The 454,603-nt window shown below is 40.8% G+C and overlaps 1 protein-coding gene and 1 non-coding gene across 2 annotated transcripts; one reads left to right on the top strand and one right to left on the bottom strand.

The window, feature by feature from the left end:
* Positions 1-83,362: 83,362 nt before the first annotated feature.
* DNER (delta/notch like EGF repeat containing) lies at positions 83,363-446,099 on the bottom strand. Its single transcript, XM_012434038.3, has 13 exons — positions 445,683-446,099; positions 322,851-323,153; positions 319,352-319,446; positions 316,938-317,104; positions 280,268-280,413; positions 247,039-247,192; positions 202,151-202,264; positions 171,395-171,619; positions 143,521-143,643; positions 132,393-132,506; positions 106,593-106,724; positions 92,323-92,569; positions 83,363-84,385 (listed from the first exon to the last, which is right to left on the bottom strand). Exons 1-13 carry the CDS (start codon positions 445,962-445,964, stop codon positions 84,274-84,276), a joined length of 2,214 nt encoding a protein of 737 aa, XP_012289461.3. The 5' UTR covers positions 445,965-446,099; the 3' UTR covers positions 83,363-84,273.
* Positions 338,106-338,166, top strand: LOC135273725 (U7 small nuclear RNA). Its single transcript, XR_010341536.1, has one exon. It is a non-coding gene; the product is annotated as a U7 small nuclear RNA (small nuclear RNA).
* Positions 446,100-454,603: the final 8,504 nt, after the last annotated feature.

Below are 454,603 nucleotides of genomic sequence, written 5' to 3'. Positions count from 1 at the left end.
GGCGCCTGGGGGCCGCGGCGGGTGGGGGTGCAGCGCGGCAGCCCTTAAATCCTAGTGAGGGGTGAGTGGTGGGGCTGGAACAGCCGACCCTGCCCTGCAGGAAGCTTCCCCATTGGGTTGGGGTCTGGGAAAAGGGACAGACTGCCTGAGGAGGGAAGGGCCTGGAGGCGGGAGTGCTGGGGTGGCGGGGTTGGCGGGGTGGGGGAAAATTCCTTAAAAAGAGAAACCTAGCCCCAGGAGTCCCAGGTTTCCATATAACAGGGATCTCTGATGGGCTTGTGCAGTGCCTGGCACTGTGTTAGGGAGACACTTCCATTCATTCTTCCCACTCCAGTTAACTGAGCATCTATTATGCTCCAGCCCCTATGCTGGATTGAGGATGCAGCGACGTGGAATAGAAGACAAGATAATGTTTCTTCTCCCTGGAGCTTACCTTCTGCTTTGGAGAGAGAGTCGTGACTGAGCAAACACATCAACAAGCCGGTGCTATATCGGGTGATGATAAAACAGGGCAAATGTGGGAAGAACGGGAGAGGAGAGATTTTTAGACAAGGGCCCTGGGGAATATCTGGAGTAAGACCTGAGAGATGAGGGATTGGCCATGAGGAGGAGTGACATGCTGGACGGAGGACTCGACTCCTAACTTATACAGGGATAAGGAGGGCCATGCAGACTCCTGCATCACTAACTCACCCTGAGATCTGCCAGGTGCAGCCCGGGGCTCTGAGAACCCAAGAGAAAGCCACTTTGGGCTCACAGGCCTGGAGGCTCCCCGGCTAGTGCTGGCCACCATGAGATGACTTCCTTCACTAAACAGGCCAGCCCTTCCCATTCTCTTGACAACTCAGCAAAATAGCTATTAATATTTTCACCGTGTGGATCAAACAAATGAGGCTTATAAGGTTTAGGTCACTTGTCAGGTCACACAGTCAGTGAGCGGCTTAGAGAGTACATAGTCAGATGACTTCCGGGCAGGAGATCTGGCCCTGCGCCTCTAACTGACCATGGAAATGCTGTGGAAAGAGCATCCGTCTGGGGCGGAGGGTTAAAGGCACTTGGCAAGTAGGGGATAGTAAGCTGAGTCTGGAGCTGATGAGGAGTGGGAGAGGAGAACATGGTGGGAAGAACTTACCAGATAGAATGACTAAAGAGAGCAGCAGAGAGAACACAGTGTTTATGGGGAGCCCTGGGCTCCTAAAAGGCAGAGTCCCAAGAGCAGAGGGGTGTGAAAGAGAGGCATTTCATACTGAGACAGCTGCACAGCTTGGGCCCTGAGCTACCCATGCAATGTCAATATCCACACTCCATGTCTGGAAGGAAGATCTATCCATTTTCCTTATTCTGCATAGGTACAGTCATTTCCAGACATGGAAGCACTCCAGAATCTAACTCTTAGCTCATCAGACCCTCCCAGCAACTCTCCGTGGGACAGAAGTCCCTATCTCTCAAGGCTTGGGGAGCACAGGGTTCACAGAGTCACACAGTGGGGAGTCACAATGGCGATTCAGATCCAGGATTTCAGGCAGCTCCTTCTGGATCCCGTGGTTGCTATGTTGGTGCCACCAGCCTTGGCAAGCCCAGGACCCTCAGTGCCTCTAGGAGCCTCTGGCAAAGCCACAGAGCTGTCTCTGAAGAGCTGGTCTCTGTCTACCTGGATATCCCCAGGACCCTCCCACTCCTGCCTGATAACCACCTGAAACTTCTCAGCTCCTTCTCCAGTTCCTGCTACTTGCTCTGAACTTCTTAATAAATCCCTTTTCATGAGGTGTTTGCATGTCAGCCCTAAATGGACATGCGCTTCACATGCTTGGTGATATGGTCTCTGTTTGCTTTTCCAGTAACTCCTCCTGCACACCTCCACACCTATAAAATTCCTGATGACCTTCCCAGCTCCTAGTTCCCTTTTATGAAATCACAAAGTAGAAAGAGATGCCCTTCATTACAAAAATCTAGAAAATCCAGACTTGCATGCAAACCCCGCCCCCCACCCCCAAGCTAAAACAGGAATATTCAGTTGCCAGGGATGTCTTCAGACTTCAGCTCTGAAACCATCCTTAGTTGCAGATGCTTCCGTGGAAAAGTGATTTTGTTTTAAATAGCAGTGGGATGAGATAACGGCCTAAATTCAAATCGCATTAGAGCGTTAAATCCTGTCTTCTCACCTCCGAACGTAATTAATTGTTATGACTCAGTAATACAGCTTTTAGTTCGGAGTATGGTGCTATTTAAAGAGAAAAAGCTTCGGCTCTGTAAAGATTGCTTTCAGTTAACCGTTCCCACTTTGCAAACAGATTAGGTAAAGTAAAGAATGTGTTTAAACTCAAACGGCACTCCTGTATCAATTACCTGTGTGCCACGAATCAGGAAGTCACGGGAGGGGTGGAGGAGGGGCAATTGCAGGCTGGTGGGTGGTGACAAAAGGATGGGACAACCTCCCACTCATAGATTTTGCTCCCAAATCTTCCCATTCAGGAGGAGCCTGCAATGAAGGGTGAATGAAATAGAGACATCTACTGGCTAGAGATGAGACCTGCATTCCAATCTCTCCCCGCTCTGTTCTGTGACATTGGAACCTCACCCTTTCTGGTAAATCTGAAAATGCTGCCTTACAACATAAACAGGTTTGTTCTGAGCAAGAAACCACCCTTAAAATAAGCAGAAGGTGTTTGGGTGCAATAAGTAGAAATACTAGGCATGTAAATATGTGCCTAATTTCATATACTTAGTCTCCTGAAATTATGTAAACAGGTCTAATCTTGTTAATAAATACCATTTCAAGGAAAATGACAGAAATCAAAAAAGCTTGACAAGGCACAGATGAGTTATTAACACATTTGGTTTATAAAAAGAATTACAGCATCCCTAGAAATTGTATTAAGCCAGATTTAATCTATTTCATGGTTCTGAGCCCTACCATAAGCAACCTGAACGTCCAACTCAGAGTAATGGTAAATGAAAGTATAGTCTATCGTATCAAAGAAATATTAAAATAATATGCACCATTTAGAAGGATAATTATGAAGTTGTGTTGCGGCTGAACATGCTATAATTATGGTTTTTAAAGTAGGCTAAAATGTGTATAATTTGAATATGTGTATAAAATATGTATCAATCTCAATAAATATTGGAAAGGAGCTAGGACAAGCAGAAGACTCAGGGTAAATCTGGGCCTTCAAACTGTCTACCTAGGTATCAGCTTTTCAAGAATCATTTGCCTTGCCAAACCTCAGAGTTTTTATCCATAAAATGGATGATGGTATTACTTAATACTTAGGATTATTGGGAACAGAGAATTAATTAGTATATGCAGCATCCCTGGCACATGGTAGGTGTGAGGGAAGCATTTATTTTCCTCCCCATTATGTTTCTTTCTCTTTTTATTATTGGAATGATCAAATTGTCACCAAATGGCCCATGCTTCACGTGGTTACACTATTTCCATTTGGCATATTTGTGAGTTTCAGTTATTTGATTTAGATTCTGAAATAAAAATGACAAAGCATATTCAAGGTCATTTACAATTCGTTTTTCTTTTTTAAGACAGATTTCACTCTATCGCCCAGGCTGGAGAGCAGTCTCAGCTCACCGCAACCTCGACCTCCCAGACTCAAACAATCCTTCCACCTCAGTCTCCTGAATAGCTGGGACTACAGGTTTGTGCCACCACACCCAGCTAATTGTTTTAAAATTTTTATAGAGATAGAGTATCACTGTATTTTCCAGGCTGGTCTCAAACTCCTGGGCTAAAGTGATCCACTTGCCTTGGCCTCCTAAAGTGCTAGGATTGAGCCACCATACCCAGCCCACTTACAATTCTAACTGAACCAGATGACAACATAATTTATTATGGTTGTGTATTTAGCAGAATGATCATTAAAAGTCCCTTGTTATGGCATCACTAACCTTATTTCAAAATCACCAAAACAGGTGTATATAGATGAGCAATACAGACAAGTCTGAAATTCATTCAACCATTTAAACCTCCCAGTAGTGATGGAGCCACTGGCTTTTGTCCCTACAGAGTGACAGGAATTTTGGGGGATGTTAAGATGAACCTTCAGCAGGGTAGGACTGGCTCATCTGTGTGTTGTGACTCTCCTACTCTTGACTCCTTATATCCTCACGAACCTTAGATGTGTGATAGATTATTTTCAAACATGGCCACAAAAATCTCTCCTCCCCTAGGAAATCATGCTCATTTGCACTGAAACTTGCCTGTTTCTCCCATCGTGAGATGCAGTCTGTCCACATGCCTTGAATCGGTGCTGGACTTGTGGCATACTTGACCAGTGACATGCAGCAGAGGTGATGCTGTGGAACTTCTGAGCGTGGGCCACAAAACACCTTGCAACTTCTGCGTTCACTCTCTTAGAACCTAAGTCATCCTATGAAGGAGCCTGGACTAGACGCCTTAAGATGAGAACCACAGAGAGGGAAGTCAGGCCACGAGTTAGCACCCACAGCCAGACACGTGAGTAAGCTCATTTCAGAACAGCCTGCTCAAGCCACTACAGGACAGTAGTCACATGGGTGATCCCGTGTGGGCTCCATCAGCAGAAGAACCACCCAGCTGAAACCCGCCAAACTGCTGACCCACAGAATCATGAGTACATAACAGGGTTGGGTTTTATCCCTTCAGTTTTGGGTGGTTTGTTTGGTAATAATAGAAAACTGATAGAGAAAAAAACTCACTAATTAGTGTCAGTCTTTCCCGATAAACACATCCTTCTCAACATTTCCTGACAACCAATTGATCAGGGTTGGCACTGAAATGAAGCCTAATAGTCTAATATAAAAACTTATTTTCTTTTTTGGTTTTATTTCTGCTTTCACAATTCCCTTATACACACCTCCATCCTAGTCTCAGATTGTGTGGGCCATGTTTCCAAGTCCCATCTGTTAAATTTTCTAGTAAGTCCCTCTGAAGAGAAGATGGGAAGTAGGCTGGGTGCCAGCCATATAATGATTAAGATGAATTTTTTTCTGGCACAATTTGTAATAAACGTGAACATATCTGCTCTTTTACAGCCCTTCTCACCCTCTCAGCGACACTGTCTCTAAACAGCTATCTGCCCATCATTTTGGATGGGTAAATACAGCTCCTCTCTTTTCAGTTAGAGCCTGGGGAACTTGAGAGTGAAATGGAGAGTGGTACTTAGATTTGCCTTCACCACATTTAGCCCGGAAAGGGCCAACTCTGTACTATTATTGTTCTCCGTGGTTTCTAAGGGTCCTTGTCCTCATCTGTATGTGTGATAAAATGATTAGTTCTACGATCCCAAATGCATTCTCATGGAGACTTGCGAGAAGCCACACCTTATGCTATCTTCCCACTTCATCCCTTCTCCATCTGAGCTGACTTCACACAAAAACCAATCTTCCTTTGCTTCTATTTTTTTCTCCCTCTTCTTCCCACTTTCATTATCAAAGCCAAGAATTCCTTATCCTAAAACCTGTAGGAAATGTTTGGGCATAACTTATAAAAATTAGGTTGTCTAGAAAAACATATTCACGATAAGAAAGATGATTCCTGATCTACTCTGGCCTTTGCTTAACTGAAAACCTCCATGTACAATTCCACAGTGCACAACCTGCACTGCAGAACATGGCAGCCCTGGCTAGACTCCTTTCCTCTGCTCTTCCTTCAGAGATCCACAGGTCTACTCCATCATAAAATCATAAGGGAGTGATATAGATAAAGTTGGTGAGCTTATGGATAAGATTTGGAGAGCAGTAAGGATAAATGAAATCTTCATCTTTAACAAGCTCTACCTGGATTGCAGGAAGAGTACTGCAACAACTATGGCCATATATTCTGCCCTCTGTTTTTACTGGTTACATTGTAAGCAGCAGCAAGAAAGCAGGAAATCATCAATGACCTCTTAAAGTGCGGCAATAAGTCAGGATTTATCTGTTAGTAATGGTGTAGTGAGTGTTGCAGTGTGCCGTCCAGATACCCCCTTCAGGAGCACTGAGCTCATTGCCTCAGCAGCCAGGAGCATTAGATGATGCTGGACTGTGAGCCAGTGTCCCCATCTGAGTCCTTCTCTTGGCATTGCCTTCAGCCAAAGAGAGCTGACTTGCCCAACGTTACGCTCCTTCCCTTGGTGCAACCCACGTCCAAAGGCCAGCTAGTGTGGAGGTGCAAAGGCCTCAATGGGGGACAATCATGGAGGGCCATCCCTGCTCTAGAGCCTCCTATCGGATCAGCCAAATCTCAGTTCCAGCTGCCTCAGAGTCCAGCTTCTCTTCTCATTCATACTTCCTCACTTGCTTCCAGACTCTTAAGGAGGCATTTGGGAGCTGGATCACCCACTGGACAGTAGCAGGTAGAGTACTGCTCACTGCTGGGAGGCGGTAGGGTAGCAGGGCTATTGTTAAACCTTCTACCAGTGGTGAAATGAAATGGAATAAAATAGAAGAGAATGTGCTGATAGGTGCAGAGTCCCAAGCATTAGAGAGACTTAGGGGAAGTAGTAATTATAAGGATTACAGAGTCAGATGGTTATTGCTGAGTGCTATGGATGCATCAGAGAAAGACACAGAAATGCTGCTAGTGATATGGCTTGGTATAAAAGAGGGTGCTCCTTTGCAGCATATACAGAGACCTTCATCTCCTGCAGCTAAATGGGGGAGAAAGCTGAGGATCAAGTCCAGGAATTCATTTTACAGAGAGTGGAGCTCCAGAGAAGGTTGAATTCACCAGTCCAGTAAGTGTTGTGGCAAATTCAGAGCCTTTATTGAGAAAGAATTAAACCCTGAGGCTTAAGTTGGGAACACAAGTTTCTGCCCTTTGGAAGTCTTGAGCTCCCAGGTTCCTCAGTCTCTCTGCACCTTGAGAAGTGGCCCACTCCTCTATTGAGAGAAGTGCCGCTCTCCTTGCTCATGAAAGATGCATCTAACTCTGCTTCGCAAGATCACTATTTTAACTAATTGATTTTTATAAAACACTGCACATGACAAAAGCAGACTACATATTATTTTTAACTGCAAATGAACATTCACTAATATAGACCATACACTGCTACATAATACAAGTCTCAGTAACTTTAAAAGAATTGGAATCATACAAAATATGGTCTCTGATCACAACAGAATTAACTTAGACATGAGTAACAGAGACATGCCTTGGAAAATCTACAAATATTTAGAAAGTAAACAGTACACTATTAAATAATCTGTGGTTCAAAGAAAAAAATCACAAAGAAAATTTAAAAATATGTTTAGTTAAATAATAACACCAGCCTATCAGAATTGTTGTATGCAGCAAAAGCAGTATTTAGAGAAGAATTTACAACTTATATTTAGAAAAGAAAAGATGTCTACGATCAGTTATCTAAGCTTCTGTCGTAAGAATCTGAAAAAAAGAGCCAGCTCATGGGGACTTTTCAGCATTGCTGTTTGGAACATAAAATGGCACAACCATTTCAGAAAATGCTTTGGTAGTTTCTTATAAAGTTGAGTATATGCTTATAATATGATCCAGCAATTCCACTTCTACAAGAAAATGAGAACATATTTCCACACAAAGATGCAAGTATTTATGGCAGCTCTATTCATCATAGGCCAAATTGGAAACAACCTCAGCACTGGTCAACAGGTAAATAGCTGAACATATTGTGGTATGTCCTTGCAGTGGAATACTTCTCAGCAGTAAAAAGGAACATGACATGAGCACATCCAGCAACATGGATGAACCTAAAAACATTAGGCTGATTATTAAAAAAAAGTTCAACATCACTGACTATTAGAGAAATGGAAATCAGAACCACGAGATGCCATCTCACGCCAATCAGAATGGCGATTATTTAAAAATTAAGAAACAAGAGATGCTGGCAAGGCTGTGGAGAAATGGAAATGCTTTTACACTGTTGGACGGAGTGTAAATTAGGTCAACCATTGTGAAAGACAGTGAGGTGACTCCTCAAGGATCTAGAACCAGAAATACCATTTGAACCAGTAATCCTGTTACTGGGTATATACCCAAAGGAATATAAATCATTCTATTATAAAGATACATACATGTGTGTGGTCATTGCAGCACTATTCACAATAGCACACAGAATCAACCCAAATGCCCATCAATGATAGACTGGAAAAAAAATGTGTTACATACACACCATGGAATACTATGCAGCCATAAAAAGGAATGAGACCATGTCCTTTGCAAGGACAAGCATGGAGCTAGAAGCCATTATCCTCAGCAAAGTAATGCAGGAACAGAAAACCAAACACCTCATGTTCTCATTTAGAAGATGAACAATGAGAACACATAGACACAGGGAGAGAAAAAACACACACTGGGGCCTGTCAGCAGGGCAGTGGGAGGGAGAGGACCAGGATAAATAGCTGATGCCTGCGGGGCTTACTACCTAGGTGATGGGTTGATAGGTGCAGCAAACCACCATGCCACATGTTCACCTATGTAACAAACCTTTGCATCCAGCACATGTATCCTGAAACTTAAAATTATTTTAAAAAGGAACATTATGCTGAGCAAAAGAAACAAGACACAAAAGACCTCATATTATATAATTCCATTAATGATAAATTCTAGAAAAGGCAAAGCTTATATATGGACACATCGTGATGAAAAGAAGGTTAGTAGTTTCTTAGGGTTGGACATGGGGATTCCCAGGGGGTGGGTGGTAACTGAATACAAGTGGATATGAAGGAGCTTTCTGAAATAATAGAAATATTACTGATTTTTACTGTGATGGTGATGAGTCAAAACTCATCAAACTGTACACTTAATGCACATGCATTTAATTTTATGTCAATTATATACCTCAAAAGAGTATATTTTAAAAAATTATTTTTTGATTTAAGTGGTAGGTATGCCCAGTTACTTCTGATTTCACATGCTGAGAGGTCAGCAGTCAAGGAAAATACTGATCCTGCTGCAGGGGTCATTGACCTGCATTATTGAGAGGCTGTAGGGCGCTCCTATACATGCAGGCAGAGAGGCATTCATTTTGATGTTCATGTGATACACCAGGGTGTCTCTTAGAACTCCCCTACCCAGTTATAACAGTAAATGAATAAATCTAGCAGTCATGGCCTGAGAAGGACATGGTGACGGGGAGTTGAGCTCCCTTCAGGTTTAATGGTCTGGGTCATCTCATCAAGTAAACTGCTTAGACCAGCTGGGTTGGAATAGAACCTAGAATGGGTAACTAAGGAGGGAGATGACGCCCATCAGTGGGGCCTTGACTCTGGGCCACGGTGCATTATGAGGCTGCACTGGCTCCCACTCATCTGTCTCTGATAAGCTTCTTCAGGAAAAGAGACCTGAGAGAAACCTGGAGGCTCCAGAGTCAGACAGACCTGAGCTCAATTATAATTTCAAAAACTTCGCCAGAAACTAAACCCCAGAAGCAGTCTCACTTAATCTTTACATAAATACAATGTCCTAGATTTTTTTAAATTTTGAATATTTCAGTGTAAGGTTATATTCTCTCCTCTGACAATACATGAAACGTTGGGCCCTCCACGTTCCCACTGAGATTGCTGCAGTCAGCAGGCAGTCACTCCTGCTTCCTTGGGCTACCTACAGTAAGTCAGTGTTTTCATCTTTCCTTCTCCGATATATAATTTTTCAATGGAATTAAAAATCCGATTTTAGAACATTGTGTGGAATTAAGGGATACAGTGGAAATGTTTCTCTAGTTTTAGTCTCTGGAGAGTTACTGAGCCTTTCACTATTTAGCTTCAGGGCTGATATCCATCATTTTGCAATTCTGAGATTCCCCTCCAGCCACTCAAAGGATCATCAATATTGTAAGAGTGGATAAGCAAAGAGACCTTGCTTTGTTAATCTACAGCGTGTTTCACATGAATTTATAAACCTCATAAACATTTCTCGCTCCCTAGATAATCACTATCCTGTGATGTCCTCATGAAATGTAAGAAAACTTAACAGTCTTCAAACATCAATAATGACAGGCATATGTGCAGAGTCTGGGTCTGGATACCGGCCCCAGCCCTGCCACTCACTACAGCACCAAGTGACTCTGAGAAAGTCGTTTCACCTCTCAGTCTCATTTTCCTCATCTGTAAAATAAATGATTTGGATTCGTTTACCTCTAAGCTTTGCTCGAGCTTTAAAATTTTATATTCTATTCTTTGGCTAATGATCCTATTAAAAGTATATAATGTGGTACATCAGTAACTCTATGGAATTCTTTAAGGCCCATGACTGTTTCATGTTTCTTCATCATCATTCAAATCTATTTTCAGAATAGGAGTAGCTGTGTCATTTGCCCTCTGGGGATCTCCAACACCAAATATGGTGCATAAGGGTAAGGAGTGGGATTAGAAGTTATTTTATATCCCAGTATGTTGGTAGAAGGCAGAGTGGAAATCCCATCCCATAAAATAATGAATCCTTGGTTGCTAAGAACATCGCTGTTATAATGCTAGTGATGGTAATATCAGTCCTGACAAGTTTCCCTAGAACTGGATAATTTCAAACACATACCACTTCAGTGGGATTCCACCTAATGGTTTCCATTAGTGAGTCCAGTTCCATTTATCCCGTAGTATTTTCCAAAGGATGTTATCATCCTTGTCCCTCGTTTCTGCCTAACATCCATTAATCACACCTCTAGCCATGGTTTAAATGTATAGTGAGTGACTGCTAAAAATAGTAACCATATTTTCTGAGCCAAAAATCAAACCATATTGGGATTATTCAGAATTCTATACCTACCTAATAGCAAGAAATTTTACTGTGAAATAGTGTTTGAAATCTCAGCACAGATTATAGTTCATGTGGACAATGGACAGCATATTTGAAATCAGAATGATTATTGTATTTCTAATGTCCCTACCAATGTCAAGAAACTTGGTAGTTTGAACATGGTAGTATGGTTTGAACATGATAGTATGATTCTAACCATGTTCAAACCATAACAACAATAGCTGTTAGGTTCGTGCAAAAGTAATCACGGTTTAATGGCAAAACCACAGTTACTTTTGCACCAAGCTAATAGCTATTACATTTACTTTTCATGGCAAAACTGCAATTGCTTTTACACCAGCCTACTTTCTGGTGAACCCTTATCTTTGCAAGCCACTCGGCTCTCATCTTACTTCTGTCATCTCTTGGATCCTCACAACAATCTGATGATGTAGGCATCCTTATGAGTCCCATTTTGCAAATGACCAAACTGAGGCAGAGGCATTAAGTAATATGCTCCAAATCACAATGCTAGCAAAAGACATAGCTGGGATTTATACGTAGGCATGTCTGGCTCCAATAGTTCAAGTTCTTGGGCACTAGGCTAGACAGGACTGCCTCATAAACAAATTTCTAAGTCTAGAGGGACCTGAGAGACCATCTAATCCAGTCCAACTCTCTGAAAGATTAACTCATGTGTAAAAACTCAACTGGCTAGTTTGTGGTAGGCTAGGACCAAAGTCTCTGGCAGATATATTGCAACAAGTAAGAGCCAGGGTTTATCTAGTGGTCAAATTGTGCCAGGCACTGAGCTGTGCACATCTGATATATATTACCTTATTAGTCTTATCAACAACTCCAGGCACTATATTACCTCTACCTTATGAAAGAGGTAATTGAAGCATATCAGTTTATACAGTGTCACACAGAGCTAATAAGCCAGGATTCAAACCTTGCTAGTCAATCAGGGCTCAGGTAGGGAAAATGGCCCAATGTGGTGGTTCTAAAAGCTCCTCTCCCCCTCAGACCTGCACTCCACATCCCTGGGCTGAGTCTTGGCTGTGGCCATTCTTTTGTCATCATCTGAGCTCACTTCCTTTCTGTGGTTTGACACTGATCACAAATTGTCCTTTGAGCCAGTTCCTGAGTTACTGTACAGAATCCCTTTCCCACTTAAGCAATTCCTAAAACTACCTTGACGTATATCCAGCAAAGAGTGCAAGAATAATCATCCTCCAATTTCTCAACGTGTTTTAATCTTAAAAACTACTCCCCAAGAATTATGCAAACACTATGAATACTTTAATGGCTCTTGGTACATGTTACCAAATTGCCTCCAAAAAAGATTGTGAAAATAAACAGCAGCAAAATATGAAAATATCATGTCATCATTAGCATTGGATATTTTCACTAGGCTCTATTAACAACTTTAAAAATGCTTTATTATTTTAGTGTGCATTTATTTAGTTATAACTGAAATTGAACATTTGTTATAACTGAAATTGAACATTTTTCTGATATTAAAATAGTTGTATTTCTTTTATAAGTAATCTGTTCAAATCCCTCTTTTTAATGTAATCGTCTGCTGCGTATAAAATTTTTAAATGTATTGCCATAGGTAATAAATGTTGTCTCTGTCTTTATGTGCTCTTCCCTTTCCAACTTCTCATTTTGCTTCGGTTACTTATTGATTACAATGGTCAGAGAATTTTTGGTTTATTATCTCCCTTACCCCATTCTCTAATAGGAATATTTATTCACTGTAAGTAGCAATTTTATTGTTTTAAGATTCATATGTAGGACAAATAGTTTTCAATATGCTTACTATTGAATGCCAAAAGCCTTTAAGGCAGTATTTTTTTTCTGATTATACATTTCATACATGCCATACATTTTAATAAAAATGTTCTTCATAATTCTATAAAACATATACTTATTTAGAAAGCAGTTTTGGGCCTGAGTTGTCAATATATTTAAAGTTTATATTATTTATTTCTATTTGTATTATGTTACAATCAGACAATATACTACTGTATAAGAAATTATTATTTATTACTGTTTAATATATGTGAATATTTGGCCTAATATGAAAATGCTTCACATATGATTTAAGGGAAATATACTCTTGCTTTTAACAATACAAAATTTAATATGTCTTTTAATCTTACTTTGTAATTATTCAATTTTTCTGTTTCCTTACTTTTTCTTCCAGAATGTCATTTTAGAATCAAAATTTCTATCATGCTTATGTCATTTTCTCCACATATTTTAAACATTTTATAACACATAAATGTCATTGCTATATTATTTGGATGATAGTTTCAGTGCTACAGTTATTTACTAGTTATTCTAATTTTATGAATATAAAATAATTCTCTGTGAAATTTAAGATATCTTGTTAGTTTATATCTAATGATATTTACACGGATTTCTTGCTCTTTAGTGTTTATAGTTCACTGATACATTACATACTTTTATAGTTAATCTTTTTTTTGCATTTTTAAAAAATCTGAAACCTGTTATTTACCATAGACTTATTAGTAAATAAATAGTATTATAAGTATTATTATACATATTATATGTAGTATTATATATAAGTTATATTTGTTCGACTTCTGTACACTTTTTAGCTTGTTTACTTGATATTTAATTTTTCATTCAATAATGTTATAGATATTTCTTTATTTTTACCATCTTGATTTTTAAAAATGTAGCTTATACTGCTTTTTAATTCTGCTTATAATTTCATGAAAGTTTTTTGCATATATTTTCAACCTGTATTTATCTCACTTTAAAAACTCATAATTTTTATACTAATCACGGTGGACAAGAAATTTAGTGTGTAGGGTTGTATTTTTCATCCTGATATTTACTAGATGTTAAATTATCATTTGAACAAAATAGGAATAAAATTTCTGGGAAAGTATAAGGCCAGGAGAGAAGTCTGGCCTTAGCAGATATTAAAACATATTATGAAGCTTCATAGCATTGACTCTTAGACAAAAATAGCAACAGAACAAAACAACAAATTCTGAAACAGATCCAAATGTACATAGAAATTTACTGTACAATAAGGATAACATCTCAAATCGGTGGAGAAACAATTGTTAAAAAGTGGTACTTGAGGCCGGGTGCGGTGGCTCAAGCCTGTAATCCCAGCACTTTGAGAGGCTGAGGCAGGTGGATCACGAGGTCAAGAGATCGAGACCATCCTGGTCAACATGGTGAAACCCCGTCTCTATTAAAAATACAAAAAATTAGCTGGGCATGGTGGCGCGTGCCTGTAATCCCAGCTACTCCGGAGGCTGAGGCAGGAGAATTGCCTGAACCCAGGAGGTGGAGGTTGCAGTGAGCCGAGATCGTGCCATTGCACTCCAGCCTGGGTAACAAGAGTGAAACTCCGTTTCAAAAAAAAAAAAAAAGTGGTACTTGAATAACTGAGTAGTCATATAGAAAAAAAGATAAAAACTGGATTTATTTCTTTTTTGGTATATTAAGATAAATGTAAAATACAAGAGACATTTAAATATGTAAAATATAAAATCTATATGAATATAGAAGAAAATATAAATGAATTTCACTATAGGATAAATTTTCTAATGATTCAAAATTCAGAAAATAAAAAAATTATAAATTTGACAGATACAATATCTTAAGAAAATTTTTATAGCAAAAAGTTTTGTAAGCAAAGTGTTTATTGACAAGTGACAAAAACTGAAAAACATATTTGAAAATTAACCACTGAAAAGTGCTAATATTCCTAATGTATAAAAAACTTATAAAATAGAGAAAAAGAGCAATAACCCAAAGAACACCAAACAGGATATAGGAGTCAGCTGTTCACAGAAAAATAAAAAAGTAAATGGCCCTTAAAATGTGAAAAGATGGCCAATCTTGCTCATAATAGGAAAAGAAAAACTAATTAAAACTACATAAAGATATCACTTCTCACTATTAGAATGGTAAAATAGAATATATTTTTATAATATATTATATTGATGAGGTTGTATAGAAATAAGCATTTTTGTACTTAGCTGGTGGGAATGCAAATAGCATGATCCCTGGGTACAGGAATTTGGCAACATCTGCCAAAATTGTATATCCATATGGCCATAGACCCAAGAATCCTACCTCTGGGATGCAATCTCAAAGATATCTTGGCAAAATATGAAAAGATACATACACAGGTTATTTATGACAGTGCTTTTGTAATGTGAAAAGAAAGGAAGCAATTCAAATGCTTATTGATATGGGATTGGTTAATAAACTCTGGTACATCCACATAATAAAGTACTATACGTCAGTAAAAGACTATCTCTATAAGCTATGGTTCTCCAGGATGTATTACTAAACAAGAAAGCAAGCGTGAAGAACAATATACATACTGTGGTGCCATTTATGTTAAAGAAACAAAAAAGAGTCAGGGAATACACATACACACATATGTATGTAAGTGCTCACATTTTTAAATGAAAGCTATGTCAGAACCCTTCTTAAAGTCTTCTGACAGGGAGAGTGAAGAAATGGAAGTAGATAAAGCAAAATTTCACTGAAAATACTTTGCTTTGCATTTCTGACTTTGGAACCATGTAGGTATTTCACATAAATACTTGCAAAACAAAATTGTATCAATGAAAAAGCAATCTCTAAATATTAAAAGCAAAATAAAATGAACAAAACTTGTATCACTTTGGTGGTTCAATCATATAGTGATTAAGTGACATTGAAACACAGTAATTTTATCATACATCCCTAGTGGGATATGTCCTAAAGACAAAATAACTACAAAAGAATCTTAAATAAGAGTGGTTGTGTCAATAATATTTTTATACTTTTATATATAAATAAGAAATTATGTTAATGAAATTTGAAATCAAGACTTTTAGCATAAAAATACAAATATTAAATCAAAGAGGTTAAACTTAAGTGTTATAATCTTAAATTTGAATTTGAAGTAATTTGTATGGTCTTGTGATATATTTTTTCTTAGGAAAAAAAAATACACATTTCCTGGTTCTGTTTACTCAAAAACTGAGAAACAATGATCATCTCAGTAGCAATGAACACCTCTAGTGCTCAGATTGTGGTCCCTAAATACCATTTATAACTGGAGTAACCAGGAGTCCTTGGAGATGGCTGATCAAAGAAATATACAAGATGAGCCTGGAACATCTTGTCATACCAGAAGACAAAGATGCTATCAGAAAATCTTCATTTGTATCAAAATGACCTAAGAACTAATTTGGAAAACTTTCCACCATCTAAAGATGGAACAACTTGATCATCAACAATTAAATAATTACACATCAAACATGTTGAAATCCTTGAGTTTATAAAGATACGTTTTTTAAACTCCTTGTTGTTTTCCTTTAGAGGATGCCAAAGAATCAATTTATAATTATAAAAATGTAAATATTTAAGTGTTCTCACCACACACATATTTACACGCACACACACACACACACACACACAATGGTAACTAATTGTAATGATGAATATGTTTATTAATTTATTTGTGGTAATCATTTCACAATGTATACATATATCAAGTCTTCACATTGTATACCTTGAATATGTACAATTTATATTTATCAATTATAGTTTAATAAAACTGGAAAGAATAATAACAAAAAATAACGATTGGTAAATGAAGAGAAAGAATCGAGCATTTCTCTTAACTTACCTACACAAACCATACTTAAGATAAACAAATCGTTGATGTGGCCAAGGGTTTTTTGTTGTTTTTGAGCATTTCAGCTAATAAATAAAGAGGAAATAACACTTTTCAATCCTTAATGAAATGATGAATCTAGAAAAAAAATAGTTTCTGCTAAAAAATTACATAAAATACTGATGAAGGATTTATAAGGTATAATCCAGATTGTCAGCATCTGTATCCACCAAATAAATATCACAAAAGGGAGATACCTCAGACACTTTTCTGTAGAAGCAAACACTAACAATTAAGCATTTTTGTCTTAAAAGAACACACACACAGCAATCAGATAAGGTATCTAGATTGGCCCTGTACAATATTTTCTAAGTATTTGAAATGTGGCTAATTTGAACTGAGATATGTTATAAAAGTAAAATACATATGGGATTATGACTACTTAGTAAAAATAGTAAAATATTTCATTAATAACATTTTAATATAGTAGATATTAAATGATAATATTGGGGATATACTGAGTTAAACAAAATACTGCATAATATCAAAATCAATATGACTTACTGCTGGTGGGAATGTCAAATGGTACTCCACTTTGTAAAAGAGTTTAGCTATTTTCTAAAATCTTCAACCTATACCTACCATATGACCCAGTCATTGCAGTCTTAGATATTCACCCAAAAGAAAAGAAATATCATGTCCATAAAAGACTTGTGCACAAATGTCACAAGCAGCTTTATTTGAAATCGCAAAAACTAGAAACAACCCAAATATCTAACAGCGGGTTAATGGATACACAAGTTGTGGTATATTGGCATATTTGTACAGTGGAACAATGCTTAGCAATGAAAAGGAATGAACTGTCCATTCAGACATCAATGTAGATGAACCTAAAAATAATTATAAATGAAATAAGCTATCTATCTAAAAAATTAGTACATATTATATGATTCCATTTATGTAAAATTTTAGAAAATGCAAGTTAATATGTAATGACAGGATCAAATCAATCATTGCCTAAAAATGGGGAGAAGCAGAGGGACAGGAGAATGGGATTGCCAAGGGGCATAAGGAAACTCATGAGGTGGTGGATATATTCAATATCTTGATTCTGGTGATGGTTTCAAATTGTACACTTTAAATATGTTCAGTTTATTATATGTCCATTAGCTTTAATAAAGCTATTATAAAATTAATTCCATCAGTTTCTTAGTACTCTCTTTAGGTATCTACTGGAAAATTTGCAATTATTTATGTGGCTTGAATTACATTTCTGTTGGTGAGTGCTGGTCTAGACCTAACCACCATTTTGTAGAGAATATGGGGGACAAAAAGGCACTTTAAGCAAACCATTGGCATTCAACCAACAAAACTCAGAATGTGGACTCTGTAGAATAAATGACCGGGTTTCTTCAACAGATACATGACGAGTGAATTATGAAAATTAGATTAAAAAGGGAATAATGAAAATTAGCAGTGTGTGAGCTTCTGGGACTCTGCTCTGAACATTCAAACCAAATGAGAAATTTGACTACTGATTTTTTGAAGTCATTAAAGAATTGACTATTAATTACGTTGGGTATACTGGTTCATCCAGACTCTCTCACCTCAGCCCACCAGAGAGGACAGCTCTGCTCTCCATAACTTCCACAAAAGACAGATTGAATGGCTTTACTTTCAAAATCCTCCTCACAAATGCCTGATTATTTGTCCTCCAGACATGTATCCCAGTAAGTGCTGAGGAAAAGAGAGAAGGTCAACTACGACCATCCTCAGAAAATTAAGGTTAAAGTAGCACTTAGAGCCATGGGAAAATTATCTGTGACTGTGTCAATATCATGACTAGATTCAGTAGTAACACCCAGTAATTTCCCACTTTTTTTTTCCTCTTTTTGTTTTCCTGGAGTCCTCAGGCATTAATCTTGTTCTCCGTCACTGTAACCACCATTTATTCCTCCTCCCATAATTTTTCCCTCAGTCCTTTGTATAATAAAACTTAGGTACTCATATGTTTTTCATCTCAGAACAATCAAATGAGCCCATACATCATTTTCTAAGCCTTTATTTATTTATTTATTTATTTTTGAGACGGAGTTTCACTCTTGTTACCCAGGCTGGAGTGCAATGGCGCAATCTCGGCTCACCGCAACCTCCGCCTCCTGGGTTCAGGCAATTCTCCTGCCTCAGCCTCCTGAGTAGCTGGGATTACAGGCACGCGCCACCATGCCCAGCTAATTTTTTGTATTTTTAGTAGAGACGGGGTTTCACCATGTTGACCAGGATGGTCTCGCTCTCTTGACCTTGTGATCCACCCGCCTCGGCCTCCCAAAGTGCTGGGATTACAGGCTTGAGCCACCGCGCCCGGCCCTCTAAGCCTTTATTTTTAGTGATCCAAACAGAGCTCAGATCTTTTTTAATGAAAGAAAAATGAGGTCACAAAAAACAAATACAAATCACTGAGTTAGCTTTCATTTGTACTTGAGTCTATTACTGCAAGTCCTTTAGTTTTTCAAACATATTACTACCCCAAATGTGGTCCATAAACAGACTACTCCAGAAACTGAGAGTAAGAATTTTGATACACTTGAATAGCAGTTTAGCAGGGTAATTTTATATCTTTTAAAACTAATAAAGTGGGGCTTGTATTTTATGTTTTACCTTTAAATATTTATTGTTCTAGTAATTCATTTTTGCTATATTAATCCAAAATAACTTAGAACTGTTCCAAAAGTATCAGATATTTTTAACCCTAGCAAATAATGTCTACCAAAATCTGGTTGGCAGATCATCTGCTTCTGAAACGGGTGCCTGTTACAAATGCAGATTCCTGGGCCCCATCTAGGACCAACTGAGAATAAAAGTTGAGAATCTGCATTTTTTTCCTTCAACATTTACTTATTTCTTAATTGATAAATAAAAATGGTATCTAGTTATCATGTACATGTTATTTTGAGTGTGGGTTAGCAAAATCAAGCAAATTAACCTATGTATTATCTTATTTTTGTCGTAAGCACACTTAAAATCTACATAGCAATTTTCAAAAATGCATTACATTGTTTAGCTATAGTCACTATGTTGTACAATAGGGCATTTGAACTTCTTCTTCCTTCCTAACGGAAAATTTTGTGTGCTTTGACCAACATCACCTCAACCTCCCTAACCCCAGGACCTGGTAACCATCATTTTATTCTCTTCTTCTATGAGTTTAACTTTTTTAGCTTCCACATATAAGTGAGATGCTGTGGTATTTGTCTTTCTGTGCCTGGCTTATTTCACTTAACATAATGTCCTCCAGGTCCATCCCTGTTGTTACAAATGGCAAGAATTTCCCCCACTGACTTTTCATTGAGCACATGAAGCTGGCTGTCCTCAAGTTGCCTAAATTTGGTCTAACAATTACTTGTAAAAGTAAAATTTAGGCAAGTTGAGGACTAACCTATTCCAAGTGAAAAAGCCAAGTAAGCAAAGAAGACATAAAGCCCCACCCTGGTCAAATCTCCATTGATGTCACAAGATTTGGCTAAAACACGACAATGGCTTGGGCATGGGGTATGATTATGGTGAGCTAACTGGAAAAGCAGACTCTCTTTTATTTCATTACACTCTGGCAGAGTCAAAGAAGAGGGGCTGATAAAATATTTTCCTCATAATAAATTTTTTTTCTGTGCTCCTGTTATTAAAAATCCCATACACTGAGTTCTGGAGGCGACATTGCTCTGGAAGTTACCTTTTGAAAAAGAATACCACATCTAAATTTTATATTTACATAGTGTTTTCACTTACTTCAGCTTTTCCCAAATCTTTGTTTATGCCACAGGCCTTAATCTTATTTCAACCAAAATAGAAGCAAATAACTTGAAAAACAAACTCTCAATATTTTTGCATCTCTAGTTCATTTTCCAAAAGGTCAGTGTTTTACATGTGTCAGTCTTTTACTGCAGACACCAGTAATGTATCTACTACATTCCATTTTCTAGAATTAGCTGCAATTTACATGAGATCTGTCTTGTTGAAATTCAGACTGGCTGTGTTCCTTCCTTTGATTCAAATAACAGCAATTTGCTTCCTTTAATAAGCATATATTTTCTCTTCAATATTTTCTTTCACTATACTAGAGAAAAACTGGTTAAATGAATGTTTAAAAGTGAGTTGAGGCTTCTCTGCCCAGGCTCAGGGGTTAGCAACCAGGCTCTGCTTTCTCTGCTGAGTCCTCCCATGTGGTTTTAAGTCCTGTGTTCTCAAAAGGAGGCAGTAGAGCTAACAGAGAGCTTTGGCAGCCAAAGCATGATAATGACATGAGAACACGTGATGGGGACAAGTACACCATGGTGTTCAAATGGGGCCTTGGTGATGACTTTTTAAAGGACATCCTGCTGACTTCCAGCAAACAACTGTGGGCTTTCTTTTGTTGTCACCTCAACTACATAATCACAGTTCTATGTCATCAGGTATCCTATAATCACCTGTCTTGTTGTGCCAGAAATAAAAGGGTTTGCATTTCCTTTGATTCACTAGAAAACTAAAAGCAACAGATCCCAGGGACAGAATCTGGAAAATATACATTCCTCATATGAAATTACAATTATTGGGAAGACACATTTCAAATAGTTCAACAAAAAAATCTGAGACAGCAAGAAGGATTAAATAAACGTTGAGGTGAGGGGCATCTGAAACTCCTGGCATTGGGGCTGTCTTAACCCTCAGACCTCAATTTCCCTATCAGTTAAAGTAAGAGGAATAGATGATATTGCTTCCCAATAATCCTTTTCAAAGCTCATTTTTATTAGGCATGTTTCCTGAGGAATACTTTCTGAAAATATTTTTCAACAAAAGAATTGATTATAAAATAACAATTCAAATGATTTCTCATTTTTTCATTCAAAGACATATATAACTGTTAATCAGAGCTTCCAATCAGCAAAAGATTGACAAGGTTGGCACATTAAGCTGACAAAGTATTTGCCAAAGGCAAATAAGCTTAATTTGGTTAGCTTGCATGATTTTATCATGGGAAAATGTATGGTTTCTGTTCAATTCTTAGAAAAACTGAAAGTAGCTTAATGGACTCCTTTTGCTATCTGGGCAGACCCTGAAGTTAGAAGACTTTGGGATAGTGATTATCATGTTTCTCTTCCACTAATGATTTCTGAAGTTCTATTATTCTTCTATTCTTACCAAATTGGACAAGGTAAATGGAGACTTAAAGAAAACTTCACAATAGAAAAGGAATCTAAAGAAATATACTAAACTATTCCTTTCTTCTAATGGCCAGAACAATAATCTTTATTATCAATTGGCAACCAATCATTTATTTTTTGTAGACATTTCAATGTCAAAAACGAATAATTTTCCTCAGGGTTTTCATAAGCATGGTTGTATTCACTTTCTTTTATCAACCAAAGGACAGCAGCTTCGAAAGAAAATTTAGCTTCTGGAGTTTCACCCTTGACTGATCCTTGACATCATAACCAATCATCAAAAACAATGTCAAGAGGATATTCATGAGACAAAGAGCTAAGTTTCCTTCAACCTAAGCTTTAAGATAACTCTTATCTGCTGGGGGCTTATCAGTTGAGGCAAGTAGGATGTACTTCATTGATCAAAAACCTCCCACACTGTTGACCCACCCTATCTCATCCTTGGTCATTCCAGTAATTAAAGATGAAATCCAAACTTGTTTTATCAATCAAGGCTCTGAAGTCTAACTTCAATCTGTGTCTTCAATCACATCTCCTTCACAGTTCAGTTTAACTAAACAACCATTCACAAGTACCTTCTGTATGCCAGATCCTTGGATGAACAATAGGGATGTGAAGACAAATAAAGCGCTAACACTATCCCTGCCCAAAAGAAGCTCACAGCCTCTTCCTTGTGTGAGGAGGAAGGTGTTGACATGGATTTAACAGAGAATACACTGGTCCTGCCTTCTTAGATTGTTGTGAGGATTAAATGAAATAACACATAGAAAGGGCTTGACATGGCATTAGGCATAGAGTGACATCTGGCTAAAATGGTGTAATGGGATGTGACAGGTCTCTCATGTGTACCTTCCACTTCCCTGCTACTCCCCCACCCACACATCCTCACACACAGCAGCCCATTGCCCCATCTTCCAAACAGATCCAACCACATAGTACATTGACAAGTCATTTTGATCATACTGAAAATTTCAGGAAGATTTGGGGAAGAGAATTTAGAGACAAATGTGGCAAACTTCTCCATTAGACATTTCTGTACCTCCTCTGAACATTTCCCCTCCAAGTTCTGCCACTCATCTCTCTACTCTCCCAGACAATATCATTCCATTGGGCTGAGCTCCAGTCTTTCTCACTCAGGGAGAAAAAGCAGCCTAATAGTTTAGGGGCTGTGTCCCCTTAGAAATCACTTGAATTTCTAAGTATTATCCAAGCATGCCCCATTGCTGCTGTTCTAGAAGTGTATGGAGAGGTTGGTAGAGGGGAGTCTCTCCCTGTGATGGTTAATATTAAATGTCAACTTGATTGGATTGGAGGATGCAAAGTATTGTTTCTGCTATGTCTGTGAGAGTGTTACCAGAAAAGAGTAACATTTGAGTTAGTGGACTGGAAGAGGCAGACTCACCCTCAGTCTGGGTGGGTACCATCCATTCGGCTGCCAGCATGTCTAGAAAAAGCAAGCAGAAGAAGGTGACATGAGCTGACTTGCTGAATCTTCTGGCCTTCATCTTTTTCCTACTCTTTTCATCCAGGAAGGATGCTTCTTGCCCCTGAACATCAGACTCTAGGTTCTTTGGCCTTTGGACTCTTGGATTTACACTAGTGGTTTCCCAGGGGCTCTTGGACCTTCTGCCCCAGACTGAAGGCTGCACTGCCAGCTTCCCTACTTTTGAGGTTTGGGGACTTGGACTGAGCCATTACTGGCTTCCTTGCTCCTCAGCTTGCAAATGGTCTATCATGGAACTTCCCCTTGTGATCATATGAGTCAATTCTCCTTAATAAACTCCCTTCAGTAAATACATATATCCTATTAGTTATGTTCCTCTAGAAAACCCTGATGAATATACTCCCTTACAAATTTTTCACTCAATAAAAATCAGATCTGTGGTAAGGAACAGAGGCCAATACTGCCCTTCTAAGAAAATAAAATTTTTTCCACGCTTTTGGGGTCAATAACAATCAGCACCTAATTTGCTTGAACCTGAAAAATCTCTCCAGACAATTTCTGTTATTAAATGTCACCAGGGCAGAGAAAGAGATGGCCAATGGAAAATTTCTTTTCCTGGATTCAACTCTTCAATTCTGCCTTTAACACTGCTTCCAGGATCAAGAACCCAGTTTTTCCAGCTTGTCCAGAGCTTTACTCTCTGTGCTATCCTTGTCCCTCAGATACTCCCTGGATACATCCCCACTCTATGGACGTCATTCCACTCCCCATGGTTTGCTGGTACATACAAGTAGAACTACGTTGCTTAGAGCAGATTTCTCTTGCTCTCTACATTTTCCCCTTCCATTGCATGGAATCAGAAAGTTACACCAATACTACATGAAACTCTGAGCAATACCTTCCTCTGCAAGTACCCCCATCTCCATGGGTCCAACCATTAAGCTCTTGATTCCCTTTACAACTTCCTCAGTAGGGAAAGGATTAAGCCATCATGAACACCACGCTGAATATTGTGGTTTTGGTTCATGCTATTACTCAATATAGCTATTACTCAAATGTTCTACAACTGTGGAGAAATTTCCTTGAGTATTGAATCATTTAAACATTATGCAGCAGTACAATAAATAGGTGTCATTTTATACTTCACTAGATTTTGTGACTGCTATATTCATAATAGGAAAGGTCACTTTGCTGTGACTTCACATGCTTCTCACTCCCAGATGAACCTCCCTCCATTTGGACTCCAACTCCCTGGACAGGGAGACAAATGAGCTTCTGCCGCTATATTTAAAGAGAGCTGATATATTCTACCACAGAAAAACACATTCTCATTTGGAAGCCTCAGAAGGACAGAATGTGGTCACCACTGTCCCTGGGAGTTTTTGCAAACACAATTATCCTAAGGAGAAAGCTGACTTTATTCTAAAGCACATGGATTCATGTTCCAGCACCTAGAACCTCGCAGGAGCTCTGCCATCTCATCTCCTGGGAAGTTCTGCTAAAACTCAAACAGTGAAGAGCAGTTTCCCACATGTCTGGCAGCTCAGAGATCCATGTCTGCTCCACACAGCTGTTTACTTGGCACCCAGGCAGAGCTGGTTCCTCTTTTTCTCATGCTATCAAGATGTTCCTTGTTTCTGATAATGACTATTAATAATAATATTTACACAAACAAGCCCTTCATTGTGCCAAAAGATCTCAAAATGCTTCAGAACTAGTCTGCCACAAATTCAGGGCCAGATTAGTGCAGTGGAGCATCCAGCATGATCTCTGAGAGCAGTCAACTGATTGTTGAGAGAGCACAGCAGAAGGAACACTTTCTGTCCATAGGACAGTGTGCATGGACCAGCTGGAAAAGGGCTGGAAAGGAGCACTGGGACATTCTAGGGGATGTGTACTAGTTAAACTGCATACAGACTAACATGGGATGCTCAGATGCAACTCTGCCATAATAAAGAAGCTCATGTTGTCTGTTTGTTGTCTTTGGCTGCCAATTTTCTTCTCTACCTTCTTTGGAAAATTACATTCTCATTTTCTCTTGGGGAATGGGCTCCACCTCATTGAATACAGTTGAATGAAACAGTTATTCAAGATGCCTTGTGCTCTCTAGATAAAGAGCAGGCAGGTGACCCAATACAGGTTAGTGGCCCAACTTTTTCCTAGAATTAGAGTCAGATGAGAGTGATGGAGACAAAGAAGCTGGTTGAAGCTGATGAATTCCAGCAGCAAAGCCTGACAGTACTCACACAGTTCTACTACAAAGACTTCAGAGTCACTTGTTTTCTCTTCTTTCTTTGTCTGGTTCTTTAGTCATTCATGTTGCTTTGTTCTGTGTTGTTTTGTCTTGTTTTGTTTGTTTAATGTTGTTTCCCACAGCTTTCCTATAATTTGTTTGTGCTTAGTTTAACCAGAGTACACTTTGGTTGCTTGCATCAAGGTACTCTGATGTAAGGGATTTAGTGTTTTGGGAAACATTTTATTCCTACACATGCTGGACTCTATTGATAGGATACAGCAGACAGGTAACGTTAGGATGAATGTGCAGTTGGTAAGGAGAAAGTGGAGCAGTGGCCAGAAGCATAGGGTCGCCTGTGCTAGATGCCTAAGAGCTGGAGAAGGTGACTGGTTTCACCAAACTTGTACAACTGTGGAGAAATTTCCTTGAGTTTCCTTCTCCTTTAGGCACATACTAAATCGAAGGAAAAATTAGAGACCAAAAATAAATGTTTAGTTTCTTTGGAATACAGGCAAACTCTAACCCAGCACGTGAACCAGTCTGGCTTGAGACTGTGGAGACAAAGGGCTGAGGCAATCATGTAAGGCATTGATGTCCACGGATGTAAGATGTTTTCCCATGTGGCCTGTTCATGCCCACACACCACAGACTGTCCCTGCAGCAACGGCCTAGGACTATACTCATAGGCCACTGTGGACCAGGAAATTCTGAACAGTGGACCCTCATGCTCACAAAAGTGTTAAGCAGAAAGCCAACTGATTCCAGGTGTATAGACACTAAACTCTTCATAAACCAGGAAATGTTTGTGCTACAAATAACATTATTCCACACAAAGCATTTTGTTTCTTCATAAGAGGAAAAGAATGAAGGTGGAATTGGAGGTTAGTTTCATTGAAAATAGACCTCTTAATTGGTGCCATGACTGGATAATCTTTCACATAGATTGATTAGAAGAAATAAGTTTCCAAATCCAAAATTTTTAGTTCATTCTAAGTATGGTCTAAATGTATCATATGCTGGTCATAACTCAACATATTCTAATTGATGGATAAGACCAATCAATAGCTGATATTTAGGTAGGATATTAAACTGCTGGAAAGGCCACAGCAAAATGCCACAGACTGTGTGGCCAAAACAACAGAAATATTTTCTCACAGTTTGGAAGCCCAAGATCAAGGTGTCAGCAGATCTGCTTTCTCCTGAGGCCTCTCTCCTTGACTTGACCTTCTCATTGTGACCTTACACGGTCTTTCCTCTGTGTGTATGCATCTCTGGTATCTCTCTATATGGTCTAATCTCCTCCTTTTTTAAAAAAAATGTTAATTTTTTTTTTAATTTTTAGTGTTAATACCCAAGGTATTTATTATTTTGTGTTGAACTGATACATGATTACATTATTTGTCTGTTTATCTACCTATGATCATTTTTGACCTGTATATCAATGTGATATACCACATAACAGAAAGATAAAAATTACATTATTATCTCAACAGCTGCATAAAAATCATTCAACAAAATCCGACGCCCTTTTAAAAATATTCAACGAATTAGATACAGAAGGAATCTAGCTCAACACAGTAAAGGTCATATAGGAAAAGCTCATAACTAACATTACCCAGTGGTGAGGAAGTGAAAGCTTTTTCTCTAAGATCAGAAACAAGATAAAGAGGCCACATTTGCCACTTCTCTTCAACATGGTTCTAGAAGTCCTTTCAGTTAAGACTTTCAGAGGCAATTAGGCAACAAAACTAAATAAAAGCAAATTGAAAAGGAAGAAGTAAAATTATCTCTGTTTGCAGACGGCATGATCTTATATCTAGAAAACCCTAACAACTCTAGTTGTTAGAAGCCATACAAAATTCAGCCAATCTGCAGGATACAAAATCAATATACATAACTCAGTTGCTTTCCTATACACTAACAATGAATTATCTGAAAAGAAAATAAGTTTTAAATTCCATTTACAACAGCATCCAAAAAAATAAAACACTTGGGAACAAATTTAAGGACGTGTAAGACTTGTATACTGAAAAATATAAAACACTGATGAAATAAAGTAAAGTAGACACAACTGTATACATGAAAAGACATCCATGTTCATGGATTGGAAGAATTCATACTGTTGAAATGTACTTACCCAAAGCAATCTACAGATTTAATGCAATTTCTATCAAAATCCCAATGGCATTTTGTACGAAAATAAAATAATCCTAAAATTTATATGGAACTACACACACAAAAAAGAAAAATAGCCAGAGCAATTTCAAACAAGCCAAAGCTGAAGACATACACTTGCGAGTTTCAAACAGATTTTAGAGCTACAGGGATTAAAATAGCATGGTACTGTCATTAAAAGATGTATAGACCAATGGAATAGAATAGAGAGTTGAGAATTAAACCCATGCGTATATGGTCAACTGATCTTTGACAAGGGTTCCAAGAATGGGAAAGTATATTCTCTTCAATGGGAAAACTAGATATTTGCACACAAAAGAATAAAATTGTACCCCTAACTTACACTACTTACACAATTTAACTCAAAGTGGACTAAATACTTAAATGTAAGACTGGAAACCATAAAACTCCTAAAAGTCAACACAGAGAAAAACCTTATGGACATCGTCCTTGGCAATGACTTCTTGAATATGACACAAAGACACAAGCAATAAAAGCAAAAACAGATAAGTGGGAGTACATCAAATGAAAAGACTTCTTCTGCATAGCAATAGAAATAATCAACAAAATTAAAACGCTGTCTTCAGAATGGGAAAAAGTATTTGCAAGCCATATATCTGGCAAAAAGTTAATACTCAAAATATATAAGAAATTCCCAACCTCATTTTCTTATAAGATACCAAATTGGATTAGGATCCATACTACCAATGTACTTTTAATTCAATTACCTCTTTCAAGGCTCTACCTCCAAATTTAGTCACATTTTGAGGTACAGGGCATTAAGAACTCAAACATGAATTTGGAAGAATACAATTAAGTCTAAAGCAGTTAGCAGGGAATAATTATAAGATGAATGAATGTCACAACTTTTTTATGAAAGTGAATTGAATCCTAATGTAAGTCCTTCTATTTTGATTGTTACTAACTGTATTCATTTCCTATAGCTTCCTTAGCAAAATGCCACAAACTGGTTGACTTAACAACAGAAATCATGACTAAAACACCAAAAGCAATAGCAACAAGGGCCAAAATTCACAGATGGGATCTAATTAAACTAAAGTGCTTCTGCACTGTGCAAAAGAAACTATCATCAGAGTGAACAGGCAACCTATAGAATAAGAGAAAAGTTTTGCAATTTATCCATCTGACAAAGGGCTAATATCCAGGATCTACAATGAACTTAAACAAATTTACAAGAAAAAAACAATCTCATCAAAAAGTAGGTGAAGGATATGAACAGACACTTCCCAAAAGAAGGCATTTATGTGGCCAACAAACATGAAGAAAAGCTCATTATCACTGGTCAGAGAAACACAAATCAAAACCACAATGAGATACCTTCTCATGCCAGTTAGAATGGTGATCATTAAAAAGTCAGAAGACAACAGATGCTGGAGAGGATGTGGAGAAATAGGAACACTTTTACACTGTTGGTGGGAATGTAAATTAGGTCAATCATTGTGGAAGATAGTGTAGTAATTCCGCAAGGATCTGGAACCAGAAACACTATTTGACCCAGCAATTCCATAACTGGGTATATACCCAAAGGATTATAAATCATTCTACTATAAAGACACATGCACACCTATGTTCATTGCAGCATTGTTTACAATAGCAAAGACTTGGAACCAACCCAAATGCCCATTAATGATAGATTGGAAAAAGAAAATGTGGCACATATACACCCTGGAATATTATGCAGCAATTAAAATGGATGAGTTCATGTCCTTTGCAGGGACATGGATGGAGATGTAAACCATCCTTCTCAGTAAACTGACACAAGAACAGAAAACCAAACACTGCATATTCTCACTCATAAGTGAGAGTTGAACAATGAGAACACATGGACACAGGGAGGGGAACATCACATACCAGGGCCTGTCATGGGGTGGGGGTCTAGGGGAGGGATAGCATTAGGAGAAATACCTAATGTAGGTGATGGCTTGATGGGTGCAGCAAACCATCATGGCACATGTATACATATGTAACAAACCTGCACATTGTGCACGTGTCCCAAACTTAAAGTATAAAAATAAATAAATAAATAAATAAATAAATAATTTTTTAAAAAAGAACAACAGAAATCTATTTTCTCAAAGTTCTAGAGACCAGATGTCCCAGATCAAGGTATCAGCAGTCCATACTTCCCCAACAGTGAGAGGAAAGGATCTGTTCCAGATACCTCCTAGCTTCTGTGAGCCTTAGGCATTCCTTGGCTTCTGGATGCGCATTTTCTTCCTGTGTCTCTTAGAAGGCATTCCTCCTGTGTACATGTCTGTCCACATTTTCCCATTTTATAAGGACATTAGAATTAGGGGCCTAGCCTACTCCAGTATGATCTCATCTTAAATAATTCTACCTGCAATGACCTTATTCCCAAATAAGGTTATGTTCTGGGTTACTGGAAGTTAAACTTCACTATGTGAATACTGAAAAGGACACAATTCAATCCATATACCTTATAAAATGTTAAAATAATTCATTGTCATAGACTGAAATCAAGAATCCTGAACTCTAAACAGACTTTCACCTCCTCTCCCTCACTCACTCACTCCTACAAAAAAAAAAAAAAAAAAGAAAGAAAAGAAATAGTTTGAAGTATTATTCATGGGTCAGTCAGGTCCAAATCTCTTAGCCAAAATTAGTTTACTATGTTTGAAGTTTAAATAATTGCATAATAAGTGAATTTCCTAAGTGATCACCTTGCTGGAAACATTAATGTATTATTTGATTATACTAAACAGATAAATGGTTCACATGAGAAATATGAGAAATTCTGTAGATCCTGTGATCTGTCACTGACCAACTAGTTGGTTTCTGCTAAAGTCCAGAGAATCTTCATTCATTATCAAAATCCAATCAAATCAAAACCAATGTTTTAAGTGAGCCTAGAGCTCTGCATAGGTAAATCCTTCTCTGTCTTGGGCTAAGCACACTAAAAAATTTTCTTTAAAAGCATTGTATTTAAGCTTTACAATCTTTATTTTGAACATCTGAAAGTCAGAAAAAAAAGTTATTTGAATTAGTTCCCATTTGGATAAAGTAGCTTAAGTAAAATAACAACCATCTAATTTTTAATAGCTGTCAATGGCTCTTCATGGTGGCTCTTTATTGAGGATTTTATGTAACTTGGCTTTGTAGTTATTTTTAGTTACTGTGACCTCATTTCCCCCTAGATTTTACCCTCTAGAATCAGATTTAATTCAATGCCTAAAATGCCTGTGTGAAGATAAACAAAAAAGAAAGAAGCAAAATTTTAATCCTCCTAATAAAAGATGAAAGATTTCAAAAAATACATGCTCTGCTCAGCAAAATACAGTAGACAATCAGAAATGATGCTCCAAGAGATGGAAATCAAAACAGATGGGGAGAAACTTTCAAGGTCATCTGGACTGGCTTGGATAATAATTCACCCAAATCACATAAAGGTTAAGGGAATAAAGAAGACAGTATTAATCATCAGAAATAAAACAAAGAGCCTGAATTATCTATTTAGGTATACAATTTTTATAAAGAGTATAATACATCAACTTTGGAAGTTACATTCTATATATTTAACTTTTAGTTGATATTTAAAAAGGTATATGTGTATATTCATTATATTAGTAAATATACACAGGAAACTAGAATTATTTTTTTTTGAGACAGAGTCTCACACTCTGTTGCCCAGGCTGGGGTGCAGTGGCATGGATCTCAGCTCACTGCAACCTCCGCCTTCCAGGTTCAAGCAATTCTCCTGCCTCAGCCTCCCGGGTAGCTGGGATTACAGGTGCATTCCACCACGCCTGGCTAATTTTTGTATTTTTAGTACAGACGGGATTTTGCCATGTTGGCCAGGCTGGTCTTCAACTCCTGACCTCAGATGATCCACCCTCCTCAGCCTCCCAAAGTGCTGGGATTACAGGAGTGAGCCACTGCACCTGGCCAGGAAACTGGAATTCTGACTGATGTTTAAACTTTGGGCACTGCCTCCAAAGTACAGTGATAGAGAAAGAAGGCACCCAGATCAAATGTCACATATGGGACAGTTTTGTGTCAAACTTCTAAATTTCTACAAACAAATGTATACACACAAAAAGATCACATATTGATAAATGAGTATAATCGTGATGGTTTATATGTCATTTGGACTTTATTACTTTTCTGTTAAGTCAGAAAGGGCTTCCTAGAAGGTAAAGCAGAAATAGGGACAAGGTGGCATTAGTAACTGAGGCCTCTGGCCCCTTGACATTCATCATCTTAAACCAAATTCAGATAATTCTCAATACTATTTGCCTCTGTACACATATGTATACAGCCCATGTGATCCTTAAGTGTGATGGTGGGAAGGGCTGAATCAAACATACCTAAGACATCTTTTGATGAGATTTTATGCCTTAACTAGAATTATTGGGTAAACAGGGATCTGCTTTTTTGTGTGTGTGGGGGGGGCGCTTTTTTTTTTTTTTTTGGTTGCTGTGATACTTCAACGTGTCTTTCCTCAGATATACAAAATTTGTGCATTATGGTTTAAGGCTGAAATTACCCTTTCACTAACAAATCCTCTTGAAAGTTTTATATTATGGTGGTAACAAAGGACAACATAAACTTTTGAAAGTTTACAGAGCTATTGTTATTGGTATAGTTTTTTCATCTTCACTACAGCATCACAGCACCGTAGTGCCTCTGTTTGATTCTTCTACTGAATGTGCCTTTACTAAAATTAACTTCAATAAATTGATGCTTTGAAAACTCTGGTCAATGACTGTTTTAAGTATAGCAGTGAAATCAGAAGATTGAACAAGATGATTCTTGATCAATTTGGTGAGCGCAACAGGAAGCATAGCAAATCCAGCAAAGCAATATGTGCATAGAAATGACCCCAGGTGAATCCTTAAACCATAGAAATTACGCTTAATTTTTGTGATTTTTCTTACACAGATACTTGTTTGTGATACCTAGTCCAGTAGAGAAGGGTTTTGCTAAAGTCTTTGTTACAGGGGGAGGGAGAAAACAAAGTAATTCCATCAAGCAAAAAAATTTGCAGAACTTAAATATATTTTTTATGCAACATTTACCCCAAGGATTATGAAAGCAGCAGAATTGTGAATGCCAGTTGGGTAAGTGACTAGAGAATTGGCATTCTTCCCCCACCTAAAAGAGAAATGACCAGATCGCTCATGTGTGCAGTCAGATTATCTGTCTCACCTGCGAATGTTTCAGCAGTTCTGGTTCATCCAGGGCCCAGCATAGAGTTTACCAATCACTGACTAGGGTTAGAAGGGCACTGGGTAAAGCATAGAATGGAGGTTGCATTCCAAACTAATAGTGGGAATGAAACTGAGCTAGGCCAGGGGCTTCTGCAGGGTAAGGGTATATACCCAGAACAATCAATACATGGTGTCTTGGTTGACTACAGTATCAGATAAACAAAGAAGCATTGGCCAGAAGTCAACAGGTGACAGCCATAAAAGTTCTTGGGTCTTTTTTCCTACCACTTAAGCCATCAAAGATCAGTGGAATGCTGTAGTCAAATCTTGTCAGGGTCACCTTACATTGAGCGCCACTGTCAGGGTCACCACTTGCGGGGCTCTGTTCTGCAGATTCTGACTCAATGATGGATGAATAAAGTACACTGACACACGGACATTATGCTTTGTTAGTTTGACTGAGTGTCTGGGTGGCTTACAGTCTCCCTGGAGAGTGCTGTAAAAAGATAGCAGCCGCCAACCTTTACACGCTGGCCTTGCCAGACTTTATTTAGTACACATTACATGACAAAAACTCTGAGTCAACACCACTAGAGGTTAAAGATTAAAGGACAGGTTCTGATGCTTAAAGCAAATGCTACTAGTAAATATTTGCTACCTTCCTGACTGAACTACAAAATCTCTTCCTGACACATGTATTGATGGGGCCATGAAGTGTGGCTGCTCTGCCTTCACCATGGTGGTCATCAATGACTACACATTTATAGAGCAAAGACTCAATAAATATGTGTTGAATAAAGGAAGCAGAATTTCAACTGAATATTGGGTAATGGGCTAAAAGGGAAATAGGCCTCGAAGTTAGTAACATTTTTAATAAAAAAGCAAAATATCACCTGTACTGACTATAAAATATGGCACAGATTCAAAAAGCCACACTAAAGAGTAGCTTTATGAATCTGTGCCATATTTTATATTTTATTTTCTATTTTATATCTTATTTTTTTCTCATCAGAATTTTGGACCCAGGGATAGAGGGAGAAACACCTTCTTCTCACTACTCCTTAGCCATATCATCCCTATTATATCTTACTTCATTCTCAACATTGTTTTGGGTTCTGAGAGGCAGAAGGAGGAAAAGATGAACTTCAAGAAGCAAAAAGTAAAAAAAAAAAAAAGAAAGAAAGAAAAAGAAAAGAAAAGTAGAAATAAATGTGGAAAGGACAATTCTACCAGCCAATGTTCAAGGGAACAAAATTTAAAACATTTAAAATGCTTTAAGAATGTTTTTAAAGCATTTAAAGAAATAGAATCACTCACTTGATTCTCTGTTTTTTATTTTATTTATTTTATTATTTTCTTTATTTTTTTTTTTGAGACAGAGTCTAGCTCTGTCACCCAGGCTGGAGTGCAGTGGTGCAATCTTGGCTCACTGTAACTTCCACTTCCCAGGTTCAAGTGATTCTTGTGCTTCATCCTCCCAAGTACCCGGGATTACAGGCACGTGTCACCATGCCTGGCTACTTTTTTTGGTGGGGGGTAATTTTGATAGAGATGAGGTTTTGCCATGTTGGCCAGGCTGGTCTGGAACTCCTGCTGCATATATGAACAATAGAAAGTGTGCGCACACACACACACCCTACCCTCATCTAACCCAGTTTCCCTTTATGGCTACTGCTCTCATGATTCTCCTCATTCCTCTCCCCTCATTCCAATGTGCAAATGATCCCCACCAGCTCTATTTCTCAAAACCTCCTCCTTCTCAGGGTTTGGCAGTGAGACTTCCCACCATTTCTCCCCCAGAAGCTGCATTTGCCAATGTCACTGGTGATCCAGCTTTTGCTAAATCTAACTGAAATACTTTAGATCCTCAATCCTGTTTGACATCATGGCAGCACTTAGCACTGTTGATATTGTCCTTCTTCTGAAAACTGTGCTCATCTTTGCCCCCTGCGATACTAGCTTTCCTAGTTTGCCTCCCGCTGTTCTGGCTGTCCCCTTCTCCATGTCTTTTGCAGGCTGTCTTTATTCTAACCACAACTCTCTTGGCTTCTCTTAGACTCTAACTCTCAGCTCTCTTCTTCATTTATTCTCCATCTGCTTCTGTGCAGATCACAGGCACATCTGTGGCTTCAACTTCAACCTAGCTGACCATTTTCTTGCCTTGGTCTGAAATCTACATTTCCAGCCAGTCCATAAGAGGAAAGAGCTTGAAGTGCATGCAATGTTATATCAAACTTAGAAGTTATATATTGTAAGCAATGTCATGAACAGAACCCAATATCAAGGACAATGATTGAAGTAGGGCCAGTGCAGATGTTTCACTGAGCTCCATACTCACAACTAGCCTGAAGATACAAATGGCCAAGTGTGGAGCAACAGATCCAGGGACACATCCAAAAAGACATTAGAGATCAGTGCTATGGAATCTGGGATAAAAGGGAGGGCTGAGTTACTGTGTATATAAGTATAAATGGGTATAAGTGAAAATTGCACTAATAACTTCAGGGCTAGTCCAACACTATGGCTTAAAATGCAGATAAAAGATTTCCAGAATCCCTACTAAGCCCAGGGAAATGTAAGGGGCCTGCCAGTGCAGCACACCGGTACAGACACATGAATTCTGTAGCCACAGTCAAGAGGCTAAGGGGTCAGAGATTTCAGTAGATCATTAACTGTTCTATTCTGTTTCCATGAAGTTCTAAGTATAGAATTTTACATCTGTCCTTATTAAATTTTATCTTTTTGGTTTCTGCCTAGTGTTCTGGATGTCAAAATAAGTTTGAATCTCAGTTCTTTCATCTGTCTTATTAGCTCTTCTTGTCACTTGGCTCTGTATCATCTGCAAATTTTATGTGGCCTTCTATGTCCTTAGCCAAGCAATTGACAAAGGTTGAAGTCAGCCAAGAATCAAACAACATGATGTTTCTCTTCAGTATTTCCTGTAGTTGACATCAACCCATTAGTTGACACTTTTTCCGAAGTTATTGTTCAACCGGCCACAATTTTACTGGATTGACCCAATACCAAGCTAATATTTCATTATTTTGTCTACCGGACTGTCATTTGTCTTTGGCAAATGCCGTTTTGAAATGAAGGCAGGCACTTCTAAAGGTTTCCGTCAATTTTTCCTCCTCCACCAATGTAGAAGTGTAATGAGGAAAGGGGATGATTATGAGTTTGGCATGACTTTTCCTAGTGAGTCACTGCTTCCTCTTCTCTGCTCACAAGCCATCTGTTTAATATTCTATTTTAGAAGCTTTCCCCAGAATGAAATCTGATTTTCTAGTGTGCAGTTTGCAGAATTCCTCTTCTTCAAACGTGAGAGAGTCTTTGTCCATCACCAATATCCTGGTCCTGTCTTTCACTTCCAAGATCAGATGGTTTAAAGATTTCTGAAAGGGACTCTGAATTCACATACTGGTCTACTCCCTTTAACCCTTATAAAATGGAGTCATCCGAAATTCTGAAATGGCCTCAGTATTTCTATATCTATCTTCTGCTTTTCTTCTTATCTGATGATGAAATACAGAACACATCAGTTGTATTACTATTCATCTTACTGGAGATAGTAGAAACAAAAGCGTCTCTCCTTTGTCGTCAGTTACAATCTCATCATCTGCCCCAAGCAACTCGACTTTGTCCAGCCTGTTGGCTCTGGACACCACATCTACATCCCCTATACTTCTTCATTTACTCAGATCTCAACAAATTCCCACCTTTGGTCTGTGACAGTATTTTCACATGCTCTGGTTGCTCTGTCTACTTCTCATACAAGTCTTTTGTAAGCATGATGTCATTCCAAGGCTTCCTGTGTAGTTACACAAATCCATGGTCCTTGACTTTTCTGAATGTCACAAATCCCCCTTTAGAGATCTCTTCCTCCCTAAAATAACATTACAGCATTGGCTTAATACCCAGGATCTTGTTTAATCCTCTTGGATCTCCTTGCACCCAAAGGGAGTGTCAGGCAAGCAGGAGTCTACTGGGCTGATCTGTGCAAGTGTATGACCAGCTCAATAGCAGTCACCCACCAGGCCCAATATGCTCTTCGGTAAAAAGGAACCCAAAACCTTCCCCATAGTCTCTTCTCCAACGCCCTCCAAATTTCATCCCATATCCCATCTCCAAAGTGGAAACTTGCAGGATTGTTGCTTAGTTCCTGGTTACCACATTTTCAGGTGGCTCTGCTCGTTATATACATCGTTAGCCTGAGAAGAGGACACTATTCCTGGGGCAAGAAGAAATAACTCTGACAAGTCCGGTTTTTACATGAGGTCTGCCCACCTGTTCTGACTCAGACTAAATTTTTGGCTCACTTACATGTTGTGAACTCAAAAACAGAGTCTTTTGACAGTTTCTATTTACCTAACCCGAGTCTTCATATTCCTCACTGACCCAGACATATTCTTCTGAATCTATGTATTTAATACATTCTGTTCTCCTAACATCATCTACAGAGTATTCTTAATTTTATATAAACATACTGCTTTATCTTTATATATTCTCCAACAAAATGCATTTTACATAATTAAAAATTTAATATATTTCTCTCTTTTAGTTTGATAGATTTTTGTTTCCTGTCAGTACTACTCCTCATAACAAGTTTGACTTACATTGAGAGGTCTGAGAGAATATATTTTCCAGAATTTTCTTTCTTGACAAGAACAATTTTTTCCCAAAATATCTTTTGATATCTAATTGTAAGTAGTTGCCTTTGCACATATTTTCCACAAGCCACCCTACTGAATGTAGAAAAATAAATATATTTTATCTGACTTATCAACAGGATTTCAGCCATTGCTCTCCTGACCTACTCTATAGATTTTGAATTTGCCAGCTCCCAGATTCACAGAATTACAAGAGTCAATTCCTTAAAATGAGTCTCTTTATTATATATTAGCCTCCTACTGGTTTTGCTTCTCTGGAGAACCCTGACTGATACAGAATTTAATGCAGCCATAGCTCTAGATCCTTGATGAGAAGCTTTTACTCTTTCAGTGTTTTAGAAAAATTATCCATCCCTGAAGAATTAAAATAAGTCTGATTTTCTATTAGAAGGTGATCCAAAACTGCACATAAGCACTGAGACAGGGCTTGCTGGGCATTCCAGAAGTGAGGGAAGGAGCCAGGAAATGCCACCAGGACAGAAAGGCTGGGGGTCTATGAAAGTCCACTCCAAGCTGGGTTGACATTCTTCTGTAGGGGTGGGAATGGCAGGACTTCCATGCAGTGTCCCAGTTAGAGACTGAGTGTTGCCTACAGGTTAGGGTAAGAGTTCCTAGAAGTTGGGTCCACTCAGCAGAAATGCCTCACAGGATGATTAAGGGGAGAAGTTCAGAGCTGTATTCAGAGTTGAAGAAGAATGGAACCAAAACCCCAGAGGCATGGGAAAAGTATGGGCATCATGACATGGGATCAGAGACAATTTTTGAATTTGCAGACACTGTCCCTAATCCCTATCCTACTACCCCATTGCTTTGGGCGGAATGGGTTTTTTTGTGGCAGGGTCTCACTCTGTCCCCCAAGCTGGAGGGCAGTAGTGTGATCATAGCTCAAAACAGCCTCAACCTCCAGAGCTCAAACAATCCTCCTGCCTCAGCCTCCCAAGTAGCTGGGACTAGGGGTACATGCCACCACACTCAGCTATTTTTTTATTATTATTGCTTTTTGTAGACACAAGGTCTTGCTATGTTGCCCAGGCTGGTCTTGAACTCCTGGTCCCAAGTGATTGTTCCATCTTAGCCTCCCAAAGTGCCGGAAACTAACTCAGTACAAGCCAGCTTCTCAATGGTTCAGTATGATCAAGGCTGGGCTTACTGGTATCAGGTTATTATAGCTGGAGCCAGGTGGAGCTGGGGCAGAAGTTGATGGATGCTTCTAATGCTGCACACTTAGTCCAGATTTCCAATTTCTGCAGGAACAGGAACTATTTTGTGATTGCATATTTTTTAAATATGTTCAAATTCAAAATAATAAAATTTAAAATCATTTGATTTAGTGTTTTGCTTTAAATAATTCATTTCAATGTTTTCCTTTACTGAATTATTATGCTGATAATTCTGTTTACCTAATCTTTTCCATTTTCATTTTAATAACTATTCAAACATACTCTAAATTTTTTAATTCTACTTCTTCCACAGGTTTTTCAACAAATACATTTAAATTTCCTTATGTTTCTATGCATTAATATTTGAGATATCTTTCATTCAAATATTTATTTCTACAGACATTTGTCAATTACCTACAAGTCCATGACACTGCATCAGGTGTCCAGGTGTGGGGATGACACGAACAAAATACAAACATTATCCTTCCCTAATAGCTTAAATTTTTCCTATTTATTTTTCTTTTAATCTCCTCATTAGAATGCAATTTAAAGGCGTTACCTGAAAGAAAAAAAAATCTTTACTTCTTAGGAAATGTGGACATTAACTAGTTCTAAATCAGATTATTCCTACTGTTATGAAAATAAATATTTAAAAATCCCCCCCAAAAAGCTGCTACACACCTGCTTAGCCTCATGCCTGTATACTTTTATTAAATAGCTGGACCACATGCATTCTAGAGTTACTTACTGGAGATTTTTCAGACACTCCCTTCTTACCTTTATCTCTTTTATCATTTGAGTTTTGTATTAGCCTTTTAATGGGTTTTGGGGGGTTTCTTTTGTTTTGAGAAAGGGTCTCAGTCTGTCGCCCAGGCTGGAGTGCAGTGGAATGATCACTGCAACCTCCACCTCCTGGGTTCAAGCGATTCTCCTTCCTCAGCCTCCAGAATAGCTAAGACTACAGGTGTGTGCCACCACACACACCTAATTTTTGTGTTTTTAGTAGAAACAGGATTTCACTTGTTGCCCAGGCTGGTCTCGAACTCCTGACCTCAAGTGATCCACACCCACTGGCCTCCCAAAGTGCTGGGATTACAGGCATGAAGTACCACGCCTGGCCTAATGGGTTTTTCTTATACCTTAATGTCTTCCAACTTTTTTAAAGTTTTTTTTTTTTAATTTTACATATATTTTATCTTTATTTATTTGTACATATTTTTTACCACTTTGTGAGATTACTCCTCATTGAATTGTATTGGATGTAACTCTCCATTGATCTTGAAGATAAAGCTACATTTTCCTCTCATTAGGCATTGTTTATGACCCTGTACACTGATGTTTAATATACCTGTTGCCTTCTGCTCCTAATTATGACTGTCCTGGGAACCTGGCCTTCTACTGATCTGACCCCAATTTCCCCTTTGAAACCCCCACATTAAAAGCCAGATTCACAAACACAGACATGTGCTCACCCACCTTTCCTGTAGCCCCCAAGTCATGCCTGTCTCTGGGAATGGCCTTTTATTCATCCAGGTTGATGAGACCTTATGGCAACCCTAACCTTCTTGTAGCAATTTCTCTAGTTCTCTGAAGCAGGTGTCTGAGCAGCCTGCCTCCCCTCATTTATTTACTGCCTTGCTGGGTCTTTTACTTCACTGCCAGCTAGCCTTCCTGGTTTGAGGCCAATGAAAGTTTGCAAAGATTTTATATTTTGTTTTGCTGTTGTTGTTGTTATTATTGTTAGATTGAGTCTTGCTCTATAGCCCAGGCTGGAGTGCAGTGGGGCAATCTAGGCTCATTGCAGCCTCCACCTCCCAGGTTCAAGTGACTCTCATGCCTCAGCCTCCCAAGTAGCTGGGACCACAGGTGCCCACCACATGCCCAGCTAATTTTTTTTTATTTGAGTAGAGACATGATTTTATCATGTTGGCCAGGCTAGTCTTGAGCTCTTGACCTCAAGTGATCTGTCTGCCTCAGCCTCCCAAAGTGCTGGGATTACAGGCATGAGCCACCATGCCCAGTCTATTTTATAGTCTAGATCCAACATAGTTAAAGGGCCATAGCTTTTTCCTAAATAAAGTGAGTGATACTACAGACTTTGCCATTTCTCCCCCTTACATAAATTTTATTATAAGCATTCCCTTTGAAAACTGGCACAAGACAAGAATGCCCTCTCTCATTACTCCTATTCAACATAGTATTGGAAGTTCTGTCCAGGGCAATAAGACAAGAAAAAGAAATAAAAGATATTCAATTAGAAAAAGAGGAAGTCAAATTGTCTCTATTTGCAGATGACATGATTGTATATTTAGAAGACCCCATTGTCTCAGCCCAAAATCTCCTTAAGCTGATAAGCAACTTCAGCAGTCCCAGGATACAAAATCAATGTGCAGAAATCACAAGCATTCCTATACACCAATAACAGACAAACAAAGAGCCAAATCATGAGTGAACTCCCATTCATAATTGCTACAAAGAGAATGAAATACCTAGGAATACAACTAACAAGGGATGCAAAGGACCTCTTCAAGGAGAACTACAAACCACTGCTAAAGGAAATAAGAGAGGACACAAACAGCTGTTAAAAACATTCCATGCTCATGGTTAGGAAGAATGAATATCATGAAAATGGCCATACTGCCCATAGTAATTTATAGATTCAATGCTAACCCCATCAAGCTACCATTAACTTTCTTCACAGAACTGAAAAAAAAATCACCTTAAACTTCATACAGAACCAAAAAAAGAGCCCATATAACCAAGACAATCCTAAGCAAGATAAAGCTGAAGGCATCACATTACCTGACTTCAAACTATACTACAAGGCTACAGTAATCAAAACAGCATGGCACTGGTACAAAAACCGAGATATAGAGCAATGGAACAGAACAAAGGCCTCAGAAATAACACCACACATCTACAACCAACTGATCTTTGGCAAACCTGACAAAAACAAGCAATGGGGAAAGGATTTCCTATTTAATAAATGGCGTTGGGAAAACTGGCTAGCCATATGCAGAAAGCTGAAACTGGATCCCTTCTTTACACCTTATATAAAAATTAACTCCAGATGGATTAAAGATTTAAACATAAGACCTAACACCATAAAAACCCTAGAAGAAAACCTAGGCAATACCATTCAGGACATAGGCATGGGCAAGGACTTCATGACTAAAACATCAAAAGCAATGGCAACAGAAGCCAAAATAGACAAATGGGATCTAATTAAACTAAAGAGCTTCTGCACAGCAAAAGAAACTATCATTAAAGTGAAATGGCAACCAACAGAATGGGAAAAAATGTTTGCAACTTACCTATCTGACAAAGGGTTAATATCCAGAATCTGTGGAGAACTTAAACAAATTTACAAAAATAAATAAATAAATAAATAAGTGAGTGAAGGATATGAACAGACACTTTTCAAAAGAAGACATTTATGAAGCCAACAAACATATTTTAAAAAGCTCATCATCACTGATCATTAGAAAAATGCAAATCAAAACCACATTGAGATACTATCTCATGCCAGTTAGAAGGGCGATCATTAAAAAATCAGGAGACAGCCGGGCACGGTAGCTCATGCCTGTAATCCCAGCACTTTGGGAGGCCAAGGTGGGTGGATCATGAGGTCAAGAGATCGAGACCATCCTGGTCAACATGGTGAAACCCCGTTGCTACTAAAAATACAAAAATTAGCTGGGCATGGTGGCACACGCCTGTAGTCCCAGCTACCTGGGAGGCTGAGGCAGGAGAATTGCTTGAACCCAGGAGGCAGAGGTTATGGTGAGCTGAGATTTCACCATTGCACTCCAGCCTGGGTAACAAGAGCAAAACTCCATCCCCACCCTCCAAAAAAAAATCAGGAGACAACAGATGCTGGAGAGGATGTGGAGAAATAGGAACACTTTTTCACTGTTGGTGGGAGTGTAAATTAGTTCAACCATTGTGGAAAACAGTGTAGTGATTCCTCAAGGATCTAGAACTAGAAATACTATTTGACCCAGCAACCCCATTACCGGGTATATACCCAAAGGATTAGAAATCATTCATTCTATTATAAAGGCACATACACACGTATGTTTATTGCAGCACTGTTTACAACAGCAAAGACTTGGAACCAACCCAAATGCCCATCAATGATAGGCTGGATAAAGAAAATGTGGCACATATACACCATGGAATACTATGCAGCCATAAAAAAGGATGAGTTCATGTCCTTTTCAGGGACATGGATGAAGCTGGAAACCAACCTTCTCAGTAAACTGACACAAGAACAGAAAACCAAACACTGCATGTTCTCACGTAAGTAGGGGTTGAACAATGAGAACACATGGACACAGGGAGGGGAACATCACACACTGGGCCCTGTCAGGGGGTGGAAGACTAAGGAAGGGACAGCAGGGGGTGAGGGGATTGGGGAGGGATAGCATTAGAATACCTAATGTGGATAACGAGGTGATGGATGCAGCAAACCACCATGGCATGTGTATGCTTATGTTACAAACCTGCATGTTCTGCACAAGTACCCCAGAACTTAAAGTATAATAAATAATTTTTTAAAAAAAAAGCCGTTAACACAGAGTGGTTTAGCCCTTCAGGGAGCCTTCCCAGCACCTGGCAGTAAAACCATCTGTTCTATAAGCAAGCCATTTTCAGTAGGTTTCAACTACCCAGACGCTTCCAGAGAGTTTCTCAGTAAATCCTTTGTTTCTTCTGCTGTCAGAAACAGCTTCAGGGACACCAGAGCCTTTCCCAGGCCTTTCTACTTCACATCCTCTGATCTTGATGTCTCATTTTTATTTTTGAGGTGATCTGGACATCCTCTTTTTTGTTCTCAGTTATTTTAATCACATTTTATGCTCTCCCCTTCTTAATGCGTCCTTGTCTGTCTACAGCTAAAGCATCAGTGAGTGATCATAGGGGATCATGTACAGCAGAGCTCTGACAGAACATAGTTTGGTGCACAATTTGGCTATTGGTATCATCAGATTTATCTTTTAACCTCGGCTACTTGTGGAATTTTCTGTTGGATGCAAATATTTTATTTGAAGCATCTTCAGTTCTTTATTTTTTTCCTCAGACATCCTACCTGGTTTCCACTCTTGTCTTTCTTATCATTATAGTGTGCAGGTTTCTATGGCTGCACTCACGGGCTTAAATCCAGCCCTGACTCTTACAAGCTTGCAGACCTGGGGAACCCCTGCACTTCAGCTTTCTCAGCCATACAGTGGAGATCATGGTAGTACCTACCTTAGGTAGAGCTTTTGGGAAGAGTAACTGAATTTGTACTTGTAAAACACTTAACACAGGACATTGGCATGTTCAATAATGTTAGCGTACTTCATTTTTAATATTTCTTATAACTTTCATAAGCACTGAAAGCTAACCACAGCTTATCCTCTTTTAACTTCCATTGAATTATTTCATGTGTGAAATGTGATCTCTGTCTTTCTGAAACCCCCCAAAATATTCCAAGGAAAATTGATAACTGAGATTATGCAATCTAAAAACTACAATTTCTTTCTTTCTGCTTCATAAATAAAGTACCACAGTCATGTAATCACAAGGTATTTCTTCTGTTTAGCATCTTTCTCAGCCTATCTCTATGTAAGTGGTTATATAAAGTTATATTATGTTCTATAAACATAAATACATAAAATAGCTTTATGTAGCTACTTACGTAAACCTGTCCATAAGTATGCAGTCACAGTAAATACTGGGGACAACCAGAGTTTAAGAAGGTAAAACTCTAACCTTAGAGGTTGACCTCCAGAAGGACATCATGGAGCCCAATAACCATCCTCTGTACCACTATATGAGAGACGGGATGCTGAGACCACAGGGGCTTCATCCATTGGACAATCCTCACATTCTTACACCCACCTATGATTATGTCTTACAGGGAAAGATAATTTCATTGCTTTTTTTCTTTCACAAATCATCCTAATATTTAAAATTATCAGCAGTTTGTCGCCCCTTCTATCATGCCTTGTATAATTACCACCTCCTTCAAAGCATATTTTTCTTGAAGCTTGAGAATACAAACCTATTTCCAATACACATTTTTTTCCATTTGATTGTACATATCTGTTAACTAACTTTATATTCAGTGCCTACCACTCGATGGCTAATACTTTGCATCTTCCACCTTAAATGCTTATGATTTCACCCCCTTTCATGTGTGAGAAAAAAAGCATAAGAGGGAAGCCTTTTAAATCCAAATTCTTCTTGCTCTTTAAATCAGGGTGTATTTGTTTTATAACTCAATGAGTATAAGAATAAACTGTAGCTCCTATTAATGCAGGTTCTTGTTCCTACAGGCAGCCTGGGATTCTGATAACTTTAGCAGCACTGCATACACATCCGATACAAGTGGTCTGTGACCACACATTTTAGCACACTCTGTGTTAGGTGAACAGTCTCATCTGCCATACACTCACTGGTATCATTTTATATTTTAAAGACACACTCTGGCAAGGCAATGGTAGCTCACACCTGTAATCCCAGCACTTTGGGAGACAGAGGTGGGTGAATCACCTGAGGTAAGGATCCTGTTCAAAACAAGCCTGGCCAACATGATGAAACCCCATCTCTACTAAAAATACAAAAATTAGCCGGGCATGGTGGGTCTCACCTGAAGTCTTAGCTGCTCAGGAGGCTGAGGCAGGAGAATTGCTTGAACCTGGGAGGTGGAGGTTGCAGTGAGCTGAGATTGTGCCACTGCACTCCAGTTTGGGTGACAAAGTGAGACACCATCTCAATAACAATAATAATTTTAAAAATAAGTAATTAGTTAATTTTAATAATAAAGACACAGCTCTGATCTCTATGCAGAACTCCATATTCATCTATCTCCTTGTAGGTGTCCCACAAACAGCTCAAACACAATGCTTTTAGCTCTGAACTCAGCGTCTCTCTCCTCAGACTACCTACTCCATGCTCTGTATCTCAGTTGGCACCATGACAATTGATCCCATCACCACAGCTAAAAACCTGAAAATCGACCTGCATGACTCTGTTGCTCTGTCCTCCAACAGCTAGTCAACTCCCTAGTGCCACTGATTTTAACTTCTAAATGTCTCTTGAAACAGCCCCTTCCTCTGCCTCTTCACAGAGATTACATCACTCCAGGCCTACATCTCTAATTCATTGCAATCTCACCTGAGTTATTACAATAGGCAGCTGACTGCTCTCCAGCTCCTCAAATAAACTCATTCACTAATGCCATAGTGATTGCCCTTATAATGCAGATTTTATCAGGTAACCTGCCCTGCTTTGTAGGCAAAGTCTAAAGTCTGTAAGATGACACAAAAGCCCTTCCAGAGTCTGGTTACTCCAAACCTTTTTCATCTTACGTGGAAACCAATCCTTCTCTAAAACCCACTGTTAAAACCAACGTCTTTGAATGTATTCCTGCAGCTACACTGAATAATCTATGAGTTATTGCACATTCACTTGTGACACAGTCCCCTTTTTACTTGCTTTTCCTTACACCAGAAAAGCCTTCTCAATTTACCGGCCAAAGAACTCCTCACGTTTCAAAACTTTGCTTAATTATTTCCTCTGTAAAAATTTTGATGAGAGAATAAAATATAAATTTTAAATAAATTTAGCTTCCTTAAAATATAAATCATTCTACCATAAGAACACAGACACGCAAATGTTCATTGCAGCACTATTCACAATAGCAAAGACAAGGAATCAACCTAAATGCCCATGAATGACAGATTGGATAAAGAAAATGTGTTACGTATATACCATGGAATACTATGCATCCATAAAAAAGCATGAGATCATGTCTTTTGCAGGAACATGCGTGGAGCTGGAGGTCATTATCCTTAGCAAACTAACACAAGAACAGAAAACCAAAAACTGCAAGTTCTCACTTATAAGTGAGAGCTAAATAACGAGAATTCATGGACATAAAGAGGGGAACAACAGACACCCTATGTGAGAGTGGAAGGTAGAAGAAAGGAGGGGAGCAGAAAAAAATAACTACTGGGTACTAGGCTTAGTACCTGGGTGATGAAACAATCTGTACAACAAATCCCCATGTCACAAGTTTACCTATATGACAAATCTGCACATGTACCCCTGAATCTAATACAAAGGTTTATTTTAAAAATTACAAATAAAATAAAATTGGCTTCCTTAAAGGGGAAAGGGCAGAGAAATAGAGTTAAGGTAGGAACCTGTGAAGAAGGGAAAGAGGAAAAAAAAGGAAAGTGATTACTGTTTCTGGGACGCTAAAGGAAAACGTTGAGTAGAGGACCTTTTATTTTAGTCAAACATGGGAGATTTGGATATGAGAAAATGTTTTCTAAGTGGTGTTGGAATTACTCCATAAAAAATGTAAACTCCCACTTGTAACCATCATAAATAGTTGGTACCAAACTTATCCTTCCTTGGTAAGCAACTAGCAAGCTTGAAAAAATATGTGAAACAACTATTTTCAGATATTGGACAACAGGCAGCAAAGGACTGTGATCCCTAAGAGAAAGGATTGCCCTAGTTTTCTGCCTGGAGAAACTCTCTGGTGATTCCTGGGTATATATCCCAAAGAAAATAAATCATTCTACCAAAAAGACACCTGCACTTGCATGTTCATTAAAGCACTATCCACAATAGCAAAGACATAGAATCAACCTAGGTGCCCATCAATGGTAGATTGTATAAATAAAATGCATATGCCATGGAATACTATGCAGCCATAAAAAAGAACAAATTTATGTTCTTTGCAGCAACATGGAGGCAGCTGGAGGTCATTATCCTAAGTGAATTAACACAGAAACAGAAAACCAAACACCACATGTTCTCAATTATAAGTGGTAGTTAAACACTGGGTACACATAGACATAATGTTGGGAACAGTAGACACTGGGGACTTTAAAAGGGGGAGAAAGGGTAGGGGTGAAGGTGGAAAAGCCACATATTAGGTACTATGTTCACTATCTGGGTGATGGGTTGAATCGAAGTCCAAACCTCAACATCACACAACATATCTATGTAACACCTGTACATGCATCTCCTAAATCTGAAATTTAAAATAAAATTAGCTTCCTTAATTTACAAATCATTCTACATTCACACAAATGTTAATTGCAGCACTATTCACAATAGCAAAGACAAGGAATCAACCTAAATACCCATCAGTGACAGACTGGATAAAGAAAATGTGTTACAATTACACATTGTTTAATTTAAAATTAAAAATATAATGGATACTCTCTGGATTCTGGGAATTGAAAGAAGATCCTAAGCAGAGCACAGTGGTCTTACTGAGCAGAGGAGACAGAAATCAGAGTTTGGAGAAGCAGTTGGAACTTGTGGAAAGAAGTATCAGAAAGAAAGAAGCCAGCACAGAGGGAGTTCCAGAAGTCATCGCAACTCCTGTTGAGTCTACTGATGGATACTAAGTCACATATTGTAAGGAGAAACTCTACAAGGCTGAGTAACAATTACCAAAGGTGGAAGCTGAAGAATTTCTAGAGCACACAAAGGGCATGGAAACATTTGGGTTCTGACCAGCCATACATTTAGTAGAAGGGGTACATGTTAGCAGGAGGACAAACCAATCCTAGAGTAAACACAATTCTAAAGCTATCTTTAAGAAGTTTAAAAATAAGACTTTAAAGAATCAAACTTATCTACAAGTAACTTAACCACTTGCCCCTACAAAGAGCAACACTCTATAAAGGAAGGCAAAAAAATTGAGATGCCCAATAACATAAAAATGCTAGACACATGAAGAAGGAGGATAACTTGAGTTTTAACCAGGAGAAAAAGCAATCCATAGAAATAGATTCAGAATGGCAGAAATGATGAATTAGCAGACAAGATGTTAACATAGCTGTGATAAGTGTGCTCAACTATTTTTTAAAAACCACATGAATATATTTTCAAAGATAATAGAAGAAACTTTTGCAGATGAAAAATGCAATATCTGCAATGAGAAATTCTCTGGGAAATATAAGGAGATTAGGCACATCAGATAAAATATCAGTGAACTTGAAGACATAATAGAAACCATCCAAAGTAAAGAAAAACAAAGTTGATAAATGAATGAAGCCTTAATGACCTACGAGCAGCATAAGCATAACTGAAGCTACAGAAAAGCATGGCAGAAAACAATATTTGAAGAAATTGCCACGAGTTTTTAATTATGTGACAATTATAAATTTACACATTTAAGAAATTTAAAGAACCCCAAACAGGAGAAACACAAAGAAAAATACACTAAGACACATAATCAATTTATTGAAACCTAGTGGTAAAGAGAAAATACTACCAATTTTCAGAGAAAAAAAAGGCAAATTACATTTAGAGGAAAAAAGATAATAATGACCACAAATGTATCATTTAAACATTAGATAAATCCCAAAACAACCCAAGAGAATGATACTTTTAAAGTGCTGAAGTCAGTACATACTCTTAGCTAGAATTTGATATACAGTAAAAATATTCTTCTAAAATAAAGGTGTTTTTCATAAAAATAAAAACAGAATTTGTCACCAGCAGACCTGTAGAACAAGAAATGTTACAGAAAGTTCCTTAGGCAGATATAAAGTAAGCCAGATAGAAAGTTGAAACTACACAAAAGAATGAGGATGGCCAGAAATGAGAAATATGTGGGTAACTATAAATTAATTCTCCTCATTTTTCAGTTCCTTAAAAGATGGTTCACTAATTAAAACAAGAAATAAGAATAATATTTTGTAGACTAAAACATATGCACAATGCATGGAAGGAGGGACACACCGCTGTAAGCCTCTTTCATGATGGTAGGAGAGATCATATATTTGAAGATAGAGTATGATTTTTAAAAAGACATATGGCAAGCCTTAAAATAAAACAAGTTAAACCAAAGAGGACACAAAATAGAATACTAAAAAATACTTGATTAATCACAAAGAGGGTAGGAAAAAGAAAAATTAGAAAAGTATAGAATTTCAACATAACTTTATTGATAATCACATGAAATATGAATGCTTTAAACACTCTAATGAAGTGGCAGATTTTCATACTGGATAAAAAAGAAAGACCCAAATATATACTGCCTAGAAATTTACTTGAAATATAATTACAGGTCTGGGGGCGGTAGCTCACGCCTGTAATCCCAGAACTTTGGGAGGCAGAGGTGGGTGGATCACCTGAGGTACGGTGTTCAAGACCAGCCTGGCTAACATGGTGAAACCCTATCTCTACCAAAAATACAAAAATTAGCTGGGCATGGTGGCAGTTGCCTATAATCTCAGCTACTCTGGAGGCTGAAGCAGGAGAATTGCTTAAACCCAGGAGGTGGAGGTTGGAGTGAGCCCAGATGGCACCATTGCACTGAAGCTGGGCAACAAGAGGAAAATTCCATTTCAAAGAAAAAAGAAAAAGAAAAAGAAAAAAGAAATATAATTACATAGATAAGTAAAAAATGAAAGGATATAAATAAATATACAATACAAACACTAAATGCTACAGAATATGTCTCTTCCGAAAATTCACATGTTGAAATCATAACCCCCAAAGTAATGATATTAGGAAGAAGGCCTTTGAGAGGTGATTAGGTCATGAAGTTGGAGCCCTCGTGAATGGGATCAGTGCCCTTATAAAAATGATCCAACAAAATGCCCTTGTTCCCTCCTGCCATGTGACGTTACAGTGAGAAGAAGGCATTGATCAAATCTGCCAATGCTATGATCTTGGGCTTCCCAGCCTCCAGAACCTTAAGAAATAAATTTCTGTTGTTTTTAAGCCACCCAGTCTATGATATTTTGTTATAGCAGTCTGAATGGACTAAGTAGCTAATGAGAAGAAAGCTGGCATAGCTATATCAATAATGGGCAAAGTAAGCTATAAGGAAAAATTATCAGGGGTAAAACAATTGTTTTCATAATGATAAGCAGAATCAATTCATCAGGCAGACATATCAATCCTAACAGTGTATACACATACTTAAAGAGATTTAATATCAGTGAAGCAAAATCTGACCTAAAAGTAGAAATAAATACACAATTATAGTTGAAGACTCCAATACTGCTCTGTCAGTAATTGAAAAAACAAGTAACCAGAAAATCAATAGAATAATCTTATCAAGCAACTTGACCTAATTGACATTTATGGAACATTTTATTCAACAATAGCAGAATACACATTCTTTTCAATTCACATTCATTTCAAATGCCTAAAGAAAATTTGCCAATATAGACTATATGCTGAATCATTTTAAAATTCTGAATAAATGTAATAGGCTAAAATTATAAAGATTAATTACAGAGGACTGAAAACAGAACCCAGTAACCAAAAGAGTTCTGGTTAATCTCAAGACATATACAAATTAAATAGGACCAGGGCCAAAGAAGAAATAGAAAACCTGAATAGCCTATAGATATCAAACAAGTTGAACTTATCATTTTAAAACTCTATGAAGAAAACGTAAGGCCAAATGAGTTTACCAGTAAATTTCATCACAAATGTAAACAGTAAATTATACCAACTCTACAGCAATCTTTCAAAAATAGAAAAGGAAAGAAAAATTCCCAACTCACTATGAGGCCAGCATTACTCTAACATCAAAATCAGAGAAAAAAATTATAAGAAAATAGCAAACCAATAACTCTCATAAAGGTAGACTGAAAAATATTTAACAAAAACATTAGCAAAAAAAAAAAACTATCAATACATAAAAAGAAAAGCATGTCATGTTTGAATATGGTTTATCCCAGAATAAAAGGGTAGTTTAACATTAGAAAACCAGTCAATATAAATTCAACCATATTAAAAGAATAAAGGTAAAAAAAATCCTATGACCACCTCACTATATGCAGAAAAGGCTTTTAACAGAATTAAACACTTATTTATGGCAAAATTCTCATAAACTAAAAAGAGAAGGGAATTTCTTAAATCCGATAAAAGGAATATATGGAAAGTATACAATAATATGCTTAACACTGACACACTGAATGCTTTTTCCTCTATGATGAAGAAGAATAAGGCAAGGATATATACCAACACTACTTCCATGTAGCATCATCCCAGAAGTCCTAAAGACTTCAACAGGAAATATAAAGCAGAAAGAATGGAAACAAAGAAGTCTGTATTTACTGAAAGATGACATGATGATGAGCATAGAAAATTCTTTATAAATTTCAAGAAAACATGTAGCCTGAAATACATAAGAATCAATTATCTTCCTATATAATTACAACAAGTAGTTTGAAAATGAAATGTAAAACATTAACTTTTATAGAAGCATCAAAACATAAAATAATTACTGACAAATTTAGTAAAACATGTGGAAGCCCCATAATCTGAAAACTATATAATATTGGTGAAAGAAATTAAAGGCAACCTTCGAAAACTGAACACATACACCATATGCATGGATTTGAAGATTCAATATTGGTAAGATGTCATTTCAACCCAAATTGATTTAAAGATTTAAGGCAATCCCAGAAGGTTTTATTTTTAGAAATTTGTAGGCTGATTCTAATAAGTATATGAAAAATAAAATTACCTAGAATTGCCAAAACAGTATTGAAAGGAATGGGCAGAGCTATAGAACTTACACTAGCTGATTTCAAAACAGTATAGTTACTGTAATAAACACAGTGGCACTGGTATGAGGATGGTCATTTAGATCAATGTGTCCAGAATACAATTGAGAAAGAAAACCAATCAGATCATCAACTGGTTTTTGGCAAAGATATCAAAGCTATTCAAAAGGAAGCTCTTTCCAACAAATGGTACTTTATATTCATTTGGAAGAAAATGAACATTGTCTCTTACTTTACACCATTTGCAAACATTAACTCAATCACAGAATTCTAGACCTAAATGTAAAGGCTAATCTATTAAAGTCATCTATAAGAAACAAACACAAGAAAAAAATCTTCATGAGGAAGATTTCTTAGCGAGAAGACAGAAAGTACAAATCCTAAAAGAAAAAAATCATAATTTGGACTACATAAAAAATAAAGACATATGCCTTCCAAAGAGTGCATCAAGAAAATGCAAAGGCAGCCACAGACTGAAAAAAATAGATGCAAAACAGAAAAATGACAAAGGCCAGGTGTCCAGAGTATATAAAGAAAAGCTATAAATTATTAAGAAAGAGATAACCCAATTTTTTAAATGGGCAAAGATTTGATCAGACGTTTCATGAAGAATATATATAAATAGCCAAGAAACACTGGAAAAGATGCTCATTAGTCAAATTAAAATGGTAATGAGATACTGTGGTTGTGCACCCAAATGGGTGATAACTATGGTATCTGGCATACCCAACTAAAAACAGTCAGTACCCAATTTTTATGAGGATGTAGAGTAATTGGAAATGCTGTGCATTTCTTGAAGAAATGTAAAATGGAATAACCTTTTTGGGAATCAGTTTGACGATTTCTTATAAAGTTAAACACACTTAGCCATACAACTCAATAGTTCTACTGCGAGGTATTTACTCAAGAGAAATAACGACATATTTTTACATGAAGGCTTGTACAAATATATTCATAGCATCATTTGTAATCATCAAAAAGGGGAAAAGCTCAAATGTCCATCCACAGGTAAATGGATAAACAAATTGTAGTGTATTTGTTCAATGGAATGCTACTAAATAATAAAAAGGAGCAAACATGCACAATTGCTTTAAAACTGGTAAAGCGATTCATAGACACAAAAGAGTACATACTGTATGATCCCATTTGTATGTCATAAAATACATATACCTAAGTAGACAGCCAAACATAGATCAATGCCTGCCTGGAAGCAGAGGTGGGAAAGACACTGGCCACAAACAGGCATAAAGAGGCTTTTTGGATGGCAGCTATGTTCTAGATATTGATTGTGTTGGTTAAATAGGTTTTATTTTTTGTCAAAACTCATCAAGCTGCACTTCTTATCTTATTGTATAGAAATTGCATGTAATTAAAATGAATTTTTGTGGCAATTCCTCAAGGATCTAGAACTAGAAATACCATTTGACCCAGCAATCCCATTACTGGGTATATACCCAAAGGATTATAAATCATTCTATTATAAAGACACATGCACACGTATGTTTACTGCGGCACTGTTCACAATAGCAAAGACTTGGAACAAACCCAAATGCCTATTAATGATAGACTTGATAAAGAAAATGTGGCACACATATGCCATAGAAAACTATGCATCCATAAAAATGGATGAGTTCGTGTCCTTTGCAGGGACATGGGTGAAACTGGAAACCATCATTCTCAGCAAACTGACACAAGAACAGAAAACCAAACACCACATGTCCTCACTCATAAGTGGGTGTTGAACAATGAGAACCATGGACACAGGGAAGGAAACATCACACATTGAGGCCTGGAGGATGGGGGCTAGGGGAGGAATAGCAGGAGGTGGGGGGACTGGGGAGGGATAGCATTAGGAGAAATACCTAATGTAGATGAAGGGGCAATGGATGCAGCAAACCACCACCACGGCACATGTATACCTATGTAACAAACCTGTATGTTCTGCACATGTATCCCAGAACTTAAAGCAAAATAAATAATTTTTTTTAAAAAGATACTCACAAAATAAAATTGTTACTCCCATAAAAAATGAAATTTTTGGAAAAATGCTGGTCATGGATTGGTAAAGAGGCTCTTGAGGAATGATGATCAAGCAGCGATGGAGGAAGTTAGCAGTCTTCTGGACAAGGTGGCCAGTGAAGAATTCCCATGGTGAGTAGGCTGAAAGATGTTTAAAGATAGGACTGAGTCATATTAGACTTTGAATCATATAAATGGAAAAGCCATGTCCACATATTTTCATCAAATTCAATTGTACCTACACGTGCCTTGTGTGAAGAGCTGATTTTCAGCTGGTAAAGTAGTCACATGAAACTTTTACAGCCAATGCCAACTCTGACTGGTGGCAATTCATCCCTGTTCTTTAGTGTTCATCTCCATACTGTTTGTTTGTTTGGTTTTGAAGCAAAGTTTCACTCTGTTGCCAGGCTGGAGTGCAATGGTAGGATCTCAGCTGACTGCAACTACTGCCTCCCAGGTTCAAGCGATTCTTCTGCCTCAGCCTCCCGAGTAGCTAGGATTACAGACACGCACCACCACACCTGGCTAATTTTTGTAGTTTTTAGTAGAGACCAGGTTTCACCATGTTGGCCAGGCTTGTCTTGAGCTCCTGATGTCAAGTGATCCACCCGCCTTGGCCTCCCAAAGTGCTGAGATTATAGACGTGAGCCACTGTGCCCAGCCATACTGTCATTTTTTAATGCAACTCCAGCTTGTGTGAAAGCTTTTTGCAGAAAAGGATGAGTTCCATATCTGGGTCAGAATGGAGCAGAGGAAAGACAAGCTGCAGAAAGTGAGACACGTGGTCTTACAAGTCTGACCTCTGTTGAGTTCTCAGAGTCAGAAGGAACTGTGAGCCTGTGAGACCCTGAAAGTTGACAGAAGTTTTGAAGAGTCCATTGGCTGTTCCCTAATCATGAACTCGGGGGCTGGAGTTAATTTTTTTGATGAAGAACATTAAATGAAAATAAGTAAATAAAATATTTCCAGATGGCACATGAGCTATACCTTCATTGACCCCATAAGCTATGAAATCACTCTTTCTTCCTAATGGGTTCTGTGCCTTGTGCAGGCATCTGTGATTTAATCTATGAAATATTAGTCTCTGGACTCAGCAATGAGCTGGAGGTCTAATTAGTCTTTACATCCTCAGCACGTTGCATAGAATTTGGCACAGGGAAGTCATTCCGTAAATGCTTGTTGAAGTAACCTTTGGTTCTTAACACAACCAAGACTTCCCATCGTTAAGTCTTGGCTGTATTTAACTGTCATCAGTACCCAGGTCAGGGTTTATTTCCATGCTTCCCTTTCCTGGCTTCCTTATTTCTTTATTTTTTTCTCTTGCAGATGGTCCTGTGGTTTCACTTCCCATTTGGTTTCTGAAATCTCTGAGCACAAGACTTGGAGACGTGGAATCCTTTCACTGCAGCTTTCATAACCTTTCTTAGGGTTATAAAGACACACGCACACGTATGTTTATTGTGGCACTGTTCACAATAGCAAAGACTTGAAACAAACCCAAATGCCCATTAATGATAGACTAGATAAAGAAAATGTGGCACACATACACAATAGAATACTATGCATCCATAAAAAAGGATGAGTTCATGTCCTTTGCAGGGACATGGATGAAACTGGAAACCATCATTCTCAGCAAACTGACACAAGAACAGAAAACCAAACACCGCATGTTCTCACTCATAAGTGGGTGTTGAACAATGAGAACACACAGACACAGGGAGGGGAGCAAATGCTGGCACCTCAATAACTGCTGTGTGGACACTTGACAACTTCTCTGCTGGAGACTCACTGAGAACCATTGTTCTGTTGAATGGACTTGGCACATGAAGGAGGAGAAAAGACAAATGGCCTGGGCTGGTAATGGGCAAAAGCTGTGAGTCTTTGCCGACTTACCTGCTGGGCAAGTCACCTGGTCCCCCTCTTCTCTCCCCACATCTTCTGATGAACTTTGCTGCATATTTCCTGAGTAGCTCAGTGGCCATCAGAGACCCCAGGCTCTTCATCAATGTTTCAGGATTGTGTAAGTCCTGGCATTTTATACATTATCAAAACAGAAGTTTAAGACCTAAGTCAGGCTAAATTTGATGCAGAAAAACACATGGCATTTTTGTACCTGAGTATCGAGGGGTAAATCACATCTTTTGCACCTGAGTCCGTAAGAACTGTGGCCTAACCCTCTTCTTCTGGAGAGCTCACTTTCCTGTCTTTCTGAGATTCCAGCTAGATGGTCCTTTGGCTGGTGTTGACCCCATCCTGCCTTCTTTGTAGGCATCGTCTGAGTGCATGGTCTACCTTAGTGAAGGACCTCTCCTTGCCCCTAAAGCACTTCTATTGTCCTGGACCTCAAAGGGAATGGTGACACCAGCTGCTCCACCAGTCACCACCACTTTCTTCCAGCATCTCCAATGTGTCTGCCCTCCAGCACCACCTGCTCCCAACATAAGACTGGTAGGGTGAGGTTGCAGAACTTAAGGGTCTTCCTCAAGCATGGCTTCTGCACAGGTTTGTGCCCAGTTGTATTTTAATTAAAAGCTTGGCTCTCTAACAATGCAGATTCTAAAGAGGGCTCAGTTTGCTTCCGGTTCCAGTCTTCTTAAAGACTAAATTCAGTCAGATGGGGAAGGTTTTGCCTCTACTTAGGATTAGAAGCCTTCATGCGCATAATTGCAGACGGGCAGAAGAGGAGACTAAATGGTTATCTAACCTATGGTTTTTGTCAATGGTGGTCAGTGTGTTATTATTCTTAAATGAGTTAGATTCACTTTAAGATGTAAATGGAAAGTGGCTCCCAAGTTGTCACAGGCATGGTGCCAAGAATTTCAGACACTTGTGAATATCATTAGGTAATTATCGTATTTACTGTCAATAGCACTTATTAATCTCATGTTCAGGGAGACGATCCCTTCAGAGCATAATTGCTGCAGTTAGAAGCATCTCTACCCCAAGCGCCAAGTAATTCCATGTGACCTTCCCCTACAGACAATCCCTTAGTTCTATGTGACGCCATCCTCTGCAGCCTCACACCCCACCCAATTCACAGCACCTCTGCCTTTCCCCTAAATAACTAACTCATTCAATTCCATTCAGCCAAATTTATGGAGCTCCTTCTGTGTGCCAAATGCTGTGCTTGTGATAAAAACATAGATGTTCCCCCTCAAGGAGTTCACAGTTTAGTGGTGCAGATAAAAAGACAAGCAAATAGTCTCAATTCTAGGTAGCATGTGCAAGAGGAGAAAGATGTGCGGATGTGATTTATTAAAGAGAAGGAGTTAGCCAGGCGCAGTGGCTCACACCTGTAATCCTAGCACTTTGGGAGGCCAAGGAGGGCAGATCACGAGGTCAGGATTTCGAGACCAGCCTGACCAACATGGTGAAACCCTGTCTCTACTAAAAATACAAAAAATTAGCTGGGCGTGATGGTGAATGCCTGTAATTCCAGCTACTCAGGAGGCTGAGGAGGAGAATCGCTTGAACCCAGGAGGCGGAGGTTGTAGTGAGCCGAGATCACACCACTTCACTCTAGCCTGGGTGACAGAGCAAGACTCCATATCAAAAAAAAAAAAAAAAAAAAAAAAAGAGAGAGAGAGAGAAGGAATTATGGCTATAATCCCAGTAACTCGGGAGGCCAAGGAGAGAGGATTGCTTGAGGCCAGGAGTTTGAGACCAGCCTGGTCAACATGGTAAGACCCCATCTCTAAAAATAATTATCCAGGTGTGGTGGCACACACCTGTAGTCCCAGCTACTCAGGAGGCTGAGGTGAGAGGATCACTTGAGACCAGGAATTGGAGGCTGCAATGAGCTATGATGGCACCACTCCACTCCAGCCTTGGCGACAGAGTGAGATCCTGATTCTAAAAAAAAGAAAAAGAAAAGAAAGGAGGAGCTCTCTGTAGAAGACCAAAAGAGGCCACCCAAAGAAGATGATGTGTGTCTGCCTTTTAAAGAAGGAATAGGAGTTTAGAATGCAGATTGACTGGAGGAAAAGCCTTGCTACTTGAGGCTCCATTGCCTCTCCTTCTCCCCATTCTCACCTCCATGTTAGTAGACATATCTACGGCACTGGGAAGGTGGAAAATAAGAAGATAGAGTGCCCGAGAGATTTTACTTTCAAAATAAAAGATAATTCTAGCTGGCGAAAAGAATAGATTGGCGGGAGGCCAAATGAATAATAATTACAGCAAACGCATTATCACACTTATCACATGCTAGGCATGGTTCCAAGTGCTTTATAGGTATTAGCTCACGTAATCTTTGTCCCCATTTTATAAATATGGAAAAAAGATTAAGTAAGGTACCCAGAAACACACCACTGGGAATGGGAGGTAGAGACCAAAACCCAAGCAGGCTGGCTGTCTATTCTGACAACTGTGAAACTAAAGTCAAGGAACTATCCGGCCACGTTTGGCGAATGCTTTCATTTAGAGCTGCATTTGATGGGGAAGGGATGAAATCCAAATGGAAGATACCGAGAGTGACAAAAGTGCCCCAACAGAGGATTTTTTTTCTTGAGACTGAGTCTTGCTCTGTCACCCAGACTGGAGAGCAGTGGCGCAATCTTGGCTCACTGCAACCTCTGCTTCCCGAGTTCACGCAATTCTTGTGCCTCAGCCTCCCGAGTAGCTGGGATTACAGGTGTCTACCACCATGCCTGGCTAACTTTTTTTATTTTTAGTGGAAACAATGTTTCACCATGTTGGCCAGGCTAGTCTCGAACTCCTGACCTCAAGTGATTCACAGCCTCGACCTTCCAAAGTGCTGGGATTACAGGCATGAGCCACCGTGCCCGGCCCCAACAGAAGATTTCTAAGAAACATTGCTATTTCTTTGTCCCCTTGCCAGCCCCTAACACACAGCTTCAGGTGTTTCCTCAACAGGCTATAATAAAGATTTAAAAGGCTTCCCATGGTTTTGTGTTCTGCTGAGCTACTTTTTCTCTAAAGTGATGCCCTGCTGAGACCAGCACTGGCTGGAGGTGAGGGGAGCAAGCAGTATGAGAAGAGCTCAAACTGTTCAGACAGAGGTGGCCAGATTAGGGAGGAGGTGACACAGAGGAGGGTGCTGGGTGTTCCAGGGATGTGGGGGGCAGCCTACGCGTGGACATGGGGACGACCTGGTGTTGGGGAATTCCTCTGTAACATGTGATGACAGAATTGAGTTTATTTTCCATCTCTTCCAGATTTAGCCCAGACACCATGTCCCAATAAAACACCACCAGGTACTCATGTGGGGTGGAGCTGGAAGATGCCAGCAGTTGCCCCTTCCCCGTGTTATTGCATCTTTTCTCTGCACCAACCCTCAATTCACACCAGAATGAAACTGCCTGCATTAACTTTCCGCTCTTACATCAGAGAGCGTGGCTCATTCCCAGGCAATGAACCAGAGGACAACAGACATTTTCTTTGGGAGAAATGCAACTTTTTGAAATTAAAAGAGCATTTTGTTTCCATTAAAGAACATTCAGATCAGAAACTGGGTTAAGAATAAACACTGCAGGGCCGGGCACAGTGGCTCATCTAATCCCAGCATGGTCTCTGGGCTAAATCTGGAAGAGATGGAAAATGAACTCAGTTCTGTCATGTGTTACAGAAAGATTCTCCAAACACCAGGCCAGGAGTTCAAGACTAGCCTGGCCAACATGGCAAAACCTTGTCTCTACTAAAAATACAAAAATTAGCCAGGCGTGGTGGCGCAGACCTGTAATCCTAGCTACTTGGGAGGCTGAGGCACGAGAATCACTTGAACTGGGAAGCGGAGGTTGCAGTGAGCCAAGATCATGCCAGGGCACTCCAGGGAGGCAGAGTGAGACTCTGTCAAAAATAAAATAAAATAAAAATAAACACTGAAGAATCCGAGAGAGCAGTGGCTCTCGATGTGGGGGTCTGATGGGTTTACTAAGCATCAACAGACTCATTCTTCCTAGGATGCATGTTTCTTCTGTGGTTGTGTTTACACATTGGTTTCTGGCAAAAGCAAAGTGTTTGCTTGTGACCTTAAATAAAATGCAGACATCACCTCACTGAGTCTCATCAATAGCAGAACTTGTCCTCTCATTCATCTTTGTCAGACCAGCAGGAGCAGCCAGGCTAGGTCATCCAGGGTAACAGTCTCCCTCTCCATGGAGGTGAAGATTTCAGCCTTCGTTCTGCTAATCAGGCTTGGGCCGGCTTTAACCCTATGAGTGGTTAACGCTCCATTAGGCCCCGGTGTTTCACTGTGCATTGTTTCTCACCAGGATCAGGGAATTAAGGACCATACAGGTGGGATTGGCTTTCAAGGGTGCTCAACGGATACAGTCCTGGACTTTTAAAATAATATTCCATTCATTTTAGGAACCCCTCTTCTCTCTTTAAAAGTAATATTCTTGCCTGAGATTCAGACTTACAGACTCTCGGATCCGCTTTGTGGCCACACCTCTAGAACCCTCTACCTCTGCTGGAGGAGCCCAGGGGAAGCTGCAGCGGGGCTGTTGCCAGTCTGCAAGTCAGAGGAGAACTGTTTATCCTATTAGCAAAACCAACAGAGCCTGGCTTCGCCCTCCACTGAAATTTCCCCAGGGCACTGAGCAGCCTATGACAGACTGTTTTGGAAACTGCTAGAAGAAGGGATCTGTTCAATGTTATGTACAAGGCAGTAAACCATAGCATTTCCCTGGTCTAGCCAGCTTTATTACAGACTAGACCAAACTCTGCAAAGCTTTTCTACTGCTCAGCAAACATGGTCAGCTCACACAAGGACTGCTCATACTCCAGGCCAGCATCTGAGCCCGAGCACACAGCCACCATGGCTCCAAGCAACATGTACACATCTGGCAGTCACACTCAGTCCTGATTCTGAGGGGACACTTGGGGAGGGACATGCAGACACAGGATAGCGGAAGATTTGGGACTGATGTGGATCAGGGACCCATGAATGTGTACAGCAGACACAATTCAGGTCCAACTTGCTCTCCGGTTCTCTGCAGAGATATTTCACAAGCAATAGAAACTTGCTTGGATTAAAATAACAGTTACAGCAAAAATTATATAGATAACTACTATGAATAAACACTTTCACTTTCAATTTTTTAAATGTTGTTGACATGTTATGAAAGTAATACATGGTGATTATAATGCTTCAATCAACCCATCGTTGTCTAAAACAATGCCTCTCTCAAAATTTAATGTGTGTTCAAAACACTTGAGAATCTTGCTATACTGTGGATTCCAAACAGGAAGTCTGGGTGAGTCCTGAAATTCTGCTTTATTATTTTTATTACTTTTTATTTTTTGAGATGGAGTCTTGCTCTGTTGCCCAGGCTGGAGTGCAGTGGCGTGATCTTGGCTCACTGTAACCTCCACCTCCCAGGTTCAAGCAATTCTCCTGTTTCAGCCCCCTGAGTAGCTGGGACTACAGGCAAAAGCCACCATGCCCAGCTAATTTTTGTATTTTTAGTAAAGACGGGGTTTCGCTATATTGGTCAGGCTGGTCTCAGACTCCTGACCTTAGGTGATTACCTGCCTCAGCCTCCCAAAGTTCTGGGATTACAGACATGAGCCACCATGCCCAGCCAAATTCTGCATTTTTTTAAACCAACCCCCAGATGATGCAGATGGTGCTGTTAGGTTGGCACAAAAGTAATGGCAAAAATCACAATTATTTTTGAACCAACCTAATACAATGAGTATTCGGTTAGTACATAAATTCGGTCTAGAAAATGTAACAGTCTCCCTCTATCACCAACCCACTCACGACCCATCTCTCTGATTATATTTAAGGCTATATTATGTCAGGTTCTATTATTCCATAATCCGTGTTCTTTACTAACTATAGGGAATGAGCATCCTTCCAGATCAATGCCAAAAACATAACTCATTCTTTTTACTGTATGCACAGAATTCCATATGCAAAATGCCATGATTTATTCACTTTGCCCCTTACTGACAGGGGGATGTTTCTATGTTTGAGGCCATTTTTAAGCTCACCCATATTCATCTTCTTTCTCTGTGGCTGAGACAGAAGGACATGATTAGCAAGCTTACCTGGACCTCACACCAAGCTCTCCATTCCTCCAAGTGAAGAAACGTAGTTCACTATGTCTCAGAATGAAATCATTGAACAAAACTTCACAGCACACAGGAGCATAACTTTTCTGATTCTCCAGCCCAAGTATGATTCCTACAAGAGATCTTGCTGGTCAACAGGCCCAAGACATCATGGGATAAACAGAGTTCGTCTTCCTTTGTGGCCAGTTTTACTTGAATTCTGTGGAGGCAAATCAATTCCTTATTTTCATATTAAAGCACACGTGTGTAATCAAAACAAAAACATAAAATTCACAGGAATTTTTGTATTAAATCATGAAAGCTCCAGAATATTTTCTTGCCTGTGGCCCGTTGCTCTAGGCTCTCCGGGATACAGCTTGTGCCTCTCTGCACTTCGGAGCAACTAGGATAGCATTCAGAATCAGACGTTCACCTGGTGCCATATTCTTATCTACAGGTGAGAAAACTGAGGCTCAAGGTGGTTGACTAGCTTTAGACAGCTGATTAATTACAGCAGGTTCTAGATTGTTAAGAGGAAAAGCTTGTGAAGCTTTGCAGAGCTGAGAATGGTCTATAAATCACTATTTTAGTTCAACAGTGGTCAAACCTTTCTGCATATTAAAATCAGTAACAGCTTCTCACTGTTAAAGTCCCCAATATCCTGGTCCAATCAACACCAATTAAATTAGACGTTTTGGGGGTAGGACCCAGATATCAGTCTTTTTTTATAAATTCCCCCATTTGATTGCAGTGTTGAGCCCAGAGTTGCCAGATTTAGCAAATACAAGTATACGAGGCCTAGTTACATTTGAATTTCAGATAACTAATAAATTTTTTTACTATAAGTACATCCCAAATATTGCCTGAGACATACTTAAGAGTTACTCATTGTTTATCTCAATTAAAATATGACTAGGTATCCTGAATTTTTTCTGAACCCTCCCTAGTGCAGGCAAATTTGAGAGCAAGGCTTTAGGGAAAGTCGTTGACTTCAGGGGCGCCCAGGAAGCACTTCAAGGTCAAGGTGCCAAGCTCTGCACGCTGATGGGTAACCCTCCACCCAAATATGCCCAATCTGAGATAGGATTCAGGAGCCAGGTGGATGGCATCTTTTGAATCAACAAGGTCCTAGGCCTGACAGTTTGTGACTGTTCTCCAACGAGAGAAGCACAATGTTATTTATTGAAAAGTGGGTGAAGCAGGTGGTAGATATTAGTGGTTCACGATGCTCTGCTGCATGTTGTTTACAGCTTGCCAAAGCCTCTTTTCATCTGGTTCTGCAGATGTATACGCCAGGTAAACAGTTGAGCCTCTGACCAGACACTGACAAAGGCTTAAATGCTCCCAGCAAGAGAAAGTCCCTTCCCATAAACATCGGTTTCCTGCCATGAGCATCTCTGCATCTTCTGAAAGTGACTACAGATTGGTACTGCAACCCCCCTTCTTCCCACGAACTTCTTGTCTCCTAGACCTGGTGACCAGGACACTGAGAAAATCTCTGCCTACTCTGGCTAAGGTCTCTCAGGATTCAAAATGCAACCACGCTGGGCACGGTGTTGCATACCTGTAGTCCCAGCTACTTGGGAGGCTGAGGCAGAAGGATTGCTTGAGCCCAGGAGTTTGAGGCTATAGTGCACTATGTTTCTGCCTGTGAATACCCATAGCACCTCAGCCTGGGCAACATAGCAAGACCCCATCTCTTTTTAAAAAAGTGCACTAAACCAGCAAAAACCAAAATATTTGTAAACCAGTCAGAATGGCAAACACTGAAATGATAAAAAGTGAAAGACAACCGGGAATAGTGGCTCGTGCCTGTAATCCCAGCACTTTGGGATGCCAAGATGGGTGGATCGCCTGAGCTCAGGAGTTTGGGAACAGCCTAGACAACATGGCAAAATCTCATCTCTACCACAAATACAAAAAATTAGCTGGGCGTGGTGGCATGTGCCTGTGATCCCAGTTACTTGGAAGGCTGAGACAGGAGGATACCTTGAGTCTTAGAGGTCAAGGCTGCAGTGGGCTGAGATCATGCCACTGCCCTCCAGCCTGGGTGACAGAGGGAGACCTTGTCTACCCTCACCCCCCAAAAAAGAGACTAGCCCTGGGGCAAGTTGTTTTCTTCCTGGAACTGGGAGGTGAGGGTGACAGGTGAAATGCTGACAGGTGGCCTTCCCTGGAAGCCAGCAGCAGTGCAAATTTGTCCAAGAGCATCATGCCACCGGCCTGACCTCCCAGAGCTCAAGAATTTCTAAACCTATCCATGACTCACAAACAATGAACTTATTACCAGGAAACATTGCTGTGAGCCACCCTGTTTGCAGAAGTGCTAATGTCCTTGTATTTCAACCCAGCAGTTCCATAAACAGAGGGTCCTTTCCAGCACACATTTTCCTATCTGATCACTGTCTCTCTCTGGTTTCAAACCTATAACTGGTATCCACGGAAAACCGAGGCAGGCCCAGCTCTGCACCATTTAACCAAGACCAGCTCCCCTTCAAACAGACCCCAAAGCCAAGACAAGCAACATTTGGGTGAAGGGAGTGTAAGGTGATGACGGGGCTTTTCAGAAGTGCACATGTGGAGGAGGCAGAGAGGAGGCTGGCTTTCTCCTACCTGGAATACCAGACTCCCAGCCCAGGGAGCCAGCCAGCAGCCTTGCCACCCCCATTCTCCTTGAGTGTCAGAGATTTCAGCCTCCCACCAGACACACACACACAACCAATTAGTTCCTGCTTTTCCCCCTCCCTGAGTTCCAGATGGCCTCGTGAGGACGGCCCTGTGGTCTTGCTCCAAACATGATCGATTACAGCCCAGAAAAACTCTTGAAGACATTTGTTGCTTCTGAGGTTAAGACTATGAAATTGCATTTCTTCACTGAAGTCCCCTCTGAACTTTAGAAGCCACAAAATCCTTCCTGGGGCAAAAAGCCCATTTCATGGGGCTGCCTGAGCTCCCAGTGCGGTTCTCAGAGGTCACCATGACTCATGTGGCAGCAGTCCACCCACAAGGTCTCTGTGGCGAGGACACCATATGGTTACCAGGAGCAGCACAAACGGCACCAGGCCAGCCTGGAAGGCCAATGGGACAGGGGCCGAGCTTCTGTGGGTACAAATTCACCCCTGCTCTACTCTATACATAATTGATTCATTCACTAAACATTTATTGAGCTCCTGATACATTCTGATGTATTCTGGATCCTATGCTAGGCAATTGAAGGAGGAATGAGTCAGACAGAAACTCTGCCCTCAAAAATCTCAGTTCACAAACGTCAAAGAAGGTGTTTGGGAAGGCAGAAAGGCCTCCTGGAGAGGATGGTACCTGCAGCATGACACCTGGGGAGACAGAAATGGCAGAAAGACCACAAGGTCAGGAGTGCCAAAGATAACTGCATCCCAAGAGGCTTCGTACACTCACCTGGCAAGGCACACCTAGTGAGCTGGTCAGAGGAAAGCCTCAGTGAAACCAGCCAAGGTTAGATACAGAGAGCTTCATTAGAGTGAAAAGTTAGAAATCCTTTGAACATCCAGGCCAGGCACGGTGGCTCACACTTATAATCCCAGCACTGTGGGAGGCCAAAGCGGGCAGATCACTTGAGGTCAGGAGTTCAAGAGCAGCATGGCCATAATGGTGAAACCTCGTCTCTACTAAAAGTACAAAAATTAGCCAGGCATGGTGGCGGGCACCTATAATACCAGCTACTTGGGAGGCTGAAACAGAAGAATTGCTTGAACCTGGGAGTGGAGGTTGCAGTGAGCTGGGATTATATCACTGCACACCAGCCTAGGTGACAGAGTGAGATTCTCAAAAAAAATTTTTTTTTTTAAAAGGTTAGAGAGAAATCATTTGATAGCCTACTGTGTGGCATTCATTCACTCATTTATTCATTCAACAAATATTCATTGAGCACCTACTCTGTCTGTGCCTATCTGAAATCCAAGCCCTGGAGACACAAATATGAATGAAAGAAAGGAAGTCTCTCCCTTATGACAGCTTATAGTTTAGTGGGAGATGTATGCGTGTGTGTGTGTGTGTGTGTGTGTCTCACTTTAGATAAGCCAATCAGAGTAGACTTTTATTGATCAATAGCTCCTAAAGACCTTTATTGGAAACAGTTGCACGAACAACCGGAATGCCACTGGAAGGACACAAAGGATGAGTATGGGACTGGAGCCCTTACCAAGGTCTTCAAAGGAATTTCAAGCTCTGTGCATGGTGATAACGGGTCTGTATGTTCTGACTTTGGAGAAGGAGCCCTTTTGTAAAAATAGTAGCATTGTTTAATAATATAAACCTGAAGGCAGAAGGGCAAATCCCAGAAAAATATGATGATTTATTCACATTAGAGCTTGCTGCCTAAGAAGAGCAAAATGATGCCCCTGGAGTCACCTCTATGCTGGGCAGTTCTCTGCAGATGCAGTTGGGTGCTGGGAGATCCACCTGAGTGAGCACAGCACAGCACATGTCCGTCCTCATCACTGTATCCCTGCTACTCAGGAAGGAGAAGATTTTCTCTTGGAAGCAAGAGCCAAAAAGATGCTTCCCTTTGTGCAGCAAAGGCAAGATGCGAGAGCAATGTTAAGTTAATAAATAGCTTAAAAACGAACCCATGAGCAGTGCAAGGCTCAAGAGAAGCCAAGTGAAGCGGAGTCTGGAGGCAAACCTGACTGCCAGAGTCCCCCACCAGGTCCTCAGGTCCTCCTCAGTCAGCCAGCTCCCAGCCACTGGAGGGTACCCCAAAAGTCTGAAAGAGGCAAACCCAGGTAAGCAGGCTTGTTTCCATTTCCCAGAGGGATCTGAAATTAGTTATTTCAGTCTCAAAGCATTTTGCACAGAAAGAGCTATTTTTAATACAAATAAATGTACAATTAATAAAGTTCTGGCGTCCCCTAGAGCTAAGAGATTTGTGTTATTTTCGGTCACAACTAGATTTAAATGTGCAACTGTGCTGCAAAACTTCTCTATTTTGTTAAGCCTGGACTTTGGCACTTGTGAGCTCACTGCAAGAGAGAGAGGAGTCTTGGAAATGCAGCGAGGGCCCGTCTCTGAGAGTACACAGCCCCAGTTGCTGGATTCTTGGATTCAGATTCTTAAATTGTGGTGCCAACGATTTGACAGCAGGCAAATTGATGGATAGGCTTTTTGGACAATAGTCAGGGTGGGAACGAAATTAATCAGCAATGATTTGTTTTATTACCTTCTCCCTCAAGATCAGAGCCTTCCGACTCTGAGCTGACCTGAAGGTCCTGTTCATGGATTCAGCTCAGCCGTGGGCACATGGCAAGCGGTGTCTGGCTCTTTTGCCTCCTGTACCCTCTGCCCACTTCCTACCGTCAGTTACCCAAAGCCTCCAATGCACTCCCTCCTCTACTTCAGCTCCTTGAAGACAATGCACCCTGACAATCTATTCACCCTAAACTGTTAGGACATGGCTCAAAACTTAGCCCAAAGCACGCACGGAACAGTTGTTTGTTGAATCAGAGTCTCCAGTAAGCAAGGTCTTGGAACATGTCATTTTCACAGCATGGCAGTCATTCCCATAGTTGGGCAAGCTTGGGAAATTCTGATTTGATGCAAACACGTTCATTCAGAATAATGGAAATAAAGGAATTGGGTAAGGAAGTGTGTTGGGACTGGGAAGAGTTCACTGATGCTTCTTAATCACTCAGATGTGATTGGGTGGGAGAGGAAAGGGAGAGAGGGTGGAGATCAATCACTCAACAAATCATGGACACCTCTGGTGAGTGGGGCAAGAATGAGAGATGGAGGACCACACAATCTAGTAGAGTAAGCATCTAAACAAAACAGAAGAGGCTGGAAGAAAAGCTAGTTATGCCTTGGAAACAATGGATCTGGGAATGTGTCTGCCTTGGAAGAAAACAGCTGGAAATTGGTCCTATCTGTGTTAAATGGTGATTGCCTTCAAGGGAAATGCCAGAGGAATGGCATGTCCATACCCATACCCATCCTGACGGAGACGATCCAACCAATTGCAGCCTTTCAAGAAAGTTTCATTCTGCTGAACCCTAAAAATAAGGCCTTGGAAAGCAAACAACCCACTTGTCCATCAACCATCAACTTAACCCTAGTGCCTCAGGTTTACCCACTACATCCAAAAGAGCCAATTCTACATTGAAAGCTGTTTGCATCAGAGTTTGTATTCGACTACATAATTATTTACCATCACTAGCATCTGACCCTGTTTGAGAATTAAAGTAAATCCATTTATAGCACACCTTAAAACTCACATAAAAAACAAAATGCATGAGTCATGTCTCTACCTGACTGAGGAACGGAAGCCTTTCCAAGTAAATATTATCCTGCGCCGAAAGCTTTCTGCCCTTAATCCCCTGGGTTCAGAGCTGAAGCACTCACGAGTCTCTGTAACTTGAGTTGTGCTAAATGTTCAAGTGGTAAACAAGCAGAATTATCCTCTCTCCTGAGGCCCATTTTTTTCTCTACATTCCGATTCTGTTTTCTGAGCACACGGCTGACCACTGCATGGCCGATGGAAACCAGGGCTCTTTAGGAATAAGAGTGAGTTATTATGTGTTGAGTGTGAACAACGGGCCAGGAAACATGCTGCGAGTGCTTCCAGCTACGTGATCCCATCTTCTGTTTCTTCACAACACCACTGTCCCACTAACCTGGGGAAAGTCACCTCTCATTCTTCCTGGGCTCCAATCATCCCATCTATAAAGTGAGAGTTCAACAGAGTAATTCTCAAACTCCCTCCACCTTTCAACCACAGGAAGCCTGAGTCAGTATGAAAAGCTTGGCTATCTTTCTGAAAGTGTCTTCTTCCCACACACCCTGCACACAAGCTCAGAGCTAATTCTTGTTCTTTATCTTTTGAACTCAGACTCAAAAGGAGCTTCTCTGTGTACCCATTGTTAACAGAGGGTGCTACGTAGTTCTAAGCTCTTGGTGTCCTGAACAAAGAATTGGACGAGACACACACAGATAGCAAAGCAAAGCAGCAAAAATTCATTAAGTGCAGTATTACACTCTCAGAGTGGGAGAGCGGACTGGCCTCTGTAAGATGACATCAGTGTCACTTTGGTGAAGTTTGGGTCTTTTTGTGTGTTTTTTTTCCTTCTCTTCCTAAGGCTGCCTAATCTCTAGCCAGTGTCTGCCTTTTGATTGAGAGCTGTGTTGTTTACTAACTTTGGCCCCTGTGCACTTGAGTGCCGTGTCTATCCCATAACTTTAAGTTCATGCATGATATGCAGCCCATATACTTGAATCTTAAGTAGCCGATTATCATACGGGGTTATGTGAAGGATACTTTTTTTCTCTAATGCGCATGTCCATCTCTGAAGCGCTGCCCCTTCCTGGTTTGGTCCAGATCCTGCTGGCTGTGGGGTCCTTGCTCACTTCTCTCTCTTACTCTTTGTTTCAGCTGCTTAACTTCTGCCTCTTATCTTTCTTCCTGCTTATCAACACCTTCACCTTGCTTCTGCTCTCTACTTTTACTTATTCCACCCTTTATCTAACTTTTAATTCCCTTTGTTATTCTCCTGCCTCATTTTCCCTATTCTCCTGCCTTACCACTGTTGTTAAGAGAAGCAGAAAGAGGACCTTGGTGGAGCTGTGCTATCCAGGGCACGATCCTGGTCCTGCTACCATGCTACGCCTTTCCTTCCCTCACATAGCAATCTTGAAAAGCTGTGAGAGAACAACTTCCTGGTACGTTGTAGGCACTTAATAAACATTTGCTGAATGCATAAATTAATGAAGGTCTAAATGGATGGGTGGAGGTGGATGGACAGATGATGATTGGGAACATCAGCTCTGGTTCTGTGTCTTTCAAACAATAGAAATTTGGAAAGTTCTTTAAACACTCTAGGACTGAATTTTCCCACCTTAAAAATGGCAGGAATAAAAGTTCCTACCTTACAAGTTTGTTGTGAGGATGAAAGGAGACAGTTTAGACAAACTGGTCAACACTATGGCCAGTATATCATTACCTTTAATAAATGTCAACTACTTTTATTGGAATAGTAAGCACAAGTTATCTTATTACAAAGAAATTCTTGGCTGGGCACAGTGGCACATGCCTATAATCCCAGCACTTTGAGAGGCTGAGGTGGGTGGATCACTTGAGGCCAGAAATTCAAGACCAACCTGGCCAACAAGGAGAAACCCCATCTCTACTAAAAATACAAAAATTAGTTTGGGGTGGTGGCACATACCTGTAATCCCAGCTACTTGGGAGGTTGAGACAGGAGAATCGCTTGAACCCGGGAGACAGAGGCTGCAGTGAGCCAAGATTGTGCCATGGCACTCCAGCCTGGGTGACAGAGTGAGTGAGACACCATCCAAAAAAAAAAAAAGAAGAAGAAGAAGAAGAAAGAAAGAAAAAGAAAGAAAAGAAAAGAAACAAATCATTCAGGACCTAGGCATAGGCAAGGACTTCATGGCTAAAACACCAAAAGCAATGGCAACAAAAGCCAAAACAGACAAATGGGATCTAATTAAACTTAAGAGCTTCTGCACAGCAAAAGAAACAGTCATTAGAGCAACCAACAGAATAGGAAGAAAAATTTTGAAATCTACCCATCTGATAAAGGGATAATATGCAGAATCCACAAAGAACGTAAACAAATTTGCAAGGAAAAAAAACAAACAACCCCATCAAAAAGTGGGCAGAGGATATGAACAGACACTCTTCAAAAGAAGACATTTATGCAGTCAACAAACACATGGAAGAAAAAGTTCTTCGTCACTGGTCATTAGAGAAATGCAAATCAAAACCACATTGAGATACCATCTCATGCCAGTTAGAATGACAATCATTAAAAAATCAGGAGACAACAGATGCTAGAGAGGATGTGGAGAAATAGGAGTGCTTTTACACTGTTGGTGGGAGTGTAAATTAGTTCAACCATTGTGGAAGACAGTGTGGCGATTCCTCGCTGAAATACCATTTGATCCACCAAATCCCATTAATGGGTATATATCCAAAGGATTATAAAACATTCAGTTATAAAGACACATGCACATGTATGTTTATTGAGGCACTGTTTACAATAACAAAGACTTGGAACAAACCCAAATGCCCATTAATGATAGACTGGATAATGAAAACGTGGCACATATACACTATGCAGCCATAAAGAAGGATGAGTTCATGTCCTTTGCAGGGACATGGATGAAGCTGGACACCATCATTCTCAGCAAACTGACACAAGAACAGAAAACCAAACACTGCATGTTCTCACTCATATGTGGATGTTGAACAGTGAGAACACATGGACACAAGGAGAGGAACATCACACACCGGGGCCTGCTGGGGGTTGCGGGGCTAGGGGAGGGATAGCAGGGGGTAGGGGGATTGGGGAGGGATAACATTAGGAGAAATACCTAATGTAGATGATGGGCAATGGATGCAGCACAAACCACCATGGCACGTATATACCTACGTAACAAACCTGCACGACCTGCACATCCCCAGAACTTAAGCATAATAATAAAAAAAAGAAAACAAAAAGAAGGATAGAAATTCTTGAATCGCTCTAAATCATGAAAAGGCAGGACATTTATAGAATTCAGTACTTTAGAACTAGAAGCACACTGCCCTCTCCACACATGTAGACCAGTCATGAGATAACAGTGGGTCATGAGGAAGAATTTGAGAACACTACCTGTGCTTTACAAAGTGAGTGCTCAGGGAAGATTCGTTATATGAATGGATGGAGTGAATTGCATGAGTGAGGCGAATGAATGAATGAATGAATGGACCGGTGGAAGAAATAAAAAGCAAAGAAGGGAAAACAGATTGTCTAGCTCGATAGTTTCATCCAGGGGTGATTTTGACCCCCAGAGGTTATTTGGAAATATCTGGAGACGTTTTTGGTTGTCAAAACTGGGAGTTGCTCCTGTCGTCTAGTGGGTAGTGGCCAGAGATGCTACTAAACATCCTACAGTGCACAGGACAGGCCTCAACAGCCAACAATTTACGTATTAATGGTACAGAGCCTGAGAAGTTCACTGGTTTTAAAACTCTGCTCTAGTAAACATGCATGCGTATGTGTGTGGGTGTGTATCTAACTACTTTGTTGGAGTGATTCCTATGGTTTGGAATTGCTGGGACCAAGTTTATGCAAAAATCAACATTTTTGAGTAAACTCCCCATGACGAAAATACGTTTCCCCAGTATTTGAGACTTCTTCATTTCCTAAATCTGTACGAACATCAGATATCAATATTTGTAAGGATCAATAATGTAATTTACAATGAAATTATTTTCTTAGCTATTAATGTTAACTGTATCATCTTCATATAGCCTTATAACTCATTTATGCTATTCTATTTTCCTCTGTTTCTTTTATTTGTGCTTCCCTTATAATCTTAGTCTCTTTGCACGAATTTCTGAAGAGTTCATTTATGACTAAAGATGTTAATATTTTGTCTAGAATTGCAAAAAAAATAAGATAAAATAAAACTCTGCTCTACCATAGAATATCTGTCTCTCTCTTTCACATGCAAAAACACACACACACACACACACACACACACTGTGTAACGTATGTGTGTGTTTTGAAATAGATCTGCCTAAAAGTCAGCTTGATCTCAGGACCACTTTGTATGTTTACTATACTCTTTATGTTAAGGGATTTACAGACACATCTGTAAGAAAAATCATGCTATAATGAGTTAAATTGAAATTCCCCATGGGAGTCACATTTCTCAAAGACTGCAAGAGTTGCTTGGCTCTGACATAAGGAAACCACAATATCTAAATGTCAAATTGTTAAGGGGCCTTTTGGGTTGGGAAGGCAGGAAATTGCCTTATTAAAAGATAATTTAACCATAAAGTATTTTCCACATAGACTCATTTAATAATAAAAGGATTTCAATTGTGTGACCATTCTCATTAGCGATTTGGAAATTTTCAAATAAACCAGCAGAAAAATGACAACAATAGGTTATCTATGGGTCTCTCCTGCCACACAACAGCCTGGGAATGTGTCTGTGGGTTAAATTTTAATCTGCAGATTAGAAAATTGTAAATGACTAGCGTGGAAATTCATCCAAGCAAAGCCTATATTTAAAAATCATGGAGCTGCTGATTCCGTCCAGAAGCTGAGGTTTCTAAGACACTATAATTCATTTCTGCCTGAATCCCTGCAGCTGGGTCTTCCTCCCCTACCAACATGTGACGTTTGCTTTCTTCCTGGCATGGAAACAACCCCAACCCTAGAAAAGTTTTTCAGCTCCTGCCCACCTCCCAATTCTCCATCTATCCACCCTCTCTCTCGCATTTTTCTTTGGTGGTCTTGTTTTTTAAGCTCTATTATTTTAAAATTTATATATAGCAAAAGGCACCAATCTTAAGTCTACACTCAGCTGTCATTGGACATATACATTTTCTCTTGCTGCAATCACTCAAATCCAGATATAGGCCATTTTCATGCCCAAGAAATTTCCTTTGTGCCCCTTTCCCAGTTAATCCCCCACCCTCCAGAGGCAGAGACTGTTTGGATTTCTATCACCATAAATTGGTTTAGCTGGATCTGGAATTGCACATAAATGGAATCATGCATTAGGTCCTCTGCTGTGTCTGTTTTTTTGTTGTTGTTATTGTTTTGTTTTGTTTTGCTCAACATTAATGCATGTGAGATTCAAACGTGTTGCTCCGTATTTCCGTACTTTTTTCCCGTTTCATTTTTTAGTGGTATTCTATTGTATTGGGGACAATTATGAATAAGGTTGCCATAAATATTCTTGTACAAAACTCTTTTAAACAAACACATGATTTTTTTTTTTTTTTTGCTCTTGGGCATTTACCTAGGAGTGAAATTGCCAGGTCCTAGAGCAGTGCATGGTCGCCCTAACCTTGCACAGCGAAGCTCCAGCCTGACTCCATTGTTTTTACTCCCTCAGAAGCATTCACTCACTCTCTGCAGCTTCACAAACCCTCCCCTCCCTTCACCTGGGTAACTCCTACCTATCCTTCACATCCTGACTTAGATGTCACATGTCATGAAACCTTCCTTGACTTCTACGGAATCTATTAGGTTTTCTCTACTAGGGTTTCCCACAACATCCTGTAATGTTGCAACAACCTGATGCAATGACATGTTCCTAACATCTGCCTTTATTCTAGCATCTAGCATCCACAGGGCAAGTGCTGTGCTGCAAATTTTGAGCAAAAAAATAAAGAAGTATTAAATTATACTCCAAATTACAACAGAAGTATCCATGAGTCCACATTAGTATAAACAAGTATTGAATAAATAAATAAGGAAGAATAAATGAGTTTCTAAACAGAATTCCAAATAATTTAAGTAGACACTTTGTCCTTAAGGAAATGGAGCAGCATCACTCCCCTCTCCTTAAGCATGGGCTGCACATAGTGACTTCCTTCCAAAGAATACAGTATAGAGAGAAGGAGGGAAAAGGTACTTACAGTGGAGAAGCCTGACAAATAATGACAGCTGATGCAGTTAACACCTAGCACTCAACTTACATATGCTGAGTGCTTCATTATCATCTGCTGGACAGATGGACAGATTGAAGGATGGGGAGATGAAGAGTCTTGGGGAAGATTAGCTAGACCAGTGGTATTCAAACTGTCCTTTGTGGGACTCAGGGCTCCTCACATTCTCTCAGAGACCACTGGGGTTGGGGGTGAGGGGAAGATGAGTCCAAAGGGATTGGGCACCAGGACCTCTTATCCAGGTTTCATCAGAGCATCTTGTTCATTTTAATCTCTTTTATATACTGCACACACATATACTATTCCATTGGAAAACAACTTACTCTTATTAACTTTAAAAGTTACTGATCTAACGCTGAGCTCCTTGGGATAGGAAAGTAATGTGACTTAGTCAACTGGTCAGGGGTTTGGGGGTAATTTAAACACAGACAAACAGTCTTCACTTCCACAATAACTATGCTTTCGCTCATTTTCCTTGAAACACAGCCCACTCAATTAATACTCATATACCTGTTTTGATGGCATGGATACAGAGAAATCTTTATCCCCAAAACAAAAATAGAGCAAAACTAAAACAAAAACAGCTGGGCAAAAAAAGAGTACCTGACATTCACTTTTAGTGCCAGTGACACAATTGGGAGTAGCAGAGATTATGCTCAATTACCTAAAAAGGGTGGCTTCATTTCCATTTTAGCCACTTGCTGCTGTGTGTTAATAATTAAGTCATCTAGGGTCAATAAAGCAGTCTCATTGTCTGAGGTGTTATTTTAGTTCTTTGTCTCACAACCAAGAAAATTAAGGAGCATGGATACCAAGGGTGAGGTTGGAGTGAAAGTTTAATAGGCAGAAGAGGAAAGCTCTCTGCAGTGGAGAGGATTGCCATTTTATAGTTGAATATAAACGTTTTTATAAGAAATTTTCCTTATCTGTGTAGTGGCCTGTGTAACTGCCCTTGTATGTACAGCTGTGGACATGTCTCAGGCAACTCTCCCCTCAAGCAAATTCCCATGGAGCCCACCATGTACATGTCTAAGAAGGGGAGGAAACTTTTTCCTGGGAGTCCACTAATTACACAAAGAACAAAGATGTTTCTATGTTGGGGCTTGTCCTTTTATATGTGTAGTCACAGCTTGATTTTTCAGGCTATTTCTCTGTTTAAAACAATTCTACAAGTGACCTGTCTTAACTGTCTGCCTTACTGGTTTTTTCATTTCTCCTCTCTCCATATGGATGGTGCAACCACATTTCTGAACTTTCAAGGTAAACCAGAAAACTGATTTATATGAGTGGAATGTGTATGTGTGTGTGTGAGAGAGATCCTAATTATCAATTTTCACTTACACATTTAAAAATATGATATAGGACAAACAAAAACTCATATGTGGCTCATGCTAGGGCTGAAAGCCAAGTTATAACCATAGTTCAACTGCTCAGTATTAAAAATGACAAGCTGGACATGGTGGCTTACACCTGTAATCCCAGCACTTTAGGAGGCCATGGCAGGCAGATCTCTTGAGGCCAGGAATTTGAGACCAGCCTGGCCAACATGGTGAAACGCTATCTCTGCTAAAAATACAAAACTTAGCCAGGCATGATGGTGCACACCTGTAATCCCAGCTACTCAGGAAGCTGAGACACAAGAATCACCGGAACCCAGGAGGTGGAGGTTACAGTGAGCCAAGATCACACCATTGAACTCCAGCCTGGGCAAAAGAGCAAGACTCTGTTCCCCCCAAAATAAAAATAAGTATAAAATATAAATGACGAAGCACAGGCCGGGAGAGGTGAATGACTCACCAAGTTTCTGACAGCTTATTTGAGAAAGGGCTAAGATAAAAATCTAAATTTGTAAACTCCCAGCTCAGTGCCTCTCTACCTTCCCCACTCACACTGCTCACTCCTACATCTATGTGTAGATGGAGAAGACAAGTGTGGTTGCCTCCTAGGACCACTCCCCTTCCCCCATCTCAGTTGCCCTTCAGTTTTGCACTGGTACTTCTCTAAACCCACTCCTTACTGTACATTCCATGTATTTCTATGGCCAATTACCCATTTCCCAGCCCCAGAATAACTCCATGATTCTGGGCAGTAATTGGTTCAGGAATCCAGGCCTTTGTGAGGGTGTGGCATTTAGCTGACCATGAGGGATAATTCCAAAATGTGTACATTACCCAGTTTGGGCCCATGAGAGTTAATAAATATTTGAGGAAGAAATCCCCTTCCTCCTAAGAGGGAGCCTCTGAGTCAACCTCTGGTTCATCCTCTGAATGTCCTGACATTCATTCATTCAGCAAATGTTTCTTAAGCAGCTATTATATGCCAAGCACTGTTCCAGGCACTGGTGATACAACAGATACATAGGAGCTAAAGTACTACCAGGAAAACAGAAAACTAAACAAATGAAGAAGTAACTCAATGGCATGGCAGATACTAGCAAGTATGATAAAAAATAATAATGCAGAATAACAGAACATGGAGTGGAGTGGAATGAGTGGGTACACAAAAATATAGGGTAACCTGAGTATGTGAATGCAGAAATTGTCACAGCCATTCTGCCATCACAAGGGAAGGAGCCTGATGATGAAGCCATCACCCAGAGGAGAACAGGACCAAGGAAACTGCAAATAAATGGAATAACAGCTTCTGGATCAAGCTGTTCCTGAAGCTTGCCTCACTCCTGGACTACCAGTTACAAGATGTTCTTATATTTTAAGTCAGTGTGTGTGTGTTGGGTTTGCTGTCAGTGACCTGCAATTAGAGGCATGCTAACAATTATATTAAATGAAATAACATATGGAGAATTTGATCTTCTTGGGAGCTTTTATTTGAGTCATTTTAAGACTAGACCAATATTTGGTTGGAAATATACCTGAGGTGCATTTGAGATAGGAGAAGATTCTTTCCTAACAATTGTGAGGGTAAGAACAATTGCTCTGCATAAAACAAACAGGAGATTGATTTTCTTATGATCCTGGAGAGAGAGATGGGAATGAGAGAAGAACAGGAGAGGAAGCAGAATCTGCATAGGTTGGAAGGTCACCTTCTTCATGCAATATGACCCTCTCTGTGGCTCTCCCCCAAGGCCCTCAACGAAGTATATAATATCCTTCTAAGTATTGCAGTTTGTAAGGGATTGAGATAAATCGAAATGATTGAAAAAGATATATCTTATTGACCAGTCCAGGCCCTCAACTAACCAGGCCAGATCAACAGATCCATAGGATGAATATCTTGCAGATATTTTGCAAATAAATGTGTACAACTCTAGAACACATTCCCACTGATTCCATATTAATGAGCACCTTTGCCTTCTATTGTTAAGACCATGTCACCTTTCATTGTTCTCCCACATACAATCTTCTCTTTCTGCATTAACTCATCATGCATTTTGCTATTCAATCAATTGAAACATTTAATAAAGGTTTGCAGAAGGCCTGCTATCATGCCAAGCACCAGAGTGACAAAGCTGGATAAGACAGAGTATTCTTGAAAGAGTTTACTGTCTCAAGTGAGAATGGAGACATGCATTCACCCATTCCATGTGCCTACCACATGCCATCGCTATGCTGGCTCTTAAGTATGTGACCTCACTTACACTACAGAATGTTGCTCTAAAGCAGAGGCCAGCCAACCTTGTCTGTAAAGGACCAGATATTAAACATTTTAGGCTTGTGCTGTGAGCACTTGCTATAGATACTTGGATAACAAGGGAAGAAATAACATTCTACACATTTTTTTATTAGTGAAAGTCAAAACATAGCAATAATTGAATACAATTGATTTTTGTAATACAGATCTACTAAGGAGAAGAATAAAACTCTTTGTGGAGTAGGAAATATTTCACTTAATTGAGATTCAAAGTGAGTGTGTATGGTATGGTTTCAATGTCTTTCTTAGTTGCTTCAAAAATTCAGGTTAAATTTTAACCCCAATGCAACAGTATTAAGAGGTGTGGCCTTTAGAACTGAGTCATAAGGGTTGTGCCCTCATGAATGGGATTGGGTGCTCGTATGAAAGGGCTTGAGGAGGGATTTCACTCCTCACTTTCCACCCCCTGTCCATTCCGCCATTTGAGGACACCATGTTTCTCCCCTCCAGAGGATGCAGCGACCATGCATCATCTTAGAAGTGGAAACCAGGCCCTCACCAGACACCAAACCTGCTGGCACCTTGGTTTTGGATTTCCAGCCTCCAGCACTGTGAGAAATACATTTCTGTTCTTTATAAATTGTCCAGCCTCAGGTATTTTGTTGCAGCAGCACAAATGGAGTAAGACAGTTGGCTATTGCCAAATCAATTTCAAATGCTCATTTGTTACAAACCACTCTCACTGCGGTGAAAGGAACCAATCTCCCTGGAAAAATGGCCGATTCTAAGGCTGATGCAGGAAATACACAAGATGAACCTGGAGCATCTTGTATTGCCAGAAAGCAAGAAAGTGCTAAAATGCACACACACACAGGCACAGGCACACACACAGATACATGCACACAGAGATACACAATGATGAAAGTATGGCAAAGGTGTCAATTAGAAGAGCTCTCAATGGCCAGAGATGGAAAATTTTGAGCAAAAAAGCAAAGAAGTATTAAATTATACTCCAAACAGTAACACAAATGTCCATGAGTCCATACTAGTATAAACAAGTTATTGAATAAATAAATGAGGGAGAATAAACAAATTTCTCGTGCAGGATCCCAAATAATTTAAGTAGGTACTTTGTCCTTAAGAAAGTAGAGAAGCACAGCTCCCCTCTTCTCACGTGCAGGCTGCACAGAGTGACTTCCTCCCAAAGAGTGTGCAAAGAAGGGGGAAAAGGTAATTTTACAGTGGAGAAGCCTGACAAATGCTTCAGCCAGTGATTAAGGTCAGCATCCACAGTGATAAATCATGTTGTTAGTATGTAACCTTGATAAGACATGATGAGCATGGCACTTTAACTCTGTGGTTGTCCTCCCCAAAACCTGTAACTACAGGCTGATCGTGGGTCAAACATCATAAACATCTATATAGAAGACCATCTTAGAAAACACAGAGTCCCCTCGAGGTCATAAAAACAAGGAAAATCTGAGAAGCCATTGCAGCCAAGAGTTGCCTAAGGAGATGTGATGATCAGATGCAATGTGGTGCCCTAGACAGGATCCTGAACCAAAAAAGGACAGTAGGTAAAACATAAAGAAATCCGAATGAAGTGTGGGTTTCAGTTAATAGTAAGGCATCAGTTCATTAACTGTGACAAATGTGCTTCACTAATGTAAAATGTTTATGGGGAAAACCAGACATGGAGTATGTGGGAACTCTTTGTAATATCTTCACAACTTTTCTGTAAATCAAAATGTATTCTAAAATAAAAAGTGTATTAAAAACTCACACACAAAATCACTCGGTTTATGGGCTGCGCCAAAAAACAGCTTTGGGCTGTATGTTGGCCTGTGGGCCATAGTTTACCAATACCTGCTCAAATAAGCTACTTCTGTTTCCATTTTGTAGCTGAAAAAACTGAGGTCAAGGACCAATTCTAATCACATCACTGTTCATGAAACCCTACTGTGAATAATATCAAAGTCTGTGCTCTTTATTGTAGCCTAGGTAACCTCTTCTTTCCCCTGCCTGAAAATATCTGATGATACCTCATTGACTCCATCACTCTCTAATCAGGAAGAAAAATATTTTTAGGAGGTCCCAGGAGATTTTCTTGAAGGGCCCACTCAGCCACACTAAACGACACTCACCCCTAACAGCAAGGGAAGCTGGAGAAGGTGGCAGTTGACATTTTCAATTCTATGGTGCATCAGAAGAAGGGCAGAGAAATAGCTGTGGTGGGGGCACCCAGTGGTGTCTGCCAGGGTTATTGTGAGTGGTTACTTAAAATTTTTAGGTGGTTTCATATATATCTTTCTTTTCTATAGTTTTTACGTTTGTCCCTATAAGTAAACTGTAAAACCCTCTAACAGTAACAATTGTGACTTAAACTATCTTATACCTGAAAAGTTTGTTTTGTTTACCTGGACCTATAACATTGTTTGAAGAAAAGATCAGTTCAGACTTCCACTTCTCAGTTCTTGGAGAAAATCACAGCCAGACAAAATTGTTCAAAAAATGTATAGCCTCATGAAGCAGAAGCCAGTAGGGCAGAGTTACTAAGTGACAGGGCAGGAGGCCCAAGCACCACTGTGCTAAGTGGAGACTTTGGTACATGTCACAGAGGCCAACTCAACTGTTAAGACCACTTGGAAATAATTTATCTGCATGGGCCATTTTGTAGCAAGAGTAACAAGCTTTGAAAAAACTCCTGAATGAGCTGGAAACACTGCTGTACCATTTCTAGATGGCAGGGATCCCTGTCATCACATGTAGTTGCTTTGGCTTGTGAAGATCCACATATTAGAGAACTAATTATGGCTATATTGAGTTATGAGACCACCATCGGTTCAAGAATTCTGGAGTAGGCCGCGCACGGTGGCTCACGCCTGTAATCCCAGCGCTTTGGGAGGCCGAGGTGGGCGGATCACGAAGTCAAGAAATCCAGACCAGCCTGGCCAACATGGTGAAACCCCATCTCTACTAAAAATACAAAAATTAGCTGGGCGTGGTGGCGCATGTCTGTAGTCTCAGCTACTCAGGAGGCTGAGGCAGGAGAATTGCTTGAACCTGGGAGGCGGAGGTTGCAGTGAGCCGAGATCGCGCCATTGCACTCCAGCCTGGTGCCTGGTGACAGAACAAGACTCTGTCTCAAAAAAAAAAAAAATTCTGGAGTAGCAGTTAATTCTTCCTTACCAAGTACGATTTTCACAGATAGTGCAAAGAAACAACTTGAGATGGTGGAATTTTGACACCCTTATAGACTGTGCTCCCTGCTCTAGGAGGACTATTCCTCACAGACATCACAATGTACTAACTGCAGATCCCAGTCACTAATCATCAAAGTGAGGGTACTCCCCTACTTTGTGATACTGTCTGTATCTAAAACAAGAACTGCAGCAACAATAACAACAGCTAACATGCTGAATCTTGATGGGCGCTGGAGGGAGATTCAGTGATTTACACGCATTCTGATGTTCAATGTTCACAGTGATTCTTCAAGGGAGGCCCTATAATGAACGATCCCCATTTTTTTCAAATTTTGAAGCTTAGGCCCAGAGGGTTACTTGTCCAAAGTCATTACCAAGTAAATGATTGAAGCAGGATTTTATCTACTCTGCTGCAAATAAGCTGCCCTATAGTGGAGTTTACCTTTCCTCCACAGTGCTCTTTGAAATGTAATTCTATATTTATTTATTAGATGAAGGTCTGGTTCAAAACAAGATATAAACTTGGGAACCAGGATCCTCTGGTGGGGTTCCTGTTGATCACCATCTGCCTGACATAGAACAAGTGCTGGATGAGACAAATTCTTATCATTGCATGCCCAGATGAATAAGCTAATATCTTTAGATGGATCTGGTGTCCACTCTCAGACTGTCAGAAAGCTCTGCCCAAGATCTGAATTTGTAGGCTCCATTAATTGGCTTTCAAGAGACAAACTGTGATTGATAACAGACTTTAGTTTTTTAAACAAGTCCTTTTTTTTGTTTGTTTGAGATGAATTCTTGCTCTGTCACCAGGCTGGAGTGTGCAGTGGTACAATCTCAGCTCACTGCACCCTCCACCTCCTGGGTTCAAGTGATTTTCCTGTCTTAGCCTCCCAAATAGCTGGGATTACAGACATGCACCACCATGCCCGGCTAATTTTTGTATTTTCAGTAGAGACGGGATTTCACCATGTTGGCCAGGATGGTCTTGATCTCCTGACCTTGTAATCCACCTGCCTCGGCCTCCCAAAGTGCTGGGATTACAGGCATGAGCCACCACACCTGGCCTAAACAAGTCCTTTAAGACGCAGCACATATAGTGAATTTAAGACTTTGGGAGATTGAAAATGATCTCAGAGGGTGTGATTGAAGCAACTTGCAAATGAAGACCAATAATCAAAGAAGACATGGAGGCTCAGACAACATCCAGGGACTCGTGGGGGTGAAGAGGCAAATGGAGTTCAACTCACGCCTTTTCATGACTCTCTCCTGTCATCGATGGCGGTGTCTGAGCACCACACAACCAAAGGATCTCTTAAAGGAAGAGGTGAGTAAATACGTCTGCACGACACTCTGCTGCATGTTCCCATGAATGTTTAACCAACCAAGTTAATATTTTGTTCTTACTTTACTTCCAAACACTTAACTAAAAGTATTAATATATTGCACTGTATCATTTAATGATCAGAATGTGGGTGTACTGCTGTGTCATTTGTAGGATTAGGAACAGATGTTTTGAGGGTACAGCGGGAAGGAAAAGCATCTTAAATAATTCTTTTTGCTTAAAACTCTCCCTTACACCTGGTTCCAGGACTTCTCTTGGCCTTCCTTACCCGACGTTCCTGTGTGCAGTTAAAAATGCATTTTTAAAAATAACTTTGGGATTTCAGAGCAGCATTTGGATACAAAATGGAACTGAATATAGGGTGGCTCTAAATGGCCTTCAGGTTTCTAAGAACCATGGAGCTCTCTGTTAAAGCAACTTCATTTGGCCTCCATAGGATAGCAGCATGCAAGGTATTTCCTGAGGCCACAGGTGCCTGCCCTCAATGCCTAAAGCATCTCTGGATTCCAGCATGCACACTATTCACATGTGCCACATTTCACTGGCAAATTCGGATATAAAACTTCAGATAAGAATTCTTATTTTTTTCCCACATTTCACACTGACAAGCAGCTAGAGTGAGCTTACTGACAATTAGGAGGTCAGGAAGATTTGCAGAGGCAAAGGAGAGGGCGCCAGCAGCCACAGCAGTATCAACCGTGGGATTGTTTGACAAACAATATCAAATCCAAAACTTTTCATATATACTTTTCAAAGAACGAAGGAGACAACGGCATCCTTGACTTGATAACATTTATTCAATACTCTTTGAAATTAGCAAGAATCAGAAGAAGCATATATCAATCAAATACAGCCACAAAAACATCCTGGAGATGAATAAAGCTGCACTATGAGAAATACTCACTACTGAAGGAACCAGTACCCTCTTATGTTTACTATCTCTTAGCAACAAACAACTCAAAGGTAAATTTAATTTCCTCACTATATAAAAACCTTGACTTTTTAAAGAAAAATATAGATTCAAATCAATCAGAATTTGCCTAGCTAGGCCTTTTTATTACACACGTTTTTGAGGCCTAGTTCGACGACTGTTACGAAAATGACAAAAACAACCTCGAAAGAATGTTTCCGCAAAGTTCAACAAAACAGTGCAGAAATAACTTACTTACCCATGCACAGAATGAGGCAAAGGCTAATTTCATTCGGGTTAGGAATAATAAATTTAACTAGTTTCTTTTTCACAAAACAAACAGTTCAGACTTCTTTTTAAGTAACGGGTATACTCTATGATGCATCTTACGCTACGTTACGTGGTTTTCCTAACTCTACTCAGAAAGCCGGCACTCACACGTCAAACAGAAACTTCTCCTTGACTAGACTTATTCTGTAACAACCACAGAAAAGTATCTGGGTCTTGTGATAGTGTCTACTGGGAAAAGAGCACACACTAGTAGAAGCATACAGTTTAGAGAGCTGAAGGGACATTAAAACGTCGTCTAGAGGTTTCACAAGTTTTGTTTTTAAAATATGTTTTCCAAACTAAAAGCTGCAGAAAATTAGTTCTTAAATATTCTACTGAAAACTCTTGAGCAGCTAGCATTTTGAATTTCTTAAGCTTTTTCTTTTCTTAAAAATATTTAAATGAGTGTAGTATCTCATCTTTTTGAAAAAAAATCCAAAAAACGATTACAAATCTTTTGTTTTAATCAGTGTGACCAAGGGTTTGTCATCGGGACTGTAATCTTCATAGGTGATGGGGCTCACGTCATACATTGCAGGTCGAGATTTCTTTCCAAACCTGAAATCAGAGAGAAAGGACTCTGGTTAGATAAATATTAGATCTCACATTTAATTAAAAGCAAGGGATGAGGATAATTTATATGCATGAATTAAATGGAACTGTAAAAATATATTCTCTAGCAAGTACAGGAACTTTAGACATCCTGACATTAACACCGGATGTGTATAAACATTAGTTTTTGGAGTTAGAGGCAAAAAAAAAAAAAAATGTATTCCGCAAAACACAGAACTCAAATTAATGTTGGAGCTTGTAGGTTAAATCTTGGCAAAGCAGTCAAGCATGGCAGCTCCACGACAGGTTTTAAGAAAATGTGTATTGATTTGTCTTTTTCTTTTGAGGCCCATAAATGTTTGGAGAGGCGAGTTTATTTTACATCCACTCTAGTGCCTGGAATACGGAACAGCAGGGCAGTCTTCCCTGGGCTGTGGACAGACACCTTTCCTGAGGGATTTTCAGGGGATAAGCTGTGAAGGTTTAAGGTCATCTGAGATCCCAACGCAAGAGGGCAGAGGCGGGAAATGACTTCAGATACAGAGGTGTCTGTCCACAAACTATGCCAGAACTCACCATCGAATCCCACCCACCTATCACCTCCCAATCCTACGCACACAGAAGCTGGCGTTTTCCTCTGAACACAAAGCCATTGTCCCAATAGGTTTGAACATATCAAAACCGCCTCAACAGCAGGACTGACTCCCAGAAGCCAGGGGAGTCAAAATCCAATTTCAGGACTTCCTGTCAAACCATTCTTAAGATGGCAATTTTTAAAATAAAGCCAACTCAACTTCTGGGTGGTCCCTTCCCATTCAAGACCTCACCTTCCCTAAAACCCCTGGAGTGCAACATGATTCAAACAATCTTCCTCCCTAACCCATCATGCCTCCTCCTTTGTCTGGACAACATTTTTTAACTGTTTCAAGTTCACCAGGGCTCTTTAAAAAGGCATTTTAAAAGAATCTTAAATTTTAAAAGGTTCCTAGGTTGGGGCCCCTAGGAATTAAAGGGGCTTATTTGCCAAGGGTCCTGTCCCAACTCTCCTCTTTTCTTATTTTTTCCCTTGATATCTTTTGAAAGTCCGTCTTTGCATGTACGGAGATGGGAAGTAGAATCAAGTGAGAAATGAGAAAACCATATGTTCTTCATATGATCTTGCATTTTAAACTGTCATCAATCTTGTATTCCAATCCTCTCAAATTTTACTGGCTTTGAAGAGGACAAAGGTACATGCTATGCCAGACAGGCACCAGCAAAACGTGGGGCTAAACAGTTAAAGCATTCTGCCCTCAGAAGAACCCACAGCTATTACTGCAATATTACAAAAGACTTCAATAATACTTCCTAAAATGTGAAACGTCACTGAAGGTCCACCATGGTGCTCACATAGATGTGGGTCAGACTCCAGCCTGCGGTCTATTTACCTAAATTGAGTGAGGTCTGCATAATCTAAGGATGGGAAAAATGTCAACAGAGTAAAAGTGTCAACAGGCCCATTGGGTCTTACACTTTCTCCCAAGTCTGACAATTTCCTAGGCTACTTTAAGATGGAAATATTTTGACAATTTATTTCTCATCAAATAGCTACATATATCACCACTATTAATAATAATTTAACAAAAAAATACCCAGCAACCCAGCAAAGAGCTCTCCATACCCTAACATAGTAGGCTATAAAGACAAATTATACTAACTAACTAATTATTTGATTGGTTGGCTGAAAGGATAAACCCAAGCAACTTAATAGATGGCATATATCTTTAAAACGCCCATTTTTAAATATAATTTCATAGTTTGAAAAAGAACCTGCTTCCTCAAAATCTAGAACATTAAAGCTTACTTCATTTTACTTAATCCATTAACAAGCTATAATTCGAAGGGCTGTGAACATGGATGCTGCCTTGGAACTCAGTATTGTCAAGGCAGGTTTAAGGACGAGTGTCACAGATCCACTGAGTATGACAAGGCAAGGGCTGATGCCACTCCAGAGCGAGTCACATGGTCACCTACGCATGTTCAAAGTCAACTGAAGAACAAGGAGCACCACTCTGTGTCCACCCTTGGTTAACTGAGCTGTGTGGCCCAGTCCTAATGGGATTAACTCCGAATGAGTATGGCTCATAAAGTATAATGCGAGTTACAGAGGTGGTTAAAATAAGACTAATAGCCCCAGCAGTAGAAGAGAGAGCAGGCAGGCCTGGAGCTGGAATCCCTGCACTTTGATTTACTAGCTGTGAAAACTTTGTCCAAATTCCTTAGGAGAATTTTGGAGGTTGCTACCTGAAATGCAGTACCTACCATATGGAAGCTAAAATGGCTTCCTTTATAGAAACATCACAGTTTTCAAACACACAGAAAAGTGAAAAGACTTCGCTTGAATCTCCTGCACCTCTCACAGTGGCAGGCTTATATTTGTTGATAAACGAATGTGCGTTCGTATCTACATTTAAAAGACTGACTTTTTTTATATCTCGGGCACTAAATCAATGTCAGAGGCTGCCTATTTTATTGCAGGCATTTTAATACAAGTGTTCATTTTTAAAATAACATACTACTTTTTAATCACAAAAGTACATTTTAATTGTAAATAAATAAATAAAATAAAATTGGAAGCTAGAGAAAATTATAATATAGACTTGAGGTTAGCAAACTACAGTCTATAGGTCAATTCAGCCTGATGCCTGTTTTTCAAATAAAGTCTTATTGGAACATAGTCAAGCCCATTCACACTTCCTCTGGCTGCTTTTGCACAATAAAGGCCGAGTTGAGTAGTCATGACAACATGGCCTGCAAAGTCTAAAATCTTTTACAGGTCCCTGATGAAGACCATAGCATCACCCTTAGTCCTGCTCTCCGAAGGACATGTCAATGTTTTATACATTATTCTCTAGTCTGCCCATCCCTCATTCCCACGTCTATTCATTTTACAAATATGTATTAAGCACCTCTGAAAGTATTATATATAATAATTATTACATATTTTAATAAAATTGAGAAACTACTCTGCATACTGTTTTAAGACTGATTTTTTTCAATCAATATTCTGTATAATGTTTTATTTTAGCATTCTTGTTAAGTAAAAAAAAAAAAAAATCCTGCAAGTTAAAACATTAATAATAAAATGTTTCTTCTGTGCTGGGTGGGGCGGGCTGGGTGAAACACTCAGGGTTTAGAGTCACGTGTTCCCACCTGAGGTAGCTCATGGCCCACGACATGACCACAGACCATGACACTTGGGAAATGTCTGTTGATGGTCCATGAGGAAGCCAGATCTTTAAAAGATGGGAGTGAGTTGACATACTCCCCTCCTCCTGAAAAATAGCTTGAATACCCTCATGTGGTGGCTCCATCTCTGGCCCCTTCCCAGCCCCTCGAGGGGTGATGCATCCAGCACTGTCCCTGGTGCTCATTCAACGTCGCGTTCCACTGTCTTGTTTTCACTCATTGATCATCTAATCTCATCATCATAACAACCTCGTGAAACGAGTACATCTCATTTATCCTATATTACAGATGAAGACACAGAAGCCTAGGAATAATTTTCCTAAGGTCACACCTGGTGGGAGGTGGAGCTATCTGGCTTCCAAGCCTAGATTCTGAACACTTTGTTGCAACCTTCATGCATGCAAGGACCCCATAAACTGAAGCTCTCACTTAACCTGTGCCTGACAAGAGCCTGTGTAGTGCTGCATTGAAAGGCATCACCTTCAAATCAGCAAACCTTCCTTCTCGTTTACAAACTCTGGCTTACAAGTCCTGGCTTTCTCACTTGCAAACTCTGTGACCCTTGTGTAAATTGTATTATCTCACTAAGTCCAAATTCCTTTTGCCTATAATGGGTGACTAATGATACACAGACCCTTAAATGCTTGTGAGATGCTTGCAAATGAGTTATTTGTGAATGAAATAGCGCAGTGTCTAGCCCATGGGAAGCATTCAGTAAATGTTGGCTATCACAGAGGCAGTAACAGAAAAGACAGCACCAGTAATATCAGTTAGCACAGACATCTCAAATATCCTATTTGGTGATAAGTCTTGGGTGTCTATTTCTTCAAAGAAACAAAAGATACTGCAACCCGTTATAAGGCAGATCAAAGAGCATACATTCCTCTAGTTCATGGTTCTCTGAAAGTCAACCACTAAAACAATGCCACAGAAAGAATGTCAGATCTTGAGAAAGGCCAAAATTGGAAGGTTTTGAGCTATCGGGGGAAAAAAACTGAACATGCCCCCTATTATCTGTTTCCTGTGATCAGGCACGTCTGGCTCACAGAGCATCAACCGAGTGGGACCTCAGTGCCAGGACTTGGAGAGCCCTGGCTTTGATCCTGCTGGTCAGTTACAAGCTCTTCACTGCCTGAGTATAAGCAAAGCAAGCATGGAGCAGATGACTCCTGGGATGAGGAAGAGAGGGAAGGGTCTCCTTTTCAACCCTGCTAGGAGTTAGCACCAACAGACTCTGACATCAGAATCACCCGACATGGCCTCAGTCACTCATGACTATCACAGGTGACCCACTCCATGTGTCCTGTGTGGCTGCTGGGCTGTAGATATTCTGATCCAATGTCACCTTCAAGTAGTAGCAGGGATTCAGCCCATAAAATGGACACTGGCTCTTGAAAACTAGGGAAAGGATAACATCAAAAGGTCTGAGTTTTTGCCAATGCCTTTCTAGGGTTTCCAGGAAAAGGGAGCAAAGAGAGCCCACCAGCCGGGACCCCGCCATGGCCTCTACACAGCCACGCTGTAGAAACCACAGGTTGTAGCTGAATAAACGCTCACAAGAGAAGTTTTCCCAAAGGGAAGGTATTGTTTTAATGTCAATAGTTTTATCTGCAGTCACTGGTGCATGCAGGAGCTTGTCCGTTAGGAATTCTGCAGTAAATATTTTTGATATAAATCAGCACCAAATAAGAACCAGGTTTATAAATGCTTTCAAGTTTATTCTTTCCTTCCAAGAGTATTAAGTTAAATATCTTCCCCGTGGGCCATATGAGCAAAAGGCTCAGAGGAATCTTAACCTATTCTGGGGCTGAAATAAAACACTCCTCCTCTTGAGCCCTGAAGGATCATAGCCATGGATGCCTGTGGGGGCACAGGGAATCTGCATTATTGGGTATCCCAACACGTGAAATACAACGTATGGATTCTGCTCCCTCCTGGTGAATGAAGCCCCTCTGAAATGATAAGGAGAGAAAAGATTCTTGGGCACCAAATAAACTTGTCAGTTCTCTGCCCCTTTTTACATTCCTCATCTCTGATCCGGTAATTTCAGGATACTGTAAATGCTCCTCTAGGCTGGGGGCACTAAGCTGGTGCCCTGGGAGGAGTCACCTCTCAAGCACATCAAGGCACCCTAGGCCAACCTCTAACTGAGATCATCCATTCATTTCAAACCTCAAATTTTAGTGAGATCTACTACCTGCCAGGATGCACTGGAGACACAGAAATAAAATCTACTGCCTTTGGTTTACAGGGTAGTGGAATAAAGAGTCAAATTAACAATTAAGGTGGGGCTTGCAAGGCTTGGTATCAAGGCTTCCTGGATGTTGTATTGTCTCAGTTGGCCCTGAAAGGAAGGCATTAAGATGAGCAGCCATGCAGGGCCTGAGATGGAGGAGGGTTGAGTTCTCCGATTTCCCTCACAGTACATAAGCAACACTGGGTGCAGCTCCCACTTCAGCACTGAGGCAGATGCTCAGGGTCTCCCAAGTTCTCCCTCCCACTGCCTCCTCCCCATGGAAGCTGAGTTCTGGCTTTTGCTTCTATTAGAATGGCAAGATCACTGTAAGATCTGGGAATTGGATTTGGAGGATTTCTTTTGGAGAAAGCAAACTCTTTGAACCTCTTAGCTTCTAGGCCATTCAGATAGAATTTGGGTCTTCTCATGTCTTTTTTTTTTTTTTTTGAGATGGAGTCTTGCTCTGTCACCCAGACTGGAGTAAAGTGATATGATCTCAGCTCACGGCAACCTCCACCTGCCGGGTTCAAGTGACTCTTCTGCCTCTGCCTCCAGAGTAGTTGGGATTACAGTGCTTATCTTTGTTGCTGCTGTTATCATTTAACTAGGTGGATATAAGAAAACATTTATGATATTTCACTTTTATTTCTTATCATTCCCACTGTAACCAGAATCTGAAGCTACACTTTCCCAATAAGTACCTAGCAAAAAGCTAAGTAGAAATTCAAAAGAAACACGGAACCCATTGATGAAGAGTAAAAATCTCAGTGTAGAAGGGCAGACGTGTCCCGTAGGAGTGCAGTTGTGAAGGCGACTGCAGCCGACTCTCAGGCCGCCTGATTTGGAACTTTGGAAATGAGCAGGAGTCACAGAGACAGTACCCAGGAATGATGTTCAACCTCTACAGGCCTGCCCAGGTCAGATGGAAAAAGGTCCTTAAAGGAAACAAGATGGAGACAAAAGGGATGGAAAAGACCAAGGATGTGGATATGTGCTATTGAGAGGGAAAACCGAGGGTTTTTGTTTTTGTTTCTGTTTTGAGACAGAGTCTCTATCTGTCAACCAGATTGGAGTGCAGTGGTGCCATCTCGACTCACTGCAACCTCCAGCTCCCAGGTTCAAGTGATTCTCCTGTCTCAGCCTCCCAAGTAGTTGGGATTGCAGGTGCCCACTGCCATGCCTGACTAATTTTTGTTAATAGAGATGGGGTTTCACCAAGTTGGCCAGGCTGGTCTCAAACTCCTGACCTCAAGTGACCCACCTGCCTCGGCCTCCCAAAGTGCTGAGGTTACGGGTGTGAACCACCATGCCCGGCCAGGCTTTCTCATGTCTTGACCAATACCAACATAGGACATCCGAAGACAGATCATACAGCTACCAGTTCCCTTGAGCCCCAATCTTAAGGCATCAAACTCATCCCACTTTTCACTACAGCACCCTTACGTTCTGAATTGTGTGCTTGAGATTATTCCATCAATTAAAAGAAGAGATGGCTTACTTCAATAAACAATATTGCTATTATTTTTAGAATACATACTCTGCAAAGTCAGTAAAATGTTATCTTAGCTGATTGTTTTGTGCTATATAATAGATTTGGAGAAGTAAAAATGGGGTTATCTGTTTATACCATCTTTAATATTTGTAATGGATGCTGGACTATACCAAGATGATGGGTTGATCCGTGTAGCAAGTCACCATGGCACATGTTTACCTATGTAATAAACCTGCTCATCCTGCACATGTACCCCAGAACCTAAAATAAAAGTTGAAGGAAAAAGTATATACATATTTGTAATTTATATATGACTGCCTAACTCTCCAAGGAGGGATAATTATCACTTTATACAGTTGAGGGAGCTACATTTGTGGAAAGTTAAAAGATCTGTCTAAACTACAGATTCAGGAAACGAAGTCAGTAAGACTCAAAGCTATACCTCACCAGAACTTACACTCATTCTATGACACCACACTAACTCCTTGTCCCTCTGGAGTCTTTCTCCCAGAAAGGGACAATAAATATTCACTCTAAAAGTAGAAAGATAGCTCTTTATCCTTCTTTTACTAGGTCTTTAAGTCAAATGATTTATATGTTGACTTATATTTATATATAAGTCAAATCATTTATATGCTGACTATTTGAAGACCAACATGGCAAAAGACATTCTCCAAAGAAAAAAATCATCAAAAAAGTTTTTAGTACACTATGATTACAAATCAGATATTTATAGTTGCAGAGCAACACAAATTATATGACCAAATGTATTCAATGTAAACAAAATGAAAGGAAAAGCTAGCAGCAAATTAAAAGGAGTTTGCTTATCAAGTGGCCAAATGATCTATCCCCAAATGCAATGTAGAACCTATGTTCCATTCTTTAAAATCTTCTCTTTGCAGATGGAAAGTCCTGTGTATAATAAGACCCTGTTCCCAAGAATGCACATATGAAGGCAGCATTCCCCACGCCGCCCCTGCAGCCCACCTGGCGTGCCGGATGGACGCGATGGCATTGCTGAACTCGCTGTCAATGCTGCGGCAGTTGTAGAACTCCTCGTAGGCTGGCCTGGAAGAGCCCTGGTACTCGATGCGGCTGATGCGGCAAATCCCCACAATCAGGATGATCAGCATGAGGATGAAGGCCACGCAGAGGGCTCCGATGATGATGTAGAGGGAGTGCCGTGGCATGTTGGTGAGGCTCTCCGCCATGTGCCCAGACTTCCACTGGAGGTCTGCAGTCAAAAATAAGCAAATGGCTGGGTATGAGTTGTGGCCTTTAGAATGTGAAGGTCTTTTTCATCTTTGCATAGATAACTTAAAACCTAAGTGTCATCCAAACTTGGAAGAATTATTTTCTATGGATTATCCAGACCCAAGGTTAATATCCCTACTACATAAGGACTTCTTATAAATCATTAAGAAAAATCAGAAGTTGGGCACGGTGGCTCACACCTGTAATCCCAGCATTTTGGGAGGCCGGGGCAGGTGGATCATTTGAGATCAGGACTTTGAGATCAGCCTGGCCAACATGGTGAAACCCCCTCTCTACCAAAAATACAAAAATTAACTGGGCAGATAGCAGATGCCTGTAATCTCAACTACTTGGGAGACTGAGGCAGGAGAATTGCTTGAATGGTTGCAGTGAGCCAAGATTGCACCACTGCACTCCAGTCTGGGGGACAGAGTAAGACTCCATAACAAACAAACAAACAAAAATCAGAAATACACCACAGAAAAAATGGTCAAAGGAATTCATCAAAAAAAAAAAAAATACAAATAGAAAATTACTTGGCTTTGGAATTACAAAAAAAACGCAACTCCTCTACCAGCTCCCAAATATTACTTTAAAATTATGATAACCACAGTGGGAAAGGGTACCCAGAAATGAGGACTATAAGTTGATACATAACCCTTTCTTTGACTAATTAGCATATGGTATGACCCAGATATTCCCATTTTAGGATTTATGCTGGGGAAGTAGCCCAGGAAACGTGTGAAGATGCTCATTTTAGTATCACAATTTTAAATGTTATCGCCTATTCTACATTTAGAAAAAGGCTCCAAAAATCACAGACACCCATGTACTCACTGCTCAGTTAATAAATGTTAATATTTTACCATTTTTCTTTAGATTTCTTTCAGATAATTTTTTTAAAAGAAATAAAATGTGGCTGGGTATGGTGGCTCTTGCTTGTAATCCTAGCACTTTGGGAGGCCAACTCAGGCAGGTTGCTTTGAGCTCAGACGTTTAAAACCAGCCTGGGCAATATGGCAAAACCCGTTCTATACAAAAAATGCAAAAATTAGCCAGGTATGGTGGCACATGTCTGTGGTCCCAGCTACTCAGGAGGCTGAAGTCCTGGCTTCAGGAACCTGGGAGACGGAGGTTGCAGTGAGCTGAGATCACACCACCACACTCCAGCCTGGGCAACAGAGTGAGACCCTGTCTCAAACACAAACACACACACACACACAGCTAAATTTTCCACACCCCATACTCCCTCTCTCCACTCCACCAGCACCAACATAATTTCTAAAAGTCAAAAAATAAATAACCTAAATCTTTAACACTCAGTGAGATGAAAAAATATCCATTAAACAAAAGAATAAAAGCATGTTACCAAACAGGATCTACTTGGACAGTACAATAAGTTGACAATATCTTATGAATTTAAAATATCTGTATGCACACTGAAAAGTTCAGAAGGATAATATGATGAAAATGGCAAACATATATTGATTTCTTATTATGAACTAAGTTCTGTTTAAAAACAGCTCATTTAATCATTATAACCACCAGAAGATACATTATTCTCTCTCCCCACTTTACAAAGGAGGCCTAGAGAATTGACGTCACTTAGAGTGAATACATCTGATACAAGTCAAGATCTGAGGTCTTGGACTTTGAACAGCAACGTGCTAACAACAGTGATCTCTAAAAGACAGAATTAAAAATGATTATTTTCCTCTGTATACTTCTCAGTCTTTCCCAGCTTTTTAAAAATAAAAATTTATTCCTTTTACAATGAAGCAATAAGCAATATATTATTTAAAGAAGACATTTTTAGGATCATCTTCAGTGTAAGAGTGGAAATAGTAACAGCCTTGGGATCACACCAACCTTGCTTTCAATCCCAGCTCCTACTTTTACTCAATCTCCTTAAGCTTCAGTTTCTTTGCTTGTAAAATGGAAATAACATGTATCTCATTGGCTTGCTGTGGCATAAGTTAGAAAACATGTTTTTAAAACATTTAAAACTTTATAACTTTTTAAAAAGTTAAAAAGTCCACTCCTGGGCACGTGGTGGTAGTCCTTAAAGAGGAGCAGCCATGGTGGTGAAGGAGGGAAGGACAAAGGGGAGCATCCTATCCCCTAAGGCATCTGCTCTGAGCTGAGGATTATCGAGCATGGCCCTATGTCCTTACTAAAAGCACCAACCTGTATTAGCAGAAAAAAACTGGAAGGACAGGATGTAACCTCTGTGCTTGGCATAGGTCAAGAACATCAAGTTATCTCCTGTTTATAGATATGCACCCAAGTGAAACTCTCTATATAGTGTATGTAGGATTTGAAAGGAAACTGTGGACATTTTAAGGAGCTAGGTAAGATCAAAGAGAATCTGAACTCGTATGGAATAAAGGATGCTTTCTCTACTTTACTCACACCACCACCACCACCATTCTACACTTTCCCACCCACACCAGGACATCACTTTCATGGTAGAATTCCAAGTGCCTGCAAATGAGATTCAAAGGTTAGTGGAAATGGGAATGAGCCTGTCTTTCCATGAAATCCACAGGATTCTTCTCACTGTTCCATTATCAGTGAGAGTATTTGTGGTCTCTAGATACTTACACCCTCATCTTAGCTATATCTTCAATCATCACAGAATCTAAAAATCCCAATTAGCTATTCCTTACCTTGAAAAGCTGCAGTCTGAAGAAGTGTACAGATAGATACCCAAACAGGGGCCCAGGCCTGCAGACCCACTTCCTAGAAGCTAACAGAAAAAAGACCCACGTGCCCAGCCTGGATGCTTCCTAATTTGAGAATAGATGAATAATGTGATTTCTCAGTTTGCATCCAGACTCTCCTGAATATTTCACCAAAACCTTTGAAGCCTGGTTTGTCATTTGAGTCTGCCTGCCTGAGCTCATAAGGCCCATGGCGCTTAGTAAAACTAAATGACCATTAGTGCATTCACTGCTCCAGCTAAGCCAACTCACACACAGGCAGACAGAGTAACATAAATCATCAGAAACAAATAGTCACGATGGAAGGGAGAAGGTGTTTTGGGAAACCAGAAGCAAGGCTCAATCCCCAAATCTGCAGCCGTCTCATTTGGCAATACCTGGTGTGCACTGAGAGAGAAAACTTGTTTTTCTGGCTGAAAAAGCAAGCGTGATTCACTTGATTTCCAAATATTATAACATTCTCTAAAAAATTCAGTTGCAGGCTGGAGTCCAACACTCAGCAGAGTATGTTATAACATCCATTTAGCATCAATACAAGGGCAGCCAGTACTATGTTTTCCTCCAACTCGGTAGAGTGCTCAGATCTGATCACTATGGAAGATCACACGAGTTCTTGATGTAGTTATTGCAGTCTATGCATAAGCTTCATAGAATTAACTTACATATCATATCAATTGTGTACACACAGTGAGTGCACAACCACATGGCCACTAAAGTGAAAAAAAAAAAAAAACATACTGGGCTAGGTCCTCAGTGTGGTGTCCCAGGCCTCACTGCTTGCATTTCTGACCATCTGCTCCATATCCCAAAACTCTGTATTCCAAGCTGTTTGGACTTTCAGGAAAACTTTCTGAAGATTTCTCCTACAAGCCCTGCTTTCCTCCCTCCCCCTGCCTTTCTCTTTAAAGCTAGATTCCCCCTTACTGTCATCTAAAACTTTTTTGATAGAAATGACTGTGGTTGCTTTACAGGCTAGTTGGTTTAGTAGCTGGGATGGATCTGGATAAGTCCAATACTAGGTCTGAGAGGCAGCAAATTTATCTCTGCCAGGTGGCTGCAACCACCATCTCTCCGTCCAGACGCTATCCTCATAAGTCATTTCTGTGCTTCATCCCAGGAGCCCCATCACATGAATCGTTGACTATATTGGCTACAGCATGGCATGGGAAAGAATCGTGAACCAGAGTGTGCCAGATGGATTAGATGGGTTGATCTCATCAGCCCCAGCAGGTGCGTGACCAGGAATGCATGTGCCTGAACTGTTCAAGAAAAATCACACACTTGTGGGTCTGATGGATCATTTGCATTTTTGTTTAAACTAAATTTGTTTGAGGTTTTGTATTTTCCAAAGTGCTTTTGCATTAAACATTTCAGCTGGCCCTAAACAAACACCTTGAGCTCAGCAGACGTGCTAGACTTGGATCAGTTGCTCAAGGTGAAGCAGGCAGTCAGCGGCCAAGCTAAGAATGAAATCAGACCCACCTCCACTCTGCCAAAAATAGACTCCAGTCTAAAATACATATCCCATATCTACTTTTCAATTTACCTAGATGAATGTAGCTAGACTAGTTAATTTGCTTACCTATGTTATTTTTTTTAATTAATTTATTTATTTTACTTTAGGTGCACACTGTATCTGGCATTTCTCCCCATGTTATCCTTCCCCACCCTCCCCTCCCTCCCCACCCCGCACTGTCTCTCCCCTATGCCCCCCAACTGTCCCCAGTGTGTGATGCTCCTCTCCCTGAGTCCACGTGTTCACACTGAGATATCATCTCACGCCAGTTAGAATGGCGATCATTAAAAAATCAGGAGACAACAGATGCTGGAGAGGATGTGGAGAAATAGGAACACTCTTACCTATGTTATTTTTAAAAAGAGCAAAAGTGAAAATGTGTCTAATGAAGATGTTATTTAGTGTAATAATTTTTTAGACCACTTGCTGCCTAGAACAATTGAGAGGAGGGATGTCAAATTACTTTGTTTTCTATAGCTAAAGATTAGTCAGACAATCAAAGTAGTGAGACTAAAATAAAATTAACAACTCTTGTTAATCTCTAGAAGAGTAATAAATGAGAAAAGGGAATGAAAGAGATCATCTCCTTCATGGAGATCCATTCACTGACACATGAATTAAGGACCTACTATGTGCCAGGGATAGTACTGACTGACAGGGATGGAAAGCAAGGGAAAATAGAGAGAAAAGTAGGCTCATGCAGCCCCCAGTTTTTTGAGGAATACAGGGATCAGGCAAATGATCACACACACAAAAAAAAGTAAAAGTACAACTGTGCTATGTCTACAAGGGATGAGCTCTTCAGTACAGCAGGAGGACAGGGGATATTTCACCTTACTGACTGTCAAGAGAGCTTGCACAACAGGAGCTCTTAGGGAGTTAGGTTCTAAGTGTGAGTGGGGACTAACCAGGGATGGGCAAGAGCAGAGGGGAGACTGCCATAGGCAAAGAACCAGAGTGAGAACAGGCCTGTGGGAGGAAGGTGAGGGAGCATAATGAGGGCAGGAAGGAGAACAGTGTGACTGCTCGAGAGAGAGGCAGAGAGTGGCCACAGCAAGGAGGAAGGGCCTCCTTGCAGAGTAGGGCAGTGTGGCCTTGGGTCTTTAGCCACTTATTTATTTTAATAGGAGCTTGGCACAGTCAGGGTTGGAAACAGTGGGAGGGAGGGTCTGAGTGTTCCAATTTGCACTTTGAAAAAATCCTTCTGCCTGTGCATGAAGAAAAGGTTTGAGGAGCAAGGACAAAAGCTGGTTCAGAGCCTCCTGTAGGATGAAGCAGAATTAATGGTAGCTTGGCCTGGGGTGATGGACATGGAGACAGAGAGAGGGGAATGTATGTGAGTGATGTGTTAGGGGGGAATCATTCAGACTAAATGCAGCTTGTACAGATAGGCCAATGAGGGGAAAGAAACCAGGAGGCCAACTCCTGGTTTCCTGGTTTTTATTACTGGATGGATGAGGTGTTGTAGCCGAGTGAGATGACCAGGTTTGAAAGGAAGATCCTGAGTTTGTTTTTATACATGTTAAATTGGAGGTATCAATTCTGGGCATGGGCTTTGGAAAATAATATATGACTAAATCCTCAAAAGCAATTGCAACAAATGCAAAATTTGATAAGTGAGATCTAATTAAACTAAAGAGCTTCTGCACAGCAAAAGAAACTATTGTCAGAGTAAACAGACAACCTACAGAACAGGAGAAAATGTTTGCAAATGATACATCCAACAAAGATCTAATATCCAGAATCTATAAGAAACTTAAACAATTGAACAAACAAAAAACAAATAACCTCATTCAAAAATGGGCAGGAGGTATGAACAGACACTTCTCAAAAGAAAACATGCAACTGGCTAACAAACAAGAAAAAAAGCTCAACATTACTAATTATCAGAGAAATGCAAATCAAGACCACAATCAGACAACCATTTCACACTAGTCAAAATGGCAATTATTAAAAAGTCAAGAAACAACATATTGGCAAGGCTGAGAGAAAAAGGGAATACACTGTTGGTGGAAATGTAAATTAGTTCAGCCACTGTGGAAAGCAGTTTGGAGATTTCTCAAATAACTTAGAACTACTACTCAACTCAGCAATCTCATTATTGGGTATATATCCAAAAGAAAACAAATTGTTCTACCAAAAAAAACATAGGCACTTGCATGTTCATTGCAGCACTTTCACAAAAGCAAAAACATAGAATCAACCAAGGTGCCCATCGATGGTGGACTGAATAAAGAAAATGTGGTACATATACAGCATGGAATACTATGCAGTCATTAAAATAAAAGAGTGGGCGAGGCACGGTGGCTCGCGCCTATAATCTCAGCACTTTGGGAGGCCGAGGCGGGTGGATCACGAGGTCAAGAGATCAAGACCATCCTAGTCAACATGGTGAAACCCCATCTCTACTAAAAATATAAAAATTAGCTGGGCATGGTGGCACAAGCCTGTAGTCCCAGCAACTCGGGAGGCTGAGGCAGGAGAATTGCTTGAACCCAGGAGGCAGAGGTTGCGGTGAGCCAAGATTGCGCCATTGCACTCCAGCCTGGGTAACAAGAGCAAAACTACATCTCAAAAAAAAAAAAAAAGTGAAATCATGTCCTTTGCAGCAACAAGGATGCAGCTGAAGGCTATTATCCTAAATGAATTAACATAGGAACAGAAAACCAAACACTACATGTTCTCACTTATAAGTGGGAGCTGCCCACTCACAGTGGCTCACACCTGTAATCCGAGCAATTTGGAAGTCTGAAGCGGGCGATAGCTTTGATCTCAGGAGTTCCAGACCAGCCTGGCCAACATGGCGAAACCCTATCTATACTAAAAATACAAAAAAATTGGCCAGGTATCATGGCACATGCCTGTAATCCCAGCTACTTGGAAGGCTGAGGCACAAGAACGGCTTCAGCCTGGGAAGCAAAGAGTGCAGTGAGCTGAGATCGCACCACTGAACTCCAGCCTGGGTGACAGAGTGAGAACCTGTCTCAAGAAAAAAAAAGGTTGGGAGGAAGTAAACATTGGGTACTTGTGGACATAGAGGGCACAACAATAGATATTATGGACTACCAGGGAGGAAGGAAAGGGAGGAGGGAAATGGTTAAAAAAACCTAAGTGTTGGGGACTATGCTCAGTACCTGGGTGATCGGATCATTCATATCCCAAACGTCAGCATTACACAACATACCCAGGTAAAAACCTGCACATGTACCCCCTGAATCTAAAATAAAAGTTGAATAAACAAATAAATAAATTGGAGGTACTTTTAAGACACTCAAGCAGTTATGTCAAATAGTTAAATTTGGATGTTTAGCTCTTCATTTTAGTTAATAAGAGCTGATATTTATTGAGGGTTCAATTTGTGCTGGACACTCTAAATGTTAAGGTGTTAACTTGCCTATTCCTCCTATAATGCTTTGAGATAGACACTGCTATTACCTTCATTTTATGTAGGAAGCAACCGAGACTCTGAGAGCGAAGCTACATGCCCCGGGTTACACACAGTAAGTGGTAGCCCCTGAGTTTAGGCCCAGGTGGTCTGGTTCTAAAGCCACATACTTCAATCAATAAGCAATGTTTTCCAAACTGTAGGTTACAGAAATCAATGTAATGGAGCCAGAGTCAATTTTAAAAAATAATAATTTAGAGAACTATTTCAGAGTTTGTCACACTTATAAAAAGTTAAGTATTATTTTATGTTGTGTGTGTTTTGTGTATACTAGTCTGTGGGTTACATGCAGCATCAACATATTGCTTACTGTGGGTTGCACTCAACAGGCCTGAAAAGCATTTCCCTATGCTATACACGTCCACCAGTACTCTTCAGAGACACAATGGAAAGTTCCGCTTCATGAGATTTTTTGGAATAAAAAAATCAAGATTGAATTACATCAATAACAACTACCTATCTATATAATGTCTGTAGCCCATAATATTCCATACTTATAGAAAATTAGTTAATCACCCAAAAGTATCTAATTTACCAAGATGCCATCAGAGATGGGAAATTTCATTTCCAGCAGATGCCCAGAGACTTCTAGTTGTTCGAAGAGAAAGACAGCTAATGATGATAATGAAGGCAACCATTTATTAAGCACCTACTACGTACCCGGCACTGAACTATATTCCTTAAATTTACTATCCCATTTATCAAGGCCTGAAGCTCAGAGATCTTGTTTTCCAGCCCAGGGATAAATATCTGAGGAGCTAGAATTCAAAACCAGCTCAACTCACAGAATTGAGTTATCAACCACAAAACTCCACCATAGCATTCTTGCCACTCAGTCAGGATGCTTTCCCCACATCTAGCCACAATCCCACCCTGAGAAGTAGAGGATACATTTCTGGTGTTTCAAGCATATACTAAAGGTAATTATGGATTCAGTGGGATTTGCAAGTTACCCATGGGCCACAACACCATTGCTTTCCAGGGGAAAAGTTCTAAAAGGCAAAGAGCCGATTTATACTGAAATTCTCATGAAAAGTCAAAAAAAAAAAGATAATCACCAACCAAAATCAAAACATTAAATGCAAAAACCCTTTAATTTGACAATTATGTTTTTGAGAATTTTGATTATTGATATTCTCACATAAGTAAGCACAAAGATGTTACCGTGGTCTGAATATATGCGACTCCCAAGTTCAAACGTTGCAAACTAATTGATACAGTTAGGCATCGTATCCCCACCCAAATCTCATCTTGAATTGTATTCCCCACAATCCTCATAATCCGCATGTGTAAAGGGAGAGACAGGTGGAAGTAACTGAATCGTGAGGGCAGTTCCCCCATGCTGTTCTTATGATAGCGAGTGAGTTCTCATGAGATCTGATGGTTTCGTAAGGGGCTCTTCCCACTTCACTCAACACTTATCCTTCCTGCTGCCTTGTGAAGAAGGTGCCTTGCTTCCCCTTTGCCTTCCGCCATGATTGTAAGTTTCCTGAGGCCTTCCCAGCCATGCTGAACTGTGAGTCAATTAAATCTCTATCCTTTATAAATTACCCCATCTCAGGCAGTTCTTTATAACAGTATGAAAATGAACTAATACACTAATCAATAAAGTGATAGAATTAAGAGATGTAGTCTTTGGCATGTGATTAAGTCATGAGGGCTCTGCCTTCATGAACTAGATTAATGTCCTTATAAAAGTGGCCCAAGAGAGCCACCTTGCCCTTGGTGGCATGTGAAGACACTGCCAGAAGGCCCTACCTATGAGGAATGGGCTCTCGCCAAACACTGGATCTGGCAGTACCTTGCCCTCAGACTTCCTAGCCTCCAGAACTGTGAGCAAGTACTTACTGTAAGGTATTTTGTTGTAGTGTTGCAAGCAAACTAAGACAGTTGCATATATAAGAATATTAATTCTAGTATTGCTTTAAAAAGCAAAAAACCCCAAATGCATTATCTATCAATGGGGGTCTGATTAAATAAATTTTGGAGATGCTAAAGAATGAAAATACCATGTGGGTTTTTTTGGGGGGGGCGGGGGGGATAGGGTTTTGCTCTGTTGCCAGGCTGGAGAACAGTGGCATGGTCTCGGCTCACTGCAATCACCACCTCCTGGCTTCAAGCGATTCTTCCGCCTCAGCCTCCCAAGGAGCTGGGACTACAGGCGTGTGCCAAACGCCCAGCTAATTTTTGCATTTTTAGTAGAGATAGGGTTTCACCATGTTGGCCAGGATGGTCTCGATCTCTTGACCTCGTGATCCAAACCATGGTTTGGCCTCCCAAACCATGTGGCATTTTAAAAAGTGATGTAGATCTGCATAGGCCAGTGTGGGTGCATCTTTAGGATATACTGTTACGTATAAAAGCAGTATGTTGAAGAGTGTGCAAAAAAGTCTCCTTTGGATAGGAGAAACTAGGAACTTAACTATTGACTGAATGCATGTAGAAGAATATCCAGTAAATGTCTAATAGTTACCTTTAAGTAGTGAGGTGGGGATCTGGATAAGGAGAGATATTAATTAGTTTCATTTTTTAAACATCTTCGTTTACATTAAAATGAGAACCAAAGAAGCCAACCTATTTGTATAATGAGAACTGCCCATATACTATAATCATTTGATAAGTTTCTTTAAACATTATTAAATTCCACCTATTGTTAAAGGAAGAGGCCCAAGACATCCATCTATAGTTCACCTGTGGCCCCAGGAAGAGTTATATTCCCTTTCCCTGATTGTCTAGAAGTGGCTGTGCAAAACCTTACAGCGACTCATCACGTATTCAAATCTGCCCTCAGATTACAAGCTCCCAAAGGCAGGGGATGTTTCAGTAACCTTTACATACCAGAACTACACTCAATGCCTGACAATAAAGAACCACCGATTCCTGATTGAATGCATAAATCTAAGATAGCCTATTTGCTTATTTCTCAACTGCAAAATATCATTATTAGTTTAACTGTATTTAACCATAGATTCAACTGTTTGATATACAAAACTGGCCAACTGTCAGTCAGTGAGGTTAATTAGAACTCTAACTTTGTAAATCTTTTACAGATAAAGCAAAACACATCAACGCTGCTATGTAAAGATTTATATAATTTTTTATTTTTAGGCCTTGATTTTAGGAAGGCATGTTTTCCAAATTTTATAATTAAAAAAAAAAAATTGTGATCAGTCCAAAAGTGGTAAAATGCCACAACTGTAAGGTGATAGATCTGTGTTGTTTTAAGCCACTCAATGTGTGGTAATTTGTTACAGTGGCAATAGGAAACTAATACAGATGGTCAGGGAAGGCACCTTTGGACTGAGACCTGAATGAGAAGAAGGCACCTGTCCTAAGATCTGAAGGAAGAGAACTCCAGGCATAGGGAACAGCATGGGCAAATTTCCTGAAGGCAGGGATGACCTTGACCCACTCAAGGAAGAAAAAGCAGGACACTGGCTACAGCAGAGGGAGCAAGGAAGAGAGACAAGCAATGTGGCCTCTGAAGGCAGTGATCAGGTTAATAGAAGACTCCTTCACTTCCTTGGATGACTCGGCAGCCCTCCAGCACCATGTAGCTATGTGGGCCATGGTTCTCTGTGGACGCCTGAACTTTCCTGTTTAGATCTACCAACCAGACTTTGTGATACCCAGGCATCCGCCTCTTGGTTTCTGAAAATCATAGATGCTCAGGGTTAGAAAGAGACCTCAGAGTCTGTGGTTTCCATGGCTCATGCAGGACTAGAAGCCTCTTATAGCTTCCCTGCCCCGTCAACTGTACAAACTCTGCATCCACTCCTGATCCTAGGATTCATTCCATTGATTCAGATCCAGTTCTCTAGACACCAGCCACTGGCTTCAGCTATGTGTCACCTGCAAACCTCATACACGTGATCTCCTTTCCATATACTCAGCTCATGATTAGAAATATCCAATGCTGGGACCTGGCAGAGCCTAATCTGTAATGAAATTTAGTTTTAATTCCTTTGGCTCCATAGAGAAATATAAATGAGATCATCAAATGGAAAATGATAGAGTGAGTGAACAAAGAGTCCAGGTGTGTACTCAGATGTGTAATGGGCCCTATCACACCCAGCCACTCAGAATAGCCACTGTCCTGGGCTGTAGGCAGCATCTAAAAAGATAATTGCTGGAGTTAATCCTCCCTGGGAGTAGCTCATAGCTTAAGAGCTACAGTAGTACAGAAAAAATAAAAGAAAGAATAACCAGCATTTTTAGTGCCTACTGAACAGCAGAAATCTGCACATTTGCCTCATTTAATCCTCGCAGCAATCTGCACGGGAAGCCTTCCTATAACCAAGTGAGAAAGATGAGGCTCTCAGAGGTAAATTTGTTTATCCAGGTTACAGAACATGATGGAGCTTGAACTTTGCTCCTTTTTGTTATTCCATGTTTTGCCTATATTATCATCACCAGAAGAAGTAAACTTTAGGTTTTTTACAAAGATAGGATCTCACCTCAAAATTTCTTGATGATATCCTGTGTGTTCCTGACTTTTCATCTATACTCTCCTTTATATTTATTTCCATGAATCCCATTTTAAAGCTATAAATAGATATTACTCTGCCCCAAGACATAAAATGTGTCAATTTGTCATACTAAACTTCAGAATGAAAGCTGGTCCCATTTTGTGGAAAAGTAAACTGAGGCTTAGCACGCAGCCATAACAATGAGTGGCTTGGCCAGAATGAGAGCCAAGGTCCTGTTGACCCCAGTCTGGAATCCTTTCTGCCAGCAGATTCCACCAGGCTGGACTTAAGATCCTACAACAAACTACAGTCTCTACAATTTTATCATTGAAATCCTCTTCAGTCCTTTGTCTCTCTCTTTAACAAGGGAGTATTTCTCACCCATCTTTAGCAAGGAAAGTTAATTCTAAGCCTGTATGGGAGCACTTGAGAATGCTAAGGGGGAGCCCTATAATAATTACACACTTCACACTTTGGCTGCATGAACCAAGAGGAAAAACACTAAGTGAGCAGGTAAGAGGCTAAATCATATCCTCAGCCTCTTATCAAGTTGGTCAAATTGACATTGGAGAATGTGGTCAAGTTGGTCAAGTTGATGTCAGAGAATGTGGTCCACATTTGGACAAGAGAGTTTCCTAATACTGGCCACCCTCACGTCAGACATGCACTGAGAATGAGATGACCCTATGCAGCCATAGGCAGCGAGGGCCACCAGTGAGGGTCTGGTCTTGTGACGCAGAGTGAAGGGATAGAGACAGCACACAGATCAGGCCAAGTCAGCATGCTTAGCTTTCTTCGGCTATGAAAGATCAAACTGCCCTAGCTAATTTAAAGAAGAAGAAAATATCTTTCAAAGTGGAATCTTTAACAGTTTCAAAACAATTGAAAACTTGATTCTGGCTGGGCACAGTGGCTCATGCCTGTAATCTGTATGTAATGACACATAGCTGCAATCCAAGGCAGGCAGATCACAAGGTCAAGAGATCGAGAACATTCTGGCCAACATGGTGAAACACCATCTCTACTAAAAATACAAAAATTAGCTGGGCGTGGTGGCGTGTGCCTGTAGTCCCAGTTATTCGGGAGGCTGAGGTAGGAGAATCGCTTGAACCTGGGAGGCGGGGGATGCAGGGAGCTGAGATTGTGCCACTGCACTCCAGCCTGGTGAGAGAGAGAGACTCAGTCTCAAAATATATAAATAAAAATAAAAAATAAAAACTCGATTCCACGTCATTTCTCATTTTCACTTCAATCCTAGTAGATACATTGTTTTTATATATAAAATCTTGATTATGACATTTACCAAACTTCTGTTAGTTCACCCTAAGAGATTCCTCAGCTTTAAGCAGCCCAAAACGTTTTTCAGCTTTTCTTTTAAGCTTGTCCTCACTGGACTTTTCCCCAGGCAATAGATGGAACTTAATACATTTGAAGACACTTGAACACATAAATAAAAAGGGAATTTACATTCTCTGTGTTTCGTAATTTTCAACACAAAGACTCTATTTTTTTAATATGATTCTAATGCTTTTCTGTTCAGCACATTTTTGGCTGCATGAGTAGCAGTGAACTCTGGATGACATCTAAAAATTCTCATCCTGGGGAAAGGCTGGCTTCAGACTCAGGAAGGAGCGGGGGCGGCAGAATGCAGGGGGCACACGTGCTAAACAGGGTTTTGAGCACCAAACTGGGGCAGGAGGAGCTCTGGTTGTCCCTCTGGGACTCACTGCCTCATCTGTCAGTGACATGGGAGCTCTCTGGTCACAGTCGGCATCTTCTTGCTGAAGGAAAATGCTTTAGTAACAGCTATAAATGTTAAATAGCAGTGGCTGAGCTGCAGAAATACTTACGGATCTCACAGTTTGCTCCCACCCAACCATGTGGGCAGTGGCAAGTATAACCATTGGGCTGGTCCAGGCAGCTCCCAGCATGGTGGCAGGGGTTACTGTCACATTCGTTTATGTCAATGTCGCACTCTTCCCCTAGGGAGATAAGAAAAAGCAGTGGTGAAACCGCTGCACCCATGGCTTCTGTCATTTTTCTGGCCAAAAAATAAAGATCCAAGGCTAGGGGTCATGGCCTCTAGCAACAGAGCCCAACCTGCTGTTTGTACAAAGCACAGAACTCTCAGAAAATTCCAGACAAGGGATCTTCAGTAAAATGAAAAACGAAAAAATATATCCATAGCCCTAGTAGAAAGAATCTTCCCTTTAGTCTACTTAACTAGTTAGCTTCATTTAGCGAGTTAAGTGAGGTCGATTCCCACGCCTGAATAAATCTTTCCAGGCTGATCAGAAAAAGTGAAGTTGGGGTCTTGATTTTATTAAAGAAATCTATTTTATGTTGGATTTCATCAGCTGAATATCATTATTTATTTTTCTGGAACTCCGGAAAGCTGAAAACTCACAGTTTATGATCATTCTGTAGCCAAGTATTTGAGTGTGTGAGACTGGACATTTGACTCTTGTCTGGATGGTTCTAGGACATAGCTGTGCACCCAGCCTGAGTCAACTGGGAGAGGTTACTTTACGTTCCAAATCCCTGAATGTGATTCTGCTTGAAGTGGGGGGACCTGACATGCTCAGGAAGAGCATCAGGCCCACCTAAGGAGAGAAGCTGTGAACTCAGGAGTTAGTCTAAATCTGACCTAATATTTTCTGAGAAATGGTGGCCCCAGGGAAGCTGACTGTCATTCTCCCATAAGGAAGAATGTGACCTTCAGCTCCTGACCCTGGCTAGACCCAACTTTTCAGGACACTTTTGCGTGCTTCAGAGAGAACCTGATAGAAACAACAAACCAGGATCCAGAGCTGATGTCACAGTGATTCAAACAGTACCTTAGAACAAAGCCATCTTCAAGTGATTTTAAAGCTATCATTATGAGTCAAGACAAAATGCATACACTTCTTGAATTTAAAGGCATCTCATCAAAGCTGAAGAGAAGAGGATATTTCAAATTGAGGCACTCTCTCTCTCTCGAAAGTTTGAAAACGAGAAAAAGAAATTTTTTAAATAAGCCCTCCTTTGCTTAGATAAATGCAGATAGTGATGAGAAAACAAAACTCCTAGCATTGCTATGGTCATAGACTAAAGCATATGAGCAAAATCAGATATTTTGTCCATTTTCAAAAGGCAATGTTTCAGCATACACTCAGGTGATTACTTCTGAGCTCACTTAATTAGCATTAAATTGCTTTTCTATCTGCTATTTGTTTACTTCATGTTTATAAAACCACTTTATGTCACTCAGATCATTTTAGAGGAGGAACCTCACACAAAAATAATCCATGTCTGTTTTATTTCACACTGTTTCTATACCTGGCATCTTACTGTTTTGTTTTTAAATAAAATCTGTTCAATGAAACATTTACAACTTCTAGGTCCTACTAGGTTGATTATAATTCACGTATAATATATATGTGAATTTGTTTCCTGCACTAAATATGGTCACTTACATCAATAGAAAAAAACATGAGATTGGTTGACTATTTCAAAGGTTGTCTTTCTATTAGCGGAGCAATCACTCAGTGGAAAAAGGCATAGATTAAGCTATCACAAACAGCATTACATGGTAGACTCGTTGAAGAGACATATAACCAAGAACGTGCTGAGAAATGTTAAAAGGGTAAAATCAAAGACCTCGACAAGTATCTACGTCAGTACTACTTTCCAACCATTTAGGAAGATAAGAGTAATTAGAGATATTTACAAAAAAAAAAGCTTTCTTTAGCTGGCAATCTGAACACTGCAAATTCTGAAATGAAGATGCCCTGTTTCCTTTAAAAGAATTGCTACAGAAACAGCCTCACGTTTCCCTACTACTATGGTCTGCAAAACTCAAAAGCCCCACTCTGCTTCATGAAGTCTAACGTCAACGACATATGCTTTTAATTTCCTAAACAGTACAGTCTCAGGGCTATCAGCTCAGTCCATCCAGGCCTGCTCCAGTCCAGAGCTTCTCCAAAGAGGCAAATGCCACAATCAGGGGCCAGGGCAACCCCGTGCATGTCTTAAATTTCAGATCACTAAGGGGCTCTAACATTGTCAGGAGAAGGCCAAGGTCCCTAGAATTGTCTGTTCTTGGGACTCACTAGGTTGGAAAGATTTGGTAAGAATGGAGATGGCAAGGAAAAAAATAGGATGAACTCTTTCTGTAGACATTTATCAAATACAGTATCTAAAATCCAACTACAGCCAAACCTATCCCATTCTAGTTTTCATCACCATAATGTTCTTAGAGTTACACTGGGGATTAAATGATGCAAATTAATAAAATAAACCCCATACCAGTCAGGGGCCAATTCGCTGACAGCTATTTCTGCAACATGTGCTCTGGCAGAACTCTGGAGTGATGCACAGTTCTCAGATATCTTTGGGTTTATTCTAATGGCCTCTTTTATAGAGGAACACTTCTATGCATCTAGTTGAATCAGTTATTCCTCAACTGGCTCTCAGTTTGAGGACTTTGCTATGCTTTATGATGACTGGCAACAGGAATACAAGGTGACTCAAATGATGGAATCTCTCAAGGGAATTTTCAACCGGAAGACACCCAAGGATGACTGTTTTTCTCTGCCTTATAATGATCATGCTTTTTGCTATTGATCTTATGCAAAGTGTTTGAAGATGCACTATGAATTATAGAAAATAAGTTTGGCTTCATTTGTTTCCCCATATTAACAGCATTATGTTTTCATATGCATTTCAACCACGATATTCCATTCTCAATCAATATTCATTTTAACTTACTTTATTAGAAGAGTTCATAGTATACAGTATTATCTTTCTTTACTCATAGTTAACTGGTAAATCTTTAAGCTTTGGCTGCCCTGAGCCAACTGATTTTTGAGTTGGCTCACTGGCTCTTTTTAAATTTGAGTTAGAAAAAAAAATTATTCTTAAATCACTGTTGTTCTTGAATAACATCTATGAAGAAAATACAAAGTAAAATTTCTACTTGACTAAGGCTAACAATCAAGGTCTGAACTTTAAATCTTTTATAATTATTTTTTCTTTTCTTTTTCTTTTCTTTCTTTTTTTTTTTTTTGAAACAAAGTCTCACTCTGTCATCCAGGCTTGAGTGCAGTGGCACAATCTCAGCTCACTGCAACCTCTGCCTCCCAGGTTCAAGCAATTCTCCTGCCTCAGCCTCCCCAGTAGTTGGGATAACAGGCATGTGCCACCATGCCCAGCTAATTTTGGATATTTTTAGTAGAGACAGGGTTTTACCATGTTGCCCAAGTTGATCTTGAACTCCTGACCTCAGGTGATCTGCCCACCTCGGCCTCCCAAAGAGCTAGGATTTGGCCACCATGCCCAGCCAAATTTTTTTTTAATGTACTATTTTCTATGAGGCAATAGGTATGTGCAGTGGGTACCATACATCTGAAGCATACTGATTCTGCTTGCTTTCCTTGGGTAAATTAGGAGATACAAAAAGACAAAACCATCCAAAGTCACCACTGTTAGTGAATCTTTGGGTTAACAGAGTCCCCACTAAAAGATATTGATGATAATTACTATAATCATAATATCTAGTATTAAATATATACCTCCTATGTGCCAGGCACTGAATGGGTACTGAATGATAACTCTTTCATAATTCACTAAGATTTTATTCAAGATGAAGTGAGTTTTAAAAATTATTTCAAACTTTTTCTATCATGATGGAGTAACTGGAAGCTATCTTGCCTTCCCACTGTAAATGACTAGACAACTAGATGAAATATCTGAAAAAAAAAAAAAAACACTATGAAGATTTTGGACAACAGGAAGTCCATGACTGTAATTGCTGCAAGAAGGGAAATAAAACAGCTGAGCACCACAATCATCCTGGCTTTCTTCCTGGAAATTAATTTAGAACACAGTGGTTTCACTGACTTTAGAAGACAAAGATCAGAGTGCATGGAGGCCAATAGCTTTAATTTGTAGGAAAGACTACAACAGAAGACAGAACCATGCAGAAAATGAGCACCAGAAATCGCTGCATCCCTTGAACTGTTGCTGAAGACTGTGTGTGTGTAAATTGAGGCTTGACAAACAAAATGACAGATGAACAGTTCCCAAACTCACAGAGGACTAAGAAATATTCAGATTTGCACAGCTAGAGTGGAACTATTTCATCAATTACCCAGTACATTCAGTGAAGCCACAAAAGATCACATCATACGAGTGGGGCAAAACTATCCCTAGAGTAAGGCTACTCTACATTCACCTCCCCAAAATGTAAAACAAACTTGAAAGAATTAATTAGGTGAGCGAGTTACTTACCTGACACAAAAAAGTCCATTGCTTTTTAAAAAAAGACAATAAAATTCAATCATTCAACAACTTAATCCACAGTGACTATCATTCAAACAAAAATTATCAGACATGCAACAAAGCAGGATCATGTGACCCATAACTGCATGAAAACCAGCCAAAAGACATAGATTCATAAATAACAGATGGGAGCTAGCAGACAAGAAATTTGTTCAAAATGTAAAATAAAATATTAAAAAAATGAACAGAATCATGAAAAATAAAAACAAGTCCAATGGAACTTTTAGATATGAAAAATACAATATCTGAAATTGTTTTTAGAACTCAATGATCTTAATAGTAGATTAGTGGCTCACACCTGTAATCCCAGCAATTTAGGAGGCTAAGGTGGGCTGATCACCTGAGGTCAGGAGTTTGAGACCAGCCTGGGCAACATGGCAAAATCCTGTCTCTACTAAAAATATAGATATTAGCAGAGTGTGGTGGCACATGCCTGTAATCCCAGCTACTCAGGAGGCTGAGGCAAGAGAATCACTTGAACCAGGGAAGCAGAGGTTGCAGTGAGCCGAGATCATGCCACTGCAATCCAGTCTCAGCTACAGGGTGAGACTCCATCTCAAAAACAAACAAACAAAAGGTAGATTAGACACTGCAGAAGAAAATATTAGTAAAGTTGAAAACAGAAAAAAGAAAAGCCCAATGAACTGAAACTCAGAAAGAAAAAAGACTTTAAAAAAAAACTAAACAGAGACTCTGACCTATTGGACAATTTTAAACAGTCTAACACAGATGTACTCAGAATTCTAGAGAAAGGATATGAGGACAAAATAATATTTAATAAATTAATGGCTAAAAATTTCCAAGTTTGATGAAAACTATAACCACAGATTCAAGATGTGCAACTAACCATAAGCAGGATAAATACCAAAAACCTCCTCCCAGCACACACACACACACACACACATCACACATACACACACACACATCACATCACATCACATCACAGTGCAGAAGCCAAAGCTACTGCATTTTGGATGCAGATCTACCATGTTGGCTTCCGATTAACCCCAGTTGCAGGAATGCCTCTAAGGATTCCAGTTTGTGTATTATTCCTTGTGCAAAAACAGATAGCATAAATCCTGCCCTTCAATCAAGACAATCTTGATGTTATCATACTTCGATTGTCCTGCACATCCCTTCTAATAAATGTACCTCCTCTGATTAGGTTGTTGAGTGATTGAATTTTACTGTCTTTTTAAAAAACAGTAATGGACTTTTTGTGGGTCAGGTAAGTAACTTGCTGACCTAATTAATTCATTTCAAGGTTTGTTTTACCTCCCCTGTGGTTTATAAGGGTCCCAAGGGTAATGGTGTTGGTTTGGGGATCCACCATCTTGTTTCCCCACTGCCCAAGACACAGAGAGGCTTCTCTTCGTTAAGTTCTTATTAAACATTTCTTTTTGATAAAACCTGATAAGTCAGCCTCTTTATTCAGCCTCTCAGCTTCCTCAGACTTTGGGGGCAGATTTGCAGAGGTCTGCCCACGATGGAACAAGTGGTGAGACAGGCCAGGAGCCGAAAGCCCAAGAGGTGGGCAAAAGGAATGAAGCGTCTGTGTGGGAAATCCCAGGTGGCAGCCACTTCTATGTGAAGTGCTGTGGCTCACCTTTTAGATGCTTGTGTGTGGGTACAGGGACACCCCAAAAATGCCAGTGTGTTTAGTGTGACTGTGAAGTGAGAGCCATCTGTCACACTATAGTAAGGAAGGGTGACGAGTAGTCACTGCTCTAACGTGGTCACTTCTGCAGCCATTGAGGACAGGACCCCAGCTAGCAGCAAAAGCAAAGTAACATGGGTTGAGGAGGAATTAAAATTAGAAAAGATTTTTTAAAGAGCTCTATTGTCAAATATACATCTGCATTGTTTTAAGGCCTCTGTTCTCTCTCCGTAAAACTTCTCAGTGAAATGAATTCTATTTTCTCCATTTACATCTGTCTGTCCCTCCTTCCTCTTGCCACTCTCGATACTACATGAGGGAATCACAAAAAGGAATTTCTGACAGTCTGGTATCCCTTGGGGACAGAAAAGAGGCACCAAATACTCCTCTTTTGGGGAGGTACCTCTGTTTTTCTTTATGGAACCCTGTGGGAATTAGAAAAGTTCCTCTTTAAAGTTTCCTTTCTTGTTAAAGAATAAACTTGCTAATAACCCTCTGTTAAGTCCTATCCTATGTAAGCTGTTAGACATGCCATGCTTACAGGCGTGTAGTATATTCTATGTCTTTGTACTTTAAACAAGATATCTGTGCCGGAAGTGCTCACAGGCATGTCCCAACTTGCAGCCTATGCCCCTTACCTGTTTTAAAAAGTGTTAAGTTATTAGCCAATCAGGTTTTAGTTTAGATTGTGAGGTCTGGCTCCAACCAATGGAGATCAGACACAGCAGTAACAACCCCAAATGCATTTTCCTTTGTTCGTTGTACTCTTGTGGCAAGATGACTAGCAAGGAAAAGTAAAAGTTGCTTGCTGAGAGGTCCTTTGTCTCAGTGCTGTTTTTTCTTTGCAACAGCGAGCATCTGTTTCCAACAAACCCCAAGAGTTATAAGCAGACAAATTCCTCTCGGGTCTAAAATGCTGCTCTCTTTTGTATTGTGTTACCTGATCTGTTTGGCTTTTGGTGGTCCCGGAGATTACTTTGTACCATGAGAGGACTTGCCTTTGCCATGTGTAATAACTGGCGGTCGCAAGTGATACAGTATTAGAGGTGCTTGATGGCACTTGGCAGAAAATGATTATTACTACAAAGGGATACTCATTTCTTTGGGCATTTGGATTAAAAAAAAGTGTGGTTTGGGTACCTAGAGACTATAGAAACATGGCCTACTGTGGGATAAGACACCCATGGGGGATGGGCTGATTGCAGAGTGGGTTAATTGGTGTTGAGTTGCCCACCAGCCTCAGGGGAAAGTCCTTGCAGTGACGTACGCTGTGGAAGCATTGTACTGTCCAGTCCTGTGGTGTTTCCCTCTTTTGGGAGATCCAGGATTCAGTGTAAAATGGGATCCTTGGTTTTGAGGGATCTAAAGTTCTGCCTTTTTGCTGTACCTTCTCAATGGTATAGCCCTACAAACTGCGTGCTTTAAAGGGCTCCACCCTGGGCCTGGTGCAGTGGCTCACGCCTGTAATCCCAGCACTTTGGGAGGCCAAAGCGGGCAGATCACCTGAGGCCAACATGGTGAAATCCCATCTCTACTAAAAATACAAAAAATTAGCTGGGCATGGTTGCATATGCCTGTAATCAAAGCTACTTGGGAGGCTGAGGTAGGAGAATTGCTTGAACAAGAGAGGTGGAGGTTGCAGTGAGCAGAGATGGCACCATTGCTCTCCAGCCTGGGCAAAAGAGCAAGACAAGGTCTTAAAAAAAAGTAATACATTTTTAAAAAAGAGTTCCACCCTAAAGCCAATAATCTAATTAAGAAACGAACTGAGTGGAAAAGAAGACACTTTTCCTGGCAATCTTGTTTTCAGCTAACAATGGCAGTCTAAGTTCTCTGTTTTGAGATGTAAATTTCCTCCCTTGTTTTACCTAAGAGTCATTTCTTTGGAAATGACTGACAGTCTAAAGGGGGGAAAGAAACTTTGAAAACTGGCAAATGAAAAATCTTATAAATCTATAAGATCTGCTTCTGTGTGTCTGTATGTCTATATGTTTATATGTGCCATGTGTATGTGATATATCCCTATCCAAATATATAAAAGAGCTCTAATTAATTGGCTTAAAGAAAAGTAAGTGCTTCGGTCAAATATTTTATCAGGAAGATAGAAACCAACTCAAATGCCTTTTAGTTTATATGACTTTAGTAATATGTGATAAAGCTAGTTTCAATATTTTTTCAGTATTTTAAGAGTTAAAGAAAGAGTTAAAATACTAGTTAATATGGAAAAATATTATCTTCTAGTTTAGAGGCTAAAGTTTGTTTCAAAGTACAGGAAAAAAATAATATAGGTAAAACTAAGTGGACAGAAACAGAAAGAATAAAAGGGTGGGGAATGAGGAATTTTTGATTCCACAGTGGTCACGTGGTCACCACCCATGGTATGGAGCCCAGCTGTGCTGTACTCAGTTGCTAAAGGTAAAAGTTAGGAGTGAAACTTAGGAATTTAACTCCCGGGGAGGTGGCTGACTGGATGCATAAGAAAATGCAAACTAATAAGGAAAAAGTGAAATATTCAACCCCTTGGTAATTGTGATCTATAATAGCTAAAATAAAAGTAAAAGAAAGTGATGGTTGGGTTTTGAGGCTGAACCAAGATCAGATGTGGGTGTGTCTGAGCATTGGTCACCAGCCTCAAAACAACCTACAGAGGGGAAAATTATGCCAGGGTGAAAAAAAGTACCGCTGAGACTCTGGTTACCAAGAAGCTAGTCAATATGAGGGAAGAGCAAAACCAAGTAACTACTGAAATCGGAGGGTCTAAGTGTGAAGGAATTGTGCCATTTTGTAGGTAGGTATCATTAGCTCCTCAGACTTTGGGGGTGGGTTTGCATAGACCTGCCCACTGTGAAACAAACAGGAATATCACAATCAATTTGCTAAAACATGGTAGTAAAGGAAAACTCCTAAAAACAGCCGGAGTAAGGTTCTGCTTTTGGAAAGATGGAGCAGATATATTTTCCCTACCCCTCCCACAAAGTACAAGTAAAAACCCTAGACATTGTACATAAAATAAACATAAGAAAATTCCAAGAAGTTGAGAGAAAGAGACAAACTGGAGAGTAATCTCAGGACCCAAGGAACAACATCATGGTGAGCGCTCCGAGTTCTGGTCTCATATATTCCAGATTAGGTGCTGGAGAAGGCAGCAACCCAGAAATGTCAAAAGATGCAGAAAACAAAACTCCCACGAAAGCCTGTTCTCTATAACCAAAGAACCAAGATAGAGGCAGCCTAGCAAGACAAAAAATTTATAGATAGTAACTGCTCCACTCCAGTCAAACACTACCAAATAAACTCCCCTCACCCATGCCACCACAGGCCATGTGGAGAGCATGAACTTCCACCCTCCAAAGCACTTCAACCACCCAAGAATAACAGAATGCACAATCTTTTCAAGGACCCACAAAACATATGCCAATATAAATCATATTCTGGGCTATGAAACAACCTCGGCAAATTTAGGAGAGTTGAAATCATAGAGTGTTCTCTGACAATAATTAAATCAAACCAGATATCAATGATAAAAAGTAACAGGAAGGCGGAGATCCAAGATGGCCACTTAGGAGGAACTCGGGAATGCAGCTCCGAGAGAAAGCACAGAGGGTGAGTGGACGCCGCATTTCCAGACTGATTTTTACTGCCCACAGACCAGGAGATTCACACGCAGAGAAGCCACACGGGTCGCCAGCGCTGCTGGCGCCGCTGGCTTGAACGGCGCAGCCGCTGGGCCGGCACCCTGAGGCAACAGCTCACTGTATAAAGTGAGAGAGTCTGAGTCCCCTATAAGCCAGCAAGGGGAGCTGAAACGGGGAGCCAGGCCAGCGCCACGAATCTCAGAGCCGCGGCTTTAGCCAACGCAGCGGCTCCGGAGGCAGATCAGATGAGACGGTGTCCCCTCTTACCCAGCAAGAAGACCTGAAACACAACTGAAACCGGGACGGTCCAGCTCTGTGGAGGAGGGGCGTTCTCCATAGGCACCCTGCTGTTCTGTACCAAGGCAATCCGCCACTACAGAGACTCCGTCACTACAGGGGCGGGCCAACATAGCGGAAGCAGTTCTAACTACACCCAGAAGTTCACACGGAAGCTGGGTGGAGCCCACAGCAGCTTAGCGAAGCCTCTGCAACCTGAGTGTGACTAGGCTGCCACCTTGTGGGCAGGGAAAACAGCAACCGCACAGGGGAACATCATAAAACAGTAACTCCCTGGGACAGAACACCTCGGGGGAAGAGCAGGGGGTTTATGAGTTCTGCCACAGCAGACTTAAAATTACCAAAATCAGAAAGACAACAACTACAAAGTCAGCAGGTGGAAAAATCCACAAAGATGGGAAGAAACCAGCGCAAAAAGGATGAAAACACCCAAAACCAGAACACTTCTCCTCCTACAAGGGATCACAACTCCCCACCAGCAAGGGAACAAGACTGGACGGAGAATGAGTGTGATGAAATGACAGAATCAGCTTTCAGAAAGTGGATAATAAGAAACTTCCGTGAGCTAAAAGAACATGTTCTAACCCAATGCAAAGAAACTAAGAACCTTGAAAAAAGACTTGACGAAATGCTAACAAGAATGGACAACTTAGAGAGGAATATGAGCGAATTGATGGAGCTGAAAAACACAACACGAGAACTTCGTGAAGCATGCACAAGTTTCAACAGCCGAATTGACCAAGCAGAAGAAAGGATATCAGAGGTCGAAGATCAACTCAATGAAATAAAACGAGAAGGCAAGATTAGAGAAAACAGGGTAAAAAGGAATGAACAAAGTCAACAAGAAATATGGGACTATGTGAAAAGACCTAATCTACGTTTGATAGGTGTACCTGAATGTGACGAAGAGAATGCATCCAAGCTGGAAAATACTCTTCAGGATATTATCCAGGAAAACTTCCCCAACCTAACAAGGCAGGCCGAGATTCAAGTCCAGGAAATACAGAGAACACCACAAAAATACTCCTCTAGAAGAGCAACCCCAAGACACATAATCATCAGATTCACCAGGGTTGAAATGAAGGAGAAAATACTAAGGGCAGCCAGAGAGAAAGGTCGGGTTACCCACAAAGGGAAGCCCATCAGACTCACTGCAGATCTCTCAGCAGAAACCCTACAGGCCAGAAGAGAGTGGGGACCGATATTCAACATCCTTAAGGAAAAAAACTTTCAACCCAGAATTTCGTATCCAGCCAAACTAAGCTTCATAAGTGAAGGAAAAATAAAATCCTTTGTGAACAAGCAAGAACTCAGAGAGTTCATCACCACCAGACCAGCTCTACAAGAGCTCCTGAAGGAGGCACTACACATAGAAAAGAACAACCAGTACCAGCCACTCCAAAAACACACGAAAAGGTAAAGAGCATCAACACAATGAAGAATCTGCATCAACCAAAGGGCAAAACAGCCACCTAGCACCAAAATGACAGGATTGAATTCACACATAACAATATTAACCCTAAATGTAAACGGACTAAATGCCCCAATCAAAAGACACAGACTGGCAAATTGGATAAAAAGCCAAAACCCATCAGTGTGCTGTATCCAGGAAACCCATCTCGCATGCAAGGATACACAAAGGCTCAAAATAAAGGGATGGAGGAAGATTTACCAAGCAAATGGAGAGCAAAAAAAAGCAGGAGTTGCAATTCTCATCTCTGATAAAATAGACTTTAAAGCAACAAAGATCAAAAGAGACAAAGAAGGACATTACATAATGGTAAAAGGATCAATACAGCAAGAAGAGCTAACGATCCTAAATATATATGCACCTAATACAGGAGCACCCAGATACATAAGGCAAGTTCTTAAAGACTTACAAGGAGACTTAGACTCCCACACAATAATAGTGGGAGACTTCAACACACCACTGTCAATATTAGACAGATCAACGAGACAGAAAATTAACAAGGATATCCAGGACTTGAACTCAGACCTGGAACAAGCAAACCTAATAGACATTTACAGAACTCTCCACCCCAAATCCACAGAATATACATTCTTCTCAGCACCACATCACACCTACTCTAAAATTGACCACATAATTGGAAGTAAATCACTCCTCAGCAAATGCAAAAGAACGGAAACCATAACAAACAGTCTCTCAGACCACAGTGCAATCAAGTTAGAACTCAGAATTCAGAAACCAACCCAGAACCGCACAGCCTCATGGAAAATGAACAACTTTCTCCTGAATGTTGACTGGATAAACAATGAAATGAAGGCAGAAATAAAGACGTTCTTCAAAACCAACGAGAATGAAGACACCACATACCAGAATCTCTGGGACACATTTAAAGCAGTCTCTAGAGGAAAATATATAGCAATAAGTGCCCACATGAGAAGAAAGGAGAGATCTAAAATTGACACCCTATCGTCAAAATTGAAAGAGCTAGAGGAGCAAGATCAAAAAAACTCAAAACCTAGCAGAAGACAAGAAATAACTAAGATCAAAGCAGAATTGAAGGAGATAGAGACACGAAAAACCCTTCAAAAAATCAATAAATCCAGGAGCTGGTTTTTTGAAAAGATCAACAAAATAGACAGACCACTAGCCAGACTAATAAAAAAGAAAAGAGAGAATAACCAAATAGATGCAATAAAAAATGACAAAGGGGATATCACTACAGATTCCACAGAAATTCAAACCATCATCAGAGATTATTACAAACAACTCTATGCACATAAATTAGAAAACCTGGAGGAAATGGATAAATTCCTGGACAGCTGCCTCCTGCCAAGCCTAAACCAGGAAGAAGTCGAAACCCTGAATAGACCAATAACAAGGTCTGAAGTCGAGGCAGCAATTAAGAGCCTACCACCCAAAAAAAGCCCAGGCCCAGATGGGTTCACAGCCGAATTCTACCAGACATACAAAGAGGAACTGATACCATTCATACTGAAACTATTCCAAATAATCCAAAAAGAGGGAATCCTTCCCAAATCATTTTATGAGACCAACATCATCCTAATACCAAAACCTGGCAGAGACTCAACAAGAAAAGAAAACTACAGGCCAATTTCCATGATGAACATAGATGCAAAAATCTTCAATAAAATACTGGCAAGCCGATTACAACAGCACATCAAAAAGCTTATCCACCATGATCAAGTAGGATTCATCCCGGGGATGCAAGGCTGGTTCAATATACGCAAGTCTATAAATGTAATTCACCACATAAACAGAACCAAAGACAAAAACCACATGATTATCTCAATTGATGCAGAGAAGGCCTTCGACAAAATTCAACAGCCCTTTATGCTAAAAACCCTCAATAAACTAGGTATCGATGGAACGTATCTCAAAATAATAAAAGCTATTTACGACAAACCGACAGCCAATATCATACTGAACGGGCAAAAACTGGAAGCATTCCCTTTGAAATCTGGCACTAGACAAGGATGCCCTCTCTCACCACTCCTATTCAATATAGTACTGGAAGTTCTAGCCAGAGCAATCAGGCAAGAAAAAGAAATAAAGGGTATTCAATTAGGAAAGGAGGAAGTCAAATTGTCTCTATTTGCAGACGACATGATTGTATATCTAGAAGACCCCATTGTCTCAGCCCAAAAGCTCCTGAAACTGATAAGCAGCTTCAGCAAAGTCTCAGGATACAAAATCAATGTGCAAAAATCACAAGCGTTCCTATACACCAATAACAGACTTAAAGAGAGCCAAATCAAGAACGAACTGCCATTCACAATCGCTACAAAGAGAATAAAATACCTAGGAATACAACTAACAAGGAATGTAAAGGACCTCTTCAAGGAGAACTACAAATCACTGCTCAACGAAATAAGAGAGGACACAAACAGATGGAGAAACATTCCATGTTCATGGTTAGGAAGAATTAATATCGTGAAAATGGCCATACTGCCCAAAGTAATATACAGATTCAATGCTATCCCCATCAAGCTACCAATGACCTTCTTCACAGAACTGGAAAAAACCACCTTAAACTTCATATGGAACCAAAAGAGAGCCCGCATAGCCAAGTCAATTCTAAGCAAAAAGAACAAAGCAGGAGGCATCACACTACCAGACATCAAACTCTACTACAAGGCTACAGTAATCAAAACAGCATGGTACTGGTACCAAAACAGAGATATAGACCAATGGAACAGAACAGAGGCGTCGGAGGCAACACAACATATCTACAACCACCTGATCTTTGACAAACCTGATAAAAACAAGCAATGGGGAAAGGATTCCCTGTTCAATAAGTGGTGTTGGGAAAACTGGCTAGCCATATGCAGAAAGCAGAAACTGGACCCCTTCCTGACACCTTACACTAAAATTGACTCCAGATGGATTAAAGACTTAAACATAAGACCTAACACCATAAAAACACTAGAAGGAAACCTAGGCAAAACCATTCAGGACATAGGCGTAGGCAAGGACTTCATGACCAAAACACCAAAAGCATTGGCAACAAAAGCCAAAATAGACAAATGGGACCTAATCAAACTCCACAGCTTCTGCACAGCAAAAGAAACAGTCAATAGAGTGAATCGGCAACCAACAGAATGGGAAAAAATTTTTGCAGCCTACCCATCTGACAAAGGGCTGATATCCAGAATTTACAACGAGCTAAAAAAGATTTACAAGAAAAAAACAAACAAGCCCATTCAAAAGTGGGCGAAGGACATGAACAGATACTTTACAAAAGAAGACATACATGAGGCCAACAAGCATATGAAAAAATGCTCATCATCACTGGCCATTAGAGAAATGCAAATCAAAACTACATTGAGATACCATCTCACACCAGTTAGAATGGCAATCATTAAAAAATCTGGAGACAACAGATGCTGGAGAGGATGTGGAGAAATAGGAACACTTTTACACTGTTGGTGGGAGTGTAAATTAGTTCAACCATTGTGGAAAACAGTGTGGCGATTCCTCAAGGACCTAGAAATAGAAATTCCATTTGACCCAGCAATCCCATTACTGGGCATATATCCAAAGGATTATAAATCGTTCTACTATAAGGACACATGCACACGAATGTTCATTGCAGCACAGTTTACAATAGCAAAGACCTGGAACCAACCCAAATGCCCATCGATGATAGACTGGACAGGAAAAATGTGGCACATATACACCATGGAATATTATGCAGCCATTAAAAACGAGGAGTTCGCGTCCTTTGTAGGGACATGGATGAACCTGGAAACCATCATTCTCAGCAAACTGACACAAGAACACAAAATCAAACACCACATGTTCTCACTCATAGGCGGGTGTTGAACAAGGAGAACACATGGACACAGGGAGGGGAGCACTATACATGGGGGTCTGTTGGGGGGGAGTCGGGGGGGACAGCGGGGGGGTGGGGAATTGGGGAGGGATAGCATGGGGAGAAATGCCAGATATGGGTGAAGGGGAGGAAGGCAGCAAATCACACTGCCACGTATGCACCTAAGCAACAACCTTGCATGTTTTTCACATGTACCCCAAAACCTAAAATGCAATAAAAAAAAAAATATATAAAAAAAAAAAAGTAACAGGAAAACCTCAAAACACTTGAAAAATAAACAACACACTTATAAGTAATCCATAGATTGAAGGAGAAATCTAAGGGGACATTAAAAATAAACATTAAATTGGCTAAAAATGAAAATACAACATAAACTTTGTGGGATACAACCAAAGCAGTGCTGAGAGTGAAATTTATAGCACTAAAATGCATGCATTCGCTGTGAGAAAAAGCCTCAAGTCAATACCCTAAGATCTCACCCAAAGAACCTAGAAAGAAAGAACAAAAGCAAATTAAGCCCTAAGCAAAAAGAAGGAAGAAAGCAATAGATGTAAGAGAAAAAAATCTGTGAAACTGAAAACAGAAAAACAATAGAGAGAATGAATGCAATGAAAAGCTATTTATTAAAAAGATTAACAAAACTGATAAAACTCTAGCAAGACTGACGAAGGAAAAGAGAGAAAGACACAAGTTAACAATATCATAAGTAAAGCAGAAAATATCACTAAAGACTGCAGATGTCAAAAGGATAATATAGAAATACTATATTACAACTCCACAGTAAATTTAACAACTTAGAAAAAAATGCACTACTTCCTCAAAAAAAAATCACAACTAATCAAATATAAAACAGATGATTTATAACTATTTTATAGTTATAACTATTATAGTTATAACTTTTATAACTTAATAGTTTTAAAAACTTATAATTAAGTTTTATAACTTAATAGTTATAACTTTTATAACTATTAAGAAAATTGAATATATAACTTTAAAACTCCCAAAAAAGAAATCTCAGGTCCAGATGCTTTCACTGGTAAATTCTATCCACTATTTAAAGAAGAATTAATAGCAATTTGATACAATCAGTTGCAGAAAATAGAATACAAAAAGACACTTCCCAACTTATTTCAAGAAGTTAGTTTTACTTCAATGCCAAAACTAGGCAAATACATATTTTTTTAAAAAATAAAAAAAACTATTTTGTATCCATATTTATGAGAAATACTTGTTTCTCACAAAACACACAATAGTTTTCTTTCTTTTTTAAAACAACAAATACATGTTTCTCATGAATATAGACACAAAAATTCTTAACAAAATATTAGAAAATAGAATTTAGCAAACTATTATATAAAATGAGTAATACACTATGGCCAGGTGGTATATTCCAGGCATGCAAGACTGATTTAATATTTGAAAATCAACAAAGCTAAAGAAAAAAAATCACACAATCATGTAAATCCATACAGAAAAAGAATCTGACAAAATTCAATACCCATTTATGGTTAAAGTTATCAGCAAATTAGGAAGAGAGACAAAGTTCCTCAATTTGATAAAGAGCATCTAAAAAACACTACAGCTGACATTATCATTAATGGTGAAAGACTGAACACCTTTTCTCTAATATTTAAAACAAAGCAAAGATGTCAGCTCTTACTGAACCTAGTGTTAGAAGTTCTGGCAAATGAGACAAGACAAAAAGTAAAATTTATAACTATCAGAAAGGAAGAAATAAAACTGTCGCTCTTTTCACATGGCATAATTATTTATGTAGAAAATCCCAAGAAAACTTCAAAACAAAAACTCCTAAAACTAGTAAGTTCAGTAAGGTCACAGGATACAATTTAAATATACAAAAATCCATTATATTTCTATATATCAGCAATGAACATATAGATACCAACTACAATTCTATTTACAATCACTGAAAGTGCATACACACACACATGCATAGATACATACATATTTGGATATACATGTACAGGGAAAAAAATTGATGAAAGAAATCAAAGAAGATCTAAATAAGTGGAGAGTCATACTGTGTTCATGAATTGGAAGACTCCAAATAGTTAAGATATTGATTCTTCCCCAAATTGATATACTGGTTTAATGCAATTCCTTAGCAAAATCTTTTGTAGGTATAGACAAGATTCTTGTAAAGTTTATATGAAAAGGTTAAGGAACTAGAATAGTTCCTTAACACTTTGGGAGAAAAAACAAAGTGGTAGGAATTATTCTGCCCAATTTCAATAGTTAGTATGAAACTACAGCTGTTATTATATAATAAAGGCTGAGAAATCGACACATAAATCAATAAAAAAGAAAGAACTCAAAATAGACCATACAATATGGCCAACTGATTTTTAACAAAAGTTCAAAAGCAATTCGATGAAGAAAAGATAGCCTTTTCAGCTACTGATGCTTGAAAAATTATAATTACATAAGCAAATATAAATAAAAGAAACTCCTCTATTTGGAAAATCTCAGGAAAGAATGCAAACTGTGAGAAGAGATTCTAACTATATTACCAACGTATGGAACAACCTCACCAAAGGGTCTGGGGAGGAGCTGACCTAAATAAATTCAGAAATGGGTAGCATTGATGAGACTAAATGCAAACTAAGTGATACATAAACAGTATACTCTAATTCATAAAGTTGTTTCCCGCAAGGGTATAAGTTAACAATTCTGATACTGCTATACATGGATATTGGAATTGAACAATTAAGTAAATAAATGATGGATGATGACAGCCAGTATTTGGTTGTTAGTGTGAAGAGTTTACAAATAAGCAAGGGGAGAAGGCTAGAACCATTCATGCTGTCATAAACTAGAGTTGGAGACATCACTGTGTTTAGCCTAATACAGATATAGATGACTACATAATACAATATTTATGGATAAGCACATATCCATGGGGTAGTATACACATGTACTTCCTCGCTCTGTCAGCTGAGAGGACAAGAAAGCAATGACATACCAGCAGAAACAAGCACCACTTAGAACCCAAATCTTGGTTTTAATACTGTTCTCCAATTAAAAAACCAGACATCCTTGGAGAAATGAATGATTCTAGAACTGGAGCAGGAAATACAGAAGATGAAGCTGAATCATCCTGGAGCGCCAGAACTATATAAGTTTATAAACAAAACATTATCCACAAAATAAAAAAGAAAACAAAAAATTAACCACATTGATGGGGACGTACCAAAGAGGTACGGGAGCCAACTGAAAGAACTCCCACTGGCCAAAGCTGGAACATTTTGGGCAAAAAAATCAATTTTAAAAGTATTGGATTATAAACTAAAGTATAAAATAAATATCCATGAACACATTGATATTAATCAATGATTGAATAAATACACAAATGGAGGAGAACAAACAAATCTTTCATCCAGAAGAATTTCAAATAATTCATGTAGCTACTTTACCCCCAAAGAGCAAGAGCATAACTCCCTCTTGATGAGTGTGAACTACACAACACTGACTTTGGAAGGAATTCTCTTCCTTCCAAATATTTAAGTATGGAAAAGAGGAGAAAGAGTAACATTATAGTAGAGCAACTTGACAAACACTACCGCAGCTAAGTGATAAACATCAGGGTCAGTGATCATAAATCTCATTGACAGTATGTAGCCTTGATGTGATGTGATAGGATTAGAAAATGGACAAAAGACAGGAAGAAACATTTCATCAGAGGATATGCAAATATCAAATAAGCACATGAAAAGATGTTCAACATCGTTTATCATTAGGGAAATTCAAACTGAAACCATAGTGAGCTATCATTTTACCCCTATCAGAATGGCCCAGATAAAAAATAGTGACAACACCAAATGCTGGCAAGGATGTAGAGAAACTGAATCACTCATACATTGTTGGTTGGAATAAAAAATGCATAAGCCACTCTGGAAACACTCTGGCTATTTTTGTAAAACTAAGCATGCAACTACCATATGACCCAGCAATTTAATTTCTGGGCAATTATCCCAGAAAAATGAAAATTTTGTTCACATATAAACCTATATATGATGGTTTATGCCACCTTTTTAAATAATAGCTCAAAACTGAAAACAATCCAGATTCCTTTCAACAGGGGACTGGTTAAACAAGCTCTGGGCCATCCATACTTTGGACTACTGCTCAGCAATAAAAAGGGAGAAACTATTGACCCAAAATAACCTGGATGAATCTCCAAAAAATCATGCTGAGTGAAAAAAAAATCAGTCTCAAAAGACTACACACTAAATGATTCCATTTATTTGATATTCTTGAAATTACAAAATTATAAAAATAATATAATGAAATCATAAAAATTTCATAACCAGTATCCTGGTTATGAAATTGTACTGCAGTTTTACAATATGTTATCCTTGGAGGAAACTGGGTGAAGGTCACACTGGATCTCTCTCCATTATTACTTGCAACTGCAGGTAAACCTTCAATAATCTCAAAATTAAAATTTTGAAAAACTAGCCAGAGAAAAATAGACCCATATATAATCAATTGTTTTCTAACAAATGTGGCAACGAAATCCAATGGGAAAAAGACTGTATTTTCAATAAGATGCTAGACCAACTGGATATTTACATGGGAAAAATATTTTCCATCCTTAAATCATACCATACACAAAAAATAACTCAAAACAGACTCTATTCCTAAACTTAAAAGCAAACCTATTTTTAAAACATTTTAGAAGAAAACATTAGATAAAATTTCATCACCTTGAAGTAAAGATTTCTTACAATACCAGAAAAGCACAAACCATAATAGAAAAAAAAATGATAAATTAGACATTACCAAAATTGAAAACTTTACTCCAAAAAGATACCATTAAAAAGCTCATGGATGAGCAAAATGTGTATCTGACAAAGAAACTGTATCCAGAATATATAAAGAACTCTTCAAAATCAATAGTATGGCAAACAACCAAAATTTTTTTAAATAGGCAAATTATTTGAAAAGACAATTCACAAGTAAAGATACATTAAGAGCAAATAACCACATGGAAGATGCTCAGCATCAAAGAAATCCAAATGAAAATGTCAATGAAATTAAAGCACTCATGGTATTTTCCATAAAAATGAACTTGGAATTGTAATATTCTATTGTGAACTGAAAGACAAATATCAAAAAATAGTTGAGTTAAAAGACAGAGAGAGGGCCCAGCACAGTGGCAAACACCTGTAATCCTAGCACTTTGGAAGGCCAAGGTGTGCAGATCATGAGGTCAGGAGATTGAGGCCGTCCTAGTCAACATGGTGAAACCTCCTCTCTACTAAAAGCACAAAAAGTAGCTGAGCATAGTGGAACATGCCTGTAATCCCAGCTACTCGGGAGGCTGAGGTAGGAGAATTGCTTGAACCAGGGAGTTGGAGGTTGCGATGAACCAAGATGGCTCCACTGCATTCCAGCCTGGCAACAGAGCAGGACTCCCTCTCAAAAAAAAAAAAAAAAAAAGAGAGAGAGAGAGAGAAAGAGATATAGTAGCAACATTTCCACCTTTAATAATGCACAAGGATTTCCTGCTCTAGTGAGAAAGGAATGGGTCACTTGTGTACTTGTGTCCCAGCTGTTCAAATGACAATGTCAATGGGCTTGGAAGAATCTTTGGTTTCCCTGTTGAAGTACAGTAACCTCATGTCCCGTCTATGGTTTCAGGTAAAAAAATAAAGCAGGTTCTGGAGAATTCATGTTACATCAGAGCATCCTTTCCTTCCATCCACTGGTCCTCAGCCAGATAATTCCAAGGCGGCAGAATTGCAAAGCTTTGGAGACGAGAGTGGGCACAAAGTAGGACGGTAACTGAAGGGTGGACAGGACCTAGGCCAGGCTGGTGAGCGTTACAGAATGAGCTGTGTAGAAGCAATGTGATGCTTGAAGAGCAGGGAGGCTCTCCGTTCAGTTGACCGGAGGAAGAGTATTTTCAACCAGAAACCTAAGTTCAGCAAGAGAGGACAGAGTACCCCACGTACCACACCCTAGAATTTACATGAAGGCCTAAGAAAGCCAGTCTAACGTGGTAAATATGATATTGGACTGAGTATCTAATAATATAGCAATGAGTTGCCCGATTCACTCACTGAGTCAAGCAGAGAGTTTATGAACACTCAGTAGCTGGCCAAGTGTAACTTCTGCTAAACCTCAAGCACAATGAAAGAGTATTTTATTCTAAGGTAGCTCAACCTCAAGAGCAGAAGCACCATACTCTTTGTATGGAAGCAGTTAATATTTCATCAGCCTCTCCTGTGGGACACTACTTCTCAGGATGCAATAGGTTCCCTTTAAGGAAAAAAAAAAAGGTTTTATCATCAAATAGATTTGAAACATAAAAACAAACATGATTCTTTCCTGTAAGCCCTCTGAGAACCTCCAGCATACAGACATCCTCTATGAATCTTCACGTGGCATGTATCATGTCCCACATTTGTTTGGCCACAGAAAACCTTTTTCCATGGAGCATCTCCTGGGACCAGTTTTCTGTTAAACACATTAACTGCACAACCCCACAAATGACTTTAGAAACTATTTTATGGTCCTCTGTAGGCTGAAAACCTACTCAGGCTGAATAGAATAGACAACTTGTTTTCAAAAACCAGTTAGAGTGATGTTTGAACCTACTTTAGTGAGTCCCACTGCCCCCTGAGATCTGGGTGAATCCCATTAAAAAAATGCCTTGTGGTGAGCTTGCTGCTGGGGTATATATGGGTGTGGTGGGGGTATGAGCAAGGAGGTGAGCAGAGGGATGCTGAGAGGCAAGAGATGGAGGGAAGGGACCTAACTGAGAAGAGCCTGATATGGTATGTTCAGGTGGACAGCAGGCAGAGGGGCCCAGGACAAGGCTACAAAAGCTGGACGGGGCCAGACCACTCAGGTCTTAAAGATTATGTTAAGGAGGTCAGGCATGGTGGCTCATGCCTATGATCCCAGCACTTTGGGAGGCCGAGGTGGGTGGATCATCTGAGTTCAGAAGTTCAAGATCATCCTGGCCAACATGGTGAAACCCTATCTCTACAAAAATACAAAAATTAGCTGGGCATGATGGTGGGTGCCTGTAATCCCAGCTGCTTGGGAGGCTGAGGCAGAAGAATCACTTGAACCCTGGAGGTGGAGGTTGCAGTGAGCTGAGATCTTGCCACTGCACTCCAGTCTGGGTGACACCGGTGAGACTCCGTCTCAAAAAAAAAAAAAAAAAGATTGTGTTAAGGACTTTCATCTTTTTCTTAAGGACGATAAAATGCCAATGGGTGATTTTAGGTAAAAAGTGATAAGATTAGATGGTCATGTATAAGGTCTCTGAAGTATGAAAAATGGATTAGGAGTCAGGGGAAATAGGTGTGAGGAGACCACATAGGAGGCCTTGCACTGGTGCAGGTGGAAGGTAAAGGCAGCATGGTGCTGACTGTGCAAAGAAGTGAAAAGATGTGAGAGGTTTTTAGGAGTCCTTAGCAGTTAGATGGAGGTAAAAGGGAAAAAGAGGAAGGTGTATTATTATTTTCTCTGTTCTCACACTGCTATGAAGATACTACCTGAGACTGGGTAATTTAGAAAGGAAAGAGGTTTAATGGACTCACAGTTCCACATGCCTGGGGAGGCCTTAGAAAACTTACAATCATGGTAGAAGGCACTTCTTCACAAGGCGGCAGGAGAGAGAAATGCCAGGTACTTTATAAAACCATAGATCTCATGAGAACTCACTAACCATCATGAGGACAGCATGAAGGAAACTGCCACTGTGATCCAATTACCCCCACCTGGTCTCTTCTTTGACACGTGGGGATTATGGGGATTAAAATTCAAGATGAGATTTGGGTGGGGACAAAAAGCGTAACCATATCAGAGAGTATCAAAATGGTTACCCAGTTTCCAGCCAGAACGACTGGGCATGATAATAATACCATTTGATGAGCTAGCAGATATTTAAAGAAGGAAAGGAAAAGAAGAGCTGAGTTTGGGTGTCTTTGAGATATTCAAGAGTATATGCAGAGTATATAGTTGGAGATTTGCTAAATATTCTGGAGAAAACATGACGTTTTCTCATAAAATACTGGAGTAAATTTCAAATGCATTAGAGACTTAAATGTGTAAAATTAATTCATATATGATTAGAATAACAGGAAAATATTTCTAAAATCTTGATATATAGAATCTTTCTAGCATGAAACAAGAAAAGAAATCAAACCCTCAATATTTAATTATATAAAACTAAAATGCAATATATGGAAAACAAGATACTTTATCCACATTTCAAAGGCAAATTACAGTGGAAAATATGTGTAACCTATGTCAGATAAAATGTTATCTACTTAAAATAAAGGGCTATTTCATATCAAGAAGAGTAAAGGTTAGCATGAATGGTCTGGCAGAAAATCAGACAAAGAATATGAATAGAGAGTTTATAAAGGAAGAAACATAATTAACCAGAAACATATTTAAGAAGTGTTCGATCTTACTATTAAGTCAAAGAGCTACAAATTTAAACAACACTAAAATGGTATTTTTGACCATTAGAATGACAATTCTCAGTATTTGTGTCAAGACAAGGAAATAAATGCTCCTGTGCACTTTTGGTAGGAGTAAATACTGGTACAATGTTTGTGTTTTTTCTCCTCTTGGAGAGTAATCTCGAAATAAGTATGTCTTCTCCTGGACCCTGGGATTCTATTTCCGTAAAATTATACTAAAAATAAGTACACAAAGATGTATATACAAGAAGATCCCTCGTAATGTTGTTTATAATGGGGAAAAGTTCTCAACTGCCCAAAAGTTGAATTGTGGACGGAACCTTTAAAAAATCACAATATTTCACATAATGGACTACAGCGCAGCCAATAAAAATGATAAAACAGAAGCTATTCTTGATGTAAAAACACATTTATGATATATATGTTTTTTAAGTGAACAGTAAATTATAAAGTAGTATGAGGAATATGATTCCTTTTATATTCAAGTATATATGCATATACACTATACACTATATATTACACGCACACAGACCTTCAGGAAAATCTCTGGATATCAGAATGTATCAAAATCTTAATAATAGTTATCTCCTAGCAGAACGGTTTTCAGTAATGGGATTTTTTTTCCATAGTCCTAAATTTTCTAATTTTTCTTCTATGTTTTTATTACTCATGGAATCAGAATATCCGGAAAAAAAAACAGTATGCTTCCCTAATATTATTTTTGCTTCCACTGGTGGGTATATATGTCTGCGTGTGTTTATAAGCAAAACAAAGCCATCTGCGAATCATTTTTGGAGTGAACCCACTTCTCAGTCCCAAGAAAAGCAGAAAGGAAAACACAGGCTGTATCACAGATAAATAGAAGGAAAATCAGAAATTGCTTTTCCTACACCTTGGCTTTTGTCACCTTTGCCAGGAGCACAAATGAGGCTCCCCTGGGATGGCTGAGGGACCCAGGCTTTGTGAAATTCTCCAGGGCTTGGGAGGTGGCCACAGTGGCTTAGCAGGGGAGAGGTGAACACAGCAAGGTGCTCTTTAGCCAATGATAACACATTTTTTTTTTTTTTGGCTTCAGAGCCCACCTTCCTCTGTGGGCACCTGATATGTCATCCTCTTCCAATTTGCAATCCAGAGTGGCCCTTAAGCTTTTGTTGGTTGAGGAAAACTCTAAAAACACAGACTTTGTCTTACTCTCTACATTTCAAGATCCCTGGGTTCTGTCGGAAAAGCAGAGGATGGAACATTTTCTTTTGAGAATCTGATGAACATTTGAGGGGCTACCCTGAGCACATACACATACATACCACATTTCACATCTGATTTTGGAGATTCACAAAATTCCTGAAGCTCCTAAGGGGGTGATTTTGAAGAAGGACCCCAAGTTGGGCTGGAACTCCCAATCTAGAAGTGGCTTCTCCTGCTCGGTGTTCAGTGGCCACCAAGGTTTCTGGAGAAGCCAGTCCTACCCCCCCACAATCTCGCCTCCTGTCCCACTCTCCCCTGACACTTTTATATCTTGCAGTAAAAAGAAATACGGCAGCTGAAAGCAGCTTCCACAGAAGATACACCCCTTCCTTCTTTTCATCTTCTAACTTTCATTAACCCTTCACCTTTTTCAAGTGTTCATGTAATGGCTCACTTCTCATGTTTCAAGGTCCTAGCCTAAAAAGCGTACAGTAATGATTGTCTTCGTAAGTCTAGGCGCCAAACGACCATCTCAGAAAAGCTCCATTTAACGTCAACACACGATGGGCTGTTTTAAAATAGATCTTCATCCAAGCCACGTCTCCTTACATTTTGTAACGGTGTTCGTATCTCACAATATTTTATTCATGATGGATTTGTGTGTGTGTGTGTGTGTGTGTGTGTGTGTGTGTGTGTATGTGTTTAACATCTGCAATATCAGGGACTTTCTGGTAAACTTGAAAACTCAGTCCTTGGAATCACTTGCCTGTAAACCCGGGTGCACAGATGCACGTGCCATTCAGGCCGTCGCTGTCACAGGTGGCTCCGTTCAGACAGCTGACGTTAGCGCAGGGATCCTTGTACAACTCACAGTGTGTTCCTGCAGAGAAACAAGCAAAACAGGATGACTCATCCAGGACTCTCTAGCTCCCATGGCCTCTGAAAGCAAAGACGGAGTAGTCTGGAATAGTGCAAGGGAGATTCCCAGCGTGGGTGTGTGTGGGTGAGTGTATACACACATGCCCACTCGTGACTTTAGATTGTTGTAAAAACATGCCTTATGAGAAAGTAACACATTTGATCACTGTCCATAGGTCCCACCATAGTCTTTTATCTGTACTTTCTCTGCCTACTAGTCCTAAAGCCTGGGTAACAGAAAGTTAAAAGCCTGAAAGATAATCAATAGTAAATGCTTTCTAAGTCTCCAAAAGAAACAGTAAACATCTAGATAGCCTTGATAAAACATAATATCAGCAACCTGAAAGTGAAGATTTGGAATCAGATATTCAAGTGAGTCTCAGTTCTATTTTGAGGAACTACAGGGGACAGGGGAAGCTGAGTGATACTTAGACTTAATTCTCAGAGACATCGCTCCATGCTTTATGTCTAATTTATTTCTCACAACAACACTATCCTTATTTCCCCATTTTACAGATAAGGAAGCTGAGGAAAGAGTCCAAGATGACAAGGCTGGTGGGGAAAAAAGCTAGGATTTGAACCTGCCACTAATCCCATCCCAGAGTCTGTGTTTGCTAAGTAGGCTGTTGAGAGTGAACCTGAACTGACTGTGGAAATATACAAAACTATAGAGCTCAGCACTCATTTAACAAAGAAGAGGCATTTTTTTAAAAAAAATCTGCAGAGTAAAAACATAAAGTTTCTCATTTATGTTTTTTTTTTAAAGACTGTGAGTGCATGTATGTATGTAAATGCCTGAAGTGGGACTGGATTACTTCCAGGAGACTTGATTACTTTGATTTTCACATCTGTGTATTTCTACATTATTGGTACCTTTTTCTTTACAAACATATGCTCTTTTATAACTTTATTAAAAACTAAAAATCTAATGCTATTTGAAAGGTAGGATATCTGCTGGTGTTATACTGGATGCCAAGATGGATGAATAGATTGGCGTCTCTCTCTCCTCCTCCTCGTCCTCTCCCTTCTCCCTCTCTCCCTACCCCTATCCCCCACCCTTTGGAGAGAAAAATAAATTGCATTCTATCTTGCCTAAGAATGCACATAATGATATGTCCACACTTCCTAACAGCCTCAAGAAAAATATGCATAAAGCAAATAGTAACTCAATGGTATTTACTTAGTTTTCTCTGCACTTCATTACTTAGCTCATGTTGTGCAAGGGACCACCACACCCAATGACTCATCCTTTAGGCACTGAAATCAGCCTTGCTGGGCTATTCCCCTATTTCTTTCTCAACGCCTTAAGAAGTAGGGCTCAGGAAGCAGGAAAGGAAGTAAGAGAAAAGAGAAACGGAACTTCCTATCTATATTCACACTAAAGACTTATTTGAGCCAGATAAAGCTCAAATTTTAGAATAAATGACCTGTAACTGAGCCAAGTAAAGCTCAAATTGTAGAATCAATGACCTTTAATTCTTTTTTATCCTTTGCCCCTCCTGGCCAAGCCATCAACAATATTCTGCCGGGTATTTTTCTGAAGCATCTTTCAAATCTTTGCCTTTCTTTCCTTTCTGAGATCACCGCTGTGATCCCACTGCCTCATGCCTGGTGGGATACAGACTCCCGAAGACATGTCTTATTTTCCTCTGTCTCTAGGAACTTGAACAAGCCTCCTTGACTTTCTTCATCCCTAACCCAGGATGCTTGGTAATACAAAAGATCAAAATAATGTTAAGATTAGCATCAATCTGGTCATTCTTCTTCATCTGGGTGTGTACGGCCTCTTCTCCCCGGAGTCTCTATTTTTACTTTCCTACTGATTCACAAGTAGCCTGGGCTCAGTTGAAAGAATAAAAAGAAGAAGAGCCTTTTCTGCTCCAAAATGTTTATCACAACACAAAGACTCACATATTTACAAGTTCCCCTTGGGCTGATCAATGGGAGCCAAGTGACAAAAAGACTTTTGGTTGAATGGGAAATACAGTCATTACTAAAGTTCAGAGGTGCCCGAAGCCTAGAAAACATTTCCATTAGACCTGAAGTCAAAGAAATCAAATGATCATCACTGGGTCTCTAGTAATACATTAACATCACTAACATATTAGCACACGAACTATCACATTTTAAAAACAAGACTGAAAAGCAAATTCTAGGCCAAGTATTTAAGCGTCTTATTTTTTATTTAAAGTCTTCAACAAAACAGACTTAATGAAAACACCCAAGATAATAAGCAATTTCAATCTTTTGGGTGTTTGGGTTTTTGTTTGGATGGATGGCTCTTTTTCGGAGGGTGGGGAGACTACAATTTTTTCCCTGGTTAATTCTCTTTTTCAAATGGCAAGACGTTCTGTCCCTTGAGCATCTATTGAGATGTTTCTGGCAGCAAGACTGGACAAAAGTTAATCTTCACAGAAACTTGATTACTGAGAAGCAAGATGGTGTTAAAAGTCCCTGGAGAGCACTTTGGTGACTCACATTTCTATACTGTAAGCCTTGCTAATCCCTATATAAAATATATTTGTCAGATTGCTCAGCTTGTCATTAGAGCTGAACAACTCTGAGCTAAAAACTTTAAATATGGAGAATAGACAATCGTGGACACTACTGATGTGTCAAGGTGTCTCCATTCAAACCCTCCTCCTGTGGAGGCCCCTGGGTCCCTTCTTCCTGCCCTCCTCACCACTCCTATTCCCAGAAAACATCCAGTCTTGGGCATCCTGTTTCCTCTGAGGAGTTACCTTCTTTCACACCTTTCCCCCAACCTGATCTTCACGTATTTAACTCATCTTTCAGTTCCCGATCCAAATGCCCTCCCTCTGCAAAGCTGAACCTTGATTTTCTCAAGACAGAACATATTCTTCCACCACTGTGCCTAGAGAGCACGCCGGGACTGTCATGGTCACGGAGTTCACTGTGCCAAATCATAACTTATCTGCTCTCCCGTCTGATTCTCCCACAAATCTCTGAATTCCTGCAAAGCAGAGGCCATATCATCATGCATGGAAGAAATTATGGATCTAACACCAGAATCCTGTCCTTTCAAGAGGGGCGACAGCCAGTGTACTTTGGCTGACACACAGGTGAGGTTGCCAGAGGAGAGATTCCAAATTCCAAAGTTGCCTCAAAAACACCCTATTTTGTCAGGGAAAACCAGGTCCACACTTCAATCTAAGTCTGCGGAATGACACATGCACGCATGCATCACCCATTGGCAGAGGACGCAGCACGCACTCTTACAAAACTGATGTTTAGTCTCAAGCAAAAATAAACTGTAATTCAGTCAAAACTAATAAAAATTCATGCTTTTCATATTAAGGGATGGAGAAGAAATGTTTCTAAAAAGACTTTGATTCCAACAGGGTTCTTTACAGAAGTTAATTTTAGAATCGAAATAAGCAAGAATTCAAAGAGCAGTACACCAATTCTGAGTCTTTGTTGTTGGAACAAATTTAGTTACAATTAATAATTGAAAAATGAAAATGAAAATGAAAAATGAAAATCATTATTTTATCTCCAGGAAACTAAGCCAGTAAAGAAGTGTTCTTACACTTAATATTTACTTTAAGACATGGTCTCATTTCATCCAAACTTACTTCCTTTATGAAAACTTTTTCCAGTATTTCAACCCTTACAGATCTCAACATTTTTTAAACCATTTCAGAAATTACGATCGACAACTCAACCTTAGCCTCATTATTCCTGTGTGTGCCACTCAGTCTGCTTGTCTGGTTAAATAATAGGCTGAAAAAGGAGGACACTCTGATTTAGCCTTTTTGTATTTATCACAGTACTTGTAAGGGCTGGCTGTACAAAATCACCAGAAATTCTTGTTCCCTGGCTAAGCAGAATCTAGCAAAGGAAATAATTTTATCCAACAACTAAGGAGTTCTCATCCTTTCCATTAAAATGTCTGTAGCCTTTAAAAATAAATAAGCATGTACAGGCTGGGTGCGGTGGCTCCCAGCACTTTGGGAGGCCCAGGCAGGCAGATCACTTGAGTTCAGGAGTTCAAGACCAGCCTGGCCAGCATAGTGAAACCCCATCTCTACTAAAAATACAAAAATTAGCTGTGCGTCATGGCAGGTACCTGTAATCCCAGCTACTTGGGAGGCTGAGGCAGAAGAATAGCTTGAACTCAGGAGGCGGAGGTTGCAGTAAGCCAAGATTGTGCCACTGCACTCCAGCCTGGGTGACAGAGCAAGACTCTGTCTCAAATAAAAATAACAATAATAAAGTATACAATGTAATTAAATCTATAATCCAGTGATCTCATTTCTGAGACTCTATCCCTAGAAAGAAATCCAGAAAGTATGAAAGCAATATAAATAAGGATATTAATTCCAGAACTAGTTACAATAGCCCCACATCAGATGCAACAAGGCAATGAATAAGTATTTCCTCATGGCAACATTATAAAGCCATTTAAAATCAAACTAGTATGACTTCCTAGCAATATATAAATCAAACATAATATCCTATTATGAGTGAGCAGAACAATATAAAATTGTAGGTATTCGCAACTATTTAACACTAAAAACAGAATGGAAGCAACACAGATTATTATGGCTTACATTATGTTGTAAAACCATGAGTAATTATGAATTTTCTCTTTTCTTCCATTTATTCTTATGTTCTTTTCATAATTAACAAAGTTTTTTTTCTAAATTTTTCACCAAAAAATTCAAATACATATGTTGTTGATCATTTCATTGGATCTTCTAGAAATAAAAATCAATCACTATGGGCCTGTTTCTTGACTTTTTGACAATATGAGGTATGAACACTAAGCAGTCTTGTAAGTTACATTAGAAACCAGCCTTGGACTAGTTGTGAAGGACACAGCAGTATTTTGGTTTGTCTGAAGAGGGGTTACAGAGTCCCTCCATGAATTTTGCTTTTTAACAATTCCATGATCTACAGTGGCAACTTACATTCCATGAAAATGTTTAAGTTGGTTTCTTTTACTTCATTCATGTGTTAAAGAGTAGTTTTAATTCAAGTAAAGGTAGCCATTGAGCATTTGTTCTGTGCAAGTCAGCATATTAAGATCTGTAGAGAATTTAGAAAGAAAAAGAACCTATGTAGTCACTGTCTTTCCGGAGCCTATGATTTAGTGTAGGGAAGAAGAAAATCTGAAACCAAAAAGAATTTAATACAAGGCTAAACATAATTGTCACGGCAAATATAAAGAAAATACTGAGAGAGTTAAAGAAGGAAGAAATCATATCTGTTTGGGGATCAACATTTTAGACAGTGGATACAGCCATAGGAGTGAATGAGAGCAAAGAGGAGGGAGAGAGAAAGGAGCCTGGAGACCCACGTCATTCACAGTGTCCGGGAGACCAAGGCTCAGTGAGGGTAGAGAGGAGAACTGGGTCAGGAATGAAGTTGCAGAAGACACAGCAAGGAGACGTTCAGGAGGGACGCCAGGGCTCAGTGTGGCAAAGGGACAGGAACGCTGGCTGAGTCAGAAGTGGAAGTGGAGGCTTTCTAGCCTCACCATGAATTTTCCTGAAACCTCTTTTAGTGGAATGATGTGAGCAAGAGGCAAGAGCCATGGCTGAAAAAGCAAAAGGGAAGAAAGGGACTTTAAGTAAGCAGAGGAGAACGCAAAAAGTCGAAGAAGAGGTTTTTAAAATAATTATTTATATGCAATTTATTTAGAAGTGTTAGAACATTTTTTTTCTTTAGCAGTCCAGTTTTTGTAGAAGCACTTATTTAAAAAGAATTTCCTTCTCATTCCTAGCAATTCCTCTTTAAGAGTCACACATGGTTATTACAGATGATGGTTTCTGGGCCATCTTCAGTTTTGGTTATCTGTCCATTCTTGCACAGGTAACACTGAACGTAACAACAATTGTAGCATTATAATGGATTTTAACATCTGGCAGAAGCTCCCACTCACTGTTTTCCTTTTTAAAAATATTCTTAGCTATATACTTGGCTATTGTACTCATTCTTTTTAGGAGGGGATATATATATATAGTTTTATAGATAGATAGATATAGTTACATATATAGTTATATAGTTATAGTGTTATATATACATCCTCCTAAAATATAAAAACTACATAGTTTTTTAAAAAATATTAATATAAAGCAGTAAAACTTACCACTTAAAAAGTATATATGTAAAGTAAAAAGTTAAAGCTTAACTTTATCCCCCAAATACTACCTATCCAAGTTTTAACTCCAGATAACTACTAGTTAGGAATTGATACCCATCCATCTGCAGTTTCCTGAATTTATGCAGACATACTATATGTAAATATATATTGGCAAAAATATTTCCACAAGGGGAGAATGTCCATCCCTTCAAGGAGAGAAAATCACAGGATCATGTGGCCTCTCACATCCCCTCACTCTTCCTCTGGGCAGAAGAGCATGATTTAGCTACTCCTGTGTCTCCTTTAATTCCTTCTATCTACCCTCCCCATGTCCCCACCACTTTCAGTTTACAAGTACTATCATTTACTGCTACATTGCCAGAGTTTACCTCCCTGTTTTCAGCAGTCTTATTTAAACCTAAACCTAAATGTCTTTATAAATATACCAACATTAAATAAACACTTTACCTGCCCATTGGATCTGTCACCTAGTCTGGAGCGCAGTGGTGCAATCTCAGCTCACTGCAACCTCTACCTCCCAGGTTCAAGCGATTCTCCTGCCTCAGCCTCCCGAGTAGCTGGGATTACAGGCACCCACCACCACCCCTGGCTAATTTTGTATTTTTAGTAGAGACGGGGTTTTGCCATCTGGTCTTGAATGCCTAACCTCAGGTGATCCACCTGCCTCAGCTTCCCAAAGTGTTGGGATTACAGGCATGAGCCTGGAGTGAAATCTTTAACACATTTGTATGCCTTTCAGTCTTACCTATCCTCACCCCTTACAACACATGGCTTTGGGTTAAATAATATGAAACCACTTTACTTGTTGAAATTTTTCCTTAAAAGCAAGAGTGGTGGACATAGCCCAGGGTGTCCCCTAGTGAGTCACACCCTTGTGTAATTCCCTCCCCTTGAGTGTGAGCTTCCATTCAAGAACAAATGGCAGTTAAGAGGTTTTGAAGATGCAATTAAGGTCCCTAATCAGTTGACTTTCAGTTCCTCCCAGGTGGTCCTGGCCTAACCAGGCGAGATCTTTAAGAGGGTCCAGGCCTTCCCTGAAGTTCAAGACTGGAAGTAGGAGGGGCTCTGTCAGAGTTGTTGGCTTTCAAAGAGCGAGTGGTCACAAATCCTACAGCCACAGGATACAAGTTCTGCTAATAACTTAAGGGGACTTGGAAGCTGATCTCTCACTATTCAAGCCTCAGATGAGAGCTCTGTCAGTCAATGCCTTGCTTTCAGCCTTTTGAGCCCCTGAGCTAGGAATTGACTAAGCAACACCTGGACCTAGGGAACTGTTGGTTAATAAAAGCGTGTTGTTTTTAAGCCAGTACTGGGTAGTAATTTGTTACTCAGCAGTAGATAGCTGATACAGAAGGCAGATCTACCTTTTTCAAGAGACTTTCCTTCACTATTAAATTACCATTCACAATCACATTAATACCGTCTATTTAGATTTATGCCTGCATTTAAAGGCATAAATCTCTTCTTCCATTCTCCATCTTCCCCAATCTGGATATATTTGTTTTGATTGAGTTCCTATTTGGCAGGAATGCTTATTAAAATACTTATCTTAGGGTATAGGGTGCTACATTTTCTGTATCCTTGAATGTATGGCAATGTCTTTCTTTTGCCCTCAAATATAAACAACCCTTTAACTCCTAGTCCTTTTCACTTAAACATCTGAAACGCTGCTATGCTATTCTTTACCTTCATGATAGAGAGGAGCAGTACAATGCTGTTTTGACTCTCTTCCTTTTGTATGTAACCTGTGATCCCTTTGAAGAATCTTGTAAAAATTTCTCTTTAACCTTGCAGTTAGAAATTTTACCAGGAAATCTCAAATTGTGTATCACTACTGCCCTGTGAGCCCATTCTATTTGAAAAGAAGACTTTCTTCACCTCACAGACACCTCCTTCTAGGAGTTAGTGAATTCTGCTTCTGTTTCCACGTGCTCCTTCTTCTGGAGCACTCATCATTCAGACAGAAGCAGATGTCTTGAATCTTCTCCACGTTTCCTATCTTTTCACTTGTGGTTCCCGCTTCCTCATATTTTGATCTGTCATACACTAGTTCCCCCTTTTCTTTCTCAGATCCAATTCAGTTTTGAGTAGTATACATTACTTTTTCACTTCCTTTCTTATTTAGAGCTGTTGTTGCAATTTTGTTTTTATTTCCCAAAACTTTTCTCCCTTTGAGTTGCTGGTGTGGGCTCCCTGTACCGGCCAGGCTAGAAACCTTGGCAGAGACAGACAACATAGGATATCCCCCTTTGGTGCTCGATGGGCAGCCAATGGGACCCTTATACTAAGGCATGAGGCAGAGGCCTTCCAGTTTGGCTCTCTCAGGGCCACAGAAAAACAGGGGGGCCAGCTCAGCCTACTTTCTGGCAGACCGTACCTGAGAGATCAGTACACCCCTCTGCCTCCTAGGGTCAGATGCAGCACAAGTGCAGCATGCACATCCTCTCTATAAGCTGAGGGGTTCTTTGAACTCAACCGTTCATTGAGTCATCAGTTCTCTCTGGAGCCCTCATCCCCTATTCTTGTTGTAAGCAAAGGCTCCCAGCACTCATACCCTTTTCTTGAAACCCCCAAATCCTCAGGGTCATCTACCTTACTGAGTCATCCCCAGCAGAGTCAGGAGGGATCAGGGATATTGAATGTCAATGTGAGTTGCCATCTTCCTAGAATCTTCATTTGTTCAGAAATCCATGAAAATGTTTATAGAAATGGAAGGGAGCGAGGAGAAAGAAGGAAGTTGAAGATATGTAGAGAGAAAGGTAATTGCTAGAGAAAGGTCTCAGAAAGATAGAAGGGGAGAATGAAGAGTATATGGGAAAGGATACAACTTGAGCAGGATAAGGAACACATGATCAGCTAACATGGAAGAGAATAAAGCATTACTGGTTGTGATTGAAGTAATGTTTGTAGGGCAAGAGTTCTCAAAGGGCAGCCCATGGACCAGAACATTAGCATCACTAAGAACTTATCAGAAAATCATATTCTTGGGCCCCACCCAGACCTAATGAATTAGAAATGCAAGGGTAGGGCCCATCAATCTATGTTTTCGCAAGTCCACTAGCAGATTTCTACACACAGTCATGTTTGAGAACCACTGCTGTAGGGTGTGAAAAATTAGACAAATCTGAAGATGTTTACAATGATAACTCCCTTTTGTCCTATGATAATGGGGATGAAACGACTTATATTCAAGGAGTGAGTAGTTCAATATGGGACTTGGGGGCCATGACAAAATTTTGGAATACTCACTGAGCAAAATGGAAGAAAAATGGGAAAAAAGCCAGGATCACGTTGATGAATTTGCAAAGACACTAGTGGGTCATCATATGAAATGATATTTTTTATTTCCTAGCACTGATAGCATGAGCAAAGCCTCCAAGAGAAAAAAGTAAGGGGCATATCCAGAATACATTTGATTATTTACATTTTCATTTATGAAGAGGAAATTTGCTTTATAAACATCTATCAAAATAAAGAATTTTGGCATTCGTAATTTTTTGAAGTACATTCACCGCTACTAATTCTGTTATTGAAAGAACCTCAAAATATCTGGAAGCATCATTGTTCCTATTTTATACAGAGAAAATGAAGACTGGTCAGTTTAAAGAATTTATCCTGGCTCAACAGGAAACCAGTGGTATGATTATGATGAGCTACCTAGGTCTCCTGACCCATTGCTCCTTTTCACTTCTTTCCAGAACTGAACCAACTCCCTACTTCTCAATGCTCTCATAGACCCAGAACTGAGAAGCCTGAGAATAAAACCAGCACATCCACTGTTGTGTCCTGGTAGATGTTAGTGGAGTTTGGTTCTAAATGAGCGTCATACTCCAAAAGAAGTATCAGATCTGTGGAAGATAAAGTAAAGACTTGGCCCAGCTTCAGCCCTTTTATTTTGGGACTTAAGTTTTTCAGTGTAGCCTACAAGGCATGAGACTTGCCAAAAAGGTTACTAAATTAAGGTAGGTTCATCCAAAGAGAAGCAACGGTGAGGGCAATGCAAGGTCTCCAGGCAGGTAGATGGTATAAAACAAGCAGCAATAGGAGCAAGCAGTTAAGTGAAATGGCTATAAATAGAGCCCACAAAAGTATTACAAAATCTAAACCCAGTCCTGAAGTTATGGCTTAGAGAAACGTGTGCACAGCTGATAAATAGGCTCTCCTGGCACAGTGCCGTCTGAGGGTATCTGGTTCCAGGAAGCCCTGCCATCCATAAAACGTGGCAGGGGGCAATGGAGAGGCTAGAAGAAAGGGCTTTAGGAACCATGCTCACCAGGATTATAGGGGGAGAGAATTACTGTCCACCTCATGGGGTTGTTGGGGGGCATTTAATGAGCTATGCACATTAGGGGTTAGAACGGGGTCCACACATCAGAAACACTCTGTCAATGTCACCTGTTTTTAATGAGCATTAACTTACTGGCCAATACATGAGTCTCCACCTGCCTCCTCTCCAAGAAAGCATAGCATTCTATCTCTGCATAAGAAGCTTTATAGGGCAGCATCCTTCCTCTTCCACATTTTTCACAGCCATGGTCTCTGACCTATGTCTGACAGTCCCATCTTAACATTACTTTTTGTTTTCAGCTTTTTACACATTCTACAAAAAAAGAGATAGAGGATCCAAAAAGAACAGGGCAGGAGAGAGGGTTGTTTTTCAATCTATCAGTAAGAAACCAGAGACTTGCAAATTGGTCTCCTTGGACCCATTAATCATGCCAGCTTCAGCATTTGATTTTTATTCTGAACAATTCATGGTCCAATTAGAGGTTTATGCATTTATATTGAGAAATACATGATGTCATTTAGAGCCACTCTGGCACGGGAAGGCCAGGCGGCCTCTCACCTTTGTATTCTGCCAGGCACACACACTCATAGCCATTAACGAGGTCCCTGCAGGTGGCTGCGTTCAGGCAGGGAGCAGAGAGGCACTCGTTATATTCCTCCTCACAGTAGAGGCCATGGTAACCTGAGGGACAGAGAGAAAAGCCTGCTGTCAAATGCATCCCATTCACAACCCACCCTGGACCAGCCTGCAAGGAAGGCAGTTGGGGGTATTCATTGGAAAGTATGGCACAAACAGATGGGATTTCAGGAGTAAGATCTCTTGGGGTAAAGTTGAAAGGTGGATTTGGGGGAAGGCTATGAAGAAAGAGCCTGTTCTTACCACACTTTTTCATGATACCAAATATAAAAGAAGTGATTCCATTTATCCACTGACATTCTCATCATAGTGTGTTTAATGGTGCTGGTGTTAGGGAGATCCAGTCACTGAGTGTGTCTGCTGCGGCCATCAGAGATAGGGAGTAAGCAGGAATTACGGGAGGGGAGGAGCAAACAGCTCTCTTCAGGATTGAGAATCTGGCTGGGTGCGATGGCTCATGCCTGTTATCCCCGCACTTTGGGAGGCCGAGGCGGGTAGATCACTTGAGGTCAGGAGTTCGAGACCAGCCTGGCCAACATGGTGAAACTCTGTCTCTATTAAAAATACAAAATATTAGTCGGGTATGGTGGCAGGCACTTGTAATCCCAGATATTCAGGAGGCTGAGGCAAGAGAATTGCTTGAACCCAAGAGGCAGAGGTTGCATTGAGCCAAGATTGCACCACTACACTCCAGCCTAGGCAACAAGAGCAAAACTCCATCTCAAAAAGGAAAAAAGGAAAGAAAACAAAAAGTGTGAGAACCACACTAGGAAAATATGTCTGTATTTCCTCTTCTTTTCAAGTCAGAAAAGAAAAAATTAGCTCAAAATGCTTTACTGAAATTCTTGATGAAATGTGCAGGTTTTCTGGTTGTTATTGCTTGTTTAAAGATATGATCACATCAACTATAATATTTTAAATTCTACCTAAATGTTTAAATCACTAAAGAAACAATAATGTGAGTGAAGAAAAAATAAACCCACAATTTCTTGATAAAGATGGATTTTACCCTCCTAGTTGCAAAACAAGTGTTTATTCTAAAGGACAAGAAGACAATATTCTTTGAGATTCACTCATGAGGGTTATGCTGTTTTCAACTTTTGAAGGCATGTGTTACTGCCAAGTTGCAGTGAAACCAGACCATTTTTGTTAGGCCCTGTCCAAACAATGAAAAACATGTGAGTGCTTTCAAAAGTCACACTGCCTATGTTCGTTCTGAATTCAGATAAGCAGAAAAAATAAGCCCTTACCCAAGTAGGAATTAGAACTACTAGCTTTTCCCAGCCTTTCCAACACACAGCCAAATCTCAAACTCAGAAAGTCCCATGAGAACATGCTAATACGTTGAACAGTTTTGTTTCTTGTGCCTATCATAAAAGTAGGTTAAGCTCATATTTGCATTATTAACAGAGCACTTTTCAAATACGTTGCCATTTCAGTTGTTTTTGAACAGCTTTCCAAATTTAGGTTGTAATAATGGCCCCTTTGAGGAGCCCTTGACCTACCTAAGACAAATATACTATGGTTTTTCAATTCTTCTGAAAACTAGTACGTTACTCTACTTTTTATAATTTTAAGGAAATATTTCTATTAACCTTCATTAGATTATCTCCATTATGTAGATAGGAGGTACTTAGCTAGCAGGAATTTTGTCCCCCAGAGGACATTTGAAAATGTCACAACTGGAAGTAGGGGGAAGGGGTCGCTGTTGGCATCTAGTTGGTAGAGTGAATAGTGCTGCTAAGCATCCTACAGGGCGCAGGGCAGCCTCCCACAGCAAGACTATCCAGAAAAAATATCAGTACAGTCAGGTTGAGAAACCCTGTTCTAGACCAGGGGTCAGCAGACTATGGCCCACAGGTCAAATCTATCCCAGGCTGTTTTTGCAAATAAAGTTTTATTGGCACACAGCTATATCCATGCATTTACATATCATCTATGGCTGTTTTCACACTACAACAGGGGACTGAGTGGTTGCAACAGAGGCCATATGGCCTACAAAGCCTAAACATTTACTATCTGGCCCTTTACAGAACAAGTTTGCTGATTCCTGATTTAGATTCAATGGAAGATCTTTCTTTCAACAAGTTTTGAATATTAACCCCTTATCAAATGTATCATTTGCCAATATTTTCTTCCATTCCATAGGTTGCCTTTTCATCTGTTGATTGTTTCCTTCATTCTGCAGAAGCTTTTTTTGTTTTTTCTTTTTGTTTTTTTTGAGACGGAGTTTGGCTCTTGTTGCCCAGGCTGGAGTGCAATGGCATGATCTCGGCTCACCACAACCTCCGCCTCCTGGGTTCAAGCAATTCTCCTGCCTCAGCCTGCTGCTTAGCTGGGATTACAAGCATCCGCCATCACGCCCGGCTAATTTTTGTATTTTTAGTAGAGATGGGGTTTCACCATGTTGCCTAGGCTTGTCTCGAACCCCTGACCTCAGGTGATCCACCAGCCTTGGCCAACGTGCTGGGATTACAGGCATGAGCCACCATGCCTGGCTATCCAGAAGCTTTTAAGTTTGAAGTACCGTTTGTGTATTTGTGCTTTAGTTGCCTATACCTCAGATGTCATGTCCAGGAAGTCATTCCTAAGGCCAATGTTATAAACTTTTTCCTCTATATTTTCTGCTAGAAGTTTTATGCTTTCAGGTCTTACATTTAAGATTTTTAGTTCATTTTGAGTTGGTAGTCATGTATGGTACAAAATAATACAAATTGCCAGCAGGTATATGAAAATAACCTCACTAATCAATATCACTAATAATCAGGGAAATGCAAATTGAAATCATAACAAGATATCACTTCACACTTGTTGGGACGGCCATGACAAAAAACAAAACAAACAAAAACAGAAAATAACAAGTGTCGGGGCAGATTTGAAGAAATGGGAACCCCTGTGCACGTTGGTAGGAAGGTAAAATGGTACAGCTGCCGTGGAAAACAATGTAGAGGTTCCTCACAAAATAAAAAACGGAACCACCACATGATCCAGCAGTTCCATTGCTGGGTACTCATCCAACATAATCAAACAGGATCTCGAGGAGATGTTAGCACTCTCATGTTTAACGTAGCATTATCCGCAATAGTCAAGAAGTAGGAGCAGCTTGATGTCTATTGACAGAAGAATGGACAGGTCAAGCAAAGGTGGTACAGAATACGGTGGAGCATTACTCAGAATTAAAAAGGAAGAAAATCTTGTCACATGCTACAGTATGGATGAACCTTCAGGACATTATGCTACATGAAATAAGCCAGTTGGCTGGACGTGGTGGCTCACGCCTGTAATCTCAGCACTTTGGGAGACCGAGGCAGGTGGATCACAAGGTCAGGAGATCGAGATCAACTGACCAACATGATGAAACCCATCTCTACTAAAACTATAAAAAAAATTAGCCGGGCATGGTGGTGCGCAACTGTAGTTCCAGTTACTTGGAAGGCTGAAGCAGGAGAATCGCTTGAACGCAGGAGGCGGAGGCTGCAGTGAACCTAGATTGCGCCACAGCACTCCAGCCAGGGCGACAGAGTGAGACTCCGACTCAAAAAGAAAGAAATAAGCCAGTTACACAAGGACAAATACTGTATGGTTCCACTTCTATTATGTATTTTTAAAAGAGTCAAATTCACAGAAGCAGAAAGTAGAATGATGATGGTTGCCAGGGTCTGTGGAAGGGGAAAAATGAAGAGCTACTGTTCAATTATTCAAGATATTATGTGAGATGAATGAGTTCTATATATCTGCTATAAAACAGTATGTGTACAGTAAATAATACTATAATATATACTTAAACATTTAAGAAGGTACATTAAATGCTGTGTTTTTACCACTACATATATATGTATTATTAAAATATATTTTAACCACTATTATATACATACATATATTTTACCACTATCTATCTATCTGTCTATCAATGTTACCTACTATACATGTAGCGGGTAAAAAAATACACAACATGAAATATATAGAGAGTGGTAAAAAAACATACAACATGAAATACATATATATGTAGGGTGAGGAAGAGAGAGGTAAAAATATATACATATATATCCATGTATATGTAAAGAGTTAAGTGTCTTTTGCTTCTCCTAATACAAGAACCTTTTTGAGGTCATTGTGGAGCGCGATCACCAGCAGCACCTTTTCAATTGCATTTGCTCTCCTAGAAGATCTTTTAACAATCAGCATGGAAGGGTAATATATAACCATAACCCTGCATGCATCTTTGACCTCTGAATTGAGGTGGTACTTAAATAGACAAAAATCAAAAAAGTGAGTTTTGCAAAATCATCTATAATTGTTTCCATTTTTGAAAACAGTATCATTATCTTTTTATACTGGCAATATGAAAAGCAAATGAGGAAGTTATTTTACAGAGATAATTAAGCTGGTCATGTTTTTCTTCCTTGGGGGGAAGAAAGATAAAGGTTTCATATTCTAAAACTGTTTCTTCAGAGACGGTAACATTTAAATGTCTTCGTGGAAATGTCAAGGCACCCTTTATACTCAGTGCCAAGCAGCCTCAATTGGACTGTTTGAATAAAAAGGCACTCCTTCCAAAAGAGAGGGCTTCTGTGAAAATGAGGCTGTCACCCCCTGCTGATGATTAATTCGGGCAAACAAATTAGCTCAGGGTGGTATGCCAAGGGTCTGAAAAAATATTAGGCTAGTCCAAAGAATTTTTAAAAATAAAATAAAAGATCGAAGTGTAGGATCAGAGTGGTCCCTTCCAAGGCACTGATCTTTATCAGTACTGCTCCCATCTTTGCATGATTTGCTCCCGAGTAATCAGTTCCCACTATTTCTTTCAAATTGACAGGGCACAGCAACCAACCAGATGTGGGGAGTGAGAAAAAGCCGTCAAGATGGCTGTCATGTTTAGCTGAGTAAGTGGATGATGTCATTATCACCAAGAGGTATGACCAAAGGAAAAACAGGCTTAGTGGGGGGAAAACAGGCTTAGAGGAAGAAAATTGGTTTAACTTTGGACATGTTTAGATTGAGTGCACTTGGGCAGGTCCAGGTGGCAGTTGGAAATATGTGTGCAAATGGCTCAGAAAGAGTACTTTAGGAAGTAGATGTCTAGAAGTGGTTCTGAAGTTTTCATCAAAGAAGAAAATGAAAGGGAAAAAAGAAAGGAATGAAGTCAGACCAGAAGGGCAGGTGAAGAACAAGGAGCCAGATCAGGTCACCAGATAGGGATTGGGCAAGGAAGAAAAGAAAAGCCCAAGGCATGCAGTGTCATGGAATCCAAAGGATGCAAGGAAGTCAACGAAGGCGGGTTAGCAGTGTCAGAGGCTCTCACGGGCGAGAATGACCACTGGACTAGAAAATAAGGAGGTCACTGGATACCCTCAAAACCATGGCTCTTAATGGAGGCTGTGCTAGCCCTTAGAGGGTGTTTCAGGCAATTAGGGGTGGGAGTGGTCCTTATCACAATGATTGGCAGGTTCTACTAGAATTTAGGGGGGGTGAGAGGGGCAAAGATATTAAACATCTTGCCACGCCCTGAATATTCCTGCATAGCAAGGAATGCCTCCTCATTCTTCACAACTTTGGACTGTCCCACTGAATCTTCATGTAGGTGAAAACTCTGTTGATAACTTTCCCAGACTAAAACCTAACTCTTTATATGCACCATTTTAAGATATACTGAGTTTTAAGCCTGGCACAGTGGCTCACACCTATAATCCCAGCATTTTTGGAGGCCGAGGTGGGTGGATCACTTGAGGTCAGGAGTTCAAGATGAACCTGACCAACATGGTGAAATTCCGTCTCTACTAAAAATACAAAAAGTATCTGGGTGTGGTGGTGGGTGCCTATAATTTCAGCTTCTTGGGGGCTGTGGCACAAGAGTCACTTGAACCTGGGAGAAGGAGGTTGCAGAGCACCAAGATTGTGACACTGCACTCCAGCCTGGGTGACAGAGCAAGACTCCATCTCAAAATATATATATATATATATATATATATATGTATATATATATATTGAGTTTTCCTAGAATGTACTACTGGATAAATCAAGAGAAGGTTGTACCAAGAGTCATTCATCATTTCATAAAATCACAAGAACAACAGCTCTAGTGGAATTTAAATCTCCAATAAAGAATATCCATCCATAAAACAAAAACATCAACAAAAATCACCTCCTCAGATAGTTTTCTGACAATGCTATGTGAAGTAGCTCTTCCCACTGGCAACTCATCACAACACTCAGCTGATTTCCATCATAGTATTTGTAACTGTCTGAAATCCTATTTTTAACATAGTTCTTTACTAGATTACCATGTCTCTTCCTCCACTACAGTATGAGCTAGAGGATAGAGTCTGCAAATGCAGTGTTCACTGCTGTACCTGTGGTATCTGTTTTGGAAAAGCTACACAAATAAACTTGAATTTATTTGGGTTGAATAAGCACCCAAAATGTTATCAACTGATTCAATACACTTTTAAAATGTTTCTATGGTGCTCAGGGACCTTCTAGGTGCCCTGGGTACTAGGTACAAAGCTAAAGAACAGGGTCTCCACCTGCATGGAGCTTCCAGTGTGGTAGCAAGTTAGTGGCATCTGCCTTGTGTCAGGCCCTCTATGTGTGTTAATTTGTTTAATTCTCATAAAAACCCAAAGCGACGGCCATGACTACTCCCAACTTATAGATGAGGAATTAAGAGTTAGAGGGTAAAGAAATTTGCCCAAGGTCACGTAGTCAATCCTGCGTGTTCTTCCTTCTTTGCCATGTTGCCTCCAAACTCATTGCCCAGTGCCTTAGTTTATTAGGGCTCCTGTGAAGATACTATAGCACTGGTTGAATTAAACAAAAACGTATTTTCCCAGAGTTTTGGAGGCTAGAAGTCCACGGTCAAGGTGGAACAGGTATGGTTTCCCCTGAGGCCTCTCCTCTTGGCTTGCAGATGGCCGCCTTCTCCATGAGTCCTCACATGTCCTCTTCTCTGTGTGTATCCTGGTATCCTTCTCCTTCTCATAGGGACACCAGTGCTATTGTATTACAGCCCCACCCTTATAATCTCATTGAACTTTAATTACCTCTCTAAAGGCCCTATCTCCAAATATATTGGAAGTTACAACTTCAACATATGAATGGGGGGTGGCGGGGACATAATTTAGTCCTTAACACCTAGAATCTGAGTTTCTCAGTGACGAGACTATTGGTACTTTGGACCAGATCGTGACTGCCGGGAGCTTCCCCGTGCACTGTAGAATGTTGAGCAACATCCCTGACCTCTACATACTAGATTCCAACAGTGCTGGACTCTCTCCAGCACTGCCGTCCCACAGAAGAAAACAGGCCCTGGGTGTATCTGGCGCTGGCTCATACCAAGTGAATGGGATAGACAGGAGTAAGAAAGGAGACCCTGCCTGGTGATTTCTGAGCTAATGAGAACCCCGTCGAATGCTGTGCCCTTGGATGGGGACTCCTCTCTGTGCCCCTTATCAAGCCTCAAGCCACATGGTAGAGCTGGTTTCTAGCTAGCCTTCTTCCTTCTTTTCAGATGAACAGACCACAGCACTACAGGCTTGAGCAGCTCAGCAAAGGCACAGTGGAGCTCAGATTCCACCCCACAGAGCCTGACCTGCTCCAGAACAGGACACTTTGCTGCATAAAGGACTTAAGAGGCACTCAGTTCCTACTCTCGCCAGTAAAAGGCAAGGCCTTCCATGGCCTTTCACCATCTTCCCTCTCAACACTGTCTCAAGACATCATTTAAACATCCATCTGGGACTCACTGGCTCTGGCTCCACACTGTGTTTGCTCACAGGAGCACTTTCCCTCCCCTCGCCCATCCCTCATCACGCTCAAAAATATCCAAAACTCTAAGATTCTAGTTGTAGCCAGATGGCTTTCACACTTCATGCAACAGATTCCCAGCAACTCATCCATCAGTTATCACCTCTGGAGGGCGATTTGTGCTTCCTGCTGCCTCAGACCAAGAGGACCTTCGAAGACCAGGAGCTGCAATCAGGACAACACGGGGGAGGCCATGCTGCTCGCTCCCCTGGTGCGTGCAGACTGAATTCAAGGCAAGAGTGAATGTAAGGTGTTTGGGGATTTTATTTGTTTTTACTTGATAATCAGGCTGGAGTGAGTGTGGGGGTGTGGAGAGTGGTTTCTTTAAGGATGTGTCGCAACTCAAAGGATGTTTTCCTCTCTTTTCAGCATGAGTGGATAAAATGTGAAAACACATGACTTTCTGATTCAAGTCTAGGCCAGTTCCTGGAAGACCAAATATTCCACCTCTCCCATAGTAGTTAAAGACATGGGGCACAGAGAAAAAAATATCCTATTATGCTCATATGATTGTGAGCTTTCAAATTCTGGCTAAACTCACTGGTGGTCATAAAGCCCTTCCGTGCTCTGGAATGTGGGACGATAGCATTCATTTTGCCATGCAGAGCTTTATTTCAAGGGAAACTGTGTGTGTGCGCGTGCGCGCAGGTGCCTATCTCCCTCCCTTAGTCCCTCTTGTTGCTGGCAGGTTCCTAATGGAAATTGATTTAAGAACTGAAATAAAAACAGAGGCAAGAATCTGGGCTCACATTAATCCTACTAAGTGTTCAAATGCTCTGTTTAAAGGAAGCTGCTAGTGTTGATAACTGCACAGGTTTTCACTGAGTAATCACACTTCTGTCATACACACATACAACACACACAATAAAGCCAAAAACATGTCTGAACATGGAGGAAGTTGTGTAAGTCAATGCAGAACATTCGTTGGTGTGTGGAGGGCAATAGCTGCTGATGTTGCTTATTTCTTTCATCTCTAATTTCTTATCCTTTTATTGCTCATGTCACCTCAGCCAGAAAAGAAAATAGATGCAAAAAGACCCAAATCTGTCAATATTTCCACTTGCTGTGGTTTTTATAAACATTAAATTAAAAGGACTAAAGACAGAGGCTAAGTTTTTTACTGGAAAACCTCCCTATTATTTATGTTACTGAGCCATCTACAAATTTCCACCTCCCTCCCTGGGCTTCCAAAGAGATGGATGATGAAGAGCCAGCTCTAAATCATATCCTCACTGTTCACACCATGAGTTTATATTCTCCCTTACTGGTTCTCTGGCTCTAATAGCCACATGGGGAAGATTGATAATTCTCTGTTTATGTTTGCCTCCTCGATTGATTCATTCTTTAAGTCAACAAATAGTTACTCAATGCCTACTATGTGTCAGGCACTGTGCTAGTCACTGGGGCTATATGGTGAGTTAAAACAGATAAAGGGCCTTTACTGAGGCGCTTATGAGGGGAAAAACATCAATCCATCATTTAAGTCAATGCAAAGTCGTACCTGGGAAGTGTAAGGAATGAGGGGCCTGGTGTTCCAGAAGGAAGGAGATGCAGGAGAGCTGACCTTACCCCAGGGAGGCTGCCAGGAGGAGGGGAGAGTGAGCTGAAAGGGAGGGGCGTACAGAAGAATGATGAGAAAATTCAAGGCAGGAAAAGCTGTGTGTGCAAAAGACCCATGGTAGGAGGAGCATGGTTGTGACTTGTTCTGGACATGGGTCAGAGCCCACTGTAGAGCAAAGGGCAGAGAAGAAGCAAGAACAGGCAGGTGTCAGGCCTGGCGGCATCTTTAACGTGGGGTGGTGGGGTGAATACAAAATCAGATTTACATTGCAGAGAGATTGCTCCGCTACCTTTTGGAGAATGGGGATAAGACCTGCAAGAATCAATGTAGAGAAATCAGTGAAGAGGCTGCTGCAATCGTCTCGGGAAATCATGGCTGGGATGAGAATGGTGACAGGGCCACGTGGAATATAAATGTCAAGAGCCATTTAAAAAGTAAATAGAAATACCTGGTCACGAATAGTATGTGAAGGGTGAGAAGGAAGGAGAGGGGGATGGGGAAGCCCAGGTTCCTGGCTTGTTTTATGCAGAGATACTGCAAGGAATGGACATTTATTGAGTCCCCTTCTGTGGGCCAATTTCTCTTCTAGGCACTTGCAAATACGACAGAATCTCAATAGAAGGAAGGGGCTGGGGACGGAAATGGAATGGAAGGGAAGCATGTTCTAGGAGAAGCAGACCTTGATGGAACAAAAAGAACTGACAGCTTCTCCTAGGAAAACAGAAGTGATTTGAAAAAAAAAATCAGTTTATTTTAATGAGTATTTGCTGAAATCTGACTATACTGTCAAGCACTGAACCAGTTCTGAGGAGCTTGATTGTGCTGTAGTTAAGGAAGAAAGGCCTTATGTAAGAAGATACAAAAAGTCGGAGGTGGAGGGAGGGCAGACAAAGAGAAAGCAGGATCAGGAAAGCATAGGAAGAAGAGAAAGGAGAGAGAAAAAGAGACCCAAAGGTATCAAGATGGAGATAGAAAAGAAACAGAGAAAGGGTCATAGAAAGAGAAAAGCCCAAAATAATAAAATAGAAAGAAAAACCGGTCCAGCACGTGATGGAATTACACTGGGCAGACAGCAAGATCCCTGCCAGAAATGTTGCAGGTCCCCTGCTGAGTGATGTCTCCAACTGGTGTAATGACCTTGAGCACTGCCCCTGGAGGGTCACCAAGGTGGCAGGGCGTGTGGGGGTTGGGGGTACAATGTGAGAGTTTGAGAGACAACGGGACACAGCAGGATTCTTGCTTCCCAAGTAAAAAACATATTCTTGCTTCCCTTACTAAAATAAAATGTATTTGACACTATCTTCTTTTTATTAAGCACTTTTTGTAACTCAGTATGGAGAGTATTTCTAGATGGGAGCACCGAACCATCAGGCATACAGCTGCAGCTCAGTGCCAGCGTGTCACATCTTCCATCAAGGCCACTCATGGGCACTTGTGGCAACAAAGGATACTTATAAAAGGAGGGGTTTCTGCTCCTTCCTAGGGAGACATGCACCTGGCATTGCACACGAGGTGGTAACAGAAGGGAAACATCAAGCACAATGCCTGGCATAAGCACCTAGTGATGTGATGTGTGGTCACCTGGCCTGTGGTGCAAACATGATTTAAAAAGACAACCTGGATGCTGTACTTCTGAAATAGGTGCCCAGTGCATACCCAGCAAAGGTCCTATGCACCATAGCCCTGAAGGACGCCATCACCCTGAGCCATTGCTTCACGTGGTCAGCAAAGACCACTAACTAGAGTAGCACAATAGCAGCAGCTCAGCACTGACATGGTGCCTGGCTGATTAGCCCAGATTTCACTAACCAGTAACTCAAAGATCTAAATTTTTCCAATATGAAACAGTCTGTTTACGTCTGGCCTTTTAAAACCGATCCTTTTTCCTTTTCATAGTCCCATCCCCTGAGATTAACCTCGGGGATGGGGCTGGGGCTGGTTTCCTGCTTAGCAGCAAAACTTTCACTCACTGCTCAATATTTGATTCCAAATTCTGCATTTTCTCTTTAACGACAGGCTGTTCTCCTCTCATTTCCTTAGCACACAGGCTGGTGAATAGAGAAGATGCTTGATCAAATTGGGTAAATTGAATTTGCTAGAAAAATGGAATCAGAGGGCTGAATAACCTTTGCATACATAAATACAGAAGAGTTCTTTTCTTTACCAATGTCTGTTTTGCACAAACATGCAGTAAAAGTCTTGGAAAAACATTTTCCAAAAATGACAATTGTTTTGTTAAGGGATTCTTTTATAAATTTAAATATGTATATTCATGTTCTCTTAATTTTCCATAACAGAGATATGTTATTTGTGTGACATAAGGGGGTAATATTATCCATGCTGTGACGGTTAATACTGAGTGTCAATTTCATTGGATTGAAGAATACAAAGTATTGATCCTGTGTATGTCTGTGAGGGTGTTGCCAAAAGAGATTAAAATTTGAGTCAGTGGGCTGGGAAAGGCAGACCCAGCCTTAATCCGGGTGGGCACCATCTAATCGGCTGCCAGCACAACTAGAATATAAGTAAGCAGAAAAATGTGAGAAGAGAGACTCTGGCCTGGCCTCCCAGCCTACATCTTTCTCCCGTGCTGCATACTTCCTGCCCTCAAACATCGGACTCCAAGTTCTTCAGTTTTGGAACTCAGACTGGCTCTCTTTGCTCCTCAGCCTGCAGATGGTCTATTGTAGGACCATGTGATCATGTGACTTAATACTTAGCACACTCCCCTTTATTTATATATATTCCATGAATTCTGTCCCTCTAGAGAACCCTAATAGACGTGCTTTATGGGTATATTATTTGTTGTATCACAACTCTAAATCATGTCACCGATTACAAGGGAAATGATGACCATTCTTTATGTTTAACCCTTGATTGGATGGTAAGGAAAACAAGTAATATTAGAAAAACCCTAACTTTTTAAAAGTTTTTTTGTGGGGGAGATAAGAACATTTCCTACAGTCTATAAAGGGAAAAGACGAGGCTTATTAGAGGAGATTTTCTGAGATGCAGGAAACAGACATCATAATAAACACAGTGCTAGTAAAGAAATTGCTTTTAAAGAATTCCACTTTTTAATAAGTAGAAAGGAAAATCCTTGAGGATGTTAAAAATTCTGTAACTTCTGTAGATGTATTGAGTGTAAATCAGAATTAATTTATATTTTGAAAGGAAACAGTAAAAACCAATTGACCGCTATCCTGAGTTACCTCCTTAAAAGTGGTTAGCTCCCTCAAAAAAAACTGAAGAAAATTTGGGACTATATGGAAGACGACAGCTCAGCTGTGACTGTGCTGATGAAGGGCACGAAGTCAAGGGAACTTGGCAGTAAACACGCTTTAACAGAAACACTCGGGTGTCTAAAGGCCTTTGACCTTAAACTTGTCCGTCTTTTGGGAATTTTTCTAACCATGTTGATCTAAACAGTTCTGAAAGCCTTCTCTTGGAATTGCCTTCAGAACTAGGTTACAAACTAGTCACACTGAGAAAAATCAATCTCTTCACAATGTTTTAGCCATGTCTTATGTCTTTTTTTTTTATGTTGCTTTTGGCCACTAGAGGGTGGATTCTACTCATAATCCAGGCAAGTGAAAAAGGAAAAAAAAAAAAAGTTACTCAGGAGCTTAACAAAAGAGGAGCAATAAAAAGATGCCTTTTACAAAAGGAAATAGATGGCAAAAAGGGATGCAAATGGATCTGCCGGGTTATATTTAAAGAAGAAATCCCATTCCCTTTAATAATAAAATGTAACATTCAAATATTTCTCTACATCTTGCAAATTCACCAATATGTCCTCTAAACATATGGTATCTACAGATTAAATTAACCATTGTAAAGTGGCCTATTTTTCCAACTAACTTTGTATTTAAAATGTTTTTAATGCAAATATTTGTAATACCATGATTAAAGCACCAAATTTAAATATTAAGTATAATGACAAAATAATATTTTAGAATTTTTTGTTAAAGATTATTGTGCTTTGTGTGTTTACATATAAACAATAAGAAAAGCATTTTAATAAAATAATCCCATACCCTCAATTGATTATCTAGCATGTTTATAAACACATAAAAATGGCTGGTTTGTAGTTGAGGTGAGGAAGATGATAAGAAAGTTTAGAAAAGAAAAGGCAGAGGCACACTCTCACATTCTAGAAGTGTTTGATTATGGGATGCACGGGGTGCTGGGGCCAGCAAACGCAACAAATGGGTGGGGGGCAGGAATCAACGATTAAGGCTCTATCATGGCACTTTGAAGAGAAAATAAAACCTAGCTGTTTTTGTACAAGTATGTATATTAACATAGGAATTTTAGATGGTTAAAAAGTACAGAAGAGTTTTAAAATGTTAATTTCCTTTTAGTTTATTTCACAAACAGTGGTTAAATTTGATTTAATTTACCTCTTAGTTATTAACAGACATTGATTTGAGGTGCTTACATTCATCACACTTGGGTCTCAGTGCAGTCCCCAGACCAGCAGCACCAACACCACCTGGGGACTGGTTAGAAACGCCACACTCTCAGGCCACACTCAAGACTCACCGATTCAGGAACTCTCAGGGTGGGGCCCAGAACTCCAGACTTGAGAAGCCCTCTAATGTGATTCTGATGCGCACTCAAGTTTGACAGCCACTAAGCTATAGAATAGCAAAGTATACAATATCTCCCACAATCTCTGACTCTCAAAAAGCAGGGAAATGATAGTGGTTGCCCATGGAAAATGCTACATATGGTGTGGTTATGGTTTTTTTTTTTCTTTTTTTCTTTTTTTTGAGACAGAGTCTTGCTCTGTCGACCAGGCTGGAGAACAATGGTGTGATCTCGGCTCACTGCAACCTCTGCCTCCTGGATTCAAGCAATTCTCCTGCCTCAGCCTCCTGAGTAGCTGGGATTACAGTATATGCCACCACACCCGACTAATTTTTGTACTTTTAGTAGAGATGGGGTTTCATCATGTTGGTCAGACTGATCTTGAACTCCTGACCTCGTGATTCACCCACCTCAGCCTCCCAAAGTGTTGGGAGTACAGGCGTGAGCCACCGTGCCCAGCCAGTTACGTATTTTAACAGCCATGGCATCTCCTAAGTATGTAACTAGTCCAACTGCAAAACATATGGTCAGAACATGTACCAGCTAAAGGCATATAAATAAATCAACAGTGAAACATAGTCACATGATCTACCAGCCATCCACACGTGGACTAAATGAAACTACCCTCCTCTCAAAATTTACATAAGGGAAAAAAGCAACACAAAGGAATCCCAAAGTGACAGCAAATGATGAATTGGAAAAGAAAGGCCAAAATGAGGGATAGTAATAGAAGTGGCACAGGTGTTATAGTTCTTCACTGTATGACTAGGAGTCACACATGCCTAAGTGGAATGAGGATAAACAAGTTCAAATTCCAATTAGTGAGGGCACTTCTCCCCACATCTCTGATCTAGCTTCCTTAACCCGTGGGAAGAATATTTTTGCAGAAAGGAATGTCAGAATATGGAGGACGCTAAAAGTATTTAATGCAGCACCAAAAATAAGATTTTGAGTAACATACAGACCAGTAGGTAATATTAAAAATAATACTATAGTTTTGTAAATATTGAATATGTCGCAAATCAACTATCATATACTAGACATTTGTGAATTAGCTTTTTGCATTCCTAAGAATTATCTTGCCAAAAATTTGCTCTGAAGGTAATTTATATTACTTATCTTTTAAAATATATATTTTGAATAAAACATAAAAGTTTTACCTTAAAATGGAAAGAAAGTAAAAAAGAAAACACTGACAATCTAAGGTAACAATTTTTACAAACCAAAAGTTGGGAAGCGTGATCTGACAAAGTTGTGCTGTTTCCGATTATATATCAGAGGTGGCCTCATAGATACATAGCTTGGTGTCGAAGTATTTGTGTAATGGAAAACAAAACATTGTGATTGGGATTATTCCAGAAAATTCTGGTACATAGAGTCCACAATACAGACCACGATTATTTTTCTGGCTGTATTTTCATTCCCTTATCACTGGGGACATTCACAGGTACAAGGCAAATGCGTCATCCTCTAACCTTTCTTTTAGTCATTGCCATTCCTGAGTAAATATGCTAAATCCTAAATATTGTTAAATACCAACAAAATTTCTCATAATCACTCAAGAACAGTTTTAAAAGCACATGCCTTCCATTCTGCCACTATCCCTAAGGGCTATAAATGTCCAAGGGCTGAAGCTGACAGTCAAGACTTCAGCTAAAGAACTTCATGGGGAAATTTAGCCTTGAGGCAACTGGATTACAAAGAAAATTTCAAAATGTAAATAAATCAGAATCACAAGTCAATTACATGAGTAAATTTTGAATTCTGTTCCAGCTTTCTTTATTAAGAATGCCTAAAACACACATTTGTTCATTTAATTGTTGAAAAGTGGTGAAAAATCAGAAGTGTGCTTTTATTTGGTGACTTAAGATCCTAGGAGAATATATACATTAATAATCTGCAGGGAAAAAATGAAACTTCTTTGAAATAAAGCCAGGAACAAGGCTCAATCTATACAGAATTATGAGGTAAGCACAGAAGTTTTCTCTTAGATATTCCTTATCACTTGAGTAGGGAAGTTCAGGGGGACCTCACCATTTCTTTTCAAGCAACCAAAGACTTAACACTGTTTTTCTTTTAAACTTCCTTTCTCCTCAAATATGCTTACATATAGAGAGATAATTTATACACACACACACACACACACACACACACACATGCATACGCACACAGACACATCACATCCTTCACATATTTAGGTTTAAGGTTATGGTAGATTGAAAAAAAAAAAAAAAAGACAGCCACAAGTTCTGTGCACCTCGTTCCATCAAGAAACAGAGTCTATAAGCTTGACCCTGTAACTTGCTCAGGCCAATGGGATATTAGCAAACAACAGAAGAAGCAGCTTTAAAAACAGCATGGATATGGGACCTTATGTTCTGTTGCTGCTTTCAGAACCCTGCCATCATGAGAAGAAGCCCCAACCGGTCTGCTGGACAAAGAGAGACATGTGGCCCAGTTGTCCCATCACTCCAGCTAACTGCCTGCCACATAAGAGGGGTCATCCAGGACCAAGCAGTCCCCAGCTGGCTTGCCAGTTGACCACAACAGCATGAGTAGCACATGAAGTAGGGAAGAGACATCCCAGCTAAGCCCTGCCCAAATTATCAACCCACAGAATCATAAACAATAAGTGGGTTTTTAAGCCAACAAGTCTTGGAGTGTCTTGTTATACAGCAATAACTAACTAATACAAGGGTTGATTGCCAGGTGCAATGTCTAACTTAAATGAATAAAACCACAGAGATGAACTTTTAGATATCAGAGACCTGGTTAAAAAAAAAAAAGATATTTTTATGGAGTAGTAAAGAGGAGTCTTCTCAAAATAGCACCACCAGGTATTACACGTTCCTTAGTTTAGACCTACTTTTAGTTGGGCTGATCTAATCTAAAAGCAAAACCTACTAATGAATTGGACTTAGGACATTCATTCTGATCGGTGCCATCAGAAAACATCTGTTAGAGTAAAATTTAAACATTATCTTGATAATCATCAACATATCATTAAGACTTCAGTCCAACTGGCTAGGGAGCTCTTTAGGCAACCCGTATAAAGCCAAGTGGAATTTTAATTTTTTAATGATTTCGGGAATATTAAAGTTAGTATTGGAAATAAATGGAATGTTTATTCACAACATAAATTGTTTGGTAAAAGATGTTCATATATATAACAAGTTAACAACATTTGATTGTGATCTTTTTTTAACTTTTATTTTAGGTTCAGGGATACATATGCAGGATTTTTATGTAAGTAAATTACACATCTCAGGGTTATTTTGTCACCCAGGTAATAAGTATAGTGCCCAATAAGTCGTTTTTCTATCCTCACCCTCCTCCTCACTCCACACTCAAGCAGGCCCCAGTGTCTACTGCTCCCTTCTTTGTGTTCGCAAGTACTCAACATTTAGCTCCCACTTCTAAGTGAGAACATACAATATTTGGTTTTCTGTTTCTGTATTAGTTTGCTTAGGATAATGGCCTCTGGCTTCATCCGTGTTACTGCTAAAGACATGATCTCATGCTTTTCCATGACTGCACAGTATTATATTGTGTATATGTATCACTTTTTTTAATCCAGCCTACCGTTGATGGGCATTTAGATTGATTCCATGTCTTTGCTATTGTGAATAGTTCTGTGATGAACGTATGTACTCATGTGTCTTTCAAATACAGGAAATGCAGAGAACACCTATGAAATACCACACAAGAAGGCAAGCCCGAGACACATAGTCATCAGATTCTCTAATGTCAAAATGAAAGAAAAAAAATGCTAAAGGCAGCTAGAGAAACGGGGCAGGTCACCTACAAAGTAAACTCTATCAGGCTAACAGCAGACCTGTCAGCAGAAACCCTACAAGCCAGAAGAGACTGGGGACCTATATTCAACATTCATAAGAAAATAATTTTCAAGCAAGAATTTCATATCCAGCCAAACTAAGCTTCATAAGCAAAGGAGAAATAAGATGCTTTTTGAACAAGCAAATGTTAAGGGAATTTGTTACCACCAGACTTGCTTTATAAGAGATCCTGAAGGAAGTGCTAACTATGGAAAGGAAAGACCATTATCAGGCATTACAAAAACACACTTAAGTACATAAACCAGTGACACTATAAAGCAGTCACACAAGCAAGTCTGCACAATAACCAACTAACAACATGGCAACAGGATCACATCCGCACATATCAATACTAACTTTGAATGTAAATGGGCTATATGTCGCAGTTAAAAGGCACAGAGTGGCAGGTCGGATAAAAAAGCAAAACCCAATGGTAGGCTATCTTTAAGAGACCCATCTCACACACAATGACACCCATAGGCCAAAATAAAGGGATGGAGAAAAATCTACCAAACAGAAAACATAAAAAGGCAGCGGCTGCTATTCAAATGGGATTTTAAAGAGAGCATTGAGGCACTGCATAAAGAAACACGTGAGTGAGATGGAAGTGGACATGCTGTTTTGCAAAATCAATACTTGCTTTGAGTTGACAATGTTCTAGGATTTTAAGAAAAGGTTATGTATCAATCTGCTTCGGGCAAACCTAAGAGCTCTGAATCTTCGTTAAAACCGAAGCTGTTCTATAAAAGCACTCAGTGAATACAGCAACCTTTACAGCGTGCTTTCCAATTGAAAATTAATGGGCATAATAGAAAACCAATGGAAGAAATACAGGGCATTGTCCCCAGGTGGTTGTATAAATCCAAGACAATGAAGAATTTAAATGCACATTGAAGGTCCAAGTCCAGAAAAGAAGTAGGACATGCAGCAAATCTCCTTATTGGTGGTTTAATTGGGACTCAGGATGTAGACTGCCATAAGTTACAATATGTCTCAAATATAACCTATAATGGCACATTGTTATAGAGTTTCCAATCCTCCATGATTGACATTGACAGCAAATCATTTCCACTAAGCCAGTCTTGTGGGAAGGCGTGCTACTGAAGGAACAGGACATCAAAGCTATCTCAAAGTAGAGAACTAAAAACAACAAAAGTCAAATATGAAAAGGAAAGAACATTTCAGGGACTATAATATCACCAGAGCCAGGTGAAAAGAAACAACATCAAAGGAGTCCATGACATCTAATCATCAATGCAGGAGGTTTTCAGGGAATCAGGTGGTAAGAAAAATTGCTAGTAGGCACTGGGGACCCCAGAAATGAGAAGCGCTAATCAAGAGAAACTATCTAGGCTGAACTGTCATGTGGTTATGTCTGCATTTCTCATTTGAGTCAAAGGAAAGGAAGTTTCTTTAATTAGGTGCATCCGGCAGGCATCAAGTCAAATAAAATCATAAGCTTCAGTCACAGGTAGTTCTCAGCATCAATTTCAAAGCAGTGGGTTACTGTATCTACAGAATGAAGCAAAGACAGAAGAAGGGGGCTCCCTATCAAAATGCAGTTCAATTCCCTTGGAAGTCAGAGTTGTGCTTCTCTGTGCTGGGAACTAAGAAACGTTTATTGGTCAAGTGTCATCCATTGAACCACGGTCAAGGCTATCTTTCATGCCAAGCTTTGAGGCATCCACTTTGAGCTCCATCTCAGGAGCAGTGCTGAGAAAGAGGAGTCTGGAAGTGTGTTCTTGTGATTGGTTAAAACGTAAGTGGGAGCCCAGGTTTGCACCTAACTTGGGGTGTCACAGCTAGGCTTCTGAAGATTGGGATTAAACTATCACCTCCACCTCCTGTTATTTAAACTCTCAATGCCTCCATTACTTTATCCTTAAATAAAAAAATAAGAACACTACAGCTGGGGGCAAGTAAGAGAAAATGTATGTCAGGTGTCTGACACACAGTCTATTATAAATGCAGTAAGTTTTCACAGATGGAAGCTACTCTAGGCAAAGCCAAAAGTCATTCTCTGGGTCAACAGAGCTGAATCAATGTGGCTGATAGATCCCAGTTTAATATGTTAATTTGAAGAGGCTATTAAGACAACTACCACTTGAAGAATCTGGTTAGAATACTTAATGGGTACGATGTACATTATTTGAGTGATGGCTACCCTAAAAGCCCCGATTTCACCACTATGCAATCTATGCATATAACAAAATGATACTTATACTTCGTATGTTTATACAAATTTTTAAAAAGAGAAAAATGTTTCAGTCAGTTATTTACCCTTGGTGAATCAAGGCCACTTTTGATCCCATTTGCTATTTACTCTAAGCTAACAGAGGCTCCAGCAGGCAGGTCCCAGTTGCCTGGGTTCAAGTCCCAGCTTCTCATCCTTAATGAAGGATGTATCGTCATGGGCAGAGAAATGACAATAATCATGGGTCTCACTTCATAAGGACTCTGGGGATTCAAGAAGCCAATTCAGTCAAAGAGCTTTGCCCAGCATCTGGCACTTAAGTAGTTATCACTAGAGTCACAGAAAGCCACCATCAAGGGAAGCAATCACTTAGCCTGCAAAAAGTTGAATGTGCACCCATTATTCAAGAATGCCCACTATGGCCATAAAATTTCATCTCACTTCTAGTCTAACTCCAACCTTGAACCTCATATAAACAGAATCAGAAAAAAAAAATTTTCCTCAATGGTCTTTCCCAAGTAACGGAATATCTGATGTCTGTGCCACTTGCTCCACCATTTTATAGATTTCAAGGTGGAAGACCATCTGTATCATTTCATTTGAGTTTCACAAGCCAGGTATGTTTGCCTGCATTTTAAAGGAGAGGAAAGTAATGCTGATGGAGGCCAGCGGCACAGCTGTTGAGAGGCAAAGCTGGGACTTAAATTCAGCTCTTCTCAACGCCAAGCTCAGGCCCCTTTCATCCAGCCTAGAAGAAAGGCAAGGCATGAAGGATTTCAGTTTTAAAATCCAGATTTGCAGACATTCTCAAGAGTGAAAAAAACAGTGACTGGATCATAATAATTTTCAACCACAAAACAAAGTAAGAGTCAACAGCTTTGTTACAAAACAGTGTTAGGGAAGGCTGCATCTGACCCTCCAGGGCCATAAGCTTGATGAGAATGTTTTGATATCACACTGACAGGGCTGCAAAAAGAGCTGTCCTCAGACATGCATGGGTCAGTGACGTTAAGTTGTTACCAGCCACCATTTGCAACTTTCATTGCAGGCAAGATGATGTAAAATGGTTTACGCTGTCCTCACGCACTCTGCTAACTCCTATTTTTAGTAGGCAAATCTCACACCTTTTAAAGATTGGTACAGCCAAGAATGAGTTCATAATGATTGGAATTTTGAGGGGAAGTCAGGAGTGGTGGGAGCCTAAATCCATTATAATTAAAGGCCAGTTTATTAACGCTTTCATATATATGGATCAGCCAGTTTAGGTGAGGTGAAAAGTAGCCTTGTGAATAGCTTTGTAACATCAGGAATCTTATAAAAATTCCATGCCTCACCAGCAAGTACCCTTGGCTCAACAGCAGTGTCCTTCCTCCCCTTGTATCAATTTCTCAGGTCAGAAGCCTAAAGAAGGCAAATATCATGAATTCTACCTGAATGGCACCACAACGTATAATCAAACAAGATGAAGACAGAGGATGGCTGTGGCCACAGTTGGAAGCATGCTTAGAAAAGGTACCCCAGCATCTGGACATCTACCCGAGCCTGACTCACCTCCTCGCACCCTGAGCAGTGCTCTCTCATCCTCCTTCCTCTCCTGACTCCCAGGGTCTCGCCCTCACCCTGCAACCTACCAACCTCTCAACTCACTGCTGGCTCTTCTGCCCTCTCCTGTGGCCACTATTACTTCCAAAGCAAGAACTCTGCAACATTCTTCCAAATTTTTTCCCCTTTCTTTTTACACACTTACCCTCTCCTATCTTGATGGCTTCCATGACTTTCTCTAGCATCCATACAACGGGAACTCTATATACTGTTTTTCCTGGTTTCAGCCTTGTTCCCACATTCCAGTCCCAAGTAAGAACTATTTACTGGCACATCCATCTCGCTTGGCCTGCTGTACCCAAGCCCTACAGAGGATTCTTGTACACATTTCCCTTCTCTGAATCACCCAGAGGGGTCCTTTGACTCCATTCACACCCTTGTTCCCTGCATCCAACTGATAGCTGAACCCTGATGATCCCGATCTGCACATGAATGTTTAACCCATCCTTTCATTCCTACTGCACAAGTTCAAGCCTTTACTTCTATTAATACTTGCTAGAAGATCTCCATCTTTCATCTCTTCTTGACTGTAATATATGCCGAACACTGTGAGAATAATCTGCATAAAATACATATCAGTTCACATATACCCAATAATGCAAAATGTCTGCAAGTCTTCATAGCCAAACTCCTTAGCATCTACATTCTCCCCACATCTGTCCCCACAAGCATTTTCAGCCTTACTAACTATTACTGCATCTAATGCATCTTATCCTGCAGCAAACTGGAATCTACTCTTCTTTGAACTCCTTCCCCCAACCCAGGAATTCCATAGTGCCTTTTCCCCCACATATAAATCCAAACAATAATTCAGTGCCCAACTTATTGGAAATTCCAAACTATCGTTCAGAATTCTATATGAACTATTGTTCATATAAAAATTCAATCTATTGCCATCCTCAATACTTTGAGCATTTTAATTAATTAAGTTCTGTCAATGTCCTTCAACCAAAGACTAACAAGGACATACCTGCAGTTGAACAAGTTGGGTTTATGAACCACTGCAGTAAGAGAGAATGCATGCGGTGGGAACTATGGAGTGTCTCAATCAGAAGGTGTTAGATGCGATTTATCATAGGATTTGAACTCTGGTTAGGTTATGTGGGGAGGGTTCAACTCTAGAGTGAATGCTGGATGCTGTCAACAAGCAGGAGCAATTCTTATCTAAAGAAGGGCCAGGCCAAAGCTGTATTGGTAAAGAAGCAGCTGTCGCCCTACATATGTGACACTAAGAAGTAACAGAAAGTGAATACTTGGGATTTTGCTAGTAGCAGGGTGACCTGGTTTTTGTATTAGAAAAAATTACAAAGTGATCTTGTTTTGTCTGATTGTGTCATGGCCTCTGAATGATCATATCTAATATCCGTGTTCTGTGAGATTGTTGATGTCCTTAAGTCCAACAGAAGGCATTACAGCCCAGCTGTAAGCATCAGACCAGCCCCTAACAACCTCAAAATCTACCTGTAAGTACCGAGCAAGGTCCTGACATCAGTGGCTGCTCTTCTTTTTCTCAGTTCTGTGTCATCATGATGTCAATGTACAGATTTGAACATTCTCTAAAGCAGAGCACAGATGATGAAGAGTAAAGCAAACTCTCCCTTGCTACAGATACAGCTGGGTGATCAGGATTCCATTTGGGGTCCCAGTGGTGAGGGTAGGGATCATATTTTGGAATACAAAATATGAAAAACATGAGGACAGGATTAGGATCTGGGAAAAGGAGGTAACATATTCTATATAATCTATAACTCTCAAGAATAGTGTGATATGCAGATCAGAAACACCCTAGAGCATGTTAAATACAGAACTGTCTTCATCCTGGTAAACTAGATAAAGTTTTCTGGTTAATAAAAGATGAAAATTGTCTACTGTACTTACCCAAAAATGTAAAGGCACATGGGCCTTAGTGAGCTAAATGTCTTCAAATCTTTGTAGGTATATTTATTTCTTAATTGCTGTTCAATTGCTATTGAAATCCTAACCGTTAAGTCTTATCTTTGATCCTGTTTCCAGCAAATATTGTCAGACTACTGAAATTTTCAGGTGTCTGTTTAACAAAAGGAAGCAACGTCAACTATGTCTTTCGGGCCGTGCAGACCAGAAATGCAGCTCACGTGTAAGGCATATGTGGAAAATACAAAACAAAATTATATGTAAAATCCTTACAAATATAATTTTCTTAACAAAAATTTCACTTGGAAGAAGTCTACATTTCCTTTGGTTTGCAGCCTGTTACATATCTAGATGATCTAACTGGGTTATCAGCCCTTTGATGAAAAAGAATGGGCAGAGGAACTTGGTTGGCAACTGTGCCATGTCTAGTCTGGGATTTCAATTGCAGTTGAAGTGATGAGCATCTTAGATCTTACTCATTCGAAAAATTTATAAAGACATTTCCATGTAAAAATCTGCAATGCTTTGTCCCTTAAATAGTAATGTTTAAGGCATATTCTATAATGGCAGGGTTAATTCAATTTGACAAACAAGTTTGAGTAATAACTCAAGTGCAAACTATCTTCCTTCATACCAGGGACTCCTTCCAATACCAGTCATGTACAGCAATTATCTGCAAAGGCCACCACTGTATTGAGAACACACACAATACATGGCTCCCACCTGCAGGGAAAATGGCACCCCTGTTCCCACCATGTGAGTTCCACCTTACCATGTTTGTAGCAGCTCCAAGTTCTCACTTTCTTCAGCAGATTTCAATTTGCAATTTTTAAGAGAATGGGTAGCCTATCACTTAACACTGTCACCGGAAGATAACATTTCAGTAATTACTCAGTGTTGACATTTTATTATTTAATCTTAAAATCCCATCAGAAATCCCTAGCCTGATAAGCTACAAACGAAGTTTGAAAATAAAGCAACCAGCAAATCTGATTTGCAGTAATCAAAATGGCATTTTGTCAGATGGGAGCTAATTTTCAACCTGACATGATTTCAACCTGCTGCCATTTTATGAAATGAGATCCGTTTGCTCTCTGTAAAGATGATCAGCCTTGCTGCTCCATAGCTGGATGCCCAATTTCACCTGTTCTCATGAGGTTCTTCCATTATGCAAACTGGTGGTGAAGCAATTACATGCTCCAAAAGATGAAGATGAGAAATTTCACATTCACAGACTTGTCATATTCACCTCGTAAAATGTAAGTTCTTGCCAGGTGTTAAGATGCAACCTGTTTTATTTTACAATCACCTAACAATCTGAAGACACATATCCTCTGAAGGCAGTTTCATCTCCCACGTTCAACAAGAGAGCCCTGTCAGGACTCCTAGGCTCTACCTTGAGACTGCTAAACAAATGAAGGCATCACGTTCATTCAGTGAACAGTATGCACACATCTTTGGACTTTTCAAGGCTACTCAGGGGCTACTACTGGACCACAGATGGATTATCAAGTCAAACGCTCCAAGTAGGCATGAATGACGTTTTAGTAGAGGACAGAAGGAAGGAAAGTGGAACAATTTCACCCCTGCATAGCTCGAGAATGCTGCTGGAGGCCAGGCGAGGTAGCGCACACCCGTAATCCCAGCACTCTGGGAGGCCAAGGCGGGTGGATCACGAGGTCAGGAGTTCAAGACCAGCCTGGCCAAGATGGTGAAGCCCTGTCTCTACTGAAAATACAAAAATTAGCCAGGCCTGGTGGTGGGTGCCTATAATCCCAGCTACTTGGGAGGCTGAGGCAGGAGCATCACTTGAACCCAGGAGGTGGAGTTTGCAGCCTGGGCAACAAGACCAAAACTCCATCAAAAAAATTTTTTTAAAGAAAATGTTTGATATAGTTAAGAAAATAAGTCAGAGAAGAAAGGGAAAAGAAAATGAAGTTGTCTTCTGGTCTTGCAATATGTGATTCTTCTTTGTGGGGCTTCACTGAGAGAAACGGAATTCTCAGGAGACAGGCAATAAAGTATTAAGGAAGTTTTTGTTCAGAACGCTGCTGAGGGGAATTTTCACACTTGTTACGACATCCAGAGCGGTGTTGGGAACAGTGTGCTCATGAGTCAGTGCATGAGTAAGCCTCTGTTCTTCCAGCACAATTGCAGCTTGTTTAGTTTGCAAACACAAGTTGTCTCAGTGATCCACATTTCCAATAGGTAAGGGCCAGCACCATGCTGCCTCCACTTACCGCGTGCCCAGCTCACAGCACGTGAGCCCCAATCCACATGGAAGAGAACTGGACCCTCTGAGGGGCAGCCATTCCCATCTCCGCCTTGGCTCTGAGGGAGAGCATGGAGGCCAACCAAGCAAAATATCCTCGGGTCAAACATAGTGGAGAAGCTGCTTCACTTCAAGTATCTCACTTTATGAGATCCAAAAATGTGACTGTGATAGTTGATTTCAGGTGTCAACTTGGCTTAGGCCATGGTTCTTAGATATTTGCTCAAACACTAATCTAGATGTTGCTATGAAGGTATGTTTTAGATGAGATTAACATTTAAATCAGCAGACTCTGAATGAAGCAGATGACCCTCCAGAATGTGGGTGGGGCACATGCAATTAGTTGAAGGTCTTAAGGACAAAGACTGAAGTTTCCCAAAGAAGAAAGAATTCAGCTCAAAACACAACACAGAAACCCTGCCTGAGTTTCCAGCCTGCCAGCTTCCCTACAGATTTTGGACTTGCGAGTCCACACAATTGCATGAGCCAGTTACTTAAAATAAATCTCTCTCTTTCTCTCTCTCTCTCTCTCTGTCTCTCTCTTTCTCTCTCTCGTTTCTCAGGAGAATCCTAACTATTAACACCGTAACCAAGAAGATTAAACAGCCCTATTCCCTCTGAATGTCAGAGCAGAGAGGAAAGAGGCATTTGGCAAAATATCAATTACTTAGAAAATCAGAGAATTAAGAGTCTATGTGGGGGAAAAAAAGGCTTTTCAACACCATTCAAATGCCAAGTTGCATTTCTCAGTCACTTTTTAAGTTGATTCGTGAGTATGAGACATGCCCTTTGGAAGTTCTGGGCCAGACACTGGAGCAGCGGAACCAGGGACACTGGCATTGGAATCTGGGCTCAGCCCCCGTCCTGGGTATCTGGCGGCAGGCACATGACTGAACCTCTAGAGGCATTTCAAACCTTGGTGTAAATGTGACACTAAAATGACCAGAGATGTGAATCCCCAGCTCAGAATCTAGAAAGATGAGTTCTCACTAAATGGCGGCGTAGGGCGATTGCTGCTGATACAAAAGCTATTAATAAAACACATTTCCTCCCAGCCCTAAGGAGGAGAGAGACACATACAAGGATAATTAAAGTCCTGTTTCTAAGACCACACAAGTGATATTGTGGGTGACTGCTGGAACTAAGATGAAGGGAAAGTGAGTCAGGCCCCGAAGCAGAAGTTTGTTCAGTGAGGTGGGGTAATGGGGAGCAGGCATTCCAGCTAGAGGCCATTGCACCAGCAAAGCCAGGGTCAAGCAAAACCAGATACTGGCCAGCCACACTGACTGGCCAGGGAGATGTGTGGGGACCCATTGTGCTGAGAAGCTTTCTAAAGAGCCAGCTTGCGCAAGGATGGAGACATGCACAGAATAGAAATAAGAAGAAAGGGCTGCCCTGCGCATTCCTTTCTGACCACAGTAGCAGGTTGTGCACACACAAATTTTTGCCTAGCAATCACTCACTTCTGGGTATCAAAACTTCCATATAAAAATCTGTAGTGCAAACACAGAAGGCATTTGGAAATTAAATGGTGAAATTTTTCAATTCTTACACAGGAAGCCAGTGATGTAACATACTATGCATCAAGTAACAATTTTAATAGATGACACAATTCTGAATGCATTGCCCTGTGCTTTCCATGCACATTAAAATGAAAGAAACATATTCTGTTAAATTAAGCACACAACAGTAAAAGATATGCAATGCAGTAAAAGCTCTGCAATGACTTACAGTAAATTGTTACAAATGCTCAGCCTGTGATGAGATTAAGCCTGTTTTCAATTTTCTTTATTTTGTTTGTTTTTTTCTACAATGAATGTGAGTTACTCATGAAAAGAGGAAAGGGTATGTTTTTTAACCCTGCCAAGCATAAATCTAAAAAAGAAAATGTGTCATAAATGAGTGGAATTCACTTTTATTTACAAGTGTACCGCATTCTGTGGGCTGACATTTGCTCAGATGCAAAAGAAAACGTTAACGATCTTTTGAGATTGGCTTGAGATTGAGAAAAGGAAGACTTGCTGTCTAAGGGCAGTACCCACCTGGATCACAGAGGCATTTGTAGCTGGTGCCCACACTGCGGCATGTGCCATGAGCGCAGGGGCTGAGGGCACAGAAGTCAATAAGCTGGGCACAGGTTGGCCCTGTGAAGCCCGGGCTGCAGCTGCAGGTAAAGTGTACCCCATCCACGTAGCACGTGCCATTGTTCTGGCATGGAGATGAGGCGCACGGGTCCACCTTTTCTTCACAAGCAGACCCAAAGTATCCTGTAAGAAAACATGCAGGAGCTTAAAACAATTAAAACACATTTGCACATACTAATAAACTGAGTCTGCTCCACTGTGTATTCATAATCAATTATTTCATTCATAGTTTCCACATACGTCATAACCCACCAAGATAGGTAAGTTGTTTTTCTCAGCTTTAGTAATGCAGGGTTAAAAATATTAAGCCCTACAATTCCATTTTTATTGAAATATGAGATATATGACTGTTTAGGAGTACATACATATGTGTACATGAATATATTTATGTGCACACGTGTGTATACTCTAGAAAGATACCAAAAATAAATTAATGGTAATTTTCTAAAGGAAGATGGGATTTGGATCGGCAAAGGGATTTCCTCTCTTATTTTGTACACATTAATGGGGAACACATTTCTTATTTTGCTGTCATAGATATGACATAATCTTGAATTTAAAAAATTAAACCATATCAACTAGTAAACAATGAAAAAAGTCTCTTTTTCATCACTGTCCCTTTGTCTCCCATTCCCTTCTCTACAAACAGCCACTGTTAACAGTTTCTTGAATATATACTTTTTAAAAAGTTGATGTTGTAACAGAGAAACAAAATGGAATGCTGCTCAGCAATACAAAGGAAATACGTGCTGACACATGGTATGACATGAAGGAACGTCAAGAGCATTATGCCAAGTGAAAGAAGCTAGGCACGAAAGACTACATATTATATAATCCCATTTGTAAGAAACGTGCAGGAAAAGCAAATCTGTAGATACAGAAAGTAGAGAAATGGTTGCCTATGGCTGAGCCAGAAAGAGGGATTCACTGCAAATGGGCTTGAGGAATACACTGGGGCGGATGGATATATTTTAAACTTGGTTTGTGGTGATGGCTGCACAACTCTGTAAACTTACTTAAATGCTTTGAACTGTACATTTCAAATGAATGAATTTTACAATGTATAAATTGTACACTTAAATGAAATTTTATGTTATATAAAATTACGTAAGGCTGTTAATTTTTCTTTTAAATATGGTTACTATGTAGGTGATTTTTATCTTGTTTCCTGTGTATATGATTCAGTATTTCTTGTTGAAAAATTATACATATGAAACCATGTGGGTTTCTACATCTGTGCAGACATGTAGGTATATGTATTTAGTAATGCTTTGCATAAAAACGATACTTCTTTCAATACTTTAAGAGCAGTTTGAAAATTAAAGATTATTCAAATTTTAGAAATCAAAGTTAAATAATTTTACTCACATATAGTTTGTATTCTAATAATCTATTATACTTTTCTTATTTACATTTAAGTTTATATTTACTCATCCTCTTATAGAACTCCTAGCAATACTGACAATTTTTGTTGTCATTGCTAAAGACATAGTTAATATGTAAACCAACAAAAATAACTCCCAGATTTAATTATGTGAAGCACCACTCATAAATTGGCATAATCAACTTGGTATTTCCCTGTGCAGTATAGAAATATAAAATTATCCTCCAAAAAAATCCAATGCTATTCAATATTTTATAAAATTCCTGGTAGCTTTTAAATCTTAGAAATCATACTAAAAATGTACCATACAGTCAGTTTTAATAACACTTGAATTCTCCAAAAAGTTTCTTGGCAGCCTGAAGTGGAATATAATTCTATCCATCATGAGATATGTTCCATTTTACTTTGATTGAAAATAAGATGTTTAAACACTTTTCAACATATGACAGTACTATATGTTACCATCACTATTTAACATGTTTTCAAAAATAGGATTTCATATCTCAAATCTTCTAATTTTAGAAAATACATCATTTTTATGTGTCTAGAAAATGCAGCATAGCTGCTCAAACTATTTAAAGGCCCATTTAATTTGCTTGAGTGTGACACTAAAAGTCATTCAATATTTTTTTTCTTAATGTGAAGGAATAATTTTGAGCAATGAATTGACCAAGCCAACCCACAGCTTGTATTTAGTTAGATAGTGGCCCAAGATTGCATTTTATAACTTGAGGGAAAAAAAAAAATGGCAGGGGTGGGCGGTGGCTGGTGGGGAGCGGTCCGGATTCTGGGTTAACCTTGTGGATGCACTGATTTCTTTACAAGAAATTCAGGCTCATGAGAAATTCCATACCCAAGGCCGGATACCAGTTTACCCACAACAGCAGCTCAGGGTCAATCAGAAAACTCTAAATGTTAATGCTCAGAAACAGAAATCAAATTTAAGAGGACATTTTGATTCTTTTTGTTCCTCCAGCAGAACTGAACTAATGACAACAGAAGGTGATGCTTAAGAACTCTGTCAACTCTTTTAGCTGAGAACACAGAGAAGAGGAATGATCACAGGAACTGTGTCCTTGAAAACCCTGTGAGATTAGGTGGCTGAGAACTTGATAGAAAGAATATCTAGGGAGGGTCAATGATAAGGAAAATGAGAAACAAGAAGCTCATACCTAAGTTAGGAGCATAAAAAGGAAAATTACTTAGAACTACTAGATCCCAGTAAAAGAGTTAATATTAAATATAGTTCTCAGTGGAGGTTGACATTTAAGCACTGGATTAGCAATGTCATGGGTTAAATTGCATCCCTCAAAAATTCATATTTTTTTTAATCAGCTTTCTGAGGTTGAGTAAAATTCATATTTGGAAGCCCTAATTCTCAATGCCTCAGAATATTGCTCTTTAGAAATAGTGCCTTTAAAGAGATGACTCAGTTAAATTGAGGTTGTTGGGGTGGGCTCTAATGCAATCTGACCATTGTCTTTATAAGCAGAGATCAGGACACAGAAAAAGACACCAGGGATGCCTGTGCACAAAGAGAAAGACCACATGGGGAGGAAGTAAGACTCTGCAGGCCAAGGAGAGAGGCCTCAGGAAAAAATCAACCCTGCCAGCACCTTGATCCTGAACTTCCAGCCTGCAGAACTAGAAGTAGATGAACTGCTTGTCAGCCTCCAGAACTAGAAAGAGACGTCTGTTGTTTGAGCCTGTAGTCCTTTGTCACAGCAGCCTGAGAAGACTCATACAAACAGAGAGCATAAGAAGACAGGGAAGCAATGATTAGGATCTTGTGTTTGATTCTGTGTTCACCACTCCAGCAATCTGAGTGACCATCACAAGGCCCTCTCTCTCCCATCGTTCACTGCCTCTACCTGGAAAACAGGGCTGAAACTATTTTCTTTCCAAAGTCATTGTGGGTTCTGAAAAAATATATATATATCAAATTTCCTAGAACAGTTCCCAGTCCATGGCTCAATGAATGGATGAATAAATGAATGAAATAGAAATGCTAACAATAACAGCAACAGGCTGGGTGCAGTGGCTCACGCCTGTAATCCCAGCACTTTGGAAGACCCATACAGGTGGATCATGAGGTCCGGGGTTCAAGACCAGCATGGCCAACGTGGTGAAACCCCATCTCTACTAAAAATACAAAAATTAGCCAGCATGGTGGCACGCGTCTGAAATCCCAGCTACTGAGGAGGCTGAGGCAGGAGAATTGCTTGAACCCAGGAGGCGGAGGTTGCAGTGAGCCAAGATCATGCCACTGCACTCCAGTCTGGGTGACAGAGCAAGACTCTGTCTCAAAAAAATTAAAAAATTAAAAAATAACAGCAACAGCTAACATCCACTGGAGGCTGATTTGCATCACTTGGTTCTAAGCCTTTATGTGAATTATTTCATTCAACTCTACTATTACAGTAGGATGTGAGAGCTACGAGAGCCCTATCTTACAAATGTGAAAACAGTGACATGAGAATGTGAAGTAGCCTTTTCACGTCTGAATAGCTAGTAGATGGCAGAGCTGGGACACCAAGGCCAAATGCTTACAAGTCTCCTACACTGCACAGAAGAGAAGTGAATGACAAACCAATTAAGATGTTATGATGTGTAAGCAAAACAAGGACTTACGTTTCTATCCTGTTTGTGTCTTGGTGAAAGACAAAAAGACTTACTGATCAAGTCAACGTAAAGGAAAAAGTGAATTTTAGAAAGGGCATCGCTCTAGCTTTATGTCAATATACTCAGTTATAAATAGCAATATAAGCCACATGCGATAGTCCAAGTAGAAAGAAAAATGGGTAACAAGGACACATAAAGGGTCATGACTTTGGAGAGAGTCAGTATTTCAATAAGGCCAAGAGAAGTGTGGAAAATGAACAATAATGAGAGCACTGGTCAGGCCAGGTCACGACTGGTCTTATATGTTACACTTGGGAGTTTAAGTTTCATTCTGAGGCCACTGGATATCACCTATTTTCATTATTTATATCCCTAATTATAGGCAATGTGGAGAGTGAATCAGAGGGAGGTTGAGACCGGAAGCATGAAACCAGGTGTTTACTCGAGTAATTGAGGTTGTGAGGGCCAATTTGTAGCCATAAAGGTAAAGAATGTGAAATATATTAGAGCATGATTTTGGAAGTAAAATTGTCAATTCAGGGATCACTTGGACTGTAGAAGAATGGAAGAGAGGACAGAGCCCAGAGACACAATGTAACATGAATCACAAATACAAATGCCAGCAGGGGTCAGGCAGACATGTTGATACGGAGACTGGATCAAGTGTAATACAATAGGAACTGGCAGGGCCTGTGCCAAACTAGAGAAAGAAGCCCCTTCCAAACAGGATGGCCAACATAACCTGCAGCCAATTCAAAACATGGGGCCAGGTACCAGATCTTCCGAATATTCAAGAAAAGTCTGAAATCCAAATTATTGTTTGAGCCTTGTCTGTTTTTATTTTATTATTATTTATTTATTTATTTATTTTTGAGATGGGGTCTTACTCTGTAGCCCAGGCTGAAATGTAGTGGCATGATCTCAAGTCAGTACAACTTCCACCTCCAGGGTTCAAGCCATTCTTTTGCCTCAGCCTCCCAGGTAACTGGGACTAAAGGCACTTGCCACCACACCCAGCTAATTCTTGTATTTTTAGTTGAGATGAGGTTTCACCATGTTGGCCATGCTGGTCTTGAACTCCTGACCTCAGGTGATCCATCCACCTCAGCCTGACAAAGTATTGGGGTTACAGGCACGGGCCACCACACCCAGTCAAACCTTGTCTATTTTAAAGTGTTGATACATCATTTCTCCAGCAAATAAAATATATATATGGGCCCTATATATATGGCTTTTCTGTGTGAGTTAATGTTAAGGAGCTTTGGACCAAAGGGAATTGGGTTTAAACACCATCTCATCCCACTAAACTGTGGGACTTTGGGCTAGCACTTAATCACCCTGACTTTCTGCCTTTCTATCATGAAAAAAAGATATTAATGCATACAATTTATGTTTCTTATGAAGCTTAACTGTAAAAATCTATGCCAAGCACTTGGCACAGTGACTCTCCAGTAATAAGTGTTCAATAAGAAGCAGCAATAATTATAATTTCTAGGTTTTCAGATTGAGGGACAATGTGGACAGTGTTATTATCAAATGCAGTCGAAAATACAAGAAGAGACTTCTGGGGGAGGGTTATGAGTTCAGCTTTGTGCAAAGTGAGTTGAGATGCTTTTGCAGTTGTTCAATAGTCGTTAAATATACAGAACTTGTGCTCAGGAGAGATGTATGAACTAGAGTATGGACTGGGAGTCATATGAACATGGGTGGAAACCGGACTCATAGGTATACAGGATACTATTTGGGGCAAGTGAATAGAGAAAGAAGAAAGTTCAAGGCTGGAACTCTGAACAACTGTAGCACTTGTGAGCACAAGAAAGAAGAAGAAATCAAGAGCGTATCTCATTGAGAGGCCTCTCATATTGTCCTGCATGTCTCTGTGGATTTCTCTTTCTTCTAGCACTTACCACACCCTGTCTGCCTCCTCCATAACTGGTCTCTGATTTCCTTGAGATCAGGGAACATAACTTCTGTGTCTTTGTATCCCTGTGGCTCAGCACGAAGCTTGGAAAATGACAAGCATTTGACCAGGGACAAATAAATGGACAGAGAGGCAGACAGAGGGATGGATGAATAGACAGTTAGCTAAGTTTCAAGAAAGAAAGAAGGTGCAGGTTCTGGTCAGGAATGAAAAAATATATATATATTTTAAAAAAGAAGGAAAGAAGAGAAACCAGGAAAGAAAAGTGTCACTGAAAACAATGGAAGAGAGAGTGTGAAAAAATGGCACTGAACCTTGCCTGTAAATCACATGAACAAGCCTTCGCTAGCCTGCCGCAAGATGAGAGACTGCATGGAGCAAAGGAAGCTAGCACAGCTGACACCATTCTAGACTACCTGACCTCCATCAGTGCAGCCAGCGACCAGCTAAGCCTGCCCAGACTGCTAATGCAATGCACAAGAATTATGAGCTCAATGAGCAGCTGCCATTTTAACCACTAAATTTTGGGGGTGGTTTGTTATGCAGCATAAGTTAACTGATAAGATTAATAGGAGTTACAGGATTGTATCTATGTAGGAATATAGGCCAGAGGGAGATTTTTGCTTTGCCTTGGAACAGACTTGAAAGAGTAATTGATCATACGCTACAGGAAAACTTCACTAAAGAGACAATCAATAAATGTTTATTGAATTGAATATCAAAAGGCCCACTGTGGTTGAATTAAGGATCCTGTGTTTTATTATTATTAAAATTTTGCTTTTTCTTACCAATTCAAGAAAATATACTACAGGATGAGAATGCAAATAATACTTCATATTTTCAGTCTGCTAGCATACCTCAGTATATACTGAGGAAAGAATACACTTTTGGTATATTATCCAGTCTAAAAAAAGAAAGTGAAAAATTTCACTAAAGAGATGATCAGTATATGTTTGTTGAATTGAATATCAAAAAGGTCCACTGCTGTTGAATCAAGGTTCCTGTGTTTTATTATTAACAAAGTATAATAAACAAACAAATAAATAAAGAGAAGGCAAGCTAGAGACTTGGAAAATATTTGCAAAACACGTATCTAATAAAGGACATTATCCAAAATAAAAGAAAATTGTTTTTTCCAACCAATTCAACAAAATATAATGCAGAATGAAAAGTCAACTAATACTTCATATTTTCAGAGCCTGCTAGCATACCTCAGTATATACTGAGGAGAGAATACCCTTTTGGCATATTATCCAGTCTAAAAAAAGAAAGTAGGCTATAAAATGCTATTCTGTTACAAAGAATGACAAAGCAAAAAAATAAATAAATAAAATAACATGAATGCAAGGTATATCTGAATACACTTTGTAAAGATGAATGTGAGGTATGGAAATTATGAGATAATTTTCCTGGCTCACATGATGATTAATAATCACTAGAAAAGATGTGAATGCTGAGTCAATTCTGAAATGCTATTGCTTTGACTAGTAAATTATCCATTTCCTTCTATCACTTAAGCAAGTGTTCATATGACATCCTTTTGCAAATGACTCACATCTCCTTCAGCCACCCTCTAAGTCACCTTCCTAAGAGAAGTAAGAACAGATTTTGTAATTCAAAGAATGCAGAGCCAGAAAACCAAAGTTTGAGTCTTAGGACTACTGTGTGACCTCAGGCTTCATCATTTTTTCTCTAATTTTCTTACCTAAAAAATGGTGTTGGCTCCTACTATGAAGGGTCAAGTAAGATGACACATGTGCTCAATAGATACTGGATTCTCCTCCCTTTAAATAGTAGTTCTGGGGTAATCTCAAGTTGCCTGTATACCCAGAAGTTTGTGCTTAGGGAAAGGAAGCTGGCCTGTCAGTCAATCTGTGGAACATAATCTATTTTCACATTTGTATGTATCCCTCAGGGTCATGTCCCTGGATGTCTATAAAGGGAGATTTGTGGAATCGGAAGGTGCTCACACACTGCTCTCCAAGCACACTAACAGTAACTGGGCCACGGAGTGATGCTGGTGAACAGAGGTGGAGTCCCGGGGCAGACAGCTATGGGAAGAGGTGGGAAGCAGGAGTGTCTCTGAGAACATCTCTGTACATGCTCAAAAGGACAATCTGCTGAAGTTGTGTTTGTTCATGGCAAACACTTGTATGTACCAGGCACTGTTCCAAGTGTCTTAAATATACTAAGTCCTTTAATTCTCACATCAATCCTATGAGATAAGAACTATCATTTCCCCACTTTCAGATGAGAAAATAGGCATAAAAAGATCACGTAACTTGCCCAAAGTTACACAGATAGTAAATGGCAGGTTTGAGATTTGAACCCAGGCCGTTAGACTCAGGTCCAAGCTCCTAACCAGTACTCTGTGCTGTGGCACCCAACACCTGGGGTATAGCAGTATATTAGTCCATTTTTGCATTACTACAAAAGAATACCTGAAACTGGGTAATGTATAAAGAAAAGAGGTTTAATTAGCTGACAGTTCTGCAGGCTGTACAGGAAGCATGGTGCCGGCATCTGCTTCTAGTGAGGGCCTCAAAGAGTTTACAGTCAATCGTGGTAGAAGACAAAAGGGAAAGCTGGCATATCACACGGTGAGAGCAAGAGCAAGAGAGAGAGGTGAGGGCCGGGTGCGGTGGCTCACGCCTGTAATCCCAGCATTTTGGGAGGCCGAGGCGGGTGGATCACGAGGTCAAGAGATTGAGACCATCCTGGTCAATATGGTGAAACCCCATCTCTACTAAAAATACAAAAAATTAGCTGGGCATGGTGGCGCGTGCCTGTAATCCCAGCTACTCAGGAGACTGAGGCAGGAGAATTGCCTGAACCCAGGAGGCGGAGGTTGCAGTGAGCCGAGATCACGCCATTGCACTCCAGCCTGGGTAACAAGAGCGAAACTCCGTTTCAAAAAAAAAAAAAAAAAAGAGAGAGAGAGAAGTGAGGGGTGTCATACACTTGTAAACAATCAGATCTCATGTGAACTCAGAGTGAGAACCAAGGGGATGGCACTGAGCCACTCATGATGGATTCCCATGATCCAAACAACTCCCACCAGGCCCCACCTCCAACACTGGGAATTAGGTTTCCACATGAGATCTAAAGGGAACAAACATCTAAACCACACCAAGCAGAAAGACCAAGAATGAGAGGGCAGGTGCTCCAGGGTCCACCCAGCCTCTGTCCCTTCCTGGCCATGTGTAGCAGAAACTACTTTTTATCCTAACATCCATCTCACCACTTCCCACTGTCATAGACTTTTGGTCACACATCAGCACAGAATAATGTTTTACAGGGACCAGCCACTTTTGCAGCTAGATGCAGACCTGTGACGACATTCTAAATAACAGACACAAGTGGAAATGTCCTGAAGCCACATCTATAGATAATTCCTTGAAAGAAGCTAGCAAGTTCCCTTTGCTCTTTCACTACTTTACCCCTTCATCCATCCTACTATCTAGACTACAGATGATGGCTGAGTTTTTCCTAAGTTTGGTGGAAAACATCTATTCATACATGATATGCTCAGTGAATCCCAGGAAGAATAAATCAAATACACAGGAATGTCACAGTCAAACTGCTGAAAACCAAAAATTAAGAGAAAACATTAAAAGAAGCCAAAAAAAAAAAAAAGGCATACTATACCAATACACACATTGAGCAATAAGACTGACAGATGACCTGTCACCAAGATCTGCAGAGGCATAAGATAACAAAATAACATCTTAAAGGCACTGGAAAAATAAACCTGTCAAACAGAATTCTATTTTCAGGGAAAATGACTTCTAGTAATGAAGGTTAATTAAGATATTTTCTGATAAAGAACAGCTGAGAAAATGTGTTGCCAGCAGATCTAGCCACACTACAAAAATACTAAAACGTAATAAAAAAAAAAATTTTTGCTAATAAAAAAAAAAGAAAGTTATTTAAGCTCAATAGGAATAAAAATACGTGGAAACTCAAGTCTACGGGAAGAAATTAAGAGCCCTGGAAATGGCACTCTCAGGGAGTACATATTCATTTTTTTTCTTAATTTCTTTTAAAGATGGTTAAAAGAAATAAGAACATTGAATTATGATGTTGTAACATACATAAAAGGAATATACATGATAATAAGAGAAAAAATAATAAGGGGAGTTAATAGAATTCTACTACCATTAGGTTCTTACATTTTGCATGAAGTGACTAAATGTTGACCCTAAGTACACTCTCATACATTAAGGGTGTATACTGTAATTCCCAGAGCAGCCACTAAAAATAAAACAGAAACAACAAAAACCCCAAACCCAGCAGTATAGCTAAAAAGCCAGCTGAGAAAATAATATCTTTTTAAATATTCTATTTACCTGCCCCCCAATCAAAAAGCACAGGAGTAGAATAAAACAAAGAATATATGAGACAAATAGAAAATAAATAGCAATGAGGTAGACTTAATACAATCATATTAATGTTACATTGAATATAAGTAGACTAACACTGCAATTAAAAGGCATAGATTGTCAGTATTAAAAAAAAAAAACACAAGATCTAACTATGTGCTCTCTAAAAGAAACCCACTCCAGTATAAAGACACATAAAAATGGAAAATAAGGCCAGGTGCAGTGGCTCATGCCTGTAATCCCAGCACTTCAGGATGCTGAGGTAGGCAGATCACAAGGTCAGGAGTTCAAGACCAACCTGGCCAATATGGTGAAACCCTGTCTCTACTAAAAATACCAAAATTAGCTGGGCGTGGTTGTGCACACCTGTAATCCCAGGTACTGAGAAGGCTGATGCAGGAGAATCACTTGAACCCAGGAAACAGAGGTTGCAGTGAGCTGAGATCATGCCACTGCACTTCAGCCTGGGCAACAGAACAAGACTCCATCTCAAAAAAAAAAAAAGGAAAGTAAAAGAAAAGGGAAAGATACATTGCAAAAAAGAAAGCATAAGAAAATTAGTATGCTGTTAATATCAGAAAAGGTAGACTTCAGGACTAAGAATATTATCTGACATACAAAGGGGCACTTAATATGAAAAAGTGAGTAATCCAATAGGAAGCTTTAACAATCCCAAATGTGTAGGCACCTAATAAGAGAGCTTCAAAATACATGAAAGAAAAACGGCCGGCAATAGAAACAGAAACCATCACAGAAGAAGACCTTCCTTAGTAACTGACAGAATAAATTGACAAATGTGCTACTTTATACAATATTTAAATAACATATTCTCTTCATGTGCAGATGAAATAAGTCAATCATTTTAATAGATACAGAAAAATCATTTGGCAAAATCCAATATGCATTAGTTATTTTTAAGAAGAAAGAAAAACTCTCAGCAAACTAAAATAGAAGGTAATACTTCCTGCATATTTTTAGGGCAGAAAAAAAACTACGGATCACACTTAATGATGAAATAATGAATATTGTCCCCCTAAGAGAGAACAAAACAAGGATGTCTACCCTCAGCACTTACATTCAATATTTTACTGGAGGTTCTATATATGCAAAAAGAAAAATAAAAGAAATAAAAAACAAAAAGTGTGGAAAGGAAAATACTACTTCTTATTCACCAATCTATGATTTTATACAAAGAAAATCCAAAGAAATCTAAAATAAAAATTTTGGGAACTAATAGGTAAATTTAGCAAACCCAGCAGCATACAAAGTCAATATACAAAAATCAATACTATTTCTATACACCAGTAATAAGCAACTGGAAATTAAAAACTGTTTTACTGGCATTTACAATATTATAAAAAAGTATAAAATAGGATTAAATTTAACAAAAGATATGCAAGATGTCTACATCGAAAACTATAGAACATTGTCTAGAGAAATTTAAAATACCCAAATAAATGAAGACATATACCACATTCATGGATTGAAAGTCTTACTATTGTTAATATTTAAGTTCTATTCAAACTGATTTACTGCAGTACTAATTATTTGGGATGTCTATTGTTTGTAACTAAATCAAATTCTAATTGGTAAATTACGTCAACACAATCAAGTAAGTACCTCTTATGTGTCTTATACATCCCTTATATCTCTGTTATCTCACTTGTTAAAAATGGAAATAATAGGATAACTGTATCCATCAAGTATTTATAGTTGTACTAGTAGAAATAGAAGGAGAAAGAAGAGAAATTGTTGTGTTAAAAGTAATATCAAATCTTTGTGTGTGTGTGTGTGTATATATATATACGTGTATATATATATAGTGTATATATATATACGTGTATATATATATAGTGTATATATATAGTATATATATAGTTTATATATATATATGTATATATATATATATTGCACTTTAGGTTCTGGGGTACATGTGCAGACATGCAGGATTTTTGCATAGGTACATACGTGGCAATGTGGTCTGCTACCTCCATCCCCCAGTCACCTATATCTGGCATTTCTTCCCATGTTATGCCTCCCTAACCTCCCTACCCCCCACTGTCCCTCCCCTAGTCCCCCCCAAGAGACCTCAGTGTGTGATGCTCCCCTCCCTGTGTCCATATGTTCTCATTGTTCGACACCCGCCTATGAATGAGAACACGTGGTGTTTGATTTTCTGTTCTTGTGTCAGTTTGCTGAGAATGATGGTTTCCAGATTCATCCATGTCCCTACAAAGGACACAAACTCATCGCCTTTTATGGCTGCATAGCATTCCATGGTGTATATGTGCCACATTTTCCTTGTCCAGTCTATCATTGATGGGCATTTGGGTTGGTTCCAGGTCTTTGCTATTGTAAACAGTGCCGCGATGAACATATGTGTGCATGCGTCTTTATAGTAGAAAGATTTATAATCCTTTGGGTATATACCCAGTAATGGGAATCTGGATCAAATGGAATTTCTATTTCTAGGTCCTTCAGGAATTGCCACACTGTATTCCACAATGGTTGAACTAATTTACACTCCCACCAACAGTGTAAAAGTGTTCCTATTTATCCACATCCTCTCCAGCATCTGTTGTCTCCAGATTTTTTAATGATCGCCATTCTACCTGGCATAAGATGGTATCTCAATGTGGTTTTGACTTGCATTTCTCTAATGACCAGTGATGATGAGCATTTTTTCATGTTTTTTGGCCTCATATATGTCTTCTTTTGAAAAGTGCCTGTTCATGTCCCTCACCCACTTTTGAATGGGTTTTGTTTGTTTTTTTTCTTGTAAATCTGTTTTAGTTCTATGTAGATTCTGGATATTAGCCCTTTGTCAGATGGGTAGATTGTAAGAGTTCTTATTATATATGGGACATTATGCTGAGCAACTGATATCTATTATTTCTTACTTATCGCAACCACTGGCTCAAGTAGGGTCTACCACCATCTACTTTTTACAGAAGGTTTAGTGACTTAACTTTAGGGAAATAACATAGGAACACTCATCTAGTAATGCGGAAAAATAAAGATTCACTCAGGTTTGCCTGACTCCAAATCTGTGCTCTTAAGCCCCAACCTATTTGCTGCTCCTCACAAGAGAGTTTGTGTAAAAGCATTTGACAAGTTGAAGATATCATGCTGGCATACGAAATTATGGTCAGATCAGCTGGGCACTGTGGTGTATGCCTATATTCCCAGCTACTCAGGAGGCTGAGGCAGGAGTTCAAGACTAGCCTGCGCAACATAGTAAAACTCCAAATGCCATCTCAAAAAGAAAGAAGAAAAAAAGAAATGATGTAAGGTTAAACCCATAACTATTATAAATTCTGTAATTTGACAGCTTTGAAAACCAGAAATTACTTAGCAATAACAAATTTTGAACTCTGTATTTACATAAATGTCCTGAGTCTGATTTGCCTATTGGCTCTCTGTATTTCCAATATCACATGGAGGATATTTTTTTTAAATAGTTATGAAATTTGAGTCCTAAGGAATACACACGTGCTACCAACTCCTTAAAAATCAGAATTCTTAAAATAATTCAGATAACAAATTAAGAAAAGATGCCAATAGATGCAGGCATTGCCTACTAATCTGACGATCACAACCAGATGTTGGTTGATTGGTGACTCTTTGCTACAATGCATGTTAGCATATTACAGGTGTGTTGATGTATACTTTTCAAAATTTTGAGTCAAAACTAACTTGTAAACATGATAGTGGTCACAGAAAGGTCAAATGTTACAAACATAATTTCAAAAATTAAAGGGAGACTACATATGAAACTACCTATATTCAGAATAAGCACTTGTGTAAGTGATCCCAAACTGAGATATAGTGCTTGTGAGTCTGATTTTCCCTTGCGAAAATGGAGAAGTCTATGAGTCAAAGCTAAAGCAAAGATGGGTAAACACATCCCTGTGTTGGATTTACAGAGTGTACGGCAATACGATGAGTGCTACTAAAGAGATATTTTACAACACAAGGTGGAAAAGGCCCTGGGTCATCTGTAACTGAGATGCTCAGAAAAGATTTCATCTTCCCAAGAAACATTCTAAAAATAAACCAAGATTCTCACTCACTCTATTTATTCCTCTTCCTCCTTCTCTCTCAATATAAATATACAGACATACAGTATATATAGTTTTAAATTCGATCTCCAGACCTAGGACCCACTCTACTTTGTCCTGTTCCTACATAACGTTATAACTCTAAATTACTTGAGGTAGCCTTTGGTAAAGTTTCTCTTTTTATTAGCATGGCTCTTTAAGAGCTTTGACTGGTCAATCTAATAATAATGACCTCTCAAGGTTAAGTGTTTTTAAAAATTCCCGTTATAGAATATACAAACTAAATTAGTTATAGGAGTAAAGGGTAGAGAATTGGAAAAGAAAATTCAACATTCCTGGGTTCAAGCACATTCATGGACACATTTAAACTCCAAATATGAAAGCTATAGATAACAGAACAAATGCAATACTGCTATGTGGAATACTGTAACATAAGTAATAAAAATAATACTAGTATTTATGAAATGACTAAAGGATTACTAAGCTATAACAGGGGAATAATATACAGTCCTAACTGGAAGCTAATAAGCAAATATATTTGGATTTACAATCTTCCTTGAAGAATAAAAATGAAAAACTATTTGGTGACGTTAGCCAAAAAGTGCACGGAGAAAGATGAACATAGTAACATCTCTGGTGTACAATAGCGTAATTCAAATGATACAGGACCTAAGTTAAGGGACATAAAGAAATCTTGGAAAGAAAACACAAGAGCACCAGAGAAAAGCTCAATTTCGAACACATGGAAACAATGGCAGCAGCCAAGAGATTTAAAACAACCGATTTTAAAACAAGGGGAAAGTTTAGAAAAGGATGAAAGATGAAAGAATTACAATGGAAAATAAACAAAATAGAATTACAAAAGAAACCTCCTAAGGAATGAGGGGTAATGCAAAAAAAGTAATTCAGCTAGTCGACTTTCCTTCAAATTTTGTATTTGAATCAATATTAATGTGACTATTACTGCTGAATTATTTATTATGTAAGTAGAAAAAAATCAATGCCCTTGAGATACACCCAATATGGAATCAGACATTTAAGAACAAAAGAAAACATTTCTGGAAGATTTTACATTGCAAGACAATATATTGTCAGAAAGAAATAGAGGTATTGGAAATTTTTGCAATACTAAAGGAAAATACAGAATAAAGTGACACTGGCTTTTTTTTTTTTCTGACAGTGTAAAAACAATTCACATCAAATAAATGATATGTACAGTCATTTAGAACTTAACTCAGCATTCCATTGCCTTGGCAAATGGCTCCAGGCAGAAACCTAGTAGTCATACCTGATTGTTTTTCTTCTCTTAATCCCCATATCCACCCAATTAGTGTCTAATCCATCTTATAGACACTATCTACAAAATACATTGTGAACCCAAACAATTTCTTGAAACTTGGCTGCTATCATCCTAGCCAAAGACACAATTATTAAGATTTCTCTCCTATCATAATAGTTTTCTCTTATGAGATTCCCCATCTGTCTTACCCCTACAACCAATTCTCCAAACAGCAATAAGAATAATTTTCTTAAAATGTTAATATTATCATGACTTCCAATAATTCCAGGAATAAAATTTGACCCCCTTTCCATGGGCTACAAGTCCTGCGTGCTCTAAGACCCGCTCACCAATCTTACTCCACATGCTTCAGAAGCTGGCCCCACTGGCCTCCATTCAGTTCCCAGAAATAACAAGGCATTCCTCACCTTGATCCTTGCCACATGCCATTTCCACTGCCTGGAAGCTCCTGCTCCTACCTGCTTACAGAGCTGACTCCTCCTTATGTCTTAATTTTTGGCATAAATGTTAGACAGGCAGGCCTCTCCCCATCACTTCATCCTAGGTACATATCCCTTTCTTATTTGGTATCACAGTACCCTGCTCACTCCTTTCGTAGCACTTTTTATTTGCAATGAAATAGCTGTGTATTGGTTTCCCTGTTTATCACCTGTCTCCCACCCAGAACAAGACCATAGGCTTCTTGGAGGAGGAGCCATGTTGCTTCCTCTCACCATTGAGCCTTGGCATCCAGCATAGTATCTGAGCTATGGGAAGCATGCAGTAAATGTTTGTGGAATAAATGAATGAATGAATGAATGGTATAAAGGAGAACATATTCCAACAGGTTTGTAACACAATAGAGTCATTAGGGAAGGCAAATTGACAAATATGGATGAGGTCTTGGAAATTACAATGAGGGAATATGAAAGGATGTCATTAGATGTTTTGACTACAGATATATAAGTGAATAATCACTAGATCAAAATTTATTTATTTTGTGATGGGATCTTGCTTTGTCTCCCAGGCTGGAGTATAGTGGCGTAATCATGGCTCTCAGCAGTTTGAACTCCTGGGCTCAAGTGATCTTACTCAGCCTCCCGAAGCTGAGATTACAAGCACATGCATCACATCCAATTAATTTTTAAAATTTTTCATGGAGATGTGGCCTCCCTGTGTTTCCCAGGCTTGTCTTGAACTCCTGCTCTCAAGGGATCCTCCTGCTTTAGCCTCCAAAGTGCTGAGGATACAGGCGTTGAGCCACTGTGCCCAGCTGAAGGTAAAATAGTTTCTGAAGTATTCTCTCAGTAGCACAGGAAAGCAAGGAGAAAGTAGAATTCTGACTCTCAAAGAGCTTATTCTTTTATGAAGGAGACCAGAAGGACACATTTGAGATAATGAGAGAACAAGTTGAGACCATTTTTCCTTCCTGCAAATGCTAATGGGATGATTCTAGCCTGGCAGGAAGGATTGAAGGACCAGCCCAGACTGTCAAAATGCAATCACTGACTCTGTGGCAGAAATTCAGAAGAAGGAAGAACCCCTATGGGGTGGGCAGGTCAGAAAAACCTCATGGGAGAGCTGGCTTTTCCAACTGGGCCTGAAAGAGAGCACAAGAGTTGACTTGGCAGAAGACGACAAGGAAAGATGTTCGAATCAGAGAAGGGGTTTTGGCCAGTGTTTGTGGAAAACTTAATTGAGACCACATTTGTTCTGGTTCTAAGAAAGCAGACAGTTATGCAAGATAAAGAGAAAGGGGAATATCTAGGAAAATCGATTACAAAATCATCAGCTGTAAAAGACCCAATAGGATTGCATTTTAAATGTGACTTTGAATTTTAAAGAAAATTCATTTGAGAGAGTAAAAAATACCTTATGGATGTTTTCTTGAGCAGAACAGAAAGACAAAGTTAGATTTAAGACAGGAAAATGAAAAACAACTAGGAAATCGTCAGAAGAATGTTAAATCAACTCTCCTTTAATTTGGAATAAATAGATAGAAGGGGAGCAGAGATAAAACTTATTTAAGGCCAGGCGTGGTGGCTCATGCCTGTAATTCTAGCACTTTGGGAAGCCATGGCTGGTGGATTCCCAGGTCAGGAGTTCGAAATCAACCTGACCAACATGGTGAAACCTCATCTCTACTAAAAATACAAAAACCTAGCTGGGTGTGGTGGTGCGCACCTGTAGTCCCAGCTACTCAGGAGGCTGAGGCAGGAGAATCACTTGAACCCGGGAGGCAGAGGTTTCAGTGAACTGAGTTCATGCCACTATACTCCAGCCTGGGTGACAGAATGAGATTCCATCTCAAAAAAAAAAAAAAATATATATATATATATATATATAAAAGGATACAGTTTTATGAACAAAAATAATTGGCTACTGACAATGGAAATTTAGAGGTTTGAGTCTGCATTTCCCTCTGGGTCTTCATTTATCAAACCTAGACTAATTGAGAGCAGCCATGCCTCAGGCACTGCTTCAAGACTTCCCATTCTAGTGAGGAAAACATACAATAAAAAACAAGTAAATGGGTATCCTCGGCCAGGGCTACAGGTTATTGAAGTAGGAGACGGGTGGAGAACAATGGGAGCTGTGTTAGATATTGGAGTCAGGGAGACCTAAGTGACACAAGGGGGAGAGAGGGCAATGTGAGGGTCTCTGTGAAGAAGGAAACAGCGTCAGGTGCAAATGCTCCCTGTAGCATTGGCTGTAAGGTGAATGGTCTCCCTCTGGAGGACAATTTCTAAACCTTTGGTGTGTATGAACAACAGCAAGAAGCCAGAAGCTGGAGAAAAGAAAAAGAAGAGAGGAATAAGAAGTGAGGTTGGACATTGAGGAAGACAGTGGCAATTCCTCAAAGACCTAGAACCAGAAATACCATTTGACCCAGCAATCCTATTACTAGGTATACACCCAAAAGAATATAAATCATTCTATTATATTAAAGATACATGCATGTGCATGTTTATTGCAGCAATAGCAAAGATGTGGAATCCATCCAAATGCCCATCAATGATAGACTGGATAAAGAGAATGTGGTACCTATGCACCATGGAATACTATGCAGCCATATAAAGGAACAAGATCATGTCTTCTGAAGGGACATGAATAGAGCTTGAGCTCTATTATCCTCAGCAAACTAATGCAGGGACAGAAAACCAAACACTGAATATTCTCACTTTTAAGTGGGAACTGAACAATGAGAACACGAGGACACAGGGAGGGGAGCAACACACAATGGGACCTGTCGGGGCCAGGGGGCTGAGGGAGGGAGAGCGTCAGGAGAAACAGCTAATGCATACCAGGCTTAATACCTAGGTGACGGGTTGACAGACGCAGCAAATCGTCATGGCACACGTTTACCTAAGTAACAAACCTGCACATCCTACACATAAATCCCAGAACTTAAAATTAAATTAATTTTTTTAAAAAAACAGAATCTCAGCCCCTATCCCATACCTGCTGAATTAGAATATGCATTTAAACAAGATCACTTACTGATTTGTATGTACATTAAAATTCAAAAAGCAAAAAATTAAAGAGGAAGTTAGGTTGGAGAGGTAGCCAGGGACATCTTGGCCCAAGACAACACCTTGGATGAGAAATCAGCAGAGATTTGAAAGGCAGGGAATGAAAACATGCCATCTGCATTTTAGAGGGATCACTTTTCTCAACCTCTCCCTCAAAAACGCTTAGCTCCCAATAACGCCCCCGTACATCAAGTTGTGTAAAACTTGTCAAAAGCGGGTGTGCCCTCCCCCGGGTCTTCTGGCCTTCTCCTTGTCCTCTTACAGCCAAATCCGTCCACTTCTCCCTATTTCCATTGTGACACTGTAATGCATTCACCATTAAAGCTCATCTAAGGTACTGCAACAGGCTCCCAACAGGTTTCTTTAATTCTTGTCCTCCCTGGATCCATCCTTCCCCCTCAGACACACTGATTTCTTCCAAGAGCTAAAAAAATTCTACTCTTCTCCTGCTAAACCCATTCATGGTGTCCTTCTCCATACTCGGGCCATGTGCAATCCACCGAGTCCACTGCTTAAAGGCCTACCTGAGCCGACTCCTTCCTCTCTGTCTATCCTTCTGTCTTCCCTCCATCACATTCTGCATTAAGGCTCTGCTGAACTGTATTCTGTGGCTCAAATTTCTCTGTCTCTCTCTCCCTCCCTCCCTAACTTCCCCCTGCTATTCTGTCTTCGTGGAAGACTCTTTCCTCTGCCTGCAGTCCTACTCATTCTTTAGGTTATTACTTAGCCTTGAAGTCTGTTTAAACATCCTTTCCCTTAGAACACTTCCTGACTCTCCCTGCAGCCCTCAGTCTAGGTGACTGGTCCCTCTTAAAACTCTACCACCTGATTACCCCAGAGGAGCCCTGTTCACAGCCCTGCCCACACTGTCCCCTGGGGCTATTATTCCATAAGACCCATGAGGCCAAAGCCACATATGTCTCATTCACTACGGAATCCCTTGTGATGAACACAATAACTGCTACAAGGTAGGTAATCAATAAATAGTATGTGAATTAAGTGTTTCATTAAATAATGCCATACTCATATAATGAAAGCAATCATTAATAACAATTTCTAGATTAACAACGTAGAACATTTAAAGCATGTTGTTCAGTTAAAGAAGCTCATTACAAAATCGAATTACACAGTGAAATCCAATTTTAGTTTCCTGAAAATGGCGTTAATACAATGACCTCAAAGATGTTCACCTAAAATTTAAAGTGTTTTTCTCTTGGGGTTGGAATTTGAGGCATTGTTTTTCCCTTGAGCACATTTGAGCATACATTTCCCTGGTCATCAAAGTAAAAAATGACAAAATTGATTTAAAGTGCTGTGTCAAGTCAGGGACTGTCATGGAAAAGAGGACCCTGGTCAAATGCAGTGACGGTGGCCAGTGGTGGACAGAAAGTCACATGTGAACCCTGGGTCACAGTGGCCAAAAGCATGGCGAAGGGTAGACTATTTGGGAGCAGAAAGTGAGGAAGGGACTCTAAACGTGACAACTTCTTCACAGAAATTATAATCAAGTGTAATGAGGGCAATTTTAAAGAAGAGCAGTGGGAAAATGTCTTAAAATGGGCTAAATTAACTGAGGAGAAGCGTCAGTATCTATCCTCAGCTGCCTTTTATCATTATGGTATCAGGTCACAGGAGATGAAATTAGGTTGGAAAAACATAGTCAAAGAAGGGTTTATTTAACCAAAAATAATATACGACAAAGCAATTAACAAAACATGCTTCTACTTTCTCAGTCTTCTGTCTGTCAAACGTCGTCTTGGGCCTGGGTCTCTCTCTATCTCCCTACCTTAAGATGCTCAGAGTCGGAGTCTCGACCTGAATAGTTCAGAAGAAGGCCCAGGACTGTATCATGATACTTTGGTCCAAGTGAAGAACAAAAATATCACTTTAGCTTCCCCCACTATTGTGGTCTAAAGAGGGGTATGTATGAGGAGATAATTCTGCTGCAAGGAGAAATGAAAATTATATTTACTACTAGGGTGTTTATATTTCTATTGTAAAGAATCTTTGTTGCATTTAAGAACCATGGTATAATATGAATGTTCTCTGTTTAGCGTGGAGAAGTAAGCTTTTAACAAACAGATCCTCCCACAAACAACTGTTAAATCTGACAAAAAATAAAAAGCAAAAAACTATCTCAAGGCTCTGAAAAGTGAATCAAAGCAGGCAGGTTTTGGAAGGGAGTCAAAACACAGAGGCAGCAGTCAGCATGAGGTCAGTTTTGCATTTGGGGGGTTCACGCTGCCGGCCGGCTGCCACAGGGCACAGGGAGACAAGATGTCAGCACTGAACCTGCCATTTCAGTGCAAAGAGACCCAGGAAGGGAAACTGGCTTTGCAAAATTATAACTGAGAAAATTATGACAGTGAAAGAAATCAGACCTAACTAATTCCATCTTGCTTCTGATCTTTAAGCTACCCTTGTTCATTCCTGAGCATAGACCGAACTAACTTTGGGAGGAATTCAGTTCATGATTGACCCTGAAACAAAATTGAGAATAGCCCTTTCCCAAAAAGATCCCCTTCTTGCCTGGGAACCAGTCTGCCTTGGCAGGATTAACAAATTAGCTACAAGATTGGAAATTACAGTTTAGGGGGTCACGCAGCCTCTGGCTCCAAGAGTCTAAACCTCCCCAGATTGCTCTTGGGGATAACATCACTATTGTAAAGCCTAACATCAGTGCTTCAGATATTTTGCAGACCCTGTACTCAGTGGATCAGTTGACACCACCCAGAGCAGTTATCTGGCTCAACCAGCTCTGCCATCCCACCCAGGAACAGAAAACAGCAAGAAAAACTCTCTTCGACCCCCTATGATTCCATCTCCAACCTGGACAATCAGCACTCCCCACTTCCCAAGCCCCTACCCACCAAATTATCTTTAAAAACTCTGATCCTCAAATGCTCAGGGAGCCTGAGTTGCGTAATAATAACATTCTGGTCTCCTGCACCACCAGCTCCGCGTGAATTACACTTTCTCCACTGCAATTCCCCTTTGTAGATAATTCAGCTCTGTCTAGGCAGTGGGCAAGGTGAACCCACTGGGGAGTTACAGAGGGAGCCTGGAGAAGGCACACCCTGAGGAGTGAGGGAGGGTTCTGGGCAGGAAGAGAGCCAAAGAAGGGGCCCCAAATTCTGAATATGACTCTGCTGGAGTCTCTGGACCACTCCTATGCCACCCCTAAACTGGTTACTGGAAGTAATCAAATGAGATGGGAGCTCCTGCACCCTGCGGGCATTCTGAGTTTGCAGTGAGTCCGGCCAGTGAGATCCACACATTTACTTTAGTGAACGTTGGTTAATCCATCTTTGTGATATGGGGAGTTTCCTCATATATAAAATGTTATTGTCAGAACAGTTTTGAGATATTTACTCATTCATTCATTCAACTAATGTCTTGTATGTTTCTACATGCCAGGTGCTCTAAGGGATACAGAAATGTTTAGCATCACTGTCCTCAACGAGCCCAGAGACCCCTGAGCGACAGCAGGTGTCCATCCAAATAGCTACCACGTGAAGTAAAACTTGATCAGGGAAGAATTGGTACAGCAGAAAGAACATGAACTTCAGCGTCAAACAAACCCGTTTGTATCCTGGGCCCACCAGCACTTCAGAACCTCAGGAATTATCCATAAAATGGCATAATACCTATCTTGGACGACTGTTGTTCAGATTAAATGGTGACATTTATTAATTACTTATTCTCTGTGAGGCACTGGTCTAAGCACTGCATATTCATGTTCACAGCTCCGTTAATCCTTGTAACAATCCCTTCAGGTAGGCACTAATACTACCCTCACTCCATAGATGGAGAAAATGAGGCATTGAGAATTTAAGTAAATTGTTCAAGGTCGGCAGGGAGTAAGTAACCAAACAGGTTGAAACTCAGCAAGGTCTACTTGAGCCTCAGCTGTTAACTGCTAACTTATGCTGAATAATAATGTCAAAGTGCTGGCCAGGAACGGTGGCTCACACCCGTAATCCCAGCACTTTGGGAGGCCGAGGCGGGCGGATCACTTGAGGTCAGGAGTTCGAGACCAGCCTGGCCAACATGGCAAAACCCCATCTCTACTAAAAATACAAAAATTAGCTGGTAGTGGTGGTGGATGCCTGTAATCCCAGCTACTCAGGAGACTGAGGCAGGAGAATCGCTTGAACCTGGGAGGCAGAGGTTGCAGTGAGCCAAGATCATACCACTGAACTCCAGCAGTGACTCCAGATGGAGTGAGACTCCATCTCTAATAATAATAATAATAATAATAATAATAATAATAATAATAATGTCAAAGTGCCGAGCACAGTGCTTAACACATAGAAGGCACTCAACAAATGGCAGACGGCATCAGTTCTGTTATAGGTACCCCCGATGCTGTTGTTATTACTATGAGCCATAAAAAAGAAACCATCGTTGAAGTTCAAGACCTATGCCTCAAGTTTTAACACTAAAATGTTACAAGAATCCTAAATAATTGTCACATGCAGATCTGAACACATGCCTTTGAAAATCAAAATTTATGTTTATCTCTTAGATATCCTATCTCTTTTTTAGGTGAAAAGCATCAAGGTATCATTATTTAAGTATTCATTCATTCATCATACTGTAACTTCTGACTGCCCTCTGCCAGCACTAAACTGCATCAGAACCATATCCAAAGGGGAAACCATGCTAATGTGGAAAGAGGGTCCTGTTCATTTGCTGAAAGTTAGTGCAGCCGTTTTCCCCAGTGCTAATGGAAAAAAGCAGGCAACTAAAATTCCTTGCTGCATTTTTATTTAAACAAACAATGTCAGAGAAACTGTGCTGTGCAGGAAAAAAAAAAGGAATAAAAAGAAAAATGTAGTTGTAAAGCAAAATGCAAAATTAGTGAATGTATACCAAACACCAAACATAAAAATAAAATTTTGGACAGGCACAGTGACTCACATCTGTAATTCCAGCACTTTGGGAGGTCAAGGTGGGCAGATCACCTAAGGTCAGGAGTCCGAGACCAGCCTGGCTAACATAGTGAAACCCCATCTCTACCAAAAATACAAAAATTATCCGGGCATGATGGTGGGCACCTGTAATACCAGCTACTCAGGACACTGAGGCAGGGGAATAGCTTGAACACAGGAGATGGAGGTTACAGTGAGCTGAGATCGTGCCATTGCACTCCAGCCTGGGCAACAAGAGTAAAATTCTGTCTCAAAAATAAAATAAAATTTTACTCACAATAACTCTCAATACCCTGTTTTGTTTCCAAAAGGTGAAAGTATATACTACTTGGAACTCCAGGGATCTCAGCTGCTATGACTCCTAAATAAAGTGGCGATTTGGGGATAATGTCAAATTTTAAAAGAACGAGAACAGCATTTTATTCAGGACTGTTAATTTCATGAGAACTTGTTTCACATTTCTTATATAAATACATGCAGTCTTATATGGTCCTAAGAGAACGCTTTCACCAAGATCATACATGTCAGGATGCTGGGGGGGCAGGGGCGGCGGGAAACTAAATCCCAAAACTAAACTGTATCACTCCTAAATCCTGATTGGGTGCATGCCCAGGTTTTTAACAATACACATTATCTGAGTGATAACTTTTATGACATGTGTTGCTATTGCCTGTAAATCCCTTTAAGATGAAAAGCATTACCCCAGAAATTTGAGTTCAACAAAAGGATTTATATGACTAGGTTACTCAAGGCTATAAAATGGAAAAAAAAAAAAAAGTTTGGTAAACCCTTGGAGCTTGTTGCAATGGAATTTAACCTACAGGACCTTTGGGCCAATATAAAGATTTAGACCCCAGGCATTCCCTAGAGTCACTTGGAGGTTATGAAGCTTTTCTCTATAAACATGACTTGAAACATGATGGATTCACTGACTCAGCAAGTAGCTTTCAAATTGATATATTTGAATTGAAGACTTTTAAGAACAAGGTCCCTTAAAGGTAGTAGTCAACCTACATCCTCTTTACCAATGAAACAAAAGGTGGAAGACACAAAATAATGTAACTTACCCAAGGTTAGATGACAAATAACGATCATCATAATAGCTAACATTTACTCAGCACCTACTATTAGCAAAGCACAATGTTAAGGGCTTTTTCCATCCTTCACACCAACTTAAAAGTGTAAATGACCATTACTCCATTTTATAAAATAAAAAATGAGCCTCAGAGAAGCAAAGACTTTGTCAAAAGAGGCAGGTCCAGATTTCAAACCTAAGCAGTGTGACCCCAAAACCACATGCACAAACACTCCACTCTACTGCCTTGTCACGGGGCCTACACTCAGATCTACTGAACTCCTCCAGGCCAGAGATAGACACCAACTCTCCATCCCTGGCTATGAGAGTTTCCAGATTATAAGATCTCTGATGTCTGATAGCAAAATCCAACACTGCATTCTAAATGTTATAGGACTGGAAGATGTGAGTCCCCTACCTGGCTGTAACACTTGCCTTCATAATTACAGTGCAAGAGCAGTTCATACAAAATCTATGTACTCCATAATCCTATCCATAGGAATGATGCTAGAAAATATCTTTACTGTTTTTAAAATGCATTGGATAAAATGATATGTTTTCAAAATAGTGCATAAAGCCCCATATTCTCACTTTGGTCTCTGGTTGCCATATGCCTTCTGTAATAGGGAGATTCCAAGAAGGTGGTTCCATTTGCTCAGGTGTGCTCTGCAGGAGGGGAATGGTCACTGCTGCAGAAGCAATGGATGTTCTTTATTTCAGGAGGTTTTCGTCACTATTGAGTTCTTATTCTGTATTAATGTATGTGGTATTCTCCTCCAAATTCCCAGTGGAGGGGGGATGGAATTTAAGATACTGAGGTAAAGATAATGGCTAGAGAATAGTATTCAGATTGTATTTATACATGTATCTAAATATATTCATATATTTAAATACCAATATGCCGAATTCCTAGGTATATATAATTAGATATCTTCAGAAATAAAATGCATGTAGTTTAAAACTTAAGGATTTCAAAGTTCTAAACCAAATATAAAGACAATAAATTCTTAAGCAATAATGCCAGATCCTAAGTGCTTATCTTTGTCATTGCTGTTATCATTCAATTAGGTGGATATAAGAAAACATTCATGATATTTCACTTTTATTTCTTATCATCCCCACCGTAACCAGAATCTGAAGCTACAGTTTCCCAATGTGAACCTAGTAAAAGCTAAGTAGAAATTCAAAAGAAATACAGAACCAGTTGATGAAGGATAAAAATCTCAGTGTAGAAGGGCAGACGTGTCCCGAAGGAGTGCAGCTGTGAAGGCGACTGCAGCCGGCTCTCGGGCTGCCTGATTTGGAACTCTGGGAAGGAGCAGGAGTCACAGAGACAGTACCCAGGAAGGATGTTCAACCTCTACGGGCCTGCCCAGGTCAGATGGAAAAAGGTCCTTGAAGGAAACAAGATGGATATGAAAGGGGGAAAAGAGAGAAAGGACGTGGATGTGTGCTGCTAAGAGCTCTATCCAGAGGGAAAACCCAGTTTTAACAGCTTTCCAGCCTGGGAGGAATTGTTATAACAGGATTTCACTTGCTTACCAAAAATAATGATTTCTCACTTTTTGCAGATTTAAGAAAGTAAACAGCAGAGACATTGACAAGTTTGCTTTGCGTGCATTTTGCTTATGATTATGGTTACAAAGATAATCTTTAAAAATATAATGGGATTTGTTTTACAGAATATATTCAGAGATGGTATAAGACAGTAGTTGGAGCACTGGAGCCAATTTCTGGGCTGGGTTTCCATTTCCGGCTCTGTGACCTGAGGCAGGTTATTGATCCTCTTGTGTCTCAGTTTTCTCATCTGTTAAATGGAAACATTAACAGTGTATGCTGCCCAGCACACAATACTAAGTTGATTCTCATTGTTGTGAGAGTCAAATTAGTTAGCAGACATAGTGAGTGATATCTAAGTGTTGACTTCTATCATTAAATTATTTATCAAATATTAATCCCTCCTCTTAACATAAAACACAACCCCTAGGAAAGGTGTTGGAAGGAGTTGTGGGCAACAAGATGAATCAAATACAATTCCTTTCCTCAACGGACAACACAGGGAAGCAGGGCAGACAGAATCACCAAAAACCTACAATGGAGAAACTGAAAAGGAGGCGGGCAAGGGTCAGGGCTGGCTCCAAACTCCAGGACATTCTGTGACTATGAGGCACTTCTCAGACTTGCTCTCAGCATGTCTGATTTGAGAAACATCTGGAGACCCAGGCTCTTTTTATTTTTCATTTTCTTTTTGAGACAGGGTCTTGCTCTGTCACCCAGGCTGGAGTACAGTGACACGGTCTTCAGCTCACTGCAACTTCTACCTCTCGGGTTGAAGCAATTATCATGCCTCAGCCTCCCACCTAGCTGGGATTACAGGTGTGCACCACCACACCCAGCTAAATTTTGTATTTTTAGTAGAGATGGGGTTTTACCATGTTGGCTAGGCTGGTCTCTATCTCCTGACTTCAAGCGATCCACCCACCTTGGCCTCCCAAAGTGCTGGGATTACAGGTATGAGCCACCACACCTGGTGACACAGGCCCTTTTTAAAGTGCAAAGTATTCTATAAATATGAGTTACTGCCAATACACAAAAGCAAGCACTCTAAGGATAGGCCAGTGGGAGAGGCTGCTTAAAAAATGCCAGTCACCAGGTATGAGCTCCTGCTAAGAGGCTGCTACACATTCCAGCAAATTCTTCTAAACTCTAATGAAAGCCTGCTTCTCCCTGCTCAGTCTTCAATGAAGATAAATCTTTGAATGAAAGTCTTCGTAATGGAAAATTCATCTTCATCTTGTCAATTCTAGAGCCTCACATTTTCTCTAGGCTTTATCTTGGCAGCCTGGAGGGGTAGTATGCCACTGGATAAAGGAGAAGGGTTCCTAGATCAACATCCAGGATTTTAATTGCTATCTAAAGGCCAATGTCTCTGTGTTTAGATGAGTCCAAGCTTCTTCCAGATTCATAGAGCCATAGCCCAGCTGACATCTCCACTAAGTATCACAAGGGTCTCTCACAAGGGTTCTAACATAGAACACTTCTCCTCCATTTATCTGTTTCTCCATGAATGGCACAACCCACTGCAAAGCCCCGACTCTCTGCCTCACCCTCCCTCACCTTCCACCTCGCTCCTTCTCAGGCCTCCTCCATTTCCCCTCCAAAGTTCTTCCAAATCCATCTGCTTCTCTCTTTTTCAAATTCCACCTTTCTATTCCTAGCAGCCAGCATCTACTTCTTGGACTTCCACAACAGTCTCCAAACTTTTCTCCTTATTCCCACTCCTGTCTCTCTCTAATTTATGTTCAACATTGTTCCAGAACGAAAAGTTTGAATTCCCCTGCTTATCCATGGTTTAATAGTAACCATTACTATGAAAACAATCGTGATAAAATAGCTAATATGTATTCAGCACTTAGCCAGGTACTGTGCCAGGCACTTTATCTGTCTCACCTCACCTAATCCTTACACTGATCCTATGACATAGGCACAATCATCACCCCATTTTACAGATTAAAAACACCCAGATGCAGGGAGGCATAAAATCACACGCCCATAGGACAAAGCTAGTGGCTAAATAGTGGAACTGGCCTTCAAGCCTCACTCCCCAACTCCCTCCCCTCTAGGATAAAGATGAAAGGCCTTGAGGGGCCCACCCAGCCCTGCAAGGCTTGCCCTGCATGCTTCCACCTGCTGTCACCACGATTCTTCTTATCCTCTTAGCTCAGTCATGCCCTCAACTGCACCATCTGCTCCTCTCCTCTCTTCGAGTCTTTGCACATGAGAGTCTCTCCCAGGTCTCCAAGCCCAGGCAGATCCCTTCTGTTCCTCTTCAAGGCAACTATTCCAGCATGTAATTACATACTTATCTGTGTATGCACCATTGGAGGGGCCATCTCAGCCTTCCTTAGCATTATATCCTAGCACCTAGCACAGCGCTTGGTATACATGAAGTGCTCAGCAAATCATTAACAACTAGGAAATTGTAGTATGAGTGCAAGCAAAATTCCCAGTTTCTAGTTCATGGGCCATTGTTTATTGCCAGTGTGATTTTGTGCAAATTACCCCCATATGAACCTCCAGGGGCCTGACTGTAACTTTCTGGTAACAACCCCAGCAGTAAGAAAGCATGTTGGAGTTCTTAAAGCACTTTCACAAAAATTCCATTTGGTCCCAGAACGACCAGGAAGGCTGCCCTTGACTAAACGCTAAACGGCAAGGCCTTCAATCAGAGTTAGGTGGCAACTGACTAAACGAGGGTGTGACAGAGCTTTAAGAACCGCGAAGTGCTCTGTGTGAGTGAAGACTGGTGCTGTTTGCTCAGTCATCAGCCCTCCGCAACGTTTATAAGGTTTCACGTTTGTTGAAGGGAGCTGAGTCTGCACTGCAAAAGAAGGAGAGGGTGAAGAACAGGGCTCACCAAACACATTTAACTCATCACCAGCACACAGTGGGATAGCTGGGTCAGCGACAGCCATTTCACCCCGGCCACCACCCTGGCCCCTGCTCTGCCCAAGTGAGCAGGAAGACAAGAACCTGTCCTTCTATAGTTAATGTTCATTTCTCCGAAATATTTGAGTATGAGGTACTGCCGATCACAAGGGCGGCTCCTTGAGAGCCCAAGCGCTTAGGTTATCCGGGAGGCCAATGGCCTCTCATCAACGCCCGTCCTGTACCGCCGCCCTCTCCCTGTCAGCTATAGATAGTCTAGGGTAATTGTGAACACAGAGATGTTCCCTTAGGCACTCTGGCTCTACATCTAATCTCTGCAAAGGATGTCACTCTATGTAGTTATCAATGTAACTTCTGTGGAACAGAAGCTTAAATGCTGGTTCTAAAAAATAATCTAATGTCATGTTATGTTTACGACATTAACGATTTAAAGTAATCCCTTCCATGACATCCCTGCAAGCAGAAATGAGAACAAAACTTCCTCCAAATTACAAAATAATTTCATGAACACCAGCTGGATAGCTGTGATTATCTGCCTGCTTCTTCAGGTAAAACTATGCCAGCTGTAAAACTGCTTTTGAAAATAAAAGCAGCCCTAAAGATGTGGCTTTCCAGGTGAATTGAATTTTCTAAGACATTATAAAGTTGATTTAAAAACAGAAGTAAACTTTATGTTGAATTTTTAAATGTAAACTCATATCAAAAACCAAACAAAATACAAATCTTAACTGTCACTATTAGAAAGAGATCCCATCTTATTATAGCTATTCATTTTAATGTATAAATAAAATCACAGAAAGTCCTAGATTATGTCTAATAGTCACATAATTTTCAAGCTATGCTAGCATAGAGCTAAAAAGGGGACTATCATCTATGTTTGTTTTATAAATAAAACAAAAAAGGAAGTTCTCTTGTGTAGAGTTTTGCAGAAACAAAGTATAAAGCTGATCAAATCCAGCTTATGATTTAAAATGGAAAACGAAACTTCTTTCTGGAGTAATAAATACTAATTACCTTCGGGACACTGGCATGTGAATCCACTGAGACTGGAAATGCATGTTGCTCCGTTTCTGCATGGGTCTAGGACGCAGTAATCAATCTTGGACTGGCAAAGCTCTCCAGTGTAACCTGAATAAGACAAAATGTACATTTTATAAAATAAGCTATTCCAAACCCACCCTGAGCTACTCTAGGAACTGATGGACTCAGCTGGTACCTGCCCAATGAAGGCAGTGGCAGTCTTCAGCTAAGCTGCTGCCGGATCTCATTTATTTTTACAAACTATGGTAGTTTAGAAATAATCATAGCAGTTTAGAATCATTGTTCAAAAATCATTTACTCTGCATAAATCTTTATCGCAAGAAGACTACATTTCTTCAGCGTCAGGTCTGTGTTTCATCTTGAAATAAGAGTCAGAACCTTCAGAAGCTCAGACTTGAATATCACTGTCCCTGTTGATAGCTTCCTTCTGACACAGGAATTTACAGTGTTCAGCTTGATCTAATTGAGATAATGACCACATTCCCTAGGCCAACACAATACTTACATAAAAAGCATTAGGAAAATATCCAGGTATTAACAATTTTAATATATAATATCTTAGAACTAGAATAACCCACCTGTGTTCATTCTGTGCCCTCTCCCCCCACTTTAAAGATAAAGAGATTGAGGCACACAGAATGCTAAGCACATTAATATATTTTTATTAAACTTATTTAATTCACAAATCCAACTAAATTCTCTGTGAAGCAAGGCTCTCATGGTGATTTTGCTGGATTTTAACATAACTACACACATGTGGTGAGGAAATAAGGCTGTAAATCTATTGGAATACCTGTGCAGTCAAAAAGCTTTAAATAAATTCCAGAATTTTGTTTATTAATTTTGAAAACAAAGCCCTTGGAGAGAAAAGTTTAAAAAATAAAATGCTAATATATTTCTCATTTTAAACCGGAAAATTGTATAGAAAGTTTGGAAAATTTCAGACATTAAATAGAGAAAAAAAATGTACCCTTGGTTATGTTATTTGAGTGACAGGACAATCAACACTGTAGAGATAGTTCCTATAAAAAATTTTATAGTCATAAATATATATAGAATATATAATATATAAAATTTATAGTCAAAAAATTTTAGTCATAGATATTTCCCACACAATTATGATCATACTGTAACACTTTGTTTATTTCTAGCATAGTTTTAACTACATAAAAACTTTTCTTTCTGAATTATCAGTTTTGAAAGACTGCAATTAGTGCCTGAATCTGAGATTTACAAAAAAAAAAAAATCAGTGGTATTAGAAAAGAGATGATTCACCTGAGCTTCAATTGCCTGCCAAACAGATTGTAAATTACTCATTGGAAATGTTTGTAAATTACTTATTGGGAATGTGGAAGCATTCATTTGCAATCATACTCACAGGCATTCAAGCAGCTTAGGAGATTCTAGCTAATTCAAGGTATGAAAAAAAGAGTAAGACAAGAGCGTGAACTAAAAATCCAAACACTAGGACAAAAGGCTATTTCAAAATTCCAGAACAGGTTAAATAAAAGCTGTAAATTCAAAATAAGGGAGAGTGAATTGTTTTTAAGAGAAATCCTGCAAATAATGGTTAGGCTAAAAATAATAACCAAAACTTATACAAGATCACTTATTTTTATTCATACATTAATTAACATTAATAATTTATCCATACATTAATACAAAATTGAACCATACTCATGTAACCTTATGAGGTTAGTGTTATTAGAATCACCCTACTTTTACATATATATATATATATTATTGCACTTTAGGTTCAGGTGTACACGTGCAGAACACGCAGGATTGTTGTGTAGATACATACACGGCAATGTGGTTTGCTACCTCCATCCCCATTACCTATATCTGGCATTTCTCCCAATGTTATGCCTCCCCAACCTCCCTACCCACCGCTGTCCCTCCCCTAGTCTCCCCCAACAGACCCAAGTGTGTGATGCTCCGCTCCCTGTGTCCATGTGTTCTCATTGTTCAACACCCACCTATGAGTGAGAACATGCGGTGTTTGATTTTCTGTTCTTGTGTCAGTTTGCTGAGAATGATGCTTTCCAGATTCATCCATGTCCCTACAAAGGACACAAACTCATCGTTTCTTATGGCTGCATAGTATTCCATAGTGTATCTGTGCCACATTTTCCTTGTCCAGTCTATTATCGATGGGCATTTGGGTTGGTTCCAGGTCTTTGTAATTGTAAACAGTGCCGCAATGAACATACATGAGCATGTGTCTTTATGATAGAACGATTTATAATACTTTAGGTATATACCCAGTAATGAGATGCTGGGTCAAATGGAATTTCTATTTCTAGGTCCTTGAGGAATTGCCACACTGTCTTCCACAATGGTTGAACTAATTTACACTCCCACCAACAGTGTAAAAGTGTTCCTATTTCTTCACATCCTCTCCTGTTTTCTCCATATTTTATAATGATCGCCTTTCTAACTGGTGTGAGATGGTATCTCAATGTGGTTTTGATTTGCATTTCACTTATGGCCAGTGATGATGAGCATTTTTTCATATGTTTGTTGGCCTCATGTATGTCTTCTTTTGAAAACTGTCTGTTCATATCCTTTGCCCACTTTTGAATGGGTTCTTTTTTTTTTTTTTTCTTGTAATTCTGTTTTAGTTCTTTGTAGATTCTGGATATTAGGCCTTTGTCAGATGGGTAGATTGCAAAAATTTTTTTCCCTTCTGTTGGTTGCCTGTTCACTCTAATTATTGTTTCTTTTGCTGTGCAGAAGCTCTGGAGTTTAATTAGATACCATTTGTCTATTTTTTTGGTGTTTTAGTCACGAAGTCCTTGCCTATGCCTATGTCCTGAATGGTTTTGCTTAGGTTTTCTTCTAGGGTTTCTATGGTGTTAGGTCTTATGTTTAAGTCTTTAATCCATCTGGAATTAATTTTAGTATAAGGTGTCAGGAAGGGGTCCAGTTTCTGCTTTCTGCACATGGCTAGCCAGTTTTTCCAACACCATTTATTAAACAGGGAATCCTTTCCCCATTGCTTGTTTTTGTCAGGTTTGTCAAAGATTAGGTGGTTGTAGATGTGTGGCACTGCCTCCAAGGCCTCTGTTCTGTTCCATTGGTCTATATCTCTGTTTTGGTACCAGTACCATGCTGTTTTGATTACTGTAGTCTTGTAGTATAGTTTGAAGTCAGGTAGCATGATGACTCCAGCTTTGTTCTTTTTGCTTAGAATTTACTTGGCTATGCAGGCTCTCTTTTGGTTCCATATGAAGTTTGAAGTGGTTTTTTCCAGTTCTGTGAAGAAGGGCATTGGTAGCTTGATGGGGATAGTGTTGAATCTATAAATTACTTTGGGCAGTATGGCCATTTTCATGATGTTGATTCTTCCCAACCATGAGCATGGTTTGTTTTTCCATCTGTTTGTGTCTTCTCATTTCCTTGAGCAGCAGTTTGTAGTTCTCCTTGAAGAGGTCCATTACATCTTTTGTTAGTTGTATTCCTAGGTATTTTATTCTCATTGTAGCAATTGTGAAAGGCAGTTGGTTCTTGATTTGGCTCTCTTTAAGTCTATTATTGGTGTATAGGAATGCTTGTGATTTCTGCACATTGATTTTGTATCCTGAGACTTTGCTGAAGTTGCTTATCAGTTTCAGGAGATTTTGGGCTGAGATGATGGGGTCTTGTAAATACACAATCATGTCGTCTGCAAATAGAGACAATTTGACTTCCTCCTTTCCTAACTGAATACCCATTGTTTCTTTTTCTTGCCTGATTGCTCTGGCCTGAATTTCTAATCCTATATTGAATAGGAGTAGTGAGAGAGGGCATCCTTGTCAAAAAAGATTTCAAAGGGAATGCTTCTAGTTTTTGCCCATTCAGTATGATACTGGCTGTGGGTTTGTCCTAAATAGCTTTTATTATTTTGAGATACATTCTGTCAATACCTAGTTTATTGAGAGTTTTTAGCATACAGGGCTGTTGAATTTTGTCAATGGCCTTCTCTGTGTCTATTGAGATAATCATGTGTTTTTTGTCTTTGGCTCTGTTTATGTAGTGAATTATGTTTATAGACTTGCATATGTTGAACCAGCCTTGCATCCCCGGTATGAAGCCTACTTGATTGTGATGGATGAGCTTTTTGATGTGCTGTTGCAATTGGTTTGTCAGTACTTTATTGAAGATTTTTGCATCTATGTTCATCATAGATATTGGTCTAAAGTTTCCTTTTCTTGTTGAGTCTCTGCTGGGTTTTGGTATCAGGATGATGTTGGTCTCATAACTTAATGGTAAAAGACTGAAATTTTTTCCCCACAGATTGGGAACAAGGCAGTGATGTCCACTCTTATCACACTTATTCAACACAGTGTTGGAAGCTCTAGCCAGTGCAATGGGCAAGAAAAAGAAATAAAAGGCATGCAGATTTCAAAAGAAGAAATAAAAATGGATCAAAGACTAACATGTAAAACAAAGTCACAAAACTGTCAGCAGAAAATCTTCAGGATCTAGGGTTGAGCAAAAAGCTTTTAGACTTGACATCAAAGGCATAAACCATAATAGGAAAAGTTAATGACGTGCAACTACTAGAGGTTTGTTCCACCAATTTGTATTTGAGGTTTATGGGGATACTTAGATACTTAATTTTGTTGAAAATGTTAAGATGTTTTATTAAATTATACTTTTTACTGTGATATAATTATTGATTCACAGACACTTTTAAGAAATAATATGGAAACATCTCATGTACATTTTACCTAGTTTCCTCTAATGATAATATCTTGCAAACTACAGTAAATTATCACAGTCTGGATGTTGATATTGGTATAGTTAAAATAAAGAACATTTCCATCACTGTAAAAAAAAATGATTTGGTAAGGATTCCCTTTTTTCTTGTATTGTTTGGAATAGTTTCACAAGGAGTAGTTTCACAGTTCCTCTTTCTATGTCTGGTAGAATTCAGCTGTGAACCCATCTGGACCTGGGGTTTTTTGGTTGGTAGGCTATTAATTGCTGCCTCAACTTCATCCCTTGTTATTGGTCTATTCAGGGTTTTGACTTCTTCCTGGTTTAGGCTTGGGAGGGTGCAAGTGTCCAGGAATTTATCCCTTTCTTCCAGATTTACTGGTTTATGTGCATAGAGTTGTTTGTAGAAATATCTGATGGTAGTTTGTATTTCTGTGGAACCTGCGGTGATATCCCCTTTATCATTTTTTATTGCATCTGTTTGATTCTGCTCTCTTTTCTTTATTATTAATCTGGCTAGTGGTCTATTTTATTGATCTTTTCAAAAAGCCAGCGCCTGGATTTATTAATTTTTTGAAGGGCTTTTTGTGTCTGTATCTCCTTTAGTTCTGCTCTGATGTTATTTCTTGTATTCTGCTAGCTTTTGAGGTTTTTTTTTTTTATCTTGCTCATCTAGCTCTTTCAATTTTGATGATAGGGTGCCAATTTTAGATCTTTCCTTGCTTCTCATGTGGGCAATTACTGCTATAAATTTTCCTCTAGACACTGCTTTAAATGTGTCCCAGAGATTCTGGTACATCATGTCTTCATTCCCATTGGTTTTGAAGAACATCTTTATTTCTGCCTTCATTTCATTGTTTATCAACATTCAAGAGCCAGTTGTTCAGTTTCCATGAAGGTGTGTGGTTCTGAGTTAGTTTCTTAATCCTGAGTTTTAATTTGATTGCACTGTGGTCTGAGAGACTGTTTGTTATGATTTCCATTCTTTTTCATTTGCTGAGGAGTGATTTACTTCCAATTATGTGGTCAAATTTAGAGTAGGTATGATGTGGTGCTGAGAAGAATGTATATTCTGTGGATTTGGGGTGGAAAGTTATGTAAATGTCTATTAGGTTTGCTTGGTCAAGATCTGAGTTCAAGTCCTGGATATCCTTGTTAATTTTCTGTCTCGTTGATCTGTCTAATACTGAGAGTGGAGTGTCTAAGTCTCTTTGTAGGTCATTAAGAACTTGCTTTATGTATCTGGGTGCACCTGTGTTGGGTGCATATATATTTAGGATTGTTAGCTCTTCTTGTCACATTGATCCTTTTACCATTATGTAATGTCCTTCTTTGTCTCTTTTGATCTTTTTTGGTTTAAAGTCTATTTTATCAGAGACTAGGATTGCTACTCCTGCTTTTTTTTTTTTTCTCTCTCCATTTTTTTGGTAAATCTTCCTCCATCCCTTTATTTTGAGCCTATGTGTATCCTCGCATGTGAGATGGGTTTCCTGGATACAGCACACCAATGAGTTTTGACTTTTTATACAATTTGTCAGTCTGTGTCTTTTGATTGGGGCATTTAGCCCATTTGCGTTTAAGGTTAATATTGTTATGTGTGAATTTGCTGCCATTTTGATGCTAGCTGGTCGTTTTGCCCATTAGTTGATGCAGTTTCTTCATTGTGTCAATGCTCTTTACCATTTGGTATGTTTTGGAGTGGCTGGTACTGGTTGTTCCTTCATATGTTTAGTGCTTCTTTCAGGAGCTCTTGTAAGGCAGGCCTGGTGGTGATGAAATCTCTGAGCAATTGCTTGTTCGTAAAGGATTGTATTTCTCCTTCATTTATGAAGCTTAGTTTGGCTGGATATGAAATTCCAGGTTGAAAGTTCTTTTCTTTAAGGATGTTGAATATTGGCCCCCACTGTCTTCTGGTTTGTAGGGTTTCTGCTGAGAGATCTGCTGTGAGTCTTACGGGCTTCCCTTTGTGGGTAACCCAACCTTTGTCTCTGGCTGCCCTTAGCATTTTCTCCTTCATTTCAACCCTGGTGAATCTGATGACTATGTGCCTTGGGGTTGCTCTTCTTGAGGAATATCCTCGTGGTGACCTTTGTATTTCCCGTATTTGAATGTTGGCCTGCCTTGATAGGTTGGGGAAGTTCTCCTGGATAATATCCTGAAGAGTGTTTTCCAGCTTGGATTCATTCTCTCCGTCACGTTCAGGTAGACCTATCAAACATAGATTAGGTCTTTTCACATAATCCCATATTTCTTGGAGGCTTTGTTCATTTCTTTTTACTTTTTTCTCTAATCTTGCCTTTTCATTTTATTTCATTGAGTTGATCTTCCATCTCTGATATCCTTTCTTCTGTTTGGTCAATTTGGCTATCGAAACTTGTGTATGCTTTGCAAAGCTCTCGTGTTGTGTTTTTCAGCTCCATCAATTCATTTATATTCTTCTCTAAGCTGTTTATTATAGTTAGCATTTCATCAAAACTTTTTTCAAGGTTCTTAGTTTCTTTGCATTGGGTTAGAACATGTTCTTTTAGCTCAGAGAAGTTTGTTATTACCCACTTTCTGAAGCCAGTTTCTGTCAATTCATCAGACTCATTCTCCATCCAGCCTTGTTCCCTTGCTGGTGAGGAGTTGTGATCCCTTGGAGGAGGAGAGGCATTCTGGTTTTGGGTGTTTTCATTCTTTTTGCACTGGTTTCTTCCCATCTTTGTGGATTTATCTACCTGTGGTCTTTGTAGTTGGTGACTTTCAGATGGGGTCTCTGAGTGGACATCCTTTTTGTTGATGATGAAGTTATTTCTTTCTGTTTTTCAGTTTTCCTTCTAACAGGACCCTCTGCTGTAGGACTGCTGGAGGTCCACTCCAGGCCCTGCTTGCCTGGGGATCACCTGCAGCGGCTGCAGAACAGTAAGGGTTGCTGCCAGTTTCTTTTTCTGTTATCTTTGTCCCAGAGGGATACCCACCAGATGTCAGCCTGAGCTCTCCTTTATGAGGTGTCTCTTTGGATATACAGGGGTTGGGGAGCTGCTTGAGGAGACAGCCTGTCCTTTATAGGAGCTCAAGCACTGAGCTGTGAGCTCCATTGTTCCATTCAGAGCGGCTGGGCAGCTACGTTTAAGTCTGCTGCAGTGGAACTCATAACTGCCTTTTTTCCCCAAGTGCTCTGTCCTGGGAAGGTGTGGCTTTATTTATAAGTTCCTGACATGCTCCTGCCTTTTTTCAGAGATGCTCTGCCCAGCAAGGAGATAGCCTAGTCACAGTCTGCCAGCAGAGGTGTTGCTGAGCTGCTGTGGGCTCTGCCCAGATGCTGTGTGAACTTCCTTGCAGTTTCGTTTATAGAGATATAGTTAGAACTGCCTCGGTAATGATGGTCTGTCTCAGTAATGGTGGCCTGTCTCAGTCATGGCAGACTGTCTCTGTCATGGCAGACTGCCTCTGTAATGGCAGACTGCCTTGGTAATGGCAGATTGCCTCAGTAATGGTGGATTGCCTCTGTAATGGTGGACTGCCTCGGTAATGGTGGACTGCCTCAGTAATGGTAGACTGCCTAGGTAGTGATGGACTGCCTCGGTAATGGCAGACCCCCTTCGCCCCACCGAACTGGACCTTCCTGGGTCTAGCTGCACTTGCTGTGAAACTCTCAATCCAGAGCATTTCAGATTGCTGGTCTTTGTGGGGGTGGAACCTGCCAAGCCAGATCACCTGGCTCCCTGTTTCAGCCCCTTTTTTTCAGCTGAATGGACGACTCTGTCTCCCAGGCATTCCAGGTGCCAGTTGAAATGGCCAACCAGATTTGTGTGTTTTTGTGCAGAGACTTGCTGCGCCAGCTGAAACAGCTGTGCTGGAGACTCGTGGTGCTTCTCTGCCCAGGAATCTCCTGATCTGTGGGCAGTAAAATGTCGTTTGGAAATGCAGTGATCATTCACCCTCTGTGTTCTCACTGGGAACTGCACTCTAGAGCTGTTCCTATTCAGCCATCTTGGATCGTCCCCCCACCCTATTTTTTTACTGCAACTTTTAAGTTCCAGGGTACATGTACAGGATACGCAGGTTTGTTACATAGGTAAACATGTACCATGGTGGTTTGCTGCACAGATCAACCTATCACCTAGGTATTAAGCCTAGCATTCCTTAGCTGATGCTTCCTGATGCTCTCCCTCCCCAAACCCCCACTCCCAACAGGCCCCAGTGCGTGTTGTTCCCCTCCATGTGTCCATGTGTTCTTATCATTCAGCTCCCACTTAAAAGTGAGAACATGCGGTATTTGGTTTTCTGTTCATGCATTAGTCTGCTGAGGATAATGGCTTCCAACTCTATCCATGTGCCTGCAAAGGACATGACTGCATTCTTTTTTAAGGCTGCATAGTATTTCATGGAGTATCACCCCATTTTACAAATGAGGAAACTGAGGATCATGAAGGTTAAGTAATTTGCACATAGTCATACAGGGAGTGAGAGCCCTGTGTCCAAGCCCTTTCACACAGTATTTACGCTTAAGGCACTATGCATCACCGTCATCAACAAACAGGTATTTAGTATGAAGGGAAAATAACAGAAAATAATGCCTAAGAAAACACATAGAGACACAGAGCTTGATACAAAAATCATCAATATTTAGCCCAGGTGCAGTAGCTCATGCCTGGAATCACAGCACTTTGGGAGGCTGAAGCAGGCCGATTACTTTAGGCCAGGAGTTCAAGACCAGTCTGACCAGCATGGCAAAACCCCATCTCTACTAAAAATACAAAAATTAGCCAGGTATGGTGGCACATACCTGAAATCTCAGCTATGGGGGAGGTTGAGGCACAAGAATCATTTGAACCCAGGAGGCAGAGGTTACAGTGAGCCAAGATCATGCCACTGTACCCCAGCCTGGGCAACAGAGTGAGACTTTGTCTCAAAAAAAAAAAAATCCCACAAAATTAAAAAGTAAAATAACAAAAACCATAAATATTAATCCACAACTTACAGCCTATGTGTGCTTGGTTATGCTTAGGCTGGAGGTGCCAAGAATTATTTTTTCAAATCCCTGCCTTCAGAGATTCTACAATATGGCTAGAAAAGTACAGTAAATTTATGAAAAAGATAACCAATTACAAGTGGTAGCTTCTTAAAGGCAGTGTGGCCTAAAGGATGTGAATGGCATCATGAATCATGTCCTGAAAAGATGTCAGAATTGTGACCCAGAATCACACAAAACCCCAACCCACAGCAAGCAGCCAATTTGGTATCAGATGTGAGAGATGCACATCCCCACCAGATAGAAAAAAAAAAACAAACAGAAGAACGCAGGACTCTGTGAACTTCAAACTCCTTTCAACAAAACTTTAACAATCACTTCCTTTGTAGTTTTTACCTAAGGATTTAAAACATACTTAAACATCACACAAAACCCCAACCCACAGCAAGCAGCCAATTTGGTATCAGATGTGAGAGATGCACATCCCCACCAGATAGAAAAAAAGAAACAAACAGAAGAACGCAGGACTCTGTGAACTTCAAACTCCTTTCAACAAAACTTTAACAATCACTTCCTTTGTAGTTTTTACCTAAGGATTTAAAACATACTTAAACATAGAGAGACTAGGTTATAAACCTCACAGATTCATCACCCAGCTCCAGCCATTATTAGCATTTTGTCTGTTTAATTTCATCTAGTCTCATATCTTTCTAGGTTCCCCATAAGGGTATTTTAAACCAAATTTCATTTCACCTGTAAATATTCCAGTATGCATTTCTAGCAAAAGGAGAGTTTTTTCAAAGATCACTTTTTTTTTTTTTTTTTTTTTTTTTTGAGACGGAGTTTCGCTCTTGTTACCCAGGCTGGAGTGCAATGGCGCTATCTCGGCTCACCGCAACCTCCGCCTCCTGGGTTCAGGCAATTCTCCTGCCTCAGCCTCCTGAGTAGCTGGGATTACAGGCACGCGCCACCGTGCCCAGCTAATTTTTTGTACTTTTAGTAGAGACGGGATTTCACCATGTTGACCAGGATGGTCTCGATCTCCTGACCTCGTGATCCACCCGCCTCGGCCTCCCAAAGTGCTGGGATTACAGGCTTGAGCCACCGCGCCTGGCCTCAAAGATCACTTTTAATGTCCTCTTTAATTAATGTTTTGTTCCATTTACAAATTTAATTAAATACTTTAAACCATATTTATTTATATTTAGTAATATCAACAATTTTCTTAAGAACCACAACCATCTGATAATGTGCAAATCTTCTCATTCACTTAATTCTTATAGATCTAATAACTCACAAGTGAGGTGAATCTTAAATGCTGTTAAGTGCCCCAATACCGTATGCAAGTTTGGTAAGATTTCAATCAAAGAGACTAATTTGCAGTTTTATACACATAACAGCTTCGGGACCTTACTGGCATTTTGTGGGTAAAGATGCTGAGGTCTTGCAGGACTTGAGATGGTCTAATATATTAATAACAAGAGTTGCCACATTCAGAATGCCAATAGTCCCCTTCAATGAGAAATGGTCCATATTCAACACTTTATCATTGCTTTTTTTTCCCTGAGTTTTAAAGTCTTTATAGTAAAGATTTTGAAAACACAGGAAACATGGAACTATAGAGAAAAAGATTATGTGTAATGCTCTCGACCCATAAAGTCTGAGCATATTGACATGTCTATGGGTTCAGTGTTACTGGAAACGAAGAACACTAATGGAGGAGGAGCATGGGTTGGAGGTGGGAGGAGGCCAGGAGACAGGGGTGAGATCATGGGATTACATGACCACTGAGCATCCTCAGCTACAGGTGGACCAGTGCTACTGGCAATAACCAGCTATGGATCTGCAAAGCAGATGAGGGCAGCATGATTCTCTACCCGCCAGAGTCTGCCTGGAAAGGGGCCCGTTAGCAGGACAGTTGCTCAGTGCAGTGTTTCCCAAGTTAGATGTACGAATCATGATAGCAGGAGCTGAAGACCTGACAGTCGTCCACACCAGACTCACCAAAAGGACCGGGTATTATTCTTGGCCTCCAGGGAGTTACTAGTTGGAAGTCCCAAGAGTACCATCACCAACTGTATTACTCTCACTGCAGTTTCATTTCTATCCAACCGAAAACAGCTCTGGGAGAAAAGAGGCAGAGGACAGGAGCCACGAGCATCCTGTGGCTGGATTCAGAAAATCTCAAATACCAGTGAGTCATTCTTTAGATCCTCAGAGAGCAGTGACTTCATGGAAGGTGTTGGGCAAATCACTGGTATTGACATACATGTAATACTCTGAACTGGATATCTAAGATCTACACAAATCACTTTTCCTGTCTATTTTGGTTTTTTATTTGATCTCATAATCAAAGAGTCAAAACTAAATGGTGATTGCTAGAAATCTAAATTTAAAATACCATTAAAGTTTTGCCTGGGTTCTTTCTTCCATCCTGCTAAAAGCCAATTTCTTCTCTGGGGACTAAAGTAACCATACCAACTGTAAATAATATTTTCTTATGCCACTAAAGCAATGACAGACATCCAGAGGACTCTGTAGAAGATACTCAAGCAAGAGTGATAGTATAAATGCTGCAGACATGAAAGGTAATACGTGGTCGCCATTCTATATGTGTTATGGGAGAATTTGCTCTAGCACTAGAATTTGCTCTATGGGCATTTCAGCCTTGGAAATCTATGCCATAAGCTCCCAAGTGGAAGGTGGGCAAGACATGGAGAAAAACCCATGTAAAGGCACAAAAGCAAGCAGAAAAGGCGTGAATGTCATTGACATTTGACTAAAAATGCACGACAGTAATAAACTCCCTGATTTTGACTTCCAAATGACAAAAATCTGTACCTAACTATGGAGGCAAGTATCAGAAATTGTCTTTCTTTCCTTTAGCTAGTGGTAGCCCCTCAATGCCCCCATTGCCAGACCACAAGCATTCAGGGATAACCTGCCAAGTTACTGTCACAACCACATAATATCTTTCACATTGTCTAGTCCCAGACCTCACCGCCGCTCACCAGGACTCCAGCAATGGTCACTCAGCCCCTGTCCTCACTGCCACACTTGCTTTCTTTTAAGCCATTCTCCACATAGCAATAACCAGAGAGCGCTTTTAAAGATATAATTCATATTCTATTACTCTTTACTTAAAACCCTCCAGTGGCTTCCCAAAAGGTTTGGAATAAAACCCAAACACTTTACCCAGGGGCTAAAAGATACCACATGGTGTGGTCCCTGCCCCCTTATCTTGGCCCACTCCTAACACCGACCACCATGCTGCAGCCACCCAGGCCTCACTCTGTTCCTAATCTCTCCAAGCTCCTGCTCATGGGCATTAGTGTTGTGTTCGTGCGGTGGCCTCAGGACCAGAGGGATGCAGGACTCAACAGAAGCACTCTGCCCTGCAAAGAGAAGTGTAGGACAGATTTAAAACTGTCCTGCAATGGATAAATTACTGAAGAAAGTTAGCAGCAAACTTTTGGGGGTGGAAAGGAGAGGACCAGTGGAAGTGTAATGGAATTTCATCTGTAAAGTTAGGAAATAAAGATAGGAGAAGTTAGAAATGAATTACAGAGTGGAAGACCTAAGAGAAGGGCATCAAAGCATAAAAGACATCTCTAGAACTAGGTGGGGAGACATGAAAATGTCTTAAGAGAGCTAAAAAGAAAAGTGCAAAGTCCAACTAAGGAGGGAAAGAAGATAGCCACAACCGTAGTGGGAGTTACCAATAAAATCAGAACAATTCATGACTAAAACACAAAAAGCATTGGCAACAAAAGCCAAAATAGACAAATGGGATCAAATTAAACTCCAGAGCTTCTGTACAGCAAAGGAAACAATCATTAGAGGGAACCAGCAACCAACAGAATGGGAAAAAATTTTGCAATCCACCCATCTCACAATGGGCTAATATCCACAATCTACAAAGAACTAAAACAGATTTACAAGAAAAAAACAAACCCATTTAAAAGTGAGTGAAGGATATGAACAGACACTTTTCAAAAGAAGACATATATGAGGCCAAGAAATATGAAAAAAATGCTCATCATCACTGGTCATTAGAGAAATGCAAATCAAAACCACATTGAGATACCATCTTATACCAGTTAGAATGGTGATCATTAAAAAATCTGGAGACAACAGATGTTGGAGAGGATGTGGAGAAATAGTAACACTTTTACACCATTGGTGGGAGTGTAAATTAGTTCAACCATTGTGGAAGATGTGTAGTGATTCCACAAGGACCTAGAAATAGAAATTCCATTTGACCCAGCAATTCCATTATTGGGTATATACCCAAAGGATTATAAATTGTTCTATTATAAAGACACATGCACATGTATGTTCATTGTGGCACTGTTTACAACAGCAAAGACCTGGAACCAACCCAAATGCCCATCGATGATAGACTGAACAAGGAAAATGTGGCACAATACTATGCAGCCATAAAAAATGATTAGTTTGTGTCCTTTGTAGGGACATGGATGAATCTGGAAACCATCCTCAACAATCTGACACAAGAACAGAAAATCAAACACCACATGTTCTCACTCATAGGTGGGTGTTGAACAATGAGAACACATGAACACAGGGAGGGGAGCATCACACACTGGCGTCTGTTGGGGGAGCTAGGGGAGGGACAGAGGGAGGTGGGGAGGCTCGGGAGGAATAACATGGGGAGAAATGCCAGATACACGTGATGAGAGGATGGAGGCAGCAAACCACCTTGCCATGTATGTACCTATGCAACAACCTTGCATGATCTGCACAGGTACCCCAGAACCTAAAGTACAAAAAAAAAAAATCAGAACAATTAAGCAATGATGTCTCTGGGACTCAGGGACTGTGGGTCTTGAAATCAAGCCCATTGATGAGTATGAGCATGGAGTTTCCTGTTGGATGGCCATAACAGGGAGAGGTGGCCTATGTGTGCTCATTTCACTGACATAAGAAGAATCACCCTGGATGCCCAGGACTCCTGAGACAGCTGAAAACCTTCCTCCCAGAAACAACCTCAGTCCTCTGAGCGCCAATTGCAATTCATTTTGGTCAAGAACCACAGTTAGCTTAGGATAATGTTGCTCTTCCCTTCGCGGTATGAGTCTTCTAACCACAGGAAGAGGTAGAGCCAAGTACGGAGATGATGACATGAAGACGTAGATCAAACCTGTGGTTCTGCCACTTCGCTTTGGTTTAAGCTAATCCGTGCCTATTGGTATGCAAAGAATGTGTGATGACTGAGAAAACTGTGGTGTATGAGAGAATCTATCACACTTATGATTCCAATTAAAATATTTAGTTGAGTAATTGGTTTTTGATTGATGAATTTAAGCTGAAAGGTAAGATTAAGTCAGAACCCACTGGGATGTTGAACAGAGCTTGAGAATCATTATGGTGTTTAAGTTTACTTCTCACAAGGGAACACACACAAAAGATCATTTCCAATAGTCTTCTCTGTGACCAAAGGCCATTCTGGGACGTTAGAAACCTCACCCTCCAGACCCTGTGGTCACACCACAGGGCTATTTCCTCTGACTCTGCAGCCTTCTGTACCCACCCTCTTTCATTAGTTAGCTCTAAGCTCAGAAGTCACTTGCTCAGACCTCAGCCTTTTTGCCCTTGTTTATTCTAAAGCTTTGCTCTTATTTCTACTTGAAACTCATACACATACTTGTTAACTCCCCACCCAGAAGGCGACCCATGGGAGCAGGGCTTTATCCTTGCAGGCCCCTGTGGTGCCCCCAGGGCTCCTGTGTGCTCATCACACTACACTTATCATTACCTGAGCTAATTTTCTTTATTGGTTTCCTTCCGAGAACATAAACTGCCTGAGAATCAGGACTTTCTCTGCCTTGTTAATCTCTGGACCCTCCAAATTTAAACATTTCCTGCACAATTATTTGTTGAAGGAGTGGATCTACTTGCTTAAAATTTTTGTCCCAAAATCAATTATCTTTCAACTTAGATTTAGCCTCCCCCTAAGCAATAATATGGAGAATGGCCTGGGTACAATGTGCTAGCTGCTCGTTTTCCTAATGCACATCAAAATAAATTCAGAGCTATTAAAGTAAAAACACCGTTATCTCAAATATCTGCCATCAAAAATCACCTTGGTGCCCTCGTGGTCTGTATGTCTAACTCTGGAAACACTGCAATGAGCAACTGCCCTGCTAAAGGTCCCCTCCCTTTCCAGGCAGACCGAGATCAGTAGAGCATTGCACTGCCCTCTCCTGAACTTCAATCTCACGTCTCCAGCTAGCATTCAGCACCTCCCACGGGTCTCTGCAATACAGCAAATCAACAAGGCTGAAGCAGAGCTCTTCATTTTGTTGTTGTTCAGCAGCCCATATTCAGACTTAATTCCTTAGGTCAGTGGTTCTTGACTGGGGTAATTCTTTTCCCAGGTGCCACTGGTAATGTCAGGAGACTATTTATTGTCATACCTCTGAAGATGTGACTGGCATCTAGAAGATGGAACCAGGGATGCTGCTGAACATTCTATAATACACAAGACAGTCCCCTACAACAAAGAATCATCCAGGCCAAAATGTCCTGATCACCAAGGATGGGAAGCCCCAGTTTAGGTCAATGGAACCTTAGTCCTTCAGACTCTAAACCTTTGTTTTGGTTTCAAAGCCTCTTATCTTCCCTTCAACAGAAACTGCTCTTTGACAAAGCAGAGAAACAGCACCTTCAGAACATTTTTAAAAATCAGCATTCTTAGGAATATTTATAATTCCTAGCAGAGTCAAGGCCATTGTAAAATAAATTGATTCAGAGCCCTAAGAACCTGAGGAATTTATAATTGTGAGATTCTATGAGTAAGTAAAATAATTCATTCAAAAACAGATGACTTGGGCCGGGCGCAGTGGCTCACGCCTGTAATCCCAGCACTTTGGGAGGCCGAGGCGGGTGGATCACGAGGTCAAGAGATCGAGACCATCCTGGTCAACATGGTGAAACCCTGTCTCTACTAAAAATACAAAAAAATTAGCTGGGCATGGTGGCGCGTGCCTGTAATCCCAGCTACACAGGAGGCTGAGGCAGGAGAATTGCCTGAACCCAGGAGGCGGAGGTTGCGGTGAGCCGAGATGGCGCCATTGCACTCCAGCCTGGGTAACAAGAGTGAAACTCCGTCTCAAAAAAAAACAAAAAACAAACAAAAAAAAAAAAACAGATGACTTGAAAATACTGACCTCTCCTTTTAGGAAATTGCAGAGATTTCATTGTTCCTTTGAAGAACACTGTAGCATAACAAAGAAAGAAGAAAAGTTGTGACTCGGGATATATGTGTGGTAAGGATGCCCTTTGAGGACATATGGCACAGCTGGGAGAGCTCTCAAGTCAGGCTTCATGCTTTTAAAGAGTCTGACCATGAGCAATGATGTTAGGGAAAATATAGTCCCTGAAATAGGAAGCAAAGCGTGGCAGGGAGCAAATTCTTAAAAAGACAAAAGGCAGAAGGTGACCAGACACTTTAAGGAAATGCATCCATTAGTGGGCGTTAACAGATTACATTTGGTCTAATATAGACTTGGAGTGTTTGATTTTATACTATTTCGTATTTAAGTATAAAATATAATTTAAAATATATTCAATCTGGAGAGAGTGATGGCTAAGTGTCCCTGTGAATCTTGACAGCATACCACCTGAGTGGTATCTTTTGACTTCCAACATAAAAATCCCCCCACCACCCATATATCATTATCTACACCACCTGTACCCTTCAAATGAAGAAAATCTTCCAGAGGTCAACGGCAAAGTACCTTGTCGTAAGTGAAGTTGGCTAAATGAGCCAGACTATGAAGAACAAGGCGATCAATCAGTTGTGGGTATTTATTAAAACATTCTCCTTCCCTGCATGGTTGTTTTTGTGTATGATGTTTACTTCATGATTTCTCTACTGAAATAAAAAAATATTCTTCTATGTTGCTTTGGCACTCTGAGGCAGAGTCTAGTTGTTTCTTTGGAGAGCTGCTCTGAAGACTCCCATGGTGGAAACGGTGGTGAGAGCTATTTTTAACGCTCCTGGTCTTTTAATAGACTGACCTGTGCAGTGAGGTGAGGCTGTTGGATTTGGACTGAAAGCTGATGCTACCAAGAGAACCCACCAGTCTCAGCTCTCACCCTGGGGGGATCTGAGCAGCCAGTAACAGGGCCTAAGCCGTGGCTGCTGAGATGCAGTGCCTAATATTAGCACTGAGGCAAGAAATAAATAGTGGGAATAAATAGTGCACCATCAAGATGTTCGGTCTCAGAGGCATCCTATTTTAAAGTCGGGAGGCAGAAATTATTGCACAGAAAAAAACTAGTAAGATTTGCTGGCAGGAGAAAGACAAACACATCTGGACCAAGAAAAATATGATTTAAAAACCAAAGGCAAAGGAAGATATATGAAGCCCATCTATGAAAGACAATCAGTAAAATATAATTAAAATGGGAATGTACCCAAAAAAAAGCTTGACAGAAAGCTGACATTCAGCAGAATTAGAAAAATTAATCTTAAGGTTGGGGAAAAAAGTAACCACATCTAACAAAAGACAAGAGGCACAGTGGAAAGGATGGTGGCTTAGGGAGAGGAAGGTCTGGGATGGTGATGCACCAGTCAGCTAAGTGAGCTCATTAAGGGTTGACTTTGACCTTCATTTCCCTCATGAAGGAAAGAAAGACAATGATTATAATGACTCCAGGCAGCAGGTACTATTTCTATGGAGTGTACCCTTTAATCCACAAGAGCTTACACCATGCTTGGCACATCTTAGGTGGCTCAATATTTTTTGAGTGAATGAAGAATTGATGGATTTTAAAACTGCAAAGCAATATGCCAATATTGTTGGATCTCTCAGTTTTTATACAGGCAATTTAGAGCAGTGGTTCTCAAAATGTGGTTCCCAGATCAGCAGCATCATTACTGCCTGGGAACTCATTACAAATGCAAATTGACCTTAATTATCCCAGACTTACTGCAGCAGAAATCCTGGGGGTGGGGCCTGGCAATTTGAGGTTTAAGAAGTCCTATAGGTGATACTAATACAAGGTACATGCTAAAGTTTGAGAACCACTATCTGGAAAATTTGGAGCAAGCAGTCTTTTAACACCAAATATTAATATTATTCATTTGAGAATTGCACATATAATGCAAATTACAGAGGCCCATGGGTGAGAGTCGAATATTATATGACATCAAAAAGCCTTTAGTGATTGCACTGTCAACATGTTTTTTTTCTTTTTATGAGTGGGAGTTCTTAGACTCAATTACTGCAACTGTCACTGCATTCTTTACACATCTACTTCCCTATTCTTTAAGGGCAGGTATTGATTATTTTTGTGCCAGCCTCTAGCACAGAGCCAGGAACACTATGAACACTCATTATATAGTAAACTAATAACTGCGTAAGCACCATGTATCACTCTAATATAATTCCTTTTATTCAATTTCTCTAGCTCTCAAATAATAAAGTACAATATTGATACAGGCCAGCTATATCTTTTAATCTGGTGATTCCAAAGGGGAAGATAATTCAATACGTTTATTTCATTAAGTATGTCCTGACGGTTACTCCTGAGAAGTTGAAATCAAAAGGAAGAAAACATTAGATAAGATTTGATGCCATGAGATGCACAAGTTAGGGGATTGACTTAAAGTGTCCGTGTGTGTGTGTGTGTGTGTGTGTGTGTGTGTGAGCGCATGTGTTGAGTTCTAAGTTTATAGTAAATCAAACTCTAGAGAAGGTATTCATTCCCTCTTCAGAAAGAATTTTTTTATGAGTGAAAACCCACATTTGGGGAATCTAAAAGAAGTTCAGGAGCAGTTCCTACCTCAGGGAGCTTAGGCTCCAGATGAGGAGATGAGACACATTCCCATGAAACAGCCTACTGAGTGAATGAGCAGAAGAATGGTCCCAGGGGAGGCACATGTGCATGGCAGTGCCCAGGCTGCCCTCACTGATGTGCCAGGGGAACAAGGCTGGGCTAGGGCCCCCAGTCCACGCACCAAAAAGTTGGGGATCACTGATGCAGCATCTTCAAAGGTTTCTGCACAGAGTACAGACATGGCAATGTTGTATATTGGTCTCTTCCTTTTCCCACTCACTGTCATTTCGGCGGAGCACTTCAGGTCTCTCCTCCCTTCTCCCTGGGAGCAGGTGTTCTGGTCTAGACAAAATGAGGGAACTCCAAAAGGGATGTTGAAACTGGGTATGGGATGGGGAGTGAGCAACACCTTTGGAGAAGAAATCAGAAGAATGAAAGCTCCAATCCTTCTCATCTTTGTTTAGAGGCTACAAAGAAGCGCCTTTGGTGGCTCACTGATTCTGTGCCAGTGTGTGTGGGGATAGATGTCTGTGTATGCATGTCTGTGTGCATGTGTGCACTGTGTGTGTATTGCATTTGTATATGTGTGTATATGTGTTTTATGTTTGTGTGTTGTGTGCATGTGTGCACATGTGTTTATGTATGCATGCACATGTGTGTTGTGTGCTTTGTGTGTGTTCTTGTGTGTGTATTTTCTTTTACAAAGTCAACACCATCATTCCATTTCCTAGATAAGAAAACTTGGGCTCAGAGGAGCTAATTAGCGTTGGTGAGTGGCTCAGCCTGGAATTACCCCAGGACTGCAGACTCCAACCCCACCCCTACTCTTTCCTCATATGTGTTCTTTCTTTCCTTTCAATGAAGCTAATTTGAAAAGACTGTGAGGGCCAACCAAGGCCAGCCCTGAGGCCAGACACAGTGGGCAGGAAGTGGCCCACTCAGGCCTGGATTTCCTGTGGTCTTTGCTCCAACTTGGCTCCCCAGAGCAGGAGATGCAGAAAGAGCTAAAGCCAAATCTCTGGCCAAGGAAGTGGTGATTGGGCTCTGTGCAGGGCTTGCCAATCTCAACAACAATAACAACAGCTGACATTTGTTGAGGGCTTATTATGCGCCAGGTCACTTTCTGAGCACACTACATGTATCACCTCATTTAATCTTCACCATCATTGGATTTTGGCACATTGAATGCCATCATGCCCATGCCCAATTTACAGATAGACAACTAAGACCCAGGAAGATTAAGTAACTTCCCCAAGCTCACAAGATAAATGAGTAGTGGGAGCAGGCATTGCACTCGGGCGACGTGGCCTCCCGGCCCAGCTGGGCTTTGTGGTCAGCCAGCTCCTGGCTTCGTGAGTATCACATCAGCAGCTGTGAGCAAGGCAGCATGGCCTGTGGGGAGGGTGCAATCACCCAGGCGGCAGATGCCAACAGCTTGCATCAGGGCATTGGTGATGGAAGAGGAAGAGCCAGGGCAGATGGAGACTCATCATAAATAGAGGAAACTTGGTGGTGCTCCAAAGATCACTGAGATGAGGGCGGTGAGGATAATCGCTGAGCTTCCAGCCTGAGTGTGAAGGGAGATGATGGCACCGCTGATAGAAACTAGAGATGCACGAGAAGGCCAGGCTGGAATGCAAGTGTGGGATCAGAAGAAGGCAGAGAGAGGTCAGCACCATGGCACCATGACTGGGGGCAGGGGGCAGGATGGGAGGGGGAGGAAAGGAAGGAGGGGGAGGAGGAAGAGGGGGAGGAGAAGAAGGAGGAGGAAGAGTCGTCGGCGGTGGTGGCAAACATATTGGTGCCTGGTCCAGGCAAAGTGCTGAGGTGAGAGGCTGGGCATGAAGGGGAGTCGGGAAGCCATCCACCTCGAGGTGATGGCTCAGGAGCCATTGCCACCCAAGGCAGAGGACAGCACCTGAAAAGGGAGGAGAGGAAGGAGGCAGTGGGAGAGGTCTCAGGAGAGCGGGCGCAGTGCAGTGCTCTGGAAGCCAGGTCAGAAGGCTTCTGAAAAATCACCAACGTCAGCAGGATAAGAATTAGGAAGGAGCATTGGAAGCTGGTGAGAAGGGCACCACTGATGACCTTGGAGAAGCAAAAGCACTCTTATGATACAGAGAGAAAAGCAGCGCGAGGGAGTGGGTAGAAAATGAGTTCAGGATGGACCAATATGTGGCAGTAACGAAGAAGAGAGGGTGGAAGAGAAAGAAGGGGAGAGGAAAGGGGAGGGCAAGATGAAAGAAGAGAAGAGGAGGACGAGCAAGAGACAAAGGAGGAGGACGTGGAGGAGGTGGATATACGGAAGCAACATCAAGGAATTTCCAAATTATTGCTTGTTTGCAGGACTGGTTTTAAGATAGAGAAGGCTGGAGAATCCTTGTGAACAAGAAGCAGAGAGGGACAGGGAATATGGCAGAAAGAGGGAGACAAGGTTAGAAGCACATGATCCTGGAGGAAAACTGAAGAGGGAGTACAGCAGGGTAAGCATCTTAGTGTCTGAGCAGCATTATTCACAATAGCCAAAAGGTGGAAATACTCCAAGTGTCTGTCAGCAGATAAGGGGATAAACAAAACATGGTGCATCCATGCAATGGAATATTACTCGGGCGTAAAAAGGAATGCAGTTATACATGGTGTAACCCGGATGAACCTTGAAAACATGCTAAATTAAAGACACCAGCCACAAAACTACACATCATATACTTGGACTTACCTATAAAATGTCCAGAATAAATAAATGTAGATGAGCGGTTGCCTGGGGCTGGGGGTGGGGAGGATGGTAGGGTCACAGAGTGATAACTAAAGAGTACAGGGCTTCTCTCGGGAGTTATAAAATGTTCTAAAACTGATCATGGTGATGACGCACAACTCTATGACTACACTAAAAAGCACTGAATTGTAAACTTAATGATATGTGGATTGTATCTTCAAATTAACTTTGGAGTCATCCACGACTTCCCACTTCCACTCATACCTCAGCACACCAGGAGGCGTCATCAGCTGTACCTTCAAATATATCCCAAATCCAAAACGTCTCACTACTTCTAGCATCACAGAGGTCAAGTTGCCCTTATCTCTCACCTGATAAATACATATATTTGAAACAATAGCCTCCTAATGGGTTTTCCAATTTGTCCTATGTTTACTCTTCCCCAGACTCCTCAGTGATCCTTTAAGAGGAAAATCCAATGGCCCAGCCCAGTTCATGCCCTCAGTGGCTTCCCGTCACTCTCAGACTGAGCTCCTTGTCCTTCCTTTGTGGCCAGATCCAGGTTCCTTCTCAGCTTGCTCAGGTCTCATTGCTGGTTCTCTGACGCACTGTGCTCCAGCTTTTCAAACACGCTGGGTGTACTCCTATGTCAGGACCTTTGTACATTATCTTGGTCCGTTCAGGGTCCTAGAGCAAAATACCTTACACTAGGAAATTTACAAGGTGCAGGCAGATTCAGTGTTTGGTGAGGAGCCATTCCTCACAGAGAGCAGCTTCGATGTGCCCTCACATGGCAGAAAAAGCAGGCAGCTCTCTGGGCCCTCTTTCATGAGGGTGTTAATCCCATTCATGAGGTGAAGCTCTCATGACCCAATTACATCCCAAAGACTCCACCTTCTAATGCAGTCATCTTGGTGATTAGGTTTCAACATATGAATTTTAGGGAAATACAAACACAGATCATAGCACATGTGCATAGCATATAACTATTCCCTCTGCCTGCAATACTATTCCCCTGATAGTCACATTGTTTACAAGTTCATTTTATTCAGCCTCTTCACAAACATTTCTCCTTCTGGGAGGCTTTACCTAGTCAATCTATCTACAATCCTATTCCCATTCTTCTTCATCCCTTTCCCCTGTTTTATTTTTTCTTCACAGCACCTATCACTCCATGATGTTTGACAGCCTTCCTTCATTCTGCCTCTACTTTCTCCTTCCCCTGCAGTTCAAACTGATAGTGTCTTTGATGGCAAAATCCCATCTCAATTTCTGGCTTCTGCTGAGATGACTGATTAAATCCATGAATCACACCCTTGATCTCTTATCAAATGGTTGTTCAGCCACAATCTTAAGTATTCTCTTCAGAACAACTTTCCCATTTTTCCCATTTTTGCCATGATTACACACACACAAATACATATATGCAAACATACACACACATACGCTGTATACACAGACCAAATGCATATCTGTATCGTGTAGTCATCTTCTTCACTGAAATATGACTTCCATGAGCATAGGGACTTTGCTTTGTCCTCAGCTGTATTCTCAGCACCCAGAAAAATGCCTGGCACATAGTACACATTCAGTAAATAACTGTTGAATGAATTAGCCTTACTACAACTCCTTATTTTAAAGATGAGGAAACCAGAAGGATTTAAGAAAGGTTAGGAGATCACACAAGGTCACACAACCAGTAGGTAGAAGCGGGTAGCGTGAAGCCCTGATGTACCGTGTCACTAGTTTTGTTTTGTCTTCCTGAGCCCCAAGGGGTGCACTGTCTGGTTCTGAGACAGGATGAATGACACTGGGGCAGTACATTCATAGACCATGAGAAATGCCCATACCTTCCACTCTATTCATAACTAATGGAAAATTCACAAGCCATTCATATATTGCCGTGAAACACATTCTTTGACTCAAAGATGGGCCCCATGTGAAGGCACCTGCATCCCAGTTTCCCCCATGAGCTTTGTGACCTTGGTCAAGTCCCACAGCCTTATGGAGTCAATGTTGCTTCCATGCTTCACACAGAGGCAAGTTCTGAGATTTCTGCCAGTCTAAAACTCAGAACTAACTCATTTTTTACTTATTTATTTATTTTTGAGATGGAGGCCTCAGTCTGTCACCCAGGTTGGAGTGCAGTAGCACAATCATAGTTAACGGCAGCCTCAAACTCCTGGGTTCAAGCTATCCTCCCGCTACAGCTCCCAAAACACCTACAAATGCAGGCACATACCACCATGCCCAGATAAGTTTTTTTTATTATTATTATTTTTTGTAGAGACAGGGTTTCACTATGTTGCCAAGACTGGTCTCAAACTCATAGCCTCAAGTGATTCTCCTGCCTCAGCTTCCCAAAGCACTGGGATTAGAGACGTGAGCCATCATGCCCAGCCTAACCCAGTTTTTAAAACCTGCATTCATGATCTGCTAATTCACTCACTTCTTGAAGTGAAAAAGGCTGGGTTTGGGGACTCATGAAAATTCTAATCAGGATTTGTTTCCAGCAGGAGGTGGCTCATTTCAAACCAACAACGCAAAGGCACCGACACTCAGTCCGTGTGCAAAAGAGTAAATGTGGGGTGGGAACACACGCAACAGCATTCTCGTCACCTCAGAAATAACGAGTGTTTAAAAATAGGCTGAAATCACCAATTAGTAGGAACAGTGTAGTGCTTTGAAGTTGAAAAATGCTTTGCATAATGCTAATAATATTTTGGCAGTGGTGGTTCTGAACATGTATCACAGCTATTCTTTTCTGAAAAAGAAATAGCTCCTTTGAGGGAAAATTCTATTCTTGGAATTAGAAGCCTCTTATAAAATATCAATAAATCCTGATAAAGAAGTTAAATTTCAACTTAATCATGCATTGTGTATTTACTATGTGTAAGGCACAGGGCTTGGCACTGATATAATGGAAAACTCAAGAGTAACCGAATTGTTGCTGCCCTCAAGCCAGCTACAGATTATACATGTGCTACAGGGAGAAGCCAAGAGACAGAAGAGGAAGAAGAAATAAGAGAATTGAGCCCCTACCATAAACCTGTATGGCACATATAGAATTGTATCTCATTTTATTCACCCATTCATTCATTCAACAAATCTTTATTGAGCACTTAGTATGTGCCAGGATCCAGGCTAGGTGTTGGGTATATGGAGTGACAACTGACCAGGTGCTTACATTCCTTCAACACTTATAACCAGCTGTGATGTGGGTTGTTCTAGTTTCTCTGCAGCAATGGAGAAGCAGGCCCAGAGAGGTTATATAATCTTCCCAAGGAGCCCAGTGGCAGCAGGATTTAAACCACTGAATTAGAAGCTGTGGCCAAGTGGAACAGGTAAGGGTCTAGATTCTAAGACAGATAGTACCAGGTTTGTACCTGACTCTGGCACTTAGGATTCATGTAACTTCAGGCAATAAGCTACATGAACCTCTCCAGGAAACTTGTTCTGAATCGAATAGTATGATATTAGAGCTCCATGGGAAACAAATAAAGGGCTGGGCACAGTGTGTCATGCCTGTAATCCCAGCACTTTGGGAGGACGAGGTGGATGGATCACCTGACATTAAGAGTTTGAGACCAGCCTGGCCAACAAGGCAAAACCCCATCTCTGCTTAAAAAAAAAATACAACAAAAAAATTAGCCAGGCATGGTGGCGGGCACCTGTAATCCCAGCTATTTTGGAGGCTGAGGCAGGAGAATCACTCGAATCTGGGAGACAGAGGTTGTAATGAGCTGAGCTCATGCCACTGCACTCCAGCCTTGGTGTCAGAGCCAGACTCCATCTCAAAAAAAAAAAAAATTAAATTCAAAAAATAAAGAATATAGCCCAATTTTAAAGGGGCATAATTCAGTCCACAGCATTCCACCTCTGATCCTTCTAAAATATGGAAGAGAAGAGAATATTTCCAAATTCATTTTATTAATACAAAGCCAGTGTTATCCTGACACCAAAACCAGACAAGGATACTATAACAAAATAAAATTACAGGTCAATGTCCCTGATAAACATAGAAGAAAAAAATTATAAAAAAAAACACCAAGCACTAGCAAACTGAATTTAATACCACATTAACAGAATCATTCACCACAATCAAGTGTGATTTATCCATGGGATGCAAGGAAGAATCAACATATGTAAATCAATAAATGACACATTACCTTAAAAGAATGAAGGACAAAAACCACATGATCAACTCAATAGATGCAGAAAAAGCATTTGACCAAACTTAGCATCCTTTCATAATAAAAGCTCTTAACAAACTAGGCATAGAAGGAATGTATTTCAACACAATAAAGGCCATATATGACAAGTCCAAAGCTAACATCATACTCAGTAGTAAACAGTTGAAAGATTTTCCTCTAGGATCAGGAATGAGTGGCGCAATCTTACCACTTTTATTCAACATAGAACTGAATATACTAGCCAGAGCAATTAGGCAAGAACAAGAAATAAAAGGCATCCAAATCAGAAAAGTAGAAGTTAGACTGTTTGCTGATGACATAACCTTACATACAGACACTCTTTAAAACCCCACAAAAGGACTGCTACAATTAATAAATAAATTCAGTAAATTTGCAGTACACAAAATCAACATACAAAAGGCAGTAGCATTTCTGTACACTAACAATGAACTACCTAAAAATAAATGAAGTAAACAGTTTCCTTTATAGTAACTACAAAATAAAATACTTAGAAATACATTAAATCAAGTAGGGGAAATGTCTATACATTAAAACTATAAAATGCTGATAAAAAATTGAAGAAGACAAAAATAAATAGAAAGATGTCCTGTGTTCATGGAATGGAAGAGTTAATATTGTTCAAATGTTCACTTTATCTGAAGCAATCTACAGATTCAATGAAATTCCTACAAAAACAGAAGCAGGCTTCAGACGATGGGTAATAACAAACTACTCTGAGTTAAAGGAACATGTTCTATCCCAATGCAAAGAAACTAAAAACCTTGAAAAAAGATTAGAAGAAATGCTAACTAGAATAACCAGCTTAGAGAAGGACATAAATGACTTGATGGAGCTGAAAAATACAGCACAAGAACTTCTAGAAGCATACACAAGTTTCAATAGCTGAATAGATCAAGCAGAAGAAAGGATATCAGAGATTGAAGATCAACTCAATGAAATAAAATGAGAAGGCAAGAAAAGAAAACAAAGAGCAAAAAGAAATGAACAAAGCCTTCAAGAAATATGGGATTATGTGAAAATACCTAATCTATGCTTGATCAGTGTACCAGAAGATGATGGGGAGAATGAATCCAAGCTGGAAAACACTCTTCAGGATATTATCCAAGAGAACTTCCCCAACCTAGCAAGGCAGGCCAACATTCAAATACAGGAAATACAGAGAACACCACAATGATACTCCTCTAGAAGAGCAACCCCAAAGCACATAATCGTCAGATTTACCAGGGTTGAAACGAAGGAAAAAATACTAAAGGCAGCCAGAAAGGTGAGGTCACCCACAAAGGGAAGGTCATCAGACTCACAGCAAATCTCTTGGCAGAAACCTTACAAGCCAGAAGAGAATGGGGGCCAATATTCAACATCCTTAAAGAAAAGAACTTTCAACCCAGAATTTCATATCCAGCCAAACTAAGCTTCATAAGTGATGGAGAAATAAAATCCTTTATGGACAAGCAATTGCTGAGAGATTTTGTCACTACCAGACCTGCCTTACAAGAGGCTCCTGAAGGAAGCACTAAACACAGAAAGGAAAAACCAGTACTAGCCACTGCAAAAAAGAAGCTAATGGTAAAGACCAATGACGCAATGAAGAAATTATGCCAACCAAAGGGCAAAACAAACAACCAGTAATAAAATGGTAGGATCAAATTCACACTTAATAATATTAACATTAAATGTAAATGGACAAAATGCCCCAGTAAAAAGATATAAACTGGCAAATTGGATAAAAAGCCAAGAACCAGTGGTGTGCTGTATTCAGGAGACCCACCTCATGTGCAAAGACACACATAGACTCAAAATAAAGGGATGGAAGAAGATTTACCAAGCAAATGGAGAGCAAAATAAAAAAGCAAGGGTGGCAATCCTAGTCTCTGATAAAAGAGATTTTAAACCAACAAAAATCAAAAGAGGCAAAGAAGGGCATTACATAATGGTAAAAGGATCAATACAACAAGAAGAGCTAACTATTCTAAATATAAATGCACCCAATACAGGAGCATCCAGATACATAAAGTAAGTTCTTAATGACCTACAAAGAGACTTAGACTCCTGCACAAAAATAGTGGGAGACTTTAACATTCCACTGTCAATATTAGAAAGATCAACGAGACAGAAAATTAACAGGGAAATCCATGACTTGAATGCAGATCTGGACCAAGCAAACTTAATAGACATTTATAGAACTCTCCACCCCAAATCCACAGAATATATATTCTTCTCAGCACCACATCACACTTACTCTAAAATTGACCACATAATTGGAAGTAAATCACTCCTCAGCAAATGAACAAGAATGGAAATCATAACAAACAGTCTCTCAGACCACAGTGCAATCAAATTAGAACTCAGAATTAAGAAACTAATACAGAACTGCACAACTTCATGGAAACTGAACAACTGGCTCCTGAATGTTGACTGGATAAACAATGAAATGAAGGCAGAAATAAAGATGTTCTTCAAAACCAACAAGAACGAAGACACAACATACTAGAATCTCTGGGACACATTTAAAGCAGTATCTAGAGGGAAATTCATAGCAATAAATGCCCACATGAGGAGCAAGGAAAGATCTAAAATTGACACCCTATCTTCATAACTGAAAGAGTCAGAGGAGCAAGATCAAAGAAACTCAAAAGCTAGCAGAAATCAAGAAATAACTAAGATCAGAGCAGAACTGAAGGAGATAAAGACACACACACACACACACACACACAAAAACCCTTCAAAAAATCAGCAAATCCAGGAGCTGGTTTTTTGAAAAGATCAACAAAATAAATAGATCACTAACCAGACTGATAAAAAAGAAAAGAGAGAAGAATCAAATAGATGCAACAAAAAACAACAAAGGGGATATGACCACTGATTCCACAGAAATACAAACTACCATCAGAGATTACTACAAACAACGCTATGCACACAAACCAGTAAATCTGGAAGAAATGGATAAATTCCTGGACACTTGCACTCTCCCAAGACTAAACCAGGAAGAAGTTGAAACCCTGAACAGACCAATAACAAGGGCTGAAGTTGAGGCAGCAATTAATAGCCTACCACCTAAAAAAAGTCCAGGTCCAGATGGGTTTACAGCTGAATTCTACCAGACGTATAAAGAAGAGCTGGTATCATTCATTCTGAAACTGTTCCAAACAATATACAAAGAGGGAATCCTCCTCAACTCATTTTATGAGACCAATATAAACCTAATACCAAAACTGGGCAGACACAACAAAAAAAAGAAAACTTCAGGCCAATATCCATGATGAACATCAATGTAAAAATCTTCTATAACATACTGGCAAACAGAATGCAACAGTTAATCAAAAAGCTTATTCATCATGATCAAGTAGGATTCATCCCAGGGATGCAAGGCTGGTTCAATATACGCAAGTCTATAAATGTAATCCATCACATAAACAGAACCAAAAACAAAAACTACATGATTATCTCAATAGATGCAGAGAAGGTCTTCAACAAAATTCAACAGCCCTTTATGCTAAAAACCCTCAATAAACTAGGTATCGATGGTACCTACCACAAAATAATAAAAGCTATTTATGACAAGCCCACAGCCAATATCATACTGAATGGGCAAAAACTGGAAGCATTCCCTTTGAAAACTGGCACTAGACAAGGATGCCCTCTCTCACCACTCCTATTCGATATAGGATTGGAAGTTCTAGCCAGAGCAATCAGGCAAGAAAAAGAAATAAAGGATATTCAATTAAGAAAAGAGGACACCAAATTGTCTCTAATTGCAGATGACATGACTGTATATTTAGAAAACCCCATTGTCTCAGCCCAAAATCTCATGAAACTGATAATCAACTTCAGCAGTCTCAGGATACAAAATCAATGTGCAGGAATCACAAGCATTTCTATACACCAATAACAGACAAACAGAGAGCCAAATCAAAAGTGACCTCCCATTCACAATTGCTACAAAGAGAATAAAATACCTAGGAATACAACTAACAAAGGATGTGAAGGACTTCTTCAAGGAGAACTACAAACCACTGCTCAAGGAAATAAGAGAGGATACAAACAGATGGAAAAACATTCCATGTTCATGGTTGGGAAGAATCAATATTGTGAAAATGGTCATACTGCCCAAAGTAATTTATAGATTCAACACTATCCCCATCAAGGTACCAATGACCAGAACTGGAAAAACCTACTTCACAGAACTGGAAAAACCTACTTCAAACTTCATATGGAACCAAAAGAGAGCCCGCATAGCCAACACAATCCTAAGCAAAAAGAACAAAGCTGGAGGTATCATGCTGCCTGACTTCAAACTATACTACAAGGCTACAGTAATCAAAACGGCATGGTACTGGTACCAAAACAGAGACATTGACCAATGGAACAGAACAGAGGCCTCAGAAGCAACACCACACATTTACAATCATCTGATCTTTGACAAACCTGACAAAAACAAGCAATGGGGCAAGGATTCCCTGTTTAAAAAATGATGTTGAGAAAACTGGCTAGCAATGTGCAGAAAGCAGAAACTGGACCCCTTCCTGACACCTTACACTAAAATTAACTCCAGATGGATTAAAAACTTAAACATAAGACCTAATACCATAAAAACCCTAGAAGAAAACCTAAGCAAAACCATTCAGGACATAGGCATAGGCAAGGACTTCATGGCTAAAACACCAAAAGCAATGGCAACAAAAGCCAAAATAGACAAATGGGATCTAATTAAACTCCAGAGCGTCTGTACAGCAAAGGAAACAATCATTAGAGCCAACTGGCAACCAACAGAATGGAAAAAAATGTTTGCAATCTATGCATTTGACAAAGGGCTAATATCCAGAATCTACAAAGAACTAAAACAGATTTACAAAAAAAAAAAAAAAAAAAATCCATTCAAAATTGGGCAAAGGATATGAACAGACACTTTACAAAAGAAGACATCTATGAGGTCAAAAAACATATGAAAAAATGCTCATCATTACTGGTCATTAGAGGAATGCAAATCAAAACCACATTGAAATACCATCTCACACCAGTTAGAATAGCAATCATTAAAAAATCTGGAGACAATAAATGCTGGAGAGGATGTGGAGAAATAGGAACACTTTTACACTGTTGGTGGGAGTGCAAATTAGTGCAACCATTGTGGTAGACAGTGTGGCGATTCCTCAAGGACCTAGAAATAGAAATACCATTTGACCCAGCAATCCCATTACTGGGTATATACCCAAAGAATTATAAATTATTCTATTGTAAAGACACGTGCACATGTATGTCCATTGTAGCACTGTTTACAATAGCAAAGACCTGGAACCAACCCAAATGTCCATCAACAATAGACTTGATAAAGAAAATGTGGCACATATATACCATAGAATACTACACAACCATAAAAAATGATGAGTTCATGTCCTTCACAGGGACATGGACAAATCTGGAAACCATCATTCTCAGCAAACTGACACAAGAACAGAAAACCAAACACCACAGGTGATCACTCATAGGCAGGTGTTGAACAATTAGAACACGTGGACACAGGAAGGGGAGCATTACATACTGCAGTCAGTTGGGGGTGCTGAGGGAGGGACAGCAGGGGTGGGGAGGGTGGGGAGGGATAACGAGCAGAGAAATACCAGATATAGGTGATGGGGGGATGAAGACAGCAAACCACCTTGCCATGTATGTACCTATGCAACAATCCTGCATGATCTGCTCATGTACCCCAGAACCTAAAATACAATTAAAACCAAACAAAAAACAAATAAAAATTCCAAAGACATCTTCCACAGAAATAGAAAAAAATAATTCTAAAATTTGTATGGAACCACAAAAGACTCCAAATAGCTAAAATCAATCTGGAGTAAAATGAGCAAAGCTGGAATCATCACACTACCTGATTTCAAAATATACTACAAAACTATAGCAATCAAAACAGCATGGTACTGGCATGAAAACAAACGCATACACTAATGGAACACAACAGAGAGCCTAGAAATAAATCTATGTTACAGTCACTTGATTCTCAACAACGATGTCAAGAACATAAAATGGGGACAGGACAATCTCTAAAATAAATGGTGGTGGAAAAACTGGACATCCACATGCAAAAGAATGAAATTAGACTCTGATTTCATATCATATGCAAAACATCAATTTAAAAACTTAAATATCTGCCCTGAAACTTAAACAGAAAAAAAAATGGGAGAAGAGTCCCATGACATTGGTCTGTGCAAAGATTTTTTTTGGATATAACCCCAAAAGGACAGGTAACAAAAGCAAAAATAGGCAAACAGGACTACATCAAACTAAAAAGCTTCTTCACAGCAAAAGAAGCAACCAACAGAGTGAAAAGACAACCTACCAAATGAGAGAAAATACTTGCAAATGATATGTCTGATAAGGAATTGCTATTCTAAATATTCAAACAACTCAATAGCAAGAAAACAAATGAGCCTGGATAGACTTTCTAGAGAAAGACATACAAATGGCCAATAGGTATATTAAACAAGGCTCAACATCACTGATCATCAGGAAAGTGCAAATTAAAACCACAATGAGATATCAAGTCACACCTGTCAGAATGGCTATTATCAAAACGACAAAAGATAATATGTGTTGGTAAGAATGTGGAGAAAAAGGGACTCTTGAACACTGTTGGGGATGCAAATTAGTGTAACTATTGTGAAAACCAATATTTAGGTTCCTCAAAAAACTAAAACAGAACTACTGTACAATTCAGCAATCTCACTACTGAGCACATATCCAAAGGAATTGAAATCAGTATTTTGAGGTGATATTTGCACTGTCATGTTCATTGCAGCATTATTTATAATAGTCAAGATATAGATTCGGTCTAAGTGTTCATCAACAGGTAAGTGAAAAAAGGAATGTGTATGTATACACAATAGAATACCAGCCTTTTAAAAATTTCCGTAGGTTTTGGGGAACAGATGGTGTCATGATTATATGAATAAGTTCTTCAGTGGTGATTTGTAAGATTTTGATGCTCTCATCACCCAAGCAGTATACATTGTACCCGATTTGTAGTCTTTTTATTCCTCACCCCCCTCCCATCCTTTCCCCCAAGTCCCCAGAGTCCACTATATTATTCTTATGCCTTTATTTACATCCTCAGAGCTTAGCTCCCACTTAGGAGTTAAAACATATGATGTTTGGTTTTCAAAAAAAGAAAATTGTGTCATCTGCAACATGAATGAACTTGGAGGATATTGTGCTAAGGGAAATAAGCCAGACACAGAAGGGCAAATGCTATGTGATACCACCTACATGATGAATCTAGAACAGGCAAACTCATAGAAGTAGAGAGAATGTGACTACCAGGAAAGTGGGAGGAGAGGAGGACAGGATTGGAGAGATTTAAAAGAGTACCTAGTTGGGTCAAAGGATACAAAATCTCAGACATGAGGAAGGTATCCAGGGATCTATTGCACAATACCGTGACTACAGTTTGTAATCATGTATTATATCCTTGAAAATTGCTAAGAAAGTGGATTTTAAGTGTTCTCACCACAAAGAAATGATATGTATGTGAGGTTAAAAAACAAAGAAAAAGAAAGAAAACTAACCAATTCAAAACCCAACCTGCCATATTTATGCATTTCTAGATTACCCATAACTAAAACATTCTTTTCGTACTGGCACTTGACATAGAAATTAAAGGAAAAATGTCAAAAATATTAGCAAATTTGGAGCTGCAGTTTCTTTGCTGAAAATATTTTCCCTTACCAAGAAACATGCTCCTCTCAAGAGAAATAAGCATTGTATCAAGATAACAATGCCCCTGTGAAGAGACTTTGTTAAGAGTTTTTGTTCTCTGGTAACAACAACATAGTTTGAATTAATTCATTCATAAAACAAAATAATTTTGCATGATCAAACTTGTAATAATCAGAGCACAGTGGGATACATTTTCAAAAGGAAGACACAATCCCCTCTGTTCAAAGATTTTTGTGTGTTTATCTGGTGCTTTGGAGGTTAATTGGTACTAATTAATTATAAATAGTTCCTCCACAAAGAAAATGCTCTTTTCCTATGGAAAAATAATTGGTTCAAGAATGTTCAGCAGCTCCCAGTTAACCAAGAAGGAGCTGCCTGGCTTACAGACAGCAGTTCCAAAGTGAATGGACAATATCCTGTTTGGAAAGCTACCACTTTGATCAAAGAAGGTAAAAATGGATCTGCTCAGTGAGCTGAATTGCATGCTGTTTTTCTAAGAGTAATGGAAGAATTACCAGTGGTGGAAGCCCCTGTGTTTGGGTTTTTACTGACTCACTGGGAAGTGACCAACGGCCTGGCCATATACTCAGGCAAGAAGGCAGTGGAAACCTGGCCTATCAAAAGGAAACCCATACAGAGCACAGCCCCATGAAGATTTGAGGGGTGCATTAAAGTAGAACCAGTCAGTGCCATCAGAAGAACTCTCTTCCAGGTTCAGAAGGCAACTGGAATCAACAAGCAGACATTCCCAGGTGCTCCCTTGAGGGGGCCACCGGAGTCCATGAAATGGATGGATATGGGATGTGGGGGCACTGCAGCAGCACAGAGATGGGCTGAATCTAGACACGTTCCTCTTGCACCCTCCTTGAGTACGTAATGCCAGAACTGTACTGTTTGTCAATAAGAGAGACAGAGGCTGCCGACGGCTATGGGGCAGATTGTCTGTGGGGAAGGGAAGGCCCTGAACATAGCTGGTGAGTGGGACTGATGTTGGTAGCCTGGAGAGCCACAAATGGGTCTTGACGGGAATAGACGCTGACTCTGGAGTGGACTTTTCTTACCCCGTGGAAGATGCAAATGCTCAGAGTGCCATAACAGAAACAAAAATACAAGAAACAGAAGATATTACATGGATTTGGATGCTTTTCATTTCTTCTGACCATCAAATACACTGTACAGCCCATAACATCCAGCAATGGGTAGAGAGCTATCCTCCTTAGAGTAACAGTTTGACAGAGATATAGGACAGGCAACTGAAACAATGGTTGTCTGAAACAGGGAGATGGTACGCAGGGCTGGCTTACCTGGCATCGCAGGTGTGTGCTCACACTGAATATGAATGGGATTAAAGGGGCATCCCCATTAGATATTTCTGTTTCTCTGGTTGATCTTGGGGAGAGGGGGTGGGGAGGATGCTGGTATGATTAAGCAACTCTTGCCAAGGTAGAGAGTACACTAGTATAACAACTATAATTTGTTTCTTTCTTTCCCAAGTTACCCCCAAAATAATTATTTTTCTTCCTCTCCCTGATAACAATGGTCCTTGCACCAGGGCTGCAACTGCAGGTGCTAGAAGCGGAGATGATTTCTAAACAAAAACCTGTAACTATGTGTTTAAACCTTATGTCAGAATTCCTAAGGGCTTAATGGGGGTAGGTTATGCTTTGACCCTAACTGGCCAAACTGGAGCTAAGAGTGAATATAGCTATATTGCCTGTGTGGTAAAAATGGCTCACTAGTTCAGAGCCTATGCAACCTTACCCTAGGTGAATGGGAGTAGAGGGGAGGCCCTTGCTAGACTAGCATTGTTACCAGCAATCTGAACCAGCACAGTGGCCAAACCCAGTGTCCCTTCCAGAGGTGGAAAAGTTGAGTAAAAATAAATGACAATGGAGAAAAAAGGAGAAATAGTAGCTGAGGATAAGGGAATAAATAAATGGAATGCACTCTCATCTCGAAAGATTCTCAGAGCAAGAGATGACATTGTCTCAGAAGCTCAATTATAACAGATGCCTGAAAGGGTCCAATACATGTTTGCCAAGACCGCTTCTGCTTTTGGACCACATGAGATAAAAAGGAACCCTGAAACCCAGTGTCCACAGCCTGGGAGACATTCATGCAACATGATGGGCTGGACTGATTACTAACGACTGAATAGAATTCTAGTAATGTGGAGGTATCTTTTGAGGTATATATACTTTTTGTTTATTTGTTTTGAGACAGTGTCTCACTCTGTCACCTGGGTTGAAGTGCAGTAGCACTATCTTAGCTCACTGCAACCTCTGCCTCCTGGGCTTAAGCAATTCTCCCATCTCAGCCTCCCAAGTAGCTGGTACTACAGATGCACACCACCATGCCCAGCTAATTTTTTAACTTTTTGTAGAGATGGGCTTTTGCCATGTTGCTATGGCAAACAGATCACATCTGCCGAGGCAGGCAGATCACTCAAGCCCAGGTTGGTCTCAAACTCCTGGGCTTGAGTGATCTGCCTGCCTCGGCCTGCCACCATGCCCAGCTGAGTTGTGTATTCTTTTTGAGACAGTTTCACTCTTGTTACCCAGGCTGGAGTGCAATGGCGCAATCTCAGCTCACCGCAACCTCTGCCTCCCAGTTTCAAACCATTCTCCTGCCTCAGCCTCCCGAGTAGCTGGGATTACAGGCACCCACCACCACATCCAGCTAATTTTGTATATTTAGTAGAGACAGGGTTTCTCCATGTTGGTCAGGCTGGTCTCAAACTCCCGACCTCAGGTGATCTGCCTGCGTCGGCCTCCCAAAGTGCTGGGATTACAGAAATGAGCCACCACACCCAGCCAGTTGTGTATTCTTTTGACGTAAATGATCTGTGTTTGAAAAACAGGGGACGGCCTCTGGTGATGTGTGTGTGAGTTTGCATGTGCATGAACATGTATACACACACCAAGTCACATATATATATTGATGCCCTACGTACCTCTTTATCTACATCCTTTGTAATATCCTTTACTTATTTATTTATTTGTTTTTGAGACAGAGTCTCACTCTGTCACCCAGGCTGGAGTGCAGTGGCGTGATCTTGGCTTGCTGCAACCTCCACCTCCTGGGTTCAAGCGATTCTCCTGCCTTAGCCTCCCAAGTAACTAGGATGACAAGCGTCTGTCACCATGCCTGGCTAATTTTTGTATTTTTTAGTAGAGAGAGCATTTCGCCATGTTGGCCAAGCTGGTCTCAAACTCCTGACCTCAGGTGATCTGCTGGCCTCGGCCTCCCGAAGTGCTAGGATTACAGGCATAAGCCACCACACCTGGCCCTGTAATATCGTTCAGAAAAAAGTGATAAACAACAAAAAAGATTTTCAGAAAATTCATTAGAAAACTCCTCTTTTGAGCATCAGCCCCCTCTTTTAGACAAAATTGTCTAATATTTATGTTACTGTAAAGAGACCTTTTCACATGGAAATGCTGAAGGGATTATATAGTCTTAAATCATGCATTTGTGACAGGAAAGTACTCAGCACACCACATAGTTGCAAACACAGAAAAGCAGTATAGTAAGATGATCAATAATCCTGCAGAAGTACCTGGGTTCAAATCCCAGCACCAACAGTTACAGCTGCTTGCCCTGGCATGGCCTGGACAAGACGTGTTCCCCATGTTGTTTCCTCTTCCTAGTCAGAGACTTTAGGGAATAAGGAACTGAATTCTGGCAAATGGCATGTTGTGGAACAGATAGCAGATGCTACTAGGCACTGCCCTAAGACCATCACATAGGACCCTCCAGCTGTCCCTTTGCCTTCAGCAGCAACTGTGAATCCCACCTCTTGAGGGTGATATCTTCCTAATATGAAGGAATCTAAATCCCTGAGTCACCTCCTGGAGGCTAAGTGCCCTCATCAGACTATGACACAAGCAAAAATTAACCTTGGCTTGGATGCCACTGAGGTTTGGGGATTATGTGTTGTTGCAGTGTGTGTGTGTGCGTGCGTGCGTGCGTGTGTGTGTGTTGGCTACAATAAAAAAAAAAGCAGCACTAGAAGCTAAGCTAAAAGGGAGAGAGAAATCTTTGGGAGGGGCGTGCCTGCAGGGAATTGGAACTGGCAAAGAATAAACCTGCTTAAGGAAACTGCAAGAACAAGTCATCAGGTAAATGAGCAAAGAGGGAGTTAATGATGCCAACGTAACATTTCCTAAATCTCTTCTACCCCGATCAGGATTTGTGCTAGAGTATAAAAAACACCAGAGCCAAGGGAGTCCCCTTGACCCATCTCTGTGAAAGGGCAATGAAGAAAAGTAGCTGGGAGTCAGAGAGACCCTGACAGGTGCAGGGGTGTCCTTTGGAGATGAATTCTTTAAAATTGCTGTTATGGCTGCCTTAAAATTCTATTAAACAAGAAAGACCTTTCACATGGAGGGATTTTTCTCACACATGGAAAACTAACTCTAAGCAAATTATGCATGTTTCGAGAACCTCAGAAAATAAAACCATATGATGTCAATGTCAATGTAAAAAAATTATTTTTGAAACTTGTTTAAACTCTGACCAATGCTCAAAGGCACCTATATCTAATTTTATATTATTTCATGAAAACGGGAATTTTCAGTCTGCAATATTCAGAAAATAGTAGAACTCCTGCTAGAAAGCATCTTACTAAAGCCATAATTTGCTATTACTTACAAGTTTGGGGCTATAAAATAGTTTTGTTGTCTTAATAGAAGACATAAAAGATGACTGTTTTGTGAATCAAGATCCATTTGCCATCTCTTGGGTTCCATCACAATTCTGATAAATTTACCAGCAATCACCAAACTGTTTCAGAGTTGTATTAGTTCATTCTCATGCTGCTACGAAGAAATACCCTAAACTAGGTAATTTATAAAGGAAAGAGATTTAACTGACTCACAGTTCCACAGGGCTGGGAGGCCTCAAGAAATTTACATTCATGGTGGAAGAGTAAGAAAACATGTCCTTCTTTACTTGGTGACAGGAAAGAGAAGAATGAGAACCAAGCAAAGCCATTATATAACCATCAGATCTTTTAAGAACTTACTATCACAAGAACAACATGGAGGAAACTGCTCCCATGAGTTAATTATCTCCACCTGGTCCCACCCTTAACACATGGGGATTATTACAATTCAAGGTGAGATTTGGGTGGGGACACAGAGCCACGCCGTAACAGGAGTCTAAGTACAATTATCAAAGTTCATATACTTGTAGTGCAACAATGCTGTGGCCTTGATGTTAATTGAAAGTCAAAGCATTACAATCATGCATTGCTTAATGATGGGGATATGTCCTAAGAAATGTGTCATTAGGTGATTTCGCCATTATGCTAATGTCATGGAAGGTACTTACACAAATCTAGATGATACAGCCTACTCCACACCTAGGGTATACAGGATACCCTACTGCTCCTAGGCTACAAGTCTGTCCAGCATGTTATGGTACTGAATACTGTAGGCAATTGTAACACAATGATAACTGTTTGTGTGTCTAAACATACCTAAACCTAGAGAAGTTACCATTAAAATACAGTGTTGTAACCTTATGGCACACCATTGTTTATGCACATCTAAACATATCTAAACAGAAAAGTTGTCATCAAAATACATCATTGTAACCTTATGGCACACCACCGTTCATGTGGACCATCACTGACCATCAGTATGCGGCCCATCATGAAGGTGATACATGACTATACTTCTACGATTGTTATTGTTAGAAGGCCCAAGAAGATTCCTATATGCCTACATGTGTTATAATACACTATTAGCATTGAAGACATTAAATCAGCTTAGATGGTAACCACAAAATTCCTTTTCATATTAACAAGCAAAAATAGTTAATTATATTTCTAGAAATTTCAAATCAATGGTTAAACCATGACACTGCAGAAATGCTGAGAAGAGAATAGGCACAATTTAAAATACACAGGTATTTAGTTATGCTGAATTCTGTTCGTGGCTCTGAAGAAATAGGGACACATTATAAAGTATCATATACTACGTATTCATAGAAATGATGTATTTCTGAAGAATAAAAATAAAATTATAAAATAGGAAACTGAATCCCTATTTCATACTACATATATGCAAATCAAATTCATGTTGATTAAAGACTTTGGTATAAAACAAAATTTTTAAATGTTTACTGGAAAATACAGATTAACATCCTTTAGATCTTCATGCAAGGAAACATTTTCTTAAATCAGACATAAATGCGTTAACCAGAAAAGTAAACTTTGAGAAATATAATGTCTATTCCTCAAAAGACCCCTTGAAGTGAAAAGAAAAATTACATATTTATGATTTGTATAACTAACAAATTATTAGTATCAAAAATAAAGAATTCTAACAAATCAACAAGAAGAGTGCATGCACATACACAGATAATGGCTAATACATGAAGAAGAGTTCAGCTTTATTAGTGATCAGCAGACTGCAGAGACCATAATGAGATACCTTTCTATACCTATCTAGTTGGCAAGCATTAAAAATTCTGACACTATCACCTGCTGAAGAAGATGTGAGTCTGCAAACTCACCCGTATGCTGCACATGTGAGTAGACATTAGTGTAACACTTGGAAAAAGCAGTTTGATATGACCTCCTATAATTGGTCAATTATATATTTTATGTTCCACAATTTTACTTCTAGGTATATACTTTAAAAACCTCTAGCACCTATACAACAGAAGACATACAAGAATGCATAGCTGTCTCTGTTCATAGATGAATGGAATTTTATATAGCTGTCAAGAAGTCCAACACTATGATGGATGTCTTAGTAATAACAGTATTAAGTGACAAAGTAAGTACCAGAGAACTGCATGCATGATACGCTTAACACAAATCATGCATGATGCCATTTTTATGAATTTCAAAATAATTAAGAATAAACATTTCTATAAAAACATGTAAATATTAAACTGATTAAAAAGGAAAAAAAGAACTGATCAACTCAAGATTCAGGGTGGTTGTTACCTCTGGAGGGAAAGGAGAGGTGATGGGATGGATAAAGGAGGAGCCTACAAGGTTAGCTGTCAGAAACAACTTCTGTTTTTGGTGATGGCTTCACTGGTGCTTAGTAAATATGTAAAAACAGGCTGCACATTAACAAGATCAGAGAGTGTCACAAACCAAGTATTATCATCAATTCAATTCTGTGCACATAAAATCCTCTTAAAACAATGAATCCCCTTTGAGAACAAACCAAGATAAAATATCAAATTGAAATCATGTCAGTCCTCCACCTGCCAGCTCTGATTGAGACTGCTTGCAGAAGGATATTTATTTGTTCAACATTACTTCCAAAAGAGAAACTGCAAACATCTAAAAGATTTGTCAATAGAGGAATAGCTTAAAACATCTGTCTACATTTATACTCTTTCATTAATTCATCTCATCAACACATTGACTGAGTGTCCACAATTTGTCAGACACTGTGGAATACAATCATGAACAAAACTGATCCAGCCCCTGCTCTCATGGGGCTTAACCATCCTTTAAAAAAGAGAAGACAGGTGGGCGCAGTGGCTCATGCCTGTAATCCCAGCACTTTGGGAGGCCGAGGCAGGCGGATCATCTGAGGCAGGACTTTGAGATCAGCCTGGCCAACATGGTGAAACCCCGTCTTTACTAAAATTACAAAAATTAGCCAAGCATGATGGCAGGTACCTGTAATCCCAGCTACTTGGGAGGCTGAGGCAGGAGAATCGCTTGAACCCAGAAGGCAGAGGTTGCAGTAAGCTGAGATCACACCACTGCACTTCAGCCTGGGCGGCAGGAGTCAGACTCCGTCTCAAAATAAAATAAAATATAAAATTAAAAAAGGGAAGACAGGCAGTAATCAAAGAGTCACACACACAAATGTATGCTGAAAACAGATAGTACTGTGAAGGAAAGTACAAAGGGCTATAGAAGAGAAAAACGGAGAGAGATTTAGCTTGAAGCCTTTAGCCAAGACTTCCTGAGAAAAAGGGACATTTAGCAGAGGTCTGAAACCAGAGAGATCTGGGAGTAATTAACCAAGCCAAAAGGAGACAGGGAGGAAGTGCTGTTCAAGCAAAAGGACGAGAGGGTGGATCCTGTGGCAGAGGAGAGGTCAAGGTATTACAGAGGTAAAAGGTCAAGGTGGCTGGAACCAGGGCAACGGAGACACAGGAGTTAGACAGGGCTGGAAAGGTAGGCGAAAGACATACCATGGTGCAGAATGAGGCCAAGGATTTCGATCTCTATCCAAAGAGCAACGTGAAGAAGTTTAAGCAGAAAAGCAACTACATCAGAATCTCACTGGGAAGGGATCCCTTGCAGCCATGTGAAGAATGGAGGATCTAGGGCATGGATGAGACAAAGGCCAATGCTCACTTAGACATGAGAACACTGGCTCTAGGGTGCAGCATGGTCAAGAATTGCTGGAGAAACAGCAGGAGGTCATCTCAGCAGCACAGGCAAGGGGCAAATGCCACTGGTCTGCAGGTATTGGCAGTGGGGCTGCAGACGGTGGAAGACTTGAGAATCCTCTAGGTAGTAAAACAGGGAGCATCAGAGGTGGAAAAAATATGAAGAGACAGGGAGAGGGAGGCATCTAGGGCGACTCGTAGATGTCTGGCTTGAAGAAATGGATGGAATGCTGGAAGGTGAGCTGTGCAGGGCTGGGAGCATGATGAGTTCAGTTTGGAGATGACTGAGTTTAAGGTGTCCTGGGACACCTAAATGGAGATGCCATGTAGGCTGTCAAGTAAGCAGGTCTGGAGGGGACTCTGACCTGGAGATAAAAATTTGAGAGACACCATGTAACTGTTAAAATGAATGAGGTCACTCCATACAAACTGATATGGTAGGATGTCTGTCATCTACTGCCAAATACACACTGAAAAAAAGAATGTTATTGAACAATATGTATAATACAATCACTTTTTAAAAACATGTCGAAAAATACTTAATCCTCTGGCCTGCAAGAGAAATATACACAAGCTGCCCTACACACACACACACACACACACACACACACACACACACACACACTGAAAGAATATACCAAAAGATTAACCTATCCCTATGATCTGATGAAGTTTGGGTGGGAATAGGTATGTGAAGGTCTTCCACTTTCATAAATTTCTATGTTGTTGGCTCTCTTGTTTCTTACAATGAGTAGTTACAAACCCCAATGCCCACTTCATTCCATCCCTTTTTTCACCCCCAACACCCACCTTATCCTGAATCTCCACCCAGTGGCAGAAGCTGGCTAAAGAACGGGATGGAAAGAGGAAAGATGATGTCAGCTTTGCACATTATTTTATAATAAAACAGGAACAACTTGGTGTTTGCTCTTAAGATGCATCAACGTAGCTGTGTCAAAACATTCCCTGGTAAAATGCCATTCCTGCCCCTGAAGGGTTTGTAATCAAGTTGGCTGAGCAGTAAGTCAATTAAGATGACTGTCAGAGCATGAAGTCAATGGGCACACTGTCCACTGCACTCTCCCTAGAGGCCCTCAGTGCGCTCTGAGGATTTCAAAGTCTCATGTAACATCCAAGAACACACCACACTAATCAAGAAATGTTAAAGACTTCCCATTGGGGATAACAAGATAGCAGGATCTTGAGCTAACAAAGGTACATGAACGAAAGGAAATTAATATAAACGGGAAGATTAGGTGGCTTTTGCGGTTTATCCTAGGTTTTTCTTAAGTTACTTAACATAATCACCCTGCACAGTGCCAGCCCACACTCAGTATATATTTGTGGAACTGTTTTTAAAATATTCAAGCCTCTACTGGACCGAGAATATCATCTTCCCAGAACAAAAATGGTCTAATGCTGAAAAAGAAGCATCCTAATGTCAGAAAGCCAAGGGACATATTGTTTAGCCCCATGTGAACTTTCTTCTTCCATTCCCTGATTGCATAAAGCGTGGACTGATAGAATCAAATGAGATCTTGAAGCGGCCTTGTTCAACAGCTGGGCATAGCATTGTTTAACCATCCTTAATTAAGAAGTGTATGCTGAAAATGTGGAACCAGCTCAAATGCCCATCAATCAATGAGTAGACAAAGAAACCGTGGCATATACATATGTACAATGGAATATTAGCCATAACAAGGAACGAATTAGGCTGGGCGCAGTGTCTCATGCCGATAAACCCAGCACTCTGGAAGGCCGAGGGAGGTGGAGCACCTAAGGTCAGAAGTTCAAGACCAGCCTAGCCAACATAATGAAACCCCATCTCTACTAAAAACACAAAAATTAGCTTGGTGTGGTGGTGCACTCCTATAATCCCAGTTACTTGGGAGGCTGAGGCAGGAGAATCGCTTGAACCCAGGAGGCAGAGGTTGCAGTGAGCCAAGATCACACCATTGCCCTCCAGTCTGAGAAACAGAGTGAGACTTTGTCTCAAAAAATAATAATGATAATTTATGGCATTCACAGCAACCTGGATGGGATCAGAGACTATTGCTCTAAGTGAAGTAACTCAGGAATGGAAAACTAAACGTCGTATCTTCTCACTCACAAATGGGAGCTAAACTGTGAGGATGCAAAGGCATAGTCAATGAACTTTGGGACTCAGCGGGAAGGGGGTGAGGAATAAAAGACCACAAATTGGGTTCAGTGTATACTGCTTGGGCGATGAGAACACCAAAACCTCACAAATCACTGCTAAAGAACTTACTCATGTAACCAAATACCACCTGTTCCCCAAAAGCCTATGGAAATTAAAAAAAAGGGCAGGCTGACATACACCTAATAACTGTGAACCATGTGTATATATCATACCAGGAAGGCAAACACAAGTGAAATTGCTCCCATCTTGCTTTTCGTTTGCATCAGTACAGCTCGCGTTATTCCGGCAAGGTTTCCTCTGGCAAGCATCATATTCTTCACAGAAAGTGCCCACGTACTGCTCCTCACAGGTACAGGAAAAAGTTGCCTAAAACACACAAAAAAACACAGTGTCTGTTACCTGGCACCTCTCAATGGTGTGCTTTGTCTGTGAGACTCAAAGTTCAAAAGAACCACTCCCTTTTTATAATAAGCCATTTAATCAAATGACTTATGTCATAATCTGGTTGAAATCATCACTTTGAGAAAAATAGTATGTTTCTTTACGGTCTAATCTCAAACACATTTTTCTATTTCTTTGTTCATATTTATCTCTGTCATTTTCAATATTCCTAAAATACAAATGAAATGAACTTGTTTTAAACTAAAATTGAAGTTTTGCTGACCAGACATGGAAATGACAATTTTGCTAGAACAGATAGATGGTGCTACAGCCATTAAACTAGATGTCACTCCAACCAGCTAAAATCCTTCAACACAGATAGCATTTTCAACAAAATCATCACCAAATGTCCAACCCAGACCATTCTTCCAGAGCACTGAGAAAATGCACTGAATCACTCCATCAACTGGCCTCAATGTACAGCCATGCAGATTACCTGAGTGCAAGGGAAAATAAAAGGAGCATAATTAAAGTAACCATTTTGTTTGGCTTATGATATTAACCTTATCTTAGTAAAAGACCATAACTCAGACACAGAGAATGGAATTTGACTTGAAGCTTCATTTCTGAGACAGCTGTAAAATGCAAACAAAACTGAGTTTCTGTTCCCTTCTTAATGCCAGCCTGGGGGTAGTGGCATGTCTGAAATAAACTGCAAATCTGACTCCAAAGCCTAGGCAAGGCAATATAAATCATTACAGAAGATTGTTATGAGGAAGAGAGGAAGGGAGGCAAAGGAGAATTACATTAGCAGATTTTACTGCTTAAGGAAATCTAAACAAAACAGACAAAAGGCCCCCGCCCAGCTCATCCCCAAGCCTGGCACCTGGGGCAGGTGTTCCATCTCTACCATTCCCCAGCCATTGTCCCCTCACCCTCCCTGCCTCTCCCTGGCCTCAGCCTCCTGCTGCTAATCTAAGAAAGAGACTCTCACCTCTTCTCCATGTACTGTCAACTCAGGATCTCCATTCAGCATCCCCATAAGCACAATCCACTGCCTGCCTTCCCCTCAAAGAGAAAAGGGTTATCCATTCTTCTCTTTAATATGTTTTTGTCTCTCAATCAAGTTTCATAGTTCTTGCACATTTCTTGATAAATTTGCTCCTGAATATGTTTTTGCAGCTATCGATAACGAGATATTGTCTTCACCCTATTCTTGGTAATACCCATGATACTTGCTAGTTATTATTACTCAGGAATAAAATGCTAGGGTTTTGTTTCCAGTTATCAAACTGAGCTTTCAGTACCAGAGTTTTTAGTTGATTCTCAGGCTTTCTACATAACACAAAGCCAAATAATAATAATAAATCCATAGCAATTGCAAATAGTAATAATGTCATCTTTTCTTCTCCAGTTCTCAAGGTTATATTGGCAGCTCTTCCAGAATAATTTTGGCCTCAGAGGGGTGTTTGTAGAATTTACCACTAAGTAGAATGTTGGAATGACTGTGAAATTTTATCAAATGCCATTTTAGCTCCTATAGAAATTATCTATTGTTTTCATCTGTGACCTATTATTACATGAATTTAATATCTAGATTTCCTAGTACTGATTCAACCTTATGCTTCTGGAAGGAATATCCACTTAAGTCATTATGCAAAATGGTTTTAATATGGCTGGCTTCTATTAGTAATTATATTTCTAGTGCCTTCCATTTTACTCTCCCTCCACCCTCTTTCCCCACAGACTTTTTTTTCTAACAAAAATCTGTCCCTTGCACATGAAATCATGTTTTACACACTAGAAGGATGCCCCTTACAACAAGTGACTGAACAAGTGTACAGACTCCTGTCCTCAGAAACCAACCAGGAGGCCAGACAATAGAATATGACACTTCGCTCAACCAAACTGCCAAATTTTATATAAGCGTCTTTCTTTTATTAACAGAATATGTTTTTGTTGTTGTTGTTGTTGTTAAGGGATTATGACAGGTCCTTGTAATCTGCAAAATCAAGTCTCCTTAGTTTAATAATACATTCTTCAATTATATCTTAGAAGCTTGAACAATTAGAATTTTTTTAAATAGCCTTTCTTCTTAAGCTGGAGCTATATTTTCTGCCTTCCATTTCTATCATCTCTCACCTCTTTGTGGTAAATGGAAATTCCCCCTTCATTCTAGCAGTAAAATGAGGATCTATCTGTTTTTTCATCATGTTTCGAGTTTTTCCCTTTTGTATTGTAGCTGGAAGCTAACAGAAGCTGTCAGAAAGGTATTTTTTTTTAAACAGGAAACTCCTTTTTTTAGCCCTGTCTTCTAAGGACAATCTTGTCCTTGCTCAAATGCATAACTGAGTACACATTTGGTATTTGCATGAGTCCTGTTTGGAGCCCTCTGTGTGTCAGAAGATTTGTGGCCATCTTTGAAATGTAAATGCTGTGCACGCCCAGTGCATACAATTCCAAAGCAGGCCTCCAGATTATGATAAATTACTATATGTCATTGGTCTTGGCAGCTGTCCTCTAAAATTTACTTGGTTTGTATCCAGACATTCCATATTGCAGATAAATTTGCTTGGTTATTTGAGGGATACATTTAGCATGCAATTCATCTAGTATGTTTCATGGAAAATATGCTGCTTATGGAAATAAATTATTAAAAGCCTCAAATCAAATATCTTCAAGTTAGCTTTTTTTTTGCTTTTTTTTGTTTTGCTTTTTTTTTGAGACAGAGTCTCACTCTGTCACCCAGACTGGAGTACAGTGAAGCCATCTCAGCTCACTGTAACCTCTACCTCCCAGGTGCAAGTGATTCTCATGCCTCAGCCTCCTGAGTAGCTGGGATTACAGGCACCTGCCACCACACCTGGCTAATTTTTATATTTTTAGTAGAGATGGGGTTTCACCACATTGGCCAGGCTGGTCTTGAACTCCTGACCTCAGGGTGATCCTCCCACTTCAGCCTCCCAAAGTGCTGGGATTACAGGCATGAGCCACTTGCACCCAGCCTCTTCAAATTAGCTTTGATTGAATTTAGAGATAAAACAGAAGCCATTCATTTGGTTTTGCTTTATTACAAGTAGGAACCTGAAAAGAAACCTGAAGAAACTGTTGAAACAATTGCTTTTGATAAAGTAAAACAAAAAAGTGATTCTTAACTGATAGATGAGGAAAGAGGTTAACGAATGTTTAACATATTCATGACCATACAATTTTAGTTAAATATTTGTATATTCTCTATCATAGCATCCATAAAGATAGATTTCTCCCTGTCTATTTTCTAGGAACAAGAGCTTTCCTATAATATTAAAAATTTTGTTTTGATAGTTTTAAGACTGTTGACTTGTAAGAGATCATGAATGTTTATTATAGGAAACTATGTTAGCACATCTTTTGTGAAAAACCGTGTTTGACCACTGAAAGTTGTAAACTGTTACTACCAACCTTGAGAAGTTCAATTCACTGCCTGTGATATCACTAATCACTTATCTAGGTCCAATTAACTCTACCAGCGTAAGGGACAAAGTAAACTTACTTAAAATGAGCACTTTAGCTAAATTACAGAAAGATACTTCCTTATAAAAGTATTGTTTAAGTACATGGAAATGTACTTTTCAAGTAAAATGAACAATGACCCTCAGAGATTAATTTAAAAACCCAATATAGAATCTCAATTTTCCTCAACAGCTTGAAGTCAAATATGCCATTTGTATATTAATGAAACTTTCTCAATCAGTTGTGGGAAGACATAGTTCTAGCTATTTGGGAAGCTGAGGCAAGACAACTGCTTGAGCATAGGAGTTTGAGGTTGCAGTGAGCTATGATCATGCTGCTGCACTCCAGCCTGAGTAACAGAGTGGAACACTGTCTCTAAAAAAAGAAAAAAATTAATAAAAGAAACTTCTAGAATAAAAAAATCAATCACACATGCATTCACTCATATTTCCATTCAAAAAACGTGTACTAAGCACATACTATGTGCCAGGCACTGTTCTAGGAGCTGAGGGCCACAGAAGTGAACCAGACCCTGTCCTGAGGATTATATTCTAGTAGGGTTGACCGCCAATGAAGAAAATGAATGAGAAAATGGTATAGTAAATTAGGTTATAAGTGCCATGGGGAAAAAAGGAGAAAGGGAATAGAAGTGGAAGGGCTGTTACAAAGGATATGATTTAAAACAGAATGTAGAGAGAAAATGACAACAGGGCCAAGTCTTGCTGGAGATATAGAGTGGCCATGGAGGCATCTGAGGAAAGTATTCCAGGTAAGGGGAACAGCCAGCGCAAAGACTTCAAGGTGGACCATGCCTCACATGTTCAAGAAAGATCCAGAAACCAATGTGGCTAGAGTACAGCAAATAACAGAGAGTAGAGTGACATGGGTCACTGGGTGTGCAGCCAGATCACGTAGGATGGAGGTTTTCAACTAGGGGCCGTATTATTTCCCAGAACACATTTGGCGATGTCTGGATATACTTTTTGGTTGTCACAGCTCGGGGCTTGCTGCTGGTATCTGGCGGATAGAGCTCAGGCGTGCTGCTAAACACCTTACGATGAACAACGCAGGCCCCACAGCAAGGAACTATCCAGTCCCAAACGTCAGTGGTGCTGAGCTTGAGAAACCCTGATGGAGGCTTTGTAGGCTAATGTAAAAACTCTGGCTTGGTATAAAATTTTGGAAAGGATAGTTCTTGTGCCAGAAAAGACCCAAAACTGCACTGTACATAGTAATGTTGCTTTACGTTAAATTACCTGTTTCATTACGATAGTTTATTTTATCCAGATAACACCCAGACCCTGAACATAAGTAACCCCACAGCCATCTCAAAGCAGAAGTTGGATGGTTGTTTATTCGGGGAAATTATGTTTGAGTCTTCCATTTTCACATGATGATGTCAGTCCTACCATCTTAGGTGATCTTCCAAGTATGAGAGGTATCACTACTCAGCATTATAAAATAACTGGCTCTTACCTGATAATTTAACCTGAACTGGGTGTCGTTCAATATTTATTCACTAATTCCATTCATTCAACAAACACGTTTTTGAACCCTGCCATGTGTCCAGCAATACTGTGCATACTAGAGATGTGGTGAAGGTCAAACGGACACAGTCCTCACTCTAGTGGAAGCAAATGACATGTTCTACGTCAGATAACACCCTAGGGGGACAACAAATACATAGTTTCCTGTCACATTGCATAAGTGCTATAAAGACGTGTAAACTGATATGAGGAGACAGAAAGTGACAGTGGGGTGTAAATAGGCTTTTACATCCATCAAAGTCTAGTTGGAAAGACTGATGTCTTTGAAGAATCGTACATACGTCGAATTCACGCCTTCCTCCACGTAGTCAAGGTTTCTATACTTAAATCAAGCTAAACCACCAGAAAACTGAAGCTTGGACCATACTCTCTTGTTCCTTTGGCAGAGCTGTTTTCATCGACTTGTTATTTCACCTTACACTCTCAATTAAATATTGAAGAGCCCTATAAGAAACATCCCTGTTAAACCTAATATCACATTTGCTATGAGGATATTGAGAACATTATATATCATATGTCACTTCGTGCACCATTTATGAAATCTTAACCCAAGAAAATTCAGTCATTTAAGTGCCACAGTTTTGCTGGTCTTTAGAACTGATGTTTCATCCTTAAGAACGATGCAAATCATGTAATTATTCTTCCGCCCCCCCTTTCTGATTTGGGCGTAAGCTCAGGGTCTAGTTGAAGTTTAGCTTTAACATTGGGCTCCATGACTACATGACTATTTCTCCTTTCTAATTCCCTGATTCTGACTTTTGGGGCATTTTCCTATTTCAATACTTCATGTAATATAGAGCAAAATATCATGAATAAGTCTAAACCCCCTAACACAGCACTCAAGGCCCTTGACAATCTGGCCCCAACCCACCTTTTCTGTCTTATTCTCTGTAACTTTTACCTCTCTCAGTAAAGCCTACTTGTTGGTGAACAAATCATTCCAGTGAGATAAGTCCACTCAGCAGCTATATTTCTTGATTTATGGATCAGAACTTATAATTCTATTTTACTTTCTCCCTTAAAGAACATATACAGAAAATATACTTGTCTTTTTTTGATATGCCAGTGACAACAGTATGAACATGAAATGCCCAGCTGACCAGACATTGAATTTCATTGTTTATAAAGCTTGCTTAAATGAAATTATTGCATTAACCTTCACCAGGTCTGTCAGGTGGGTATTATACCAGATCCATCTTATGAATTAAGAACAGAATCAAAAAAGAGGTCAGGTAAATTATGTCAGGTGTCCCAGCTGGCAAGCAGAAGGTCAAGGCTTGAACTCATATTGTCTAATTCCAAATCCTCTGTCATTCACAGCTGCATACTGTCCTCTCATTACTATGCTGGCCTCGAGTTCAGAAGATGTGTGTGGGGATGCCCTTTACCCTTAAGGGTGTCTGCTAGGTCAAAACTCTGGCTAATGAGTCAATAACTAAAATAACCCCAGCAATGGTGGCATTTTAGTTCTCACTCCTCATTTCTGTGGTTTTTCTACCTCCTCCCTTGCTGTCAGGCTGCCTTCGTTAGCTCTGCATTACTGACTGTCCCTCCGGTTCACTGACTAAGTTCTTATAGTCTGAGAATACTACTGAATGTATTCAAATAAGGTGTCAGGATAGAGTAAAAACTATCCTATCTGGTGGCTGAAAGTACCTCTTATACATAAAGAACCTAATCATTCATGAACAGACTTAGAAACTTCAGGCAATTCTTCACCAGAATTGGAAGTCCTTGATGTCTGGGACTTTAGCTACTCAGACATAATAGATGCTTAGGTGTTCACTGAAATAATCTGATGCCATAATAGGCTGCTTTAGGGGTAGTCTTGCAGGAGAGTTCTGCACAGGCACAGGGTCTTCTCCTCCTTCTTCCTCGTCTACTCTGATATCCTGGGTTTTGCTGTAAGAGCATCAGAGTCATTCTTTGAGCACATGTTTATACTAACTAGGATAACTGAAACCAGGATTAGGAGGACAGTCCCAAGCCAAGAGGTGACTAACAGGCCCCTAAATCTCTGATAATGAAATGGAGATAATTCAAGCCACTCCTTGCTAAAGGACCCTCCAGGCCAATTTAGATTTCCATCGTGAGCCAGCCTAATTCCAAACAACATCTGGGTTATTCCTAGTTAAATGTCCAAACATCTGCTAGGTCAAAACTCTGGCTAATGAGTTGATAATGGTTGAAAGTAGGTGACACAGGCACGGTGGTCCGCCAGTTACTTTATTTTTATAAATGTTTGAAATTTTCCATAATAAAAAAATGTTATTTTCATTTTAAGAATCTGGCTAAGCACCAAGAAGAAACATAAAACTTGGAAACATTGGAATTCCATTTGAGCATCCCACATCTGGCTCCTCCCCATGGAATCTGCCATTGCATCTGCTGCAGGACTGCTGCAAAGAACATTGTGAGCATGTGACTGAGTCCCTGCATATGAAATCCCACTCCAGAGATTTATTTCATATCCAAGTGCCAGGAAAAGCTCTGCTTGCCCTAAGGGACTGACATGTTTTCTCCTTGTGGACAACATAAATCACATAACAGAGCATATTTCCCTCCAAACAACCCGGTCAGCTTGAAGAAAAGGCTCAGCCATTCCTATGCCAAGGGAAGGTCTGGTTGCTTCTCGGCTTCCCCAGTGTACTGGGGTCATGATGAGGGCATGCCCAGCCCCAGCCTTGGCGGGAGGAGAGGAATTCCTGCTTACAGACCCTACAAGCGAAAAGTCAGAAGACCTCTCGAAACCAGTTCTCCACATACTGTCAGCATCAAGTAGACTCTGTTTCCTAACACTGGAAAGCTCTGGAATCATTTCACTCCTAGTTAATGGAGGAGTTTCAGAAGACTGTCTGTGAAGATTCCAGGAGTAAGAGCTTTCTGCAGCCACTTTTACCAAGAGCTTATGTTGCCCTAAGCAGCCATCGGTGGGAGGAAGGCAGTGTGTCCTGGCTGACTCACGTAACAACACAGCATTGATCAGGGTCTAGCCTGGACTGACCATCACCCCAAATTCACTGACCCTGAATCTGTGCAGAGGCCTCAGAGACCTTGTCCTGATAACCCTCAGCCAAGGATCTATTAACCCAGCTCCGAGGCTGTGGGAACCAGATAAGACAGTCATTTAGGTCTGAAACTACATAGGTGACAGACACTAAAACCTAGACACAGAACAGTAACCACTGCATAAATTTTCATTTGATTAAGCACAGGGGAGCTATGAGTAAAGGGTGAGAAAACCAGTCTAGCACGCTTTTAGCCAGGTAGAGTTTAGCCTCCTACTAAACCAGATTTAGTATTTCAAGAAGCAAAAAGAACTATGTGGATATAAAACTTAAGACTACCTGAGAATTCCATTTACAATGTAAAAATGACCATAAATGCCTTTCCTGAACCCAGACCACACAAGAACACCTGGAACCTAGCCATAGAGAGAAACTATTGCCTCTTTGGGGGACCACAGTGCTCAAAAAAACCTATGAATTACATGTTTTAAATTCTCGCCTTTTGACTGGGTCTTGTTCTATTATTCATTACACATTAATGTAAACAACACATTCATATCACTTATAGCTCATAATTTTATTTCCCCGTTATTCTTAGATATACTATCATTCTTTTATTTGGGTTCATTAGTAGCTTATTACAAAAAGAAGAGACAAACGTAGAAACATGCAGATCATCTCAGCATTAAATTCAGGACTTGACATTCAGGAATCCATAGAATTCACTCCTTCAGCTTAAATGTTAAATTTTAAATAATAGTAACAATAATGAGAGTCCTGCTCTTTCCTTCCAAGGACACTGAAGTTTACTTTACTACTCAGGGGAGAAGAAAGCAAACGTCTTTTAGGAAATGCCGTAGAAGCCTTTCTTCCTAAAACCAGATACACGGGTTGGCAGAATGGAGATGTTCAAAAGCAGCTTCCAGCCATATCCTGGCAACTCATGTGTTCTCAGCACTCTCAGAGTGGTTATAATTAGGCAAATGATTTCCATGTAATCAGCCTTGATCTTTGATTCACACACATCTGTGTATTTATTTGCCACAACGTTCTAATCCGTTAACAAAAGTAAAGTTTGACTTTAAAAAAAAAAAAGAATGTCACTGAAAATTCATCTCTTATTGAATTTCCCTGAAAAAAGAGCCATTCCCACAAGAAGACAACATACCATCCTACTTATTTTGAAATTCCATTTAGCCCTCTAGTTATTTCCTGTGTTATATCAAAAGAAAATGGTAAAAAAGAATACTTTAAGAAATGAACATTTTTATGTGTCAATTACTAACGAGAAGGGCTAAAGAATAGAGAACCTGCCCAGCTTCTTCCTCAGGCTCCCTTAGATGGGAACAAAAATGATAAACCAGTGAAGCAGTGGTAACAATTCCTAAAGATGGGAAGCCAATGGGAACAGGACAGAGGGCAAAGCTATCATCTACTGACGAAAGCCCTGCCACATGCCAGGTATCACAGGAGGCTTCTTTCATTTAATCCTCCCAGCAGTCTTCCAAGATAGGTATGATTTTTCCATTTCGCCAATGAAGAAACAAATCAGAGAATTTAAGTAGCTTGCTGAAGGTCACACAACTCATCAGACACAGAGAAGCTCAGATTAGGTCTCATCATAAAGACCATCTTACAATTTAAGACATTCAGAGCCACAAGATAGAAGGGACAGGACTTAGACCACATCCTGAGAAAGGTGATGAGGGGAGCATGCTGCACTCGGTGGGAATGGGAAGGGGGTGACCCCCAAAGGCCTCGTCCACTCTTAGGTCTGGTGGCCCTGGGTTACAGCCCCATGTAGGTCACAAATCCTCTCTGTGGCTGTCCTGGCCCCAGAGATCTCATGTCACTCCAGAACGCTCACAACACATTGTGGGATTCTTTCCTACTCTTTCTGTATTCATTTTCTAGGGCTGCCACACAAAGTATCACAGAGTAGGTGGCTTAAACAACACAACTTTAGGCCGGGCGGTGGCTCCTGCCTGTAATCCCAGCACTTTGGGAGGCTGAGGCAGGTGGATCACAAGGTCAGCAGTTCAAGAGCAGCCTGGCCAACATAGTGAAACCCTGCCTCTACTATAAATGCAAAACTTAGCTAGGCATGGTGACGGGCACCTGTAATCTCAGCTACTCAAGAGGCTGAGACAAGAGAATTGCTTGAACCCAGGAGTAGGGGGTTGGGTTGCAGTGAGCTGAGATCATGCCATTGCACTCCAGCCCAGGCAACACAGCAAGACTCTGTCTCAAAACAAAAAACAAAAACACAACTTTCTTTCTCATCACTCTGAAGAATACACAGCCTGAGATGACAGCGTGGGCAGAGCTGGTTTCTCCTGAGTCCTCTGTCCTCGGTTTGCCCATGGCCATCTCCTCCCCATGTCTTCATACGGTCTTTCCTCTATGTTTGTCTACACTCTAACGCCCTCATCTTTAAAAAGACAGTCATATCGGATGAGGGCCCACCCGTATTTCGCTTTATCTCTTTAAAGTGACCTCATTTCACTTTACCTCTTTAGAGAGACTACCTAAATATGGTCACACTCTTAGTACTGGAGGTTATGGTTTCAACATACAAATTTGGGGGACGGGAGGCCACAATTCAAACCATCCTAATTCCCCTTCCCCTTTCTGCTTATTCTTCCAGCTATTTTCAGAGCAGCCTTCCTCAAATGCTGCTTTTAGTCCTTCACAGATACTTGATGCTTACTGCATTCACCGGCTTATCCTAGAGGGTGAACAATATTCCCCAAACAATTGCTGTGTGAAGAGGTTAGCATGACACGTGCAGACACATAAAACATAGTTCATGTGCTCCAAGAACTGACAATCTAGTTAGAGAAAAAGTCTGTGTCATTCTCATCATCACGATCATCTTCACTGTGAATATTTTATAAGGCCCTCAAATGCCGGGCCCTGTACTAAAGACTTTGCAAAACGCAGTTATCCTCATAGCTACCTTTGAGGTTGCTGTTACTGTTATTCCAATTTTATAGCTGAGGTAACAGGTACAGAGAGGGTGAGTAAACTGACCAAGTTCTGCCAGCTCGTAAATTGAAAAGCTGATATTTGAATCCAGCTAGTCTGATGGCAGGACCTGCTCTTTTACATTAGCAGAACATGAAACACAGATGGCAAAGCAGCATAGCAAAGGAAAACACTACCTTGCTTGCTGAGGCCCTGGGTCTTCTCCCTTTTGGAACATGGGCAAGTAATTTATATTATTTATTGCATAGCTTCCTGTTGGGCCTCACTTCCGTAATAGGAGAAAGTAAAAGGAGATGTGCTGTAACCCAAAGATGCTATTATTTATGTTATGTTTTTAAAATTTAACTGTTGAGAGCTCTAAAATGACACAACTGATATTTGAAAACACCTATCCAGTAACAGAAGAGTCCGAGTAGACACGAATATAATTACCGTATCATGACACAGGATGGTTGACTGGCCCTCCTTCCCAGTTCCTGGATGAGTGAGGCAATGAAATCAAATCAAATCACAGGCTAGATTCATGGACCAGGCTGTATGCAGAGATTAGAAATTGGGCTGGGGTAAGATCCTCAAAAGCCCCCAGTCTCTTTCTTCCCATTAAGATTACCCAGCCCTTCCCAAATCTTGGAGATGGGGAAGAAACAAATGCCCAAACAGCTGTGGAGACCAGGCAGAAGCTACACCTGCACCTGGCCCAGGTAAAAGGTCGGAACCCCTGATCCCTTACAGAGAGTCCCCAGCGCCCCGTTTCAAACACTCTGATTGCTCTGGGTGGATCCTAGGTCAATCCTAAGTGGCAGCTTTTGTCCTTCTGGGACTGAACCATCGAGTTCTCAAGACGTCTGTCACCGTCTAAAACTCAAGATCCTAAGATAGGGAGATAGATATGAAGAACTCCCCTACGCAACACCCTCTTTAATGACGAGGCCGCTGTCTCAGCATCACTCTGATGCGCAGTTCTTCTCTCTTCTCCCTTCCTCTATCCCTGTTTCTCTGCCTCTCCTTATTCCCTTGAGGCTCCTTGACATATGTGGCTCATAACATCATGGGCCACAGCTAAAAGGTTCACATGTGTCTCGATGTCCATCTTCAGCCGGGATGTGGGCCTTCTACCGTGTGTCTTAACTTTAACCCAGCTTCACTTTCCTAGTCAACTTATAATTCTTTGCTCAGTCTTCACATGGACTTTCCTCTTAATAGGTTATTTTATAGTTTATATATTTTTGTGTATAGCCTCGAGTCTGATACAAAGAAAGAGACTGTAAATAAATTTAAAAAGTAGAACACTGCATAAAGCTGACATAAGGAATCATTTTAGTCTTCCTAATGGCAAGTGAATGCCAGATTTACAGCCCATTGTTCTCCTAGAGAAATAATAATATACACTTAGATCTAGAATATTCACATAGTCTAAATTCCAAGAGTTTTATGTAATCCTTGATATCATGGAAGTTTACTAAAAAAATTTCTTCAGTATCTGAAGAAAAACACTTTGCATTTTATTTCCATTGTGTCTGATCTAATCAATGCATTTCTTTTTTTTTTTTTTTTTTTTTTTTTTGAGACGGAGTCTCGCTCTTGTTACCCAGGCTGGAGTGCAATGGCACAATCTCGGCTCACTGCAGCCTCTGCCTCCCAGGTTCAAGCAGTTCTCCTGCCTCAGCCTCCCAAGTAGCTGGGACTATAGGCACACAACACCATGCCCAGCTAATTTTTTGTATTTTTAGTAGAGAAGGGGGTTTCACCGTGTTAGCCAGGCTGGTCTCAATCTCCTGACCTCAGGTAATCCACTCACCTCAGCCTCTCAAAATGCTGGGATTATTCCTTACTTTATTGAATCTATACCCACACAAATTGATATAACATCAGCAAAGGTGGGAAGTTCCTATCATTCATCTTAATTAAATGTTATCTCATTAAATCCTTGTTGCTTTCATTATTTTAATATTGAACAAAAGGCAGGTTAGATCTAATAAATGCGTTTCTCCAGATTAATTAGATAAGAATCATTTTAATAATCTCTGGAAGAAACTTATCAACATATCTAACTCAAGAATGGCAAAAGAATTAGATAAATTCACAAACAAAGTGAACCTTGCTTGCTTTTGAATTGTTTTTATTAATCTAAAATATTCACACAAAGTGATTTCTTTTGTGTGATACTTTAATCCTCCAATTCTGAGTAAGAAAGGAAATCTGCATATGACTTTGAATTTAAGAACATTAACACTGCTCTCATCTTCCTCTCAAAAGTGCCTTAGTTTAATGTATCACAGTTTAACCATTATGTTTGTAGTTTCTTTTCTAACTCATTTATAATCCCTAGACTAGGATATTGAATTCAGGCTTTTTATTCAGAAAAAATGGAACCCAGGCTTAATGGCTACAGTAGCAGTCCCCAGCCTTTTTGGCACCAGGGACTGGTTTCGTGGAAGACAATTTTTCCCTGGACAGGAGTAGCGGGGTGGTTTGTGGATGAAACTATTCCACCTCAGATCATCAGGCATTAGCTAGACCCTCATAAGGAGTGCGCAACCTAGATTCTTTGCATGCACGGTTCACAGCAGGGTTTGTGCTCCTATGAGAATCTAATGCCTCCACTGATCTGATAGGAGGCGGTAACGCTCACTCACCCGCAGCTCACTTTCTGCTATGCGGCCTGATTCCTAATAGGCCACCGGCTGTACCAATCTGTGTCCCAGGGTGGGGGACCCCTGCCCTAGAGTCTCTGTGTCCCCATCTCATGATGGGGATGGTGAAAATGTCTGTCCCGGGCCTGTAGGGTGTGGAAGTCTTTGGGCCAACATAGATCCATTTAGGTGCTAGAAAAAACATTAAGTCACCTCCTCATTCACCTGCACAGCCTGCAGCAAAGGCCAATCGCCTTGCAGTGTGGCTGCTATCTACAAGGCGATCGGCCATTGGCCTTGGCCTCCGTGTGGAGGCCAACCTCAAATTCTTTTTGCTAAGTATTAGTTACAGAGGCTCATGTTAAAAAGAAAAAGATCCTATGAGTTGGCCTAAGTGCCTCCTGTCTTCTCCAAAAGCTGCATAACTGGGCTTTCGTCGTGGAATGAGGCTCAAACTCGTCCACGTCATCAGGTAAGGGATTCTCTCAGAGCCTGCAAAGCTCCTCTAAACATAGCCTGGTTTATTTGGCATAACCTCTGCCTCAGAAGAATACTTTGAATACCACCAGCTTCCCCTGTTTCTGAAATGAAACCCAGACATGAGGCTCAGATTTGGCACACATCCGACGATTTTCACCTCCCCAAATCCAGATCCCTGTTCTTACAGCCAATACCTACAAGTTGCACCTGCATTCTAGAATGATCTACTAGTCTCACTTTTACTGAAACCAACCCCCAACTAAGCTGAGTTGTTCCAGTTTTAGTAATAGGTAACACCTTAATGTGTTACTATTTTAAGGACATTTGCATTTAAATAGAAAGCCATGCCTTTATTATACAGGAATTAAGTTCAAAGAACAAAACTCCAGGAAGCCTGCCAGGCTGGTGTCTCAAGAAAATTTGGGATGAAGAAACCACCCTAGATAGCTTTGAATCTTACCCTAGTGCCTTCTGTCCAACAGCACGGGCAACTGGATCGTACCGATGTTTGAGTTACTTCCATTCGGTTAAAAAAGAATCTTTTGTTCAGAAGAAAAACTTCATGATAACACTTTTTAGGTTATTTTCTCCTATTATGACTCCCAGCTGGTAGTAATATGTTTTTCTCTATTTTTTAGAAGACCTACATATCACCTTTCTTTTTGGGGTGGGGAATGATTAGACATTCACAAGTGTTTCTGGCTAAAATTGATATACATCCACACAATTTTATATTTTAACTTCAAACTGAAATACATTTAACTGAGTAGAGCTTCAAAGCAATGGCTAAAAAGTAAGGCAAAGGGCACATTTCTGTGGTCAGCTGCACCAACACTTGTCACGACAAAGATCTTAAAAAAATATTACAAGCCAGTGAATGGAGCATGTGCTAGTGACTCGAACTCAGAAATTTAAGTATCAACTTTCTTCCAACAATTATCCTGCAAGATTAGAACTCCAAGAGGGAAATCAGATGTGAGTCTGGCCCCAGTGATTTTCACTAAAGCCAATTAATATCCCTTGTGTTGGCCAGAAGAGTCCTGGGTCACTCAAAAGATTAGCGGCGGCAGAAACTTCCTAGGATAACAGGGTCAGGATGCCAAGTGCAACGAGGACCGTGAGAAGGTGACTGTTGACGGAGGCAACCGATGGCTTCTTTCATGGTTTGCATGTCACATGTGCCACCTTTTATTGGGAAGATGCTCTACAAAGTGCTTCCACATATGTGATCTCATTTCATCTCCATTAGGAATTTTTCCAGCATTTACACAGATTTGTGGACTTGTGCAGCCCAGGACCTCCCACCCACCACAGTCCTATGACATAGATATTTCTATTATCCCCAGGATCTGATAGGGATACCAAGGCTCTCGGGAATTTAGAAGTGCAATTTCAGTAAATGCTGGAGTCAGACATTGAACCCTGATCTCTACCCCGCAAGTCTGCTGGCTTCCACAGGGCCACAAAGCCTCCAACTTCATCAGATGATTTTGTACAAATATGGAAGCCCATGCGGACATCACCTGGACTGAGGACAGGAATGCATAGATATTTGCTGTCCCCTTGAATTCTCTCTCCAACTAGGCAATGCAAATAAGGCCTTCCCATGCTTCTTACTGCTCTAAACAAAACTGAAAATGTTAGTGCCTTTGCAGTACTGAAAATTTTTCTAAATTCCAACCCTTACTGAGATTGTGTCACTGAATTCCCTAGAGCCTCAGTGTTCCATTGGATAATTCAGGTAAAAAAAATGTCCATGTCCCAGGGCTGTGGCAGGTGGGAGATGCTTCCTACCAGGGCACAGCAGTGGGACTGATGTCTCATTAGTAGTCTGTGGATTTCAACCAAGCTAATGTCAGGGAGTATACGTGATTAAATTGCCAAATGGATTGTTCTTCTGGTAGAAGATGGATGTATAATATTATGCTAATCTAAATATGGAAGCCCATACTTCTCACAGTTTCATTTATTTTAGCAACCTGAGAAAGCCCTTCAGGCAAAAGGCAAGTCTGCCTACTGCTTTCGATTTTAGATACCACAACATAGTATCTTTTTTTTAAATCCCCAAATCTACCATGTGTGAAGAAATCCTAACAATAGAGGAACAAGCTTTGGCTGAAAAATCAATGAAAATAGTTCAAGCTTGACAATAAGTGACTGGATCCTGCAGGCTTCCACTGCCTGTGGTGAAGCTCCACCCTTGATCTCCTCCAACTCCAAGCTAGCCACGACCCTTGCCACTCAGTCACTCATCTTGCCAAAGGCTCTTTTTCCATCCAAGACCCCTACCACACGTCCTTGGAAGACTGTTTTATCATCACTTCAGCTGGTGCTTTCATAACATATAACTCATCCCTTTAACATTTTACCTTCAACTCAACATTAATACTTCTGGCATTAACATTTAATTTGCCTAATGTGTATGATTTTGTTCAACTGTCCATTACTCACACCTGTAGTATTTTGCTTACCAGTACTTACCACTATAGGAAACCAAACTGAGACCAGAGAATTACAACAAAAAAGGTAAAGGTAAAATACTAACCAGAAAGCATGTAAAGAAATGAAGAAGAGGCCAGGTGCAATGGCTCCTGCCTGTAATCCCAAACACTCTGAGAGGCCAAGGCAGAAGAATTCCTTGAGCCCAGGAGTTCAAGAACAGCCTGGGTAATAGGGATACCCTGTCACTACAAAAAATAAAAAAGAAGCTGGACGTAAGTGGTGTGCATGTGTGGCCCTAGCTACTCAGGAGACTGAAGCAGGAGGATTGGTTGAGTCTGAGAGGTCAAGGCTGCAATAATCACACCACTGCACTCCAGCATGGGTGACAGAGTGAGACCTCAAATCTTGGAAAAAAAAAAAAAATGAAGACGGTTAATAGAAAGGAAAAATGAAAAACACACTAAAGAAGTTAAAAAAAAGCACTTATTGAACTGAAATGTGGAGATAGAATGAAGAGAGGAAAAGCAAAAAATTTTTGTTTTTCTGTAGATATAGACCTAAACACATGTGCATAATTATTTATGAAATACATAAATGGTATTCCATAAGCAGCTACAGGTACTTAATCTGTTCATATACTTCAATGTTACCCCAGATTCCTGCCAAAATATTGTCACTGTGCAGAAACAAAATGCATAAATGACAGCTCTGATATCCTACACAATCAATGACCTTTGAACTCTGAGACATTCCACATTTGCCAGGGCCTTTTCAGATTCTCAGGAAGACTGTCATGCTAGAGTCCCTTGTGCCCTTCTCTCTCCATTCAAGCCCTAAATGGTATCCCATTGCACATATCACGTAACCACTTCTGTCTGAGGATTGAGACGCAGCTCAAATTTTCTGCCCAGAAATTGCGTGGAAGCTAACTACAGTCACATGGAAGAGACGACTGTGTTCATGGCAACGGCCTGAGAAGACCTGTAGCAAACTTGCTGGGTTTGTCCATTACTGAGCAGCTGCAGTATTCCAGGGGGAGCTTTCTCATTCCCTTCTGGAGTCAGCTTCTCTATCCCTTATTAACTTGGAAATATCCTATTTAACCACAGAACTACCATTAAACTAGAAACTCTCCTCTGCTGTGAACTTGGAAAGGACTAATGCCTGTGGCTCAATTAAATGCTGATCTTAGCCTTAAAATACTCATTATGTGAAAGAAAATTGAGCATGGAATGATTCCCCTGTTACCGATCAGTAACAGACATGTGGGTTTAGGCCAAGTTTCTTGGGATTATTCTTGGAGTGCAAGGAAAAGGCAATCTAAAGGAAGAAACCCATACAAGCGATCATGACAGCCTGACAGATGCTGGGGGTGAGGTGTGACCTGCCCTTTCCCCACAGTGGTGGTGGCTTCCTTTTGGGTCAAGGCAATATTAGGGTACCATCTTCTGTGAATTTGCCTTATTTTACATTCCCTAGAAATAAAGCAGCCTTGTAAAAGATTCTCAGCTAAGGCATAACCTGAGAATGAACAGATATGCCAGCTCTGCCCTAGCCTAGGCCAATATTCAAGACAGCCCAGGAAAACTCAATCAGCTACCTCCAATCAAAGCAAAGCAATCCAGTATTTCCATGAGTGCTGCTCTCAAGCAATTCAACAAAGTGATGTCCACTATTGTTTCTCGCCCTGTAACCCAGATCTGCCTCATGGACAAACAGCATATAGTTGGAATTCAATTTGGTTGGGGAAATTCATTTTTTCCAAAGACATAAAACGCTCATAATATTCTTTTCAAAACCCTTTGATTAACATAGCATCATTGATCGTTAGAGAAATACACGTCAAAAGTGCGAGATACCAATTCACACTCACAAGGATGGCAAGAATAAAAAAATAAAATTAAAAAACACGTGTTTGTATGTGGAGACATTAGAACACTTGTACATTGCTGATGGGAATGCCACTGTGAAAAACACTTTGGGGATTCCTCAAAAAGTAAAACAGAATTAGCATGTGACCCAGCAATTCCACTCCTTAGGTATTCACCCAAAAGAACTGAAAACAAGAACTCAAACAAATACTTGTACAGACATGTTCATAGCAGCATTAACCACAATAGTCACAAGGTAGAAAAAACTCAAATGTCTATCAGTGATAAATGGACCTTCTGGTATATCCATACAATGGAACATTACTCAGCCATATAAAGTGAGGAAGCACTGATACATGCTACAACATGGATGAGCCAGAAAACATTATGCTGAGTGAAAGAAGCAGACACAAAAGGTCCATTTAATATTATTCCATTTATATGAAATGTCCAGAACAATAAATCCACAGAGACAGAATGTAGATTGGTGGTTGACAGGAGTTGGGGGAGGGGATGAATGGGAGTAACTGCTTAATGAATATGGGGCTTTATTTTGGGGGTGATGAGAATGTTTTGACAGAGGTGGTGGCTGCATGACACCAAATGTACTTAATACCACCAAATAGTTCACCTTAAAATGGTTAATTTTATGTTATTTCAATTTCACCTCCATTTCTAAAATGTAAAGTACCTCTGTCAAGCCATTTGCCTGACATCACTTGCTCAGAAAAGGAAGGTTTCCTCCCCTTCTCTGCAGCTGTCCTCACCTCCGTTGATTCCATCCCCTCCAAGACTTTCATCTGTTAATTACACCCCACCTCACCATTCCGACAGCTCCTGCCTCCCCAGCTGCCAGTTTCTTTCCCTTGGCCTATTTCAATGTGATGCATCCTCTGCTCTAGAAGCAAAAGCCTTTCTTTTGACCGAATTTTCCACTCAGTACCATTCCACTTTATCCTTCTTTTCAATGACAAACTTATCAAAAAAGGGAAGCCACACAGGTTGCCTAAGCTCCTCCTTGATTCCTGTAATCTGGCTTCCTCCCCACCATTATCACTGCCTTCCCAACATAAAGATCCAAAGGCAAATTCTCAGGCTTTCCTGCAAGGAGAAGGTCCCAGGCCCTGGGTGGAGCCCAAGACATGAAGCCTAGTGAAGCCAACTAATTTCCCAAAAAGCAACTGCCCAATTTCCTTCTTTATACTGTTTAGAAAGCTTGCAGCAATGTTTATCAGAAAGGTTGGGTTTAACCACTTTAGAAGATTTCTGTAATTTTAATCGGCTGCCTTTCATTTTATCTTTCAACAGGATTTGGGGGAATGTTCAGTTCATTTCTAACCTGGCCCTCTGTGGGCTGCTGGCAGAGAAGGAAAGGGAGAGAGAGTGGCTTGGGAATATTAAGGGAGACTGCTGATCCCAGGTCGGGCCTGGGAGTGTGGGTGGAAATGGAGGAGATGGGGTTGAGGGGATCAAGGAGCAGACAAAGATGGGGAGCTTGTCAAATCAGCTTTTAGCAGATAGACCCAGAGCTGTTACAAGGAAGCCATTCAAGGAATCCCCACAGAGGAAAGGCTACAACCTGGGTTTTCAAAGTCAAAGACAGAAAAAACTGAATTATTCAAAACCAAATTCAGGGTGCTCAGAATAATGGGTTAAGGTAAACAAAGTAAAAACAGAGGCCTAGAAATAAAGGGTTAGAGGCAAGTTCTGAACCAGAAAAGAGGATCTCAAAATGTGATTTCCAGAACTACAGGGGTGTCCCTGAGAGCCTTTCAGGAGGTCCATGAGGCCTAAACGATTTTATAATAATATAAAGACGTGATGTGCCTTTTCCACTCTGATGACACGGACACCAAAGATGTAAAAACAATGTTAAGAAAAACTGCTGATGCCTCCTCGGTAGGAGCCAACGCCACTGCTTTGAGGCAGTAGACCGGGAATCATCACCATTATTATACATTTGTAGAGAGGAAAAAAATGTCAGTTTCACCTAGAATGTCTTTAATGCAGCAGTAAAAATTAAAATTTGATGAATGAACTCTCAACCTTGGAGTGCACATCTTTTTAACATTCTGTCTGACAGAATGGAATGTGCACACGAAGCCCTCTGCTGCACACGGGAAGCACCACTTGGGCAATCGTTCGCCATGACCTGAAGTCATCTATTTTTCATGGAACACCCTTTTTCCTTAAAAAAAAAAATACACTGAAAGACAAACTATGGTTATTCAGACTTGGCTATTTGGCAGACATTTTCTCTCAAATGAACAAAGTGAGCCTGTCACCTCAAGGAAAATAACCAACAGTTTTTGTTGTGAGAGAGAAAATCTGAGCTTTCAAAAACAAATTAGAATTCTGGAAAACTTTTATTTCCCATTACAAGCTTCACAGATTCCCAATATTTAAAGACTTTTCTGATGACCAGCTGTGATTTTTTGATATTGTAAAATGAAATGCGTCAACAGTTGGAAGCTCTGTATAACTCAGTGATCCAATGTTTTCCAAAGAACTGATGTGTGATGTTATCAAACCCATTCATGGGTAAAAGATCCAAAACACAACACAGACCAATAGATTGTAATGGAAGAGGCCAACAGAATGTAATGGAACAGACTGCAAGCGTTTGATATGGCTTCAGAGTCCACATTCAATTAACATTTAAGAATCTATCACATGTCAAATTTTGGAGTATTTTAAAGAATATCCGCAAATATCTGAAAGGCTATTAAAACATTTCTCCCATTTTCAACTAAGTATCTATCGAGGCTGAGTTCTCTTCTTAGACTTCAACGAAAACAACATATTGCAACAGATTGAATGCAAAAGCAAATGTAAAAATCCAGCTGTCTTCTTTTCAACCAGACATTAAAGAAATTTGTAAAAATGAAAACAATGCCACTCTTTTATTTTGTTTTAGAACTATAATTATTGTTCACTGAAAAGGTATTCTTATGCTAACATGTGATGAGTTTACTGGGTTTACTAATAAATGAATTTATATATATATATTTTGAGACAGAGTCTCACTCTGTTGCCCAGGCTGGAGTGCACTGGCACAATCTCAGCTCACTGCAACCTCCACCACCTGGATTCAAGCAATTCTCCTGCCTCAGCCTCCCAAGTAGCTGAGATTATAGGTGCCCACCACCACACCCAGCTAATTTTTGTATTTTTAGTAGAGACAGGGTTTTTCTATGTTGGCCAGGCTGGCTGGTCTTGAACTCCTGACCTCAAGTGATCCACCTGCCTCGGCCTCCCAAAGTGCTGATTACAGGTGTGAGCCACCACGCCTGGCTATATTTTTTAATTCCTCAGTTTTAATTTAATGCATTAAATATCAATAGATATAACCCAGTCGACAAAAGCCCTCAATCACTTCCAAGAATGTAAAAGATCTTGAGACCAAAATGTCTGAAAACCACTACGCTAGGTAAAGCCAAACAGTTTTGTAAATAAAATGACTAACACAGTACCCAGCAGACAGATCTTCAAGTCTGTAACTCAATAGGCAGAAAATGGGTCAAGTTCTGAAAACAAAAGCACTATGGAAGTCCAGTGAGGGGATAGTGTTTGTCCAGAGGGCCTATAGATCTCAACTAATACCTTGGAGAGAGCATCCAAATCCAACCCTGCCTGCCATTAAGACTCATTATTTGCCAATGCCCAGAGTCGATTGGTGCTTTGAGAAAATGCTGCTATACTATATCCTAATAGCAGCATCCTCAGACACATGCGACTGGTCACTCAGAAGCCACCTGACACCCTACAACATGGAAGGAGATGCCGTAAGGTCAGACTGATTTTTTTTTTCCTGAGATGGAGTCTTGCTCTATTGCCGAGGCTGGAGTGCAGTGGCAAGATGGCAGCTGACTGCAATCTCTGTCTCCCCAGTTCAAGCGATTCTCCTGCCTCAGCCTCCCGAATAGCTGGGATTACAGGTGCGTGCCACCACGTCCAGCTAATTGTATTTTTAGTAAAGATGGGTTTTCACCATATTGGCCAGGCTGTTCTCAAACTCCTGCCCTCAGGTGATTTGCCCACCTCAGCCTCCCAAAGTGCTGGGATTACAGTCATAAGCCACCACACCCAGCCCAGACTGAGTTTTTAAATCTAAGATGAATTCAAAGAAGGAATGGAGCAATTATCATGTGACAAACTAAAGGGCTAATATCATCAGTCTTCAGGGAAACAGATGAGTCCCCGTATAATTTAAAGCCATATTTGGAGTGTGTACAGAGGACAGAAGACCATGGTGGGAAATGCTAGAGGGAGTTTTTCCCTCAAAATCTAAAAGAAGTCCCAACCCGCGTCCAGTGATCACTGGCTAGATGCTGGATTAGAGGATGAGGAAGGCTGAGGAGGCTGGTCATGGTTTACAGGAGATTTAGGCCTCAGATAAGCAGGGAGCCCAGTGAATTCCAATGCTAGTTTTCTGACATGAAATGTCAGGGCAGCAAGAACACGTCTGTGTCCTCACCCTGGTTTGGTTGGGGCATAGTTTGCGCCTGACAGAGAAGAGATGCTAACAAAACACTGGACAAGGGAATGAAAATGAATGAATCCTCCAAGGTAATAAGTGGAAGAGACCCCACTTTGGGAAAAAGCAGATGGTTTTCAGGTCCCTAAAGAGCGGCAATGAGGCAGCACCCCCATACGGGTGCTCACCCCAGGTACAGCCATTTATTTCCAGCAGCTCCTACATACACACTGACTTATCAACTGAAAAATAGGACAAAGGCATAAGCATGCCGGGGGGACGAACAACAAGGAAAGCTGACCCACCAGGCTCTAAAGCAATCATTTTCTGCTCCCAGGCATAAAAGTCTAGTCAGAGGCTTATTTCTGTATGTTAAACATTATGAATTAAAACCTAAGAACAACAGTTATGTCCCCAGTACAGTTATGACATGTATCCCTCCTCTTTGTGAAAACTTAAAATCTGTAGCGAATGAAGCGTGACATTGGGGCCACCCACAGACAGTTCCTGGTGGTGTATAAGGGCTGCAGACCACATCCATGGGAATTCTCACTTTCCCCAAATTACTGATTTCACCTGGACCCTCATTTTCTCAAAACTTTGCAGACAGAAAAACCCAGGGAGTTTTGTGCCCCAGTACAACACATGCCAAGTAAGACCATGGAAGACAGGTGGCTGAACCTTCTATGTCTCTCTGAAAGGTCATGTGACCCCTGCCTTTAGTGCCGTGGTCTAGGCTCCGTGGTCCCCAGTCTGGCAGCATAGGCATCACCTACGTTGCCTCTCAGGGCCATCTCAGACCCACTGGTCATGTTCTTCATTTTAACAAGATCCTCCTATGGTTCATGTACGCATTAAGGTTTGAGAACGCTGTACCAAAATGCCATAAGGTCAACCCCCAACCCTTTCAAAAAAAGAACCAAAAATATATTTCTCCCTGCTGCCTGCTTTTTTCTTGTAGTAAACATTAAAACTTTACATAAGGCCACTGAATGGGCTACGAAGGCTGCTGCTGAATGTCCTCCTAGAGGACACTGCTGGGGTGAAAGGCATTAGAGGCAGTGTTGCTCAGCAGGAGGAACCCCAGAGAAAAGTCCAGAAATCTCCCTTCATTCTTGTCTTGCGTTTACCATGAATTAGCTCTTGGGCCTTGGATAAACGGCTTAAACCTTTCTTAGACCTTGATTTCCCAGTGTTTAAAATAAAATAGGTGGAGAGGTCTCTAAAATCACCTTCTACTCTAAATTCTCTGACCCTGAAAATGTCACCAATGATATAATTTTCACCCTAATATAATTAACATGCCACCAACATTCCCCAGTGCCTTTACAACTGTTCACAGGGGACATACATTTCAACCTTCTGAAATAGAAACATGACAAGATGTCTATCCTTTGGGAGGTAATTTTAGAATTATTTTTTAATTTATAATAAATGATTCAAATATATTATTGCATTTTCTTTGCAGGCAATGATACAATCATCCTTCTGTTCTGTAACATAAAATGCAACAATGGCTTTTTAATTACATTATACCAAGAATTATAATTCAAACACAAGTCAATGAAATTTTAGACAGGGTTATCCTTTACCCATTAAAAAAAGCAACAGCTGGGCTGCACTTACTTTTATGATCTCTATAGTTAATGTGTTTCTAATAATTATTATTGTACTTTTATTACTCATAAAAGCACTTTCTCTCTCAGAGGTCCACATAGCAGTTTCTGCAAGTAAAATCTGAAAGAGATCATCCAGATATTAGCAAATAAACGTATCTCAGACATCTTTATGTTAGCATTAAGTCTGGAGCATCTACTCTCTGACCCAAAAATGTTTAATGAACACTGCCATAGCTATTTATTTAGTCAAGAGAAAAGTTTCCCCCCACCTCTTAGAAAGATAATTTTTTGCGGGGAGGGGGATGGAGTTTTGCCCGTGTTGCCCAGACTGGAGTGCAATGGCACCATCTCGGCCCACTGCAACCTCCAATTCCCGGGTTCAAGCAATTCTCCTGCCTCAGCCTCCCAAGAAGCTGAGACTACAGGCACACGCCACCACATCTGGCTAGTTTTGTATTTTTAGTAGAGACTGGGTTTCTCCATGTTGATCAGTCTGGTCTCGAACTCCCAACCTCCGGTGATCTGTCTGCCTCGGCCTCCCAAAGAGCTGGGATTACAGGAGTGAGCCACCGCACCCAGCCCAAGAAAAAAAAATTCTTAGAATAAATTAGTCTCTTTTCTCTGTAATAACACTTGCCACTGGTTCATCAAATATTTCCCATCCACTCTCTCACTCTGCACCCCTCTCACTATGCTTCCTTCCCTACTGAATGGAGAAATTCCTCCAGAGTGCTGGCAGAACCGTGGGCACCTAAGCCCACCACACACTGAACAGAACTATTACAAAGTAACTGTATCTTCTGATGTCCTCCTTGCAAGCTGCAGTTTTGATGCTGAAAAGGTTGCAGGGAAGGTCCTTCCTTTGATTCTTTGTGGGCTCCCTCCACTCCCCTCCCATCCTGTTCCTTTCTTATAACCCAACCAGGTCACAGTGCCTTTTCAGTGTTTCATGAGGACCTTTGTGTTGCACTAATGATGTGGCGGAATGAGCCCTCGGGGAAGTGATGGGTGAGTGAAGACGACATCTTCTCTTGCACTCTGCACATTCCCACTTCCAAACCTGAAGGGGAGTTCACTGATGCTTTCAAACCAACAGAGGATAGCATCAAAGATCCATGGGTTCATATTATCCTGACCTACTTGTCTTTGAAATGATAGGGAAGAACTGGTAATGCTGCTTAAAACATTCCTAAGGGGTTACTACAACTTTCTGGGTCACACAATCTGTGAGATGGCCTTAGATTAGATAATATTTTCTCACTCATTATTTTGTAAAACTAAATTCACCATTTACTTTCCACACTCCCATATTTAGCAAGTATCAAACTCAAAGTACATATCTAACTCAAAACTCAGACAACTGGATTCCTATCTTATGTTCGTTCTTTTGTTTTTCTCATCCAGTTCATAGACAGTTCCTGAGCATCCCCTGTTTGAAAAGCACCATGCTAGTTGTCACGACAGATACTGAATGAACCAGGCACAGTCACTAATGTTGAAGAGCTCACCTTCCGAGATTCCAGAGGAAGTTCTCCGCGATCTCACATCTGAGTCAGACACTTCTCTGGGCTCTCAGAAACGTATTTGCAAACCTCTCCCACAGCACACATCACACTGCTCTGTAAGGTATGAGTTACTCATCCAGCACCCTGTCCCCACAGCCTTCTAACTACTTCTCGGAGGCCATGTCTTACTAGACCAAGTGTATATCCCCCAGAGCCTAAAGGGTACCAGATACACAGCAGGTGCTGAATAACTCTGCAATGAAGTGAATGCAAAATATAATGAATATAAAGACATATAAGCATAACTCAAAAGTCATGTGCTCCCAATAACAAAAGGAAATTCTGCAGGACTTCAGAGAAGGGACCTACTTCACATTGGGGATTAGGGACAGTTTCTGGAAGCAGGAAGATTTTGAGTTGAGCCTGAAAAATAGCTGGGGAGGTGGAAAGGTAAGTGGTAGAGGATCAGAGGGAGCGGGGGAGTGACGCAGATAAGCATTCCATTTGGGGAACAGCATGAGCAAAACCACACAGATCTGAGGGTGGAACTGGGGTTACAGGGGTGGGGGTCAGACACTGAAGAGGCTGCTCATGCATCAGCTATGGCGTGTGTGTCACTGTGAATGAACCTTGAAACAGACAAGCCCAAGAAATGATAATTTACAGGGAGCCTTACAAAGGAGTCACTTGCTTTTGGAACAGGAGAAAATAGACATAAGGCAGACATGGACCTGAAAGGACAGTGTCTTGCACCTTGGTCACTCTGGCTATAGAACAAGGACAGTGGGTACTATCAAGCAATAGACAAAGTAACTGGTTCGGGTCATTCATCATTTCCAATAAACCAAACCCAACTGAAAGAACTCAGTCATAGGAAGAGTAGGACTTCTCAGAGCTTGAGCCTTCAAATTCCAAAGGTAGAAGGAGATGTCACAGAAGTCAGGTCTCATCAGTGATCAGAAATGGAAGAGCTTCTCTCAAAGACAGGCATATCCCTGGGCTCTAGAAGGCTTGAGGATGATACCAGCTCAATCCTCTCTCAAAACAAAGTCTCAGTAGTCAGCTCTGGTATCTGATCCTAATAGAGTAAGGATGGTGGATTCCTAAGGCAAGAGATAGAGAGGTTTCTAGGGAGCCTTCTCAGAATGGAGTCCTGATCCCATTTGCCTATCAACCTAGGCCAGAGCCAACCAACAGGAAAACTATGGGATCGTTATTGAACATTATATCACTGCCCAGCATTTATCTTTATTACTAACTCCATGTGGACTTGAAATGATTAACAACTTAATTCTTGGATGAAAAAAAGGTTGTGCATGTCCTTTGGGGAGTCAGCAGGAAGGGGGAGATGAGAACCGTTTTTCGGAGGCGTCTGTTTTCAGAATGGTTGTCCACAATCTGCATGTGAATTTGGCATCAGAATCACCCTGCTGCCCACCAACAGGCATCCACATCTGGGCAAAGGACCTGGAATATAACTTTTTTCCAGGGGAAAACTTATCTCTGCAGGGAAGGGATTCAATTGGGTAGAAAGGGGGCAACAGAGAATTAGAAGAATTCACCACGACTATCTTGTGGTGGTTAATTTTATGTATCAACTTGGCTGTGCCACAGTGCCCAGATATTTGGTCAAACGTCATTCTGCATGTTTCTGTGAAGGTGTTTTTGGATGAGGTTCACACTTAAATCAGTCAAGTTTAATATACCTAGTGTTCCATTATTGGAATGCTAAGCCTGTGGGAGTTATTTATATCCTACTGCTCAAGGTCATTGCCAAGGTCTGATTATTCATGCATGCAAAAATTCAAAAAATTGTATCTTCCAGCATAAATGGGTTAAGAAAAGCAGATCACCCTTCATAACGTGAGTGGCCTCATCCAATCAGTTAAAGACCCAAAGAGAACAAAAAACTGACCTCTGCTACGCAAGAGGGAATTCTGCACACAAAGAGCCTTTGGACCCAAACTGCAACTCCTTCCTGAGTCTCCAGTCTACGGGCCTCCCCCATTAGATTTTGCATTGGCCAAGACTCCACAATTGCATAAGCCAGTTCCTTAAAACAAATCAAATATATATAAGATTATTGCCACAATTTCCTTAAATTTACTGAAGGGCAATACAGAATCAGCAAATGTATATATATATATGTAATAGATATATAATATATATAATGTGTGTATATATATATAATCTCCATCCAATGATCCTGTTTCTCCAGTGAACCCCAATACAAATTTCTTGACCTAGAGAGACACAGTCCACGGAATCTAATTTGGATCTAAAGAAGAATTAAGGTCTAAACCAACCAAGAGCCCCTCCTGACGCCCTGACACCCACTTGCAAGATAATTAAGGAGTCTATCACCAATAGGCAGCAGCTGGTAGCCTAACAACCTTGGTGACCAAGTTCAAAGAGAGATCTAAAGTTTTTTCCATAAGGAGAAGGAAAGATCAGAATCAACTCTTGGTAACACAAAAGCAGTTTTCAAGAACAGAGCCTCCTGGCAGTGTTGATGTAAACGTTTATAAAGACCTTCCCTAAATGTTTATAAAGACCTTCTCCAAAGAGCAGCCAGCTTGAGCTTTGTCACAAGCCACCCATCAGCTTGGAACTGTGAAACATGCCCTAGCCCAAGTGCATCCGACAGAAGAGAAATGAGTTCCATTACCAAATGTAAGTGGGCTGGAAATAACAGAATTGCTTTTATTTTGATGGATGATCTAATAAAAAGACATAAAAATGATTAGAAACAATAAAATTAAATCACAAAATACAGTTCTATTTGTTTTGTGCTATGGAGTGGATTCTTACATTGGGTGGAAGGTTGGACTATATAACTTCTAATTTTAGGAAACAGTAAAAAGAAAAAAAGACGTGATGACAGCAGTCTTTCATTGCTAGCAAGCTACTTTTAAGACACTGAAACAGCCATTGCAACAATCACAAAAAGTCACAGGAACCCAAGTAGATACAAAAAAAAGATTTTCTATTTCCTCTGCTCCTGCCTTAAGGAGTTCAAGTCCCCTCAGACATTTCTCTAACATAACAATGTGCACCAAGGTGGTGCGTCTTAGAATGAAATGGACATGGTCATTCCAGCCTAATCATTTGCTTAGAGTTACTGAGGGGTAATAATAATGGCTCAGATAAGATTATTGCCACATGTTCCTTAAATTCACTGAAGGGCAACACAGAATCAACAAGAGCAGAGGCTTTACTAGAAACACCTGAGGTGGAGCTGGGAGGCAACCACGGAAGGAGGAGGTGTTAGCTCAAAGACACTGGAAACTCTTTGAAGGAGCTGCTACCCCTAATGGAGATGTGCTGCCTCTGAAATGATCTGCTAAAACTAGTTTGGATTCTTCACCACAGCTTTTGAGTCACTCTTTTCACATTTGACAAGGCTGGTCAAGTTACCTGCCAGGTGCTAAATAACTCCCTCTATTGCCTTTTTAATGAGTCCATTATAAGCTTCCAGGCAGAGCCTCCTAGCTAGAGCTTGCCTGCAGAGGAGCCCACAACATACATATGTTAAAATAACATGACGGCCGGGTGCAGTGGCTCACGCCTGTAATCTCAGCACTTTGGGAGGCTGTGGTGGGTGGATCACGAGGTTAAGAGATCAAGACCATCCTGGCCAACATGGTGAAACCTCGACTCTACTAAAAATAAGCCGGGTGTGGTGGTGTGTGCCTGTAGTCCCAGCTACTCGGGAGGCTGAGGCAGGAGAATCGCTTGAACCCAGGATGCGGAGGTTGCAGTGAGCGGAGATCGCGCCACTGCACTCCGGCCTGGTGACAAAGAGAGACTCCGTCTCAAAAAATAAATAAATAAAATAACATGACAATCACCTTAGAGATTAAAAATTTCTCCAGAAAAGCTACCCATAATAAAAGAAAGCTCACAATTGAATCTCACCAGTTTGTCAATCAAAAATTCTGGGTCCTCTGACAGGACACTTCTCTTGTGCTAATATTAACTTTTTCAGAGCTGATCAGACCTCAAAATTATTCACTGGGAAGTGTGAGTTGACATGGGGAAGATCTGTGTCTCCTCCTCCTCTCCACAGGCTCACCTGGGAGGTAGGAAGGCCTGCCCCCCTCCACCCTGTGCCAGTGGCTTTTCTTAGTCTCTCACCCTTCCTCTGCTATGGCACCTCTTTATCAAATACGTTCTCCTTGGCTTCCTCTTCTTTTCTCCAGTTATTTTATCCCTCCCTAGCCATGACTGTCATAGAAAAACACTGAGTGTCCTTCACACTTTTTCCCCATAAAGTATGTTGATACATGAGGCTTCTCCTCAGGAAGAAGAGCAGACTGGTCCAAACTGGCAGAGACAGGAGGGCACAGGATGTAAAGGCTGGGCTTGGCCTCCTGGAAGGATCCCCCTGGCGCTGCACCTCCTGGCCTCACTCCAGTGGCTCTCCTCACTCCCAGAAGCAGGGAGAGTTTGGGCTTTGGTGTCCATTTGTGTTATTTTTCAAAGATATATCATAAATGATTACTTCCACCACTCTCTTGGGTTCCTGACCACATTCTGCCTCCTCCAGGGAATATCATATGGGAAAATGCTATATATTTTTATTTATTCACTTATTTTTTGAGACAGAGTTTCACTCTTGTTGACCAGGCTGGAGTGCAATGGTGCTATCTTGGCTCACTGCAACTTCTGCCTTCTGGGTTCAAGCGATTCTCCTGCCTCAGCCTCCCTAGTAGCTGGGATTACAGATGCCCGCCACCACAACCGGCTAATGTTTTGTATTTTTAGTAGAGACAAGGTTTCACCATGTTGGCCAGGCTGGTCTCGAACTTCTGACCTCACTGATCCAACTGCTTTGGCCTCCTAAAGTGCTGGCATTACAGGTGTAAGCCACTGCACCTAGCCAGAAAATGCTATATTTAAGCAGCTGCAATATTGTAGCTAACAGGAAAATCACAGGTTTTCCAAGATGACAAGAACAGTATTTGAAAGCTTCTCCCAATATTCCATCAGTCCTATTTCTCTGACTTGTCAAAGTCCACACCACTAATACCCAATATGCTGACATTCCCACAAGAAGGCATCACCAAAGAAAATTTACCTGTGCTACCCTCAAAATCAGTCTCAAACAAACCATGCTCTTTTGGGGTTTATGAATCCACTGTCACTGAACATTAACTCCAATAGAAATACCTGTATAACCAGAGAAGAAAATAAAGAAAAGGTGCTGGAGATAGATCTGGCAAGTGGTGAGCAGAACAGATGTCCCCTAATGGACCAGGTCCCTTCGTGAGGTATGTGAGGTATGAAGTCTTCCTTGTCAGAGATCTTCAGATGGACCCTGGAGTCCACCTGCAAAAATGTTTTAAGGAAGCTCTAGGCCAGGTGCAGTGGCTCATGCCTGTAATCCCAACATTTTGGGAGGCTGAGGCAGGTAGATCACTTGAGGTCAGGAGTTTGAGACCAGCCTGGCCAATGTGGTGAAACTCCATCTCTACTAAAAATACAAAAATTAGCCAGACACAGTGGGACATGCCTGTAATCCCAGCTACTTGGGAGGCTGAGGCAGGAGAATCACTTGAACCCAAAAGGCAAAGTTGCAGCGAGCTGAGATCGCACCGCTACACCCCAGCTTGGGTAACACAGTGAGACTCCATCTCAAAAACAATATGTTTTAATGGAGTTCTATACTGATGGAAGTTGACCTCAATGACTTCCGTGGTCCTTTGTTCATCTGACTCCCAAACTCCTGCTTGGAAACAGAAAACAGGAGGCAGGGGAGGAAGCTGTACTCTTGCCCCACACCCCTGTCACATCTGCTAAAGAAAAAGCAGAACAGGGCTCAGGGTTCCCATGGTGTTTCTGATGCTGGCTCCATAAAGAGAAGAGGTAATGGGTCATCTTCTCATCCATGCCTCTTTTCTGTTCCTTCTCTTACTTCCCTTTGACGTCTGTAACTCTATTATCATCACCAGGGAAATGCAAAGACTAAGGAGGGAATTAACACATTGGCATTCAACAGTTCCCAAAACGGGCAAGTCACTGGCTGTGTTTACCTTTTCTTTCTTCCATTTCTCTTTCCTGTACTAATGGATATAATGACTACTACTTCTCACAAAAATCTCTACTTTATACCAAAGCAAGAGGATCACTACACAAATGTATTCCAATTACTTTGAAAATCATATGGAGATTTAAATATCTACATGTTGCATACTGGCATATAACTGAAGCCATACATTTGGGGGGCTTCTTTAGCAAATGTGTCTGTTCCCTTCCCTTCCACTCTTGCTAATGTATACAGAGCAATTTCCCCATCCCAGTCATTTTAATACCATTCATATTCAGATGAGTCCCAAACTAAAATCTTCAGCCCTGATGTCTCTAAATACTCACGTCCTAAGTCCAACCACCATTTCAGTTTCAAAACTACTCCCTTAAGTTTATGAGCAAGGGATTTAATTGGGTTGAAAGGGGGCAACAAGGAATTAGAAAAATAGAGAGAATGTTGTGATGGTTACATTTTATATATCAGGCCGGGCACAGTGGCTCATACCTGTAATCCCAGCACTGAGGGAGGCCACTGCAGGAGGATCACTTGAGGCCAGGAGTTCCAGGCCAGCCTGGCCAACATGAAGAAAGCCAATTTCTACCAAAAATGCAAAAATTAGCCAGGCATGGTGGTGCATACCTATGGTCCCAGCTACTCAGGAGGCTGAGACAGAAAATCGCTTGAACCCAGGAGCCAGAGGTTGCAGTGAGCCAAGATCATGCCACTGCACTCCAGCCTAGGCGACAGCGAGACCCCATCTTAAAAATAAAAAAGAAATTATATATCAACTTGGCTTGATATGGATAGACAGATAGAGGGATAGATAGATACGTAACAGATAGATAACAGACAGACAGATAGATAGAGCAAGGATAAAAGGGGTGAGAACACATATATACTTATGTATTTATCCGGGTAAATATTCACGTAGATGTGTGTATTTACAACCTACCAGACATCCCCTTACCTCTGACGGCTTCGTGGTGCATTTTCCTTTTCCCGAACACTCCAAGTCATTTGCATGGCTCTCCCCGGGCACACAGGTGCTGACCTTCACCACCAGAGTTAAGCGCAAAGCCACAATAGACTTAGTAACAGAATCATTCACAAAACCTGAAAGAAAATGAGACAAAAGGAAATTGTCAAGTGTCTCCTTTTTAAAGGCAGTGTGTTGAAAGCTCTACTAACAACCTTTCCACAAGACTATGAATTTGGTGTAAACAGCACTTAAGTCTGACAGAACAAAATGCAGTGAGGCATGGGAATAAAGCCCATGACCACCATCCACTCAGACCTCAGGGCTTTAGGGCAGACTGGCCCTCCCGAGCCTCACGAGAAACAACTAAGTCCAAGCAAAACCAGCACCGGGCACGTGAGCCACCACCTCAGATCCTTTCGCTTTGCCCCCACCCTTGCCCTCTGAGGGCTGCTTTGTCTCTCAATTCCATCCCTGTGCTGGCATCTTAGACTTCAGTCTCTGCTTGTGAACCCCAGACTTCTCCCACAGAGCAGCTTGCCCACATGACCCAAGTCCTCCTCCTCCTGGCTACTTCAGAGTCACGAGTGCTGGAAATCCTCAAGGGCCCCACCCAGTGATCACATGCCCTAGGCTCAGTCTCCCTGGAGTGGGCAAGCAGCATGGGCACACATTCTCTGTTGCATTTACTGATAATTAGTAAGATATTCATCTTACTTGATCACCAGTCTGACTGCACAGTATCAAGTCAAGCCACACAGTTTTAGCCATCTAGTAAAATGGGACTGATCATAGTTGAATATGGATTGCAGTATCACTGACACACCATATTTGTCATTGGATGATCTTTATCTTTACGTCCTAGGGCAGCTATTCATACATAGTAGGTAGCAATAAATATGGAATAAATAGATGAATAAACATAGCCTCTAACTGGAAAGGAGAAATAAATACTGTAAGTACTTTTCCATCAATGATTAAATTATTTTCACTGTGAGCATTTTTTCTCATATGAACATTCATTTGTATCTAATTTTTAATTTTAAAACAAAATATCAAAACTCATGAATACGATTTTTAAAAGTTTCATCCACTCTGTCAAGAGCAAAAGTTTAAAAGTCTCAACATTATGAAGCCATGTTCATAGATAGTTTTACAACAAAAGGTTTTTAAGACCAAGGGAGTTACTAAGGAGTCAGTGGGGAAAAGACAGAGAAAATAATTTATTCTAGGGCAACTGAAATGAGCTCCATTATCAAAAAAAAGAGTATATTTGGATCCCTCACACCTCACACTATACAAAAGTAAATCTAGATGGCTTAAAAGAGCTAAATGAGAACTGAAAAACTTTAAAACTTCAAGCGGAAAATATAGGGGGATATTTCATTGATCTGAAGGCAGAGGATTTATTAAACCAGATGCAAAATAACCATAAAGAATAGATAATCAATTTAACTTTACCCAACTTTAAATTATACATACATACCTAACATAAAAAAAGATAATAGACAAGACACAGGCTTGAAAATAAAATTTATAACGCATATAACCAGCAAATGCTTAGCTGTCAGAATATATGAAGAATTCTTTTTGCAAACTGCTTTTTTCCTCAACGTTATTTATATTTGTACAAATATTGAAATCTATGAAGCATTAAGAAACACTGTTATGGCCAGGCGCGGTAGCCTGTCTCGCTCTGCTGCCCAGGTTGGAGTGCAGTGAGGCAATCTCAGATTACTGCAGCCTCCGACTCCTGGGTTCACGTGATCTCCTCCTGCCTCAGCCTACCAAGTAGCTAAGATTACAGGCACCCACCATCACGCCTCAATAATTTTTGTATTGAGGCGGAGTTTTACCATGTTGGCCAGGCTGATCTTGAACTCCTGACCTCAAGTGATCTGCCTGTCTTGGCTTCCCAAAGTGCTGGGATTATAGGCATGAGCCACTACACCCAGCCTATAATATTTTATTTCTTTATGAATAATATATAGAGCAAATACTGCAAAACATTTATTAAATCCTGTGTACAATGAAATCTTATATTCATTTCCATAGTATTATACTTTTTGTTTGTTTGTTTCTTTAGACAGAGTCTCGCTCTGTGGCCCAGGCTGGAGTGCAGTGGCATAATCTTGGTTCACTGCAATCTCCACCTCCCAGGTTAAAGTAATCCTCGTGCCCCAGCCTTCCAAGTAGCTGGGATTACGTATGTGCACCACCACACCCAGATAATTTTTGTAGTTTTAGTAGAGACAGGTTTCATCATGTTGGCTAGGCTGGTCTCAAACTCTTGGCCTCAAATGATCCTCCCACCTCAGCCTCCCAAAGTGCTGGAATTACAGGCATGAACCCCCATGCCTGGCCAATTTTATGCATATTTTAAATATTCTGTAACCAAATTTTTTGTTTAGATTATTATAGTTCAGGCATCACAACTTCAAACAGGCTTTGGCTGGTTAGGAAAAATATTAATATCCTGAAATCTAGAATACACCGTCCCGAAATGACTTTTTGGTCATCTTCTTTATACATTTCCTCATCATTTGTTCTTATAAGTACGTTGCATTAAACAATAATAATTAACTGGATAGAAACAGAGCCCATGCTGGTTCGCCTTGCTTGCATGGTACCTAGTATCACTTCATTAACTGATGGTCACATGAGAACATGCTGCTTCTGTTGACAACAAATTAGCAAAACTTCCCAAATATTTTCAATGTTCTCAAATTAGAATTCCTTGCACACTGAGGTGCTGCACATTCCTAAGGCCTATTATCACAGGTTTACTCAAAGTATTGCTTGACACAGTCAGGTTCGCTTTTCACACTTTTTAAGAGATGGGTATTTTGAGAAATTTGGCATAAAAAGTCAAGACGGACTTCCTACATTGTTTCCTTTTTCATACTTCTTTTAATTTTCAGCCAGGTGCGGTGGCTCATGCCTGTAATCCCAGCACTTTGGGAGACCAAGGCCAGCGGATCACCTGAGGTCGGGAGTTCGAGACCAGCCTGACCAACATGGAAAAACCCCGTCTCTACTAAAAATACAAAATTAGCTGGGCGTGGTGGCATAAGTCTGTACTCCCAGCTACTCAGGAAGGCTGAGGCAGGAGAATTATTTGAATCCAGGAGGTGGAGGTTGTGGTGAGCTGAGATCACGCCATTGCACTCCAGACTGGGCAACGAGAGTGAAACTCTGTCAAAAAGAAAATGTTTTCATGAATGTAAGACTTCTCTCATGGCCTCTCAGCTATTTCCATTTGTCTTTTCTGTTTGTTTTATATCTTTTGGGGAAGATATAAAAATTATATCACAAATATCTACAATGACTGAAAACCCTTCTGAAAACAGATTGAGCCTCTAAAAATATTATTAGGAAGTGCCTACCTTAAGTAAGTATATATAGGCTGGGCACAGTGGCTCACGGCTGTAATCCCAGTACCTTGGGAGGCCAGGGCACCCACCGCTGGAGGGTGGTGCTATGGTTTGGCTGTGTCCCCAATTTCATCTTAAATTGTTGTTCCCATAAGCCCCATGTGTGATGGGAGAGACCCAGTGGGAGGTGATTGAATCATGGGAGTGGTTACCCTCATGCTGTTCTCATGATAGTGAGCAAGTTCTCATGAGATCTGACTGTTTTATAAGGGGCTCTTCCCCCTTTTTCTCAGCACTTCTACTTGCTGCCACCATAGCAAGAAGGACATGCCTGCTCCCCTTCCACTATGATTGTAAGTTTCCTGAGGGCTCCCAATCCCTGTGGAATTGTGAGTCAGTTAAACCTCTTTCCTTTACAAATTACCCAGTCTCGGGTATGTCTTTGTAGCGGTGTGAAAACTGACTGATACACGTGGGGCTCTCTTAAATTGGGATCCATACTATCATCTGCCTATACTGTTTTTGTGGCTTTGAGCCTATATATTTGCTCCCAGGAGCTTCAGAAGCTAGGTCTGGAATACGAGAGGAGAGGAGCAAGACCCCATCTTCTCCTTCATCTGGGCAGAGGACTATAAAAAGCTATTGTCCCAAGCTTGCAACAAGGCCACCTGGATGAAATCAATTGCTGTGGCCATGTGCTTTGGAAATGCACCAATGCATGAAGAACCACCAGGGTTACCTCATCCAGGCCACTGCATGCTAGAGGTGAGAGAGAGTCGATACCCACCATCTACGATGCTAAACAGGGGCCATCCTGTGGCAAAAAAATAAAGCAGGCTTTGAATTGAGGAGCAAAAAGAATCTGTACCCTCTGGATGGGATTCTGAGGTGCAGTGATTCCTGGAGATCCCTTTAGTGCCAAGGGGTTGACACAAATCTGATGAGGTCCTCTAGCTCTCAGAACAGCTTATAGTAGCTGTGGTCAGTTGACCTCTGGGTTATACCTGTGTATTTCTTGGGCATTCAGTGAAGTCTTGTTAAAGCTAAGCCAGTTCCACACATTCTATGCAGAATGAGGGAGAGAGGTGTCTCCTTTTCGAAGTCAGGAAATCAGAGGCACTTATATATGGAGAGAAAAAAGCCCAGCAAAGATGTCATCTCATGAGTATTAGGCAGAGGAACACAGTGGAGCAGTGGAGACAAGACAAAGGACAGGGATAGGACCAAAAATGGAACAAACCGAAGACTAAAGATTGGTGAAGGGAACCCATCAAGGAAGAACCTGAGGAACTGTGCCAAATGAGAACCTGCCATGTCCGGCCTGCCCATGCTGGCTGCCATGCCAGGGCAGGTGGGTTCCTACGTGACTTAGGTACCCCAGGCAAACACCTTGTGAAAAGCTACAGGTTCCTCTGTACTTCAGTCTCTACTGAGTATGCCAGTTTCACCTGTGGGCCATGTACTGGCTGAGAAAACAGATACTGCCAATGACAACTCTATTCATAATTGTCTAGCGTTTATCTCAGACCTGTGGGGTCCCTCAAATCCCATCACGGAGGCTTTGGAAGACAACCTTTACTCTGATTCTCCTTGGGACAGAGGAAGACATGGCTATGACTTTAACCAGCCCAGAATGTAAATGAATAACGTATGATTAACACCTCAAGTATATAGGAGAAACGTTCCCCCATAAAAGGTATTAAGACAATGTTCTGGAAATGTGTTAAGTAGGAATAATAACCGAATAATAACCCAAGTAAGCTGACCATAGAATTTATCTTCAAAACTAAGACGACTTTCAAAATACAACTTTTTATAATTACACCTGGACACGGGCATAAAGTGAGACTCTCTCAGGCAATGGGATAATATAGTCACCCTGAACTTAATGTCCCAGGGAGCATCTGGAGACGGTATATCTGCAAAGTCTTACATCAATGCCAGGGATGTTTGTTTTTTGTGTTTTGAGATGAAGTATTGTTCTGTCACCCAGGCTGGAGTGCTTTGGCCCAATCTCAGCTCATTGAAACTTCCACCTCCCAAGCACAAGAATTCTCCTGCCTCAGCCTCCCAAGTAGCTGGGACTACAGACACGTGCCACCATGCCCGGCTAATTTTTTTGAATTTTAATATTTTTTGTAGAGATGTGTTAGTCAAGATGGTCTCAATCTCCTGACCTCATGATCCGCATGCCTCAGCCTCCCAAAGTGCTGGGATTACAGGTGTAAGCCACAGTGCCCAGCCGCCAGGAATGTTTTTAAAAGGCAGAAGATGGATTCAAAAAAGCAGTATGAAGTTTAATTCAGCCAGGCATGGTGGCTCACACCTGTAATCCTAGCACTCTGGGATGCTGAAGCTGGAGTATCACTTGAGCTTGGAGTTCAAGACCAGCCTGGGTAACGTAGTGAAACCTCATCCCTACAAAAAATTTTTTAAATAGCCGAGCACAATGGCTCATTCCTATAATCCTAACACTTTGGGAGTCCAAGGCAGGCAGATCACTTGAGGCCAGGAGTTTGAGACCAGTCTGGCCAACATGGTGAAACCCTATCTCTACTAAAAATGGAAAAATTAGCAGGGCATCATGGAGTGTGCCTGTAATTCCAGCTACTTGGGACACTGAGGCACGAAAATCACTTGAACCCGGGAGGCTGAGGTTGCAGTGGGCAATCGTGCCACTTCACTCCAGCCTGGGTGACAGAGTGAGACTCCATCAAAAAAAAAAAAAAAAAAAATTAGCTGGCCGTGGTGGCACACACACCTGTAGTCCCAACTACTCAGGAGGATCACTTGAGCCCAGGAAGGGGAGGCTGCAGTGAGCCATGATTGTGCCACAGCACTCCAGCCTGGGTGACAGAGTGAGACCCTGAGAAAAGAAAAGAAAAGGGGGAGGGAAGGAGGGAAGGAAGGAAGGAAGGAAGGGAGGGAGAAAGGGAGAAAGGGAGGAAGGGAGGGAGGGAGGGAGGGAGGGAGGGAATTAATTCATGGGCAGCAGGGTCGTTATAGGAGATTAATAAAAGTCAAAGTGAGTGGAGACATTCCTCAACTTCAAGTAGAGCGTCAGGAGACAAATGTCTCCTGTGTCTCAGTAAAGAGGCACCACAGGTCTGACACAGAATGGTATTTTATGTCCATAGAGAACTAGCTGCCTTCTTCCTAAGAGTTCTTCCTGAAAACTTTATTTAAATTGGCTTTGGGAAGTAACGAAATTAACGATTTAGGCAAAAATGTATCTTCTGTGGTGCTTTCTACTTCCTCTGCTATGGTCAGGAACCATGTAGATGCCTTATACCTCTCCCAGCCGCCTTTCACATCTTGTTCACCCCAACTCTGTAAAGATTTCCACAATTCTCCCTTTGTGTGGAATACTCCTCCTTCTTCCAGTCTTACAGCCATTGAGATCCAGCTCAGAGCCCACCTTACTGATGAGTTTTTCCTCCATATTCCAGCCCACTCTGAGCTCTACCATGTCTATCTGTGCTTAGGTATAAAACATCACGTACTGTTCCTGATCATTTTGCATCTTGGGTGGCTTCTTATACCACCTTTACTGAAGCTTTCTTGATGGCAAGGGACAAGTCTTAGAGAAGTGGTGAGTAGGAAGTCAAAATACAGGTACATTAATAGCCAAAGCAGCAAAGACAATTCCCAAATAAAAGTTTTTAAATTGTATCATCCAGTATGTCCACTTTCAAGAACAGCAATCGTTTTGATGTACAAATTCCAGTTTACAAAAAAAAAAAAAAAAAAAAAAATGCTTACCAACTGGTGATTACCTTTGATAGAAAAATGGAGCCTGCTAGAATGTTGGGATGTTACCAGTTCTTATTCCAAGTGACACTTTTACACATAAAACAATAAAGATAAAATCAGATATCAGTTATTATTAAGGTATTTTCATACCTTTGCTTTGTTCTGTAGTTTCACATTATTTTTTAAGATCCATATCATAAGAGATGATACAGATCTTAAAATGCTCACTAAGCATTTAGACCACATAATAGTCTAAACTGATACAGACAAGGCTTTCTTCCAATGATTAGTTTTAAAGTTCCATTCAACTATTATACTTAACCAGCAAAAATGCAAATGAATATATAGTTAAAATATACAAGGTATAGTTTTCTAGATTATTTGCTTCCATTTCCTTGATGAATATTTACTGAACTCACATCCACCAACGAGACACCATGGTAGATTCTAAGGTTACAAAGGTAAGTCACCCTTGGTTTCTGCCACTCCAAACTTTCAGGCAAAAGTAGTAGTTCTTAACTAGTGTTGAAATTAGTAGCTTCAAAATCTTGCAAGAGCTTTTTCAAAGTCTGTATTTTCAGGCCCCAAAACAAGTGATTCAGAATCATCTTGGATGGATCCCTGGCACACATGTTTTCGTGAAAAATGCCCTAAGTAATTCTGATGTGTGCTTCTGGTTAAGAACCACTGGTCTAGTACAAAAACTAATCTAAGTCACGTGAGTGATTCGTATGATTATTAAAGTAACAATCACTTCGAATTAAAGGCAACCTTATGCACACCTACAATTAGCATATTTTACTCATCTATTTTTGAAATCTAGGTGATGCCATCTTTAGACAAAATTGATACTCACAAGTTCATCATAAGTCTCTGAAGTTCTTAGAGACAACTCTGAAAAAGGTTTCTATATTAGCTTTATTTGCTTTTTAAGACTGTATTTTGGTTCTAAAATCTGTTAATAGATGATTAAAGAAATCAGTCTTTGCAACAGTGTCACACATTCCCACATAACTCCTAATTATCTCACCTAATCCCCTAAAGTGGATCAACGGGACAAGCATGTTATTTGCAGCAATGTACTGTTCACGCAATGAGAACAGTGGCTGGGGGCTCCTTCCAGGTAAAAATGTAATTTCAGTAAGTTGTTTGTACCTCCCTTTGATCACATTTAGGGGGAAAATGCCTGTATTTTCTCATAATGACAAGTAATACTGTCCGATTTAACTTTCATCAAACTGCAGCTAGGTCAGAAGCAAAGTAGCTCTCAGGAAATTCCACATGCCACGAGCAGGAACTGTGCCCCTTACAAAGGGGCCGCAGGAAGAATCTGAAATGAAATAGAATTCATTCAAAAGAAGGACGTTCTTTGGAGCTTTATAAAAGAATGATCATTTGAGAGTTGTTGAAAAGCCAGTGTGAGTTCTTTGACACAGCACTCAAACTGATAGACACTTTCAACACACTATATAAGAAATGCAGAGCACACACTCACTCTTTTTCTCTTCTCTTCCCTAATGGTAAGAAGTCAATATACGTAGCATAGTTGCTGCTGCATAGAGGTCTGTATAGAAAGACTTGTCTTTATATTCAGAATTCTAAGATCCACAGGCCAACTAATCAGAGACAAAAACTGGTAAGCAATGAGAATGACAGTCTGGATGCATTTACGAAGCTGTTTGAGAATGGGCTTTTGCCAACACCTGCACTTTCATCGTCTTTTTAGGCTCAAGAACCGGTGCTGCATAGGAGGCAATGAAGGTGCCCCAATAAAGCCTGCTGTGAATTACAACCAAGAAAGAGAAATAGAAAGAAGAGACGTATAAAAGAAAGAAGAAAAGACAAAAGAAGAGAGAGGAAAAGAGGAAGAAAGACTAAGCAGGGTGATAGGAAAAGAAAACCAAACCATAAGATAGATACTGAGTGAGACAAAAAAGGAAGGGCGTGGGGGGGCGGAACTAATACATAAGAACAAAGTCAAAATGGAGGAAAGCAAATGAAGGCTTATTGTGGAAGACAGTGTGGCAATTCCTCAAAGACCTAAAGACAGAAATACCATTTAACCCAGCAATCACATTACTGAGTATATACCCAAAGAAATAGAAATCGTTCTATTATAAAGACACTTGCACATGTGTGTTCATTGCAGTGCTATTCACAATAGCAAAGACATGGAATCAGCCTAAATGCCCATCAATGATAAACTGGATAAAGAAAATCTGGTACATTTATACCATGGAATACCATGCAGCCATAAAAAGAATGAGATCAGGTCCTTTGCAGGGACATGGATGGAGCTGGAGGCCATTATCCTTAGCAAACTAACACAAGAACAGAACACCAAATACTGCATGTTCTCACTTATAAACGGGAGCTCAATGATGAGAATACATGGACACATCGAGGGCAACAACATACACTGTGGACTTTTGGAGGGTGGAGGGTGGAGGGTGGGAGGAGGGAGAGGATCAGGGAAAATAACTAATGGGCACGAGACTTCATACATGGGTGATGAAATAATCTGTACAGCAAACCCCCATGACTCAAGTTTATCTATGCAACAAACATGCACTTATACCTCCAAACTTCAAATATAAGTTTTTTTTAAATAAAAAAAAAAGAAAGACTTTCTGTCAAAAAAAAAATTCAAGGGTTCTTACATCTTTTGTTATAAAAAGGCATTCTGTCATCTTCTGATTTTTATAACCTTATATTCCTCACTGCAACCCACAAAAAATATAAAATTAGAGTTATTTCAAAGTTTTTACAAAAAACATTTGGTTAAATCATAAGTGTATACAGTCTAAGTCTGTGATTCCAATTATGAGGCTGAAACACAGAGGCAGCACCCTAAATGGACAGATGATGCAGTCCACGTAAGGACTGGGCTGAAGGATGGGGTTGGGGGGAGAGCAGTGTAGGATGGCAGAAGAGCTGAGTCCATTCATGCTTGCTGAGCTCTAGATAGGAGGTAGCATTTAGGTTGAGCCCTGAAGGCAAGAATGAGTCAGCAAGAAGAGCTGGGGAGGTCAGTGTGTCAGATAGAGTTCCAGTGACCAGTATCTTAGCTGAGGACAGAGAAGCAGGAGGAGCCAGATCACAACGGGTCTTATGAACCTTAGTGAAGATGTGGATTCCTTGCCAAGCACTATGGAAATCCACTGAAGAGTTTTAAGCAGGAGAATAACACATGATTGGTGCATTTTCAAAGACCACAAACCACAAAGAACAAACAAGACTTTCTTATGGATTGGCTGTGAGGTATGAGGGAAGGGAAGAAATTACACATAGTTTAAGTAACTTTGTGGGGGCGTGGTGGTAGGCAAGTGAGTCAAGATTTCCATCGTTAGCATACTAAATTGGAGAGACCTCTGAAGGAAACATTCAAGTTGGTGGTTTGACGTAGAACATGGGTAGTTAGAAACACCAGGGCTGAAGATTTCAGTGTGGCACTCCTGAATGTGGATGGTACGAAAACCACTGGGACAGGGAAAGTGCTCTTAGGAAGAGAATAGAGGGTGACAAGACCCAGAACCAAGCTCCACAGTCCGACAGCCATAATCTACACAGTCTGGCCTAGATATCAGACCACGGTCATACTAGAAAAATCAACTAAAACATAAATAACTTTATGATTTTCTCAATGCAGAGTTGTAAGGAAAGACAAGATCTCTGTGACCCGAAGAACATAAACAGCTTCAAGAGGTCAGACCTTCGGCAACGTTAGCTTGAGACTTTGGTCCACAAGCAAGAAGAAAAGTCTCCAGGACTCTACACAGCTCAACTCAACATTTAGATGCTGGAGGGAAAAAGAGAGAAGAAAGGGAAGGAAGGAGGGATGAGGAAAAATGACAGTGCTGGACTTGAGAGGTTCACTTCAATTTGCTACACAACTGGGTGATTTCCCTAATGAGTTTAAAACTGTAATGAAGGGAAACTGTCTCCAGAGATTATCCAGGGATCTGTTAGCACCCTCAGTAACTGGTTATGATGACAAAGAAAAGTTGGGTTTCTTTCTCTCTCCCTCCATTTCCACTCCCCTCCTTCCCTGCTCTCCTAACACACAAATAAACACTCTTGCTCTGCTCTTGCCCACAACTCCAAGCTGTGCTCATTAGGATGGCAATGAAATGTTCTGCCATCACTGTGGCCCTTTTAAAATCAAGACTTTGCCAAACCCACCTCCCTTGGTGCAAATGCAAAGCTGAGAGCAACCAAAAGGGTCTTCAGTCATTATTTCTGGAATGAAGCGGTCAAGCATCAGTGGAAGCACAAAATGCTGGGCTTCAGGCCATTACCTGTTTGTTTCACTGCTTTTCTCCTTCAATATTAACACTAAAGGGTCTTAAATGGACTTTGTAGTTAACACCTCATTGGGATTAATAGCAAATGGGATTTGCTTTTCTCACTTCAGTCATTTGGCTAAAGACCATTTTCTTTCCTGTTAAAGGGAAAGCATACGTGGAAAATAGAAATTCTGATCATAAATACTTGAGCAGTAGGTGTTGGAGACAGATTGTGCCGAGTTTTCCTATTAAGACTCAACAAGTCATTTGGCACAAACCAATAACCTGTAAAAATTGTTCACAGTCCACAAAGTCCCATGGCTGGCACCAGATAGGCATGAAAGGTTTGCAATATCACAGATTCCATCCCTAGATGGAGACCCAGGGACTTTGCATTAACTCGGGCATGGGGAAGGCAAACACCTGCAATCCCACATCTAACTCCTCAGAGGCAGGGGTGAAACGGCACACCTGTGCCAACTCCCTCAGAAGGTAGGATGAGGTCGGCGCAAAGCTAATAAGCCGGTCGGGATCCCCCTGGATTTGTGACTCAATACTTGTGGGCTGGGAAACAAAACTGGAAAAATAAATCATCTTTTGACAATGTCAGACCAGGTGCAAAAATTGCTTGATGCTGAGAGCAAACTTGAGCCAGGACACAGTCCAGAGCAGCAATGATTACACGAGGCTTGCTAACATACCTCAGCTGTGTGGACTCAGCTGTCCTTCCATTACAACTAAGCAGAATGCAGTCCAAACCAGGAGGTAAAGGGTGGGGACATTAAATAAGCATTTAAAAAAGTGTCCCCACACCCATGGACTATCACAGTTACACCTCATTCACTGAAGAATGTCACTTGCCTGGTCACACCAACCATCCCAGGATTTCATTTAGAGTCTTCACTTTTTGTAAAAAAAAAAAAAAAAAAAAAAAGCTCTTAAAAATTTCCATCTAAAAGTGACTTGTGATTTGTTTGCTTGCTTGGAAGGCAAGTTTAGATGCTTAAAAGAGCAAATCGCTTTTTGGAAAACTGACCCATACAGAATCTCTCATTTTCTCTGGGTTCCTAAGTAAGGTTTAGCCAAAAATACTTTCCAAATTAGAAGACACAGCGGTGCATCCCAGCAACAGTCCGAATATTTTTACCTTTGTCACTCATTTAGACCATCGGGTAGATTATACCTAGCCAAATGATTATGAAAATTACATATTAAGTAATATCATTTGCTCTAGGGAAAACAATTATAGAGATAATGTGATGATATCCTAGCAAACATAAACCAACTTGCTATCACCTGAAGATAGATTGACTTTTCTCAACAAACTGTCAAATAGAGTGATCCTTAACAACTACTTTCCTACTTTGTCAGTATCTCAGGTACACTCTCTATTCATTCAGCAGATAAAATGCTAAAACTTATTTAATGTCAAAATACAGGCTTAAAAAGTGAACAAAAAAAATCACTCTCCTATATTGAGAGTCCTTCCTAGACTGACAGTCTACACTTTTCCAAAAGAAATTTCTATTCCCACAGTAAAGCGTCATTGGCCACAGTGCTATATTTCTGTTTAACATTTGTTCAAGATGGTATTGACCCTACCACACTCCTCTCTCCATTAATATTATATTAAAGTATATGTCCTAAGTCAAATCATCTGTCCCAGTTGAATATTTGAACTGTGGGAATAACCGCTAATTGCCTACTGATATCCGTTCTCTTCACATGCTATAATAATGGAATGTGGAGTTTTTGCTATGAACTGGGCCACCCAGCTAGAGTACGTTTCTCCTCAGTGACCAGTGAAACCAAGTACAGCAATGCTGTGTTGCACGTTTACAAGATTGGCTAAAATGCCAAAGTGACAGCTAGGACAGCCAGTTTGCATCCAGAGATGGAATCTGTGTGTTGAGAGTACACAGGTGTCTTCCATTGGTCCTAGACCAACTACCTCTTGATGGTAATGGGGGAAGAAATTAACTTGTAGCTTGTTTAAGCCACTGTATTTGAGGTCTCTCTATTACAACAGCTTATCCTGTTCCCTAAACAATACAGGCCTGTAAATGAATCACACAAAACTCCTCCTGGGCCACATCCCATCACCTCTGCCAGCTGGCCCAGAAGGAATCACCATTAGATACTACATAAAGTCATAAACACAAAATACTAACTCCATCACATCCCCTTCTCCATCCTCTGCCTTAGTAGTGGCAAAGCAGGGTAGTCGTCAAGGTGGCTCACTTTATATTGAATAGGGAGGAGGGGGAGCATCAACTTAGCAAAAGTATCTAATGTCATTCCTCTGATTATATAGGGATACATGAAATATGCATATAAACAGGTATATTCTATAATTTGATTTTTAACACTTTATGTATTCTGTATAGAGTATATTTCACATCACAAAAGTGGTAATTGCCTACAATATCCATTCATTAATTCATAATTAATGAATGCTTCCTGATTAGTGGCTTTACTATGAAAATTTAAATGAGATAACAGGATCCTGCGTTTATACAAGGGTAATGGAAAGATGACACCAGGCTCTGCCACCATATCGCCTGAGTTCTCAACAGCTCTGTGACTTGGAGAGAGTTCATTATACCCTTCATGCCTTGGATTATTTCTTTCTAAAATAGAAATAATAGCACTATCTATTTCCTGGGGTGGTGGTTATGATTAAAGGTCTTAATATCAGCATAGTTTTTAGGAAAGTGCAAACATTACATAAGGACACTATAAATCATCACTGACATCATCATCATCCTCACCCCATAACCATCATCATCATCACCCCATCACCATCATCATCATTGTCATCACCCCATCACCATCATCATCAACATCATCACCCCATCACCAGCAACATCAGTAACCAACATGTATTTAAAATGGAGTCCTGGCTTATTGCGTTTGGGTGGCTGTAATGAACAACCATAGACTGACGGCTTTAAAACAAAGGAAATGTATTGCTCGCAGATCTAGAGGCTGGGAAATACAAGCAGGTTGAGTGTCTGCCGAGGGCTGGTTCCTGGCTCACAGATGGTCATTTTCTCACTCTATCCTTACATGGCAGGAGAGGTGACAGAGCTCTCTGGGGTCTCTTTCCTATTTAGGGCACTAATCCTATTTATGAGGGTTCTGCCCCTGTGACCTCATCACCTCTCAAAAGCCCCAGCTGCAAACACTCCTTGTATTGGGTGTTAGGCTTTCAACATATCAATTTTGGGAGGACATAAAAACTCAATCTATAGCAGGTCCTAAGAGGAACTTTGAATTATTATAAGTCTGAGGAAGAGGTTCTGGAAAAGTTTGTTCCCCTGAGAAAAGAGTAACGCCAGGATGAAAGCTCAGAAGTCATTTAGAGAGTCCTCTAACTAAGCCCTTCTCAAGTCAAACCTCTGAAATGGAATTTGCTTAAATGATTGCTAGTCTTTAAAAATTATTGCTAGAATTTTAAAATAATGTCCAAATAATAGTATATCATACATTCAAATGTAAGTAAATGGCTTTTACTATCTGTCATTTTGAATAATTCATGCCCCATCCCCTTTAAAAAGCCTAAGCTCTAGGCTTTTACTTAATGTTGTAAAAAATATGTGAATAAACAAGATATGACTACAATTCAGAGACTTTGAAAGACTTTTTTAAAAAAGTATAACCAGAAACTACAAATTTACAAGGAAAAAACAATCCCATCAAAAAGTAGGTAAAGGATATGAACAGACACTTCTCAAAAGAAGACATTTATGTGGCCAACAAACATGAAAAAACCCTCATCGTCACTGGTCATTAGAGAAATGCAAATCAAAACCACAATGAGACACCATTTCATACCAGTTAGAATGGTGATCATTAGAAAGTCAGATAACAACAGATCCTGGAGAGGATGTGGAGAAATAGAAATACTTTTACACTGTTGGTGGGAATGTAACTTAGTTCAACCATTGTGGAAGAAATGTGGCAATTCCTCAAAGATCTAGAACCAGAAATGCCATTTGACCCAGCAATCCCATTACTGAGTATATACCCAAAGGATTATAAATCATTGTTTTGAAGACACATGTATATGTATGTTTATTGCAGCACTATTCACAATAGCAAAGACTTGGAACCAACCCAGATGTCCATCAATGATAGACTGGATAAAGAAAATGTGGCACATATATACCATGGACTACTATGCAGCCATAAAAAAGGATGGGTTCATGTCCTTTGTAGGGACATGGATGAAGCTGGAAACCATCATTCTCAGCAAACTATTACAAGAACAGAAAACCAAACACCATATGTCCTCATTCATAAGTGGGAGTTGAAAAATGAGAACACATGGACACAGGGAGAAGAACATTACACACTGGGGCCTGTGGTGGGGTGTGTGAGGGAGAGCATTAGGAGAAATACCTGAAGTAGATGACGGAATGATGGGTGCAGCAAACCACCATGGAACATGTATACCTATATAACAAACCTGCACGCTCTGCACATGTACCCCAGAACTTAAAAAAAAAAAAAAAGCATAATCAGCAACTAATACAAGAGAGATTGGTTGGCATAATGGTATAAAATATTCAAATTATAAAGTCCTTTTTTGAAGCAAAATTTACAACGAGATCTGCCAAATCTCCCCATGTGCCTATTTCTCACATTAAGTAATCTCCATTTAGCAAAAATATTTTCTCATTGCCTGTAAAAAACACAACATAATTGGACACCTTTTTAATACTCCAGTTTCTGAATACCTATTGGTAGAACATAAAAATTAATTTGCACTTTCCTTTGAAATTTTGCCGGCTTGCACAGAATACACAATTAAACTTCTTTAATCTCTTTTTCAATGTCTATTTGATCACCTTTTCATAATCAGTTCAAATTGTATCACTTTACCTCCCACTAGTACAGTTTCAACTTATCAAATGCTAGTAAATCAATTTTAAATTAATGTAGCACTCATATCCAATCACCCACCACATCTGGTCATTAATATTCAGTGAATGCCTCCCAATTCATGGCATTACTATGAATGCCAAAATAATCATCACTTCTCTGTGTTGATGTGAGAGGCAATGGGAGATTTTAAATGCACAGCTAATTGGGCTGCAAGATGACTTCATAAATGTTAGGGAGTCAGGAAGTCAGGTCTTCAGATGAGCTAACATGAAAAGCTGTTGATTGACATGTTTACCTGCCTGGCTATTGCAAGCACTGTGAACATGATCTTTCAATTGTCTTTGTTTTAGTACAGCTCTTTGCTCCGCTTTGATTTAAAATCCCAAGTTTAAGTGGTCAAGGTCATATGAAAGAAGTTACCTGAATTTTCAAGTGTTCAGTGAGATTTCTAATTTGGGTTGCATTTGCTTCTTAAATTATGCATAACAACTTTATTTTTCAGTGCATGTATTTATTGCAGTAAAAATAGAACTAACCAATTTATTGCAACAAAGCCTCAATGGTGCACCATGATTTGAGAGAAGAAAAATTGTAGACATATAGGAAGGTTGACTCTGACTCAGCCTGGGTTATTTCTAGTTCATATCAGTATTTGCATCCCGGGTGCTGTCACACCTCAACCTCAGGCCTCAAGAAGCTCTCAGGGAGTCTTCCTTATTTTATCCACTTGCTGGCGCTCCAGAAAGGTCTTTGGCACCCAGCCTCTCTTCCATCAGGCTCACAAATACCTAGAATCTGCAGTGACTCATAATTGCCTAAACGGTTTATTTAATCAACTGTAACTTAGGCTCCAAGACACCTGTGGGTTTACCTGCTACCCCAGATGCCTGTTGGCCAGATATGGAAGCTGTTAACTTAGGGATGACTTCTTTTTCTGCAAAATTAAAATGCATATATTTTCACAGGGATCCTACACCAGGATAAATGTGTTTTTCAACTCCTTCCCTTCAATGGCTCCTCATTGCCACTAGGATCTTATCATGGCCTCTGCAGCCAAACATGTCTGACCCAAGCTATCTCTTCACCACCTTCCTCCTTCCTCTCCAAGCTCCAGCCTCATGGCTTTGTTGCAGTTCCTCTAATATTATGCGCCCTCGCCAACCACAGGGCTTTTCACATGCAGTTCCAACTTTCTGCCTACAAGGGGTTTTCTCCAATGCCTAGTTAATATCTCAGCCTAATAGTCTTTCTTCAAGGTAGTGAACCCCCTTCCACAAGGTTATATTTTTATTATCAACTATAGTCATAGCACAGTGTGCTAATCACAGTTATAATTTTCTATTTATCCCGCCACCCCACTAAAACCTATGACTCATGAGAGCAGAGACTTTTGTCTGATTTGTTCATTGCTCTACCATCAGCACCAAGCAGGTGCCTAGTGCTCAGTAGGCACTCGGAATACATTGTGAAAGAGAAGGAGGGATATGTGAACACATAAATACAAGAGGGTAAGTGAGCTGACTGTGGTGATGGCAAATATGAGCATACAAGAGAGACAAAGTGGCAGAGAAACAAAGAACCCAGAAAAGAAAGCTGGCAGTGATGAGAACCAACTGGCTAACAGCTTCAGTGCAGGCAGCCACCCAAACAGCTGTGACTACAGAGCAAAGCAGCTTCAACCTTGACCAGGATTACATGCCCTGAACACAGAGCCCCAAGCCAACTTAGGTAGAAGGCCACATTCTAAATCATGCCTTGCTGCAGACCACGAACAGTGCCACCGATCCTGCTTTGAGGGTTTACCATGAAATAATGAATTACTGATTGTTCCTGTTCCCAATCAGCTCTCTCCTGAAATTAAATTCTCTAATTCAATGTGACTGTCGGCTCAGTAGGCTGAAAAGAGTCTCCCTTATCTGTCCAGAACAGATTTTATTCACGCTTCGGTCTCTACGAAAGCCTTGCACCACTATCTGATCATCAATTCTTTCTGTAATAGTCAATGCAGCAAATTAAAAATTCAGTCCCTCTCCCTTACAGTCTTTACTGACCAAAATCCCAATCTCAGTGTGTTGGAACAGACCGCCTTCACCATTGAATATCTAACAGGGATCACAGCACAAAAGACGGAGATGTGAAATTTAAACAAAAATGAACCTTTGTTCCTCTTCTAAAGAAAAAAAAAAAATTATCAAACATATCAAGTAGATTTCATGCTTTTCTAGTTTCCACTTTTTTGTTTAAGTGGTGTTCCAGAGGCCCCTGCTTTCATTTTATTTATTTTTTATTGTTTTAATTTCTTTAGAGATGGTGTCTCACTATGTTGCTCAGGCTGGACTTGAACTCCTAGGCTTAAGCAATCTTCCCACCTCAACTTCCTGAGTAGCTGGCACTACTGGTATGTGCCATTGTGGCCAGCTTCTAGTTTCCATTTCTAATGTCATTTGTAGGCCCCTGCCTTGGTAAGGGCTGCTTGCAGCAGAGGAGAGAGACCTGACTCCACGGTAGGAAAAGCAGGCTTTGGATTCAGCCATATCTGTAGAAGTCAATCACACTTTAATATTCTAAAGGAAATGATTTATAAAATACAAGTATTGCACTAATAGAAAATTTTTTATTTATTGCTTTGTATTCATGGATATTAACTATTTATACCATACCCTCGTTATTATAATTATAGCATTATTTCTAATTCTAAATGTTTCTTTTATGCATCCCTACTGACCTACATGCTCACTTTTGCATGCTCCAAGCTATATGTTTCCTTTTTTTTTTTTTTTTAATTATCTGTAGAGATGAGGTCTCTCTATGTTGCCCAGGCTGGCCTGGAACTCCTAGGCTCAAGCAATCCTCCCGCCTCAGCCTCCCAAAGTACTGGGATTACAGGCATGAGCCATGACGCCTGGCCCCAAGCTATATTCTTTTATAATGATCTATTATACCTATTAGATCTTGTAAATAACATATATGCATATACATGTCTGTGCATCTCTGTATGTGTGTACCTATGTATGGATGTGTATCTATGTGTGTGCATATACATGAATATGCATCTGTGGTTGTATATACAGTCATCTCTCAGAATTCACAGGAGACTGGGTCCAGGAAACCCCCCAGATACCAGAATCTGAAGATGTTCAAGTCCCTTATATAGGCTGAATGGGGTTGCTCATGCCTGTAATCCCAGCACTTTTGGAGGCCAAGGCGGGCGGATCACTTGAGGTCAGGAGTTTGAGATTATCCTGGCCAACATGGTGAAACCCTGACTCTACTAAAAATACAAAAGTTAGCCAGGCACGTGGCTTATGCCTGTGGTCCCAGCTCCTCAGGAAGCTGAGGCAGGAGAATCATCTGAACCTGTGAGGCAGAGGTTGCAGTGAGCCAAGATCGAGCCACTGCAATCCGGCCTGGATGATAGAGTAAGACTCCATGTCCTAAAAAGAAAAAAGAATTTAAGTTCCCTATATGAGATAGAGTAGTATTTGCATATAACCTATGCACATCCTCAGATACACTTTAAATCATCTCTACATTATTTATAATACCTAGTAGAAGGTAAGTGCTATGTAAATTGTTATTATACTATATGGGTTTTTTATTTGTATTATTTTCATTGTTACATTATTATTTCTTTTTCAAATATTTCTGATCCATGATTGGTTGAATCAGCAGATGTGGAATCCGCAGATGCGGAGGGCTCACTGCACTCACATCGGTGTTCTCATGGATGCGTGCGTCGATGGGGATGGACGTCGATGGATGTGAGCATCTCGACAATGTATTCCACAAAATATGATCAGATGCACAAAATCTAAAATAAGTTCAAACCAAACTTTTCAGAGGGCCATAATGTTCTTCCAGGAGAGCTGTCTGACGCCTGCTGGCTGTAACTTACTGAAGCCAGATCCACCTCTGGACATTCAACTGCACGAGACTCTTGCTTATCACCTTTGCTTGCTGTTTTTTTTTGGTTGTTTCCCATAAACAAGTTGGAGTTGGGTTTCCACACTTACAAAATAATTCCTCCTGACTATTTACCAGAAATTCAAAATTTACGGAATCTACTCAGTAAACATTGATCACCTACCTACTATGAACCAGCTACTGAAATAAGTGATTGTGATGCAACAGTAAACAAAACACAAAAAGTTCCCTGCGTTCACTGTGCCTACATTCCAGCAAGAGAGACAAGTAATAAATAGATGTTATAGTCTATATTAGAAAGTGGACTGAGCGCGCTGGCTCACGCCTGTAATCCCAACACTTTGGGAGGCCAAGGCTGGCGGATCATCTGAGGTCAGGAGTTCAAGACCAGCCTGACCAACATAGTGAAACTCCATCTCTACTAAAAATACAAAAATTAGCCAGGTACAGTGTCGGGTGCCTGTAATCCAGGCTACACCGGAGGCTGAGGCAGAAGAATCCCTCGAACCCTAGAGGTGGAGGCTGCAGTGAGCTGAGATCGTGCCATTGCATTCCAGCCTGAGTAACAAGGGCAAAACTCTGTCTCAAAAAAAAAAAAAAAAATTCAAAAGTGGTATATTCTATGGGGAAAAGAGAGTAAGGCACAGGCAAGTGGAATATTAGGGGCACAAGTGAGGAGAAGCAGGGGTTGCAGTTGTACAAGAGTGGGGATTAGACTGAGAAGGTGATGAGTAAACAAAGAGGTAAAGCAGGTGGAGGGGGAGCCCAGGTGACGGGGTGATCAGTGCAAAAGCCAAGGCACAGGAATGCCTGGGAAGGTCTGGAAGTGGTGGGAGCAAGGGGGAGAGGAGGGGAAACCAGGATCAGAGAATTATGGGGCAGACATGTCAGATTTTGTCTGTGTTTAAGTCTTGGCTTCTGCTCTGAGGGAAATGAGAGCCACTGCAGGATTGTGAGCAGAGATGACACATAAAATGGCCCTCCCCAAATAGTCTCAGTTGTAGGGGGCAGGGGTGAAGCGGGAAGCCAGTGAGGAGGCTTCTGCAATAACCTAGGTGAGAGAGGCTGGAGGCTGGGCCATGTTAGTAGCAGTGGAGGTGGAGAAATGAGGTCAGATTTGCGATCTGTTGACATTTGAGCCTGAGTGTCCTTCTGATAAATAGACATGGGAAAGAACAAAGTCAGGAATGATGCCCAGACCTGGGTCTGATGGGCAGGAAGGAGGAAACTGACTCATCAGAAGAGGGAAACCACACTCGGAGTTTACCACCATTGAAATCTACTTACCGCTAAAATCTCAAACCTTGAAATTCCCTCTGGGATTTGCTTTTCCCCTCCCACTCCCTCTCACCATCTGTCTCCAGCTCAGCCTCTCCCTGACTCCTCTTTGGCTGGCTCACTTTCTCCTCGCATGTGCTACACACAGCTCAACACTCGCATTTACCCAGATCCCCTCTCTCCGCTCCCCATGCCTTCAATCTGTGTGTTCCTTCCTCCCCAGCAGCTTCCATTCTAACCTCCCTACGGAAGACTCCCACCTCTGCACTCAACTTCCAGCCCTGGCCTCCCTGTGAATTGGGGTTTTGCACTTTTAACCACCTGCTGAATGCCAAAAACGCATCCAAACGCAATACAGCAGTTCTTTTCAGAAAAGAGCCTTTCTTTCTAACTTGGTATACTCCCATTAATGAGACCTCCCCACCTGAAACCCTGGTGTCTGTCACTCTTGATACTGCCTTGTTCTCAGTGCTTCCTCACACACAAGCATGTCTAGAGTCAACCTTGACAGTGTCCTGACACTCATGAGCATGCTTTTTGCTCTAACTTCTACCTACCGGATTCTGACCCTTCATTTCACCACCAAAAGCTACTCCACAATACTCCCCATGTTATATTTTCACCACAGCCACCATCAGCACGCCCTCCCCTACTAAAAACCCTGATCACCACTGCCTACAAGCTAAATATAGATCTCAACACAGCATGCACCCCCCTTTGCATTCTGGCTGTCACATCCTATCCCCTTGTTAATTTTCTGTAACTTTCTTACTGAAATCCACTGCCCTAGCCAAATTGTCCTATTATTTCTGAACGGAGCATTCTCCCTCTCTTACTGTTCTTCACACCACTCCCCTTTATCCTGAATGCCTTTCCCTCTCATACGTGCTCTTTGGTTCGGGGCCAAGCTCAAGATACACCTCAAGTCTAAAGCCTTCATTTGCCCTTTGGGGACCACTCTTCCCTTGTGATATGAATTCAAATTGACTGTACAGTTCATCTAATATTGAATAGACACTCCTTGACCTTCTGATTGATCTCTTGATGTGCAAAAAAAATCTCAAAATCATTAACGTCTCACAAGAGCAACAATCACATGTTAATGAATGTTAGCAATTGCCCCTCACTTCAGCTTGAAAGGGAGAAAGACTAGCTTGCTGGGTCATCTCCCAGTTCTTTGCAGTGGAGAATCCAAGTAATGAAGGAGATAGACAGAAGAACTAAAAGCAAACAGAGAGGCTACAGTGATGTACAAAGCACAGTGCTAAAGAAGCAGGACAAGAAGAGAAAGGAAAGAAAAGCCTCAGAGGCTGAGACATTGGGAAGCCGACTTGGATAGTGGGAGAGAGAATTTAAGAAAGCAGGTGCCAAATACATGGAGACAATTGAGAGAACAGAAGGGATGAGACGAGGAGGATGCAGTTTTTTGCTGCACAATAGGAGTGCATTTTCCCACCCTTATTCATGATCGCTCAAAAAGATGAGTAAAGACATATAGTGTTTTAATTTTTAGGGGCGGTTACTTGAATGTGACTTTATGAACAAGACTAGGACATGAAACAAGATTTATCTGAGTTATGTAATGAGTACGACATGTTTGTTTGGAAGCTAAAAATCTCTTAAAGTCAGGGATTGGGACCTGATATGTCTTTGAATTTCCAGTCCTGGGCAGTGTCCTACACGTTGTCATTAATCCATAAATGTTAGTTGATGATAAACAAGGATGCAGATAGATGAGCAGATGATGTGGTCCCTGTTTTTCATCATGGAGTGTTCCAGAGGCTGTCATCTGTTATTAGCGATGAAGCCAAACAGCATTTGTCATGTATTTATTTAAGGAGATTTTCCATTTGTCTACCAAGCAAATATAACTTTTGTAGGTCAAACTCACAATTACGGCATTAAAACAGGACAACCATGTATGGATTGCTTATTAAGGTTGCACGTGAATACCAAAAATATCATGGCATTCAAAACCCAAATGTCAGAGAGAGCATTTGAGATGAGAAAGCAGGAAGGCATTTTCAAAATGCAATCCCAATTATTTATATTCTTCAAAAACTAGACAATTTTCTTCTGCTGACATGTTTGACTTTGGTCCATTTCCTTGACACTCTGAGTTTCTTACCCAAGACCTTTGTGAAAAACAATTACAACTACCGTGATTTTGTGTCAAAAGTAAATGATCATCTCTAACGACTCTTTGATAGGTTTTCAAAATATTTGCATTTTCTGAAAAATCCTTTGTTCCATTCTTATGCATTCATTCTGACCTCATAAAAAGTCTATGATAAAAGGTACCGAAATATCTACCCCCAGGAGATTATAGTGGAAAAGCAAAAGAACCACAGAGAAAGAAATGGAAACGAAATCAGGGATTGTAATCTTCTGGAATATGAATGTTCTCTGCATAACACTAAAGGAGAGGAATGTCACAGAACTTGGCAATGTGATAGCAACCGTGAAAGACCATGAAAGCAGCAACCACTTGTTTATTTCCTACCCTTCCTGGCCATTCCACATTGACTGTGACGTGCAAATGCAGAAATACAATGAAACCACTACGTTTACCATTACTCTGATGTATAAATGCAGTATTATGATGAAATCACTTAAATATCTTCTGCTTAAGGAGATTTGTACTGTCCTTTTTCTGAAAACTATTAAGGGTCACTGTCTTTCCCTTGAGGAGATCCCTAAAAGTCTCAGATTCTTAAGGAAGTTGCTAAAAAGTACAGGTAAATTTCAAGTTGAATGCCAGCTGAAGGTTGATGGGAGAGGAATAGTGCAAAATTCTGAAAAATAAACTGGCTGTCCTGAATGAAAACTGGAAGAAAGTTAATATGTATAAAACATGCCATTAAAATATACAAACCCTTTGGTCCAGCAAATTCCATATCTGGGAATTTAATCCAAATAAATCATCAGAGAATACACAAAGATGTGGTTACACCAATGTCTGAAATTGAAATTCTGCCCAAAGATGCAGAAAAAAGAGAGGAAGGAACTAATTGTGTAACAATAGCCATTGATAATAAATTATAGTACATTGATTCACTGGAACCCTGTACCACCATTAAGAAGACTGGGATTTATATTTATTAACATAAAAGATTGTCAGTGAAACATTAAATGAAAAAAGCAAATAACTAGACAGTAAATAAATGTATTCTTCTTTCCGTAAAAAGTATATGTTTACATGCATGCATCATCATACAAAGAAAAAGAAATATCATAAAATGTAAACACTGGTTGTCAGTAGAGGGGCGGGTTATGGGAGAGGAAACCCAGTTTTTCTTATCTTTCCTGTATATATTACTTTCACGATAATAAGAAATAGACAATCAAGCCTTTTTCATTTTTCAAAAGAGAATAAATTACCTTGTTGAAAGAAAAGCATACTTCCAGAGGTTTATATGTCCTGAGAAATTCTCTCTCTCTTTCCTGCTCTCTTTCTCTTTCTTCCTTTCTCCAAAGAAAGAGAAGAGATGCTACGAAGGAGCAGAAATTTGACTATAAAAAGGCAATTTAAAAAATTACTTTCCTGGTTGAAATTTGCACTGACAGAAGCTAAGAAAAGCTTTTGACAGTAAGCTGGCAGAGCCCTGAGAAAGTTTGTCTCTAAGTTAAAAGAAAAAGAGAAACTTTTAAAGAATATTTAATCAAATTCCAAGAATAAGATTTGAGTTAAAATTCACTAGTATTAAGGAATAAAGTATTTATTTCCAGAATTAAGAAGAAATCCTTTAAAATATAAAAATAACTTATTATTTAATTTTCATAAACTAACCTGTAAAGAAAATTCACTAGCTTTATTTCTTTTAAATAGAGTGTTGATGGGGAGAGAGAGAAAATGAGGCAGAACGAGGAAGGAGAACGCATTTATGGCTTTAAGGACATACCTTCAGTTTGCTTCTCAAAACCAAGCAATCCCCCACATAATGCATCAGGCCCAAATTATACAATATCTATCTGCGGCTGCTCTGTTCTCTTAAATTTTGAAACTGATGCTCAAAAACTGCAGAAGCATCGTAGTAGCTCACAACAATGCCCTTCCTCATGGACTCAGACTGGCCTTACTCTACCCAGAGTTGTCCTTTACTTCTTGATAAGTTCCTGGAATATGCATAACTTTTAGTGTTGAAAAGAATTGGCTGAGAGTATTGTGAAAGAGTCTCCTGAGGAGCTACCAGGTCCATAGGGGGACCAGGGATCTTCCTTTCTAACAAGCCTGATTTCAGAGACAGTCTTGGAAGAAAGAGAAACATTTTATCCATCTGTGATCACCTGCCCCAACACTACCGCAGCCTGGGAAGCCCATCCCAGTGGGGCCACTGGACCTTAGACTGCCAGCTCCAGGGACAGGCATGTCCGGAGTGGAATGCTCAGGGTATCACCACCATCTATAGGTACCAATAAGTAAATCATGCTGACCATGACAATATTTAGGAGGAGGGCATCTAGAAGGAGGGCATGGAGTTCAGGCCAACTAATGGTTTTAAAGCCTAAAATCCATTAAACAGTAAAAGAAGATCAAAAGGAATAATCCTGATTGCTGAGAATACTGATATGAGGTCTCGATTCAAGTAAAATTCAAATTTCATAGAAATTTTCAAACTCAGCAAATGTAAGCTATAAGAATTTGATGTAAATTATGCCATTTGGGGAGGCTTTATACTTCCTCTGCTTTTGTTCTTTTCCAACTATTGCATTTGAACATTCCTAGGGGTCACCCCGCTACACTCCCCGCCCCCACCATTGCAGGGAGCTCAACAGACCTTATCCAACTGTGGTTTTAAAATGACGGTGAAAAGGTGAAATATTTGCATATTTTTTAAATCTTCAGCTTTCAGTGAAAGATGCTAATGATTCTATAGATGGTGTCCTTTCTGAACTTTATTCAACTGTCTTACCCCCGGCCCCTAGAGCAAGATATCTAAGAGGACAAAATATAACAATCCCAAAAGAATAATGAAAAGTTTCTTTCTTTTTTTTTTTTTTTTTTTTTTTTTTTTTTTTGGCATTTGATCCTCTAAAATACTTTTAATGTAATAAAAAGGGTGAATGAGGATTTAAATGTCACAGAGGTGGGTTATGAAAACCTACAAAGAATTCTTAAGATTGACATTTTGCAGCTGGGAATTTTCTTCAGATGGCATTAGGAAATGGCAGAATAACTTTTACATAGGAACAAAATTTAACCCGTCAAGTGATGACCATGTGGTCATGATGGTTGCAAGGAGCTATGGCATGGTCCTGTCTCTCTAGAAGTTCACAGTTCAATTAAACATATAAAATCATCATGCCAAAAAAAAGGTGGTGGGGGGTAATGGAGAACACGCTGACACTACGTTGTGTGATACTGGCTGTCAGCGTGATTAGGAGAAGGAAATGTGGGATACATGACTGGGAAAGCAGGGATTTTGTGAAAGAAGGGGAAAGGAGGCAGAGTGGGGAGAAATGATGCCAGCTGTACAGAGAGAAAACAGTGGGGAACCCGCAGAGCTGAGTTAGGTGAACAGCTAGGAAGGCTGCCCAGCAAGCCAAACCACAGGGTTCAGAGGCAGGAAAGACACCGGACCAATCTGGGCTGGCCTTGGTGTCTAAGAGCAGGGCCTGGTCTGAGGCAGAACTCCTGGGACTATCATGAGGTCAGGGTCCAGACCACACAGAGGGGGCCCTGCCACAGACGCAGCAGTTGGTCAGGGTAAGCGTCATGAAGCTGAGCCTGTGGGCAGTGGGGCTTTATGCGTAAGAAAATTAGGTCTTATCCCACATAGAAAAAAAAAAAAAGACAGTCTTTGTTTCTGTGCAGCTCTGCCCCTCACCTTCCTGCAATGTCTATTTCAACTTGCCAGGTCCATTCATTCTCCCTAATGATTTACTGCACCTCAAAAGATATATCTACATTCCCTATCATCTCTCCCTTCTATGAAAAATGGCATATAAGCTTCTATATCATATTGGGTTGTTTAACAATCACTCTGATTTTCCCTCAAGCATGTTAATAAATTTGTATGCCTTTAAAAAAAGAAAGAAAGAAAAAGAAAATCAGGTCTTGCTCCAGGAAGCTTAGTGTCTATGCATTTAGAGAACATTGCAATTCAATGTACAACCAAGGAGCCAGGGACCCAAGGAACCTTAATTTGAATGGTAAGATGTACATTGGAACTCCCTCCACCAATAAAAGCTAATAAAGTACTGCAGGCTTGTTTGAGAATGGGCCAGAGACAAGAGGCTTCATGTAACTGGGCAGGTCAGGAGAATACAGGGCCTGACATTATGAGAATGAAAGGGGCAGTTCTAGAAAATGGGCAGTTCTAGAAGTGTGGATAGGCCGGGCGCGGTGGCTCATGCCTGTAATCCCAGCACTTTGGGAGGGTAAGGCAGGCGGATTATTTGAGGTGAGGAGTTTGAGACCAGCCTGGCCGACATGGTGAAACCCCATCTCTACTAAAAATACAAAAATTAGCTGGGCGTGGTGGTGGGCACCTGTAATCCCAGCTACTCAGGAGGCTGAGGTAGGAGAATCATGTGAGCCTGGGAGGCGGCGGCTGCAGTGAGCCAAGGTCATGCCACTGCACTCCAGCCTGGGCGACAGAGCAAGACTCTGTCTCAACAAAAGCAAACAAAGCAACGACAACAAAAAAAAAACAAATAAAAAAATGAAGTGTGGATAAAGCATACATGCCCTGTCTGAGTTTTCTGATCCAGAGGAGAATATTCCAGGGAGAATAACTTGTTAGAACATTCCAGAGTGCCTGTGTGCCTGTAAGAATTTACATTCAGTAAAGATGAGTTAAGATAGACAAGTTAACGCATTTTAGAGAATCAATCCAGCTTCACTGCATCAGAGCTGGGATACAAAGATCCTTAAAATTTTATAATCAATAATTATCAAGTTAAATAATATTTCAAAAGTTTAAGTGTCCTGCCGACTATTTTATTTCTTTATATCTTAACTTTATAAGATATGAGAGGCTCATAGAAATACATAACATTACAGAATAAAATTCATCTTAAGCAGACATCAGAGGCAGGGAAGATATCACCTAAAGTAAGAGTGTACAGAAAAGACACACACAGGCCCTAAGCTCTTCAGAGTTCCAAGAGGTGAATTATCAGTTTGTTTCTGCATCTCGCTGGGGGCTTTTCTGACAAGAGAAAAATGTATGCTATGCATCTTTCACTCCCTGTAGGAGTCCTTTCTTCTGACATGTCCTGGTCGGTCACTAGTCCCTGTCTCCTCCCATCTCTTCCCTGCCACCCTGAGTGTTCCACAGGGAGCCAGGTCCTGGCTACTCCACATGGCCAGGAAGCAGTCACAGGAGCTGATAGTCAAACAGTAACCAGAAGGAACAGAAGGGCAGCTAGGGAGTGGTAGGGTCTGGCCTTTTTGTCTCCGGATTCCTTTTAATTCCTGAGCAAAAAACAAAATGATTCATCAAGAAATAGCTGAGACAAAGGAATAGCCATCTAGATGCCTAAATTGCTAAGATAGACATGCACACAAAATTAACATTGGCCACTATGCCTGGCTTCAGGAAGCCCTCCAGCCAAACTGAGATGTTAGCAATATCTCCTGCTCCTCTTTTTCTACTGGAACATCTCCCCCTTTCAGTACTGCCAGCTGCCCTTACCCCAGCTAATACAGTCCCAGTGGTGCCCCCTGCCTTTCAGGAGGACCTCCCCAAAATTCCTCTCTCTGTCAAATTTACAGAATGAGGTACTCCAGCTCCAGTTACTTTTAAAACTTTCATTTTAAAGGACAAGGCTTATAGGAATAGTTTACCCAGAAGGGACGGAAGAGATAGAGTTCAAGAATAAGAAAATGGAGATTTACTAAGAAACTCCAAAGGACTAGCTGGAAATTCACATCAAAGACTAGATCCCTCTTTTTCCCTTGGAAGATAAACAGAGAACTCAAGAAATATCATCCCCACCTCGAGCACCTAACTTTACATAAACATGTTCATATCCAAGATGAGAGGCAGCTGGGTGGAGGTAGGTGGGATATTCAAAGCTTCTGTTACACGTTTGCTGAAACGTAACTCTATTTCCAGTTGTGATGGCCACTAGTCCATTTCTAGCACTATTATCAAATGATCTTAATAGCACAGACTACTGTGCCATCAAAATGCCACACACACTGCCCTTTGTAAGTGCAAGGAAGATACTGGCCTGCCTTCCCTCCCCCTGGCAGAGTTAGCCACTCCTTCCTCTGAATCCCACGGCCACTTATGTACAACCCTGTCATGGGCACTTGTCTAAGCTTTTGTTGCCCTATTCACTTAGAGACCACACCTAAACCATCTTTTCATGTCCAGACTACCACAGTGCTTGGAAAACGAGAGGCATGCAATACTCTTTTCTAAACTAATATAGAACTGAATATTTCCCACAGCCCTGCTGCCTACAAATATAAATAAATAATTTAAGTTCCTCAATATGGAGACTTAGGTAGCAGGTACATCTGTCAAAAGAAATATCACTGGATGAGCAGAGAATGCTGAAAAACATACATACTCCCACAGGTAGCTTTAAGTGGTGCTCTACAATTATTAGGGATTCAGATGACTTTGAGAATCCAATGAAGTTTTGACTCTCTTCTGAGAAGGATGCACAGATACACAAAAGCGCATTTTCAGGAGATTCATGAGATCTATGAAGTGGACCTTTGACCCCACGACTACCTCAAAACCAGGTGCCCACTCAGCCCAAATTAGAAACTTTTGCCTAAGACTAACAGTATTAGTTGGCTGGGTATTTAGAATTCCATTTTTCTTTTCTAAACATAGTAGAAACTGTTTGGCTACAAAACACTGCATCTCCAAGGAAGCGTTAGGTAAGTCCATAAAGAATTAAGGGTCAGAGCACCAGGATAGTGTTACCACCTTAGTAAAAGAAAAGTCTTATCCCTCTTTGTACCTCCCAAAGTACCTGGTTATTCCTGTCTTACTTCTCAAGAGAAAAAAAGAAAACAAAGTGAATGCACTGCTGTGGGAACCATTTTCAAAACAAGAATCTTTTCAAGGTGGAAAAGAATCAAGGCAACTTAAAGCACTCTCTCTAGAGCTCCCAGGAGGCTCAAGGAGGCAGACTGGGAAACCTTCGAATCCAGTTAAGACGTCAATTACAAAGACCTGCAAATTGTTGGTTTCCAGGGTTCTGTGGTTAATTTGATGGCTATAATCCTGAAAAATGACCCCAGCTCCAGCAAGGACATTCTTATCAGCCATGGGTTGTACCATTCACCCCTTGTGAAGTTACACTGGATCTAAAGTTATGAGAGATGCATTTTAGGAGGCCATACGTGAAATACCAATGGCCTGGATTAAACAGTAGCATGCGCTTATAAGTTTGACATTTTAAAAAATGTACTGGAACTGTAAGAAAGGATGGTACAAATGCGTACCTAATAAAAGGAATAGAAAAAATAGTAGGCTATGGGCAGGAGAACAGAATGAAGGGAGAGGGAAAAAGCAAATACAGAAGGCTAGAGAGACCACTATAAAGGAACAATGCAGAGCGGAATGGACTGGATCAAAATTGAAATAACTTCAAAGAAGAGAAAAGGGATAAAATAGCAGATGGAGGTAACAACACGAACCATAAGAAAGAAAAGTGTGCAGGAAAAAAACGGGGTTTCTCTGTGGCAGGCAGTGAGTGTGAATAAAGCAGACAAGCCCTGGCTGAGTTTTCTGATCCAAAGGAGGATATTCCAGGGAGAATAACTGTTAGAATATTCCAGGGAGCCTATGTGCTTGTAAGAATTTAGCAGTTAAAGGAGATCTAAGAATGCATGTTGAATCGAATTTTAAACAGTCATTTTCCTCATAAATCACTCCAGAAGAGGGGGATTTAAGAGAGGACTTAGAAATGAGTTGAGTTTGGGGATCTGAGGTGCAGAGGGAATGCGGGTGGGAGAGGGTTGCATCCCCAGTGGGGATGGGGCTGGCAGTGAGCCGCAGGGCAGAAGTCCACTGTGCAGAAGAGAGGAGAACTATGCCTGGGGGTAGGGAGCAAGATGGATGAGAAGAGCCTTAAAAGCAGCCAAAGGGGCTTTCACCAAAAAAAATGGTGACCCCCAACAGCTTCCTAACACAGAAGCAGAAGCCACAGCCCAGAGATCTGGTTTGGCCCTCACCCCTGTGATCGGCCACCACATCTAAGCAACAGCAAGCTTAAAAGTATATATAGGCTGGGTGCAGGGGCTCAGGCCCGTAATCCCAGCACTTTGGGAGGCTGGAGTGGGTGGATCACAAGGTCAGGAGATCAAGACCATCCTGGGCAACATGGTAAAACCCCATCTCTACTAAAAATACATAAATTAGCTGGGCATGGTGGCATGTGCCTGTGATCCCAGCTACTTGGGAGGCTGAGGCAGGAGAATCACTTGAACCAGCAAGTCAGAGGTTGCAGTGAGCCGAGATTATGCCATTCCACTCCAGCCTGGCAACTGAGTGAGACTCCATCTCAAAAAAAAGTGTGTGTGTGTGTGTGTGTGTGTGTGTGTGTATAGATATGTGATATATCATATATAGTATGATGTATATCATATATATCATATCATACATATCTCATATATCTATATATATGATATGATATATATATATCATACTTAAGACAGGCAAGCCACAACTGTTTGATGGAAATGTGACTAGAGTAATGAACTTGACTCTGAAAATAAAAAACATCCAGCAAACGAATCATTCAGGACACTAATGAGCACATCCGATGCGCCCCATGAAGCAGACAATGATAAACAGAGGCTAATTTAGTATTTACCCCAACGTATGGCATAAAGCAAATAACATATTTTGAAGTAACATATTTAGGGAAAACAGAACAGATAATTACAGACAGGACAGAAGAGTTGAAATTTGGTGGCAGTACGGGATGAAAGAAGTTGAGGCACAGAGAGAAGAACAACACACTTGGTAAAAAGTTCTGTCATCTCTTTCTTTCTGCAAAACACTATAAATATCAATAAGGCAGTGGTCATGAAGAAAAATCATAAAGAAATTGAACTGTAATCACATGGAAATGAGCCAAATGTAAGTATATTATCTTCATCTGGAACGTAGACCATTAGGCTCTCAGCAATAAACTTTTTATTTATGTAAATCTGGTCACAGCAACCAAGTTTGTCTCCCAAAGATGCAGAAGGGACTCCTCTGTTTTGTTGCATAGAAATAGGAAAATACCTTTGGTCATCAGTTATATTTATTTATTTTTATTTATTTATTTATTATCCAGTTGAATTTAAAATTTTTGGTCCTTAATTATATACGTGCAAACTCCTGACAGTGAAGGGGAGACAGGAGACAGTCAGTTCCTGAAACTGCCTCAGGCTTCTCTCGAGAAAACAAGCAGGAGAGACAGAAACACAGCGACATAAATCTGAAGTTTGACTCTTTCTTTACAGTGGAAGTTTTCTTTCACCCACCCTACAATCTGTTTGTTTGTTAAATGAACGCCACTGTACTCTTAAAAATAGTCTGAGCTAAAATGTATTTGTGTCTGGAGAGTACAGATTGTAAAAGTAAATTGCTTTAATAAGTTCTTTTTAAAAATAAAACAAAAAGAGCATTAAACACATGTCAACATAGGGAGCATCAGGACTTCCGCAAAGATTGCAAAACATATATCTTGTTTCTTAAGGATAAAAAGATTTTGTAAGAGAAGAAGCTGGTGGTGTGGAGCTGGAGCTGATTTACCCTGATTAGGAACCTGGCCATTCCTCCCCAGGAAGAGCTCGGGACAGGACTGCTGGCTACCTTTGAAGAGAATAAGATTCAAAGACCATGATCTCCTTACAAAGCCACATAAAAGACCTAGAAAGCCATAACTAGAAAATTTAAAAAGGTGTCAAATTCACAAAAAAAAAATGGTTTATCAAAATAAAAGATGTTACTCAAAAGCATTGTCTTCCACTCATCATCTAAAGTATAATTTTGGGAAAAGAATTCCTTGACATAGTTATTAATACATCAAAGTTTTAAAGGTTATTCCCCTAAGGAATAATACATTTCAACCGAAGATAATTTTTTTCCACAAAATTTTTGGTTAGCAAAATGAGCTCAAAATATGTATGGGTTCCCAAGATTTCTTCTATCTCAAAAGAATACATTTACCTTAATACTGGAAAATCCATCTCAGTTAATCCCCCCATCCTCAATCCCAATTCAGTCTAAGGTCATAGTTATGTTACAACCAAAAGTAGTATAAAAGGTGAACTTATACAGATGCTCCTCAACTTAAGAAGGGGTCAAATCCCAATAAACCAGGTGTAAACCGAGAATACCATAAGTCAAAAATGCATGTAACACGCCTGACCTACCGAACCTCATAGCTTAGCCACACCTAATTTAAACATGCTCAGAACACTTATATTAGCCAGCAGATGGACAAAATTATCTAACACAAAGCCTGTTTTATAATAAAGTGTTTAATATCTTATACAACTTATTGAATACTATATTAAAAGTAAAAAACAGAATAGTTGTAAGGGTACTTTAAATACAGCTTCTACTGAATGTGAATAGCTTTCAAACTGCTAGTAAAGTCAAAAAGTCATTAAGTGGAACCAGTGTAGGTCAGGGACTGTCTGTATCTCAAATAAGCATCTTCTGGTAACGTTAAGGACATTTTAAAGAATAATGATACTTAATATGTTTTCTTGAAATATTAACTTCACGTCATACTAAACAGAAAAACTTAAATTCAATATGAAATAAAACTATCAAAATCTAGAAACTATGTCCTTTTAGATAAACTTGAAATTTAGATTTGATTCCTGACAAGACTTTATCACACATTTCTGATTATCTGTCATTCATCCTGGTAGTCAAGCACTAGTCTGAAGTTAAATGCACTCCTCTCTTTGTCCAGCCATGTTCATTCCCCAAACCAATTTCTCTTTACCTTCTCTCCCCCCATAAAATTCCTGCTCCCTCAGCTGGACTTCCAAAGGTAAAGAAAGACCTTCTCATCAGAAGAGGGTCAATCAAACATAAAATGCAATAAAAATTACAGAGACCTGAGCATTTTCTTATATCCTTTTATCTTTATTATGATATTTGCATCATATTTTAGAGGGTAAATCTAAATATATGTTTTCCATTGAGCAAAATTTTTCATGTACTCCAGAAAAAAAAACAGAGAAAATGCCTTAAGATAATCCTTAACATTTGTCAATTATCCTTGTACATTCATTATCTCATTTAACCGGACCACCACCACTGAGAGACAGGCGCTGTTAGGAGGATGCCTACCGCATCCTCTGGTGAGGACGGTTGCAATATATGGTCAGACAGAAGAAGGAATTCACGCCAGGATGCAAGAAGCTGCCTGGATGCCTTGGACTGGGATGGGGAGATTCTAAACCTGAGCTTGGGCCTTTGAATTGAGCTGCAAGATGGAACATTATGTCAGCACATTAAGAAACCAGAGTTACGGCGGGACACAGTGGCTCACGCCTATAATTCCAGCATTTTGGGAGGCCAAGGCGGGTGGATCACGAGGTCAGGAGATGGAGACCGTCCTGGCTAACATGGTGAAACCCCATCTCTACTAAAAATACAAAAAAATTAGCCAGGCATGGTGGCACCCGCCTGTAGTCCCAGCTACTCGGGAGGCTGAGGCAGGAGAATCCCTTGAACCCGGGAGGCAAAGGTTACAGTGAGCCAAGATTATGCTACTTGCACTGTAGCCTGGGTGACAGAGCGAGACTGTGAAGAAAGGGAAGGGGAAGGGAAAGGGAAAAGAGAAAGGAAAAGAGGAAAGGGGAGGGGAGGGGAGGAGAAACTAGAGTTCCAAGTTCCTGGGCGACAGAGTGAAACAAAGGAAGGAAGGAAAGAATAAGGGAAGGAGGGAGGGAGGGAAGGAGGCGGGGAGGGAAGGAGGGAAGGAGGGGGGGAGGGAAGGAGGGGGGGAGGGAAGGAGGGGGGGAGGGAAGGAGGGAAGGAGGGAAGGAAGGAAGGAGGGAAGGAAGGGAAAGAGGGAAGGAGGGAAGGAGGGAAAGACAGAGGGAGGGAGGGAGGGAGGGAGGGAGGAAGGGTTCCAAATTCCATCCTCAAAGGTACTATATGCTGGATGAGAAACAAAGACAACTGAAAGGATGTAGAACGCTAAACTAGGGAAAAACAGTCCTCTGGAAACTGTCCAAGTGTCCAAGCAAGAGGCAGTGGGTTGGGGAGAGAATATTGAGGGTCTCTTTTTCTGGCAGCTATTTCTACACCAAGGCTGGGGAATTAGGAAACAACTAATTGGACATGTGGTTGTTTGAGGTTTAACTACAGAAGCTGGTTCAAGAGAGAGTAAAAAGTTAGAAGTGACTCATACAGGAGGGGTGGCTATGGAGGAGAGAGGCCCCAAAGAGAGCTGTGGTCCCACCAGTTACTTCTGAGTTGCAGGCTCTGCAGTGGCAAATCACTGTGAGGTGCTGTCCTTGAATGCCCTAAGTCAGGCCAAAATCAAGTGGGAACAAAGGTTATCCTGAGAGACCAACATCCAACACCTCAAGTTGCCCACAATTCCTGGAAAAAAGCAGATGAAAGACTCCCCAAAAAGTACTGACAGCCGGAGCATTCAGCAGCAAAGATCATGCACCATGGCTGGAACAGTCACTGGATGCCCTTTCCGCTTTAAGTTACACTAGAAATAATATGTTAGGGCCAGGCATGGTGGCTCACACCTGTAATCTCAACACTGGGAGGTGAAGGCAGGCGCATTACCTGAGGTCAGGAGTTCAAGACCAACCTGGCCAAGTTGGTGAAACCCCATCTCTACTAAAAATACAAAATTAGCTGAGTGTGATGGTGGATGCCTGTAGTCTCAGCTGCTCGGCGGGGGGCTGAGGCAGGAGAATTGCTTGAACCCGGGAGGCAAAGGTTGCAGTGAGCCGAGATCACACCACCGCACTCCAGCCTGGATGACTAAGCAAGACTCAGTCTCAAAAAGAACGAAAAAGAAAGAAAGAAATATCACGTTAGAATCCAGTTTTTATTCTAAAACCTTACCAAAAGTGGAAAAACAGTATTGGTGGCTAGAATTCAGGTTATCTGAGCAAAATTTCCTATCTCCTGTCTCAACACCAAATCAAGTTTGGGTTGAATCGGATACAGCGTTGAGTAGAAGCTTTTGGTAACTCACCAATAAAGTGATTATTCCCCAAGGCGAGCATCTCCTCCAGGAGGACCAGTCCCCCTGACGCCTGAAGCGGGGTCACACTTCGTCCATCTATGAGGGAGCACTGTTGGAATCCAGTGGCCGTGACCTTCCACAGCAAAATCAGTGAAGCAGTGGCATCTTTCCGAATCCTGAAAACAGGAATGATGTAAACAGAAAGCTCCTTTCAGAAAAATGCATCTTAGAACCAGTCCTTCAAATTAAAAATAAATACAAAGATGATGTGTGCATCCACCAAGGTACCAGGAGATCGATGGCATGAACGGACACATGGGCATCTACCATAAGCGGGCACAATCCCACTTGTTCACCGTGTGCCACAGAATGAGTCACTGGCAACTCACCTTTGAGTAACCATTCTCATGAACAGTAAAAGAGTACAATGGTTCTCTCTTCGACTAATCCTTCCATAGCCACACAATATAAAAAGAGTTTTGCTTTCATTTGTTATAAATGTGGACTGCAACCCAACATAGCCACCTGAGTTATGCTGCAAAAGTGTGTCACCCTCCCCCCAAACCCCCCACACACACGCACCATCACACAATCCACCGCCCCATGCTTCAGGCCTCCCCTGGCTCATTTTCAGTTAAAACACACACACACACACACACACACACACACACACACACACACACAGAATAGGATGTCATAGAAGACCCATGAACCCCAGCTGCCCTTTGCCTTTCTCCCCACAGCCCAATGCTTCAGCAACTAGGAGCTACCGGTTCTTCCCTAACCCAGTTCTTTCTCAGCTCCCAAGCTTTGTCTCCTTCTCCACCTTGGAAATGCGTTCCTAGTCCACATATCTGGGTCTTCCCAGAGACCCCTGACCACCTTCCCAACATTCCAGCAGCTGCCCATTCTCCCCAGCGCTCCTGGAGAAGAGCACAGTAGCAAGCTCCTGGCGTGCAGCAGGGGCTCAGTAAAGCTTTGATTGGTGACTACATTCACGAGGAAATGAAAGCGTAAGGAGCTAGTAACCCCCACAGGTGAATTCAGCGCCCAGAGGTTGGCCGTTCGGCACTCCCATCTCACTTAATCTAAGTCAGACTCTGCTAATTCTGTCGGGTTCTGCAGCCTAAGGGAGTCTCAGAGAATGGCAGGTTTGTTGAAAGGAAAAAAACAAAAGCATTTAAAGAGATAGAAGGCCAGAACATTCAGAAAGGCTTATCAAGGTAAGATAGTACAATCTGGACAGGAAAGGGCTGAGAGATGTTTTCATAAGAGTAAAAGAAACTGGAGATCCTGCTCCTAAAACTAGCCCAGGATGGCGGGGGTTTCAGCTGTAGTTTGAGCTGTGAAAGAAACACTTAGGACCGGGGTCCCCCTGCTGGTAGAGCTCGAAGCTGCCTCAGACTCCACCTCTCCCTCCTCTCCCGTGGGGTGTTCCTCCTGAGCCCAAGGAGCCCTGCCAGAGTGAGTTCAAGGCCAGGGGAACCAGGGTGCAGGAGCAATGTAACGAAGTTCCTCTTCCAAACGTGTTCGGGGACTGCATTGTTTAGAAAGCCAGGTAGACAAAAATGGACATGGATACATGGAAGAGGGCTATAGTGCCCACAGGCCCCTTAAAAGGGCATCAAACTGGTTAACGAGGACACATGTTCCCAGTCTTCTAAAAATCCCCAAAGACTGAACAGCAAATGCCCCTTAGGTTGCATGGGAAGTGTGGGGAGGGCGCCAGTTAACGGCAACAGAGAAGAATGGGCAGTGGGAGATTTTCAGCCGGCCTGGGGCACCCTAATACTGGCCCATCCCCATCCCCAGCTTTGTGCTCCTGGGCACCTGCTGACTTGAGTCTCACGTGAAGCACTGCACACATCAGGTGTCAGCCCGCCCTGCTTCCTTCTGCCTCTCCCTCTTCCCCACCGGTGGCAATGGACCCTGTCATTTGAAAGAGCTTGAATTTAAAACAAAACACTCTTCTCGTCTGCTTGCTTTTAAAGAGAAAATTGTAGAAAATAAAAAATAAAGATAAAATCATAATATGTAGATTTTAAATTTGGGGTAAATTATGCATCTGAATGTAACTGATGTTCCATTAAAATCTTAAGAGGCCAATAATTTGGGAAGCAGAGGCATTTGGGAGACAAGGAATCTGGCTGGGATCTTATCTAAGGCCTCATGGTTTGTCGCCTCACACCAGACTCATCCAGTCCAATTTCTCAATTCCACGTCTCCAGCCTGATGAACCTCACTGTCACCTCCTCCGAAGTCGCTTCCTCTAGTTTGCAAATGGCAGAGGCCACATCTACCCATGGAATCCGTTCACGATCCTCACTTGACTGGCCACTTACACACCAGGTCCATGGATGGACACAACCCCACAAACAGGTCATAGCATCACTCTTCACAGTTTTAATTAAGAATTTTCTTACTTGACTGAGGTGTTCTGTGGCACTTCAAAGGATACCAGGCGGCCACCTGCAGAGCTGTTAGAGCTGGCATTCCCACAGGCAACATCTGGGATCACCTGGGAAGGAAAAAGAAGGCATGTTATTGGGGTTGATTACGGTATAAAATAATAAGACAAAGCAAAATCCCATGCTGATTTCCTTCATCCCTTTTGATGATGCGGGGATGGGGCTACACAGGAGATGAAGAAGTGAAACCTTACAAACTCAGAAGAAAATGAAGCCTTTGCCACTTGATTTTCTGAAATAGAACAGCTTCCCTGAGAGCAATCTACAAATTCCAGGGATTATTAAAACTGATCAGTAGGATATTGCAGGAAAGGAAAGAGATGTCACTCCCTGCTCTTTTTCCATTCATTTAACAAGCAGTCATTGGCCCTTGCCCTATGCTTAACCTGATGGTAACCAGGAGGCAGACTCCAAGGACTAACTTACGAACAGCAGGTAAAAGCCTAATGACTAGGCAAGCCAGCCTTCAACTTGCAGAGGGCATGAAGTTATCAGGTGTGATGACTCTTCTCTGTGCTGATGGGTCCCTGGAGCACTTGCTGAGGCTCGGGAGCTTGAACGCTGCCTTTCTTGTTCCTTGTAGGCTATACCTTCACTTTTAAGTTATTTCCCAAAATATTATATTGATGTGTATTTAAAAAAAAAAAAGTTCAATTGGTGGGGGAGGACTGTGCTTATGAAAAAGCAGATTGCAAACAACCTTGAGCTATGTCCAGTGAGATACTCCCGACCTATTTACGCACTTAGTCCTCATGCCACAATTACTGTCCTCCCCCGTGTCAGCTAAAATGAAGACGTATTAAAAGTATTCACCATCACAGAATTAATTGAGAACAATACAGAAACTCTCAGCAATTTTACTCCATAGCCCTCACTTCAAACTTATTTTCCAGAATGTCCTACAATCAAACTCTACGGACAAAGCTCACCACTGATATTCAAAGATGTGAGAATAACTTGTTAAAATTGTATAACTGATAGCTGTTACCCAAGCCTCTAAGGCGCCAAATAACTTTATGTTTCCAAAGCATCATTACTTCATGGAAAGGGGATAATAATATGCCTCTGGGTTTCCGTCAGGTTAGACATACATATTAACATGTCTTCCTCTGGCACTTTAAACCTGCTTCATGAATAGCCTAAGAAATAACACAAGATACAGGAAGACGAGGCATTCCTTCTTTACATTTACCAACTATAAAATAACATGACTTTAAATCAATAGATTGAAATGGCTGGTTAGGGAGAAATTTTCTTCTAAAGGCCGCTTCCTTGATAAACTTGAATCAAATCTAGTTCACATTCAAGAACTGAGTCATCCAGCAAAAAGGCATTAACATCACAACTTCAAAGCATTTATTAAAAGTCTGAAATCAGAACAAGTTCACAGTTTTTTAGGTAGGCTAAAAGCATTGCCCTGCAGTCTGGATATGGCCTTCATAAATTGTGTGGTAATGGAAAAAAAAAAAAAGTGGGTCAACTGGTTAGAATTACTTAAGAAAATAAAAGGAGAAATGCTGCTATCTCCTTTATAACAATAAGGGAAATTTCTAGACACATTCCTTGACTCTAATACATGCTATGCAAAAATCTATTTTTTTTCATTTAAACTATGAAAGTTGTAATAATAATATACCAATACAGGTTTACATGGATGTCATACATATAAAGTATAGCATGTGGAGTGGAATTACACTTTCCAGTGTCACTTCCAACTCGTGATTTGGATTTGTTCCCCGGCTTTTCTAGCCAGCAAATTTATTTCATGTCAACTTCTAGGAGTCTACTGAAAAATCTTCAGAATGAGACTTTTGAAGAGCTTGAAGATAAAACAGCCAAACTCAAACTCAGACAGGCGAAGTTCCAACAAATAGAATTTTCTGTTGCCAAGATAAATTAAATTTGGATGTTTCTTTGTCATTCATTTCAGAATAATGCATTCTGAAAATATTTCAAAAGTCATTGATAGCTTCTTTTTTCTAAACCCCATTGAAATACTTCAGGGTACCAAAAATAGAACCTAAATAATAACAAAAAAAATCACTGGGCATAATACTCTGCTGTGGTCGAATGTTTGCACCCCCTCAATTCATGAGTGAAATCCTAACCACCACGATGATGCTATTAAGAGATGGGACCTTTGAGAGGTGGTTAGGTCAGGAGAGCACAGGCCTGGCAAATGAGATTAGTGTCCTTGTAAAACACCAGAAAGAGCCCTATAGCACCTTCCCCCATGTGAGGTTGCAGTGAGAAGACTCGGGCTGTGAAGGAGGCCCTCTCCAGACTCTGAATCTGCCTTGATCTTGGACCTCCTAGTCTCCAAAGCTGTGAGAAATAAATGTCTGTGATATGGTTTGGATGTGTGTCTTCAAATCTCATATTGAAATGTGATCTCCAATGTGGGAGGTGGAGCCCGGTAGGAGATGTTAGGGCCATGGGGGCGGATTCCTCATGAATGACTTAGCACCATCTTCTTGGTCATAAGTGAGTCCTTATGAGATTGGATTGTTTTCTGGGACCTCTCCCTTCTCTCTCTTGCGCTCACTCTCGCCATGTGACACACTGGCTCCCCTTTGCCTTTCGCCACGATTGTAAGCTTCAAGACGTTCACCAGAAGCAGATGCTAGTGCCATGCTTCACGTACAGCCTGAAGAACAATTAGCCAATGAACCCCTTTTCTATATAAATTGCCCAGCCTCATGTATTTCTTCATAGCCACACGAGAATGCACTAACACTGTTTGTTTCTTACAGGCCACCCAGTTTGTGGCGTTTTTGTTATAGCAGCCTTAACAGACTAAGACACACTCCCAAGAAGGAAAATTAGGTCAACAATGGAGGGTCCTATGACATGTTCCTTTACACGACTCTACACGGAGTCGTCTGCCCCAAAATCTAAGATTATCTCACAGAAATACATGTGGATACCATTCCAAAATAAATTGTATTCATTTTTTTTTTTTTTTTGGTTTACTCTTTTTATACTTACAAAACCATTGTACACACAAATGCAGACAGGAATAAGTTTAGGCACATATTTTGCTTGATGAGTTAACTTAAAATTCTTTCATTTTTAATTGCTGATACTAGAACCCCTGGAATCATTTTAAGATTTCTGGTTTCTCCAAACACCGCATGTTCTCACTCATAGGTGGGTGTTGAACAATAAGAACACATGAGCACAGGGAGGGGAACGTCACACACTGGGGCCTGTTGGGGAGTGGGAGGACAGGGGAGGGGCTGGGGGGATGGGGAGGTTGGGGAGGTAACATTGGGAGAAATGCCTGATGTAGGTGACAGGGGGATGGAGACAGCAAACCACCATGGCAGGTGTGTACCTATGCAACAATCCTGCAAGATCTACACATGTACTACAGAACTTAAAATACAATTTAAAAAAAAAAAAAAGATTTCTGGTTTCTAATGTAAAAATGTACACGATATAACATTCTCACCTCCACTTGATCCCATTTCATTTCTACAACTTTCTGCCCTGTTTTCGGCTGCCAGGTAGGCAGGGTCACTGTTGCCTGAGAGCGGGGCAGGATCATGTCAGGCTCCTGAGTAGCAGGAACAGGCTGAAGCTGTCTGGGTGCGGTGGATTCGGTCCAGCCAGTGGCTGGGAGACTGGGAAGCGCCTGTTCACAGTTGGGACCTTCATAGCCTTCATTGCAAATGCAGAGGTAGCCATCGCTGCTGCTGCTGCTGCTACAGTTGCCATGGTGACAAGGGTTGCTGGCACAAGGATCTGCAACAAGCTGAAACGAGACCATAAATGGGTCAATTATTCCCTCATAAGAAAAGTGGTGCCATCGCTGGGAAATTAGCTCTGTGTCTCAGAGCGACTGCTCTAATGGAAACGCTCTTCCCGTGGAATATACGCCTTAACTACTTGTGCTGTTACGGGGGAGGAGATGTTCACCAAGGTCATCCCAGCATTAACCTTACCACAGATAAGAGGCTCCCGGAAAGAAAATACAAAGCGGAGAGCAGCCTCCTCAAAACCCAGAACGCCCAATTGTGTTGATTTCAGGAACCCATTATTTACAGGAATTTTCTAGGGCAAAAAAAATAGTTGAAACTCATTAGGAAGATAGCAAACTTTGACATTTTTAGCTGTCAAATGATATTAGGAATCTAAATTGGCATCTCCTTTTCTACATTCTGGACCTTTGCAAGGTTTCCTCATGAAAAAAGACTGCCCAATTCATCTGCCCTGCAGATGTGCTCACCGACGTCTCTCAATTTCCTCACTGATCAACAATCCTTTTTAAGGTGATACTATACTATTTAATTAAAGGCTTCCAAAATGATCCATTTGCATGACAATTGCTAGCTAGAAGAGACTGTGGTGGGGACGTAAGCAGAATTTTATGATATTTTTTATCCCATTATTTTGGAGGGTGCCTACAGAGAAATGTGACCCCTTCCCTCGCCAGATGGAAGAACTCAGTTATATGTGTTTAAATTGTGTTCATGGTCTGGGAAAAGTGTTTATTTCAGAGTCCTTTGCTGTTGACCTCTGAATGGCCATGTGTGGGTAGTTAGAGACACGCTACCAAAATGATGTGAAAAAATCACCTGCTCCTCCTGAGATAGCACAAGGGTTCAGACATGTTCTCAGCACCTATTCAATTACGATTAGTTTCCGTGATAAAGAGAAAATTAGATCTCTAGCTGATATACTCCTGGCTTCTCAGGGCTGACTGCAAAATAGAATTCAGTACAGAATAAATGACAGAGCAATGGGACCCTCGGTCTCTTGTTAAAATGAGTTCACACACTAAAACATACATGGATAGAATTCTGCGTGGTAAAACGGCTAGTCCTTCTGCTAATTATTCCCATCAAGCAACTTCCAACAAACTCCTTACGGAATATTAAGGGATTTGGAATTGAATCAAATGAAGCTTCAAAAATCCCACCTTATTTCTATGCTATCACTTGGCAATTCCTTCACAGAATCTCAGATGACAGTCAATAGATTTGTACCTGAAGAGAATATTTAAACTGTCAATAATTAATTTACAATATTTACAATCTATCAACTCAAAGTAAAATCCAAACTCCTTCTTCCGCAGACAAAGCTCTTTGATCAGGCCCTTTCCTCTCCTCCCACAAACCTTTTTCTTCCCTTTGCAGTCTCCCGTCCTCACCCTGTTTCTGTCCCCGGACTATACCAAGTTTATGCCCACCTCAGGACCTTTGCACCTGCTGGGCCCCCTGCCTGGAACATTTTTTCTCCAGACGTTGCATGGCTCTCTTCCTCATTTCATTCCATTCTCTGCTCAAATGCTACCTTCTAGGAGAAGCCTTCCCTCACTGTGAGATCTAAAGTAATCCCTTTTTTACCTCTCTCCTACAAAAAAATGTGAGCTGCATGAATGCAGGGATTTTTATCTACTGTGTTCACTGCTCTGTTCACAGCCTGTCGAGGAACATAGGCTGTATGATGGGAGTTTTAAAAAAATGTTGGAAAAGTAGACAGATAGATGGATCAACATTTGGAAAGCAACGTGTGATAAGGGAGGGACGTGAACTTCTTGTTTAGCCACGATGTTGTTATCTTGTTTCTGATTTATTTTTAGGGAGGCCTTGTGGAATGGGCGTCACCTCAAGAATTATGCAACAAGAAGAATTTTATTCACTTGAACAAAGGAGACATTCGAAGCGTGTTTCTGAAATCAACTTTTAAAATACCTGAGGTGGATCTAGTCACAAATAAGAATTTTAATACATGCTTTAAGAAGGGAAAAATATATTTAAACCACAAGGGATCAATACAAAAGTTAATTCTGAAAGGCCAAACTTGCGGCTTAGAGAATGACATGACTGAGGCAAGCACCACCTATCTGGTGGCCTGAGAGGCGTCACAGCTTCGGCTCCATTGCCACAGCCCCCAGCTGACAACTGCCAGTCCTCAGAGAGGCAAGGGCCTCCTCGAAAGGCAGCAAGCACAGCAGAAGTCCACATTCATTCAGAGAATCAGTCGCACGCACACACCCTTCCCACGGAAACAGGCACCACGTCTACCCTCCCCCAAGACAGCCGTTTAGAGTTTTCAAAGAACACTCCATAGAGTGGCTTCTCTTCACACCAACACTAAAATGGAGAAGGATTTCTGAACCCACATCACTTCTGAGAAAAAGAAGGGCAGAGGGCCGGACGCAGTGGTTTGTACCTGTAATCCCAGCACTTTCAGAGGCCAAGGCTAGCGGATCGCCTGAGTGCAGGAGTTCAAGACCAGCCTGGACGACATGGCGAAACCTCGTTGCTACTAAAAATACAAAAATTAGCCGAGTGCGGTGGCAGGCACCTGTAATCCCAGCTACTCAAGAGGCTAAGGCAGGACAATCGCTTGAACCCAGGAGGCGGAGGTTGTAGTGAGCCAAGATTGCACCACCGCACTCCAGCCTGGGCAACAGAACAAGACTACATATCAAAAAAAAAAAAAAAGGCGGAGGAGCCAATGACCTCTCACAGCTACTATACTAGGAGACACGTCTTCTGATTTCCAGCCGAGAGTTCTTTCTACAACACAGCACCACAACTTTGATATTATGTTATTGTCATGCCAAAAAAAAATCCCATAGAGAAGCCAAAAAGTAAGGGTTATATCTTTGTAAGCGATAGAAAACAAGTAGGTATTAAATTAGATCAGTTAAAGCTGCCTTGAATTTTTTTTTTTTTAGAAACATGTATGATAATGGTGATACTCAATAAACACTGATTGAGGGCTTACTTTAACCGGAACTGTGCCAGATCTGGGTATAAAATGCTACTAAATAAAAAAAAGAAAGAAACTAAACCTGTCCTTAGGGAGTTTATATCTAGTAAGCTAGTACAAGCACTAAAAGCACCTACTCCTACCTGCCATTCACAATACTCACCTGCCCGCCTGCCATTCCGTTAGGCATTTTACATTTCTTACGTTAGGGCATCCTTACAACTACCCTCTCTGGTAAGTACAGTTGTATAGTTATTCTAATTTTACAATGGAAGCTTAGCAATGTTACACAAATGACTTTTACCCAGAATAAAAGCCAAAGAATTCACTAATTTTTTTTTTGAGTTTTGTTGCCCAGGCTAGAGTGCAGTGGTGTGATCTTGGCTCATTACAGCCTCTGTCTGCTGGGTACAAGCAATTTTTGTGTCTCAGCCTCCCAAGTAGCTTGGATTATAGGCACCCACCACCACACCTGGCTAATTTTTGTATTTTTAGTAGAGACGGGGTTTCACCATGTTGGCCAGGCTGGTCACAAACTCCTGACCTCAGGTGATATTGCTTGGCCTCCCAAAGTACTGGGATTACAGACGTGAGCCACTGTGCCCAGCCTGTATTCACTAAGTTTTACAGGCACTCTGTGAGGTGTCTGCCTCGGTCTCCCTGACCTCACCTCCTGCCCCTGACCTCCCCCTCTGGCTCCACACACACTGGCTTGCTCACTGCTCCTCCAATGCTCCAGACACTCTCCTGCCACAGGGCCTTTGCATCAGCTGTTCCCTCTGCCTGGAATGCCCTTGCGTCTCAAGGCTGCTCCCAAGCCACCTTTGAGTCTTTGTTCCAATGCCATCTTCTGACAAGGACCCTGTTTAACAGAGCAAGGGGTCCACCCTCTGGCAATGTCAACTCCTCTTTTTTTTATTTTTTCAATGTTTATTTTAAATTCGGGGGGAACATGTGAAGGTTTGTTACCTGGGTGTATTGCGCGATGCTGAGGTTTGACTCTTCTTTCCTTGCTTTATTTTTTTCTAAAATATCCATCGTCTTCTCACATAAATTTTAAATTATTTAATATATTCATTATTTTTCTTCCCCCACTAGAATGCAGGCTTTTTGAGGTCAGATTTCTTTTTTCAGTTTAATTTATTTGTGTATCCACAGCCCCAGAACAGTGCCCAGCACATGGGAGCTGCTGGATAAACATTTAGTGAATGAATGAATGCATGCATGCATGAATGAATCAGTGAGTGAATGAATGTGAATGATGTTATATACAAGCAGCTGCCAGAGCCTGTGAAGTATACTGCTTTGTGAAATGCAATCAGGATTCTCCAAGGCCCAGTCTCAGGTCTTCAGAACATAAGTCATGAGGGAGCCTTACGTGTCCCACTGTGGTGTTGTAAAGTGATTAAATAACTTTAAATATGCTTTAAAAGTAGTAAAAGCTCTGTCAATCTGAGAGGTAAGACAGAGCCAGCACAACCTGCAGCCTCAGCCTTGATGAGGGCAGGAAGACTGCAGACCCACTTCACAAGTGGCTTTCAACACAGCGAGCCAAGCCACCTTTCTCTGGTCCTCAGGGACCATCTCTGTGAGCCATTTCATGAAGCCATTCACCCCAGTGGGCAGAGTCAGAGGTGCTGGTAGACGGAGCTGGGTGGCAAATGGCAGGTCCCATGGCAGTGCTCAATTTGTTACATCTAGGACTCAGTCCCGCCAGGTAAGGGGATAAAGGGCCAGAAAGAAAACATGATGAGAATCAATAATACCCTAAGTGCTCTGTCTGAGCTTCATAGATGGGAGGAATGCACAAACAACATATAGGATGAAAGAAAGAATGATTGACATGGAAGACCAGGAGAAACATGCTTAGTGAAGAAGAGAGGACAAAAGCTAACAATTAAACAGTCATTTGTATAAATTTCTAAAGGGATTCAAAACAGTGGATAAAGTGATGGAATGCGCATGCACACACATGCACACACACATGCACATGCACACAAATGCACATGCAGACACATGCAGACACACACGTGCACGCACATCTGCATGCACACATACATACATGAACATGTGCATGCACACACATATACACACACATATGCACACATACACACGCGCACAAATGGACACACACAAGCTTGCATGCACACATGCATGCACACACACATGCACATGCACACACATGCACACACACAGGGGTACAAGGCAGAGAATTAAATGCATTGCAGGGTCATTGGACCCTTTTTAAAAATAATCTATCCTAATGCTACTTCCTTGGCATGTATTTTAGTTGTTTCATTAACAATGGCGGCTTTCTGCCATTATTTTCTCTAACACTTCAGACTAGTTTTATTTTTTTGGAAAGCTATCTGTTTCAATTCATAACAGCATATATAAGATAAGATGCAATCATTCACTTTTAAAGCAAATCATAAATATTTATCGTTAAGTCCTGTGTCTCAGTACACAGTCAAGACTTTTTTTAAGTTCGTATTTGTATTTTATCTCATTAAGGAAAAGGTCTTGTTGCAGAGGTCACTTCTGCTCTTGCGTCCCATTAAATCTGAACTAGAAGCAGGTAATAACCAAACTGCCAAAATGCATAATAATGAGGCAAAATATCAGAATTAATAGACCTAACTTTGGGAATGCATAAAATTGGAGACATGATATTTTCAGAGCTATAATTTCTAGACTGTAACGATGGGGAAAAATGATTAAGCCTTTGTAATACCAGCTATAATAGAGAGGAAAGAGAAAGCCCATGGGTTAATGGTCTTCTGCTTACAGTTAACCAACAGGCCCATTTATTAAATGCTGTGTGCTTGCTGCATCAGATCAATTCATCTGCTCAAGCCGCATTTTTTCACATCATAGAACTAAACTGAAGCTATTTTCCACATTTTATTTTAGACTTTTCACCTGTGTCAAATAATGTCTACTCTAACCAAGAACAGTTATGGGGCAATGGACTGAGTAAAATGGGAGGACACACCTGAGCAAAGGTGCCAGCCTCTCCTGGGACTTGTGATTCAAAGGCAGTAGCAGGGTGACACTTTAACCATGGCCTGTTTTACTTCCTTAAACTCTCTGCTACCCATGTTTCTGGCAATTTCCATGTCCTCTGCAACATACAAACAGAAGGATGAAATGTCAACTTTAAAAGGCATGAAAGAGGCCCATTGATAGGGTCATCAGATATAGTAAGTCAAAGCTAATAGGGTTGCTTCGAAGTGTGGACACCTGCATCAGCATTACCTGGATGATGGTGGGGCCTGGGGAGATGCACAGGTAACTATCTTCCCTTCCATACTAGTCTAGAGAATGTATGGGCTTCAGTCCTGCCTATTCTGTACTTTTACAGAAAACTCAATATGGTCAATCAGCAATTCATGTGACATTTATCAAGCACCTATGATGTGCCAGGCAGGATGCCTCGAAGAGGGGTCAGGAAGATGAATAAAGCCCTACCTGGCCCTCAAAAAGCTCACAGTCCAATAGAAGAGTCAGAGATGTTAACTTGGACTTGCCCTGAGCAGTCAGCTCGTCAATTGCATGCCCTGCTGCTACGCATGTCAGCTGTTAGGATCCTTTGTTTGAATGAGGTTATCCACCCCAACACCTTTATATGAAACTACCTTAAATTTCTTTAATGCTGAAGGAGAGAATGGATTTGATCACTGCAAACAGGATATGAGATTATGAGCAGGTCTCGGGATGTCTCTTTTAGAATGATAGTGGCAGGTTTGGCAAAACCAAGACAGCAATTCTGGATGCTTCCAACAAGAAGAGGTGTCTAGGAGTTTTCCAATGGGAAATAGAGGCAGCTGAGCAAACCGCGCCCAGGTGTTGGCCCTGTTCTGCACAGATGGGTGGGACAAGTTGCTCACCTGCTCTGGACACACACCCCCATGCATTAAGGGAAGAGCTGGGGTCGCACCTTGCACTGCCTCCTCCAGCTTGAAGACTTAGGATTCTATTGACGGCCACTAAGCTTGCATTGGCAGTTTTCAGAGGGTCCAGAGAAGAACCGAGCTGACCAGAGATCAGTCCCTCCCTCACTTATACCCATGCTAAGTGGGCAAAGGCATCCTGGGGAACGAGAAGGTGCTTGAAGAAACCAAATGCGACAAAGCCCCAGAGGAGAACTTACAAATACTGGGCAGGGGTCCGGGGACATTTTATGACCTAGCACCATGTTGGCCACAGAGGGGACACGGGGGACTCGTGATACTTATACTGGGGTGGGGAAGAAGATAGAGGCAAAGAAGGGAAAGAACAAGGAATTTGTGTATGGTGTTAACAAGGAAGTAAAATGGACTATTATGTTAGTAATTTGTCTGAGTGGCAGAATCAATTTTTAAAGTTTTAATACAGATTTGCATAGAGATATTAGTATTATAGGAAGAGGGAGTGTGTTATTAAACAAAGAACAAAAACGATAGCCTTAAAGCAGGGTTTCTCAACCGTGGTGCTTTTGACACTTTGAACTGGATAATTTTTTGTCATGGGGGGCTGCTCTGTAGCAGGATGTTTAGCAGTGTTCTGCATCCTTACTTACTAGATGCCAGTAGAATCCCTCCTTCCAAGTTATGTCAACCAAAAACATTGCTAGCATCCCCGGGGGAAAGATCATCTCTGATTGAGACCACTGCCTTAAAGGAACAGTGCATTTCACTCCATCAAAATTATTTTTAATCCATACAACTGCATAAATAAATTTAAAGGCAACACCATCATGAAGGAAGAAATGTACAACATTCTACAAAGGACTAAATCCCTTACTATAGAAAAAATTTTTAGGATCAGCATAAGATAAATGTCTCAATAAAAAGGGCAAAGAAATAAAAAGCAATCTACAAAAGGAGCAATCTATAGAGTCATGCCATTTTATATTATCTTAAACATAAATAAAATGTTATGTATTTATTTGTAAATATATTTAAGAGAGGATGGAAGGGAGGGAGGGAGAGAGGAAAATAGAAAAGGAAAGAGGGAAGAAGGGAAGCAGGTAACTAGAATGGGCCATTGTTTCAGTGACTTGACTGAGCAACAGAATTAATCAAGAAACTTTTTAAACACAGATACCCCAGCTCCAGGCTGTTAATCAGAAACTCTAAAGGAGAAACCTAGAAACCTGTATCTTTCAACATTTGCCAGATGAATTCTGATGAACCTGGTCCCAAAACCAAAATTTAGAAATTGTTAGTATAAACTAGAGGTTGGCAAATGACAACCACAGGCCAAATCCAGTTTGTGTTTGTAAATAAAGCTTTATTGGAATACAGCCACGGCCAACTGTTTATGTGTTGACTGCTTTTGCACTCCACCAGCAGTTGAGTACTGACAGCTGAGGCCACCTGGCCCACAAAGTCTACATGGTATTTGTTATCTGGCCCTTTAGTTTTCCAATATCTGATCTAGACAGTACAGACTTTGGGGTTCACAAAAGAAAGAAAATAGGTAGGTGGGGTCGTCTGGAAAGACTTCAAAAAAGAAAACTATCTTGAACAAGGCCATACGAGTTTGATAGCAATAACATCTATTTTCTCCCCCCACGCAACTCTTGGTGTGTACCAAGTGATTAAATAACAGAAGGACCTTTTGCAAAACAACTTAAAGGACCAGATAGTCTTTTAATCACAATTATGTGCAGGAAGGTTGCAGAATAAATGTTGGCCCTATGCAAAGAATGCTCATCTAGACAGTCTACCTAGAAGCAAGACCACAATGAAGGTCATACTCCCACCTTTCCTTCACTGGAAGAAATATGGAAATCCTCCATCTACCTTTCCATCCATCAGCTGAACTAAATAGAGATGAATGATGAGCAGCCCATGCCAAGGCTAATTATAGAACTAGGTGGACCCATGGAAGATGGTGGACAGGGAAAGTTCACACAGACTAAGGGGATACTGAAATAGCAGGAGAGCATTTGTGTCTGCCAACTGGAGAGGGGGACTGCAACAAAGATGACTCCAGAATTTAGAGCTCAGGGTTACTAGAGAAACAAGAATGAACAATTGCCACCTGGAGGCACCATGACAGGGCAGAGAAAGACTGGGGTTCCAGTCTCATTTGCAGGTGATTTTGGGCAAGGCAAGAAAGCCTCCTGGGGCTCAGCACCCTCAACTATAAAAGGAAGGGATGGGCCTAGAGAGTTCTAAAGGCCTTTAAGTTCTTAATACTGTGTTTCTATGTCCAAAATAGAAATTGCACAGGTTGTAAATGTCATTTCTGAAACGCAAATGAACAATGTTGGGGTCCAACTGTCACAGTATTTTTGTCTCAAAAAGAAATTTGTCCCACCTTCAATAAGGATTTCAACTATCTTCCAACACCAACTGCTTACTCACTAGGAATAAAGATATGAAAAAAAATCACTATAGTGCTTATGCCAGTAGTAGACTCAGCCAAGAAATGCATCCCAAGAATTTTTTTCCAAATCCAAATAATAAAAATGCTCATTCGCCTTACTGAATCAAGAACTATGTGTCTTAGTGAAATACACATTCCATGTTTTGATATGTCTTTACTTCTGTATTAGAAACTCTACATCAATTCAAAAAATTATTTCAAGACTAACTTAGGCAGTCCATTATTCCCCTCAATTCTGAGTCAGCTTTCTTGAAACCAGCTTGTCCCGATTTTTGTGTGTGAGTTGAGTCACATTTGTAAGTAGGCTAAAAGGAAATTACAAACAGAATTCAAACATGTGGCTATAAAATGAATCCATTAAAAATCAGCTCTTACATACTGTTTCCCTACTTTTTCGTACTGTCTCTTTAAAACATGCTGCATTTGGAAATTACCTTGAAATCTCAGTACTTTTGCTTTAGTCTGATTAACACATAGTGATAACTCATAGTGATGAATCTCTAAGCCCAGCTCAGCTGCAGATATGTCAAGAATTAAATGAATTGTTCTTCAAAAACCTGACCTGCCCTTTGTCCCTTAGTTTCCATATTTAACGAAGTCCTAAGAGAAAGCATTCATCTGCACTTACTGACACAGGCACACCAGCCTCAAATGAAATGTGTTTTTTTTTCCTTTTACTTTTAGTCAAAGACCAGTTTCTTGAATCAAAAACTCGCAGGACAATTCCAGTGCACGTATTTTTTGTTTCGCCGCTCATCAGAGACACTCATACATCCTATCAAACTCTTTGTTACAAAACAACAGTGCCATCAATACAGGAAATATGTCAACTTCTGCCTCTTTCCCTACTCAGGAAAAGAAGCCTGCAGGCAAACTGGGAATTAAACTTCCTGTGAAGATCATATGATCATCTCAACCAATGCAGAATAAACACTTGACTAAATTTAACATCTACGTAGAACAAAGACTTTCAGCAAACTAGGAATAGAAAGAAACTTCTTTTATCTGATAAAGGGTATCTACAAAAAGCCTTCAGCAAATATAATACTTATTAGTGAAAGGTAGAACCGTTTCTTTCTGAAATTGAGAAGAAAGCAAGGATGTTTGCTAATACCACTTCCATCAAACACTGCACTAAAGGTCCTACACAGTGCAATGAGGCAAAAACAGAAAGAAAGTATAAGAATCCAGTAAGAAAATAAGCTGTCAGTTTACAGACTATAGGATTGTTCATACGGATAAATTATTAAAATATGGAACTTCAGCAAGTTTGCTGCATGCAAGGTCAAATTTTCCCAAAAAATAAAATTATTTTGCATCTCCATGTATCAGCCACAAACCAAAGATAATTTTTTCAAAGGTGCTGCTTACAATGAAAAAAAATTAAATTCCTAGTAATAAATCAATTTTTAAAAGTGTATGGTCTCAACAAACAGAATTGTAAAAGGGAAATATTCTAGTCATGAATTAGAAAACTCAATATTACAAAGATCCAAATTTTCCTTAACTTACAAGATCCAAAGCTGCTGCAACAGAAATCACAGCAGTTGTGTAAAATGGCCCCCAACAGCACAGACTCTTGAATAAGAACAATGTGGGAGGGCTTCCTCTATTAGAAAGCAGGAATTTTAAAGCTATAGTAATTAAAATAGCATGATATTGGCAGAAAGATGAACAAATAGACCAATGGAACAGGGAGACAAGAAACTGAAAGGGTCACACATGGACAGCTGACTTCTAGAACAGAGTCATGAGATAAGTATGGTCTTTTCAATAAACTGACTTCCAATGAGAAAAAAAAATGAAGCTTGTTCCCTCTCTCACACCATATACAAAAATAAGCTCCAATTGGATTGCAGATCCAATTGAAAGGTAAAAAATTAAGCTTCAAAAAGATAACAGAAGAGAATATCTATACAACATTATATTTAACAAATATTTAATAAACAGAACACAAAGAGCATTAACTATAAGAATATTAATGAGCTGGATGACAACAGTTATAGGATACTGATAAAAAAAAAAAATACTATACAGCCATGGAGAAGAAAGAACTATAGCCTTATACTACAAGTAGAACAGATTCCCCAAACACAATGTTTTTTTTCCGCTTGTGTAAGGATTGAAAACAGCAAAAGTGACCCATGCTAGAAGTCAGAAGAGTGGTTAACTTTGGGAAGCCAGGAGAGTTGGGGACCAGGAAGTGGCTGGAAGGCAACATTGTCACTCTTGATCTGGGTGATGGCTGCACAGGTGTTCATTTTATAATACATTGAGCTGTACATAGTTGTTTTGAGTACTTTTCTGTATAGATTTTGTGCTTTGCAATTTTTGAAAATTGTTTTTAGACCACCTACCATGTATAGATTATCTGATGTACTCTTTGTTCGTTGGTTGTTACATTTAACAAAGATGATGAAACTAACTTGCCTCTACTAAAAAGTAACCATAAAGTTCCTTCCTGACTTCCCTCCCAGGCAAGTGTGGTGCACAGATTCCAGAGTGACTCTCGCCCCAGCACAGTGGCCACATGAAGCCACAGGGACTGGGAGAGCCAGCAGATGCCAAAATTCAGCAGGCGCTGTGTCCGCCTAATGAATTTGCCCTTCCTCCTCGAAGACCCAGAAAGCCAATGAAACATGTCAACCAAGGGTGGAAACTGAAGTCAAAGTAGCACTTTGAAAAGAACTTTTCACTTTTGTTGGGACCCCAAAGATAGGGACCCCAAACGTTTTAAACATTTTCATTTCTTTATTTTTTTAAATAGGACAAATGACATGCTCTATGTTTTTAAAGAATAAACGTTCTTTATTTTAAAAAATAAAGAACAAATGACACCAACGTGGGGTAGCAGGGAGCTGGAAAACCAGACACATAGTAGGTTCTCAAAAACTATTTCTTGTCTGAAACAAAGAAGAGACCACATTGCTTTCTAGATCATTCTTTATTCAGAGCATTTCCTACCAGGAAGAGCGTTCTTCTGTATCTGCTAGGCTCAGTGGCCTGGGATCCTTAAGAAAAGTTGGAGGGAGAAATCTATGGGTGCCTGTGAAGCAAACTGCAAGGGCAGAAAAATCAGGGTGACCTTGTTAAGGAAAGGTGGGGGGAGCCTTTGGGTTGAGCTGTCTAGTGCCAAGTGTTCTTGCGTACCGGCCTGGCCTATTGACCACTTTGATGTGTGTTTTTCCCTCTGCAAGCACACAAAATTCCCTCAGTTCTGTTTTCAGCTTTTCTAACCTTACGTGGAAACAGCTGCTCTAATTTTAATACCCATCTGCTCCCGGGAATGGGACAAAAATCAGTGGCTCTGCAGATAAATCTAAAGTCTTTGGGTATCCAACCTCATTTATCTGGAGATAAGCCTTCTATATACAGCAGGCTTCATATAAGCAGCTACACTAAGAAAAAAACTAAAAAGGAAAATCAATAAAAATTCAAGCCACCAAAAGAGCAGGTGGCCCTGGATCTCCAGTACCAATTGTTTTCAAATCAACAAGACCCAAAGACCACTAAATTGCATGTGTGTTCAGACTGTCTCATTGCAAGATTTAAAAGATCTTTGATTGGCTAGCAAATCTGCTCAAAGGCCAGGGTTTTTGTTGGGTTTTTTTGCCCCATGAGGAAGCTGAGAGGACCTCTGTAGTTATGAAAGACAGAAGAAACAAAAGAAAAAATAGGGCCGGGCGCGGTGGCTCACGCCTGTAATCCCAGCCCTTTGGGAGGCCGAGGCGGGTGGATCACGAGGTCAAGAGATCAAGACCATCCTGGTCAACATGGTGAAACCCCGTCTCTACTAAAAATACAAAAAATTAGCTGGGCGTGGTGGCGCGTGCCTGTAATCCCAGCTACTCAGGAGGCTGAGGCAGGAGAATTACCTGAACCCAGGAGGCGGAGGTTGCGGTGAGCCGAGATCGCGCCATTGCACTCCAACCTGGGTAACAAAAGTGAAACTCCGTCTCAAAAAAAAAAAAAAAAAAAGAACAAAGAACAAAAGAACAAAAAAACAGGACTAAAAGTGGAAGAGGTAAACCGTAAAAGCCCTACCAACTAGAAACAGTCATGGACTGTGAAGCAGATAAACAAGGATGGTCATAACAGAGACAGAAGTCTCTGCAGCTTAGGAGTTCAGACAGGAAGCAAAAAGACGAGGGCAGAAACCCACCACCACCTTTAATTCCGCAGCTCTGTGGACACGGGACAGCTATGCAGAGAAGCAGAAGAAAGAGAATTCCACCTGCACTTCCGTGCATTGTGTTTCAAGACACAGAAAGCTTACCTCCACCAGGACAAGCTAAACCTGAAATTGATAGAGACCTGACACCTGTATGATTGTATCTAACGAAGCAGTATGACAAAGGTACTATAGCTCTGAAGACACTCTACAATACTGATCATTCAAATTATCTCTTTTAAAATGCAAATATTTAGCATATCCAATTAAGGCATAAAATTAGAAGGCTAGAAGAACCCACTGGGAAAACTGTCAGAAAAGTATAACCATATAGAATTAATGGCTTTCAAGCAAACAATTTTTGAGCACAGAGCATCCTCTGAACTGTTTTAGAATGTTGATGAAACCAATCCCATTTAATAATGCTTGTCGTGTTGAACTATGTGAATTGTTAGTGTATAAAGCTTATAGACACCATGCCAGCCTGGGAAACATGGCAAAACTCTATCTCTACCCAAAAAAATGCAAAAACTAGCTGGGCATGGTGGCAGACACCTGTGGTCCCAGCTACTTGGGGGTCTGATGAGGGAGAATTGCTTGAACCCGGGAGGTAGAGTTTGCAGTGAGCCGAGATCGCACCACTGCACTTCAGCCTGGGTGACAGAGCAAGACCATGTCTCAAAAAAAGAGATTACAGACACCATGACTTACCTTGCATATGCAAATGCCATAGGCATCCATACAATAAAAAATTAGATGGAAAATTTCACTATTCAGGATTTTAATTATAAGATTGAACTGACGGCCAGGCCTTTCTCCAGTGAAAGAATATTAGATAAAATTAAAAATGCTTTCAACCGAAGTAAGCTTTAAAAAGGGGTGAAAGAAAAGGGGAATCCTAAAAAGGGGTGAAAGAAAAGGGGAATCCTCTGAGTTCATGTTCTTTATAAGGACATGGATGAATCTGGAAACCATCATTCTCAGCAAACTAGCACAAGAACAGAAAACCGAATACCACATGTTGTCACTCATAGGAGGGTATTGAACAATGAGAACAGATGAGCGCAGGGAGGGGAGCATCACACACTGGGGTCTGTTGGAGGGGGTACTAAGGGAGGGACAGCAGGGTGTGAGGAGGTTGGGGAGGGATAACATGGGGAGAAATGCCAGCTATAGGTGATGGGGGCATGGAGGCAGCAAACCACCTTGCCATGTATGTACCTATGCAACAATCCTGCAAGATCTGCACATGCACCCCAGAACATATAGTACAATAAAAAAAAAAAGAAAAGGGGAATCCTCAAGTTTCAGGAATGATAAGAAAATTCACAACCAGAGAACTTAGCACATAATTACACTGCATTGACCACACAGGTTACAGAGCTGCAAATAAGATCTGCGGTTCTGGGAACTGGGGTTCTAAAAATCACATAGTAGTGTTCCAGCTCTTTTAGAATCTGTCTACCAGGCTTTCTGGTTTTTACAGGAAGCTCACACACACACACACACACACACACACACACACACAATCAAATGGGGATGGGAAATGGGGCCTTGAGCACAGGAAAAGAGAGGCAACCATCACTGAGCCCACACATGAAGCCTCTTAGAGCCTCCTGTCTGATTAGAGAGGGCAGAAGGGACACTAGATAAATCTACCTGCAGGCCTGGAGTAACAGCAGAAAAACTGACATCTCTACAGTCTTTGGATTAAAAAAAAAAAAAAAAAGATTTCCCATGAATAATTAAAACCTCCCACATGAATGTCCCCTGTGCTTAACAACATCTCCTTCATGTGGACATCCTAAACCAAAAATTAACATTAAGAACGTGTTTAGGGCTGGGCGCAGTGGCTCATGCCTGTAATTCCAGAACTTTGGGAGGCCAAGGCAAGCGAATCACCAGAGGTCAGGAGTTCGAGACCAGCCTGGCCAACATGGTGAAACCCCGTCTCTACTAAAAATGCAAAAATTAGCTGGGCATGGTGGTGTACACCTGTAATCCCAGCTACTCAGGGAAGCTGAGGCAGGAGAACCACTTGAACCTAGGAGGCGAAAGTTGCAGTGAGCCGAGATTGCACCATTGCACTCCATTCTAGGTGACAAGAGCTAAACTCTATCTGGAAAAAAAAAAAAAAGAACAAAAAAAAAACATGTTTAGGATCAGTATGGTAGTGGAGTGACACTTTTCACAATACAGGACACGTGACTCATACACATGCATGTGCACACACAGACCCTTATCATAATAAGCACACGGTAAAAAAAATTACAAACTATACCAGGAAATAGGCCACCATCAGCACGTGGAACTGTGGATAAAGGGTCAACAAAACCTTTCCCACTCCTGCATGAATATATATTTATGCATTTAAGACTAAAAAAAAGATGTTTAAAGTAGATCTAAAACTTTTTTATAATTTCCCACAACTTTTTTAATTAACTGACCTGATTAACTGTCCTGATACCTTTGATAAGAAGACTTCTACTAAAGATATTAATAGCTAAGATTTCTGAGTGCGTATGCTATATCTGGCATGGTTCTCATCGTGCTCCCTATATTAATCCACTTAATCTTCACTATCACCCTGTGAGGCAGGTACTGTTATCTGCATATTATCTCTGAGGCTCAGAGACTGAATAACTTGTCCATGGTCCCTCAGCTAGCAACATAATGAGAATACTAATCCAGGTAGAACAATATAATTCCAATCAAAATCCCATGCTCCCTTTTTGTTGTCTAACTTATCAAATTGATCCAAAACACAAACGTGAGATGAAAGGACAAAATATTTCCAAGATAATTTGAAGAAGAATAAACACATATTTCCCCACCGGCAGTAAAAATGTATTACAAATCTATAACTACATTGAACAATGTTTCGGAAGAGACAGCACAGATATTTGCCATGTAAAGAAACTTAGAATATAACAGGGAAGGCAAATTAGTGTAGGAAGGATGGGAGTAGTGGCTCACGCCTGTAATCTCAGAATTTTGCAAGGCTGAGGCAGGTGAATCACGTGGGCCCAGGAGTTCAAGACCAGCCTGGCCAATATGGTGAAACCCGGTCTCTACTAAAAATACAAAATTAGCTGGACATGGTGGTGCACGTATATAATCCCAGGTACTCGGGAGGCTGAGGCAGAAGAATTGCTTGAAACTAGGAGGCAGAGGTTGCAGTGATCGGAGATCACACCCCTCCACTCTGGCCTGGGTGACAGAGTGAGACTCTGTCTTAAAAAAAAAAAAAGGGGGGGTCAGGCACCGTAGCTCACGCTTGTAATCCCAGCACTTTGGGAGGCCAAGGTGGGTACATCATGAGGTCAGGACTTCGAGACCAGCCTGACCAAGATGGTGAAATCCTGTCTCTACTAAAAATATAAAAATTAGCCAGGCGTCATGGTGCACGCCTGTAATCCCAGCTACTCAGGAGGCTAAGGCAAAAGAATCGCTTGCCCCCAGGAGGCAGAGGTTGCAGGGATCCATGAGCCGAGATCGCACCACTGCACTCCAGCCTGGGCAACAGAACAAGACACTGTCTTAAAAAAAAAAAAAAAAAAAAAGTAATATAGGAAGGATCAACTTTTTAGTAAGTGATACTTGAATAATTGCTAATTGCTGATCCTGGGGCTAACATAAATACCTAACCTGTACCATACACCCATACACACAATGAATTCCAGAGGGATTTTGTATGAACATGTCAAAAATACGATCTCAAAACTTTTAAATCAGGGGTTGACAAATTACAGCTCACAGACCAAATGTGGGCCATCACCCGATATTAATAAACCAGGTTTCTCTGGACCACAGTCACACCCATCAGTAGCCATCACCCGATATTAATAAACCAAGTTTCTCTGGAGCACAGTCACACCCATCAGTGTATCCACTGTCCAGAGCTGCTTTCCCACAGTTGAGCAGTTGCAACAGACATGTGGCCCATGACACCTAAGCTGTTCACTCTCTGGCTCTTTGTTGATTCCTGCTTTAGATGAAAATATAGGACAATAACTTTATAACATCAAGACAGGAAAGAATTTCTTGAATGAGACTCATAAAATAAAAGGCAAATAAATTAAACCGCAGGAAAATTTAAATGAATGAGCTAGAGCTATATCTGAAAGCCACAGACAAATCACAAAAACACAGATGTCAGTGGGAAAAAGGCAAGTTGTGAAAGGATCCTGCAGTATCACACGTCTATGTAAGTTTTAAGCCTATGTCGTAAAAATATTTTAAAAGACAGAAAGCTTACAACCTAATTTGGAACAATCATTGTTTCTGGGTAGAGAGGGAGGGAAATGGGATAGGGAGGAGTAGGGTAGGGCAGTGGAGGTGATGAGCTTTAACTCTATTTGCCTGTTTTTTTAAAAAAATAATTGGAAACCAATATGGCAGAATGATGTTTGTTGAATCTCAGTGGCAGATGCTAATTGTAATATTCTCCGTGCTTTTCTGTGGGTTTAAAATAGTTCAGAATAAGGATTTTAATTAAAAATGTGATCTTGGCAAGGCACAGGGACTCACGCCTGTAATCCCAGCATTTTGGGAGGCTGACACAGGTGGATCATCTGAGGTCAGGAGTTCAGGACCAGCCTGACCAACGTGGTGAAACCTGCCTCTACTAAGAGTACAAAAATTCACCAGGCATGGTGGTGAGCTCCTGTAATCCCAGCAACTTGGGAGGCTGAGGCAGGAGAATCACTTGAACCTAGGAGGTGGAGGTTGTAGTGAGCCGAGATCACACCCCTGCACTCCAGCCTGGGCAACAAAAGCAAAACTCCATCCCAAAAAAATACAAAATAAAAATGTGATCTTCATCATCCAAACACCTTCTCTGTTCCAGGCATTTCTGTAGTCAGGGGCTGGCAAATTCTGACCCAAAGGTGGATTCTGACCCGCAACCTGTGTCTGTACAGCCTATGAGGCAAGAATGATTTTTATATTTTTTAAAGGTTGAAAAATCAAAAGAAGATTAACATTCCAAACGATCATATAAACGTTTGATAAGATTCAAGTTTCAGTGCCCATCAATAAAGCGTTATTGGAATGCGACCACATTCATTCATTTTACATACTATTTGGCTGCCTTCACATGACCATGTAGCTCACAACACTGAAAATATTAACTATCTGACCCTTTACAGAAAATGTTTGCTAACCCCTGCACTAGGCCCAGAAAACATGCAAAGCCCCTGATCCCAAAGTGCTGGTAGAGGGACAGGATGACAAACACCACAGACACAGCAACACTGTCACAGACCACTGCTTCTGTGTATGACCTAATGCAGAAAAAGGCGAGGATGATTTTCTTGCCTGGATTGTACATTCTACTTTCTATAGCTTCAATAAAAATGGCTAAATAATTGTGGAGCTCTCCCAATGAAGCAGGAATAATGTCTGGATTATAATATTTGTACTATCTTCTTCTTCTTCCCCAGAGTTATATCACCAATTCAGCCCACTGGCTAGAAATATTCAGAACATGAAATTTTATCACATAAAAGTTTTTTCATGAGAAAAATCAATCTATCCTGTAAAATTATAGTAGGAATTTAAATAACTGCATAACTTTCTAGATGATTATTTTAATGTTGTTTGTGCTTTAAGTTCTGCAATAATATTAATGTTAAAATATTATTGTTAACATTGTGCCCTGGTACCATTTGTTTTGAAGATGAAAGGTTTTCAGACTTTGGAATGAGCCATGCCCAATAAACCTAAGCACAAGTTCTGAAAATACACAGGAAGGATGAGTTTCCTTTATCAATGAAGACAGGAAATGACACAGAAAAGGCAGCATTTGTAGCCCACTGTGTCATGCTGCAGAAATCACAGAAAACACTCTACATGGCCTCACAGCCCAGGGACATGGTAGAACATAGTAAGTTCACTTAGAAGAATGTTACTCAGAAAGCAACCGTTCCACGTTCTTAACTGAGACCCGCATTCAGATGGCCAGTTCTATCCAGAGGGGAGCCTGCAGCTGACGTTCATGAGGATGGCTCAGGGTCATGGGAACACCATCACTGGGTTTGCATTTGCTCCATTTGGCAATGCACAGAAACGTATCATTTCCTCAACCACCGACAGTGTACTGGAAGACCACTCACCAGGACTGGGTTCCAGGCTGTGGTTCTTTTGTGATACTTATGCACCATAGCGAACCCTAAGAGCAGCTTCCATGCCTGTCAAATGCCAAAATGGCAACATGTACACTGCTCTTATCTGCAGTTCCCAAACTGTGTGTCAAAGTGTCATGGGGTGCCAAGCTGAAGGCATAGGGCACCACAGGTTCTATTTTTTTAATTTTCAAGAGAAACACAGGATCTACAACTTCTGTCAGACATATCACAAACTACTAGCTAGAAGTAGTTCATTGTTTCAATATTGGATCCTATTACATTTTGATGATATCATATCTTACCAGAGCTAGGTTTTTCAGCAACTGCTGGGATAAAAAAGCAAATACTCCCTGACAGTCAATGTGAACAGGAAATGAGGTGAGCAGCTGTATAGTGTCCCACAAGCACACAGTCCTAGCAGTATGTAACTATGATTACTTAAGAACAAAACAGGCCGCGCATGGTGGCACGCAGTGGCTAACGCCTGTAATCCTAGCACTTTGGGAGGCCAAGGAGGGCAGATCACAAGGTCAAGAGATAGACACTATCCTGGCCAACATGGTGAAACCCCATCTCTACTAAAAATACAAAAATTAGCTGGGCATGGTGGCACATAGCTGTAGTGTCAGCTACCTGGGAGGCTGATGCAGGAGAATCACTTGAACTTGGGAGGTGGAGGCTGCAGTGCACTGAGCCAAGACTGTGCCACAGTACTCCAGCCTGGTGACAGAACTAGATTCCATCTAAAAAAAAAAAAAAAAAAAAAAAAAAAAAAACAGAATAAAACAAAGGTATTTTTTTCTTTCAATTTATGTGTATTTTTTTCAAACAGCCACAAAGTTGTTTGCACATAAGTTGTTGGGATCTAGCCACTTAACAAAAATAACCATTAGCAATTTCTTTTGGCCTGAAGCACTATAAAAAATATACTGGGATGCTGAGACTACAAGGAACCAAGAAAGTTTGGGAATCCCTGGCTTACATCAAAACAGTTGTTGTGACACTACACAGTAAAATTTCTTTGTAAATTGGGTCACTTTATAAATAAATTCCATAAGAAGTAAATTTACAAAGTTCTGCAACTTAACAGTTGTAGAAATCTCAATAATCAGTCCTCATCTTCTACAAGAACCAAATAGCTAGAATTTCAGTAGGCAGACCACAGAGAAGAGGCTTATCTGCAAATTGACTGAAATTGACTGGGTTGGCAAAGCAGGCAACTGACAGCTCTGAAAGATACTCACAACCAAGCCAATCTTGTGACGTTTCACCTCCATTTTACAGAGAAGGAAATCAAAGTCCTATGAGGTTACACGCAGGTTTAGGGTCCCTAAGTGACAGAGCAGAACTCAACCCAGTTCTTTGAACCTGTTTCCACCAGCCCTTCTTCTAACGTACTGACAGGAAATCATAAATAACCATAAATAACCACCTTGAAACCTCTGTCACATAGTGCCGGTGGCATGTTACACAGTCTCCATAACCACTCAGTCCTGAGTCTCTTTGAAGCCCTTTTCTTCAATATGCAGGTAAGGAGTATGAGGCTTTTGCACTGTAGGCCGTCACTTTTTGTTATCCTTTTGTTCCTATGTTTTGGCAGCTTCTCAATCACAACGTGGATTAAGGCATTAGCTGCAAACTGAAGGCAATCATACTCTGGAGTTGAACACTACTAGGGTCAAATCCCGGCACAGTTGCATAATACCTCTTAGTCCTTGAGGAGTTAAAGTAACTTCTCAACTCCTCAGTTTTTGCATATTTGAAATGGGGATAGTATTTTCTTTGAGGGACTGCTGAGGATTATCAGAGAGAATCTAGGACTTAGGTACAAAAACCTAATCAGTGGAACTGGGAGTTCCGATCTCATCTGAGTGCACTATGGGGGAATCAGACATTATGGGCATTCTGGATGCACTGGGGGACCCTGATGGAAGTCTGACTGTTAAAAAGACAAAACGTCCCAGAGAGAGATTTACCGTAAAGGAAGAAGGTATCTGGTAGAGCCAGCCACAGCAAGTAAAGATGCCTTAGGTGAGGGAGAACAGTTCTAGCTCCAAAACTTCTGCTGATATTGGACTTACACTGACCCAGCTGTGCATGAGGGGTGTCCACGAAGAGAGCAGTCCCTCGGAAGGTTGCAGCTCTATGACTCCAGAAGTCTCGCTGTGGACCCAAAGCTGGTGGAACATTCTGGGTTCACTGTTTTTTGCATTTTGCCAGAATGGCCTGGAGTTACCAGGCTATTTGGCCCAGGTTTCGCTTTGACCAATAGTAGGCACAGTGAGCTCCAAACTGGTTATCTTTGGTCTCCTGACCTAACACCTAGAGTCTGATAACTCTATGGAGGACTCGGTTATTTACTTTCCTTATCACATCTATACACATGGGGAGAGAGAACTCGATGGATAATAAGAAACCTTAAAGTGACAAGCTCTATTACTATGTGTTAGAAAGCAAGAACTTATTCCAATATACAAAACTATATTGGACCAAAATATGTATTTTCATATTTAAGGCAAACGTACAAGTGACTTGCTAAAATAAAACAATAGCTTATCTGTAGTTAAAATTTAATTCCACTTGCATCCTCATTAAAGCACTTGTATTGTAGAATGTCCAACATGAGATACAGTTATCAGTATCTCTATTGTGTCCAGATCTTCAGGGAAGACTTTCAGCAAACAGTCATTAAAAATCTAATTTTGCTGAATAGAATATGGATTAACAGCCAGTTCATTCTATAAATATTGCTTCTAAAAACAGAAGTTTTGCTGGTAAAGGAAAAAAACCAAAATCCAAACAGCAGTACCAACTACTACAGCAGCATTTTTAGTAGTTTGGCAATCAGTGTGAACCACTGTAAAAAGCAAAATCAACCATTCAAGCCTATGGCTGCAAAAGAGGCAGATCACCTGAATTACAGTCACAGCAAATTTAATTTATGAACATAACACACTCAATGCATTGTGTAGAAAATAAAATAGATGGCAAATTTTCATATACTTGAGCAAGTGTTCTGTAGCAGGGCTTTAAGCATTGAAAATATGATTTCCAAACCTAAAAATAACCCTGTAAGGCAAATGTTACCAACTCCATTTTAGAGGTGAGACATCTAAGACAGAGAAGTTCACATACCACTAACATAATATATGCCTCAGGGAAGAGTCAATGCCAGGTTGTTTTTACCATGCTCTGCTTTTCCAAAAAAAAAAAAAATTAAGAGCAAGTTTCCTAGGCACTTTTTTTTTTCTTTTAATGATTTACTTTTCAGGAAAGACAGTTTGAGTTGGGCGAATCTTAACATACATTTAGAAACAAGTGACTACACAGAGTATCAAGCTCAAAAATCATTAGTCTTTGTTTCAGCCACCCTTCATAACTGCTGAGCTTTAAATCCTAATCACACATGCTGATTGAAGGACATCACAGCACAGACAAGCAAGTTAAGAGTAAGGTAAAAATAATTTAGTTTGGCACTGAACAGAGTTTGAGATTCACATCTGAAGATAGGCATCTAAAATTCAAGATCCATCAGAAAAAAAACATGAAACACAAATAGATGGAATGCTACTTTCTCAAGTTGCCCAGTCTTTCTGAAGTTCCTCTACTTGAGAACAAGTGAGAGTAGCTCCAGCCTCAGTCTACTGGCCTTAACTCTGTCCTCCTTCCCAGGCTGTTTCTAGACTCTCCTACGGGACATTTTTATTAACAGGGTCATAATCTTCTGGGCCAGGGAGGTAGCTCTGTATGGCCCAAAGACTTTCTTGCAGTTTTTCTGGAGCTAGACAGGGTTGTCTTGAGGCTACAGAAAGAGACAAAGAACAGAGCTCTGAGCCTGGGCATGAGAGAGTGGACTCCAGCCCTGCCTCCCCTGCAGACTGGACAGTGACTCTGAATTGCAGCTTCCTCATACAAAATCTAAAAGACCAATGCCCACTTTCCTCATGGCTGGTTGGAGAAATCAAATGTACAGTGCAATATGATCTGAAATGATTATTATAAAGTTGTATTAGTATTTACCTCACATTACCCAAGATACAATCACTTGAGTTCTAACATTCTATATGTATAGTTGCTTTTATCTGCTAGGATTAGGAACTAATCTACAAAGACTTTATCTACTAAGATTAGCAGTAACATTGGCCACCAAAGTTTTATTCTTAGAAGGGTAAATGGGAATCTACGTGACGACAGAGTCAAGGCAGGAGAGCTGGTGACGCCCCTCGCCTCCCCCGCACACCCACTCAATGGGTGCATTTTCCAAGTCATCCAAAGGGTTTAGAATTGTTCTGTAGAGGACAAAGTGTCACATTTCTTTGGTGGCCATCCTTTCACTATGAGACTAGTGGCCAAAAAGACAACAACAAAAAACATCAATCTAAAGCTATCACAAAGCAAGCAGCCACAAGAAGCAAGGGTAGCTAAAATCCAGTTAAGAGTCTGGATTTCCGAAGGTTTAATTATCCAGGTGGACATGGGCCTGCATGCAGGAATCTGAATAATAAGGCCAGTATGGTGTGGAATACTTTATCAAAGTGAAGAAGTGAAGGAACCTCTTTTACTGGAAAACAAGTTTCACAAACACCCAGTGTTAACCTATATTAAAGTTGTTACTCAAATAGATACAATTTTTTTTTTTTTGAGATGGAGTCTTGCTCTGTCACCCAGGCTGGAGTGCAGTGGTGCGATCTCAGCTCACTGCAACCTCCACTTCCTGGGTTCAAGCGATTCTCCTGCCTCAGACTCCTGAATAGCTGGGATTACAGGCATGAACTACTACCCCCTGCTAATTTTTGTATTTTTTAGTAGAGACAGGGTTTCACCATGTTGGTCAGGCTGGTCTCGAACTCCTGACCTCATGATCTGCACACCTCGGCCTCCCAAAGTGCTGGGATTACAGGTGTGAGCCACCACACCCAGCCAAATATATTTTTATCAAAAAAACACAAAACTGATCAACTTAATTTAATATAATGTGGTAGAAAATATTATTTTGCTGCAGCTAGGTGGTTGCTCCCAGGTGACCGTGCTCATGAAGTTTCTCTGGAGTGTGCCCACTGGTGCTACTACCATGGACCACCATGGGCTATGGGGCCACCATGGGCCACCATGGGCTATGGGGCCACCATGGACCACCATGGGCTATGGGGCCACCATGGGCCACGTGATATTGAATCCTCCCATATCCTCTCCTCGTTCAACCCACCTTGAAACTTTTGTCCTATGGCTCCATGTGACTTTGAGCCTTCACTTGCAGCAAATACATCATTTACTTATTACTGATTGTTTTTTTCTCATTGGCCAACTCTATGATCAACCCAAATAGGCCTTGTATCTCAGAGTGGTACTCAATCATAAAGTGGTCACTTTTGACCTAGGGTGATGGTAACAAGAGAACACGAAAACATTACACATTATCTCAGCCAACTCGCAGACCTCCTGAGAATACACCCTCAGACAGTGTGTGTCCCTCCTGCCACTTTCTGTCCCCAGAAACATTGCTGTAGAAGAAAGAACACTAACTGGAGAATCAAGAGGACACTGGCACTCTATCCACTTGTGGCCATCATCTCCACTCTCTGGGTGTCATGGGTGAAGTGAAGGAGCAGTCTGGAATCTAGATCAGATCTGGGGCCCTTGGCAGGTCTACCTCCTATAATGCCATTAATCTCTAATACCCTGGGGTGATGCCGGGACCATCTCTGGGCAAAAGGGCTCACATACCCTAAGTGAGCATTCCTAATGTATCTTAAATCATGGTGTTTACCTGGACACGTGGCCTTTCCTGGTCTCTGGGCTGAGGCTTTTGGCATGCTTATGCAGATGGGAGGGTCTGCTACAGGTTGCTCTGGCCACACTGTGACAACCTGCCCTGCAAAGATCCTGAATATGGCTAATTCTGGCAGACACCCGAGCACATCCACTGAAGAAGAACCAAAAGACGAAAAGCCGGCATTTCAACCTTGCATTGATTTCAAAATATGCAAAATGAATTCAATAAATAGGAAATCCTTTATGACACTGGATTTTGTTTCTGAAAACTCAACGTTAGCTCCACAACAAGTAAAAATCAGGATGGAGAGTATGGTAACTAAAATAAGGAAAAAAAGAACTCCCTTTCTTGATTCCATAACAGTAAATTTATATTCTAGAACAGAGATTACGATATGGTTATATTTCCAGTATTTGTATCCAATTTATTCAAATAATTGCAACCTAATTATGTGAAGCTATTTTAAATACTGATTTGCTTCCATTTAAATTAAAATCTCATCACCTTTGACTATTATTCCAAATACATTCCTTATGATTTAGACAATGAAAATTAATTATAATTTTGAAAATTAGCTTTGCTTAGATACAACTGTTCCCAATAACTTACAATCCTCTGAAAAAGGCTCTTAAAGACTGATCTGCCAAACAAGTTGATTGTATCCTTTTCTATTTCAATTTTTAACATAAAAAAGGATTTATATTTTTTCTGATATTATAAGTCATTTATTTCCATACTTCATAGAGAAGACAGAGGAAAAAGAGTTTTTTCTGTTATAAGCATGAAAAGAGTCCCAGGTCAGAAATTCAGGCTGGGCACAGTGGCTCTCAGCTGTAATCCTTGCACTTTGGGAGGCCAAGGCAGAAGGAACTCCCAGAAGCCTGGGAGTTCAAGACCAGCCTGGGCAACATAGCAAAACGCCATCTCCACCAAAAATACAAAAATCAGGTGGGTGCGGTGGCACATACCCGTGGTCCCAGCTACTTAGGAAGCTGTGGTGGGAGGATCGCTTGAGCCCAGGAGGTCAAAACTGCAGTGAGCCAGCATCATGTCAGTGATTATGTGATTACACTCCAATCTGGGCAAGAGAGTGAGCCCTGTCTCAAAAAACAAAGAAGAAAAGAAATGTCATCGCCTGATCGTCAAGAAGTCACATGACCCCTGGGCTTTAGTTGCTATATCCATCCAATGGAGATAAACCTCTTTTTCCTGCACAGAGGCAGGAGCTGTGCCCAATGGTTTTCAGAGTCTGCCAGTCCTATATTCTACTAGATATATAATGTAGGCAGTAGAGCATGACAGCTGTTTTTTTAATCACAGGTACTACTGTCCAGGAAATAGTGAATCCAAAATTCCCCTGAGAGTTTGGAGGTAGGTGGAAATACGTAGTGTTATTATACAAAAAGCTTCAGCCAGGCATAGTGGCTCATGCCTGTAATCCCAGCACTTTGGGAGGCCAAGGCGGGTGGATCACCTGAGGTCAGGAGTTCAAGACCGGCCTGACCAATATGGAAAAACCCCATCTGTACTAAAAATACAAAAAATTAGCCAAGCATGGTGGTACATGCCTATAATCTCAGCTACTCGGGAGGCTGAGGCTGGAGAATATCTTGAACCGGGGAGGTGGAGGTTGTAGTGAGCCAAGATGGTGCCACTGCACTCCAGCCTAGGCAAGAAAAGCAAAATTCCAACTCAAAAAAAAAAAAAAAAAAACCTTCATGCCATGAAAGCCCTACAGGAGAAAACATTGTCAGTCTAGAAAGGGGATGACACCAGGCCAACACCATTCATTTGAATGACAGTTCTTCCAAGTTCTTCGCTGTGAAAAATACACTCAGGAAAAATGGAACTGCACTATATGTTTTTTACTGAGCTTTATAATATGTGGCTCCAGAAGGTAGGCTCCATAATTCTCAACTCAAACTCAACTGTCTTCTTGAAGGCCTATTTCCAAGGGCCTCTCACGCAGCATGTGATGCAGCTCGCCAGGCATCAGCCTTACAAAGCTGGTGCCCGGGACACGCAGCCCACCCCAGCGAATTCTACCTTAACAAGGCTTAGTTCTTCCATCAGCGCACCAAGTCTCAGCTGTCCTCTAAATTTTTATGTTGCACATTTCATACTCCATTTGTGAGTAGACTAAAGTTAACAAAATTAGTAAATTGGCTGAATTTAGTAATTTTGAGGTATGCCAATTCAGTAACTGTTATATAAGCTAAATAAAATGATATTCTTCTTTTTAAATGCCTTTGCTTTTATTTTAATACCTCTTAAAGTGACCTCATGGCTCAATCAAAATTTTATATAGCTGAGTACACAGTGGCTCATGTCTGTAATCCCTTTGGGAGGCTGAGGGAGGAGAATCACTTGAAGCCAGGAGTTCAAGACTAGCCTGAGCAACACAGCGAGACCCCCACTCCATCCCCGCTCCCACCACCATCTCTAAAAAAGTTTTAAAATTAGCAATTTTACAATGACTTACATATGTAATTCTAGCTACTCAGGAGGCTGAGGATTGCTTGAGCCCAGGAGTTTGAGGTTACATGTGTCACTGCATTCCAGGCTAGGGGACAAAGTGAAACCCAGTCTTTAAAAAATATTTACACACACACATAAAATAATTTATTCACCTAGTATATGCCACTGAACAAAGCTAAAAAATCCTAAAGTAAAATGTATTAAATAATTATGCATTGTATGGCTGGAGAAGGCCTTTGGTTAGAATATTTTATTTTCATTTTGAACATGTATCTAACAAAATTGACTGTCTGGTTGCATAGCCCAAATAAATTAGAAGCTACACATTAGAAAGAGGAGTTTTTACTAAAAACCAGCTCAGTGATATAAGCAGAAAGAGACAACTGGCTTGGAAAGGAGCAGAAAAGATATGAAAGGGAGAAACATGGAATCAAGAAGTTGGTCACTGGAGGCCACTGGGTGGGGCTGGGGTGAGGGGGCAATGTCCTAGGGCTTCTGCTCATGTAGAGGTGGTTGCAGTTACTGCCTGATCCTACATTAATGCCCAAGATAATGACCTTGCGTTACAACAGAAAGGGTAAATTATATTCTGTGTGCTCTCCTATACATATAGTGTACTGAGGAACAATTCCTTAAAAATGATTGCAAAGAAAAATATCAGAATTTAATGGATAAACTTCAGGTATCTGGGAAACTCTTAAGCAATTTACCAAATGCAAGGTAAAGGAGCTGGTACTATATTTTAAATAATTAAACAATAGTGAATATAAACTTACTACAGTGATTTCCAGTTGGATTATTTTTACACATATCATTTCATTATGCTATTTCCCAGAATACCTAAACTGCATGAATGTGTGCTAACAGCCCATTTGTCTATGTGTAGAATAGCTGGTTGCCTCAGCTTGGAACTAGAAGGGGAAACAATGGATAACTAATAACAATAATAATTAGTACCTGAGATTTTTTTAAACACATCAACTATCACAAATTTTACTTAGTAGGAAAGAGTATTACCATCAGGATGGTGATAATAACATAATCCCGAGTCACAACACTCTAATATTAGTACTGAGGATTTCAACCAGTCGGTACTTTATAATGCCAATAATTTCATATGCCAATTTAAATCAGATATATTTAAGTCATTTCCTCAAAAATTTGAATCAATAAAAATATCAAAGTGACCTTGAGATTAGCTAATATTTTAAACAGGTCAAAAAAACTTTCTGTACCAGAGTTTTCACTACTGTTAGTCATAAATGAGCAATTTGATCATCTCTGAATCTGTCCATGTGGCCTTTGTGGATTCATGTGGTTTGCAGCATGCAGTCACTCACAAAGTACAAGTGCAAGGCACACACAATCAACGGGCAGTTCCACAGAGTCCAGGGAGAGCAAAAGCATCCCCAGTGAAGACATGAAGGTCATATCTGGTGGCTATGCAGCAGCGAACCTTCTGCTAAGGGCTACGACTAAAACAATGATAGTTTACAGGGCATCTGCATATATTTTAGTGAAGGAGCAAATAGGTGATTGAATGAAGTGAGAGGCAACACTACTCATGGTTTTAAATGTGGTACACTCTAAAACTTTACCCTAGCCTCAGCATGTTTAAAGAAAATGTAATATGAACACAGGAATCATCAGTAATAATTTTACATTGGTTATTAGAAATCAGCAAAGTTGCTTCTTGGCATTCTCATCATTCGACGGTCTTTCGTGCAGATTCCCTATAAGTGACAGCAAGGCTGACAGTCCTGCCGTGTTTGCTGGCTTGGCATTTGACAGGTTGACCTGGTCTAAAAGAGTAGAACCAGATTTTATACAAGAAATGTGGCCCAGGTTTTGAAATCTGTCCGTCGTGGGTTCCAGTTCTGCCCCTTTTCTTTTCTATTAGGTTGGTGCAAAAGTAATTGCTGTTTTTGCCATCACAAGTAATGGTAAAATCACAATTATTTTTGCACCAACATAATTGCAGCATCATGCCAGGCAAGTTTTCCAACTCTAAATCTTAAGATGTAGCTTATCCCGGAACTGAACTCCTAAGATTGCTCGGAGATTGCATAAGAGAGTACATTTAAGGCACGGAGCAGGGTGTCTGCTACAGGGTAAACACTTAAATATGCCAGCCAACATTAATGCTGTCGCGAATTCTAAGAATGCCTCAATCCAATGGCAATGAGTTTATGAATAAGTAAATTAATTTTCTGGTCTCGTCTCTCATCAGCATGGGTCATTCTCCACCTGTACTACTCCATCCTAACCTTTGTTTTTGAACAGGGAAAAGCCTTGTGAGATCAAGCAATTAAGAGTTCTTTTATTATTATGAAACTGAGAGAAAGTGAAAAATCACCAGGGTGGAGTTTCTTCACACTTGAGAAAGCAGATGGATGGAGCTCACTCATATGGGATGCAAGGGAAGGTTGTTCAGAACTGAAGTGACTCGGATGGGCACCTCTCAGCCCATGGGTGTCACAGAAGAACAGGATCACCCTCCCCTCCTGGGCCTGAATATGGTATGAAAAGGGCATCACTCCTGAGAGGCACAATGGATAGAAATAATAATGGAAAAGAAAGAAATTCAGAAAGCAATTAAGGAACTGTCAACAGAAAGGGCTGAGAAAAACCAGCTATCAACATTACCATTTAATCTTTTTTCATATATCTTTTTGGCTCAAATTACTTTCATATCAGAGGTATAATTATGGATATCACTACAAGCCATTGGTCTCACAGTTGGTACTCTCCTTACCCCCAACAAATTAAATGCCAGCCATTGGGCTTCAGCCATCATCATTCCTTTAAGAAAGGCTCTTGTCAATCACCTCACTGCGTGTGATGAGATGAGCTGCAGCCTTGAGGCAGAAGCAGCCCTCTGCGGTTTGGGGTGCTTGGTAGCTTCTGCAGACGCAAATGATTCTCTTTTGCTTTCCTGATTGAGACCCCTGTGAATCCTCAGAGAAACACCAACCCCCAACCCCACAGTCAGATGGGGCATCAGTCCCTTGAGAAGTGTATGGGCTGAATTGCATCCCCACAAAATCCATACTTTGAGGTCTCATTCCCTGGTATGTCAGAATGTAACTGTATTTGCAGATAAAGTCTTTAAGGGGTGATGAGATTAAAATCAGGCCATTAGGGTGGGGCCCTCGTCCAACAGGACTAGTGCCCTTAAAAGACAGAGACATACTACGGATGCGCATGCCGGGAGGAGAGGCCCTGTGAGGACACAGTGAAAAGACAGCCGTTTGTAAACCAAGGAGAGCGGCCTCAGGAGAAACCAAACCTGCTGACACCTGATTTCCGACTCGCAGGCTCCAGCACTGTGAGAAAATAAATGTCTGCTGTTTAAGCCATCTGGTCTGCAGTGCTTTGTTATAGCGGCCTTAGCTAACTCATACAAGAAGTTTCTGTGTGTTCCAAGGATAAACAAGTCCATAATGCCCTCATTACTAAGTGCTCTTACTAAGGGTTTTAGTACTGCAGATATTAAAACAAAAGTATAAATAATAACTACATGAGTATGCCTAACATCAGAAATGACTGCAATAACTTCCTACCATGTTTCTCTACGGTTCATCATTGCTCTATTTAGATAATTCCCACATACCACTGTCAAAGTAGAATCTTCCTAAAGCACAGCTTTGGAAATCGTATTCACCTGCTCAGAAAAGTCCACTGGATTCTCGTGGATGACCAAATGAAACTCTCATGTGAGGCCCTGGAGAGTCTGGCCCCGACGCCACCTTCCCAGCCATCCTACAACAATACTTCCCACACTTACCAGATGCTCCCAACAGGATGATCTGCAGTCACCTGGGTGCACCTGGCCTGACCCTTACCCCTTGCCCTCTGTTTGGTTTTCCTTACCTGGAACCATAGGCTGCTTGAGCTCAAAAGGCTCCCAAGGGTTCTAAGAATCTATTGAAATTGCATATAAATAATTACACCTCTCTATATCTGACCTCGTTCCAGAAAAAGGGCTACAATTCTCATCAGATTTTCAAAGAGCTTGACCACATTGAGTTTCACCTGAGCCCTGTACACCTAGAAAACAATGATGGTTGTGAAATCGCCACCCTTTTGTATTCTAGGAAACAACTTACTGCAAAGAACCACCCCTCCCCATATGACTTAGATAAGACTCACCAGTGACCCCTTTGGCCCCCAAAGGCCAGACACAGACTTCAAATTCTCATAAATGAATAGCTGAACTCTTTGTCCCCATTGACCCACCTGAACAAGATACGTGCTAACGTGACTTGACCAAACTTGAGTCTTTTCTCCCCTGCGGGCCTTTGAACTCTGATCCCTCCTCAGCCTGAGTCAGCATGGGAATGCAGAGTAACCTAAGGGCCATGGGCCATGAGTGCTACAAGTTGAATTGCATACCCCCAAAAAAGATTTGTTGATGTTGTAATCCCCAGTACCTCAGAATGTGAACTTATTTGGAAACAGGGGCTTTGTGGACATAGTTAGATAAGATGATGAAGTCATACTAATTAGTGTGGGTCTGAATCCTCCATGATTGGCATCCTTATAAGAAGAGAAGAAGAGACAGAGACACAGAAGTTGGAGACAGACAGGGGAGTGATGCATCCACCAGCCAGAGAATGCCAAGCATCGCAGGCAACACCAGAAGCCAGGAGAGAGGCCTGGAACAGATTCCTCCAAAAGGAACAATCTTGCCAACATCTTGATTTCAGACTCCTGTCCTGCAGAACTGTGAGAGAATAAATTTCTGTTGTTTAAGCCACTGAGTTTGTGGCATTTTGCACAGTGGTCCCAGGAAACTACTACAGGCAAGGAAAGACATCTGGTCAACTGTTGGTTTGTGGCACCTGCTCATCCTACTCCTCCACACTAGATCTTTTCAGCCTGTTTAATCCTCCCTACAAAGAAAGTTCTATTCTACTTGACCTTGGAGACACCTGCAGACCTCATGGAGGCAGCATTCTCCCTATTACAGTAGTCCCCTCCTCTAATTGCAAAAGCTCCCCATCGCCTTATTACAATCACCCTTTCGATGAAGTCTCTCCTTAACTAAGCTCAGGTTGGTGTTTTTCTTGGACAAGCTCTATGATTAAGAACCAGTGCTCCTCATGAGCTAATCTCCACCCACCTTCCTTCCTAAACTTCCACCATCCTGCCAGGCCATTTCCCCTGAAATCCTTGCCTTTTCCCCCTCCTACCAACAGGAAGGAGCCTTTCCAAGTCTACCATTGGTAAAGGGATCGTGTGGATTCCCCACCCCCATACCTCCTTGTTTTCCAAGATCCCTGCCCCCAGCCCAGGCAGTGGGGCATGAGCTAGTTGCCCTTAGGGGATGCCTGCTACTGGGAGCCTGAGAAGACAGGCACTGGACCCTGGCATTTGAGCTTCAAAACCACAATAAGGAAGAAGACAGAAAATGTTGGACAAGTCCTTGATAGCCACTGCAGACTACAGGAAGACTCCATGGGCTGAGGCTGCAAGTTGGGCACAGAGCTGCTCTTGTTGGAGTGAGCGCTGCTGTCACCAGTGTCAGGTGAGTAGGGACCTGGATATCCATTTCCACTGCAGTGGGTGCTGCCTTAGGGCACTGCTCCTTCCCATCCCAGAGCCAAGGAACCCCCAGCTCCTTCCACCTCAGCTTCTCTCCCTGCTGCACATGTTCCTCTCTAGGAATCACGTGCTGCGATGCTTAAAGGATGTCCCTAAACAGATGTCCCATATTATCCATGAACTGGGACAATCAGGCCTCACATGAATAACCAGCAGCCATGGTGGGGCTTCACGGAATCACAGACATCCTGGATTGGAATGGAGTTTAAAAGTCCAGCTCCCCAGACATACCAGCTGCTTCACAAAAATTTTTCAGACAGTGTTTATAAAAGTCTCTAGAGGAACTGGAAGAGTTTGTTGCAGAAAGCTGGGGTCAGCTCATTGTTCTTCCTGAGCACCTGCTAAAGAGATGCATCAGGAAAATGAAACAGCAGGGAAGGAAGGTAAGAATACAACAAAAGGAAAACACAACCATAACTTAGAAGTGAAGGTAAGAGACTGAGCACGGTGGCTCATGCCTGTAATCCCAGCGCTTTGGGAGGCTGAGGCGGGCAGATCACAAGGTCAGGAGTTCGAGACCAGCCTGGCCAACATGGTGAAACCCCGTCTCTATTAAAAATACAAAAAAATTAGCAGGCTGAGGCAAGAGAATCGCTTAAACTCAGGAGGTGGAGGTTGCAGTGAGCCTAGACTGTGACACGGCACTCCAGCCTGGGCAACAGAGCAAGATTTTCTCAAAAAAAAGAAGAAGAAGTGAAGGTAAGAAAGAAGAAAAAAAGCAGGGAGCTGGAGTGAGCCACAAGAAAACATAAAGGTTCCTAAATCCCACGGTAGCAGCTTGAATCTCTCATTAACAGACCGGAAATGCTCTGCAGCAAGAGACGACTAGAAAAATACTACAGGAATCTAAATGTCCGTTCTTCCACATTTTACCTATTTTCTCTTCCTTGCACTAAAAAGTAAAAAGGTGAGTCTCTGGAACAATATAATAAACTTAAAAAGATAGTTAAATAATGGCCTTTAAAAGACTTTCCAAACTTTTCTCCAAAACCAGAAATACACTAATGTCATCTTACCTCCAGCAAATTAACAGAGCATAAAATAGTTCCTGTCTTAAATATAGTAGCGTGTCCTGATTTCAACAAGATCAGGTATGTTTGCCTGCATGCAATCAGCAGTTTCCACCAGGACTAAAATAACCTAAAATCGTTTTCTTCTGCATTTTTTAGGCTATGACATTCAACCCTCACTCCCAGGCAGTCTCGACAGAGCCAGAGTTGAGCTACATAACACCTTTCTATTTGTGTGCATTTCTGGAAGCTACACAAAATTATCATCTCAAATCATCCCCCTTAATTTTCCTGCTGAGGTTAGTTCAACAGACTGAGACTCCAATTCTATTACTTCTGTTTTAGTCAATTTCCTCAGATTTCAAATATGTAAGCAAAATCTCCTAAAGTCCTTCTACATGAGGGTGAGGAATCAGCTCTTACTTCATTTTATAAAATTGAGGATACATATGAGAAGTTTTTATAGGATGATGGTATTTTTCAAATAGACCCCTAAGCCCAAGGCTAAATAGAAATCGCAACCAAACCAAAAAAATCACATAAAGCAAATTCAGAAAAATCTGCTTTCTCAGTGTAGCTCTCCTGTATTTTGTTTTCATGGAAAATCACCTGGGGCTGGGAGGGGTGGCAGGAGGAAGCTCTCACTCTTCCCAGTTGTTCTTCTCATCATCTAATCCCACACTTTCCCTTCTGATACCTGCTTCCCGACTGTTCCCTTATTGCCACCTTCCCACATCTTTCCTGATATCTACTGACACCTCCCCTCATCAAGCCAGCCTCCTCCACTGCAACATTTATTGTGATTGCTTCTTGATATGCAGTAACTTGGGCATTTTCAGAAAGGGTGTCCAAGAAGCATCCGACACAATATTAGAAGGTTATTATAGCTGGTAGATAATACGTCTCAAATAAGGAGCGCACAGAATGTGTACCTCTTTTAGCAATTTCAGCTACAGGCACAATCTATTATCCCTAATCATTTTCCAATGCTTTTGTTGGCAGTTTATCTATCTTCTATTTTAATGGATAATTACATAAAAAGCATGTTAAGCTTCAGCAGAATTTATTCATTCATTCAGCACCAACTATACTAAGAAACCCCAAAAAGTGTTATTGACTCACAAAAAATAAAACCTTCTGGGCTAGATGTGGTGCCTCATACCTGTAATCCCAGCACTTTGGGAGGCCGAGGCAGGAGGATTACCTGAGGTCAGAAGTTTGAGACCAGCCTGGCCAACATGGCAAAACCTTCTCTCTATTAAAAATACAAAAATTAGTCAGGTATGCTGGCACAGGCCTGTGATCCCAGCTACTCAGGAGGCTAAGGCAGCAGAATCACTTGAACCCCGGAGGTGGAGGCTGCATTGAGCCAAGATCACGCCACTGCACTCCAGCCTGGGTGACAGAGTGAGACTCTGTCTCAAAAAATAATAAAATAAAATAAAATATCTGGCAGATGTTTAAAATATGTATCATTTGTCTGTGACACAGGGATCACAAGCTAATATACATATTTGGACAAAGACTTTTTATTGACAGCATCTTATTTTTTTTTTTTTAATCAACTTTAATTTTAGATTCAGAGGGTATATGTGCAGGTTTGTTACAAGGGTATATTGTCTGATGTTGAGGTTTAGGGCATGATGGAGTCCATCACCCATGTAGTGAGCATAGTATCTACTAGGTCATTTTTCAACCCTTGCCCCACTTCCTGCCTCCCCACTCTTGTAGTCCCCAATGTCTATTTTTATATCTTCATGTCCATGTGTATCCAGTATTTAGCTCCCACTTACAAGTGAGAATATGTGGCATTTGGTTTTTGTGTTCCTGTGTTAATTTATTTAAGATAATGACCTCCAGCTGCATTCATGTTGCTGGAAAGGGCATGATTTGATTCTTTTTTATGGCTGTGTAGTATTCCATGGTGTATGCGTACCATATTTTCTTTATCCAATCCACCACTGATGGGCACCTGCGATGACTGTGTGTCTTTGTATCGTGAACAGTACCATGATGAACATACGAGTACGTGTGTCTTTTTGGTAAAACAATCTATTTTCCTTTGGGTATACACCCAGTAATGCGCTTGCTGGGTCAAACGGTAGTTCTGCTTTTAGTGAAAGCACCTTATTTTCATACCTGTAGGGAAAAAAAACATGTAAAGCCATTGGCTTGACTGGAAAAGACCAGCTAATTTATGCATGGGGCTTGCCCCAGGTGCAGTGTTGGTGGCTACAAGTGTGTCATGACCATTTTCCTGTCCCCCAGTGATTCTGTGGAGCAGGGGTTTCTCTGAAAGCCATCGTAGGGTACCTAGAAGAACTGCTTTCTACTTTACAAGCTCCCCTCCAACTTCCTCTGAAAATACAGAAAGAAGATGTCTGGAGGAAGACACTTCGAATTTCTGGTGGAGCTTTCTTGGGGAGTAGAATTAGATCAGAAGAAAGGAAAATGGAGGACTTCTTACTTCATGAACTTCTGCATATTGAGTATTATTTTTACAATTAAAAAAAAATTTTTTTTAATTGCTGAAACTTTCTGGGCTCTGATTTTCTCACCTGAAAAGTGACAACCCCAGACCATGAACTAAATGATATGAAGGTATCACTTTCAGCTCTTACGTTCTGCGCCAGAAATGCCTGCTGCACAGCCAGCTACCAGTGCTTCTATTTCCGCATCTTTATGAAAGGGCAAAAGAAAAGACATGAAAGTAACTTGCTTCATTGCTCAGTGCCTAAGCTTCCTCATCTGCAAAATGGAAATCATAACAGCACCTGCCTCATAGGGTTGTCTTAAGCATTAAATGAGCTAACAAAAGTAACTGGCACACACAGCTCAAATGTCAGCGAGAATTATTTCCATTATGATCATTCTTATTATTAATTCTATATCAACCAACAAAATATTCCTGCCAGTATTTTTCCTAACCCAATAAAGTGTGCACTATAGAACTTTTAGAGCTAATATAAAGTACTCTGTCAAAATACAGAGCTATGAATATCTCTTTGATTAAAACTTCAGCAGCAAAGGCAGTGCCATTGAACATAAGACACCACTTTAGCTAATAAGGATGAGAAGTCAAACATTGTATCACCTCAATACCAGCCAAAATATGATTAAAGAAAGCATTCCTACATCCTAAGGATTCTGGAAAGACTGCTCCTAAGAAGATGGCAAATTCAAAGTTACTCATGTTTTTAATTAACATATTACAAAACACTGAGTAGGAGACTCTGACACATTCAATCTAAAGCTAAATAAACACTAACTATAATATAGCACTTGCATACTAAAACACCCAGCAGCTCACAAAACACATCTTTGTGACTGAATGGAGCATCTTAGGAACCCAATTCCACAAACATTTACTAAGGCTGGTCTCCTTAATAAAGCACTAACTGGTACACAAATATCTATGCTTCCAAAAATCAAGAGGCAGATTTCGTTCATTTACAATCAAAGTTCAGGCAGGAATTTTTTTGCAGGGCGAGAGGTTGGAGCAGCTCACCAAATGATTATAAATGTCATGTACCAAGGACAGGATAAGAACATAAAGTTCGGAAAGAATTGCAAAGCAGTACTATGTAGACTGCAGTGTTAATATAGGAAGTCCAGATCACAAAAACAGAAATATCAGCTCAGAGATGATATTAATTAATAAACAAACTAGTATTTGCAACAAAGTGTTAATATTTTTCTCATCTAAAACAATAAGAAAATATTAGGCCCAAATATTCAAAGAATCTAAAAAGGTAATTCACAAAATAAAAGCTCTAGAGTGAGCAAACCCAGGGAAAGCTCAAGTTTACCAGTAATTAAGAATGCGAACTGAAACAAGATAGCCACTTTCCCTACTAAATTAGCAAGAACAAATTAATTAATAATTACTATTACATCGAATGTCAGCAACTGTTGTGTAAAACTGATCTCAATATTGCCTACGACGTTATAAACTGGTACACTTCTTTAGGAAACCTATCAGACAAAAATAGGTGACATAAGTAATCTTTCATTTCATGTAAGAAAACCTGTAAGTTCAAAGCTGAACATCAAAAAATGTCTTAATGGTAAGTTTGGAGACTTGAATGTATGACACTAGATAAATGGTTAAGCTAGTTCTGGTACAATCACCATGTGGAGTATGGCAACCATTAAAAAACAGAAGCCCTCAGGCTGGGCGCGGTGGCTCACGCCTGTAATCCCAGCACTTTGGGAGGCTGAGGCGGGCAAATCACGAGGTCAAGAGATCGAGACTATCCTGGCCAACATGGTGAAACCCCATCTCTACTAAAAATACAAAAATTAGCCAGGCGTGGTGGTGCGCGCCTGTAGTCCCAGCTACTCAGGAGGCTGAGGCAGGAGAATTGCTGGAACCCAGGAGTCAGAGGTTGCAGTGAACCAAGATTGCACCATTGCACTCCAGCCTGGGTGACAGAGCAAGACTCTATCTAAAAAAAGAAAAAAAGAAGCCCTCTCTAAATCAATATGGAAAATGTGAATAATTGTGGGTTAAGGAAAGAAGCAGGATATAAAATCATTCACCCCACACACTTACAACTTTCTTAAATGTTTTTGAATATTACTAAGGAACAAACAAAAATTACTGGAGTTTTTTTGGGTTATGAATATTTTTCTCTTTATTGTTAAACTTCTCATGATGGTGTTATGCCACCTTGTTTTTTCTAAAAAAAAAAAAAAATAACATTTTGTGAACTAAACAACTAATAGAATTTCTTTAGAAAAGCTAAAATGAATCCAAAGTAATATAAACGATGATTTAAGATTTTAGCAGACAAAAAAATAAATCCCAAGTATGAAAGGTGAAACAAAGCCACAATGTGAAATCTAGTCGGGCAGGCTGGAACAGAAAACAGCACAGCTTCTTGCAAGCCTGGATGAGCATGCCTGTCCCATGGCAGCCTGTGCAAGGTCTGTCCCCAAGGGCAGGGGCAGAGCGGACAGCAGACGCCCAAACCACCCTGGTTCTTGCACCACTGGGTAGGAGCATCCACACCCAAGAGAGGTGCGCTACAGCCACAAGTACATACAGCACCCTCTCTGGGCAAGGCGTCCTCCCTCTAGACTCCTTCCCTGGAGGTTCTTAACGCAGGTCACGGGAGCACTGTCTTATTCACGTACCTCGCAGAGACCCTGAAGCAGATAGGGCCTGAAGCCAAACACACAGGCAATTGGCTTAGAAAATGGGTACCAGAATATTTGTCCAAGTAAAAACGCTGTGAGGACTGAGTTTAAGGAGTAAATTATGTAGGTCGACACTCAGCAGGCTGTGACTTTGTCCTCTCCTAAGGGACAATGACACTTGTGCACAGCCTACGGAAATAAGAAAGAAGGCAGCTTAAGGAAGTTGAATATAAAATTCCATGTAGACTACGGTTATAACTTTCTTTAAAAATGTTGAACAAAGATGCATATAGAATAAGCAAAAAATTATAATATCTATGTTTGAGTTACGGATTTTTTCATTGCTTCCTCCCTTCCTCCCTCCCTCCCTCTCTTCCTTCCTTCCTTTCTTCTTCCTTCCTTCCTTCCTCCAAACTTTCTCTGAAATGATATTATCTCACTCTGTGAGGAGGAAATTGAGAGGCAGAGGGTGAAATTTCCCAATAAATTCCACCATACTATTGCCACACTTCTGCAGCATTTCTCACTTAAAAATTTTGAGGAAATGATTTTTCTCATGACATTAAGTTGTATTGGAGATAATTCTGAAAACGGTATAATTTTACTTCTGAGTACTAGAAACATATACTCAAAAAAGAGAGAAACAAAAGCATTACATTTTGCAAGGATGTAATTACATCTGGAATTTGCTTTTGGAACTATTTTGAACTTGTAATGTAAAGCACAAGGAGAAACCACTTTTTCTGAAGAAAACAGATTGGCATTTACTGCCATTTCACAGTCTGGGCAGAATTGGGATCTGGGGAATTGCCCGTCTTTTCTGCTCTGGTGGCTTTACCAAGCTGCCGGGCCAAAGGAGTCTGTCATCACCATGGCAACCTGGCTCAGCATCCTCTGTGAAAAGGAAGGAGGGGCTGCCTCCCTTGTCAGGTTCACAGCACCCGGCCCTGGTTCTCTTCCCACACCTAAAACGCCCTTTCCCCAACCAATGGAAACCCTTCAGGGCCCAACTCAAATCCTTCTTCCACAAGGTCTTTCCCTTAACTTTCGAGAACAGCAGTGACCCTCTTCTCTGAATCACATCTAATGACAGCTTGACTGTCAGTTTTTCATCTCAAGTTTCACTGAGGCTGGTGGCAGTGTCTATGCTGACACGATTCTGTGCAAGGTTGATACATTCGGTCTGTTTGTTCAAGGACAGCCATCCAATTGTTAACACAGTGAAATGCTTCCATTCTTCCATACTGCCCTGAGCACCCGTTCCTTCCCCTTTCCCCATGCCTGTTCCCTGGATGCTCTGGCTTTTCCCTGGGAACTCCTTCTGTCTCCCTGACAGCAACCAAAGGGTTCATGCCTGGTCGAACAATACCACATGTTAAATGTTTTGCCTGTGGCCCTTTCTATAGATGCACTAAGTTTCCACCAGAAAAAAAAAAAAAAAAAAAAAAACTCCCCTATTGATTAGCAACGTCTGCCAAGGGTATGAAGAGGAAGAGGGGCCAGCATACTGTATGATGCTGATCTGATTAAACGTCTGCAGCATCAGGTTTAGTATTGACACAAATCTCAATGTCTTTATTTCTCTCATGCAGGAAAGGGGACTGGAGGAGGGAAGAGGAGGGTAAAGGCAGTAAGGAAGAGAAGAGGAAGGTAGCCCACAGCATAATCGGAACAGTTTTGTATTGTTTGTAAGCAGCCTTTGCTGCACAATCAATGGAACCAACTGCCAGTTCAGAAGGACCCTGACTGTGATCATTTTACGTCCTATTTCCAATGTCCATAGGAGCACCATTTCCTAAATACGCTGGGAAATAATCATTATTAATAATAACAACAGCAAAAATAGTATTTTGTACAGCGTTTACCATATATTGGTAACAAAGCAAAATAAATATTTTATATAATGTTTGTTGTGTACTGGGCACTCTTCTGTGCATGTTATGGATATTAATCCTCAAAAAAACTCTGGGGGTTACTTTATAGACAATATTTTTATATTATACATATTTTTATACTGTTATTTTAGTTGACATTTTACAGGGGAAGAAACTGAGGCACAAAAAATCAAGTAATTTGGCCATGGTTACAAATTCAGAAAGCACAGAATCAGGATTTGAACCCAGGCCACGCTTCAGAGGCCACGTTCTCCCCTAGCGCACCATAACTCCTCCAAGGCATTGTTTGCTGGAGCAAACTGTTTGTGCCAGCATATCAAACTTGACATTTTCCTGACTGAAGCAAAATGAGAACAGCTTCCCGACAAACCCCTGAGCTGCCCCATGCACCGTGCTCCCCATATCCAGCAGCTGTACTCAGTCCCTCAGAACCCCCGAGTCAGAAGCACCCCTGTGCTCCCCACCTTGGTTGCAAGCCAGGCCAGTGGCACAGAGGTGCCAAGTCATAGGGAAGATAGTGTTCCACTGGCACCAAGAGTCATATCTGGACCAATGGGTGAACAGAAGGCACCATCTAGAAGACAGGATAGATGTGGAAACAGGAAATGCTGAGGAGGGGAAGACAGAGTGAATAAGCAGAGACACAAAACTAGGAAGGACCTGGTGCAGGTCCTACGTCTTACTGGCTAGGCCCAGAGAGAGTATTGGGCTTGTCCAAAAGCATAGTTCACTAACAATAAGACTTAACTAAATTTCAAGTCCCTTGAAATCATGAGACTTGAATCATGAGACTTGAAATCTCCCTAAGTCATATCGTATCAATACAGCTAACAAGGTACAAACTTGTTCCCCCAAATTAGTATTCCCTCTCTTCTTAGCACAGCCACAGACTACATTTCCCAGACTCCTTTGCAGTTGGGTGTGGTCACATGACTGAGGTGATCAATGGAATGGAAGAGGATAGCACAGGTACCAGATCCAGGCATGGCCATACCAACCTCCCTGACTGACTCCTGATTGGTCATTCTCCTTCTCACTAGCCAGAATGAAACCCCTGTGTTTTATTACACTAAAAGCAAAGGTAATGTGTGATCGTGAATAAAGTTGCAGATCTGTCTTTAATTTGATCCCTGAATGACTGAGTGGAGCTGACACTTTCCAAAAAAATTAAACAAAATCACCTGGAACTGCCCTGGACTACCACTATTAGGGTGAGAAACTTCTGTGAGGAACCATTACAGGTTTGGGTCAATCTGTTACCTCACCCATCCCACCCTAACTAAGGAAAAGTTCCAGCTGATCTTTTCCGACCCACTTCCATCCCCTCGACAGACACACATACTTAATGTCAGTCATCAGTCATTTAATTTATAGAATGGTAATACATTGTCTACCCAACCCCATCAGTTTAGAATGGTTGAATGGGGTAAAGTTACAAAACATAACAAGCCTCCTTTCATTCTGTTTCATTTGACAATTAACTAATTAACTATCAGTTCAGTTTGATATTAAATATGCTTTAGTCTTTACTCCTGGTCCATAGTGGTGTGCTGAAGTCGGTTCATTGCCAATTGTGAGCCAATTTTCAGGAATTTTGTGGGCTGGTTGCTAAATGCAGACATTATTAAAAGTTAAAGTAAGCACTTACGTTAAATTATTCTAAAAGCAAAGGTAATACATACTCAAAATCCATCTCTTCCCAAATATTTTACTGCAGTCTACCATCCATGCTTTTGAGATTACTGGCATCTATTGTATCAAAGTGATGGAAATTCCACTGGTACTCTAATGGGCATCTCTTCCCAACTCTGCATTCAGAGGCATCACCTTGGTAGCCTGAGATCAGCTGTATTGGGCGTATTTGCAACATAGAAATTGGCAAAGACTACAAATCAAGTGCATTTTTTTTTCTGTTTGCCAGAGAGTCAACTGTTAAATATTTACCACTGCTCTAAGGAGAAAACAGCCTTGAACATAATCCTCTTAATTATTTTATACAGACATGGAGGCATTTGGCCTTTTTGTTAATATGGAAATACCATCATTTTTTATTTGTGCCTTTCACTTCATTTGGCTTATTTCAAAAATTACTAAGTTGCTTTAAGAAAATTAGTTAATGTTCCTATTACCATGGAAATAATTGGAATAGATTCCACATAAAACGTATTAGTGGAAATTCGAATTCATTATCTATTTTCTATTCAGAGCTAATGAGGATTCTTCTTCCTTAAATTATGATCAATCCTTTAAAACCAAAGCTAACACAAGAGAGGGAAAAAATTACAGTGGTTTACATATCAATTCTTCTCCAACTGATTTATAGATTCCATGAAATCCTAGTTACAATCCTAGAAGGCTTTTTTATAGAGATTGAAAAGAGATTTTACAGACAGTCGAAAATTTATATGGAACCACATAAAGAACCTAAAAGAACCAACCATTTTTTAAAAGAATGAGTTAGAGGATTTAAACTATCTAATTTCATAATTGCAATCTAGTACAGATTGTCGACAGTAATCAAAGCATCGTAGTATTGGCCTAAAGACGGACAAAATAGATCAGTAGAGAAGAGAGTCCAGAAATAAACACAAATGCATGATTTTTGGCAAATGTGCCAAAGGGTATGGGTAACGAATACTCTTTTCAACAAATTCCGTAGGACAACTGAATACCCATATGGGAAACTTTCTCTTGGTGCACAAATCTCTTTTTCAGCCTGTACTTTTTGACATACAATGTGCCTGAGTGGAAGGGCAGAAAGAGATACTTAGGGATATCTTTCCTCACTATAAGAATTTAATTCCAATCAGAAACATAGGGATATTTTCTGTTCTAATTATTTAAGTAAACTGATCAGGTGCAGGACTCATTTATCTACCGGACCTGCTAAACGTATAGCTAAAAGTCCAAAATAAAAATATTACTTAGAATTATGTCCTTGCACTACTAAGACATAACAGTTATTTCTTTGGGACAAAGGAAGAAGCAATCTACAAAACTGTGTCTTAAAACCCACCTCACAGATTAAGAAAATAAATTCCAAAGGAATTATGTCTCTAATCCAAAAACACCTCAAGCCTCAAGGCTAGGTCTCCAGGCTTCTGCTCCGCTGCTTGAAACCAGCGGGTTTCTCAGTGTCTGTGACCACCTGGACTCACCTGCCTGAGGAATTCCTATAAATGTGACTCCCCAGTTTTCTGAATGGTGGTGTCTGAGAGTGAGGTTAGCTTTATACCCTGAACACACCCTTCAGGTGATACCAACACACATCCCTATGACCATCAAAGAAAAACATTTAAAAACCAGACAAAGCTATGGGAAACCAGCTTTTAGAAATGAGAAAATAGGTTTTATTATCAGAAGCACAATTATTTTAGACTGTTTTTCCTCCAACCATTTTATTTGCTTTTGCTTATTTGTTTTTGAGATGGAGTCTTCCTCACTCTGTTGCCCTGGTTGGAGTGCAGTGGTGAGATCTCGGCTCACTGCAACCTCTACCTCCTGAGTTCAAGCAATTCTCCCGCCTCAGCTTCCTGAGTAGCTGGGATTACAGGCATCCACCACCATGCCTGGCTAACTTTTATGTTTTTAGTTGAGACGGGGTTTCACCAGATTGGCCAGGCTGGTCTCTACTGACCTCAAGTGATCCGCCCTTTTCAGCCTCCCAAAGTGCTAGGATTACAGGCATGAGCCACCACACTTGGCTTCCTCCAAACATCTAAAATATTTGGTAATCTCTTGTTGAAACCCCCAGGGACATTCTACTATGAATAAAAATGATTCCTAAATGCATTATAAAACTAAGCTTTTGAAGGTTTATATTTGCATCTGGAAAAGTGGCTAAAAGCAATGCTGAAATAAGACTGGGGCTTCAGACTGAACCCTCACGGACATCGAGCAGTTGGCCACCAAAGGAATGGGCCAGGAAGTGAAGATGAGAGCTCAAATCTGCCAGGACTCAGCAAAGAACCCAAGGGCAGGCCCTGGGATGATGGTCCAGTGTCGGACTCAAGAGCTCATAGGACTTGCACATTTTCACTGATTAAATAACCCAGACTGCAAGCTCTGGCTTTGTCCTCCAAGGGAAAGCCTTCCATTTGAACTTGGATCTTAATTACTAGCACATATTTATGAAAGAGCCCTTGAAAAAAAATTATACTAAGCAAGAAACATCAGCAGAAGCCCTTCCCCCCACAGCCCCCAATTACTGATTTCTTTTCACAGCTTACAGGAGCACTCATCCTGCTACTGCACTGCTGAAATTATAGCACCTTGAGGAGGCTAATTTAAAAGGTTACAAGACAAAACAAAAACAACTCTAAAAGGCTAATATCAGCCCAGGTGTGCTTTCATGAAGTAAGGTCAACACAATTTCAGCTCTATCGTGGCAGCCCTTCGCCTCCTCAGTTCTCAGCTCTGATTTGCATGTTTCAGGATTACATTACAATGCAATACTTCCCACTCACGAAGTCATAGCTTTGTTGAAAGGATTAATATAGAAATGTGCCAAATTATTTAAAGATATCTGAATAGTGAACAAAACATTATCATCAGATGATACAGGAGGAGAAAAGTAGCTCAGTACAACCTGTAAAAAAGCTGTCACGGAAACACCTTCCTCTCTACTCATGCTGTACGAGGAGCTGGCTTATATGAAACTATTCCGAATATCTGCGATAATTCCTGGAATCAAAAAATATTTCAAATCATTTTAGCTTTACTGAACTTCTTGTCAATTATGGTACACCTGGAAAGAAAGAGAAAGATATCAAAACATGTTCTACGTGTCTCGGGTTGACATTTTCTCTTTTTTTCTTTTTTTTTTTTTTTTTCTGAGACAGGGTTTCATTCTTGTCACCCAGGCTAGAGTGCAATGGCATGATCTTGGCTCAGTGCAACCTCCACCTCCCAGGTTCAAGCGATTCTCCTGCCTCAGCCTCCCAAGTAGCTGAGACTACACTACAGGCACCAGCCACCACGCCCAGCTAATTTTTGTATTTTTAGTAGAGATGGGTTTTCGCCACATTGGCCAGGCTGGTCTCAAACTCCTGACCTCAGGTGATCCACCCGCCCCAGCCTCCCAAGTGCTGGGATTATAGGCGTAAGCCACCGCATTCAACTGACATTTTCTCAGAATAATGCGTGCACAATAAAATTGAGACAATGTCAGGAAATGAATGGCAGAGGGTTTGCTGGAGCCATGAATGGATTGCTGGACAGTGTGCTGAGGATCCAGCAGAATTAGAGACCATGAGTATACAGCAGCACCAGTGTCATGAATGGGTGGTTTTCTCTGGCAGAGCTCCAGGGTTTTAGACAGAAAAGGTCAACGCCTGGACAGGAATGAGTTGTGGTTTTGCTGAGTCGGTGCAGCAGAACGTGAGGGAGCTGAGAGTATGGGCAAGAGATTGGCTCAATGGAGCATGTGGCTTAAACTGGCAAGCAGGAAGAGAAGGTGGAAAAGAGTTGTCTTGGATCTGGGAGAGGCTAAGTGGGAGAAAATAAAGCCTTGAAGGCCTTAGAGGTCTTGTTGAAGTTGATGGACAGCTGCAGGAGGAATCAATGAGCCAGGAGCGGAGGATGCACGTAACGGTATGCACAGGACGCTGCAAACAGAACTTTCAGAAGTCAACAGTCCTAGGGATCATTTTGTCCAAGATGCAGTCATGCACAAAGTTGGCTGAAATGGAGTGGGGGTGAGGTTGGATGCAGCTGAGGGGACACAGCCACAATGAGGCTGGAGAGTTGGATGGGTCTTTCATAGGATGTTACGTTGAAACCAGTGTCACCAAGACTTAGGGGTGGAGAAGAAAATGAAATCAGACATGTCAGATTTTGGGGAATGTGGGGATATGGCAGAGTAGAGTTTATGGCAGGAAAAGCTCCGAAAGAGTACAATTTTGTACACAGATGCAAAAGAGCAATATTTTCAAGTAATATTGGAAATCCAGAAGAATTTTCCCTTACTCTCTCTCACGCACATGTGCGTGACCTTACTAGACAGGGAAACGAAGAACTGCAATATTGGTCTTCCGATCCCTTAGCAATATTGCAACCTTCATACTGGGAAAAATGAAGCAGATAGATATACGCTAAATGAATAGACTTCCAAGAAAAGAAATAAAAATCAAAAAGAAAAACATGAAGATATCCTCCTGGGACATTTAAATTTTTCTTTTGATGGAAGTTGGGAAATAATATAAAATTCTGCATGTAAGTGAAGAAAGCAGATTGGTTTCCTCTTTGCTACTCAGCTCCCTCTGGTGGAATATCGATTTTTATGGCATGCTTAGTGAAATCAATAGACCCTAGAGGTCTGGCCAACCTTCCACATACTGAAATATAACATCAGGGTATCAGATTAGAAAAGAAAAAGAAGTAATCAGAGAAAAGAAAAATAAGGAACACACCTGTGGAAGAAGCAGCAAAAAATAATGAAGAAATATGATTGTAAAAATCTCACTTCTTTTTTTATCACTTTTAATATTTTATGACATTAAATATCATCTATTACCCTATATAGAAATACTGCTAAATTATCAACTTGCCTTTAAATTGATTTTCCTAGTATTGGGAATAAGGTTTCATTCAAAGGGGAGAAGTACCTAAGACATTTTGCTGTTGCTTTTAGAGAAATTACTAATATTTCCATAAATTCTACTTCATCAATTCCAACAATTATTTTCACTTTTACTTGAGAAACAATTCAGCTGAGGAAATGCACTTCTTCTCTGATAATGAGAAAGCCACTTTGACAGAGTTTGTACAAAGTTTTGCAAAGGGCACCAATTCTCCCTGCAGTGACAGACGCCCACTGAAAACACTATGGGAAAAAAAAGCAAGTGAAATGGTTTAGATTGGCCTGTCGGGCATAAACGTCAAGGTCTGACAAGGTCAGTGACTCCAGAAGCTACAACACATGGCAGAAAAATGTGACCATGGCAGTCTGGCTGACCTTTGGCTCCTAACCAAAGAAGAATGAGGGAAGCCCTTCCCTGAAGCCTGGTGAGTCATGGAAGTGGCAGAGCCTTGAGTGAGCCACGGCCCCTCCTATAAGACTGTGTAAAAATTGTCCAACCCATATGGCTCCTCTGCAGACAGAACTTTTGGACTTCCTCAACAGATCTTTGCAATAAAATCAAGCTTCTCCCTACATCATACCAAACCTTTTCTAAGGTATAAACATCCCCTATAAATGCAGAGAACCAACAATGGAACCGAATAGTCCAGTAGGCCGAGCACTTTGGGACGCCAAGGTAGGCGGATCACTTGTTCAAGACCAGCCTGGGCAATATGGTGAAACCCCATCTCTACAGAAACATACAGAAATTAGCCAGGCACGGTGGCATGTGCCTTTAGTCCCAGCTTCTCAGGAGGCCGAGGTGGGAGGATCCCTTGAGCCCAGGAGGTAGAGGTTGCAGTGAACCAAGATCACGCCACTGCATTCCAGCCTTGGCAACAGAGTGAGCCCCTATTTCAAGAAGAAGGGGAAGCAGTAGGGGAAGGGTAAGAAGAAGAATAAGGAGGAGGAGGAGGAGGAATTTGAATAGTGTAGTGGTCTCAAGAGTTACTAGCTATGTGGTCTTAGGCAAGTTATATCCTTTATGGGCCTCAGTTTCCCAGTGAATACTGTGATGACACCTATCTTAAGCTGTCTGTCTGAATCAGAAGAGATGTTTGTGAAGAAATCTTATAGTTTGGAAAGCATCACACACTTAGAATTAGTGCATGGACTTCATTGAGTAGCCGGATAATCCCTACCCAGTCTTGAACTGGGAGAGGAAGTTGCATAGTAGATAGGAAACGGGTCTGCCTGGGCTTCCATCCCAGCTCTGCAACTTTCTAGCTGTCAAACCTTGGGTAGGTTACTTAGGCTACCTGTACCTCAGTTTCCTCACTGGTATCATGGAGATGATCATAATAGTAACAATGCCCACTTAGCAGAGTTGCCAGGATTAAGTTTAAATCCATGGAAAGTGCCTAGCAGCCTGGAATAGAACTGGGCATCAGTAAATGTTGACTTAGGTTACCACAGTGCATTCAGTGTCATTTTTGCCATATGTAGCCATTTTCTTACGTTTTGTCTCTATATCATTTTCTTACCTTGTGTACGCTCCAAAGTAGTCCCTTCATTTTGTGATTTTCTTTTTAATTTCTCAAAGTCGATTATCTTCTTACCTTCCCAGATGATGATTGCCTAATCTTGTCTCAAAAGAACCTTGAAGGGTAAGAACCACGTGAGTGCCCCTCATCACCGCTTCAGTGCTTTGCACCAAGCAGGCGCTCAGCAAATGCCTCACTGGCTTGCACAGCTGTGAGCACTCCCTCTGTACTGTTCATGATTCACACTAGTGAAAATCCAAACAAAGTCAGCCCGAGGATCAGCCAACATTGTACCTGCCCGTCAAATTCTCCAAATGTCACCGATTACTACAATTTTTTATTTTTAATGTTTGTGGGTACCTAGTAGTTATATATTTACGAGATACATGAGATGTTTTGATATGAGCATACAATATATAATAATCACATCACAGAAAATGAGGTATCCATCCCCTCAAGCCTGGTCACTACACTTTGCCTTTTTTTTTTTTTTTTTTAAGATGGAGTCTCGCTCTGTCTCCCAGGCTGGAGTGCAGTGGCGTGATCTCTGCTCACTGTAACCTCCGCCTCCTGGGTTCAAGCAATTCTCCTACCTCAGCCTCCTGAGTAGCTGGGATTACAGGCACCCACCACCACACTCAGCTAATTTTTGTATTTTTAGTAGAAACAGGGTTTTGCCATGTTGGCCAAGCTGGTCTCCAACTCCTAATCTCAGGTGATCTGCCTGCCTCGCCCTCCCAAAGTGCTGGGATTTTTGAGGAGTTTATTTTTCAGTATTCTGATAGGTATAGATGCTCCCAAACTCAGGGGTCACCTAAGAGTTACAGCTGCAGGTTTCTAAGGCTCTTTCATCCTGACAATTAAGGGAAGAGGAATGGACAATTCCTTAGATCATCAGAAATGACTACAAAGATGTTTATGCTAAATTTATGGCCCTAATTTTTAAATTGTAATGGGCATTTCAATCATAATACTGCACAGCCCATCAGCTGTAAATATTGCTCTATGAAGTAAAGATGAGTAATCAGCAATTGTTGACATCTGCAGGATGTTTGTTGATACAAATAGAGCCAAATCCAGAGCCTTAGGATGGCGCTAGTCCATTGAATCTGAGTTGAAGAAGCCATGGCATTAGTGCCTTTAGTAGGAAAAAACATTTTTTTTAAGAGACAGGGTCTCAATCCTTTGCCCAGGTTGGAGTACAGTGGCATGATCAAACTCTGGGCCCAAGCAATCATCCTGCCTCAGCTTCCTGAGTAGCTGGTACCACAGGTGCACACCATCACACCCAGCTAATTTTTTAAATTTATATTATATTTTTAAGAAGTTGCTGGAAACGGTGGCTCACGCCTGTAATCCCAGCACTTTGGGAGGCCGAGGCGGGTGGATCACAAGGTCAAGAGATCGAGACCATCCTGGTCAACATGGTGAAACCCCGTCTCTACTAAAAATACAAAAAATTAGCTGGGCATGGTGGCGCGTGCCTGTAATCACAGCTACTCAGGAGGCTGAGGCAGGAGAATTGCCTGAACCCAGGAGGCGGAGGTTGCGGTGAGCCGAGATCGTGCCATTGCACTCCAGCCTGAGTAACAAGAGCGAAACTCCGTCTCAAAAAAAAAAAGAAAGAAATTGGGTCTTGCTGTTGCCCAGTCTGGTCTCAAACTCCTAGCCTCAATGGATCCTCCTGCTTCACCCTTCCAAAATGCTGGGATATAGGCATCCACCTGGCCCAGGAAAATTTTTAATGCACTTTTGTATTGGATATTGAATAAGCAAGAAGCCCAGGATGTTTGCTACTAACATAGCAAGTCATAGTTAATAGGTGAACAGGATCAAAGTTGTGCTGAACAACGTGGTAGATCCCTCTCAATCTGCCCTTCTGGGAAAACTGAAGCTCTTAAGGGCCCTAGAAATAGGCCATGCATTTTGCCCAAACTGAGTTGCACATTCTTTTCGCTGCTGCAAATATGTTCACCAATCTGTCAATAGTATCTGAAATGTCAGATGACTTGTAATTTTTCCTTCAAATCAGGACGCTTTTAGAGCAAAAGGGTGCTATTAATAATTACCAGTAGATGAATCAGGAACATGGTCACCCTGTATAAAGGCTGGTGGAGAATTAACCTAACCTGGCCTCGTGGAACACTTTCACTTTGAGCTTCTTTCATTCATTCACTCAGTAAAATATTTCCTAGGAGCTGACCTTGTGCCAAGTCCTGTGCAAGGCACTGAGGAGAACCATGATGAAAGAGCCGTCAGTCCTCACTCTGCAGAGCTCCTTTTAGAATTCAGAGGAAGAAGCCAGGAGCATTCCTGAGCCCAGGTGTCAAGTGCAGGTGGAGCAGACACAGACAACTATATGCACACAGTCCTGAGAGCCACAGTCGGGAAAAGAGGTCTAGTCCTCCCCACGGAAATCAACCAGAAACAAGGTGTCTGGGGGAATCTATTCCTTCAGCCACTTTGCAGAGAGGCAAAGGGGTGGACCAGTTGCCTGACAATGTGGATTCTAATCTTTTTTTCTGTTGCCACTTGGTTCTCACTTTCAGCAGCTTCCTCTAGCTACTTCTTTCCTTTCCATGCCTTCTATGAAAGCTGCACCAAGTAAATAAAACCAGAGGTTACGGACCCAGTAATCCTGTCCCATGTGTGATTACTTTCAACTTCTAATTTTAAGACATTATTACAAGAAGTGGTAATGACTGAACAACTCCCAACAAGGACAGACTAGCATATTGCTTGGATTCCCAAGAAAAAAAAAAAAAACATGTAATAAATAAGAAAATCGCCAAAAAATGATTTGGAAAGCACTGTAAACAGACGGCTTACAATGCAAAAATACATAATGTTATATCGGTTTAATGCAGAATCCCAAACATCAAAACTGATAAGTCAAACAACCATAAATTTGCATTCGTATTTTGCTGATGCTGACCGGGTACATTATGCTTGTCTATGCAGTTGTGCAGTCGACAGAACTCATGGAGAAAAAGGCTTGAGCCAGCCATCTCTGAGTTACTAATAGGATGAACTAAACATCTGACAGATGCTCGTTACACAACATTACACCAGGCTCTCCACAGGAATAAAAATAAACAATACAAAAGCAAAAGCAACCAAACTCTACAAGTATTTTGACCATGCGTTATTGACACAGCCTTCTGACATCTGTTTACTGAATGCACACTCGGTGCCAGACCTAGGCCAGGTGCTCAGGGTTCACAGTGAACCAGACAAGCTCCCTGCCTCATGGAACTTACATGCAGGAGGCCAGAGACGATAGAAAAGCAAATAATAGATATTTAATATCAAGCAATGCTAGTAGTAAGAAGAAAAATAAAACAAGGTAAGAAGAGGTCAGAGGATCCAGGATGGACTCTCTAAGGCGGTGACGTGGGAGGAGACAGCCGAATACAACCAGGGAGCAGCAATCTAGGAAAAGAACAAGCCAGGCCCGTGGGAACAGCAAGGGCAAACTATTTCACCTGGGTGAAAACTAATACGTTAACATCATTCTCAGAGCTCAACTTCCCACTTGAATTCATTACACTAATATTAGAGCATACATTTTCAGAATATTCACATCATTGCAGGTGGGAATATAAACCCGGAAATGCTTGTAGAATGCATTCTGGAAATAGGTATCAGAAACTACTACAATTATCAAATTGTTTAATTCAGTAATTCCCTTCCTAAGAATATATGGTAAGATACATTCAGAAATGTGCACAAAGGTTTTTATATAAAGATCATTTTGGATATCCACATCAAAGATATCTGCAACTTCTATTAGCAATAAATTAGAAACAATTCACAGTCTGACAACAGAAGAAATGTTCAATGAGTTACCAGGTATCTGGATGATGAACTATCAATCAGTGATTAAAAAGCAATTTTTGAATGATATGTAATGACATGCAGAGATGCTCGTAAGAATTTTAAGGGAAAAGCAGAGTATAAGATTGTATATGTAAATATACTTGAAGTCTATGATATATCTGCATATACATATGAACGATATTATGAGGGAAATGGTTAAAAGTAATCATCTCTGAATCAGGAGATTATAAGTGACTTATTTTCTTTTTATTTCTCTAAAGGTTCTAACTGTTCTACAAAGGACATGATTCACATTTATAAGACGAAAACAAGTCAATATACAGACACATACACTTTTATATCATTAGCCTTTTTATATTTAAAAAAAAAAAAAAGGGAGCCAGCCACAGTTAGAAATGTATTAACTGCTCCGTGAAATTTAGCGTTGTCATTTTAGTGTGCTGGGGAGACACTGAGTTCTTCTTCATTCTTATGTTTTTATTTTTCTCTTTCTGTTTATTGGTGCTATTGCTTCCCATTAACCTAGATACGGGACTGTGCCAGGATCGTGTTTGCATCCCAGGAGTCTAGCACAGTATGTGGTACCTAGTAGATGCTCAATAAAAGCAACTGCATTATGTAAGTTACAGGTTCAAAGTAATTAGTTTCATTATTTCGAGTCATCTATCCATTGTGCAAATTAATTGTCTTGTATTTAACTCAAAGCATATACTATTCTGGGAGTAACACTTAAGTTGTTCTGCATTCTGAGTATTTAGAGCTTTCTCTTTGCAGAGCTTTTGAGTGCTTGAAATAACTACACGCTTTCTGTCCCACTTGCAAGTGCTGAATTGAAGCTGCCTAAAGTCACTGTAGCTATTGCATTTCTCGTTTTTCTTTGCATTACTTGGCCTCAGAGATGTCAAGTGACTTCGATGTTTTAGAATGTCTAGTTTTCCAAAGAATTCTTTTTAAAAAAAAAACTTTAGTTTTGCATTGGGACTTCTAAGCATATGCATAAGATTATGATAACAAAAGCAAGTTATTACAGATATTATACAGTAAACATCTCTACATAGTGCTGATTATCTGACCTGACACATTGGTTCTCCCTGATTCGAATGCAAAAGCTAGTAGACATTTTCCTGAGTATTATACTTTGCCCCAGAATAACTCATCACCTCTATATTCACTGTTTCAAACACTTTTTTAATTTGCAAACTCTTCCTCTATTGAAAATGTGTTTGCAATTACAGTAGATTTTTTCCAACCAAGTGATAATGTACCTCAGCTAACCTGTGTTGTGAGGCCAAAATCCATGAACGAAGCATATGCTGTCCTGAAGTCATTACATTTAACAGGTCTCTGACCCTTGTAAGTCTTTCCAGTAACAGAGACCAGAAAAGAGGAGGAGGCAAGAAAATGCTGGAAAATAGCAGCAGCTTAAAAAGGTCTTGATGAGTATTCTCAGCTCTTCTAATTCACCATCATTTCAGGATTTATTTCTGCTGCAATCAGACAACAGCATTTTCCTTTCTTTTCCTTTTCTTTTTTTCTTTCCCTTTTCATTAAGGTAAATAAGCTAATATCGAAGATTGACTGCTAAGATGCTTTGGAAATTTTAACTATACATTTATACACTCATCAGTACTACATATTAAAGCATGTTATCTTCCATAGAAAGGAAAGCATTAGGTGTATAACTCTGTTACTTTGAAATGAATTATATCCAGTGATAGATAAATGTTTAACAACCCACTCTGGGGGAAAACAATCCTGATTTATAGGGTTTACAATTTCTATATTATAAATACTCCCACCAGCTCTCAGCTGCCAATACCATGTCACTGAACACCAAGATGTGCACAACTCTGGCAAGTCAGTATGAGTTGGCTCCATCACACCTGATGCTAGCTAAGAACATCGAAATTATATGAGGACTATAGCAATTAAGATACAAGGAGGGTTTCGTATTTATAACCTACAACATGGTGACGAAAATTTCTAACACCTGGGGTCATTAGACTTTATATATAGTTGATGAGAATTATTCTTAACTCTTCCCTCCTGGTTTCTCTTCTCACCTCTCCTAAGAAATAGCATCAAAATCATTATCTGAATTCCCAGGTGTACCTTACACCCATGAAATAAGCTCAAAAAACCTACTGTCCTGTACATCCTGACTAAGGAAATTTCATCAGCTGGAGATTCAACGCTTCATTGGGCCTTACTCCCAGTGGAAAAAATGTGCATATTCCCTCCCTAAACTCTTCTCCTTTACTCATACCGCAGTGTGAAGGAAGTATCAGAGCCCAGGTTGTGAAGGCACCTTAGAGGAGGGAGAACAAAGAGAATCCTGTACTATGCTCTACACTTTAAGGAGACAACCATCAACAAGGACAGGGAAAGGATTTTGCAAATGAAAACATATTTCCCTAATTTGGCAATCTTGCCTAGAGCTAGTCCTGAAAAGCACGTTTCACCCCACAAACTCGGTAGGGTCAGACCCTCTTGGGAGAGCACTGGACTCCCAATACCAAATTTTCATTTGCACGATGGGCATTTGGGTGCTAAGTTTCAGCCCCTCACACCTGCTGCTGCCCCTCCATGAACAACCAGCACCCCAAGTGCCCCTATACACCGTTTTCTTTCAGGCTTCCTTTTTGCAGTATTTTCATTACCTGGTACCACTCACCTGCCAGAACAGGCTCTACCTACCTGCCCAGAGTCACCCAGTCACTGTGCATTGTCATTTCCAAGCTGGTGCTGGACTCACCTGACGGTATCTGGTCTCTGAATCCCTTCCTTTCCAGGCGCCACTTTATGGCTGGTTCTGAAAGGCCCTGGGACGCATCGAGTGGGCAGCTGTGAAGTGCTTTCTATAGAGTGGATGGGGCCTGGGATCAACCCATCATGTAGGGGACACATGTCGGTTTTGCTTGCCTCTCCTCCATTTGCCCTTCATCTGAGATGAGCACCAACATTTCTCTTTGGGAGGCTTAGTGGGACTATCAACCAAGCCATGCCTGAAAGTGGCCCATGACACAGCCGGGCCAATCAGCCTTAGCTCTAATTCGAGTTGAGTCTAGTGATGAGAGGACAAAAGCTGAAGTGTCCCAAAGGCATCCCAGGAAAGGACTGTTCAGTGGTTACTGCTTTCCACAGCCCCCCTGGTCCCCTCTTTGAGCAGCTGGTTGCTCAGTTTCATCTTCATTTCGGCAAGCTGCCCTGCTGCTTCCAGTTAATTCCTCTCTTGCTTCAATTAATGAGTCCATTTCTGTTGCTAACAACCGATAAACTCTAATCGACATAAACACATTTATAGATGACTGGTGGACAGATGTGGTAGGCAGGAGGAAAGTCTTCTGAATCGTCGAGGTTTTCCTACGGTTCTCAGAAGCTACCTGCATGTCTTCTCACAAGCTCTGGCCATGGGCAAGTCCTGGAATCACTCTCTTTTTTACCCTCTGCAGGTTTTAAAGACATCACCTGGGTCTCAGAGAAAGCAGAATTGCAGGAGAGATGCTGTTTGGGAAGGGAGGGTGGAGAAGGATCCAGCCGGGTCTCTATCTATTCTCAAGCTGAGAGTCCCTCCCTGGGCTGCTCCCTAGGGTCTGTTTTAGGTGACTCAGCCTGAGGCAAGTGAGGATGAAAGACAGCACATTGGAAAAGAATACAGATGGAGGATTCTTTTATTCCCAAACAATGAATTAGCACAATATTAGCCAAGGGGATCTTAAACACCTTTGGGAGGTGACATCTCAGAATAAGTCCCTGGATTTCAAAAAAAGGAACATGAGGAAGCAACCAGCAATCAAGCAGAGTCTAGACAAAGGAGCAACATGCAATTTAGCATGATCAGATCTGCCAGAACCCAAGGGCCAACAACCACGATTCTTTTAAGATTCAGTAGGATAGCCTTAAAGCAACCACAGGAGCAATTAAACAAGGGCGGTGGTAGAGAGAAAGTCAGTGGGAAACATAGTGGATTTGTCTCAATTAGAAAAGGAAAAGTGACAGGATTTGACATCCTAGCTATTATTGGTCATTACTGTAGCATTTCAAAAAAGGAAAACTGTACTCAAAGCAGATTTGCTTAATGATAGAATCAAAGAGCTAGAAGAAACATCAAAAGAATCATGGAGTCCAGCCCCCTGCAGTCAAGAACACTTTGAAATGAAATCACTAAGAAAGGCAGCAGGAAAAGTGAGATCTTGAATGAGAAGCTGAGTTCAGATTCAAGTTCTGCTGGGGCTAGCTAGGCGGCCATGCAGGCTCCTCAACTCTCTGAGCCCTCATTCTCTCATTCTTCCTCTGTGAAGTGAATAAGACCCCCACCTGGCAGATTTATTCTGCAAAGTAAATGAAATAACGTGTAAGACCAACTACTAACACTTAAGTTCTCAATAAGATATGTCAAGCACACTGGGTGCTTCTATCAGGGCATCACAGAAAGGACATGAGCCATGGACCACGTGCACATCGAAATACACAAGCAAATGATCCCAATCCCATCAATATAATGTTAAAGAGGTGGAAGAAAGAAGAGGAGTAATTGTGATAAAATGCCATCAGGTGAGCTGGAAGAGATACCACAGAGGGAGGCCACTGACTGCTCTCCTCCAGTGTCCACCTTACTGACAGAAGAAAGGGTCAGGCAGGGAGCAGCAATGTGGAAGACAGTCGATATTCATGAGCTCAGAAGCAGGCAAAAAAATCCATTGTTTTCAGCCTCGTATCTTGGGTGTTTTAGGTGTGGAAATACAGTAATCAACATTAAGCTTTCAGCATGCCTAAAAATAGTTCTTCACCTGCTGCTGCTTCTTCCATTGGTTACAAAGGCTATTGTTTATTTCAGCAGATGGAAAAGAAGCTGTGAAAAGCTGTTCACATCGGGCAGAAGGGAGTGTGGAGAGGCAGCGGCATGGGCAGTATGTTAATGAGTGGGGTTGCGGATGATTAGCTCAATTGCTCACACAAAACCTTTCTTCTCCCCGGAATTTGCTGTTCCCACTCTGAGTTGTGGACTCTGGTGCCAGCATGCTAATTTGGACCTGCATCTCAGTGGGCACAGCAGTGAGGATTTCCATTAGGCTCAGTTTCCATTTGCTCCTGTACTCTTTCCCATTGCGCTGTGAAAACCCAAGCTTTCTTTTCATGTGTCACGCAGTATCTCAGAAGCTCCCGCGTTAGAGGCTCAGGGAGAAAACCACAAGCCATTTTTGGCTTTCGGAGGCAACTGCCCCTGCTGCTGACAGCCGCTGCCCAGTCCTACTGGAGATGGACAGTCGAGGCTGATGCCTCTGCTGGGCACAACAGCAGGAAAGGCAGTCTCTCTCCTGGCTCCCAGAGTCGGCCATGAAAGCAAATTCAGGTTTTTGTTTTGGTAGAGTTGAGAACCATCAGTCCCAAGCCCAGCAGAAGATCATTGCCTTTTCCCCCGAGCCACTTGCCATAAAAATTAAAAGCATACAAATTCTCCACTCTACAGTTATTCTCAGTGGATGGCCAGCATCTTGGGCTCTGTGAGGTTTTTTATAAATACATATGCACCAAGCCTCAGCTAGTACTCCCTGCCCTGTATCAATTTTTTTAGGTCCTTTCCTGCCGTACCTGATCAGTTCAAATTGATAAGAAAATATTAATTGAGGCTTGTTTTACATTAAGTTAACTAGTAAACCCTCCATCACCAAGCTAAGGCAACGGAGTAAACCCAGCTCCCATTAAGTTTCTGTGAATCCATCTCCTACGACTGTGACTTCTTTTCCTGCTGTGGCCTCACATTCATGTCACACATGTGCTTAGACCCTAAAAGGAAATACTCAACAAAGGGGAAACTATGGGGCTTAGTACAGCCTAATGGTTGAAATTCCTTGGTGTAAAATTAGCCACGCCACAAAATGCCAAAGAAAAATACAAAAGTCATGAGGACGTTTAGCAAGGTTGTCGTAAATCCAAATTTTATGGAGAGATTCAGGGTAAAGATTTGGTCTTATTTCAATATGTGTTTATCACAAAGATGATGATAATACACCTAAAGGGAAAAATAGCAATTTTTGAAATCCCGTCCCAGAGGTTATGTTTTGTCTGCCTTGTTATCTACGACTGTGGCAGCCAAGTCCTTTCCGGAGATGGTCCCAAATTCCAGCTCTCTGGCCCCTGGGCACTGCCTATGCTAATGTGTCACTCAAGTCTCAGATTTGGGGTCAGAGCCCTGCAACAAGGTGAAGAGGTTCCTAGCTACAGACACCACCATCAGATTCACACATTTCACATTTTCCAGGCCAAATCAGAAGGTCCTCACAAGCCACCTGAAATTCAGCCCCTATACTTTTATTGAGATCACATTAGTGATAACGTCAACACGTTACCTTCCATCAGTGAAAAGTTTAATGGTGACCCAACTGGAAGTGTTGGTTTTATAGTCTTAAACTCTACAAGAGAAAAAAATCTACATAAATACCAGAAGCATCATTAAAATAGCTTCTGACAACTTTTAAAACATCTGAAAGACATTTTAAAAAAAATCATCAGTATTGAGATGAATCTAATAGAATGAATAATTTTCTGACCTAGTTTTTAAAACATTGCCAAATCCCAGTATATTTCCACATAAGGCCGTGGCACTCAGTGAAATGTATGATGGACCCATCATCACCACCACCAACACCCCTCAAAGCTGCACAATATCTTTACATACTAGGCCAGGTGCAATCAAAAACAGCTGCCAAAAGGAATGAAATCAAATGCACATTTATATAACAAAAATAATTTTTAAATTAAAAAAATAAGAAAGAAAATGAAAGGAATGAATTCAAAAGAGGGACTGATTAAAATAGAAAATAAAATGTAAGAAACGGTAAGACCAGAAAAGCATCTTTTTAAAAACCTCATGGGGAGGTGGGGCTGAGAGAGGACACCATTTAAATAACATCAGATTCAGGAAGAGAGAGATTTCACCAGGCTTTCACAAGCCTCAGATCCAGGAGTGCAGAGGCAAATGCGAGACGGTTCGGAAGGTCCAAAGGAAGAAAACAAAGTATATATTATTCACAGCAAATTGATCATTTGGTGAATGTTTTTTGTTCCTTCAGTTAAAAAGAACTTGGTTGAATTTGGGATACATAAAAGAAACTAAGAAGTGTATTAGAGTAGGTTGAATGTTGATCACCCCCGCAGAATGACATGTCCATGTCCTAACCCCCAAAACCTATGCATTGTGACCTTATTGGGAAAAGGGGGTCTTTGCAGATGTGACTAAATTAAGGATCTGCAGGGGAAATCATCCTGGATTGTGTGGGTCCTAAATGCAATGGCAAGTCCTAAGAAGGGAGGAAGGGAAGAAGGAAGAAAGGGAAGAAGGGGAGGGGAGGGAAGTAGAAGGAAAAGGAGGGGGAGGGGGAGGGGAAGAGGAGGGAATGGGAAGGGAGGGGAGTGGGAGGGGAGGGGAGGAGAGTAGACACAGGGACACAGGAAAGAAGGCCGTGTAAACACCCATATGAAGATGAAGGCAGACATTCATGTTAAGCTGCCACAAACTAAGGAATACCAGAAACCACTAGAAACTGGAAAAAACAAAGAAGAATCCTCTCCTAGACCCTAGAATGTCTGGAGGAAGCCCAGCCCCACCCACACCTTGATGCCTGACTGTGGCCTCAAGAACTGTAAGACAATACATTTCTATTGTCTTACACCACCCAGCGTGTAATAATGTGTTACTGCAGCCCTAGGAAATTAATACAGGCACCTTGGCCATTAATGAAGTAATTGTGGAAAGCCATCCTTGGCCTGTGGGTACCACATTTAACTTGCAGTCTAGTGGGAAACAGGTATCATCCGCATGGCCAGAAGCAGGAGCTTTCGGATTAAAGAGACTTAGGCTGAATCCAGATTCTGACGATTACTCATTGTGTGGCCTTGGACATGTCTGTTGACCTCTCTGTGCCTCAGGGACACCTCTAAAAAGCTGGGCAGTAACAAACAGTCCCTACCTCATACTGTTGTTGGGAATAAATGGGATCACCTCCGGAAAAGTGCAAGGTACAGGGCAGACACATGGTGAGATTCATTCCCTACCACCAAGCATGGGCTGAGCTCCAACTCAGCCAACCGCAACGTGAGCCTGGGGATTGGAGGACGAGGACGGGAAAAGCTCAGTGCAAGGGAGCCAGCATCTAGCCCTTCAAACGTCTGATTCTCAGTACACTTCTTGTCAATAATTAAAATAACTCCAGTGCCTTGATACCCACACTTCTATTTATATCACTTAAAATTATCAGCTTCATTCCCACTATCACACCTAGACAGTTATTCATTAATTCTCACAGGAGGAGTTTAATTTCAGCAAATGTGTTTTTGAGATATTTTGATGTCCTGGAGCTATGAAACTATCATGCAATTCATTTACTTTCTGAGAAACATGAAGGCAATGATTTTTCTCTTTTTTTCTGTCTTTGTTGAGGCATACTTAAAAAATTAAAATTGTATATATTCGAGGTATACAACATAATGACTTAATATACATATATGTTGTAAAGTGATTACCAAGTCAAGCTAATTAACAAGACCATCACATCATAGTTACCGTGTGGTGTGTGTGTATGCTGTCTGTGTGTGTGTGGTGGGTGTGTGTGATGTGTGTGTGGTGTGTGTGTGGTGTGTGTGTGGTGTGTGTGATGTGCGGTGTGTGTGATGTGTGATGTGTGTGTGGTGTGTGTGGTGTGTGTGTGGTGTGTGGTATGTGGTGTGTGTGGTGGTGTGTGTGTGTCATTGTGTCTGGAGGTTGTGTGGGGGGGATGTGTGTGGTGTGTAGTGTATGTGTGGTGTGTGGGTGTGGTGGGTGTGGTGTGTGTGGTGTGTGTGTGTGTGTGGTATGTATATGTGGTGTGTGTGGGAGGAATATGTTGGGGGGTGTGTGTTGTGTGGTGTGATGTGTGTGTGGTGTGTTAAGAACACCCAAGATCTACTCTCTTAGTACATTTCAAGTAAACAACACAGTATTACTAACAGTGGTCCCCATGTTGTACCTTCAATCCCCAGAACTTACTCAGTTTAAAAGTGAAAATTTGAACCATTGACCAACATCTCCACCTCACTTTCTGCTTCTATAAGTTTGATTTTTTAGACTCTACCTACAAGTGGCAATGAGGTATTTGTCTTTCTGTTTTTGGCTTATTTCACTTAGCATCATATCCTCCAAGTTCATCCATGTGGTCACAAGGGCAGGATTTCCTTCTTGTTTTATCATTGAAAAATATTCCAGTGTATATAGATACCATATTTTCTTTATCCATTCACCTGTCAATGAACATTTAGGTTGGTTCTACACCTTGGCTATTGTAAATAATGCTGCAGTGAACACAAGGATACAGATAAATAACAGGGAGCTTCCTCAATAAACAATTTTAGGACCACGATTTTTCAATTTCAACACCACGTAAGTAAAGAGTCGTTAAGATCCTAAAGATATCTACCTCCAAGATGTTTTATCTTGATTAGCTAAGTAATAGTCACCATGCATTCAAACATTTCCTCAGTACCATACTATGTGACAAGAAAATGACACACGAGGTCTAAGCAACTCATTATTTTTGGAAACACGACCTCTTTCATCCTAGCTCTTGTGTCCAGGCTCTCACAGCAGCTTCTCCATCTCTGAGAGCTAAAATACCTGACTGGTGACTGAGCAGTCACACCCAGGCCAGTCAGCAGCTCTCCTAACTCTGGGAGGGAGAAATCCATTCAGGAGTGTGGGGATGGAGTCAGGCTTGCAACTCCCTAAATTTCAGGCATGACTGCATTTCAAGGGAATTTCATAAGCATTAATTAAAAAAAAAAAAAACTATAAGGTTCTTCCTTACAAGCCTTAAAAACATGAAATTTCCCTAAGTCAATGATTTGAGAACAAAAAGATAAAAAAATGAAAAGTGAATTGAATTGGAATCGAACAGAACGCTGCTGAAGTGAAACACAAGCAGCTGGTCAGTCTAAGATAAAATGCTAAAAAGACCTCTATGTTTTTCATCAGGGAGTCAGGGTCATATTATCTTAATTGCCTGGTAAACCTAGCCTTAGCAAGTATGCAGACTGCAGATACGGTGATATCTGACTTTATTTAAAAGTTTGCCCTACTCTCATTCTCTCGGCTGACTCTCTGACCTTAACATATAGAAATTTCATCCAAGCATCTTCTGAAGCACTTTTTATTTCGCCTGAAGACATCTGAGAAACCAGTACTTTCAACTGGCATTGCTGATCCTATTTACCCTGGTTAATGATGCAAGTTGCCCAGGTGTTAACGAACATGCCCTCCCTGCTAAAGAGCCTTCAGGTGCACTGTTGCAAAAGCAGCATCCTTAAATAGCTGAGACCCAAGTGAGACTTCTCTGAGGCAATATTTTGTTTGACTCTTGGAACGATGCTTCCAAAGATTCACACAAACTAAAAATGAATACTTGCCAATTCCTTCAACATGAATTCATTCATTCAGTAAGATTTTCTTAAGCACTCACAATGTGCCTATTATTTAAGGGTACTTGGGGAGGGAGTTGTTTTTATTTTCCAACTGCCCATCTGAAAGACCCTGAATAAAAGATGTATTTTACTCCTTTATCTGAATGACAACCAATTCAAAGAGTTAGTGCCCAGACACCAAAAATCTAATCTAATCTTGCCTTGATTCCCTGTTCTTCTAGATTTAGACACAATTTTAATAATTCTGGCCAATTTCTAAGGCTGTCGAGGTTGAAAAAGTAGACTTAACTTTTGTAGTTGAAATCGTACAACACATATCATATAAAAAGAAATTATAATAGAAGGTTTAAAAAATAGACCTTAAAAATAGAGGTTACAAAATTAGCCAGGTTTCTATTGAAAGAAACGTGATACTATTTTTTTTTTTAACGTATCACATCTCTACATCCGAATTTTGTCCTGAAGGATGTGGTGACCTAAATAAAACTGACACTCTCTGGTCAGAATTCTGCAGCACCCAGAACTGGCAGTCATTGATGAAGACAGCTACAGCTGCAAGGGCGCTCTGCAGTTTCAAATCGAAACAAGAGGGTTTCTTTGTCCGAAGACACTGATGGGGCATCCTTTCAAAGTCTCTGAAAACACTGGAAAACATTTGACTTCGGTAAACATTGGAAATGGGGCTACACAGAGGAACCCAATTTTTTTTTGCCATTAAACCTTTTTTTAAACAGATTTCAATCCTTACCATAGACACGTCCTCGAATTACTAAAAAGCATATAAAAAGAATGGCTCCCCACTCCATTCACTGGCAAGCAAGTCTCCAGCTCCGCATATTCATCAACATTTCATATTTATATAGGACAAAAACATTTGACCTAATTTAACCTTACCATGATATAAATATTTCTAATTCATCATTTGGTCTCAAGATCTGACTTGCAGGACCTGACCGAGGCAGACAAAAACGGTACGACCTTGAATAAATCAGGTACTGCTCTGAGTCTCCATTTTGCTACCTCTGAGATCTGGTCTCCATGAGCCTTTTTTTTCCAGTTTATTTACTATACTTTAAGTTCTGGGGTACATGTGCAGAATGCGCAGGTTTGTTTTATAGGTATACATGTGCCATGGTAGTTTGTTGCATCCATCACCGCGTCATCTGCATTAGGTATTTCTCCTAATGCCATCCCCTCCACAATCCCCCCACCTCCTGCTCTCCCTCCCCTAGCCCCCACCCCCCGACAGGCCACACTGTGATGTTCCCTCCCTGTGTCCATGTGTTCTTATTGTTCAACACCCACTTATGAGTGAGAACGTGCGGTGTTTGGTTTTCTGTTCTTGTGTCAGTTTGCTGAGAATAATGATTTCCAGCTTCATCCATGTCCCTGAAACCCTAGAAGAAAACCTAGGCAGTACCATTCAGGACATAGGCATGGGCAAGGGCTTCATGACTAAAACACCAAAAGCAATAGCAACAAAAGTCAAAACAGACAAATGGGATCTAATTAAACTTAAGAGCTTCTGCACAGCAAAAGGAACTACATTAGAGTGAACCAGCAACCAACAGAATGGGAAAAAAATTTTGCAATCTGCCCATCTGACAAAGGGCTAATATCCAGAATCTTCAAAGAACTTAAACAAATTTACAAGAAAAAAACAAGCCCATCAAAAAGTGAGCCTTTCTTAAACTCACCACCTTGAGAGTCTGATGTAAGTTATGAAGCCTCCCCACCTAAACATGGACATTTATAACCAATTTGATGATGTTCAAAAGCAGTCACAGATTCCAGGTGAAAAACAACTGACCTAAAGAATCTCTACGATCCCTCCAAGAGCCAGAATTGTACTACTGTTTAATTGGACAACCTGCACTCTATATCTTACGTTATATATTACATATACATAATGTTACTTGTTCAGCTTTGAAACTGCAGAGCACCCAGGGGCTGCAGTTTTCTTCATCAATGACTGTCATGTATGTATATATGCACAGATATTTTAGATGCTATTATTATGTTAATAGACTATAATTGCTATATTTTGCTTCCATCTTACTGTATTTATTATGCCTGTGCTTGTAACTTAGGTCTACACATACCTCATATGTGTATAGACAGAACTCAAGGTAGTTGGACTATGCTCTGGCCCATCTTTTAGTATAGCTGACATTCTTCAATGACTTATTTTAAGGAAATATAAATGTGCTCCTTAAGTGACTGAGAATTTTTTTAACTTTTAAGTTCAGGAGTACACATGCAGGTTTGTTACCTAGGTAAACTTGCGTCATGGCGGTTTGTTGTACAGATTATTTCATCATGCAGGTATCAAGCCTAGTACCCATAGTTATTTTTCCTGATGCTCTCCTTCCTCCTACCTTCTACCCTCCAAAAGGCCCCAGCACGTGTTCTTCCCCTTTACATGTCCATGTTTTCACACCATTTAGCTCCACATACAACTGAAAACATGTGGTGTCGGGGTTTTTTGGTATTTGTGTTAGTTTGCTAAGGATAATGATCTCCAGCTCCATCAATGTCCCTGCAGAGGACATGATCTCATTCTTTGTTGTGGCTGCATAGTATTCCATAGTGTATATGTACCACATTCTCTTTACCCAGTGACTGAGAATTTTATCTATTTCATTTATATAAGCTAGTCTAAGTTTCTGTTCCCCAGCCTGCTGGAGAAATCGTCCCATTATAGACCTGGTCGGACAGAAAGGGAAGTTAACAAAAACAATACCATCAAGTCACCCTAATGTGCAACGCAATTGTTACATATGATATCAACAAATTCATAAATGTATCTGAAGCTATACCCTGGGGTCATTAGCATAAAGTTAAAATATAGTGATCTTTCTATCCCTTAGTTTGGGGATGAGCAGGAATGTAACTCTAGTAACCTTAACCTTGACCTAGGAAAATTAGACCTACATTCAGAAATTTCTAGAACACAATCCCAAAGAAAAAGATATGTCTTAAAACTGTCTATGTGGAGTTTGTTGAATGATTACAGCCCATCAGAAGAAAGATTATTACATTAAAAGAAAATAATAGAAATTAAAGGAAAATTAAGAATGAACCAGTGCAAGAATGCTGCTGGCAAACCTAATTACAATGTTTATTGTTTTTCTTCATGCCCTGACCTCTTTGCCAGCCCAATCCCTACCTGATGCTCAAATGTAAGCTCCATCACAAAAAGGGATTTATCATTTGTTTTTACTGATGAATCCTAAGCGTGAAGAGCATTGCCCCATGCAATAAATATTTGAAAAAATGACACTAAGTTCTTTATTCATGCCAAAGATGTCATGGTGTTTATGAGTAGTAATCCATAATTACGTGTGTGTGGGGGGTGTGTGTGTGTGTGTGTATCCATAGTTATTTAACTGCTATAATCAAGTACAAAGTGAAAAATTGCTTCCCAAAATCTCCTGTATACCAGTCCCCACCACCACCACCAAAAAAATTAAACTGGTTACTCTCTAAATGATTCATTGCAGATGAGCAGTATGTTCTGGGGCTTTCTATGGAATCCCAGACCCATTGGATATTGAACCCTAAAGTTCCAAGATCATGAACTATCAAGCTCAGGAAATAGAGATCTGATTTTAACTCACCATTAGAAAGTAACCTCTTTAAAGACTGCTCAAAGAAAGATGACCTAGATCATCATTCTTAGTCAGACGTCAAATGTTAACAAGACTAAAGAGAAAACTTCATAAGAAAGATGACCAAGTTCAAGCTCATGTTGTTCAAAGTTAACAAAAAAGAAAAAGATAATCAATCAAGGAGAGAAGCCAAATATTAACAAAACAAACATATGATTCACAATGCAACATAAAGTCAACCCTACCTCAAGTAAACTTTAAAATCAGAGCAACTAATATGAAGTCTCAGGAGTGGAAACTTTTTCAATTAAATGTTGACACGAAGCATTCAGACTCCATCATTTCATAGTGACCCCTGTGAGAAAAGTGGAAGAAATGCTGTGCCACTTCATGGTTTATAGGCATTAGGATTCACGATTCATAATTAAGACAAAAATGAAACTCCATGGCTGCATTCGCTTGACGCCAGTATCAAGAGCTAGAAATAGAAAAACTCCAGCAGGCAGCCATGAGAAGGCTTTTCTTGTCCACAACATCAAACAATTTGATTTTTTAAGTCAATTAATATTTGGTTTAGCATCATATAGTCATAGCCAAAGGCTTATAATAATCTAGAGCACTCGATTTAGTCATATTTGTGTCAATTTTGCAAGGGTATGCTACCTTCAAAAGTGTTAGGCTGACAGAGAAAATCAATAATCCCATTGGTTAGAAAAGAACACAACGTCATCGGGGAACTGGGACAGAACCTTCAGGGTCAGCACAGCAAAGGCATCCAAGGCCACTTCGCCCCGTGGAGATGCAGGCTCTACTTGGCTCATTGATTTTGTGTCTTGGAGCGGCCTCATCCAAAAGGGTACACTTTCTACAGACAAAAGTAGACCTAAGGAAAAAGATAACTCATCCCAAGGGAGTACTCATTATCTGCTAGCACTATTCTAAGGGTTTTACATGTAATAAATTTCTAATAATGTTGCTCCCATTTTACAGATGAGGAGACTGAAGCATAAGTGGCAGAGGCAAGATGTAGAACAAGGGGTTCTGGGTCCAAGGGCCATGCTTTCAACCACTGCAAGCACAGGCTGTGAGGAAGGAAACCATCACCCTCTCCTTCCTTCATGGCTAAAGTTTCCTTATAATCTAAGGCCTACCCAGCGTCCTGATACCAGGGATAAAAACAGAACTCTCTGGCCTCTGCTGACCAGAATAGACACACCAGGCCTATCAGGTCAACAGAGCCACCAGTATTTGAGCAACCAAGCTCCCCAAATCTGCAAAGTGGAATGCAAAAGTGAATTCACCTATGAAATCAGGTAGACCTATCAGAAGTGGGAAAGCAATAAGGAAGACCAATGTTCTCATATTGAACCAAACGAAAAGAAGAAACTGGGCTGACAACTCTGTGACCTAGATCCAGTCTGTTCTGCCAATTCGCAACTTGGTTTATGTAGCATGAGAGAGCTGGACAGTTGCCAAGATCTCCTCCTGTTCTAAGACTCTGTGCTCCTCGCGCTCCTCTGAGAAAAACCACATTGGGCCTTCCCAGTGCTTTGCCCCAAGTAGGCGCTCGATCAATTGAACTGAATTAAAAGCAACCTTCAATTACTCTTTTCCCTATCAGAGTGTTTAGCTTTGATCTAGGAAAAATGCAAAAGAAAAAATTCACATTAATTTAATTATTAACTCTTCTTTGATCCACCAAAAAAATAAAACAAAGTGCAGCGGAGAATGTAACAGAATAGAAAATACAGGCTTCCTCCCAATAAAACCACTATGTTATGCTGCAAGTCAATCAGAAAAGAGTTTTTCCATGATGCTGAAACCAAATGTATTGACGTCACTCCAAAGATGATTTTTTTCCATGACTTGACTCAATCCCAGGACCGCCCTGGTACTCACTTCCTAAGCACATGAACAAACCAAAGACATCATGTATCTAACAGCGTGATTTCCATGTTCCACTTCTGGGGAAATTATAATTTGACATACTTGTACCCTGCACAGACACCCTAAATGAGTACAAAATCAGGCATCTCTTCCTCAAAGAGAGATTTCAATTTTCAGTCTCATTTTCATGTAAAATTTTTAAAAGTAACACCAATAGGAAGAAGTCTCACTTGTATTATGCAAAGCAGAAGTTCCACCTGGTTCCATCTTACATTGTTATCCAACATCTTCACTAATGCGTCCAGCAGATTAACTGGAAATATATCATGAATCCTTCATTGTGAAGAGGTAAAATTTAAAGAGGTATTGTCACACCAATGGATACAGTTAGGTTTTCAATTTTTTTCCTGAGGGTTTCAGGAAGTAAGAGGATAAGGGTGCAATTTTTTTTTTCTGAGCTAGAGTCTCGCTCTTGCTCTGTCCCCCAGGCTGGAGTGCAGTGGTGCAATCTCGGCTCACTGCAGCCTCCACCTCCCTGGTTCAAGTGATTCTCCCACCTTGGCCTCCCATAGGTATGCAATTTTTGATCTCTCTATGCAAGATGAATCTGATATTCCAAAAAGGCCTTGAAGTTAACTAACCTGGTACCAGTATAGTAATTTCTTCATTATCCTTGATCACATTTCAGTTCTTGACTTGAATTAGTTTTGAGGGGATTTTGTGAATTTCAGGATACACAAAATCCTGTATATTTGTCTTTTTTCAGTTACAAAGATTTCTGTTCAATGCTGATTTATAACAAACTAAATAGGAATTTTATCCCAGTATACACTGTAAGTAAGCAATTTGCCCAACAACATTGGTCAAAGAAGAATCACTAAAATAAAGACAGTTTGTATTTTGGGCCATTTTGCATCCACCAGTGGTAAGATGCAAGCACCGTCCAGGGCGTCAAGAATGGTAAGGCCAGCTGGGCATGGTGGTTCACACCTGTAATCCCAGCACTGTGGGAGGCCAAGAAAGGAGGATTGCTTGAGCCCAGGCATTTGAGATCAGCCTAGGCAACATAGCAAGACCCCATCTCTATATAAAAAAATAAGAAAAAAATTAATAGCCTACCAACCAAGAAAAGTTCAGGTCCAGATGGGTTCACGGCCAAATTCTACCACATGTACAAAGAGGAGCTGGTACCACTCCTTCTGAAACTATTCCAAACCATACAAAAGGAAGGAATCCTTTCCAAATCATTTGAGACCAACATCATCCTGATACCAAAACCCAGCAGAGACTCAACAAAAAAAGAAAACTTCAGGCCAATATCCATGATAAACACAGATGCAAAAATCTTCAATAAAATACTGGCAAACCGATCGCAACAGCACATCAAAAAGCTTATCCATCACGATCAAGTAGGCTTCATCCCGGGGTTGCAAGACTGGTTCAACGTACGCAAGTCTATAAACGTAATCCACCACATAAACAGAACCAAAGACAAAAACCACATGATTATCTCAATAGATGCAGAGAAGGCCTTCAACAAAATTCAACAGCGCTTTATGCTAAAAACTCTCAATAAACTAGGTATCGATGGAACGTATCTCAAAATAATAAAAGCTATTTATGACAAACCCACAGCCAACATCATACTGAATGGGCAAAAACTGGAAGCATCCCTTTGAAATCTGGCACTAGACAAGGATGCCCTCTCTCACCACTCCTATTCAATATAGTATTGGAAGTTCTAACCAGAGCAATCAGGCAAGAAAAAGAAATAAAGGGTATTCAATTAGGAAAGAGGAAGTCTAATTGTCTCTATTTGCATATGACACGATTATGTATTTAGAAGCGCCCATCATCTCAGCTCAAAATCCCCTGAAACTGATAAGCAACTTCAGCAAAGTCTCATGATACAAAATTAATGTGCAGAAATCACAAGCATTCCTATACACCAATAACAGACAGAGAGCCAAATCAAGAGCAAACTCCCATTCACAATTGCTACAAAGAGAATAAAATACCTAGGAATACAACTAACAAAGGATGTAAAGGAACTCTTCAAGGAGAACTAAAAAAATTTTTAAAATATTAAAGCCAAGAAGTGATGTTGGCAGACAAGACTTCTGGATAGGGCCCCATACTAGCAGCAATGCCAACAACTGACCAAAAAGTCAGGTAGTTATGCTCATCCCCATTCCCTGAATAAGTAAACTGAAGCACAAAGAAGCTTCATAATTAGACCTTAAGCTGGTAATCAGGGAGCTAAGACTTGACTCCAAAATTCATGACTTGTCTATTTCACATTGCTTTCCTTCAAAAAAGAACAGCACCCAAGGTGAAAACAAGGCATTCTCCAAAGATTACTGTATTATTTTACCTGGGCAGAGGAATAGGCACTTTCAGAACACCAGTCTGAGGCCACTGTGCAATGAAAAGGAAAAAAATTGGACCCGGTGCAAAAACAAACAAAAAACAGTTATATGTAATTGTTTATTTCAGGGATCACACTGCAGCATTCTTTATCATGAGAAGTAGAACAGTCTCCCTTTTGTCAAATTACTCAAGCAAGCTTCAGGTCAGGTCCTTTAATTTGTGGAACAGTTACTAAGAATCAGTTTATCAGGTCACACATTATTGAGCAATATGAACTTCATTAGGGCTCATTTTCTCTTGCAGAAAATGTAACAGCTGAAGAGAATGTCCACCTAGATCAGATGTTAAAGGCCTAAGGACAACAAAAGAGCCATCACAAGAAGACGGAAGTCCAGATCCTCAGGAAAGTCATCAAGGTAAGAAAACAAATTCAAGACAACATATCTTGCCAGATGGAAGAAACTAATGAAAGGACCCAATAGAAAGAAAGCCATAGTGCCAAGGGATTCCAAGAAAGCTGGCGTTTGTTCCAAGGGTTGGTCACCAGTTCCACCACTGTCCAAGACAGATGGGAGCCTGAGCTGGCCAACGCCATAGCTCCACAGAGAGCAGAGGAAATGGGCAAGCAACCAAAACCAGGGATTCAAAACAGTCTGATAACTCTAACAATTAACATTTTCAGTAGTTATCTAAAGCATCTGTTAGAAAATATAATATGAGGAGATAGAGTCAGCAGTGTCATTTAAAAAAAAAAAAATGAATAATGTTGACCTCAAATAGTTTTAAGGCAATATTAGAGCAACAATAAACAAAGCCAAAATGTCAGTATTTAATATTTTTACCCTACTCAATGTTACATATAGTCAACCAAAGCAATGCATAGCTAGATTCAAAGTCAAACTAAAATGAGGCCTAATATACATTCCTGGCACCATGAACACTTGGGACCATCTTTGCACAGGGATGAAGGTGAGTAGGAAGTGATCTGTTTCTCCCTTCCATCGTAGCTGAGAGTCATCTTTCCCTCTGCATCTCTGTGAGTCTAACCTTTATCAGGCATGCCTGCATCTCCGCAACCTCCTTTTCACTGATTTTTCAATTCTTATCTCAACCCAATTCCAGTCACTGTGCATGTCAGGTAAATATTCTATATCACACTTTCATCTTATCCCACCTCTATCCAAATATCTAAATTTTCAGAGCTAAATGGGCTTGGTATCCAAATCCAGACTCCGAGACTCTATCTCCTCTTAGCAGACATTTCCTGTAGTATTTCCCACTGTACCCTGCTATGGCCTAACTGTTCGCCTCACCATCCGCTGCACAAGCCCCGCCTCCCCACATTCATTCATTATGTTCTTTAATTATGTCATACCCTTTTTCCTTCCATGCTTAACACCCCCCTGCTTTACTTTCCCTTCCCTCACAACCTGCGAGTGGTCAACATCACATGAGAAATGGAGGACACTCTAGAACAATTCACTGGTATCTCTCCCACACCCATTTCCAAAAACAATCTGATATGGCTCATCATAAAAAGCACAGGTGCAGTAAAACGAGCCCCCAAAAACACTTTATCATAACCCAAAGACAATATACATACAATAAAGGTGAGGAAGTAGGGGGATCATATTTTAAGAAGCTAAACTTAGAACTGAGTTTTGAGCACAAGAATTAGCTCTCAGCTTCATAGCAACCAAGGCAAGAGATGAAACATGATATATTAAGTATTTTTTATCTGACTTTTATCACACTAATTCATCAGCAGAGATTCAATTTCCTCAGCTCTGAACTCAAAGGAAATTTCCACGTGTATCATTATATTATGGAGATGTAACAGCATGATGGAGGATATCCTTAACAGCTGTTTGACACAAAGTACTAACCCATATCATGATTTCTGACCATGACCTCAATAAAAACTGAGGGCACAATATTAGCATCATTCAATTAATACCATTCTGTTGGGAGCCAGAAAGAGAGAGTTCAGCTGTCTAGCTTTATGGTTCTGTGACTGAGGGGCTCAGGGATAGCTCCCTTTAACATCAGTTCTGCCTGGACTTCCAACTGGAGTGATACATCTGATGGTTCCAAATGGAAGCTACCAGAAAGCACCTGAAGGAAACTGACCAAATGCTGTCCCTCTGCAGATGAAGCCAACAAAGGTCATGTTTGTCAGGGAAATAGAAGAGTTACCCCAGCAGAGGGCCACCTGGCATCCCTGGGAAGAAGTGACTGTCCCTGAAATCGCTCTGTATTGTGTCAAATGCTCAAACGAGGACTTTCCTTTGGCATCACAGACCTGGAGAAGACTCAGTCAGCAGGATTATCCAAACATCCACCTCGGTCACAAATGGCCTGGATAATGGCTCCTGTCCAATATTGCTTTTCAGCAGGGCTGTGGCAGCAAGAGTGACCCACCGGGTTTCAAGGGCAACACCAGGCCCATGGGGTAACTAATGGGTTGAAAGGATCGCACAGCACTATCTAGACACATAAAATGTGTCTGCCCAAAATAGCATTTTGATTTACCACTCTGCAAAGTGGCACATAGAAAAGTGGAAAAAGGAAGCCATGTATGAAGCTGCAAAGAGTTTCTGACAAACAAATGCCTTTGGGAAGGCCAAGCAGAGTATTTTAATCAAGAAGTTATTGGGAACAAACAGACATCCTTAATGACTATTACACAAATTGCTTAGTAATGACTATTACACAAATTGCCCAGGGTCACGTGTACCAGGGGTGATGGTGTTCACCACTAGTCTTTTTGTTCTTCATGTTCCTTTGGTTTTATGCTTCCAGAATTTGGGGCCTGGTTATCCCATAGCATTTGCCCCAAATAAAGGACAGCCAATTGGGAATTGTGGGTCCCCTATGTTTGTCGCTACCCCCAATATATTTTCTGACAAGGGAAGTACCTTAAAATGAAAGCTGAGATGCTTTCATGGAGCTTAATGGTTTCAACAGCAAAACCATGTTACATTTATGATTAAAAAGATAAAATTTTAATAAGGAAGAAAAGAAGGAAGGACAGTAGTAGGTGTGGACAAACAGCAAGGAGTGATAATTTGCTTTTAGATGGTCACGGTATCATCAGGCTCCAGCCTTCACCAGGGAATGTGAACAAATCCATTCATTAATTTGGCCACGGAGGGACTCACTGGAGATTTCAGAGCAGTGACCAAGTCAGAGAATTTATACTACGTTGTAGCTAACAAAATAGATGTGTTGTAATATTTAGAGCTTTTGAAGCCCAAATCTTGCCAAATAATGTCTCCTACTTCATTGAGACTTAAAGCATTATACAGATTGAGAAAAGGTTGAGGTCACATTGTCATGACTGCATTCACCACCATTCAGACAGGAAGTGCTCACAACCAGAAGAATCTACCTAGGGAAGATGCTGCTGTTTCAACTATCTCAACTTTCTAACTGGAGGTATTTCTGGAAGGTTCACTGTGGAGCGATGTAGGCTCATGACTCTCTCACATGGCTCTAACTTAATTTGCCTTTTATACCTGCTCAAGGAATGATTATTGTCAGAGAAACTGTGTGTATCACTTCATGTCCCAGAAAGTCAAGCAGCGGCTTCTAATATCTTCATCCAGAAAGAATACACATTCATATATATCTATATGTGTGTGTGTATATATATACACACACACACATACACACATACTTTAAGATCTGGGATACGTGTGCAGAATGTGCAGGTTTGTTACATATGTATACATGTGCCATGGTGGTTTGCTGCACCCATCAAGCCATCATCTACATTAGATATTTCTCCTAATGCTCTCCCTCCCCTAGCCCGCCACCCCCTGACAGGCCCTGGTGTGTGATGTTCCCCTCCCTGTGTCTGTGTGTTCTCATTGTTCAACTCCCACTTATGATTGAGAACATGTGGCATCTGGCTTTCTGTTCTTGTGTTAGTTTGCTGAGAATGGTGGTTTCCAGCTTCATACATGTCCCTGTAAAAAACACGAACTCATCCTTTTTCTATGGCTGGATAGTATTCCATGGTGTATATGTGCCACATTTTCTTCATCCAGTCTATTGTTGATGGGCATTTGGGTTTGTTCCAAGTCTTTGATAATATGAACAGTGCTGCAATGAACATACATATGTATGTGTCTTTATAGTAGAATGACTTATAATCCTTTGGGTATATACCCAATAATGGGATTGCTGGGACAAATGGTATTTCTGATTCTCAATCCTTGAGAAATCACCACACTGTCTTCCACAATGATTGAACTAATTTATATTCCCACCAACACTGTAAAAGCATTCCTATATCTCCACATCCTCTCCAGCATCTGTTGTTTCCTGACTTTTTAATGATTGCCATTCTAACTGTCATGAAATGGTATCTCACTATGGTTTTGATTTGCATTTCTCTAATGACCAGTGATGACGAGCTTTTATTCATATGTTTGTTGGCTGCATAAATGTCTTCTTTTGAGAAGTGTCTGTTCATATCATTTTCCCACTTTTTGATGGGATTGTTTGTTTTTTTTCTTGTAAATTCGTTTAAGTTATTTGTAGATTCTGGATATTAGCCCTTTGTCAGATGGATAAATTGCAAAAATTTTCTCCCATTCTGTAGGTTGCCTGTTCACTCTGATGATAGCTTCTTTTGCTGTGAAGAAGCTCTTTAGTTTAACTGGATCCCATTTGTCAATTTTGGCTTTTATTGTCATTGCTTTTGGTGTTTTAGTCATGAAGTCTTTGCCCACGTCTATGTCCTGAAGAGTACTGCCTAGGTTTTCTTCTAGGGTTTTCATGGTTTTAGGTCTTACATTTAAGTATTTAATCCATCTTGAGTTAATATTTGTATGAGATATAAGGAAGAGGTCCAGTTTCAGTTTTCTGCATATGGCTAGCCAGTTTCCCCATCACCATTTATTAAATAGGGAATCCTTTCCCCATTGCTTGTTTTTGTTAGGCTTGTCAAAGATCAGATGGTTATAGGTGTATGGCATTATTTCTGAGGACTCTGTTCTGTTCCATTTGTCTATATATCTGTTTTGGTACCAGCACCATGCTGTTTTGGTTACTGTAGGCTTGTAGTATAGTTTGAAGTCTATAACGTGATGCCTCCAGCTTTGTTCTTTTTGCTTAGGATTGTCTTGGCTATACAGACTCTTTTTTGATTCCATATGAAATTTAAAACAGTTTTTTCTAAATATTAGAAGAAAGTTAACAGTAGCTTGATGGGGATAGCATTGAATCTATAAATTACTTTGGGCAGTATGGCCATGTTCACAATATTGATTATTTCTGTCTATGAGCATGGAATGTTTTTCCATTTGTTTGTGTCCTCTCCTATTTCTCTGAGCAGTGGTTTGTAGTTCTCCTTGAAGAGGTCCTTCATATCCCTTGTAAGTTGTATTCCTAGGTATTTTATTCTCTTTGTAGCAATTATGAATGGGAGTTTACCCATGATTTGGCTGTCTATTATTGGTATATAGGAATGCTTATGATTTTTGCACACTGATTTTGAGAATATACATTATTCACACAACACAAGAATATACCTTAGAAGTTGCTGAGACATAGAAGAAATGGGAAAAAGAGCATAACATTTTTTTCTGAAATAAATGTTGTCCATGACACACAGGTGGAGAGTGTTTGCTAAATGAGCATGAGAACACAGGAAATGTCCGTTCCAGAGCAGTTATAATCAGCTCAAGCACACCAATCCCTGTGCAAGCTGCAGAGTCGCATCAGCATCCTGCCTTCAGATCAAAGCTGCTGAGCCAAGCTGTGGTGGAGGAAGGGCCGCGGAACACCCTGCGTCACTCAGAAACCATTCAAGTTCTGGAGCTGCTGTTGCAGCAATCCTTACCAGGCATCAGGAAATCATGGTTATTTGTGGACAGAAAAGACTGAGGTCATTCACAGAATCCAGGCCAGATTCCCAAGCACGATGTGGGGTTTGAATGGCCCTGCAAAGAGCCACACATTTGGAGTGGGAGCTGATTCCAGTTTGGTATCAGGGAGAGCCCCTCACTGTGTCTCCTCCCAGGCTCAGGCGAACGAGGCCCTGCCTTCTAATGATTACATCTGTGTGTTCATGAGGTTGCGTGTGATAATGCTGTGAAAGCATTCCCAGCTAAGTCTATTCATCATCACACGCGGTGGGTAATGAAGACTTCAGGGAGGGAACTGGTTTGCACCCCTGGGGAAATATATCAGGAGTATTCAAAACAGCAGACTGACTGGACTGTACAAATGATACCGATTTTCCTTGGGTTCTCCATGAAACTGGAAACTTATAAAGGGAAGAAGATGTTACTGCATTAGCCACTCATGTCTAAATAAACAGGAGGCAACACTAGTTCTGGGATAAGTCAAAACCTTGTGCACACTGTTTACAACAGCAAAGACTTGGAATCAACCCAAATGCCCATCGATGATAGACTGGACAGGGAAAATGTGGCATATATACACCATGGAATACTATGCAGCCATAAAAAATGATGAGTTCATGTCCTTTGTAGGGACATGGATGAACCTGGAAACCATCATTCTCAGTAAACTGACGCAAGAACAGAAAATCAAACACCGCATGTTCTCACTCATAGGCGGGTGTTGAACAATGAGAACACATGGACACAGGGAGGGGAGCATCACACACTGGGGTCTGTTGGGGGGAAAAAAGGGAGGGACAGTGGGGGATGGGGAGTTGGTGAGAGATACCATGGGGAGAAATGCTATATGGGTGATGGGGAAGAAGGCAGCAAATCACAGTGCCATGTGTGTACCTATGCAACAATCTTGCATGTTCTTCACGTGTACCCCAAAATCTAAAAAGCAATTTAAAAAAATTAAGTAAAACATCAACAACAACAACAACAACAAATCTTGTGCAAAAATGCACTAAAATTGCTTACACTTAAAAATGCAGGAATGGAATTGTGTCCAGCACTGCGCTGTCCAACAGGACCTTCTGTGAGGACGGAAGTGTTCTCCCCTGCACCATCCACAGAGTAAGCCACGCAGCTACAGAGCTCTGGAAATGTGGCTACTTTGAGTAAGGAACTGAATTTTTTATTTCACTTATTTGCAACTAATTTAAATTAGTCTAAATAGCCACACATGGCTAGCGGCTACCAAATTGACAGCATAGGTTTAGTGTATAATTTCAGCAATGAAAAAAGAGTAAGGCCTGGGAAAATGTGTAAAATGTCAGCAGTGGTTGCCTGGGGGTGGAGGGGGGATTCTTTTCTGCTTTTTAAATACATTTTCTCTATTTCCAAATTCTTTATTAATAAGCACATGTAAGTTTTATAATCAGAAAAAGTCAAAGATAAATGTATGCTGAAAATAGTAGGAGGACAAGATAGGACAACTTCCGCAGTTCCTGTATCTAGCACCTACCAGCTTGCTCAAGCTGATCAATAACCAATAAATGATGAAACCATTGCTGCTGCCACACAGCCATCACTCATCAGGAGGCTCCAATTCAAATCTGTCCAAAGTCTGCTTGGCTCCAGCCATACTCAGCTTTCCCTTGGACACATGAACTTGCCAAGCTTGTTCTCACTCAGGGCTACCTAAGTGTTCCTCCTGCTGTGAGTGATCCTTCCAAATCTCCTCTGGCTCCCTAAAATTCCCTTAAATGCTGCCTTCTATCCAATGTAACCAGCCAGTCACCTTCTATGTCATCATTTCCTTTAATTGTCTGCACAGCACTTCTCACTACCTGCTATTTTCTTGTTTATTTATTTATTATCTGTCTCCCTCTGCCCCCCACACTAGAATATAGGCTCCAAGAAAGCAGTCTTGTCCGTTTTGTTCACTGCCCTATGCCCACCACCAAGCACAGTGTCCACAACGTATTGGTGCTTAATAAATATGGGCTGAGGCGGGCGCGGTGGTTCACACCTGTAAACCCAGCACTTTGGGAGGCCGAGGCGGGTGGATCACGAGGTCAAGAGATCGAGACCATCCTGGTCAACATGGTGAAACCCCGTCTCTACTAACAATACAAAAATTAGCCAGGCATGGTGGCGCACGCCTGTAGTCCCAGCTACTTGGGAGGCTGAGGCAGGAGAATCTCTTGAACGCAGGAGGTAGAGGTTGCGGTGAGCCGAGATCGCCCACCACTGCACTCCAGCCTGGGTAACAAGAGCGAAACTCCATCTCAAAATAAATAAATAAATAAATAAATATGGGCTGAATTAATTGCTAGAGACCCCAGTATTTCCCAAGGCTTCTCGGAGACTCTGCTTTTTAAGATTCCACTTGCAGGAAAGGGATGGGTTCTGGGACCAAGCTGTCAGGTTTGATCTGGGCGAATAACAACTGCCCTCTTCTCTACATTTGCTTCCTGGTCTGTTATTCGATGGGGCAGTAAAAGGATGCTTCATGGAGCTGTGAGAATTTGAATCAGGTAACAGAGGAAAGGCACTGAGTGTGCCTGGCGCGTAGAAATGCTCAAACAGTATTAGCTATTATACTTTGAAGATTCTGGTTTGTGGGAGGAGGCTAGGACAAGTTTGCCAAAATTTATCATCTAGATAAAAGAAAGGAAGAATTAAACTTCAACTACAAGCTTCTTAGGCTACTCTTTCTGTTATTTTGATGTGTAACAAACTGCATCAAAATTCAAGAGGTTTAAAGCAAGGACGACACTGATTTGCCCATCAATCTGTAATACGGGGAGGCAGGGCTCAGCAGGAACAGCAAATCTCTGCTCCACCTGACATCAGGATGGCCAAGGCTGTGGCTGGAATCACATACAGGCTCACCTGGTGTCCTGTCTGGGGTAGCTGGGGTAGGGAGATTCCAACAGCTGTGACCAGGACAGCCAGGCACTCAGCATCTCTGTAGCTCTGTGTGTTCTCTCCAGCCTGGCAGCCTCAGAGCAGCTGGACTTCTGAAACAGAAACTCAGGCCTCCAAAGGTACATGGAGAGAGAGGAGGTGAAGGAGCGAGGGGGGAAAGAGGGAGAGAGGAAAGGAGGTAGTGAGGATAACTGAGAAAGAAGGGAGGGATGGAGAGGAGAAAGGAGGGATGGAGGCAGGAGGGGGGAGAGAGGGAAAGAGAGAAAGAGAGGAAGGAGGAGGAGGAACAAGAGGACAGAGGGAAGGAGAGAGATGAAAAAGGAGGGAGGGGGAGAAGAAGACAGAGAAAGATAAAGGCTGTGAGAGAGAAGGATTAAGAGGGAGACAGAGATTGAGAGAGAGAGAGAGAGAAGAGATTGATTGAGAGAGAGGAGAAAGCTACATCACCTCTTCCAACCTAGCCTCTGAAGTCATGTCACAACACTGTCACCACATTCTCTTATTCTCTTCACAATAGTCATAATGCCTGCCCATGTTCAAGGGAAGAGGACATAGATTCAGTCTCTTGATGGAAGAGTGGTAAGTTCCTAGAAGGGTCTACAGGTTCCAAAATACTGTTTCAGCCACTTTTGGAAAGGAGCATCTCACAGGACTACCAACAAATAGTTCTAGGCGTGTCTTCACTCAAGGACCACTGTCATTTTGGGAGCCATGTGCACTGCTCTCAGAAGCAGGAGGCTGTTCCAGGAAGACCCGTAACTGATCATTCCTTAGCTCAGAATGCCAGGACAGTGCTTAGCTATGCAGCACCAGAGGAAACCGAGGCATCAATGCCATCAAATGCATCATCGACAAAAGAAAGCTGTAAAAAAAACCTCATAGACAGACTGAGCTGGTTTCATTTGCTCCTCCAGAGCCAGTCTCCTCCCTTCCCCACGGATCTTTGCTCTGGGGCTGACACACATGGACAAACACAAGGACTCGTCCCCGGCTTCTTTGACTCTGGCTGCAAGATGAGTTTGGCCAACGAGTGCACTGGCCAGGGGCCAGGGAGGGAGGAGAGGGAGGGCAGGTATTTGTCATCCCCACTGCTCCTCACAGGTCACTGTAGGCTGGCTGCCTCTCCCCAGCAAATGCCTCCATTCCTATACAACCCCTGTTGGTCTCCAGGTTCCAATAACAGCTGGTCTCTTCTCCTTGCTCCTGCAGGACTCTGGCAGCAAAGGAGCTGTTGCTAGCTAGCCCTGGGGCACTGCAGCATCCCTGGTTGGTTTTCTCTTTTTTTCTTCTTTTTTTAATTATTTTATTTATTACACTTTAAGTTCCTGGGTACATGTGCAGAACATGCAGGTTACATAGGTACACATGTGCCATGGCAGTTTGCTGCATCCATCACCCCACTCACCTACATTAGGTATTTCTCCTAATGCTATACCTCCCCTGCCCCCCACCCCCCAACAGTAGGCTCCAGTATGTGATGTTCCCCTCCCTATGTCCGTGTGTTCTCATTGTTCAACACCATTCCCTGGTTGGTTTTTGTATACCCTGCCCACTCCTGTGTAAATAGTTCCTTTGTTTAGCTCTTCTTGAATTATGCTAGTTTGACAGTGTCATCCATTTCTGGATGTGACCCAGACAGACCCAGGACCCTCCTTCCTTTTTCTGAGACAGAGTCCCGCTCTGTCACCCAAACTGGAGTGCAGTGGTGCGATCTGGCTCACTTGCAACCTCCGCCTCCTGGGTTCAAGCAATTCTCCTGCCTCAGCCTCCCGACTAGCTGGGATTACAGCCATGTGCAACCATGCCTGGCTAATTTTTGTATTTTTAGTAGAGACAGGGTTTCACCATGTTGACCAGTCTGGTCTCAAACTCCTGACCTCAAGTGATCCACCAGCCTTGGCCTCCCAAAGTGCTAGGATTACAGGCGTGAGCCAGCACGTCTGGGTCCTTGTTCTTATTAATGGCACAAATCTCTCTCCCAGGCACCTTTACACTCTGCTTTTCCTGAGCACTGTTCCCTAGGGTCATGCCTTATCATGTCACCATTCATTCGCTTATCCGCAAACAACCGGCTGGATTCGGGGGTGAGGATAACCCCTGCTTTCATGGAACTTACTCTCCACCCACTTTGTTGAACTCTATTTGGCCAAATATTTGCCAGGAAACCTGAAGGAGAGCCTGTTTCCAATGCCCTGAGACATAAGGTCATACAGATTGCAAATGCTGACTTCTGTCTTCACTCACCACCTTGTGCTTACCAGGGAGCTGGAAGAACCTACCTAAGCAAGGACATTCACAAGCCATCAGCATTACTCATCTTTTATGTAAAAATCACATTGTTCTGGAAGGTGGCCATCCTGTTACACTGTTCAAAGCACAGGCAGTGTTATCTGGGGACTGTCGACACGTGTGCCTGTCTATACTGGTGGGGGAGAAGGGAGCTAATGATTCTAAGTTTGAAACTATGCCGAAGAACAAGGCATATGCCATACAACAGAAGCCTGCAAAGACGCCTTCCTCCCCAGGAGGGCAAATCAAAAAGCCTGTAGAAGGGGCCACGTTGGTTTCACAGGACTCACTGGAAGGAGAACTTCTGAACTGCTGCCGATGGTGTCAGGATGAGCTGCGGTGGACCTAACTCCACTACTGCCTCCTTCTCAGCAATTTCCACTCTCTGCCAACCCTACCACCTACCAATCACTGGGCACTGTCAGTTCTGATCCCGGGCTCTCATTTATTTTGATTCAGCTCAAAGAATGTGTGGACAGGAATATCACCTGAGCTGTCACTTTCATATCACATTACCATCCAGCAGGTGGTTACAATTAAGGAAGCACAAAGCACAAAGGACAGGAGAAGTGGATCCCTGGCAGACGCAGGCTTTCCTGGTTTCTCACTGATCAGTGTGTCCCTGGAGGCTAATCACCCAGAAGAAATCTTGTTATCCTATGAGAAGGATGGTACTCCAGACCTGCGCCAGCCACCTGGCTCACATTTCAAAGAGGAAATGACCCATGGGCCCCTGTTCTGCCCACTGCTCTGTCTGCATCTACTCATTACTCTTTTATAGCATCAGTCTTTGCTGGGGGTGGAAACCAGACCCAGCTCCTCAGGCTGGCAAGTTCCCAGGGCTTGTGCTCAGCAGGCAAACAGCCCAGTGAGAACCATGCGTTGGTGAACAATGAAGTCCATCTCCCAGGAGTGGCCAACACCGCACACCTCCAGGAAATATGACTGCCCAGGCTGCTCCGCTGGAGCATCAGGGACATCTCAGGAGGGTTCGCAGGTGCAGGAAGCTGCAGTTCTCTTCTGGCTATGCTGCTGCTTGTGTGAAATCCCCACTTCCCACTCTCACCAGGTCTGGAAGGTGGCCATCCTGTTACACCGTTCCAAGCACAGGCAGTGTATCTGGGACTGTCCACACGTGTGCCTGTCTATATTGGTGGGGGAGAAGGGAACTAATGATTCTAAGTTTGAAAATACGCTGAAGAACAAGGCATATGCCATATAACAGGAGCATCACAGCTGCAGAAACCACTGCTCTTGACTTTTGGGAAGGAGTAAGCTGGCTGAGCTGCTGAGGGTACAGGGCTCTGAACCTGAACCCAGCAGGGCCGGGCTTTGACCTTGTGGCTAAAATTCACCCACTGTGAGATCCCAGGCAGGTTATTCACCAGAGAGCATACTCACCTGCTCCAAAAGGCAGTTGTGAAGATTCAGTGTTTCTCAAAATACATCTGACAAGTGCTAAATCATAGTCGAATAAGGTTAAATGAGCAGGAGGCAACAGTCGCCCAGTTATAGATGCTGAATGGCTCGATTCTAAGGCTTTTCTTAGATCTTAGCTTCGCATGCTGCTGTGGTTTGGGGTGCTATTTGCTCTAGTAAAGGACTGTCTTCCCATCCCATCCCTGTTTTCAGTCACTTCAACGAAGTCCCCCTCTCTGCACAGCACAGTTAGATGGGAAATGTTTTTGCACAGGACCTACAGACATTTATCTCACAAGGAGAACTCAGGAAATGGCTGGGGACAGGAAACAGGGCTGGGTTTTTATTTTATATTTTATTTTATTTTGCAGAAGTCATTGTGAGGATGGACTTAAAATTCTCATGCAGGCCTGCTTCCCTCTCCATTTCATGAACTGTCAGAGCTGTCATCTGGAATAGGGTTTAGGTGCCATGCTCACGGTAATCTACAGCCTGCAGACACATCTGTTCTGTGATCCAGGTGGGTGGACAGGAATGAGTCTCACTTCCCTGTTCTGGAACGTGATTTTCTACAAAACCTCGATGCTGGCTCACTTAGTATGTGGTGTTACCTACAGAATTCTTGCCCTTCCCACTCTGCTTCTTTCATGCCTTGTGACACTGGGGTTTCTTCTTTCTCATCTTCTTCTTAAAGGCCATTACTATCCTCCCCTCACAAAATCACTATCCTGCCCGCCTCACCTTGTCATTGACAAGTCAGCCTCTGTTTTTGCTGATCTTCTGCCCTCTGGGATGACGTCTTTGGTTGGCACTGCTTACCTTCTGGGGACTCATTCACATTTGAGCCATTTCCTTCTGGCTCTCCAGGTCAAGGAGCGCGTCTATGTGGTAGACACTGCCTTGCCTTCTCCACCCAACGTGACACACGTCACTCCTGTCTTCCCACAATCTCATAAGCTGGATCACTCCAGACAAGGAAGCCTGAGATGGAGATGCCAACTCAAGCTCTCCCATCATCACAGAATTCAAGGGTGTTTTTAAGCTTCCAAATCTCTTTTTTGACTCTCATTTTAGGTACAACACTGAAAACTCAGAAGTGAAAGATGGAGGGAGTAGAAGCCAGGCGTAAATTCCCACCTCTCACAACTCTGGACAGCCATAACTTTGAAGAGCCACCCTCTTCTTTTCATGAATATATCACCTCTTACTACCACCCTAGGGTGGATGGGTGATTACAATGATTTTTTTAAATCCACATTGGTTGTAATATTCAAAGAAAAGGTTCTATGAAGTATGATGTCGGTTTCAATGTGTTACTGTCTCCAATATGCAGGTGAAAGACAAAAATTTACTTTTTAGGGTTTAGAGGCAATACCATTGTCGCATTCATCCTATCAATATGTTTAAGTTTTTGGAAAGAATTAATTGATAACTAGGTACCCATGATCTCATGATTGTTCTCTGACAGATAAAAAAAAAATCTGGACTCTGACTTTCATATTATATAGGCTGGGGGACTTCCACTCCTGTTCTATCTGAAGCTTTATTTAACTGATGGTCACTGTCCTCCTTTGCAGCTCTTGGTGAAAGGGAAAAGGAGTTTATTGGTCCTAACAAAACATGAGATGCACTCATATTTGCTCTTGTTCAAAGGCCGATTTGGGACTTCTAAACATTTTTTAATGAACCTAGTACACAAAATGACATATGTCAAAACTCATGCCTGCCAGAATTTCTCATCCAAAACCATGCATGGCAGTGAGCAAGCTGAGGCACATGTCTTCCAGGCAGCACACAATGGCAGCCACTTGCTTCTCCCTAATTCTTTACTAAAAATCCCTGGGTCAGTGTTCCCTTCATGCTCCCCAACAGCTTTCCCAGTCATGTCTAGTTCCTTCCATCACTTAGTGAAGACACTACAAGTACCTCCTTCATGAGATTCTGATGGGATTCTACATGCCAGGGTTGCAGGGGAACCCATGTATCATGAATTCTTTGGGAAAGCAACGTTGCATCTGGAGTCCTTCAAGTTGTTGTATTTTCTGATTCTTCCCTATAAAAAATATTTTAATGTAGAAATTAGCTGCATATGAAGTGAATAAAAAGGTATCCTGTGACTGAAGGAAACTTGGAGAAGTCAGGTAATTATAGTCAAAAAGGTTTGGCAGATGAGGTGGAGGAAGCCAACATGCAGTAATAAGCAATTTGTGTGTTGCAAAAGCTAGACCCGGGTTTTTCTACCATGAGCATCAAATTCTCAGAACCCGCCCTATATATATGATCTCGTCCATAATTGACACCTTAGCCCCAATAAATCCTGTTTGTTCTGGATTTTAGAGCCTTAGAAGAAAAGTACATCAACTCATTTCAGCACCTATGGGTAGTACACCATCACATGACTTTTCTATTTCGTTTTGGTTTTGTTGGTTTTTTGTTTGCCTGTTTGTTTTTCAAGACGTAGTATCATTCTGTCACCAGACTGGAGTACAGTGGCATGATCTCAGCTCACTGCAACCTCTGCCCCCTGGGTTCAAGTGATTCTCCTGCCTCAGCCTCTCGAGTAGCTAGGACTACAGGCACATGCCACCACACCCAGCTGATTTTTGTATTTTTAGTAGGGATGGGGTTTCACCACGTTGGCCAGGATGATCTTAATCTCTTGACCTCGTGATACTCCCGCCTTGGCCTCCCGAAGTGCTGAAATTACGGAGTGAGCCACCATGCCCAGCCGACTTTCCTGTATTTACAGTGTATAAGGAAATCATAAAAAAAAATGGGGAAGGATTGACAGAAAGAAAACTACAAACAGGACATAAAATGTATCAGATGATAAAGACATCTATGTCTCTTCCAAGTCAGGTCCACAACACAGGAGATTACACTGCATGCTGCTGAGCCGATGTGAGGGGTTTCCCCAATGCTCCCCACAGAAACTCTGATGATTTTAGTCCGACACACATGCATGGCATGAGAAATATTCTGATATATGTGAGAATACCCCCTTTTTAATATTCACTCACCCCCACTCCCCCCAGAGGCCCTGTAGACAGGGTTATTATCATCATCTGCACACCAGGTGCTAGGATCAGCACCTGAGCATTCCCCTAAATGCTGCCTCAGACCTGCCTGAAGTTTATTCCTGAACAAGAATATTAGAAGAGAAAGGAAAGAATTACTACAGTATTTAAAGATTCAAATCACCTTTAATGATCATTTCTAATATAGTTAAATAATTAATTTTCACCTTTTGCCTAAGCAAACGAAAGGAAAGAAGGAGAGCAGCAAATAGTTATAATGTTACTCTTAACATTTTTAAAACACATATTTAATAGGAAACTATTATTGCAAAAGAACTCTATTAACTTTCAACTTCACTTGTACAACTTCATCTAAAAAATGGCAATAAAAGTTGGGTCTCTCCCAACTGCAAAATACCAGAAGGTACCTAATTCAAACCCACACAATCATGAATACTAATTCTGAATTAATTTACCAAATCCTAAAATACTGGAATAAGGCACACCCTCTACAACTCGAAGTATAAGACAAATAAAAGGATGTCAAATATCTACAGAGTAATAATGATACAAAATTCATTCATCTCAACATAAGATCCCAGTTACGAAATAAAAAGTGATGTGGAAGGAGGTTGGCACTCAGTCAATATGGCACTGAGTCACGGATGGCTTCTCAGAAAGGCCTAACCTATAAAGCTGCATCAAGAAAAATGGTTTTCTTCTGTGGCGTTATCCTTCGGGGCTCCCAGTGGCCAAGTCTTAATGTTAAATGGACTGTGGATCTCATTCTTATGGGTGATTCCTATGCTTCTGCCAGTAGACTGTATGTACCTGGCAATTAGTAATAACCAGAGAAGAACCACTGCCCCCACCAACCCAGATGCCCATAGAGTCACTAATTTCATCCTTCCTTAAAGTGCAGGTATCACACAAGTGTAGAATCTGATGGGCTAGCAATTTGGTCTCAGCACTGGAATGCCCAATGGCAGACTAGAGCCTGGAACTTCCCTAACAAAAGCAGGCAAGCAAGCTCCAGATGCCCTTTTAAGCAGTGGTATGTGCTGGTCATGCAAAATCAAAGAATCAGAACAACCACTTACTTTGTAAGCTGTTTGACAAAACTAATGGTTACCTTTTCATATAGCTTACCTTTCTCAGAAATATTTCTCCTGAAAGTAATGACCATGGCCGCGCACACTGGCTCACACCAGTAATCCCACCACTTTGGGAGGCCAAGGTGGGCAGATCATGAAAAGTAGCTGGGTGTGGTGGCACATGCCTGTAGTCCCAGCTACTCGGGAGGCTGAGGCAGGAGAATTGCTTGAACCCGGGAGGCGGAGGTTGCAGTGAGCCTAGACCGTGTCAGTGTACTCCAGCCTGGTCACAGAGTGAGACTCCGTCTCAAAAAATACAAAAAAAGTGATGATCACATAATTATCTTTCCAACAAATGTCCAATTTTGAAAAATGTATCAAGAACAGTTCCAAAAGACAGGTATATAGTCAATCAACAAGTATTCTTTTAAGGCCTTCTATGTTCTAGGCACTGCTATAGTAATGACAGATACATTGATGAGGCTGCATTCATGAAGAGGCTAGCTTTGGCAGGAGATGAGAGTGGAGAGAAAGTTAATCAGGGAATTGCAAACAACATAAAAACAAAACAGATGGTGTCTCCAAAGGAGAGGCATATATGGGGTATGATAAAAGTTTAACCACCAGCTCTCCGAGGAAGCTCTGATTTGTAGCCTCTGCCAATTTCCATGGTGTAAACACTCCCAACATGGCCAGTTTCAGGTTACCAACATGATATCATGTGGCTTGCAAAATTCCTGGAAATTTAACAATCAGCAGGTACAAGACTAGTATAATCTGACTCCAAAACACCACTTATATAAGAAGAAGCTGAGCTAGACAAGGACATGAAATGCTTGAGAAACAACAGACCACCCCCAGGTTCTAACACTTAAGTCCTAGATCTCAAACATTCCATCCCTGGCACCAGAATATCAAAATGGTAGACTGGATGCACCTGGTAATTAATAATAACCAGAAAATAACCACTGGCTCCAAGGTACCCAACTAGTTGTCAACCCTGGTGTTACTCCTTTAAGCCAATTACGTTCAAAAAAAGGAGTTTGTCCCTCCTAGAAAAATGCATCCAAACTCACAAGATTGGGTGTTCTATTGAGAACACGATTTATAGTTTTATTTTAATAATAAATTCCTCCCTTGTCACCCACAACACCAAAAATCACCGACATCGTTCAGTCATTCTTCAAGTAAATGCTATACCCTTCACTATAGTCACCCTCCTTGGTTCCTGAGTCCTGGGCAGCCACACAACACTGCGCAAGGGGCACTCGAGGAAAATGAGAACTTAACAAGGCTTCTCTAGGAAACACTATTATTACAAAGTCTGCGAATCCTCACCCCAAAATCTCATTCAAGTTCAATGGAGTTCATTTAATAGGTTAAGGAATTATATACCTCTGCTTTAAAAAAAATCTTCTATGTTTATAATTATAAAGACATAATTACATATTTTTTAATTTAGTAACTGTCATCTCAATAAACAGAAATAGGCACAACAGATTGCCAGATGCTCTGCATGTATTTCAGAGAAAATCGTATTAAAGGAGAATAGAAATCATTCGAAATGTAAGCAAGAGGGCATGTAGGGAGATGCCACACAAGAAGGGAGGAGAGAGTTCCAACAATTTCAAGTCTGAAGGCCACCCCTGAAGGCTGCACTGCATTTAGAACTATAATGACATTTGAACAGGTGAGGAGACATTTGAAGATTCACAAATTTAGCCCACACTCTCTCCCAAACTCCAGTATAAAATTCAGCAGACAATAGACTGAAACTTTCTAAGAAATCTTATACAGAGAATGTCTTAATTAAAATTTGATGAGTATTTATTCAGCTCCTAAGAACTTCAGCAGAGAAATCAGTATTTTCTAATTACTATAACTAAGGGTAACTTTCATATGCCCAGTAAGTTTGCTTCTCAAACTGTTGTTAAATATTTCACTGAGGTTTTAAAAATACTCATAAAGAGCCCACTAATCCTGCTTATTACTTCTTACTGATATAATCAGCTAATCAAGTGGCATCTTAAAAGTTCCACTGGTTACTTCATCTCATAATCACATACCAGGATAGAAAAGATAAAGGACTGGGCGAGGTGGCTCACGTCTGTAATCCCAGCACTTTGGGAGGCTGAGGCAGGTGGATTACCTGGGTCAAGAATTCAAAACCAGCCTGACCAACATGGTGAAACCCCCTCTCTACTAAAAATACAAAAATTACCCGGGCTTGGTGGCAGGCAACTATAATCCGAGCTATTTAGGACACTGAAGCAGGAGAACCGCTTGAACCCAGTAGGCGGAGGTTGCAGTGAGCCAAGATCATGCCATTGCACTCCAGCCTGGGTGACAGAGCAAGACTCTGTCTCAAAGGAAAAAAAAAGAAAAGATAAAGGAATGAGAGAATGATAGTGAGAATCACAGCAAGAGGTCAAGACTGGTTATCTGCAAGGGTGAAAAGTGGTTATAAATATTATTGCTTTCAACAAGATTGAACTATAACACTGTAAAGATGGGCAACAATTTCCAGGCAAACTAGGAAAATAAATTTATTTTGTAAGGTAGCTAATTATTTATCATATTATTTATAATATGTAATAGCATACAGTTTGACTTTTACCACAGGTAAATAGATTAATCAAAATCCACACTGATAAAAATAACTCCACGGAGTTATCAATCTACGCAGTGGGCAGTCCAATTGGTAGTTTTTACACATAACTTATTTAAGTCTCATATCCCTATCCTCCTCTTAGATATATATTGTTACCCCCATTTTATGGATGAGGAAACCAAGGCTCAGTAGATTTTGTAACTTGTTGAAGATCATGACACTGCAAGCCATTCTGAGGTCTGAATTCCAAGAAGATATTCTTAGCCTCGACACTTTGCTGCCTCCCCACCAACTAGAGCTCTTATCATCAATAGTTATCCAGCTTTCACCAAGAAATCATGAAGTCCATAAATTGTGAATGTCAAAGAAAATGCACAGTAAAAAATCCCACAGGTTTCCCAGTTTGCAAATTGACTGGTTTTAAAATTAGTTTAGAAATCAAAGCACATTTTCCTGAAGAAAAAAGAAAAGGACAAGATAGGAAAGAAAACAAAACAATTGGGTTATCAGGTCAGTTCAGAAAAGCTAAATTCTTGATGATGATGATGATAACGATGATGGTGATGATAATGATGATGATAGTAGTGATGATGATGATAATGATGATGGTGATGATGGTGGTGATGTTGATGACAATGATGATGGTTGTGGTGATGATGACAATGGTGATAATGATGATGGTGGTGATGGTGATAACAGTGATGATGGTAGTGATGATGACAATGGTGATAATGATGATGGTGGTGATGGTGATAATGATGATGGTGGTGACGGTGACAATGATGATAATGATAATGGTGGTAATGATGATGGTGGTGATGATGACGATGATGATGATGGTGGTGATGATGATAATGATGATGGTGGTGATGGTGATAATGATGATCGTGGTGATGGTGATGACAATGATGATAATGATGATGGTGGTGATGGTGATAATGATGATCGTGGTGATGGTGATGACAATGATGATGGTGGTGATGTTGATGACAATGATGATGGTAGTGGTGATGATGACAATGGTGATAATGATGATGGTGGTGATGGTGATGACAAGATGATAATGATGATGGTGGTGATGATGACAATGGTGATAATGATGGTGGTGATGGTGATGACAATGATGATAATGATGATGGTGGTGATGGTGATAACATGATGATGGTGGTGGTGATAATGGTGACAATGATGATGATGGCAATAATGATCATGGTACAAGCACATGTGGGCAGGCACTCTGCTGAGTACTTTACATATATTTAATAACATACCTCAAGGGCAATAGGGTGCCAGAAACGCATCTCTTGACTTTGCTCAGAGATTTTCCCCAGGAGCCAAGGTAGGGCTGGGGGCTGGGGGCTAGGGCATCACAGGGGCTATACAGCAGGGGCAAGGGCAACATTTACAAGTGGGAGGAGTTGCCTTCACAGGCAAACATTAGCCTTCCTCCTCTCCCATGCAAAGCACTGTGCCAGGGCTGGGGAGAGATGACTAAGACACCTAAGGCTGGTCTTGTGGGAGATCTCATACTGAGACCCTTTCGACAGTCTGAAAAGTGCGATGGTAACCATCTTCCAGATGCTGAGCACAGGAGAGGAGCACCTACCCAAGTGTGTGTGTGTGTGTGTGTGTGTTGGGGCTAAGGAGAGGCACAGTGTCAGGCAGGGCTTCCAATAGGAGGTGATGGCTGAGCTGAACTTTAAAGGATGAGCAGGAAATTGACGATGGGAGGAGCTGGGGAACAGATTTACATGTCTGAATTCTCTTCTGAGCACCCACCATTTCACTCCATCCTCCTCTTCACCGGCCCTTCCTCCTCTACCCAGATTTTGAATATTTGTTTTTCCTTCTCTTCTCACTATCACATGCTCACCCTGGACCATTGCACCTACTCCCATCCTTTCTCTTTCCATTTCCCTCTGGAGATGTCCCTGCTGAGCTCCAGAGGAACACCTCCAACTAAGTGCCAAGTATCTCATCAAAACATCTGCTGGGCATCTCAGACTTTGTGTATTCCAAGTTGAACTCTCGTCTTCCCCTCTGGAGGTGGAAATTTACCTGGAATTTACCACCACTCATCCAGTGACTGAAAGAAGTATTGTGCGTGAGTGGAATTTACCACTCATCCAGTGAGGGGGTGGTTTTCTTGGAGGTGGACAGAGCTGAGTATACTTTTCACCATAATCTGTGGTATAAATTCCTATCAAATCTGGACTTCATGATTAGCACCTATTTATGCCCCACAGTTTAGAGCAAAAATTATAAAGCAGCACGGGCTGTTTTCCAACTGAAACTAATTTAAAATAATTTACTTTTTGAAGAATTATAATGAGAATCTATAGTTATAGATAATTTTGATGAAAGCTATTCTCATGACCTAGTAAAAATAAAGAGACTGAACATATGGTTTGGAATAAATGTGATTCTCTAAAATGCAATCTGTATAATCACCGAATTATTATAATCATTCTGGGGCATGTTTTTATCTTTGTTGATTTTTTTCCATCCACCGGGACTGTGGTCATGTAATAGTAACACAACAAGTTTAGAGGACTCTGATCTTTGGTTGCTTAGCAACCTGCAGCTTTGAAGAGAATAAAGGATAAAGGGTCTGTGGCAAAATAATGCCGTCTGCAATTCAACAGTTATTTAAAAGTTTTAGAATTATTAAAACTGTTCTGTTTTAAATACAAGTATGCAAATGAATACTTCACAGGATCAGTCATTATTTTTATTCCTATCATACTGTGAATTTGTGGTTGGAGTCAATCACTGAATGGATGACCCAGATTTACTAATTTGAATAAAAACATGATGAGAACACTGTTTAACATGGCAGAATCATTGTTCCTTCCATAGCAGGGCTCATAACGTTGCTGGGAAAATTAAATGGAAAATGCGTTTTAGTTACAAAAGGTAAAAGGTGGTACCCATCCTATAGTCCCTGCTTAGTAAACGCTAGCTGTCATCACCACTGTCACTGTTATCATCACCAAAGAGGAATGGGTAAATGGGCCCGTATAGAGAATTCAGCAAATGGCATGCAGCCCACAATGAGCATTCTTCCATTTCCATGGTTGCAAATGTAAAAGTCAGTCACCATGTTCCTCATTCATTCGTTTATTTTTCATTCATTCAACAATGGTCATTGAGCAACTACAGACGACAGGTGCTACACCGGGCACAGGGCAAACAACTGGGAATGTAGGCAGAATGCCTGTCACGGTGTGGACAGATAGCAAACAAGTAAACATCACTGTAAGTCATGACAAGAACTGGGAAGTATGCAAGCAAGGAGCTAAGGTCAGTGTGAGGCATTGGAGGAGGGGCTCCTTCAGGAGGGGAGGCTTAGGGGGCACCTGAAGGATGAAGGGGACCTATGCATGGGTAGACGCAAGAGAAGAGGGAGCTTTCTGCAACATCACCTGAGGCAGAAAGGGCCTGAGGCAGAAAAGAGCCCATGATATTTGTGCTGGGAGTCCCTCCCAGAACGGGACAGACACAGTGTGCTGGGGTAAAAGAGAGATTGGAGAGGGAGCTGGATTCGTGTCCTTATGAAAATATTATTTTCATACTTTGCATGAGCCTCTCAAAGTCACATTTAATCAGGCAGACACCCACATTTGCACTCCCCACAGCATGGAGGGTCTGTTTGTGGGACGGTGTCACTGATTGTTCATCTGGCACAGCTAGAGCCTTGCCCCCCACCCCACTCCGGCCCGCACTACCACCATCACCACCGCCACCACCACTGCCACCCAGGCAACCTGCACCCATGTTCTGAGCTAGCTTTCACCGTCATTGCCATGGGAGTCCTGGGATGCTGCAGCACGGCAGCCCTGAAATGGTCCAGGAAAGACACAGCTCTGGTCATCCTGACTTAGCCTGGGGGCTACAGAAGGCAGAAATTCTAGAAATTCAAACAAGCCAACAGAGGCAAACCCCAGAGACTTCATGGGCTCATACTTCATCTTGACCCCAGGTCTCCCTCAGGGTGGCTCAGAGACCACCACACCCCACGTCTGACCTGTCTAGCAGGAAGCCCCACCCAGGCCTGTCCTCTCCTCCATGTAGACATCCGTACTCAGCCTTCCTCCAGCACCCACTCAGCTCGAAAACAAATCCTGCTAATAGAGGAGTGACTGTTGATGGCTGAATGCCATATCCCCATCCCAACAGCCCAGACACAGACCTTCTGGGTGTCCTTAAAACCATAACCCAAATAAGTGGCTTTAATTGTAGAAATTCCCATCAAACCAAAGTTCCAAGGAAGAGGAGTCTTTTGTGGATTTACCATCAACACCCTTCAAATCATAACACAATGTGTACAAATGTGTACAAACTTCAAATAAAGCCAAAATCCCAAAATCTTTATATAACTTAAAGGTACAAGACCTGACTTTTTAATGTCACTCTGTCAAAGAATAAAGTGTCTTTCTTTCCAATTTTAGTTTATGCACCTTAACATAATTGTGATTATAACACTGGTCAATTTTGTGTCTTTTTTTTCTTTTCATATAATTTCATAAATGCAAGGCTGTCTTTAAAAACGTCTTTTGTAATGGCTAAGCTCTATCATTGAGCTATGCCACCATTTAAACATTATCCTATTAACTTGAAGACATTTAGGTGTTTCTTATTTTGGACTATTATAAATAATGTTTCAATGATTATCTCTGTTTATAAAACTTTGTTCAGATTTCCAACTTCTTTGTTTTTTTTTTTTTTTTTCTGAGACAGAGTCTCACTCTGTCACCCAGGCTGGAGGTGGCACAATCTCGGTTCACTGCAACCTCCGCCTCCCAGGTTCAGGCGATTCTGCTGCCTCAGCCTCCCAGGTAGCTGGGACTACAGGCGCCCACCACCACGGCCAGCTAATTATTGTATTTTTAGTAGAGATAGGGTTTCATCATGTTGGCCAGGCTAGTCTTAAACTCCTCACCTCAAATGATCCACCCCAGCCTCTCAAAGTGCTGGGATTACAGCGGTGAGCCACAGCACCCAGCCCAAATTTCCAACTTCTTTCTAAGGACAAGCTCCTAAAAGGGGTATTAAGAAATCAAAAGATGTAAGGTTCTTAATTCATGTTGTCTAATTGCTTTCCAGATAAATGAACCGATTTTCATACCCACCATTGATAGAGGTGCCCATTTCACTTCAAGAAGTATATTGTTAATGAAATTTGAAATTACTTATCTGTCACAACATTTTACTATCTGTAGTTGCCAAATTTATTCATAAAGCTAATAGAGTAATTTCACACAATATTTACATAGCTGGTACTGCTTTGGGCCATACTGATATCCAGATGGATTCTCAGTCAACTCTACCTTAACTGTCATCATTTCATTTCTTTCTTTCTGTCCCCCTAATCTGGCTGGTAATTAAAGTTGGCCAGCCAGTGTTTGGCAAGTTTCAGTTGTAGCATAGAATCTATACCAATCCACTGATGGCAAACCCACATCAACAAACAGGTTGGCTGGAAGCCTTTCATCTCTCATCAAACTGGATTAAGTCATAGTTTACCCTAACTACTTCACCAGGGTAGTACAGTCTGGGTGTTAAGAGCTCCTCCTGTGACAGGATGCACCAAACAGACCTTCCTGGAAAGGACTGGCCCACCCACAGGGACACAGTCAGTGCTAAGTCACCTTGAAACTCACACTTCCCACAAGTAATTCATGGATGTCTACCCTGGCACTCAATCCTGCCTGTCCCAGATTTCTCTGTAGCAATCAACAGATGGGCCCATGGATTTGGGCAGCTTTGAATTTTTGCAGCCTCAGCAACACTGAGCAAGCCACATGCCTCCAATTTAATTACGGAAATTTATGGAGAGGAAGAGGAGATTCCCCGGCATCAACTTGAAGACTCAAATGCAGAAAAATCTGGGTTTGCATCAGCCAGATACATCCTTTGGAACCATCTTTGCGTTCCTGGGATCCCACATCCGTAGTTTGTGGAAGATGCCACTAGATAGTGGGCTTGGTTTTTTCAAGATCTTGGCCCTCTGGGCAGCAGGGTGAACTCTTCGTGAAATACCATGTTTCTAACACTAGGACCTTTAATAGCACATATGGAGATTTAATCTATAAGACTGCTTCCTGGGAGACACAGAAAAGTATATGTCACCTGAGCACATATTTAAAATAAACTATATTCACAATAGCAAATAAACTATATTCACAATAGCAAATTTGGGTTGATGGAATCAACCCAAATGCCCATCAATGATAGACTGGATAAAGAAAATGTGGTACAAATACACCATGGAATATTATGCAGCCATAAAAAAATGAGATCATGTCCTTTGCAGGGACATGGATGGAGCTGGAAACCATCATCCTAAGCAAGTTAGCACAGGAACAGAAATCCAAACACCACATGTCTCGCTTATTAGTGGGAGCTGAAAAATAAGAACATATGGAACCAGGGAGGGGAGCAACACACACTGGGGCCTGTCATGGAGTAGGGTTGGGGGAGGGAGAGCATCAGGAAAAATAGCTAATGCATGCTGGGCTTAATACCTAGGAGATTGGCTGATGGGTGTAGCAAACCACCATGGAGACATTTACCTATGTAACAAACCTGCACATCCTGCCCATGTACCACAGAACTTAAAACTAAAATTAAACGAACTCAATAATCCAAGCCTATGGTACCCATAGTCCTGTTTCTCCACCCTGATGGCCACTCCCCTCCTTGGCGCTAGGTTACAGGTGTCTTCTTGAACACAGGGAGTTAGCTGATTTCTCCCAAAGCCGCTGAGCAGGTGGCTTTGGTAGAGCCATGACTTCCTAATGATGCAAAAGTTTAGACATATTTCTCTTGTTAAAACTCATTTAAACATGCAAAGTTTAAAACCATTTTAAAATGTGTTTCTGCACACAATTTATTTTAGCCAAGAGAAAAGAAGTGAGATGAGAGCATTCACATCGGCATACTAGAAAGCACTGGAGATGTAACCTGGCAGGGCATCAAGTCAGAAAAAAACATGTTTAACTCAGATTGGATGAAAGGGAAATACCACCACCTACCAGTGTGAAAATCCCTTGGCGCTTCCTGCATTCTGAAAGTGTATACAGACACAGGCACATTCCCTTTAATCAGGGGGTGTTAGGGGAGCGGGGAGGGGCAGATACCACCAATGGCTCTCCCTGGCTGCAAGGAAAAAACATAAGCATCCCACTGTTACAATCATCATAGTCTTCAAAGCAATCTCCAAGAATGTGAAAGCCAGCCTTCCATCACAGAGCTGACATAGTTAAGTTTCAGAAAAGTTAGGTGGTGAGCCCAGGGTTTTGCTGTGAGCTATGACAGAGTCTGGCCTCTGGATGCCCCATCTAGAACGCTCTCTAGCATAGCAAGCTAGCATCCAAGGCTGGTACCACTCAAAAGTTCATTCTTCTGTTCAAACGCAGGATTCCTAAATGCAGCAACCTTTGGCAAGCGGAATTTGAGTAATCATATTGGAAGGCTCCAATTATTTCCCTGCTGTGGGTCACTGTAGTCTCAGAATATTCATGAGTAAATCTTCCAAATGATCAACCCTAGGTCGTTCTCCAGCATAGCTGCCCTTTAGAACCACTCGGGGTTTCCTTTTGTTAATATTCTGCTCAGACACTACTCCCAAAGATTCTGATGTAACATGTATGAGTAGAGCCCAGGGATCTGCATTTTAAAAACTCACCTAGAGAGTCTAATACGTGGTCTGGGTTGAGAACCACTCATGGAGGGAGGCAGACTGTTTTTTCTTCTTTTGCCTGCTGTCTTTATAGGCAAAAGAAGAAAAAAAAGCAAAAAAGCAGACATCAACTTCAGAGCCTCAAAGAATGACAAGATCTTTGCTCTTCTACAATCTGGGTAGCTTAGGAAAAGTCACTTAACTTTCTTGGCCATGTTTTCACATCTACTTAGTGACAACAGTACACAGAGAAAACATCTAATTCACCTTGGTATGCCCAGTGCCAGGATCTGAATGGAACTAGTGTTTGATAAAACGTTATTGTTGAATTGAGTGGAGTTGCTACACTGAATGCACCCAATCTCCCTTCCAGCTCCATCACTCTGGACTGCTCATTCATTCACTCAAAAAACATGAATATTAAGTTATCAACTACGTTCAGGCACTGTGTCAAGGCCTTATACCTGTGGGGGGGATAAAAGGATCTCTGCCCTTGTGGAGATTAAGTTCCATCAAGAGACAGACAGACTGTAAATGATGGACCCAATGAAAAAGTAAGTTAGAAAGGAGGTAGAAAGTGACAAACATTATGGAAAATCAGGGCAGAGTAATGAGGTTGTAATCCTCATGTGTGTTTGTGTCTGTGTGTATATATGTTTGTAAATCTTTGAACTAATATTTTATTTCTGACTTCAATTTTGCTTATCACATTGCAACATTAAACATTATGATATGGTCAAGTTCATTCTTGTTACTGTCCATTTATTAAGAATAAATGCATTATTCACTCTTAATGCTGTGTCAGTAAAGCTATAAGACTTTTTTTTAATTATCAGTTTGAGTGTTTGTTTCCTCTAAAGTTGGACCTGGTCATTCAGACCAACCATCCTGCTGAGAACAACTAAAAAGCTGGATAAGTATTGTTTAAAGTGCTCTGAAGGGTGTCCAGCATTTGGGAAGGCTTTTTCTCAAGGAGTATCTGAATTTTCCAGAAGAGGTTGCGAAAATCCTGAGAAATTGAGAAGAGACAATAGTGGCTTCACTGAACTCTAAGCTCTAACTCCCTATAGTTAGATTTTATATTTTACGCACTTTGATGATCTTTGTCCTTTAAGGAGAAGATTTGATTCCTTCATATTTACTTGCCAATATAACTGAGTTTATGTCTATCACGTTGCAACTCTGAGTTTCCAGCCCTAAAAGAGGGGAAATTTATCAGGCTCCTGTCTTCTGAGATTTGAGATTTATGAGAGCTTCCTGTTCAAAGATGGGAGCCTAATAAATGTCCCCTTATTTAGGGTTGGAAACAAAAAGGACAATAGTTTTCCATTAAGAGTGAAGCAGAGCTGCAACGTGATAGAAATACACTCAATTATATTGACAAGTAAATATAAAGGAACCAAATATTCTCATTAAAAGACAAACATTATGAAACTGCATAAAATACAAAATCTAACTGTAGGCTATTTGCAAAAGACACACTTTAAATATAAGGATACAAAAAAACAGAAAGCAAAACAATCGGTAAAAAAAAAAAAAAAAAATTATGCAATCACTAACTTTAAAAACTTCCAGTGGTGGACACACAACTGAGGTCTGATCAATCAGCAGAATCTAACCCCTCAGCCACAATGACTGGTTCAGAGATCCACGTGTGACCCAACTCAGTCCAACCAGAGCTAATCTCAGGACTTTCAAGCAACTGAAATAGGTGTTCTCTGTTCCCCCAGGGTTGCTGGCAATATGAATAGTATGAACCTGGAGCTGTCAGGAGTCACTATTCAGAATCTGAAAATGAAGCCAATACAAAGGAAAGTGGACCCGAGAAATGAAAAGATTCATGCCCAGGTGATATAACTTGAGCTCAGAGACACTGCTGTGTCTACACTTTTCAGCCACATGAACCTACAGACTGCCTTTGACGCTTAAGCCACTTGAATTGAGTCTTCTGTTGATTGCAACCCAAAGGGTCCTGACGAATACATACAATGTGGAAGAACCCTGATGTGGCCTGGTCTTTAAACCTCTCTGACCTTCATTGTTTTTCAACTATAAGATGACAAAATTAGATATCACTTGATTGCTAAAGTTCTTGCAGGAGTGCTTAATGCATTCATATTTAAGATTCTGTATGTCTACTTAATAAAAACCCAAACACAACATTGAATTTCTGGTCTATTGATACTCATTCAAACACAGATATCACACTCATCTTAAAATCAGTACTTCTATTGGCTTTCAGCTATGGTTAACCAAATTGCTGAATCTTATATCACAAGTGATTATGCAAGTTAATTATCATTTTTAAAAACTCATTTTATCTTTAGAGATTTCCTGTAAGTTAAACTATTACATTGTACTTTTAATGAGCAGTTATTTCTGAAAGCACTGGGAAAAGCATTAAGCCATGCATAAAATACTTCTGATCTAAATAAAAATGGTTTTATGGATTCATCTTAAAACAACAGGCTGTACATCTAAGATGTCTTATTTGCCATAAAATAAAATGATGCAATGATTACAGTTAATATGCCACCATTTCAATTCATTCCACATAGTTTTAAACAGAATGGACTATATTTGGGAACTGTGATCAGCATCTTCTATAAAGTATTTTTCTTATATGTTATAAGGATAAGCAGATAGCTGTTATAGAAATAGATATATGTAATATAATACATATAATTTATATTTAATAATATAAAAAAATAAGAAAGCCCTACATTTCTAGACAGGGGACTCCGATCTCAACGCACTGCTACATACCTTGGGCAAATCACCAAGAACCCCTGTGCATTCCAGTCTGATATGGTTTGGCTGTGTCCCCACCCAAATTTCATCTTGAATTGTAGTTCCCATAATCCCCACTTGTCATGGGAGGGACCCAGTGGGAGGTAATTGAATCATGGGGACAGTTACCCCCATGCTACTGTTCTCATGACACTGAGTGACTTCTCACAAGATGTGATGGTTTTATAAGGGATTTTTCCCCCTTCTGCTCGGCACTTCTCCTTGATGCTACCATGTAAAGAAGGACGCATTTGCTTCCCCTTCTGCCATGATTGTACATTTCCTGAGTCCTCTGCAGCCCTGCAAAACTGTGAGATTTAATTAATAAATTACCCAGTCTCAGGTATGTCTTTATTAGCAGTGTGAGAACAGACTAATACAGTAAATTGGTATTGCAGAGAGTGGGGTGCTTTCACCAAAAATGTGAAAGCAACTTTAGAACTGGCTAACAGACAGAGGTTAGAATGATTTGGAGGGCTCAGAAGAAGACAGAAAAATGTGGGAAAGTTTGGAACTCCCTAGAGACTTGTTGAATGGCTTTGACCAGAATGCTGATAGTGATATGGACAATGAAGTCCAGGTTGAGGTGGTCTCAGGAGGAGATGGGGAACTTGTTGGGAACTGGAATAAAGGTCACTCTTGCTATGCAAAGACAGTGGCAGAATTTTGCCCCTCCCCCAGAGATCTGTGGAACTTTGAACCTGAGAGAGATGATTTAAGGTATCTGGAGAAAAAAATTTATAAGGAGCAAAAGGTTCAAGAGGAAGCAGAGCATAAAGGTTTGGAAAATTTGCAGCCTGATGGTGTGATAGAAAAGAAAAACCCATTTTCTGGGGAGAAATTCAAGCCTTCTGCAGAAATTTGCATAAGTAACAAGGAGTCAAATGTTAATCACCAAAACAATAGGGAGTATGTCTCCAGGCCATGTCAAAGACCTTCATGGCAGCCCCTCCCATCACAGGACTGGAGGTCTAGGAGGGAAAAATGGTTTTGTGGGCCAGATCCAGGGCCACCCTGCTCTATGCAGCCTTGGGACATGGTGCCTTGTGTCCCAGCTGCTTCAGCTCCAGCCATGGCTAAAAGGGGAAAATGTACAGCTCAGGTCATTGCTTCAGAGGGTGCAAGCCCCAAGCCTTGGTGGCTTACATGTGGATATCCAGGCAGAAGTCTGCTGCAGGGGCAGAACCCTCATGGAGAGCCTCTGCTAGGGCAGTGCAGAAGGGAAATACGGGCTCAGAGCTCCTGCACAGAGTCCTCATTGGGGCATTGCCTAGTGGAGCTGTGAGAAGAGGGCCACTGTCCTCCAGACCCCAGAATGGTAGACCCACTGACAGCTTGTACCATGTGGCTGGAAAAGTCACAGATACTCAATGCCAGCCCATGAAAGCAGACAGGAGAGGGGATATACCCTGCAAAGCCACAGGTGCAGAGCTGTCCAAAGCCATGCCCACCTCTTGTATCAGCGTGACCTGGATATGAGACCTAGAGTCAAAGGAGATCATTTTGGAACTTTAAAGTTTAATGATTGCCCTGTTGGATTTCAGACTTGGATAAGACCTGTAGCCCCTCTGTTTTGGCCAATTTCTCCCATTTGGAACAGGGGTATTTACCCAATGCCTGTATCCCCATTGTATCTAGGAAGTAACTAACTTGCTTTTGATTTTACAGGCTCATAGGCAGAAGGGACTTGCCTTGTCTCAGATGAGACTTTGGACTTGGACTTTTGGGTTAAAGCTGAAATTAGTTAAGATTTTGGAGGACTGTTGAAAGGCATGGTTGTGTTTTGAATATGAGGACATGAGATTTGGGAGGGGCCAGAGGTGGAATGACATGGTTTGACTGGGCCCCCACCCAACTCTCATCTTAGATTGTAGTTCCCATAATCCCACATGCTGTGGGAGGGGCCCCATGCTGCTTTTCTCATGATAGTGAGTGGGTTCCCATGAGATCTGATGGTTTTATAAGGAGCTTTTCCCCCTTTTGCTCCTTACTTCTCCTTGATGCCACCATGTGAAGAAGGACATGTTTGCTTCCCCTTTCACCATGATTCTAAGTCTCCTGAGGCCTCCCCAGCTATGCTGAACTGTGAGTCAATTAAACGTCTTTTCTTTTTAAATTATCCAGTCTGAGGCATGTCTTTATTAGCAGCATGAGAATGGACTAACACACAGTCTCATCATGTATCAAGCAGGGGAAATGCCTCCTCCAAAGCAACATGAGAACTAAAACACATCATATGGGGAAAGGAGCCTAGCATCTAGTAGCCTTTCATGTAAGTAACTGAACATTTAAAATGAATTTGAACGTCCATAAGAATATATTTATTATAAATCCCCACCCATGCCTGCCCCCACAGGATGGTCTTCAGTGTTTGGAATGTCTGGGCATAAATGCTCTGGTGGAGAGAGCCCTGGGTGGAGAGTCAGCAAAGTCTAATCCTGACTCGGACATTCATCTCTTTCATCATCATTTTCTTCTGCAGAATTAATGAACTGGCCCATACAGTTTCTAGGATCTCTCCCCACTCTAAACATCTAGGAAATGCATTGTTGTAATCAGTACTCAGAAATGACCAGTGGAAGGGTGAGTTCCCCAAATTGCATTGAGAAACACAGAACTCTATCTCTTTCCCAATATTCCATAAAGCCAAACTCATTAGTGTCAGACAGTGAGTAGGACAGGCCTGGAAGACCCCAAGTTCCGGGAATAGAGGATGGATGGTAAGCCGAGGGTCATGCTGAGCCCTTAACCTAAGGATGAAATTGTTTATGAGCTTCTCTGAGCCTCAAACTATCCAGAGTTGCCAGAACTGCTCCCTGATGGAGATTTGTTTCTTTGTTTGCTAGGGGTGGGAGAGTTCTGTGCATTACAAGACAAACTGAGCTGATAAAACACCCAGTTTGCACGTCTTTCTAAACCTCATTGCTAAACCTCACTGCCCAAATCCTAATCCCTGGGGCATTAACAAGGTTTGGGTTATGAAAACCAAGTCTCCCGGCAGTGGTTGCTAAGCAACAAGTGCTCTACAGTCCTTTAGCCCTGCTTTGGTTCATCAAGCACAGGGGGTCCCCCCAGCCCACTCAGATTTCTCATTTATACTGAGCTCATTAGAAAACCAGCAACATAATTGCCTAGGTCAACCCACATGAGCTAGTTCCTTAAAAAGCAAGTGGAATGGGATAGTATTATAACCCACAATGATCGATGGGGAGGCTCTATTTCTCTGCATGATGTATTGAACGTTCCTCAGGGGTGCCAGGTCCTAGGAGAAGGAAACTGACCAAATACCAAAGACCTTTCTCAAACCCTGTGCTGCTGTTTATAGTCTGGATGGCCTTGCCTAATTATTTTTTCAACTTTCTGGTCTCAGTTTCCTCTTTGTGGAATGAGGCAATTGGATGAATGACATGTAGGGCCACTTATTCCCAGTGTCTCAAGTGCCTCAGCAAGCTCTCTGCTTCTCCCAAAGGAGCTCAGCAGACCACAGGCGTTAGCATGAGGCATGACTTACTAGAGTAGAGGGGCAGCATTCATGGCCTAGGCTGAGTAAGAGAACAGAGCTTCCCAATTCACAGGCTTTCTTGGGATGGAGCCACAGGAGGTTAGGCCTTACATGAAGACACCAGGGATCTGAGCCAGCAGAGTGTCCAGGGAGCTGGGACCTTAGATCAAGCCTGGAATGGAGCTTCTGGGATGCTATCACCCAGGTAACAATAGTAGCAAGAAGATAGTCTGGTATGTAAGGAGAGGCTGCAAGTAACCATCCAGGGGGGATTCTGGGGCTTAGGTTGTGTAAGAAGATAACACAGACGGAAAACCATCTGGTAGCTCCTCAAAAAGTTAAATATGGAATTACCATATAACCCAGTCATTCCACTCCTAAGTATATACCCAAAAGAATTAAAGACTGAGACTCAAACACACACTTGTACAGGCATGTTCATAGCCGCACTATTTGCAATAGCCAAAGGGTGGAAACAACTCAAATTTCTATCAAGAGATGAATGGATAAACAAAATGTGGTATATATGTACAATGGAACAGTATTCAGCCATAAGAAAAGCAATGAAGTGTGGCTAAATCTCAAAAAAAAATTACATTAAGTGAAAGATGCCAGACACAAAGGGCCACATATTGGATTATTCCATTTCTATGAAATATCAACAATAAATAAATCCATGGAGATGGAAAGCAGATTGGTGGTTGCCAGTGGCTGGGATGAGGGAGGAATGGGGAGACTGCTTAATGGATACAGTGTTTCCTTTTGGGATGAAAAACATGTTTTGGAACTAGATTATGAATATACTGAATGCCACTGAAACGTTCCCTTTAAAATGGTTACTTTCCTATTATGTGACTTTTACTTCAATAAAATGTTTTAAGACAATAGAGATTCCACACATATACCTGGGATGGTTTATGATACAGAGAATCGGCAACATGGGATGATGAGAAACCACAGGATGTTCCAGACTCTTTACTGTTTACCTACTTCAATACAGACAAACTTCATTGATATTACTTTCTACGCAGGAAGTTACTTTCTAATGCACTATGGTCAGAGGCCTAAGAACAGAATACAAGAACCCTCCGGAGAAGCATGCTTCTTCCCAGGTTTCTCATTAGGAATTTACACCAAGAGACGAGCAGCCCTTCATCAGAAGAACCGATGAAGGAAGCAGGTATACGGGTGAGCCCTAACAGGAAATAGACTCCCTTTTCTGGGAAAGACGACCTGCTTCCAACCAGGGAAGGAGTTTTCAAGGCATGCACGTAGAAGTGGAAGAGCAGGACTGGGCACATCAGCTCATGCCTGTAATCCTAACACTTTTGGAGGCCAAGGCAGGGGGACTGCTTGGGACCAGGAGTTCAAGACCAGCAATATAGAGGCAACATAGAGGGCTGGGCAACCTAGAAGGACCCCCGTCTCTACAAAAATAAAAAAAAAAACAAATTAGCCAGGTACGGTGGCCTGTGCCTGTAGTCCCAGCTACTCTGGAGATGAAGGTGGGAGGATCACTTGAGCCCAGGAGTTTAAGGCTGTGGTGAGCTGTGATTGCATTACTGCCACTGCACTCCAGCCTGGGTGACAGAGGGAGACTCTGTCTCTGAAAGAAAACAATACAAGAGAAAAAAAGTGGAAGGGCAAAGTGAGGCAAGGAAATCAACTGAATGGCCTCTGTCAATAGCCTTGTCCCCTGCTGGTCTCTGTCTCCTGGACAACATTTGCCAGTCAATCATTTTTCCAAATATAAAGGAGAAAGAAGGAAACATCAAAACCATATACACATGCTACCAGGAAAGAGCTACGTTAGGAGAAAAGCACTTGACTTCGCCTAAATTCCCACAGGCTCTGCTTGCATTTATGTGCTCTTCTAAGCATATAAAACAGCTGTAGGGTCCATTGGAAGCAAGGGAAGCAAGAAAAACCTTGCATAAAATCGACTTGTGATTTTTAAAATGGTGTCAGCATCAGTTTTTGGCATCACGCTGTTAAGTTTGAACATAATGATTATTTTCCTTAGGAAACAAAAAGAAAGATGGCTTCCTCTTTAGTCAGTGTATAGCTCCAAAATTTCCACCCTGCCACCTCCTACTCCCTCTCGATAAAATTTAAAAATAATAATAATAATATGAAATTTACTTCTCTCCAGCTAAAGGTTTATTTGGGGTCTCATAGAAATGCTAATGTTCATTCTCATTTCTCTGTCTTTCCTATTATCTCTCTCATTATGAGGCTTTTCTGCAGAAATAAAAGAATGCCCTTTTGCACAACCAAAAAAACCAATAGCCAATTTTAAAGAGTAAAAATGAAGACAGAGGGTCACAAAAATCCCTGGTCAGGAGAAATGAGGCTGTTCTCAAGGAGAGAGGAGCTAAAAATACAATACAGAGAGTAAAGGATAAGGGAAATTTGCATCTTGCTGAATATTAGGCCAAGCCTCTCAGGCCAAGCCTCTCTGCCCAAGCCTGGATGAAGAACATTGCTTGAAATCAGACCAATATACCATCAAGAACTTTTAAGAAATACTATTATCCAATAATGCCAAAATTAACTTGGTGATTTTAACAAAATACTAAGGCATGCAGGACAATTATTAAAAGTGTGCTGAGTAGTTCTTTAAAAAAGGAAATAAAGAATCTTGATAAAATGTTGTGGTGTTCCAGCCTCAATAAAAAGTCAAAACAAATTAAAAATATTTAAATATGATTTAGAAAATCTATGCCAACAACCCTTCTTAAAATAGGCATAAATTAAAGTTATATTTAATTGTCCTTTTTTTTTGTTGTTGAGACAATCTCTTGCTCTGTCTCTCAGGCTGGAGTGTAACGGCACAATCTCAGCTCACTGCTACCTCCTCCTCCTGGATTCAAGCGATTCTCCCACCTCAGCCTCCCAAGTAGCTGGGACTACAAGTGTGTACTGCCATACCCAACTAATGTTTGTATTTTTAGTAGATACAGAGTTTTGCCATGTTGCCCAGGCTAATCTCGAACTCCTAGGCTCAAGCAATCCATCCTCCCCAGCTTCTCAAAGTGCTGGGATTACAAGCATGAGTCATCACATCCAGCTTTAATTGTACATTCTAAAGAGACAATAGAATCAACCTTATCATTACAAATTTTGGAGAAAATAGAATTTTCAAAAGCAAATGCTTGGCTCAAATCTGCTAATTCTTAACATATCATACAGTATGATAACAGTATAAAGCATAGACTTCTAATTGAAATTTATCAGCTTTCCCATTGATGAATTAGGCTAAATAAGAACCAAAAATTATAAGTTTCTAAAGAGCACAACAATGAGCATAAGAGAAGTCAAATGAAAAATGATACACAAAACAGAAAAGAGATTTACAAAGGACAAAGGGCTAATTTAATTTCCTTCATTAACAAGGAGCCATTACAAATCAATGGGGAAAAAAGCAGAACCCAAAAGAAAATTAGGCAAAAATAAGAACAGGCAATTCATAAAAAATATTTTCTCTCATTTATAATTTTTAAATGCAAAGAAAACCAATGAAATATGCTTTACCTGTCAGTTAGCACACACAAAAATGGGGACAAGTAGGCATTCTCATATGCTGTTAGTAAATTTGCAAAATTCTTCAATCTTTTTGGATGGCAACTTAGCAGTATTTATTAGAATGCTTAATGTATATACATACATGTCATTATGTGTGTGTGTCTGTAGGGGTCAATGCAACATTTTTCATTTATTTATTTATTTATTTATTTTGAGAAAGCGTCTCACTCTGTCATCCAGGCTGGAGTGCAGTGACGTGATCTCGGTTCACTGCAACTTCCGCCTCCCAGGTTCAAGTGATTCTCCTGCCTCAGCTTCCCAAGTAACTGGGATTATAGGCACATGCCACCACACTCAGCTAATTTTTTGTGACATTATTTATAATGAAAAACTGGAAATAATGTGCTTTAGTAAGGACAGAATATGTAAATAGTCACACAATGGAATACTAGTCAACCATCAAAAAGAATAGGTTTGTTTTCCGTTTTAAGATACAGTAAGATACTCAAAATAGATTAAGGAAAACATTACAGAACATTATGTATAGATGAGTTAGTTTGCATGCATATAAAAGTATTTACTTAGGCTTCACATATGCTTATACGTACCAAGAAGAAAATGTAAAACTACATAGCAAAATGGAAACAGTGATTAGTGCAGACGGATGAGATTGGCAGGAGAGGAGGAGGAAAGGGAAGGGAAGAGAAGGTTACCAACAGGCTCTTTATACCATATTTCCACAGGTTTATAATCCCTTAGCAGTTGAGTGGTTACCCTTAAAAGGACCCATGAAGAAGTAAAACTATGAGCTGATTTCATATTTTAAATTCAAGTTAGCAAAATTCGCCTCCTATAATTATTTGACAAGAATTTAAAGTACCATTGATGAACCTTTCAGAAAAAAAGCTGGGAATTGGAGCAGGAATTAGGCCTTTGGGGTAAGGTTGCCATATTTAGCTAATTAAAAATACAAGATTCCCAGTTAAATCTGAATTTCAGATAAATGATGTATAATATTTGGGACATACTTATACCAAAAAAAACTCGTTGTCGATCTAAAATTCCAATTTAACTGCGCATCTGTATTTTGCCTGGGAATCCTACTTTGGGGTGCCTGAAGGTCCCAGGCTAGATCCTGGTCTACGCCTGAGTCCATGCTCAGATGTCCCACATATTCAACCAGCTGCTTCTTCCTCCATTCCAGTGGTTCTTTTACAGGTAGGCGACGTCTTAAAGAATCTCTTGAAACTTTTGAGCCATTCCCCAGGAGAATATAAACATACAAAATTTGGCATCTCAAGGGTATGTGGGGCCCCACATGAGCCCCACCACAGAATGGTCAGACCCAGGGACTCCTCCTGCAGTCCACGGCACTGTGAAGATGGCCAGCTAGGAGGAGGTCAGCATGATGGACTTTGAGGAGTACAACCAGACTACGAAACAGCAAAATCACAAGACCATTTTTGCCTTCTTTACCAGTTCCAAGGACATCGGAAGTAACCGAGATAGCCCCAACTGCACGCGGGTCAAACCAGTTGTAGAGAGGGGCTGAAGCATGTTCCTGAAGAATGTGCATTCATCTCCCGCCAAGTAGGAGAAAAGCCTCATTGGAAAGATCCAGATGATGACTTCAGGAAAACTTGAAAGGAACTGCAGTGCTTACACATGGAACTCTGGAAAGACTGATAGAATCTGAGTGTCTTCAGGCCAACATAGTGGAAATGTTCTCTGAAGATTAAGATTTGATGATGGCAATCATACCTTGATTTCCTGCTCTCTTCCAGTAAACTGCATACTTGGTTTGAATTCATGTTAGCAATAAATAAATAAATGATGGTGGGCTGGGCACAGTTGCTCAAGCCTGTAATCCCAGCACTTTGAGAGGTCAACGGAGGAGGATCACTTGAGTCCAGGAGTTTGAGAACAGCCTGGGCAACATGGTGAAATCTTCCCTCTACAAAAAAAAATTAAAAATTAGCTGAGCATGGTGGTGCATGCCTACAGTCCCAGCTACTCAAGAGGCTGAGGCAGGAGGATCACTTGAGCCCTAGAGGTAGAGGCTGCAGTGAGCCATGATCATGCTACTGCACTACAGCCTGGGCAACAGAGTAAGACCCTGTCACCAAAAATAATAAATAATGATTATGATTCCAAAAAATAAGATTATGTGAGTGTCCACACACTCTTGAAACCATCCACAGATCCCAGGTTAAGAATCCTGGTTCTACCTCAGTGTAAAATTTTAGGCTGTTTGGGGGGATTCTTGTCATCTTAATATGTGCCTGGGAGAACTGCATTTCTCCAGCTCCCCACCTATGCTATTCTAAAAAGCAAGTTTCAAAGGATCTAGAATAGCCAAAAAAATTTGGCAGGTAGTGGGGAGAAAGGGAGAGAACATATTTACAAGACTCAAACAACCTGATTTTAAAACTCACTATAACTATAGTAGCCTCAAGACAGTGTAGAATTGGCAAAAAGAGACATAAATGTAATAAAATAAAGAGTCCAGAAATTTAGACCCACACATGCTTGGTCAAATGATTTTCAACAAAGGTGCCAAAGTAATTCAGTGGAGACAGACAGTCTTTTCAACAAGTGTTTCTGGAACTATTAGATATTCATAAGCAAAAAAAAAAAAAAATTAACAAAAACTACGTATAGGTTGCACCACATTTAAAGAGACTATCTTAAAATGGGTCAAACCTTAAACAATACATGAGAAAACAAGAGCAGATTTTCGTGGCCTTGGGTTAGGCAAAGATCTCTCAGATAGGACACAAAAACATGCAAATCATAAGAGAAAAAAATTGATCAATTACATTTCATCAGTCTTTAAAACCTGACCTTTGATAGACCCTGTTAAGGAAAAAAAAGGGGCCGGGCAAGGTGGCTGACACACGTAGTCATAGCACTTTGAGAGACCACGGTGGGCGGATTGCTTGAGCCCAGGAATTTGAGACCAGCCTGGGCAACATGGTGAAACTCCATCTCTATTAAAAATAAAAAAATTAGTTGAGTGTGGTGGCACATGCCTGTAGTCTCAGCTCCTCAGGAGCCTGAGGTGAGAAGATCGCTTGAGCCTGGGAGGCAGAGGTTGCAAGGAGCCAAGATTGCGAGATCGCACCACTGCACTCCAGCCTGGGTGACAGAGACCCTGTCCAAAAGGAAGGGAGGGAGGGGGAAGGGGAGAGGGAGGGACAGAGAGAGGGAGAGAGAGAGGGAAAGAGGGAGAGGAAAGAAAGAGAGAGCGAAAGAGAGAAAAAAGGAAAGTAAAGGGAGAAGCCACAGATTGGGAGAAAATATTTGCAAAATCGCATATCAAGTAAGGGATTGGAATCAGAAATATGGAAAAGCAACCTCAGAATTCATTTGAATAGACACTTCATCAAAGAAGAGGCATGGATAGCAAATAGCACATGAAAAGACGTGGGACATCATTAATCATTATAAAAATGCAAATCAAAACCACAATGTGATGCCACTGCACACTTATTAGAATAGCTAAAACCTAAATTACCAACGATATACCAAGAACTGACAAGAATGCAAGCAACTGGAACCCTCATTTACCGCTGAGCTGATGGGAATGCAATGGTACACCTCTTCTGGAAAACACTTTGGCAGCATCTTCTAAAGTTTAACACGCACTTACCACATGACCCAGCAATCCCAGGAAATCCGGTTATTTACTCAAGAGAAATGAAAACGTGTCCACTTAAAGACCTGTATGTGAACACGTACAGAAGCTTTATTCATAAGCACCAAATACTGGAAACAAACCAAATGTCATCAATTAGTGAAAGAACAAATTGTGGTCTAGCCATATAATGGATACTATTCAGCAATAACAAGAAACAAACAATTGATATATGAAACCACATGGATCAATTTCAAAAGCATTATGTTAAGTGGAAAAAGCACACATATGATGTTCTAGAAAATGCAAAAGTACAGTGATGGAAATCAGACCAGTAGCTGCCAGGGATAGGCTGGGGAGAGATTTACTGCCAAGGGGCATGAAGAAATGCATAGGGGTGATTGTGGTGGATGTACACGCCTATATGTCAAAATGCATAAAAACGAATGCCAAGAAGAGTGAATTTTACTGTATGTAAATTATACCTTAATTTTAAAAATAGTCATAAAAGAAAAGAGTCTGGGAATCCCTTGTGGAAGAAGCAAGAGAACTAGTCAATTGAAGCTGAAGATTTTGGTGTTATTTTCATTGTTCCTGTATTGCATTTTCCCTTCCTAAAGTAATATACCTAGGACATATTTAACTTTTTGTCCTATTCTAATACATTCTATTGTGCTTGAAAAAATTAACCACTAGATTTTCCTTCAAATGACATATTGCAGAAATCTGACCTCAAGGCTGTGGGATACTAGGAGTGATGGTAATACAGCATCCTCTGCTCAGCCCCCATCAGCCCATTGCTACAGGCTGTGTGTCGGCCGTCTCATAGAAAAGAAGGACGATTTTTCTTCTCTTGTGATTTCTTCCACCACAGGACGTCTTCCATAAAGGAGTTTTAATATGCCTCCAAAACCCAAAATGTAATTACAAATGTTACTTTACATCAACTACAAGGACCAGAGAAGTATCAGCATTGAAATTCTAAAGGACCTGCTTGCTTTCAGGAACTGTGAGCGAAAGATAGCAGACACGTTTCTCTTTCCAAGTGCCTTTCTTTCAAGTACAGTGATTTCATTTCTCAAATCCTGTTTTTCAAAAGCCCTACAGCTTTTCTTTCCTCCTTAAGAAAGAAACACCTTGACATGACACAAACCCAAAGTCTCCATATAAAAACTACAAGTGCCAGAACAGAACCGCAACCCTCTGGCTTCCTTTTCTCGATGGTGCTCACGTTGAAAGTCACACACCATGCAGGAGTCTGAGGCACAGCAGTACAGCAAGAGTAATAACCCCACACTTGAAGCCACCATGCCGGGACTCAGGTCTCCAGCTCTGTAGCCGAGCTATAGGACCCCAGGTAGGTTTCCTTAGCCATAAGATGGGGACTCATATTCACTTTTATCAAAATAGCAGATTGTGTTTATGGAGGGCCAGTTCTGTGCCAGAGACCTTACTCGTTATTTACTTTCATCTTTCCAACCATCCTATCAGTGACTGAGGAAACGGGGTTTAGGAAAGCTAATAAGCCTGTAGTAACTCAGTCAAGATGTTCAAGCAAACCCAAGACCCCTCCGGCAAGCATTTCTTTTCCCTGCCTCACACACTTCCCTGGAAATAAACCATTACTCTGGCCTCCAAGGTCAACATGTTGACCAAGGACTGATATAAAAGGAAAAGTGCAGATCTGTCCAGGACGACTCTAGAGATTTAAGCAATTCGAAGGCAATGGCTCTTCTCTTTCTATCAGTCCCAGGGCCCTACCTAGAGCCTGGGGTAGAGGTAGCCATCAAGAAGGGATGGAAGAGACAAGAGGAAAAGAGAGAAGGGAGAGGAGCCTTAGGCTAAGACAAATAAATAACCATGAGAAAATAGACTCTTTCCACCAATGTTTACGGAAATATTTAGGAGAGGGTCAGCCAACTTCTTCCTTTATCAAGGGCCATATAATAAATATTTTTGGGCCAGGCGCAGTGGCTCATGCCTGTAATTCCAGCACATTGGGAGACCGAGATGGGTGGACAACTTGAGCCCAGGAATTCAAGACTAGCCTGGCCAACATGGCGAAACCCCATCTCTAATAAAAATACAAAAAAAAAAAAATTAGTCAAATGTGGTGGCATGCATCTGTAACTTCAGCTACTCAGGAGGCTGAGGCAAGAGGATCGCTTGAACCTGGGAGGTGGAGGCTGCAGTGAGCCAAGATTGCACCACTGTACTCTAGCCTGGGTGACAGAGCAAGACTCCATCTCAATAAATAAATAAATATTTTTGGCTTTGTGAACCATGTCTTCTCTTGAAACTCCTCCCCTTTGCCACTGGAACATGTAAGCAGCCACAGACAAGATTTACACAAACGTGTGTGGCTGTGTTCAATACAACCTTATTCTTGGACACTGAAATTTGGGTTTCATATAATTTTCATACAAGATATTTTTTATATAGAGACAAGGTTTCACTATGTTACCCAGGCTACTCTTGAACTCCTGGGCTCAAGGGATCCTCCCACCTTAGCCTCCCAAGGTGCTGGAATTACAGGCATAAGCTACCACACCCGGCCCAGATATTAGTTTGATTTTTTTTGACCACTTAAAAATGTTAAAATCATTCTTAGCCGGTAGAAAGAATGGGGATGAGAACTGTCCTTTGACCACCCTCGATTTTGTTCATCAGAAAAGGTTTTTGTTTGTTTCTTTGCTGAGACAGAGTCTCGCTCTGTTGCCCAGGCTAGAGTGCAGTGACGCAACCTCAGCTCACTGCAACCTCCACCTCCAGAATTCAAGTGATTCTACTGCCTCAGCCTCCTGAGTAGCTGAGACTACAGGCATGTGCCAGCATACCTAATTTTTTTTTTTTTTTTTTTTGGTATTTTTAGTAGAGATGCAATTTCACCATGTTGTCCAGGCTGGTCTCAGTCTCAAACTCCTGACCTCGGGTGATCCATCTGCCTCAGTCTCCTGAAGTTCTGGGACGATAGGCATGAGCCTCAGCGCCTGGCCACATAAAAGTACTTTTAAAAGAAAGCTTTATTAGAAATACTAAAAGCCAGGGCTACTGCAAAGGATTTATTGAAAAATATTCTGCACTTCCCAGAACAGACCTGGCACAGGGGAAAAGATTAAACAGATTAAATGTCTTCACACGCTTTCCTCTCCTAAACAGCCCCTCCTCACATTTCCTGCCCCACAAGGCCCAGTGCCCTCCTGGTGCCCACACTTGCACCCCACTAAAACCTGTCATTTATTCAACAGCATTATGTAGAGCCTACTGTATGTAGCCCCAGTGCTGGGTTCCCAGGGAACTGAGGGAGGAGGGAGTGGAGATTCTGCAAGTGCTTCCTCTTAAAGATAACTGCTCTGAGGTGCCCATTGTGATTATTGACTGAGGACAGGTGAGTGTCTCAAATAAAAAACAAGTAGTGATTCCCTAATAGTCTAGATTGCCAGCTCATGTTCTTCACCGTTCTCTTATTGTTCTTTGCACTCACTGAGTGAAGAGAACAGAGGAGGAATTAACAGAAGTGAGCACCTTTTATCCGGTGTCTCTCTGATGGGCCAGGCACTGGGCTAGACACTTTTTTTATTTTTTGAGACAGAGTCTCGCTCTGTCACTAGGCTGGAGGGCAGTGGCTGGATCTTGGCTCACTGCAATTTTCACCTCCCGGGTTAAAGCAATTCTCCTGCCTCAGCCTCCCGAGTAGCTGGGACTACAGGCGCATGCCACCACACCCAGCTAATTTTTGTATTTTTTAGTAGGGACAGGGTTACACCATGTTGGCCAGGATGATCTCGATCTCTTGACCTTGTGATCTGCCTGCCTCAGCCTCCCAAAGTGCTGGATTAGACACTTCTCTTTTTTTTTTTTTTTGAGACGGAGTTTCACTTTTGTTACCCAGGCTGGAGTGCAATGGTGCGATCTCGGCTTACCGCAACCTCCGCCTCCTGGGTTCAGGCAATTCTCCTGCCTCAGCCTCCTGAGTAGCTGGGATTACAGGCACGAACCACCATGCCCAGCTAATTTTTTGTATTTTTAGTAGAGACGGGGTTTCACTATGTTGACCAGGATGGTCTCGATCTCTTGACCTCGTGATCCACCCGCCTCGGCCTCCCAAAGTGCTGGGATTACAGGCATGAACCACCGCGCCTGGCCCTGGATTAGACACTTCTAAGCCACAGCAACCTTCAAGGCTGGCATCAAGATCCCATTTTCACAGATGATAAAACCAAGCCTCAGAGAAAGGAGTCACTTACCCCAGGACACCCAGAGCCGATTATAACCCAGGTCTGACTCCCACGCTTGGACTCCCCATTCTAAGTTCACTTTGAGATGCAAAATCTTTACCATTTGAAGAAGGTGTGGACCAGGAGTTTACAGGCTGTGAACCCGGCTGCCCCTCAGGTAGAAGTAACCAAGAGCAAGTGCAACTGTCATTTTTCTCTGCCTCGTGCTATATGCTGAGCAGGCTACGAAGGAAGATGCTAGAAGTCAAGCAGGAGCTTCTCAACCCGAGTCATAGCGTAGAATCACCTGGGGAGCATTTAAAAATGAGCAGTGCCAGGCCCCACCCTAAGCCAAGTAAGTCAGAATCTGGGGAACAGGAGAACCATAGGACCCACTCATTTTTGTTCAAGCTCCCAGGTAGGTCTAATATACTGCAGGGCTGAGCACTAATGTGGGGGAAGCAGAGGAAGGAGTAAATATAAAGAAATTCTATCTGCAAAGCTTTCCCACGTTGTTGGGTTTTCTGTTTGGTAGGGGCAGAATTCTGCAGTCACTGCCTCTGGGTTAAGCAGCTCTGACCACAGCTGCCTACTGAATTGGTAAGGATATCTAAAAATACAACCCCGGCATTCAGCTTTCTGACTTAAATACCCTTCAATTTCAGACTAGGTTTTCCTTCTTGTTTGATGCTTATCAAATGAGGACATAAACAAAACCATTTTGGATGGTACCATGTCACATGAGAAGTTTAAGCAAAGAAGCTAAAGACAGGAATATGTTTTTGTGAGGTGGCCAAGCTGAGAAGATTGATGCCTCCTAAGAATGCAGCAAGAATGCAATGCACAAAATAAGCAAATCATTCTGTTGTGATAACACCAGGAAAACATCACGTGTCCTTCTTTTCTTAAAATTCTTACAAAAATTTTGACGTTTTTTTCCTTCATTTCAAAAGAAAACTTCAAGTCACCGAGAATTTTCTAAGAAATCATTTATTTCAAAATAAAAAGTACATATTTATAAAAATTTTTAATACAATTAAATTTTCATTTTCAAAACATGTCATAACATAGTTCATCCTAGGAGAGAGAAAAAGCTGTGCCTGTTCATTGAAGGAAGACAATCAAACACGCTGAATAAACTAACAATCATTTTATATGGGAAAAATACAATCATTTCTTTGTACATCTTTTATTTGTGCAACATGTTACCTTCTTTCAAAATGTTGTAAACTTCATTCTCACATACTTCTTTACATTTATAGAAAGAACTTTACTAGGTTCTTATTTGTGAGTTACATCATTTCTATAAAGAAAATAAGACAAGAATTATTAGTCCACTTTAGAGATATGAACATTGAGGTTCAAGGATGTTCAATAATTATCTCAAGGTCATAAGAAGTTCATAGAAAACAGAGAAAGAAGCAATGTTTTACATCTCAGCTACTATTCAACATTTTGTACATACCACAATGTGACTTTGTGTGTGTCTGTGTGTGTGTATGTAATGTCCAGTAACAAAGACTGATGCAGTGTAAAGAACTAGAATTATTTGTTATTGTTTGTTAGCAAACCTCAATCAAAAATAGTTTCCTCTGAAGCAGACCATTGTTTCAAGTTAGCATGCTTAATCAGAAGAGAGGGTCATAAAATCAGTTTAATGAGTAAAATGAACTTGCATGAAAAGCCGCTACAAATGTCCCCTTTATACTCCACGTTCAGAAATTAACACAGTTTTATTAAAATCCTGAAGGATAAGATCCTTTGGGAACATGTAATGAAAAAACAAACAGGTATCTGACTGCTTGACTATTAGGCAAAGAATTATTCCATAAAAATGAAATAAGCTTTACAAGCAAAGTAATACAAATTTAAATAGCCCCTACCTGTGATGGATAGCCCAATAGAAGGAGTTTCTGTACCACTCACCAGAAAAGAAAGACACTGCCACCTCTGATACCTGCCTGCTTCCCCAAATGAACCAGAACAAGCAAGAGCAGCCTGGATTTCTAATGAGTTGAAGTTTTTACAAACCTATCAGAAACCTTTTTTTTATGTCATGTCCATTTGCTTGCCATTGTAGTAAAAATAACTACAGCTAGGACCCAGAATTCTAACTCTAAGGTGAAGGTACCTGGTTAGCATGTGGCATAAGGAGAATATGCTGTGTCTTTGTCACCTCTGTGCCTTTTTATTCCAGCTGAGCACACTCATACAAGCTCAATTAGAGCAAGATGGACTCAGAAATTACTTCATCCCCTTTTTGCTGATAAAACTCAAGGAGGTTATAGCTCTTGCTCCCTATTGTAAATATGACAGGTCCAGGTCTGGATTTTCATCTAGGCACTCTTTAGATTCTACATAGCCCTCTGTATCAACCAGCCTGGCTGGCTCAAATTCCAGTTCTCACACTTACTAGCAGTGCGACATTAGGTCACACTTTTCTGCACTTCGTCTATAAAATGAGGGTGGGGACAGCACCCACCTAGCTCATCGTACATTGCAAGGATCAGCAAGTTATATCTGCAAAATCCCTGGAACAGTGCAGGCACGTGGCAAGTGCTTAAAAAGAGGGTGAGCTATCATGATCATCACCATTATTATGTATCTACAAATTAGACTTCCATATACAGTTTTAAAATCAGCTGAATTGCTCATGATTTAAGATGTTTGCATGTGTTAGAGAACTTTCAGGGCGGTATCAAAATGTGACCTTGGATTAGTCACTCCGTGAAAATGAGCTTCATTTTCTACAGTTGACTAAGAGAGATGATGAGACTTGTTCCATCTAGTTAAGGTAATGAGCATTTGAAATATGTGCAGAAAGTTTAAAAAGAAGGGGAAGAGGTGACATTTCTAGAAATGTCACAGGTGCTCTGTGATTTACAGCACTTAATTAATGTAATCCTTCCCAGAATCTTAGTGTGAACATCCCACAGAGACAGGATGGACACTTACCCAAAATTCGGTTTGGACCCTGAGTCTGAAAATGGCGCGCACTTGCGCACTCTCTCTCTCTCTCTCTCTCTCTCTCTCTCTCTCTCTCTCTCTCTCTCAGAGAGATAGGATATAAAAAGGTTTATTGCTGACACAATAGGGCTTTCTGGGGAGAGCAGGCAGCTCCCAAATGGGTTTAAATGGCTTCTGAGAACAGGCAAAGGAGACTGGCTTATGGGTTTTACTGCACTTTGGGCTTGGGGCTGGGGTAGCACAGGGCAGGGGTTTTCATGGTTTGAACCTCCCACCAGCACCAAAGGAGGGAATCCCTGGGCTTTCTTATCAGCTTGCTTGGATGTGGAGGAAAAGGGAGAGGTGAGCCTTTAAAGCTATCAGCCGCAATCAGACGTCAAGAAATGGAATCACTCTCTTCATGAGGAATCCTGTGAGATAGGCCCCATTGTTAAAGATGAGGAAATAAGACCCAGCAGTGGTAACTTCAGCTTGACTTCAAACCCACACAACCCACAATTGCCAAATCCTGTGAGTTCCTGTCACTCAGGTGACACAAGAAGCACGTCCTGGACCCCACTGACTTACCCAAACTCAATCAGCCAACCACAGAAAAGCTAAAGACAGCCTTAATCCATTTCAATCCTAATTTGTAGTTTATTATTTTCTTAAAATTTCTCTACACACAAAAAGAAACTTCAAGGTTAGGGTCTAATGTTACCATTGCTAACACTGTCTTTGGAGGAGGAGGAGTGACACTCTGCTTAAAAGATCCTCTTCACACACAGGTAAAATTCCATTTCCAATTTATCCAGTTAGCACGAGGTTCTACTTCAGCAACCACATTGTCTTCGATGGCTAAGATCCATTTTCCTTATCTATAATTGAGTATGTGTAGTTCCTCTCTCCCCTCCCTTCCCCATCACCCAGGTTTAACTTCCCTTTTGAAATTGTCTTTTGTGTTCTTTTCTGTTCTCATGAAAAATGAGTCTCAAGTCTTACTGTGAGATCATGAATAATTAAATTAAAATCATCAGGAATCCATTTTTATGGATTATAAGGCCCTGAATCATCTCAGTAAGTTTTTCTAGGTAACCAAGTCCAATCAAATTCCAAGTTCACTAAGCTTTCCTATAAGGATTACAGTTATTTCAGCGCTTTCTTCAATTTGCACGCCAGGGCATGCAGTATTGCTTCTACTCAGGTGAGCGGTGTTCACACAGCTAAGCCTACCGCCAATTCCAACTACAAAGGAAACCTGAATCCGTTTTGAACCAGTTGGTTCTGCAATGTTATGTATTAGTCCATGATTGTTTTGAATGAATTATATTATATATCAAGTCACTACTTAGGACAAATCAAAATATTTATGTTTCTCTGTTAGTCATCTTTAGGCAGCACTAAAGAGCTCTTTTTCTTGAATATATCTTATATCTATTTTTAGAGTCACCAAAAAACATCTCAGAGTTGTGTTAAATTCCCAATGTCCAGTCTTTCTTCGCATGTAAATAGAGGTACACTCTAACCTACCTTCTCCCATCCATTCCCACTAAATCCTAGGAGCAAATTAATTATTTCTTTCCAGGATAAAATTCAGACATATAAATATAACAACAGTTTGATGGACACACTCAGACAATTCATTTCTTCAGGAAAAGTCATATAAATCATCAATAAACAGGGAAAATTAGCACAAGTCCATTCCCAGGTTTTTGATTTGCGGTTCTTTTCACTTTTGCAAAAGCAAGATTTTGTTCTAATGTTTAGAATGGCTCCAACAGGCATTTCCCCAAGAAGCTATCACCAGGAACCTACTCCTGATGCTCACATCGCACAAATTCTTCCTCCTCCTCATCACCTCCCTTCCAGGAACAAAGCTTATTGAAACCAGTAAACAAAGAGGAAGAGCCCAATGTTGAAAAGATAGAATCTGGTTGCTAATTCGCTATTAGAGGAAATAAAAAGTTTCTAGATACATGCAAAAAAAAAAAAAAATCTTCCTGTCAAGGTCAAGTGTCTCAATCCCATTTACCTCTGTAAAAAAAAATGTAAAACCTGTCATATTGAAAGGGCAGCCTTTTTCCCGGTTGAAAGAACCTATTTGAGCATTCTCAAAGTAAGTCTCCAATCATTGTTATCAAATTTATATGACACAAACTCCTCCACCCTCAATGTAAAAAGATAGTATCTGATCCCAAATATCTTCCATTCTCATGTGGTTTAATGTAATCATTTCAGATAAATTCATCATTTGCCCTACCCTGCAACCGAGGTTTGGGGATTTTCTACCTGTACACACAGTTCTACCAAATTGCCTACTGAAATTGTCGATGTTAGTAGGTTTCACTGAGCTTTAACGTACTTATACAAGCCGCAGATATTATTTTCTGCCAGATTCTCTTGGAAACCCCAAATTCACGGGCGGCTGCTGGCTACGTCCCATCGTCCCATCCCTCGCACGGCCCCACGCTTTCTGGCGGCTTCCCGGTGCCCTGCTCACGCCCCGGCTGCCAGCCCCGAGCGTGCGCCCCAGGAGCGTCTGGCAGGAAGGGCGGCCCCACCAGCCCCACGCACAATGCCCCCTCGACTGTTCCAACACTGCTCCTAAGCTTGGAGAGTGCTGGTCGCAGGCCGAGGGGAGAGGGCTGCCCTCCTCGGTCTCTGGATGCCTTGTCACAGCCCTCAAGGGCGGAGGAAGAGAAGGAAAGTGCCTGACCACCTGGGCGGGGCCCACCATCCTTTGCCTCCCACACCGCACACCCTCGACACACACAGGGTCCCGCGGGACGAGGAGCGGAGACCACCTGGACATTGAACACCTCGCCGGGGATGCTCAGAGCCGGCTACACCGCGCCAGCGGATTCTGGCTGGGCCGGGCCGGGAAGGGCGCGCCACTCGGTGGCCAACCCGAGCGTCGAGAGCACCGCGCGAGGAGTGCCGAGCCCCGGAGAGGCACACCCGAGAGCCCGGCCGGCCCCGCCCGGGAACCGGGGTGGGTAAGGGAGTCAGGGTCGGCCCGGGGGTCCGCGGCTACGCGGGCCAGGAGGCTGGATCAGTCGCCTTCCCCAAGTGGGAAAGCCTGGGTCCGGCGTGCGGGAGCCCAGTGTCGGGCAGCGGCAGCAGGGCCGGCGGGAAGAGGCTGCAGGTCCGGGACCAGCGCCCCGCGCCGCGCCCGCCGCTTCTACTCACCTGGCAGTTGGCGCCGGAAATCCCGGCGGGGCAGGCGCAGCTGTAGCCGGGCTCGGCGGCGGGAGCCGGGTGCTGCGGGTCCGCCTCGGGTAGCGGGGTGCACACGCCCCCGTTCAGGCAGGGCTGCGCGGCGCACGGCCCGGGCGCAGACAGGGGAGCGGCGGGCACCGGGCTGGCCAGGGAGATGCCACGGGGCCCCGCGCCGAGCAGCAGCAGCAGCAGCAGCAGGGCCAGCGAGGGCAACAGCTGCGCACCGGGCCCCTGGGCGCGTCGGGGCGGCATGGCCGGCCGGGAGGGCGCGGGAGCCGGGGTCCGGACGCGGTGACGGTGGCGGCGGCGGCGAGAGCAGCGAGAGCAGCGAGAGCGGCGGCGGTGGCGGCTAGGGCTGCTCCGCGGGGCCGGGCGCCTCCTGCAGCTGCGGGATCCGCGGTTCCCTGGGCAACGGCGGGCGGGGCCTGCGGGGCGGGGCGGGGCGAGCGGGGGGCGGGGCGCCCGGCGGCTCTGGCTCGGGAGCACCCGAGAGTGGGACCTCTCTCCCCGCGGAGAGTTGGGGCGGGGATTGCAGGAAGGCGAAGCGGGACCGCAGCCCCCAGGAGTGGGTCGGAGTCATGGGTGTGTCCAGAAGTAGCCCTTGGACCGGGAGCCAGGAGACGCTTGGGCAGGAAAGGGCTGGAGAGGTCCACGCGTGCGGGAGGGGGACTTTCAGGGGCCTCCAGAGCTGGGAGCACCGGGTACGCCCCCAGGCCAGAGCAGGACAGGGCGCCGCAAGGGAGGGGCGGTGCGCTCGCAGCAGCCGCCCGCTGCCTCTTGGTGCAGAATCTGGGAGACCGCCGCGGGGCCCGGCCTTGCCTCATCCCCCCGGGCTGCTCCCCTTCCCACAGCGCTTCTCCCGGCACCCCCAGCCCTCCCGCCCGGCCTCTGAACCCTGTTCCCGACGCTCGCTCGGAGACCGGGCTCGCCTGGAAGAAACCTCGCGTCCGCCAGGCGGGCCCGGGGCCCTTGTCCTTGGTGCTGACCGAGCTGTCTCCTTCTTGCCGGCCCTTTCCAGAGCGCGGGGCCTGCCGCGCCACTAAGGCATATCTGGCCGCGCCGTGTAAGAGCGGGAAGAGGTCTCGGGATCAGACTGTTCACCCCTGTCGTTGAACCTCACGGGGAAACTGAGGCCCAGAAAGGCTGGACTCGAACTCAGTGGGTCAATTGACTCCCAGCCCAATACGCCAGAAAGAACAGTTCAGAAGCGCAGGTTGACAGAGGAGCTGCTAGCAGAAGGAATCGCTATAGGACTCTATGAAATCGCTGTGACCTACTTCGGGGGGCTCTTCTACACGTCCTGGCGGGGCTGGCTGGTGCTGTGATCGCCGAGAAGGCTGCACTCCGCTGAATAAAGCGCAGCCAGCCTTGTCTCCTCCACCTGACCTTTCGCAATCTCTACTACCTTTGGGTTCCCAGGTACCTTTTACCTTCGTTTTAAGAAGGCCAAATGAAAAAAGAAAATGTGATTCCCCTGGATTGACAATCTGAGCCAATTTTTTTTAATGAACACAAAAATAGCTTTTGTTTTTAAGGAAATAAATTAAGTAAGGACTCCATGTGAACTTATGCTGTAGGTGTCACAGACGCCAGGGACTGCTAAAAGTCCTCCAGTGGAAACAGGAGGGGAACTGCACGGCCTCTCCCTGTCCTGTTCAAACGCAGAAGCAAACGTCACACTTTTCTGCTTTAGGAGCTGTCTAAAATGCATGTGGCCATTGCAGGAAATCACTCAACCCCAGACAGATATGCAAGCCGAGAATTCAGACCTCCAAGTGGATACAAACAGTTGTTACATTTTTCCTCACACCTGCTTTTAATCCAAGACCTTTTCCTTTTGTAAATTATTAATTTTGTGCCACGCCAGCACCCCCTGCTGGTACTGATGTCGTCATTCAGGTGGTTCTTCCACTTTCTGTGCATTCTTTCCTGAAACTAACTTCTCTTACCTTGAATCCTGGACTAGCAGATAGTGCTGTTCATTCCCTTCCATCAAGACACACACACAAAAGAAGGAAGACGAAGTGTAAAAAGGTTGTGAGTTAATTAAAATCACATTTCAGTTTATTATATCTTTGCCTGAGCAACCCCTTTGTTTGTGTATTCCATATTACTTTGAAATATAGGAGAATTAAAAGTGGTTTTATTTTCTGAATGCTGGTTACTGCATGTTTCAGAGAATTTTATTTTCTTGAAGTATTCTCTTAGTCTTTAATCTTTAAAATTCATATTATGGCAGAGACAAGACAATATCCTTTCATTTTTCTCTAAGCTAAAAAGGAAAACTAGGCCTGGTGCAATGGCTCACGCCTTTAATCCCAGCACTTTGGGAGGCCCACGTGGGCGGATCACAAGGTCAGAAGATGGAGACCATCCTGGCTAACACGATGAAACCCTGTCTCTACTAAAAACTACAAAAAATTAGCCAGGCGTGGTGGCATGCACCTGTAGTCCCAGCTACTTGAGAGGCTGAGGCAGGAGAATAGCTTGAACCAGGGAGGCAGAGATTACAGTGAGCTGAGATCAGGCCTCTGCACTCCAGCCTGGGCGACAGAGCAAGACTCTGTCTCAAAAATAAATAAATAAATAAATAAATAAAATAAAAAATAAGACTAAATCTTCCAGCATCTTAGCTTATAGGTGGAGCAACATGATTAATACTGGAAAAAGGCATATTGATTTGCATGTCCTGGTCCCAAAACATCCATGTACTAAGTGCCATGCAAGTGTTAACTATTATTACTGTTACCACTCTCAGAGAAATGGATCTTTTCTGTAGATTCTGAAAGCTGACTTGGTACTTCACTACAGTTTTTCAATCATCTGCAAGACCCTCAAATCCTCAACTAAAAAGTCCAACTAATATATCACCCTGTCACACTAGCAAAAGTGATTAAAATAATATTGCCTCTATGTTTAAATGAAAGCCAAAAATCCAGGCTTTTGTTTTATATTATTCCCAACTCACAGAATATCAAATCTTCATCCTAACTCATCTCATTTCCTTTTTTGATAGAGACCCTATATTGACAAGTCAAAGGCAAAATATACCAATAATGTATCTTAATTTCAGCCAAAAACAAAAGTGATAGAATCTCTTGTAATCACTTTATGGAGAAAGTTCAGCTAAGTGGACTCAAAACTATTTAGCAACATGCCAGTCAGGGGTCACTACCAAGCTACAAGAATTTTTAGGGAAATATCATGGAGTTGAAACTTTGGGCAGCTAATAAAATTCATACCAGAATCAACAAGTACATTTATCTCGATCAGTAGAAATGCTGAGCTAAAATAAATGGAATGGAATATGAGGTGAATGATAGTACATTTGCCCTTACTGCTACTTGCCAATATTTCCACCTTTCATCCTTCCAGGAACTTCTTAGCTAAGACTTTACTTTCCTGCCCTCCTTAAAGTTAGATGTGGTCATATCATTTGCCATGGCCAATGAAATGTGCAAAAAATAGTGTGCACCACTTCCAGATGGAAACTTTTAAAATTCAGTGCATGTCCCACTGTGTTCCCCTCTCCTTAGCATGACAACTGGCAAGATTCCAAGAGATGGAATGGGGGCTCCTTCAGCTTGTGTCCCTGAGAGAGGTCAATGTGGTGAAGCAATGGAACCTCCAATGGACATATGAGGTAAGAACTAAATCACTATGCTTTTAAGCCACTGAGTCCCAATGATGTAAAATTACTCGAGGTCACACATTAGTAAGTGGCAGAGCAGGTCTGATTATTCCCAGTGAGCCAGGCAGCATGACTAGTGTTATCAGGTTCTGCCAGGTAGAAGGCTGGATCCTCTTAGAAATTCTAAGGCTTCTGGATTTGGTGGAACGAAAAATTTCAAAACAATTTACAGGACACATTTCTTTTCATAGGTCTAATTTAGAGTTACAGCTCGATTGCATTATACCCGTAGGGTATTATAAAAATGTTACAAACTAATGCAAATATAATTCTTTATTTTTTGCATTTTGTTACAAATGGAGAAAGCCAACTTCCCAAGCCAGCACAGGTTCACAGATAGCCATTTGGGAGCCTCTGGCCTCAATGAGAACAAGACTCCTGATGAGTTTTTTCATACTCTGTGTCCACCACAGCATCCTGTGAGAATGCCAGCCTGGGTGCACCGTGTCATCATTCACAGACTTAGAAATTTATATTTAGGCCAGGTGTGGTGGCTCACATCTGTAATCCCAGCACTTTGGGAGGCCGAGGTGGGCAGATCACCTGAGGTCGGGAGTCTGAGACCAGCCTGACCAACATGGAGAAACCCCATCTCTACTAAAAATACAAAATTAGCCAGGTGTGGTGGCACATGCCTATAATCCCAGCTACTCGGGAGGCTGAGGCAGGAGAATCGCTTGAACCCAAGAGGCAGAGGTTGCCATGAGCCAAGATCGTGCCATTGCACTCCAGCCTAAGCAACAAGAGCAAAGCTCCGTCTCAAAAAAGAAAAAGAAAAAGAAAAAACATATTTAGAAGAAATTGCAAAGGTTACCAAGCTTGATTTCCCAGAATTTGAACTAAGATCCAAACTAAATCGTTTACATGGGTTGATAAATCACCTCCAACTTACCTGGGATTTAGCACACACCTTCTTTCCAAAAGCATCTAACTTTTCTGCAGTCATTTGCAAGATGGTCTCTATATTTCCCTCTGCACCTTCAATTGCCTGTAGGCAGTGACATTATTACTGCTACCCCTTCCTACATCCCACATTCGGTTAACCTTTAAGGATACAAGAAAACACCCCTCCTCCTGCAGAAGATGGGACTGGCTGCTGGATTGAAGCTGAAGTCAGCTTGAAAGAAAAGGTTGGCCACGTATAGAGAGAAGGGACACATTGCCTGGTGGCAACTTTCTACTATGAAGAACAGCACCAGCCTACTTTGGCCAGAACAGTTCTATCAGGACCCATGATAGCACTGGGCAGGTTATTCTCTTTGACCTTCAGAGGTCCTATAACATGGAGAGAGAAATCTCAATTTTACAGAGCTCTAGGTAGCTCTATAAAATGAGATGATAGTGATGATGTGGAGTATTTACAGTGTACCAGACACTAATATGAGTATTTTTTATATATTATCTCATTTAATCATAATGCCAGCATGATGAGGTAGGAACTATGACTGGTGCCCAATTAAAGGACAAAATTGAGGTGAAATGAGCTGAAGTAAAATGTCTAAAGTCCCTCAGTTTGCAAGGGGCGTGGCCAAGACTCAAACATAGGGAGGAGTCTGGCTTAGGAGCCATGCTTTGTTTGAATCTCTACTCTGTATCCGATACATGAATCTCCTACAGTTCAGAGTCTGACACTTAGTACATACTATGTATCCTACAATGTAAAGTCTGATACTTAGTAGATATTGTGCATGAGCTATAGAGACGAATATAGATCTACATATATAATATATGTACATATGTATAATGTATGTGTCATAAATATAGATAATGTATATATCATATGTGTGTGATGTGTATCTATGTATGTGTGATGTGTGTCATATATGTGGCATGTTTATCGTATAGCTGTATGATCAGTAACATATGATATGTTGCACAGTGCTTGCTGGGCTTTGGTTTATTGTGGGGAGGCACTTGAGAGTTTTAGCTGTTTGCTCACTTGCTGTCTGCAAGGTAGTTACTACTCCTGACTTGTGAAGGTGTAGGATGTGGAAATTGGATAGGACACTCCAAAGATCTTTTCTGAGGAGGAAGAGGATGCACTGAAGAAGCTAATAGCTGTGCAGGCTGAGTAGCTGCAGAACCAGAATGAGGCCCCAAGCCTCCAAATCACGAGTTTCTGCTTTTCCACCTTCCCATAGTACCTTTCCTGCACTTCCAATACTTCCTACAAAACAATCAACCCAAAAAGGCAATATAAAAATATAAATACTAAGTACATGGGAGTTTTAAGTGTCTTCGAAGAATTGTCATGAAGAATAAATATGATTCGCATGCATTATAGCTACAAGCACTAGGTAATTATCTTATTCCTTTAATTAGTAGTATCTTTATTAAAATTAGTCATTTAAGTGTTAGCATTTATATTCAGATTATTTTATTCTATTACCACTGAACAATTCCTAAATGCTGTTTAAGACAGGTTCACATTTGCTTTCTCCCCTCTAGACTTGCTCTGATTTGAATTAAACCACTATTCTAGCAGCTGTTTAAAACAGTTTTAATTTATTTTACATTATCACTGTAATATTGATTTGATCTAAGGTCGGTTTAAATGAGGTCTTGAATAAAAAGACAGCAAGGAAGCATATCTTCCCCATATGAATATTTTATAAAGCACTTGAGCTACCTCCAGGTGGAAATCAGGTATTTTCACATTGATTCCTGAGAACATGGAAATTATTTTAAACTCAATAACTGTTTTTAATTCCCTTTACTGAACATAGGATCCAGTGTCCCTTCTCTCTATACATGGCCAACTTTTTCTTTCACGCTTACTCCAACTTCAATCCAGCATCCAGTCCCACCCTCTGCAGGGAGAATGGGTATTTTCTTGTATTCTTAAAGGTTAACTGAATGTGGGAAGGGTTAATAGGAATGACATCATTGTCTACAGGCAACTGAAGGTGCAGAGGGAAAAATAAAGACCATCTTGCCAATGGCTTGTGAAAACTTAGATGCTTTTGGAAAGAAGGTGGGTGCTAAATCCCAGGTAAGCTGGAGGTGATTTATCATCTAATAAATCCACATAACTAAACTGCAAATAAGGAGATACAATTTAAGTCCCCTTCTTTGCACCTGAATTCACTCTGGGATCTTAAAATAGAGTACTATAAAATAGCTCCAGTCTTTGGGTCTTCCAGACACAATATTTTAAGCTTTTATTTCCATATAGAAGGTGCTCGCGTTAATGGCTTAAACAAATTATGGACTTATTCTCCCTCATAAAAGAAGTCTGGAAGTTGTTGGTCAAGGGTTGATAACAGGGTTGATGACTCACTCAGCTATCAGTCAAGTAGCTTCCTGCCTCTACTGTAAATGAAGCCTGAAATATCCAAGCTACATTATCACTAACTTGCCTACGGTGGGACATCCGTGGTTTTCTCCATCTGGTTAGTATCTCTCCTTGGATAACTGGTTCCCAGTTTTGCCATGGGGAAACCAACTCTCAGCCCATATGCTGCACATGAAACCGACCTCACTGCCAGATCCAGGAGTAACCATGTGACCTAGACCTGAGCATTCCCCTGGTGACAGAGTGGTTCAAGATGGACGTGTGATCCCAGTCACACACCATGAACACCAAAAGCTCAACAGAGCTAACAGACACATACAAAAACAATTGATGCAGACAGGTGCAGCGGCTCACACCTGTAATCCCAACATTTTGGGAGGCCGAGGTAGGTGGATCACCTGAGGTCAGGAATTCGACACCAGCCTGGCCAAAATGGTGAAACTCCATCTCTACTAAAAATACAAAAAAAAAAGCCAGGCATGGTGGCACCCTGTAATCCCAGCTACTCGGGAGGCTGAGCCAGGAGTATCGTTTGAACCTGGGAGGCAGTCATGTCAGTGAGCTGGCCAAGATTGAGCCACTGCGTTCCAGCCTGGGTGACAGAGCAAGACTCTATCAAAATAAATAAATAAATAAATCAGCAAAATAGGCCAGGTGTGGTGGTTCATGCTGTAATCCCAGCACTTTGGGAGGGCGAGGCAGGTGGATCAACCGAGGTCAGGAGTTCAAGACCAACCTGGCCAACATAGCAAAACCCTGTCTCTTAGCTGGGTGTTGTGGTGTGTGCTTGTAATCTCAGCTACTTGGGAGGCTGAGGTGGGAGAATCACTTGAACCCAGGAGGCAGAGGTTGCAGTAGGCCAATATTGCACCACTGCATTCCAGCCTGGGAGACAGAGCAAGACTCCATCTCAAAAAAAAAAAAAAATAGCAAAATAATCCAGCAAAGTATTTAAAAATTGATATATAATGACCAGGTAAGATTTATTTCTAGAACAAAAACATGATTATCAGAAAACCTATTTACCTGTATTAATAGATTTAAAAATAAAAATACTATGGCCTTCTTCATAAATGTTGAAGGTGCATTTAATAAAATTCTGTATACATTCTTGATAAATAATAAAATGAAAAAAGATAACTACTACCTTATAATGCAACACATCTGTCTCAACCCAAAAGTCAGCATCGTGCTTAATGAAAGAACATGAAAAGACAGTCCCATCAAAGTTGATAATAAGACGACACCATCATCATTATATATTGTTCTTGAGATATTAACTCAAACCAGTATTCAAAAGCACATTTATAAATATTTAATTGGAGAGGAAGTAAAATTATTATATGCAAACAATGTATCTAGAGAATACAACTTAAAATATACTATAAACAATAAGAGAATCCCATAAGATATCAAAATAAATACACAGAACCAAAACCTCACATATATGCAAATAATAGCAGTTAATTGATGTGGGGGTGAGGGAATCTCACATTAGAAACAAACAAAAAATTTCTTAATAATTATAACAAGAATGTGAAATACCTATTAAAGAAAAATTTTAAATATAATCAAATGACACAAGATAAACTTGGACAAATATAAAGACATACCATGAACTTGAATAGAAGACTTAACACCATAAAATATAAATGCCCCTAAGCTAATCTATACATTTAACATAATAAATACAATCACCAGTGAAATTTGGTGAGGGAGAGTGTGGAATTGCACAAGCTGATTCTAAAGTTCACCATGAAAAGTAAGCAACCTAAGAAAGTCAAGAAACTCCGCAACAAGAAGGCAGTGAGGTGGAACTAACCAATATTAAAACATAATATAAAACTACAATAATTAAAGTAGTGTGACACATTACATAGACAAACTTATGGGACAGATTAGGGA

This window comes from Aotus nancymaae, unplaced genomic scaffold (assembly GCF_030222135.1).
Source record: "Aotus nancymaae isolate 86718 unplaced genomic scaffold, 86718_ANA_hifiasm-v0.15.2.pri h1tg000008l, whole genome shotgun sequence".
Taxonomy (NCBI): Eukaryota; Metazoa; Chordata; class Mammalia; order Primates; family Aotidae; genus Aotus; species Aotus nancymaae.
The sequence above is the reverse complement of the archived record's forward strand: the minus strand, read 5'-3'. Positions and strand labels throughout refer to the sequence as shown.

Coding starts and splice junctions, on each gene's coding strand:
- DNER (XM_012434038.3), bottom strand. CDS start 445,964: ATGCCGCCCCGACGCGCCCAGGGGCCCGGTGCGCAGCTGTTGCCCTCG. Junction 92,570..106,592: donor GGGAGCAAACTGTGAGATCC/GTAAGTATTTCT, acceptor TTTTGACTGCAG/ACCTCCAGTGGAAGTCTGGG. Junction 84,386..92,322: donor GCGTCCATCCGGCACGCCAG/GTGGGCTGCAGG, acceptor CTCTGATTTCAG/GTTTGGAAAGAAATCTCGAC.